Below are 553,940 nucleotides of genomic sequence, written 5' to 3'. Positions count from 1 at the left end.
TGGTCACTAACGATGGAGCAAATAAAATTGGGGATTTTTAAAATTCATTTATACGATATGGGTGTCGCTGGCTAAGTCAACATTTATTGCCCATCCCTAATTGAGAAGGTGGTAGTAGGCTGCCTTCTTGAACCGTTGTAGTCCACGTGTGTAGGTACACCAACAGTGCTATTAGGGAGTTCTAGGATTTTGACCCAGTAACACTGAAGTCAGGATGGTGAATGGCTTGGAGGGGAACTTCCAGGTGGTGGTGTTCCCATGTATCTGTTGCTCTTGTCTTTCTAGATGGTAGCAGTCATGGGTTTGGAATGTGCTACCTAAGGAGCCTTGGTGAGTTTCTGCGGTGCATCTTGTAGATGGTACACGATGCTGGCACTGTTCGTCGGTGGTGGAGGGAGTGATTGTGGAAGGGGTGCCAATCAAGTGGGCTGCTTTGTCCTGGATGGTGTGAAGCTTCTTAAGTGTTGTTGGAGCTGCACTCATCCAGGCAAGCGGGGAGTATTCCTCACACTCCTGAATTGTGCCTTGTAGATGGTGGACAGGCTTTGCGGAGTCAGGAGATGAGTTACTCACCACAGGATTCCTAGCCTCTGACCTGCTCTTGTAGCCACAGTATTTATATGGATCAAAAGGCCAGAATTAGAGGAGCACAGATATCTTGTAGAGTTGTAGCACTACCATCTTGTTACAGTTTGTAGCCAGCAGTTAGAACTGTATTGAACTGTATAGAACTGTAACTGTTAGTAACTGTATTACCAACACTTTAAAAAAAAATTATATTCACCAACCAATTGGAGGACGTCACTAAAATTGGAAAGATAAGATAAATCAGGAAAATGCAGTTAGGTAAGGCCGAGCTTGAATTGTAATAGCCTGATGTTTCTAATATTATCAACTATTATCAAATACAACAATGCCCAACCAATACAGTTAATGATCAGTTCAGTGTCAGCTATAGCTCATGGTAGCGCCTATCGTGATCTCAAGATGTCCTAAAGCAGTTCACAGCTAATGACAGCTGCTTTTGAAATGTAGGGATGGTATTTACAGTGGGAAGGATTACCCACAACCCCCTCCCTTCCACCCACCCCGGCCCCATCAACACAACCAAAAAGTCCGTTGGCACTGATATTACACTGAGGGTAGCCGTAATTGGTTCAGAGTGGCATTTCCACCCTGATCTGGGTGGAAGTGCTACTGTTGAGAGTGTCAGAAATGCGTGGTGGTCACTGCTGGGATTACAAACAGTACCCGGGAAGAAGTGTCATGGATCCCGGAGTTCAGTAAGTTGAGGGATTTTGGACAGGCCTGCTTGGCAGACTCCAGCCAGGGCGTGGGAGAAGTTGAAGCCATGTTTTAGAGGCTGGGGGACGGTTAAAGGGGATCACAACCTTGAAGGAGGAGTGCTTCTGATGGGCACAGGGGACCCCGCCAAAGGAGTTAACCCCTCTCTTCCTGCCCAATAGCAGCCCACGCAGTGAAAACTATTGGGCTGCCTACCTTGCTTTTGCCTTCCCCTGCCGCATGTATTTTAATGGCAGAAGTGCGATGAGGCTCTTAAGTGACCATTAACTGAAACAAATTAGGCCTCGGTTTAACATGTTACCAGAAAGATGACCTTTCCCCCTCTACAATTTAGCACTCCTAGGCACTGCACTTAAGTGCCTGCCTAATTTGCGTGCTTACGTCTCTATGAGTGGGGCTTGAATTCATGACCTCCTGCCACCTCTGAGCCAAAGCTAACAACCATGTGACGACAAACCAAGAAAAATTTGGAAAACATTTAAACAATATATTTTCCCCATAGATACATTTTACTTGCATATTTTTCCTTGTACTTTTTCTTTCAGCTGCTTTGGCATTTTCCACCCTCTTCCATTCTTTGGGTGGAATTTTGCTGGTCCCGATGTGACAGGCTTGGAGGTGGGGTGCCAGTAAAATTCTGGAATGGATCCCCGACATCTTCCGCCATCAGCCAATTTTACCAGGTGGGTCGGGCAATGGGATTAGGACCATGCAGGCCAGTGGCGGGCAGGCAGTTGAGCATGTTAAGCAGTCAATTGACCACAATTTTACACAGGTTTTACCATTTTCCATGGATGCATTTATTCTATGGAGCTTCAGTGGCTCGCCAGCTCAAAGGAGGCGAGAGCTCAGTGGCAGGTTGGCTGAAATGAGCGGCCATTTAGGTCTGCTGCATTTACAAACAGGCAGGCTCAGGTCAGAGAATCGAAATCTGAGACCATTAGCGGGATTGTGGGGTATAAGGTCGTAGCAGAGGGCTGTCGGTGGAAGGAAGTCTCCCAGGTCCCCTGCAGTGAGTGCAAGCAACACAAGGTTGGGGGAGGGTCAGAGCCATAATACCATGAAGGCTCCAAAGCTAAATGGGTGCCCTGCTCTCAGAGGTTGATTCCTCAAGTGATGTGGAGAGTGGGAGAGAGAGACAGCACCACATGGGGAGGGTCAGCAGTAAGCAGAGAAGCACCAGGCCATGGAATGCTATCCTTTATTACAAGAGGAATTAAACATAAATGTAAGGCTGTTATGCTTTAATTATACAGGGCATTGGTGAGACCGCATCTCGAATATTGTGTGCTGTTTTGGTCTCCTTTTTTAAGGAAGGATGTAAATGCATTGGGGGCGGTTCACAGTGGGTTTACTAGATTGATATCTGGAATGAGTGGGTTGTCTTATGAGGATAGGTTGGACAGGATGGGCTTGTTTCTATTCAAGTTTAGAAGAGTGAGGGGTGACTTGATTAAAGTATATAAGATCCTGAATGGCCTTGACAAGGTGGACATGGAAAGGATGTTTCCTCTTGTGGGTGAATCCAGAACTCGAGGGCACTGTTTTAAAATTAGGGGTTGCCCTTATAGGACAGAGGTGAGGCGAAATTTTTTCTCTGAGTGTTGTGCGACTTTGGAACTCTCTGCCTCAGAAGATGGTGGAGGCGGGGTCACTGAATATTTTTGAGGCAGAGGTAGATATATTCTTGTTAGGCAAGGGAGTCAAAGGTTATCGGGGGTAGGTGGGAATGTGAAACTCGAAACACAAACAGATCAGCCGTGATCTTGTTGAATGGCGAAGCAGGATCGAGGGGCCGAATGGCCTACTTCTGCTCCTATTTTGTATATATGTTCGTATGTAGGCGCAGATGAAATGTACCCCAGGCTGCTATTGGGAAGAAATAAAAGCTGCAACCATCATTTTCCAATCTCTCTGGCTGCAGGCATGATGCCTCCAGAGGACTGGAGGACTGCTAATGTTTAAAAGCTAATTATAGACCAGTAGTGAGAAAATTATTGGAAAAAATTCTGAGAGTGATGGTATAAATAATTTAGGGAGGTATGGATTAATCAAGGACAGTCAGCATGGATATTTTAAGGAAAGGTTGTGTCTAACTAATGGGTGTTTTTGTGACTGGAAGGCTATTTCCAGTGAGTTCCAGAGGGCTCAGTGCTAGGTCCCTTGCTGTTTGCGGTGTATATTAATAATTTAGACTTAAATGAAGGGGCATGATTAAGAAGTTTGCAGATGTTTCGAAAATTGGCAATGTGGTTAATTGTGAGGAAGAAAGCTGAACTTCAAAGGAAGATATCAGTGGACAGGTCAGGTGGGTAGAAAAGTGTAAGGAATGCATTTGGGAAGCAAAAATATGGCAAGGGAATATGCAATAAATAGTAGGATTCTCAGAAATGTGGAGAAGTAGCGGGACCTTGGAATATATGGCCAGAATTTGCCATTCTGGGCCTATGTCCCGTGGCAGGCGTGGGAACTGGGAGTGTTTCCTGTTGCAGAGCCTGGTGGGAATTTGCCCTGAAACGCACAATGCTGGCTCATTAATTATGCAATCAGGGGTTTCCGATGTATTGTGCTGCGGGACCAGCTGGATGACGTGTGCCCTTATGTCATATCCAGGCGTCATCTTTAAAAGCTGTTCAGACATCAAGTTCTTTGTCGCGAACCCACTGTGGAAGGAGGAGATGGCCCTCCGATCCCCGGGAGCTGTGGCCCCCAGATTCAGTGACTCTTTCTGTGAAGTGCCGTTCATGCAGTGGAGGCCAGGGGGGGCATCCTGTACCCAGAGGATGGAAAGAGGAGGCTGCGCCGTGTGACCAACCCTGCATGGGACAAAGTCGCCAGGGTGTTCAGTGCCCACGACTTCCACTGGAGGACTGCCCTGCAGTGCTGGAAACGAATGAATGACCTCAGCTGCACCGCCAGTGTAAATGAACCTTCAACTGCTCACACTCACTCACTGAATGGTAGAAGGGACATGAACGTTAGTGGCAAGGGTACCATCTGTGCGGCTGATGCATAAAAGAGTTACTTAACCATCAAAGCCCCACTGCAGTCCATCTAGTCTGCAGGTGGAGAGGCCACTGTAGGTTCATGACCCTTCCACACAGAGAGCTCAGATGCTGGTGTGGGGTGGAGAGGAGGGGGAAAAGGGGTTCGGCGTTGAAGCACCAGCAAGCCCTGCTAATGAAATGTCTCTGTGAGCCTTATCCTTCTATCTGCATAGGCTCACTGCTCCGGAGGGTGCTGCCCAGAACCCCTGTGGATAACTTGCAGTGCATCAATCACATGGCACACAATCCAATTGGTTATTTGTAAGGCTGAAAGCATGAGAAAGATACATGAAACCCAATTGCTCTCAACCTCATCTCTTTCTTAGAGCAGGAAGAGGTACGACACAACAGGAGATGGGAGGGGGAGCCTGCCTGAACTGAGGAACCACAGAGTTTGAGGAGCGGGCAGCTGAGCTGGCAAGGAAGGAACCGGACTGAGCCTGGGCAGGTGGAGAGGTCAGCAGCTGGCCTACATCCAGTAAGGATCCAATGCATAATGTAGTCACATAAAAACCTAAGGGTCATACGTTCCTCCATACTGGAAGCAGCTCATGCAGTCATTCACTCTCTCCTCTCTCACTTACTGGTGCCAGCAGGAAGAGGGCAATGCCAGAAGAAGAAGTCCTGTCCAGCAGTACCCCCATCCCTCAGAGGACCGAGGACATTGGGGAGGAGAAAGTGCACCTGTGGAGCCGTCACAGCAGTCATCTGCACCTTCCACCAGCCCAGAGACACACACCTCAATCGGTACTATATCTAGTTCAGGCAGGGTCTCACAATCTGATGGTCATCACATGGACACGTGTCCATAGCAGGAGCAGGCAGGGTCAGCCAAGCCCGCTGGCCCTCAGAGGACTGCTAGAGAAGAGGCATCGGTGACATCCAAGTTGGCCCTGCCCGAGAGGCAGAGGCCCTCAACAGATTGGCACGAGAGGCAGAGAAGTCCATCTGCCTGCTATCTGATGAAGTGGTTCTGACCTGTGCACGGATGTCTCCATGGGGAGGATGGTGAACGCCATGGAGAACCTTGTCCAACAAACAAGTTTCTGTCAGAGATGTGCGACGACCTGCACTCCACCACTGTAACCATAGGTGAGATCTTGCTGTGGCCATGCAAGAGTGGGATGGGCACCTCGACCTCCCTCCAGGTGCCCTTTCTCCTCAAGGAGTCAGGCGAAAGCCCTCAGCAACCAAAAGGGAGGAGCTGTTGAACACTCCTGGGATCTCCATTCAGGACTTCTGAGGGTGTCCAGCCCTTCGGAATCCGCCTTGCCTGTGACACCTTCAGCTTCATCTCCTGTGACCGCAGAGGGAGCAACTGCCTCACAGCAGGACAGCCAAAGTAAGCCGGGGCCCTGCAAGCTTCGTGTCTCCAGAGGACAGCTGCTAAGGTCATCCAAGACAACAGGGCAAAATGGTCAGCAAACTGCCTCCACCTCTGCTGTAGATGGCAGGGGAACACCTAGAAGAAGGGATAGGAAATGAAATATTAAGATGTTATGATTTCACAAGTGGTTGCACGGGTGCGCTATAATTGTTAATATTCTTACACTTTTGTACATAGAGTACACTTGCACTTTAATGAGGTCTGATATGATTTAATTACGATTCATAGTCATTAAGCCTGAGCTCTCCCCCCCTCCCACCCCCACTGTCTTCTGAGGGACACCCCAGGCTTGGTCGATGTCTCCTGGAATCATGCATATGCAGGGAGGCAAGGATCTTTGCCAGGGTCCTTGAGCCATGTGCAAGAGGTCTCCCGTGTACACTGAGCCTTTGCGCTTCACGCGTTCCTCTTTGAAACGCTTTAGCATTGCCAGTGCTAAATGCTGGGGTCCCCTTCAGTTGTCCAGTTGAGCTGACCTGCCGCTCCGCCCACCCCCGCTGACCCAACTGCCATGCAGCATCTCGAGATCGCCACCTTGAGGCTGTAGATAGTTGCAAGCGGCCATGGTGTGTGTGACTTTTCAGGTAGAGTCCAACACCTTCCAAGCTTCCCCCATGACCCACACCCTCCCCCTGCCCTCACATAACCATTGACCCTCCTGGTGTGACCTTAGAACTCCCCATAGTGACACTACAACCCTCCCCCATCAGACTCCTTCCCATGAAGGTGAATGTCCATGTCCCTGACCTTCCAGAGGAGCCCAGTTTATCCTGCCGATCCCCAGAATCCAGTTTTACTTCCGTGTCCCCTCCAACAACCCTCAGTATCCCTTCACCCATCATTGCAGGACCCTTGCCCTCCTACCCTACTGGCTCCAACTACCCCCTTTAATTCTCACCATTCCTTCCTATCAACAATTTCCTCCATATGCCCCCCAGGACTTATCATGGACCCCTCCCTCTGAATCCCATTCCCCTCTTTCCACCCCCCCCCATGCCCGTTCATACCTGTACACCCTGACTCCCCGTCTGCACTCCACCACCGCCCTTCCCACTCTTCCTCTCCGTACCACCCCACCCATTCCATGACTCCTGCAGCATCTCTTTTTCCCCTACCACCACCAACCTCCCCCAACTCCCTCTAGGCCTCTACACCCACCCCACGTCTTCATTCCTCTCCTCTCTATCTAATACCACCCCACTGCCCCCACCAGCACAGGCCATCACCGCCCAACAGTACCTCATGCAGCCAACTACCTGCAGCATAAAGATCCACATCCAGGAGGCTTCTGCAGTACAAAGATCCACATCCTGGAGGCTTCTGCAGTGCAAAGATCCATGTCCTGGAGGCTCCTGAAGCACAAAAATCCATGTCCAGGAGGCTCCTGCAACACAAAGATCCACATGGTAGATGCTCCACCCACCCACTGCTGCACGTGGTGTTCCAAGGTTCACGATCACTGGAGGCCTCCATCTTCCACTCTCTGTAAGATGCCCCAAGCCTTCTTCCAGGTGAGTACCGACATGTCCGCGCCACATTAGTCTGGACGTGTTCTGGACCGGCGTGATATCCCACTGGCGGTGCGGATAATTGGACAAGGGGGTACAATTCTGGTTGGGGCTTCGTCTGCATCCCATTAACAGGATGCAAAACGGATTCACGCTGGCCTCTGGCAGGAATGGTGGGAGCGCATGTTCCCACCGTCATTTCACGCCACATTGCTGCTCCCCAACCCCTCCCACCCACCATTACACCCGCTGCTGTTGGGACTGGAAAACCCCAGCCTGTGTCTCAGATTCCTGAAGGCAACAGAACAGGGAGGTAAAGAAGGCATATAGGATACTTGCTTTATTCGCCTCAGCATAGAATATATGAGCAGTGAGGTTATGCTAGAACTGTGTAAAATACTCGTCGGAGTACTGTGTAAAGTTACGGTCATCATGTTACAAAATGTAATACTGGCGAGGGTACAGAGGAGATTTATGAAGATGTTGCCAGGAAGGGAGAATTTTAACCGTGTGGAAAGATTGGATAGGCTGGCATTCTTTTCTTTGGAACAGAGGAGGCTGAGGGGAGATTTAATTGAGCTGTATAAAATTATGAGGGCCTAGTCATAGTGGATAGGAAGGACCTTTATTTGTTAGCCGAGAGGCCACTAACCGGGGTGGTGGGCGTCGGGGGTGGGGACATAGATTCAAAGTAATTGGTAGAGGATTAGAGGGGAGTTGAGGAATAATTTGTTTTATCCAGAGGGTGCTGGGAGTCAGAACTCTGTCTGAAAGGATGGTAGAGGCAGAAATTCTCATCACATTTAACAATACTTGGATATACGCATGAGGTACTGTAACCTACAGGACTACAGACTAAAAGATGGAAGGGGGGTTTTGATTGCAGAGCTCTTTTTAATTTGGCACAGATACAATGGGCTGAACGTCTTCCTTCTGTGCTGTAAATCTTTCTATGTTTCTATGTATGTTTAAAGTGGTTATGGGATCCTGATCAAGTGGACTAATTTGTCTTGAATGGTGTGGAACTTCTTGTTGTTGGAGCTGCATTCATCCAGGCAAGTGAAAAGAAAAAGAAAGGAAGATGTGCATTTATATTGCGCCTTTCACAACCATTGGACATCCCAAAGTGCTTTACAGCCAATCACAGAATCACAGAGTTGTTACAGTGCAGAAAGAGGCCATTCCACCCACTGTATTTGCACCGGCTGTCCGAATGAGCAATTCATTTAGTGCCATTCTCCTGCCTTTTCCCCACAACCCTGCACATTCTTCCTTTTCAGATAACAGTCTAATTCCCTTTTAAGTTCCTTGATTGAAGGAGGAACACTTAGGCATTGCATTCCAGACCCTAACCACCCACTGCATGAAAAAGTGCTTTCACATATCTTTTTTGCTTCTTTTGCCAATTACTTTACATATGCGCCCTCTTGTTCTCAATCCGTTCAGAAGTGGGAACAGTTTCCCCCTATCTACTCTGTCCAGACCCCTCATGATTTTGAATACCTCTATCAGATCTCCTCTTAGACTTCTCTTCTCCAAGGAAAACAGTCCTAACTTCTCCAGTCTATCTTCATAACTGAAGTTCTTAATTCCTGGAACCATTCTCACGAATCTTTTCTGCACACTTTCCAATGTCTTCACATCCTTTCTAAAGTGTGGCACCCAGAACTGGACACCATATAGCAGCTGAGGCCAAACTAGTGTCTTATACATAACCTTCTTGCTCTCATACTCTATGCCCCTGTTAGTAAAGCCTAGGATACTGTATGCTTTATTAACTATGCTCTCAACCTGTCCTGCCACCTTCAATGAATTATGCACATATACGCCCTGGTTCCTCTGCTCTTGTACACCCTTTTAGAATTGTACCCTTTATTTTATATTGTCTCTCGATATTCCATGTTCTTCCTACCTAAATGAATCACATTTCTCTGCATTGAACTTCCTCTGCCACCTGTCCGCCCATTCCACCAACTTATCTATGTCCTAGTCAAGCAACAGCCTGACATAGTCATCCTCACAGAATCATATCTTACAGATCATGTCCCAGACACCACTATCACCATCCCTAGGTATGTCCTGTCCCACCGGCAGGACTGACCCAGCAGAGGTGGCAGCACAGTGGTATACAGTCGGGAGGGAGTTGCCCAGGGACTCCTCAACATCATCGCCAGACCCCATGAAGTCTCATGGCATCAGGTCAAACATGGTCAAAGAAACCTCCTGCTGATTACCATGTACCACCCTCACTCAGCTGATGAATCGGTACTGCTCCATGTTGAACACCACTGGAGGAAGCACTGTGGGTGGCAAGGGCGCAGAATCTACTCTGGGTGGGGGACTTCAATGTCCATCACCAAGAGTGGCTCAATAGGGTCACTATTGATCGAGCTGGCCAAGTCCTAAATGACATAGCTCCTAGACTGGGTCTGCGGCAGGTGGTGAGGGAACCAACAAGAGGAAAAAACATACTTGACCACATCCTCACCAACCTGCCTGCCACAGATGCATCTGTCCATGACGTTATCAGTATAAGTGACCACTGCACAGTTGTTGTGGAGACGAAGACCCGCCTTCACATTGAGGATACGCTTCGTCATGCTGTGTGGCACTACTACCATGCTAAATGGGATAGATTACGAACTGATCCAGCAACTCAAAACTGGGCAGCCATGAGGCACTGTGGGCCATCAGCAGCAACAGAATTGTACTCAAACACAATCTGTAACCTCATGGCCCAGCATATCCCCCACTCGACCATTACCATTAAGCCAGAGGATCAACCCTGGTTCAATGAAGAGTGCAGCATGGCATGCCAGGTGCAGCACTAAAAATGAGGTGTCAACCTGGCGAAGCTGTAATAAAGGACTACTTGCGTGCCAAACAGCATAAGCAACAGGTGATAGACATTGCCAAGCAATCCCACAACCAACGGATCAGATCTAAACTCTGCAGTCCTGCCACATCTAGTCGTGAATGGCTGTGGACAATTAAACAACTCACTAGAGGAGGAGGCTAGACAAATATCTCCACCCTCAATGATGGGGGAGCCCAGCACATCAGTGCAAAAGATAAGGCCGAAGCATTTGCTACAATCTTCTGCCAGAAGTGCTGAGTGGATGATCCATCTCGGCCTCCTCCGGAGTTCCCCAGCATCACAGATGCCAGCCTTAAGCCAATTCGATTCACTCCACGTGATATCAAGGAACAGCTGAAGGCACTGGGTACTGCAAAGGCTATGTATGGGCCCTGACAATATTCCAGCAATAGTACTGAAGACTTGTGCTCCAGAACTTGCCACACCCCTAGCCAAGCTGTTCCAGTACAGCTACAATACTGGCATCTACCTGGCTATGTGGAAAATTGCCCAGGTATGTCCTGTAGACAAAAAGCACGACAAATCCAACCCGGCCAATTATTGCCCCATCAGTCTACTCTCGATCACCAGTAAAGTAATGGGGTCATCAACAGTGCTATTGAGCAGCACTTGCTTAGCAATACTGACACCCAGTTTGGCTTCTGACAGGGTCACTCAGCTCCTGACCTCATTACAGCCTTAGTTCAAACATGGACAAAAGAGCTGAACTCCCGAGATGAGGTGAGAGTGACCGCCCTTGACATCAAGGTCGCATTTGACTGAGTGTGGCGTCAAGGAGCCCTAGCAAAACTGGAGTCAAAGGGAATCGGGGAGAAAACTCTCCACTGGTTGGAGTCATACTAGCACAAAGGAAGATGGCTGTGGTTGTTGGAGGTTGGTCACCTCAGCTCCAGGACTTCACTGCAGGAGTTCCTCAGGGTAGTGTCCTTGGCCCAACCATCTTCAGCTGCTTCATCAATGATCTTCCTTCCATCATAAGGTCAGAAGTGGGGACGTTCTCTGATGATTGCACAATGTTCAGCACCATCCATGGCTCCTCAGATAATTAAGCATCCATGTCCAAATGCAGCAAGACCTGGACAATATCCAGGCTTTGGCTGACAAGTGGCAAATAACATTCACGACACACAAGTGCCAGGCAATGACCATCTCCAACAAGAGAGAAGCTAACCATTGCCCTTTGATGTTCAACGGCATTGCCATCATTGAATCCCCCACTATCAACATCCTGGGGTTACCATTGACCAGACATTGAACTGGACTAGCCATATAAATATTGTGGCTACAAGACCAGGTCAGTGTGAGGAATCTTGAGGTAAGTAACTTACCTCCTGACTCCCCAAAGCCTGTCCATCATCTACAAGGCACAAGTCAGGAGTGTGATGGAATACTTTCCACTTGCTTGGAAGAGTGCAGCTCCCACAACACTCAAGAAGCTTGACAACGTCCAGAACAAAGTAGCCCACTTGATTGGCACCACATCCACAAACATTCACTCCCTCCATCACCGACACACATTAGCAGCAGCATGTACCACCTACAAGCTGCGCTGCAGGAATTCACCAAGATTGCTTAGACAGCACCTTCCAAACCCAGGACCACTACCATCTAGAAGGACAAGAGCAGCAGATACATGGGAACACCACCATCTGGAAGCTCCCCTCCAAGTCCCTCACCATCCTGACTTGGAAATATATCACCGTTCCTTCACTGTCACTGAGTCAAAATTCTGGTACTTCGTTTCTACACTGTGGGTGTAACTACACGACATGGACTGCAGCAGTTCAAAAAGGCAGCACATCAACACCTTCTCAAGGGCAATTATGGATGGGCAATAAATGCTGGCCCAGCCAGTGAAACCCACATTCCATGAATGAATTTAAAAAGCCTTTCAAAATCCATGCACACCACATCAACAGCATTGCCCTCATCATCCCTCTGTTACCTCTTCAAAGTACTCCAGCAAGTTGGTTAAATACAATTTTCCCTTCAGAAATCCATGCTGGTTTTCCTTAATTAACTGCATTTGTCCATGTGATTATTAATTTTGTCCTGAATCATTGTTTCTAGAAGTTTCCCCAGCACCAAAGTTAAACTGACTGGCCTGTTGTTGCAGTGTTCATCTTTACGTCTGCAATTCTCAAGTCCTCTGGCAGCACCCCTGAGTCTTAAGAAGACTGAAAAATTATGGCTAGTGCAATTTCCACTCTTGCTTCCCTCAGTATCCGTGGATGCATCTCATCTGGTCCTGGTGTCTTATCAACTTTAAGTACGATAGCCCATCGAATACTTTCTCCGTATCAATTGTGAACCTTTCTAGTGTCTGAATTATCTCCTCTTTCACCATGGCCTGTATAACATCTTCTTCCTTGGTAAATGCAGGTGCAAAGTATTCATTTAATACCTCAGCTATGCCTCCTGGCGCCATCTGTAACTCTTCTTTTTGGTGCCTAATTGACCTTACTCCTCCTTTTACCACCCTTTTACTATTTATATGTCTGCAGAAGACTTTGGGACTCCCTTTGATGTTGGCTGTAGTCTATTTTCATACTCTCTCTTTGCTTCTCTTATTTGCTTTTTCACCCCCTCTCTGAACGCTTTATAATCAGTCTGGTTCTCAATTATATTTGCTACCTGACATCCATCATGGGCCCACTTTTTCTTCTTTAGCTTAACTTTTATTTATTTTGTCATCCAGGGAGCTCTGGATTTGTTTGCTTTAACTTTCCCTTTCGATGGCCCGAAATATCTCTTCTTTGAAGGTAGCTCATTGTTTAGTTACCATTTGTCCTGCCAACATTTGAATCCAATTTATTTGGCTCAGATCCATTCTTACCCCAGTGAAGTTAACTTTTCCCCAGTTAATTATTCTTACTCTGGTTTGTACTTTGTCCTTTTCCAGAGTCAGCCTAAACCTGATGATGCAATGATCGCTGTTCCCTAAATGGTCTCTTGCTGACACTTAATTTACTTGGCCCAAATCATTCCCAAGAACCAGGTCTAGCAGTGCCTCCTTTCTCGTTGGACTGGAAACATACTGCTGTGGAAAATTTTCCTGAACACACTTGAGGAAATCTTGCCCACGTCTGCATTTACACTACTACCCTAGTCTATATTCAGATAATTAAAGTCCCCCATTATAACCATTCGATAATTTTTGCACCTCTGTAATTTTGTTGCAAATTTGTTCTTCTACATCCTTCCTACCTAGTTGGTGTCCTATAGACTACACCGAACAATGTAATTGCACCTTTTTTGTTCCTTAGCTCTAGGCAAATATATTCTGTCCTTGACTCCACCGGGACGTCCTCTTTCTCCAGCAGAGCAATGCTCTCCTCAATCAATGCCCCCGCCCCTCACCCTTTTCTTCCTTTCCTTCCTTTCCTATCTCTCCTGAACACTTTGTATCCAGGAATATTTAACACCCAGCCCTGCCCTTCTTTGAGCCGGGTTTCTGTTATTGCCACAACATTATATTTCCATGTGGCAATCTGTGCCTCTACTTCACCAGTTTTATTTAGCACACTCCCCACATTCACATACATGCACAGTAACCCTGATTTAGACTTTATTAGTTTCTCCTTTAGTCTGACCTCATCTATTAACTTAGTATTCCCTATTCTAGTGCTATTTATGTCTCCCAGTAATCTGTGCACCTTGGTATTCCTCTCTGATTTTATCTCCTGGTTCCCAAACCCCTGCCAAATTGGTTTAATCCCTCCCCAATAGCACTAACAAAAAACCCTGCAAGGAACTCTGTCCCAGCTCTGTTTATGAGCAACTCATATGTCCTGTATATGTCCCATTTCCCCCAGACCCAGTCCCAATGTCCCAAGAAGCTAAAGTCCTCCCTCCTGAACCATCTTTCCAGACACACATTCATCTGCTTTATCCTTCTATTTCTATACTCACTTGCACATGGCACTGGAAGAAAACTGGAGATTACGACTTTTGAGGTCCTGCTTGCTAATTTCCTAGCTCCCTAAATTCTGACTGCAGGACCACACCCCTCTTTCTACCTACATCATTGGTACCGATATGGATCCAGCCTGCTGGCTGTTCAACCTCCCCCCTCAGGGTGCTCTGCAGCCACTCAGTGACATCCTTGACCCTGGCACCAGGGTCAACACACCAGGGAGGCAACATACCATCCTGGATTCACGTCTGCGGTCACAGAAACACTTGTCTATTCCCCTAACTATCGAACCAGCTATCATTATTGCTATTCCAGCCTTCCTTTTACGCCTTGTACAGCTGAGCCACCTGTGGTGCTGTGGACTTGGCACTGGCTGCACTCCCAAATGAACCATCACTCTCATCAGTATTCAGAACTGAATACTAGTTAGAGAGTGGGATGCAATCAGGGGACTAACCGCACTACCTGCCTGTTTCTTTTTGGTTGTCTAGTGGTTACCCATTCCCTCTCTCCCTGCATACTTTTAAGCTGGGAGGTGACCACACCTATAAACATGCTATCCGTGATGCTCTCAACCTCATGGATGCGACACAGCGATGCCAGCTGCTGCTCAAGTTCTGAAGCCTGGAGCTCAAGGTGCTGCAACTGACGACACTTCTGCACAAATGGTTGTCTAGGACATGGGAAGTGTCCTAAAATTCCCACATAGCACAGGATTTGCACTCTCAAGGTTGAAGCAGCCCTGCCATTTCTCGGTTAGTTAATAAACTTGCTATTACTAATAAATCTTAGTTTTAATAAATCTTACCAATACTAATAAATATAACTAATACTTAATACACCTTACTAGTAGTAATAAACCCTACTTAAGATTAGGCTCACCAGTTTATTCCCTAGTTTAGATTGGAAATACTCACCAGCCAATCACCAATCTGCATCCCTGTGAAGTCACAGCTCAATTTTTCTTTCCAAATCTGGGCTCTGATTGGTTACAATCTAGCCCCACTGCTCTCGCTGACTGGACTGAGCTTTCACCTTCCCATTCCACGTCCCTTGTAGCCCCACTGCTCTCATGTCTCTCGCCACTCGGATTGAGCTCTCGCCTTCCCTCTCCATGATTTTTGTAGCCCCACTCTTCTCGCTGTCTCACTGCAATGAATTATTTTTGGAGTGTAGTCTGTGCTGTAATGTAGGAAATAGGGTGGCTAACTTGTGAACAACAAACTCCCATGGACAGGAATGTGATAATATCCAGATAATCTGTTTTTGTGATGTTGATTGAGAGATAAATATTGACGAGGACACCAGAGATAACACCGCTGCTCCTCTTCAAAATAGTACCATGGAATCTTTTATGCCAACCTGAGAGGGCAGATGGGGCCTCAGTTTAGCTTCTCATTTAAAAGATGGCACCTCTGACAATGCAGCACTCTCTTAGTACTGCACTGGAGTGTCAGCCTAGATTGTTGTGCTCAAGATCTGGAGTGATACTCGACCTTCTGGTTCAGGCACAAGAGTGCTACCAACTGAACCACAGCTGACACCATTATTATTGCATCACACTCCTGACTTGTACCTTGTATGTAGATGGTGGAAAGACTCTGTGGAGTCAGAAGGTGAGCTACTCACTGCAGAATATCCAAATTCTGATCTGCTTTTGTAACCACAGTATTTACATGGTTCGCCTAGTTAATTTCTGGTCAATGGTAATTCCTAGGATGTTGATGATAGGAGATTCAGCAATAGTAATACCATTGAATGTCAAGGGGAGGTGACTAGATTCTCCTTTGCTGGAGATGGTCATTACCTGGCACTGGTGTTACTGAATGTTACTTGCCATCTTTCAGTCCAGGCTGCATGTTGCCCATGTCTTGCTGCATGTGGCACAGACTGCTTCATTATCTGAGAAGTTGTGAAAAGGACTGAACACTTGTGCAATTATCAGTGACTATTCCCATTTCTAAACTTATTTTATGATGTTATCATTTAAATTAGGGCCACACCTCTTTAATCTTACTTATCTTTGGTATATACAGGATCAAGATACAGGAAGAAACAGGACATGCTGGCCTATTCTAAATTTGCTATTAATCATTTTGGTTTGTTTTGTTGAAAAGTGGGCTGGGATTAATTTTCTGAAATAAAGGCTGTAAGCCAGACTGTGCCAAATGAAATTCCAGTAATAATACACATCACATTTATCCTTACATTTGGAGTTCGGCAGAAGTAGCAGCGTACTAATGTAAATGTAGCTGAATAAAGTTATCCACCTTTATAAATGTTCATCATTGGTGATGTTGAAAATAATGGATTCTGGCATTTGCATGAAGTTAGGTCAAAACAGATCAAATTTAGAAGCTGTTAGTAAATGACAATGAATAAATAATTAAGTAACATTGCATAAAGCTCCTGAACAAATTATCTTAACATTTCAGCAAAGTAATTTATGTGAATGTCACTAATTTTCCTGTACATGTCAGAAAACAGGCCAATACCTAAAAAATATTTTACAGCCTTGGTGATGCCTATGTCAGAGTTTCTGGGCTTTGAATACTGAAAGGTTTATCTTACCAAATTATCTCATTACATACATTAGTGGTAATTTTCAGTCACTTTAAATTGTCTTTTACGCTTTAAAAGATTTGGTTGAAATTCATCAGGGAACACATGTTTTGTGTAAAACTCTCCTGCTGCAAAACCATGTCATTCTGTAAGGAAGTTAATATCCTGTTAACTGGAGGCATGCTTCATATCCTTGCATACAGGGTAATCCTTGGATGCCTCAGATCTTTGAAATTTTTCAAAACTACTTCAACTGGTCTCCACCAGGTCAGTTATGTAGTTGATGTTAAACCTTCTCATAAACGGTGTCCAAATGATCTGGCATGTTTTCACCTGCCTTAGTCCTAAATTCTGGAATTCCCTCCCTAAACCTCTTCACTCCTCTTCCTCTAAGATACTCCTTAAAACCTACCTCATTGACCAAGTTTTTACTCATCTGTCCTGATATCTTCTTCTGTGGCTCAGTGTATTTTTTTTGTTCATGGGATGTGGGCATCACTGGCTAGGCCAGAATTTATTACTCATCCCGAAGTGTCCTTGAGAAGAAGGTGGTAAGTCACCTTCTTGACGCATTGCTGTCCATATATTGTAGCTACACCCAAAGTACTGTTAGGATTTTGACCCAGGAACGGTGATATAGTATAAAGTCAGGATAGTGTGTAGCTTGGAAGGGAACTTGCAGGTAGTGGTGTTCCTATGCATCTGCTCCCCTTGTCCTTCTTGGTGGTAGAGGTCACGGGTTTGGAAGGTGATGGCAAAGAAGCCGTGGTGAGTTGCTGCAATGCATCTTGTAGATGGTACACAATACTGCCATTGTGCATTGGTGGTGGAGGAAGTGAATGTGGAAGATGCTGGATGGGGTGCCAGTCAAGTGGGCTGCTTTGTTTTAGATGGTGTTGAGCTTGGATGAAGAGACTTGGATGAAGGGACCAAATGTTTTGTCACTAAATTTGCTGATGACACCAAGATAGGTAGGAAAGTAAGTTGTCAAGAGGAGGTAAAGAGTCAGCAAAGGCATATAGACAGGGTAAGTGAGTGGGCAAAAATTTGGCAGATGGAGTATAACATGTGTAAATGTGAACTTCTTCACTTTGTCAGGAAGAATAGAAAAGCAGTAACTCTTTAAATGGAGAAAGATTGCAGAACTCTGCGGTACAGAGGGATCTGAGTGCCCTGGTACATGAATCACATAAAGTTAGTATGTAGGTACAGCAAGTGATTAGGAAGGCAAATGGAATGTTGGCATTTATTGCAAGAGGAATGGAATATAAAAGTGAGGAAGTATTACTGTTGTACAGGGCCCTGGTAAGACCACATCTGGAGTACTGTGTACAGTTTTGAAGAAAGATATAACTGCTTTAGAAGCAGTTGAGAGAAGGTTTACTTGACTCATTTCTGAGATGAAGGCTGCTTTTATCTGCACTGGAGTGCTGCTTTGAGCTACATTAGAGTGCTTAAGTTGGAGTTTGGTGAGAGAGTGAGTTCGCTGAAGAGGGAAGGAGGTGATCCTTTCATTTTCTACCTTTCTTCAGAAAGAAGAGTGGCGGCCTTAGTAAGTAGGACCTGGCGAGTATTTCCTTTGTCCTTAATATTCTCTAAACTGGAGGAAGTAAAAGTAAAGGGAGTAATTTAATGGTAAGTCATGGCAGAGCAGCTTGGCCAAATGGAATCCTCCTCCTGAGCGATGTGGGAAGTCAGAGACACTTCCAGTGTCCAGGGTGACCACATGTGCAGGAAGTGTCTGCAGCTGCAGCCACTCGAATTCTGAATTTCGGAGCTGGAGCTGCGGCTGGAGTAACTGTGGAGCATCTGCAAGGATGAAATCTTTGTGGAAAGCACGTACAGTGAGGTGGTCACACCACAGGTAAAGAGTACACAGGCAGAAAGGGAATAGATGACCACCAGAGTAAAAGCACTAGGCAGGTAGTGCAGGAGTCCCCTGGGTCCATCTCCCTCTCCAACAGGTTTTCCATTTTGGTTACTGTGGAGGAGGTAGTTTCTGAGGGGAATGCAGCAAGAGCCAAGTCCGTGGCACATTGAGTGGCTCAGCTGCACAGGGTGGGGGGAGAAAAAAAGAGTGGGAGAACAATAGTGATAGGGGAATTCTATTGTAAGGGGAACAGATAGACGTTTCTGTGCCAACAGACATGACACCAGGATGCTATATTGCCTCCCTGGTGCCAGCGTCAAGGATGTCACTAAGCGAATGCCAGAGGTCGTGGTCCATATTGGTACCAACGGCATATGTAAAAAGTGGGATGAGGTCATGAAAGCAGAATATTGGGAGCTAGGAAATAAATTAAAAAGTAGGACCTCAAAGGTAGCAATCTCAGGATTACTCCCATTGCCACGTGCTAGCAAGATCAGGAATAGGAGAATAGACTAGATGAATGTGTGGCTGGAGAGATGGTGTAGGATGAAGGGATTTAGATTTGTGAGACATTGGGGCTGATTCTAGGGAAGATGAGACCTGTAAAGGCTGGACAGGTTGCACTACAGCAGGACCGAGACCAATATCCTTGCAAGGGTATTCGCTAGTACTGTGGGGGAGGGTTTAAACAAGAGTGGCAGTGAGATGGGAACCTGAGCGGGGAGACACAAGAGAGTAAAACAAAGATAGGAATGAAATACAGAAAAGCAAAAAGGAAAAGTGGAAAACAGAGGAAACAAGGGCTAGCAGCAAATAGGGCCATAGTACAAAAAAAATGTGTAAAAATGTTAAAAAGACAAGTCTGTATCTGAATGCACGGAACATTTGCAATAAGGTAGATGAATTAACAGTGCAAATAGATGTAAGTGTGGATGATATGATTGTGAATACGGAGACATGGCTGCAGGGTGACCAAGGCTGGGAACTGAATATCCAAGGGTACCCAATATTTAGGAAGGACAGGCAAAAAGTAAAGGGAGGTGGGGTGGCGTTGTTAGTTAAGGATGAAATCACTGCAAGAGTGAGAGAGGATATTGGCTCAGAAAATCTAGATGTAGAATCAGTCTGGGTAGAGCTAAGAAACAACAAGGGGTGGAAAACATTAGTGGGAGTTGTCTATAGGCCTCCAAACAATAGTGGTAAGGTAGGGGATGGCATTAAACAGGAAATTAGAGATGCATGTAACAAGGGTGCTACAGTAATCATGGGTGACTTTAACATATAGACAGGACAAACCAAATTAGCAATAACACTGTGGCAGATGAACTCTTGGAATGTGTATGAGATGGTTTTTTTAGACCAGTACACCGAGGAACAAACTAAGGAACAGGCTATCCTAGATTTGGTATTGCGCAAAGGGAAGGTTTAATTAATAATCTTGTTGTGTGGGATCCTTTAGGGAACAGTGACCATAGCATGACAGAATTCTTCATTAGGATGGAAAGTGAAGTAGTCCAATCCGAAACTAGGGTCCTAAATCTAAACAAAGCAAACTAGAAGGTATGAGGCATGAGTTGGTTTAGATAGATTGAGGAATTTCCTTAAAAGGCATGACGGTGGATAGGCAATGGCTAATATTTAAGGAATGAATGTATGCATTGCAACAATAATACATTCCTTTCTGACACAAAAACACAACAGGAAAAGTGGCCCAACCATGGCTAACAAAATAAATTAAGGATAGTATTAGATCCAAAGAGGAGTCATATAAAGTTGCTAGAAAAAAATAGCAAGTCTGAGGATTGGGAGCAGTTTAGAATTCAGCAAAGGAGTATGAGAGTAAACTTGCAAGGAGCAGAAAAGCAGACTGTAAAAGTTTCTATAAATATGTAAAAAGAAAAAGATTAGTGAAGACAAATGTAGATCCCTAACAGTCTGAAATGGGAGAATTAACAATAGAGAACAAGGAAATGGCAGAGCAATTAAACAACTACTTTAGTTCTGTCTTCACAGAGGAAGACACAAATAACATCCCAGATATGCTAGGGAACCAAGGGTCTAGTGAGAAGGAGGAATTGAAGGAAATTAGTATTACTAAAAAAGTAGTGCTGGAGAAATTAATGGGACTAAAAGCCGATAAATCCCCAGGGCCTGATAATCTACACCTCAGGGTACTGAAGGAAGTGGCTACGGAAATAATGGATGCGTTGGTTGCCATTTTCCAAAATTCTATAGATTCTGGAACAGTCCTGGTAGATTGGAGGGTGGCAAAAGTAACCCCACTATTTAAAAAAAGGAGGGTGGGAGAAAACAGGGAATTATAGACCAGTTAGCTTAACATCAGCAGTAGGGAAAATGCTAGGGGCTATTATAAAGGATGTGATAACAGGACACTTAGAAAATATCAATGGGATTAGACAAAGTCAACATGGATTTATGAAAGGGAAATCATGTTTGACAAACCTACTGGAGTTTTTTGAGGAAGTAGCTAGCATAATAGATAAGGGAGAACCAGTGGATTTGGTGTATTTAGATTTTAGGAAAGCTTTTGATAAAGTCCCACATTAGAGTTTATTATGCAAAATTAAAGCACATGGGATTTGGGATAATATATTGTCATGGATTGAGAATTGGTTAGCAGACAGGAAACAAAGTGTCGAAATAAATGGGTCTTTTTAGGAGGGGCAGGCGATGACTAGTGGGGTACCACAGGGATCAGTGCTTGGGCCCCAACTATTCACCATATATATCAACGATTTGGATGAGGGAACCAAATGTAATATTTCCAAATTTGCTGACGACACGAAACTTGGTAGGAATGTGAGTGGTGAGGAGGATGTTAAGAGGCTTCAAGACAATTTAGACAGGTTGAGTGAGTGGGCAAATACTTGGCAGATGCAGTATAACATGGATAAGTATAAGTTATCTACTTCGGCAGGAAAAACAGAATGGCAAAGTATTATTTAAATGGTGATAGATTGGTAAATGTTGATGTACAAAGGGACCTGGGTGTCCTTGTAAACCAGTCACTGAAAGCAAGCATGCAGGTGCAGCAAGCAGTTAAGAAGGCAAATGGTATGTTAGCCTTCATTGCGAGAGGACTTCAGTACAGGGGCAAGGATGTCTTACTGCAGCTGTACAGGGCCTTTGTGAGACCACATATGGAGTATTGGGTGCAGTTTTGGTCTCCTTACCTAAGAAAGGATATACTTACAACAGAGGGAGTGCAGCAAAGGTTCACCAGACTGATTCTTGGGATGGCAGGATTGTCATATGAAGAGAGATTGGATCGACTAAGCCTGTATTCACTGCAGTTTAGAAGAACCAGAGGGGATCTCATTGAAACGTATAAAATTCTGACAGGGCCGGATTGACTGGATGCAGGGATGATGATTCCTCTGGCTGGGGGGCCTAGAACAAGGGGCTACAGTCTCAATACAGGGGTAGGCCATTTAGGAACTGAGATGGGGAAACATAGAAACATAGAAAGTAGGAGCAGGAGTAGGCCATTTGGCCCTTCGAGCTTGCTCTGCCATTCATTATGATCATGGCTGATCATCCAACTCAATAGCCTGCTCCTGCTTTCTCCCCATATCCTTTGATTCCTTTAACCCTAAAAGCTATATCTAACTTCTTCTTGAAAACATACAATGTTTTGGCCTCAACTACTTTCTGTGGTAGCGAATTCCACAGGCTCATCACTCTCTGGGTGATGAAATTTCTCCTCATCTCAGTCCTAAATGGTCTACCCCGTATCCTCAGACTGTGACCCCTGGTTCTGGACTCCCCCACCATCGGGAACATCCTTCCTGCATCTCCCCTGTCTAGTCCTGTTAGAATTTTATAGGTTTCTATGAGATCCCCCCTCATTCTTCTGAACTCCAGCGAATATAATCCTAACCGACTCAATCTCTCCTCATATGTCTGTCCCGCCATCTCAGGAATCAGTCTGGTAAACCTTGGCTGCACTCCCTCTATAGCAAGAACATCCTTCCTCAGATAAGGAGACCAAAACTGCACACAATATTCCAAGTGTGGTCTCTCCAAGGCCCTGTATAATTGCAGCAAGACATCCCTGCTCCTGTACTCGAATCCTCTCGCTATGAAGGCCATGAAGGGAGAAACATCTTCACTCAGAGGGTGGTGAACCTGTGGAATTCTCTAGCACAGAAGGCCGTGGAGGCCAAGTCAATAAATATATTTAAGAAGGAAATAGATAGATTTCTAGACTCTAAAAACCTTAAGGGGTATGGGGAGAGAACGGGAGTATGGTATTGAGATAGAGGATCAGCCATGATCATATTGAATGGTGGAGTAGGCTCGAAGGGCCGAATGACCTACTCCTGCTCCTATTTTCTATGTTTCTATCCTGCGAAGAAAGGCTCAACAGGTTGGGCTTATACCTATTGGAATTTAGAAGAATGAGCGGTCTTGAGGGACTTGATAGGGCGGGTACCTAGAGGATGTTTCCTCTTGTGGGGAGACTAAAACTGGGGAACATGGTTTAAGAATAAGAGATCTACCTTTTAAGATAGAGATGAGAATTTTTTTCCCCTGAAGGACGTCAGTCTGTGGAATTCTCTTCCTAAGAAAGCAGTGGAGGCTGGGACTTTAATTTTATTGAAGGCTGAGTTAGATAGATTTTTTATGGACAAGAGAGTCGGGTTATGGGGGGGCAGACAGGAAGTTGGAGCTGAGACCAGAACAAGATCAGCCATGATCATATTGAATGGCAGAGCAGGCTCGAAGGGCCAAATGGCCAATTCTTGCTCCTAAGTTCTATGTTCCTATGATAGATTTCTAGCTAATAAAGATATCGGAAAGTGGCATTGAGTAGAAAATCAACCATGATCTAGTTGAGGCGGAGCAAGCTCAAGGGGCCAAATGGCCTACTCCTGCTCCTATTTCCTATGGTCCTATATTTTTAAGTGTTGTGGAACATGCACTCATCCAGGCAAGCGGAGGCAAGTCATAGTCCTGACTTGTGCCTTGGAAATGGTGCACAGGCTTTGGGGAGTCAGGAGGTGAGTTATTCGTCGCAGAATTCTCAACCTGTGATCTGCTCTTGTGTGGCTCGAATATTACTTGCTACTCATCAGCCCAAGCCTGAATGTTATCCAGGTCTTGCTCTATATGGGCACAGATTGCTTCAGTATCTGAGGAGTTGCGAATGGTGCTGAACATTGTGCAATCATCAGCGAACATCCCCACTTCTGACCTTATGATGGAAAGAAAGTAATTGATAAAGCAGCTGAATATGGTTGGGTCTAGGATACTACCCTGAGGAACTCCTGCAGAAACGTCCTGGGATTGAGATGACTGATCTCTAACAACCACAACCAACTTCCTTTCTGCTAGGTATGACTCCAACCAGCGGAGAGTTTTCCACCTGCTTCCCATTGACTTCAGTTTTGCTTGGGTTCCTTGATGCCACGCTCAGTCAAATGCTGCCTTGATGTCAAAGGCAGTCACTCTCACCTAACACCTTGAGTTCAGCTCTTTTTTCCATGTTTGGACCAAGGCTATAATGAGGTCAGGAACTGAGTGACCCTGGTGGAACCCAAACTAAGTGTCAGTGAGCAGGTGATTGCTGAGTAAGTGCCATTTGATAGCACTGTCGATGACTCAAAGGTAGACTGATGGTGCGGTAATTGTCTGTGTCGAATTTATCTTGCATTTTGTGGATAGGACAAACCTGGGCAATTTTCCAAATTGCTGGGTAAATGTCAGTGTTGTAGCTGTATTGGAACAGCTTGGCTAGATGTGCGGCTAGTTCTGGAGCACAAGCCTTCAGTACTATTGTCTGAATGTTGTCAGAGCCCATAACATTTTCAGAATCCAGTGCCTTCAACCGTTTCTTGATATCATGTGGAGTGAATCAAATTGGCTGAAGACTGGCATTTGTGATCCTGGGGACCTCCAGAGGAGGCCGAGATGGATCATCCACTTGGCACTTCTGGCTGAAGATGGTTGCAAATGTTTCAGCCTTATCTTTTGCACTTTGTGCTTGGCTCCTCCATCATTGAGGATGGGATATTTGTGGAGTCTCCTCCTCCTGTTAGTTGTTTAATTGTCTGCCACCATTCACGACTGGGTGTTGCAGGACTGCAGAGCTTAGATCTGATCCGTTGGTTGTGGGATCGCTTAGCGCTATCTACCATGTGCTGCTTCTGCTGTTTGGCATGCAAATAGCCCTTTGTTGTAGCTTGGCCAGGTTGACACCTCAATTCTAGGCATGCCTGGTGCTGCTCCTGGTATGCCCTTCTGCACTCTTCATTGAACCAGGGTTGATCCCCCGGTTGATGGTAGCGGTAGAGTGGGGCATATGTCGGGCCATGAAGTTACAGATTGTGTTTGAATATAATTCTTCTGCTGGTGGCTTACAGTGGCTCATGGATGCCAAGTTTTGAATAGCTAGATCTGTTTGAACTCTATCCCTTTTAGCACAGTGGTAGTGCCGCACAACACGATGTAAGCTATCCTCAGTGTGAAGGCAGGACCTTTTTCTACAGGAATGTGCGGTGGTCGCACCTACAAATACTATCATGGATGGATGCAGCTGCAACAATTAGATTGGTGAGGACGAGGTCAAGTAGTCTTTTTCCCTCTTGTTGGTTCTCTCGCTATCTGCCGCAGACCCAGTCTAGTATCTAAGTCCTTTAGGACTTGGCCAGCTTGGTCAATAGTGGTGCTACCAAGCCACTCTTGATGATGGACATTGAAGTCCCCCACCCAGAGTACATTCTGTGCCCTTGCCACCCTCAGTACTTCTTCCAGTTGTTGTTCAACATGGAGGAGTATGGATTTATCAGCTGAGGAAGGGCAGTAGGTGGTAACCAGCAGGAGGTTTCCTTGCCTAGGTTTAATTTGATGCCATGGAGTTTGGAGTCAATGTTGAGGACGCGCAGGACAACTCCCTCCCGATTGTATACCACTGTGCCGCTCCCTTTGGTGGGTCTGTTCTGCCGATGGTACAGGGATGGTGATGGTAGTCTCTGGGACATTGTCTGTAAGGTATGATTCCGTGAGTATGACTATGTCAGACTGCTGCTTGACTAGTCTGTGGGACAGCTCTCCCACTTTTGGCACAAGCACCCAGATGTTAGTAAGGAGGACTTAGAAGGTAGTCATCCCGCAGCTTATGAAAGAGCAGGCAGAGAGGGACTGGCTGGCTGTCAGACAGACAAGAAAGGCAAGGCAGATAGTGGAGCAGACTCCTGAGAACATCCCACTTTCAAACAGGTACTCGGTTCTAAGTACCAATGGGGGGAGAGGGTTCCTCTGGAGAGAGCAGCAAGAATCATGACCACAGTACCATGGGCGGCTCAGATGTGCAGGGAGGGAAGAGAAAAGAGAGGAGAGCAATAGTGGTTGGGATTCTATAGTTAGCGGAACAGACATGCGCTTCTGTAGTCACAGTTGTGATTCCAGGATGGTATGTTGCCTCCCTGGTGCAAGGCTCATGGATATCACTGAGTGGCTTCAGAGCATTCTGGAGAGTGAGGGTGCACAGCCAGAGGTCATGGTTCACATTGATACCAACGATATAGGTAGAAAAAGGGATGAGGCCCTGCAGGCTGAGTTCAGAGAGTTAGGAAAGAGATTAGCAAGCAGGACCTCAAAGCAATCTCCAGATTACTTCCAAGGCCACGTGCTAGTGAGTATGGAAATAGGAGAATACACCAGATGAATGCGTGTCTGGAGATATGGTGCAGGAGGGAGGACTTCAGATTTCTGGGGCATTAGGAGTGGTTCTGGGGAAGGTGGGATCTGTATAAGGTGGATGGTCTACATCTGAATAGGACCGGGACGAATGGCCTTGCAGTGAGGTTTGCTCGTGTTGTGGAGGGCGGGTTTATACGAGGTTGGAAGGGTGATGGAAATCTGAGGGCAGATTCAGATAGGACAAATTCAGAGCAGGGAGTGGGAGATAGAAAATTAGCGGGTGACTCTGAAAGACAGAAGAAGCAAAGGTCAAAAGGTTTACAGCACAGTAATTTGGCGATTTAGAGGTTTTTTTTAAAAGCAAGGAGTATAGCAAACAAAGCCAATGAGCTGACGGCACAGATAGACATGTGGCAGCATGATATCATTGTTATAATGGAAACTCAGCTTAAAGACGAGTAAAAATGGCATCTCAACATCTCTGGATATAGGGTTTTCAGGCAGGATAGAGGGGGATAAAAAACTTCAACTACTCTAGTATCAACTGGGATACACATAGTGGAATAAGCACAGAGGCACAAAATTCTTGAACTGCATTCAAGAGTACTTTTTATACCAGCAAGTAAAAAGCCCAACAAGAGGGAGTGCAATTGTAGATTTAGTATTAGGAAATGAAGCTGGGCAAGTGGATGAAGTGGCAGTGAGTGACCATTTTGGAGATAATGACCATAATATAATTATGGAAAAGAATAAAGATAGAACAGGAGTAAAAGTTCTAAATTGGGGAAGGACAAATTTTATGAAGCTGAGAGGTGATCTGGCGAAAGTAGACTGGTTACAGCTACTTGAAGGGAAATCAGTGACAGACCAGTGGGAGTCATTCAAAAGCGAGACTCTAGGGGCACAGCGTATACATGTCCCCATAAAGAAAAAAGTCAGTACTGCCAAATCTAGAGCTCCCTGGTTATCTACAAGTATATAAGGTAAGATAAAGCAGAGAAAGAAAGCTTATGGCAGTCACAAAAAGCTTATACTGTAGTAAGCCTAGACAGCATAGAAAGTACAGGGGTGAAGTAAAAAAGGTAATTTGGAAAGCAAAGAGAGGATATGAAAAAATGTTGGCAGGTAAAATCAAAGAAAACCCAAAGATGTTTTACCAGTACATTAGGAGCAAGAGAATAACTAAAGAAAGGGTAGGGCCGATCAGAGTTGTATATGGTAACAAAAACAAAAAATGCTGGTAAAACTCAGCAGCACTGACAGCACCTGTGGAGAGAAAGACAGAGTTAACGTTTCGAGTCCACATTACTCTTTCACAGAGCTGAAGGGAAGTAGAAATGTGGTGAAAGTACTGGTTAAGGGAGGTGAGACAGGTGAAGCTGGATAGAAGGCCAGCGTTAGGTGGAGGCAAAGAATAGATTGCGAAAGATGTCAATAAACACAAGGCGCAAGGGTTGCTAATAGTGGTGGTACTGGCCAAAGGAGGTGTTAATGGTGACATTAAGAGTGGAAAGCAGAATGTGATAATGGCAGGACCAGGGTAAGCACTCTGGAAAGTGACAGATGGCCCTAGTGGGGGTGGGTGGGGGGAGGGGATGGTGGTGGGAAAAAAGATTGAACAGGCTACAAGCTGGGGATAAAACAATGAATACAAATGGAAATAAATTTTAAAAATAATAATAATGAAAATAAGTGGGGAAAAAATAAATAAAAATGAAAATAAAAAAAATAAAATGAATATGGAACTAAGGGTGGGATCAAAAAGGGGTGGGGATGGAGGAGAGATTTCATGGTCTGAAGTTGTTGAACTCAATGCTAAGTCCGGAAGGCTGTAAAGTGCCTAATCAGAAGATGAGGTGCTGTTCCTCCAGGTTGCGTTGAGCTTCACTGGAACATTGCAGCGGACCAAGGACGGACATGTGGGCATGAAAGCAGGGTAGTGTGTTGAAATAGCAAGCAAGAGGAAGGTCTGGTCATGCTTGTGGACAGACCGAAGGTGTTCTGCAAAGCGGTCACCCAGTCTGCGTTTGGTCTCTCCAATGTAGAGGAAACCGCATTGGGAGCAGCAAATGCAGTAGACTAATTTGAGGGAAGTGCAAGTGAAGCGCTGCTTCACTTGAAAGGAGTGTTTGGGCCCTTGGATGGTGAGGAGGGGGGAAGTAAAGGGGCAGGCATTGCTCCTTCTGCGATTGCATGGGAAGGTGTTGTGGGAGGGGGTTGAGGTGTTGGGGGTGATGGAGGAGTGGACCAGGGTGTCGTGGAGGGAACGGTCCTTACGGAATGCCAATGGGGGAGTGAAGGAAAGATGTGTTTGGTGGTGGCATCATGCTGGAGTTGGCGGAAATGGCGGAGGATGATCCTTGAATGTGGAGGCTGGTGGGGTGAAAAGTGAGGACAATGGGGACCCTCTCATGGTTCTGGGTGGGAGAGGAAAGTGTGAGGGCAGAGGTGCTGGAGATGGGTCGGACACAGTTGAGCGCCCTGTCAACCACCGTGGGTGGGAAACCTCGGTTAAGGAAGTATATGGTAACTTGTGCCCTGATGTTGAAGATATGGGCAGGGTTCTCGATGAGTACTTTGTCTCTGTCTTCAATAAGGAAAGGGATGAAGCAGATATTCCAGTTAATGAGGACGAGTGTGAAATATTAGATACAATAAGAATAGTGAGAGAGGATGTACTGGAGGGACTGACATCTTTGAAGGTGGATAAGTCACCAGGGCCAGATGGATTGTATTTCAGGCTGTTAAAGGAAGCCAGGGAGGAAGTATACCATGCTCGGAGGATCATTTTCCAATCCTCAGTAGATACAGGTGAGGTACCAGAGGATTGGAGGTCTGTGAATGTTGTACCATTATTTAAAAAGGGTGCGAGGGTTAGACCAAATAATTATAGGCCAGTCAGTCTGACTTCAATGGTGGGTAAATTATTAGAATCAATTCTGAGAGACAGGAGACAGAGAGAAAGGAATGGATTAATCAGGGATAGTCAGCATGGTCTTGTTAGGGAAAAGCTGTGTCTTACTAATTTAATATAATGTTTTGAAGAAGTAACAAGGAGGATTAATGAGGGTAGTGCAGTGGATGTTGTCTACATGGATTTTTAGTAAGGAATTTGACAAGGTTCCACATGGCAGACTTGTTAGAAAAGTAAAAGCCCATGTGATACAGGGAGATATGGCAAGTTGGATTAAAAATTGGCTCAGACACAGGAAACAAAGGGTAATGGTTGATGGGCGTTTTTGCAAATGGAAAACGGTTTCCAGTGGTGTTCCACAGGGCTCAGTGTTGGGTCCCTTGCTGTTTGTTGTGTATATTAACAATTTGGACTTAAATGTGGTGGCATGATTGGGAAATTTGCAGATGACACATACATTGGCCATGATAGTGAAAAGGATAGGTGTTGTCTCCAGAATTATCTCAATGGTTTGGTTGAGTGGGCAGAAAATTGGCAAATGGGAGTTCAATCCAGAGAAGTGTGAGGTAATGCATTTAGGGAGGGCAAACACACCTAGGGAATACATAATTAATAACGAGGATATTGGGATGGGTAGATGAGGTGAGAGACCTTGGTGTGTATGTTCACAGGTCCCTGAAGGTGGTAAGACACGTAGATAAGGTGGTAAAAAAAAGCATCAGGAATGCTATCCTTTGTTGGACGAGGTATAGAATACAAAAACAGGGATGTAATGATGGAACTGTATAAAACACTGGTTAGGCCACAGGTGGAATTTTGTGTACAGTTCTGGTCGCCACATTACAGGAAGGACAGAATTGCTCTGTAGAGAGTACAGAGGAGATTTACAAGAATGTTGCCAGGGCTTGAAATTTGCAGCTGTGAGGAAAGATTGGAAAGGCTGGGACCTTGGACCTGAGGAGGCTGAGGGGTGACCTGATTGAGGTGTACAAGATTATGAGGGGCCTAGATAGGGTAGACAAGGATGCCTTGTTTACCCTAGCAGAGAGGCCCAGGGGGCACAAATTTATGGTGATTGGTAGAAGGATTAGAGGGGACATGAGAAAAAACTTCTTCACCCAGAGGGTGGTGGGTGTTTGGAATTCACTGCCTGATTTGGAGGAGGCAGAAACCCTCAACTCATTTACAGGGTACCTGGATCTGCACTTGAAGTGCTGTAACCTGCAAGGCTATGGACCAGGTGCTGGAAGGTGGGATTAAAATGGGCGGCTAGTTTTTTTTAATGTTTTGGTTGGCACAGACACAATGTGCTGAATGACCTCTTTCTGTGCTGTAACTTTTCTATGGTTCTATGGACAGGGCTGAGTTTGCTGCTGTTGTTTCCGTTGCCCAGGTTGATGCTGGGTGGTCCATCCTGTTTCATTTTTTTCAACATTTTTTTAACCGATAATTGTCTTTTTAAGTGCTTTTGGATGTTTTGCTACATTAAAGGCACTATATAAATTAAGTTATTGTTTATGGAATATGGACAGAAAAGCATTTCAGAATCATCAGGCATGATTGGAAACCAACAAACTAGGTTCATTTTACATAAAATACATGAATCAACAGAATGCACATGCACATCACTCTTCAACTTCATGAAAACAATAAAGATGCAATTGTACTGATGCTCTGTGTTGGTCCACGTTTGAGCCTGGTATTTTCAAGAATGTATTTTCTGCTACTGTCTGCTATGGTTCACGTACATATTTCTCCATCACAGTGAGAGCGAGTAGTGTAATCTTGAGGGAGGAATCAAACGCAGGTGCCGTTCTGATTGAATTGTCTCCTCCTTGATATAACATTTGAATGTCCGTATCTGCAAAATTTTCATCTACCACACCCCCTTCCCACAGCACCCACCCCACCACCACCACCCTCCACCCTCGCCCCCAGCTTTTTGCTTGGGTTAATGAATTGGATAAAACATGATAATTTAGTGGCCATAGAGAAACCATATTTAACCATATTTTGAGATCGTATATAATGATTCCCTCTTTGTTTACAAATTATCATTCCAAATTAGGCCGGATTTCATGTCTGCCTCAAAGTTAACAATTCACATTTAGTTAGCACCTTTAATCTAGTAAAACGTTCCAAGGCATATTGCAGGAGTGTTATCAAAGAAAATTTGACACCGAGCCACATAATGAGATGTTACCAAAAGCTTGGTCAAAGTGGTAGGCTTTAAGGAATGTCTTAAAGAAGGAGAGGTAGGTAGAGAGGCAGAGAGGTTTAGAGAGGGAATTCTAGGGCCCCACTAGTCACAGTCTTCACTGGTAAAACAATGAAAACCGGGGATGTGCAAGAGGCCAGAATTGGAACAGTGCAGAGATCTCAGAGGGTTATAGGACTATAGGAGGGTACAGAGATAGGGAGAGGCAAGGCCATGGAGAGATTTGAAAGCAAGACTGAGAATTTTAAAATGTAGGCATTGCTGAAACAGGAGCTAATGTAAGTCAGCAGTGGTAGTGAGTAAATGGGACTTGGTATGAATTAGGATATGGGCAGCAGTTTTGGATGAGCTCAAGTTTATGGAAGGTGCAAAGTGGGAGGGCAGCCAAGAATGCATTCAAATTGTTGAGACCAGAGGTACCAAAGAGTTGGGTGAGGGTTTTAGCAGCAGATGAACCGTGACAGGATCAGAGATGGGCAATGTTCAGGAGATGGAAATGGGTGGTGTTGTTGATGGAGAGGATATAAGGTCAGAAGCTCAGCTGAGGCCCAAATAGGGTGTCAAGGTTGGGAAAGGTATGGTTGACTTCCAGCCAGTGGCTAGGGAGAGGGATGAAGCCAATGGCAGGGGAACACATTTTATGATAATGACTTTAATTGGAGGAAATTTCTGCTCATCTGATACTGGAAGTCAGATAAGAAACATGACAAATCAAAGGCAATGGAGAGGTCAGACTGTAGTTTTTTTGTGTAATCTGTAAAACATAAGAAACTAGTGTTATCTTTTGTCATTTAAAATAATAGAAGGTTTATTACCCAAGAGTTCTAGAGGTGCATTTTATGAGGTGGCCGACTGAAAAATCTGTGGTCAGCCTGCTCACTCGAAACCCGACTGCCCCATAGTGATATTACACTGGGGGCAGCCTTAATTGAGTCAGAATGAGGATGGAAAGTGGGGGGGGGGGGGGGTTTCTCCTATACCCTCCACCCTTCAAGGCAAAAGATATAGGTACTCCCGTGTGCACCTCATAAGGGGGTTATTGGCAAAGTAAAAATTAAATAAAATGCCAGATCTTCTGGGGTTCTGGATTCAATTTTGGCTTGGATCCACCAGGTAAGAACTGACCACTGCCATCAGGTAAGTTTCACCACCAGCATCGATGGGAGAGTTGCAACAGATAATCGAGTGAATGAAAAACAACAAAGCTTGCGGCCCCAATGGTATTCCAGCTGAGGTCCTTATAGCTTGTGGGTTTTTGTTCACATCAAGACTCCATGTGCTCATCCTTTAGATCTGGTAGGAAAAATAACTCCACCACACCCCTCCCCACCCCCCACCACCAGCAAAACTTCAGGAATGAGACAATTGTAACTATCTTCAAGAAAGGATGCAAGTCACACTGTGGAAACTATTGGGGTGTTTTCCTCTAGCCCATAACAGGGAAAATCCTGACATGCATTCTCCTGAATTGCCTACTTCTTGTGACTAAGGAAATCCTCCCAAAGACACAGTGTGGCTTTAGACCTTCCAGAGGAACCTCTGACGTGGTCTTTGTTGCCAGACAAATCCAAGGAAAAATGCTGAGAACAACATCAGAAGCTCTTCATTGCATTCATTGACCTGTCCATAGCAATTTGACTCAGTAGATTGCCAGGCTCTGTGGATTGTGTTCAAAAGATTTGGATGCCCAGGAAACATCATCACAATCCTGCAATTGATTCGTGATGATATGACTGCAACTGTCTTGAGTGAGAGATCTGAAACGGTCGCCTTCAAAATCTGGACTGGGGTCATGCAAGGCTGTGTGACATCCCCATACTATTTACAATCTACCTGACAGTGGTTAGTCACCTCATCAAAGATCAACTGCCCTCTGGTGTCCGAATTGAATACCACCCAGATAGAAAATTCTTTAACCTTAATTGCCTCCGTCTCAAAACTAAACTGACCCTCATAGGCATACATGGTCTACAGTTCGCAGATGACAATGCCATTGCCCGTTCAGGGCCAGATTTGTAAGCCACTCTCGATCTCTTCAATTCTGCACACAAGAAACTTGGCCTGTCCTTGAATGTTTCCAAAACAAAGCTCATATATTAACCCACATCTGGTCAGCCAAATATTTCACCTCCCATATATGTTGAAGGAGCGACTCTGGAATGTGTTGAGCACTTCCCGTACCTTGGCAGCCACCTCTCTCAAAAGGCCACTACTGACAAGGAGATCCAACACTAGATCAGCTGCACCAACTCAAACTCGACAAATTACAGCAATGAGACCTCCTTAAGTCAACAAAAGTCCGAGTGTACAGAGCATTTGCCGTCACAATGCTCCTGTACTATATTGAGACCTGGACTGTGTATCAGTGACACAAAAGAGTGCTAGTGAAATTTCATCAGCAATGCCTCCTCTGCATCCTCTGGATTCAATGGGAGGACCGTCAAACAAACAAGCATTCAGCCAAAACTCCTGCAAAATAAACTTCGATGGACTGGACACTGTGTCCAGATGGCTGAAAATAATTTCTTCCCCAGGCCCTGTTTATTCAACTCTCAAACGACCAGTGTGCTCGGAGAGGCCAAAGAAAACACTTCAAAGACACTCTGAAGCTCTCCTTGAAGCACAGCAGCATTGACATCAATAACTGGGAGGAGCTTGCTGCCAATCATTCAAAATGGCAACTTGTCCTTCAAGCTGAATCATGCTTTGAGTCACAGTGTCTTAATGATGAGGCAGAGTGATGGCAGAGAGAAAAGAAAAGGAAACAAATCCTGCACTCTGGATCCCACTACCTCACCGGACGTCCTGCCTCACGTGCTCAAAGATCTGTAGGTCAAAAATTGGCCTGTTCAGTCACATGAAGACACATGGCAGAAACTTGTGACCCTGAGTAGATGTCATTCTGGAATCCAGGACAGCTGATGACAATGGTGGGTGTGGCTATATTTTAGATTTTAAACTAGCATATAAAAAAATCAGGGACCTCTGCACTGAATTTATTTGCGTTAAAGCTCTGCTGTCTTTTGTATGGGTTAGGTCAATTTTGGATGAATTGTGCCAACAAAACCAATGCAACCAAGAGGAAACTCTACCCCTGGTTATGTTTAAAGAGGGTGGTCCTTTCAAGGCCACGCAGTCTAATTGTGATAACAAAATACAGCCTGAAGTCAGGGTTTAACTGCTGTTTATGGGAGGGAACTTTACAAATTGGAGCCTACTTGTAAATTTGTAGCTTCAAGTAAAATAAAAACACATGAAATTATATTTTTTCCCATAATACTTGTTGCACTTTGAGGTGTGATGGATCCTGCCAGTACTTGGTTAGATAAATTGATTGGGATTAAGGGTATAAATGGGGAACACTGAATTATATACTTAGCTTTTCAGATCGTACTTGGGTCTTAAGTAAAGGTGAATATAATTATAGCTTAGCATAAATGTCAGATTTAGACTCAGCGGGAGTAAAATACAAACAGATTTAATTATACCTCTTCGCTGTGTAGTGGAGACTCAGCACAATGATCGTTGCTGTGATACTAAAGCAGAGCCTTCCCATTGCAACGCGTCCTGTTCCAGACTTGCCAGTTCCTAAGCAACTGTTTCCACAAGCGCTGTTTCCGGATTTTCCTTTCAGGGGCTCACTCTACTGTCCAAAACCTGAGAACAACCCCTTTCTTTCTCGCAGTAAAGGAAAATAATCATTTTTTTTTGTTTGTTTTTGTTTTAATTGGCTCCTTTCCAGTCAGGTTATCTGGATACAAAGTTTATGTTGCGACGATTTCCAAGGTTCATAGGCAGTAAAGAAGTGTGGCCTAATGGACGCAGCGAGTGAGTTGGCTGCAGTCTTTAAGTAAGTTTCTCTTCAGGCTCGTCTTCGACTTCTACCGCCGCAGCGAGCAATGGCTGAGGATGGGGAAGGTGCTGGGGACAGGATTCAGCCCCCAGAGGACAGGACAGGAGATAACGAGTTGAATAAACCGCCATCACCTAAACCTGACAGCGAACTCTCACCTCCGCTCATCTCTATCAGCCAGAGTGATGGTAAAGGTGAGTTCAGGCTTATTACCAATTGTTAATGGCGACAGCATTAACAAGATAACGAACTTCACCCTGTGACTCAAGCAAACCAAGACTGGACTAGCAGTACAAGAGGAATCAGTGTTCGCTGATGCTCAGTTTAGGTTCCGCCAGGGCCGCTCAGTTCCTGACCTCATTACAACCTTAGTTCAAACATGGGCAAAAGACATGAATTCATGAGGTGAAAGTACTTGAGGTGATATCAAGGCAGCTTTTGACGGAGTGTAGCATAGCATCAAGGAGCCCTAGCAAAACTGGAGCCATGGGGATCAGGGGGAAAACTCTCTGCTAGTTGGAGTCATACCTAGCACAAAGGAAGATGGTTATGGTTGTTGGAGGTCAGTCATCTCAGTTCCAGGACATCACTGTAGGACTTCCTCAGGGTAGTGACCTTGGCCCAAACACCTTCAGCTGCTTCATCAATGACTTTCCCTCCATCATAAGGTCAGAAGTGGGGGTGTTCACTGATGATTGTGCAATATTCAATACTATTTGTGACTCCTCAGATACTGAAGCAATCCATGTCCAAATGTAGCAAGACCTGGACAATATCCAGGCTTGGGCTGACAAGTGGCAAGTAACATTCACGCCACACAAGTGCCAGGCAATGAGCATCTCCAACAAGAGCGAATCTAACTATCGCCCTTGATGTTCAATGGCATTAGCATTGCTGGATCTCCCACTATCAACATCCTGGGGGGGTTACCATTGACTAGAAACTGAACTGGACTAGCCACGTAAATACTGTGGCTACAAGAGCAGGTCAGAGGCTAGGAATCCTATGCGAGTAACTCACCTCCTTACTCCCAAAGCATGTCCACCAGCTACAAGGCACAAGTCAGGAGTGTGATGGAATATTCTCTACTTGCCTGGATGCGTGAAGCTCTAACAACACTCAAGGAGCTTGACACCATCCAGGACAAAGCAGCCCACTTGTTTGGCACCCCATCCACAATCCACCACCAATGCACAGTAGCAGCAGTGTGTACCATCTACAAGATGCACTGCAGCAACTCACCAAGGCTCCTTCCACAGCACCTTCCAAACCCACAACTACTACCATCTAGAAGGACAAGGGCAGCAGATAGATGGGACCATCACCACCTGGAAGTTCCCCTCCAAATCACACACCATCCTGACTTGGAAATATATCACCATTCCTTCACTGTCACTAGTCAATACTTGGAACTCCCTCCCTAGCAGCACTTTGGGTGTACCTACACCACGTGGACTGAGTGGTTCAAGAAGGCAGCTCACCACCACCTTCTGAAGGGCAATTGGGGATGGGCAATAAATGCTGGTTTAGCCAGCAATGCCCACATCCCATGAATGAACGAAAAAAGGTTAATCAGGAGAGTTCAGATGGTTCCAACTGTCTTACCAGAATAGTTACCCAGGGATAGTTAGAAGGATTAAAACACTTCTAACTCCTTGGTAACTATAGTACTGATTTCCCTGACCCCCCACGGGACCCCCTGATTATCCCCCACCCCTCCCAACTACGCCCCCGAAACCTCAACTGCACCGCGACACCCCCAACTAACCACTCACTCCCCGACCCTGCAACTACCCCATACCTGTCCTGACTATTAGACCATAAGACATAGGAGCAGAAATGAGGCCGTTCGGCCCATCGAATCTGCTCCGCCATTCAATCATGGCTGATAAGTTTCTCAATCCCATTCTCCCGCCTTCTCCCCGTAACCTTTGATCCCCTTACCAATCAAGAACCTATCTATCTCGGTCTTAAATACACTCAATGACCTGGCCTCCACAGCCTTCTGTGGCAATGAATTCCATAGATTCACCAATCTCTGGCTAAAGAAGTTTCTCCTCATCTCTGTTCTAAAAGGTCTTCCCTTTACTCTGAGGCTGTGCCCTCGGGTCCTAGTCTCTCCTACTAATGGAAACATCTTCCCCACGTCCACTCTATCCAGGCCTTTCAGTATTCCGTAAGTTTCAACCAGATCCCTCCTCATCCTTCTAAACTCCATCAAGTATATACCCAGAGTCCTCAAACGTTCCTCATATGTTAAGCCTTTCATTCCTGAGATCATTCTTGTGAACCTCCTCTGGACCCTCTCCAGGGCCAGCACATCCTATTTGAGATACGGGGCCCAAAATTGCTCACAATATTCTAAATGTGGTCTGACCAGAGCCTTATAAAGCCTTAGCAGCACATCCCTGCTTTTATATTTTAGTCCTCTTGAAATAAATGCCAACATTGCATTTGCCTTCCTAACTACCGCATCAACCTGCAAGTTAACCTTAAGAGAATCCTGGACTAGGACTCCCAAGTCCCTTTGCACTCCAGATTTCTGAATTCTCTCCCCATTTAGAAAATAGTCTATGCCTCTATTCTTCCTACCAAAGTGCATGACCTCACACTTGCCCTTTTCCCATCCCCTAACTACTTCCCGACTCCCCTCGCGCTGACCACCCAACCCCCCCACCACTGTCAACCTGACCTCCCGACCATCGAACCCTTCCTACTGACCACGTGACCCCCCCCCTGACCATCCAACCTCCTGACCATCCAACTCCCCTCCCCCATGACCACCCCGCTCTCCAACACCCACCCCCCTACCCAACCACCCTGCATCCTTACCCACTTACCATACACACTTACTTTCTCCCTGGCTTCTCAAAGTGGCTGGGACTTTTAAACTTATCTGCTTTATGGCAGCTAGTGTTGTAAAAAAGGGGACATGTTTGGTTTCCCTTCTTCAGACTCTGCCGCACTTGACTCTGTGGGAATCTACAGCACTGCAATTTTCTCACCTGGCCCGAGTCGGAAGGTCGTGCGAGAAAGGTGCAGTTGCATTCCAGTGTTAGCAAAAAAGGAGCAGAGTAGCAATATGACTGTGATTGTCACTCCTCAGAAGTTCTTGCCCTTGCTGTCAAAGCTTTTCATCTTGCACTCATCAGGATAGATGCAAGAATACCAAATATCAAAAGGAACAGGAATTTATGCTTGAGGAGAAAGGGTGCTGATTGGTTTGCAAGTGTCTCTGATTGGTAGAGTATTGCCCTGGAGAATGCACCAGGGAACAATTATCCTCCAAGCTTTTGATTAAATTCAAATAAGGCAAGTCGACTCTGGTTGAGGCATTACCATGGGGAATGTACCAGGGAACATTTGGCCCCATGCTTTTGTTTAATTGAAAGGGGTGCAATGCCTGAACATGTTCTTTCTGCTTGCAGAACCATATTGTAAGCCTGACTGATTATCTTAAATTGGTTGTTAGTGTTATTCTTAGCACAATCAGATGTGCTCAGTAAGTGCTTTCTAATTGCGCAATCACATCTAATTTTGCAGGCACAGGCTGATTGAGTATGGTCAGTACTCTGCCTCTTGTGAATAGTTGAAGGGACCTGCTGTTTGATCCATGTTGGGAAGTACGGCCTCCATACCTGACAACACACAGCACTGAAATTCATATAGGCCACATTACTCATTTGTGTGGTAGACAGAATTTCTTTTTGGCTTGTTGTCAGCATCCTGGTTAGTGGAGAATACCACTTGTAATAGCAGCATGAAACAGCTAGCTTCACCTAATGTTCAAATTTTTGGGACCTCTTACCCATCCAGGGCAATTTGAAGTAGACTGGGCACTTTTCAGGGCCGGAAGTGACAGCCTTTGGGCCATTCATGAGTTTGCATGATATTCAGCAAGCAATGATCTGGGTAGTGTTATGACCGGGTGAGAAATGAGCTGGCTCCCCTATTATTCAGCCCCCATGGTTGGTAGCAACAAAGATTTTTTAAAAATTCTTTTCCCTGTAGATACTTTTTCTAGTCCAAATGTATTTCCTCCTTACTAAGGAGCCAATGAAACCAGATTTTGAGTCAAAGAAAGAACAGTTTATTAGTTACTAAAACCCGAGAAAAATAATAAAAGATGTGATCACACACACACACACATATCAGAAGTAATAAAGTTAGAGTCCAAAATAAAGGTTAAAAGATTATGCGAGTAAGTCCTTTGCTTGCTTGTGAAATGTAGATTGTGGAATATTGCAACTATTGAAATTAGGTGGTTTCTGGTAGAATTCTGGAGTTGGCTTTGTTCAGGTCTGCACTCTGTTGAAGCCCCTCTGGCTTGATTCAGGTCTATACTTTGATGAAGTTCCTCTGGCTTGATTGAGATCTAAACTTTGTTGAAGACACACTTTTTGCATCCAGAGAGAGAGATCTTTCCTGCTCTCTTTTTCAGTAGAATTCTTAGATGGCTTTCATGTTTCTTTTCTACCTGCTTGTCCCCTGTTCTCTGTTTGTCAGAGCCAGTTTTAAAATCATTTCTGTATATTCCCTGAAGGGAATTCAATTAGCATGTCTTGCATCCATTGTTGTAGTAATCCCAGCTTTTGATCTTTCATCTCAGAACCCTTTTGACACATTTTTGAGGTATAAATCAAAAGAGGTGGGGTCATTTCATCTTCCACTGGGGGTTTTGAATGTCTGATGAGTATCTGATCGAAGTCCAGCATTTTGCATCTTTAATGCATTCTTTGCATGAATGTCCCTGTTTGAAGTGGGTCTTGACACCCATCCCATCCGCTCTCCACGCCCCCCCACCCATCTCCCCTGCCAGGTGTGAAATTCCATGCAACATCTCAAAGCAGGTCTGCAGTGCAATTTATATAGTCTTTCCAGAGAGGTGGTCAACTTTACAGTATTAGACATTAGGTGACTGCTGGTATCCATCTTTGGTCAGCATCTTTTTTTGTATTTTTTTAAAAACAGGTCTTCTTTAAACAGTTTAATATGTCTGTGGTTAGCTGGTGAAGTTGTAGGTAGCTCTCACTCTGTCACAGTCTGTCGTCATAACAGTTGCCATTGGTATAGGTTTGCTGCGCCCTATTTCGGCATCAAGTTTGCACAGTGAGCCATAAGAATCCCAGTGCACATATTGACCAGTGAAGGTGGGCTTGCGATGGACAGTAGTAGAGAACCATTGGTTGATTTTTCAACTAGAGAATCAGATTATAAAATGTCTAGAGATAGAAAATGTAATCAACATCCTGGGGATTATCATTGACAAGAAACTGAATTGGACTAGCCATATAAACGCTGTAGCTACAAGAGTAGGTCAGATGCTAGGAATCCTGCGGCGAGTAACTCACCTCCTGACTCCCCAAAGCCTGTCCACCATCTATAAGGCACAGGTCAGGTGTGTGATGGAATGCTCCCCACTTGTCTGGATGAGTGCAGCTCCCACAACACACAATACCACCCAAGACAAAACAGCCCACGTGATTGGCACCCCATCCACAAACATTCAGTCCCTCCACTGCCAATGCACAGTGGCAGCAGTGTGTACCATCTACAAGATACATTGCAGGAACTCACCAAGCTTTCTTAGACTGCACCTTCCAAACCCATGATTGCTACCATCTAGAAGAACGAGGGCTGCAGACACATGGGAACACCACCACCTGGCAGCTCCCCTCCAAGCCACACACCATCCTGACTTGGAAATATATCACTGTTCCGTCACTGTCGCTGGGTCAAAATACTGGAACTCCCTTCCTAGCAGCACTGTGGGTGTACCTACACCACATGGACTGCAGCAGTTCAAGAAGGCAGCTCACCACCATCTTCTCAAGGGCAATTAGGGATGGGCAATAAATGCTGGCCTAGCCAGTCACGCCCACATCCCATGAACGAATAGAAAAATATAAGTAGGCAGCCTGAATTTCTATTACTGTAAGAATGTCAGGGTAGAGCTTCTGCTAGTAATAGCAATGCAAGTACTAGAAGTGCGTAATTTTAAACTTAAGAGACTTAGTCCCAAAACCACTTGCGTTCATGTTTTCCACAATCTTTTACACTGATTTAAGATTCAACATGTCTGGATTAGGCGTGGCTCACAAAACTAGCCACATCTCCAGGCCAAGATTTCAAAATCGCACTGCTTAAGCAAGGCTCTTCAAATAGTATTCATTTCCTTAGGTGCAAAGGCACTAGTTAAACATTTATTTAAAAGATCCATATCAAAAAAAGACTTAATTAATTAAGAAACTAACTAGTGTACACCAATTAAATGTTTAAATGGTTTTCCGTGCTTAAATAATCTTACTCAGGTTACTTACAGATAGACCAACCTTAACCTGCATTTTTGTGGATGTGCAATATATGAACTTTCAGATGGCCTTTTGATAAAGTCACAGATCAAGGTGTGTGGAGTCAGGGGACAGGTACATAATGGAATGATTGATTGATACAAGCTAGAAAGCAAAGGGTAGGAGTCAAACTGGCAGAGAGTAGGAAGTGGCGTTTTGAAGAGATCCATATTTGGACCAATGTTGTCCACCATATGTATAAGTTTTACAGTCATAAATTGGAAGTACTGGAAATTTGTTGACATTACCAAATTATGGGTGTATACTTAGTAATGTAGGGGACTAAACCAAAATATAGGAAAACATAAACATGCTTAGAGTGTCAAATTGATTTCAATATAGTAAAGCCTAAGATGGTTCATTTTGGTAGGAATAACAAGGAGACCACTTACATCTTGGAAGGTAAGAAACTAAGAGGTGATGATTCTGTTGGGGCAGAATAGCAGGAATGTTTAAGAACTTTTGATCCAGTCACTTCACCCTGATTAATATAAATAAACAGCTTTGGTATTTTTTTTCTTACAGATGAATTTTATAATAACTAACTTTCAAAATCTAAACATTAACTCAGCATCCCCCCAGACATTAACTAAATATTCTTCACATCATGGACATTTAAAATGATCCGTAGCAGGGTTGTGTGTGGTGAGATTTCTTGTGATTTTACCCACAGGTAGGCAGAAGTCTGGAGTATGGTTACACATATTTACTGGAAACCTAGGGCTGGATGTTCCTCTTCAGCAGTAACCCCATTTGAGCTGTGTTAACTAAACTTGGTATCTGCCCCAGCACCCAGATGTTAACTTTCAAAAAGGAATTAGATATAACATTTTTTAATGGGATGTGGGTGTCACTGGCAAGGCTAGCATTTGTTGCCCATCCCTAATTGCCCCAGAACTGAGTGGTTTTCACCATTTCAGAGAGCAGTTAAGAGTCAACCACACTGCTCTAAGTCTGGAGTCACATATAGGACCAGGTAATGACAGTAGATTTCCTGCCCTAAAGGGCATTAGTGAATCAGATGGTTTTTTAGGACAATTGATGAGAATTATCATGCTCATCATTACTGAGGCTAGCTTTATGTTCCAAATGTATTAATTGTGGGATTTGAATCCGTGTCTCCAGAGCATTAGCCTGGGCCTCTAGATTACTAGTCCATTGACATTACCACTACACTGTCATCTCTCCCACTGGTAAAATACTTGTAAAGGAGACATTTTGAAGGTTATTGGGAAGAGTGGAAGAAGGGGATCAATTGGATACTTCCTTTAAAGAGGTGGCATAGACACAATGAGACAAATGGGTAAGCCAGATCTGCTAGAGCTACATCCTTTCAGGACATGTTAAATTACAGTGGAATTGGGTGCTGGCAGAAAAAAAAAACTGTCCCCAAAGGGATGCAAGTATATAAATGGTAGGGTAATGAGGCCCAACATTTCTGTTCCACAAATGCTGGGGCAGAATTTTCCGGTTGGCGTGCTGGGGCGGTCCGTGTGTAAAATGATGCGCTGTGACGTTGAGCGAGCGTCCCGATGTCATTGCGCACCTTCGCAATATTTCGTTGGGTGGGCACGCGATAAAGTCTGATGCGTGCCCGCCATTAATTAACGGGCCACTTAAGGCCCTTAATTCACCAATCAATGCTGATTTTTCGGCACCCGTGCAATCTTCGGGTCAGGGCATGGGCACAACAGGCAGGTGGGTAGGACACATTTGTATAAACCTTATCCACGAGCAGGATAAGAGGGCTCACTGGGGTGGCGATGTGCACTGTCAAGTATTTATTTTTCAAAGTTATTGAAACTTGCCTGTGTGATCTGCAGTACTTCAAAATGGATACTAGCTGCTTTGTCTGGACCCTTAACCTTCAGGTCAGCACACTGCAGTGAGAAATCTTTTCTGGGCCTGCAGGTTTCAGGAAGCCTTCCCTTAGCCTGGGAATGGGAGCTGAACTGTCCACTGGAGGCAGCTCCTCTGAGGAGGAAGGGAGGGCTAGAAGGGGGAGGAGGCTAGGAGTGCACATTCAGCCTCCAGGGGAGCCACCTTTGGGAGGACAGGCACAGGCACAAGGGGCGCAGGGCCAAGAGGTGGACCAAGGTGGAAGGGGCTGCAGGTGATGCCATTATCCTGCTGCCAGGGTATACAGGTGGCGAAGCAGCTACCTCAATATGTCTGAGGCGCAGTGCCGAAGGAGGCTTTGTCTCTCAAGAGAGACAGTAAACGACATCTGTCAGATGATTGGCCTTGAGATCTCCGCTAACTGTGTGGGTGGACACCCCATGCCAGTGGCTTTGAAGGTCACAGCTACCCTCAACTTTTATACCTCTGGCTCCTTCCAGGGTTCGGTGGGCGATCTTTGCGGTGTCTCCCAATCAGCTGTCCACATTGTGTCAAGCAGGTCACAGACGCCCTGTTCAGGCGTGCATTGACCGTCATCCACTTCCGTTGGGACCAGGCAAGCCAGACACAGCGAGCCAGAGGCTTCGCGGCCTTTGTTGGCTTCCCCCACGTCCAGGGTGCAATAGACTGTATACATGTGGCCATCAAGGCACCAGCAGGTGAGCCCGGTGCCTTCGTCAACAGGAAGGGCTTTCACTCCATGAATGTGCAGATAGTGTGTGATCACAGGATATTGATTCTACAAGTCTGTGCAAGGTACCTGGTAGCTCCCACGACGCCTAAATCCTCAGTCACTCCCAGGTGCCGGGGCTCTTCAGTGCTTCAGCCCGGCTGGATGGATGGCTGCTGGACGACAAGGGCTATCCCCTCAGAAGGTGGCTCATGGTGCCTCTCTGCCATCCAAGAACAGAAGCTGAGCAGTGGTACAATAGGAGCCACGCCTCCACAAGGGCTGCGGTGCAGAGAACCATCGGTCTTCTCAAGATGGGCTTCCGATGCCTGGACCTCTCAAGGGGCGCACTCCAGTGTCCCCCAGATCGTGTCTCGGTGATAGTGGTTGCACGCTGCGCTCTCCACAATCATGTGCTGGAAAGGGGGAATGCAGTGGACAATGAAGATACCAACCCAGTGGCTGCGGCTGCACACAATGAGTCCAGCAGTGAGTCCGAAGATGAGCATGCACAGAGAAATGCTGAGGGGGTAGACACTGACCCGGGCATACTGCAGGGAGGCAGGGACACCCGGGAGGCTTTAATCCAAAAAACCTTCAGTTAGCACGCCACAGATGGACCTCCAGGACAAACCTGGGCTGTAAGCTCCATACTCGACACCTAAGTGCAAAATCTGCCAGGTTAGGAACAGTAACAGTAACGGCCTTGTTACTAAAGCTGAATGTCCAACAAAGCATTCATTACATTTTTGGAAACCACCCACATGCAGAAGAAAAGAGGCATTCTCAGCCATGGTGACGTATCTGAATTTAATATGTCAAGCAAACAAACTTATGCAAAAAAAAAGACAATAGTGTCACAAATCAGAACAAATCAGAGGGACTTCATCTCGGGCCAACACAAAAGCACCAGTGAAAAACCCGTGGTGTGCCTAAGGTGCCTTATGTTTTCGTTTCTGGGTGCTGCATCTTGGTGCTGCCCCATTGCTCGGAGTGGCATCTGAGACAGCCTGCTCACTCTGCCGTCCTGTTGGCCTCGATGACCCTGGCAGCCGTCCTATGGCTCGTGGAGCCTGTGCTGGACCCGCCTGGGAGGGAGCTGCCAGTTCCACAGCTGGCATCTCCCCAGTCGTTGCAGCCTCACCGGATGCTACGGTCACTGGGAGAGGGACGGAGAAGCTGTCGCCCTCATCCGGAGCAGCCTGAGAGGTGCCCGCAGAGACGACAGGCAGCTGCTGCGCCGATATGAGGTTGCTTCCGAACTCCATGCTCACCCTGGATGGACGGGCACCGAGCTGGGAAACTTGATGCCCAGACTATCTCCCACACAGGCAATGCCCTGCTGAGGTCAATGCCGATGTGAGGGCTTGCTGGTCCGAGCGCATCCCTAGGAAGCCCTGATTGGTCTCCTGGAGGAGCCTCTCCACGAGGGTCGACATTTTCTGTATGGAGGACCCATGGCGCTCGGACATGTGGCTCATTGCTTCGGCGATCATCCGCATAGACTCCTCCACTACGGAGACCAAGCCAAGCATAGCCTCATGTATCTCCCCCAGATGCTCCCGCACACCCGGCCGCATTTCCTGTCCCTGCCACATCGTGGATGACTCCAGAGGCGCATCATCAGGCATCGACTGAGCATGTGCATGGTCCCCTGAAGACCTCCGACTGCTGGCGCCATGGACACTCTCTGTCTCTGCCAGCTCCTCCAGCGACTGTGAAGTGCCCTCACCACTGTGCCCCGGGACGCTTGCCGATGTTTTAATTCCCACCAAGTGTTTGTATTTGTGCTGGTGCCTACCTGACAGAGATGGCATGACACTGGTGAGACTTCAGGCCTCTCAGGTGTGAGAGGGGGCCGCTGCTGCTGCTCCTCCCGGCCCTGCTCCGCTGATGCTGAAAGGAAGAACAAGGACAGTGGATCAGTTAACGTGGAGACATTGACAAAGTGCATCCCCGTCCCCTGGATCATTATGCACTCGTCCTTCCATAAGCAATGGCCAAGCCATGTTGCAAAATTAAATCAATTAGTATTCAGCACTGTTATGGCTGTTGGGAGAACAATGCTGATCTCACTGTTGGGCATAAATACCTGGCCGTGGCACCACAGCCTCACCAACACCAGTTGATTTGGGCGCATGGCACCTCTCCAAATCCAGGCCCTCCTGCTCGAACCGGCTAAGAATAGCGATCTGCGCCTGCCCACCCCCAGTCCTCGCACGCTCTGCTGCATTATGAGCATTCTTCTCCTGAAAATGAGAGACGAGCATTGAGTAGTGCAACTTGTACATGGGCTCGCTTTGCACACAGCCCACCCCAACCAGAGTGGGACATATCAGGGCTCCAGTGCCTCCTCACCTCACTGCTGCCAAACACTCACACAAGGATGCTAGGCCTGTTCCCCACTTCCCCCTTGGACACATGGCTGTTGGGAGAACAATGCTGATCTCACTGTTGGGCATAAATACCTGGCCGTGGCACCACAGCCTCACCAACACCAGTGGATTTGGGCGCATGGCACCTCTCCAAATCCAGGCACAATACATCACAATAGGCACCACATGGTATATCCTTCCATAGCAAGGAGGCGCAAGCACGTGGAGTGCAGAGGGCAGAAGATAGTTCGTTGCCACGCCACCTTGAAGCTCCCCTCCCAGCATGTCATCACCCTAACTTGGACATGTCCTGCAGTTCAAACACAGCGCCTAGGTGCACCTCATCCAGGTTGCCCCCAAATCAGTCATGTGGGACTCAGTGTGACACATGCTGCGGGTGCAGAACCCATCTCTTCATCACCCTCTCAGGCTGACTTCAGCATGGACAATATCTACTGGCCCACCCAGCAAAGGACACATGCCATCAATGATCCAATGCAGTCACTACCCTCTGATTTGGTGGGGTGGGGTGGGGGGCAGCAGGGGGGAAAGCCAATCTGCTGGATTAAATGACCAAAGTCAACATTGTCCTCACCCTGCCAAAGTGCAACAAGTTGTTGAAGCGCTTGCGACACTGGATCCAGGTACACCGCACCACGTCGCAGGAGCTCACCACCCCCGCCACCTCCTCCCAGGCACGTTTCATCATGTGGGGGGCCTCCTCCTCCCATCCTGGGGAACCAGCACCTCCCACCGTGCTGCCACCTCCTCGACGAGGGCAGCAAGGCAGTCATCCGAAAAATGAGGGGAACACTGGCACCCTGCCCTACCCTCCGGCCTGGCCTGCGCCGAAGGGCTACCCTCCGGCCTGGCCTGCCCCGATGGCCTACCCTCCGGCCTGGCCTGCCCCGAAGGGCTACCCTCTGGCCTGGCCTGCCCCAAAGGGCTACCCTCCGGCCTGGCCTGCCCTGATGGCCTACCCGCCGGCCTGGCCTGCCCCAATGGCCTACCCTCCGGACTTGCATGAACTTCGTTGCCCCTCTGCACAGCCCTTCGTCCACCATTGTGAGCACCCTTTCTGAGGCTGCCAGGGCCTTCCTTTACATAGGCTGCCAGATCACCATTGACCCAGCGGCCTGAGCGCGCCCGCCCACTCCCGCTACGCACGGAAGTCGTGAAGTACGCTGGGTGGGCCTTAATTGGCCCGCCCGCGTAAAATGGTGGCACGGACTCGATTGCGAGCGGTGATTGAGTCCGTGTCCGCCCATGCCTGCTCCCGCTCTGCCCCCCCGCCAACCAGAAAATTCAGATCCTGAAATTTACATCAGAATTGTATCTGAGCCTCATGAAACAAAGGTATCGCTATTTCACTTTGAAAATCATAGTAAATTTGACAAATTTATTAGAGTTTTTTGAGGATGTAACTAATGCATAAAGGGGAACCAGTGGGTGCAGTATACCTGGATTTCCAAAAGGCATTCGATAAAATGCCACACCAAAGATTAATATGCAAGATAAGGGATCGTGATGTATGAGGTAATATAATAGCATTGATAGAGGGCTGGTTAACAGACAGGAAGCAAAGTGTAGGCAAAAATGGAGCATTTTTAAGTTGGCAGGCAGTGACTAGTGGAGTGCTGTAAAGATCAGTGCTGGTGCTTCAGCTATTTACAATCTATATCAATGACTTAGGCAAGGAGACAGAGAGCCTATCTAAGTTTGCTGAAGATGCAAGGCTAGGTGGAAATGTAAGCTGTGAGGAGGACACAGAGAGATTGCAAAGAGGGACAGACAAGTCAAGTGAGTGGGCACCAAGGTGGCAGATGGAGTATAATGTGGGGAAGTATGAGGTTATTCATTCTGGTCGTAAGAATAGAAAGGCAGAATATTTTTTTAAAGGCGTTAATCTTGTAAATATTGATGTTCAGAGAGACTTGGGTGTGCTCGTATAAGGCACTCAGAAAGTTAAAATGCAGGTATTGCAAGCATTTAGGAAGACAAATGGCAAGTTGGATTTTATTGCATGGGGATTGGAGCACAGGAATAAAGAAGCCTTGCTACAATTGTACAGGGCTTTAGTGAGACAACACCAGGAATACTGTATGCAGTTTTTGGTCTCTTCTATTTAAGGAAGGATATGCTTGAAGTAGAGGCAGTACAGCGAAGGTTCAGTAGATTGGCCCCTGTGATGAAAAGTTTGAACTGTGATGAGGGGCTGAGTAAATTGGGCCTACTCTCTCTGGAGTTTAGAAGAATGAGAGGTGATCTCATTGAAACATACAAGATTCTGAAGGGGCTTGGCAGGATAGACACTGAGGTTGTTTCCACTGGCTGGGGAATCTGGAACACAGTGAAACAGTCTCAGCATAAGGGATCAATCATTAAGGACTGTGATGAGAGGAAATTTCTTCACTCAAATGGTAGTGAATCTTTGGAAATCTCTGCCCTAGAGGGTTGTGGATGCACCATTGTTGACTACATTTAAGGCAGGGATAGACAGACGTTTGGTTTCTCAGGGAATCAAGAAATATGGGGAGCAGATGGAAAAGTAGAGTCAAAGCCCAAGATCAGCCATGATTGTATTGAATAATGAAGCAGGTTTGATATGATCTACTCCCATTCCTAGTTCTTGTGTTCTTGTGTTCAAGGCTTCTGATTCCTATGTTATGACCCCCATAGAGACCGATAACGTTTTTAAAAAAAAATAACTTACAGTGACAGACTAAAGGAATCACACAGCAAGATTTCAAGTCTTAATATTTTTATTGTAACAAACAAATTAAAAGCAACAATGACTAAACAGAATTTTTTTTGTAGGCAACTTATACTTTAAACTACAGAAAAGATGCCCTATGTGACTTTTAACATGATCAACAATCCCATGCCATGGTGATACTTTCCCCTTAAGTAGACACTTTATTCTTCAAGGATCAATCCAAAGCTATTCGCTGCTCCCACTGGCCTGCTTCCTTTTTCCTTTCCCAGCTGGATAAGTTCGAATCGCCAAATTAACTTTCACTGTGAGGGTTACGCTTGATATTTCTCCCTATAGGTAAAGGTAGGTGAACTTTCCAGTCTAATTTAAATTCTCATGAGCCTGGTCTCTTTAATCCAAGCATGAGCCCTCACCCGCATTCTGTATGGTGAACAATTGAACAATAGAGATTAGCTGCCTCTAGCTCTCTGCTCTCTCTCTCTCAGATTCTTGCAGACTGGCCCTTTGTTTGTGAAGTCCAGTGACATCTTAAGGAATCCTGTAAGCTGATACTACAGTGGCTGGCTATGAACACTTCCACTCTTAAAGCTCTTCTCCAAGGAACTATGAATCACATGGGCCTGGTATCCAGGCAGAAATGCAAATTAGCTATTCTCTAGAACCCCAACTCCCTTCTAGCTTGGAATTAAATAGACAGTTTAAGGTATAACCCTTTATAAAACCTGACATTCTTAATACTGCCCAGTGAGACTTGGAGACTAACAGTCAACCCAACGTCACCACAGATGCCCTGGCTGTTGTCTACTGGTGTAAATATCTTGCACATTCTTCCCATTAAGACAACCTGGGTCCCCCTTTAACATTTAACAACCAAGTCACCCGAGCTTGTTTTCAGGCAGAATTCAGATGAGGTCACACGACCACCTTCATTCCTCCATTTTACCCTAAATTAAAGAGAGAGTCCCAAAACGTAACAATCTTATAAACTTTGCATTGTATCACCTAGAAGGATTGTTTAGCTGCTCTGTGTCATCAGTGCAGATATGGAGAGCCTGGACCTTTATCCTGATTACAGCCTGAGCAGGCATCCTTAGGGATCTGGCTGGAAAAGTCACATGAAATTATATTACGAAAGAGGAGCCAATTGTGAAGGTGAATTCTAGCCATCCTATTTCTGCTTGATCCTGGATCTGGGTGCCCATTGATCAGTAGGATTGCAGAACTGATGTTATCAGTTATACCCTGCAGGCCAGAAACCATGGGGCTTCCATCCCCATTCACCAGTATAATTGGGGCTTTTTGGTTTGGATCTACACAGCCTACCTAGCCCTCGCTCTGCAAATTATCTGACGTCGCACTTTACAGTGGGGTCAGTGATGTGACATGGTTGTCAGAAGTTCTTTCCAACTCATTTTTGGTGCCACTTTATACACAAGTGGTATTTTGCCTTATTCACTCTGAACAACTCTGAACAAAATCTAATCCTTTGTGAATTTTTTTTTCCGAGCAAATTGTAGACAGTGAACAAAATAGAAAGATCTACTAGCTTTTGTATAAAAATGCTTATTACAAGCACAACTTGTACACTGTTGTGTCAAAAATAAAAGCAAGATGTAACTCTAAATGCATAGGTCAGGTAACACAGTGTAACAAAAGCTTATCTGGCAGCATTCTCTTTATTTTTATTTAAGAAAACATATTTTATTTCCTCTTCAGCCGTAGGCAATTTGGTTTTGTGAGGCTTTGGAACAGGCCTCACAAATCTTTGAGGACGTAACTGTATTAGGAGACAAAGAATTACTTTGTTTTTTTTGTAGAAATTGGAAAGATCCTTGTACAAAGCTGTTAAAGAAAATTACGGCTTGTGAACTGGAAACTGATTTGGTAATAGAAAGCAGAAGCCGATGCTAAATGGGAATTCTTGGTTACAGTAGCTACTGGACTTTGGCAGGTGTTTGTTATGTGTTTCTGTTGGTCATAATGTTACAAAACTGCTGATGACTTTAAGTTTTATAGTCTGATAACACTAAAAGGAATTTACAGGAATTTAAAGGATTAAGGAATGGCAAGTGGATTATGAAATATGAAATGTATGCACATGATGAAGGGGTCCTATTTAAAGTAGACCTAAAGAAAAGAAACAGAATTTGGATGTGACTGGAAATGTTTGCAGCCGTTGTGAAGATATTATCAATAGCAGCTCAAGGGCAATGATTGTGCAGAATTTTACCAGCCTCCAGGAGGTGGAAGGGGAGAGGAGGGGCTGGGAAAACCGCAATGAGCCGTGTTGAATTGCCTCTCCGACCATGTCCCACCATCAGGGAATTTTACTGACAGCGGGAGTGAGATCAGATAGGCTGCCCAACCCAAGATGGCGGGCAGCCAATATGAATATGCAGAGGCCCTATTATGGGCCATTTTACCAGGCTTTCAGCATTTTGCCAAGGGCAGATTGACCCCCTGCTGTGTAGGGAGGCTGCTAGCCAAATGGAGCTGGCATCCCAGTGGCAACAGTGGGGGTGTTGGGGGAGTTGTAGTTTTTTGTCAAGAGGGGAAAATGGGCAGGGAAGCCAGTCTCTGCAGCCCCAGAAGTTTCCTTAGACATGTTTCCCCTCCATCACTAGTAAATTTATGTTTTTAAAAATTATCTTCAGCCTACCTCCAGAATGCAGCAGGTTCTGATCCTGCCCCAGCATGGCCACCATTCCCGGTGATGCTGCTGAGGCCTCTGAGCTACTGGCCCTCTTTAGGGAAAGGGGGTGGGTGGGGGTGCGAGGCCATCCTGAACAGGATGTCAACGCCGACAGCAGCCACCTGATTGGTTGCCACCTGTGAAACTGAGAGGCAACCATGCATGCTGGCCGTCCCCCCGATCAGGAAAATTCTGCCCATTGTGTTCAAATAGGTTCTCCTAACTCACCTTCAGGAAGAGCAGTTGGAGAGGTGGACCTGTGGGAGATACATGGAGCGGGGAGAGAATAAATACAGCCCGGGAGCGTGGTCTACATCACTCATCTTCAGGAAGAGCAGCCGGAGAGATGGACCCGGCCCGCACTGAGTTCGAAAGAAGAGTGAAAAAACAAACTGAAACATCACAGGAAACAAGCAACTTGATTGGCTGGAGAAGAAGCTAGCTGTTTGGTGAGTATCTGGTGAGTATCTAGTAAGTGTTTAAGGTATATTCCATTCCTAAGATTTAAAATAAAGTAGGAACTGTGCTTTTGGTAAGATTTAATAAGTAGGGCCAAGTAATATAATCAAGAAGTAAACCAAAGTAAAATAAAGTAAACGTAAAAGAAGTAAATTGAAGCCATGGCAGGACAGCTCGGTCATGTGGAATGCATGTTCTGTAATATATGGGAAATCGTGGATGCTCCCGATGTCCTAGATGACCACATGTGCAGCAAGTGTCACCAGCTACAGAACCTTGAGCTCCGGGTTTCAGAGCTTAAGCAGTGGCTGGAGTCACTGTGGTGCATCCGCAAGGCTGAGAACTGTGTGGATAGCATGTTCAGAGAGGTGGTCACGCTGCAGCTTAAGAGCCTGGAGGTAGAAAGGGAATGGGTGACCACCAGGCAATCTAAGAAAATTAGGCAGGTAATGCAGGAGTCCCCTGGGGTCCCACTTACAAATCGGTTTTCCATTTTGGTAGCAGGTGAGAGCGCTGGCTCCTGAGAGGAGTGTAGTCACAGCCACGCTTGTGGTACCACGGGCGGCTCAGCTGTACTGAGGGGAGGAAGAAGAAAGGAAGAGCTATAGTGATAGGGGATTCATCAGTTAGGGGAACAGACAGACATTTCTGTGGCTGTAGACATGACTCCAGGATGGTATATTGCCTCCCTGGTGCCAGGGTCAAGGATGTCACGGAGTGGCTGCAGGATATTCTTCAGGGGGGGCGGGGGTGGTGATCAACCAGAGGTTGTGGTCCATGTTGCTACCAGTGACTTAGGTAGGAAAAGGGATGATGTCCTGAAAGCAGACTTTAGGGAACTAGGAAGGAGATTGAACGCAGGACATCTAAAGCAGTAATCTCAGGATTATTCCCAGTCCCATGTGCAAGTAATTATAGAAATAGGAGAATTGAGTGATTAAACATGGAGCTGAACAGCTGGTGTAAGAGGGAGGGCATCAGATTTCTGGGGCATTGGGACCAGTTCTGGGGAGGATGGGACCTGTACAAGCTGGATGATCTACAACTGAACAGGACTAGGATGAATATCCTAACAGGGAAATTTGCTAATGCTGTTTGGGAGGAGGCGGGATGTGGGGAGGTGGGGGTTTAAACTAGATTGGTGGGGGGATGGGAACTTGAGGGCAAAGTCAGAGCAGGGAATGGGAGGTGGAGAATTAGTGAGTGACCCTGAAAGACTGAAGCACAGGTTAAAAAGTGTACAGCACAGGAATTTGGCAGTATTAAAATGTATATATGTAAATGCAAGGAGTATAGCAAATAAAGCCGATGAGCTGAGGACACACATAGACACATGGCAACTTGATATTGTTGCTAAAATGGAAACTTGACTCAAGGAGGGGCAAAAATGGCTGCTCAACATCCCTAGATATAGAGTTTTCAGACAAGATAGGGAGGGGGATAAAAAAGTTGGTGGTATAGCATTATTGATTAAAGAATCAATTACAGCTCAATGAGGCATCAAATGAGGCAATATGGGTTGAGCTCAGAAATAAAAAAGGGGCAGCCACACTGCTAGATGTGTACTATAGACCCCCAAATAGTGGAAGAGAGTTAGAAGAGCAAATATGTAGACAGATTTCTGAGTGCAAAAAAAATAGGGCAGTAATAGTTGGGGACTTCAACTACCCCAATGTCAATTGGGATACAAACAGTTTGAAGGGCACAGTGGCTGCAAAATCCTTGAACTGCATTCAAAAGAATATTTTTAGCCAGCATGTAACAAACCCAATGAGAGAGGGTGCAATTCTAGATTTAGTCTTGGGAAATGAAGCTGGGCAAGTGGATGAAGTTGCACTGGGGGATCATTTTGGAGATAGTGAACATAATACAGGTAGATTTATCATCATTATGGAAAAGGACAAAGATAGAACAGGAGTGGAAGTTCTTAATTGGGGGAAGACAAATTTTATGAAGCTCAGAGGTGAGTTGGACTTAAATGTGGGTGGCATGATTGGGAAATTTGCAGATGACACAAATATTGGCCATGTAGTTGATAGTGAAGAGGATAGATGTCATCTCCAGAATGATATCAATCGTTTGATTGAGTGGGCAGAAAAGTGGCAAATGGAATTCAATCCAGAAAAGTGTGAGATAATGCATTTGGGTAGGGCCAACAAAGCAAGGGAATACTCAATAAACAGGAGGATATTGAGAGGTGTTGAGGAGGTTAGAGACTCATAGACATCTACAGCACAGAAGGAGGCCATTCACCCCTTTGTGTCCATGCTGGTCAACAAAGATCTGACTACATTAATCCCATTTTCCAGCACTTGGCCCATAGCCCAGGAGGCTATGGCAATGCATTTGAATATCTAAATGCTACTTAAATTTTACAAGAGTTTCTAACTCAACTACCCTTTCAGGCAGTGAGTTCCAGACTGCCAGCACCCTCTGGGTGAAAATATTTCTCCTCAACTCGCCTCTTAGCCTGCTACCTCTTAACTTAAATCTATGCCCCCTGGTAATAGACCCCTCTATTAATGGAGAAAGTGACTTCCTATCCATCCTATCTATGCCCCTCATAATCTTATACACCTCTATTAGGTCCCCTCTCAACCTTCATTGTTCCAAGGAAAACAACCCCAGCGTATCGAATCTTTTCTTATAGCTCAGACCCTCCAGCCCAGGCAGCATCCTGGTAAATCTCCTCTGCACTCTCTCCAGTGCAATCACATCGTTCCTATAATGTGGTGACCAGAACTGCATGCAGTACTCCAATTGTGGCCTAACCAGCATTTTATTCAGTTCCAGCATAACCTCCCTGCTCTTGTATTCTATGCCTCGGCTAATAAAGGCAAGTATCCCATATGACTTCTTAATCACCTCTACTGCCCTGCTACCTTCAGGGATCTGTGGATATGCACCCTAAGGTCCCTCTGATCTTCAGTACTTTCCAGGTCCTACCATTCATAGTGTAACCCCTTGCCTTGTTAGCCCTCCGCAAGTGCATTACCTCACACTTTTCCGGGTTGAATTCCATTTGCCACTGCTCTGCCCACCTGACCAGTCCATTGATATCCTCCTGCAATTTACAGCTATCCTCCTCAATATTTACCACCCTACCAATTTTTGTGTCATCTGCAAACTTCTTGATCATAGCCCCTACATTTAAGTCCAAATCATTTATGTACACCACAAATAGCAAGGGCTCCAGCACTGAGCCATGTGGAACCCCACTGGAAACAGACTTCCAGTCACGAAACATCCCTCTACCATCACCCTCTGCTTCCTGCCTCTCAGCCAATTTTGGATCCAACGTGCCACTTTGCCTTGGATCCCATGGGCCCTTACTTTCTTGACCAGTCTGCCATGAGCGACCTTATCAAAAGCCTTGCTAAAGTCCATGTAGACCACATCAAATGGATTACCTTCATCAACACTCCTGGTTACCTCCTCAAAAAATGTAATCAAATTTGTCAAATACGACCTTCCCTTAACAAATCCATGCTGGCTATCCCTGATTAATCCATGTCTCTCCAAGTGCAGATATATTCTGTCCCTCAGAATTTTTTCTAGTAACTTTCCCACCACCGAGGTTAGACTGACTGGCCTATAATTTCCTGGTCGATCCCTTCCTCCCTATTTTTTATAATTGGACAACTTTAACAGTACTCCTGTCCTCTGGCATCTCACCTGTCGCCAGAGAGGATTTTAAAATTGCTGCCAGGGGTCCTGATATCTCTTCTCTTGCCTCCCTCAACAGCCTGGGATATATCTCATCCAGGCCTGCAGATTTATCCACTTTTAAGGCCACTAAACCTGCTAGTACCTTTTCTCTTTCTGTTAATTTCCTCTAATATTTCACAGTCCTCCATCCTGATGTCTATATTTGTGTCGTCCTTTTCCATTGTGAAGACCGACGCAAAGTATTCACAGAGGACTGTACCCATGTCTTCTGGATCCACACGCAAAGATTACTTCTATGGCCCTAATTGGCCCTACTCTTTCCCTAGTTATTCTCTTGCTCTTTATATATTTAAAAAGCCCTTTTTGGTTTTCCTTTATTCTACCCACCAATGCTTTCTCATGCACTGTCTTAGCTTTTCTAATTTCCTTTTTAAGCTCCCCACTGCACTTTTTATTCTCCTGTAAGGACTCTGCCATATTGAGCCCTCAGTGTCTGCCATAAGCTCCTCCTTTTTTCTTAATCCTAAATTTATGTTCTTTGACATTCAGGGTTCTCTGCGCTTGGTCCCCTCCTTTGTCTTTGCCGGAACATATTTGCCCTGTACTCTTGCTATTTCCCCCTTGAATGCCTCCCACTGCTCTGACACAGTTTTATCTGCAAGTAACTGCTCCCAGTCCATTAGGCCAAATCGCATCTCATCTTAGTAAATCCCCAGTTTAGAACTTTTATTCCCAGCTCAACCTTATCTTTTACCATAACTACCTTAAATCTAACTGAGTTATGGTTACTATTTTCAAAATGCTCCCTACTGATGTGCCTTCCACCTGCCCAGGCTCATTTCCGAATATTTGGTCCAGAACTGCCCCCTCCCTTGTTGGGCTTTCTACGTACTGGCTAAAAAAGTTCTCTTGGATGCAACTTAAGAACTTTGCTTCCTCCCTACCTTGCACACTAAAACTATCCCAGTTAACATTTGGGCAGTTAAAATCCCCTACTATTACTGCCCTATTATTCTTACACTTCTCTGAAATTTGATCACAGATTTGATCCTCTATCTCTCCCTGACTGTTTGGAGTCCTATAGTACACCCCCAACAGCGTATTTGCCCCTCTTGTGTTTTTTTACTTCTACCCATATGGCTTCATTTGATGATCCTTCTAAGATATCATCCCTCCTCACTGCTATAATTGATTTCTTGATCAATATTGCAACCCCCCCCTCCTCTTCTATCCCCCTGTCTATCTCGTCTGAATACCTTATAACCAGGAATGTTGAGCTGCCAATCCTGCCCTTCTTTTAGCCAAGTCTCGGTCATAGCTATGATATCATACTCCCATGTGCCCATCTGAGCCTTCAACTCGTCTGTCTTATTCCTTAGGCTCCTTGCATTAAAATATATTCCATTTAGCCTTGCTAAACTCACTTCTTTCTTATCTAGCCTATGTTTCCTCTGCCTTCCAGACTCACTTACTAGCCTTTTAACTTCTAATTCCATCTCAGCTTCTCTCCCCTCTGGACTACTTTTCAGGATCCCAATCCTGCCAATTTTGTTTAAATCCACCCCAACAGCTTTGGCAAACACCCCTGCGAGGATGTTGGTCCTGTTTCTGAGCAGATGTAACCCATCCAACTTGTACAGGTCCCACCCCATTCCCTAATGCCCCAGGAATCTAAAGCCCTTCCTCCTGCACCATCTCTCCAGCCATGCATTCATCTGCTCTATTTTTCTGTTCCTATACTCACTACTGCGTGGCACCAGGAATAATCCAGAGATTACTACCTTTGAATTCCTCTTTTCAAATTCCTACCTAACTCCCTAAAGTCTGCTTGCAGGATCTCATTCCTCTTTCTTACTATGTCATTGATCCCAGCATGGACTATGACCTTTGGCTGTTCTCCCTCCCTCTTCAAATTGTCCTGCAGGCGTTCTGTAACATCCTTGACACTGGCACACAGGAGACAACATGCTATCCTGGAGTCATGTCTACGGCTGCAGAAGCGGCTGTCTGCTCCCCTCACTAACGAATCCCCTACCAATATTGCCCTTCCATACTTCTTCCTCCCACCCTGAGCAGCTGGACCACCCACAGTGCCATTGCCTTTGCTCTGGTTGGCCTCCAAAGAGGAACCCTCACTCTCACTGTTTTCCAAGGGTGAAAAATGGTTTTCGAGCGAGATGCACTCAGGGGATTCCCTCACTACCTGCCTGGTCCCCTCCTTCTGTTTGCTGGTCACCCATTCCCTCTCTGTTTGCACTTCCTTAAGCTGCAGGGTGACCACGTCCTGAAACGTGCTATCCACGAACTTCTCAGCCTCGTAGTGCCCCCAGTTGCTGCTCAAGCTCCAAAACCCGGAGCTTGAGTTGCTCCAGTCGGAGGCACCTTCTGCATACATGGTCATCTAGACCACCAGGAGTGTCTAGGATTTCCCACATAGCGCAGGATGTGAAAATCACGGGGCTGAGCTCCCCAGTCATATGTTAACAAATAGAATGTGGACCCTTGCTTTTATTTTGCCCTTACTGCTACTTGTATATAGACTAGATGCTAGATCCTCCTCTCGCACTCTCCTCTAGGTGCTGCTGACTGCCTGTCCCAGGGTCCTCCTCTCGCCTATATCTAGTTCATAATTCATATGTTTTAGAATCTAATTTTTAGTTTTAGGAATTAAAGATTTAACTGTAGAAAATGGGGCATCTGGTTGAGAAACTGGTTTAAGCAACCCTGGAGTAAATGCAATTCAAACAAGCTTGGAGTTTATTGCATTTAAAAAGTTGGAGCCATGTTGACTTAAGAAGTTAACAGAGAGAAAAGTAAAATCATAATATAGCAGGTGGGCTTACATTAGCTAAAGAACTGGAGACATGACATTTGCAGTTATTCCAGTAAAGGATAAGTTATTCATGTGGTTTCTCAGAATTAAGGAAAGCTTTGAAATTAAAAGGTAGTAAATTTGCATTTTTACCTGGGAACAGGCTGTGTGCATCACATTGACAGGGAGGTGGATGGCGCCTAGTGAGATTCTTTGTTTTGAGTTATCTCTATGAATTCAGTTAGACAGTACTTCCCAAATGTTTCCTGGTTTGGCCCCATTTTAAAACTGCAGATTACATGTAACTCAGGGTGAAAATTTGCGGGGTATAAGAGTCGTTGAGCAGAGGATGGGGGGAGAGGGGCTGCAGTTGTTGGGTGAGGAGGGTGTGGAGGAAGACATGCCCCATCTCCTTCCTTCACCCTCATCTCTCCCTCCTTCATCCTCATCTCGTCCTACTTCACTCCATCTCGCCCTCCTTCACTTCCCCCATCTCCAACTCCATTCCCCCATCTCACCCTCCTTCATCCTCATCTCCCACTCCTTCACCTCCAACTGCCCCACTTTCACCCTCTTTCTCCTGCTCCTTCACCCTCACCTTCCCCATCCTTAATCCCCATCTTCCCCAACCTTAATCCTCACCTTCCCCTCTTACACCCCATCTCCTCTTCCTTCACCTCCCATCTCTCCCTCCACCCCCATCTCCCCTTCCTGCAACCCCATCTCCCCTTCCTGCAACCCCATCTCCCCTTCCTGCAACCCCATCTCCCCTTCCTGCACCCCATCTCCCCTTCCTTCACCTCCTATATCCCAATACATCACCACATCTTCCCCTTCTTCACCCCATTTCTCCCTCCTTCACCTCCCCAATCTCCAACTCCAACCCCTGACCTCCCCCTCCTCCATCCCTCCATCACCCTGTCCTACACCCATTATCTCCGTCGTGGGGCTAACTGATGAAAAGACAGGGTTTCTCCAAAAAAATGAACACCCACCTATTCACAGGCTTTTTTGCAGCGGCAATCGGGCTTCAGACAGCAGCCCTTTAGGCCATGCCCATGAATAGGCCCAACCATCTTCAGCTGCTTCATCAATGACCTTCCCTCCATCATAAAGTTAGAAGTGGGGGTGTTTGCTGATGATTGCACAATGTTCAGTACCATTCGTGACTCCTCATGCTGAAGCAGTCCATGTCCAAATGCAGCAAGAACTGGGCTGACAAGTGCAAGTAACATTTGCGCCATACAAATGCCAGGCAGTGACTATCTCCAACAAAAGGGAATCTAACCATCACCCCTTAACATTGAATGGCATTAGCATCACTGCATCCCTCACGATCAACATCCTAGGGGGTTACCATTGACAAGAAACTGAACTGGACTAGCCATATAAATACTGTGGCTATAAGAACAGGCTGGGAATCCTGCTTCCTACAGCGAGTAACTCACCTCCTGACTCCCCAAAGCTTGTGCACCATCTACAAGACACAAGTCAGGAGTGTGATGGAATACTCTCCACTTGCCTGGATGAGTGCAGCTCCAGCAACACCCAAGAAGCTTGACACCATCCAGGACAAAGCAGCCTGCTTGATTGGCACCACATCCACAAACATTCACTCTCACCACCACCATCGCACAGTAGCAGCAGTGTGTATCATCTATAAGATGCACTGCAGGAACTCACCAAGCCTCCTTAGGCAGCACCTTCCAAACCCATGACCACTACCATAGAGAAGGATGGGGGCAGCTGGAAGATCACCTCCAAGTCACTCACCATCCTGACTTGGAAATATATCACCGTTCCTTCACTGTCGCTGGGCCAAAATCCTGGAACTCCCTCCCTAACAGCACTATGGATATACCTACATCACATGGATGACAGCTGTTCAAGAAGGCAGCTGACCACCACCTTCTCAAGGGCAATTAGGGATGGGCAATAAATAATGGCCTAGCCAGAGACGCCCATATCCCAGAAATGAATAAAAAATATAGAAAAAATGTGAGCATTTAAATATCTCTCGCGGCTGTAAGAAATCAGTCCAAACCCACGGTAGCTATTGCTGCCTTGCAGCTCATGACCCCAAAAACCCATCTCGCAACCCCACACTGCTGAGTTTTTCCAGGTAATTCTGTTTTTGTTTTGGATTTCCAGCATCCGCAGTAGTTTTTGTTTTTATCTCAATAAAAGGCAGTTAAACTTATTGCAGTTGGAGTCCTGGAAGTAATCTGCTTGATTGCAGTTTGAAAACACAGCAGCAGAATATTGGAAACCAGGGGTGCTTTTTGATGTTTTAAGTCACTGCACAGGAGTCACAGGGAGGCCCATGCTTGAGCCAATTGGAAGGCTGCTTAGCCAAAGGCCAATGGAAAGACCCCCACGAAATAGCTGGAACACTTAAGAGAAATCAGATTGAATACCAGAGGGCAGTGATTTTGTTTGAATGAACCTTGAAGATTTCATAAAATAAGGGAACTACTGGGGGAAGTAAAAAGAATAACTGAGTATATAGGATAAGTCCTTAAAAGTGTTGAGTTTTTTTTGTTTAGTAATTCATTTATTGCAAGACCAGCATTTGTTTGCCATTTCCAAGGGGAATTTAAGAGTCACCTATGTTGCTGTGGATCTGGAGTCACATGTAGGCCAGACCAGGTAAGGCAGATTTCCTTCCCTAAAGGACATTAGTGAACCAGATGGGTTTTTACGATAATCAACAATGGTTTCACCATTACTGAGACTAGGTTTATATTGCAGATTTATTAACTGAATTAAAATTCCACCAACTGCCATGGTGGGATTTGAGCCCTTGTCACCAGAGTATTAGCCTAGACTGCTGCATTATTAGTCCAGTGATATTACCACTATGCCACCATCTCCTCTAAGTTATTGGTGTTTACTTTGTTGAATTGCTTTGTATAATAAAGTTTGTTCTTGTTTAAAGATGTGAAATCCCGTGGCATAGTTCTGTCAGTTAATTACTGGCTGTTAGGATTTCTTCTTTAAACGTTAATGGGCCTTAACAGGATCATAAGACATCTCACTGTCAGCAGAATTGTAGTCTTGTGTTTAAAGTCCCAAGCTGCGCCTGTCTTTAACAGGATCCCTTCTCCCTGCCCCACCAGGGTATAATCTTGTGGTGTCCTTTTAAATGAAACCCCTTCACTCAACCTTCTGGATATAATTGACTGGACTTCCACTAGCAAGGCACTGCCTAGTGATGCCTTGGTCTTTAACTTTCCACAATCCTTTTTTAAACCTGGAATTCATCCTCACCATCATTCTGCTTGGTGATTTACACAAAAAAAAGGTAATTTTCTTCTGCCTGGCATGGCTGCATCTGTTGTGGGTCTTCTCCCCCAAATCTCTCTCTCTGACTGACTCTGAGTCTGTGAGTCTGCACGCAGCAAAGCCAACTGCCTCTGCCTTTGTGTCAAGGTGTTAAAATCTGCACCTTACTTTCAATAAATTTTGATTTGAGTCCCTGTCTTCATATCCAGCCAGTCTCATTGGTTTGTCTCTGGGCAGATTTAGTGTGAGATCACATTCCCTTTTACAAGCTACTTCACTATATCTTGAATTAAAGGAGATAATTTAAAGCATAACCATCTTATAAGGTCCAGCACTCATAACACACTGCATAGGAGCACTAGGCCAGGCAAGGGCACAGAGTAGACGGGCACTAAGGACGTAATCTTGTGCTCTTACTGGTGGTGAGTTTGGAGGCAGGAATTTGGTGGGATGTTGGTGTACCAGAACCCTGCCGCTTTCCCACCTCTGCCAGCATTATGTTCTGGGCGGGAGGGTCCATGGTTGATCTTCCAGACTTGCTGTCAATTGAGACCCTTAAGTGGCCAATTAATGAGCAGTTAAGGCCCTTATCCTGCTGCTGTTGGTATTAACCCAATGGAGGGCAGGTCTTTCGACATTCGGTGTGCATGACTGGTAAAACTGTGCAGCCATCTTGCCACCTCCGTGGGGTTGTCCCTGGGTCAAAGGCACTCAGTGCCAAATTGATGGATTCAACATCATTCAGAAGGTGGTGGGGGTGACCCGCTGAGAGCCAACCACCCCCCCAGCCCTTGCTGCTGACCCACTTACACCCCTATCCCCACGTGTCATAGAATCATAGAGATCTACAGCACAGAAAAAGGCCCTTCGGCCCATCGAGTCTGCACCAGTCAAACAAGTACCTAACTATCCTAATCCCATTTTCCAGCACTAGGCCCATAGCCTTGTATGCCATGGCATCGCAAGTGCACATCCGAATATGTCTTAAATGTTATGAGGGTTTATGCCTCTACCACCATTTCAGGCTGTGAGCTCCAGATTCCCACCAACCTCTGGGTGAAAAAATTCTTCATCACATCCCCTCTAAACCTCCTGCCCCTCACCTTAAATCTATGCCCCCTTGTTATTGATCCCTCTATCAAGGGGAAAAGTTCCTTCCTGTCTACCCTATCTATTCCCCTCAGAATTTTATACACCGCAATCAGGTCCCCCTCAATCTCCTCTGCTCCAGGGAAAATAACCCCAGTCTATCCAATCTCTCCTCATAACTAAAACTCTCCAGCCCAGGCAACATCCTGGTAAATCTCCTTTGCACTGTCTCCAGTGCAATCACATCCTTCCCATAATGCGGATTCCAGAACTGCACGCAATACTCTAGCTGTGGCCTAACCAGCGTTTTATACAGTTCCAGCACAACCTCCCTGCTCTTATATTCTATGCCTCGGCTAATAAAGGCAAGTATCCCATATGCCTTCTTAACCACCTTACCTACCTGTCCCGCTACCTTAAGGGACCGGTGGACATGCACCCCAAGGTCCCTCTGATTCTCGGCACTTCCCAGGGTCCTACCATTCATCGTGTATTCCTGTGCCTTGTTTGTCCTGCCCCAGTGCATCACCTCACATTTATCCAGATTAAATTCCATTTGCCATTGATCAGCCCACCTGACCAGCCCATCTATATCCTCCTGTAATCTAAGGCTACCCTCCTCACTATTTACCACCCCACCAATTTTTGTGTCATCCGCGAACTTACTGATCAACCCTACTACATTCAAGTTTAAATTGCTTATATATACCACAAACAGCAAGGGACCCAACACCGATCCCTGTGGAACCCCACTGGACACAGGCATCCAGTCACAAAAACACCCCTCGACCATCACCCTCTGCTTCCTGCCACTCAGCCAATTCTGGATCCAATTTGCCAAATTGCCTTGGATCCCATGGGCTCTTAGCTTCGTTATCAATCTCCCATGCGAGACCTTGTCAAAGGCCTTGCCGAAGTCCAAGTAGACTACGTCAAATGCATTGCCCTCATCTACACATCTGGCCATCTCTTCGAAAAATTCAATCAAATTGGTCAGACATGATCTCCCCTTCACAAAACCATGCTGAGTGTCCTTGATTAATCCTTGCCTCTCCACGTGTAGATTTATTCTGTCCCTCAGCATTGCTTCCAATAGTTTTCCCACCACTGAGGTTAGACTGACTGGCCTGTAGTTCCCTGGTTTATCCCTTCCTCCCTACTTGAATAACGGTACCACATTGGCTGTCCTCCAGTACTCTGGCACCTCTCCTGTGGCCAGAGAGGTATTGAAAATTATTGCCAGCATCCCTGCTATCTCCTCCCTTGCCTCACTCAACAGCCTGGGATACATTTCATCCAGGCCTGGAGATTTATCTACTTTTAAGCCGGCCAGACCACTTTGAACCTCCTCCCTTTCTATGCTAATTTCTTTAATTATATCACAGTCCTTCTGCCTGATTTCCATACCTACGTCGTCTCTCTCACTTCTGAACACCGACACAAATTATTCATATAGAACCCTACCTGTATCTTCCGGTTCCACACACAAATTATTACTATGGTCCTTAATGGGCCCTACTCTTTCCCTAGTTATCCTCTTACTCTTAATATACTTGTAAAATAACTTTGGATTTTCCTTTATTTTACCTGCCAATGCTTTTTCATGCCCCCTTTTTGCTCTCCTAATTTCCTTTTTAATTTCCCCCCTACACATTTTATAATCCTTTTGGGCTTCCGTTGTTTTGAGTCCTCGGTATCTGCCATAAGCCTCCCTTTTTCTCTTTATCCAATCCTGTATTTCCCTCGACATACAGGGTTCCCTGGATTTGTTGGTCCCACCCTTTGTCTTTACTGGAATATGTTGGCCCTGTACTCTCCCTATTTCCTTCTTGAATGAGTCCCACTGCTCTGACACAGATTTACCTAAAAGTAGTAGCTCCCAGTCCACTCTGGCCAAATCATATCTGATCTTATTAAAATTGGCCTTCCCCCAATTTAGAACTCTGATTTCTGGCCCATTCTTGTCCTTTTCCATAACAACCTTGAACCTAACAGAGTTATGATCACTATCTGCAAAATGCTCCCCCGCTGATACCTCTACCACTTGCCTGGCTTTATTCTCTAAAATTAAGTCCAGAACCACCCCCTCTCTTGTAGGGCCTTCTACGTACTGGCTTAAAAAGCTCTCCTGGATGCATTTTAAGGATTCTGCTCCCTCTAAACCAATCACACTATGACTAACCCAGTTCATGTTGGGGAAGTTGAAATCCCTCACTATTACTACCCTATTATTTTACACTTCTCTGAAATTTGCCTACATATCTGCTCTTCTAGTTCATTCTGACTGTTTGGAGGCCTATAGTACACTCCCAGCCATGTGATTGCTCCTTTTTTGTTTTTCAGTTCTACCCATATGGCTTCATTTGAGGAGCCTTCTAAGATGTCATCCCTCTTTTCTGCTGTAATTGATTCCTTGATCAATATTGCAATACCCCCTCTTTTACCTCCTTCCCTGTCTCGCCTGAAGACCCTATATCCTGGAACATTGAGCTGCCAATCCTGCCCCTCTCTCAACCATGTCTCTGTGACAACAATGACATCATACTTCCATTTGTTAATTTATGCCCTCAACTCATCTGCCTTATTTGTCAGACTCCTTGCATTAAAATAAATACCATCCAACCTTGCCAAGCTCCCTTGGTGCCTTAAGATAAAAGCAAAATACTGCGGATGCTGGAAATCTGAAACAAAAACAAAAATAGCTGGAAAAACTCAGCAGGACTGACAGCATCTGCGGAGAGGAATACGGTTAACGTTTCGAGTCCGTTTGACTCTTCATCAGAACTGTTCTGATGAAGAGTCAAACGGACTCGAAACGTTAACTGTATTCCTTTCATCATATGCTGTCAGACCTGCTGAGTTGTTCCAGCTATTTTTGTTTTTGTCTCTTGTGCCTTAACTGACCTATAATCTCTATGCCTTCCAGACTCACTTGCTCTCTCTTCTAATTTTGTCTGTGCATCTCCCCCTGCTGAACCTCCTCTCAGGATCCCATCCCCCTCCTAAGTTAGTTTAAACCCAAACAGCATGAGCAAACCTCCCTGCAAGGATGTTGGTCCCATTCCGGTTCAGGTGCAACCCGTCCGCCTTGTACAGGTCCCACCGCCCCCAGAAACGGTCCCAATGTCCCAGAAATCTAAAACCCTCCCTCCTGCACCATCTCTCCAGCCGTACATTCATCTGGACTAACCTCCTATTTCTATACTCACTAGCGTGTGGCACTGGAAGTAATCCAGAGATTACTACCTTTGAGGTCTTGTTTTTTAATCTGTTTGCTAGCTCCCTAAATTCTGCTTGCAGGACCTCATCCTTCTTTCTACCTATGTCATTGGTACCAATATGTACCGCGATCTCTGTCTGTTTGCCCTCCCCCTTTAGAATGCCCTGCAGCCGTTCAGTGACATCCTTGACCCTGGCACTATGGAGGCAACATACCTCCCTGGAGCCGCGTCTACGGCCGCAGAAACGCCTGTCTGTCCCTGCTTACTATCGAGTCTCCTACCACTATTGCTCTTCCCCTCTTTTTCCTCCCCCCCGTGCAGCTGAGCTGCTCACAGTGCCATGAGCGTGGCTGCACTCCCCAGAGGAACTGTCACTCTCACCATTTTCCAACACAGAAAAATGGTTCTCGAGCGAGGTGCACCCTGGGGATTTCCTGACTACCTGCCTGACACCTTTCTTCTGACTGATGGCCACCCTTTCCCTGTCTGTCTGCACTTCCGTAAGCTGTGGAGTGACCATGTCTAAAAACGTGCTATCCTCACGTGATTTTCGCCCCTGCCCCCCCTGCCTTCCACATTACTTACCTGTGGCCTGGATCGCTCAGTGATCCTGGGACTCTGGTAGGTGTTTTTCCTGCAGCAGCCATTGGCCCCCCAGTAGCGCTGCTGAGCACGAACTGCCAGCCTGTGATTGGCCAGCAGCTCTTGGTGGGTGAGAGTTCTGCCCCCGGGGCCTATTCCAGGGGAAGGCTTGCTGCTGGCCTTGCTACTGCTTGATTAGGCAGGCCTTCCTGAAAAGAGACAACGTAGATCCCTCCAACCGGCAGGTGAGACCCCCAATGCCATAATAAGATTCTGCCCTAAGGGAGCGCACAAAGACCATTAGTTCGCATTTGTTTGAAGTATGGTGTGGATTGAGATATAAATTTGATTGGGAATGTTTAATTTGTGCTGACTTTTATTTTTGCTTTGTGGTCAAGTGGACTCTATGATGTTTAGTAGCAGAGGGGAGATAAGGGACAGAATTTTATGCCAGTGGGATTTTACGGTCCCGCCGAAGTCAATGGGCTTTTGAATGGCCGCCGCATTTTACACCCCCCACCCCACCCTGCGGCAGAGCTGTAAAATTTTGCCTAAGATGTGGGACTGTTGTTGAATAGGTAATAGGGCTTGATTTTACCGATATTGCAATCGGATGGGCTATTCACAGACTCATTTCTGGGAGCAGGTGGTTTGTGAAGAATCCTTGAAGTCCTATAGCACATACTACACCCAACTTTAAAGAACTCTAACAACTTCCAAACGTTTCTACAATCACAGCAAAAGACAATAGAAACCAATCAGCACCTAAACTCAAAGTAGATGATCCTTTAAAATAGCACTGGTGGGATGTCCTTTCTGCTGCTGAATGCATGTTCGGCTGTGAGTATTTAGGAGATGGCATTAGCAGAAGGGTTGTGCTACAAAATGGCAGTGCTAGTGTAAAATCAGTGTTATACGTGGATTAACATGACAACCTGCCTACTTTGCATATGTCTGGTGGACTCTACTAACACACTCAGCAAAATGGCATCTGGCATGGCTTGCTCCAGAAGCATGCCAAGGACGCTATTTGAAAGCCACAATGGCGCTTATACCACCAAAAACCTGGTGCAAGGAGCCAAATTTTCTGACCGGAGAGTTTAATTGTTTTCATCTTTGTTTACTAATTAAGAATAATTATCTCTAACCAAAATTTAGCTGGAGAATCAAATCGACACAGGCGTGTAGGTGCTAATAAATGGAAAAATTCAGGACTGGGTCCACGTGCTTCGGCACCATCTCCAACTACATCTGTCTCAGTAAGTGGCTCTTACTATCAGGTTTCAAGGCTGTTTCAATATTCCTGGTCTAACAATATTTCTGAATGATGGAAAGTCATTCTTTTACATTGATTTAATAAAGTTATTTACCATACTCTCGGAATTATGTTTTAAATTATGCGGGAAACCCAGTTAATTAGATCTTGTGTAAGTCATATACAATGCAGTAACATTTGGGAATAGATCATTTACACATTGAAACCATTTCCAGTGATACCTCATTTATCAGAATAGAATTCCATTGTCGAAAACAAACTGATTAACAATTTGGTAAAATGGAGAAAACCACCCAAGGCCAAGTTCAGTCATGATAAACTGCCCATTCAACTTGAAATTAATGAATTCTCAACAAAGATTCAGATAGCCTGTAGCCTAAAGAAGTCATTCCATTTGTTACCATGAAAGCCTTAAAATTATTTTTGTCGACGTTAGTATTTGTATGCTTAATGCTTCAGAAAGGCATTTCCTCTATTTGCTATTTTAATGAGTTTACCTCTATTTGTTAAATTTTGTTAAATGGTTGGAAGAATGCCACACAAACATGTTAAACATTCATACGCTAATATTGCCAATTGTTATTTCTGAGCTATAGTTACTGAAGTTTTTATTTCACTACTAGACTCAAGGTAGAAAGACCATTCTACTTTCCACTGAGGCAAAAAAGGAAATGCTAAAACGAGCTAAAGCAGCAAAGGAAGAACGAAGATCTCAAATGGACTCTCGGCATGGCTATCTCACATCTAAATTGGCAGATGGAACAGGTCTAGAGGAAGCAGCAGTGCAGGACTTTATAATTGCGGATGAAAAGGTATGGCTTGATATTTTGACGTGTATCCAATAGCTCTTCGAAGACACCATCAGCATTACCGTATCAAAACTATAAATGTAAGATAACGATAATTAAGCGTTCCTTGGTTTCATGTATTTTACAATTTCCTTTTGATATTCAGCATTGGAAATTTCTAATCATGCTCTAGGTGCATAATTTGAAAGCTGGGAATGTATTTTGCACTCCGGTTAACTGGTTGAGTTGTCTTTTAACAACATTGAATAAAATTGTAGTGTAAGTTATGTTGTCTAGCTCAATGTTGCCCTATATGATAGCCAGTAGCTACACATGGTTAATTGGGAATGCATATGGTATTCCCATGTACAATTCAACCCTTTTTTGTGTTTTTTTAATAAAACAGAAAGATGAAATAAGGCAGAGGCCTAGATTTTACCAGCCCTTCCGGGATGGGCTAGGAGGAGAGCTGATATAATGGGGGCGAAAGGCATTGGGAGGAGAGCCCAACATCTTCCTCCCACTACAGCATATTGCCAGCGGCAGGCACCTCTGCAGCACAGGTGTTCACTGGATAGCTAATTGTGACAAATGTTCCCAATTAAGGGGAAACTCTGCTAGCCTCCCAGTGGGTTGTTAGTGGGGGGCCCTCTTTTATGCACCATGGCCCAAGCAGGGGGCCCTGTGGTGAAATGGCCACTTCGGGCTATGGCGCTGCCAATAAAAGGTCCCCCACTTCCCAAACGCTGGGGCTTGCCTGCCTGACTCCAGCATACTTCAAAACAAACCTCAATTGGACAGGGTCCTGGCATCAGCCTCTTAAGTGGCTGCTGACAGTAAAATGCCATTCCCGGGTCCACCGCCTGCCAGTGCAGGGTTGGGCCCCACTTTTGATCTTGGCAGCGGGATACCTTACTTTTCGAAAAATCTGAGCACACAGTGTGCAAGTGTTTTTCGATTGTATGTGCTTTCTTCCTTGGTTACTGCTTGGTAATTATTAGTTGTCTGCTTAATGCAGAGTGTAATTTGGATGAAAATGACAGACCTCATCACAAGAAAAGTCAGCTTCCATTGAAGTGTAGCTGTCATTGTGCTTTTTTCAACCAATTCGACTAACTGCTCTAGGCTAGAAAAAAGAAAGCAAGCCCAACCAAGCAGCTCCAATAGGACACACAAGAACACAAGAAATACAAGAACACAAGAAATAGGAGCAGGAGTAGACTAAATGGCCTGTTGGGCCTACTCTGCCATTCAGTACAATCATGGCTGATCTTGGGCTTCAACTTCACTTTCCTGCCCACTCCCCATGTCCCTTGATTCCCTGAGATACCAGAAATCTGTCTGTCCCAGCCTTAAATATGTTCAACAATAGAGCATCCACAATCCTCTGGGGTAGAGAATTCCAAAGATTCACAGCCCTTTGAGTGAAGAAATTTCTCCTTATCTCAATTGTGGATGATCTGCCCCTTATCCTGAGACTGTGACCCCATGTTTTAGATTCCCCGACCAGTGGAAACAAACTCAGCATTCACACTCTCAAGCCACTTCACAATCTTGTAGGTTTCAATGAGATTGCCTCTCATTCTTCTAAACTGTAGAGAATATAAACCCAATTTACGCAGCCTCTCATCATAGGACAACCCCCTCATCCGAGGGTCCAATTTAGTGAACATTTTCTCTGCCCCTTCCAAAGCAAGTATTTCCTTTCTTATATGTGGAGACCAAAATTGCACACAGTACGCTCGATGTGGTCTCAGCAAAACCCTGTACAATTGTAGCAAGACTTCATTATTCCTGTACTCAAATCGCTTGCAGTAAAGGTCAACATGCCATTTGCCTTCCTAACTGCTTGCTGTACTGCATACTAACTTTCCTTGTTCCTTGTATCCATCATTTGCAAAGGAGAAAACAGCATCCAATCATGTTCCAGATACAGAGCAGTGGTGCATGTGCCACATCTAGTGCAAGCCAATATTCTTGTCAACCATTCTGAAGTTAAAGTGTATTTGGCACTTCAAGACACAAACATAAACTTGTGTCCGATAAATTCATGTTAGAATTCTAAAATTTTGTGGCAAACGCTGCAAAGCTTTGAACAAAGTAGGTCAGATGTTTGTTAATTAAATATACACGTTGAAACAGAGAACGGTTGCAGCACAGAAGGAGGCCATTTGGCCCAGCATGTCTGTGGTCGCCCTCTGTAGGAGCAATTCACCTAGTGCCACTTCCCTGCCTTTCCCTGTAGCCCTGCAAATCTTTCCTTTTCAGATGATGATCTAATTCCCAATTGAAAGCCTCAATCACATCCTCAGGCAGTTCATTCCAGATCCTAACCACTCGCTGAATGAAAAGGTTTTCCTCCTGTCACCATTGCTTCTTTTGCCAATTACCTTTAGCCTGTGCTCTCTGGTTCTTGCTCCTTCCACCAATGGGAACAGTTATCTCCCTATCTACTCTGTCCAGATCCCTCATGATTTTGAATACCTGTGTCAAATCTCCTCTCAACCTACTCTTCTCCAAGGAGAACAATCCTAACTTCTCCAATCTTTCTGTGTAACTGAAGTTCCTCATCCTTGGAACCATTCTCATCAATCTTTTCTGCACCATCTCTAATGCCTTCTAGTGCCTAGAACTGGATGCAATTCTCCAGTTGAGGCCACAGCAGCGTTTTATACAATTTTAACATAAATCCGTGCTTTTGAACTCTTTGCACCTATTGATAAAGCATAGGATGCCATATGCTTTATTAACTGCTCTCTCAACCTGTCCTACCACCTTCAATGATTTATGCACATATACACCCATGTCCCTCTGTTCCGGTACCCCCTTTAGAATTGTACCCTTTATTTTATATTGATCCTCTGCATTCTTCCTGCCAAAATGAACCACTTCAGACTTCTCTGCATTGTATTTCATCTGCCACTTGTCCACTTGTTCCACCAATCTGTCTATGTCCTTTTGAGGTTCTACACTATACTCCTCATGATTTACAATATGTCCAAGTTTCATATCATCCAGAAATTTTGAAATTGCTCCCTGAGGTCCCAGTGATTAATTAATATATATCAGGAAGAGTAGGGATCCTAACACTGATCTCTGGGGTACTCCACTATAAACCTTCCTCCAGGAAAACATATGTTCACTGCTCCTCTGTGTTTTCTGTCACTCAGTCAAATTTGTGTGCATGTTGCCACTGTCCTTTTTATTCCATAAGCTCTAACTTTGCTCACAAGTCAGTTGTGCAGAACTCTATCAAATGCCTTTTGGAAGTTCATGTACACCACATCAACAGCATTATCCTCATCAACATTAAATATAATGGCCCTGGCTTTTGTGGTTATAAAGACAGCAAAAAGTCAAGGTTCAGCATCATTAAGACTCTGAAACTGACAACAACTTCTGCTGTTCACACATACAGTTAAATGAGGAAATCCAGAAGTTGCTCGCAATGATACCCTGCTCCTCCACAAGGTGCACTGTTGAAATCCACACAAATTGAAATCTTTAGAAATCATTTCAATTGATGTGACTACCACTTTATATGCTATAATCTTACTGTAAAAAAAAAAAGTTACACCTCATCGAATGGAGTGTAACTGTGTTTTAGCAGTGTCATAATTGCTGCTGAATAACCTCTCTGGTTCTGACAATCTTATTTTGTGGTTTTGGAATGTCAAATTCCTCCATTATGATAAAAATTCTTTACATTCCTAATTAAAAATAACAACTATGGGTAGAATTTTACATTTGGCGTGTGGGCGTGTGCCCGACATGCCCGAGTGTAATATGATGCGCAATGACATCGGGTGTGCATCCTGACGTCATCGCGCGCTCGCATGTTGTTTCGTTCGGCGGGCGCGCAGCCGACAGTGGCGCATGACCGCCAATAATTGAAAGGCCTATTAAGGCCATTAACAAGCTAATTAAAGTCAAATCAATGCTGCCCATCCAACCTTATGGTTGTCGGGCAGGCGAAAAGGCCAACTGGCCTTTACATTTTTTAGGAAACCTCACCACGAGCGGGATGAGGTTTCCTAAAGCAAATAAACATTAACTGAAAACTTTATATTTAATTAAAAACATGTCCCAGTTCATGTGACAGGCATGAGGGGACATGTTTTTAAATATTTTTGCTGTCTTTATTAAGTTTTTAAAAAAGCGCTCCAGTCTCCCTGAGGCAGCTCTGTGCCTTAGGGAGATTGAAGCGCTCTGTCATGCGTATGCGTGAACTGCACACCAGGCCTGCTCTCCCCCCTCCCCCCGTCCACACAGGTAGTGCTGAGCGCTGCCGCTTGCGATCCACACAGGGCAGGCCTTAATTGGCCCACCCGCATGAAATCGCGGAGCGGAGCCAAACGCGGGCGGTGGTTCGCTTCCCGGCCGCCCCCGCCTGCTCCTGCTGAGCCCGCCCGATAAGGGAAAAGTTCTGGCCCATAAGTTTGTTTACGATATTTTAGTTTCTACTTTAATCCCATGTGCATGTCCCAATCTAAATTTTGCTCTCTGTAAAATGAGAAAATAGTGATGGAGAATTATAGTATTTTACTTTCTGAGCCCTTGTCAGTGAGAGTTCTTCAATGTGATTGGCTGCGTACTCTGCTTGCTAACATAACTGTTGCCGGATGCCTGGAGATCTCCTTGGTCCCAGATTCAAAATGGGAAATCCAAGCCACAGATATTTCTAGATCTATGTGGGCAAACTTCTTCAAGGTCAGCGATAAGCACCATCATTTTGCCGCTGATTGCAATATACAGGCCATTAAGTGTATGGGAAAGGCATTTTGTTTTACTGAAATTAGTGCATGTGGCTAAGACAGTATCACTGTAACTCCATGGGCAGGAGTTTTGGTTTGGTGGGCGGCCACAATCGGTAGGCCCGGGAGCAGTCGGGGAATGGAACCCCCACCGCGATCGGCCTTCGACTGCGATTTCACGCTGACTGGCCTACTAACTGAGAAGCTCAGCGCTGCTGGGGTGGCGGTGGGAGGAGGGGAGTGCTGAAGTCAGCACATGCGCAGGGGAGCGTGGAATGAATGCTGTCTGAAGGCAAAGAGCTGCCTCAGGGTACTAGAGAATTTGAATCTAATAAAAAAGATTTTAAAATCCTGAAAAAGTGCTAACGTATCAGAATCAGTCACCGGAACATATGCAAGATAAAAATTCTGCCCATACATTTTTTTAAATTTAATAACGGAAACCTCAACCCACCCTTGGATGAAATTTCCTGAAAAATGCAAAGGCAGCCTGGCCGATTCGCCCGCCCGCCAACTGTAATGTTGGACGGGCAATGAAAAATCTCCGTTAATTGCAACTTTATTAATTATTGGCAGGTGCACTTCTAACTCTCATGTGCACCTGCCGATGGAAATATTGCGCGAGTGCGCGATGATGTTGGGACGCACGCCTGACACGATCACGCGTTATGTCACACTCAAGTGGGTTGGCGTGCACCCACATGCCAAGCGAAAAATTCTGCCCCATGTGTGGCTACTTGGCAATTTCTATGGACAACACTGCACCTTATGCTGTGCATTATGCTCAAACATTTCAAAGCTTTTAACATAATGCATTACTTTTTGGAATGTGATGGCTATTATTATACTTGTAAAGAAGACATTCATATCCTTTTTTTGTCTATTTAATATACTTCCTAGTAATGAGCATTCCAAATGTATGTAAAATCTGTTTTGTTATGTTTATTAGGGAAGATGCCTAGAATTAGATTTTTTTCTGATGTCAATCCTAAAAGAATTTTTCACATTAAGTAAATTTTCCTTTTCAGTTTCATATGATTGAAGAATTCTTTGCACCAAATGGATGTAAAAAATTACTATTTTACTACCAAGAGACAGCGACAGTAAGCATTTATTGTTTGAAATTAAAATATTCAAATATTTTCATTAACATAGGTTCAATTAAATGTGGGTCTGGTATAAATCACAGTAACAATGAATGGAGCTCTACTCTGCTTGAATTAAAATTTCCAGTTAACACAATATCTAAAGCTATCTGACGGTATTTTCTTTTGTATCAATAGTTTCTCTAAAGCACAATTTAAATGACTGAAGCATATCAGTTAATTTTTTCATTCCAGCTGACTAAATTATCAACTGATGGTGACTTTTTAAAATGTTATGTTTGAATGTTCAACCGTATTTAAGTAATTGATACAACTCTAAATAATTGATTTTCAGTTTGTTTACGAATGTATTGTTTAACCCATCAGACCACAGAATCCAGACATTTAAGTGCAGATATGTCAAGAGGCTTAAGTCAGAAGAGGCTGTTCATTACTGATGGGTCTACTGAGGTAGAGTTAAGTTTATATATTGATTATTCGTTAAAATTTGCTAAATAAAATTCTAAATTGTAGAAACAATGTTAGTGCTAAAGATTGAGATTTTGAAACTTCCTGTATCAACAGAACAAAAAAGTTCTACTATAAATATTTTGAAGATTCATGCTGTGGTCATTCACTTTTTCTTGTGTTCATTTTTCAGAGTTTAATTGGGACTTGCTTCTTCTTTCTTAGAACTACTGATAAAAGCATCAGCACAGCTAATGTGTCTCAGGTCAGTGCCATTCTGAAACAATAATGTTAAAGAAATATATCCCGTGGCATTTTTTCTATAACACTTTTTTATCCTTTCATGGGATGTGGGCGTTGCTGACTAGGCCAGCATTTATTGCTTATCCCTTAATGCCCTTGAGAAGGTGGTGAGCCACTGCAGCCCATGTGGTTTAGGTACACCCACAATGCTGTAAGGAAGGGAGTTCCAGGATTTTGACCCAGTGACATTGAAAGAACGGTGATATAATTAAAAGTCAGGATGGTGTGTGGCTTGGAGGGGAACTTGGAGATGGTGGTGTTCCCCTGTACTTGCTGCTCTTGTCCTTCTAGGTGGTAGAGGTCACGGGTATGGAAGATGCTGTCAAAGGAGCCTTGGTGAGTTGCTGAAGTGCATCTTGTTGATGGTACACACTGCTGCCACTGTGCGTCAGTGGTGGAAGGAATGAATGTTTAAGGTGGTGGATGTGCTGCCAACCAAGCAAGCTGCTTTGTCCTGGATGCTGTCGAGCTCCTTGAATATTATTGGAGCTGCACTCATCCAGGCAAGTGGAGAGTACTCCATCACATTCCTGACTTGTGCCTTGTACATGGTGAACTGGCTTTGGGGAGTCAGGAGGTTATAGGGGAGATGGCAGTAGTACTATCACTAGACTAGTAATTCAGAGACTCAGGCTCTGGTGATATTGGTTCAAATCCATAGCAACTTGTGAAATTTGAATTCAATTAATAAATCTGGAATTGAAAGCTAGTCTCAGTAATATTGACCATGAGCCTATTATCGATTGTCGTAAAAACCCATCTGGTTCACTAATGTCATTTAGGGAAGGAAATCTGCCATCCTTACCTGATCTGGCCTACATGTGACTCCAGACCCCGAGCAATGTGGTTGACTCTTTACTAATCTCTGAAATAGCCTAGCAAGCCACTCAGTTCATGGGCAATTAAGGTATGGCAACACATGCTGGTCTTGCGATGATGATGCCATTGAATGTCGAGGGGAGGTAGTTAGCTTCTCTCTTGTTGGAGATGGTCATTACCTGGCACTTGTGTGGTGCATATGTTACTTGCCAGTAATCAGCCCAAGCCTCAATGTTGTCCAGGACTTGCTGCATATTAACACGGACTGCTTCAGTATCTGAGGAGTTGCGAATGGTGCTGAACATGGTGCAATCATTAGCGAACATCCCCACTTCTGACCTTATGACGGACGGAACTAGCTGAAGATGGTTGGGCCTAGGGCACTACCCTGAGGAACTCCTGCAGTGATGTCCTGGGACTGAGATTATTGACCTCCAACAACCACAACCATCTTCCTTTGTGCTAGGAATGACTCCAACCAGCAAAGAGTTTTATCCCTTGATTCCCATTTAATTAAGCTTTGCTAGGGTTTCTTGTGACATGCTTGGTCAAATACTGCCTAGGTGTCAAAGGCAATCACCCACACCTCCCCTCTTGAGTTCAGCTCTTTTGTCCATGTTTAGATTAAGGCTGTAAGGAGCTGTGTGGCCCTGGCGAAACCCAAACTGAGCATCAGTGAGCAGGTTAACTGCCACTTGAGAGTACGGTCAATGGCCCCTTCCATCACTTTGTTGATGATCAAGAGTAGTCTAATGGGGCAGTAATTGGCCGGGTTGGATTTGACTTGCTTTTTGTGGTCAGGACATATCTGGGCAATTTTCTATATTGGCAAGTAGATGCCAGTGTTGTAGCTATACTGGAACAGCTTGGTTAGGTGCACGGCTACTTCTGGAGCATAAATCTTCAGTACCTTTGCTAGAATGTTGTCATGGCCCATAGCCTTTGCAGTATCCAGTGCCTTCACCTGTTTCTAGATTTGCATGGATTGAATTGAATTGGCTGAAGACTGGCATCTGTGATGCTGGGAATCTCAGGGAGAGACTGAGATAGATCACCCACTTGGCACTTCTGGCTGAAGATTATTGTAAATGCTTCAGCCTTCTCTTTTGGACTGATGTGCTGATCGCTCCCATCATTGAGGATGGAAATATTTGTGGAGCCTCCCCCTCCTGTTAGTTCTTTAATTGTCCACCACCATTCATGACTGGATGTGGAAAAACTGCAGAGCTTAGATCTGATCTGTTGGTTGTGGAGTTGCTTAGCTCTCTCAATCATATGCTGTTTCTGCAGTTTGGAATGCAAGTAGTCCTGTGTTGTAGCTTCACCAGGTTGACATCTTATTTTTAGGCATGCCTGGTGCTGCCCCTGGCATGCCCTCCAGGGTTGAGCCCCACTTTAACGGTAATGGTAGAGTGGGGGGTATGCTGGGCCACGAGGAGACAGATTGTGTTTCTATAAAGTTCTGTTGCTGCTGATGGTCTCATGGATGCCCAATTTTAAGTTGCTATATCAGTTTGAAATATATCCCATTTAGCACGGTGGTAGTGCCACATAACACCCTGGAGAGCATCCTCAATGTGAAGACAGGACTTCAACTCCACAAGGACTGTGTGGTGGTCACTCCTACCAATACTGTCTTGGACAGATATATCTGCAACACATAGATCAGTGAAGACAATGTCAAGTAGGCTTTTCCCTTTTCCCTCATTACCTGCTGCAGGCCCAGTCTTAGGACTTAGCTAGCTCAATCAGTAGTAGTGCTATTGAGCTGATGGTGATACTGGTGAATCCCCACCCAGAGTACATTCTTTGCCCTTGCCACCCTCAGTGCTTCTTCAAAATGGTGTTCAACATGCAGGAACACTAATTCATCAGCCGAGTGGGGACCAAAAGATGGTAATCAGCAGGAGGTTTCTTTGCCCATGTTTGACCTGATGCCATAATACTTCATGGGGTCCGGAATTAATGCTGAGGACTCCCAGGACAACTCCCTCCCGACCATATAGCACTGTGATTCCACCTCTGATGGGTCTGTCTTGCCGGTGGGACAGGACATACTCAGGGATGGTGATGGCGGTCGGACATTGTAAGTTATGATTTGGTGACTATGACTATATCAGGCTGTTGCTTGACCAGCCTTTGGGACAGCTCTCTCAATTTTGGCACAAGCCAAAGTGTTAGTAAAGAGGACTTTGTAGAGTCAACAGGGCTAGGTGTACCGCTGTCATCTCCGGTGCTTAGGTCGATGCTGGGTGGTCTATCCATACAGGTGCAATGCGTGTACATGTTCTTTTTGTCTACATTTTAAGCTTGTCAATCGGGCTCGCAGTGTGGCGCATTTGCACGTACTGGAAGCTGCATATATTAATACACAGGCCCTGTTCTTTGCAGACAGAAAGAGCATGTACACACATTGCACCTGTTTCAGCTAAACAAAGAAAATGACAGTCGTTTGCTGACTCATTCCTCAGAGCAATGCTTTGATCAATTAGGGTCAAGCTGCCTGCTTTAAATTTCAAATACTGCTTGGCAGTTAACTGTCGGTCACCATCACTGGTGCATTCTCCATGGCAACGCCTCTAGCACTTAGAGTCCATTTGCTAACCGATCAGCACTCTCTTCTCATTTAGTATAAATTGTTGATTTCCCCTTATATTGGTATTCTTGCGAAGTCCCCTGATGAGTGCAAGACGAAAAGATTCGACATATCTCTTTTTTCAGCAATTGCTGTGTGCCTGGAGTCATATGTAGGCCAGACCAAATATGGATGGCAGATTTCCTTCCCTAAGGGGCATTAGTGAACCAGATGGGTTATGACAATCAATGATAGTTTTATACAAAAACATAAAATGTTGGAAAATAAGTAGATAAAAGATAAAAAATAAAAATGAATATTCCCCCCCACCGTCCCCTCCCCCATCCCGTCCCCACAAGGGCCATCTGTCACTTGTTCATGTTGTTCTTTTCAGAGTACCTACCTTTGTCCTGCATTCTGCTTTTTTACCTTAATGCCACTATCAGCATCTCCTTTAGCCCTTACCACCACCATTAAAACCCCCTTTGTCCTTTTGTTCATGACATATTTGTCAATCTCTCCTTTGCCTCCACCTATTGCTGGCCTTCTATCCAGCTTCACCTGCTCCACCCCCCTTAAACAGTATAAATTTAATCACATTTTTACTTCTCTTTGGCTCTGAAGATGGACTCAAAATGTTAACTCTGTTTTCCTCTCCACAAATGCTGTTTAACCTGCTGAGTTTTTCCAGTATTTTCTGTTTTTGTTTCAGATTTCCAGCATCCGCAGTATTTTGATTTTATAATAATTTTATGGTCACCATTACTGAGACTAGCTTCTCATTCCAGATTTATGGATTGAATTTAAATTCCATCAGCTGCCAAAGTGGGATTTGAACTGTGCCCCCAGAGCACTGAACTCATGTCCCGTAGGCCTCTGGATTACTCATCCAGTGAAATTACCACAACACCACTGCCACCTCGTAGCTGTTAGCATCGAAAGATGTACATATGAACATAAAAAATGGACTAAAAGCTGGAGTAGGCCACTTGGCCCTTCAAGCCTGTTCCACCATTCAATAAGATCATGGCTGATCTGATTGTAACCTCCTGCTTACCCCTGATAACCTTTCATCCCCTTGTTAATGAAGAATTTATCTAGTTCTGCCTTAAAAATGATCAAAGGCCCTGCTTCCACTGCCTTTTGAGGAAGAGAGTTCGAAAGACTCACGACCTCTAAGAGAATGTCATTCAACCGTCCTTGATTGCAGAAATGGTTTTGATATAATTCTGGAAATTCCTTTCTCTGCCATCTTCCCAGAATCATTAGCCAGTTTATTTTAATAGAGATACTAACACTTTTTAGGTATTGGAGGATTTTACACAAATATGTTAAGTGTTCATACAGCAACATCATTTGGAATAATTTACAGGCTTTGTGGCTGTAACAGTTATTGGGTTCTGTACTAGATGCATGTTTTCATTTACCTTCAGAAACTAGTAGAAACCTCATTATAGTTAAAGAGGTGCTAATGCCCTCCATGATGGCCAATGATCAAATTCCAAAGAAATCCACCAACCCCCTTTGCATTTCCAAGGCACAGCTCCAGCCAACGGAGACAGCGGTCGGGATTTTCCGTGCCCACTGGCGTTGGGCGTGGTGGTGGTGTGAGCGGACAATATGGCGAGAAGGCCAAAAATCGATTTCACGATTGAAACCAGTTTGCAATCGTCCGCTCAGCCCCGTCGATGGTGAACCACATTCCCTGCCATCGGACGTCGGGAACCTCATGTCATACATCAGCAAATCATCATAAGGCCAGCTTGCTGGACTCATTTCCCCCATTGGATCGTCTGGCTACGCTGGCGTGAAAACATGCCAGTGCAGAACACATCTTGACAACTGTGATGTGCAGAAGTTGGGACTTACCACGAGGGCCTTGCACACATCACGGACATCTGAGGAACAGAAGATGCTCGAGCCTGGCAGCAATGGGATCCTGGAGGAACGTCCATGGGTGGATTCTCATGGACATGGCTCTGCTGCCAAATCTCAGGACCGGACCATGTCCTTGCGGACACCTTGACGTGGGTTTAAACCACTAAACAAAAATGTAGCAGGGCACTGCCATTACCCCTGCTAACTATGTGTCTGGTGTGTCAGCATGAATGAGCGAATGCATGTATACTTCTGCACTTGCTATTCTTCTTTCCCGAAAACCATATTAAAAATAATGAAATGAAATGGTATTCATTTCATTTTTCTCCAATGGGGTAGGGACGTCCTGGTTAGATGACAGGAAGGAAAAAACAATATATATATATATCTATGTCAGCCAGGTTACTTTATAAAATTATTATTCTTATTTTAAAAATCAACAAGGATTTACCTTGACTAGCCATGACTCATACCAGAGGAATTTCTAACCTTCAGAAACCAGCAGGATCCTCGTTATTGTTAAAAAGGTGCTAATGCCCTCTGTGATGGCCGACAATCAAATTCCAAAGAAATGCACCAACCCCCTTTGAATTTCTAAGGCGTAGCTCCGGCCAACGGAGAAGCTATGTCTGCGAGGGACAAAAGGGACCCTGACTCCTCTATTAAACAGCTCAAGATTCCACACCTGGGAAAATACATCTTTTGTCCAACACCCAGGAGAAAAGTGGGAGGTGTGTCACATGACCTCCCCCAAGCTGCCAAGACCGTAATATTGCCACGTGCAACTGAACCCAGGCAGTCTACCATTTTATCATTTAACAGGGAGAAAGACTATGTCCAGGTAAAGTGCCTGGCCGTCACCTGCACTGTGAACTACTGGAACATTGGAACTTCTGTATCTGTGCCTTCAAGGCTAATTCATCTCTACATGCCTCTTCCCATCATGGAAGTCCTCATTTCTGGAAAGTTGGATCACCCTGCAACAGTTTCAGCCTGCTAACCTCTGAAGGAATATGCCACTGGACTTTTGATTCTGGACTCTGGACTCACAAGAAACTATAACTCTTATTATTATTGTGATCTTGCCCTGTACCACTTTCTTCCCCTTATCCCTCTTTTATTGTACGAGTGCAAAAAGGGACGGACGTTCCGAAATTCCTTTCAAGCGTTTTGTGTGTCCATAAAATGAACCAATCTTCTTAATTTACCTTATCTCGAGTTTCCTGTTGGGTTATTAATAGAGGATTGGATCACTCCAAACTGAAGTTTTGGGGAAAACACACCACCATTTATAAAGGGGGGGAAATCAGAAATCAAAAACACCCTTCTGTTTATGGACAGGTAGTGGGAGGAGAAATCAGGGCTGTTTTAAATTAAACCCCCTCTGGTCTGTAACATCTTGCTCTGTATAATGGCTATGCATTTTCCTTCCTTCATGAGATGTAGTCTGAAAGAATTTAGTCAAGATGAGAAACACTTCAAACTAACAATCTGGTTTATTTTACATAAAATACATGAGTTGTCAGAATAAAATTTTCATGGTTAGAATAGTCATCTTCCTATACTCCTCTGTTTACAAGAAATAATGACAGAAGCTTATGGTCTCTATAAATATAGACCAGGGTTTCCCAAGCTTTTCCGGTCACGGAACCCTTTTGACCTCCCAAGAGTATTGACGGAACCCTGAAGAAACTTTCGTTTTATGTTGAAGAGTTAAACCACAAAAAATTCGTTGTTGTTGTGCATTAGGTAGAAACATACAAAAACATATTTATAGAGGTCTTTTCTATTTCTTATATGTATACATTTATTATAATTAAAAAGTTCTCTAATTCAACCAAGTACTTCAGTCTTGCCTTCATTTTGTCATTTTTAATGGGAAGAGTGATGCTGCTTCTTTTGCTCACAAATTCGTTTAAAATTAGGAGTGATGCTGGAGAGCTGGATTCTCATACTCACCCCACTCTCTTGCACACACTCTTCCCTCTCTCTCGCACACACAGACACACACACACACACGATATATTCAATATATTTTTCATTTCCCTGAGGCACGGAGATTATTCAGCGCTCTTTCGCATGCATGTGCGAAGTTTGCGCTAGGTCTGTTCGCCCTCCTCCCCCCCCTGTCTGCACAGGCAGCGCTCAGCGCTGCTGCTTGCGTATCACACTGGGCGGGCCTTAATTGGCCCGCCAGCGTGAAATTGCGGTGCGCTGTCGATCATGGGCAGCAGTTGGCCTCCTGATCGCCCCCACCTGCCCCTGCCGATTCTGCATGCCAAGGGCAAAATTCTGCCCACACACATTCATCTATATTTCTCAAACAGACACACACACACACACACGCATGCACACACTCTCACACTCTTCATTCTTTTTCTCTCGCACGCACACATACACTCTCCCCACTCTCTCACATCCCGTCAGGCCCGTTCTCCCACCCCACTCCTCGCCCTGTTCTCCCTCTCACTTCTGCTCTGGTGCCCACTCCCTCTCTCGCTCCTACTATGAGGCCCGCTCGCCCTCTCACTCCAAGGCCCACTCGCCCTCTTGCTCCAAGGCTCGCTTGCCCCCTTGCTCTGAGGCCCACGTCCTCTTGCTCCAAGGCCTGAGTGCCCTCTTGCTCAAAGGTCCATTCGCCCTCTCCCTCCGAGGCCTGCTCTACCTCTCGCTTCGAGGCCTACTCGCTCCGAGGTCTGCTCTCCACCTTGCTCTGAGGCCCGCTTGTCCCCGCACTCCAAGGACTGCTCTCGCTCTCTCGCTCTGAGGGCCACGCCCTCTCCGAAGCTCGCTCTATCTCTCGCTCCAAGGCCCACTCACCCTAAAAACCAATTTTCCCACTGTTTCCTGCTCATCCAATCACATGCTGGGTTCTCACTGCATTGGCTGCTGATAGGCTCAGCAGCTGATACAGGGAGAAAACAGCCTCTGATTGGACAAACAGTTTTATAGCATTTTTAAAATGTGCATCAATCGAATGCTGCAAGTTGTACAAGCCTGGCCTACTTCTACACTCTACCCACATTACTGCGGAACCCCTTGATATATCCTATGGAAGCCCAGGGTTCCTGGAACACAATTTGGGAAACCCGGGTGTAGACCCATCTTTAAGCTCGAGCATTTCAAAACTTTCCATTCCAGTGAAAAGTCACTGCCCTGAAATGTCAACTTTGTTCTCTTTCCACAGATGCTGCCTGATCTACTGAGTATTTCCTGCATTTTCTGCTTTTATTCCAGATATCTAGCATTCACAATAATTTGCTCTTGTATTCTGAGTTCATTGTCTATCCATTCTGGGCGGATTTTCCATTTTTGAAGCTAAGTGCAGTGGCGGGCGGGTTCCGTGGCACATTTCCTGCCGGTCGGAATGGCGAGAAATTGCACCCGATTCCAAGCTCAGAAGCTCATTAATCATGCATGGGTGAGCATCTCTCCGAATGACATGGTGGGTCAGGATCTGATTCATCTGTTCCGCCGTTGCGTAATGGGATCAAAGGTCGGGGCACCATATTTAAGCGCCACCCAAGCGCACAGATTTCATGATCTCCAGCCCAGCTGTCTCCAGGACACCTTCAGAGATGCCTGCCAACCAGAAGAAGAAGGCTGCACCCCGCTTCTGTTACGATGCACTCCAGGCCTTGGTAAGATGAGTATGGCAAAGGATGTTCTTTATCTCAGGGATGGCTCGAAGAAGCACACCAGCCTTACCTCTCCTGCTTGGGAGGCCATAGCAGAGCAGGTCAGTGCAGCTGTCTACTGCACCCAGAATGCTATCCGGTGCAGGAAGAGGATGAATGATCTAATATGGTCCACCAGGGTAAGTCAGCCTTCAACTCCCTCTAATATCAAACTCTCATCATGGCATCATGCACTCAAAGGGCTACGCTGTTCAGGGATCTCACACAACCACTAGCGGGGACACATATCACCACTGATTGTCTCACGGAAAGTTTCACAGCACCGTCATCTCAGCTATCATTCAGTGCACTCTCCATTCTCAGACCCTTCTGGAGAGGGCTCGTCACACATACGGGGTATGCGTGTTTCCCAATCTTTGCTTCATCCCATCTCATCACATTCCTTTTTTTGTCTTCATGCAGCTCAAATTGGCCCACAACAGAAGGAAAGATCCCAGACTGGAAGAGGACAGCCAACATCACACCCCTCACCAAACCCGAAGAGGATGCCATTGAACTGGCTGGGGAGGACAGGGATTGCTCCTGTGGGGAAGGGGAGATTGGCTTTTTTCAGCAACCTGGTATGGATGACACCTCCATGAGTTCATCACATCCTGACATTCATAGTGAGTGACATGCAATCTTGTGTAATGCCTGCTTATGAACTAAAGGTATCTTCTCTCTCTTATAGGCACCAGCAGATCTAGGCACAGGCGGAGGGCCAACATAAGCCCTTGCCCCCAGACCACCTCGGAGGAGGAAGTGGAGGAAGCCACCAAAGAAGAGCTGTCACTGCATTCACCCGCACCCTTCACCAGCGTAGAGACATACACCTCGGTGGGCCATGGCTCTAGATTAGGCTGGGGGTCACTTGCTGGAGAACACCTCACTGACACATCTTTACAGCAGTCGGAAGCAGGGACAGCCCAGATCTCTGTCACTCAGAGGGCTGCTGGGGATCAGCCAGCCCATGAGTCTGAGTCAGATGATGAGCCTCTGTGAGTGACGGCCAACGCAATACTGGAGTTGCAATGACAGGCGGCGGAACATCAGGCAGAGGTGCGACAGTCACTCAGCAGACTAGAGTGAAGAATGGAGGAGTCCATCTGTGTAGTGTCTAATGTCATGGCTCTGACGTGGAAGTGCCTCGAGCTCACCTTGGGAAGGTTGGCGGCCACCATGCAGACCTTGGTGCAGCATGTTTTGCGGATTTGCACTTGGTCTTGGGCTCCATGGTCACACACACTGGTGGGAACCATCAGTGGCTGGGCAAGAGGCGGGTGGGGCACCTTGACCTCCCTCCAGGTGCCCTTCTCAAGGAGTCAAAGAGAGGCCCTCGCGCACCTGCAGGGAGGATGAGCATCAGCTGTACAGCACAGGGGCCTCCATTCAGGACACTCAGAATATCCTCTGCCTGTGGCCCCGTCTACTCCAACTGCTCAGGCCAAGGAGGGTGCATCTGCCCCTGAGCAGGAGACCCAAAGCAGGCTGGGGCCCTCCAGGCCTTGAACCACCAGAAACCGTTCGCCGAGGTCATTTTAGACATCAGCAGTCAGCAGGCTGCCTCTACCTCTGCTGCCAAAGTCATGGCTGCGCCCAGGCGTAGTGGTAGGGTTACAAAATTAAGAAATATTGAACTCACTTTTGGATCATGGGTGTGCTACCACTGTATAAATATTGCACTATTGTTAATACATTTGAAGTTAATGTGAATCGTTGGTCAACTGAAGGCATTGTGATTCTTTACATATGTATCCTCTTATTGTGAGGTTTAGCCATTTTATTGATAGCCTCCCCTTGTGAGATTCACATTCGTGTGATGTCAACCACAGTAAAGATAGTTTCCGGATCCTTGTGTGATGTCAGGGAGATGTGTTAAAACCTTTATCGGAAGCGTGTGCTAATTGCATTTATAACTTTTTTTGCTCATGACACACCATTGTGTGAGGGCAGCTCAGCAGCCGTCAGGGATTAGTGGCAGTTGCGTCTCTTCATTGGTAGTGCCAAAAGACAAGACAAGACCTGGATGGGAGGATGATTTCCCCAACCATGTCGTCTTCTCACTGGCTGCTGTAATTTCTGAATAATGTGACAATGACTGTATTAAGTTAGTTGATGCAGCATTCTTGCCGTTGTGTCGACTTTCACTTCCCAGCGTGAGGGCATACAGAGTGCACCATTGACCTTCTTAGAGATTATGGCCTGGTGAATCACGAGGCATAAAGGTGCAAGTCTGAATGCTGAACTTGCTCTCAATGTGACTGGTTGGACATCCCTTACATTGCAATGGAATAGCATTAAGGGACAGGAAGAATGTGGCTATCTCCAGTTGCCTTCACTTTATTCCTTCTGGAATCTGGTAGCAATTAAAGTGGCACAGGCATGTCTTCTACATTGTGCTTTCTCGATGGCATTGTCCTGTGGAAGCTCCCTCTTCAGGTTCCTGGCCTTCCTGCTCTTCATCCTCTGAGGAGCTCTCATCCTCCATCGTTTCTCTATCTGGCAAGGCATCACCCCTATGCATTGCTAGGTTGTGAAGGGTGCAACATACAGCAATGATGCGGGCAACCCTGTCTGGAGTGGACTGCAGAGCCCCACCTGAGCAATCTAAATGTCAGAAGTGCATCTTCAGGACGCCAATGGTCTGCTTGATTAGGGATCGTGTGGAGCTATGAACTGCGTTGTACCTTTGCTCCAAGGCACTCTGAGGACGACATATGGGTGCCAGCCATCATTTGAGTGGGCACCCCTTATCCCCAAGTAGCCATTTGTGTAGACGCTTAGGTCCTTCAAATATGTGAGGCACCTGGGAGTGACTCAGGATGTATGAGTCATGGAAACTCCCAGAGTATCTGGTACACACATGCATTATGTACTTTTGATGATCGCACACCGGTTGAACATTGATGGAATGAAACCCTTTACAGTTGATAACATTAGGGGCTGCTGCCATGGGGCCCTGAAAGCCACATGGGTGCAGTTGATTGCACCCTGCACTCTGGGGAAGCCTAAGATAGCTGCAGACCCATTGAACCTAGCAGCCTGGCTATCTTCATCAAGTGTAAACCTCACATGTTGATCAGCCTTGCTGTAGAGGGCATCTGTGACCTCCTTGATGCATCTATGTGTGGCAGACTGCGAGATGCTGCATAGGCCTCCTGTGGATACCTGCAATGATCCGCAGGCAAAGAAATTGAGTGCGGCGGTCACCTTCAAGGCTACTGGCAGGGGATAGCCTCCCCCTCCATGAGGCATTAGTTCCTCCCAAAGAATGTGGCAGATGTGATCCACTGGAGCTCAGGACAAGTGCAGACATGCGCGGCATTGTCTCTCCCTCAAATGCAGATAAGAGTTTTCTTCGGTAGACCCTTGGTCTCCAAGTCGCCTCTGTGATCTGGGTCTATCCTCCTGATCCTCATGTTGTTGCTGGGGCTCCCCTGAACCCTGGGCCCCAGGCAGGGCCTCCTCCCTAAGCTGCGCTAGGTGATGCTTGTCCCTTCTTCTTCTCCTCCATTCTATTATAACCCTCAAGAAGGCAGCATTGAACTCAGGCTCCATTATTGTTTTGTCCTCTCTGTGAAATGGTAGACTCAAGACATTAATGAATTTCAGGTAAAAAAAGTGAAGCTCTCAATTTTGAACCAAAAGCCATTGTAATGGTCTCAAGTGCCTTCTGCCCTATTAGCCTTGTCGTGTATGCAGCCTTGTATCTGAGGCGCAATCAGGCACATTGAGGTGACTAAGATGCCATCCCTGAGACTTTACATCTCAATCACACAGAGGTTGGAGAAGGTTGTAATGACCTAACTCACTGCTCCAATCTCAGATGTGGCATACTGATTAACAAGAATTTGCTCATGATTTATTACTAGATGCCCTCTGGCTCATCATGCATGCCAATGTGGAAATCACATGAAAGTCTTTCATTGTTGGGATGCCATATATGCAGCAGCTGAGCCTCCTTGACGGTTGCCTACATTCCCAAATTTCACATTCCTGTGTGTTAATGTGGAAATGGAGTGACTTTTATATGAAGCCAGCGACTTTTGCATTTCCCTGTTATTACACGTGTTCTTGGCAACTTTCTCAAGGAAGTCTTCCTGCATTCTCTCAGCTCTTGTGGCTCCAACAAGTTAGAGGGCGGCCCCTGAAAGGGCCCCCTAGTCCAGCAGTGTGCTCCTCCCACACTGCTTCTGACCCCTCCATTGCAGCTGTGTTTCTAGTTTCGATTTTAAACTGCATCATTACTTCGTGTGCGCAAGCTGGTGATTCTTCACTATTATTTCAAGACCAGCTTCGACACTCCCTCTGTTACTGTTCGGGTCCCCCCCAATTTACCTGGAATATCACTATGTGCAGATAGAGCACCCTCTTGTTATTCTCCAGCCTCCCTCAGTAATACTGGATCTGACTGTTGTTGTGGTTAACATTCCAACTCCCCCCCACCATGAGCCCATCGCTTTTGATATGCCAATGCCCCATGTAGACCTCATCCCTCCCCACCTAGAGGCTGTGTGCATGGTCAGCTTCAGAAGAGACCACACCCTCACCCCAAGAAAGCTTCCAATACCCTCACCCTTTATTACGTTTTCCCCAAATACAGGCTGCAGATGCCTCCCATAACCATTACCACCCCACCTCCAGACCAGTGCAGAGCCAGACATGCCAATGGACACCAACTGTGAAAACGCCCTGCACACCAAGCTGTGCGTTATCCCAAATGAGCGCATAGTTCCTTGCCCCTCCCATGCATAGCTCTGTAGCATGGCCCGCTGCACCACATAACTGTCTCTACCCCCTCACTCCTGATTGTGAGGTCCACAGAGCCTAAGGACTGTCCATACTCTCTCAGTCCTGACTGTGAGCCCACTGACTGTCTCTATTCTCTCACTCCTGACTGCTGTCCACACTTGTGTCAAGCAGGTTACAGATCCTCTGTTCAGGCGTGCATTGTCCTTCATCCGCTATCGTTGGGACCAAGCCAGCCAGAAACAGCGAGCCAGAGGCTTCATGGCCATTGCTGGCTTGCCCTGCGTCTAGGGTGCAATAGACTGCACACATGTGGCCATCAAGGTGCCAGTGGGTGGGCCCGGTGCCTTCATCAACAGGAAGGGCTTCCACTCCATGAACGTGCAGATAGTGTGTGATCACAGGATGCTGATTCCACAAGCCTGTGCAAGGTACCCAGGCAGCTCCCATGACGCCTACATCCTCAGACACTCCCAGGTGCCGGGGCTCTTCAGTGCCCCAGCCTGGCTGGATGAGGTGACAAGGACTATCCCCTCAGAAGGTGGCTCATGACGCCTTGCCGCCATCCAAGAACAGAAGCCGAGCAGCAGTACAATAGCAGCAACGCCTCCACAAGGGCTGCGGTGGAGAGAGCCATTGGTCTTCTCAAAATGCGCTTCTGATGCCTGGACCGCTCAGGGGGCACACTCCAGTATTCCCCAGATCGTGTGTCGGTTGCATGCTGCGCTCTCCACAATCTTGCGCTGGAAAAGGAAGACCCTGTGAACAACAAAGATGTAGATGGAGTGGCTGCGGCTGCACACGATGAGTCCAGCAGTGAGTCCGAGGATGAGCACGCACAGGGAAATGCTGAGGGGGTAGACATTGACCTGGGCATACTCCAGGGATGCAGGGACACCTGGGAGGCTTTAATCGAACGAACCTTCAGCTAGTACACCACACATGGACCTCCAGGACAAGCCTGGGCTGCAGGCTCCATACTTGATACCTAAGTGCAAAATCTGCCTGGATAGGAACATTAACAAAGGGTCTTGATAATAAAGCTGAATGTCCCACAAGTCACTCATAACATTATTGGTAACCATCCACCTGTAGAAGAAAAGAGGCAGCCTCAGCCATGGTGACATGTCTGAATTTAATATTACAACAAAAGGAACTTAAGAAAACAAAATGACAAAGGTGTTAAACATCACACCAACTCATAAAGACCTCATTGCGGGCCAACACAAAAGCACCAGTGATAAACCCGTGGTGTGCTTAAGGTGCCTTATGTTTACGTTTTCGGGTGCTACGTCTTGGTGCTGCCCCATCACTAGGAGTGATTTCTGAGACAGCCTGCTCACTCTGCTGTCCTGTTGGCCTCGATGACCTTGGCGGTCGTCCTCAGGCCTGTGGACCCTGTGCTGGCCCCAGTTGTCGCAGCCTCATTGGATGCAGCGGTCACTGACAGAGGGGTGGAGGAGCTGCCGCCCTCATCCGGAGCATCCTGAGAGGAGCCCACAGAGACGACAGGCAGTTGCTGCACCACTGTGAGGTCGCTTCGGACCTCCCTGCTGGGAAACTTGGTGCCCAGACCAACTCCCACACTGGCACTGACCAGCTGAGGTCAATGCCGATGTGAGGGCTTGCTGGTCTGAGTGCATCCCCGGGAAGCCCTGATTGGTCTCCTGGAGGAGCCTCTTCATGAGAGTCGCCACTCTCTCCATGGAGGACGCATGGTGCTCAGCCATGAGGCTCATTGCATCACTGATGGTCCACGTAGATTCCTGTACCACGGACACCAAGCCAAGCATAGCCTCATGTAGCTCCGACAGATGTTCCCGCACATCCTGCTGAGTTTCCTGCATTTGCTGCATCACGGACGACTCCAGAGGCACATCATCAGGCACTGACTGAGCATGTGCCTGGTCCCCTGCAGTCCTCTAACTGCTGGCCCCATGGGCACTCTCTGTCTCTGCCAGCTCCTCCAGTGACTGTGAAGTTCCCTCACCGCTGTTCCCTGGGGCACTAACTGATGTTCTAATTCCCACCGAGGTGCTAGTATCTGTGCTGGTGCCTGCCTGGCAGAGATGGTGTGACGCAGGTGAGACTTCTGGCCCCTCAGGTGTGAGAGGGGGCCTGTGCTGCTCCTCCTCCCGGCCCTGCTCTGCTGATGCTGAAAGGAAGAACAAGGACATTTGATTAGTTAACATGGAGACAATGTCAATGTGTATCCCTGTCCTCCGGATCATTATGCGCTCATCCTTCCATAAGCAATGGTCAAGCCATGTTGCAAATTTCAATCACTGAACATTCAGCACTGCCCTGGCTGTTGGGAGAACAATGGTGACCTCACTGCTGGGTAAACATGCCTGCCTATGGCATCCCAGCCTCACCGACACCAGTGGACCTGGGCGCATGGAGCCTCTCCAAATCTAGGGCCTCTTGCTCGAAGCGGCTGAGAATCGCCAACTGGGCTGGCCCTCCGCCAGTCCTCATCCGCTCGTCTGCATCATGTGCATTCTTCTCCTGAAAAGGAGAGAAGAGCATTGATTAGTGCTACTCGTACCTGGATTTTCTTCACGGATGGCCCACCCCAACCAGAGTGGGACATTGCAGGGCTCCAGTGCCTCCTTACCCCGCTGCTGCTGAACACTCACACAAAGATGCTAGGCCTGTCCCTCCAAACCCCCCCCACCCCCTTGGCCAAATGCTGCTTACATCACATTAGGCACCACCCAGTCTAACCTTCCATAGCAAGGAGATACAAGCACGTGGAGTGCAGAGGACAGCAGATCAATCGGTGCCACGCCACCTTGAAGTTCCCCTCCCAGCATGTCATCACCCTGACTTTGACATGTCCTGGAGTTCCAGCACTGCGCCTAGGTGTGGCTCCTCCAGGTTGCCCCCAAAACAGTAATGTGGGTCTCAGCGTACCACATGCTGTGGGTGCAGAACCCATCTCTTCACCACCCTCTCAGGGTGACCTTGGCACGGGCAACATCTGCTGGCCCACCCAGCGAAGGACACAGGCCGTCAATGAATCAATGCAGTCACTACACTCAGGCCTGGGGGGAGGCAGCGCCAGGGGGAAAGTCTACTTCCTGGGTTAAGTGACCAATGCCAACATGGTACTCACCCTTCCTGAGCGCAACAGGTCATTAAAGCGCTTGTGACACTGGATCCAGGTGCACCGCACCACGTGACGGGAGCTCACCACCTCTGCTACCTCCTCCCAGGCACATTTGGTCATGTGGGGGAGGGCTCCTCCTCCCGTCGTGGGGTATGAGGACCTCCTCGAGGAGGGCAGCAAGGCAATCATCAGAAAAATGAGAGGCGCTGTGCCCCCCTGCCCTACCCTCCTGCCTGGCCTGCTCAGCAGCAGCGCTCTGGGGAGCCGTTCCACTGGCCATGATTCATAGCCTTTGAAAGGTTGCAACAGCTTTTTAAAACAGGCCGCCGGGTCGCCATTGGACCCTGTGGTCATTGCAGTCCCACTGCCGCCCACCCACATTCTCTGTCCTTGGGAGCCGTGTTTCACGCTGGGCAGGCCTTAATTGGCCTGCCCATGTAAAATGGCGGCGTGGACCTGATTGCGTGCGGCATTCAGGTCCACGCCTGCCCCCACCCGCTCCCGCTCCCGCTCCCGCACCGCCTGCCCGACAAGCAGAAAACTCTGCCCCTGGATTCTGCAAACCCATACCCCTTTCGAGAACATAGACATGGATTTTGGCCTATAAAAGATTAAGTCTGTTCATGAAAACTGATGGGAACATAGGACAGGTATTATTGAGGAAGCTCAAACTAACCTTTTTGAATAATATGGACTTTGTGCAGGTACTTAAAAGGTTATCAAGGAAAGAGGCCATGCTTACTTTCCCTCATTAATATTTTTTCAATGCTTCCTAGCCATAATAAATTAAGCATTAAACAGAGTATTTTTTGAAAAAATGAAAGTTAGAATCTATACTTGAGTACTATGTATGCCAGAACATAGCAAGTATCTTTGTTAAGTGTGGTTTGACATAACAGGAACAGACATGGAAATCCAGGGCATGTACTGGATAAGTTGTGAGATAAGCTGAAACCTCACTGGTTTGGAGTGGAGACAGCCCCAAGATCTCACACGTTGTAAAATAAGAAAAAATGATAATGACCAAAAATAAATACTTTTTGAATTCTCATCCCACTGGAGGTACATTATAGTCAGAAACAGGAATTGGATTGCTTTCTTTTTGACTTTGTCTTTGTTTCTAACAATTCTACTTCAATTGAGTCAGTGAATGAGTACAGTAGAATCCATTCAGAATGCTAGTACTCAACACTAGTTTTATTGTTTTATTCGTTCTAAAGCAACAATCAGAACTAAGCAGAGTTCTTTGAACTGCTGTTGACCTGCAAATGAATAAAACAAAAAGATTTACATTAAGAGCATGAAGATTTTGCGCAGTGTACTAATAGAGAGTCTGAGAAGCTGATCAATCAGCTATTTAAACAATCACGCAGCATACAGCAACACTGCTCATTAGACACCAGTTGATTGTGGAGATCATTTGAGTTACTGGCCAAGTTGTTCACCAGAACAGGATTCTACTGTAGTGATTTTTGCAGAAGGAACTAAGCTATCTTGACTTTTCAGACATTGCCATTTTTAAAATAAAAATAAAGAATGCAGAAAATATAAAGGCCATCACATTTCAAAAGAGAAGAGATTGCTTAATGTGTTGATCTTACTTTCTCAACCTTTTGGACAATTGTCTTTACTGCTGAGTTGGTTCAACCAATTCATGTGGTACCGGTTCTGAGAATTATTGTTAGGTAGTTTCAGTTAAAATTTCAGTTTGTCATTAATTTATGAAGCTAGTATTTATACAAATAGTTCACCATCAATAATGTTTATAATACTATATATATATATACTTAAAAGCCTTTTTTTCTCTTCAGGAGGTAAATTTTGGCATGCTTAATTGCTCTGAAGGGAACCTACTTCAAGGGCTGGAGAAACTTCTTGCCAATATAATGGTACCGGCACTGCGATCTCAAGAGGTAACCTCCCCTAAGTGAAATCCATGGCAGCTATGGTCACAGATTTTTTTTCTAGAATGACCCAAATTGTAACTTTTTGTTAATCTTCCTCTTTGTGTGGAGGAAAAAGTAAATGAGGCAGATTGGTGCTCGTAATTTATGGAGTCTATTAAAATGCAAATTTATGTATGTTAAATAAAACATTAATTTATTACCAATCTTTCAACTTGATTGCCAGCAACAACTTGTAGTGCATTGCAATGGCATCTGCTGTGGGCACAGAAAATGAACCAAAAACTGGATGACTTTGTTGGGGTAATGTTTCTTACATCCTCTGCTAAAATAGTGGATAGAAGCTTGCTACACAAATATAATGAGGATTTAACAGTTAACATTGTCTATGGTAATTTCCAAATGTAAGTGTGTTAATGTTCAGTAAACATGAGTTTTTGTGTCTTCACTGTAGATTGGAGCTTATTGCAAGGTGCACAAAAACACAGATTTAACTTCATATAGGTTAGATATGTGACAGGTTTGTAAAAGCGGTGGGCACCATATTGCCCTGGTTTTACTGCACTCAGGTATAAACTGCTTCATTAACTGAGGAATTGCAAATGGGGCTGAACGTTGTGCAAACATCAGCAAACAATCCAACTTCTGATCTCATGATGGAGATAAACTGACATAAGATGAAGCAGTTGAAGATAGTTGAGCTTGGGAGTCCCTCAGGGCAGAATTCCTCAACCATGTCCTGGGGTTGAGATGATTGGCCTTCAACAATGATAGTTATCTTCCTTTCTGCTAGACAAGATTCCAACCACCAGAGAGTTTTCCCACGGATCCTCTTTAACTTCAGTTTCACTGGGGCTCCTTTGTTCTACATTCAGTCAGATGTTACCTTGATGTCAAGGGCGGTGATTTTCACCTCACCTTTGAAATTCAGCTCTTTTGTCCATGTTTATAGAAAGGTTGCAATGGCATCTGGCGCTGACTGCTCTTGGCAGAATCCAAAATGAGTATGATTAATGGCGGATACATGCCACTGGATAGTACTGCTGATGATTCCTTCCATACCTATACTGATGATTGAGGGTAGGCTGGTAGGGCTGTAATTAGCTTGGTTTTGAATGACTAGGGAAAGGGTAGGACCAATTAGGGATCATAGAGGTAATCTGTGTGTGGACCTGGAAGGCGTGGGTATGTCCTCAATGAATACTTTGCATTGGCCTTGAAAATGGAAAAGGACAATGCAGGTATAGACATCAGAGTGGAGGACTGTGAAATATTAGAGGAAATTGACATAGAGAGAGAGGAGGTACTAGTGGGCTTAGCAGCCTTAAAAGTGGATAAATCCACAGGCCCGGATGAGATATATCCCAGGCTGTTGAGAGAGGCAAGGGAAGAGGTATCGGGGCCCTGGCAGTAATTTTCAAATCCTCTCTGGCCACAGAGGATTGGAGGACTGCTAACGTTGTCCCATTATTGAAAAAAACCTTGGTGGTGGGGAAGTTACTAGAAAGAATTTTGAAGGACAGAATATATCTGCACTTGGAGAGACACGGATTAATCAGGGCTAGTCGGCATGGATTTGTCAAGGGAAGGCCGTGTTTGACAAATTTGACTAAGTTTTTTAAGGAGGTAACCAGGAGTGTTGATGAGGGTAATGCATTTGATGTGGTCTACATGGACTTTAGCAAGGCTTTTGATAAGGTCCTCCATGGCAGACTGTTCAAGAAAGTAAGAGTCCATGGGATCCAAGGCAAAGTGGCACGTTGGGTCGAAAATTGGCTGAGAGGCAGGAAGTAGAGGGTGATGGTAGCGGGATATTTCTGTGACTGGAAGTCTGTTTCCAGTGGGCTCAGTGCTGGGGCCCTTCCTATTTGTGGTGTGCATAAATGATTTGGACTTAAATGTAAGGAGTTTGATCAAGAAGTTTGCGGATGACACGAAAATTGGTAGGGTGGTAAATAGTGAGGAGGATACCCATAAGCTGCAGGAGGATATCAATGGACTGGTCAGGCGGGCAGAGCAGTGGCAAATGGAATTCAACCCAGAAAAGTGTGAGGTAATGCACTTGGGTAGGGCTAACAAGGGAAGGCATTGCACTATGAAGAGTAGGACCCTGGAAAGTACTGAAGATCAGAGGAACATTGGTGTGCAATTCCATAGATCCCTGAGGGTAGCAGGGCAGGTAGATAAGGTGGTTGAGAAGGCATATGGGATACTTGCCTTTATTAGCTGAGGCACAGAATACAAGAGCAGGAAGTTATTCAGGAACTGTATAAAATGCTGGTTAGGCCAACTGGAGTACTGCGTGCAGTTCTGTTCATCACATTATAGGAAGGATGTGATTGCACTGGAGAGGGTGCAGAGGAGTTTTACTAGGATGCTGCCTTGGCTGGAGGGTCTGTGTTATGGGGAAAGATTGGATAGGCTGGGATTGTTTTCCTTGGAGCAGTGAAGGTTGAGAGGGGACCTGATAGAGATGTATAAGATTATAAGGGGCATAGATAAGGTGGATAGGAAGGCACTTTTCCATTAGTAGAGGGGCTAATAACCGGGGGCATAGATTTAAGTTAAGAGGTAGAAGGCTAAGAGGGGAGTTGAGGAGAAATATTTTCACCCAGAGGGTGGCGGGAATCTGGAACTCACTGCCTGAAAAGGTGGCTGAGTCAGAAACTCTCGTAAAATTTAAGAAGTATTTAGATATTCACTTGTATTGCCATAGCCTCCAGGGCTATGGGCCAAGCACTGGAAAATGGGATTAATGTTGTCAGATCTTTGTTGACCGACGTGGACATGATGGGCTGAATGGTCTCCTGCTGTGCTGTAAATATCTGAGTCTAGGAGATTTTAAAGTCAATTCTATAACAGCAATGCAGATAGAAATTTTATTTTAGCTAAAATACAGCAACGCCATAACAATGAAATGCTTTAATACAACAATTTGTTTAATATTTTAAATGGTATTAAATGAATTATTAATAGTATTAACTTTTTTGTTATTTCCCTACAAATGAACAGAATTGGGGATCTATTAAAGATGGACTAAAGAATGCCCAGATTCAGGAGTTTCTTGAGTCCTTAGACAAATTTGTCAGCAATTTGTCTTCTGCCAGGAAAAATATGGAGCGTCAGGTAATTCTTGAGGAGGCAGTTACAGGCTACAGCCTTGATGATCTGCATGGCCCCTCAGACTATTTGATTGCAGGTATCAAATATGTTTTACTTAATACTGTTTTAGTTTTCAGCTTCCAACTCTACGCTGATTTCTTTCTTTATAATTTAAGACAGTTTAATGTAACGTAATATGAGAGTGTGTGTACATATGTATATATATGGGCAGAATTTTGCCCTTGGCATGCGGGATCAGCGGAGGCGAGTGGGGGCAGTCAGGGAGCTGCCCGCTGCCTGTGATTGGCAGCGCTCCACAATTTTATGCGGGCGGGCTAATTAAAGCCCGCCTAGCGTGATACGCGAGCAGCAGTGCTGAGCGCTGCCTGTGCGGGCAGGGGGAGGTCCTGTGAGCCAGCCAAGCGTGAACTTTGCGCAATGTGTGCGAAAGAATGCCGAATAATCTCCCTGAGGCACAGAGCTGCGTCAAGGAGATGAAGAATATATTGAAAACATTATTAAAGAACAGAAAAAATTAATAAAACATGTCCCCTCTGTCACAATTAAACAACTCACTGGAGGAGGAGGCTACTCAAATATCCTGATCCTCAATGATGAGGGAGCCCAGCACATCAGTGCAAAAATAAGGCTGAAGCATTTGCTACAATCTTCAGCTAGAAGTGCCGAGTGGATGATCCCCAGCATCTGGAGGTCCCCAGCATCACAGAAGCCAGTCTTCAGCTAATTCAATTCACTCCACGTGATATCAAGAAATGGCTGGAGGCACTGGATAGTGCAAAGGCTTGGGCCCTGACAATATTCTGGCATTAGTACTGAAGACTTGTGCTCCAGAACTTGCCCTGCCTCTAGCCAAGCTGTTCCAGTACAGCTACAACACTGGCATCTACCCGGCTATGTGGAAAATTGATAATGTAGGTATTCTATATGTGCATCAAAAGTATGCAGAACATGCAAATTGTGATGTCAGCTAGCACATAATGCTGATCTGATGCACCACCTGCCATTTTATATCCACCTACTCCTAATGCTTTCTGCGCATGTGTCTGGAGGGTCCTCTGGCCCCAAGGGAAGAGAAACGCTTTTCTCCAGACCATCTGCAACACCAGCAACTCCAGCATGGCATCCAAAAACCTGGGGGCATGCTCTCTTGCCTGCTGTGCCAATTCAGGCCCTTCCTGACAATTTTCCAATGCTCTTAAACAGAATGATCAGCATGAGATGTGCTGACCATGATCGGCAGTGGCCCCTCCTGTCACATTTCAACTTAACTGGCTCCCTAAGCACCAGGACCTCTGGCTCTATGGAACCGTCTTTTGCGTCCAAGAAATTTGTCTGCCTAAGCGGGCTAGAGTTTATGTTGGTATCAGCCTAAATGGTCATTTTTTTGGTATGGTAAAGGGACTGAGCCTTTATATTTGTGTCGGCATAAGCAGAATGTTGGGATAAATTCATTTTAGATAAGTGGTCAAGACTATACAAGATAATGTTGTTTTATGTTTAGTGCCTGCAGAGAACAACAAGAGAAATTGTTGAGAAATTGAAATGTACCCTTTCAAGCAGGCAATTTTCCTTTATTTTTGGAGAAATATTGTTATAGTCATGTGGGATAACAGCATCCGTGACAAATCAATATTGTATCCATTATGTAGAGTGTAAAATGTGATCATAGTTAATCCCTATGTGGTATTGTTTGCTTTCACACTTAATATGGTTTCTTATGTAATGCATAGTTAATGGAACCATTTCAGATTCATAACAGTTGCAGCTCTGTTGTTTCAAAATTGAATTGAGAGGTCTTTAATTATTTTGTGTTGATATTAAAATTCTGAAATAAATGAATTTAATTAAATTGAAATTGCTTCTAGCTACTAATACTGAACTTGTGGAGCAACTTGAGGGAGTGCTAATGTCATGGACTAAACAAATTGAGCAAATCTTGGCTGAAAGTGAACAAATGAGAAAGGAAGCTGATGATATTGGTCCCTCTGCAGAACTGGACCACTGGAAGACTAGAATGGCAAAGTTTAATAGGTACATTTTCATTTCAGTTGATTCTGTTATTCAGTTAACGGTTACCAACTGTTTTAACCTACGTCTTGCTATCTGAATAGGAATGGGACTGAAAGGTGTAAAGCTAAGGGCAGACAAGAATGCATCTGAAATTGTACATTCCATAGGCCTGAAGCCTACTTTGTGTCCATTGCACACTGAGCACATATATTAACATAGCTCCATCACATAGAAGCCTTCTTACATAGGGCTGGATTTTACCAGCCCTTTAGGTATGGCCTGGGAGGCAGAGGGTGTGAGGGGCCCCGAAAATTACAAAGGAAGGTGGGAGGTGGAATGCCCATCGCCTTTCCAACCCATGGCATTTTAGCAGTGGAGGGGAAATTGGAGGACGGCTGTCCTGCCCAGAGACCACTTAAGGGGTCAATTAAGGGCCTCTTTCTGCTGCCGTTGGTATTTTACCAGTAGTGTGTGGCCCCTCTGCTGCATGGGGGGACCACCTAGTAAACCCTGGTGGCTTCACTGAAGTCTTGAGTAGAGGGGTGTAGCATAAGGGTATCTGGCATAGCAAGGGTTAATGTTGGACTGGGAAACAGTACTGCCCACAATGTGATGTAGAGAGACACATCACCCGAGACCAGGGTCAATTGTAGAAGCAGGGATGAAGTTAGCTCTTAACTTGGGCTATGCCCTGCATGTCTGTACATAGTTATATGTTATGAATAAACACTTTGGGTCAGATTTTACAGCCCTGTCTGTTGCCCGGATCGTCTGGTCCGACTAAAAGTCGGCTAAGCCGCTAAATCTCCCAAAGCAGACCCTGCCATGACGGGGCCGGAAAATCCAGTCCTTAATGTTCAACCATATAAGACTCAGAACCTCTTCGTGAGACCTACTGAACATACCACAGGGGGCACTCTGTGACCCATGGAGGGGCCCCCAGGGTGGAATAGCTACCCTTTGGCAACACTCCAATTGCAGTCATCAAACACCGTCCCACTCGCCAGGGCCTGCCTGAGGCCCTGGTGACTCCAAACTCCACTCACCTTGTTCCGATGGAGGTGTCCATCACTGTGTGCTCTCGGCTGACTGCAGTCTCAGCAATGGTCGCAACTCCTGATGGTACCACTGGGGATAAAGAATTGCCAGTCCTCTGATTGGTCAGCAGCTCTTGGGAGTCAGGATGCCATCTTTTCAAGGTAGCACAATGAGCCTAAAATGTGACCAGGGGGCCCATGATCAGCTGAGGCATGGTTATCTCTGGCTTTTCGGCCCTTCATTAGAGCCCCCATCAACTGGACAAAATTAGCCCAAGTTGTGCACAAGCTGTTACTGAAAGTGCACTTCTCACAATTTTACTGGACTGTTGAGCATACTTCATTTGCAATGGATACTTTAGGGTAAGTCTATCCCAAGATTTGTTTTTTCCTTTTTGGATGGCCCTTTCCTTCCAATTGTGACATTTTGTTCCTATAACCATCTTTGCCAAATGCCCAATCCATTAGAAGAGTTGTACCATTTTTCTGGAAAAGTGGAAGTGCATTTAAGTTCAGCAGCAGCCTTTTGATAGCTGCTGGTACTTGAGATCCACTCTGTGGCACTCCCAGTATGTGGCTAAGTGCCAGAGCACAACAAGAATATTTAAATGAGTTGATATTGCATTATTGTGCAACATCAGCTTAGTGTAGCAGTAATATTAAAATTGCATTGTTTTTTCCGTGTGGTTCTAGTCTTGCTGACCTTGGGAATTTGACCTCTGAAATACAACTGCTTAGGTTATATTGTACTGCTTGATGGATATCCCAGAGATTTGTGCTCATTTACCTGAATAAAACAATGAAGTCCCTATTATCTCAGTAGTTTATCATTTTTGCTTTTAAATGACTGTTTAGAGAATGATTGTTTTCACTAGTGGATTCAAAAACCTTTTATAAGATCCAGCAGGCATTGCATACAATCAGTGCACCATCAAGAAGATAAACAAGGAGAAGTTTCATAAAGATAACTCCCTCTGCAACCCTGCTTTTATTTTCTAGTTCAGACAAGTTACTTTATTGAAACAAAAACGAAAATACCTGGAAAAACTCAGCAGGTCTGACAGCATCTTTGTTTTTGTTTCAAATTTCCAGCATCTGCAGTATTTTGCTTTTATCTTAAAGTTACTTTATTGGTCTTGAGACCTATCAGCCCCTTTCTTATAGATAATTATTCCATTTTCTAACCCAAATACACCCAAAATTCTGCAATTTCAATGGAACACAAAAATTGTTAATCAAAATTTCTGTCATGGAAAATGCAGACACCAATCTTGTTTCCTCTCTTAAGAGTTTGGAAGAGCTCCACTTGTTAAGGGCTCATGGAGTTGGGAGTGATATAATAGCATAGGTTAACAGACAGGAAGCAGAGAGTAGGAATAAATGGGGCATTTTCAAGCTGGCAGACTATACTCGTGGAATGCCACAAGGATCAGTGCTGGGGCCTCAGCTATTTACAATCTATATTAGTGACGTAGCTGAAGAGACAGAGAATAATGGTCCTAGTTTGCTGATGATACAAAGCTAGATAGGAATGTAAGCTGTGGAGAGGACACAAACAGGCTGCAAAGAGATGTAAGCAAGTTAAGTGAGTGGACAACAAGGTGGCAGATAGAGTATAAAGTAGGCAGGTGTGATGTTAGTTATTTTGGTTGCAGGGGGAGGAGTTGAGGCAGAAGATCAGCCATGATCATATTGAATGGTGAAACAGGCTTGAGGGGTTGTGTAGGCTACTGCTCCTATTGCTTACATTCTTATGTTCATTTGAGTCCTCTGCAGCAGAACATGTCCGCAATGTTAGTGTCACGTGAGCTGGCAAACAAGCTACCCTTTCTATCTGGCCTGGCTGAAGCACACTCATGCCTGGATGACTCATCACATGCTAATGCAAAATCTGTAGTTGTCTCCAAAGCTAGGCTATTGTCTGCGTGTGTAATCAAGTGAAAGGCCCTCTTTATTAAGGCTCTATTATTGCTCTCGCTCTTCTTCCTTTGGCTGCTGTGGCTATGTAGGCAACATTTATTTGGTGTCTGAAAGCAGGAAATCAGTAGGGGAAGGTTGGGGTGAGGGGAAGTGGGTGGAATGAGAAGAGATCCATGGACAAACCATCTTCAGCATTCACATCATGCCAGATAGTAGAATGAGAGTGAATTGTGAGTTTAGAAGGGGAATAAGGCAGGAACATACCCTCATCCTCAATGTTCTCAGCAGCATCGGATGCTATGGGATCCGTTGCAACCATAATGTGGAAAACTGTCCCCTCTGTGGGAAATACAAATAACCTTGTCCCCTGCCAGATCTGCTGTGCTCCATTCTGTTGTGTGCCATTCTGCAAGAGGGAGAGCAGAATGTCAGTGATTGTGCAGCACTGTTTGGGTGATCTTCCTTCCATAACTGAATCACAGGGTGCAGAAGAGGCCCTTCGGCCCATCGAGTCTGCACCGACACGTGAGAAACATCTGACCTACCTACCTAATCCCATTTACCAGCACTTGGCCCATAGCCTTGAATGTTATGACATGCCTAGTGCTCATCCAGGTACTTTTTAAAGGATATGAGGCAATCCGCCTCCTCCACCCTCCCAGGCAGTGCATTCCAGACCGTCACCACCCTCTGGGTAAAAACGTTTTCCCTCACATCCCCTCTAAACCTCCTGCCCCTCACCTTCAACTTATGTCCCCTTGTGACTGATCCTTCAAATAAGGGGAACAGCTGCTCCCTATCCACCCTGTCCATGCCCCTCATAATTTTGTACACCTCGATCAGGTCGCCCCTCAGTCTTCTCTGCTCCAACAAAAACAACCCAAGTCTATCCAACCTCTCTTCATAACTTAAATGTTTCATCCCAGGCAACATCCTGGTGAACCTCCTCTGCACCCCTCTAGTGAAATCAAATCCTTCCTATAATGTGGCGACCAGAACTACACACAGTACTCCAGCTGTGGCCTCACCAAGGTTCTATACAACTCCAACATGATCTCCCTACTTTTGTAATCTATGCCTCGATTGATAAAGGCAAGTGTCCCATATGCCTTTTTCACCACCCAACTAACATGCCCCTCTGCCTTCAGAGATCTATGGACACACACGCCTAGGTCCCTTTGTTCCTCAGAACTTCCTAGTGTCATGCCGTTCATTGAATACTTCCTTGTCAAATTACTCTTCCAAAATGTATCACCTCACACTTTTCAGCGTTAAATTCCATCTGCCACTTATCTGCCCATTTGACCATCCCGTCTATATCTTCCTGTAGCCCAAGACGCTCAACCTCACTGTTCACCACCCAGCCAATCTGAATAACTGGAGGTATGTAGGTGTAAGGCTGGCAGCATTGGTAGGTGTATAGGGGAGAGGTGGAATATCTGGTTGTTAGATATGAGCTCTGAGTGCCAGGGAGTGCTGGGGGTGTGGTCCATTGAGCAGTGTGAGACGTTGGTGGTTTGGTGGGTAGGAGTTGTCATTTGGAGGTGCATTCACTAATGTTTACCACCCATGTGAGGTCATCAGACTTCTTGTGTTGCTGCTGCCAGGTTCCTGGTTCCAGATGCCAGGAATTGACCTCCCGCACCACCTGCTCCCACTCCTTTTGAGGGTGGTTTTGAGGACCTTCTGCCCTCCACAGAACCATGGCATCTCTCCTGTCCACCTTCACCACTCATGTCTCCACCACTGCATCCATCATCTTAGAACCCTATGTCTTTCCTGGTGTTTAATTTTCCATCATTTAAATTCTACAAATATTATTCAGTGCAGCTTTCCTTTAAAAGGGGCAACCTGCCTTTAAGAAGAGCAGGCTAGCTGCACCGCGTGGTATCTGCACAACATTGTTCGGCTCCCTGCTGTGTGCAGAGGCAGCTGGCAGTGTGAAGAAGAAAGAAATAACGTGGAACCCACTGGGCCACGCGCCATAATCTTGCAGATGAGGTGGGTGAATCACCTCGATTGGAACTAGCACAGCTAGGTATGAATGGCAACCTTCGTGCCCAAAAAGAGAGCCACATAAATTTCTAGATTTCTAGTTCCTTTTCTTTTCCTGTATTTTCTTTTTACAACTTGATTTCATGACAGGATAACTGGTTATAAATGAAGTTATTACATGTAATCCCCAAATTTGATATAATAGCAACTTAGGAACAGGAGTAGGCCATTCAGCCCATCAAGCCTGCTCCGCCATTCAATATGACCATGGCTGATCATTCACTTCAATAGCTTTTTCCCACACTATCCCTATATCCTTTTACATTGTTGGTATTTAGAAATCTGCCAATCTCTGCTTTAAACATGTTCAATATCTGAGCTTCCATAGCCCTCAGGGGTAGAAAATTCCAGATTCACAACCCCCTGAGTAAAAAAAAAAATCTCCTCATCTTGGTCTTATGTGTCTTTCCCCTTATTTTGAAGTTGTGCCTCCTGGTTCTAGACTCCCTATCCAGGGGAAATTGGGCCTGTATTCTCTAGAATTTTGAAGAATGAGAGGTGATATCATTGAAAAATACTTAAAGGGATAGACAGGGTAAATGCAAGTAAGATGTTTCCCGTGGTTGGGGAGGTTGAAACAGGGGACACACTTTCAAAACAAGGGGAATTCTCTACCCCAGAGGGCTGTGGAAGCTCAGCCATTGAGTATGTTTAATATGCAGAGCTCTAGAAACTCTCTTGAGATTTAATATTGAGAAATATAAAGTGATATGTGTCAGTTCAAATACAGTGAATAAGATTATATAACCCAATGTACGGAAGTGGAAACTACACACTGTACTCCAGGTGTGGTCTAACCAAGGTTCTATACAGTTGCAGCAAGACTTTGCTACTCCTGTACTCAAATCCTCTTGCAATAAAGGCTAACATTCTATTAGCCTTCTTAATAGCTTGCTGCACCTGCATGTTAGCCCTCCATGACTTATTGATGAGGACACCCAGGTCATTTTATACATCTACACTTTCTATTTTCTTACCATTTATGAAATGCTCTGCACATTTGTTCCTCCTACTAAAGTGGATAACTTAACATTTTTCCGCATTATATTCCATCTGCCATGTTCTTGCATACTCACAAAGCTTGTCCACATCCTCTTGAAGCCACTTTGCATCTTCCACACAACACACATTCCCATCTAGCTTTGTGTCATCTGTGAGCTTGGAAATATTACATTTGGTCCCCACGTCCAAATCATTGATATATATTGTGAACAGCTGGGGCCCAAGTATATTATAGGTATCTAATTAATCAGAATTATTATTACCAACTTGGGAGTTATACTTAATTCTTATATATTTAATTAATTGTCTTAATTTCTCTCAAGCTTTTTTTCTTCCAAATCTACTCCCAGCTTAAACCATGGCCAGTGTTTTGCAACCAACATCCAAAGCCATACATAGGGTCAGCAGTAGGCCATTCAACCCCTCAAGTCTGTCCACCATTCAATTCGTACAAGACTGACCTGTACCTCCACTCCTTTTATCCAACTTTGTTCCATATCCCTCAATACCTTTACCGAACAAAAATCTGTTAATTGCCATTTTGTTAATTTCAAGTGATTCATTATCCACAGCTTTTTATCTGAAGGGAGTTCCAAATTTCTAACATTTGTGTGAAAAAGTGCTTCCTAATTTCACTCTTAAATGGCTGACCTCATACTTCCCTGAATTAACTTCATCTGCTGTACTTTGCCCCACTCACTAATTCTATATCGCCTTGTAATAACCTTCTCCAATCTACACTATTATTGTGCTTCCTAACTCAATATCATCAACAAATGTGAAAGCACAACTCTCTAATTCTTCATCCAGCTCATTAATATATGGTGAAATGCTGAGGCCCCAATGCAATACTTGAGGAACACTACTTGTTGCACTGACATTTTGTTTTCCTTTTCCTTCATTGTGAAAACAGAAGCAAAGTGCTTATTTTGTAAGGCTGCCATTTTCTTATTGTCCGTTACCAGCTTGTCTGCACCAGTTTTTAATGTACCCACATTCCCCTTTACCTTGCTCTATTTCTGAATGTTTTCACAAAAACTTTTGCTGTTAGCTTTGAAACATGGAGCTGCTGAATCCAGACTCTCAAGCAACTTGAAGTCATAAAACAATTAAGTAGCTTCTCTCAAACTGCCCACTATCTCACTAACAGAAATTCAAATGGAACTAATTAATTCAAAATGTGGTTAAAGAGTAAAATCCATAGATGTTATAGCCCTCAACAAGCCCTAAAAAGTAGTAGAATTATCAAAATCTTACATGTGGAATCTTTTTAAAGGATCCATTAACATTGGGAGATTGACTGAATTGACTTTTTCTTAGAGTGTTGTGATTTGCTTTAATTAGAATGCTGTTGATTGTTTTAGGATGTTGCAGGTTGCCTCCGCTGCTGTTGTAGAACTTGTCACAACTGTTAAAATGTCAACAGGGTTTTCAGAGCAGGCTGTGGATTGGCCTAAAGCCTCCTCAGTGAGATGGGAGCTCTTAAGAAAAAGATTTATTTTTTCAGTTTTGTAGTTACAGAACATCAACCAGGTAGGGAAAAGCCTCAAGGAAGAGCTGTGTAATGGCAATAATGTTGAGTTAACAAAGCGTGGCGGAGATATGCGTTGTACTGAGTGCCTTCTTAAGATGCTATGGTTATATTCTGTCTTTCAATCATCTGTCCAAAACTTAGACCCTGAAAATCCATAGGTTTTAATTCCAGTGTAACAGCTACCTGGAACACTCCACACTTACCATGTTGGGATGCAACTGAGTCTCTGCCATTTACCAGTGGTTTTCACCAGATTTAAGATGGAAAACTGGCGAAGCCATAGGAAATTCATGATCTTAATATCACTAAATTCCTTTTTGGAAAATCTCTGCTTGGATCTTTGAATTTGTGGGTCTTTCAGCAACTTTATTTTTCTTATTTTAGCCTTCTTGATCAGGTTAAGAACCATCAAGTGAGAAGAGTGGTAGGCATTCTTCAAGTTGCAAAGTCCAGGACATTGAAACACTGGAGAAAACTGGTAATTTTCACTCTTCAAACTGAGTTTGTACAGCTTTTTAAGAAAATGTATACAGTAAATATTGAATATTTTATTCAGCAACGTATTGCTTATAGACTTCAGTTCCTTGTAGTGATTTTTAATTTTCATTTTTCTTAGGACGGCAATATTACAGATGCAGCCAATGAAGCTAAAGATAATGTAAAGTATCTGTACACACTGGACAAATTCTTTGGGCCTCTTGTAAAGTGTACACCTGTAAGTTGAAAATTCTAATTAATTATACTCCATAGAGTCATAGGGCGGAGCGAGCTCAGATTTGCACTAAGTGCGGTAGCGTGCGGGAAAAACAGCGCTTTACGCGCCAGCTGCAATGGCGGCTTTTCAAGCCATATCGTCCCAAACCCGCCGCATTAATTATGCATTCCCGGGATATACACCGTTTCCATGGTGGGCAGGCTCTAATTCGCCTGCCACGCTATCACCTCGCTGCTTCATCACGCCAGGCACCACATTTAAAGTACAGCCATGCTCAGTGCTTCTAGCCCAGGACTGCAGCAAAGAAGATATGGCCCTGAAAGGCAAGAAGACTGCAGCCCTTGTGCACCTTCTGGATGCCGTGGAGGCCCACTGTGATGTCCACTACCCCGCTCTAGCCGCAGGAGGGGCAGCTACATTACCACTGTGGCTTGGTAGGTGATAGCAGTTGTGATGAGTGCCAATGCTGCACAGAAGAGGCTGGCCATCCATTGCTGATAAAGGATGAATCTTATCTGTGCAGCCAGGGTATGGCAACCATCTCATCACTTTAAACTCACACTCAAGCCCATCACACATTCACTGGCACCTCACTCAAGGCCAGCTCAAGGGACATCACCACTCATTTCCACATACATACCCTCACATGTCCATCTGGCCTCATCTCCTCTGGAGACTGCCTCCTCAGCCCTCACTATCTTGAGACCACTTGCACAGATCAACACGTCCCCCACACACTCCCTAGGATACCCTGCTTCCCCAGTACAGCTCTTGTCCTGCAGCCTCGTCCCTTGCCTGAGGCCACTTCTCCCCCTTCCCCAAGCAAGCCCTAGCCGTAGCATTAAAAAGCTACCCACATATGGCCGATCTGATAGGTAAAGACCTACCCATAAGCCCTCCTAAAAGTGATGTGGTGCAGTCTGTGAAGTCTGGCGCTGATGACTGCGAGTGTTGACCGAAACAAGGTAGGCAAACAAACCGTGAAGCCCTGAGTGAAGTGCAACCCGCCAGGTGCATGCCTTATAGATGCTGTTGTGAAACACGTCGGCGTGTTTTCCCTCCAACGTGGGAGGATGATTCCGGCGGGCTGCACCTATGGCTAGAGTGATGGAGAGCAGGTCCGAGCGCATACCCGGCAGCCACCGTGTATTCTGTTGGACCCTAATCTCCCAGGCAGTCACCACCCTTTCCGTGCAGGGAGCCAAATGCTCACATGCTGGAGACATGACAGCAGCCAGAACTTGGACAGGCTCCCTCTGCCAGTCGCTCAAATCTGTACATGGTCTCTGGCATCATTGCCATATGTTCCCTGCCTGTCTCTGTATCTCAGGTCTCTTATGGCCAAATCCAGAGGCTCACCATCAACTAGGCCTCAGCATGGGCCTGATCTCCAGCAATGCTCTAAGTGTCAGAGATCTTGGCTGTCACATCCTCTGTTAGCGGCAGAGCATGTGTATGTCATGTTCTCAGCAGAATGTGACCCCGAGCCTAATCTAGAACATATGCCCGCTAAGGTGAGTGTATCTGCACTGGTGGGGGGTGCAGGGGGTGGTGGGAATATGCCTTGACGGTGCATCCCCTGACTCTTCAGGGTTATCCTCAGAGGTGGTGCTGGAGGTGGAGGTAGAGCTGGGGAAAGGCAGACCCTCTTTTTAGCTTTTGACTTGTTTCAAGAACCTACAGTGGAGAACAAAAAGAATTAGCTGACTGTTATAGAAACATAGAAAATAGGAGCAGGAGTAGGCCATTCAGCCCTTCAATCCTGCTCCACCATTCATCATGATCATGGCTGATCATCCAACTCAATAGCCTGCTCCCGCTTTCTCCCCATATCCTTTGATCCCTTTCGCCCCAAGAGCTATATCTAACTCCTTCTTGAAAACATACAATGTTTTGGCCTCAACTACTTTCTGTGGTAGTGAATTCCATAGGCTGAGCAATCTCTGGGTGAAGAAGTTTCTCCTCATCTCAGTCCTAAACGGTCTACCCTGTATCCTCAGACTGTGACCCCTAGTTTTGGACTCCCCCACCATCGGGAACAACCTTCCTGCATCTACCCTGTCTAGTCCTGTTAGAATTTTATAGGTTTCTATGAGATCCCCCCTCATTCTTCTGAACTCCAGCGAATATAATCCTAACCAACTCAATCTTTCCTCATATGTCAGTCCCGCCATCCCAGGAATCAGTCTGGTAAACCTTAGCTGTCCTCCCTCTATAGCAAGAACATCCTTCCTCAGATAAGGAGACCAAAACTGCACACAATATTCCAGGTGTGGTCTCAGCAAGGCCCTGTACAATTACAGCAAGACATCCCTGCTCCTGTACTCGAATCCTCTGGCTATGAAGGCCTTCTTTACCAGCTGCTGCACCTGCATGCTTACCTTCAGCGGCTGGTGTACAAGGATACCCAGGTCTTGTTGCACATTCCCCTCTCCCAATTTATAGCCATTCAGATAATAATCTGCCTTCCTGTTTTTACTACCAAAGTGGATAACCTCACATTTATTCACATTATACTGCATCTGCCATGCATTTGCCCACTCATTTAGCTTGTCCAAATCATACTGAAGCATCTCTGCATCCTCTTCACAGCTCACTCTCCCACCCAGCTTTGTGTCATCTGCAAATTTGGAGATGTTACATTTAGTTTCCTCATCTAAATCATTAATATATATTGTGAATAGCTGGGGTCCTAGCACCGATCCCTGTGGTACCCCACTAGTCACTGCCTGCCATTCTCTTTTCTCAACAATGTTTCAGGTGTTACTCCTGTACGTCCATTTGTCAACACCAGACTGGATGGCTGAGGACCTCCGGTCTCTCGCCAGTGCATGCTCTGCCTCTGTCTTCCCTGGCGATTTCTGCAGCTTCCCTCTCAGCTGGGGTCAGGAGTCTGGTGTCTGGTACTCCTCCGTCAGCCTTGGAGCCTATTATGAGCAGTTTTCTCCTGCAGATAGGCAAACAGAAAGATTGAGTTGGTTCATGACCACTTTATGAGCATGTATGCCTATGACAGCCCCTGAGCCCTCTCCAGTAAAGGTTAGACACCCACATTGTCCTGCAACTGGCACAACCTTCACAGCATGAAGTGGCTCCCACACAATCAGTCTACATGTTCCATTTGATAGTGAGGCCTTCCAACCAAACTTCTGTCTGACATCCCTCTGCACTCGTACACCTACACTGCTTGCAGCCCTTATGAGTGTCACTTTACAGTGACTGCATGGTACCACTCACCCTGGCAGAGTGCAGAAGATCATTCAACCTCATCCTGCATTACACCCAGCTTCTGGAGTGGGCCTCACGGGTGCTAACCCATGCTGTAACCTCCTCCAAGCTGCCTTGGTCAGATGGGTGGGCCTCCTGCTGCCATCCCTGGGAAACAGGACCTCCCGCCTTTCCCAGACGGCCTGGAGGAGAAACTGCAATGAAGTTTCGCTGAACCATGGGGCCACTCTTCTTTGTCTCCTCTGTGACATTAAGAAATTAGCAGTTGACGTTACGTAGGGGTGGGGGGGTGGTGAGATGGGGGAAGAACCAGAAGATTTTGCTGCAGATGTGCACTCAGAAAGCTAGAGTGATGCTCCTGGCTTTTAGGGAATGAGTGCCTGTCTGGATGGTCTCTAAATATGGTGCCTGGACCTTCGACCCCATGAGATAATGATGGGGGCGTAGACTTCCTGCTCTCCCCCCCTGCATGACTTGCCGCACTCCTTGCTCATGTATAACTAATTAACTGGTCACTAGATGATCCCGCATGGCCATTTGCCCTGCCCCTGAGCACTTCCTGCCCTGCTGTTGACAACCGCACCACTAAAGAAAGATTCTGCAGCTAGTTTGGTATCTTTGCCAAATTTAGAAATTTTACTCTGTATTCAACATCGAACCCATTTATATATATTCAAAAAAGCTGCGTTTGCTCTGTCGGCGATTTGGGGGCAGGGCCCGGGCGCCGAGGGGAAAATGACGCGGGATGATGTCAGGAGGAATCCCCGACGTCATCCTGGTCCATTTAAATTTTTAGGAAGGTGGGCGGACAGTGAAATCAGCTGTGCGCCAGCCGACCTGTCAATGGCCAATTGAGGCCATTGACAGGATAATTAAGATAATTAAAGACCTGCCCGTCAGGCAGGCCAGGAGCCCCGGCGGGCTTCTGATAAAACATGAAACCTCATCCACTGGCGGGATGAGGTTTCATGATCGTGTTTAAAAACTTTAATAAAGTTTCAGTGCTTCTTATTAACATGTCCCATCTCATGTGACATTGTCTCATGAGGGGGACATGTTAATAATGTTTTTATTTTTCTGTTTTTAGAGTTTTTTAACCTGTCACTAATCTCCCTGAGACAGCACTCAGTCCCATGGAGCAGTGTGCTCTTTCGCATGCATGCGCGAAAGAGCGCACTTTGACAGTTGGGGATTCCCTCCCCCCCCCATCCTGCACAGGAAGCACATAGCGCTTCCCGTCAGGCAGGCCGCTGGGCGGGCCTTAATTGGCCCGCCCACTCAAAATGGCGGCGGGCCCCATTTTGGCAGCGGGGGTTGGCTGCCTGCCTGCCGCCGAGCCGGTGGGGCCCACATGCCATCCGAAGGCAAAATTCTGCCCGTGTTGTTTTACTCCGTGACATCATTGCGAGCGACGGAATAGGCAGTAGCCAGGAGCAGAGATGCTTATCAAACAATTATTAAGGACAATGAATAAAAAAAGCCTCACCTTCTCTCAGTTGGTGGGGTGGAATGGAGCTGGGGATCAGGATGGAGTGTCGGGGGGAGCCTTCTGATCCACTTAATAACAGCCGCATTCTGTTATTCTGGATCACAACCTCCATATCCCACGTTTGCAGCTCGGGGGCTTCTTCCCAGTGACAGGCCTGGGTTAAGGGAAGAGGCTGCAGAGCAGGAGATTCAGAAACTGCAGGCAGGCTGCGCACCAGCTGCCCGCCCACCCCAGGACTGCAAACGTGGGATATGGAGGTTGTAATCCAGAATTACATCTGTCACCAGGTGGATCAGAAGCCTCTCCTCTCTCCCCAACCCGATTCCTGGAAGGAGGCTGTGCCCCGACTACCGCCCACTGCGGGGCTCAGAAACTGGGTGAACGGCTTCAGGATTGGAATAAGATCCAACCGGCAATGTGTTTCCTGCAGATAACGTCATTGGTTTCCTGTGCATGCGCGGGCAAGTGCGCGTGCACAGATGTGTATCGGTGGCCATTTTGCATTGGCAGGAGGCACAGTGTATCAAAAAAATCAGTGGTCTTAGCACTGACCTGTAGGGAACACTACTGTCTACTATAATCCCAGTCTGAAAAATAAACCATTTAACACCTTGCACTGATTTCTGTCCTTAAGTCAACTTTTCAAACCAAGTTGACACTGACCCTCCTATTCCATGAGCCTCAATTTTGTTAACCAGCTTTTATGTGGTACTTTGTCAAAGGCTTTCTTAAAATCCATGTGAACAACACCCATTGCATTCCCTTTATCAACCTTTCCTGTTACTTCATCAAAAATTCAAAAGATCAGTCAAATACCATCAGCCTTTTACAAAACCCTGCTGGCTATCCTTAATTAATTCAAACCTCCCCATGTGCCTATTATTTTTTCCCTGATTATTGTTTCTAAAACCCTACCCACATTTTGGTTTAATGTTTGTAAGTTTCCTTTTAACTTTGTCCTTGGTTTTACAGCTGACCTGAATTAGAGGCTGTGCTTGATTTATCCCTTGTTATTGTTAATTTAGTTAATTGTTTTGACTCGAAAAGAGTTACAAACACTTGGTCCACTTGGCCCACCTTATTCTCTAGTACAAGATCCAGCAATTCCTCCTTTCGAGAACATACTGGTCAAGGAAGATCTCACATTTCAGAAATTCCTCCCCCTCCTTTCCCTTTATTCTGACATTACTTCAATCAATATTTGGGTAATTAAAGTCCCCCAATATCACCACTTGCACATGTTGTTTTTGCACATCTCTGTGATTTCCCTGCAGATTTGCTCCTCTATATCTCTCTCACTATTTGGGGGCCTATAGAATACCCTCACTATCATGATCATACCCTTTTTTTCTTCTCAACTCAAATGGATTCTGTCTTGCACCATGAAGGATATCCACTTTTTCCAACATGACAATGTCTTCCCCATTCAGTACTGCCACACTACCTCTCTCTTTTTTCATTCCCTAATTTTTTCCAAAAGCTTTGCATCTTTGAATATAAAGTGTCCAGTCCTCACCATTTTCAAGCCATGTTTCCATTATTGACACTGCGTCATATTTGCACGTGGCTATTTGCACTTTTAGCTCGCCAACCTTATTCACATACTGCGTGTAATGTGAAGAAAATACATTTTAATTATTCATCACAATTTATTATTGTTTCAGGTCACCATGGTCGAACATATTCCCAATTTGATGAACAGTATTCGGATGATCCATAGCATCTCAAAGTATTACAATACATCAGAGCATATGACCTCTCTTTTTGTCAAGGTTACCAATCAGATGATTACCACATGTAAGAGGTACCTCTGTCAGAATGTTGGAAAATTCTGGGACCAAGACAGGTAACTGTGTTATTTATCTTTGAAGAGTACTGATGTTTTTCACTGTACAATTTTCTTAAGCAAATTGGAATGTCAGCAATGGGAAATTGAGAAATTTCATGATCAAGTGTAGAACAATTCAGATGCAGAGTGAACCTCCCTCTGCTATGCTGCAACAAAAGGTAACCCCAACCTCAGAAGATTACTTACTATTGCACCAGTGCAAGATTTCTCATTTCTAACAATAACCACTCTCATAGCCTTTACCAGAATTTGACTGTAATTTAATTAGGAGCAGTGATGAATTGTGACCCCATGCTCCACTAGGAAATGGGTTAATACTGCCAAATTTCATTGAATAACTAAAGTGTGGTGGAGTAGCAGATTCAAAACACTCACTTTGAGTTCCTGATTCCACCCTCCTAGTCAGTTTAAAGGAACATTGCCAGACTCTTGGGATCGAATGCCCAAATAAACTTTCAGATGCAGGTAATGCATAGCTCAGGAAGACCAGAGAAACCGATGATAAAAAAAATCAGGATTTGTAACCTTACAAAAAAAAAACTTAACAGAGGGTATTTTAGATGTCATAGGTTTAACATAATGAAAATACAATTCTAAAAAAGTACACCATTTCTTAAAGGTCCCTATTTCTTACACATTGAAATTGATTTTGCTTCAATAAGTATCCAAACCTACACCTGCCAACCATTAAATATCTGATTGATTGAATTGAGTGCAGTCTGTCTTCTTTGAGATTTGTAAGGTCCAATATCAGAGGATCAACGATAATGAAGACTTTTTTACCCTATTAATTGTCATGAACACTTTAATCATGGAAAATGGTTCATCTTCAAGGGCTAAGAACATTCTGGAAGAATTTGTGTTTTAAATGGCCCTGCCCCTTAAAGGGTTAATGTGGGACTCTCTTTGCTATTCCTGGAAAAGACATCCTTTTACAAGGAAAGGTAATTAAGCAGTTTTTTAAAAATTGGAAACCTCTTGACCCTGGTGGACTGTGTACAAAGGGGGTCACATAGTCATCAGAACTGGAAGTGTTTAGAGATCTAACAGTTTAAAGCAAGGCAGGCTCTGATGAAGGGCCACCAAACCGAAATAGTAACTCTGTTACTCTCTCCACAGACTCTCCTAGATTTGATAAGTACTTCCAGAATTTCTGCAGTATTTTGCTTTTGTTCAATTGTGTCTCTGACTGGCAGCACCAATTGAACCGAGTTGACAGTAAATCAAATCAATGAAGTAGCTTTATTTCTCTGGTACTTATTAAGCACAACAGTGCAAACGCAAGAGTTGACTAGAATTTTTGTAAATGCTAGGGGCCGGATTTTCTCATATTCAGGAAGACTGTAGACCATTACAAATGGCGGGCAGGACCCGAATGCAGAAGTCGTGCCCCCATTTCCAACAGATCCAATTTTTTGCTGTTAGGGGAAAGGGGATGGGGCCTGATTCACACAGGAGGGAAACTCAAACTCTGCAGGGCCATTTGAACTTAGTGCAGAGTTCACAGATCCCATTTAGGCTGTTGCATGGGCTTTAACCAGCAGTGTGGATTCATGAACTGATGGAGTAGACACAAACACTCTTGAAGGGCAAATGAGGTCTGTTTAAGTGATTTGAAGTTTTTTAAAACTGCTTTGCTCTTTAAATATGTTTTTTTTTAAAGAGGCTGAACTGTCACTGAGAGTTAAAAGAAACTTCTCCTGGATTGCTTTGATTGACAGGCCATCTGGTGAAGGTTTAAAAAGTAGCACCTGGTTATGTAGCTCCAATAGAGTTAGTTGTTGACATTTTCTCAAGGGCTATTATCATATCATTATGGACACGACTAAATTTCAAAAGCTACAATTAACTTAACAGCGGCTTCTGAGTTCACAGCTGACTGACAGTTTAAAGAGGCTATTAAAGGATTAGCTGTCTTTGATGTGGGATCTAAATAGAAGTTTGTTTTTATAAGAGATTAACCACTTGAGATTTAAAAACTTTGAACAGATTTCATGAATGGAGGTTCCTTCACTATCAAATGTGTAGGAATAAGAGCTGTATTAGATTGTTACAAGTTTATTTTTTTTATTTCCACATGACTCCTGAGGTCTGCCCATGGTAGATACTGGATCAGCTGCTTTGGAGATGGCATGGGGGCTAAGAAGGGGCAAGAGGGGTGTGGGGGGGGGGCATGAATTGGAATTGAGTTGACATGGGAGAATAGGTAGGGTTGAGACGGTGTGAGGGGTGAGGGCTAGAGGGCTTAACAGCTTCAAAGACAACTGGGACGATGTCCTGGAGAAAACGGCCTGCTTTGGCACTCGTCCTCCCCAATGGCCACCTATGTTCTGCTTCCAGGGTTAGCGGGCCCAACGCTATCCCCCCCCCATCCCCCCGCCCCGGATTGAAAATTGTGTGTATTGGATTACCTTTTACCGAGGTGGGTCCAGCAAGTCGGCAAATTTCCTGAATCAAGCCACCTACCTTGGTAGCAAAAACCTGGCTCTGGGTCTAGCTAGGTAGCTCCTATCTGATGAGAAAACAAAACACATGAAATGTGAGTTAAAAGTTAATCATAAAATTGAGATCAGTGTGGGAATTGTGAACCAATTCTTGCTATTTAACTGAAGTTCACTGGCCTTAGGCTCACTGTTCTATGGAGCTTTGCAGCTTTTAACCCTGAAAACTGTTTATGTCATGTTCATGGAATACATGCTCTTCTGGCTATAACAACAAAGAAGCTGCTATATTTATATATCTAGATAATATATATATATTATTTTATACTTTAATCCTGTATTTCATTCAGTATTGAAATGAAAAACATGTAGTGAAAAGATAATGATCAGATAAAATATTTTAAATATTTGTAACATATATTTCAGCATTTCAAACATTTCTCAAATGTTTAATTTGCAATTTTAAACAGACCTTTGCTGCTCAAACTAAAGTTTATGCTAAAAACTTGGATGAATTAGTTATTGGATGAATTGGAATTAGTTATTTCAGGTGAAGTCATATTAACTAACACGTTTCTGTAAACACAAAAAAATGCAATAATTTTTTACTTATTGTTCATTTTAGGCAGGAATTGTTGAAGAAAATTAAGGACTGTACACAGTTGAATGCTGAGTATCAGAAGCATTTTCAGCGAATCAGGGAGAAGCTTCGTGAAAATCCAAAGGAGAGACAATTTGAATTTAGGTAACAGTACTACTCTTACTGTATTTTATTTTATTTTACTTTATTTTAAATACTATTTATAACTTAATTTTGCTTCTCCCTCCAATTTACAACTGGTTTTGTTTAAAACTCCTGCATCTCACATACAATTCCTTGGTCTAGAAGACGAGGAGGCAGGCAAACTATTCTTGGCTAATGCCGGTGCTATTTCAAGCTAAGCACTTGGAAGTATGTTTAAGCACCCATCATCCATTTTAACATATACAAGTCTTGTGCATGGCCTACATTTCCTGAAAGTTTCACTCCTGCTGCTTGTGACACTTTTCCCTTTGTGGCATGCCTGCCTGTCATACCTAAACATAGCAATGCCTATTCTATTCTACTATTTGTAAATCTTTGAAAGATACTTTGAATTAAACTCTGGAAGGTACTTGAGACTTATCAATATCCAGTCAGTCAATCAGTATTTGAGTGCAGCCAATATGAATGCTGAGTTTTAATCTGAGTTTAAGATGGGATATAACACACTAGTTATACTGCAAAAATATATGACCATGACAAGTAGTGAGTACTGGTCCAGACTGAGCAGGACAACTGGCATGCACATTCTTCTTTCTTCTTCCACTCCTCTTCTCGGTGCCCAGGTCTTCTCGACTTCTCAAACTCCTCAGGAGTATTTGACTGGAGGCTTCCTTTAGAGTCGTTTTCCACCACTTACTGCACTAAACTTGTCCAAAGTCTCTTTCTTTATACCCTTTCTCGGGGTGGATATCTGGATTGACTATTGACAAAGCTGAATGCTCCTATTAAAATTTATTTCATTTCAAAATATCGTATCAGGTGCCGAATTCTTTGGGTTGAAAATTCTGCCTCTGATGTCATTCATCTGCCTTTAGCTTCTGGACGCTTTGTACATACCTTCGGCTTTTATCAGTCACCCTTATCTCATCTTTCTTCTAATCGCATCGCAAGCTGTTCTTCCCAGACTAGTTCTGTCCTCCCAGTAACATTTCATCTCTGGTACCAAACTAACTCCCAAAGTTTTTATTTGTTCCACTAACAGTTACTTATGTCCAAGGCAGTTCCTAAGACCTGGTATCAAGCTATCATAATGGCCATTCCTTTTAGCTGTTCTTATTCCTTATCTGTTGAACAATGGTGTTGTTCACTAAAGTCACTTCTATTCTACTTCCACACATTAATGAACTCACATTCTTCAGCAAGAATCTTAATTAAGCAAGGCTAAATGAAAAGCAGGGGGGTCGGTTAGCTGAGTTGGCTAAATGGCTAGTGCCTGGTTCAGGCCAACAGCATGGGTTTGATTCCCGCTCTGGCTGAGGTAGAGTTGAGACCCGCCTCCTTGTCCTGCTCCTGCGATTAGAAGGGAATAGCAAACCACCATTGACAAAAGCTGCCAAAGAAATGGCTCAGGATGAAGTGGCAACAGACAATGAGCCAAAGACCTGCCTTTGCATAGCGCACACATGACATGAAATGAAAAGCCTAGCACGGCTTTGTACTATGATTGTTTAAGTGTCTACCAGTTTCTTTCCCAATTGCAAGAGGCCTTGTCTGACAATGGACCCCTTTTCAGGTTAGCCATCATTATGTAAGATTAATTATCCTGGTAGTCTTGTTTCTATGGAAATGATAAGTCAAACAAATTTACAGCACTAACCTATTCCTTTACCTATTTAAAGTTGTTTATATACACACACACACTGTGTGTGTATATATATATATATATATATATATATTTATGTTTCATATATATAAATGAATTTTCCAAAACATAGGGATCATTAATGGCAGCCATATGAGATTCCTGTAGCTTCCTGTAGCTCATCCTATGTGTCAATATGTGACTGTATGTCACGAAGGTAGGTTATTTAAAAATCATCTAATGCCTGATCCGAGAAAACCGTTACCCCAGAGAAAGCAGATAAACTTTTTGAACAGCACAATAATTTTGATACAAAAAATTTTGAAAAGTTTAACAAACAAAAAAATAAAAACAGAAAACACTGGAAATCCTGAGCGGGCCTGGCAGCATCTGTAGAGAGACAGAGTTAATATTTCAGGTTGATGCCCTTTCTTCGGACTGAATCATTTATGTTGTTTCCCTATCCGCAAATGCTACCTGACCTGCTGAGTGTTCCCAGCATTTTCTGTTTTTCTTTAGATTTACAGCTTCTGCAGTATTTTAGTAACTTTTCAAACACAAAATTTGGATCTGTCACTGGATATGACGTTACAGAAGCTGGAGACCCCTGAGTGGGGTGCTGTGCCTCCAGCTAGAATCGGCGAGGCCTAGTGGTGCCCCATGCTGGGAAAGCCACTCACACAGGTGCCACTGCGTGTGTCAGAAGTCTCTGACCTGGAGAGCTGGAGTTTAAAACTAAGGTGGACACAGGAATTGCTGCTTGAGGTTTGAGAGCTGTGGTTGCAGTGCCCCTTGGTCTGCAACATGAAATAGAGCAGAGGCTGCAGAGAGGGGAAATCTTGTTTACGCGGAGAAGGAAGATGGCTGTACACAGAAGGCCCTACCTACCAAGGGTTCATTGGGAGCAATTCTCCTACTTACCCCTGACACAGGAACAGTACTAGGTGATTCAAGTTCAACAGGGAGGTGGTTACTAAACTCGGGCCACCAACTCAACCTAGAGCCTCAAATAACAAGGCTATGGACAGAATGTCATTGGTAGGAGCTTGAATGCTGTCAAGCTGAGCGGGGACAGCAAGTTTCTGCTCCATGGTGCCACTGCCACTCCCGTGGGCACTTCCATATTCCTAGTAACCTCTAGGAGCACAATTTGCTGGACTGCCGTGAGAGTCTGCAAGCCAGTCTGAGCATTGAGATTTGTAGTCACGATGACAGCAGTCTGAGCCTGCATGGTAATAACCGTGGATCTCAAGACTTTCGGTTGAGCTTCCACTGCAATACTGAGACTATGGGTGTCTTCCATCTGTGCTCCAGTGGAAGTTGGGACAATGGCTACAGACACTCCATCATGGTGGATCTACTACTGCTGCCATGGAGTTGGCAGGGATGGGTTCCAAGCTCTTTGCAATGCCCTGTGCCATGCCAGAGCTGGAGTCCTCCATGCTCCCTGAGAGAGAAGGCTGGTTGGCAGCCAGCTGGGTTGCATACTCCAACCATTTAAATGAGAAGGAAGCATGGAATTTACATGCTGCCTACTTCCACAGCAGTGGGCACGAGCAGATCACAAAACGTGACCCCTGTTCCCAAAAACAGTGTGGACCAATTCCGAGTTCTTGAAATTTGTTTTTGCACCGTAGCAGTTTTATAATGAAACCAGTGCAAAGCCTAAACAATGGGAAGTGGCTTCCTTGTTTCAACAACTTATAAAATGCTGTAACAAATTAAATATAATTTTTGTCTATGATTAATTATTTATGCGATCATGGTAAATCATGGTTTCTGAAGCTGCAGTTTGGTATACTGAAGGCGTTAATTTGTGTCTGTAGCTTGTTCCTCTGGAACACAAATTATGGTAACATTTATTGAATGCACTGTCATTAGTGTCATTCTGACCGGAAGTGGCTCTGAGAGTTGTCTGGACAAGTGTTAATTTCCTGCATTGATGGGTTGATCACAGTGGTTGGAACAGATCACTAGGTTTCTCGGAAATTTGTTACACCGTTCAATTTAAAAAATCCACGTGATTGCCATCCAGGGGATCTTGTTTAAGTGGCTGGTTTTATTGACAGCGAAGGTGAAGCTGACATTTGGCCCTGAGAGCAACAGGGCCATGATTTGGACAGCTTTGATGGACAGCTCCATCACTAGTCGCTTCCAATTGCTGGTTTATATTAGGTTACCTGCACACTCAACTCAAAATCTGTCTGAAGCCAGAAGAGATACAGGGCTAAAAATAATCCGGACTGAATATTGAGTTCAACAACTTTAGATCTTGAACTCCCTCCTCCATCCCCACCCCCTTTCCGTTTCTTCCCCCTCCCTTTTGTTTTTTTCCAATAATTTATATAGATTTTTCTTTTCCCACCTATTTCCATTATTTTTAAATCTATACCTTTTGTGCCCTTTTAGTCTTATTTCACCCCACCCCCACTAGAGCTATCTGTACCTTGCGTGTCCTGCTATCCATTCTTAATTAGCACATTCCTTTAGATAATATCACCACCTTCAACACCTCTTTGTTCTTTTGTCTGTGACATCTTTTGGTTATCTGCTCCTATCACTGCTTGCTTGTCCCTACAACCACCGCCCCCCCCACTTCTCCCCCCACCCCCCCACCTTAAACCAGCTTATATTTTACCCCTCTCCTATTTTTACTTAGTTCTGTTGAAGGGTCATGAGGACTCAAAACGTCAACTTTGTTCTTTTCCACCGATGCTGCCAGACCTGAGTTTTTACAGGTATTTCTGTTTTTGTGTTAGAGATACAGGGCTAGCTGGAGGACTCCATGGTAAAAAGTGGCTGCATTAGCTCTAAAGGTATCATATTTCCAGAGTCACCTGAGGCTTGAGGTTTAGAGGAGAAGTTTAATTATGAAGCCTATTGTGTATACTGAATATTGTTCATTGGCCTCTTTAGTGTTCAGGAAACTTGTCCAGTGGTTTGTAACCTGAGCAATGGTCTGAGGAGGAGTATTGTTCATCCTTCTATCATAGACATGAGCTCAGGTTAACTGGGGCAAGGGATGTGTGAGGGCCTGGCTTGGTGACTTGAAGCCTGAGCCATTTTAACTCCTGAGACTTGTTTAAATAATTTATGCCCAACTCTCACCGAATCCAGCATCAATGATATATAGAACTAGCGGAGTGACTGATCGTGGCAGGAGGTCACTGTTGGAGACTAAGGAAAGTAATCCTCAGCAAGATAAAAGAGGTGGGGTCCAAGGTGATCGTGGGTACCTGGGAAAGGGAAAACACAAGAACTCCTTGTGGCACTCGGAGCAATGCTGTGGTCCTCCCTGCCAACAAGGAAACCTTGTATTTTTTTTAAAAACCTGGTCCTCTCCTTTCTGCGTGTAGTAGGCACCCACATGACCCAGGGTTAAAACTAAGTCATGGTCTGAATGACACCATTGGGCTGCACCATTACAGCCCTCACCTGCCAGAGGCAAAGAAGTTGCACTAGCTCAAATGTACCTGACAAAAGGTACAGAGTGAACAAAGTGAGTGCTAAGCATTTTATAACCCCCTGCAGGCCCAGTTCTTGTCAGACACGACAGGTGGAGGGGGTGTTAAAATTGACTTTAAAGAGGTTAATATATATTCCAATAAGCCAGAATTTAATAACAAGGATTCTTTGTTTGACCTTTGTACTTTACTAGCTTTACCTAAATATTGGGCAGGTACAGGCGCACTCTAGTTGGTGGACTTACTTGATTGTTACTGAAACTGAATTTGAAAATACCCTGTGTAAATACCCCAAATTTACCCAGCATCATGAACATAGCAAAATATCCCAAAGTGCATAATAGGGTGGATATAAAGGCAATGGAAACTGACGGTAAGTGGGAGAAGAGTCCTCCTTACTAACATCTGGGGGCTAGTGCCAAAATTGGGAGAGCCGTCCCACAGACTAGACAAGCAACAGCCTGACGTAAAAGAAAAATATTGCGGATGCTGGAAATCTGAAACAAAAACAGAAAATGCTGGAAAAACTCAGCAGGTCTAACAGCAACAGTGGAGAGAAAAGCTCTGAAGAAGAGTCATAAGGATTCGAAACGTTAACTTTTTTTTCTCTCCACAGATGCTGTTAGACCTGCTGAGTTTTTCCATTGTTATCTGTTTTTGTAACAGCCTGACATCGTCATACTCACAGAATCATACCTTACAGATAATGTCCCAGACACCACCATTACCATCCCTAGGTATGTCCTGTTCCATTGGCAGGACAGACCCAGCAGAGGTGGCAGCACAGTGGTATACAGTCGGGATGGAAAAGAAAGGAGAGCCCAGGAGAGGCTATTAAAGTCTCCAGAACACCAAATAGGACAGAGTGTATGGAAAGGGCTAGGAATCTAACTTCAAGCACATCAGATAAAGGGACGACAATGATAAAGGGGATGGGAAATACAGGACTGAAGGTGTTGTATCTGAATGCAGTATACGAAATAAGGTAAATGAGCTTGTGGCGCAGATTGAAATTGGCAGGTATGATGTGGTGGGCATCACGGAGACACGACTGCAAGAGGATCAGGACTGGGAGCTAAATATCCAAGGTTATACCTCCTATCGAAAAGATAGGCAGGTTGGCAGAGGGGATGGGGTTGCTTTGTTAGTAAGAAATGAAATTAAATCGATAGCAAGAAATGACGTAAGTTCAGATGATGTAGAATTCTCGTGGGTAGAGTTGAGGAACCGCAAAGGTGAAAAAACCATAATGGGAGTTATGTACAGGCCTCCGAACAGTAGTCAGGATGTGGGGCACAAGATACACTAGGAGAGAGAAAAGGCGTGTAAGAAAGGCAAGGTTACAGTGATCATGGGGGATTTCAATATGCAGGAAGACTGGGAAAATCAGGTTGGTAGTGGATCCCAAGAAAAGGAATTTGTGGAATATCTACGAGATGGCTTTTTGGAGCAGCTTGTGGTGGAGCCCACTAGGGAATAGGCAATTCTAGATTTAGTGATGTGTAATGAGGCAGATTTGATAAGGGAGCTTAAGGTGAAGGAACCCTTAGGAGGAAGTGACCATAATATGATAGAATTTACCCTGCAATTTGAGAGGAAAAAGCTGGAATCAGATGTAACGGTATTACAGTTGAATAAAGGCAACTACAGAGGCACGAGGGAGGAGCTGGCCAGAATTGACTGGGAGATGAGCCTAGCAGGAAAGACAGTGGAACAGCAATGGCAGGAGTTTCTGGGAGTAATTTGGGAGACACAGCAAAAATTCATCCCTAAGAAAAAGAAGCATACTAAAGGGAGGACGAGGCAACCATGGCTGACGAGGGAACTCAGGGACAGCATAAAAGCTAAAGAGAAAGCATACAATGCAGCGAAGAGCAGAGGGAAACCAGGGGATTGGGAAGCCTACAAAGACCAACAGAGGACAACTAAAAAAGAAATAAGGAGGGAGAAGATTAAATATGAGGGTAAACTAGCCAGTAATATAAAAGAAGATTGCAAGAGTTTTTTCTGGATATATAAAGGGTAAGAGAGAGGCAAAAGTGGACATTGGGCCGCTGGAAAATGACGCTGGAGAAGTAGTAGTGGGGAACAAAGAAATGGCGGAGGAACTGAATAGGTACTTTGCATCAGTCTTCACAGTGGAAGACACGAGTAACATCCCCAAAGTTCAAGAGAGTCGGGGGGCAGAGGTGAGTATGGTGGCCATTACCAAGGAGAAGGTGCTAGGAAAACTGAAAGGTCTGAAGGTGGATAAATAACCTGGACCAGATGGATTACACCCCAGAGTTCTGAAGGAGATAGCTGAAGAGATAGTAGAGGCGTTAGCGGTGATCTTTCAGGAATCACTGGAGTCAGGGAGGGTCCCAGAGGACTGGAAAATTGCTAATGTAACCCCCCTGTTTAAGAAGGGAGTGAGGCAAAAGACGGGAAATTACAGGCCGATTAGCCTGACCTCGGTCGTTGGTAAGATTTTAGAGTCCATTATTAAGGATGAGATTTCAGAATACTTGGAAGTGTATGGTAAAATAGGGCAAAGTCAGCATGGTTTTATCAAGGGGAGGTCATGCCTGACAAATCTGTTAGAATTCTTTGAGGAGGTAACGAGTAGGTTAGACAAAGGAGAGCCAATGGATGTTATCTACTTGGACTTCCAGAAGGCCTTTGACAAGGTGCCCCACAGGAGGCTGCTCAGTAAGATAAGAGCCCATGGTGTTAGAGGCAAGGTACTAGCATGGATAGAAGATTGGCTGTCTGGCAGGAGGCAGAGAGTGGGGATAAGGGGTCCTTCTCAGGATGGCGGCCGGTGACTAGTGGAGTTCTGCAGGGGTCAGTGTTGGGACCACAACTTTTCACTTTATACATTAATGATCTAGATGAAGGAACTGAGGGCATTCTGGCTAAGTTTGCAGATGATACAAAGATAGGTGGAGGGACAGGTAGTATTGAGGAGGCGGGGAGGCTGCAGAAGAATTTGGATAGGTTAGGAGAATGGGTAAAGAAGTGGCAGATGGAATACAATGTGGAGAAGTGTGAGGTCATGCACTTGGGTAGGAAGAATAGAGGCATAGACTATTTTCTAAATGGGGAGAGAATTCAGAAATCTGGAGTGCAAAGGGACTTGGGAGTCCTAGTCCAGGATTCTCTTAAGGTTAGCTTGCACATTGAGTCGGTAGTTAGGAAGACAAATGCAATGTTGGCATTTATTTCAAGAGGACTAGAATATAAAAGCAGGGATGTGCTGCTGAGGCTTTATAAGGCTCTGGTCAGATCACATTTAGAATATTGTGAGCAATTTTGGGCCCCGTATCTCAGGAAGGATGTGCTGGCCCTGGAGAGGGTCCAGAGGAGGTTCACGAGAACGATCCCAGGAATGAAAGGCTTAACATATGAGGAACGTTTGAGGACTCTGGGTCTATACTCGATGGAGTTTAGAAGGATGAGGGGGGATCTGATTGAAACTTACAGAATACTGAAAGGCCTGGATAGAGTGGACGTGGGGAAGATGTTTCCATTAGTAGGAGAGACTAGGACCCGAGGGCACAGCATCAGAGTAAAGGGAAGACCTTTTAGAACAGAGATGAGGAGAAACTTCTTTAGCCAGAGAGTGGTGAATCTATGGAATTCATTGCCACAGAAGGCTGTGGAGGCCAGGTCATTGAGTGTATTTAAGGCCGAGATAGATAGGTTCTTGATTGGTAAGGGGATCAAAGGTTACGGGGAGAAGGTGGGAGAATGGGATTGAGAAACCTATCAGCCATGATTGAATGGTGGAGCAGACTTGATGGGCCAAATGGCCTAATTTCTGCTCCTATGTCTTATGGTCTTATGGGTCATGGATTTTTGGATGATCTGGACTTTGCATATTGTGGAACTTGGGATGCTGGTAAGGAGAGCATAGTAGAAATTGAGCCCAGTGATTGTTCAACAACAACAACAGCTTACATATAAATGCACGTTTAACTTAGTTAAACATCCCAAGCTGCTTCACATCAGCCTCAGCAGACAACATTTAGTAAAAGGTGTGAACATGGATTTCAGCTGGATTAAGGGTGAGTGAGGAATAGAAAAAATAGGTCATGTTTTGAGTGTTGGAAATTGGTTGTTTTGATGGATTAGATGTGGGGTTTGAAGCTTGGCTTGGTTGAGCAAGATATGGAGGCTGAACAGTTGTGTTCAGCTGAAGGATCAGCTCATAATGGCGATGAAATTGGGGGGTGAGGGGGAGGGGGAAGGGGAAGGGTGGACAAAGCGTACAGTTTGGACCTGGTTTTGAGCTCGACATTATTTGGTTACACAACAAAAGTCATGGGATTGCAATCTGATGTGAACACCATTTTATATTAATGTAGAAGTTACAGCATAACTAGGCCATTGTAAGTAATAAATTAATTTTATGGGCAGTAGCAATCCATTTTTTTATAACAACAAAGGAAACAGGAGCAGGAGAGGCTCAATTGGTCCTGTGAGCTTATTCTGCCATTCAATAAGATCATGGCTCACCTTTGACCAAAATTTAACTTCCCCCATCTGATTCTAATATCACTTGTTTTCCTTGGTGTCCAAAAATCTATTGATCCCCACCTTGAATAAAATCAAGGATGGAGCTTTCACAGCTCCCTGTAGAGAACTCCAAAGATTCACAACCCTCTGGGTGAAGAAATTCCTCCTCGTCTCAAATTTTAAATGCTCAACCAGAGGAAACAACCTGTCAGCACATACACTTTCAAAGCCCCCTCAGAGGGCGGAATCGTCCATGCCCACTAGCATCGGGCGTGTTCGGTGGCGTGAGTGGGCAAGATGACAAGAAGGCCAAAAATCACTTTCACGCCATCGTGAAACCAGTTTGTGATCATCCGCTTTGCCTGCCAATGGGGCTGCGTTTCCCGCCATCAGATGTCGGTAACCTCATTATAATACATCTGCATATCATTATAAGCCCAACCTACTGGAAACGCACCCCCCCTTCCTGCTGGATCGTCCACCCATGGTGGGCTGATTGCACGCCAACGTGTCTCACAACAGCATATAAAAGGCGTGCACTTGGCGGGTGGCACTTTGAGGGGAACTTGGAGATGAGTGCACGGTAACGTTGTGGAGCGCTTGGCCGGGTCGCCTGTCGGACTTCAAGGTTGAGGCGCATTGGTGGAGTGGAGTTGGGAGGGTGGGGGGGGTGCTCAAGGGCTGCTCTGAGGTTGAGGTGTGTTGGCAGGGGCAAGGGCTGCACTGCGGTTGAGACGACTTGGGTGGGGCAAGGTCTGCTCTGCGGTTGAAGCTAGCGCACAAGCACATGCAGGGGTGTGGGGTGGGCGTAGGCGAAGGCAGTGGCCACGCATTAGAGAAACCTTGTATCAAGTGACCATCCATCTGCAAATTGAGACAGTTCAGGTGCAGTCACATTGATATGATTGGAGTCGGGCCTCTAGTTTCTCTGCCCACTCAAGCAACACGGAGGCATCAAAGTGCCACTCAGTGCTCCAGAGCTTTTCACCCCTCAGGCACAACAGAGCAAAATGAGCATTTTAATGGACTGCAGAACAGTTAGACGACTGGAGATGTAATACAATCTCCTCGCTAAAGCTGGCCATGGAGCAGTCACTGGTGGAGGCGCTCACATGCCCTTGCAATGTCATCATCCCGGTTTGGACCAATCTCCCCCCGTTCAAGCTAACAGTGCAGCCTTGCAACGTGGGTTAGGAGAATGCTTGTGCCTGAGCTGAGAGCACAACATGCAGTGGGCAAAGCTGCCACCAATCGGTCAGGTGGAATGGGGCGGAGGTGGGTGGGGTTTCGGGCAGCCATGCAGCCCACTAATCTCTGGCCATCCAAGTGATGGCCAGCACTCTCCAGGTGCATTAAGGGGTCTTCAGACTTAACCAAGAGAGGTTTTTAGTATACCCATGCTAACCAAATCTCTTTCATCCTGCAGGAGGAGTACATCAGGATCATGTACTCTGGTGACCTAGCTCTATGTCTCATGGCATACAGAGAGTGAAGACGACTGAGAAGAAAGCAACTGAAACGCCTGGCTGGGCAGAGGGAGGAGCAGCACCCCATGGAAGAAAGGCAGCTGTGGTTTCTGTACATACCGCCAAAGAGCCACAGCGAGCTGTTGCTGGTTGGTGCCTAGCTAGACCCAGGGTCTATAGACGCCGCCTTTCATTCCTACATATGACCGAGAACCAGTGTCGCCGAAGACGGCGCATGCCTAGGGAAGTGGTCAGTCACATCTGCCACCTGCTGCAGGGTTTGGTGCCATGGGGACATGGAGGGCATCCACTGCCCGTGCTTTGCTTTCACTGCTGCGAAAGTGACCGCGGCACTCAATTTCTGTGCCAGTGGTTCCTTTCAGGGCTCCACAAGTGAACTCTGTGAGATATTGCAAGCCTCCACTCACAAATGTATTCATGAGGTCACGGGTGCCATCTTTGCGACAGCACGCAACTTTGAGCATTTTGCCCGGGACCAGGTGGGCCAGGATGCAAGAGCGATTGGATTTGCCGAGATCTCAGGTTTCCAGCAGGTGCAGGGTGCCATCGACTGCACTCATGTGGCATTCAGATCTCTGTTGCAACAAGCGGTCAACTATGTCAACTGCAAGGGATTCCATTCGCTGAATGTGCAGCTGGTGTGCAACCACCACAAATGCATCTTGTAGGTCTGCGCATGGTTTCCACGGAGTGTGCACGACGCCTACATTCCCAGTCGGTCACAGATCCCTGAAGTCTTCCAAGGTCCACAGCTGCTGCAGGGATGGCTCCTCCTTCCTGCAGAGGACGTGGCTGATGACACCTGTACGGCGGCCTCAGACGGCAGCAGAGCAAAGGTATAATGAGGCTCATGCTGCAACTCGCAACTTGATGGAACAAACCATCGGGATGCTGAAAATGAGACATGAAACTTTAAAAGCATCTGATCCTTTGTCCACCTTCAGCACCTGGCCCCTTTAGAAGCACAGCGTCACTGATCACTGATGCTGAAGAAATGGGTGCCAGCCCCACCTTAAAGGTGCTGAGAGCACACTGAGCGAATGAGAGGACTCTGTGACACCTGCCCACTACATTCTGACAGCAATGACGAGCACCGTGTCAGTAATGTGTCCAGAGAGTGTAAGGTTGGACCATCACTTTGGTCTGAAAACTGCACAGAGCACAGGGAAGAGGCCCTGGACTGAGACACCTGCCTTTATCTTGTGCAGAAAGGTTTAATATCTGAGTGACAAGAGCACTGCTCATCAGAACAAGGAGCTTTAGGCAGGGGGACATGCTTGGGAGTTTCTTGATAATAGTGAACAGTATGTACAATTGATTAACAGCCATGCTCTGGCTGTGCAACCAATTCTCTTTAACTTTCCTAACCCTGTTGCTATGTCTTGTTGCTCCCTGGACGTTCACAGCAGAGGTGGAGGCAGCCTGCTGACTGTGACTCTCTGCCTGTGATGACTTTGGTGGGCGCCCTTTGGACGGCGGAGACTTGGAGGGTCCTGGCTTGCTTTTGGGGTCCTGCTTTGTGGCAGTGGCACCCTCCTTGGCCTGTGGAGCTGGAGCTGCTGAGGTCACAGGAAGAACGGATTCGGATGGGCCAGACACTCCCGGAGTCACCTGGATGGATGGGCCCTGAATGTACACCTTCTGATCCTCCTACTTATGGGTGTCCAAGGGCCCCTGGCTGACTTCTTGAGGAGCACGGGTAGCTGGAGTGAGATCAAGCTGCCTGGCACCCCTCTCGTGTACACTGTTGGAGGCCAACTATGGCACCAGTGATGGAGCTGAGCCCTCGCAGCAGTGCAGGAGCAACATCCTGGTCCAAGGTCTCCATGGTGGCTGCCATCCTACCAATGTTGATCTCGGTGCATTAGCATGCCAGTGCTATCACCTCAGCCTGAAGGCAGATGGACTCCTCCATTGTGCCTTGCAATCTGAGGAGTACAGCGAACATCCCTTCCTGATGTTCCCGAGCTTGCCTTTGCAGCTCCAGCAACTGTGACTTGGACTCAGCAAAATTCTGGCCTCCAGCAGTCCTTTGAGTGCTGGACACCTCGGAAGTCCCTGTCGCCACCTGCTGTGGATCAGACAGTGTGATGTGCTCACCAGATTGTGATCCAGAGGTTACTGCAAAGCTAGATCCCACCGAGGTGTGTGTCTCTGCGCTGGTGGAGGGTGTGGGTGAGCGCTGTGACAGGACTTCAAGGAGGGTGCCTTCAGATTCTTCTTCAGAGGTTTCTTCAGGGCTTGTTTGGAGGTCCTAGGTCATGGACTCCATTGGCTGTTTCCCAGATGTGCCTGCAGAAGCAAGGGGAGGTAATTAGTGCATGGCAGTGGCCTGTGAAACATCACTCACAGCATGGTTGTCTGATGGATGTTGCACTGCAGGATCCTCACTTGGTAGAGCACCGCTGACCTCACCGTCAGCACAGGACCAGTGCAGATTGTGGCCGGCCAGCTGGATGGCTCTGTTTTCAAATTCCATGAGAACCTTGATTTCAGGCATTCCTCCACCGGTCTGTGACCTCTCCCTCTTGTGTGCCAGCTTGTCCTGCATGAATAGAGATGGAGAGAGTGTAAGCAGACCACCTGCCAGGCCAGATCGTAAGTATGTCTGGCATGTGTAGATGGCGAGTGGTCCCATGGACAGGATGAGGAGAATGAAGGTGTGTGTGAGAGAGTGAATGGTGATGTCTTTTGAACCGGCAGTGAATGAGGGCCTTGTGGATGTGTGATGGGCCTGTGAGTGTGTGAGCTAAGAGTGTTGAGAAGAGTGACTTACCCTGCTGGAACTGAGGAGATCATTCATCCTTTTGCGGCACTGGGTGACTGTCCTCTTTTACAGGGTGTTGGTGCTGACCACCAATGCCACCCCCTCCCAAATTGGATTAGTGGTTTTGCTGCCCATTCTGCAGAGGACATCACGGCGAGTCTCCACTGCATGCAAAAGGTGCTCAAGGGATGCATCATTAAACCAGGGTTCTGCAGATTTTTTGCCTTTCTTCTTTGCAGAAGTCGTGGGCTGGAAGCACTGAGATGTGTACACGCAGCTGGACTTTATATATAGTGCCTGGCATGCTGAAGCAGCGAGGTGATGGCATAGTGGGCGAATGAGAGCCTGCCCGCTATAGAAACAGCATGTTTCCCAGGAATACATAATTAATGCGCCGGGTTTGGGACGATATGGCATGAAAAGTTGCCATTGAGGCCGGTGGGTAAAACGTTGTTTTATTTGCCCGCTACCGCACTTAGTGCAAATCTGGGACGATTCCACCCAGAATCTCATATGGGGCTGTAATTTCTGATGGAGTTATTTTTTGTTATTCGTTCATGGGATGTGGGCATCACTGGCTAGGCCAGCCTTTACTGCCCAACCCCAATTACCCTTGAGAAGGTGGAGGTGAGCTGCCTTCTTGAACCGCTGCAGTCCCTGTGGTATAGGTACACCTACAGTGCTGTTAGGGAGGGAGTTCCAGGATTTTGATCCAGCGACAGTGAAAGAAGGGCGATATATTTCCAATTCAGGATGGTGAGTGACCTGGAGGTGGTAGTGTTCGCATTGTCTGTTTCCCTTGCCCTTCAAGATGGTGGTGGTCGTGGGTTTGGAAAGTGCTGTCTAAGGAGGTTTGGTGAGTTCCTGCGGTGCATCTTGTAGGTGGTACACACTGCTGCCACTGTCTGTCAATGGTGGAGGGAGTGAATGTTTGTTGAAGGGGTGCCAATCAGGCGGCAGCTTTGTCCTGGATGGTGTCAAGCTTCTTGTGCCTTTTAGATGGTGGACAGGCTTTGGGAAGTCAGGAGGTGAGTTACTTGCTGCAAGATTCCTAGCCTCTGACCTGGTCATGTAGCCACAGTATTTATATGGCTAGTCCAGTTTAGTTCCTGGTCCATGGTAACCCCCAGGATGTTGATAGTGGGGGATCCAGCGATGGTAATGCCATTGAATGTCAAGGGGCGATGGTTAGATTCTCTCTTGTTGGAGATGATCATTGCCTGTCACTTGTGTAGCATGAATATTACTTGCTGCTTGTCAACCCAAGACTGGATATTGTCCAGGTCTTGCTGCATTTGGACATGGACTGTTTCAGTAACTGAGGAGTCATGAATGGTACCGAACAGTGTGCAATCATCAGCAAACATCCCCACTTCTGACTTTATGATGGAAGGAAGGTCATTGATGAAGCAGCTGAAGACGGTTCGGCCTAGGACACTATCCTGAGGAACTCCTGCAGTGATGTCCTGGAACTGAGATGACTGACCTCCAACATCCACAACCATCTTCCTTCGTGTTAGGTATGACTCCAACCAGCAGAGAGGTTTCCCCTGACTCCCATTGACCCCAGTTTTGCAAGGGCTTCTTGATGCCATACTCAGTCAAATGTTGCCTTGAAATCAAGGGCAGTCACTCACACCTCACCTCTGGAGTTCAGGTCAGTAGCAATTGAGTAGGATTGCCACTCCACTCAAAATTTCTTATCTTGAAATCCAGGCAATCCTATCTCATCCGACCTTCCGACTCAGGCCTGGAGAGATATGGGCAAGCGGTGTAAGGTTGGGGGCGGGGTGTCTGAGTCAAACCTTAGGGTGGTGGGGTTGATTTGGGCCTTCAGGGTTGTGGTCTGGTCAGGTCAGCCTTGGAGGAAGTGGGGAGGTCGAGTTTGGCCTTGGAGGGAGTTGGGTCGGGCCTCGGCGGGGTGAGTCCAGTCAGGTTCGGTCCAGTCCGGTTGGATCAGGCCGAGCCTTGGGGGTGGGGAGGTCGGGTTGGATCGGATTGGATCTTGGGGGCTGGAGGGGGTCCAGTTGGGTCTAGCCTTGGTGGAGAGAGGGTTCACAGAATCACAGTGCTGAAGAGGCCCTTCGGCCCATTGAGTCTGCACTGACATGTGAGAAACACCTGACCTACCTACTTAATCCCATTTACCCGCACTTGGCCCAACTTGAATGTTATGACATGCCAAGTGTTCATCCAGGTACTTTTTAAAGGATGTGAGGCAACCCGCCTCCATCACCCTCCCAGGTAGTGCATTCCAGACCGTCACCACCCTCTGGGTAAAAAAGTTTTCCTCACATCCCCTCTAAACCTCCTGCCCCTCACCTTGAACTTATGTCCCCTTGTGACTGACCCTTCAACTAAGGGGGACAGCTGCTCCCTATCCACCCTGTCCATGCCCCTCATAACCTTGTACACCTCGATCAGGCCGCCCCTCAGTCTTCTCTGCTCCAACGAAAACAACCCAAATCTATCCAACCTCTCTTCATAACTTAAATGTTTCATACCAGGCAACATCCTGGCGAATCTCCTCTGCACCCCCTCCACTGCAATCACATCCTTCCTATAATGTGGCGACCAGAACTACACACAGTACTCCAGCTGTGGCCTCACTAAGGTTCAATACAACTCCAACATGACCTCGCTACTTCTGTAACCTATGCCTTGATTGATAAAGGCAAGTGTCCATATGCCTTTTTCACCACGCCACTAACATGCCCCTCTGCCTTCAGAGATCTATGGATACTCGCGCCAAGATCCCTTTGTTCCTCAGAACTTCCTAGTCTCATGCTGTTCATTGAATACTTCCTTGTCAAATTACTCCTTCCAAAGTGTATCACCTCACACTTTTCAGGGTTAAATTCCACCTGCCACTTTTATCTGCCCATTTGACCATCCCGTCTATATCTTCCTGTAGCCCAAGACACTGAACCTCACTGTAAACCACCCGGCCAATCTTTGTATCATCCGCAAACTTACTAATCCTACCCCCCACATAGTCATCTCTGTCGTTTATATAAATGACAAATAATAGGGGACCAAGCTCAAATCCCTGTGGTACGCCACTGGACACTGGCTTCCAGGCACTAAAGTATCCTTCACGTTGGGCCTTGGGGGTGGGGTCAGCCCTGGCCTTGGGTGGAGGGGGGATGGCTAGTCGAGGTTTGGTGGAAGTCCTGTGGAGGGGTGTGTCCTGGGGGGACAGGAGGTGACTCCCACATGGGGGCTAGGAGTCCCGTGGGATGGGAGTCTTGTGTGGGAGGGGAGGTCCCGTGGGTGGGAGTCCCGTGGAGTGTGGACGGGTGGGGGGAGACACTGGGGTGGGGTGGGGGTGTCCCCTGTGGATTTGGGGGTGTGAGGAGAATCATATTGGGGTGGGGGGGTGGGGGCGTGGAGTTCAGTGTGGGTCTGTACAATAGTTACCCAGAATTTGAAGTGGTTTTAATTCACCTAACTTTTTTTCTTTTTGGTAACTATTGATGTAACACAATCGGAACCATCCGAAGTTTGCGATTTAAATCGCAATTTTCGAATGGTTCCCAGGGCAGTGCACTTGCCCACGGGAAGTTTGCTCTTCCTGGGCAATTATCGTGCAAACCTTACCTGGGAATTTTTAGGGGCAGTTGGGAGGGGGTTGGAGGCGGAGGTGGGGGATGGGGGTTCGGGGGGCGGTTCCCCAAAGCATCAATGATGCCCTGGAGCTCGGAAGTTACAGCCCATATTTTCAATGAGCTCACCTCTCATTCTTTAGAAGTCCAGCACGGATAGGCCCAATCTACTCAAACTTTCATCATAAAACAGTTCTCTCATCCCAAGAATCAATCTGGTGAACCTTCATTGCACTGCCTTCAAAGCAAGTATAATCCTTTCTTGGATACGGGACCAAAACTGTGCACAACACTCCAGATGTAGTCTCACCAAAGCCCTGATCAATTGTAGTAGGACTTCTTTATTCTTATGTTCCAATTCCCTTGCCATAAAGGCCAACATGCCATTTACCTTCCAAATTGTTTAATTTGGGCAAAGCTGATTGGTATTGCCACACATGAAGGAAAATGGCCTCAAAAGTCTCTGCTGTAATATCTTTATTGTTAGAGAAGGATATTTAGCTCTAGGGTCTGTGCCAGCTGGAAATCTGTTGTTTTCAAGGGGCTGAAATTTGGTAGATCAACAGATTGAAGGAGTTGGTACAGGCAGTTATATCTATCTTTGGCCACATAGGCTTAATAAATCTGACACATTATTTTAAAGCACAAAATCTTTCTTGATTTATCAGATGTTCTTAAGAAAAACAAATTGTTGGAACAGAATCAGTGCCAGCAAGTGAGAGTTTTAATAGAAAGAAACAAACCGCAGTCATGATGCTAACCCACCACCGTAAAGATCTACATTATTGGATAATTCAAAGTTTTCTTTGTAAATGCACCTTGCATGTAATTTAGCTCTAATATTAAACATTATACAAAATATTATTAATGGTTTTTGTTTGTCACTTGTGGGGAACAGAAGAACACATCTTTATGAATTCAGAATGAGGTTTGATAACAGCGCCGGGAGGGAATCTAAAATGTGTCACCTATAATTTGAAATAGGGATCAATGAGTATATTAGTAACAAACTGAAAATACTAGATGATGTTTAGCTGCTGGGTTTAATGAATGATTTGGCTTGAATACCACACATTATTCCAGTGAAGCCAATTTGTGTCTGATATTTTCTGTTGCATAGAAGTTTATTCTCCTTATCCTGATTCATTTTGCACTAATATATAGGGCTATTATTTCTAACTCTAGTTAAATTCAGCTTCTTTTTCTAATGTAATTAATTGAATATGGCATGACTCTGTTCTATGGAAAAAAATGCTACATTGAAAAATGTTTTTACCAGAAGAGGGGGCACTTGGTACATGAATAGGCATACAGTTCACCAGTTTATACACTGCAATGTGTTCATACATCCAGTTGAACAAGAATATGTCTAATTAGCTTTTAATTTGGCGTAAAATAGTTACAACAAAGGACCCAGTCATAGTGCTAATGTAAGTGGCTCATCATATTAAAACAAGTACATCATGAATTTACTGGAATTTTCAAAATCACTTTAAAAATAAGGCGAAAGTTTTATTATTGGAAGAACCTAGAAAAACCCAATCTTCTACATAATTTCAAGTAACACATGAAAATTGAATGAAAAGTCAACTGTACAAAATAAATCCTCACTAAACTAAAGTTTAAAAGCTGAAATCAAATGCTAATGATGACCAACATTTTTTCAGATAGTTTTGGACAAATAGCAAGTAAAATATATAACATTAAAATATATATACATAAATATTATGTGTCATCCTACCTTTTAGTGATAAGGAAATTGTCGGCATTCATATAACAGCAGAGTCATTGAGCATTTCATATTGGCATTTAGAGACAACAAGCAAGGGTTTTGGGACCTGTCTTCCTTTAGCCAAATACACTTATACTAAGAGTCTATAATAAACTGATTCTCCGAGCCTTGCCTTGTCAATGAGAATAGCATTTACAAACTGCATATCTCCAGTTTTGCTGTGTTTGCCCATCAATAGACAATTGTCCTAGGAAACAGTGGGGAAGCCCGTGAAGTTTCATTTCCTTTTATTTTTCACACCCCCCACTTTAAGATGCTTAAGTAACGTAACTGATTTGTTTCGATGCTGCAATTTATGTGAAGAACTTGATTTGAAAATATCATGTTACAGTATGTATAAAACAGAAAGTGGCTCCATTGTCAAATATATTGATATTTTAATATATTTTTGGCAGAACTTGACTGAAAGCACATTGTTGTCTTTTGATCCAAAAATACTGTTAAATAAGAGTTACTTTTTCTCATTATAGTACACCCTTAGGGATGCAGAGGTTTACTCACAATCTATTTTTAGAGCTGGGATGAATTACAACCAATGCCTTAGGATTTGCATGAATTGGTGAGGAGGGGAAGGTGGGACTGGAAGTAGGTGCTGCAGTCACTAACTTCTAGGTCTGCTTCAGTCATCCCAGCCTCCCTTGCACCAATGCCGTCCCTCATGTCTTTCCAGCTGCCTAGGCTGGTCATCAGCCCCCTTGTTTAAGGATCCCTTGCACTGTCATTAGCCAAGACCTCCTCTTTCTGCAGCGCCAAGTTGTGCAGAGCACAGCAGACCACAGGCTGGGAGACCCTCGCTGGGGCTTATTGAAGTGCCCCACTGGAATGATACAGACTCCTGAAGCTCATCATCAGATCTATGGTCTGTTCAATGGTGGCTTGGGTTGCCACGGGACTGCTGTTGCATTTCTCCTTTGCTTCCTTCCCAGGGCTTCCCACTGGATTCAGTAGCCATCTGTTTATTGGCTAGCCTTTATTGTCAAAAATCCAACCTTGAAATTGTGCAGGGGGAGTGAAAAGCTCGGGCACCTGGGAAAGTCTATGTAGGTGTCATGCCTGCTTCCACAGAACTATGCACACAACTGCAGGATCCATTGGTGGTGTTTGCAGACTGTAAGTTTTTTTGGGGGAGCATTTAAACTCCGAATCCACTTACTCAATATTAATTTGTTCTTTCAGACTTTAACCATTCAGGCAACAGGAGACAATTTAGTGATGTAACTCAGGAAACATTTATTATGCAACAAAAGTTATACTTAACAAAGCAAGGCAGCGACTTTACTGGCTCAACGCAGTTCTTGGTGCCCGATTCAGCCTAGGGCACGGGGCAACACAGGTCTGTCTCTCTGTCTCTCTCTCTCTCTCTCTCTCTCTCTCTCAAGTCTTCTGGCCTTCTGCTTTCAACTGACAAGCAGTCTTCAATTTCAAACTCAGTATGCTTTGGTCACTGAAAGCTCCTACTTATTGCCCCTTTCCAAGCCACGACCCAGAGCGTGATCAATGATATTGCATTCTGATTGGCCTACTTGAGGTGAGGCTATTTTCTAATTGGCTTAAAGGCGTGATCAATCTGTGATTGGTCCTCAAGGGCGATGGTCATCAAATGAGGTTACTTCCGACTATCCTCTGACTGTTTTTGTAAAATGCCAATTACTTGTAGGACCATCCTTCTCATTATAGTTTCTTTCTGTTACTTTTATGACTTTTTGCTAAGATAAAAGGATGTTTTATGATATTTTATTTGCTCATTTGTTTGGACTAGGGGAAGTATGCTGTCATGCACTCATGAATGATACCTTGAGCTCATTGTCTCAGATTTGGCTTAATTGGTGCACTTCTTCATTAAATCAAATCATTTATCAGTGACTGTCAGTTTTTAGTGGTCATTTGCTAGGTGATGTTTTTCCCTCTGTGATTGTATGTACTCTGAATGAGTTACTTTACTTTTAAAACAAAGGATAGATTGGTAAAGTTGCTGCTTACTCTAAAAATATGTAGACCTAATACAGAAGATTACAAAATACTAATACAAATTATTACAAAGTAGGTAGTACTTAAAAGTTATACAGTGTATAAAATATAAGTGCATAACCATAATCAGTGTTTAAAATGTAAGGTGGTGATGTTTCCTTATACATTCAGTTAGTACATAGTCTTGAGTGATAAAAGTCTAAAAGGATTATACAGTTACAAAGCTAATCACACACTGTTACAAAAGTTGACTCTCATGCAAAGAATACAATGAGCCAAATGTAATTGCTTTTCTCCTAAAACACTATGAATTAAAATTAACTTAATGTAGGACACAGCTGTTGTTATTCTTTCATCCTCTCTACACAATAAATCCCTTCTAACTTTCCCATGCTGATAACACCAGGTTTCAATAAGGATAACAGTGTGAGCTTGCCCAATCAATCTTGATGGTAGCAAGTTCTTGCAATGTGGCTCTATGAAATGGCAATAAGTACAACAGGGGCCTCTCCAGCCCTGATGCACTTCTTTGTCCAGTGAAGCTAAGCAGAGTCACATGATACTAAGGTACTAAAGTCCTCCATTGGTTATAGTTTCAACAGGATAATATACTATAAGGTTAGTTGATTAAGGGACTTTGATTGTGTGATCTAAACTAACACTAATCATTAAACATCAATTTCCCTACAAGATCAGTTGCATGTTGAGGGAATGAAATCCCTCCCTCTTAATGAAACCTGCTGGCTGGCCTGTGGGAGTCTTGTTGGCCATGTGCATGCAGTCGATCACACCTCGCACCTGGGGGAATCCAGTGATGGCCCAGAATCTTTTGGCTCTCTCAGACTGACTGTCTGGATCAGTGCGATAATGGGTGTGTTGGCTGGCCCCCCTGAAGAGGGCATTGGACACCACCTTGATGCAATGGTGTGTCACTGATTGAGAGATGCCACATGTGTCTCCAGTGGACTCCTGGAATGAACCTAAAATATAGGGCAGGAACGTCCCAGATTTGCACTATGTGTGGTAGCGGGCATAATAAAGGACGTTTTACCCACCGGCTGCAATGGTGGCTTTTCAGGCTGTATCGCTCCATTCCCGTCTCATTTATTATGCATTCCTGCGAAACACGCTGGGTCGCTGGCGGGAAGACCTCTGATTCGCCTGCCCCACACCACCTCAGGCCTGCCTAAAACCGGATGCCATATTTAAAGGCCGCCCCTGCAAAGAGCAAGCACACTTCACGGGATAAGAAGCTGCTGGGAACTGATGGCTGCCAAAGGGAGGAAACATGCTGCCCCCAGATTTAGCAATGCCTCCCTGAAGCGCCTACTAGATGCAGTAATGGCCCACCGCAATGCCCTCTACACCTGCTTTGGGCAAAGTCCAGCAAGCAAGGTCACCAATCCAACAAGGGAGGAGGTGGCAGTGGTGGTCAGTGCCAGTGCCCTGCAAAAGAGGACAGCTACCTAATGTAGGAAAAGGATGATTGGCCTCATCCATTCTGCCAGGGTAAGTCACTCTTCCCATCACTCTCAATGCTCACACTCTCAAACCCATCACAAATCCACAGGGATTTCATACCTCAAGGGACAACACCACTAACTCTCACACACACCCTCACATCTCCATCTGGCTCATATCCTCTTGAGCTAATCCTCATCCTGTCCATGGCTCAGCTCACCACTTTCCATGCAGTGTCATGCATCCTGCTCATACTCCATCTGTTTTCATGCTGGAGAAACTGGCTCACAACAGCAGGGAGAGGTCCCAGACTGGGGGTGGAGTGGCCCACATTAGACGTCTCGCTCACTTTGACGAGCGTGCCGTTGTGCTGACTAATGATGATGTGGACTGTGCCTGTGACGACGGTGAGGTCAGTGGCGAACACCCTCGTGAGGATCCTGCACAACATCATCTCTCTCTCAACACAACTGTGAGTGCTCTCTCTCCTGCTTTAGACTCTGCTGCCATGCACTAATTATCTCTACTCTGGTTTACAGGGAGCCCTGCCAAGCGACTGACACCCTCAACCAGCCAGTCCCTCAGCTCTATGAAGGTCTGCACCTCCAGCGAAGAGGACACCTCATCCATTAAAGAGCTGGTATTAAGCAGCCTGGAAGACCTGTCACAGTGCTTACCCACACCCTGCACCAGCGCAGAGACACACACTTCGGTGGGACCTAGATCTAGAGCAGGTTCATGTTCACAATCTGGTGGTCACCGCATGAATATGTGTCTGCAGCAGGAGGAGGCAGTTTCAGCCAAGCTTCCTGGCACTTGGAAGACTGCTGGGGAAGAGGCATCTGTGAGATCCGAGTCAGATGACCAGCCTCTAGATTTGGCCTTCCAACTCATTGTGGAGAGTCAGCAGAAGGTGGGGGAACATGAGACAGAGCTGTTGGAAGCCCCCAACAGAGTGGCACGTGGGTCAGAGGAGTACGCCTGCCTGCTCTCTGATGAAGTGGTGCCCATATGTGCCCGTATGGAGGTCTCCATGGAAAGGATGGCGGATGCCATCGAGACTTTGGTCCAGCAGAATGCAGAGATACATGCAGACTCGCATTCCATCGTGGCAGCCATGGGTAAGTTTCTGCAGTGGCAACATGGGGGGAAACGGGGCATCTTGATGTCCCTCCAGGTGCTCCTTCCCCTTGAGGAATCAGGCCGGGTCCCTTGGGCACCCGAAGGGAGGAAGAACGGCGGCTGGACACCTCTGGATCATCCACTCCCTCGCCTTCCAAGTTCATTTTGCCTGTGCCCCCTCAACCCCACCCTCTGTCACCACAGAGGGAGCAGCTGTCCACAGGAGGACAGCCAAAGCAAGCTGGGGCCCTCAAGGCCTTGGCTGTCCAGAGAACCCACACCAAAGTCTTCAGAGGCGACAGGACTAACCATTGCACAGGCTGTCCCCACCCCTACTGCAGATGTCAGGGCAGCACCAAGAAGAAGTGGTAGGCCTTGAAAAGTTCAGAATTTCTGACCACAAATGGTTACATGCATGAACATATTTTGTCGCTTTATAATCTGAAAATATATTCCTTTTCATTGAGTAATGTGTAATGGTGTCTTTCAGCTTCATTTATAGACTTCACAAGTCTTCCCCCTGCATCCCCCCCATTAGCAGGCTAGCTGCACGCAGCTGGACCACAAGTGATTCTGGAGGGAGAAGTGTGTGTGTGGCAGGCCTTTTGGAACCTTGTGCAGGCATTTTCCCATGCATAGGAGCCTTCATCCATCACATTCAACATCCCGAGCATTTTCAGTGCTGCTTGCTGCGGTTCTCTTTCCGTTGTCCATCTAAGCTGACCTGCATCCCTGCCCACCCACTGATCACACTCCCATGCAGCAACTGTGCCCGTCCAACACAAGGCTCCTCTCATTTTCCATTTCAGCAGCATGGTGGTTGTAAAGTATGTTTCCAGCTCCCCCGTCTTTTCCACTCCCCCAGTTATCCATGTCCTTTCCCCCATCACTGTGGACCTATCTGGCTTCCACCTCCCCACCATCACTTACCAACCAGAACCCTTTTTCCAGGATGTCCAGATGAATGTGCACGTTGCCTATCTTCCCGAGAATCCCACCCCCATCCACAGTGACTTCTCTAACCTTCTTCACACCTCCAGGGTCCATGTCTGCCTCCTAGCCCTCACCAACCACCCTCACCGTCCTTTCTATTGCTACCATCACACCCTCACCCTCCCACCCATTGGGCTCACTCTGCCCTCATACTCACCATTCCTTTCTACCATGCCCACCTCAGTTCACTCACCAGGAGGCAGCCATCGACTTACAGACCCCTCCCTTGCACATTCACCTGGACATCCCCCCACTGCTCCCACTACTCCTTCCTCCACCCCTTCCTCCCCTGGACTCCGAACTCCCTCATCCATCTGGACTCCTTCCTCCCCCTGGACTCCTTCCACCCTCTGAACTTCTTCATTCCCCTGATGTCCTGCCCCCCATCTGAACTCCTTCCCATACGTCTTCCTCCTCGTTTACACCTACCTCCTCAGTTGCTGCATTGTCCCCCTTACACCCTTCTTCCATCTCGTACTCCCTCCCCAGCATCCCAACCTGACACCTCCCCCCCCCCCCACCCCCCCCTCCCAGCCCCTGGAACACCTTCCTCTCCCAGTCAAACGTAGACCTTCCTCTCCCACCGCCACCGCCCGCTACCCCTTGCCGGTACACCTCCCTCTCCCAATCACAGCTGGACATTCCTCTCCACCCCCTCAACAATCATTCGTAGCAGACCATGGCCAAGATACTGATGTCCCGAAGTAGACTCCAGCTATCAACATTGACCTTCCACCTTCTGTGAGCTGCTTCGCGGCGGAGCCATGTCCATGAAAATCCACCCAGCATGCAATGCATCTGTTCCTCCAGCATCCGGTAGCTGTAGGGCTCCGGCATCTTCTGCTCCTTGGATGTCCGCACTGTGAGCAAGGCCCTAACAATAAGTCCTGACTTCTGCATGTCACACTTGTCAAAATGTGTTCTGGGTAAAAGTGTTTTCCTGCCGATGTGCCCGGATGATCTAGCGCAGGGGGTGATTCTGCTGAGCCAGGCTTATAATTAGATGCAGATGTATTAAAATGATGTTCCTGATGTGCGGTGGCGGGAAAGGCAGCCCGCCATTGATGGGTGGAGTGGACGATCGCAAACTGGTTTCACAACGTTGTGAAACCGATTTTTGGCCTTCCCACCATATTGTCCGCTCGCGCTCCCCATGACGCCTGACGCCAATGGGGATGGAAAATCCTGGCCATAGAAATTACAGACCACACTGACCATCACTGGTACTGGCAGTGAGTGACCAGCAATGCCAGTGGGGTTCAATTTGTCCATGATCATGGCACAAAAAATGATGACAGCCTCTTGATGAGGTGCAATCTTGGGCAACACTGCCACTCTGACATCTGGAGATCATCCTTTGTCCACCCTTGCTGCAGGGTACCTTTCTCTTCATGCTGGTGCCTGCTTGTGGACCCCCTGACAATTCCCCACTCAGAGGCTGCCTCTGCTGCTGTATGAGATTGCTGCTGTCTAGATCCCTGTGCCTACACTTCCCTCCCTCTTAGGTACTCCTCCTTGCTGGAGCACCCACCTCTTGAGTAAACAATGTTCATGGCAGTTGGGCACTGCTGATCTGAAGAGCTACTCTGCCAGATGCTTCCTCCAAATATCCTGCCCCAAACCACTCTCAACCCTCTCTCAATGCTCCCACTTTCCAGTAGCCAGATGTCACTCCCCTCCTTGATTAAATTGCTATGGCTGCACTGCCCCAGCCTCACTCCCCAGCTGCCGAATGGAGTAATGGCCCGAGCTGCGCCCTGATACCCGCTGGGGCTCTGATACCTTGTGGCCCCCACGCACTTGCTGCAAAATTTGAATGGGCCTGTATAAGACTGTTCAATTACAACTTTAATCACCTTAACTAGCCCTCAGTTGCTGTTTGCTGTTTTCCCAAAACCATGCACTATTCACACTACTTTCTGTCCAGCATTGGTAAAATCTGGACCTGATGTGATGGTTCCAGATGGATGCCACCTCACATGATTTTATGACCACCCCCCACCCCCTGCCTCAAAGGCCATTCACAAAGGGGCCATTAATTCCTGGCCAATGTTTCAGCTCAGCTTAGTTGGTAACAGACTGAGAAAAAGATTGTGATTTCAACCCACCAGTATTTAAGCACATTACCTAAGCTGACATTTCAGTTTAGCACTCAGGGAGTTATTACTGTTGAAAGTGCCGTGAAATGTGAAATCAGAAAGTCTGCTCCAGTGATTCCAAAGGATATGAAAAATGTATGATATTATTCAAAGAAGTGTCAGAAGTTCTACAAATGCCAGGAACAATATTCCCCTCTCTATCAACTCTAGCAAAAACAACAGATTAACTGGTCATTCATTTCATTTACGTTTTGTGAGACCTTGCTGTAGGCAAAACGTATTTGCCCAGTGACTACCTTCAAAAGTAATTCAATAGTTGTGCTTTGAGACATCCTAAGGACGTAATACATCATTTTTGAATAGCGATGAATCACAATTTAACCTTAATTGGCATTTAAGCAATAATGTTCATTTAAGCACTAATAATGTTTAAATAATGTTCAGTACATGAATCCAGCTGTGGAGAGTGCAAAATAACGGGGGAAGAGAGAGATTCAAAGGCCTGCTGACTGGTGAGGCCATACAGATTATTCTTAATAGTATTAATGAATGGAGAGGTGTCCTGTATTGATTGGGCAACCAATATTAAGCAGATAATGTTGCATACTTGGAGGAAATCACATGTGAGACCAAGGCAAAAGCAATATACTACTGATGCTGGAAATCTGAAATAAAAACACAAAATGCTGGCAATACTCAGCAGGTTTGGTCATGTCAAAAAAGAAACAGATGTTTCAGGTCTGGGAGCTTTCATCATAACTGGACTTCTCATTTTATTTAAAAAAAAATCCTGTTTTTCCATCTTCAGGCTGTCAAGCTACTTAACATTTAATTATACTACACAGAATTTTAATTGTGCAGAAGGAGGCCATTCAGCCCATTGTGTCTGCACCAGCTCTCCAAATGAGCATTATGACCGTGTGCCGTTGCCCTGCCTTTTCCTCGTACCCCTGCACATTGTTTCTATTCAAATAATGATCTAATGCCCTCTTGAATGCCTCAGTTGAACCTGCCTCCACCACACTTCCAGGCAGTGCGTTCCAGTGTGGAAAAGGTTTTTCTCACATCATATTTGCTTCTTTTGCAAATCTGTGCCATCTCATTTTTGATCCTTTTACGAGCAGGAACAGCTTCTCCCTAAGAACTCTGTCCAGTTCCCTCATGGTTTTGAACATCACTATCAAATCTCCTCTTAGCTACCTTCTCTCCAAGGAGAACAGTCCCAAGCTCTCCAATCTACCTTAGTAACTGAAGTTTCTCAATCCCTGGAACCAGAGGGAGTACAGCTGCATTAAGTTTCAAGGGAGTAAGGCAAGGCTGGATGGCCTCTACTTTAATGCCAGCAGTATTACAGGTAAAATGGATGAGTTAAGGATGAGGATTGACACCTGGAATTGTGCTATAGTAGCCATCACTGAGACGTGGTTGACGGAGGGGTAGGATTGGCAGCTCAACATTCCGGCATATAGAATCTTAAGGTGCGTCAGGGGAGGGGTAAAAGAGGAGGAGGCATTGCATTATTAGTTAAGGAGTCAGTTACTGCAGTAAGGAGAGATGATATCTTGGAGGGGGCATCGAATGAAGCTTTGTGGGTAGAGCTTAGGAATAAAAAAGGGGCAACCACATTGTTAGGTGTTTATTATAGCCCCCCAGGTAGTCAGCGGGAAATTGAGGAGCAAATATGTGCACAATTAGCGGAGGTGTGTAAAAACAATAACAATAGGGTAATTATATTAGGTGATTTCAACTTTCCCAACATTAATTGGGATAGACATAGTGTTAAGGGCTTGGATGGAGTGGATTTCTTGAAATGTGTACAGGAGAACTTTTTACGTCAATATGTAGAGGGTCCAACAAGGGACGACGCGTGCTGGATCTAATTCTGGGGAATGAAGCTGGACAGGTGGCTGAGGTGATGGTGGGGGAGCATTTTAGTGATAGCGACCACAACATGGTACAATTTAAGCTTGTTATGGACAAAGAAATAGACAAGTTGCAAAAAAATGTTTTGGATTGTGGGAGAGCGGATTTTAGTAAAATAAGGCAGGATCTGGCCAAGGTAGACTGGGAACAGCTACTTTTGGGGAAATCTACAGAGGAGCAGTGGGGGGCGTTCAAAAAGGAAATGGGGAGGGTACAGGCTCAACATGTTCCCTCTAGGGTGATAGGAAGGAGTAACAAGCCCAGAGAACCATGGATGACCAGAGATATTCAGGATATGATGTGAAGGAAAAGGGAGGCTTTTAGCAGGTACAAGGGAAGCAAATCAGCGGAGGCATTAGTGGAGTACAGACAGTGCAGGGTGGAGCTTAAGAAAGCAATTAGGAGAGCAAAGAGGGGAAATGAGAAAGCTCTGGCTGGTAAAAGTAGGGAAAATCCCAAGATATTCTCAAAGTATATCAATGGGAAGAGGATAACCAGGGAAAGAGTAGGGCCCATTAGGGACCAAGGGGGCAACCTATGTGTGGAGCCAGAGGACATCGCTAGAGTGTTGAACGAATGCTTCACATCCGTCTTCACCCAAGAGAATGAGGACGAAGGTATGGAACTTGGGGAGAGAGACTGCGAGATTCTTGAGCAAATTGATATAGGGAGTGACAAGGTATTGGAGGTGTTGGCAGGCTTAAAAGTGGACAAATCTCCAGGTCTGGATGATTTGTGTCCCAGACAGCTGAGGGAGGCAAGGGAGGAGATCGCAGGGGCTCTAACCCAAATTTTTTACCCAGAAGGCGGTGGCAGTCTGGAATGCACTGCCTGGGAGGGTGATGGAGGCGGGTTGCCTCACATCCTTTAAAAAGTACCTGGATGAGCACTTGGCACATCATAACATTCAAGGCTATGGGCCAAGTACTGGTAAATGGGATTAGAAAGGTAGGTCAGGTGTTTCTCACGTGTCGGTGCAGACTCGATGGGCCAAATGGCCTCTTCTGCACTGTATGATTCTGTGATTCTGTGATTCTTGTAAACCTCTTCTGCATTCTCTCCAATGTGTTCACATCGTTCTTATTATGTGGCGCCCAGAACTGTGCACAATACTCCAGCTGAGGTCTAATGAGTGCCTTACATAAATTCAGTATAACCTGCTTGTTCTTGTACTCCATGACCCTATTAATAAAGCCTGGGGTCAGAATTTCACCCTTGCCGGGCGGGCTTGGCAGGACGGTCAGCAAGCCGACCGTCGCCCGCAATCGGGGCCGGAAGGCGATTTCACGCTGGCGGACCAGTTAAGGCCCGCCCAGCATGAAATGCAAGTGGCAGCGCTCAGCGCTGGCTGTGCGGGCGGGGGGAGGAGGGAGAGCGGGCCGATCGGGGAATTTTGTGCATGCATGCGAGTGCGCGCTTGACAATCTCCCTGAGACACAGAACTGCCTCAAGGAGATGAACAGATTTCGAAAAAAATAATGAAGATTTTATAAATGTTATAAAACATGTCCCCTCTTGTGACGGAATAGCAGGGACATGTTACTAATTAAATTTTAAAAATTTTCTTTTTTTTTATTTGCTTTTGGATGAGCTTTCCAAATAAGTGCAAAGGCTGCTTGGCCTTTTTGCCTGCCCGCCAAATGTAAGGTTGGACGGGCAGTGAAAAATTCCTTTCAATTAACTTTTTAATGGCCTTAATAGGCCTTTTAATTTAGAAATCCATGCTGGCTCTCGATTATCAACCCGTATTTTTCCATGTGACTACTAATTCTATCCCGCATAATTGTTTCTGGAATCTTGCCCACCGCTGAAGTTAAGCTGATTGGTCTATAATTGCTGGGCTTATCCTTACAACCTTTTTTGAACAAGGCTGTAATGTTTGCAATTCTCCAGTCCTCTGACACCTCCTCTGAGACTGAAAAATTATGGTCAGTGCCCCTGCAATTTCTACTCTCAATTCCTTCAATATCCTTGGATGCATCTCATCCAGTCCCTGTGCCTTGTCAACTTTAAGTACCGACAGTCTATTCAACACTTCCTCCTTATCAATTTTGAACCCTTCTATTGATAGAGTTTCCTCGTCTGTCACCATGGCTTGGGTAGCATCTACCTCCTTGGTAAAGACGGATGCAAAGTATTCAATTAATACCTTAGTTATGGCCCCTTCGTCCATGTATAAATTCCCTTTTAGATTCCTAATCGGCCCTACTCCTCCTTTTACCACCGTTTTACTATTTATATGTCTATAGAAGGATTCCCCTTTATCTTGGTTGCTAGTCTTTCCTCATAATCCCTCTTTGCTTCTCTAATATGCTCTTGCACTTCCCCCCTGAACCTTCTGTATCCCTCTTGGTTCTCAATTATATTTTCTACCTGACATCTGTCATAAACACACTTTTGCTTATTTACCTTAACTTCTATTTCTTTGTTCATCCAGGGAGCTCTGGATTTGTTTGCCCTACCTTTACCTTTCAATGGAATATACATTGACTGTGTCCGAACCAATTCTTTTTTGAAGGTAGCCCATTGTTCAGCTACAGTTTTTCCCGCCAATCCTTCCTTCCAGTCTATCAGGCCCAGCTCCATTCGTGCCCCATCAAAGTTGACTCTCGTCCAGTTAATTATTCTTACTCTTGATTGCCTATCGTCCTTTTCTATAATCATCCAAAAATGTACAACACAATGATCACTTCTCCTAAATGTTTCCCCACTGATACTTGATCTACTTGGCCCACCTAATTTCCAAGAACCAGGTCCAACAGTGCATCTTTTCTTGTTGGATTGGACACATACTGCCGTTGAAAATTCTCTTGAACACAATCTAGGAGCTTTGGGCCCTCTTCCCCCTTTACACTACCACTGTCCCAGTCTATATTCGGGTAATTAAAGTCCCCCATTATAACTACTTTATAATGCTTGCATCTCTCTGCAATTTCCTTGCAGATTTGTTCTTCTACATCCTTCTCACTATTTGGCAGTCTATAGATTACACTGAGCAATGTAATTGCACCCTTTTCGTTCCTTAGCTCTAGCCAAATTGATTCTGCCCTTGAACACTCTGGGACACCCTTTCTTCAGCACTGCCATGCTCTCCTTAACCAATACCACTACGCCTCCTCCTTTCCTTCCTTTCCTATCTTTTCTGAACACCTGGTACCCCGGAATATTTAACACCCTGCTCTGCCCTTCCTTGAGCTAGGTCTCTGTTATCGCCACAACATCATATTTCCACATGGCCATCTGAGCCTATAACTCTCCAATCTTATTTACTATATTCCGTGCATTCACATACATGCATAGTAACGCTGATTTAGATTTTGTTACTTTCTCCCTCGACCTGACTTCACCTATTAACTTGTTATTCTCTATACTCGCACTATCCGTCCCTTCCAGTATTTTGTGCACTCTGGTATTCCTCTCTAATGTTTTTTCTTGGTTCCCACACCCCTGCCAAGTTAGTTTAAAGCCCTCCCAACAGCACTAGAGAAACGCCCGGCAAGGAACTCAGTCCCTGCTCTGTTCAGGTGCAACCTGTCTGGCTTGTACAGGTGCCATCTTCCCCAGAGCCAGTCCCAGTGTTCCAGCAATCTAAAGCCCTCCCTCCTGCACCACTTGATTTCAGGCCCACATCTCCCTTCCAATGTGGACCACGACCTCCGGCTGTTCACCCTCCCCCAGAAGAATATCCTGCAGCCGCTCAGTGACATCCTTGACACTGGCAACACGGAGGCAACATACCATTCTGGAGTCTACGGCCACAAAAACGCCTGTCTGTTCCTCTAACCAATGAATTCCCTATCACTATTGCTCTTCTTTTCTTCTTCCTCCCCTCCTGTACAACCGAGCTGCTCGTGGTGCCACAAACTTGGCTCTGACTGCACTCCTCTGAAGAACTAGCACCCTCACCAGCTTCCAAAACAGAAAACCAATTTGTGAGCGGGACCCCAGGGGTCTCCTGCACTTCATGCTTACTTCTCTTGGTCACCCATTCCCTCTCTGTCTCCAGGCACTGCAGCTCCAAGCTGCAGTGTGACCACCTCTCTGAGTGTGTTATTCGTGTAGCTCTCAGCCTTGTGGATGTGACTCCAGCCACCGCTTGAGCTCTGAAACCCGGAGCTCAAATTACTGCAACTGACAGCACTTCCTGCACATGTGGTCAGCTAGGACACCGGTAACGTCCATGACTTTGCACATATTACAGGGCACGCATTCCACTCGATTGAGCTGCTCTGCCATGTCCTAACCGTACTCCCTGTACATTAACTTTATTCAACTTTGGATTATTTATATTACTTTATTATATTGGCCCTAAATTTCCCTTATTCCTGGTGCTTCTCAGTTAAATCCAAGTATAGCTACTTGTTTAAAAATATTACACTTTTCTAATTTACTCACCAGGTCCTAGTTACCCAGGCCACCACTCCTCTTTCTGAGGAAAGGTAGTAAAGGAAAGGTGCACATCCTCCCTCCTCACCTCTGCCTATGAACTCTCGTCGCTTCCCACGCTGTTTTTATAGATCCTCTGCGCTCTTCTAGGTGCTGCTGACTGCCTGTCCCAGGGTTCCTCCTCTCACACTCTCCTCTAGGTGCTGCTGACTGCCTGTCCCAGGGTCCTTCTCTCACAATGTCCTTTCGGTGCTGCTGACTGCTTGTCTCAGGGTTCCTCCTCTCACACTCTCCTCTTGGTGCTGCTGACTGCCTGTCCCAGGGTTCCTCCTCTCACACTCTCCTCTTGGTGCTGCTGACTGCCTGTCCCAGGGTTCCTCCTCTCACACTCTCCTCTTGGTGCTGCTGACTGCTTGTCCTAGGGTCCTTCTCTCACACTGTCCTTTCGGTGCTGCTGACTGCTTGTCTCAGGGTTCCTCCTCTCACACTCTCCTCTTGGTGCTGCTGACTGCCTGTCTCAGGGTTCCTCCTCTCACACTCTCCTCTTGGTGCTGCTGACTGCCTGTCTCAGGGTTCCTCCTCTCACACTCTCCTCTTGGTGCTGTTGACTGCCTGTCTCAGGGTTCCTCCTCTCACACTCTCCTCTTGGTGCTGCTGACTGCCTGTCCCAGGGTCCTTCTCTCATACTCTCCTCTCGGTGCTGCTGACTGACTGTCCCAAGGTCCTCCTCTCGCACTCTAGGTGCTGCTGACTGCCTGTCCCAGGGTCCTCCTCTCTCACTCTCCTGCACTTGCCAATATGAACATAATATTCAGCCTTTGCTTCTCTGTCTTCAATGTTGCAACAACATCACACACTCTTTTGTAGAAGAGTGCTGTCAGGGTTTACATTGGCATGTAACAAATAAATTCTCTCTTCTGCTGTGAGGGGTCCCTTACGGTTGTAGGCTGGATGGCTATACAAGGCCTGGTGAATGCTTATATTTGTGGAGAGAACAAACATGGTTTATGTAATCATATTCATATCCCTTCAGTGTAGCAATCATTTTCACTTTAAGCACATTAAAGGCAGCGTTTATGCTCCACTGTAAAACAGAGCACATACCGCCCACTGTAAAACAGAGAAAGTACTTCACTGCAGTTATAACAATATGTATTACAATGTGTCCATCCTGTGCCATATTTTAGTTTACAGCAAAGCCCAGAGTCCAAGGGAAAGCTGTGGAACCTTTGTAAGCAACATAGGACTCTGTCCTGCAAATCACTCCATAAATGTACATTTAGGAGGGTGTTAGTGAATGTAATGAGGTCAGGAAGGGGTCAAGGTGGTTAGTGAAGAAAAGGTGAATATTGCTCTAGAGTATTGTTCTTGCTTCATTTCTCCAACCTTTAATCTGCAACTTTCATTGAAGTATTTATAGCTTCAATGTTATCTTCAAGCGAGGTCCGAACAGCTCAGGCACCAAACATGATATCTCCCTGTCCACAGCACAATAATGAATGTTTTGTCATGCATGTGAACACAGCAGGAACAGTCATGAACAGGCCATACATACCAATGTCTTCCAAAAATCTGTCAGGAAGAAGGAAAAAATGAATACTTGCTCATAAGGGAACAGCATAGAGGAACTTCATTTAAATAAATTATACACATTGGGCAGAATTTTGCATTTTGGGTCAGGACCCTGACACTGGGATCAAATGCAGGTCCTGACCCTGCACCAGAGGTGCCTTCTTAATACCTTTAAAGATTCAAAGTAAAATGCATCAACAGCTTCCAGAAAATCCCTCCGAAGGTTGGCTTGCGTCCACAGTAGTAGTCAGGTAGATGGTGAAGAGTTGGGGGAGGGGGCCTCAAGGTAAGCCTGGAGCGCTGGCCCCCTGGTTTGTCACCAGGAGGCCAGCACCAGGAAGCTGCTTTGCTTCCAATGCCATTGGGGCCCATAGACCAATTGGAAAATTCCAGTTGGCCTTGATCATTAGCATTAATTGACCTTTTAATTATCTTAACATGCTACCTGTCGCTTGTGGACACATAGTCATTCTGCCCCCGTCCTGGCTTCCAGAAAATTGGGCGGTATGGTGCCAAAAAACCAACACGGTGGCCAGCATTGGCAAATTAACCTTCCTTCATTCCCACCCCCATATGGGGACGAAAATCCTGTCCATACTGTCTGTCTTTAATAAAAAGCAAATATTGAAAACTATGAAGTTTGTTTGAACAATATATAAAACTGCTTACTAGTAACAATGAGAAACAAAATATACACTTGGTTCCATTACACGGGGTAAGAACTAGGGCAGGATTTTCCCCCCCGTTGGGGGCGAAGTTGAAGGACGGGCATACACAGGCGCGCTTCCGATCGACGCCCCCAATCGGGGGTGTGACGCCATTTTACGTGGATGGGCCAATTAAGGCCCGCCCAGCGTGACGTCCACACAGAAGCGCTGTGCGCACCCTGTGCAGGCTAGGGTGGGGGAGTCCCAAAATCGAGAGTGCGCTTTTTCGTGCATGCGCGTGAAAGAGCGCACTCGTCTCCCTGAGGCTAAGTGTTGCCTCGGGAGATCGGCTCTAAATGTAAAAAAGCTAAAAATAGAATAATAAAATTTCCCTAACATTCATTCCTTCAAAGAGGGGAATTTAAAAGCCACTTCCTGGCTCGCACCGCTGCTCAGTCCGCGTGATCAACGGACGCTTTGTCCTAAGGAGGACGAAAGAAATGCGCCTCAAACCCCGAGAGTTAATCGGTCCTGATTATCGGTGACACTGTCATATGAGTTGGGACATGTCCATAATTTTCACAAAAACTTTATTAAAATTTTAAAAAACCTACATGAAACCTCATCCCACCCGTGGATGAGGTTTCATGCTTTTTCTAATTCCCGCCAGGGCTCCTGGCCTGCCCGCCAACCTTAAGGTTGGATGGGCAGGTCCACTAATTAGTTTAATTACTCTGTCAATGGTGTCAATTGGCCATTAACAGGTCGGCGGGCGCACAGCTGATTTTGCTGCGCCCCCACCTACCGGAAAATTTAAATGGGGCATGGTGACGTCAGGAGTTCCACCCGACGTCACCGCGCGTCATTTTACGCATCAGCGAGCGGGCCCCGCTCGCCAACAGGAAAATCCTGCCCCTAGAGAATTTTAGACAAAATGTGTTCAGAAGTTCATGCATTTTGTCCCTCAATCTGCAGAAATGGCAATGCGCAGTTCTCAATGGAAAAGATTGCTGATTGGTACCTCTCACGCAATAGTGAGGAAAGATATTAGCTCCGATGATGTGGAATCTGTATGGGTAGAGCTGAGAAACACTAAGGGGCAAAAAACGTTAGTAGGGGTTGTATATAGACCCCCAAACTGTAGTGGTGATGTTGGGAATGGCATTAAACAGGAAATTAGAGACGCATGTAATAAAGGAACATCTTGTAATTATGGGTGACTTTAATATGCATATAGATTGGGCAAATCAAATTAGTAACAATACTGTAGAGGAGGAATTCCTGGAGTGTATATGGGATGCTTTTCATGACCAATACATTGAGGAACCAATGAGAGAACAGGCCATCCTGGACTGAGTATTGTGTAATGAGAAAGGAGTAATTGGCAATCTAGTTGTGCGAGGCTCCTTGGGGATGAGTGACCATAATATGATAGGATTCTTCATCAAGATGGAGAGTGACATAGTTGATTCTGAGACTAGGGTCCTGAATCTTAATAAAGGAAATTTATCCACACTATACTCCATCTGCCAAAGGAAACGATGGTATGAGGCGCGAGTTGGCTATGATGCTTTGGGAAACGTTACTTACAGGGATGACGGTGGACAGGCAATGGCAAACATTCAAATAGCGCATGGGTGAACTGCAACAATTGTTTATTCCTGCCTGGTGCAAAAGTAAAACAGGAAAGGTGGCCAAATGATGACTTACAAGGGAAATTAGAGATAGTATTAGATGCAAGGAAGAGGCATAAAAATTGGCCAGAAAAAACAACAGACCTGAGAATTGGGAGCAGTTTAGAATTCAGCAAAGGAGGACCAAAGGATTGATTAAGAAGGGGAAAATAGAATACAAGAGTAAGATTGCAGGGAACATAAAAACTGACTGTAAAGGTTTCTATAGGTATGTGAAGAGAAAAAGATTGGTGAAGACAAATGTAGGTCCCTTACTGTCAGAAACAGGGGAATTTATAATGGGAAACAAAGAAATGGCTGACCAACTAAATACATATTTTGGTTCTGTCTTCACAAAGGAGGACACAAATAACATACCAGAAATGTTGGGGAACACAGGGTTTAGTGAGAGGGAGGAACTGAAAGAAATCAGTATTAGTAGGGAAATGGTGTTGGGGAAATTGATGGGATTGAAAGCCGATTAAATCCCCGGGGCCTGATAATCTACATCCCAGAATATTTAAGGAAGTGGCCCGAGAAAGAGTGGATGCATTAGTGGACATCTTCCGAGATTCTATAGACTCTGGAACAGTTCCTACAGATTGGAGGGAAGCTAATGTAACCCCACTATTTAAAAAGGGAGGCAGAGAGAAAACAGGAAATTATAGACCAGTCAGCCTGACGTCAGCAGTGGGGAAAATTCTAGAGTCCATTATAAAAGATTTAATAGCTGAGCACTTGGAAAACAGTGGCAGAATTGGACAGAGTCAGCATGGATTTATGAAAGGGAAATCATGCTTGACAAACCTACTAGAATTTTTCGAGGCTGCAACTAGTAGAGTTAATGAGGGGGAGCCAGTGGATGTGGTTTATTTGGACTTTCAGAAGGCTTTCGACAAAGTCCCACAAAAGAGCTTGGCATGTAAAATTAAAGCGCATGGGATTGGGGGTAGTGTATTGAGATGGATAGAAAACTGGTTGGCAGACAGGAAACAAAGAATAGGAATAAACGGGTCTTTTTCCGAATGGCAGGCAGTGACTCGTGGGGTACCGCAGGGATCGGTGCTGAGACCCCAGTTATTCACAATATATATTAATGATTTAGATGAGGGAATTAAATGTAATATCTCCAAATTTGCAGATGACACAAAGCTGGGTGGGAGGGTGAGCTGTGAGGAGGATGCAGAGATGCTTCATTGTGATTTGGACAAGCTGAGTGAGTGGGAAAATGCATGGCAGATGCAGTATAGTGTGGATAAATATGAGGTTATCCACTTTGGTAGCAAAAACAGGAAGGCAGATTATTATCTGAATGGCTATAAATTGAGAGAGGGGAATGTGCAACTAGACCTGGGTATCCTTGTACACCAGTCGCTGAAGGTAAGCATGCAGGTGCAGGTAAAGAAGGCAAATGGTATGTTGGCCTTCATAGCCCGAGGATTCGAGTACAGGAACAGGGATGTCTTGCTGCAATTGTACAGGGCCTTGGTGAGACCACACCTGGAATATTGTGTGCAGTTTTGGTCTCCTTATCTGAGGAAGGATGTTTTTGCTATAGAGGGAGTGCAGCGAAGGTTTACCTGACTGATTCCTGGGATGGCGGGACTGACATATGAGGAGAGATTGAGTCTATTAGGATTATATTCGCTGGAAGAATGAGGGAGGATCTCATAGAACCCTGTAAAATTCTAACAGGACTAGACAGAGTAGATGCAGGAAGGATGTTCCCGATGGTGGGAGAGTCCAGAACCAGGGGTCACAGTCTGAGGATATGGGGCAGACCATTTAGGACTGAGATGAGGAGAAATTTCTTCACCCAGAGAGTGGTGAGCCTGTGGAATTTGTTACCACAGAAAGTAGTTGAGACCAAAACATTGTATGTTTTCAAGAAGGAGTTAGATATAGCTCTTAGAGCGAAAGGGATCAAAGGGTATGGGGAGAAAGCGGGAGCAGGCTATTGAGTTGGATGATCAGCCATGATCATAATGAATGGTGGAGCAGGCTTGAAGGGCCAAATGGACTACTCCTGCTCCTAGTTTCTATGTTTCTATATTTGTAATGCTTGAGTTACTTGTACTGTGGGAGATTCATGTAACATTTGAGTTTAAGTAAAATTTGGTGCACAGGGAGATGTCGATTTCCATTTATTTTTCAGCAGTTTAATGCACATGAACTTATGAATAAATAAACAAGTAAAGTCTACCAATGCTCTCACTATCCACTAAGCAATGTAGCCAAGTCGCTCACCGTCCCCTGCTGCTGCTGCTTAAAGAACCCTACAGAGACAAAAAAAAAACCAAGGCCAGTTTCAGGAAAAATTTTGAGATATTTCTGCCCAATATCCAAAAAGGAATCAAGGAAATGTCAGGAGGTCAAAGTTAGCAACTGTGCATCAGTAGATAAACTTAACTAAGCAACAATCCCCTGAATTCCCCAGTATATTCCCCCCACCTTAGGACCTTTTCAAACCCATCAAAGGACTATTGCATGCCTATGCTTATCAGTAGAATTACATTTCAAAAACTTGCCAGTCCTGTCTTTTATTCCTTCCGTTTTCTTTCCTTTTTTTTGACATTATTATACCATCTAGTTAGTGGTCCTATATTGAAAGCGGTATGACATTTGCAATAGCAATAACTACAAGCAAACACCTTTTGGACAAATTGATATTTTATTCAGACCCTGCTAGTACAAAGCATTTTGTCCTCCTGGTGCTGCTATTGTAACTGATTTATTTTGCATTTCCTGGTAATAGCAACGATAGAAAACTGGCATGTCTATAAAGAAAGGGGGAGGCAATGGTATTCAGTTTTCAGTTATTCATAGGCTGGGTTTTATTTTAAATGTTCCCCTTTTCTTCTCAGTACTGTTAATGAAACAAAATGCCAGTTACCAATTTGTCGTTTTTTTGCTTTTAAGAGTGCTTCCTTCTGCATAGAGAAGGCTTTTTTTGGTGGACAGAATTATTATAGTTTGAGCAGCTAAGGGCCAGAAAATGGTAGATTCCAATTTCATTGACTCCCCACTACACTCACACTGAGTGCGCAAATGAACACATTCCAATAATTTTAAATTGGAATTAGGTTTTGCATGATTTCTTGCCCTTTATAGTGGAATCACAGTGTTCTTAGCCTACCCACATGGAATAATTATGAAAGTAATTTGCCAGTGCAAAGGAACTTTCAAAGAGGAAGAGGTTTTTATGTAGGGTAATTTTTCGTAAGCTTTGATGTACTGGATTTTTTGCCTTTTCCCTCTTTTTTAAGGTAGCGCATTTAATAATTATTTTTATGTGAATGCAAAAGCATTCAAATATTACCTTTAAAATCAATGGCCAGACAGTTGTAAATGAAGCATTTAGAAGAATTACATAGGAACATAGGACTTAGGGTCAGAAGTAGGCCATTTGACCCTTCAAGCCTAGCTCCACCATTCAATATGATCATGACTGATCTGGTTGTGGTCTGAGCTCCACCCTCCTATCTGTCCCCATAACCCTTGATTCCCTTGTCTATCAAAAGTTTATCTAACTCTGCCTTTAATAAATTTAAAGACCCAGCCTCCATTACTTTCTAGGGAAGAGAATTCCACAGACTAACAACCCTCAGAGAGAAAAAATTCTCCTCACCTCTGCCTTAATCTATTCTTAAACCATGTCCCCTAGTTTTAATCTCCCAAACAAAAGGAAACATCCTCTGGGTATCCACCCTGTCAAGTCCCCTCAAGATCTTATATATTTCAATAAGATCACCTCTCGTTCTTCTAAACCCCAACCTTTTCAATGTTTGCTCATATGATAAGCCTTCATCTCAGGAATAAGTCTCAGAACTGCTTCTAAAGCAGTTATATCTTTTTTCAAATAAGGAGACCAAAATTGCACACATTACTTCAGATGTGGTCTCACCAAGTACAGTTCAGTAAAACTTCCCTACTTTTAAATTCCATTCCTCTTGCAATAAATGCCAACATTCCATTTACTTTCCTAATCACTTTTTGTACCTGCATACTAACTTTATTGGGAGAATTTTCTCCTTGTCGGGTGGGCCGGTTGGGAGCGGGAGCAGGCACGGGCGGACACAGAACTGATCACCGCCCACGGTTGGCTGCCCATTTTACATGAGCGGGCCAATTAAGGCCTGCCCAGCGTGGCACGCACCTGGAAGTGCTTAGCACTACCTGTGCGGACGGGGGGGAGGAGGGAGAGCCGGGCATGCGCGCGAAAGAGCGCAGAAATCTCCCTGAGGCAGGGAGCTGCCTCAGGGAGATTAATTTCATCATGAAACAGTGAAAAACAGAAAAGAAAATTATCCAGACATATCCCCTCATGTGACAGTGTGACTCATGTGAGCAGGGACATGTTTATGAAATTTCATAAAAATTTATATTTAATTAATGAAAACTTCATGAAACCTCATCCCACCCGTGGATGAGATTTCATGAAAAATGTGAAGGCTGCCTGGGCTCTTTGCCTGCCCGCCAACCTTAAGGTTGGGCTGGCAGCTTTCTCAATAGGCTTAATTACTTCATTAATGGCCTTAACTGGCCTTCGACAGTTTGGCGGGTGCGCAGCCAACTCCGCTGCGTGCCCGCTAAACGGAAGATCAGAATGACGCGCGGTGACGGTGGGACGCACGCCCGACATCACCGCGCATCATATTATACCTCAGTGTGTGGGGGTGGGCCCCGCACGCCGAACAGAAGATTCTGGCCTATGTGATTCATGTACCAGGACATTCAGATCCCTCTGTACCACCAAGTTCTGCAATCTTTCTACGTTTAAATAGTATACTGCTTTTCTATTCTTCCTGCCAAATTGAAGAAGTTCCCATTTAACCATGTTATCCTCCATCTGCCAAATTTTTGCCCACTCATTTAACCTGCCTATATACCTTTACAGACTCTCTACTTCCTTTTGATGACTTACTTTCCTACCTCTCTTGGTGTCATCGGCAAATCTAGCTACCATACATTTGGTCCCTGCATCCAGGTCATTGATATAGATGCGAAAAGTTGAGGAACCAGCACTGATTCCCGTGGCACCCAACTCGTTACAGCTTGCCAATCCAAAAAAAAGGCCCATTTATACCTTCTCTCTGCTTCCTGTTAGCTAACCAATCTTTTATCCATGTTAATATGTTACCCCCCACATCATGTGCTCTTATTTTGTAATTATTTTATAATGACCTTTGATGTGGCACTTTATCAAATGCCTTTTGGAAATCTAAGCACATTACATCTACCGGTTCCCCTTTATCCACCTTGAATGTTTCTTTGTCAAAAAACTCTAAAAAATCAGTTAAGCATGATTTCTCTTTCATAAAGCCATGCTGGTTCTGCCTGATGGCATTGTGATTTTCTAAGTATCCTGCTATAACCTCCTTAGTAATGGATTCTAGCACTTTCCCTATGACAGATGTTAGGCTAACTGGCTTATAGTTTCCTACTTTCATCAGAGCATAGAAGATCCCTAAAAAGAGGGGATCTGAGAAAGCGTTCTTTGAATTAAAAATATTCACTCCAGCTCAGGGAGCAACAAGGTATCAAGCAACAACCTCCAGATTCCCATGATAGATGGCAATTCTGTCTAAAATTAATTTGATTGCCCTAGTATTCAGTGGTTGAGGAGGTAGAAAATTAAAGAAGGCATGCCAGAAAGATTACATGTGGACTATGCTTACCATTATATCACCAACCAGAGATGTAGGCCCTAGGATTCCTTCCTGGAAATGACTGAGGGTATATGCCTCCACAAGCTCTGCACCAGTAAGGATGCAATTGAACAGTACTGCTATAAGTTGCGAGAGCACCTACAGCTAACCTGCAACACAATGTGCAATAGGGGGGAGAGGTGGAGGGGGGAGGGGTGGGAGGGGGGAGGGGTGGGAGTGGGGAGGGGTGGGGTGGGAGGGTTGGGGGTAGGGAGGGGGTGGGGTGGGGGAGGGGTAGGGGAGGGTTGGGGGAGGGGAGGGGGATGGTTGGGGGAGGGGGAGGGGGGAGGGGTGGGAGGGGGAGGGGAGGGGTGGGAGGGGGTGGGGGTGGGGGAGGGGGGTGGGGGTGGGGGAGAGGGGAGATGGGGTGGGGTTGGATAAGGGTGGGGGAGGGGGGTGGAGGGGTGGGGGTAGGGGAGGGGGTGGGGGAGGGGAGGGGTGGGGAAGGGGTGGGGGAGGGTAGGGGAGGGGGAGGGGGAGGTGGAGGGGAAGGGCGAGAGGGGGAGGAGAGGGGGAGGGAGGGGGAGGGTGGAAGGGGTGGGGAAGGTTAGGGGAGGGGGAGGTGGAGGGGAGGGGGAGGGCGGGGAGGGGGAGGGGGAGGAGGGGGGTGGGCGAGGGGTGGGGTAGGGGAGGGGTAGTGGAGGGTTAGGGGAGGGGTGGGTGGGGGAGGGGTGGCGTCAGGTAGGGTTGGGGGGGAGGAGGGGGAAGGGGTGGATGGGAGGGGGAGGGGTGGGGGGAGGGAGGTGGTGGGCGAGGGGGAGGGGAGGGGGAGAGGGGGAGGGGGGAGAGGAGGGGGGGGGTGGTGTTGGGGAGGGGAGGGGGTGGGGGAAGGGAGGGGGTGGGGAGGGGGAGGGGTGGGGGTTGGGGGAGGGGGAGGGGAGGGGGAAGGGAGGGGTGGGGGAGGGGAGGGGGTGAGGGGGAGGAGAGGAGAAGCGGAGGGGGTTGGCGGGGTGGGGAGGGGGAGGGGAGGGAAGTGGGGTTGGGGAGGGGAGGGGGAGGGTGTGGGGGAGGGGAGGGGGAGGGGGTGGGGGAGCGGTATGGGAGGTGGGTGGGGGAGGCGTAGGGGAGGGAGGTGGGGGAGGGGAGGGGGTGAGGGAGGTGTAGGGTAGGGGGGAGGGTAGGGTAGGGGAGGGGGAGTGGTAAGGGAGGGGTGTGGGAGGTGAGGGGTGGGGAAGTGGTGGGGGAGGGTGGGGGAGGGTAAGGGAGGGGGAGGTGGAGGGGAGGGGGAGGGTGAGCGGGAGAGGAGAGGGGGAGGTGGAGGGCGAGGGGAGGAGGGGAGGGGGAGAGGAGGAGGGGAGGGGGAGGGGATGGGGTGGGGTGGGGGAGGGGATGGGGTGGGGTGGGGGAGGGGATGGGGTGGGGTGGGGGAGGGGACAGGGAGGGGGAGGGGGTGGGGAGGGGGAAGGGTAGGGTAGGGGTAGGGGAGGGTAGGGTGTGGGGAGGTGGTGGGGTAGGGGAGGGCTAGGGGAGGGGGAGTGGTAGGGGAGGGGACGGGTAGAGGAGGGGTGGGGAAGGGGTGGGGAAGGGGAGGGGGTGGGGGGGAGGGGTGGGGGAGGAGAGGGGTGGGGGAGGGGGAGGAGGAGTGGGTGAGCGTCCAGGCAGATTCCTGAGTAACTGTTGAAAGTAAGGTTATCCACAGATATGGGGCTCAGCTACTCTGAGGTGGTGTTGAGTAGCAGCGGGAATTTTTTTTATATTCGTTCATGGGATGTGGGGGCATTACTGGCTCGGCCACCATTTATTTTCCACATGGCTGGCTTGATGCTAGTGTTGTAGCTGTACTGGAACAGCTTGGCTAGGGGTGTGGCAAGTTCTGGAGTGCAAGTCTTCAGTACTATTGCTGGAATATTGTCAGGGCTCATAGCTTATGGAGTATCCAGCGCCTTCAGCTGTTTCTTGATATCGCGTGGAGTAAATCGAACCAGCTGCAGGCTGGCATCTGTGATGCTGAGGACCTCTGGAGGAGGCCGAAATGGATCATCCGCATGGATCTATCACTTGCTGCTTCCGCTGTTTGACATGCAAGCAGTCCTGTGTTGTAGCTTCACCAGGTTGACACCTCATTTTCAGTTGGCCTGGTGCTGCTCCTGGTATGCTCTCCTGCACTCTTCATTGAACCAGGGTTGAGCCCCTGGCTTGGTGGTAATGGTAGAGTGGGGCCATGGGGTTACAGGTTGTAGTTAAGTACAATCCTATTGCTGCTGATGGCCCACAGTGCCTCGTGGATGCCCAGTTTTGAGTTGCTAGATCGGTTCGAAATCTATCACTTTTAGCATGGTGGTCGTGTTGACGCGTATCCTCAATGTGAAGGTGAGATTTCCGCTCCACAAGGACTGTGCGGTGGTCACTCCAATCAATACAGTCATGGCCAGATGCACCTGCCACAGGCAGGTTGGTGAGGACCAACCTTGTTGGTTCTTGTTGGTTCCCTCACCACCTGCTGAAGACCCAGTCCAACAGTTATGTACTTTAGGACTCAGCCAGCTCGGTCTGTGGTGGTGCTACCAACTCACTCCTGGTGATGGAAATTGAAGTCCCCCACCAGAGTACCTTCTGTGCCCTTGCCACCCTCAGTGCTTCTTCTAACTAGTGTTCAACAAGGAGTACTGATTCATCAGCTGAGGGGGGATGGTAGGTGGTAACCAGCAGGAAGTTTTCTTGTTCATGTTTGACCTGATGCCATAAGACTTAATGAGGTTCAGAGTCAATGTTGAGGACTCCCAGGACAACCCCCTTCCAACTGTATACTACTGTGCAATCGCCTCTGGTGGGCCTGTCTTGTCCGTGAGAGAGGACATATCCAGAGACGGTGATGGTGGTGTCTGGGATATTGTCTGTAAGGTATAATTCTGTGAGTATGACTATGTCAGGCTGTTACTTGACCAGTTTGTGGGACACTTCCCAATTTTGGCACATGCCCCCCACCCAATGTTAGTGAGGAGGACTTCATATGGTCGACAGGGTTGTGTGTGCCTTTGTCATTTCCCTAGCCTAGGTCAATGTTGGGTGGTCCATCCGGTTTCATTCCTTAAATAGTAGCACCAGCAACATGTGCAGCCCCTTGGTGCAGAGGGATGCACAGGCCATGTGTGATGGACAGGGAGGGCAAAAAAGGCACGATGCTCACCATAGGGTGCACCAACAAAGACTCGGCTTCCTGGGCATATTGGAGCAGCAGTGCCACTGGATGCTGCATCTGTTGAGGCAATTGGTTGCAGATTTGTGTGCTCTCATGGAGTAGAACCTCTGCAACGTCCAGTGGAGCACGTGGGCACGCATTGCCTGTAGCAGTGAAAATGACAATGGCGCTAAACCTCTTTGCCTCTTGAAAACAGCTGCCCATCATATCATCAGGCAGATGACAAATGCACTGTATGAGAAGGCATCAGATTACATTGACTTCCAGACTGATGGGGCCACTCAGGCCCAGAGGATCGTGGGGTTTGCCTCCATGGCATTCCTTCAGATACCGTGCTTGACTGACTACACCCATATGGTCATCAGGACCCCTACAGAGCAGCCAGGGGCATTTATCAATTGGAGGGGATTCCATGCCCTCAACGTCTAGCTGGTGCTCGACTACCTCAAGTGTTTGCTGCAGGTGTGTGCAGTGTTTCCTGGCAGTTGCCATGATGTCTTGACCCTGAGGCAATTGCAAGCGATGCAGTTGTTCATGTCACCAAAGAGACTACAGATGGCTATTTTATATTCTTTCACAGGATGTGAGCATCGCTGGCAAGGCCAGCATTTGTTGCTTATCCCTAGTTGTCCTTGAGAAGGTGGTGGTGAGCTGCCTTCTTGAACCGCTGCAGTCCCGGTTGTATAGATACACCTACGGTGCTGCTAGGGAGGGAGCTCCAGGATTTTAGCCCAGTAACAGTGAAGGAACGGCGATATATTTCCAAGGCAGGATGGTGTGTGGCTTGGAGGGGAACTTGCAGGTGGTGGTGTTCCCATGCACCTGCTGCTCTTGTCCTTCTAGGTGGTAGAGATCACGGGTTTGGAAGTTGCTGTCGAAGGAGCCTTGGTGAATTCCTGCAATGCATCTTCTATATGGTAAACACTGCTGCCACTGTGCATCTGTCAATGGTGGAGGGAGTGAATGCTTAAAGTGGTGGATGGGATGCCGATCATGTGCGTTGCTTTGCCCTGTGTGGTTTGAGCTTTTTAAGTGTTGTTGGAGTCACACTCACAGAGGCAAATGGAGGGCATTCCATCACACTCCTGACTTGTGCCTTGTAGATGGTGGACAGACTTTGGGGAGTCAGGAGGTTACTCGCTGAAAAAGCCTCAGCTTCAGACATGCTTTTGCAGCCACAGTATTTATATGGCTGGTACAATTCAGTTTCTGGTCAATGGTAACCCCCAAGATGTTGATAGTTGGGGATTCAGTGATGGTAATGCCATTGAATTTCAAGGGGAGATGGTTAGATGGTCATTGCCTGGCACTCGTGTGGCACGAATGTTACTTCGATATGTTCCCATTATATTGAAATCAAGTTTAATTGTACAGACTCTGACTTTAACTCAATCTTTCACAGGACCTCAAAACTGTGGAACATTCTCTCTTCCCCTTAAAGGCAGTAATACAAAGTGATTGAACTAAGTTATGTTACAGTTGTACAGGCCTTTGGTTCAACCCTTTCTTGTTTACTGCATTTAGTTCTGGGCCTCGCACCTCAAGAAAGATATATTGACCTAGCATGGGTGCAGTGCAGATTCATCAGAATGATAACAGGGCCAAAAGGGGTAAAGTATTCAAACAGATTACATAGACAAGGCTCATGTTCTCTGGAATATAGAAGTTTAATGAGCTGTTTAAGATGATCAAAAGATTTGATAAGTAGATAGTTTCCCTCTGTCTACCCTATTTCCTCTGGATGGGGTGTCCAGAACAAGGGGGCATAGCCTTAAAATAGAGCTAGACCATTCAGGGGTGATGTCAAAAAACACTTCTTCTTACAAATGTTAGTGAAATCTGGAACTCTATCTCCCAAAAAGCTATTGGGGCTAAGTTATTGAAAAATTCAAAACTGAGATTGATAAATTTTTGTGAAACAAGTGCACTAAGTGCTATGGAATCAAAGGTCGCAGATGGAGATATGATACAGATCAGCCTTAACATGATTGGACAGCGTAAGGGTCTGATGGCCTTCCTTTTTACTTTATCTTCCAGAGATCTGGCTGAGGTGTGAATCATTGACCAGGACGGCAGGAAGCTCCACCGCACTAATCCAGGCACTCATCCCCTGAGGACAGCTTGTACTGGATGCATTTGGCCCAGCACCACTGCTTTCCCACAAGGAGCAGTCACATCCAAAATGATTTTTAAGCAGACATGTCTGCTGTTCCCCCGCAATGCCTGGAAGGCACATTGCCACTGATCACACGGTGCCCCAATCACCCACTTGTATCCGCACATGCACATCATTATGTTGGTGCCTTCATGCCCTCAAATCAGTAGGATCAAACAGTTCAGAGTTCAACCACCCATCATTTCATTCCATTGAGGGTTAATCAGTGAACAGAAGCTTTACAAAAGTCACCTAAGTGAACTCCAAAGTGAACTACTGATGTGGCACTGTCTGCATGTGACCTCCCCTTGAGGGTGTTCCCCCGCAGAAGTAGACGTAGGTTGCTCACTTGTGTCATCTTGTCTAGAATCTTCTGCCCCGGCAGGAGGAGAGGACAGAGTCAGCCTGACTTGAGAATTTGGTGGGTTGGCATTGGGACTAATACCCAATGCCATCCCGCCTCCACTGGAAGTCTATTCTGGACGGGAAGGCCCATGGCCGACCTTCCTGCCCCGCCTCCACTTGAGTCCCTTAAATGATCAATTAACGAACACTTAAAAGCCTCTCCCCGCCTCCGCTGCAATCTTCCCTGCTCCAGATAGGCCTGCTGACATGCAGTCTGCACCACTGGTAAAACTGTACAGGCTGCATGTCTGCCCTGGTGGTGGAAGATGAGGGGGGTATCCCTCAATCTGCACTAATCTGCGCATGATCAAGGGCATGAACATGGGGCAGAGGGTGGCCACTGACAGCCACCTCCCTGCCCTTCCTACCGACTCCCATGGCACCCCTCAGCCCCCACCACCCTGCAAGAACACCCTCCAACACCACTAACCTTTTCTTGGGTTGTTTCACGATCCTGGCACTCCTCTGATTGGCAGGCAGCTCTTGATGTGTAGGAAGTCGTCTTCTGGGGTCCTCAGTCTGGAGGAAAGCCTGCCACTGTCCATTTAACTGCCTAATGGGAAGAAGATATGGAGGGCCTTCCACCTCAGAGTCAGCATGGGTTTCTTGCTGCTTTTTCAGCCAATGAGTGAGACACCCACCGAGAACAGAAAATTCTGCCCCTTGTGGCTGAGATGCCTGTGGCGCCTGTCCTCAGTGTTGCAGTACCAGGGGGGCACTGCTATGGACTGCCACATCTGTGACAACGCAGGGCAGCACTTGTCATGGGTGCCTTAGTCAGAGGAGCCAAGGGGGTGGTCAGTGACATAACTACCCTGTGAGGGCACCCCCCTTGGTGTCATCCCTGCTGGCTCAGCTCTTTCATGGTGTGCATACACGTCCGAGAACCGGCAACTGGGGTACATCTGAATGCCTGTTCATACATCTGTGCATGATCAGTGTAGCTGACCAGTCAATGCTGCACAATGTGGCATGCATTCTCTTCGTGTCAGTACAATGCTCCTGTATCCTCTCGGCATGGAGTATGGCTCTCCACTAGGTTGGCACACTTTCAGTAGAAGAATCCATGCACTCATATGCCTGAGACATTGTGGAATACACCTCATGAATGGACACTTCAAGGCTATGTGCTGCCTCAGATAAGTCTGACATTTGGGCACACATCTCCCGGTTCTGCTCCAGAAAGACCACTCTTGTATGTGACCCCCAATCTTCTACATCTCTGCCCAGCTGGGAATGGCATGGACAACACGACCAAGGACCAAGCTCCATCCCTTTCACATAGAAATGGTAACAATAATCTGCTCTGATTCTATGATTCTATACTTTCACCCTCTCTCAGACAGACATCCATCTTGCCCTCGCCGCCTACCTCTCGAATTGATGCCCTGGCAATTTCATGGGTCCTCCTGTGTATAGGTTAGCAAGGTGCGCCACTCCTTCACAGGAACAACTTCTTTCTCAAATATTGTCTGCTGTTTTTTCTTGCAAGGTCAAAATGACAGTTAATGCCTTGGTGCCCTCTGTAACTGCATCCAGCAGCTCACTCACATGTGATGTTCATGACTCCAGTCTCATCTCCTCCACAAGTGCAGCCAGGTGCGCACATCCTCACTGTTCCTGAGTCCTCAGGCTGCTCTGCTCGTAATTGTGCTGGTGACTCCAGCACTGGAGGCCTGTCAACTGGGTGCCACATTGCACTCACCTTGCCAGACCTCAGAAGGTTGTTCAAGCACTTCCTGCACTGCACCCATGTCCTGCTGACCGCACTGTGATTGCTCACCTCCTGAGCCACCTCCACTAATGACTATTCTGTATGTTTTGGTTGCTCCTCCTCCAGCGCTCTGGAAACAGGATGCTCCTGCAAGCTGCCAATGCCTCTAACAAAATTTTCAGGAAGGTGTCAGCCAATCGTGGGACCACACTTCCATGGGTACTTGCCATCTACATCTGCTTCCCGCCATCTCAAAGCTCCATTGCATTAATTGGGCGGTGAATAATCCAATGGTCACTAATTGGCCACCTCCTTCAATTTAGCATCAGACACCGGCAGAGATGTGGAGGAATAATTTTTTTCATTCACAGGATGTAGGCGTCATTGGCTAGGCCAATGTTTATTGCCCTTCTCTAACTGCCATTGAGAAACTGAGTGGCATTTCAGATTCATTTCAGATTCAACCACAATGTTGTGGATCTGGAATCACACTTAGGCCAGACCAAGTAAAGACAGCAGATTTCCTTCCCTAAGGGACATTAGTGAAACAGATGGGTTTTTATGACAATCGACAATGGTTTCATGGTCATCAAAACTCCAGACTTTAAAAAAAAATTGAATTCAAATTCATCTGCCATGGTGGGATTCAAACTCAGGTTCCCAGAGCATTACTCTGGGTCTCTGGATTACTCATCCAGTGATAATACCACTACGCCACCACCTCCCCTATGGAGGTGTTAAACTGAGTGCATAAAAGATTCACAAAATTGGATCCAGGGGTGAGGAACTTTAGTTACATGGATAAATTGAGTAGCTGGAGCCGTTCTTCTTGGAGAAAAGGAGGTTCAGAGGAGATTTGATTGATAGAGGTGTTCAAAATCATGAAGGGTCTGGACAGAGTAAATAGTAAGAAACTGTTCCCATTGCTGGAATGGTTGAGAATCGGAAGACACCAATTTGAAGGTGATTGTCAAAAGAAGCAACGGCAACATGAGGAAAAACCTTTTTACGCAGTGATTGGATACAATCTGGAATGCAGTGCCTGAGAATGCAGTGGAGGCAGGTTCAATTGTGACTTTCAAAAGGAAATTGGCTAATTATCTGAAGAGAAAAAATTGCAAGGACACAGGGAGTGGAACTTGGCGAGTTGCTCTTGCAGAGAGCTGGCACAAAAGCTCTCTGAGCTGGTACATGGTAAAAAATTAGGTTAAGAGGCAAAACCAGAAAAGCAAATATTTAGAGTTTATTTTAAAACTGGCCTTTTGTACCCAACATTAAAGTACAGGTTAGAAATTCTGCCCATGATACATCTGCTTGGCAGAATTTCTGATGGATAGAAAAAGATGGGTGTGAGGATCTGACATAACTGACTTTTCATACCTTCTCAAATTAAGGCTTGGATTTTCCTCAGAGCTGCTGCTCTTCTACCGTCGTAACTTCCTTTTCAGTTACTTTGTCCACCCCAAGACACCCAGAATTTTGAAGCTCCACTGTCTAAGCTCACTTGTGAATATAGTCACTCTGGGTGTGTTAAGGGAGGACTGCTGCCACCTGTGGGAGTCTGCCCTAGCGTGAGGTTTTCAACAGGAGTTGCGTATCTCCGGAAAAGAAGTAAGGAGAGAAAACCTGAGGAGAAATAAGTTAATGAGAAAATGGAGAAAGCAGGATGTCTGGGCACATATTCAACAATGTGCTTGATGTCCTTACCAGAAGGCTTTATGGCGGCTACCAGTACGGTCATCTAATTTCCACTCATTGTTAATGTCAGCAGGAAGGAATATCATTTTTTCTGCTCACTTCAAATGGAAACATTTGCCCTGGAGAAAGCATCAGTGCCAGTAATTGCAGAACATTTTGGCATTTATATGTTTGATCCTTCCTTTTGCACCTGTGTGAAAACGTGATTAAATTTTTAGAAGTATTGCAAAATGCCCCTAAACTTAAAATGTGACAATTACTTTCAACTGCCACGAATAACGCAGTTCAAATGTTTCTGCTTCTGAACCTGTATGGGGCAGATTATTTCAGTGCGCTGTGCAGCAACAGGACTACTGCCCCACAATATGGAATCAGCATATTTACATATATTAATGACGCTCCTGGCATATACCACATGATGTTCTGGGAGCATCGAGCTGAGCCATAGATGCCAGCATTAAATGCCAGCAGTCAGTCAGGGGTTGATGGTCACCTTTAATGTGCTGCCATTTTATTTTTGTGTTGCCCATTATCCCAACTCTCGGTTTCCTACCACTCAGTCAATTTCCTAACCAGGTCAATAATTTAAATTCAATTCCATGAGCTTCAACATCATGTCAAAGTCTCTTCTGAGAGATTGTACCAAATGACTTTTAGGAATCCATATAAAAAAATCATCTCTCCTCCTCTGATCTCTCCATTTTTCCCAAGTGATGCCCCCTCACACTACCCAACCTCCAATCTCTCCCCCCATCCTGTCCATTCTCCAGCTGCAGCCTGGTGCTAAACACCAATCTGCCCAACAGCCAGTCAGCCTCACAATATGGCTGGCTGCGGTTAGGAAAAAGTCTAAAATGGTTAAGCTGGTTAAATCTGTCAGGACCTGAGGGAAACCTGCTCTTCCAGGTTTCCTAACTGCAAAACTGCACTTCTCCTCCACCCCACTGCTCTTGTTAATATTGGGGCTTTAGTGGCTGAAGGAGTTTATTTAAACTAGGTCACCAGGGATATCTTGTTCCTGCAAAGGAAGATTTCTCTATGTATGTTTTAATTTCAATGTTTTATTATTTACAATAAATAAAACTGTAAACAAAATTTTATTTTTAGTGAAAACAATATATTTGGCAAGTTTGACACTTTTTGCAAGCGCCTGGAGAAGATTGCACACATGATCAACACTATGGAAAACCTTTCAGATCTCCAGAATGTTAAAATGGAGGGATTTGACAAATTATACGTGCGTTATCAGACAATTATCAACAGCACAAAATCAAAGACTTATGATGTACTGGACCACAGAAAACAAGAGGTACTATATTCAACTGTTATTACAGATCATATGGAAAGAAGAGACGTGGGGCAGGATTTTGACCTTGGCTGGGTACTCGGCAGGGGTGGGTGGGTGTGGTTGGGAAGCTGACTGCCGCCTGAGATCGGCTTCGCACCGTGATTTCACATGTGGGTTGCAAGCGGCAGCGCTGAGCACTGCCTATGCGGGTGGAGAGAGGAGGGAGAGCCAGGCCTAGCGTGCAGTTCGCGCATGTGCGAGAAAGAGCGCTTCAATCTCCCTGAGGCACGGAGCTGTCTCAGGGTGATTGAAGCACTGTGTAAAAAAAAAATGAAGAGAATAAAACTTTAATAAAACATGCCCACTCATGTGACTCTATCACATGAGCTGGGACATGTTTTTAATTCATAAATAAAGTTTTTATTTAATGTTTATTTGCTTTAGGTAACCTCATCCCGCTCATGGATGAGGTTTCCTAAAAAATGTAAAGGCCGCTTGGCTTTTTTGCCTGCCCGCCAACTGTAACAGGCAACGCAGATTTGAATTTAATTAGATTGTTAATGGCCTTAATAGGCCTTTTAATTATTGGCAGGCGCGCAGCTGACTCCGGCGCATGTTTCAACATGAATTCCATGCAGCAATGTGCTATGTGACATCATTGTATTGAAAGTGATAGTTGGCCATTCTAATGGCCCTTTTCCCTCCAAGTTCACAAGAGGGAATTTGTGCAGATATTTCAGATTCCCACAGAGTGAAGAGTGCAGAAAAAAACTGCACAAGACAATGCTGGAGGTTCTTAGTGTCTGGTACTTCAATAGAGAGTTGGATGCATTTTTGGCAGAAGCATCACAGAATCACACAGTGTAGAAGAGGCCCTTCAGCCCATCGAGTCTGCACTGACACGTGAGAAACACCTGACCTACCTATCTAATCCCATTTACCAGCACTTGGCCCATAGCCTTGAATGTTATGACATGCCAAGTGCTCATCCAGGTATTTTTTAAAGGAAGTGAGGCAACCCGCCTCCACCATCCTCCCAGGCAGCACATTCCAGACCGTCACCACCCTCTGGGTAAAACGGTTTTTCCTCACATCCCCCCTAAACCCTCACCTTGAACTTATGTCCCCTCGTGACTGACCCTTCAACTAAGGGGAACAGCTGCTCCCTATCCACCCTGTCCATGCCCCTCATAATCTTGTACACCTCGCTCAGGTCGCCCCTCAGTCTTCTCTGCTCCAAAGAAGACAACCCAAGTCTATCCAACCTCTCTTCATAGCTTAAATGTTTCACCCCAGGCAACATCCTAGTGAATCTCCTCTGCACCCCCTCCAGTGCAATCATATCCTTCCTATAATGTGGCGACCAGAACTGCACACAGTACTCCAGCTGTGGCCTCACCAAGATTCTGTACAACTCCAACATGACCTCCCTACTTTTATAATCTATGCCTCGAATGATAAAGGCAAGTGTCCCATATGCCTTTTTCACCACCCCACTAACATGCCCCTCCGCCTTCAGAGATCTATGGACACACACGCCAAAGTCCCTTTTTTCCTCAGAACTTCCTAGTGTCATGCTGTTCATTGAATACTTCCATGTCAAATTACTCCTTCCAAAGTGCATTCCCTCACACTTTTCAGGGTTAAATTCCATCTGCCACTTATCTGCCCATTTGACCATCCCGTCTATATCTTCCTGTAGCCCAAGACACTCTACCCCACTGTTAACCACAGTGTGCTTGCACATGTACAGGGGAGAGACCTCACCGTGAGTGAGACACAGCCAGAGTGAGTGTGGGTATTGGCAATTTGGTGCACAGAGGGAATTCGGTGCATAGGGGAAGCGGTGCTCTTTGCATTTTTTCTTTGCTATCCAACTTCTTAAATCTTCAGAGAGTGGTCTTGCCCTGCTGCAGCAGTAGAGGCTACAAGGGAAAGGAATGATTGGTAAGTAGTGGGTAAGGTCGGGTAAATATTTACTACTTTTATTGCTTATAGTTTAAGGTCTTTTTGTGGTTTATAGTTTGTATATTTTGTAGTAATGAGGATCAGGAAAGAACAAGCAGTTGATGAATAAAGGGTAGTATGACATCTTTGAAACTTTGGGACAGGAAAATGGACTGCAAAGGTATTTTCCTCTATATTCTTGTGTTCTCTCCCCAGTGATCAAATGTTTTAGTAGCTTTTACTCCTGGTGATAACAATTCGTGGTATGGCTTTGTCAGGAGGTCAACCTGAGTCAGCAGTACAATAGGGTCATGCTGATGGTCTGGTTCATAAAATGAATGCACATCTTCTCCTGAACAGATGCAATCCAATTCAGGTGTGCTGCACCTGTCCAACATCCGGGTTTGTGATGGAATATCGATTTCCTTGCATTGCGCATTGAATTGCAGCATTAATGAATTGCTTAGTCCCTTCCTCGAGTAAGAGACTGACCTATAGCATCACTATTTTGATTAAACCATGCAGTGTATAGTTGCGTTAAAGATTTTTAATGGCCTTGAGTTATGATTTGATTTATGAATGTTACTTTTCAGTTTGACAATGATTACCTGGAATTTAAATACCAGATGGATGGACTTTATCAGTCAATGCAAACTTTTATGGATTCCTGGTTTGAGCAATCCTTAACTGTAAGTAACATTAAACAAAAACATTCAAAAATACTGTTGAATCAAACCTACTGCCTTCATTGTTTCCTGGTATCTTTTTAGACAGAACGCATGCTAGACTTGCTGGGCAAGTTTGTGCGTATTGCTGGGCCACAGTTGGATCTTACAGACAAGTACTTAGTGGTCTTACAGCGATTTGGACGAGATTTAGACCTTATACGCAAGACCTATCAGAAGCAAAGGGAAAATCCACCTATACCACGTAACGTTCCACCAGTAAGCTTATTTTTTAATTAAAATTTCTAAATAAAACTTTTTATATGGAAGTTACACTTCTACTTAAAAATCTTAAAAACAAAATCTGCATTAAACTACTCAAAGGCAATTTTTGGGTGTTCTTCAGTATGTCAGTATTCAGTATTTTCCTTTAGGCCCTAAACTAACCCAGAAGAAAAAAAACATTTCGGACCAGTACTCTTATTTTCCAGGTTTTTAAGGTATACAAGACCAGTTCAGACCAGTATTCTCATTTCCCAGTTTTTATTGTTTTTTCATCCTGGGAAAGCATTTTTTGCTTTTTATAAAAGGAATATTTTGATCATATGGTTATCATTTCATACATTATAACAGTGACCACACTTCAAAAGCAGTTCATTGGCTGTAAAGCACTTTGAGATGTCCTGCGATCATGTATTTTCAATCTCATAAAGTATTAATAACTATGAGAAATCTTCTGGTTGGCAGGTGTCTGGGAAGATTATGTGGTCCCGACAGCTATTCAGAAAAATAGATGTTCCCATGAAGTTTCTGAAAAGCAATGTTGAAATTTTGAAGGTAATTTTATATAAGTTCTTATTATAAAAAGAACAACAGACCTTATGTGACCGAATAAGAAAATTGAACAATGTGGTCTTTCAATTTAAATTTTTATGGTAATACTTATTCTTTGCATTTTTTCATATTTTTAGACCCCTGATATGAAAAAAGTTATCAAAAACTATAACAAGATGGCAGCTGTACTCTTGGAGTTTGAGGTGGTGTATCACAGGGGTTGGTGCCGAGCTGTTGATTTTGCTCAAAATGGACTTCATGCCTCACTGATTGTTCGACATCCTGAGACTAAGGTTAAAAAAATGTTCACTAATGATTCTGTTCCAATGTTTATAACTATTGGAGTGAAAGAGAATCAAAAGTTGAGTAAATTAGGGGAAGAATTCTCCCCCCGTTGGGGGGCGAAGTGCAGGAACTGGCACGTGCACCGCCATTTTACGTAGGCGGGCCAATTAAGGCCCACCCATCGTGACGTCCACCCTGTGCGGGCGTGGGGGGATTTCCTCAGCCAGCAGGGCGCTTTTTTGCACACACGTGCGAAGGAGCACTCTCATCTCCCTGAGGCTAAGTGCTGCTTCAGGGAGGTTGGCGCCAAATTCAGAAATTGTCAATGCACAAAATAAATATTTCCCTGACATGACCCCTTATGTGACACTGTCACACGAGTTGGGACATGTCCATCACTTTCATTCAAACTTTTATTAAAATTTTAAAAGCCGACTTGAAACCTCATCCCGCCCATGGATGAGGTTTCATGCTTTTTATGAAGCCCGCCAGGGCTCCCGACCTGCCCGCCAACCTTAAGGTTGGACGGGCTGGTCCATTAACTAGCTCAATTACTTTTACGGACTCAAAACGTTAACTGTATTCCTCTCCGCAGATGCTGTCAGATCTGCTGAGTTTTTCCAGCTATTTTTGTTTTTGTTTCAATTACTTTTCAAATGGCCTCAATTGGCCATTGACAGGTCGGTGGGCGCACAGCTGATTCGGCTGCACCCCCACCGACCTGAAAATTGAAATGACACAGGGTGACGTCAGGAGTTCCGCCTAACGTCATCCCGCATCATTTTAAGCATCGGTGAGCGGGCCCCCCCCCCCTGCTCGCCGACCTCAATATCCTGGCCTAGGTCTCTTTTATAAACTATCTGGTTAAAACTGTTGAGTGCATATTAAAACAATATGCTTTTGACTCTGTTAAACTTGACTTCACTAAAAAATCTGGGCTTCTATCCCGGAAAAGATGAGTTATGTTTCAATTATGTCAAACTCAAATATTACAATGAAATATCACTAGAGCTGTACCTTGTGTGTCCTGCCATCCATTCTTAATTAGCACATTTTCTTAGATAATATCACCACCTTCAACACCTCTTTGTTCTTTTGTCTGTGACATCTTTTGATTATCTGCTCCTATCACTGCTTGCTTGTCCCTACAACCACACCCCCCACCCACTTCTCTCCCCCCCCCCCCCCCAACCCCCACCTTAAACCAGCTTATATTTCACCCCTCTCCTAATATTACTCAGTTCTGCTGAAGGGTCATGAGGACTCGAAACGTCAACTTTTTTCTTCTCCGCCGATGCTGCCAGACCTGCTGAGTTTTTCCAGGCAATTCTGTTTTTGTTTCAAATATTACAATAGTGTGTCCGTGGTTTAATATCATATTCAAATGTTACTGCATATTATATTGTTTTCCTGCGATTCCCCTTTACATGCTCGCTCTTTTTCTGGTGCATTTTCATTGAGTATGCCACAAAAAAATATTGAACGAGTGAACCTCTTTCCATACTTGTCTTTACATTCTCACTTGTGCGCAAAGGGATAAATATTTAAAATGTGCGGTTCATTCTGGCATTGCTTCTCTTTTTGCTGAAGTTTCATTCTTCTCCTTTCCCCTTCTTTCATTCAATTTTTCTTGTAGCTTCTGAATTCCAGTAAAACATTTGTGCATTTTCCCCCCATTGGGGGGGTTGTGTGGGGGTGTGGGCGGGCAGGCGGGTTCCCAATTGGTGCCCCCGGTTGGGGGCGCGCCGCCATTTTACGTGGGTGGGCCAATTAAGGCCGTGCGCAGGAGGGGGGATTTCCTGAGCTGGGAGTGCGCTCTTTCACGCATGTGCACAGAAGAGCACACAGATCTCCCTGAGGCAAAGTGCTGCCTCAGGGAGATCGGCTCAAGTGTGAAAACGCTATTAAAGGCAGGAAAAAATATTCCTGACATGTCTCCTCATGTGACACTGTCACATGAGCAGGGACATGCCAATTACTTTTACTTAAAAATTTTACACACATTTTAAATCCCTCATGAAACCTCACCCCGCCCGTGGGTGAGGTTTCATGTTTTTTTTGAAGGCCGCCTGGGCTCTTTGCCTTCCCACCAACCTTAAGGTTAGACGGGCAGGTCCATTAATTAGGTTAATTACTTTTTTAAAGGCCTTAAGTGGCCGCTGATGGTTTGGCGGGCGCGCAGCCGACTCGGTTGCGTGCCCGCCGAGCTGAAATTCTAAATGACGCGGGGTGACGTCGGGACACATGCCCAGCGTCACCCCTGTCATTTTACATGTTGGCAAGCGGGCCCCGCCCCCGCTCGCCGACCGGAAAAAGCTGCCCATAATTACATTCTACAAGACTATAGTCACTGAGTTTCTCAGAAAATCTGAATCATTAGGCGGAATTGTCTTGCACCTGGATTGATGGACTGGGAGGTGGTTAGTTGGTAAAATGGCAGGGGAACACATCAGCATCACCTCCTCTCTGGTCAGAGGCAGTACAGCGACAAATGGCATGCCTCCTCCAATCCGTTGCCTTGCTCTGGCATTGTGAGCTCTCTTCTTTTGCAAGGAACTGTGTACTGTCATTTGTTCATCATAGTCATGCTGCTCACCCCTGTTGGTGGCAGCCTCAATGTCCATCATTCTGTCACTGAATGTTGGTGCCTGATCATGGCTATATCTGGGTGGGCACTCTCTTGTCGCATTTCATATGCATCTTTTGTCTTTCGAGGCTGCAAATTTATTGTTATTATTTCCACCCAACTTCCAAGACTGCATCAGGTCATTGGTTCTCTTCTGTCGCTGTAACCATACTACTGGGGCAGCTGCCAACTTCCTCTGTCATTCCAGCCATGCTCTCTTGGTTTGCCTTGCTGGGCTCCTCCTGCTGTCACATGGGAAGGAACCTTCCTCTGCACCCTTGCGGTTTGGAGGAGTATCTTGCAAGTTTCGAAGGATTTTGAGATATAAAATCCTTTTAATTAAAATATCTAGGTTCTGAATTCTTAATTTATAACAATGGGTCCTCAGTTGTGCCTGACCTAACAAGGTATGAAAGATCAGTATTTATAAATCAAGTAGAATTTATTAAGCAAGATGTTCTATAGACTTAAGAAAAACAGTGAGACAGTGTGGAAGTTTCTTATTCCACAAGGCCTAGACTTCCTTGAGTGCTGACAGTACAGCCAATGTCTTTTTTCTTCTGTTTCTGAAGTGATGTTGAACTGTGCCTCAGTAGAATTGTACCACAGAAACAATGGTAAAACTGTGCCATGGAAGGTGCTGAATTTTCCACTTTTACCCCAAATTTCAAGGTTCCTCATCCCCTATTAGGAAATAGTGCCAAGGGTGAGGTTCATCTGCTATCATCCCACCTCTGTAACTGGAGTCATGTAGGTTGAGGCAAATGTCCATCTCTTACTTCCTGGACCCCAGGAGGTTCTATTCCATTGCGAACAATAACACATCCTTGTAGATACAGTTTGCAGCTGAACAAACAATGCTGCATCCTTTTATCAAAAATACAAACTGTTATAGACAATTCACATAAACATGTTACCCTATTCCCATGGATATGAAGACAATTAAGAACAAATGTTAGTCGTAATCCTTAGCAAGATATCTTCATAAAATATAGGTATCTTTATGCCATAGATATGGCTAGCAGATCAAGGCAAACCTAAGTCTAATTCACAAACAGGGTTTTGTCTAACAAATATCATAATAAAGAAGCCATGTTGAGTTCAAGCTGTTGGCCCAAACCTTTACTTATTCTGTTAAAACTGACAAAAAGGCGTCAAATTTCACATAAATTAAAACAATTGTGGCTATTCCGAGGCAGACAAACTGACATCTTCACTTACCAGAAAGGGCAGTTTTTCACTGGGACAGTTGCCGTGACTGTTTTCAGGCTGTTTTAACTGTTGATTGTCTCATTCAGCGGATAGAAATTCAAACTGGACTATTTAATGGCTAATTTAATCCTAAAATATTATTTCAAACTGATATAGAACCCTCAAAATTAGTAGTATTATCAAAGTCTTACAACCTTCAGGGAGGCATCACCAAACTTGGGCACCACCTCTAGCAGATGCCATTTCACTGCTGCTAGCCTAGTCTGGCCTTCCTTCCAGTCTCCACTGCTTTTGCTGCCATACAACAGGGTGCTGCTTTCCTTTAAATATGGCGGCACCTACTCCTCAGGAGCAGAGACCCTCCCCCCCTCCCTACCCCCTGCTGCCACTTGTGCCCCATTATTGGCCAGCTCCCATGTCTGTTGCCCATTATTCGGATGCCCGTTGAAATTTCCGTCCATCTTCCACCACCTGCCCAACCAGCCACGCAACCTGCTTTGCATCCCGATGTTGGAACTTCTTTGCTAGCAACAAAATTCTGCCCTTTGTTTCCTGGTGGACTCAGTTGTGTAACCCTGATGAGTATAATGGAAATCCCACAGGAATATGTACATGTAGAAAATTCCTTTACTATTTCATGAATAGGATCCTACATGTTACAAGAATCTCAAAGCAATGGAAGTCAAAGCATTTTATCATGTGAAAATGGGAGTTGTGGCAAGAGACCCCAGAAAGAGTTCAGAGGCTGTCGGGTATGGAGGCAGACTGGGTGGAAGGCCTACCTTGGTACTTTGGTACTTTGCTGAAGATATCAAAAAATGGACACACTCCCCATGCCCCATGCATGCCACCTTATGCCCCCCCACCCACGCCCCATGGCCCCTAATCCCATCCATATCAACCTATGCCCCTCTACCCACATCCCATGGCCCTTTATAGCCATTATGCCAACTTACTGCCAACTAATGCCAACCCATGACCCCACTCACCACCCTTTGCCACCATTTCAACTCGCCCAGTATCCACCATGGGCAGACCTCAGGACCCATGCTGAGATTAAATAAAGTTCTTAGGTGTCTAATTGATAAGAAACCATTCATTACATTTACCTTCCTTAAATCTCTTATTAAAAACAAGCATTTGTATTCATAGTCCCACTTCAACCACTTGGAACTGTCGATCAAACTGTGAACTTACAGGCACCCCACTGAGATAATAATAGGTTGTGCAATCAGTCATGCAGCACTAATCCTGTTAGTCCTCAGGCTTATGTCAACATACAGAGTGAATAGCAAATTCTTTTTTTAAACACTGCAGTTTTTTTCAATATTTAAAGGGCGGATCATTTGAATGCCTTGATAGATTGACTGTTCTTTTGACAGTTCTTCTGATTGTTCTCATGGACAGTGTGTTTGCACACTGGTTTTGTGGTTTATAGTTTGTATATTTTGTAGTAATAAGGATGAGGAAAGAAAGGTCCTAGAGTAATTTATTTAAAAGGTTTAATTTAAAGGGATAAGTCATGGCAGGAGAGCTCAAAGCCATGGTGTACTCCTTGTGCTTCATGTGGGAAGCCGGGAACATTTCCAGTGCCCGGGACCAGCATGTGTGCAGGAAGTGTGTCCAGCTGTAGCTCCTGGAAGCTCAGGTGTCAGAGCTGGAACAGCAGCTGGGAACACTGCGGAGCATCCGTGAGTCTGAGAGCATCATGGATAGCACGTTTAGAGAGGTGGTCACACCGCAGATGAAGGGACTTGAGGAAGGAAGGGAATGGGTGACCGCCAGGCAGTCCAAGAGAAACAGGCAGGTAGTTCAGGAGTTCCCTGGGGTCCTGCTTGCAAATCGGTATTCCATTTTGGAGGCTGATGAGGGCGCTGGTTCCTCCAGGGAATGCAGACAGAGCCAAGCTTCTGGCACCACAAGCAGCCTGTCTGGACAGGAGGGGAGGAAGATAGGAAGAGCAATAGTAATATGGGATTCTATAGTAAGGGGAACAGATAGGCGCTACTGAGGCTGTCAACGTGACTCCAGGATGGCGTGTTGCCTCCCTGGTGCCAGGGTCCGGGATGTCACTGAACAGCTGCAGGGCACCCTGAAGGGGGAGGGTGATAAAGCAGAGGTCATGGTACGTGTTAGTTCCAATGACATAGGTAGAAAGGGGGATGAGGTCTTGCATCAAGAAATGAGGGAGTTAGGCAGCAGACTAAAAAGCAGGACCTCTCGGGTTGTAATCTCTGGATTACTCCCAGTGCCACATGCGAGTGAGCACAGAAATAGGAGAATAGCGCAGATGAATACGTGGCTTAAGAGTTGGTGCAGGAGGGAGGGTTTTAGATTCCTGGATCACCGGGATCGTTTCCGGGGAAGGTGGGACCTGTACAAGTGGGACGGTCTACATCTGAACCAAAGTGGGACTAACATCCTTGCGGGCGGGTTTGCTAGTGCTAGTCAGAGGGAGTACAGCAGCATTAAGTTTCAAGGGAGTAAGGCAGGGCTGGATGGCCTCTACTTTAATGGCAGGAGTATTACAGGTAAAACGGATGAGTTAAGGGTGAGGATTGACACGTGGAATTATGATATAGTAGCCATCACTGAGACGTGATTGAGGGAGGGACAGGATTGGCTGCTCAACATTCCGGGATATAGAATCTTCAGGCAAGACAGGGGAGGGGGTAAAAGAGGAGGAAGTGTTGCATTATTAGTTAAGGAGTCAGTTACTGCAGTAAGGAGAGATGATATCTTGGAGGGGGCATCGAATGAAGCTTTGTGGGTAGACCTTACGAATAAAAAAGGAGCAGCCACATTGTTAGGTGTTTATTATAGACCCCCTGATAGTCAGCGGGAAATTGAGGAGCAAATATGTGCACAATTAGCGGAGCTGTGTAAAAACAATAACAATAGGGTAATTATATTAGGTGATTTCAACTTTCCCAACATCAATTGGGATAGACATAGTGTTAAGGGCTTGGATGGAGTGGATTTCTTGAAATATGTACAGGAGAACTTTTTAGGTCAATATGTAGAGAGTCCAACAAGGGACAGCGCAGTGCTGGACCTAATTCTGGGGAATGAAGCCAGACAGGTGGCTGAGGTGATGGTGGGGGAGCATTTTAGTGATAGCGACCATAACGTGGTACAATTTAAGCTTGTTATGGACAAAGAAATAGACAAGTTGCAAAAAAATGTTTTGGATTGGGGCAGAGTGGACTTTAGTAAAATAAAGCAGGATCTGGCCAAGGTAGACTGGGAACAGCTACTTTTGGGGAAATCTACAGAGGAGCAGTGGGGGGCGTTCAAAAAGGAAATGGGGAGGGTACAGGCTCAACATGTTCCCTCCAGGGTGATAGGAAGAAGTAACAAGTCCGGAGAACCATGGATGACCAGAGATATTCAGGATACGATGAGAAGGAAAAGAGAGGCTTTTAGCAGGTACAAGGGAAGCAAATCAGGGAGGCATTAGTGGAGTACAGAAAGTGCAGGGTGGAGCTTAAGAAAGCAATTAGGAGAGCAAAGAGGGGAAATGAGAACGCTCTGGCTGGTAAAAGTAGGGAAAATCCCAAGATATTCTATAAGTACCTCAATGGGAAGAGGATAACCAGGGACCAAGGGGGCAATCTATGGGTGGAGCCAGAGGACATTGGTAGAGTGTGGAACAAATACTTCACATCCATCTTCACCCAAGAGAATGAGGATGAAGGTATGGAACTCGGGGAGAGAGACTGCTAGATTCTTGAGCAAATTGATATAGGGAGTGACAAGGTATTGGAGGTGTTGGCAGGCTTAAAAGTGGACAAATCTCCAGATGATTTGTGGGGGAGGCAAGGGAGGAGATCGCAGGGGCTCTGACCCAAATTTTTAATTCCTCTCTGGCCTTGGGGGAGGTGCCAGAGGACTGGGGAACAGCTAATGTGGTTCCGCTATTTAAGAAGGGCTGTAGAGAGAAGCCAGGGAAGTACAGACCAGTGAGTCTCACATCAGTGGTAGGGAAACTATTGGAGAAAATTCTGAAGGAGAGAATCTAACTCCACTTGGAGAGGCAAGGTTTGATCAGGGATAGTCAGCATGGCTTTGTCAGAGGGAGGCCATGCCTAACAAATTTGATTGAATTTTTTTAGGAGGTGACCTGGTGTGTAGATGAGGGTAGTGCAGTTGATGTTGTTTATATGAATTTCAGCAAAGCCTTTGACAAGGTCCCACATTGGAGACTTATAAAGAAGGCAAATGCACATGGGATACTGGGTAATTTGATAAGGTGGATTCAAAATTGGCTTAGTTGTAGGAGGCAGAGGGTGATGACAGAAGGCTGCTTTAGTGACTGGAAGCCAGTGTCCAGTGGTGTACCACAGGGATCTGTGCTGGGTCCCCTATTATTCATCATTTATATAAACAACATAGATGACTATGTGGGGGGTAGGAATAGTAAGTTTGCGGATGACACAAAGATTGGCCGGGTGGTTAACAGTGAGGTTGAGTGTCTTGGGCTACAGCAAGATATAGACGGGATGGTCAAATGGGCAGATAAGTGGCGGATGGAATTTAACCCTGAAAAGTGTGAGGTGATACACTTTGGAAAGAGTAATTTGACAAGGAAGTATTCAATGAATGGCATGACACTAGGAAGTTCTGAGGAACAAAGGGACCTTGGCGTGTGTGTCCATAAATCTCTGAAGGCAGAGGGGCATGTTAATCGGGTGGTGAAAAAGACATATGTGGCATTTGCCTTTATCAATTGAGGCATAGATTACAAAAGTAGGGAGGTCATGTTGGAGTTGTATAGAATCTTGGTGAGGCCACAGCTGGAGTACTGTGTGCAGTTCTGGTCGCCACATTATTGGAAGGATGTGATTGCACTGGACGGGGTGCAGAGGAGATTCACCAGGATGTTGCCTGGGATGAAACATTTAGTTATGAAGAGAGGTTGGATAGACTTGGGTTGTTTTCGTTGGAGCAGAGAAGACTGAGGGACGACCTGATCGAGGTGTACAAGATTATGAGGGGCATGGACAGGGTGGATAGGGAGCAGCTGTTCCCCTTAGTTGAAGGGTCAGTCACGAGGGGACACAAGTTTAAGGTGAGGGCCAGGAAGTTTAGGGGGATGTGAGGAAAAATGTTTTTACCCAGAAGGCGGTGGCAGTCTGGAAAGCACTGCCTGGGAGGGTGGTGGAGGCGGGTTGCCTCACACCTTTTAAAAAGTACCTGGATGAGCACTTGGCACGTCATAACATTCAAGGCTATGGGCCAAGTGCTGGTAAATGGGATTAGGTAGGTAGGTCAGGTGTTTCTCATGTGTCAGTGCAGACTCGATGGGCTGAAGGGCCTCTTCTGCACTGTGAGATTCTGTGATTCTGTGACAGTTCTGCTGACAATTTTTTTGATAGTTTTCTTGACAGTTCTTTTGACAGTTCCAATGAATTTATGCATGTTTCATGCACATCCACGTCTACCTTTAACAACTCCAAAGGACATTTTCGTTCCAAAGGGCATCTTACCTCTCCTAAAGTGTCCCGGGACCGTGTCCAAAAGGGTACCCTACCTCTCCAAAGAGCTCCAGCGGCTTTAGACATTCTCCTACCAGACCTAAAGCGTACAAGATATGTTTTGGACATCTCATTAACTAAAATCAGATCTTACTGAGGCAGCTGAACTTTAGCATGTGCAATTGCCTCCGTGAAAAACAGATGAGAACTCTAGAATCCGCTCCCATTTCCCCACACCCCCTCATGAAAATGACAGAGGCCAGGTTTGGGGACAGGACTTCTGGATCCAAGTCTCCGCTTCTATTTTCATAATGATGGAGAGCCTCTAACTCGTCAAGGCTACTTCTACAACACCGTCCAAACCTGTGACCTGTATCATCTAGAAGGAAATGAGTAGCAGATGCATGGGAATATGAGGTTACAATCAGATCAACATGATCTTATTGAATGGTGGAGCAGGCTTGAGGGGCTGAGTGGCCTACTCCTGCCCCTAATTCGTATGTTTGTATGCCTGCTTGGAAATTATGGCCTAATTGTCTAATTTTGAATGGCGCGATCAACTCAGAATGTATTTTGAGCTAAGATAGTACACTGCATTTTTTTATTGGAAATGGGGTGCAGAGTTATCTTCCTAATGACTCACGGTGAAATTATTTCAACAAGTGCTTGATAAGCCTTATTTCTCTGTATTTGGCTTGTGCTTACATTGCATTCTAGGTTACATTAAATTATTGCATTACAATAAATTAAAATGGAATATCTTGAAGTTTTGGTAAAAAAATGGAGTTTAAATTTCAGCTGCTTAATATTTCTAACATGATTCAAAAGTATCTTTCTGCAGAATTGTTCTATTTTTCATTATGTATATACATACATAATTTATACAACATACATACACACACATATTAATTCCAGAATTATTGCCTTAATATCTAAATGGTTTGCAGTGCGCTGTTCATGAACCAGCATACTACAAAATATGGTATTGGAATATATACGTGTGTTCCTCATTTCCACTGACATTGTCACACCCAAAGAAATAAGTGACTATTTACATCTCTGTGAAGAAACTTGGGACATTTTTCTGTGTTAAAGATGTGATTTAAATGCAGGCTATGCTGTTGATACAAGACACTTTTTTTCATAAAGAGTGAGGGAGAAATCACAGGAGAAATCTAGTTAGCTCACTCTCTTATACCGCTGATTGACTGGTTATAGTGTATCATTGTTGAGTTTTGGGAGCACGTTTGATGCTCAGTGGTGATCAAGGAATCATGTGGGTATGTGTGCATGTATTATAGGTGCAATAATCCAAAAAGAGAAATAAAAATACCGAAACAATAGCGAACAACGGTTTAGTGCAGCTACATTTCTTAATAATATGACTAATGATCCAATAATGATATTGATGATTCAAAACATATACTGTCAGTTCCAGTAAGGCACACTTGCATTGTTAGATTTAATTGCGTGTATTATTAATGAATGATATATTCCACTCATTATTTTTGTTGAATTGTGGATATACTTATATTGACATTGTACTTATTCCAAAATATAGGAAATCTTTGTGAATTTTGATCCGGCTGTGTTTGAGGTACTTTTAGAAGCAAAGTACTTGTATAGAATGGGGCTTGAAGTGCCACAAGCTGCTCTCAACCTATGCTTTAAAGAGACAGAAATTAAGCACCATTATTTAAGGTTAGTTTTTCTTTTACAATCAAGGTCAGTTCTTCAATATTTGCTTGAGCAAATGGTAGAAAAATAGCTGATGGATGCAGCCACACTTCATGACCAAGTTCAATTGATATATTTTAGGAGGCATCTGGATGAGTGCTTTGAAAAAAAAAGTTCAGTTCCTGGCCAACCTGTATATGAAGTTATAATGAAAGCACAATGAAGCAACTGTCGATTTCCATCCCTAATAACTATTGTCCTTTGGTTAAAATGTGTTTGTTTAATGTGGTTTATGGTTGACAAGTTAATCTTTTTGTTTACCTGCAGCATTCAGGAACTTTTAAGTAACTACCGAAATGTGGTGAACAACATCCCAACTATAATTCAACCATTGATGAAGCCTTTTATTGGCCAAGTGGATGAAGCTCTAATTCCTGGACTGACTATGTTGTCTTGGACCTCTTTAAACATTGAAAGATGTATGAATCTATATTTTTAATCAATTTGAGAAAGGAATCAAGGAGTTTTAAATGGAATTAATATTCTTTTTTATTCCTAGTCTCCACTTTTATTTCCTCTTCTTCCCATAGCATTCAATTCCATATACAATTCATCACCTTAAAAGACATAAATGACGGTTTCCCATTTGGCAATTGTATTCTAAATATTAAGATGTGGGAACAAATTTTATGGATGTTGGGTGGAATTTTCCAGCAGCATTTTGGATCTGATTTTATAGTTGGTGGGATGCGCCCTGCTGCTATAACCTATAAATTTGTCATCCATCCAACAATTTTACCCATTTCCTGCTGGAAACCACTCTTTGATTTTATGATCAGGTTTTATGCCTGTATAGTCTGCTTTTACTGATTTTAATTGCGAGTTTTAATTGGCTGTCAGTCTTTATGCAAATAAAGACCCTGTAGAATCTGGAAATATTTCCCAATTTCCAGGCTAAAATACCAAAAACGGGAAAAACAATGTGTAATTTGTAGATTCAATAGTTCTAACGTGTTGTAAAATATTATGTTTTATTAAATTTTTGCTCAATTTTCTTTTCAACCTTAGTCATAGAAAATGTGTACAGCTCACTGACTGAGCTGAAACATATGTTGAAGCAAGTGTCTGACACATTGGAGTGTAGGATTGAGAGAGTTCTGCATGAAATGTCTCTTACTGCCCTGGTTGACCTTCCTGAAGACGACCTTGTGGAAGCGCGAGCTTTTCTAGAGATGACTGAGAATATTGTTGCCTCAGCTGGACAAGCTTTATCTATGTATGTTTTTTTTTCAGATAATATTGAGCAAAACTGTGGATGGTATATGTGTATCAAGTTTGGCAAGGAATGGATAAAATTTGGATTTCTAGACAATTAAGTTGATTTTTCCCCTTTTTTACATTTCTACAATCAGATGTTAAATATGCTAAAAGAACTTTTTGAGTTATTGCTTTTTTAAAGAAAACACATCTTTTTGTCTTTTTATTCCCCCCTCTTAAAGGCGTTGACACCAGCTAGGTTACAACGCCACTGAGAATGGTCATCCTTTGCTAACTTGGCCAAGTTGCAGTTCTTAAAAGCTGAGAACATGGTGTCAGTAGCTTATTTTATAATGTGGCCTGGGGCAAGGACTCTAGCTTTGCTGAGTTCAATCCTTACCAGCATTCATGAGCTTTCCAATAGGCATAGTATTCTAGATCAGGAAATGTGACAGATTTACCTTTTCCTATTCCAAAGCTGCTGAGACCAGTTGTACCACTCCTATTGTCGCTTGGCTATGATCAGCTAATGTAGGACAGACAGGAAATTGTACCTTGGACCTTCTGAACTATATGATTCAGTTAAATAATGCCTTTGACAAGTGAATCACTGGGGCAGGCGGAACAATTACTTTTATTCACTAAGCCATATACAAAAATAACTAGTTAAAAATGTTAGTTTATGAACTAATGAATTAATATTAAAAATAGTCAAGTTAATAGTAGCATTTTGGAGTAGCGTTTCCTATGGTTTAGGAAATGCATGTTTTCTTTTTTGGATTGAAACATATACTGACTTTCTGCATGCAGACAGAGTCAACAGCTGGAGCGTTCTATGTATCAGTTAATGGATGGATTGACACAAAAACTCAAGGCAGAAGAGCAAGCCAATCTTCAGGTAATTCATATCGAATGATTCCAACATTGCTGCTGTATACTTTTCAGATAACTGTGCAAGAATATGGGCTTGTTTTTCTGATGAATTAGACATTGTAAGATTAAAGGTGCCTAAGCTTTTTTTGTAGAGCTGCAATTATGCAACATTCACTGCTTTTAGACTGTGCTAGCTCCAGGCAGATGAAGTATCACAGATGGCCTTGTTATTGCAAAAACAAATTGTTACTGTTAGAAGAGAGAAAAAAGGAACAGAGCGAGACTTAGCGCCGTCTATGGCACAAAGCAGATAAGACACAGGAACAGGCCATTCAGCCCAACCAGCCCATGTTAGTGTTCATGTTTCACTTGAGCCTCCTCCCATTTTTTCTCATCTAAATCCAGGGATTTAGTGCCTATGATTGGATGGATTTTTCTGGTTTTTGGTGTTTATCATGGGGATGTGGATCATTTTCAACTTGGGGGGGCCACGTTCGTCACTGGACAAGTGTACAAGCTTATGTAACCAACCTTCTCATTCTCCCTCAAATGCTTGTCTAGCTTTCCCTTAAGTGCATCTATACTATTTGCTTCAACCAATTCCTGTGATAGCGAGTTCCACATTCTCACCACTCTTTGGATAAAGTTTCTCCTGAATTTCCTATTGGATTTCTTTGTGATTACCTTATGTTGTTGGCCTCTGGTTAGACTCCTCCCCTCAGGAGGAGATATTCCTGTAGCCACTCTATCAAAATCTTTAGCAATTTTAAAGGTGACCCCTCAGCCTTATTCTTTCAAGGGAAAAGAGATCCACACTGTCAGTCCCTTCCTGATATGTATAACCACACATATCATCTTTCTCTGTAATCTCCTTTGTACCCGCTCCAGTACCTCTATATCCTAATTCATAATACACTGACCAGAACTGTACACAGTACTCTAAATGTGGTCTAACCAAGGTTTGATACGGATTTAGCATAACCTCCCTACTTAATTGTACCCCTCTAGTGCTTGGTTTGTTTTTTCTTAGGGCCTTGCTAACTTGTGGCGCAACTTTTAGTGATTGATGTATTTGTACCCCTAGTTCTCTTTGTTCCTCACCTAGACTTGCACCTTCCAAGTAATAAGTGACCTCCCTATTTTGTCTGCGGGAATGCAAAAAACTTTGTAATTTGCTGAATTATAATCCCCTTTTACTATTATTCAGTTTAGCATTTGCTAGATTGTAGTTTAATTTTAAGATCGCTAGTTTAAAATTTTATTCATGTAATTTTATTTCACTTCAGATAAATTAGGAGAAAGGAAAAGGTAAATCTTTAAGGTTCTGGGTTGCATCAATTGTGAAAACAGATAAAGCTTGTGCTAAGGCTAAAAGCAGCTAAGGGAGACCGAATGCCTATGCCTGAACACAGAACTTGCTGTGCCTATGATTGGATAGATTTTTCTGTTGTTCTGGTTTTTGGGGTTTACCATGGGGGTATTGGGCCATTCTCAACGTAGGAGGGTCAAGTTGGACACTGGACACATGTGCAAGTGTATGTGAATAAGAGGTGAAATGAGAAATAAACCATACCTACTATCTAAAGGACAGTATCAGATAATATAATTTTGAACTGTATCTTGTAAGCTGCTGCTTAAAACTGCAATGTATTAATTCTCATTTATGCCTAAATGAAAATCATGACAGCTATCAACATGGAGTTAGCTTCGATCTATTAAACAGTCTGAAGTGACTTAAAATTTATTATAGTTGTTTTAACTTTTTATGTGGAATTCTTTTTCAAACCATAATTTAAAGAGCTGTGAACTTGGAGCCATTAATCCCAAAAAGAACTTCTAACTTTATTGTTTTGTTAGGGAGAAATTAACATTTAAAACCATTTAAGTTGACTGGTTATAATGTAAAAGTACAAAAGCAGAATACCACAGATAATGGAAATCTGAAATTAAAACAGTAAATGCTGTAAATGATCAGTAGATCAGGAAGCATCTGTGGAGAGAGAAATTGAGTTAATATTTCAGGTCGATGACTTTTTTGTTGGAACTGGAAAAAGTTAGAATTGTAACAGGTTTTAAGCAAGCACAAAGGCAACGAAAGGTGGGAAGGGGGAAAGAGCAAAAGGGAAGCTCTGTAATAGGGTGGAAGGCAGGGGAGATTAAATAACAAAAGGGATGATAGTGTAAAACAAAAAAGGAGAAGGCAACGGGACAAGGAAAGTAAGGAAAGGGTCCAAAGGAGGTGGAAATGGGAAGAGAAGAATCATCAACAACAAATTGAGGCAGAGGTGACCTCAAATTGTTGAACTCAGTGGTGAATCCTGAAGGGTGTAGACAGTCTAATTGAAAGCTGAGGTGCAGTATAGGAATCTGAGCCACAGTATTGGAATCTGAGGACAGGGAGGTCAGAGTGGGAGTGGCTCGCCTTTTATTTTCTGTCCTGCTCCCACTCTGACCTTTCTGTTCCAAAGTTGAAATGGCAAATGGCATTCAACTCCAAAAGCATTGAACTGGAGACTGAGTTACAGAAACTGAGATATATCAGGGAGAGGGAAAGTTACCTGGACACTTTTTTCCTGAAGGCAGTTGCACTCTTTAGGATAGATTCTTCTGATTTGGTCAGCGGTCAGGGTCTGGAGGGTGTGACTGCAAGGATAGAGGTATGGGGAACGGGAAGGCAGAAATGGAGGATTCTCAGCCCTTGCAAATTGTCCAACAAGTTTGTGGTTCTTTTAGCTCAATTGGATGAGAGCAGGGGATGTAGGGTGGATGAGCAAACTGACCTTGGTACCATTCTACAGGAAACCATTCAAGCAGGGGGAGTTAATAGAAATGTAGTGGTGGTCGGGATCAGTGTAGTGAGGGGGATAGACAGAGTTCTCTGCAGCTGAGAGTGAGAGTCCAAAGGCTGTGCTGCCTGCCCAGTGCCAGGTTTGGGGCATCTGCTTGGGGCTGTAGAGGAATTGCAGTGGAAGGGGGAGGAACTAGTTGTCATGGTTCAGGTAGGTTCCAATGACATTGATAGGGCTAGGAACTAAATAGTGGGGATGAGGAATCATGTGAGGGGAGATGTGGAAATTAAAGTGAAAGGACATGCAATACAGCAGGGTAGCAATAAGAGTAATGATAATCAGACCGTGGCAAGAAAGGAAAAAATGTACAAACTTAAAAGTGTGGCATCAGGTAAGGCCAGAGTTTGCAAAAATAGCAAAAAAGACTGAATTAAATGCTCTGTATCTGAATGGGCATAATATTTGTAACAATTAGAGGAATTATCAGCACAAATAGAAATAATATATATGACCTGATAGCCAATATAGAGATGTAGTTACAAGGTGACCAAGGCTGGGACCTGCATATTCAAGGATACTTGACATTTCAAAGGGACAGAAAGTTAGAAAAAGGTGGTGGGGTAGCTCTGTTGATTAAGAATAATATTAGTACAATAGTGATTGACGACCTTAGTTCCAAAGGTCAAATTGTCGAATCAGTTTGGATAGAGATAAGAAATGGCGAAGGTAAGAAGTCACTTGTGGGAGTAGTATATAGTAGTATATAGAAAGAAAAACGCTGCAAGAAGGATGCCCTATCTGTGGCTAACAAGGAAGTTAAGCACAGTACCATGCTGAAAGAAAAAGCGTACAATTCTGCAAAGATTAGTTATAGGTCAGAAGATTGGACAGAATTAAAAAACCAGCAAAGAATGACTAAAACAATAATGAAGGAGAAGTTAGATTATGGGAGAAAGCTAGCTAGAAATATGAAGACAGGTATTAACAGTTTCCACAAGTATTTAAAGACGAAAAGAGTAATTTCTTCTAGGAGGAGGCGATGGCGTAGTGATATCGTCGGTGGACTAGTATTGCAGAGACCCATGGTAATGCTCTGGGGACCTGGGTTCCAATGGTGGAATGGTGGAATTTGAATTCAATAAAAATCTGGAATTAAAAGCCTAATGTTGACTATGAAACCACTGTCGATTGTTATAAAAACACATTTGGTTCACTAATGGCCTTTGGGGGAAGGAAATCTGTTGTCCTTACCTGGCCTGGCCTACATGTGACTCCAGACCCACAGCAATGTGTTTGACTCTTAAATGTCCTCTTAAATGCCCTCTGAAATGGCCAATTACCATCACTGAATCCCCTACTATCAACAACCTGGGTGTTACCATTGACCAGAAACAAAATTGGACTAGCTATATAAATACTGTGGCTACAAGAGCAGGTCAGAGGCTAGGAATCCGGCGACGAGTAACTGACCTCCTGACTCCCCAAAGCCTGTTCACCATCTTCAAGGCACAAGTCAGGAGTATGATGGAATACTCCCCACTTGCCTCGATGAGTGCAGCTCCCACAACACTCGACAGGACAAAGCAGTCCGCTTGACTGTCACCACATCCACAAACATTCACACTTTCCACCACCGATGCAAAGTAGTAGTAGTGTGTACCATCTACAAAATGAACTGCAGGAATTCACCAAGGCTCCTTAGACAGCACCTTCCAAACCCACAATCACAGCCATCTAGAAGGAAAAGGGCAGCAGATAGATGGGAACACCATCACCTGGAGGTTCCCCTCCAAGTCACTCACCACCCTGACTTGGAAATATGTCGCCGTTCCTTCACTGTCATTGGGTCAAAATCCTGGAACTCCCTTCCTCCAGCACTGTGAGTGTACCAACACCACATGGACTGCACTGGTTCAAGAAGGCAGCTCACCACCACATTCTCAAGGGCAACCAAGAATGGGCAATAAAAGCTGGCGCAACCAACGAAGCCCACATCCCATGAATGAATTTTTAAAAAGGGAGCATTGGCCCTCTAGTGTGTGAGTCTGGGGAATTAATAATGGCAAATAAGGAAATGGTGGTAGCATTGAACAGATATTTTGTGTCTGTCTTGACTGTGGAAGGCACAATAACATCCCAGAAATACGTGTAAATGAAGAAGTGAAAGGGAGGGAGAAGCTTAAAACAAGTACAATTACCAGGTAAAGGGCACTGAGAAAACTATTAGAAGTAAAGACTGACAAATCCCCAGCGCCTGATGGACTCCATCATAGGTTCTTAGAAGAAGTGGCTGCAGATATGTTAGAGGCAATGGCTCTAGTTTTCTAAAATATACTAGATTTTGGAAAGGTCCCATCAGATTGGAAAACAGTGATGTAACTCCTCTACTCAAGAAAGGAGGGAAGCAGCAAACAGGCAACTACAGGCCAGTAGCCTAACATCTGTCATTGGAAAATGCTAGAATCTATTATTAAGGAGGTCATAGCAAAGCATAGAAAATCTTAATACAATCAGGCAGAGTCAACATGGTTTGTGAAAGGGAAATCACATTTGACTAATTTATTAGAGTTCTTTGAGGAGGTAATGGCATAGTGGTATTGTCCCTGAACTAGTAATGCAGAGACCCAGGTAATGCTCTGGGGACCTGGGTTCAAATCCCACCAGCCAGATGGTGGAATTTGATTTCAATAAAAATCTGGAATTAAAAGCACAATGATGATCATGAAACCGTTGTTGTCTGTGGATGAGGTTTCATGGTAAATATGAAGGTCACCTGGGCACTTTGCCAAACTGATGTCACTGTGTGTCATTTTATGCGTTGGTGAGCAGGCCCTGCCCCCACTCACCGAGCCGAAGATTCTGGCCTTGAGTCCACAGTCAGGTCAGCCATGATCTTATTGAATGTTACAGCACGGGACACATGTTGTGAGAGAACATATGAGGAAAGGATGTGAACTTTTTAACTGTGACATGAATACTCTTACTATTTGCATGATCCCATTCTGAGGTTTTGTCATTTTAATTCTCCTCTCCACTCCAACACTGTCCTTGATCGGTTCCAAAGAACTTGCTTGAGGAACAGCACCTTCTCTTTCGATTAGGTACTTTACAGCCTTCTGGATTCAACTTTGAGTTCAACAATTTCAGATCAGATAACCTCTACTCTTTTTTCAGGCAGCAACTGCTAGTGATGATCCTAGTATTTCCATTTACACCTCCTCTAGTCCCATCTTTTGTTTCTTTATTTGTCCCAATAGCAACTCCTTTTATTGCCTTGCGCAATCATCCCTTTTGTTACTTAACCTCTCTTATCACAAACATTCCCGTTTGTTCTTCCATCTCCCCACTTTCCCTGTCTCAGTACTTGTTTTAAACCTGTTACATCGCTAACATCTTCCGGTTTTGAAAAGTTTTCTTTGTTTCCCTCTCCATGATGCAGAAGTGACTTTTGCCATAATGTAGATTTGACAGATTCCAATCAAACTGGTGAGAATTTAGTTGTAACAATTTCTACAATGAAACACCTGAAACTTGTGCTTTCTATTTTTTTGATTAACCTGTTACTGTGATCACCATTGAATGTTATATTTATGAAACTTTTGATATGCAGTTGAAAGGAGACATCATTTTTTAAAATTCAAGTTCTTCATCCTACTTACACTTTGGTTTGTATGCAGGATACCTATGCATGTTTGCATCCTGATGCAAAACAAAAAACTCGCTGTCAAGAATGCTTACCCTGTAGCTACTATAATCTGATGGGACAAATTTGCCAAAAGAATACTGATGCCTTGGTGAAATGTAAGTGGTGTTGTGAGTTTTCAGCGTGAATGATATTTTTTGTAACCTCCCTTTTTTGTAAAGCTGATTTTATATGACTTTTATCTTTGTATTTTTGTGTAATATGAACCAACTATGGGGTCGATTTTGCAATTCTTTCTCTGTGCTGGTAGGAGTGCTACCCCTCAGGCAAATCCAAGTGCTCTGATGCACAGGTGCAGTGGGAAATTTTGAGGTGCAGGAGCTCTAAGAAAATGTGTTGGCCATATCATTTCTAAATCTACTTTTTTGTTGTTTTCCTGTGTATTAATCATTTATTCTCCTCAGTAAAACTTTGCTTTTTAAGTGAAAAATGTTTGTGCCAGTAGACATTTTATTTCGAACCACATGGTATTTTGAATCATTAGCGTTAGCTAGAATTTCATTATGCAACAGTTTAATTATTTAATTCAATCCTAATAAAAATATGAATTAAAGAAGACTTTGCTTACCTCTGACTGGGGGCTAGTATATAGAGGGGTCACTGCTTTTCTTGATTTATATTTATAACCCAGACCTGGGTGTACAGGGCACAATTTTGAAATTTGAAGATGATGTAAGATTTGGAAATATTGTGAACTGTGAGGAGGATAGTGATAGACTTCAAGCAGATATGGGTGGAATGGGCAGACATGTGGCGGATGAAATTTAATGTAGGGAAGTGTGAAGTGATACATTTTGGTCAGAAAAGTGAAGAGAGGTAACATAAAATAAAGGGTACAATTCTAAAGGAAATGCAGGAGCAAAGGGACCTGGGTATATAAGTGCATAAACCTTTAAAGGTGGCAGGACAGATTGAGAGAATGGTTAATAAATTATACTAAATCCTGGGTTTTATACATAAGGACACAAAGTACAAAAGCAAGTAAGTTATGAACCTTCATAAAACACTGGTTCAGTCTCAATGGGAAGGATGTGAAGATTTTCAAAAGGGTTAGAAAAGATTTACAAGAATGGTTCCAAGGTTGAGAGACTTCAGTTATGTGGATAGATTGGCGAAGCTGGGGCAGTTCTCTTTGAAGAAGAGAAGCTTGAGAGGAGATTTATTAGACGTGATCAAAATTATGAGGGGTCTGGAGAGTGTAAATGAGGAGAAACTGTTCCCATCGGCAGAAGGTTGAGAACCCTAACATGATTAACAAAAGAACCAGAGGCGACATGAGGAAACACTTCTTTATGCAACAAGTAATTTGGATCTGGAATGCACTGCCTGAGCCTGTGGTGGAGACAGATTCAACTGCGGTTTTCAAAAGGGAACTGGGTAATTATCTGAAGAGAAAAGATTTTACTGGGCTACAGAGAAAAGGTCGAGGAGTGGGACTAGCTGAATTGCTGTTGCAGAGAACTGACACAAAGACAATGTGCTGAATGGCCGCCTCTGTGCTGTAACCATTCTGTGATTCTAGTATAGATACATTAAAGGAAGTTGATAAACACATGAGGAAGAAAGAAATTGAAGGTTACCCTGATAGTATGATTAAGGAGGGTGGGAGGAGGCTTGTGGATCATAAACACCAGCATAAATGGGGAGGGCAAAATGGTGCTGTGCTGTAAATTCCATGTAAAGCTGCCAGCAGGGAATACAAACACGACTGCATTTCACATCCTCAGGCCATCACAGCCAAGCAATTAATGTGAATCACTCTCTCCCCCCACACACTCTCTCGCCCCCACACTCTCTCTCCCCCCATGCCTCACAATTTCTCCCCCACCCCCTCACACTCTCTCCCTAATCCACCCCATCACACTCTCTCTTCCTCTCTCACGCTTTCTCTCCCCCATTCCCCCACACTCTCTCTCTCCCACCCCCTCACACTCTCTCTCGCTATCCCAGCTCCATACTCCCTCTCCCCCACATTCTCTCCCCCTCACCCCCACACTTTCTGCCCCACCCCCTCACCCTCTCTCTCCGCAACCCCCTCACACACTCTTTCCCCATCTCCTCACACTTTCTCTCCTATCTCCTCACACTCTCTCTCCCCCCATCACCTCACATACTCTCTCTCTCTCTCTCACACAGTCTCCAGTCACTCACTTACTCAGATGCCAGTAGACTCCATTGCTCTGTCTGCCTTGCCTGGGCCCCGCCGCTCCGGCTGTCTTGCCTGGGCCCTGCACCACTTCTCCAGCCCTCTTGCTTGAGGCCCACACCTCCGCTCCAGCTCTCTTGCTTGAGGCCCACACCGCCGCTCCAGCTCTCTTGCTTGAGGCCCACACTGCCACTCCGGCTGTCTCGCACTCTAGGCCCTGTAATTTAACTTCAATACTTACCTTCCCACTCTTTGCTGCTCGTTCAATCACAGACTGGTTTCTCTCTGATTTGCTGCCTAGAGAACCTATCAGCAGCAAATGCAGGGAGGAACCAGCCTGTGATTGGATCTGAGCAGCTTTACAGAATTTTTCAAATATCAGTCACTTATATGTCCAGGTTTGGTGGGCTGCATTGAGTTTACAAGTCTGCTTAAAATTGAAGGTGCCGGTGTGGCACCCAGCACTACATCACTGCTCTGATGCAGATACTTGTAGGGCTGGATTATTGTTTGTGGGACTAATTCCATCAAGAGGAATTGCAGATTGGGAACCCACACATGCTGGCTTGGGGCCCAGGGGGTGGTTTTTGAGGAGACAGCCAATTAAGTGGTCACCTCTGGGAGCTTCTCTGCTGCCCTTAATTGGATTTCAGGCCCACAGGTGACCAATTTGGAGACTGCTGTATGTAAAATCGCCAAGTTGGTCCCGCTGCCAACAAGTGCAGAGTTGGGATCTGTTTTTCGCTCCAACATTTCGGTCCCAAACCCCATGGAAAATTCAGCCCATATAGTTAGCTTATTAGCATAATTAGAATGTTCTCTCCACACACATTGGCCTTTGCATAGATGATGCACAAACTGAGGGCTATGGCATTAATTTCAAACTAACTTTAGGACAATTGGAAAAATTTAAGGAGGTGCAGGCACTTAAATTTAAATGCCTGCACAGGAAGAATAATATCTTCTATCTTTGGAAAGAATGAAATTTTAATATGTATACACTACATACATTTGATAGCCAAGGAAAGGGAAAGAAGGAGAATGCAAAAAACCTGCAGTGCAAAAGCAAACAAAAGAAACCTGCCATCCTTACCTGGTCTGGCCTACGTGTGACTCCAAACCCATAGCAATGTGGTTGACCCTCTGAAATGGCCGAGCAAGCTATTCAGTTCAAGGGCAATTAGGGATCAACAAACTGTCTCTCTGCTGACCTAGAGCAAGCTGAGGCAATTGTCCTTGGCCAGTGGGAATGAGGTATACTAACATCTGCAGATATGCCTTGGTGCTTACTAATCTCCCTGGCATGCCTCCCTTTCATCTCGTGCCACTTCACCATGAAATACTTTATTTGAGGTTCCTTAAAAATAAACATATCTTAAGGAGTTACAAAAAATGGCTGCAAAACTATTTATATAAGAAAATAATCTCAATAAAAGTTTCTTAAAGATAGGAAAAAATGTTCAATAAAATACCATATGAAAAGAGGTACTGTGCACATTCAGAAAAGCCTTTGCCACTTTGGGAGCTCCTTCACTGAAGGAGTTTCTCTTGCTGCCATTCCACATTGAATAAGAATAAACCAGATACAAATTAGCAAAATTGTGCTTTATGCTCATTTATATATCTTTGCACAAAATTTTGGAGGCTTGCATAGAAAATGGGTATGAAAAATCCAGCACACTAAATGCAGCAGTTTGTAGAATCGCATCGGGTAGAAGATAATGGGCCTATTCTGCCAACTCTGCAAATTCCCTTTGTGTCTGTAGCACAAATTCATAACTCATATACATCGTGGCAAATTCTGCCTTGTGTAATTTCTGCCTTTTGATCTGGAGCATGTCATTGTGTCAATATGTGTGCAGGTTCCAAGTTATCATTGGATGCTATCAAGCGGCATTTACATGTTACCAGCTCTAAGTACAAGGCATCAAAACCATTTCCTGGTGGTGGTGGAGAGGCACCAAAAGCCCCATTCTTCAAGTCTGAAATTGTACTGGCAATTCCAAATGTTGTGATGCGACCAAGTTTGGAGGAGATTCAGGTAAGTATTTAACAGCAAATTGGCAAAATGTTAACTTGATAACAAATTCTAAAATATAGATGCTGTTGTGTTTTCCAACAAATGTTAACCTAATTTCTGACATAACTATGTGGTACAATACTATGTCTAGTTCAATCAGTTGATGCACGTGTTGGAGAAAATTGCCTGTCACTTGTTGCTGTCACACGTACTTGCAAAAAAAAAGCAAAAACAGTAATCCAAATACACAAAGATGTAAGAACTGTTTGTATACTTCATATAAATCAGAATAATGTACTTTAATGTACATTGCATGTCAACATTGCGCCTTGTGATTAAATAACATCAGTAAATGGCTCTAATTTGGTACTTGAAATTCATGACATTATCTAAACCCCAAGATGTTTTACAGTCTGGGAACACACTCCAGCTTTGGGGCGGAATCATCCCAGATTTGCACTAAGTGTGGTAGCCGGCGGGTAACCCGCTGTTTGCGAGGCAATTTTTCACGTCGTATCGTCCCAAACCCGCCACATTATTTATGCATTCCCAGGAAACACGCTGTTTCTATGGCAGGTGAGCTCTCATTCGTCACCCCACCGCTGCATCACACCGGGCGCCATATTTAAAGTCCAGCACAAGCACTCCTCAATGCTTCCAGACCACCACTGCTGCACGGAAGACACGGCCCTGAAACTGAAGAAGACTGTAGCCCCCAGGTTCAGCGACGTGTCACTCGAGTACCTTTTGGATGCCATGGAGGCCTGCTGGGATGCCCTCTACCCCCGATCTGACCGCAGGATGGGCAGCAACAGCACTAACCTGGCTTGAGAGGCGGTGACAACGGTGGTCAGTGCCAAAGTCCTTCAGGAGTGGATAGCCACCCAGTGCTGCAAGAGGATGAATGACCTCCTCCGTTCCGCAAGGGTAAGTCACTCTTCTTATGACTTTCAATTCACACACTCACAAACCCATCTCATATTCACAGAGCCCTCACTCACTACTGGTTCAAGGGACATCACCATTCACTCTTTCACACTCACCATCATTGTCCTCATCCCGTCCATGGGAACACTCAGCACCCACACAGGTCAGGCATATTTGTTATCTGGCCTGGCAGGTGTCTTGCTTACACTTTCTCCACCTCTATTCATGCATACACAACAAGAGGGAGAGGTTCCTGACTGGTGGCAGAATGCCCGAAATCAAGGTCCTCTCGGATGTTGAAGACAAGGCCATCCAGCTGGCTGGCCACGATCTGGACCGGTCCTGTGCTGACAGTGAGGTTGGCGCTGACCTACCAAGTGAGGATCCAGCAGTGTAACATCTATCGGACAACCATGCTGTGAGTGATGTGTCCTGTTTCACAGGCCACTGCCATGCACTAATTATCTCCCCTTGCTTCCGCAGGCACATCTGGGAAACAGCCAATGGAGTCCACAACCCAGAGCCTCCAAGCAAGCTTGGAAGAAACCTCTGAAGAGGAATCTGGAGGCATCCTCTCTGAAGTCCAATCTGAAGACGCCTTCATTGAAGACCCGTCACAGCGCTCACCCATACCCTCCACCAGCAAAGAGACACACACCTCGGTGGGACCTGGCTTTAGGATAGCCTTGGGATCATAATCTGGTGAGCACATTGCACTTTCTGATCCACTGTAGGTAGTGGCAGGGACCTCCCTGGTGTCCAGCACTCGGGGGACTGCTGGAGGCCAGAAATTTGCTGAGTCCGAGTCAGATGTTGAGCCTCTGGACTCGGTCATGTCACTGTTGCTGGAGCTGCAAAGGCAAGCTTGGGAACATCAGAGGGGATGTCCGCTGCACTCCTAAGATTGCAAGGCTTGATGGATGAGTCCGTCAGCCTTCACTCTGAGGTGATAGTGCTGGCATGCCAATGCATTGAGGTCAACACTGTTAGGATGGCGGCCGCTATGGAGACCTTGGTCCAGGACATCGATCCTGCACTGCTGCACGGGCTTAACTGCATCGCTGATGTCATAGTTAGCCTCCAACATTGAGTATGCAAGAGTGGTGCCGGGCAGCTCGATCTCATGCCAGCTACCCCTGCTCCTTAAGGAGTCAGCCTGGGGCCCCCGGGCACCCATAGGGAGGAGGATCAGCAGGTTCACACTCTGGGATTATCCATCCAGGTGACTCTGAGTGTCCGGCCCAACCGGCTCCCCTCTTCCTGTGACCTCAACAGTTCCAGCTCCACAGGCCAAGGAGGGTGCCACTGCCACACAGCAGGACCCCGAATGCAGGCCGGGGCCTTCCAAGTCTCAGCCCTCCAGAGGACGTCTACCAAAGTCACAGACAGGGCGTCACAGTCAGCAGGCTGCCTCTACCTCTGCTGTGGGTGTCCAGGGAGCAATAAGATGTAGCGGCAGGGTTAGCAAAGTTAAGGAGAATTAGTTGCACAGCTTGGGCACGGGTGTTAATCACTTGTCCATAATGTTCACTATTGTCAATAAGCTCCCAAGAATGTCTCCCTGCTATGGCACCTTGTTCTGATGCACAGTGTTCTTGTCACTCAGATGTGAAACCTTTCTGCACAAGATAAAGGCAGGTGTCTCAGTTCAGGGCCTGTTCCCTGTGCAGCCTTCGGACCAAAGTGATGATCCAGCCTCATTCTCCCTGGGAACCTTGCTGATGGCTGCACTTCAGCAGTGCTTGTCATTGCTGCCAGAATGTCGTGGGCAGGCGCCACAGAGTTCTCTCATTCTCTCGGTGTGCTCTCAGCACCTTTAAGGTGGGGCTGGCCCCCATCTCTTCAGCATCTGTGACCACTGATGCTGTGCTCCTGAAGGGGACAGGTGCTGAAGGCTGACAAAGGATCAGATGCTTCTAAAGTTTCATGGCTGCGTCTCTATAATATGACACTGATCACAGAGTGCAAGTGAGCTGCCCTCGGCCAGACAGGAGTCAGACATTCTCAGAGGCTATGTGAAGATTTATGGAGTGTCCTCACTGCATGTCATCATCATCCTCCTGCAATCGAGTGACTATTAGGACCTACATTGCGTCTCCATGACAGGAGCATTCTCACAGAGGGTATTCGCACTGCCATAAGCCAGACTGGAGTCAAACGTTCACAGATGCAATGAGAGGCTCTGTGGGGTCACCTCACTGCATGGCGTCATCATCCTCCACAAATCTAACAGTTATGAGGGCCTCCTGAGCACGCCTGCCTCATCTAGCCAGTCTGAGGGCCTCATCCCCGTTGGCATCGTCCTCTTTGGAGGAGACCTCCAGCTCCTCCATTTTCTCCTCAGCCAGCTCATCTCCCTGTTGCAGCGCCAGGTTATAAAGGGTGCAGCAGACGATGACGATGCGTGACACCCTCTGTGGACTGTATTACAGGGCTCCACCAAACCGGTCCAGGCACCGGAACCACATCTTCAGCATCCTGATGGTCTGCTCCACTAAGTTACGAGCTGCAGCATGAGCCTCATTATACCGTCGCTTTGCTGCAGTCTGAGGCTGCCGCATAGGTGTCATCAGCCAAGGCCTCTGTGGGTAGCCCTTGTCCCCGAGGAGCCATCCCTGCAGCTTCTGTGGACCCTGGAAGACTCCAGTGGTCTGTGACTGACTGAGGATGCAGACGTCATGCACACTCACTGGAAATCGTGCGCGCACCTGCAGGATGTGTTTCTGGTGGTCGCATACCAGCTGCACATTCTGCAAATGGAATCCCTTGCGGTTGGTGTAGTCAACCACGTGTTGTGACGGAGACCTGAGCATCACATGAGTGCAGTCATTTGCACCCTGCACCTGTGGGAAACCCGAGATCTGTGTGAATCCAGTCACTCTTGCATCCTGGCTGTCCTGGTCTCGGACTAAATGCACAAAGTTGTGTGCCTTTGCAAAGATGGCATCTGTGTCCTTATGGATGCATTTGTGGGTGGAGGCTTGTGAGATCCCACAGATGTCACCTGTGGAGCCCTGAAAGGAGCCACTGCAATAAAAATTGAGCGCCGCTGTCACTTTCACAGCCACTGGCAGTGGATGCCCTTCATGTCCCCATTGCGCCAAATCTTGCAGTAGCTGGCAGATGTGACCAACCAGTTCCCTAGACATATGCAGTCTCCGGCGACACTAGTTCTTGGTCATCTGCAGGAATGAAAGTTGGCGACCATAGATCCTGGATGTCGCTGGGCGCTGGCCTGCGATGGCTCGCTGTGGCTCTTGGGTAGTGTGTGTGGGAGCCCCAGCCGCCTTCTCCCTATGCAACTAGGTGCCTCAGTTGCTCTCTCCTCTGTCGTCTTCGCGCTCATCAGGCATACAGACTCCATCATCCTGATGTATTCCTCCTGCAGGATGAAAGAGAGAGACACGTGGTTAGCATGGGTGTACTAAGAACCTGTCCTGGTTAAGTGTGAAGGCCCCTTAATGATTCCCAGAGAGTGCTGGCCACCTCTTGGATGGCCAGAGATTAGTGTGCTGCATGGCTGCCCAAAACCCCACCACTTCTGCCCCAGTCCACCCGACTGATTGGCGGCAGATTTGCCCATTGGACTGCATGCTGTGGTCTCAGCTCAGGCACAGGCATTCTCCTAACCCGAACTGCAGGGCTGCCCTGTTAGCTTGAACCATGGAGGAGACTGGTCCAAACCAGGGTGCTGACATTGCAAGAGGCTGTGAGCACTCCCAGCATAGACTGCTTCATGGCCAGCTTCAGAGAGGAGATTGAGCAATGTGTGCAGCCGTCCAACTATTCTAATGTCCGCTAAAATGCTCATGACTTTGCAGTCTGTGCTCAAGGGGTGAGGGGTGTATGGTGAGACAGTTTGAAGCACTTGGTGGCACTTTGATGCCTCTGCATTGCTTACGTGGGCAGATAAGCTAGAAGCCCCACCCCAATCATATCAATTTGGCTGTGCCTGAATTGTCTGAGTTGCAGAGGAATGGTCATTTTCTACAGGTTTCCCGAATGTGTGGCCATTTCCCTCGCCTACCCTACCCCAAATGCTTGTGCACTATATTCAATGGCAGGGCTGCGCTTGCTTCCCCCCCCCATCCCACATGTCGCCTCAATGGCAGGGCTGTCCTTAACCCTGAAACCCCAACGCCCCTGAAGCTTGAAGTCCAACAGGTGACCCTGGCGAGTGCTGCACAACATTACTGTGTATTCACCTCTGAGTTCCCTGCAAAGTGCAGGCCGCCAAGTGCATGCTGCTTATGTGCTGTTATGAAAGCAAGGATTGGCATGCTTTCCACCGATGTGGATGGATGATCCAGCAGCAGGGGGACGATTCCGACGGGCTGGCCTGATAATGATATGCTGATGTATGTCAATGAGGCTCCTGATGTCCGATGGCGGGAAACGCGGCCCGCCATCGCTGGGCTGAGCTGAGCGGACGCTCTCGAACTGGTTTTACGCCATTGTGAAACCGATAGCGCCTTATTGTCCGCTCACGCCACCGATCACACCCGACACCAGCAGGCATGGAAAATTCCGCCCTGTGTGTTATCCTGTGTCTAATACCTCTGTTAAAATGGTAGTGGAGCTTCATAAAAATTAAATTTAACATTCAACTAAAGAGATTGGCAACAGTTATTTCTAGAATAATGTGTCTTACTTCAAACCTTAGAATCCCAAGCAGTGCAATTGCTCTTCATTTCCCATTCCGGGAATTGCCCATTTTTGTGGCCCAAGGAAAATGAACAATTTATTATAATTTGTATATTATCGACAAATGTTTTGAGATTAATATTTTTATATGATTTAGGCATGGAGGAACTGATTAGTACAGTAGATTAGCCCATTCTCTCCTTCACCTCAGGATGCTGAGTTTGAAGCCTCTATTTCAGCTATTGGGATCTTCCTGTATTGAATGAGCAAGTAGTCTCTCAGCCTAGTGCCGAATGTGCATGGCCCATATTATAAAAATTTATTACCAATTATACTAAATTGTTTATTTTCTTTGGGCCACAAAAGTGCCTGGAAAGGGAAATGAAGAATAACTGCACTGCTTGGGATCCTAAGATTTGGAGCAAGGTTTTGAGTAAGATACATTATTCTAGAAATAACTGTTGGCGATCTTAGTGGATGAATACGAAATTAATTTTTATGAAGGTCTAGTACTATTTTAACAGAGGTATTAGTCACTTTTATGTCAATATTGTGTCAGCTGTGGCTCACTTAGTAGCACACTTACCTCTGAGTCAGAATGTTGCGGGTTGAAGTCTCACTCCAGGAATTAAACACAAAAAATAAGGCCGTAATAGAGTGAGTGCTGCATTGTCAGAGGTGTCATCTTTCAGATGAGGCATTAACTGAGGCCCCATCTGCCTTCTCAGGTGGATGTAAAAGATTCAATGACACTATTTCAAAGAGGAACAGGGTAGTTATCCCTGCTGTCCTGGCTAATATTTTATCACTCAGTCAACACCACAAGATCAGATTGGCCCAGATCATCCGGTCTCCATGGGAATTGCCCAGAAAGTTTGAAATTCCGATGGGCAATTCCCCTGCTCCCCAGGACCCTCTGAAAACATCTCTGACTCTGAATTGGAGTTGGAGACTTTGGACTGTTCTGATTTACTTACCTGAATATTTACCCAGAAAATGTTGGACAGAAAAATCTTCTAACTCCTGGGTGACAATATAACTGAATCCTCCTCAATCACCCACACTGACCCCACTGACTACACCCCTCGACCCCTGGCGCCCCCTGGCTCTTGACCCCCTGATGTCCCCGACTACTGCCCTGACGTCCCTTGAGTCTCAACCACCCAACCCCCCGACTCCTACCAACTTCTGACTAGCCTCCACCACCTAACTCCCCCGAGTGGCCTCTGACCAGAACCAATGAACCTGTGACCTGACAACCCTTCCAGACCTTACCCAACTACCCTGCCCAGCTTCCTCCCTGCCCAGCTGCCTCCACAACCAGTTGCCACCCTAACACTTGCCACCCCATCCACTGCCACTCTGCCCACATACCTCACCCACCCCACCCACTCACACATCTATACATTTGCCCATTCACCCATTCACTTACCTACTCACTCATACGCTCATTCACTGACACATTGAAAAGCTATTTAAATGCCCCAAAGTTTCTCAGTGTGTTAGTGAACACTTACCCGAATATGATTAGTCCGACGGTGATGCTGCTCCCTGGAAGCTTCAGACTGATTTTTGTGGGAGTTTGCTGTATACAAATTGGCTGCTGCATTTCCAACATTACAGCAGTGACTATACTTTATAGTACTTCATTGGGCATAAGGTTCTTTGGGACATCGTGTGGTTATGAAAGACAATATATAAATGCATGTCTTTCTTTATATAAACCTTTTAAATGTTCATCTACTAATATGGTCAACAGTAAGTTCCAGCTGATTATTGCAGCAGAGCAGAGGAATGCATATCTGATTCTTTTTTTTATTCATTCATGGGATGTGTGTGTTGCTGGCTAGGCCAACATTTATTGCCCATCCATAATTGCCCTTGAGAAGGTGGTGGTAAGCTGCCTTCTTGAACCGCTGCAGACCATGTGGTGTAGGTACATCCACATTGCTGTTAGGGAGTTCCAGGATTTTTACCCAGTGACAGTGAAGGAACGGCGAATTATTTCCAAGTCAGGATGGTAAGTGGCTTGGAGAGGAACTTCCAGGTGGTGGTGTTCCCATGTACATGCTGCCCTTGTCCTTCTAGGTGGTAGTGGTCGTGGGTTTGGAAGGTGCTGTCTAAGGAGGCTTGGTGAATTCCTGCAATGCATCTTGCAGAGAGTACACACTGCTGCTACTGTGTGTTGGTAGTGGAGGGAGTGAATGTTTGTGGATGTGGTGCCAATCAAGTGGACTGCTTTGTCCTGGACGGTGTCAAGCTTCTTGAGTGTTGTGGGAGCTGGACTCATCCAGGCAAGTGGGGAGTATTCCATCACACTCCTGACTTGTAGGTGGACAGGCTTTGGGGAGTCAGGAGGTGAGTTACTCATCACACGATTCCTAACCTCCGACTTACTGTTGTAGCCACAGTATTTATATGGCTAGTCCAGTTCAGTTTCTGGTCAATGGTAACCTGCAGGATGTTGATAGTGGGGGATTCAGTGATAGTAATGCCATTGAATATCAAGGGGCAATGGTTGGATTCTCTCTTGTTGGAGGTGGTCATTGCCTGGCACTTGTGTGGTGTGAATATTACTTGCCGCTTGTCAGCCCAAGCCTAGATATTGTTCAGGTCTTGCTGCTTTGAGACATGGACTGCTTCAGTATATGAGGAGTTGCGAATGGTGCTGAACATTGTGCAATTATCAGCGAACATCCCCACTTCTGACCTTATGATGGAAGAAAGGTCATTGATGAAGTAGCTGAAGATGGTTGGGCCTGGGACACTACCGAGGAACTCCTGCAGTGATGCCCTGGAACTGAGATAACTGACCTCCAACAACCACAACCATTTTCCTTTGTGCTAGGTATGACTCTAACCAGTGGTGAGATTTCCCCAATTCCTATTGACTCCCGTTTTGCTAGGGCTCCTTGATGCCACACTTGGTCAAATGCTGCCTTGATGTCAAGGGCAGTCACTCTCACCTCACCTCGGGAGTTCAGTTCTTTTGTCCATGTTTGAACCAAGGCTGTAATGAGGTCAGGAGCTGAGTGGCCCTGGCGGAACCCAAACTGGGCATCAGTGAGCAGGTTATTGCTAAGCAAGCGCTGCTTGATAGCACTGTTGATGACCCCTTCCATTACTTTACTGATGATGAAGAGTAGACTGATGGGGCGGTAATTGGCCGGGTTGGATTTGTCCTGCTTTTTATGTACAGGACATACCTGGGCAAGTTTCCACATAGTCAGGTAGGTGCCAGTTTTGTAGCTGGTACTGGAACAGCTTGGCTAGGGGTGTAACAAGTTATGGAGCATAAGTTTTCAGTACTATTGCTGGAATATTGTCAGGGCCCATAGCCTTTGCAGTATCCAGTGCCTTCAACTGTTCCCTGATATCACGTGGAGTGAATCGAATTGGCTGAAAGGATGGTTGCAGGACATCGCTTCAGAAGTTCCACAATTTTATGTGGCTCAGGCTGCTTTGCCACGTCTCCCGGTACTTTGGCCCGGCTCTGGCAGTGTCCATCCTGGTTCCGACCACATCCCTCCTGGCTCTTGGCGACCCTCTCAGCAGGCCACTGGGTTTGGGCGCCAATAGGCCTCAGGCCTCGCTCCAGGTCTCTCCTCCACTCACATTGCACCCAACCCAATGTCCCCAGCCAATTTAGTGAGTGAAGGTGAGTGTGTGTGAAGGTTGGTGAGTGAGTAAATGTGCGTGAGGATGGATGAGTCAGAATATATGAGCGTGGGTGAGTGAGTGTGTGTGAGTGTGAGGGTGGGTGAGTGAATGAGTGTGAGGATAGGTGAGTGAGTGTGTGAGTGAGGGTGGATGAGGGTGGATGAGTGAGTGAGGGTGGGGTGAGTGAGTGTGTGTGAGGCTGGGCGAGTGAGTGAAGGTGGGGTGAGTGGGTGAGTGAGTGAGTGTCTGTGAAGGTGGGTGAGTGAGTGAGGGTAGGGTGAGTGAGTGAGTGTGTGTGAGTGATTGAGGGTGGGTGAGTGAGTGTGTGTGAGGGCGGGTGAGTGAGTGCGTGTGAGTGCGAGAATGGGCGAGTGAATGAGTGTGAGGATGTATGAATGAGTGTGTTAAGGTGGGTGAGTGAGTGAGGCTGGGTGAGTGAATAAGTGAGGGTGTGTGAGGGTGGGTGAGTGAGTATGTGTGAGGGTGGGTGAGTGAGTGAAGGTGGAGTGAGTGAGTATGTGTGAGGATGGGTGAGTGAGAGAGTGTGTGTGAGGGTGGGTGAGTGAGTGTGGGTGGGTGGGTGAGTTTGTGTGAGGGTCGGTGAATGAGTGAGTGGGCAGAATTTTACCCTCGTTCAGCAGGTGCAGCGGGTGGGCCCAGGAGTGGCCCTGCAGCTGACCGCTGCCCACGATCGGTCCCCTACATGGATTTCCCACTGGCTGGCCAATTAACGGCCAGCCAGCTTGAAACGCACGCTGCAGCACTCAGTGCTGTCGGGGTGGGAGGAGTGCATGTGTGGGGGTGCGCGCAGTTAATGCTCCCTGAGACACATGTCTCCACTTAAATCTCCATTCAGTTCAGCAGGTCCGTAATATCCCGCTGAGTGGGAGGGGCCATAAAAGCCTGGCCCTTATCTTTCTGAAATTTACTCATTGCTCCTGCCCCCCCTCCTTCCAAGTGTGAAAAAAATTGAAATGTGGTCCCCCCTCATGCAACAAGATTGGACAAGCCTGTTCTAAAGTATGCACAGTGTCCATATCTGAGCTGGTGGCTACTATTATAAGGCCGAGGAATGGTGCTTCTTCCTCAGACTCTTGATCTCACCTTTCACCTGAGGCTGCAGTGACTGACCAATCAACAACTTTTGACAATCTGAAAGCACAAACATATAAGCGGAGTGTAGGGGCGTGGAAAGGGAGGGTAGGAGAGTAAAGTACGAGTTCCACCCTCACTCATTCTGCAGTTTCCATTTAAGGCAACTTTGAGGATGAAGGTGAGGAGTGAGTGGAGAAGGTGCGTAAGGCAGCAAATTACCATCATCCTGGATGGCCTCAGCAGTGCAAGGTGCCACTGGATCTGTGGCATTGTTACCCATAATCCTATGGATCATCTCCTCCAGAGCGCTGCAGGGATCCCTTCATGCTGGTCTCCCACCAATTCTATAGCAGGTCACCTACTCCTGCAAAAGAGAAAGCAGAATGTCAGTGACATGTGTCAGTGTAGTTGGGTAATGTGCCTTCCATAGCTGAATAACTGTAGGTTTGCAGAGTCATACAGAGGTATGTGTGCACAGCTGACATGATTGGAAGGTATATATTGGTGAGGTGTAGTATACGGATATTGGGGTTGAGTCCTGAGATTCAAGGAGTGCTGCTAGATGAGTGGTGGTGCGGTGTTGTGCAGTGAGCAGTGGGAGAGATGGATGGAGTCGTGGGTATGAGATGTGATGTGCAGATCCATTGCTCACCTTGACCACCCAAGTGAGGTCTTAAAACCTTTTCTGGAACTGCTGCCCCATGCCCTGGAGGTGACAATCTAGCCATTGACTACAATTGCCATGTGCTCCCATTCCCTGTGGAAGCCCAGTCTTGATGGTTTCCTGTCTGCCAGCAGAAACATGGCCTTCTTCTTGGCCTCCACTTCTCTGACTACTGTGTCCAGGCACCACTAAAGCAGGGAGCTGTTTCCTTTGCCTGCTGTGCCATCCTCCTTCCCCTTCAATGCTCCGATGTGATTATACAGCAGGCAATAGTGCATTGCTACAACTCTCCTTTTATAGGGGTTATGCCTTTAAAAAGAAAAGGTCGTTTTGAGGACCTGGTTTCTTCACAATGCTACTCAGCCCCTTGCAGTGCACAGAGGATGCCAGCAGTGTAACAGATATCAGGGCAGCTTGTGGCCATGCTACAGGGAATCAGGGAGATGGGATTGGTGCACAAATTTTATGTGCTGTCCACCTTGTTTCTAACTCGCGTGGGCAGGTCACAAAAAACGGGCCCCGTGTCCAAAAATCAGGGCAAATGAGTTTCTAGCCCTATAAATTAGATTCTGTGTTCCACAGGATAGATGTGTAATATATCAAATTAAAAATTATGTTAACCAATCTTTTGTTGTGTTATTTTTAGTAAATTACAAACAGTATTCTATTATCAATCCATATTTTATTCTACAGGCTATCCTAAATAAAGCAGTGAATGTAATTCTGTCCATGTCTAAGGATATTCCTCTTTGGTCCTTTGCCTATATTCATCTGAAACAACAACAGGTATCCACTAGATTCCATTCTAGTTTGGTATTTAATTACTTCAATTTTTGAAAGCATTATATTCTGTTTGCTTACAGGACAATAATTTACCAGATATTTGAGTTTAGTTTTCATGCTTAAATTTGTTGTTTATTTTTACATGGCAATACATAGATTGAACAGAATGCTGCTCGAGAACTGGGTGATGATAGCATCCTTGGTAAGCAGGTGGTGCTAAAATCTCTTGATAAACAAATCAGTGAACACAAGGATGTCACTAAGGTCGTGATCCAGCTCAGTTCCATTGTTTCCTCATTGAAGACTGATGCAATAGAGATTCTTGACAATTTCTCTCACTTCTCCCACTTGTGGAATCAGGTGAGTTTGTATCATCTATTTGTGTGTGTCCATGTGTATGTGCATGCATGAGAGAGAGAGAGAGAGTGATGCTGTAACAGTAACTGCTTCAACTGCCAAGAGGTCTTGGTTTTTCCTATTGCCCTGGAAGCAGTCTAGTTGATCAGTACCTCACCCAGTAGCCTAAACATCCACCTCATCCAATGCTAGCATACAATAGCTGCTGTGTGTACAACATACATGATGTACTGCACCAATTTGCAATGGCTACTTCTGTAGAAACTCCCAAACCTGTAACCTACACCCTCTAGAAGGGAAAGGGCAACAGGTTATCACCTCCTCCAAATTTCCCTTCAAATTACACATCATCGCGACTTGGATGTACATCACCATTCCTCTGTTACTGCATTAAAATCCTGGAACTCCATTCCTAAGAGCATTGCGGGCCATTGGCTTAAAGTCTGTAATGGCTAAAGAAGAAGACCCACTACACATTGTGGGGGTAACTAGTGATTGGCAATAAATGCCAACCTTATTCAAGTTTCCCAAATGCCAAGAATGATTTTTTTTTAAAATACTATTTTGCTCCTTCAAATTCATCTAGAAAAACTCTTGGCTTACCCCTGTTCAGTGGCAGTATCTTTGATAACCAAGCATTAGAATTTTACACAGGTGATGGTGATGATAATGATGTTGATAAGGATAAAAATAGCAATTATCTCTCAGCCAGAGCCACCTCAGCATTTTCTGGCATCTCCTTGTCTGGCCCTTCATGAAATTCTGGCCTTTATGTTCATGTACATAGAAAAAAGGCACCAGTCAACAACCATCAAAAAGCCTCTGACTCTCATGCCCAATAATTTCCAACTACTCAATGTGGACCCTTGTAGTAAGGAGCTTGTTTACCCTGCATAGATATTGATCTAGTTTGCATCCTTAATTTGACAACTTTCGCTACCTTCTTTTGCTTCAATGTTTCTTTTCAGTGGCATATATTACAGCCAAGTGGTCTATTGCTACCTGATATCTAGCTGATCCCACTTTCGATTGGCGTTCCATTGGATGAACTAAAATTCACACCCAGGTCAAAAAGTGTTTTCACATTCTTTCAAGACAGGATACATGCCAGTGTATCACAGGCACTGGTGTAATATGGAACTATTACAACAAAAGCGGAAAAGATGTAAATGCTTTTTTCTAATAACCCTGTTACGTCTTTCCTTCTCGCTCTCATTCACACTGGGCCGTAACTTCCGACTAGTGTTGGAAAGCACTGGCCCACATAAATTAGAAGAAATAAATGCACACTTAACTGGTCTTGAAAATTTCGTTGCTACTTCCACTTGTCAGACTCGAAAGACTCCTCACAGGCCCCAGCGAAGTGTAGATCCATTGTATTCAAGGAAGCCAAGCCCCCTTTTTTGCAGCATTTGCTGCCGTAAAGCAGGTAAGTTTAAAGGGCCAGGGAAATTGACAGGCCAAGGGAAGGTAAGTGCCTAAGGTAAGTAGATAGGATTTGAGGATTGGGGTGCCCTGAGGTCGGCGGGATAGATAGCGTCCTGAGGTCTGGGAGGGAATGTCCCAAGGTTGGGTGGGGGTGCTGTCCTGAGGTCGGGCGGAGGGGGGTGGGAGAGGGGGTGGGGGGGGGGTGTCCTGAGGTCGGGGGGTGATGTTGGTGTCCCAAGGCTAAGAGGGGAGGGGTGCCCCGAGGTCAGTGGGGGTTTGGTGTCTTGAGGTTGGGGGATGGGGATGCCCCGACATCAGGAGGGGGTGGTTTTCTTGAGCTCTGGGTGGGAGGTCCCGATGTCGGGTGGTCCAAGGTCGAGGGGGGGCCTGGAGGTGGGGGGTGCAGTCCGGAGAGTGGGGAGGGTCCGGAGGTCGGACGGGAGGTGGGGGCGCTCGGAGGTCGGGGGATCCGAGGTCTAGGTTGGGGGGGAGGTAGGGTTGTTGGAGGTCGTGGGGTGAAGGGAGGGAGTCCCGTGAGGGGGGGTGTAGGGGAGTGGGGTCATCCTGTGAGATTGGTCTGGACCTTTATAATAGTTACCCAGAAGTTAGAAGAGGCTTCAATTCTTCTAATTTCTTCTGGATAACTATTGGTATAACCCCAGCAGAACCATTGAAGTTTGTGATTTAAACTGCATTTTCGGATGGTTCCCAGAGCAGCACAATTGTCTAGAGAAAGTTAGCGTTTCGGGGCAATTGCTGTGCAAACCCTTGTCTGGGAACTTGCCGAAGGGATTCCTCAGCACGTCTTTGGGGTACCCCCAAATCCGACACTGGGGAGTGTGCAAGTTCTGGGCCACTATTTATTCCTTATTTATATTATCCAAGCTTAATTATTCTAACTAGTCAAACTTTTTAACTATTTTCTCTAACTAATTAAATGTTAAAGATTTTTCTTATGAGTTGATTCTATTTCTCCTGTTTCTCATTACCCTTTTTTCTCAGAGAGGTGAATTTTTAAAAAGAACTGTTCTAATTGGCTAAAAAGCAAACTTAGGAGCCAGTTTTGCAACTATTGAAAGCTCAGACATAGCAGGTTAATATGGGTGGATCACAGATAGGATCAGGACAATTTTCAGTATATTGAGTGCCAGTAGCCTTCTGGAGCCTTGTGCATATGGCCATTATTCATTTGTGAACCCTGTAGATGATCAAATATGGCCCATTGGATCAATGATGGTCATTATGGCTGTGTCACGATTTCATCTTTATGATGCATCCACACATGCTGACTTCCTCTGGGGTCAATATGTACTTACCATGAGATAAAACCTGGTCAACATTTTCTTATGTTCTCTTTAACCTGGTAACATTACGGTTGCTGAGATCTGCTAACTCACCGTAGATCATGCTTTTGAATCTGGAGTTTTCTGGTTGCATGAATGAAACAGTACCAGAACCACTTGGTTCATTCATACATGACCCTTTCTGAAACATGTAGGTACGATGGTTACTTTCTTTCGTATTTACTGAGACTGAGTATTTACTCAAAATGTGCAGAATAAACAGAGAAAATGTGACACAATTATATTTTACCTTTAAAACGAAAATCAGCTTCTGATTTTATACAATCTTACTGAAATATTTTCATTGAAAAGTTGGTTGAAAAATTACCATTATAAAAAACAAAGATTCCTGACATTCTGAGGAATGTAAGGGTTAAAAGATGGAATTGTTATATCACCAAACTGTTTTATTAGAATATGCCAGGATTAACCTGAACACATTGGAACTGCCAATGTACACTACTCTCGCATCATTCATCTTGGTGTTGTGAGTGTTTTAAGACTGCTACATATCGATTTATATAGTGTTTCAAAGGAAGTTATTATGCTGTCACTTTCGCTGTGTGGAGTCAATTACTAAACATTTTCTGACATTATTATGAATTTTATTTTTTATTCAGGATCCTGCAGACAAAGTGAAGGAATTCATGGATTCAAAACCAATCCTCTCTGAATTCAATGAGCAAATTACCTATTACTCTGTATGTATAAAACATCTTTCTGTTATCATGGATTAAACACTGATGCACTTTTTTTATTAAACAAATGTAACACTTGTTGTTCTATACTTAATATAGAAATTGGAGGCTCAGATTGATGAGTTACCCTCTTGTTATGAAGTGGGCTCAGTTCAATTTGACACACAGCATTTGAAGCTAGCATTGGTGCAGGAATGCCGCTCATGGAAGAGAGCCTTTGGCACAGCCTTAAACAGAAAAACTGCTACGGAAATGGATGAGATTTATTCCTTTATTGAAAATCTCAGCAAACAACTGAATCGACCAATAAATGATTTGGATGATGTTCGTGGAGCCATGGCAGCACTGAAAGAAATTAGGGATGCTGAGATAAAGATTGATATGACCATTGAACCTATTGAAGAAACATATGCCCTCCTAAATAAGCATGAGTTGCTTTTTCAAGATGGAAATGCTGAGAGAGTTGATGGACTATCTTATGTCTGGAAGAACATAAATGCACAGGTACCCCCTAGAAATAAAACTCCAGATATACAAGAATGTGCAAGTATTTGGATTAGGATATTACTTTTTGAATTCATAGTTATCTAAAGCATTTTAAGAATAAACCAATTTATTATTTGGGCGTACTTTTCCACTTAGCAGGAACAACAAATCAAATGTAAGGAAAGGAACAATTGGGCTCATTGTTCTTTTCTGTTGGGGGTGAATATTTTTCCCAGTAGAGAAATATCTGCTGAATGTCTTCCAATAGGGGAGGCCCTGGAATTGAGAAATAAGAAGTGACAGGAATTATAACTGTATACTCATGACCCAGCACTCCAAGATGCTGTTCTAATGCTTTGCAATACCATTAAGAACAAAAGAGAAGTTTTGGCAAGTAACAAGGGAAGAAGAGGTTCACTATCTTCAGACCAATTTGGACCAGCGATACAGATGGGTTGAGATATGACAGATGGATATTAATTTGATTAAATGTGGGGCTGAGCACATAGCTACAGATAACAGTAAATGTTAGTAAAACAAAAAGGAGAGATCCAAGGAAAAGGATTTGGGTGTGATTGGTAATCATACGAATTAGGAGCAGGAGTAGGCCACTCAGCCCCTCGGGCATGCCCTACCATTCAATAAGATCATGGCTGATCTGATTGTAACCTCCCACCAACCCCCACTAATCTTTCACCCTCTTGTTTATCAAGAATCTTTCTACCCCTGTCTTAAAAATGTTCGAAGATTCTGCTTCCACTACTTTTTGAGGAAGAGAGTTCCAAAGACTGATTACTTTCTGAGAGAAAAACAATTTCTCCTCATCTGTCTCTTAAATGGGTGACCCCTTATTTTGAAAAAATGACCCCTAGTTCTAGATTCTCCCACAAGAGGAAACATCCTCTCCACTTCGAGACTGTCAAGACTCCTCAGGACCTTTCAATTAAGTTGCCTCTTACTCTTCTAAACTCCAGTGGATACAAACCTAGCATGTCCAAGCTTTCCTCCTAAGACAACCTGCCCATTCCAGGTATTATTTTAGTAAACCTTCTCTGAACTGCTTCGAATACATTTACATCCTTCCTTAAATTAGGAGACCAATACTGCACACAGTACTCCAGATGTGGGCCGGGATTTTCCATGCCCGCCGGCGTCAGGCGTGTTCAGTGGTGTGAGCGAACAATATGGCGCAATCAGTTTCACAACAGCGTGAAACCAGTTTGCGATCGTTCGCTCAACGCGCCGATGGCGGGCCATATTTCCCACCATTGGACGTCGGGAACCTCATTGAAATACATCTGCATATCATTATTAGGCCAGCCCACCAGAATTGTCCCCCGCCCTTGTTGGATCGCCCACCCTCGTCGGTGGGAAAACACGCCAATGTGTTTCACAACAACACGTAAGTGATGTGCATCTGGCAAGCTGCGCTTTGCTCGGAACTTCAAGGTGTGTTTGCCTACCCTGCTTCAGTCACAGTCATCAGCACCAGGCTTCACAGACTTCATCCACATCACTTTTAGGGGGGCTCATGGCAGGTGTCTACCTTCCAGATTAGCCATATGTGAGTGGCTTTTCAGTGGCTGCAGGGCAAGGTCTTGTTTCAGGAAGGGGGACAAATGGCCTCAGGTAAAGGAAGAGGCTGCAGGACGAGGGCTGGGGAAGGAGGATATCCCAGGGTGTGTGTGGGGGCACATGTTGATCATTGCAAGTAGCCTCAAGATGGTAAGGGCTGAGGAGGCAATCACCAGAGGAGATGAGGCCAGATGGACATGTGAGAGTATGTGTGTGAGAATGGGTGGTGATGTCACTTGAGCTGGCAGTGAGTGAGATGCCAGTGAATGTGTGATGGGCTTGAGTGTGTGAGTTTAGAGTGCTGAGATGGTTGCCACACCCTGGCAGCACAGATGAAATCATTCATCCTCTATCTGCATTGGATGGCCAACCTTTTCTGTGCAGCACTGGGACTGATCACCACTGCCACTGCCTCCCAAGCCTGGTTGGTCACACCACTGCCCATCCTGCGGTCAGAGCGGGAGTAGAATCTAGAATTCACTGCTTGAAAGGGTGATAGAGGCAGAAACCCTCATAACATTTAAGAAGTATTTGGATGTGCACTTACGATGCCATGGCATACAAGGCTACGGGCCTAGTTCTGGAAAGTGGGATTAGAATAGCTAGGTACTTGTTTGACCGGTGCAGACTTGATGGGCCGAAGGGCCTTTTTCTGTGCTGTAGACCTCTATGACTCTACGACTCTAATATATTTACATATCACTATAAGGCCAGTTTACCAGAATCATTCCCCCATGCCATCAGGAAAACATGCCAGTGCAAACACGTCTTGACAAGTGTGACGTGCAGAAGTCAGATATTATCACCAGGGCCTTATTCACATCACGGACATTGAGAAGCAGAAGATTCTGGAACCTGATGGTAACAGGATCTTGGAGGAACGTCCATCGCATATTGGGTGGATTCTGATGGGCACGGGTCCACCACAAAGCAGCTCACAGAAGCTGGAAAGTCATCGTTGAGGGAATGTTAAGAACAGATAATGGTCGAGGGGGTGGAGAGGAAGGCCCAGAAGTGTTTGGGAGAGGAAGATGTCCGCCATCCTCCCCATGGAGACCTCCATACAAGCGCATTTGAGCACCACTTCATCAGAGAGCAGGCGGACACACTCCTCCAACTCACGTGCCACTTTGTTGAGGGCTTCCAACAGCTCTGTGTGATGTTCCCCCACCTTCTGCTGACTCTCCAGGATGAGTTGGAAGGCCAAATCCAGAGGCTCGTCATCTGACTCAGACCTCACAAATGTCTCTTCTTCTGCAGTCCTCCAAGTGCCAGGGAGCTTGGCTGTACCTGTCCTGCTGCGGACATGTATCCATGGAGTGACCACCAGATTGTTGACCCAAGTCTGCTCTAGGTCTAGGTCCCACAGAGGTGTGTGTCTTTGCGTTGGTGGAGGGTGTGGGTAAGGCTCTGTGATGGGTCTTCCAGGCTGCTTATTTCCATGTCTTCAATGGAGGAGATGCCCTCTTGACTGGAGGTGAGGGAGTGGATAGAGCTGAGGGACTGGCTGGCCAAGGGTGTCGGTTGCTTGGCAGAGTTCCCTGTGAATCAAAGTAAAGGTAATTAGTGTGTGGCAGCAGAGTCAAAAGCAGGAGAGAGAGCATTCACATTTGCGTTGAGAGAGCAATGTTGTAACGCAGGGTCTTCACAAAGGTGTTCACCATTGACCTCACCATCGCCGCAGGCACAATTCACATCCTCACTAGTCAGTGCGATGGCACACTCCTCAAAATGAGTGAGATGTCTAATGTGGGCCACTCCACGCCCGGTCTGGGACCTCTCCCTGCTGTTGTGAGCCAGCTTCTCCTGCTTGAAAACAGACGGAGAAGGTGTGAGCAGGGCACATGGCACTGCGTGGAATGCACTGTGTGGTGAGCGGAGCCATGGACAGGACGAGGATGAGCTCCAGAGAATATGAGCTTGAGGAAGATGTGAGGGTGTGTGTGAGAGTTAGTGGTGTTGTCCTTTGAAGTGTGAGACCCCTTTGGATGTGTGATCGGTTTGTGAGTGTGTGAGTTGAGAGTGATGAGAAGAGTGATTTACCTTGGCAGAATGGATGAGACCATTCATCCTGTTGGGGCACTGGGTTGCTGTCCTCTTCTGCAGTGCAACCACATTATTAACCATGAAATACACATCCTCAAAACATCGCTTTAAGGTAACATTAACATTTCCTTTCCTTTCTTACATGACTAGTACATAACATAAGGGGACTGATATATGCAGCAGGAAGAAGAACCTACATATATGTCCTGTTACCACTTGAGGAGGAGGTCCTAGGCATGGTCATGGGGTGAGTCAGGCCTGAGGCCATTTGCAAATTTGTGGGAAGAAGGGGTTTCGATTCATAGGGCACTGGCATCAGTACTCATGGGAGAGTGGGCCACTCCATTGGGCTTCACTTGAACAGGGCTGGTATCCGCCACCACCGCCTCCCATGCTGGATTAGTAATGTTTCTTCCCATCCTGTGGCCAGAGTGGGGGTAGAGGACATCACATCAGGCCTCCACTGTGTCCAAAATGTGCTTGAGGGACGCATCATTAAACTGGAGGGCTGCATTCTTCATGCCTTTCGGGGCAATGTCTTCTTTGCAGCAGCCATGGGCTGGAAGCACTGAGAGATGTGCACGTGGCTGCACTTTAAATATGGCGCCTGGTGTGAGGAAGCAGCGGGGTGACGGCTTGGCGGGTGAATGAGAGCCTGTCCACCATTGGAATAGCGTGTTTCCCAGGAATGCATGATTAGTAAAGTAGGATTGGAATGATACGGCGCGAAAACCCGCCATTGCGGCCGACGGGAAAAATGTTCTTTTTCCCGCCTGCAACCACAGTTAACGCAAACCTGGGATGATTCCGCCCACTGTGTTTGACTTTATCCACATCACTATACTGTTCCAATACTTTGACCTTTCTCTTTGGATTTCTAAGTCTCCCTTCACCCAAACCCTACCCCATCTCTGTTAGTTTAAAGCCCTGTCCACAGCCCTAGTTATATGGCTGGCCAGGATGCTGATACCAGCCCTGTTCAAGTGGAGCCCAATGGAGTGGCCCACTCTCCCATGAGTACTGATGCCAGTGCCCCATGAATTGAAACCAATTCTTCCCACAAATTTGCAAATGGCCTCAGGCCTGACTTACCCCATGCCCATGCCTAGAACCTCCTCCTCGAGTGGTAACGACATATATGTAGGTCCTTCTTCCTGCTGCATATATCAGTCCCCTTGTGTTAAGTGCTAGTCATGTAAGAATGAAGGGAACATGTTAATGTTAACTGAAAGAGATGTTTTGAAGATGTGCATTTCAGGTTAATAATGCGGATGCACTGGGAAAGATGATAGAGATGTGGGGAAGTGAGGGAAGAAACAATGAGGATACAAGCAGGTATGGCATGAGGGAGGAGCAGCAGAAGGAGGGACTGTGTAGTGTTTCACACTAATTGGTGGAGAGGAAAGGGAAATGGGTGAGGGAAGGCCTGTGAATAAGTGGGGCAACAGGTGGTGGACAGCTGAGGAGAGCGGAGTGTGAGATCTGAGTTAGAATTTCTACTGCAACAACCTTGCTGAGGTCATTGATCTTTCAGCATTGCAAGCAAGCCCTGGGTGCTATGCTTCTGGCATTGAACTCCTTTATTAACGCTTGCCTGGATCCTTATCTGGAGGGTCCTTGATCCTGTGATTTAAATGACTGAATAAGTCAAATTTCATTTTTATTGCATGGAATTCTAGCCTTTAACTGGTGCAATGGAGATTGAATTCCATACAATATATTATTCAATTAAAACGGTAAATGAGTGCATTATATAGGTATTTTATATCTGTTCTATTGCAGGACTTATTTTTATCCCTGATTGAAATTGAATCATAGGTATGGGAGCCGGTGTCGGGGTGGATGGAGGTAATATTTATTTCTCCCTCCTCGGAGAGTATGGACGAAAATGGAGTGGCTGCATTTCCTGCCCTGTTTATGTTGACTAAAAGTTTAGTACAACTGGACTCTGACTGGAGCCTCATGCATAATTGCTAATCGTGGAACTATGATGTTAATAGGGCCCAATGGCAATTTAACACTGTCCGGAACAGCTCATTCACTGCTGTTGCCCAGTGTAAGCTGATTTGACACCAGCGGTGCCATTTTGGAGTTCTGTCTTAACCTCACATAGCTGAACATGTGATAAACAGCTGAAATGATACTTGTATAGTGTATCACAATTCCCAGGCCTGTTTTCGGGGGCTATCTAATATAGCTCCCGTGCTTTTCCTTCCTGTTGATAAAACTGCCACAGAATAAGTTGGATGGTTTTAGTAGGAAGAGAGAGAAAAAAACCACTCAGAGATACTTGGAAAGCAGTTCAATAGGATAAATGAAATATTAAACACAGCGTGATTCAAACTCTCATTCCCCATCAAAGAGTAACTTCCACATAATGATAAAAATTAAATGCTGATTTTTCCTTTCAAGCTAGAGATGATGAGTATCCTGTTCTGTTACATCCCTTTGAAACATTTTAGGATTTTGCCTTCTGTTGTGGAATCTAGAGACAGAAATTATTGACAAATCAAAAAATCTACTTTAAAAGAAATGTAAACATCTGAGCAAATCTGAAGTTTGCTTTCTTTACGCATTTAAGGAACACAAAAATATGCATCATATTAATGCACAAAACTGCTTGACTTCCAAATATCTACAAAACTGTGCAGTACTTTTGGTAATAACTTTCAATCCCAGGATTAGCATTCACAGCAGGTAACAGACATTACAAGAATAAAACTACACAATAAACTGGTAAATGACAAAGTGAGTCTACTTGCATATTGAAGAAAGGCTAAGATATTAAGATTTATTATTCAGAGAGAATCATCATTATTAATTAGCATTTGTGTTTTATGCCTGTCACTTCATGGCTGTCTAACTATTCAAAACTTGTGTGTGACAGGTCATGCAGATACAGAGTACACTTTTAAAAGTGGAGCCTGCAATGAAGACAGATCTACGAGAAAGGGTAAAAATCTTCCAAACTGATGTTCAGAATTTTTACCAAGACTATGATACAAAGTAAGTGATGGAGGAAAACATTATGTAATAGGAAACAGAACAATATCATGTAATGTAAAAAACATTCTCAGAGAAAGGACTGTCAATTTAATATGACTTACCTCTTGCAGATCACACCACTTTCCTACTTTAATGGATTTATAGTTAGACAACATTCCTCCTACTGGAATCTGAAGTGTAGTAGATATGCTGTAATGACATGAGGGTGGGCAGAGGGGCGGGGTGAGTGGCAGTGTCACTTGATTAAATCAATTTAATTTTTCAAAAAGCTGATCATGAGCTTTTCTTTCTTTCCTAATGAATCCCTTTCACATTTTACTGTAGTCATAGTACAACTTAACAGGGACTGTGCTAAAAGATATCATCAGCTCCCTAAGGGTCTTCTAATCAATGACAGCTGGTGGACAAGGCCAATGAGGATCTCATCTGGCATCAGAGATGTAAAGAGATGTTTCTGAATTCCTTTTTAGTATAAAGCATATATAGTACATTCTCCTCTAGAAGGTGTTACAAATTGTGAGTCTGTCTCATATATATAGAGCTAGCAATGTGAGTCACTCAGTAAGCAGCCACTAAACCTTGCATTTAGGAGTGTGCCTGCGCTTCCTAATATCTCAACATATGATAGAGAAACCTGGATGTAATAATAGGCCTCCTTTGAGACCTGGGCAGGATATCATGTCTTTTTAACATGTGCCTCACATGTGCTTCCCTAATGTTTCAGTAAGAGGACTGAAAGCAGAGATATGGATCATTGAGCTGCTTTACTTTACAGCCATCAAGTGAATATACAGCTTAACAATTATAATCATAAGTGACTTAGCTTCAACCTCTTCTTTAAGAATCAGAAGAATAATAAAGAAAGCAGCCCTGTTCCAGTTACTGAGCTAAATGGTACTACATTTTAGTCTGTCCCAGCATTGAAGCAGACTAAGGTTGGTTGGCACTAGAAACCCTTCTAGGCCTTGTTGACTGACTTTGAACATGGATTTTTCTCTTCTTTCTATTACTTCTGACCATGTGAGGTGAGTAAACTGTCCCTGAAATTTCTTCCCCGTTCAGTAATTTACCAGAAGACCTGCCAATAAAACAAGCAACCTAACAACACTCCTTTGGCTCTGAAGAAGAGTCATACGGATGCGAAACGTTAACTGTTTTTCTCTCTCCACAGATGCTGCCTGACCTGCTGAGTTTTTCCAGCATTTCCTGTTTTTACCTATCATATGCTTGTCTAGTTTACCCTTCAATGCATCTAAACTATTCATATGAACCACTCCCTGCAGTAGCAGGTTCCACATTCTTACCACTCTTTGGGTGAAGAAGTGTCTTATGAATTTTCTATTGGATTTCTTGGCGACTATCTATATTGAGGGCCTCTAGTTATGCTATTCCCCAGAAGAGAAAACATTCTGTCTGTATCCAATCTATCAAAACTTTCATAGTTTTAAAGATCTATATTAGGTCACCCCTCAGCCTTCCTTTTTCAAGGGAGAAGAGACACAGCTTGCCAATCCTTACCTGGTACATATACCCACTAATTTCTAATATCACCTTGTAAATCTTCTCTGCGCCTTCTCCAGTGCCATCATACCCCTTCTATAATATAACAATCAGAATTGCATGCAGTACTCTTGAATGTGATCTAACCAAGGTTTGATACAGGTTTAGCATAATTTCCTTGCTTTTCAATTGTATCCCTTTAGAAATAAAACCTGCTGTTTGGTTTGCTTTTCCTATGGCCTTGCCAAGCTGTGGCACAATTTTTGGTGACTGGTGTACTTGTACTCCAGGAACCCCTTTTAGCATTGTACCTTGCACCTTACAAGTAATAAGTAACCTCCCTATTCACTCCATGTTGTGAATGACCAGAAAAGAACGTTACAATCATTTGCATTACCAGTGCATGGTGACAGAGGTGAAATCCACACCAGAGAAATTGCTTGATCACTCAGCGAAACTTACCAATGATGAAGGTCCTTCCTTCGCCACTGACTGCAAGTTCCAGTCCAGTGTGTTTTCAGTGGCTGTAGCATATGGCTATAAGGAGAATTTTAAACCTATATGTACCCATTATAATTTAAAATACTTCACTTATATGTAACTTATTTTCAAATTCATCCTATGAAAATATGGTCAAACAATCCCAAAATGGGACAGAAACAATATGGGTAAGAACTGCTTTGATGAAATGTTGAGTACAGATAAACAGCAGGAATGTGAAAAGATACATGCAAGATGTTTTTTTTTCCCCTCTAGGCAGTGGACACTGAGCCTTATTATTGTGTGCAAACTGCTACCTTGCTGATGTTAGATACCTCAGTGCAAAGTAGGAATCAAATCTGTGACCTTATTGATTTGTATGGCTTGATGCTACACCATGCAGCGTGCTTGTCATATAAGCCATCACAGGGGACATGGTGGCTCCCTTTGTAACAAAGTTGCATTGAGAGTCAAACGCCTATGTCTTTCAGAATCCTTGGTGAATATTTGGGTAATAATGCATTAGGTATTTTGGGATGATTCCTGTCAGGAAATTGAGATTTTCTCATCATCCTGTTTAAGGATCAGTACAATTGAAAGATGGACTGGACCAACTATAGTGAATTACTCTCTGTGGATTGTTTGATTTACCTTCAAATTAAGGAAGAATCCTTAAAGATAAAGAAAGCTATAGTCATAACCTTCTGGACAGTTTGTCAGTCCTTATATTTTCCAAACTATTGTGAGTGGTGTCCAGGTGTGGCTGAGAAAATGTTGTAACTTGTGTTATTATGCGATTTCTCACCACAGAGGCCCTGGTGTTGAAGGCCTTCTACCTGGAGAAGCTAATGACAGGCTGCAGATCTTCCAGACAAGCTTTGATGAGCTCTGGCGGAAATTTAACACTTATTCTGGAGGAGAGGAGCTTTTTGGGCTACCTGTTATTGGTAACAATTTTCTCTCTCTATTAATATGTCTGTTGCTTAGTGTTTTACAGTTTAAGCAAAATATGTGCCGTGCCTCGTGCTATAATTGAGTAAAATAACTTTCTCTCTGCAAAGAGAATTTGAGTTAATATGTTGCAGTATCTAATGATTTATATATGATAGGACAGCATTTGCATTAAAACATTTAAGGATAAAATACAGAAAAAAATGGTTTTATGAAATATCCGTTTTTGGGAATAAAATGTTTTTATTTGTGTTGTGAAATAGAATATCCTGACTTGCTGAGAATCAAGCGTGAGCTCACATTACTTCAGAAATTGTATGGTCTTTATAATTCAGTCATTGATAATGTCAGTGGTTACAATGACATTTTGTGGAGTGAATTAGATATTGAAAAAATCAATAACGAACTTCTGGATTTTCAGAACAGGTATGTAAAGTTTGCACAAAATATATGTAATTTCTTTAACGGTTGTCTTTTGGTGTTGCTCATGATGATCAATCAGTGTTTTATAACAATACGGGGATAACACCATGACCACTGATTTACAATGCCTGAATAAGAGCATTTTGGGCCGCGATTTTCAAGGGCAGTGGGTTGGAACCCAGTATGGGCAGGAATTAATAATCATGGTTCAAGAGGTTGTCTTGGGTCCCCAACACCTCTGGGACAGGTTTGTATTTTTACAGGGTTGGCAGGAGGAGGGAGCGGCAAACACAATTACCGCCAATTAAGGCCCCTTAAGGAATTTGTTAAGGCACCTGTCACTTCAAGTTTGGAATTGTTAAATGTTTTTCTAGTGAATAGTCTCAAGCATGTTTGTGTACAGCTGTTAGATTTGCTGTGGGCCCTGGTAAATTGCTTTGCATTAGTCTTTAAATCTTATTCTGTGGGTCCAACTAACGCTGGTACCAGCACTGCTCCTTATCTTCTTGTCTACGGCCACTTTCCACTCCACCTCGAGGAACTGCCTGCTGTAATCTGCAAGGTAGCAGCAACCCCCAACTTGTCTGCTGCCTGCCTTGCCTACTGGCGCCAGGCAGAGAGCTCCTGCCTCCTGGTAGCGCCCGATGTCTCTAATTGGGTGCCCAGCAATTAGGCCGTTTATATTTAAAAATATTGTGAGATCGACGCAGCTCGGGTGCAGGTTGGGATCCAGAATTCATCCGGGTATCAGGTTCATGACCTCACATTGAAAATCTGGCCTATTATCTTTATTAGACGATAATCTCATTCATCAAAATTACAGTTGTGTCAAATCTAACAGCAGGTGAATCTGTATTAATGAGAATATTTCTAGGGATGATTTAGCCAGCTCCCTATCTGTGTGAGTTCTGCACATGCTTAGCTTGAAAGAGATCATTGCATGCTTGGTCACAAGGACCTCTGGCCAGAATTTTCCAGTCCTGTTGGCGATGGGCATCATGCTGGGCTGGGGGGAACAATATGGTGAGGCGGCCAGAAATCGGTTTCACGCCACCGATAGTGTCCGCCATGGCAGAACGGCAATCCCATGGGGGCCAGTTGTGAACCCACTTTGCACCGGGCGGCAGGGAAACACACCAGCCCAGAACACAACTGGACAAGTGTGACATGCAGAAGTCGGGACTTACCATTAGGGCCTTGCTCAGATGGTGGACATCTGAGGAGCAGAAGATGCTGCAGCCCTACAGCTACCGGAGAGCCACCATCTTTTCTGCCAACATTTGATTCCAACTCAGGTGCATTCTCATCCCATCGAAGCTGGCTTTCACCCAGTTAACTATCCCTGCTCTGGATTGTTCCTTGTTCTTTTCCATGACCAACTTAAACTTTATGATACATTGGTTGCTGTCCCCTAAATGGTTTCCCACTGATATTTGATCCACTTGGGCCGACTCATTCCCTAGAACTAGGTCTAACAGTGCCTTCCCTCTCGTTGGACTGGAAACATACTGCTGCAGAAAATTGCCCTGAACACATTCCAGGAATTCTCGCCCCTCTTGTTCCTTTGCACTATTCCTATCCCAGTCTATATTTGAATAATTGAAGTCCCCCATTATAATTACTCTATAATTCTTGTATCTCTGTAATTTCTTTGCAAATTTGTTTCTCTACATCTCTTCCACTATATACTACACTGATTAATGTTAGTGCACCTTTTTCATTCATTCCATCTAGCCAGAGAGATTCCATCCTTGACTCCTCTGGAACATCCTCTCTCTCCAGAACCGTAATGCCAGCTTTAATCAATACTGCCCCTACCGCTCCCCTACACTTTTCTTCCTTTCCTTATACTCAAGAATATTTAATGCCCAGTCCTGCCCATCTTTGAGCCAGATCTCTGTTATAGCAACAATCTCATAATTCCAATTGTCATCATGTGCCTGTAGTTCACCAATCTTATTAACCACACTCTGTGCATTCACATACATGCACATTAGCCCTGATTTAGGCCTTTTTACTTTCAGCCTTAATCTGACCCCATCAAGTAGTTTGTGAAGTAATCAAAACAAATATCATTTTACAATTTTTACTATTCTAACATTTTAGACAACAGTTTCTTCCTTATGCACATATAATATTCTATAATGTTCATCTTAACATTCCGTCTTGTAGCTACTTTAATTTTTCTTTGATTTTTGCTCACAGAATACGGAAATTACCCAAAGCCTTGAAGGAATGGCAAGCTTTCAATGACTTGAAAAAGACAATTGATGATTTCAGCGAAACTTGTCCATTGCTTGAAATGATGGCTAACAAAGTGAGTAAATGTTTAATCCTTGATTTAAAAAAATGAAGAAATTGTTCAATAAAATTCAGCAAGAGTCCAAATGTCACATTCAAAGTCCTTGGACAGGTTGTTGCTTTCTGACATTGCTGTCTTCATTGTGGGGGTGGGTATTTCAGACCTCCCGCAATTTTGATGGAGTCTGACCAGCTTCTGAAGGCGACGTGGCTCACACCAGCTCAGAGTGCTATGAACCATGGAGGAAGCCGTTCTGGAGTTGGGAACCTTTTGACAAATAAGCACAAAAGGTGTTGTCAACTTCGCATGCCATAATGAAATGCTGTATGATAAATTAAATAAGTTCTTGATGCAGTGATTGATGATAGAGCTTTGTTTTTACAAGGTAAGTGATCATTAAACTGAGCAGCATTTTGAAAGTGGAAAAGTCTTCAGATGCATTAGGGTACATTATCTACTAGGTAACGTACTCTTTTGCATCAAACAGTATTAATATTCAGATTTTTGCTGTCTCAATTGTCCCCTTTGCTTTAATCTTTTCATTGAATGGCAGTCAGATATCTGTTTGATTGCTTCAGAGCTTGAACAGATGGCTGAGCTCTTGGAATCATTTCAAAGGCTTTAATATATTCAGCTATGGTATTTTTGTTGACACAGTTGTACAATGGAATCTCATTATGAATGCTTGGCTCTGCTCCAAACCCACTAATAGTTTCAGCTCAGCAAGGACTGTTAACACAGCTGTCAAGGGGACTATGAGTTTACTTATATTGACAGTTTTATGAGCTCAAAAGAGGATTTTGTCTTTGAAGTTGTTTTTGAATGATAGCTTATTTATTTTGACTGTTTTATGAGCACATCAATGACTTCCCGATGTTTTTAGGGTTCATGAGTTGTGTACAGTGTGGATATTGGTTGAGTAGGTGTGGGAATGAGCGGGAAATGGGGGTATGGAGTTTGAGGGGTGTATGTGTGCTCTGAGGGCATGGGTTGTGTGGATGGGGCATGGGTATGAGGGGCATTTGTGGGTATGGGGAATATGGAGAGGTTTGGGGGTGAGGAGGTATATGGAGGCATGTGGGTATGAGGTGTGAGGATGTATATTGTTAATGGCATGTTAATTGTATTGTTAAGATTAAGGATATACAGGTGGAGGGCTTTGATTGATTAAGTATCTTGAGGACATAGAAGGAGAGACTTCTGGAACATTGTGTGTTGGTTGGGGAAGAGGCAGGTATTTGTAATGTTGCATTCTGTAAATATGTATAACATTAAGTATAAGATCGGCATCTAGTTTCCTACTTCACCAACTGGCTTTGGAATGGCTTAACAAGGAAACAGTGAATGGTTGCTTAAAGGTGAAGATTGGAAACTAAGAAATTTTTTTTCAGACGGAAGATTGTAATCTGAATTACTTTTGTGAAAAATGGCTGAAAGCAAGAGTAACTTATGAGGGTATGATTACCCACCAATGTTCCCTGAATCCAGGGGGAGAGTCAAGCACCTTTGGTTAAGGAGCTAAGTGTGCTTATATGCTCCAGTCTTCAAAATTTCTGTGATTACTGTCCATCAATCTCATGGAGACGGTTGACAGGTTTCCATCAACATAGTTAAGGACCAGTGGGATAACTCCACATTTCAGCAAAAGTTTGTCATACCTGCAGAAACTGGAGGAAGTGGCAGTGCAGGAAATTTGTGGAGGGACAAGGTGCCAGCAATAGATAGTAAGGAGATTGGTGACTTCCAGAATGGCAGCTGTCACTGCTTCAGGAGATGCCTTCAGGGTCAACCTGAGCTTTACATTTCCACAGGACTTCTAAAACCTGGTTGGAACCACTGTAATGACAATAACCAATGGTACCCCTGAGCCTGTGCCCTGTTCCTGTGGACTGGAAAGAATGGTTGAAATTGTCACTGTCTCTGCGGTGTGGCAAAGAGCCTATTTCTTTAAGGCCCTTTTGGACATAGCCGCAACTTCCCTTGCCTTAGACTAGGCTTAGAGGCCTGATATGCCTCCCATCTCAGGAAAGCAGCTGTCCAAGTGGGATTAGCTTCCAGCAGCCTTTGTCTTGTAATGGAACTGTCCCAGCCTCCATCACACCCTGGTAGCACCTCATAGAAGTAGTAGTCAAGGAGCCCGAGCAAGTAAGTTAGCTGGAACATGGTGTCAAGAAGTAGCTGTCATTAAAAGTGAATGCGTTTTATGACAACTTAGAGTGAATGTTGCAATGGAAAGTAAACATGACCTGAAAGTAAAGGGCTTTGTGCCTAGTTCTGTGTATGCTAGCAACTCTTGGGATGACAGAGATGGGAAGGGACCTTTCTACTACTGTCTTTTGAAAGAAATTGAGAAAATCTTTGACAGTGAGGGATTTAGAAAGATTGTGGCAAAAGAGTGCAAGCAGGTCTTTTTATTTTTTTTATTTGGTATGTCAATTTATTCACTGAGAGCTTTGAGATATAAATTGCGCCATTCCTTTCTCTAACTGCAAGGAAGAGAGAGTGATATCCTGGAGAACTGTTTTGAGATTTTGCCTGTCATTGTAGAATAGTGCACATGTTGTCCGTGATGTGAGGTGTGGGGAAATGCTGGTTGCAATAATGTAGGAGATTAGGAAGTGCAGAGTGTGTGAATAGGAGCAGAAAGACGTGGTGCGTGTTAGTGATTTTAGGAGTGGTAAATCATATTGGGGAAGGGGAGTGTTGGGGCTGCAGATAATGGAGATATGAGTAGAGTAACTGACATGAGGTTTAGATTTTTACCTTGCCTTATCTGCTGTTGATGTTAGACTTTTTCCACCATTGTAGCCATATCCTGGGAGTAAACTCTTAGTATTGGTCTTTTGAATCATCTCTTCCAAGTGGAACATAGGAATAGAGAAAAATAAATCAAAGTTCATCTAGTTTGCCTTCTACCATCCAGGAAATCACATGATATAATTATAGTATAGTTGTTAATCTCTTATGAATTGGTCTACAACAAACCCAGAAAGGACATGGGGAAATCCCCATGGTGAAGACCATTGGGATCCATAGATCCAAAGTCACCTTTTGATTCCCAAGCATGCTATACTTAACATGTCATGTCTCAAATTACACATATATTGCATCCTAAAATTTACTTTCTGAAAGAGGAATTTTAACCCCATAAAATGGGTGGGTCTGGACAGGTGGGATGTTAAAATATAAAGACTCACAAACTCAAACTGAGCCCATCTTGAATCCACCCACTTCTCGTTTGGATGGGAGTGAGGGAATGGGTGAACCTCCCAGAAGGTTGGCTGATCCTTTAAATATTTTAAAGAGACTGTGTGCCTCAGGTTTTATCTCTCTTCCAGCTTTAAAGCTGGCCAGCTGGGTTTCCTTGGCCTTGGGGAGGGAAACCTGATAGCTAAAAGGAGGTAAGGACTGCTGCATGGAACACTGAAGTGCATTGCTTGTGGGCCAGGAAGCATAGGGGTGTTTCCCCCTAGCCCCCAGCAAGCAAACCTGTTTTCCGCTCCACACCACTGGCCCCATGGTCAGAGCCTCTCCTGAGATTACTGACCCCCTCCTCCGATCTCTGCTCCTGTTATATGTCTCTGACCCCTTGTGATTTCTACCCCAGAGCAGAGGGAACTTAATTGCTCCTTCGCTGCAGCCTCTCCTGGAATATTTGCCACCTGACAGGGAGCCAAGCCTGTCAATCAGGCTAGCTTCCAGTCAGGAACTTGTTTAACAAAAGCACATGCTGGTGGAGTTAAGCCTCCACAACACTTGGGCAACACCTGGTTTCTTGACCAGAATGCAGTTTGCGACCGTCAATGGTGGGCTGTGTTTCCAGCCACCGGATGTCTGGAACATCATTTTAATACATCTGCATATAATTATAATTCCTGCTTGCCGGAATCATCCCCCTTTGCTGGATCATCCGGGCATGATGATGTGTTTCACAACTGTACCTAAGTGATGTGCACCTTGTGAGCTGCACTTCACTCGGGACTTTGAGGTTTGTTTTCCCACCTTGCTTCGGCCATTACTCATGGTCATCAGCGCCAGGCTTTGCAGGCAGCACTGCATCACTTTTAGGGGAGCTCACGGACAGGTCTCTACCTACCAGACCAGTCATAAGGTGGGGATGGCTTTTCAATGGCTGGAGGGCTTGGGCTTGTTTGGGGAAGGGGGAGAAGAGGCCCCAGGCAAGGGAAAAGGATGCAGGGCAAGGGCTGTACTGGGGAAGGGGGGTATCCCAGGGTGTGTGTGGGAACACATGTTGATCTGTGCAAGTGGCCTCAAAATGGTGATGGCTCAGGAGGCAGTCTCCAGGGGAGATGAGGCCAGATGGAGATGTGAGGATGTGTGTGAGTGATGTCCCTTGAGCTGGCAGTGAGTGAGATGCCAGTGAATGTGTGATGGGCTTGAGTGTGTGAGTTTAGAGTGTTGAGATGATTGCTTTACCCTGGTGACACAGATAAGATCATTCATTTTCTCTCTGCACTGGATGGCCAACCTCCTCTGTGCAGTAAGATAAAGGCAAAATACTGTGGATGCTGGAAATCTGAAACAAAAACAAAAAATGCTGGAAAAATTCAGCAGGTCTGACAGCATCTGTGGAGAGAAAGACAGAGTTAATGTTTCGAGTCCGTATGACTCTTCTTCAGAGCTTCAGCTGAATTTTTTCAGCATTTTTTGTTTTTGTCTCTTCTGTGCAGCATTGGCCCTGACCACCACTGCCACCACCTCCCAAGCTGGAGTGGTGAGATTGCTGGACCTCTTGTGGCCAGAGTGGGGATGTAGGATAACATGGCGGGCTTCTGAAAGGCATTCCAGTGACGGGTCACTGAACTCTTCTTAGCTTTCAGGGCCATGTCTTCACTGGAGCAGACCTGGGCTGCAAGCATTGAGAACTATGTGCATGGCTGCAATTTAGATATGGCACCACGAGTGAGGAAACAGTGTGGAAACACAAGACAGCGTATTTCTTGTGGCTGCATAATTAATGAGGGAGAAGCAGACGATACGGCGAGAAAAGCCGCCAATGCGGCTGGCAGGTAAAACATCTATTTTCCTGCCTGCTACCGCACTTAGTGCAAATCTAGGATGATTCTGCCCTAAGTATCTGGTGGTAGAGGTAGTTCCTGGAAACTTTCTACCAGCTTCTCCCTCCTCCTGTCCACTGCCCAGGCCAGGGCCTCTAAAGCAGCATCAGAGAGCCTGCATTCCCAATGTACAGCATGTGCAGCCATTTTCTCCCTCAGGCGCATTCCCTCCTGTCTGAAACCAAAATTCACTCCCTTTAATAAGGTGCAAACTGTCTTTAAGTGGCAGAGCTGTTCAGCAAGTTAGGCAGCATCTGCATCAGACAGATGCTGCCTGACCTACTAGGCATTTCCATTATTTTCTGTTTTCATTTCAGATTTCCACCATCTGCAGTATTTTGCTTTTGTCAGGCACCCCTGATTCTCTACCCCACCAACAACTGTGCAACCAATAATCATTGTGATTAATGCTGGCTGAATACTTGTCTCATAATGCCAAACTGCCAGCACCAATTTCAAGTGGTCCTTGCAACCATGGGAACAGAAAAGTGCAATGTGTCCCCTGTCATAGAAACATAGAAAATGGAGCAGGAGTAGGTCAGTCGGCTCTTCGAGTCTGCTCCGTCATTCAATATGATCATGGCTGACCCTCTATCTCAATACCATACGCCTGCGCTCTGCCGATACACCTTGATCCCTTTAGAGTCCAGAAATATATCTATTCCCTTCTGAAATATATTAAATGACTTGGCCTCCATAACCTTCTGTGGTAGAGAATTTCAGAGGTTCGCCACCCTCTGAGTGAAGAGGTTTCTCCTCATCTCAGTCCTAAATGGTCTACCCTGTATCCTGAGACTGTGACCCCTTGTTCTAGTCCCACAGACAGAGGAAACATCATCCCTGCATCCAGTATGTCCATCATTGTCAGAATTTTATATGTTTCAATGAGGTCTCCTCTCATTCTTCTAAACTCCAGTCCCAGGCCCAGCCAGCTCAAAATCTCTCCTCTTATGACAATCCTGCTTCAGTCTGGTGAACCTTTGCTGCACTCCCTCTATGGCAAGTGTATCTTTTCTTGGGTAAGGAGACCAAAACTACACATAATACTCCAGATGTGGTCTCACCAAAGCCCTGCACAGCTGCAGTAGGATGTCCTTGCTCTTGTACTCAAGTCCTCTCGCTATGAAGGCCAACATACCATTTGCCTTTTTCACTGCTTGCTGCACCTGCATGCTTGCTTTCAGTGACTGGTCTACAAGGACACCCAGGTCCCTTTGTACATCAATATTTCCTAATCTATCACCATTTAAATAATACTCTGCCATTCTGTTTTTCCTATTGAAGTGGTAACTTCACACTTATCCACGTTATACTGCATCTGCCATGTATTTGCCCACTCACTCAACCTATCTAAATCACCTTGAAGCCTCTTAACACCCCCCTCATCGCAGCAAACTTGGAAATATTACATTTGGATCCCTCATCCAAATCAGTGATCTATATTGTGAATAGCTGGGGCCTAAGCACTGATATCTGCGGTACCCCACTAGTCACCGCCTGTTACTCTGAAAAAGACCCATTTATTCCTCTTCTCTGTTTCCTGTCTGCTAACCAATTCTCAATCCATGCCACTATATTACCCCCAATCCCATGTGCTTTAATTTTATGTGGGACTTTATCAAAAGCTTTCTGAAAATCCGAATACACCACATCTACTGGTTCTTCCTTACCTATTCTGCTAGCTATGTCCTCAAAGAACTCCAGTAGGTTTGTCAAACATGATTTCCCTTTCATAAATCCATGTTGACTTTGTCTAACCTTGTTGCTATTTTCTAAGTGTCCTGTTATTATGTCCTTTGTAGGATGCTAGCGTTTTCCCTACTACTGAGGTTAGGCTATCTGGTCTGTAATTCGTTGTTTTCTCCCTCCCTCTTTTTAAATAGTGGATTTGCCACCCTCCAATCTGCTGGCACTGTTCCAGAATCTACAGAATTTTGAAAGATGACAACCAACGCATCCACTATATGCATGGCCGTTTCCTTCAGTACCCTGGAATGTAGATTATCAGGCCCTGGGGATTTATCGGCTTTCAGTTCCATTAATTCCTCTAGCACTATTGTTTTAGTAATACTAATTTCCTTCAACCCCTCCTTCTCACTAGACCCTTGGTTCCCTGGTGTGCCTGGGAAGTTATTTGTGTCTTCCTTCATGAAGACAGAACTAAAGTAGTCATTTAATTGCTCTGCCATTTCCTTGTTTCCTACTATAAATTCTCCCATTTCAGACTGTAAGGGACCTACATTTATCTTCACTAATCTTTTTCTTTTTACATACTTATAGAAGCTTTTACAGTCTGCTTTTATCTTCCTTGCGAGTTTACTCTCACACTCTGGGCAAAATTCTTACCTCAGTGGGCGGGCGTGCGCCCAACCTGCTCGAGCGTAAAATGACGCATGTTGACGTCGGGTGTGTGTCCCGACGTCAAGGCGCAGTCGTGTGATATTTCGTTTGGCAGGCGCTTGTGGGAATTGGCAGCTCGTCCGCCGACTATTAAAAGGCCTGTTAAGGCCATTAAAGTCTCAATTAACTTACATTTTTCGCTTCCCGTCCAACCTTTGGTTTAGAATTTGTTTCTGATCATCTTATAATGGATGTATCCTTCCCCATCCCAGATGAGTGTTGTCAGTGAAACAAACTGAGGAATATTGGGAATATCACAGTTTAAATTCTGCAGAGCTACTAAAATATATCACTGCATTTCAATGGGTAAGGATAAGGTTTCCAAAAACAAATAAAAATAAAATAAAAATTTGAAAACTTAATTAATAACATGTCCCTGCTCAAGTGAGAGTCACATGAGGGGACATGTTTAATAACATTTTTCAATTCTTTATTATTTTTCTTGAAAACACTTCATCACCCTGAGTCAGCTCTGTGCCTCAGGGAGATTCTCAAGCGTGCACTTGCACACACGCGTGATGTTTGCGCTTGCACCGCTCGACCTCCTCCCCCACCCTGCCGCTTGCGTTTCATGCTGGACGAGCCTTAATTGGCCTGCCAGCGTGAAATCGCCTTCCAGCCTCGATCGTGGGCGGCAGTCGGCTTCCCGACTGCCCCTGCTCGCCCCCGTTGAGCCTGCCCGACAAGGGCTAAATTCTGCCCTCTATTTTCCCCCTCTTAATCTTAATCAGTCCCTTGCGCTGCCATTGTTGAACATAATTGAATTTCTATGCCATGGATGTTTAATTTGAGCTTACTCTGTATTATCTGTTCGGAAAGGACAGGCTCTTGCACTGACAGTGCTGAATACCATTGAATTTCTTTGTCATGCCAGCACTATGTCAACACTAAAGAAAGAGGCCCTGGAAATATTGGATGCATTGGTGGTTATTTTCCAAAAATCTATAGACTCTGGAGCAGTTCCCACAGATTGGAGGGCAGCAAGTGTAACCCCATTATTTAAAGAAGAGGGGAGAGACAAAACAGAGAATTATAGACCAGTTAGCCTAACGCCAGTAGTGGGGAAAATGCTAGAGTCTATTACAAAAAGCATGGTAAGAGAACACTTGAAAAGCATTAACGGGATTAGACAAAGTCAGCATGGGTTTATGAAAGGGAAATCATGCTTAACTAATCTACTGAAGTTTTTTGAGGATGTAACTAGTAGAATAGATAAGGGAGAACCAGTGGATGTGGTGTATTTGGATTTGAAGAAGGCTTTTGATAAGGTCCCACATAAGAGGCTAGTGAGCAAAATTAAAGCACATGGGATTTGGGGTAATATGTTGGCATGTATTGAGAATTGGTTGACAGACCAGAAACAGAGAGTGGGAATAAGTGGGTCCTTTTCTGGGTGGCAGGCAATGACTAGTGGTGTACTGCAGGGATCAGTGCTTAGGCCCTGCTAATCATGATATATATAAATGACTTGGATGAGGGATCCAAATGCAATATTTCCAAGTTTGCTGACAACAGAAAACTGGGTGGGGTTGTGAGTAGTGAGGAGGATGCAAGGAGGCTTCAGGGAGATTTAGACAAGTTGTGTGTGTGGGCAAACACATGGCAGATGCAGTATAACATGGGTAAATGTGCACTTGTACGCTCCAGTGTGAAAAACAGAAAGGCAGAGTATTATTTAAATGGTGATATATTGGGAAATTTGGATGTACAAAGGCATCTGTGTGTCCTTATACACCAGTCAATGAAAGTAAATAGGCAGGTGCAGCAAGCAATTAGGAAGGCAAATGCTATGTTGGCCTTCATTGCAAGAGGATTTGAGTTCAGAAGTAGGGATGCCTTTCTGCAGTTATACAGGGCCTTGGTGAGACCATACCTGGAGTATTGCATGCAGTTCTGGCTTCCCTACCTAAGAAAGGATATACTTGCTATAGAGGGAGTGCAGCGAAGGTTCACTAGGCTGATACCGGGGATGGCAAGACTGTCATATGAGGAGAGATTGGTTCGACTGGGCCTGTATTCACTACAGTTTAGAAGAATGAGAGGGGATCTGATTGAAATGTATACAATTCTAACATGGCTAAACAGACTGGATGCAGGGAAGATGTTTCCCCTGGCTTGGGAGTCTAGAACCAGAGGCCACAGTCTCAGGATATGGGGCAGGCCATTTAAGACTGAGATGAGGAAAAATTTCTTCGCTCAGAGGGTGGTCAACTTGTGGAATTCTCTCCCACAGAAGGCTGTGGAGGCTGGGTCACTGAGTATATTCAAGTAAGAAATTGATAAATTTTTGGATATTAGGGGCATCAAGGGGTATGGAGAGAAAGCGGGAATATGGTGTTGAGATAGAGGATCAGCCATGATCATATTGAATGGCGGAGCAGGCTCGAATGGCCAAATGGCCTACTCCTGCTCCTAGTTTCTATGCTTCTATCTATGTTTCTATGGTTGTTGAATTTGCTTTCGTGCCTTTCACTGTTTTTCCGGTGTTGCTAAGTTTATTCTGTCTTTCAAACTGAATTGGAAAAGTTCTTAGCTCCTCCACCTTGGTGAGAATAGCTCAAAGGGACTTTGATTTCATCCAGACATTAACAGTATAGTCCCCCAAAATGCTTATTCACCTCATTTGTTTACTACTTGCCACTAAATTTATAGCTTGAGACGCTGCTGCTTTAATTAATTGTGTAAGAGTCAGTGTTCTTAGTTCTCTATCCAGTTTTACCTTGTTAATGTCTCCAATTACTGCAACTTACTGAGGTGGATATATAAGCAACGCCCTTACATTACTTAAGTTGACAGAATGGCACAATTGTAGCTATTTGGCTGTGGATTGTGATTTATTAAACTATGGGCAGAATATTACGCTCGGCGTGTGGGCACATGCCCGACACAGCTGAGCGTAAAATGATGCATGATGACATCAGGCGTGCATTCGACGTCATCGCGCAGTCTTGCGATATTTCATTCAGTGGGTGCGCGCCGGAGTCAGGTATGCGTCCGCCGATAATTAAAAGGCCCATTAAGGCCATTAACAATCTAATTAAATTCAAATCTACGCTGCCCATCTAACCTTACAGTTGGTGAGCAGGCGAAAAGGCCAAGCGGCCTTTACATTTTTTAGGAAACCTCATCCATGGGCAGGATGAGGTTTCCAAAAGCAAATTAACATTAAATAAAAACTATTTTTGAATTAAAAACATGTCCCAGCTCATGTGACAGAGTTTTATTAATTTTTTATTCTCTTCATTATGTTTTTTACACAGCGCTTCAATCACCTTGAGGCAGCTCCTTACCTCAAGGAGATTGAAGCGCTTTTTCTCGCATGTGTACGAGCTGCATACTAGGCCCGGCTCTCCCTCCTTCCCCTGCCCGCACAGCCAGCACTCAGTGCTGCCGCTCACAATCCATGCAGGTGGGCCTTAATTTGCCTGCCCGTGTGAAATCGCGGTGTGGTGCCGATCGCAGGTGGCTGTCGGCTTCCGGACCGCCCCCACTTAGCACCCCCGCTAAGGGCAAAATCCTGCCCTATGTCTCTTGAATGTGCCTCACTTATATTTGCTAGAAGCTACATATGTTCATATACAGGGGCCTGTCCTCTGAAAACAGAAAGAACATATCTAGGCATTGCGTCTTTTTCAATTAAAATAAAGCTTGAGGGACAACTATTCTCTGGTGCATTTCCCATGGAAACACCTCAACCAATCAGAGTTGATTTGTCTTTTTTGAATTTAAACAAAAGCTTAGGAGACAGGGGGACTGAAGGTGTCGGGGGGTGAGGTTCAGCGGGTGGGACTACAGATGTGGGAGGGGGTAACGGGGAGAAGATGGCAACTGCGAATGGGGGTGGAAGTCATATGGGAAGGAGTTTGGAGGGCGGGATGGAGTGCGGAGAGAGGAAGGAGTCCAGGGGGAGGAGGGATTGCAGAGTGGGTAGGGAGTTCAGGGTGAGGAAGGAGTGCAGAGAGGGAGAGAGTCCAGGGGCGTGGAGAGGGGAGGGAATCCGGTGAGGAGGAAGGAGTGCAGAGAGGGGAGGGGTTAAGGGTGGAGGAAGAAATTGGCAAGGAGGAAGGAGTAAAGCTGGACAAAGAATTGAGAGTGTCTCAGGGAGTCAGGAAGAGGGATGGAGTAAGCCTGGAAGAAGAAGTGAGGCTGGAGGAAGAGGTAAGGCTGGAAGATGGAGTTGGGAGGGGGAAGGACTAAGGGTATTGGAAGAAGTAAGGGTGTCTGAGGGAATCAGGAATAAGGAGAGACTAAGCGGGGTGGTGGGAGGACTAATGGGATGGAAGGGGTTCTGGTGGAAGGAGTTTTGGGGGGAAGGAGTCCGGAGTGGGGAAGGGGTTAGGGGTTCCGGTAGGGAAAGGGTCTGGGGGTTGGGGGGAAGGGGTTCCGAAGGGGAAGGGTGTCTGGAGGGGCAGATTCCTGGTGAGGGGTCTGATGGGTCCATGAATGCCTCCTGGGGAGCAAACTGAGGGTGGGCATGGTATGAGGGAATGGTGAAAATAATCGCGGGCAGACTGAGGCAATAGGTTGGGAGGGTGAGGATTCGATTGTAGCAGTAAAATGGACATTGAGGGTGGTTGGTGGGGAATTGGAGGCAGACACAGACCCTGGTGGTGGGAAGGAGGAGATCTGGGAGGTTAATGTGGATGGGGGTGGGATTTACAGGAAGAAAGGGAATGTGCATATTCACCTGGTCATTCCCGAAGGAAAAGAGTTGTCGCTGGTTGGTCATGGAGAGGAGGTGGAAGGTGACATCAGGGGCATCAATTGTGATGAGGGAAAGGAAATAGTGACTGGGGGAGGGGAGCAGACGGGGGAAGCGCACAAAAAACTGAATTCAGGCTATGCTATCCAAATCGAAAGTGAAACAAGAGCCATGGTGGGCGAGATCAGGTGCTGCATGGGAGTGTGATCAGTGGGTGTGCAGAGATGCAGGTCAGCTCAGATATCAACTGAAAATGCTCAGGATATTGAGGTGGGTGTGATATGTGAAGGATCCGCGTGTGTGGGAAAGTGCTTGCATAAGGCTCCAAAAGGCCTTGCCACACACACACATTTCTCCCTCCAGAATCACTCATTGGCCAGCTGCTCCTCTGCGGTGACAGAGGACTAGGTTGAGGGGCTCACAGGCAAAGGGGACTCAGAAGGAGAGGACAGTTTCTGAGATTCTTGAGTGGATGACCCAGGGGTGTTCAGCTGCTGCTCCTCCTTCCGTTGGGTGCCTGGACCTGACTCCTAGAAGGAAAGGAGCACCTGGAGGGATGTCGAGGTGCCCCGTTTCCCTCTCGCATTGCCACTGCAGGAACTCACTCGTGGCTCCCGTGATGGAGTGCGGGTCTGCACACATCTCCACATTCTGCTGGACCAGGGTCTCCATGGTGTCTGCCATCCTCCCCATGGAGACCTCCATACATGCACATGTGGGCACCACTTCATCAGAGAGCAGGTGGATGCATTCCTCCGACTCACGTGCTACTCTGCTGAAGGTGGCTCTGCGTGATGTTCCCACACCTTCTGCTGACTCTGCAGGATGAGTTGGAAGAACAAATCCAGAGGCTCGTCATTTGACTCGGACCTCACAGATGCCTCTTCCCTAGCAGACCTCCAAGTGCCAGGGAGCTTGCACGAACCTGCCCCCTCCTGCTGTGGACACATGTCCTTGCAGTGACCCCAGATTGTGAACCTGAGTGTGCACTAGATCCAGGTTCCACTGAGGTGTGTGTCTCTGTACTGGTGCAGGGTGTGGGTAAGCACTGTGACAGGTCTTTCAGGCTGCTTATTTCCAACTCTTCAATGGAGGAAGTGTCCTCTTGGCTGGAGGTGAGGACCTGGATGGAGTTGAGGGACTGGCTGGCTGAGGGTGTCGGTTGCTTGGCAGAGCTCCCTGTGAACCAAAGTAGAGATAATTAGTGCATGGCAGCGGAGTCAAAAGTAGGAGAGAGAGCACTCACATTTGCGTTGAGAGAGGGATGATGTGGTGCGGGATCCTTGTGAGGGTGTGTGCCACCGACCTCACTGTCAACATAAGCACAGTCCACATCCTCACCAGTCAGTGCGATGGCACACTCCTCAAAGTGAGTGAGGGGCCTAATGTGGGTCACTGCACCCCTGATCTGGGACCTCTCCCTGCTAATGTAAGCAGGCATCTCCTGTATAAAAACAGATGGAGAGTGTGAGCAGGTCATATGACATTGGGTGGGGAATGTTTGTGTGGTGAGCGGAGCCATGGACAGGATGAGGACGTGAGCTTGAGCGGGTACGAGCCTGATGGAGATGTGAGGGTGTGTGTGAGAGTTAATAGTGTTGTCCCTTGAGGTGTGAGATCTCTGTGGATGTGTGATGGGTTTGTGAGTGTGTGAGTTGAGAGTGATGAGAAGAGTGACTTACCCTGGCAGACCGGATTATACCATTCACCCTATTGCGGCACTGGGTGGCTGCCCTCTTTTGCAGGGCATTGGCGCTGACCTCCGCTGCCTCCGCCTCCCCAGCCAGATTAATGAGGTTGCTCCCCATCATGCAGCCAGAGTTGGGATAGAGGACATCACAGCGAGCCTCCACTGCGCCCAAAAGGTGCTTGAGGGACGTGTCATTGAACCTTGGAATTCCAGTCTTTTTGCCTTTCAGGGCTATGCCTTCTTTGCAGCAGCCCTGGACTGGAAGCACTGAGAGGTGTGCATGTGGCTGCACTTTAAATATGGTGCCCGGCATGATGAAGCGGCGAGGTAATAGTGTGGTGGGTGACTTAGAGCCCGCCCATCATGGACACGGCATGTTTTCTGGGATTGCATAATTAATGCAACAGGTTTGGGAAGATACGGCGTTAAAAGATGCCACTGCGGCTGGCGGGTACCGCCCACTACCACACTTAGTGCAATTCTGGGATGGTTCCGCCCAATGTCTGTTCAGATTACTTTAAGCTCCTCAAGGATTCAATGCTAATGTTTTTAAAAAATATATTTTCTCCCTGTTTTTCTGAATCTCTTGCCATTCACATCATTCTCTGAGTAAGATAGCAGCATGTAGCTTAGTTGCCAGGCTTTTCCAATCGTTATTCTATGTTGGACAGTAGGCGGTATACAAATGTTCCCCCTCTGCTTTTCATTGTCTGGAATTTCCTGGGTCCTTTCGTGATGCGATGTGAGGCAGGAAGGTTGGCAAAATGGAGCGAGAAACTCTCGGGGGAAGGGTACCCAATGTCTTTTCATGGCCATTCCATTTTGCCCATGGTGAGGGGACTCTCGTCGTCATGGGGAGACCACCAGTGAAACCTGGTGGCCTCCCTGTGGGCTCTGGGGTAGTGCCCTTCTTTATGGGCACTCCATTGCCCATAGAGGGGATCCAATGGTAATGGCCAACCTCACGGCAACATTGCACTGGCGCTTCATGTCCGCCACCTCAATCCCTGCGGTCTACCACCTGGCCCTAGCATCCCCTACTCCACTCACCTCTCTGAGTGTGCTCAGCCATAAAGATTCCCTCTCCCTGGTGTTGCAACCTCTGCAATGGCCACCACTAGTCATGGTACACAAGATAAAGGCTCATGGATTTGGGAGTAATATATTAGCCTTATCAGAGGATTGGTTAACAGACAAGAAGTAAACAGTAGGGCTAAATGGGGCATTTTCAAGTTGGTAAGCTGTGACTAGTAGAATGCTGCACAGGTCATTGCTGGGGCTTCAGCTATTCACAATCTATATGAATGACTTAGGTGAAGAGACAGAGATTAATTAAAGTTTGCTGTTGATACAAATGTAGGTGGGATTGCAAGCTGTGAGGAGGACACAAAGAGGCTGCCGAGAGATATAGAAATGTTAGGTTAGTTGTGTGGGCAACAAGGTGGCAGATGGAGTATAATGTGGGGAAGTGTGAAGTTATTCACTTTGGTTTGGTCATGAGAATAGGAAAACAGAATTGTTTTAAAAGGCATGAAACTTGTAAATGTTGACGTTCAGAGGGACTTGGGTGTGCTCATACAAGGAACACCATAAATTAGCATGCAAGTTCAACAAGCAATTAAGAAAGCAAATGGCATGTTGTCCTTGATTGCAAGGGGATTAGAGTACAAGAAGAAAGATGTCATGCCACAATTGTACAAGGCTTGTTGAGGCCACACCTGGAATACTCTGTGCAATTTTGGTCTCCATACTTAAGGAATGATATACTTGCATTGGAGACAGAACAGCAAAGGTTCACTAGATTGGTCCCTATGATGAGAGAGTTTCCTATGATGAGAGGCTATATAAACTGGGTTTATATTCTCTGGAGTTTAGAAGAACGAGAGGTGATATCATTGAAATGCTCAAGATTATTAAGGGGATTGACAGGTAGATACTGAGAAGCTGGTTCCCCTGCCTGGGGAATCTAGAACAAGAGTATGCAGCTTCAGGGTAAGGTCATTTAGGACAGAGAAATTTCTTCATTCAAAAGATTATGAATCTTTGGAATTCTCTACCCCAGAAGGTTGTGGATGCTCCACCATTGAATATATTTAAGGCTGAGATAGACTGATTTTTGGTCTCAGGGAATCAAATGGGTGGGAAAGTGGCATTGAAGCCCAAGATCAGCCATGACCATACTGAATGGTGGAGCTCGACAGGCCATTGAGTCTACTCCTTCTCCTAATTCTTGTATCCTTGTGTTGAATTTTCTATTTTCATTACATATTTTCTTGATCTTTCTGCCTTTATCAGATTCTGTTACGTGCACCAAAAAGATGTCATTAAAGTTTGAGATGGAAAGATTAGCAACAATCGTTCTTCATTTCAGGAATATAGACATTTTGTTACAATATTGTATACTTCTTTCTTGTTTCGTAGGCTATGATGCTAAGACACTGGGAAAGGATTGCACAGGTCACAGGTCATACTTTTGATGTTGAATCTGATCAGTTTTCCCTCAAAAACATAACAGAAGCTCCGTTACTAAAATACAAAGAGGACATTGAGGTAACTTGCTTATTTTCTATCCTTTTAACTTCTTTCAAAACCAACAATGTAGCGAACCTGGTTAAGACACTAATTTTGATTAAATTCTGTAATTGGCTGATGAGAGGCAGGAAACTTTACAAAGTGGGCCTCAACAATTATTGCATCCCACCAAACGTCTGAAAAGGATTATTACAAACAAAATTCATGGCATAAGAGTCAACCTAAATTAAATAAATAATTTTGGCAAAATATAATCTTAATTGACTTGATAATTATAAGTCAATTTAGCTTGTAGTGTAATTTAAAACTTAAAATGGGTCAGTTTAAATTGTGTCAGATGATAATATCACAGTTTATTTGTAAAGGATTTTGCTTTAATTTTTTTAATAGGCTGATTCTTTTGTTCTCCCTTAGCAAATGATTTAACTACAAGTTTTTCAACTTCTGCGTGGGATTCAATGTGGGGGAACAAATAGGCATTTCTGCAGCCGCAGAAGTGAATCCAGGATTCACTGAACGGCTGCAGAGCAATCTGAATAGGGAGGGTGAACAGCCAGCAGTCGTGGTCCATGTTGGTACCAATGACATAATTAGAAAGAGGGATGTGGTCCTGCAGTCAGAATTTATGGAGCTAGGTAGGAAATTAGAAAGCAGGACCTCAAAAGTAGTATTCTCCAAATTACTCCTGGCACCACACGCAACTGAGTATAGAAATAGAAGGATAGCACAGATGAATACATGGCTGGATTGAGGTGCAGAGGGAGGGCTTTAGGTTCTTGTGACATTGGGATCAGTTTTGGGGGAGGTCGGACCTTAACAGGCTGGACAGGTCGCACCAAAACAGAATCAGGATTGATTTCCTTACAGGGTGATTTGCTGCTGCTGTTGGGGAGGGTTTAAACTAGCTTGGCAGGAGTTTGGGAACCAAGAGGTTATACTAGAGAGGAATACCAATGCAGAATATTGGGAGAGACAGATAGTACTGGAGTAGGAAATAGTAAGGTGTTAGGAGAGTTCAGCATAAGAGGGAAAGTAATAAAATCCAAATTAGCATTACTGTGCATGTATGTGAATGTGCTGAGCTTGATAATTAAGATTGATGAGTTGCAGACACAGATAAGTATATGGAAGCATGATGTTGTAGTGATAACAGAGACGTTGCTCAAAAAAGGGCAGGACTGGGTATTAAATATTCCTGGATACAAGGGCCCAGATATCCGTTGAGTCGGACGTACTCCAGAGCTATCTAAAAATAGCAGACAGGACCCGCTTCCAGGATTCCCACCCTGATTTCTGGTGCCCCAGTTGTCACTGACATGGGATATGGATGCAGATGGTGAGCCTGCACCCTGCACTCCCGGCCTGCTGGCCCCATTTGGAGGGAAGGCATCTCCTAGCCCGCCTGGAGCCAGACCAGCTTCACAATGACCCATGGTTCACAGCCACTCAGAGAAATTGTGAACCATAGACTGGACTCGGGAACCACTTGAAAGGCAAATTCAAAAGGTCTTACCAATGCCCCATACATCTTCCATGCCCCTATGCTCTCTCCATGCCAACTCATGGCACCCTATTCAACCCCCATGTCTCCTTATAGCCCTCATGCCAACCAAGTCATGCCTCCCACCCACCTCAATGGCTCAGACCCTCCATGCTTATTCACCCAGGCCAGAATTTTTCCTTCGTCGGGTGGGCTCAGTGGGGGCGGAAGAGGGCGGTCAGAAGTCGACCGCCACCCGCGATCAGCTCTGCACCCCGATTTCACGCTGGTGGGCCAATTAAGGCCTGCCCAGCATGCATCGCGAGTGGCAGTGCTCAGGGCTGAGGGGAGGAGGGAGAGCTGGGCCTAGCACGCAGTTCATGCATGTGTGGAGCTATGGAGATTGAAGCGCTTTTTAAAAAAATTAATTAAGACAATAAAAAATTAATAAAACATGTCCCCTCATGTGACTCTGTCACATGAGCTAGGACATGTTTTTAATTCAAAAATAAAGTTTTTATTTTATTTGTATGTGCTTCAGGAAATCTCATCCCGCTCGTGGATGAGGTTTCCTAAAAAATGTAAAGGCTGCTTAGTATTTTCGCCTGTCCGCCAATCGTTAGGTTGGACGTGCAGTGTAAATTTCAAGTTAATTAGATCACTAATGGCCTTAATAGGCCTTTTAATTATTGGCGGGTGCGCAGCTGACTCTGGCATACGCCCACCAAACGAAACACCGTGAGACTGCGCGATGACATTGGGATGCACGCCTGATGTCATTGTGCGTCATTTTACTCTCGATGCCTGACACACCCAGCAAAATATTCTGGCCCCAGTATATTTTATGTACAGAGCCAATGAACCATGTTGTAACAATAGCATGTGTGGAACTGCTCAGAAAATAAAACACCCATTCAGAAGCACTTTTCTGAAACAATAGTAGTTTCTACAGCCCTATAAAAGTGGCAATTGGACAGACCATTAAACTATCAATAACAGAGGCTTCAAACACTTCATTCCTCTTAACCTTGTGAAAATTAACATTGAGATATTGACAAAAGAAATCACAAAACATTATTTTAACCACTTAAAGATGTAAATCGGGCAAAATCAACAGTTCTCTCCAGTCGTCAAAACAGAACCCCTCTTGAGAAAATCCTTTTAAGAGTCTGGACTCTCAGCTAAGCATGCATAATGAGGACAGGTATAAGAACTCTTTCAGTAGAACTTGATGGGAATTTATGTATGGAGGTAGGGATGTGGCTGAGGGATTAAATGAATATGCATCTGTCTTTACCAAGGAAGAGGATGTTGCCCAGGTCATGGTGAAAGAGGAGGTAGTCCAGACACTTGAAGGGTTTAAAATTGATTGGGAGATGGTATTGGATAAGCAGTCTGTACTTAAAATTGATAAGGCACCAGGGCCAGATGAGACACATCCAAGGATACTGAGGGAAGTGAAAACAGAAATTGTGGAGGCACCGGCCATAATTTTCCCATCTTCCTTCAATTCAGGGGTGGTGCCAAAGGACTGGAGAGTGGAAAAAAGTGGGTAAACATAAGCCCAGCAACTACAGGTCAGTTAGTTTAACTTAGTGGTGGGGAAGCTCTTAGAAATGATAATTCAGCACAAAATTAATTGTCACTTGGCCAAATGCAGGTTAATTAAGTAAAGCCAGCACGGATTTGTTAAGGGTAAATTCTGATAAACTAACTTGCTTGAGTTTTTTGATGAGGTACAGGGCGGGTTGATGAAGGTAATGCTGTTGATGTGCTGTACATGGACATCCAAAAGGCATTTGACACAATATAAGCAAAGTTAGAGCTCATGGAATAAAAGGGATAGCAGGAACATGGACACGGAATTAGCTGAGTGACAGGAAATAGAGACTAGTGGTCAACAGTTATTTGTCAGGCTGGAGGAAGCTTTAGAGTGGAGCTCCCCAGGAATAGATGTTGGGGCCCCTGCTCTTCCTGATATATATTAATGACATAAACCTTGGAGTACAGGGCACTATTTCAGAATTTGTGGATGATATGAAAATTAGAAGCATTGTGAACCATGAGGAGGATAGTGTAGATCTTCAGAAGGACATAGACAGGTTGATGAAATGGGCGGACAAGTGCCAGATGAAATTTAATGCAGAGAACCGTGAAGTGATTCATTTTGGTAGGCAGAATGCAGAAAGACAATATAAGATTTAGGATACAGTTCTAAAGTGGGCGCAGGAGCAGAAGGCCCTGGGTGTATAAGTGCATAAATAGTTGAAGGTGGGAAGACAGGTTGAGAGAATGGTTAATAAAGCATACAGCATGCTGGGCTTTATCAATAGAGACACGGAATACAAAAGCAAGGAAGTTATGTTAAAACTGTATAAAACATTGGTTCAGCCTCAACTGGAGTATTGCACCCAGTTCTGGCCACTACACTTTAAGAAGGATGTGAAGGCATTAGAGAAGGTGCAGAATAGATTCACGAGAATGGTTCCATTGATGAGGAACTTCAGTTATGTAGAAAGATTGGAGAAGTTAGGACTGTTTTTCTTGGAGAAGAGAAGATGAGAGGAGATTTGAGAGGCGTTCAAAATCATGAGGGATCTGGACAGAATAGATAGGGAGAAACTGTTCCCATTGGTGGAAGGATCAAGAGCCAAAGGGCACAGATTTAAGGTAATTTCCAAAAGAAGCAATGGCGACATAAGGAAAAACTTTTTCACGCAATGGATGGTTAGGATCTGGAATGCAGATTCAAATGCCTGAAAATGTGGTGGAGGTAGGTTCAATTGAGGCATTCAAAAGGGAATTGCATCACTATCAGTAAAGGAAAAATTTGCAGGGTTACAGAGAAAAGGCAGGAGAGTGGCACTAGGTGAATTGCTCCTTCAGAGGGCCAGCACAGACACAACAGGCCCAATAGCCTCCTTCTGTGCTGTAACCATTTTATAATTCATGAGTATGGTAGTGTAGTGATTTCACGCTGGCTGGCTAATTAACGGCCAATCAGTGTGAAAGGCGCGCTCAGAGCCTCAGTGCTGCTGGGTGGGACAGGAGGAACATGAGTGCTGAAGTGTGCGCATGCGCAGGTGTGCGCATGCGCAGGGGTGCGCTCAGTGAAAGTTCCCTGAAGGCACAGAACTGCCTCAGGGAGCTGAAGAGTTTTAACATTACAAATAAAGAGTTGAAAAATAAGGAAAATGTGTCCCCTGTATGACTGTGTCACATGAGCAGGGATATGTTAAAAATGAGTTTTAAAAGTTTTTTTTTAATCTCGCCCATGGATGAGGTTTCGCAAAAAATGGAAAGGCTGCTTGGCCTATTCACCCGTCTGCCAACCGTAGGGTTGGACAGGCAGGGAAAAAATTAATTAAATTAATTAATTAATGGGCTTAACAGCCCTCATAATTGTTGGCGGGCACGCTGCCAACTTCCCTGTGTGCCCGCTGGCCGAAATATCGCACAACTGTGCAATGACATTGGTATGTTCGCTCAACGTCATTGTGCACATTTTACTCCTGTTCAGGTTGGGCTGATGAGAGAAATTCCCCCCGATGAAGGAAATATTCTGTCCCTAGACTACCCAGAGAATCTTAGTTCAAACCCCATGAGAATTTTAGAATGATAATTTGGTTTAAAAAATCTGGAATGCAAAAGCTGGTGTCAGTAATAGAGAGCATGAAATCTTAGGTGGAATTTTATGGCCCCGTTGCAGCGGGGCAGGGCTGTAAAATGTGATGAACCATTCAAAATTCCATTGAATTTAGCGGCACCAGAAAATCCTGCTGGCGGGAGCGGATGTAAAATTCCGCCCCTTCAGATTTCAGCTAGTCTGACTAGCCACCCAACCTCCCTCAGCCTTTTCCCCACAACCATGCAAATCTTTTCTCTTCAGATAATTATCCAAATCTTAGTGAATCACTCAACTGTATGTAAAAAATAACTGCCACAGTTCAGGAAGAAGGCCTCCCAGCATCTTTTAAGGGCAACTGAAGACGGACAAAAAACCCCAGTCTTGCCGTCAATGTCCATATTCTGAGAATAAATAAAAATAAACTTACCATAAAATCAAATTTTAAGAGCCATTACAATGAATATATTGCACACGTTAATAAATAACCAAAATATATTTTTCAGGACATTTGTATTAGTGCAGGAAAAGAAAAGGACATTGAAGCAAAGCTGAAGGCTGTTATTAATGAATGGAGTGGTCATGTGCTTACTTTTGCCCCATTCAAGACGAGGGGTGAGTTGCTCCTCAAAGGATCAGATACCACAGAGAATATTGCACTAATGGAGGACAGCCTGATGATACTTGGCTCATTGATGAGCAATAGGTAATTGGATAATAGTGTATATTTTTTGTAATGCATAAAATAATGGAATTGAATAACAAAACAGTAATTTGGATAAAGGCTTCATCTGACTTAAACATGAATAAAGATCAAACAGTATATAAATATCCTTTAATTGAAACATTGAAATACAGCTGTTAAATAATTTTCTTGTGCTTATTTACTGGAATATTGTGATAACCTTTCTGTCATTTACTTTAGGTAGGAAAATGTAATAGATGTTTTAAAATATGCAGTTATTTCTACTGAAGAATGCTACAGTTCACACTCGGCCTCAGGTTTAATTATCCATTCAAAGATTAAAGGTTTGAATATAAATGTTCCATGCCATTGCTGATGCCTGTGGCTGAGTCGTCCAACTATTAGTCTACACCTCAGCTTAGGTCATTGCTATGAGTCTGGATGCTTCCTTATCCTGCTGTATTGAATTTAATATACTTAGGTGAAATCATCAGGGGAGCAAAACACTTTGAAAATCTAGTTCTCCAAATTACATTTCTTTTGAAATTTTCAAAATTCTGATGGAAATGAATAGAATTTATTCAGTCAACTTTTTTTTTGATCATTGTTTTGACCAAGGGCACGAAGGAAAAATTAGAAACTTGAATGGTAAAAAATTGCTATATTAATGTTAAAGCACTTTTGTTGCTGTGAATGAGTTTTTTCCAAGATGTGGTTGCTTTGCTGTTAGGTACAATGCACCATTCAAACCCACTATTCAACAGTGGGTGCAGAAGCTCTCAAATACCACAGAAATAATCGAAAACTGGCTCACAGTTCAGAACCTTTGGATTTACCTGGAAGCTGTGTTTGTTGGTGGAGATATTGCAAAACAACTGCCGCAGGTTTGTATAATCTGGGAAAGTAAATCTTTTGAGATTTCCATGCAGCACTTTCAAAATTATAATTCTGTTGCCTTTGCAATTGTTTTCTAAAATGATCGGGATCAAGTAAGTTTTGACCATTTGTAAGTAAGAAAATAATTAACTAACGTTGATTATTCTGACATAGAATACAAGAATTAGTGCAGGAGTAGGGCACTCGGCCCTTCAAGCCTCCTCTGCCATTCAATAAGATTATGGCTGATCTGATTTTAACCTCAACTATACATTCCCGCACATCCCTGATAACCTTTCGCCCCCTTGACTATCAAGATCCTATCAACATATGCGTTAAAAATATTCAAAGTATCTGCTTCCACCGCCTTTTGAGGACAACCCTCTGAGAGAAAAAGTTTCTTTTCATCTCTGTCTTAAATGGGTGACCCCTTATTTTTAAACAGTGACCCTTAGTTCAAGAGGAAACATTCTTTCCACATCAACCCTGTCAGGACTCCTCGGGATCTTATATGTTTCAATCAAGTTGCCTCTTACTCTCCTAAACTCCAATGGATACAAGCCTAACTTGTCCAACCTTTCCTCATAAGATAACCCTCCCATTCCAGGTATTTGTCTAGTAAACCTTGTCTGAACTGCTTCCAATGCATTTACATCCTTAAATAAGGAGACCAATACTGTACACAGTACTCCAGATGTGGTCTCACCAATACCCTGTATAACTGAAGCATAACTTCCCTATTTTTGATAAAAACAAAAAACTGCGGATGCTGGAAATCCGAAACAAAAACAGAAATACCTGGAAAAACTCAGCAGATCTGGCAGCATCGGTGGAGAAGAACAAAGTTGACGTCCCTATTTTTGTATTCAATTCACCTAACAATAAATGATAACAACAAAAAGCTAAAAGCTACTGCGGATGCTGGAAATCCAAAACAAAATAAAAACAGAATTACCTGGAAAAACTCAGCAAGTCTGGCAGCATCGGTGGAGAAGAAATCAGTCAACGAGGGCTCGAAACGTCGAATAAATGATAACATTCTATTAGCTTTCCTGATTACCTGCTGTACCTGCATACTAACCTTTTGCAATTCATGCACTTGGACACACAGATCCCTCTGCATCTCAGAGCTCTGCAATCTCTCACCATTTAGATAATATGCTTCTTTTTCATTCCTCCTGCCAAAATGGACAATTTCACGTTTGCCTGCCTTATACTTCATTTGCCAGATCTTTGCCCACTCACTTAACCTATCTATGTCCTTTTGTAGCCTCCTTATGTCCTCTTCACCCAACTTACTTTCCTACCTATCTTTGTATTACCAGGAAATTTAGCAACCATACCTTTGGTCCCTTCATCCAAGTCATTCAAACAAATTTTGAAAAGTTGAGGCCCCAGCACCGATCCCTGTGGTACACCACTCGTCACATCCTGCCAACCAGAAAATGACCCATTTATGTCTACTCTCTGTTTCCTGTTAGCTAGCCAATCTTCTATCCATGCCAATGTGGTACCCCATATATCATGAGCTTTTATTTTCCACAATAACCTTTGATGTGGCACCTTATCAAATGTTTTCTGGCAATCTAAATATAGTATATCCTCTGGTTTCCTTTTATCCACAGCACATGTTACTTCTTCAAAGAACTCCAATAAGTTGGTTAGACATGATTACCCACTCACAAAACCATGTTGACTCTGCCTGCTTACCTCGAATTTTTCTAAGTGTCCTGCTATAATGCCTTAATTAACCAACGCATCAACTATCTCACTAGTCACTTCTTTTAAGACCTTAAGTCCTTCAGGACCCAGGGACTTACAGACTGCAGTTGCAACAATTTGCTTAGTACCACTTCCCTGATGATTTAATTTTTTTGAGCTCCCCCTCCCTTCCTTTCCTGATTTACAGCTATTTCTGGGATGTTACTTGTATCCTCTACAGTAAAGACCGATGCAAATGACCTGTTCAATTCACCTGCCATCTCCTTATTTTCTACTATTAGCCCCTCAAGCTCAGTTTCTATAGGACAAATGCTCACTTTGTTAACTCCTTATCCTTCTATAATTATTATTCCTATGTCTGCCTGTGGTGGACTGTTAGACTGTACTGCTCATGATGCTGTGGTTAAGATTAGTAACTCAGCAAGTTAGGGACCTGGGTCGCACCCCTCTATGCCAGAGTTGGTTGGTGTCTCTAGCCTACATCAATTTGATTCTCCTCTAACACAATTACTTATGGCTACATTTCTTGCCAATACTATGGGCTGAAATTTTCGGAAGACAGGGCCTTACTTCCTGCCATCTGAAGAGTTGCTGAGGAACACACCTCTGTCGACTCTGAGTGCCCCGCCATTTCACGCTTGAATGAGCATTATGTGGCTGCAGGCGGGACTTCCGCCCCTCACTCAGGGCACTGCAGTGAACAGAAGAAGAAATGCAGGAGGCCACCTAAGACCAAAAGTCTGGGCACTGGAGGCCCAGGTAAGTTCAAGGGGTCCCAGCGGGGAGCATATGGAAGGCCTGGGAGTGGGATGGCGTGCACGAAGGGGGCAATCGGGGTCTTGGTGGAGTGGCCAGCGGGGGGATGGAGGTCTGGCGGCCACCGGACTTTAAGGGGTTGGGGAGGGGCGCCTGCAGTCAGAAGGGGGCTTCTGATGGAGGGGAACACCCCCCACCCCTCCCCTTCCCGCCCGGGATATAATTTCTCTGTTGGGCACCCCCCATGGACATTCAATCTTCCTGCCAGCCTAAAAACTGAGGCTGAGCAGGAAACGGCAGGAAATGGTAAGGGTGGGATTCCAAGGTCTTGCCCACCCCAGGGAAAAATCACTGTGTGGTCAGGGTGGAAAGGAACCCAGAGGGAATCCCATCCTTTCAATTTTATGCTCATCCCCCTGCCTAAAGGCTCGCTGGTGGGGGCGGGGTGTAAAATTCTGGCCCATGTTGCAAGTGGACAGATTAATGCCCTGCAATACGTGTAGCACAACTTGTGACACAAAAGCACCAGCACATTAAAAACACAATTTTAAATAAAGCCTTATGGGAGAACCAGAAGGATTTTTTCTTTGCAGGCAAGGAGGCAGAAAATTAATATCTGAACATCTGTTGAAGACTTGTTAGTTTTTAAATTAGTTCACCTCCAGTGGTGTTCACATGGGAAGTCAGTGCCAAGCAGGATGACCAACTGTCCTGCATTTTAAAGATCTGAACCTAATTTTTACTGTTTGTCCATTTTTCCCTAATTTCCACGGCAGCCTGTGGGAGACTGAGCCTCTTTGCGTTTTTTGTGAGCATAAGCACTGTGGCCATTGCCCACCCAGGGAAATTATAGTCACCAGCACCTCATAGCTAGCAGCCAAATTGTCCCTTACTTTACTTCATAGGAGTTGGTCATCCAGATGACATGTGCGATGTTTAGGTCGAGCAGGTTAGAAAGCACTGGCATAACTAAACCCAGACCAATGCTACAGCTCAGATAGCCATGAAGTGAAGTGGAGCCTAGTCTTCATGCACTTTCAAACCTTTGTTAACAGAGACACACAGTGCATATTGTGCACATCTAACCACAAACCCCCTTTAAGCCTGCTCTTATATATATGAGCACAGGTGAGACCCCAATTGATATCCACCACCTTAATATATTTAAACACCCAGTTTATACACAATTAGTTGTCAGAGAGTGGACAGAGTCAAGAAGAGAAAAGCAGAGGAAGGGAGAGGACATGAGAGAAAGAAAGAGTGGAAAAGAGGGAGATGGAGATGGGTAAGAAGACTGGGAAAGGGAGGAGAAAAAAGAAATGGTGTGGGACAGGGCCAGAGGAGTAATGGAGGTAAGGGAACAAAATAATTCAGCAAAGGTGTGATACTGGACCAGGGCCTATTCTTCACAGTAAAGGGAGGAAGATGAGAGGGAGACCTGGGTGGAGGAGAGGGACAATAGTTTGGGAAGCTTTGAGTGGAACTGGCACATATCCAATTTTCCTCAATGGCGAGCTACTCTGAGAATAGGAACATGGGAAACATAAGACTTAGGAGCAGGGTAGGACATTCGGCCCAATGAGCCAACTCTGCCATTTGATAAAGTCATGGCTGATCTGGTGGTCTTAACACCACCTTCCCATCTGTCCCCTGCAACTCTTGACTCCCTTGTCTATCAAAAGTCTATCTAACTCAGCGTTGAATTAATTCAACGACCCCAATCCAATGCTTTCTGGGGAAAGACAATTCCACAGGCAAATGACTCTCTGAGGAAAAAAGAATTCTCCTCATCTCCATCTTAAAAGGGAGACTTCTTAGTCTTAAACTGTGCCCCCTAGTTCTAGTCTCCCCGGTACTCACCCTATCAAGTCCCCTCAGGACCCTATGACTGGAAGTTTACACCAGCGGGATTTTACAGTCCTACCGAAGTCAATGGACTTTTGAATAGCTCACCGCATTTTACGGCCCCATCCCTGCCGCGACGTAAAATTCTACCCTATATGTTTCAATAAAGTCACTTCTCGTGCTTCTAAACTCCAATGGGCATCGGCCCAAATTGCTTAATCTTTCTTCACTAGATGAGCCCTTTATCCCAGGAATAAGTTGAGCAAAACTTTTCTGAACTGCTTCTAATGCAATTATATCCTTTCTCAAATAAGGAGGCCAAAACTGTACACAGTATTCCAGATGTGGTCTCACCGAGGCCCTGTTCAGCTTCCCTAAAACTTCCCTACTTTTATATTCCATTCCCCTTGCAATAAATGCCAACATTCCAATTGCCTTCCTAATCGCTTGATGTACCTGAATACTATTTTTTGTGATTCCTGTACCTGGATATCCAGATCACTCTGTACTACCGAGTTCTGCAATCTCCATTTAAACAGTATACTGCTCTTCTGTTCTTCCTGCCATAGTGGATAGGTTCACATTTTCCCACACTGTACTCCATCTGCCAAATCTTTGCCCACTCATTTAACCTATCTGTATCCCTCTGTAGACTCCTTACCTCCTCTTTATTTTTATTCATCCATGGGAAATGGGCTTCGCTGGCTGGGTCAGCATTTATTGCCTTGCCTTAGTTGCCCTTGAGAAGATGGTGGTGAACTGCCTTCTTGAACCGCTGTAGTCCATGTAGATACATCCACAGTGCTGTTGGGAAGGAAGTTCCAGGATTTTGACCCAGCGACAGCGAAGGAATGGTGATATATTTCCAAGTCAGGATGGTGAGTGACTTGGAGGGGAATTTCCAGCTGGTGGTGTTCCCATGTGTCTGCTGCCTTTGTCCTTCTAGATGGTGGCGGTTGTGGGCTTGGAAGGCACTGCCTAAGGAGCCTTGGTGAGTTTCTGCAGTGCATCTTGTAGATGGTACACACTGCTGCCACTGTGCATCGGTGGTGAAGGGAGTGAATGTTTGTGGCTGGGGTGCCAATCAAGTGGGCTGCTTTGTCCTGGATGGTATCAAGCTTCTTAAGTGTTGTGGGAGCTGCAGGCAAGTGGGGAGTATTCCATCACACTCCTGACTTGTGCCTTGTAGATGGTGGACAGAGAGTCAGGATGTGAGTTATTCATCGCACGATTCCTAGCCTCTGACCTGCCCTTGTAGCCACAGTATTTATATGGTTCGTCCAGTTCAGTTTCTGGTTAATGGTGACGTCCGGGATATTGATAGTGGAGGATTCAGTGATGGTAATGCCATTGAACATCAAGGGGCAATGATTGGATTCTCTCTTGTTGACAACTTACTTTCCTACCTATCTTGGTGTCACTCAGAAAAGAGACACGTTGAAGCTTTTTGTCTTGCACTCATCAAGACACCTCGCAAGAATACCAATAAAGGGGGAAGACAACAATTTATACTGTATGTGAAGAGAGTGCTGATTGGTTGGCAAGTGGGCACTGATTGGTAGAGGAGTTGCCATGGAGAACACACCAGTGATGGTGACTTATAGTTAACTGCCAAGCATTGTTTGAAATTTAAACCTGGCTGCTTGACTCTGATTGGTCAAAGCATTGCCCTGAGGAAAGAGTCAGCAAATGGCTGCCATTTACTTTGTTTAGCTGAAACAGGCACAATGTGTGTACATGTTCTTTCTGTCTGCAAAGAACAGGGCCTTGTGCATTAATATTTGTAGCTTCTAGTAATATACAGACACATTGTGCCTGTTTCAGCTAAACAAAGTAAGTGACAACCATTCACTGACTCATTCTTCAGGGCAGTACTTTGATTAATCAGGATCAAACTGCCAGGTTTGAATTTCAAATGATGCTTTGCAGTTAACTGTCAGTTACCATCACTCCATGACAACATCTCTACCAATCAGAGTCCATTTGTCAGCCAATCACCACTCTCTTCACATACAGTATAAATTGTTGTCTTTCCCCTATATTGGTATTCTTTTGAGGTGTCCTGAAGAGTGCAAGGCCAAAAGCTTCAACATGTCTCTTTTTTCAGCAATACTCAAGTTCTGTACTACCAAATGACTATTTAGATATCTTGATGTCATTGGCAAATTTAGCTACCATATATTTTGTCCCTTCATCCAAATTATTGATATAGATTGTAAATAGTTGAGGCCTCAGCACTGATCCCTCTGGCACTCCACTTATTATGGCTTGCCAACCCAAGAAAGACCCATTTATCTTTACCCTCTGCTTCCTGTTAGCTAACTAATCCTTCATCTATGTTAATATGTTATCCTGTACACCATGTGCTCTTTATCTTGTGTAGTAACTTTTGATGTGGCACCTTATCAAATGCCTTTTGGAAATCCAAGTACATCACATTTGCAGGTTCCCCTTTACCCTCAAAGAACTCTAATAAATTAGTTAACCACTATTTCCCTTTCATAAAACCGTGTTGACTCTGCCTGGTCGCATTATGATTTTTTTAAAATATCCTGCTATAACCTCCTTAATAATGGATTCTATCAATTTCTCTGTGACAAATGTTAGGCTAACTGCTTTCTGCCTCCCTCCTTTTTTGAATAAAGGTGTTATTTGCTATTGCTATTTGCTGTTTTTAATGCGCTGTGCTAAAAGAAGATTATAATCAATGCCTCTACTATCTCTGCAGCCATTTCTTTTAAGACCCTAGGATCCAGGCCATCTGGTCCTGAGGACTTGCCAGACTTTAGGTCTAATACTTTTCCCAGCACCTTTTCCCTAGTGATGGTGATTGTTTTAAGTTCCTCCCTCCCTTTCACCTCTTGATTTTCAAATATCTTTGGGAAGTTTTCTACAGTGAAGACAGATTCAAAATACTTGTTCAACGCCTCTGCCATTTCCTTGTTTTCCATTATCAATTCTCCAGACTCTCTTTGGAGGACTAAAACTCACTTTAGCTACTATTTTCCTATTTAAATACCTGTTGAAAGTCCTACCAACCGTTCTTATATTTCTAACTAGCTTTCTCTCATACTCGACTTTTCCCCCTATTATTTTTTAATTATTCTTTGCTGGTTCTTAAAATCTGATTAATCTTCTGATGCACCATTAATCTTTGTAGATTTGTACAGTGCTTCTTTAAATTTGATATTCTCCTTAACTTCCTTATTTAGCCATGTATGGTGTGACCTGCTCTAAGAGTCTTTCTTTCTTACTGGGATAAATCTTTTCTGAGAACTATTAAATAATTCCTTAAAAGTCTGCCTCTGCATCTCAACTGCTCCCTAGTTGGCTCAAGAACATGCTGCTTTAATTTGCACAATCTACATGTATATTAATGGTACCCATGATTATTGTGGTACCTTTCTTACACGTCCCATTTAGTTCATCCTGTATACTCTGTCCTACAGTGTAACTACTATTAGGGGACCTATAAACTACTTCCACAAGTGACCTCTTACTTTCCTATTTCTTATCTTTACCAAACTGAATCTATAATCTCACTTTTTTGAGCTAAGGTCATCTCTCACTACTGTACTAATGTCATCCTTAATTAACAGAGCCACCCCACCACCTTTTCCTAGCTTCCTGCTGTGTTGAAATGCCAAATACCCTTAAATATTCAGGTCTCAGACTTGGTTACCTTGCAACAATTTCTCTGTAATGGTTATCAGGTCATACATATTAATTTCTAACTGGGCTAACAATTCAGCCATTTTATTACAAGTGCTATGTACATTCAGATACAGAGCCTTTGACTCTGTCTTTTTACTGTTTTTTGCAATTTCTGACCTTATCCACTGGTTTGCACTCAAGTTTGTAAGCTCTGTCCCTTTCTGCCACATTCTGATTATCATTATCCAAATTGCTACCCTGCTAGTTGTTTTCCTTTAATTTACTTCATCTCCTCTCACATGATCCCTTACTCCCATTATTAGCTTAAAGCCCCCTCTACCACCCTAGTTTTATGACTGGACAGAACACTGACCTCAGCATGGTTCAGGTGAAGACCGTCCCAACAGTACAGCTCCATCTTTCCCAGTACTGGTGCAAGCATCCCATGAATTGAAACCTATTTCTCCCACACCAGTCTTTGAGCCAGTGCCAATTCGATCATTGTATAAGACGGAGCTATCAAAGGGGGGGACCAGATCCATATGCAATAATGTGAATAGTGGGATATCTCAGGGATTATTGCATCCATGCTGATCTAGCTCCATGTAAAACAACTCTTTGCTTCCTCTGCTTCAGACAACACTTTAATTTATTGCAAGAACACTTTCAACTTTATGGACCAATCTATTATATGACACAGTATCAAAAACTTTACTGAAATCTAAATAAATCATGCAGACTTTACCACGTCCATAAACTTTTTATCTACTTAAATTATTTCCTCCTAGAAAGGCTTATTTGTTCCAACTCTGCCTCCCTTTCTGGTTGTTTCAAATGTAACCGAGCTGGAAATGGTCTTGTCCAAAGGGAAATGGATAGATGATGCTGACCTCTGACCCTCCCTGCACTCTGTGTGTCTTGCTAAACTAATTTAAGTTACTACCTCATTTCAGGATCTTTCCTGCTTTGCTGTGAAAGCCTTAGGGCAGAATTTTTCAGCTCCACCTGCCACCGGGATCATCCGGTCCCGCCGAAAATCAATGGACTTTTGGCTGGGCCGCCGCATTCCCTGCAGTGGGCCCCACCATGCTGGGGCCAAAAGGTCCCAGCCTTTGGCAACTATTTACCTGTTTCATAGGTCTTCTGTTATGTTCAATAAATGAAAGCAACCTTATCCAAAGGGACAATCCTCTCTGCAATATGCTAACAAATCTTCCATTGCTTTAACAATAACAGTAATTTATATTTAGGTTATGCCCTTAACATAATAAAATGTACCAAAGAGCTCCACTAGAGCATTTCAAAACAAAATTTGATAGAGTCCCATGAGATGGCCGAAAACTTAGTCAAAGAAGCTGGTTTTAAGGAGTCCTAAAGAAGGAAAGCGAGGCAGAGAGGCAGAGAGATTTCAGGAGGCAATTCTAGAGCTTAGTGCCTTAGCCACTAATGGTAAAACAATTCAAATCAGCGATTCTCAAGTGGCCAGAATTAGAACAGCAGAAATATCTTGAAGGGTTGTGTGGGAGGAAGGATAACAGAGCTGGGAAGGATTGGGAATGGGAGACCATTTGAGAACAAGGATGAAAATTTTAAAATTGAGGTGTTGCTTAACTGGAGTCAGTGTAGGTCAGTGAGCAAAAGGGGATGGGTGAAAGGGACGTGGTGAGAGTTTGCGCAGGGGCAGCAGCGTTTTGAATGACCTCAAGTTTATTTAGGGTAAAACGTGTGAGGTCAGCCTGGTGTGTGTTGGAATAGTCAAGTCAACAAGCAGTAAAGACATAGATGAGGGTTTCAGCAGCAGATAAGCTGAAAAACGATTGGAGTCGAGCGATATTACAAAGGCGGAATTAGGCAGAATAAGTGATGTTCAGAGTCAAATATGATACAAAGGTTGCGATCAGATTTGGTTCAGTTTCAGCAAGTTGTCAGAGAAATAGATGGATTGGTTGTAGTCGGGAGTAAAGACAATGGTTTTAGTCTTTCCGATAGTTAATTGGTAGAAATTTTTGCTCATCTAGTGCTGAATGTCAGACAAGCAGTCAAGAATATTTAGAGATAGTGCAAGCTGGGGTCAAGAGATATGGTGGTGAAGTGGAGCTGGGTGTCATCAGCATACCTGTGGAAACTGATGCTGTGTCGCTGTGGGGCAGCATGTATCTGAGAAATAGGAGGGGGCCAAAGATAAACCTTTGGGGGACACCAGAGGTAACAGTGCGAGAATGGGAAGAGAAACCCTTGCAAGTGATTTCCTGTGCACAATTAGATAGATCAGAATGTAGCCAAGCAGGTGCAGTCCCACCCAGCTGCATGACAGGGGAAAGATGTTGGAGAGGGATGGTGTGGCCAACTGTGTCAAAGGCTGCAGACAGGTTGTGAAGGACAATTAGGGTGGCTTATTCTTATCACAGTCACACAGGATGACATTTGTGACTTTGATAAGAGCTGTTTTAGTAGTGTGGCAAGGGTGGAAAACTAATTGAATGGATTCAAACATTGAGTTCCAGGAAAGATGAGCATGGATTTGGGAGGCGATGATCAAAGACTTTGAAGAGGAAAGGAAGGTTGGAAATGGGATGGTAGTTTTTAAGGATGGAGAGGTTAAGGGTTAGTTTTTTGAGGAGACTGGTGATTTGGCATTATGTGAATAAACAATTCCATTAACTACTTATATTGGTGCCCGAACTATTGGACCTAATCAATATCTGGGTTAATTTATGTGTTTCTGAGAGTTTAGCTTTCATCAATCGAATTTAACTTAATAGAAGCTTCATAATCGCATCAAGACCAGACCGATAATAATCCCAAAACATGACTACACATGCTTAACAGTATCCAATTCTGTATTTTTAATCCTGGATGCTGTATAATAGCTGCTATGAGGGAATAGTGTTAGGTCATTTTTTATATTTCATTAGTTTTTATGGTCTAATTTAAAACAAATTAAATCTTTAAATAAAACATTTAAAAAATGAAATATTACAATATGTAGCATGCTTGTAATTATTTTGGTTAAAACTAATCCCTTTGCTCTACTTCAGGAGGCCAAAAGATTTCAGAACATTGACAAGTCATGGCAGAAGATCATGCAGAGAGCTCATGACAATACAAATATTGTGCAGTGCTGTGTAGGCGACGAGGCCTTAGCTCAGCTTTTACCACATTTACTGGAGCAACTAGAGATGTGTCAGAAATCGCTTACTGGGTATTTGGAAAAGAAACGCCTTTTATTTCCCAGATTTTTCTTTGTTTCTGACCCTGCTCTGCTGGAAATCCTTGGTCAAGCCTCTGACTCTCACACCATACAGGTAGAATGATTTTTGGATCTTTGGAGTGCTCTTGTTTCTGTGCAGACTACAAGTATGCGGTTATGTATTCCAACATCACTACTCCCACTTGTTTATTTTTTGCGTGCAGTTTCCCACAAGGATAATTAGAGCATGATGAAAAATAATTTACTCAGTCACGAGCAACAGGGCTGATATGCTAAAAGCTTTTGTTTAGTCTGCCTCCTTTTGAGGTCATGACCGCTACTGGCAGCACATGCATGCACTCCTGTGGAGATCACTCTCTTTCAACTCACTTGGAAAGCTGGGTGCCTGCTCAGTATGCCTGTGGAGTGGGAACTATTGGCATAGAGTTTCGGTGCCTGACACTGCTTTCAGCTGTCAACTTGCCTTTCAAGGGCCAACTGATTTTCTATCCCATTAAGGTAAGTATGAAACTTCCAAAAAATGTCAGAAGCCAATGCAACCTGGGGCAGGGCTTTTAGGTCCGTGTGTGGGCATAATTGGCAGGCCAGGGATCGGCCGGGAATGGACTGCGATTGGCCCCCAACCGCAATTTCACGCTGGCTTGCCAATTAATGCTCAGCCAGCGTGAAACGCGCACTGAAATGCTCAGTGTTGCCGGGGTGGGGGCAGGAGGATGATGGGCGCTGACGTGAGTGCGGGTGTGGGTGAGCTCCCTGAATGCAGAGAGCTGTCTCAGGGAGCTGAAGACTTTAAAACCAATAAATAAAGTTTGTAAAATCAGGATAAAAATGCCCAAGCATCACAATCAGTCACTTGAACATACACATGATAAAAATGCCGTCCATACATTTTTATTTTCAGTTTATTTAATAACGGAAACCTCATCCCGTCCCTGGATGAGGTTTCATGAAAAATGCAAAGTCCGCCTGGCCAATTCGCCCATCCGCCTACTGTAAGGTTGGACGGACCACAAAAAATCGGAGATAATTACAACTTTAATGATCTTAATAGGCCTCTTAATTGTCGGTGGGCGTGCTTTCGACTTTAGCGCACAGTCACCGACCGAAATATCGCGCGAGCGTGGGATGATTTCGGGACGCTCGCCCGACGGCATCCCGTGCGATTTTGCGTTCAATTAGGTCGGGTGCGCGCCAGCATGCCAACCTAAAAATTCTGCCCCTGTCTCCGTATTCTGCTGGTTTTCCAGTTATGGTGGGAGATCTGCGGAACAGAGAGGAAGTTTTGGACCAATGGCTGTACTGACAACCCAAAAGCAAATAGGTCATACAATGAAAGTTACAAAAATAGGGAGAAAATATTACAATCAAAAATGAGAAATGCTGAATCATTTTAAAATATACTGAAAGTGTATTGTAAAATAATATTAAGTTGGCTGGAGGACTAGCGTGTGGTTCAGAATAAAGCCAACAGCACGGTTTCAATTCCTGTTCCAGCTGAGGTAGATTTGGGGTCTGCCTCTTCGACCTGCCCTGAGTGTAGGAGAAAGTGGCAAATCACCATGGAAAGAAACAGCTCAGGGTGAAGCATCAGCAGACAATGAGCCAAGCACCTGCCTTCAGGCAGAGCACACGTGAATGACTGAATGAATTTTAGATGTATTAAAATAAAACATTTTGACTGTTTCAGGCTCACCTGCTAAGTCTTTTTGACAACATTAATAGAGTGGGGTTCAGTGAAACAAATTATGATCAGATCCTCCGCTTTGAATCTCAGGAAGGAGAAAAAGTTGACCTCATTGAACCAGTTATAGCACAGGTAAGAAAACATGCGACAGCTCAAAATGGACCATAGGATAAGTAGAGATAAAAAAGATAAATCAGCCTTTCTCAGCTCATCCACTCATGAAGATCCTAAAATGCTCCCCATTGCAGTCAGAGATTGTTTCTTAACAATTCTATGTTTTATAGCTCCGTACTACACCCAGGGCTGAATTTCAGCCCCCCATGGCATTTACTTCAGGTGGGCACGGAAAATCATACACTTGGAAGGTATCAGTGGTTCCCGATGCCTCAGTGATGTGATTAGATTTTCAAAGGAAGGGCAGGAGTGGGGAGCCAGCAACCTGCACACCTCTAATTAATTACTTGTTGAATTCATTGCAGAACTCAATAGGAATATGAGAAGCAACAGATAGCAATTTTCAAATGACAAACACAGGGAACATGGAAGGTCTGGGACACGTTCGAGCATAGCTGTTAGGAGCACATCCGGGAGCTATTTGTGCTTATGATTAAAAGTTGTATAAAATGGGGGCTTTAAACTCAGTTCCTCATGCAACAAGGTTACTATTGCTAGAGCTGAGAGGCTTGATTTTGTGAGGAGTGAGTGTTTGGACTCTTGAGAGGAAGGTGAGGCTGCTGGCTCACTTTATCTCTTTTTCCAGAAGGAGGGAAGAGTACAGTTCTCCTGTCCACCACAGCCACTATCAAAGCATCAAGAGAAGTATCAGAAAAATGTGGCACTACCTGGAGACAGCTGCCCAAACCACCATTGGCCCACCCCTCTTCCTGCTAACTCATTTGCAAAGGCAATAGCAAGCCTGTTCATGGCTGCATTTTGCCTTTTAAGTTATCCCTCCATGCCTAGCCTCACCTCCTGCCCATGCCCACATCCCTAATTGGGTGCCAAATAGTGACAGGCACCCACTGATATTAATGCAGTGCGGGGTTGGGACCTTGAAATGTTCTGGCAGGTGAGTTTCTGCCCCCAAAATGAAAATTTGGCCCCAGGAGTCAATTCTACATATTAGTCAATTTTCTGTGAAGAAAAGCTTCCTGATATCTGTCCTGAACTTTACCTTATACTAGCTTGAACCTGTGTTCCCTGATTCTACTCTCCAACTTCAAATATATTCTGGATTTTCTTTTTCTACTAAATTAACTCTTTTGAAACCTCTATAAGATCGTTTCTCAGAAACCTTCCCCTGAGACCATGATGCCCAAGTTTCTTTATAACTCATTCTTTTGGTGTTAGGGATCAGCTTCATGGCTTTCTTTGCATTGTCTTCAGCACTTGAATGGCTTGGTTGTATCTCAATGGTCACGGTGCTCAGTGTACTGTCTAACCAAAGCCCTGTAGAGTTTGATTTCAACTTCCCTTTTTGTTTTGGTGACATAGTTCAACATTCTATTGGCTTTTCTGATTACTGTCCTACCATGGATTAGGTATTTTTTTGAGTGCTTTATTTGTTCATTCCCACAGTTTATTGCAAATAAAGTGTACAGTTAAATTTATGTCTTAAATGAACGCTTTGAAAATGAAAGGATTTTGGAGAAAATGTGCCTGTTGAGGTTTCTCATAATGCAATAGCATTTCTTTTTGGACAGTTATTGCTTAGAATGATTTCTGCTGTGTAAAATTTTCTAAAACCTGTGCTTTCACGCTTAACTGTTGACATGGTATCTGATTTATTTTAATTATCTCATATTTTAGGGCAACGTGGAAGTCTGGCTGGCACAGCTCCTGAATGGGGTCAGAAAGACAATTCACAGCATTATCCGCCAGGCATCAATAGCTATCACTGATAAGGAAATTAAACTATATGAGTTTCAGGCCGTGTTCCCTGCACAGATAGGCTTGCTGGGTATTCAGATGATCTGGACGCGAGACTCTGAAGAAGCTTTAAATAATGCCAAATTTGATAAAAAGGTAATGACCATTAATTGATAGGTTTGTTTCAGTTACTGCCATGATATGGGCAAACTACAAAGGCAAATACTTGCAGTTTTTAGATTACAATTAGTGTGCATGTAATTCTCTTGCCCCACCTCCAGAATGTGAGGTACTCCATCCGATGGCCTCATTGAAGATTCAGCAGAGTTGATGTGGTCAATGCAGCACTGACACTGTTAACATTTAATGAGAGCTAAAAGGCTTCCTTTGTCTTTTATAAAAGACATGTATCACAGTAATATGAATAACTGTGAGTGACCATTGACTCAAACTATCCACAAAAGGAAACTATTAGCCCATCTTTTTAGACCATAACCAAATAATCCATCATCCAGGATTACTCACACGTGCTTTTTTCCAATATCACGGAGATGGACAAAGGTGAGCTAGATTTGGAAGATTCTCTTCATCTTCCTTCTGAAGCAGTCCCTCAGATTGAGGATGACTTACTTCCACTCCGGTTTGATGGGTTCTGAAATGGTTGATAAGTCCAATGTGCGTTCTGCAGACTCTGCCACATGCGGGGCAGATGGTTCTTGAAGGGTTGGGTGGTTAGGTTGTTTGGAGGTTTATGTGCTTCCACCGAACCTCCACTTTGCCTCTCTATGTTCCTGGTGAAGTGTCTGAATATGTCCAGTGTCTTTCTGTATGAACCTTCTATATTTTGGCTGGCTACAAGCCAGGGACTCCCATGAGTTGACATGGATGTTTGATCTCTTCCAGAATGCTTTGAGGACATCCTGAAAGTGTTTCCATTTGTCTCATGGGGGTCTCCTGCTGCAACCAAGTTCCAAGCAGAGCAGTTGCTTCGGGAGCCTGGCTTCAGGCATATAAACTACCTGTCCCACCTAGTAGAGCTGGTTTCGAGTGATTAGCCCCTCGATGCTGGAAATGTTGGCTTGGGAGTGGACACTGCTTTTGGACTGCCTTTTTTGCCACCAATTTTGGAGGATCTTATGAAGGCATCACTGATGGTACTTCTCTAGTGCTTTGAGGTGTCTCCTGTAGGTCACCCAAGTCTCTGAAGCATACAGGAGTGTGGGGATCACTGCTGCCTGGTATGCCATTACAGTTTTGAGTTTGAGATCCTGATCCCCAAATATATTCCTCAGTCGGCTGAAGGCTGAGGTGGCACATTGGAGGCAGTGATGATTTTCGTCATTTATGTCTGCCTTCGTAAAGAGGTGGTTCCCAAGATATGGAAAATGGTCCCCGTTTTCCAGGATCTTGCCTTTGATCTTAATCAACAGTGCGGGAGGTGTTTTGTTGTGGGAGCTGGTTGGGAGAGGACCTCAGTTTGCTGGATGTTTAGTGAAAGGCCAATTTTCTCGTATGTTTTGGAGAAGGAGTCGACAATGACCTAGAGCTCAGTTTCTGAGTGAGCGTGTACACAGGCGCCATCTACATACTGAAGCTCCATGATTGAAGTTGAGGTGGTTTTGGTTTCGGATTGAAGGTGGCAGAGGTTGAACAGTTTCCCATCTGTTTTGTAGATTATCTTTACGCTTGTTGGTAATTTACTAGAGGTGAGGTGCAGTATTGAAATGAAGAAAATGGAGAAGAGAGTTGGTGCAATGACACGGCCTTGTTTGACCTCAGTTTTCACTGAGATAGGGTTTGTGGTGGTTCCGTTGGTAAGGATCGTAGTTTGCATCACTTCATGGAGTAGCCGGAGGATGGTAACAAATTTCTGAGGGAAGCTAAATTTGAGGGGGCTACTCCTTAGGCCTTCAGGGTTGACAGAGTCAGTCTTTCATGAGGTCAAAAAAGTCCATGTGCAGCAGTTGGTACTGTCTCTTGCAGCTTTCTTGAATTCACCACTTAAAGTATTATTCTAGCAAATAAGTGGCTAAATTCTTTGTACTTTTCTTTATTAAATTATCTTTTAAACATCAGGTCTCTGAGATTATACAATAATACTAAGGTATGAACTACTAATGTGTTTGCCTGAAATTTCCCCTCCATTATTTTAGCAGAGGTAATATTAACCATTTTAAATAAATAAGGTTAATATCTCCACTAGGATAGTGTAGGCAGCCTTTCAGACCAATTAATGACTCTCCCCTGTACAAATGTGAAAGCTTTGAAGAATATGAATGTGCCTGTAGACATGTTTCTTCTTCAGTATTCTGCCTAACATCAGATCTGACTCACAGCACCTTGACCTCCACCAAGGGCAGGGCAAAGAGACAGGTCCCAAATCCATCCCAGCCAGAATGCCGATCGAACCTAGTGCTGCTGACACCATTCTGATCCACAAGGGCTGTCCAGCCAACTGCATCCCCCCGCCCCCGCCACTGCCAAGGAGTCTGAGCTGTGGCAACATACACTTTTATGTGCATGTTATAATCTGTAGCTATGAATGATGATGGCTCCAATTTTCTTTCCATTACATGGCTGACCAGGAAGCTCTCCTGCACTTACTGCCTGTCATTAGCATATTTTTTGAAGGATTTACATGTTGATGCTCAACCTGTTTGGCTGCATTATGAATGCACTTTCCTTAATTGGTCGTTGAGCCCAGGAGTGGGACTTGAACCCAGAGCTTCTGGCTCAGAGGCAGGGACACTACCCACTGCATCACAAGTCATCCTATGGACATACAAAGAAGAGTCAATATATTTTTTTATTAGTTCATATTTTCCTTTTCCTACCAAGCTGTTCTAGCATAACTACAACACTGGCATCTACCTGACAATGTGGAAAATTGCCCAGGTATGTCCTGCCCACAAAAAACAAGACAAATCCAATCCAGCCAATTACCATCCCATCAGTCTCTTCTCAATGATCAGCAAAGTAATGGAATTTTCCTCGACAGTGCTTTTAGGCAGCACATATATAGCAATAAACTGCTCACTGATGTTCAGGCTGGGTTCCACCAGGGCCTCTCAGATCCTGACCTCGTTACAGCCTTGGTCCAAATCTGGATAAAAGAGTTGAACACAAGAGGGGAGGTGAGAGAAACTGCTCTTGACATCAAGGCAGCATTTGACCAAGTGTGGCATCAAGGAGTCTTGGAAAAATTGACATCAGTGGGAATTGGGAGAACTCTCTCCATTGGTCGGAGTTATACCTAGCACAAAGGAAAATGGTTGTGGTTGTTGGAAGCCAATCATCTCAGTCCCAGGACATCACTGCAGGAGTTCCTCAAAGTAGTGTCCTTGGCCCAACCATCTTCAGTTGCTTCAGCAATGACCTTCCTTCCATCATAAGGTCAGGAATGGGGATATTTGCTGATGATTGCACAATGTTCAGTGTTTTAATACCCATAGAGACCAATAACTGTGAAAAAAAAGACAAGATTTGATGTTCCAGGCTTTTCTTGGAACAAGCAAACTAAGAGGAACATTGACTAAACACTATTCGTGTAGGGCACTTACACTTTATACTACAAAACATTTACCTTTTTCTTTCAACACAACCAAAAATCCAACTTCACAATTATACTTTACAATGTCCCTTAGGTGGACATTCACTTCCATAGCCCGTAACCAGTCCAAAGTGATTCCTAGCTCCTGATGGTTTACTTCCATTCTTTTCCTTACCTAGCCTGGAAACTTTTAACCCGAGAATTATCTTTCATGGAGAGGATTTTCCCTGGAGTCTCCCCCTTGAGCTCAAGTTAGGCGAATCCCCTAGCCCATTTTAAATCCTCAAGAATTTGGTCTTTCAATCTGAGCATGAGAGAGGAGTATAGAATGTATGGGGGGAACTTAAAAAGGAAATTAGGAGAGCAAAAAGGGGGCATGGAAAAACATTGGCAGGTAAAATAAAGGAAAATCCAAGTTATTTTACAAGTACATTAAGAGTAAGGGGATAACTAGGGAAAGAGTAGGATAAAAGCAAAAAACTGCGGATGCTGGAAATCCAAAACAAAAATAAAAATACCTGGAAAAACTCAGCAAGTCTGGAAGCATCTACGGAGAGGAACTGTTCCTCTCCACAGATGCTGCCAGACCTGCTGAGTTTGTCCAGGTATTTTTATTTTTGTTTGGGAAAGAGTAGGGCCCATTAGGGACCATAGTGGTAATTTGTGTGTGAAGCCGGAAGATGTAGGTAGGGTTCTAAATGAATACTTTGTGTCGGTGTTCACAAGTGAGAGGGATGATGTGGGTATGGAAATCAGGCAGAAGGGCTGTGATATAATTAAAGAAATTAGCATAGAAAGGGAGGAGGTTCTCAGTGGTCTGGCAGGCTTAAAAGTAGATAAATCTCCAGGCCTGGATGAAATGTATCCCAGGCTGTTGAGTGAGGCAAGGGAGGAGATAGCAGGGGCGCTGGCAATAATTTTCAATACCTCTCTGGCCACAGGAGAGGTGCCAGAGGACTGGAGGACAGCCAATGTGGTACTGTTATTCAAGAAGGGAGGAAGGGATAAACCAGGGAACTACAGGCCAGTCAGCCTAACCTCAATGGTGGGGAAACTATTGGAAGCAATTCTGAGGGACAGAATTAATCTACACAAGGAGAGGCAGGGATTAATCAAGGACAGTCAGCATGGTTTTGTTAAGGGGAGGTCATGTCTGGCCAATTTGATTGAGTTTTTCGAAGAGGTGACCAGGTGTGTAAATGAGGGCAATGCATTTGACGTCGTCTACTTGGACTTCAGCAAGGCTTTTGATAAGGTTCCGCATGGGAGACTGATAATGAAGGCAATTTGGCAAATTGGATCCAGAATTGGTTGAGTGGCAGGAAGCAGAGGGTGATGGCGGAGGGGTGTTTTTGTGACTGGATGTCTGTGTCCAATGGGGTTCCACAGGGATTGGTGTTGGGTCCCTTGCTGTTTGTGGTATATATGAACGATTTAGACTTGAATGTAGGAGGGTTGATCAGTAAGTTTGCGGATAACACAAAAATTGGTGGGGTGGTAAATAGTGAGGAGGATAGGCTTAGATTACAGGAGGATACAGACGGGCTGGTCAGATGGGCTGATCAGTGGCAAATGGAATCTAATCCGGATAAGTATGAGGTGATGCACTTGGGCAGGACAAACGAGGCATGGGTATACATGATGAATGATAGGACCCTAGGAAGTACTGAGGATCAGAGGGACCTTGGTGTGCATGTCCACTGGTCCCTTAAGGTAGCGTATGGGATACTTGTCTTTATTAGCCAAGAGCATAGAATATAAGAGCAGGGAGGTTATGCTGGAACTGTATAAAATGCTGGTTAGGCCACAGCTAGAGTATTTGTGCAGTTCTGGAATCCGCATTATAGGAAGGATGTGATTGTACTAGAGAGAGTGCAGGGGAGATTTACCAGGATATTGCCTGGGCTGCAGAGTCTTATTTATGAGGAGAGATTGGATAGACTGGGGTTATTTTCCCTGGAGCAGAGGAGATTGAGGGGGGACATGATTGAGGTGTATAAATTTCTGAGGGGCATAGGGTAGACAGGAAGGAACTTTTCCCCTTGGTGGAGGGGTCAATAACTAGGGGGCATAAACTTAAGGTAAGAGGCAGGAGGTTTAGAGGGGATGTGAGGAATGTGGGAATCTGGAACTCACTGACTGAAAGTGTGTTAGAGGCAGATACCCTCATAACATTTAAGAAGCATTTGGATGTGCACTTGCGATGCCATGGCATACAAGGCTATGGGCCTAGTGCTGGAAAATGGGATTAGAATAGTTAGGTACTTGTTTGACCAGCGCAGACTCGATGGGCAGAAGACCCTTTTTCTGTGCTGTAGATCTCTATGACTCTATAACTCCCCCACATTCCTGAGTGGTAAGCTATAGAGACCTTTTAGTTCTAGCTGCTCCCTCTATCCCAGATCCTGGCACGTTGCCTGTCTGTCAGTTTTCAGGGACATCTTAGAAATCCTACCCCTCTCAAACCCCATCACCATGGCAACATTAATCACAGGGGCTTTGTATCCGGGTAGAAATGCTGATGAGCTATTCTTTAGACCCCAGCTCTATTCCATCCTGGAAGTAAATAGACAGTTTAAAGTATAACCATTTATAAACATTCTAAACACTTTCCTGGACTTTGGAGACTAACGCTCTAACAACTGTAAACACAGATGCTGCTACTATTGTTTCCAAGTGTGAACATCTTACGCCTACTTTCCAGCAAAACAACCCGGGCCTCCTGTTACTCTTTAATAGCCACGCTACTCAGGCCTATTGTCAGGCAGACCTCAGAACAAGCCACATGACCCCTTCATTTTACCTTAAATTAAAGGCATAGTCCCAAACCATAAAAATTTTTATAAACCTCATATTCCTAACATCAATACCATCCGCAACTCCTCAGATACTGAAGGAGCCCATGCCCAAAAGAAGCAAGATATGCAACATTCAGACTTGGGTTGATAAGTGGCAAGTGACATTTATGCCACATAAGTTCCAGGCAGTGACCATCTCCAATTAGGGAGAATCTAACAATCTCTCCATGATGTTCAATGGCATTACCATCACTGAACGCCCCACTATCAGCATCCTGGGTGGTTACAATTGACCAGAAACTGAACTGAGCCAGCCATATAAATACTGTATCTACAAAAGCAGGTCAGAGGCTGGGAATTCTGTGGTGAGTAACTCACCTCCTGGCTCCCCAAAACTTGTCCACCATCTACAAGGCACAAGTCAGGAGTGTGATGGAATACTCGCCACTTGCCCAGATGTCTGTGACTTCAAGAACACTCAAGGAGCCCTACTCCATGCAGGACAATTGAGCCCTCTTGCTAGGTACCCCATCCACCAATCGAAGCATTCACTCCCACCACCGACGCACAGTAGCAGCAGTGTGTACCACCTACAAGATGCACTGCAGCCACTCACCAAGGTTCCTTCGACAGCACCTTCCAAACCCATGACCCCTACCACCTAGAAGGACAAGGGCAACAGACGGATCGGAACACCACCACCTACAAACTCCAATCCCCCACCCCAAGTCACACACCAACATGACTTGGAATTATATCACCATTCCTTCACTGTCGTGTGTTCAAAATCCTGGAACTCTTCCCAACAGCACTCTGGGTGTACCTGCACCAGATAGACTGTAGCGGTTCAGAAGGCGGCTCACCACCACCTCCTGAAGAGCAATTAGGGATGAGTAACAAATACTGTCTTAGCCAGCAATGCCCACGCCCCATGAAAGAATGAAAATTTGTTGCAAATGGTTAACATGGAAATTTCTGTGCAAGTTTTAAAATAGTGATTAAGGCCAGAATTTTCTGGCCCCATTGGCATCGGGCGTCATGGTGGGTGGGGAGTGTGCGGGGGTGGGGTGGGGGGGAATAGATGGCAAGAAGGCCAAAAATTTGTTTTATGCCATTGTGAAGCCAGTTTATGATCGTCCACTCCACCCGTCAATGGCGGGCCACGTTTCCCACTGTTCAACGTTGGGAATGTCATTTTAATTTATTTGCATCTAATATTAAGCCTTGCTCGCTGGAATCATCCCCCCACACTGGATTATCCGGGCACAAATCACACCGACGTGTTTCACAACTGTACATAAGGGACATGCACCTGGCTAGTTGCACACTGCTCGAGACTTCGAGGTTATTTTGCCTACCTTGCTTTGGGCATCACTCACGGTCATCAGCGCCAGGCTTTGCAGACAACACCACAACACTTTTAGGGGGGCTTACGGGCAGGTCCCTACCTACCACACCAGCCATAAGGCAGGGGTGGCTTTTCAACGGCTGCAGGGCTAGGGCTTGTTTGGGGAAGGAGGAGAAGTGGCTTCAGGCAAGGGAAAAGGCTGCAAGATGAGGTCTGTACTGGGGAAGAGAGCATCCCATGGTATGTGTGGGGGCACATGTTGATCTGTGCAAGTGGCCTCAAGATGGTGAAGACTGAGGAGGTAGATCCAGAGGAGATGAGGCCAGATGGAGATGTAAGGGTGTTGATGTCCCTTGAGCTGGCAGTGAGTGAGATGCCAGCGAAAGTGTGATGGCCTTGTGAGTGTGTGAGTTTAGATTAATGAGATGGTTGCCTTACCCTGGCGGCACAGATGAGATCATTCATCTGTTTTCTGCACTGAATGGCCGACCTCTTGTGTGAAGCAATGGTACTGACCACTTCTGCCACCCTGTCCCGAGTTGGAGTGATGAGACTGATGTGCCTCCTGTGGCCAGAGTGGAGTTAGAGGACATCGTGGCTGATCTCCACGGTGTCCAGAAGACGTCCCAGGAATGTGTCACTGAATCAGGGGGCTGCATTTTTTTTTTGTTTTTGGAGCCATGTCTTCACCGGCACAGTCCTGGGCTGCATGCATTGAGAAGTGTGCGTGTGGCTGCAGTTTAAATATGGCTTAGGTGTGAGGAAACGGCGACGTAATGGCATGATGGGTAAATCAGAGGCCGTCCACCAGTGAGACAGCGTGTTTCCTGTGGCTGCATAATTAATGAGACGGGAATGGGACGGTAGAGCGTGTAAACCCGCCATTGTGGCCGGCAGGTAAAACGTCTATTTTCCCACCCGCTACCGCACTTAGTGCAAATCTGGGATGATTCCATGCTAAGTATTAACTAGGAATTGCACTAGATGTTTGTTTTTGTTCCAAGGACAAAGTCACTATGTGTTTATGACTTTGCCTGTTCATTGTGCTTAACATAGGGGAGGTGATGGCATAGTGGTATTATCACTGGATTAGTAATCCAGAGACCTAGGGCAATGCTTTGGGGACCTGGGTTTGAATCCTGCCATGGCAGATGGTGGAATTGGAATTCAATGAAAATCTGAAATTAAAAATCTAATGATGACCATGAAACCATTGTTGGTTGTTGTAAAAACCCATCTCGTTCACTAATGTCCTTTAGGGAAGGAAGCCTTCTGGCCTACATGTGACTCCAGACCCAAAGTAATGTGGTTGACTCTTAAATGCGCCTGAACAAGGGCAACTCGGGATGGGCAATAAATGCTGGCCTAGGCAGTGAAGCCCACATCCAATGAATAAAAAAAAAGTCTTATTCTTAAAGCTCAGAGAGTTAAATTAATTCAGAAAACTACAGCAACATAAAAATATAAAGGATGGAGGGCAAATAGCTTAATAATTCAATTGACCAGACTTCATTATTTCTACAACAGTTTAAATGTCATGCTATTTTTGCTTCTGAAATTATCATCAGGCAATCATTCTCGTTAAAAATCTGGCAGAATATCAGCTTTCATTCCAACATGAAAATTAAGAGAAACTTGGTTGTTTCCCCAATCCAGCTAAACCTGGAATTTTCATGGCAGGCTTCCACATGTCTGCTTTTGTGTGTATTGGATCATCTGGCATAAAAGAAAAGCAGGCAGGTGGTTGCATCTGCATTATGGATTCTGCCTAATTCTCTAACAATTGATTTAAATAGATAGAAAATTGGGCAGGCTCCTGTTACAGTCCCTCTTGCCCACTTTTCCTGTATGCTCAAGAGTAATAAAGAAAAATCTGTCCCCCATCACTTCCTCTTGGGTAGCAGGTCCTGGGAAAAAGCATTATTTTGGCATATGCAGGCATGCATTCAGATGCAGAATAATCAGATTTTGTTTCCTACTATAATATTAACTTAGTTCCAAAGATTTTTATATAATACGAAAACGACACACTTGTTAATTTGTTAAACTCTCTCATGTGTTAAAGGAAATTGGTTTCTATTTGAAATTTTCATTAAAACTCTAAATCTAACTAAAAAATTAATCTACTTATTTAAAGCATTTTGTGCTATTTGAAAAATTACTTTTATTTCTAAAGAATTACATTATCACTTTGTCTGTTTCACATTTATATCATTTCAGACAGAAGAGAATTTGTGCTTCTTAGTTTAAACTTTCACTCCCTCCACCATCAGCACAATGTGACTGCAGTGCGTACCATTTACAAGATGCACTGCATCAACTTGGCAAGGCTTGATGGACAGCACCTCCCAAACCTGTGACCTCTATCACCTAGAAGGGCAAGGGCAGCAGGCGCATAGAAACACCACCATTAATTCTCTTCCAGCTCACACACCACCCTGACTTGGAAATATATTGCTGTTCCTTCAGCGTTGCTGGGTCAAAATTCTGGAACGCCCTACTAAACAGCACGTTAGGCATACTTTTCAATGATTCACAGTGGTAGCTCTCCACTACCTTCTCAAAGGCATGGGGTGGGCAATAAACGCTGGTCTTGTCAGCAACACCCACATCCAATGAATAAATAAAAAAAAAGGTTTGAGAAATATCTAAATCATTTGCTCTCAGATTACTGGATATATTACCCTATCATATACTTCATATCTTTTTTCTGCCATTCAAACGTTCATCAGACAATAAGTTTAAGTTGCTACAGTAAAGTTACGATTATGTGAGATAACCTTATTGGATTTCTGCCAAGGTGTAAGATTGAACCGAAAGTGTGAGAGTTCAAAGTGTATAGCTGAAAACCATATAACATGAAGTATTTGTTTGATGCAGATCATGCAAACAACTAATCAAACGTTTATGGATATGCTTAATGATTTGATTGACATGACAACCCGTGAACTAACAAAAATGGAACGAACTAAATACGAAACACTTATCACCATCCATGTACACCAGAAAGACATTTTTGATGATTTGGTATGTAATGCCATCTTCAAAACAAATGGTCACGAAGCATGCTGCAGGTTGTACATAATTCTAATATTTGCTTCTAATATTGCACTAGGTTCGCATGAACATTAAATCCACATCTGACTTTGAATGGCAAAAACAGTCCAGGTTTTACTTTATAGAGGACACAGACAAATGTATTATTCAGATCACAGATGTTGAGTTCAACTACTGTAATGAGTACCTAGGCTGTACAGATCGACTTGTGATAACACCATTAACTGACAGGTAAGAAATTAATCTGAAGGAAAACGTGTATTATTTTTATCACTAAACGTTTACAGCACATTCAATAGAATACTGTGCAGCATGCTGTATAATCTGGAATTTATTTATGCAGTAAATTCATTGTTTACTACACACATAGAAACATAGAAAATAGGAGCAGGAGTAGGTCATTCGGCCCTTCGAGCCTGCTCTGCCATTCAATATGATCATGGTTGATCCTCTATTTCAACGCCATACTCCCGCTTTCTCCCCATACCCCTTGATGCCTTTAGAGTCCAGAAATCTCTCTATTTCCTTCTTACATATATTCAGTGGCTTGGCCTTAACAATCCTCTGTGGTAGAGAATTCCATAGGTTCACTATCCTCTGAGTGAAGAATTTTCTCCTCATCTCAGTCCTAAATGGCTTACCCCATATCCTGAGACTGTTGTGTATTTCTATTGTATATTTAGTGCCACCACAGTGCAGTAACTGCTAAAACTTGAAGTACCAGCCAGAGTAAATAGACAGTTATTATATGATGAAAAATAATTATGACAAACTAAAATCACATAAAATTACATTGAATATATAGCACAGAAGCAGGTCATTTAACCCAACCAGTCCATTCTGGAATTTATACTGCATTTGTGGCTCCTCTCATCCTTCTTCATTTTACTTTATCGGGATAACCCTCAATTCCCTTCTCCCTCATATGCTTGTCCAGCTTACCCTTAAATGCATCTATACTATTTGCCTCAACCACTTCCTGTGGTAGCGAGTTTCATGTTCTCACCACTCTTTGGGCAAAGGAGTTCCTTCAAAACCCCAAAGTTGATTTCTTGGTGACTATCTCAAATTGATGACCTCTATTTTTGCTCTTCCCCACAAGTGGAAACACACTCTATCTATTCTATCAAAGCTATTTAATAATTTTAAAGATCTCTGGTCAGTCCTCACTTTTCTCATGAAAAGAGACCCAGCATGTTCAAACTTTCTTGAAGGGTATAACCTTGTAGTTCTGGTTTCATCCCTGTAAATTCATTTTGCACCCATTTAGTTCCTCTCTATCCATTTTATAATATGGCAGCCAGAGCTGTACACGCTACTCCAAATGTGGTCTAACCAAGGTTTGACATGAGTTTATCATAACTTCACTACTTTTCAATTATATCCCTCTGGAAATGAACACTAGAATGTGGTTTGCTTTTATGGCCTTATTAGCCTGCATCATCACTACTTTTAGTTATTTGTGTATTTGCACTCCAAGAGCCTTTTGCTCATCTTTCACATTTGGATTCTTATCTTCCAAGTATTATGTGAATTCCTTATTTTCCTTATCAAAATGTAATGCTTCATACTTATTTGTGTTGAAATTTAGTTGTCAATTTTATGCCCATTCTGGAAGTTTTTTAAAAAAAATTTGTTGCAGCCCTCCTTGGTGATGACCACAATCCCCACTCCCAGCTTGGCGTCATCCTCAAATTTAGACATTATGGGGAGAATTTTCTCCCCGTCGGGCAGGCCATACAGGGGTGGGCGTGGAGTCAATCGCCGCTTGTGATCGGCTCTGCGCCACCATTTTACGTGGGCGGGCCAATTAAGGCCCACCCAGCGTGAAGCGCGGCTCCCGAGGTTAGCGAGAGTGGGAGGGCAGCGGCGGAAGTACAATAACCGCCAGGTCCAATGGCAACCTGACGGCCTGTTCAAATATAGCGCTGGCAGCCTTGCAAAGGCTGTTCATCATGGCCAACAGAAGGGATCCCCAGAGCGCTGCTGGAGAGCGGGCCAGGCAAGAGGATAGGGCAGCGGGGCAGTGCCCCCCTCGGTTATCTGATGAGTGCCTAGCTGCCCTCCTGGAGGAGGTGGCAGCATGGTGGGAGGGCCTCGTTCCCTGGGATGGGGGGAGGAGGCTCCCCACCTGACCAAACGTGCCTGGGAGGAGGTGGCAGACAAAGTCAGCTCCCTTGATGTGGTGCGACGCATGTGGGTCCAGTGTCGCAAGCGATTCAACGACCTCTTGTGTTTGGGAAGGGTGAGTAGCATGTTGGCAGAGGTCACTTAACACAGCAGGTAGGCTTTCCCCCAACCACCCCCCCACCCCCTCCCCAACTCTGAGTGCAGTTACACCATTGAATCCTTCATGGCATGTTTCTCTCACTGGTGGGCCAGCAGATATTGCCCATGCCTAGTTCACCCTGACAGGGTAGGACTGAGATGAGTTCTGCACCCGCAGCATGTGTTAGACTGACACCCAGAGTACTATTTTGGGGGCAACCTCAAGGATCTGCACCTAGGCGCAGTGCTGGAACTGCAAAACATGTCAAAGTCAGGGTGCTAACATGCTGGGAGGGGAGCTTCCAGGTGGTGGGGCATCAATCCATCTGCTGCCCTTTGCATTCCACATACTTGTGTGTCCTTGCTTTGCAAGGTTAGACCATGTGGTGCCACATGTGATGGTGGCAGCATGTGGGCAAAGAGGGGTCAGCCCTGGCTTCTTGGTGTGAGTGTGCGGCAGCTGCGGGGTGATGAATCACTGGAGTCCTGCAATGTTCCTCTCTGGTTGGGATGGCAGGGATGCGATGGGAATCCAGGTACAGGGTGGACTAATCAATGCTCCTCTCTCCTTTTCAGGAGAAGACCGCACACAATGCCGCCGAGTGGTGCGGACTGGGGTGCCACGGGGAGGCAAGACTGCCGAGCACTGAGGTCACCATGTATATTTGAGGTCACCAGCAGCCATGGCACTGTTGAATGTTCAGTGATTGAAGCTTGCAACATGGGTTGACCATTGATTATGGAAGGATGAGCACATACTGATCTGGGGGACAGGCATGCACATTGACAATGTCTCCACTTTAACTAATCAAATGTCCTTGTTCTTCCTTTCAGCATCACTGGAGCAGGGCCGGGAGGAGGAGGGCATAGGGGCCACCTCTGACACTTGAGGGCCCTGAACAATTGGACTCACCAGCCTCACACCATCTCTGCCAGGCAGGCACCGGCGCAGATACTAGCACCTCGGTGGGAATTAGATCATCAGCTAGTGTCCCGGGGCACAGCGGCGAGGGCATTTCACACTCGCTTGAGGTGCGGGTGAAGACAGAGAGTGCCCATGGTGCTGGCAGTCGGAGGACTGCAGAGGACCAGGCACATGCTCGGTCGGTGGCTGATGATGTGCCTCTGGAGTCATCCGTGAGGCAGCAGATGCTGGAAGTGCAGCAGGGTCTGCGGGAGGATCTGGTGGAGATACATGAGGCTTTATGAGGCATGGTGCCCGTGCTGGAGGAGTCCATGAGGAGCATCACCGATGCAATGAGCCTTATGGCCGAGCGCCATGCTTCCTCCATGGAGAGAGTGGCGACTCTCATGGAGAGGCTCCTCCAGGAGAACAATCAGGTCCTCCTGGAGTTGCGCTCAGACCTGCAAGCCCTCACAGCAGCATTGACCTCAGCTGGTCAGTGCCAGTGTGGGAGATGGATTGGGCACCAAGTATCCCAACTCGGTGCCCATCCATCAATGGTGAGCAGGGAGGTCTGAAGTAACCTCACTTCAGCGCAACAGCTGCCTGTCGTCTCTGCAGGCTCCTCTCAGGGCGCTCTGCATGAGGGCAGCAGCCCCTCCGCCCCTCTGCCAGTGAGCGTGGGATCCGATGAGGCTACAGCAACTGGGGAGAAGCCAACTGTGGAACTGGCCACTTCCTCCCAGGTGGGGCCATCAAATGCTCCACAGACCGGAGGATGCCCACCAAGGTCATCGAGGCCAACAGGACAGCAGAGTGAGCAGGCTGTCTCAGATGCCAGTGCCAGGGAGGGGACAGCACCTAGATGTAGCACCGGTAAGTGTAAATTTAAGGCACCTTAGACACATGGGTTTCTCACTGTTTGTTTTATGTTGCCCCGCTATTAGTTGATGACAAGTTGATGTGATGCGTAACACCCTTGTATTCATTTTATTTTCTGCTTCATTTTGTAAAATCATTAAATTTTTATACGTGAGAATGGCTCAGGGTGATCCATTACTTCTGCAGGTGGACGGGAACCCGTGATGTTATGAGTGACTTGTTTGACATTGAGCTTTATTGACAAGGCGCATAGTTAATGATCCTAACCAGGCAGATATTGCTCTCAGGTATTGAATATGGAGCCTGCAGCCCTGACTTGTGTTGGAGGTCCATCTGTTGTGGGTTAGCTGAAGGTTGTTGGATTAAAGCCTCCCGGGTGTCCCTGCCTCCCTGGAGGATGCCCAGGTTGGCGCCTACCCCCTCAGCTTTGTCCTATGCGTGCTCATCCTTGGACTCACTACTGGACTCATCATGTGCAGCCGGAGCAACTGCGTCTACCACTGCGTCACCCCTTTCCAGTGCCAGATTGTGGAGAGCTCAGCATGCAACCACTATCAGCGACACATGATCTGGGGGGTATTGGAGTATGCCCGCTGAACGGTCCAGGCATGTTGAGAAGACCAATGGTTCTCTCTGTCACAGCCCATATGGAGGCATGGCTCCTATTGTACCGCTGCTCAGCCTCTGTTCTTGGGTAGCGGAGGGTTGTCATGAGCCACCTTTTGAGGGGATAGTCCTTGTCATCCAGAAGCCATCCATCCAGTTGGGCTGGAGCACTGAAGAGCCTCGGTACTTGGGAGTGTCTGAGGATGAAGGCGTCATGGGAGCTGCCTCGGTAACCTGCACAGACTTGTTGAATCTGCATCCTGTAATCACACACTATCTGCATGTTCAAGGAGTGGAAGCCCTTTCTTTTGACAAAGACACCCAGCTTACCCCCTGGCGCCTTGATGGCCACATGTGTGCAGTCAATTGCATCGTGGATGCGGGGAACCAGCAATCGCTGTGAAGCCGCGGGCTCGCTCTGTCTGGCTGGCCTCGTCCCAGCGGTAGTGGATGAAAGTCAATGCATGCCTGAACAGAGTGCCTGTCATCTGCTTTATATAAGTGTGGACAGTAGATTGGGAGACCCCGCAAAGATCACCCACCGACCCCTGGAAAGAGCCGGAGGCATAGAAGTTGCAGGCAGTCGTGATCTTCAATGCCATTGGCATGGGGTGCCCACCCACACAGTTGGGGCAGATCCTATCATCTGAGAAATGGAGGTCACTGTCTTCCTCGAGAGATGGAGCCTCCTTTGGCACTGCACTTCAGACATATTGAGGTAGCTGCTTTGCTGCCTGTAAACCCTGGCAACAGGATAGTGGCGTCTTCTGCGGCCCCTTCCGCCTTGGACTCCACGTTGACCCTGCGCCCCTTGTGCCTGCCCCTCTCCTCCCAAAGGTGGCTCTCCTGGAGGCTGAATGTGGACTCCTGGCCTCCTCCTCCTTCTGGCCCTCCCTTCCTCCTCAGAGGAGCTGCCTCCAGTGGAGAGCACAACTCCCATTCCCAGGCTAAGGGAAGGCTTCCTGAAACCAGCAAGGCCCCAGAAATTATGTTTACTTAGAGTCCTGATCTGAAGGCTGTTACTCCTCTCCAAGCAGCCCACATAGGCAAGCATCAGTAACTTTAAGCATTGAATGTCTGACAAATAACACTTGCAACCCCACTCACCCCTCTTATTCCGCCCGTGGATGAGGTTTATAAAAATGTGGCCTCCCCGCCTGCCCGTTGCGCCCGTGCGATGACCTGAAGATCGCACGGACCCTGAAAAATCGCCATCAATTGGTGCTTCAAGGGCCTTAAGTGGCCCCTTAATTAATGGCGGGCGTGCATCGGAGATCATCGCATGCCCACCCACCGAAATATCGTGATGGCATGTGGTGACATTGGGATGCTCGCCTGACGTCACCGCACATCATTTTACGCATTGGTATGAGGGGCCTGCCCCCGCACGCCGACAAGAAAATTCTGGTCGATGTTTAATTCCAAAGTTTAAATTGTTAATATAAGTTGTGCACACCAGTACTCCCAGTGCTGATCCTCTACCATTTATCACTACTGTCTGCTATCTGCCTGGCAGCCAGCCAGATATCCATTCTGTTACTTGTTGCCAGATTCTGCATGCTTTGACCTTACCTATTAACCTATATTGCGTACCTTATTGAAAGCCTGTTGGAAAAATTATATATATATTACATCTACTGAATTACCACTATCTACTCTTATTTCTTCAAAGGATTCAATTAGTTTGATCAAACAAGACTGTCGCTTTTGAAATCCATGCTGATTATTCATCATTATAGTTTGGATTTCAAGATGTTTTTCTGGTTTTCATTAGCAGGGATTCCAGTATCTTTCCTGCCATTGGGATATTTTTATTTTAATTACAGATTGTTAAACAAGTTTCTTTATGTACCCATTTCAGGTGTTATATTACACTGTCTCAGGCCTTAGGGATGAGTATGGGTGGTGCACCAGCAGGGCCTGCAGGTACAGGAAAGACGGAAACAACCAAAGACATGGGCAGATGTCTTGGAAAATATGTTGTTGTGTTTAATTGCTCAGATCAGATGGACTACAGAGGCCTAGGTCGTATCTATAAAGGTAAAGGTGATATGCTTGTTTTCTTTGAGCAAGTTCAGCTTATAAGTCATCAGTTGTGAAGCGTAGTATATATTTTGAATGAATGCCCTGGAATTTCAGTGGTATATTGATGTTTTGAAGTGTGAAATAAGAAGGAACCTACATTTATATAGCACCTTTTATGACTTTAGGATGTCCCAGTTACAGTCAATGAAGTAATTTTGAAGTGTAGTCATTGTTGTGATGTAATGCCAGCAGTGAAAGATTTTCTTTTTTAGTAAATGACAAGTCAGAGAATTTTAAATTTTAGATCTTTGATTTACTGCTGTTTCCCTGTAGGCCTTGCTCAGTCTGGTGCATGGGGTTGCTTTGATGAATTTAATCGTATCGAATTACCTGTGCTGTCAGTAGCTGCTCAACAAATCTATATTGTACTGCAATGTAAGAAGAACAAAAAGCCCCAGTTTTACTTCACTGATGGTGACGTTGTAGAAATGGACAGAGAGTTTGGTATCTTCCTAACCATGGTAAGAGACAGTTCAATATAAAAAACTAAAATGAATATATATTCACTGAAACAAAAACAAAAATACCTGGAAAAACTCAGCAGGTCTGACAACATCTGCAGAGAGGAACACAGTTAACGTTTTGAGTCCTTTTGACTCTTCAACTTCTGTTGAAGAGTCATACTGACTCGAAATGTTAACTGTGTTCCTCTCTACAGATGCTGTCAGACCTGTTGAGTTTTTCCAGGTATTTTTGTTTTGGATTTCCAGCATCTGCAGTTTTTTGCTTTTATACATTCACTGAAGTTAAGTTGCGGCTATTTTCTGAATATTAATTTAGCCTTTTTTGGAAAATGCATTCTAGAGCAAAAACTTGAAAATATATTTAACTTATAAATATTTCAAAGTAATAATACAGTCACTTGGCTGGTGCTGAATTTGAATATTGCTGAGTGCAAGACGAAAAGCTTCAGTAACGTGTCTTTCTTTTCAGCAATATTAAAGTAATAATATATTAATAGTAATGCTACTGTACTTTGCCAGTGATTGCTAAGTAATGAGTGTTAATTTTAGAACCCAGGTTATGCAGGACGTCAGGAGCTACCTGAAAATCTAAAGATTCAGTTCCGTACAGTGGCCATGATGGTGCCAGATCGTGCCATTATCATGCGTGTCAAGTTGGCTAGTGCTGGTTTCCGTGACAACCAAATTCTTAGCCGCAAGTTTTATACACTCTACAAACTCTGTGAGGAGCAGTTATCTAAACAGGTAAACTTAACTACTGTATATGATGCTATATTGGCCCCATTGCTGACCTCAAAGGAGGCAGCCTACAAAGATCTAGCGATCTCTGTGGCATAGATTTCCTTTTCCTCAAAGTTAGTTTGAATCTGGTGCCAATGAAGAGATCTTCAGGTGCCTGGCAACAGTGATTCCATCAAACAAGGTAAGCAGCCAGTCACATTGATGTATTCATACGGGCAGCAAATGAGGAAATAAAATGAGAACACAAGAAATAGGAGCAGGAGTAGGCCATTCAACCCCTTGAGCCTGCTCCGCCATTCATTAAGATCATGGCTGATCTTGTTTTTGATTTCCACATTCCCATCTAACCCTGATAACCTTTGATTCCCTTGCCTAACAAGAATCTATCTACTTCTACCTTAAAAATATTCAATGACCCCGCCTCCACTGCCTTCTGAGGCAGAGAGTTCCAATACAACCTTCTGAGAGAAAAAAAATTCTCCTCATCTCTGTCATAAAAGGGCGACCCCTAATTTTAAAACAGTGCCCCCTAGTCCTGGATTCACCCACAAGAGAAAACATAATTTCCGCATTCACCTTGTCAAGGCCGTTCAGGATCTTATATACTTCAATCAAATCACCCCTCACTCTTCTAAACTTAAGTGGAAACAAGCCCAGTCTGTCCAACCTTTCCTCATAAGACAGCTTCCTTGGCCTACCTGCAGCACCAGTGGTGGCCACCACTCCTATGGTGCTGCCAGTGTGCAGAACTGCCAGCCTCTGATTGATGGGCAGCTTTATGAGGTGGGACTTCCTCCTGGAGATGGATGAAATCCCACCTCATACTAATTAAAGGGATGTCACCTGAAAAATTAAACTGGGTTGAGCCGCTGAGTAGAGGTGGGCTCATGCCTAAAATTTATGCTGGGGTGTGGGGAGCCTCCCCGCAACATAAAATCCAACCCCTTGTTACACCTCATTCGACAAGATATAACTTTTTCAAGGGTCTTTATAGGTGGATTAATAGTGAAAATAGTCCTTGAACGTGTTGTCATCTCCCAAATCCATGCCCTTCTTTCCCAAAACTGCACGGACAGAATTTTTCAGATGGCGGGTTTTCCTCCTCGTCACTGAAAAAGTCGGTGGGGAATACGCCCCTCATTCCTGATGGCTTCCCCACAGTCATTTGGCTCTGTGAAGAGTGTTAATTGGCTAGAGGTAGGCCTACTGTCCTTACCTGGGGAGGAAGTCCCGTCTCTGAAAGCCCCAGCAACTCTCAAGTCCCAGCAGCGTTACTGGGAGCGATCCCACAGAACAACGTCCTGGGAGCCCAGGAGGTAAGCCTGGGGGTCTCTTGGCAGGGCCAGTGGACGGGGCCCCGATGGGGGGTGGGGTGACGATGTTCACATAAGTTTCCAACAGAATTATTTCTCCACGAATCACATGTCAATCAATACTAATTTTCTAAATCAATATTAAATAATAATGTGTCAACTTTGTTTAATCTAATAGCTGAACACGTCTTTGAATGGCTTTTTATTTTAAAGATTTAAGATTGAAAGGAAGATTTACATTTATATATAGTAGCAACTTGAATTTCCTCAGGATGTCAAAAAGTGTTTACAGCCAATTAAGTTTCAAACTGCAGTCACTACTTTAATGTAGAAAGTGTAGCAGCCAATTAGCACATGTCAAGGTCCCATAAACAGAAATGTAGTAATGCAATAACGAATAAATAGGGTGGAAATCTCCATTCTGCAGACTAAGTCCTATAGGAAAGTTGGTGTGATTCCCGCTGGGCGGCAGGACGGCTGAACACGCACAATCTTTCACTGGTCAGCTCATTAATTATGCATCTGCGAGGAGCTCGGCGAATCTTGTGATGGGGTGCGCAGGAAGTCACCCACCCCACTGTTATCTCATTTGGGCCAAAGATCCTGGTGCCATATTTAAAAGGCACCCAGACAGACATTCACTCAATGCAGGACAGGAGCTCCGCATTACTCCTCCAGAATCCTTGCGACCGCAGCTCATACTGGAGAAGCTGGCAGATGTGAGCAAGCACATCCTGGGACATAAGAGGGCACCTCCGGCATTGCCTTTTTCTCATCTCTAGATTAGAACACCTCCTACAATGTACCTATGGTTGGGCCAATGCTCGCCATTGCAGTAGAACATATTCACCAGGATCTTGATCTTATAGAGGCCCTGCTGCCTCTTGCTTCTCAGACACTTGTTCCACCTGGCCCTGTGCCAACCAGCAATAGGCCCACAATGGTGTGTGTCTCCTCATCTGGATGACAGTCATTACCAAGGCAGGGTTGCCTGCAGCCTACATCCTCGATGCCTCAGTGGATGTGTGAACAAATTGAAGTGATACATTTAGTACGTATGTCCTTTACAGGTTTCCCTCCATCTCAAACCCAGCAGGTCAGTGTTAAGACCTTCACCTGGCCTCCGTCTAGACATGGCACCCCACCTTACCCCTTCCAGGTAAAGAACATCCTGGAGAACCGGAGATGAGTGTTCCTCCCATTCATACATGTCTACGTATGGAGACATTGCTCTTTAACCAGGGTGCTGAGAGACATATGCAAGAGGCCTCCTTCTGACACTATTCTGCTTGTCTCCATTACCCTGGAGACTTTATAGAGAGACCATTCACTTGGCAGCATTGAAAGACTAACCACATGTGCCCTTGCCAGCAAAGACCATTTACCTGGGAGGATGGAGGTTTGGAGTCGTGAGTTGGCTGCTGTCAACCAATCATGCCCCGTCGGAGGCATTCCACCTCCCTCCCTCCCTTTATCCCTGCCTCTGACTGTAGCCGACTACAAATTGCACAGAATGAAAGGTAGCTCCAGACTTTGCTGGGATCTCAATGTTATAAGACCCATGCGCCAGGAACAAACCTGTTGCAATGCAGGCTTCCCCATAGAGAGGATAACACAACTGATCGTGGTTGACATCCAGTTGCCTCAATCATTAGGATGTCTATTTAGTCAGCCAATTGTGCTGATTTTGAACTCCCCACCCACTCAAAAAGGCCCTGCTCCCACTTCGAGGGATCCCACTGACTGACTAATTGCGTAGTCAAGGTCAGTTTGAAAAAATGCTGTGTGTCACCTTTCAACCTGATTCCACTATGGGCAGAATATTTCCTTTGTTGGGCAGGCGTGTGCCTGACCGAAACGGGGGAAAAATAGTGCACGATGATGTCGGGCGAGCGTCCTGACATCATCGCACACTCTTGCGATATTTCGGTCAGCGGATGTATGCAGCATGCCCGCCTACAATTAAAAGGCCTATTAAGGCCCTTAATCAATTAATTGAATTGAATTTTTCACTGCCCGTCCAACCTTGAGGTTGGCGGGTGGGCGAAAAGGCCAAGCGCCCATTGAAATTTTTACAAAACCTCATCCACGGGCAGGATAAGGTTTCAACTGTTGATTAAAAAAACAATGAAAACTTTTTAAGCTCATTTTTAGCATGTCCCTGCTCATGTGACAGAGTCACAGGAAACCTGTAAAGGACATATGTACTAAATGACAGAGTCACATGAAGTGACATGTTTTCCTTAATTTTAAAGCCTTTATTTGTGAAATTAAAAATCTTCAGCTCCCGGAGGCAGCTCTGTGCCTTCAGGAAGTTTTCTGTGAGTGCACCCACGTGCATGCGCTGACTTCTTCATTCCCCCTCCTCCCAACCCCCACCCAGGCAGCCTGAGCGTTTCAGCGTGTGATTCAGGCTAGCTGGTCATTAATTGGCCAGCCAGTGTGAAATCGTGGTTGGGTTCCAATCACAGGCTGCAAGGGGAAAGTCTCCACCCATGTCTACCCTCCGCCTTTCACCTACCAACTTCCCCCCATCACTCTAGACCCACCCAATATCACAATTGCTCTCCCCTCTGTCACCCTTGAACTGCACACTGTTACCCTGGACCTTATCATGATCTACCTCCTCATGCCTTCCATCCCCTTAGAGTTGACACCTGTTAATGTCCCCAGGCTCACCCTAACCCTACCCCTTCCTTATCCAAGCCACCTGTCTAATCCCCCTCCGTGACCCCTGATGAGATGATACCTTCATCTAATAGACTCCCATCCTGACCTGCCACCCTACCGTATCCCACTCCTGCCTCTGAATGTGACTGTTCCCTCCTATCACCAGTACCCTGATTGCTACTGGCACTCGAGTGAAGATCTGTGAGGTCCCCAGAAGGTGAAAACAACGTCTATTGACTTCAAAGTCATGGAAGAGGTGAACTTCGCAGGTGCACGCCACTTATATACAGTCGTAAAACTGAACTTTCTAAATTTTCACTGGTAGGGAACTTAATTTGGAGGACAAACTTAATTCTGGTGAGGTGGCCTTTTAATTAGCATACATGAGATTCTAATAAATGCAAATGGGGTTCCCAACATTATTTGTCAGGAAACTCGACCCACCTTTAACCTGCCTTCAAAGTTGGGAGAACAAAATGCCAAACCAATTTCCTGCCAGCGGGAAACTGACCTTTTCAATCACACCAAATTTAGCGCCCCTATCCGCCACGATACCTACCACTGGAGGAAGCGGAAAATCCCACCCATTGTTTTTTTTTAATGATTTTATTTGAGGGATAAATATTGACCAAGACACCAGGGAGATCTCCTTTCATCTTCAAAATAGTGCCACGGGATCTTTTATGTTCCCTTGAGAGGTTAGATAGGAATCTTTGTTTAACAACTCCCCTGAAAGACAACATCTCCAACCATGCAGTATTCCCTCAGTACTACACTCGTGTATCAACCTAGATTATGTGCTTAAGCCTCTGGGGAGGAACTATGGTACAAGGCCAGTTAATTTGAGCAATGAGTACAGGCAGAGTAGTCATCATATGCTCAGTGTGTTGTTTTTTAACATAAGAAAGGATTTCTAGTAAGAAGGCTTGTTTGTCTGTAAAGGTTAAAAATGCCTAAAATATAATTCATCTCTGATTATAAAATCTGTTGAAATGCAGGAACATTCCACAAATTAGTTTGATATGACTTTAAGTTGCACCAATACTAGAAGAGTATAATGAAAATAATTATTAGGTCAATATATATTAATTGCTTTCTTGTGAATGTAAGTTAGAGTAATGCCAAACAGACTTCCTTGCATTTGAGTGCAGTTTTAGCTTTTACTGTGTCTTAATTAATATTCATTGTTGCTCGTGATGCTGTTGATATGGTATTGCTTATTATCCTACATTGGCAGGTGCACTATGACTTTGGTTTGCGTAACATTCTGTCTGTGCTGAGAACTCTGGGTGCTGTCAAAAGATCAAACCCAACTGAACCAGAGAAGACTGTTGTCATGAGAGTTCTGCGTGACATGAATCTTTCTAAACTGGTATGTGTACAGTAACAGATTTTCACCTTGAAGAGGAACCTTTTGTTCCTATTCACTGATTTTAATTGCACTGTTAGGATATTTGGATTAGTCAATGAATGGGCATTTTCCATCTCACATTTAAAATAAAAGACTAATTCAATAACTCCATATTTTTTGATTGATAGATTGCACCGCATATTTTGAAATAATCTACGGAAGAGATAGCAAAGGCATTACTACTTTAATTTAGTAATTTATTAGGAAAAGCTGTAGTGCCAGAGAACTGGCGGAGAGCTCATGTAGTTCCTATATTTAAGAAGGAGGTCAGAATATGTCCAGGAAATTCTTAGCCAGTCAGCTAACATCAATGGGAGGAAAAATAATGCAATCCTCACTAAAGGAGAGAATGGAAGAACATCTAGAAATGAGAAACATAATATTGAATAGCCAGTGTGAATTTCAAAAAGGAAAATCTTCCTTGACCAACCTTATTGAATGTTTTGAGGGGGTAACAGAGAAAGTAGACAATGGTAATGCAGAAAGTGTAATTTATCTGGATTTTCAAAATGCCTTCAATAAAGTATCCCATAATGGACAAATGAATAAGGTCAGAGAATGTGGAGTCAGAAGACAAGTGGCAGATGGATTATTAGCTGGTTTCAAGACAGAAAGTAGGGAGTGGTGGGAGTAAAGGGTAGTTATTCAGAGTGGCAGAAAGTGGGGAGTGGTGTTCCATGATCAGTGCTAGGACCACTACTGTATCTGAATGCACGTAGCATTCGAAACAAAACAGATAAACTGAGAGCACACATAGAAATAAATAAGTATGACTTAATAGCCATTACAGGGACATGGCTGCAGGAAGAATTTGATTGAATTTTTTGAGGAGGTGACCAGGTGTGTAGATGAGGGTAGTGCAGTTGATGTAGTTTATATGGATTTCAGCAAAGCCTTTGACAAGGTCCCACATGGGAGACTTATAAAGAAGGCAAATGCACATGGGATACAGGGTAATTTGATAAGGTGGATTCAAAATTGGCTTAGTTGTAGGAGACAGAGGGTGATAACAGAAGACTGCTTTAGTGACTGGAAGCCAGTGTCCAGTGGTGTACCACAGGGATCTGTGCTGGGTCCCCTATTATTCGTCATTTATATAAATGACATAGATGACTATGTGGGGGGTAGGATTAGTAAGTTTGCGGATGACACAAAGATTGGCCTGGCGGTTAACAGTGAGGTTGAGTGTCTTGGGCTACAGGAAGATATAGCCGGGATGGTCAAATGGGCAGTTAAGTGGCAGTTGGAATTTAACCCTGAAAAGTGTGAGGTGATACACTTTGGAAAGAGTAATTTGACAAGGAAGTATTCAATGAACGGCATGATACTAGGAAGTTCTGAGGAACAAAGGGACCTTTGCGTGTGCATCCATAGATCTCTGAAGGCGGAGGGTCATGTTAGTGGGGTGGTGAAAAAGGCATATGGGACACTTGCCTTTATCAATCGAAGCATAGATTACAAAAGTAGGGAGGTCATGTTGGAGTTATAGAACCTTGATGAAGCCACAGCTGGAGTACTGTGCGCAGTTCTGGTCGCCACATTATAGGGAGGATGTGATTGCACTGGAGGGGGTGCAGAGGAGATTCACCAGGATGTTGCCTGGGATGAAACATTTAAGTTATGAAGAGAGGTTGGATAGACTTGGGTTGTTTTCGTTGGAGTAGAGAAGACTGAGGGGCGACCTGATCGAGGTGTACAAGATTATGAGGGGCATGGATAGGTGGATAGGGAGCAGCTGTTCCCCTTAGTTGAAGGGTCAGTCACGAAGGGACACAAGTTCAAGGTGTGGGGCAGGAGGTTTAAGGGGGATGTGAGGAAAAACGTTTATACCCAGAGGGTGGTGACGGTCTGGAATGCATTGCCTGAGAGGATGGTGGAGGCGGGTTGCCTCACATCCTTTAAAAAGTACCTGGATGAGCACTTGGCACCTCATAACATTCAAGGCTATGGGCCAAGTGCTGGTAAATGGGATTAGGTAGGTAGGTCAGGTGTTTCTCACATGTCGGTGCAAACTTGATGGGCCGAAGAGCCTCTTCTGCACTGTGTGATTCTGTGATTCTGAGGACATGGATTGGAACCTTCATATTAAAGGGTATAGGACATTTAGGAAGGACAGGAAGTAAGGAAAATGTGGAGGGGTGGCTCTGTTAGTTAATGATGGTATTAGCACAATAGAAGGGAATGACCTAAATTCAGGAAACCAGGGGCAGAATTCTCCGGTCGATGAGCGTAAAATGATGCACAGTGACGTTGGGCAGGCGTCCCGACGTCACCGCGTGTCACTTAGATTTTCAGTTCGGCGGGTCAGCTACCCACTCACTGAACTGACAAAGGCCTATTAACGCCATTTAAATAGTAATTAATTCAATTAGGTGAGCCACACTAAGGCCCAGGAGGCCTTCGCATTTTTCATGAAACCTCATCCACGGGCGGGATGAGGTTTCATGAAGTGTTTTAAAATCTAATACAAATTTTAACATTACTTCTTTGACACGTCCCAGCTTATGTGACAGTGTCACATGAGGAGACATGTTTTAAAAGTTTTTTTTCACCTTTATTTAAATGAACACATGACAAATGTACGAGAGAAAGCTAGCCAGAAATATAAAAACAGATAGTAAAAGTTTCTATAAATATTTAGAAAAGAAACGAGTTAACAAAGTGAGCGTTGATCCTATAGAAAGTGAGTCTGGAGAATTGATAATGGAAAACAAGGAAATGGCAGATGAATTTAACAGGTATTTTGCATCAGTCTTCACTATAGATGTACAAATAACATCCCAAAGCAGGTATAAATCAGGAAATAGAAGGGAGGGAGGAACTCAGTAAAACTACAATCACCAGTGAAGTGGAGTACTGAGTAAATTGTTGGAATTACTGGCTGAAAAGTGCCTGGGTCCAGATGGACTTCATTCTAAGGGTTTAAAAAAGTGGCTAGTGAGAGTTGATGCATTGATTTTAATTTTCTGAAACTCCTTAGATTCGGGAAAGGTCCCATTAGATTGGAAGATAGCAAATGTAATTCCATTATTCAAAAAGAGAGGGAGACAGAAAGCAGGAAACTACAGGCCAGTTAGCTTTACATCCATCATAGGGAAAATGTTTATTAAAGAAAATTATTAAATAAGCTATAGCAGGGCACTTGGATAAGCTCAAGGTAATCAGGCAGAGTCAACATGGTTTTGTGAAAGTGAAATCATGTTTAACCAATTTATTGGAGCTCTCTGAGGAAGTAACATGTGCTGTGGATTAAAGGGTGGATGTACTGTGCTTAGATTTCCAGAAGGCATTTGTGGCAAGTGCCATATCAAAGGTTATTGCAGAAAATAACAGCTCATGGTGAAGGGAGTAACATATTGGCATGGATAAAAGATTGGCTAGCTAACTGGAAGCAGAGAGTCGGCATAAATGGGTCTTTTTCTGGTTGGCAGGATGTGACGATTTGTGTGCCATAGGGATCAGTGCTGGGACCTCAACTGTTTACAATTTATATAAATGTATTGGATTAAGGGATTGAAGGGATGGTTGCCAAATTTGCTGATGACACAAAGATGGGAAGGAAAGTAAGTTGTGAAGAGGACATAAGGAGGCTACAAAAAGATATTGATAAGTTAAATGAGTGGGCAAAGATCTGGCAAATGGAGTATAATGTTGGCAAATGTGAAATTGTACAGTTTGTCCGGAAGAATAAAAGAGAAGCTTATTATCTAAATGGTGAGAGATTGCAGAGCTCTGAGATGCATCGGGATCTGGAAGTCTTAGTGCATGAATTGCAAAATGCTAGTTTGCAGGTCCAGGTAGTAATTAGGAAAGCTAAAAGAACGTTATCATTTCTTGCAAGGGGAATTGAATACAAAAGCAGAGAGGTTATGCTTCAGTTATATAGAGCACAAGTAATCCCTCGTCTGGAGTACTGTGTACAGTATTGGTCACCTTATTTAAGGAAGGATGTAAATGCGTTGGAAGCAGTTCAGAGAAGATTTATCAGATTAATACCTGGAATGGATGGGGTGTCTTATGAGGAAAGGTTGGACAGGCTAGGCTTGTATCCACTGGAGTTTAGAAGAGTAAGAGGCAACTTGATTGAAACATATAAGATCCTGAGGAGTCTTGACAGGGTGGATGTGGACTAGGGGTCACTGTTTAAAAATAAGGGAACGCCCATTTAAAACAGAGATGAGGCAAATTTTTTTCTCTCAGAGGGCTGTGAGTCTTTGGAACTCTCTTCCTGAAAAGGTGGTAGAAGCAGAGTCTTTGAATATTTTTAAGGCAGAGGTGGGTAGATTCTTGGTAAGCAAGGAGGTGATAGGTTACCGAGGGGTAGGCAGGATGAAGATTTGAGGTTACTATCAGATCAGCCATGATCTTATTAAATGGTGAAGCAGGCTCAAGGGGCTGAATGGCCTCCTCCTGCTCCTTGTTCATATGTTCGCATGTTCACAATTTACATGAATGATTTGGGCATCAGAATCAGAAATACAATTTCTAAATTTGCGGATGACACTAAATTCGGGGGAATAGTCAATACTGAAGAGGACAGCAACATATTACAGGAGGACAAAATAAACTTTCAGAATGGAAAAATAACTGTCAAATGAAGTTCAACACCAATAAATGTGAGGGAGTACATTTTGGTAGAGGAATAGGGAGGTCACTTAGTACTTAGAAGATGCAAATCTAGGTGGGTAGAGGAACAAAAAGATCTCAGAATACAAATACAGCAATCATTATAAGTTGTGCTACAAGTGAGCAAGACCTTAAAAAACAAACCAAGCGCTAGGCTTTATTCTAGAGGGATAAAGTTGGAAAGTAGGGAAGTTGTGCTAAAGCTGTATTGTTTTATCATATTATAAAAAGGATACAGAGGCCCTAGAAAGAGCGCAGAGAAGATTTACAAGGATGATACCAGAAATGCTTGGATATATGTATCAAGAAAGGATTGACAGGTTGAGCGTTACGAGCTCAAAGACTACAGTCTTTCTAGTGTGGTGTCTTTGTTGAACTGAATGTAAGATGGCTGCCTGCAGGGAGTCCCTCATAGCAGACATCACAGGACTACAGCAAGCTAGATAGGACATGTAGTAATGTTTGCATTTCAAAACCCAAACATCTCCCTTTTCATAACGAACAAAAGACAAATTTGCATGCACTATCATGTGTAACTGTGAGTTACTCAAGTCACCCACGATACCACAACTGTTCTCATGCATTGGCAAACTGTTCATTATTCTCGTCAGTCACTGCACATGCATTGCACACATAGTTATTAAATCATTGCAGGTCTCTTAACGGTACGTGTGCGCGTTGTCATTGGCTGTTCGTCTGGGTGATGTTCCCTCTCCAGGGAGTGTCATTCTTGTAGCACTTATTGTTGCTGTGGTAGCTGTTGCTGTTGTTCCATTTCTGTTCTTGGGGACCAGTGAACCTCTGGGAGTGATGGTCGCTCTGCACTCTGTGCAGTTGTTGAGATCCCATCTTCCTGATTCGCTGCCTACAATGAAGGAACGGCTTCTTGAATTGTTTGTATATGCCTGTGGTTGTGGCAGCACGATTGAGGTGAAAACTGTGTTATGCATGTCCCACGTGGGCTGACTTCTGTTGAGAGAGTTGAAGGTTTGCACTCTGATTGGTTCTCCAATGCTTAACTCTGGCAATGGTTTGGCAGTCTTGTCAAAATGAAATTTGACTTTCTGCTGTTTCATCTTGATTTTTTCACTCACGCCTGTTGCACCTTCTGGTTTCAGTAGCTTTTTTGGTATTGGAAGAATAGTTTGGGTGCAACGTGATATTAGTCTTTGGTCTGGATTACTTTCCATACCTTCAGTTGGTGCGTTTCTCCACTCAAAGATTGCCTTGTGCTAGATTTGCTCAATTTCTTGGTGATTCCTTTGGCAATTTTCACTGCCACCTCAGCCCTTCCATTTGATGTAGATAGTGTGGAGATGGTGTATAGTGTTGAATTTCCCAATCCTTTGTGAAGCAGCTGAATTCTTCACTTGTGAACTGAGGGCCAGTGTGACTCATCACAGGACAGAACTTTTCCTATGGCGGGCGGGCTGGGTGGGAGCGGGCGACATGCGCGGCCGGTAGTGCTCAGCGCTACCTATGTGGGTGGGGGAGGAGGGAGAGTCAGGGTGCGAAAGAGCGCAGTAATCTCCCTGAGGCACGGAGCTGCCTCGGGGAGATTGAATAGATTATAAAACATTTTAATAAATAAAGTAAAAATTTATTTAAACATGTCCCCTCATGTGACAGTGTCATATGAGCTGGGACATGTTTGTGAAGTTTGGAAAATTTATTTATTTTATAAAAGCTTCAGGAAACCTCATCCCTCCCGTGGATGAGGTTTCCTGAAAAATGCGAAGGCCGCTTGGGCTCTTCGCCTGCCCGCCAACCTTAAGGTTGGACGGGTAGCATTGTTAACTTGTTTAATTATTTTTTCAATGGCTTTAATAGACCATTGACATTTTGGCAGGCGTGCAGCCACCTCCGGCGCACACCCATTGAACAGAATACTGAGATGACATGCGATGACATCAGGACGCATGCCCGATGTCATCGCGCGTCATTTTATGCGTCGGTGTGTCGCGCCTGCCCCCACACGCCCGACTGGAAGATTCAGCCCACAATGTCTGGAATGCCATAATGACTGAAGTGTGCTTTCAAGGATTCTATTATCTCTCTTGTCGTCATTGAAGTCAGCCAGTCTACCTCCCAGTAGTCAGAATAGTAGTCAACAGTGGCAAGATATATGGTGAGGATGTCTAGTCCCAGCTTCATCCATGGTCTGTCTGGGATGTTGTGCATCATCAATGGCTCTCTAGCTTGTTTAGCTTGGTACCTGTTACCAGCACCACCCTGGCAGATGTGGTATTTAATTTCATTGCTCATGTTTGGCCAGTAGAGCACTTCTCTTGCCTTCTTCAGATTCAATTCCTTTATGGCTTGTATGGATGTGTTTCAACATCTCTCCTCATCTCCTTAGGGGTGATGACTTCATTTCCTTTGTATAAGATGCCATCTTGGGCTGTCAATTCATCTTGGTATGCCAATATGTTCTTGTGGCCACAGGTATATCCTTGATGCTCTCAGGCCATCTTTTCATCACCTCTTCTTGCAGCACTTGGAGAAGTGCATCTTGTTGGGTAGTTCGCTTGATTTGAGCAAGGTCCTTGTCTGTCAGATTTAATGTCTCTGCTGGGTTGATAACTTCCAGAGCATGTTGAGCTGCTGCTTCATGTTGAATCTGGAAGATTTCACATTCTGTTGTAGCGTCCTCAACTTTCCTCATGGGGAGTGCTGCTCTCAACAATGTATATCTATCTCCCTTGCTTGTATGTCACGTCCAGATGATATGTCTGTAAACAAAATAACATTCTTTGCAGACACTTTGGAACAGATAGTAGTGGTTTGAGAAAAATGCTTTGAAGTGGCTTGTGGTTGGACTCCACTGTTATTTTCTTTCTCTCAAGCAGGCATTGATGAAAATGCTCAAAAGCAAAAACAATAGCCAGGCACTTTTTCTCAAACTGAGCGTAGCATTGTTCAATTTGTGTTAATGCCTTGATGGAAATGCAACTGGTTATCCTTGTTGCATTAGGATTGGTCCAAGACCTGTCTTGCTGTTGTCACACTGCCAGATGACTTCATCATTGATGTCATTGGTACTCTAGCATTGGCCTTGTCATCACTAGTTGTTTGATTTTAGTGAACGCTGCTTCTTGTTCCATGCCCCAATACCACTGCATATCCTTGACAGTGAGTTTGCATAATAGTTCACATTCTGACAACACATTGGGCAAAAACTTTGCTAAATAGTTTACAAAACCAACAAATCATTGCACTGCTTTCACATCTGTTGGTCGCAGCCACTCCTGTTCCCCACTCATGGTTTTTATCTTTGGAGTATCTTATTCTAGATGGACTTTAACCAAAGCTAAAGAGACCCATCCTGAATCTAGGATCTTGATCTAGAAACTTAGAATCATAGAATAGGACAGCATAGAAGGAGGCCATTTGTCCCACTGAATCTCTATCAGCTCTTCTGAAGAGCAATCCAGTTCTTCATACAAACAACACCACTCCTTCCCCATATCACTGCAGTTTTTTCTCCTTCAAATATTTATCTAATTACCTGATAAAAGCCACAATTAAATCTTTTTCCATCACCCTATTTGGCAATGCATTCGAAATTCTAACAACACATTACTTAAAATAGATTTTCCTCATGTTACCTGTGGTTCATTTTCTGATCACCTTAGATTTGCACCCTCTCATTATTGACCTTTGAGCCACTGGAAACAATCTAAGATGAAAATATCGACAAACTAGTGCAATAAAGATGTCTCAGAAAATTTGAGAGCAGTTGAGGATCCCTTTAAGTATTGCGGGAAATATTGTTGGCTGGTGAGAGCAGGAAGTAACAATAGTCAGGTAGGCAGGGATGACTGTGGTTGGGCATTAATTGCATCACTGGACCTCACATTGCATATATGTATGAGGTTCCCTTGATGTATACTGATGAAAGCTCTGACCACTAGGACAGTGGTCCTCTAGGAAAATTGAGACGAATGCCAACAAAGTGGTAAATCAGCACAGATTAATTTTGATTCCTTCACCATTCCATTTTTAAGTGCAAGCAGTGCAATAGTGACATGAAAAATCCTCCCCCTGTATTTGTATTGCTTTTTCTATCTCACTTTACATAGCTGGTAAACAAATATCAGGGGCAGCATTTTCCGGTCGACGTCACCCCACGTCATTTAGATTCTCAGTGCAGCTGAGTCGGCTGCGTGCCCACTGATCTGTCAACGGCCTATTAGGCCATTATAAAAGTAATTAAAATGATTTAGTGGATCTGCCCATCCAATCTTAAGGTTGGCGGGCAGACGAAAAGCCCAGGTGGCCTTCACAAAAAACATGAAACCTCATCCATGGGTGGGATGAAGTTTCATGAGGGATTTAAAATTTGTGTTACACTTTTAATAAAAGTAATTGACATGCCCCAGCTCATGTCACAGTGTCACGTGAGGGGACATGTCAATAAAATTTTTCTTATCCTTTATTATCTTTTTAAAAGTAACACTGATCTCCCTGAAGTGGCACTTTGCTTAAGGGAGATCCATGTGCTCTCTTGCGCGCATGCGTGAAAGAGTGCACTCCCGGCTCAGGGAATCCACCCCCTCCCCCAGCCCGCACAGGGAGCGCACAGCACTTCCGGGCAGATGCCACGCTGGGCCGGCCTTAATTGGCCCGCCCACGTAAAATGGCGACGCGCCTCCGACTGGGGACGCCGATCGGGAACCCGCCCACTCCCGCACAACCCCCCCTGACGGGGGGAAAATGATGCCCCAGGATATAAACATTGGGGGTTTTCCTATCCAAATTCCTTTGTAGGTAACTTTGCATGTGACCCAGTTCTGAAAGAATAGAGTAACAGGAGAAAACATTTCAGAATGAAAATAATATTTATTTTGTCTTAGGTGGACGAGGATGAACCTTTATTCCTGAGTTTGATTAATGACCTGTTTCCTGGAATTACCTTGGATAAAGCTGGCTACCCTGAACTGGAAGCTGCTATTGAGAAACAAACCATGGACGCTGGGATTATTTACCATCCACCCTGGATCCTGAAGCTCATTCAGCTCTATGAAACTCAAAGAGTCCGACATGGTTAGAGTGTATTTTATTGAAAGATGGAATAAAATATACTCCGAACATCAAGAAAGAAATTTATAATTGAATTTGCTTTCCATCTAATATTCTGCAAATAACCACTTAAAATAAAAAAATGCATTTGTAATTAATGCATAATTTTCAAAAGTTCATTTCATGTAGTTAAGTATACTGTTGTTTCTGTGGTGAAATACCATGTTTTGTTGTTGTGCCTGTATTAGGTATGATGACTCTAGGCCCTAGCGGTGCTGGGAAAACAAAGTGTATCAATACCTTAATGAAAGCAATGACAGACTGTGGAGCACTTCACAAGGAGATGAGAATGAACCCAAAGGCAATCACAGCCTCCCAGATGTTTGGTACTTTGGATGTTGCAACAAATGACTGGACAGATGGTGTTTTCTCTACTCTATGGAGGAAAACATTGAAAGCAAAGAAGGTAAGTTAGTGCTTTCATTATGCTGCTCATTAATTTAGTATATATGATAGTAAACAAGATATGCCTTTGGGAGCCAAGCTTGACACTAAACATATCGTAAGTTATGGAGCTGCAATATGAAAAGTTTATTTGATGTATACTTTATTTGTAGAATTTTTTTTGCGTTAGAAAGTGTATCTGACCTTCTTCTCAACTCTTCAACAATCCTGGGATTCCAAAGTGATAGTCATGCCAGCACAATCAACATGCTGGCGATTACTATTGACCAGAAACTGAACTGGACCAGCCATATAAATACTGTGGCTATAGAAGCAGGTCAGAGGCTGGGAATTCTGTGGTGAGTAACTCACCTCCTCACGTCCTGAATTCCCAAAGCCTGTTCACCATCTACAAGTCAGGAATGTGATGAAATACTCTCCATGTGCCTGGATGAGTGCAGGTCTAACAACACTCAAGGAGCTTGACACCATCCAGGACAAAGCAATCCGCTTGATTGCCGCCCGCGCCCTTCCCCGATTCACCACAACATTCATTCCCTCCAACACTGAAGCACAGTGACAGCAGTGTGTGGCATCTGGAAGGTGGACTGCAGCAACTAACCAAAGGTCCTACAATAGCACCTTCCAAACCTGCAACCTCTACCACCTGGAAGGACAAGGGCAGCAGATGCTTGGGAATAGCACCACTCCAAGATCACCTCCAAGCCAGACCATCCTGACTTGGAAATATATTGCTGTTCTTTCACTGTTGCTGGGTCATAATCCTGGAACTCCCTCCCTAACAGCACTGCGGGTGTAACTACACCACATAGACTGTAGCAGTTCAAGAAGGTGACTCATCACCATCTTCTCAAGGGCAATTAGGGATGAGCAATAAATGCTGATCTAGCCTGAATTCCATGAACAAATAGAGAAAAAAAAAACTATATGGCCCAAAATTGTTTTATAAGAAAAAGTAAAAGCTAAATTAACTTTCTAGAAGGAAAGCTAATTTAATGATAAGCACATGAAAACTAAACAGAACATACATTGTACAAGAATGATGTATAACATTAACTCTCTTCTGTCTTGATAATATCAAATCAAAATCATCTGCGTAGTAGCTTATTGAGCCCTAAACCAATGAATATAACCCAAAGCTACAAACCAAAATACACAATTAAAAATAAATTTTGACTAGATTACAGAATAAAATGGTCTCTCAGTATAAGCAAGAAGGACTAGTTTAGAAATATCACTCATGTTTGGTTTTGAAGTTTGAAGTTTAGTTAGGATCTCAGCAATCTCATGTACAACAATAGCTCAATAGAGATATAACAAAAACTGTCAACAGCAGTTACATTGTCATTGACGATATTTCCCACTTGCAAAAGGTTTTGTATGTGCCTGGTGTGGCTTAGTAGCTGGGAGTACTATTGCCTGTGCTCACTGACCTACATCAACTCCCAGTCAAGCAGCAGAATGAGAATTTTAAAATTCTCATCCATGTTTTCAAATCCCTGCATGACCTCACCCCTCCCTATCTCTGTAATTTCCTCCGGCCCCACAATCCTTCGAGACATTTGCAATGCCCTAATTGCTCCACCACTGGTGGCCCCAACTCTTGGAATTCTGTCCCTGCACCTCTCCACCTCTCTCTCACTTTCCTCCTTGAAGACCCTTCCTAAAGCCTAACTCTTTGACCCAGCTTTTGGTCATCTGACCTAATATCTCCTTAAGTGGCAGGTAATATACTTTGCTTTATAATGTTTCTGTGAAGTGCTTTGGGACATTGCATTACTTTAAAAGTGCTATATAAATATAAGCTGTTGTTGTTGAATGGATGAAGAGGTGGTGGACAGTAACAGTTCATCTCTTAGCAATAATATTTGTCCAGTTCTTTTCAGACCACCTAGATTTGTTGGTTTTGCATAGATTTTTGTTTAAAATATCAGTACCAAATTTTATAGTTCAAGTTTTATGTTTGCCAATGGTCGACATGAAAATCAAAGACTTGAATTTTACCTTTGGCGGGCACGCTTGATCGGCAGGCCCCGGAACGGTTGGGAAATGGACCCCCGATCGTGATCGGTTCCCGACCGCGATTTCACGCTGACTGGCCAATTAACAGCCAGCTAGTGTGAAATGTACACTGAGAAGGGTCGGGCATGCGCTGCCAGGGTGGGGGCGGGAAGAGGGCAGGCGATGACGTTTCCGTGGGTGCGGGTGAGCACTGCAAGAAAGCTCCCTGAAGGCAGACAGCTGCCTCAGGGAGCTGGAGACCTGAAAAAAATTAAGGTAAAGATTTTAAAAGTTGAAAAAAAGTGTCCATGCATCATAATCATTCCCCTGAAAATATAGCTGATAAAAATGCTTCCACAGATATTTATTTTTGTTTCATTTCATTGTGGAAATTTCATCCTGCCCTTGGATGAGGTTTGCTGAAAAGTGCAAAGGCCGCCTGGCCGATTCGCCCGTCTGCCAACCATAAGGACAGACGGGCAACGAAAAATCGGAGTGAATTGTGCCGTTAATGGGCTTAATTGCCCTCCTAATTGTCGGTGGGACTTTTGCGCAGCTGCTGAGCGAAATATCGAAGTGCGCGATGACGTTGGAACGCTCACCCGATGTCTTCTCGCGTGATTTTACGCCCGATCAGGACAGGCATGTGCCCGCTTGCGGGATGTAAAATTCTGCCCAAAGTGTGTGACCAAAAATCATGACAACAGCAAGTTAGGTTTGTAAAAATGAAGGGCATACAAATGCAATAATTTTAGTGATGCATATATACATGTTAATGGCACATACACATATATAATGTAGTTATGAAAATTTTTATATATTTATGGAAAGCTATTGACAGAGATTATTTTAAAAATTTGTGTTGCAGGGAGAACACATATGGATAGTATTGGATGGACCTGTAGATGCCATTTGGATTGAGAATCTTAATTCTGTTTTAGATGACAACAAAACTCTTACACTAGCTAATGGTGATCGTATCCCAATGGCACCAAACTGTAAAATTGTTTTTGAGCCTCATAACATTGACAATGCCTCCCCAGCCACTGTATCCCGAAATGGCATGGTGTTTATGAGTTCATCAGTGTTAGATTGGAGGCCTATACTCAAAGCATGGCTTCAGAAATTACCCACTGCACAGTCTGACCTTCTTTGGAACTGCTTTGATGATGTTTTCCAGGTATTCATTGTTTTCATTTTAATAATATTTAGCATTAAAGATATTTCACCTCAATTAAAAATTTACCATTTTGCATGTATTAATCATTTTTGCCCCCAACTTATTTTTAGTAAGTTATTATCAAATAAGTTATTATTTTCAATGTTATCATTGTCACAAATGACATCTTATGTGACTATGACAAAGGTAAACTATTCTTTCTCGCTCTTATCGACCCATCTGTAGCCTTTGACATGGTTGACCAAACCAGCCTCCTATAATGCCTCTCCACTGTCGTGGGACTTCACTTGCTTGACTCCATTCTTATCTTTCCAATCGTAGTTAGAAAATCACCTGCAATGAATTCTCTTGCTGCTTCTCACTGTTGGCTCTGAGTGTCCCAAGGACATAACCTTGGCCCCTTCCTATTTTTCACCTAAATGCTATCCCTCAGTGGTATCATCCAAAAACACAGCATTAGTTTTCACATGTATGCTGATGACACTCAGCTCTACCTTACCACCACCTGTTTCGACTCTTTCACTGTCTCTAAATTGTCAGACTGCCTGACTGACACTCAGTGCTGGGTGAGCAAAATTCTCCTATGGGACCTTTATATTTAGTTATTCTATTGTCGGATACTTTTATGACAACGTGTAATATAAATTTCAAATTATTTTTGTTGAGACAAAAGTATATCACAAATCATTGCATTCTTTCCTGTATCACTTGGTACTTTTGTAAATACCACTTGTAATGTTTCCTTTGCTCTTTTCAAGGATTTGCTCAGTTTTGTCTTTACTGCTGTGACACCAAAAATGCAAATTCTAGAATGCATGTACATTAAACAAGCCATTGACCTTCTGCAGGTAACTGAATTACCCAGTAAAACAAGAATGTTTTCATTCTCAAACAAATGTTTCATGCCGAGTAAATAATTAAATAATGCAAATCTTTTAGGGCCTATTACCAGGAATAGAAGACAAGCAGCCGAGCCCAGAGCAAGTTGCCCGCCTATTCATTTTTGCTGTAATGTGGTCAGTTGGAGCTCTCCTGGAATTGGATGACAGGGCTAAAATGGAAAGCTTTCTGCGGAATCATTCTGCACCACTACAGCTTCCAGTGACTGAAGGAGAAGAAACCATCTTTGAATTTGTTGTCTGTGCTGACGGTCAATGGGAGCACTGGTCAAAGAAGGTTAGTATTTAGCCATTTTAAAAAAAAATGTGATTAAGACATTTCATACAATTGTACAAAGCACTGACACATAAATAGAAAACGGTAACTTCCCACTCAATATTTGGGTGAAGAATATTTGTACCCAAGGTGCATATTTTGCATTTGTAAGCTCCTCAGGTCCTCAGAAACATGGAAGTGTATCAAGGTGGGGAGAGAACAGAATGGGACAGCGTAAAACTAGATGAAAGCTGTAGCCTTGCAAAACCAATCCTTACTAGGGAAAACAATGCATACTTGACAAATATCTTGTTACTTTCTTTTTGCGATTGTCATTACAGCTTTTGTTCAGTGTTCGCAACCTTACTTCTGAGTCAGAAGTTTGTGTGCTCAAATCCCATTACAGGATTAGATCACTTAATCTAAATTGACCTTTTAGTGCAGTCTTGGGAGTTTAGCTTATTGTCAGAGGTGCAGTCTTTTGAAAAAGATAATAAACTGAGGCCCCATCTGACCGTTCAAGTGGATGCATAAAATGCCACAGCACGATTTTAAAAAGACTACTGGAGCTCACCCTGTGCTCTAGTCAATATTGATCCCTCAAACAACATCACGAAAACAGATTAACTGGCCATTCACCTCATCCCTTTGGTGAGAGTTTTTTGTGTGCAATTGGCTACCACATTTGCTTACAAAGCAACTGTGTCTATGCTTAAAAGTAATTCATGGACTGTGAAGCACTTTAGGATGTCCTGAAGGTGTGAAAGATGCTGTATAGTGCATTTCTTTCTTTAGAAAGTTTTTTTTTGCTGATAAATGTTTATTTTAGCTTTCTATTGAAGTTAAACATGAAGGCACATAGTATTAATTTATGTAGTTTAACCAAAATTGTTATCAGTTAGTTACATTTTCCCATTTTATGAGTTAGTTACTGGTCTTTTCTAGTTATTTTGCATTGTTTTGCATCAAAGGTTAACCTCCTGCAAGATCACTGCAATGGTGCTCTATAATGATTTGCTGGAAGGTGCAAGAAGCATCTTTGGGAGGTTGGCCCTATCAGATCAGCAATATTAGGCTCCTAGTGGAGAAGCATGTCAGTCTGACAACATAGCAGAGGTAGGGATCAGGAGGGTGTAGAAATTTGCATACTTTAGTTTGTGACATAGTGGGGGTTAAATTGGATAGCCCCTCAAAATGGGTTTGGGGATCACAATGCGCAATTAACCCAGCCAGGTAGTAGGGGAACATTAAGGAAAATGTGATGGTGAAGACACAGCATTTTCACTTGATTTCACACTCTCAGCCACCAGCTCAGATACTGACACTGTGCCTATTTTAGAGATCAGCTTAGAGCTAGGATCTGCAACTGGTGAGACACTGGGCATGAGTAGACTGCAGGGAACAAGGATAGCCCAGGTGCGGGCTAGGTGACACTTGGGTTCTGCTGCAGAGGACTCAGATGAGCAGCTGACAGATGAACAGCAATGGCTATGGACAATGAAATGCTTGGTGCATTGGGCAACCTACCATAACGCCTGCATTCAGTGTCAAGGAGGGACATGGAGGATACACATCAACTTGGCACAGGGCTTTGTGCAGAGTTGGAACCCAACCTTTCCAGCATGGAAGTGGTGCTGAACTCTGTTAGCACATTTGTGGACGCATCAATGATGCAGCGTCTGATGGCCGATGTTGCAGTTTCCATTGCAGCACAGGCAGCAGCCACCCAACATATGAGTGCCATAGTCAAAATTCAGACTCTTACCGTGCAAGGTCAGTTTGCTGCTAGACAAGCTCAGATTAATGCTGCCATGGCTATGGATTACAGTGTGCAAATGGGTTGCAGAATGCCAGATCAATCCAGAAATACATCTGCCAACAGGTTACTAGGATTGCTGAGGTGCCACTTGGAGGAGTAGCAGTGGCATTGTGGAGCATGAGCCTGTTGCCTTTATCAAGAAGACAACATTCAACCTAACCTTGTCACTCTGCCTGTGTCCTTGCTGTTGTCTGTCAGCCAGTCAGCTCAGACTGTTGCTGAATTGGTGCAGTTTGCAGCTCCTTCTAGGCCTGGAGCTGCTTGAGGTTGCCCTCCGAGGTCGCCCGCAGTCTCCTCCACTGAAACTCAGTAGCTTTCCAACAGCTATGCTGCAGCTGTTGGGATGTTTGGACAGCCAAAGACAATAAGGAAATGGATAAGGGCGATTGGTTAACTCCGTATGCAGTATGGTCTGATTTCATTTACAAATTTGGTTTGGAATGCTTATTTTGTGGTGGCTTTTGTTTTTGCATTGTAGCCAAGCAGACACTGTGATGGCCAGGAACAGAGGGAAGGGAAGATATGGGACTGTTGGTGAATGGGAAATTGAGTTTTTGGTTACTGGTATCATACTCATATGAGTTCTTAACACGAAGCCTGGGCAGAAAGGGGCTGTCTGGATTCCCTCCTCCCTTCCTCTTTCTCCTCCTCTTCATGCTTCTGATCCTCAGCCACATAGGTGGTGGAAAGGACTGTCCCCTCATGACAGCGAGGTTGTGCTGCATGCAGCAGACCACCAGTAATCTTGACACCTGCTCTGTCAAGTACTACAGGCTCCTCCAGTGTGATTTAGGCAGTGGAAGCATTGTTTAGCATGCTAGTGGTCTACTCTATCACATTTTTTGTGGCAGCATGGCTTTCATTGTATGGATGCTGTGCACATCTGCGTGGGTTGTGCACCAAAGTCATCATCAATATGTACAAATATACGAATAAGGAGCAGGAGTAGGACATTCGGCCCCTTGAACTTGCTCCACCATTCAATAAGATCACAGGTGATCTGATTGTGGCCTCAACTCCACATTTCTGCCTACCCCTGGTAACCTTTCACTTCCTTGTTAGTCAAGAATCTATCTACCCCTGCCTTAAAAATATTCAAAGGGCAGAATTTTTAGGTCAGCGTGCGGGCGTGCGCTGTCCCAATTGGACGCAAAATCGTTCGAGATGATGTTGGGCGAATGGCCTGGTGTCATCCCGCATCCCAGGGGTGGCTCCCTGGATTGATGGTACTGATAGAGTGAGGGCTATGCCAGGCCATGAGGTTAATTGTGGTGGAATATACTTCTGCTGCTATTGATGGCTGACAACGCTTAATAGATGCCCAGTTTTGAGCTTCTGGAACAAAAATAGCTGGAAAAACTCAGCAGGACTGACAGCATCTGCGGAGAGGAATAAAGTTAATGCTTCGAGTCCATATGACTCTTCATCAGAACAGCTTATTTGAGTTTCTGGATCTGTTCTGAGTCTAAAAGCAAAATACTGCAGATTTTGGAAATCTGACATAAAAACAGAAGGAAATACTCAGCAGGTCAGGCAGCATCTTTGGAGATAGATACAAAATTAACATTTCAGAAAACTGGAAACCTTTAGAAATATGACAGGTTAGAAACATAGAAATGTAGAAAGATTTATGGCACAGAAAGAGGCCGTTTGGCCCAACATGTCCATGCCAGCCCAAAAAGAGTTATTCAGTCTAATCTCATCTTCCAGATTTTAAGCAAATACAGAGGCAGGGAAAAGGGGGAGTATGGGAGAAAGAATAAAAGGTCTGTGACTAGGTGGAAGGCAGGAGATATTAAAAGACAAAAAGGGTCATGGTGAAAAGCAAAATGAGATGATAATGGCACAAGTAAAGAAACAAAAGATGTGTGTGTCTGGAAGAGCTGTAAATGGCAATAGCAGAATCATTGTCAACAGGTGCTACCGAAAAATATGGGGACAAAGGTTATGATCTGAAATTGTTGAGCTCAATGTTGCGTCTGGAAGTGTGTAAAGTGCCCAAAGCTGAGGCGCTGTTCCTGGAGCTTCATTAGAACAGTGTAGCCAGTTGAGAACAAAGGTCGGGGTGGGAGTGAGATGGAGAATTAAAATGACGGACAACCAGAAGCTTGGGCCACATTTGTGGAAGGAATTGAGGATTAAAGTGGTCACCCAATCCGCCTTTGCTCTCCATCTTTGCATCGTGAGCAGTGAATACAATATACTGAATTGGAAGAAGCACAGGTAAATTATTATATCATCTGCAAGAAGTGTTTGGGGCCCCGGGGGTGGAAAGGTAAGGTAAAAGAACACGTGTTGCATCTCTTGGCCTTGGATGGGAAGTTTCAGTGGGAAGGAAAGGGTGTGTTAGGAGTGATTGGAAAGAAAGAATTAAAGAAAGACTTGCATTTATATAATACTTTTCATCACCACTGGACCTCTGAAAGCATTTTACAACCTATGAGTTAAGGATTGAAGTGTAGTCACTGTTAGGAAGTGTTGCAGCCAATATGCACACATCAAATTCCACAATGTGATAATGGCCAGATAATCTGTTTTTGTGATGTTGACTGGGGGACAAATATTAGCCAGGACAATAGGGTTAACGCCCCTGATCTTCTTTGAAATAGTGTCATGGGATCTTTCACATCCGCCTCAGAGGGCAGAGGGGGCCCCAGTTTAACATCTCATCTGAAAGACAGCACCTCCAACAGTACAGCCCTCCACTGGAGTGTCAGCCTTGATTTTTGTCTCAAGCCCTGAAGTGGGATTTGTAGCTGGAAGCTTGTGACTCAGAGGTAATGGTATCACCAGATGAGCCATTGCTGACATGGCTAAATATCGATTATGTTGGCTGCATGGAAAGGGAAGTGGCTGTTGTGTGTGATTAATAAGTTTATCAGAGTGTCTTGGAGAAAATGGTCCCTATGAAACGATGTGAGCATAGGGGAATATATGTTTGGTAGTGGCATCATCGGAGGTGGTGGAAATGGGGAAGGATGACCTGTTGAATATGGAGGCTGGTGGGGTGGAAGGCGAGGACAAAGGTTCTGGGAGGGAGGGAAGGGAGTGAGCTCAGATGTGTGAGTCAAAGACCCTACCATTGGAGTGGAAAGGAATCATCAGTTGAAGGAAAAGGAAGGCTTCTCAGAAGCATTGGCATGGAAGGAGGGGGAAATTGAATAAATTTGTTACTGGAAGTGGATTGGGAGGAAATTGAGTCAAGGTTTCGGTGGGAATCAGTGAACCTATAGTGGATATTGGTCGAGAGCCTATCCCCAGAAGTATAGACAGAAAAGTCAAGGAAGGGAAGAGAAGAGTCAGAGATGGACCACTGAAACCAAGGGAAGAGTGGAAATTGGAAGAAAAGCTGTTGAAATTTTCCAGTTCAGGGCGAGAGCAGGAAATGCTCTGATACAATCATTAGTTTGCTGGAAAAAGGTGTGAGGAAGGGAACCTGAGTAGATCTGGAACAAAGAATGTTCCATATATCACATGAAAAGGCAGGCATAGCTCGGGACAACAAGGGAAGGTCTCCAGGGAGGTGAGATCTGTGACAGTCATGGAAACAATCACTTAATGTTCAGTGCAGCTCTTCCTACCTCCTCCTTGACCATGACCATTCCACCGAAGCTTGATGTTGCAAGTATTCCTATTTGGTCCAGTGCTTAAGCCCTGAAAAAAATTATATCTAATAAATTTCAAATGTATTCTTGTAATTGCTTCAAATCTAAGCTAAAGAGATTTTAGCTTCATATCAGCTTGCCAGTTATTTTCTCCCCAGAGCAAATTCAGAGCAGAGCTGAAATTTTACATTATTGCTGCATTGTAAATGGGACTAAAGATAATTGAATACGTTCAGTGTAAGTTAAGTAAGAGAAATGTGTGTTTGTAATTTCAGGTACCTGAATATATTTATCCACCTGACTCTGTGCCAGCTTATTCATCAATCCTGGTACCAAATGTAGACAATGTCCGCACAGATCTTCTTATGCACACAATCATGAAACAGGAAAAAGCTGTGTTGCTCATCGGTGAACAGGGAACAGCCAAGACAGTTATGATCAAGGTATGACATTGAAACCTACAAATTCAGATATGAATAGGGGGAGATGGTGTGGTAGCGGTGATGTTGCTGGTTGAGTAATCAAGCGACCCAGGATAATGCTCTAGGGATATGGATTCAAATACCCCCATGACAGCTCACAAATTTAAATTCAGTTAATAAATCTGGAATATAAAGCCAGTCTCAGTAATGATTACCATAAAACTATCATCAATTGTAATAAAAACCCATCTGGTTCACTAATGTCCTTTAGGGAAGGAAATCTGGCGTCCTTACCTGGTCTGGCCTGCACGTGACTCCAGGCACACAGCAATGTGGTTGACTCTTAACTGTCCTCTGAAATGACCTAGCAAGCTCAATTCAAGGGAAATTAGGGATGGGCAACAAATGCTGGCCTTGTCAGTGACACCCGCATGAAAGAATAAAGGTGAACAAGCATAACATCAATAACTTATCTTTATATTTTCACTGTTAACATAATAAAGCACCCCAAGGTGCTTCATAGACACATTATGCAACAAAATATGACACTGAGGCACATAAGGTGATGATTAGATGATCAAGGTCAGATGATCAGAAGTTTGGTCAAAGAGGTAGGTTTTAAAAATTGTCTTAAAGGAAGTAGAAGTAAAAAGGTTGAGAAGTGTAGGGAGGGAATTCCAGAGCATAGGGAGAGCCTAGGCAACTGAAAGTACAGCATGAAAATTTGCAGCATTACTGTGGGCATAACTTTAATAACATGTGAAAAGTAGAAGTTACATAAGAGATGACAATGGAATAGTTTTTTTAACCGAATGAATAAGGAATTAACCAGTGTAACTAATGAGAAATTGTTGAAAAGAGAGATATGCTGCTAAAGCTTTTCATTCTGCACTTGTCAGGACAAACACAAGATTGCCAAATTTCAAACGATCACAGCAATTTATACTACAGGAGAAAAGGGTGCTGATTGGTTGGCAAGTCAACTCTGACTGGCCAAGGCGTTTTGCCATGGAGAAAGCAATGGGGAACTGAAGGCTCTCCAAGCTCCTGGATAATCTGCAAAATGTGCTTGACTTGAACATATTCCTTTTTGCAGAGAGCAGGTCCCTGTGTATGAATGTATGTCGCTTCTAGCAAGCATAAGTGAGGCACGTTACAAGCTCGACTGATTACCTTACATTGGTTGTTAGTGTAACTGTTACCACACTCAGGATTGTTCAGCAAGTGCTGCCCAATCATGGAATCACATCTACAGTAGACATTTTGTTTTGGGTTTTGCAAGCGCAGGCTGGTTGAGCATGGTCTATACTCTGCCTACTATGAACAACTAAAGATTCTGGTGAAGAGTCATATGGACTTGAAACGTTAACTGTGTTCCTCTCCGCAGATGCTGTCAGACCTGCTGAGTTTTTCCAGGTATTTTTGTTTTTGTTTCGGATTTCCAGCATCTGCAGTTTTTTGCTTTTTGCTTTTAACTAAAGGAATGTGCTGTTTTATTCGATCAGCCAATTGCTGGGATGATTGTCCCTGGGACTATGTACTTGGCATCGCACCGGCACTGAAATTTTTATATGACATTGCTCAATTGTGTGATAGGCAGAACATATTTTTGGACTGATGGCAGAATCCTGTTTGTGGAAAGCCTAATCAACTTGTAAATATGGCCCTAACCTCACAAGCTTGACGCAGAAGTAGAGTGCATCAAAGCTATACTGTAGGACAGTGGCTACCCTGATCAGATCATTATTCGCTATGTGTTACACAAACTTGAAAATGGGCCAAAGGCCACTTTCGTACCTTAAAGGTCTACCTTAAATTATCCTGGAAAGGCAAAGTATCTAAAAAATTGAAGAACAAGTTAAGCAAGCCATTTCATGCTGCTACTATGCAGTGGCCACACGAGTGGTATTTTCCACTAACAGGATTCTGGTGCCAGAATGGATCCTCTCTGTTGTGCCGAAAATCTGGGCCTTTGTGTCTGTCTTCATGGAGAATGATACAAAAAACCTCCCTGAAATACTAGAGAATCAAGGGATTAGGGAAAATGAGGAACTAATCCCCTGAACTTGATGATCTATATCCCAGAGTCTTGAAAGAGGTGGCTGGAGAGATGGCGCATACATTGGTGGTCATCTTCCAAAATTCTACAGATTCTGGAAAGGTTCCTGCAGATTGTAAGGTTCCTGCAAATTGGAAAGTAGCAAATGCCACCCCACTATTTAAGAAAGGATGGAGAGAAAAAGCGGGGAACTATGGACCTTTTAGCCTGACATCCATATTAGGGAAAATCCTAGAATCTATTATAAAGGATGTTACTACTGAACACTTAGAAAATAATGGTAGGATTGGGCAGAGTCAACATGGATTTATGCAAGGGAAATCATGTTTGACAAATCCACTGGAGTTTTTTGAGGATGTAACTAGCAAAATAGATATGGGGGAACTGGTGGACGTGGTGCATTTGGATCTTCAGAAGACTTTCAAAATGGTCCCACACAAGCAGTTAGTAAATAAAATTTGAGCACATGGGATTGAGGGGACTGGTAAGTATTGAGAATTGGTTTCTGGACCTAAAACAGAGATTAGGAATAAACATGTCATTCTCAGGTTGGCAGGCGATGGCTAGTGGGGCACCACAAGGATCAATGCTTGGGTCTCAGCTATTCATAATCTCTATCAATAATTTGGATGTGGGGACCAAATCCAAGTTTGCTGATGACACAAAACTAGGTGGGAATGTGAGTTCTGAGGAGGATGCAAAGGGGCTTCAAGGGGATTTAGACAGGCTAAGTGAGTTTGCAAAGACATGGCAGATGGAATATAACGTGAAAAATTGTGGACTTATCCACTTTGATAGGAAAAACAGAAATGCAGAGTATTTCTTAAATTGAGATTGGGAAGTGTTGATTTCCAAAAGAAACTGAGTGTCCTTGTTCATGAGTCACTGGAAGCTAGCATGCAGGTGCAGTAAGAAATTAAGAAGGCAAATGGTATGTTGACCTTCGCTGCAAGAGGATTTGAGTACAGGAGTAAAGCTGTCTTTCTACAATTGTATACAGCCTCGGTCAGACTGCACCTGGAGTATTGTGTACAGTTTTGGTCTCCTCATCTTAGGAAGGATATACTTGCCATTGAGGGAGTGCAATGAAGGTTCATCCGACTGATTGCTGGGATTGCAGGATTGTCCAATGAGGAGAGATTGAAGAGACTGGTCCTGTGTTCCCTAGAGTTTAGAAGAATGAGAGGTGATCGCACTGAAACATGCAAAATCTTACAGGGCTCCACAGAGTAGATGCAGGAAGGATAGTTACCCTGGCTGGGAGGGCTAGAGCCAGGGGACACAGTCTCAGAATAGGGGTAGGCCATCTAGGACTGAGACAAGGAGGAATTTCTTCACTCAGAGGGTCTTGAATCTTTGGAATTCTCTACCTCAGAGGGCTGTGGAGGCTGAGCCATTGAGTATGTTCAGGACAGAGATCAATAAATTTCTAGATATTAAAGACATCAAGGGATATGAAGATAGCGCTGGAAAATGGCATTGAGGTAGAAGTCAGCCATGATCTAGTAAAATGGCATAGCAGGTTTGAGGGGCTGAATAGCCCACTCCTGCTCCTATTTCTATGTTCCAAAGAGTAAGGGTGTTCTCCTGGTCTCCTGACTACCATCCATGCCTCAAGCAACAGCATTAAAACAGTTTAATTGGTTACATGAATCGCCATTGTTTGTGGGACCTTGATGAGTGCAATTTAGCTGTTGCATTTTTTTGGTTTCCTTGGGCAGCATATTCCAGTCGGCGAGTGGGGGCGTGGCCTACTCGCCGATGTGTAAAATGACGCGGAGATATGTCGGGCGTGCGTCCAGATGTCACCCCGCACCATTTAGATTCTCAGTTTGGCGGGCATGCAGCCAAATTGGCTGCGTGCCCGCCGAACAGCCAATGGCCTATTAAGGCCATGAAAAAACTAATTAAGATGATTAATGGACCTGCCCATCCAACTTTAATGTTGGCGGGCAGGCCAGGAGCCCAGGCGGGTTTCTAAAAAACATGAAACCTCATCCACAGGCGGGATGAGGTTTCATGAGGGTATTAAAATTTTTCTGACATGTTTCAATAAAAGTTATGGACATGTCCCAACTCATGTGACAGTGTCACATGAGGGGACATAAATGTTTTTATCACCTTTATTTAAAGTTTTCAATCGGAGCCGATCTCCCTGAGGCAGCATTTTAACTCAGGGAGATCTGTGCGCTCTTTCGCGCGTGTGCGTGAAAGAGCGCACTCCCGGCTGAGGGAAACACCCCCCGCCCGCACAGGGAGCGCACAGCACTTCCTGTCGGACGCCACGATAAATGGCAGCCCCCACCCGCAACTAGGGGCGCTGATTGGAGGGCCACCCACCTGCGCCCGCGCCCGCTCCCACACTTTCCCGACGGGGGGAAAGTGTTGCCCCTTATGTCTTCTTCTCCAGAAACTTGAACACAAAATCCACGCTGACAGTTGAGTGTTGGATCAGATGTCAAATAGATGCCCCACCTGCCCTTCCAAGTTGAGTTAAATGGTTGTTGGAAGTCAATCATCTCAGTCCCAGGACATCACTGCAGGAGTTCCTCAGTGTAGTGTTATAGGTCCAACCACCTTCAGCTGCTTCATCAACAACCTTCCTGTTAAATTTTTTTTATTCATTCATGGGATGTGGGCTTCGCTGCCTGGACCAACATTTATTGCCCATTTCTAGTTGCCATTGAGAAGGTGGTGGTGAGCTGCCTTCTTGAACTGCTGCAGTCCATGTAGTGTAAGTACACCCAAATTGCTGTTAGGAAGAGAGTTCCAGGATTTTGACCCAGTGACAGCGAAGGAACGGCAATATATTTCCAAGTCAGGATGGTGAGTGACTTGGAGGGAAACTTCCAGGTGTCGGTGTTCCCATCTATCTGCCACCCTTGCCCTTCTAGATGGTAGCGGTTGTGGGTTTGGAAGGTGCTGTCTAAGGAGCCTAGGTGAATTCCTGCAGTGCACCTTGTAGATGGTACACACTGCTGTTACTGTACGTCAGTGGTGGAGGGAGTGAATATTTGTGGATGTGATGCCAATCAAGTAGGCTGCTTTGTCCTGGACGCTGTCAAGCTTCTTGAGTGTTGTGGGAGCTGCACTCATCCAGACAAGTGGGGAGTACTCCATCACACTCCTGACTTGTGCCCTGTAGATAGTGGACAGGCTTTGGGGAATCAGGAGGTGTGTTACTCACCGCAGGATTCCTAGGCTCTGATCTGCTTTTGTAGCCACAGTATTTATATGGCTAGCCCAGTTCAGTTTCTGGTCAATGGTAACCCCCCAGGATGTTGATAGTGGGGGGTTCAGTGATGGTAATGCCATTGAACGTCAAGGGGTGACGGTTAGATTCTCTCTTGTTGGAGACGGTCATTGCCTGGCACTTGTGTGGCATGAATATTGCTTGCCACTTGTCAGCCCAAGCCTGGATATTGTCCAGGTCTTGCTGCATTTGGACATGGACTACTTCAGTACCTGAGGGGTCACGAATAGTGTTGAACATTGTGTAATCATCAACGAGCATCCCCACTTCTGACCTTATGATGGAAGGAAGGTCATTGATGAAGCTGCTGAAGATGGTTGGGCCGAGGATATTACCCGGAGGAGCTCCTGCAGTGATGTCCTTGGCTTAGTTGTAGGAGGCAGAGGGTGATGACAGAAGGATGCTTTAGTGACTGGAAGCCAGTGTCCCCAGTGGCATACCACAGGGATCTGTGCTGGGTCCCCTATTATTTGTCATTTATATAAATGACATAGATGACTGTGTGGGGGGTAGGATTAGTAAGTTTGCGGATGACACAAAGATTGGCTGGGTGGTTAACAGTGAGGTTGAGTGTCTTGGGCTACAGGAAGATATAGACGGGATGGTCAAATGGGCAAATAAGTGGTAGATGGAATGTAACCCTGAAAAGTGTGAGGTGATACACTTTGGAAGGAGTAATTTAACAAGGAAGTATTCAATGAACGGCATGGCACTAGGAAGTCCTGTGGAACAAAGGGACCTTGGCATGTGTGTCCATAGATCTCTGAAGGCGGAGGGGCACGTTAGTGGGGTGGTGAAAAAGGCATATGGGACACTTGCCTTTATCAATCGAGGCATAGATTACAAAAGTAGGGAGGTCATATTGGAGTTGTATCGAACCTTGATGAGGCCACAACTGGAGTACTGTGTGCAGTTCTGGTCGCCACATTATAGGAAGGATGTGATTACAGTGAAGGGGGTGCAGAGGAGATTCACCAGGATGTTGCCTGGGATGAAACATTTAAATTATGAAGAGAGGTTGGATAGACTTGGGTTGTTTTCATTGGAGCAGAGAAGACTGAGGGGTAACCTGATCGAGGTGTACAAGATTATGAGGGGCATGGACAGGGTGGATAGGGAGAAGCTGTTCCCCTTAGTTGAAGGGTCAGTCACAAGGGAGGGGGCATAAGTTCAAGGTGAGGGGCAGGAGGTTTAAGGGGGATGTGAGGAAAAACCTTTTTACCCAGAGGGTGGTGACGGTCTGGAATGCACTTCCTGGGAGGGTGGTGGAGGCGGGTTGCCTCACATCCTTTAAAAAGTACCTGGATGAGCACTTGGCACACCATAACATTCAAGGCTATGGGCCAAATGCTGGTAAATGGGATTAGGTAGGTAGGTCAGGTGTTTCTCACGTGTTGGTGCAGCCTCTTCTGCACTGTGTGATTCTGTGATTCTGTGAACTGAGATGATTGACCTCCAACAACCCCAGCCATCAGACTTTGCGCTAGGTTTGACTCCAACCAGTGGAGAGTTTTCTCCCCGATTCCCATTGAATTCAGTTTTGCTAGGGCTCCTTGATACCACACTAAGTCAAATGCTGCCTTGATGTCAAGGGCAGTCACTCTCACCTCACCTCGGGAGTTCAGCTCTTTTGTCCATGTTTGAACCAAGGCTGTGATGAGGTTAGGAGCTGAGTGGCCCTGGCGGAACCCAAACTGGGCATCAGTGAGCAGGTTATTGCTAACCAAGTGCCACTTGATAGAACCTTTGATGACCCCTTCCATTACTGTACTGATGATCGAGAATAGTCTGATGGGACCGTAACTGGCTGGGTTGGATTTGTCCTGCTTTTTGTGTAAAGGACATACCTGGGCAATTTTCCACATAGCCACATAGATGCCAGTGTTGTAGCTGTACTGGGAAAGCTTGGCTAGGGGCACTGCAAGTTCTGGAGCACAAGTCTTCAGTACTATTGCTGGAATACTGTTCGCGCCCATAGCCTTTGCAGTATCCAGTGCCTTCAGCCATTTCTTGATATCACGTGGAGTGAATTGAATTGGCTGGAGACTGGCATCTGTGATGCTGGGGACCTCCAGAGGAGGCCGAGATGGATCTTCCACTCGGCACTTCTGGCTGAAGATTGCTGCAAATGCTTCAGCCTTACCTTTTGCACTGATGTGCTGGGCTCCCCCATCATTGAGGATGGGGATATTTGTGGACCCTCCTCCTCCAGTGAGTTGTTTAATTGTCGACCACCATTCATGACTGGATGTGGCAGGACTGCAGAACTTCTGACTGCAGATCTGATCCATTGGTTGTGGGATTGCTTAACTCTGTCTATCACTTGCTGCTTATGCTGTTTGGCATGCAAGTAGTCCTGTGTTATAGCTTTACCAGGTTGACACCCCATTTTTAGGTATGCCTGGTGCTGCTCCTGGCATGCCCGCCTGCACTCTTCATTGAAGCAGGGTTGACCCCCTTGCTTGATGTTAATGGTAGAGTGGGGGATATGCTGGGCCATGAGGTTACAGATTGTGTTCAAGTACAATTCTGCCACTGCTGATGGCCCACGGCACCTCATGAATGCCCATTCTTGAGTTGCTAGATCTGTTAGAAATCTATCCCATTTAGCATGGTGGTAGTGCCTCACAACACAGTGGAGAGTATCCTTAATGTGAAGGTGAGACTTTGTTTCCACAAGGATTGTGGTCACTCCTACCGATACTGTCACGGACAGATGCATCTGCGGCAGGCAGGTTGGTGAGGATGAGGTCAAGTGTGTTTTTCCCCCTTGTTGGTTTCCTCACCAACTGCCGCAGACCCAGTCTAGCAGCTATGTCCTTCAGGACTTAGCCAGCTCGGTCAGTAGCGGTGCTGCCAAGCCACTCTTGGAAGTCCCCCACCCAGAGTACATTCTGTGCCCTTGCCACCCTCAGTGCTTCCTCCAAGTAGTGTTCAGCATGGAGGAGCACTGATTCATCAACTGATGGCGGGAGGTGGGTACATGGTAATCAACAGATTTCCTTGCCCACATTTGACTTAATGCCATGAGACTTCATGCGGCGTCCTGGAGTCGATGTTGAGGACTCCCAGGGCAACTCCCTCCTGACTGTCCACCACTGTACCGCCACTCCTGCTGGGATGTGATGGTGGTGCCTGGGACATTATCTGTAAGGTATAATTCTGTGAGGATAACTATGTCAGGCTGTTGCTTGACTAGTCTGTGAGACAGCTCTCCCAATTTTTGCACTAGCCTCCAGATGTAAGTAAGGAGGACTTTGCAGTTTGACAGCATTGAGTTTGCCGTTGTCGTTACCAGTACCTAGGCCGATTTGTCCGCCCAATTCACTCCTTTCTTGAGGCTTTGTAGTGGCTGAATGCAACTGAGTGGCTTGCTAGGCCATTTCGGAGAGCATTTAGAAGTCAACCACAACACTGTGTAGGCCAGACCAGTTAAGGACAGTAGATTTCCTTCCCTACAGGGCATTAGTGAACCAGATGGGTTTTTACAACAATCGACAATGGTTTCATGGTCATCATTGGACTTTTTAATTCCAGATTTTTATTGAATTCAGATTCCACCATCTGCTGTGGTGCACTTCGAACCTGGGTCCCCAGAGCATTACCCTAGGTCTCTGGATTACTAGCCCAGCGACGATACCACTTCGCCATCGCCTCCCCCCAATCCTGCAATCCTGTCACAACAAAATGAAAGCTCTAGTTTTAAGTGAGAGCAGCTGTTACTAATTGTGGAAAGGTTAGGGCGTTATTCTTAGGTATATATAAGAACCAGTTTCCACCTGTGGGGGAGGATGAAAAGGGAGCCTTTGCTCTCTGGGTTATGTGAATAAACCTATGTTAAGGAAAGACTGGCTCCAGATTCCTCCTTTGCTCAGTGAATAAGCAGTGAATTATAACACTTCCTTCCATCGTAAGGTCAGAAATGGGGATGCTCGCTGATGATTGCACAACACTCAGCACCATTTGTAACTCCTCAGATACTGAAGCAGTCCATGTCCATATGCAGCAAGACTTGGACAACATTCAGGCTTGGGTTGATAAATGGCCAATGCCAGGCAATGACCATCTCCAACAAGAGGGAATCCAATCATCTCCACTTGATATTCAGTGGCGTTACCGTCACTGAATCTCCCCACTATCAACATCCTGGGGGGTTACCATTGACCAGAAGTTGGACTGGGCCAGCCATGTAAATACTGTGGCTACAAGAGCAGGGAATTCTGTGGTGAGTTACTCACCTCCCGACTTTGCAAAGCCTGTCCACCATCTACAACGCTCAAGTCAGGAGTGTGATGGAATACTCCCCACTTGCCTGAATGAGTGCAGTGCCAACAAGGCTCAAGAAGCTCAACACCATCCAGGACAAAGCAGCCCGCTTGATTGGCACTCTCTCCACCATCAACGCACAGTGGCAGCATTGTGTATTATATACAAGATACACTGCAATATCTCACCAAGGCACCTATGACAGCACCGTCCAAACTTGTGACCTCTATCAACTCGAAGAACAAGGGGAGCAGATGATTGGGAACATCACAAAGTTCCCTTCCAAGCCACACACCATCCTGACCTGGAAATTTATCGCTGTTCCTCCACTGTCACTGGATCAAACTCCTGGAACTCCCTTACTAACAGCACTGTGGGCGTATCTGCACCACATGGACTGCAGCGGTTCAAGAAGGCAGCTCACCACCATCTTCTCAAGGGGAATTAGGGATGGGCAATAAATGCTGGCATAGCCAGCAATGCCCACATCCCATGAAAGAATAAAACATATAAATGGAAGTCTTTCTTTATAGTACAATGGTGATTACATTTGAAAAATACCTAATAGACTGTCAAGCACTCAGCTTAGGAATAATGGAGGTTCCTCAGTTTGAGGTTTGGCACTTAAATTATTCAAAAATAATATCTTAAAAAGGATTTAACCAATGTAATGAAAATCTAAAATTGCCTCCTCAATCATCTGGGTCAGGCAAGTGTTTCTTATGTAATTTAACTTTATTATATATTTAGATAGACAGAGAGAACTTATGTTATTCTTCACTTAAAAGTAATACTCTGATGATCGTTGCATTTGTGACTTGTATCTGAAGTATTAATTTTGGTATTGCATATTAAATTCCAGGGCTACATGAGCAAACATGATCCTGAAGTCCATGCAACCAAAAGTTTGAACTTCTCATCTGCCACCCTGCCAAATATGTTCCAACGGAGCATTGAAAGTTACGTGGATAAACGAATGGGCTCAACATATGGCCCACCCAGTGGCAAAAAAATGACTGTGTTTATTGATGACATTAATATGCCTGTGATCAATGAATGGGGTGATCAGGTAAATCTATTCTTCAGCTCAGTCACTGAAGCATTTAAAGTAACTAAATTTCTCTTGTACACCTTGTGATGTAATTTTAAAAAAGAAATTTTACACAAAATCTTTAGGCAAACAAGAAATTTTGCAGAGGAATTCTATTCAGCAGATTGCTCAAAACTTGCTTAAAATAAATCTCTGCTCGTTCAACAGATAACCAATGAGATTGTCCGACAGCTGATGGAACAAAAGGGTTTCTACAATCTTGAAAAGCCTGGAGAATTCACCAACATTGTTGATGTACAGTTCGTTGCTGCAATGATTCATCCTGGTGGTGGTAGAAATGACATCCCTCAACGTCTCAAAAGACAGTTCACAATTTATAACTGTACACTACCATCAAATGCATCGATTGATAAAATCTTCAGAACCATTGCAAGTGGCTATTTCTGTGAGCAGCGTGGCTTTCCTGCAGAGGTTTGCAAACTAGCCTCAGCTTTAGTATCAACCACTCGCAAATTGTGGCAGGCTACTAAGATTAAGGTATGTTAAATGCCAACATCATGCACTACCACATAGAATGGTGCATGTAAGAAGCTAAATGGATCAATAGATCAGTTGGTTATGGCTGACAATTAGGAGAGAAAAATTAAGGAGTACAAAGAGGAAGCAATAGAAACAGAGGTGACATAAGAGAGAATTTATTTAGCACCATTAACATAAAGAAATGTCTAAAGTGCTTTACACCCTCAATAGGTGCAAGGAAAATTGGCACCAAGCGAGCTAGGGAGAAATTAGAAAGGGTCAAGAGATGGGTTTCAAAGAATGTTTTCATAGATGGACAAAGGCTGAGAGGTTTATGAAGGGAATTCCAGAGCATAGAACCAAGGTAGTTCAAAGCTCTGTCACCAATGTAAATGTAGTGTGATGAACAGAAGAATAGAGACAGAGGAATGCAAGACAATGGGCTGGATTTTTGCTACTGAGGTGGATAGCTTGAGTTGGGAAATTTCCTGCCTTGGTAGAATGGCTCCTGAATGTCGGGATCTTTGCTCTGGGGTTGGGGTGGGTACAGGATAGATTTGGGCCCTCTGACCCCAGAAGCAGAGCGCAGGCGGCCATCAGGATGGCCATGAGTCAAGGTCAGCTGGCTAGAAGGCCTGCCTCAGTTCTCTGGGACTTTGCCCAAGTTGTACTGAAGGCTGTTAGTCCATCTGCCCCTCACCCCTCACACCTGCACCCACTCCCCATACCATTTCCATGCCAACTCAAGCCCCCCACCTACCCTACATGGCCCCCCATACATTCCATGCCAACTCGTGACCCCCCACCCACCCCATGACCCGTTATAGGTCCCATGCCAATTCATGCAGACTCATGCCCCCATCCACCATCATACCCTCCATGCCAACTTATGCCAACTCATAGCTTTCCCATGCTCATTCACCCAGTATACACTACATACAGAACCAATGAGCCACATAGTAACAATGGCATGTGTGGAACTGCTCAGAAAAAAATACACACATTCACAAATCTTCTTTTGAAAAAAATACTGCTGTTCCACAACTCTATAAATGTCAGTCAGACAGACCAATAACTTCAAACCATTCACACCTCTTAACCTTGTGCAAATAAACATTGAGACATTGACAAAAGAGATCATAGAAAGAACCTTATTATAACCACTTACAGATCAATCAAGCAGAATCAACAATTCTCTCCAGCTAATAAAACAGAACCCCTTGCTGAGATAATCCTTTTATGAATCTTGGTTCTCAGCCAAGCATGCATAGTGAGAACAGGTGTAAGAGCTCTTTTAGAAGAGTCATACAGACTCGAAACGTTAACTCCGTTTCTCTCTTCACAGATGGTGCCGTTTTTCCAGCATTTTGTGTTTTTATTTTATTATTATTTATAACTCTTTTAGTAGAACTGGGATGCCTTATTAAGGCATTTTCAATGGTTTGAAATCAGGTTGCCTACATGTGATGGACTGGACACTCTGATTAAAATGCTTATTTTTGTTGATAAACCCATTTTCATCAGTATTAATAAAACTGCTCCAGACTACTAAATGGATCGCAGGATACATTTCAATGGATAGGAGAAGAAGAAACAGTTATATTCTATCACCCTGGTTCATGGAAAGTTTTACATTTGTGATTATGCAAATGAATTTTTGTGGATATTGAACTGTAACCTAACCAGCAGATTTAGGCCTTAATTTCCTGATTTCGCCCAAAGCAGAGCCGCCACCTTTTTTTTCCTCTAACTAGCATTCTTTTATAATTTTAAGCACCTCTACCAAACCATTCTTTAATCCCTTCTGTCCTAACAAAGGAAGCATTATTTTTTCAAGTCCTTATTTATATTTGGTATTTCTCATATGAGGCAGCACTCTTGTGAATCTGTGCTGTACTGCCATCCTTGATTCATCGCCGTTCCTCTGGTATGGAGCCTAAAATAACACACAGTACTCCAGCTGTGGTCTTTTAAGATTTTACTTAGATTCATTAGTACATCTCAACCGTTATAGTAACTACCTCTTGTCATATAACATAGTATTACATTATTTTTATCTTAATTGGCCTTATCAACTTGAGATGCTGCTTTTAATATCTTGTGAGCCTGAATTTCAAAATCCTTCAGCTATTTGACCGCACCCAACCCTCCCCCAGAATTATTACTGTTACACTGCATAACACTTACTTAGGGTGAATGCAGTTTAGAGAATCAGATGTACAGGTCAGCATAGCTGGAAAATTGGAATTGTACACTGATTCCCATGCTGATTCTTCTGAGAACACAGTTTCGCAATTTTATGGTATTAAGGGCCGATTTTCTGAGCTTGTGTTGGCAGCACGGAACTTGACCCACCCCCAAGTCATGTTGGAAAGTAGCAGTCAAACTGCTTGTGATTTTCCAGTTTGTATTGTCGGTGGGCTAGAATTCCTGCCACTGGTGCAAATTCAGAACATTACTCCATAGTGTCCTTCTCTGCAGTGCCTCATCCATTCAGTCTTTCAGTGGTCATTAGTGATAGGGAATATGTAAAACTTCAGGAGGAGGTATAATATTAAAGTGAAACTATTGAATATGCATCCTGAGGAAAAGACAGTGATGGCCAGAGGAAAAGCATGCTCAGAAGGGGCACATGTTACCACTTGTGAGCTAGCAGGTCTTCAATGATGGAATATATTAGAGAGTCCACTGTATTCATTGTGCGTTCTCATTTTTCTGTCATTTTTAATTTTATTTTAAATTTTGTTTTACAGATGCTGCCCACCCCAGCCAAATTCCATTATATTTTTAACCTCCGTGATCTTAGTCGCATTTGGCAGGGAATCCTAACTGTTACATCTGAAATTTGCCAGTCTCCGGATGTGTTGGTGTCACTCTTTCTACATGAATGCACTCGTGTTATTGCAGATAGATTTATCAACCAGCGGGACAAAGACTGGTTTGAGAGTACAGTGAAAAAGGTTAGGCAATATTTTTTCTCCCTATCTGTTTCAAAAGGGTTTTTGAAGAGATAGATACAACACTTGCACACAGTGGACCTCCATTATAATATTAGGAGATGTATAAGTGTTCTGTGATAAAGGTGGCATTTTAGATAAGTCGTTTATTACTGAAGGATATAAATTGTGTGTCTAAGCAACAATGCTCAACTTAATCCAATATGAAAGATTCAGCCAAAATAACTGAACTAAACATCCTGCTAATCTGAAATGCTTAGGTTTTTACTGAGTTTACAGTTATAAAATGTAAACATCACTTGTTGCTAAAAATGGATTTTTGCTATCATAACATACTACAATTACATTTTAAAAGTTATTTCTGTTTCTTATTTTCCTATTTTTGTAAATTTATTTTAAGTTTAGTGACCATTTCAATGATTTGAAGAAAATCTTTGCAACAAATGTGCCACAAAGTAATGTTCATACTAAGAACATTAGTATTTATATATTTTGTTTAATTTTTTTGTCAAGATAAGAGGTCAGAGAGTATGCTACAGCACCACACTGTGAAGCAATTTGGTGTATTGCTTTATTTTTGGGCGTTACACCAAAATATGACTATGCTGTCTTAAGTGCACAATTGGGTTTGATGTCATTTGTGTCTCTCCAAGCATTTCAGATTAGCAGAACATTTATCTGTTGCTTGACATCATGCTAGCCCCTTTTTTTTTGTTCAGTGCTTTATTTCTCACTAATTCATAACTTGTAGGGAATTGTTATTAAAACCATATTTAAAAGCTTACAAGGACCAGAAAAGAAAACTGTATTAAACCAGTGTTACTACTGTGCTATGTTCCTACAATGCAGTCAAAATGTTAACAATATGGCAATGGTAGAATGATGTCTCCTAACCATGTTCAAGATTTTGTAAAGCATTTGTGGGCAGAATTTTTTGCTGAGCGGGCGGGCAGGAGGCCATTAAAAAGGCAATTTAGCTAAATTTTACGTTGCCCGTGCAATTTCGCACTCACTGCATGGCCAAAATGGGCAGGTGGGCAGCCGACAATTTGCTAAAGCTCATACAAGGGTGGGATAAAAAGGGTCCGTAGCATTGCCAGTGTCAGTAGTGAGTAGTTTTGGAGATGGTTTTCTGCTGGTTGCTTATTGGTACTTGACAGCTTCATCTCTGTTCGGGGCTTCATTGTTAGTATGTCCAGGCTTCATTTCAGGACTTATTGGTGTCTCCAAGGCCCCCAGAGGATTCAGACCATGTGGATCCTTCCAGGTATCAGACAGCCTTCCATTACCCTGGTAATGGGGATTGTGGTCTCCACTGGAGGCACCTCCCCTGAGGAGGAAGAGAGGGGCAGAAGAGAGAGGAGGCCAGGTGTCCCAATGCAGCTTCCAGGGGAAGGACCTGTGGGAAGAGAGGCACAGGCACAGGCACAGCAGGAAGTCCAAGGCAGAAGGGGCCGCTGAAAGTGCCACTATCCTGCTGCCAGTGATGCAGCTACCTCAATATGCCCGAGGTGCAATGCTAAAGGCCTCCTCTCCAGGGAGACCGTGACCTCCATTTGTCAGCTGATTGGGCCTGAGGTCACCTCTGGCTGTCTGGGTGAACACCCCATGCCAGTGACTCTGAAGGTCACAGTGGCCCTCAACTGCTAAGCCTCTGGCTCTTTCTAGGGGTCATTGGAGGATCTTTGTGGAGTCTCCCAATCAGCTGTCCACAGTTGCGTCAAGCTGGTGACAGAAGCTCTGTTCAGGTGGGTACTGACCTTTATTCTTTACCAGGCCAGGCTGAGCGAGCCAGAGGCTTTTCAGCAATTGCTGGGTTCTCCCGCGTCCAGGGTGCCATCGACAGCACACATGTGGCCATCAAGGCACTAGCGCGTTAGCTGGGTGCCTTCGTCAACAGGAAGGAATTCCACATCTTCAACTTGCAGATAGTGTGTGACCATAGGATGCAGATTCTGCAAGTCTGTGCAAGGTACCATGGCAGCTCCCATGGTGCTTTCACCCTGAGACACTCCCAGGTGCCGAGGCTGTTCAGTGCTCCAGCCTGATGGATGGCTGCTGGTGACAAGGGCTATCTGTTGAAAAGGTGGCTTATGATGCCTCTTCGTGACCCAAGAACAGAGGCCAAGCAGCGTTACAATAGGAGACATGCCTCCACAAGGGCAGTATTAGAGAGGACCATAGGTCTTCTGAAGATGTGCTTCCAATGCCTGCACTGCTCAAGGGGAGCACTACAATACCCGCCAGAGTGGGTGTCACTGATGGCGGTTGCATGCTGCGCTCTCCACAATCTGGCACTGGCAAGGGGGGACCCACTGGAGGAAGAGGATCTTGACGCAGCTCCACAGGCCACAGATGATAAATCCAGTGGTGAGTCAGAAGAGGAGCACGGTGAGGAGAACACTGAGGGCATGGAGGCAGACCTCTGTAACCTTCAGGGAGGCAGGGACATAAGGGACGCCTTGATCCAATGCTGCTTCAGCTAGGCTGCCAAAGATTTGTTCCATCTCATGTTAGGGCTGCCGCCTCCATCCAGGATGTCTGAAAAGACCCTTTCATTTGAAACCAAAGTTCACTCAGTGCCTGTGCAATAAAGTATACAGCACTCACGTCCAGCATTACATACTGGCGTACCCTGCATCAGAAAAAAAAGGTGAAGCATACTCAGGCGATCAGAACAAAAGCAAATTTAATGTTATTGTCACATTGATTGCATAATGACATTACCATTACTGATGTTGATGTCCACACCACCAAACGTATAAACTAAACATAAATGAACAGAAAATCATCTGTGAACTGTCTTGTGCTCATGGTGCCTTTAACTTATGTTTCTGAGTGTTACGTCTAGGTGCTCCCCCCTCGGTGGCACTGGCATTGGAGACAGCCTGCTGACTCTGCTGTCTTGTTGGCCTTGATGACCTTGGTGGTCGTCCTCTGGCCAGTGGAGCCTCTATTGGCCCCGCATGGGAGGGAGCGGCCAGTGCCATGGCTGGCATCTCCCTAGTTATCACAGCCTCATCAGATGCCATGGCCACTGGCGGAGGTGCAGAGGAGTTGCTGCCAGCATCCAGAGTGCCCTGAGAGAAGCCCGCAGAGATGACAAACAGCTTGTGCGTCAACATGAGGTCGCACTTGACCTCCCTGCTCGCCATTGATGGATGGGCACCCAGCTGGGATACTGGGTACCTCACCCATCTCCCACACTGGCACTGGCCACCTGAGGTCATTGACTGTGTGAAGGCTTTCAGGTCCAAGCGCAGCCCCAGGAACCCCTGATGTCCCTGGAGTTGTCTCTCCTTGAGAGTTGCCACTATCTCAATGGAGGAGGCAGTGTGGTTGGCCAGCATTCAGACCCTCATGGATCTCTGCCAGATCCTCCGACACCCCGCCGGACATCCAGCATCTGCCACATAATGGATGACTCCAGAGGCTCATCATCAGCCTTCGACCCAGCATTGTCCTGGTCTCCAGGAATCCTCTGACTGCCAGCGCCCTGGGCACTCTCTGCCTCCACCTGTACCCCAAGCGAGTGTGAAGTGCCCTCACCAGTGTACACTGTTGCTCTAGCTGCCGATCTAATGGCCACCAAGGTGCTGGTACCTGGTTCAGAGAGCTGGTGTGATGTAGGTGCAAATGAAGCCCGGTGCTCCTCTGGCACCTGGGATGGCCCTTCGGGGTCCAGAGAGTGAGTGTGTGCTGGCGAATCTAAAGGAAAACAAGGACATATCATTAGTTGAAGTCATCACGCTGTCATAGTGCATGCCAGGCACCCTGGTGAGAACATGGAGATCTGCATCATGGTGCCCTCGTCTTTTAATGATCAATGGGGACTCCAGGTTTGAGGCTCCCATCGATGAAGACACTACACTAGAATGGTTGCACAATCTGAAACTCTCACCTCTGCGCACTGCACTCTTTGTGAGCTGCAGTGGTCTCCTCCTCCTATCTCTGGGGACAAGGATGTTCCTCCTGGCAGCCACCTTCTCCAGGAAATCTGCGAGGCACAACCGAAAAATGGGGAGCCGAGTGCCTTCCAGGGGCTGCCTGTACCGTTTTAAAACCGGCCACCAGGTCGCCATTGGACCCAGTGGCCAACAGGCCCCTGCCCTCACTCGGCTCTTCCCAACTATTGGGGAGCCGCGTTTCATGCTAGGCAGGCCTTAATTGGCCCATCAGCGTGAAATCGCGGTCGCAGGTTGATTGCAGGCGGCGGGCGGCCTGTTTCCCGGCTGATCCCGGGCCCGCCACCGAACTCAAAATTCTGCCCTATGACACAATCAAAACAAACATAACTCATGGGGAAGAAATTCAACTCATCACTACCTCGATGTAACGTCAGCAAAAGATCCTTGAATTTTATGGTGTGAAATGCCACACTTGCTCCCATTTTATATAATCGCCTTACATTTGTAAATCAGAGTCCTATGCCAGTTAATGGTCCCTAGATGCAAAATTCAGGTACAAATGGGCAGAGCTTGTACAGCGTATGCTCTGACTATTTGTACCAGCATTGAGCAGCCTACAGCAATCCTAAAGAGTCCACTTAAAGTCACTCAGAAAGTAGCATAGGAATTTTTCAGTCTTTACATTTGTGGTCCCAGGACTAACAAAAATTGTCTGGCCCATTGCTGCCGCATTTGAGTATGTAGCCCCTACCCATACCAGCCAAATACTAACCCCCTGCCACACCCCCCCAACCACCCAACACCCACCCATACCACAGGTTGCCTCCTATCCCTTCCATCATATTCAACAACAAAAACAGAAAATGCTGGAAAAGCTCAGCAGGTCTAACAGCATCTGCAGACAGAGAAAAACAAAGTTAACGTTTCAAATCCGTTTGACCCTTCTTCAGGGCTGAAAAGAAGTGGAAATGTGATGAAATTTATACTGTTTAAGGGGGGGTGGGGCAGGTGGACCTGGATAGAAGGCCAGCGGTGGGGACAAAGGAGGGATTGACAAAGTTGTCATGAACTAAAGGACAAAGGGATTGTTAATGGTAGTGGTTAGTGCTTAAAAAAAAGTGCTGATAGTGGCATAAAGGTAAGAAAGTAGAAACCCATCATATTGCTGGGTAAGTGTAGAAGCATGTCAATGCCTCCAGCCAGTGAGCTAAAGGAGGCTTTCTTCTTTTGACCACAACCTGTTGAGTGAGGCTCAAATTCAAATTTGGTTCAGACCACAGACCAGTTAGGACTCATGCACAAAGCTTCTTCTGGGTGCAATTTTAATTTCTCACCCATTTTTGAAATCAAATTACTAATATATCCTGTTCCCATATAGGCCACTTTAGAGGATCACGGTGATGCTATTTTAGCAAATATTCAGCAAGAAGCATTCTTTGTTGATTTCTTACGTGATGCTCCAGAGCCCACAGGAGATGAGCCAGATGATATGGAATTGGAAGCTCCTAAAATTTATGAACCAATTCCATCATTTGATCAGTTGGCCGAACGCCTTCAAATATATATGGAGCAGTACAATGAAGCCATCAGAGGTGCAAAGATGGATCTGGTGTTTTTCAAGGTACAGGCTTAAATTGCATTTCCTCTAGTAATGCAAATTCATGATGCCTGATATAATCAAGACCTAGAGACTAAGAATCAATAACAGTACTATTCTTTGCTTGGAAGTATTTATATCTTTGCAATCACTGATAAAACAAATACGTTTCCATTAAGTTTCAATCCCTGAATGTCCTAGACATAACCGTTGTTAAACTGATATCGGATAAGCAACCCTGCTGCTTCTGTGATGAACATGAGGATTTCATACTCTTTTGCCCTTGATCTTCCTTTTAAACTAAACTACCAGCTCCACTGTTGGGCTGCTGGTGAAGCTTAAAACCATATTCATAGAGGAGTTGGTGGAGTTGGAGCTAAATGGGGTATTATACAAATGAGCTTCATGATGAAAGCCTTAGAATAGATATGTTAATCTGGCATTGCTCTTTTCAGATACAGATGGGCCAGCTGCTTTTTTTTCAGCACATTAAAATTTATAGGATTTACACTTTTTCTTTGTGTTGCGAGTATTTATGCCTTTTTTTTTGTATCATCCTATAACTTACTGTAAAATTGTATTACTTGCCAAATAAAAACTGGCAATATTATGTTGTTACCAGGTACTGGATTAGTGTTTTGGATGTGACTCATTATTTTCAATTTAAACAATGCACAGTAAATTTATTTTATTCTAGTTTGCAAATGTAATTCTTTGTTGTTAAAAGGATGCAATGATACATTTGGTGAAGATATCCCGCGTCATTCGGACTCCACAAGGAAATGCTTTGCTGGTAGGAGTTGGTGGATCTGGAAAACAGAGCCTTACTAGACTGGCTTCATATATTGCAGGGTATCAAAGCTTTCAAATTATACTCACAAGGTAAAAGTCTTTTGCTGTGCTTTTTATTAATCCACTACCTTTGTAACATTATCTCCTTTTATTACTTAATTTGTGGCAGAGTGGATGCAGGAACAGATTCTATCCTGGCCATTAATATCTTTTGGCCTCAATACCAGATAATGGATGTAAATACCTGTAGTTGCAGAACGGTTTTGCAAGGATGTATACAATCTGGCACGTAAACGCTGGAGGATGTGTTGTATTTCTTTTGAAGTTAGGTTAGTATAATTTAAAATAGAGAAAGTGATAAAGCAATGTTGAATTTCAACCAACTACTGAGATTTATTAATGCTCAGGCCACGTCATCCTGCATTGAAAATGAACAAGATAATCAGGGCAGCCAGGACAATAAATACAACTGATAATTACAGAAGAAATCTAAATAAAAATGTTTAGGATCCTAAATAAGCAGCCACTACTTACGTAAAAGGAAAATACTGCGGATGCTGGAAATCTGAAACAGGAACAGAAAATGCTGGAAAAACTCCTATTTTCGATCTTTTTTCCCACCACTGTCCCCCTCCCCCCCACCCCACCCCCACAAGGGCCATCTGTCACTTATTCATGTTGTTCTTTCCAGAGTGCTTACCCTTGTCCTGCTATTACCACATTCTGCTTTCTGACCTTAATGCCACCATCAGCACCTCCTTTAGCCAGTACCACTATCATTAACACCCCTTTGTCCTTTTGTTCATGACACCTTTGTCAATCTCTCCTTTGCCTACACGTTTGCTGGCCTTCTATCCAGCTTCACCTTCCCCACCCCCCTTAAACAGTATAAATATCATCACTTTTTACTTCTCTTTAGCTCTGAAGAAGTCATATGGACTCGAAACGTTAACTCTGTCTTTCTCTCTGCTGATACGGTTAGACCTGCTGAGTTTTTTCAGCATTTTCTGTTTTTGAGCCATTATTACATCTTACTTTAATGCATCACATCTGTTATATAAAATAGTGTGGAATTTTCCATTCCAGAGACTAAGGGCAGAATTTTGCCCTTGATGGACGAGTGGGCCCCACCGGCTCGGCAGCGGGCTGGCAGCCGATCGCCGCTGCCGAAATGGGCTCCGCTGCCATTTTAAGTGGGTGGGCCAATTAAGGCCCGCCCAGCATGACGCCTGGCGGGAAGCGCTTCCTGTGCAGGCGGGGGTGGGGGGATTCCCCAACTGCCAGAGTGTGCTCTTTCGCGCATGGCCATTGACAGGTCGGCGGGTGGACAGCTGATTTTGCTTCCTGAATATTTAAATGGGGCGGGATGACGTTCCCCCCGACATCATCCCGCGTCGGTGAGCGGGCTCTGCCCACAGCTCGTCGTCAGAAAAATTCTGCCTGAAGTGCATGGCGTTTGGGATTAGTGGCAAGTTTCTCACTGAACGGCGGGTCAGGCTCTCAAGCCCAATCTTCTGCTTGAAACCTCATTAATTATGCTTAGATAAACTGTTCACTGAATGACGTGGCAGGGCAGGCACTGGTTCACCTGACCGCCATCACCTCATGGGGTCAAAGTTCCTGGTGCCATATTAATCGCCACCTGAACACACATTACTGTCTGCAGCCCAGCTGTGTGGGCGGAAGTTCCAGAGATGAGTCCAAGGAACAAGCAGAGTGCGACAAGGTTTAGCCATGACTCACTGGAGGCTATAATTCGAGGTGTCTGCCAGAACCGGGAGGTTCTTTTCCCCAGGGATGGATTCAGGAGGTCCACCAACCTCGCCTCACCGGCCTGGGTAGCGGTCGTGAAGGAGGTCAGCTCTGTAGGCAACCGCCAGAGAAATGCCATCCAGTGTAGGAAGAGGATGAATGATTTTATCTGCTCTGACTGGGTAAGTCAACCTTCAGCTCACTCCAAACTCACACTCTCATCATGGCATTGTGCATTCAAAGTGTCAGACAGCTCAGGGATCTCACGTAATATTAGCAGGGGAGATATCAGCATTGAAAGCCTATTGACCAGCATCTCATCTATCAACCTGCACAAACTCCATCTTCAGCCCTTACTGGAGGGCGCAGCACGCACAGGAGGCACACATTCCAAACCTCTGCTCCATCCCTTCTCATCACATCCCATCCTTTTGCTTTATGCAGGCCAAGCTTGCCTACAACAAGAGGGAGAGATCCCAGACTGGCAGAGGGATGGCCAACATCCAGGAGCTCTCCAAATTCGAGGAGGATGTCGCTGAGTTGGCAGGGGAGGGCAGAGATTCCTCCTGTGGTGAAGGCGAGATCGAAACCAGTGTGCATGAGCCCCCCATGAGTTGACCACATCCTGACATTCACAATGAGTGACATGCAATGTTGTCTTCTACCAGCATATGAACTAAATCTATCTTCTCTGTCTTACAGACAGCAGCAGGTCCAGATAAACCAGCAGAGATAACATAGGCCCCCAGGCCACCTCAGAGGAGGATGCTGAGGATCCATTTGAAGAAGACTCTTAATTGTGTTCACCTTCAGCCTCCACCATCACAAGGACAACATCCTGGTGGGTCATAGATCTAGATTAGGCTTGGGGTCACATTCTGGGGAATATTTCACTGAAACGTGTCTGCAGCAGTCGGAGGCAGTGACAGCCCAGGTCTATGGCACTCAGAGGATTTCTGGAGAACAGGCACCCACTGAGTCTGAGTAAAGTGATGAGCCTCTTTAAATGGCTGTCGCAAACATGCTGGAGATGTAATGACAGATGGTGAAACATCAGGCAGAGTTGCGAGAGGCAGTCATCAGACTGGAGTGAAGGATGAAGGAGTCCATCTGTGTTCTGTCTGACGTTTTGGCTCCGACATGCAAGTGCCTCAAGGTCTCCATGGGAAGGATGGTGGCTGCTTTGGAGACCTTGGTCCAGCAGATGTTGCCAGATTTGCGCTCAGACTTGTTCTCCATCGCTATAGACATTGGTGGGATCCATCAGTGGCTTGGCGAGAGGGGGGCTGGGCACCTCAACCTCACTCCAGATGCTCCTTCTCCACAAACAGTCAGACAGGGGCCTTTGGGCACCCAAAGGGAGGAAAACAGCAGCTGGACACCTGGGGCCATCCACTCGTGACTCCAAGCTTGTCCAGCCGATCCCAAACCTCTCTGCCTGTGATCCCTCACCTCCAGCTGCACAGTCCGAGGAGGGTGCACCTGCCCCATAGCAAGATACCCAAAATAGGGCGGGGATCTCCAGGTCTCGGTCCTTTAGACGACGCCCTCCAAAGTCATCAAAGACAGCAAGACGTAACATTCAGCAGGCTTCCTCCAACTCTGCAGCACATGTCAGTGATGCACCAAGACCTAACGGTAGGGTTAGAAAGATTAAGAAACGTTGATATCACTTCTAGCTCATGAGCGTTCACTCACTGTATATATCACGCTGTTCCTGACAACGGTCTCGTCATTTGAATGCATCATTCACATGCATCTATTTGCCCTCTTATTGTGAGGTTGACCTAAGCTCCCACTCCATGATCATCTCCTTTTGTGAGCCTCATATTCATGTGATGTCTCGACTCATATACCTTACTCCCCCAATGTGTAATGTCAGGGAGATACGTCAAGCTCTTTATTGAAAGTGACTGTAATTTCCGTTATGAACTTTTATTCCTTACAAGCTACCATGGAGTTCTGTGCGCTGAATTGCCTTGAAGGGTCACCAGTAATGGTGACTCATCTTCACATAGCTGTCTTCATTGTTAGTGCCAATGCACAAGACCTGCAGCCATGACGGTCTCTCCAGTCATGTGCATGTCTCTGTGGCCACAGGAAGTGTCCCATTCAGGAGGTCACAATTGCATGAAGTCCACTTGACGCAGGGTTGGCACTGGCGTGCTGCCTTTCACTTCCCAGAGCGGCTAACTGCAGCTTTAGCTGCTGACCTTTCAAAGATTAGGGCCCGGTTAAACCTGAGGGTTGGAGGCCCAAGGCTGAATGCTGACCTTGCTCTTGATATGAGTGGTTGTGAAGGCATTCGGATCACTGGCATGCCACTAATGAACAGGAGAAATGTGCTCGGGTCCCCTTGTCAGCACTTTGCTCTTTCCGGAACTGTGTGGCTATGAGTGTGTCACGGACACGGATTCCGCATTGAGCCTCTTCAATGGCATCCTCTCATGGAAGCTCACCATCATCTTCCTGCTCAACTTCCTGCCCTTCCAGGTCTTCATCGTCTGAGAAGTCCTCAACCTCCTCCATGTCTCCCTGTGGCAGGTCATCTCCCTTTTGAAGTGCCAGGTTTTTCAGGGCACAACACACCATTATTATGCCAGATACCCTCCATGAAGAGTACTACAGAGTTACACCTGAGCAGTTCAAGCATTGGAAGCACATCTTTAGGATCCTGATGGCCTGCTCCATGATGGATCTTGTCAAGCTATGCATGGTGTTGTATCTCTCCTTCGAGATACTTTGAGCAGCCATCTTTTCAGCGTGTACCCTTATCACCAAGCAGCCAGCCCTGTAAGCGCTGCGGCCCTTCAAATATCGGAGGCACCTGGGAGTGACTCAGGATGTAGGATTCATGGGAGCTCCCAAGGTACCTGGCACAAACGTGCATGATGTGCTTCTGATGAACCCACACCAGCTGAACGTTTAGGGAGTGGAACCCTTTCCTGTTAATGAACATCACTGGCTGCTGCCATGGAGCTGTCAAAGCCACATGTGTGCAGTCGATCACGCCTATAATCCAGGGAAGTTACTGCACTCTGTAATCTAGGAAAGCCTGAGATAACCGCAAAGCCCAGGAATCTGGCAGACTGGCCAGCTTCATCCAGTATGAACTTCACATAATAATGAGCCTTACTGTGGAGGGTATCCGTCACCTCCTTGATACATTTATGTGTTGAGGACTGAGAGATACCACATAGGTCCCCTGTGGATCCCTGGAATGACTCGCTGGCAAAAAAATTGAGTGTGGCGGTGATCTTCATGGGCACTGGCAGTGGATGTCCTCCCAGCCCATGCAGTGTTAGCTCCTCCCACAGAGTGTGGCAAGTATGAACCACCACATCTCTTGACAAGCATAGACCTGTGTGGCATTATCTCTCACTCATCTACAGATAGGAAAGGCGTCTTTGTTAGACCCTTGAGGCGGAATTGTCTCAGATTTGATCTAAGTGCGGTAGCGGGCGGGAAAAGTACATTTTACCTGCTGGCCGCAATGGTGGCTTTTTGCACCATATCATCCCATTCCTGCCTCATTAGTTATGCAACCACAGGAAACACACCGTCTCGCTGACGGGCGGTCTCCGATTTGCCCACCATGCCGTTACCTTGCTGCTTTCTCATGCAGGGCACCATATTTAAATGTAAGTTGTGTGCACACTTCTCAATGCTTATAGCCCAGGAAGGCACCGGTGAAGACGTGGCCCCAAAAACCAAGAAGAGTACAGGCCCCTGATTCAGTGATGCATCCCTGGGATGCTTCTAGACACCATGGAGGCCCACCGCGATGTCCTCTACCCCTGCTCTGGCTGCAGGAGGCCCATCAGCCTCACCACTCTGGCTTGGGAGGTGTTGGCAAGGTGGTCAGTGCCAATGCTGCTCCCAAGAGGTTGGCCATCCAGTGCATAAAATGGATAAATGATTTCATCTGTGCTGCCAGGGTAAGGTAACCATCTCATCACTGTAAACTCACACTCACAAGGCCATCACACATTCACTGGCATCTCACTCACTGCCAGCTCAGGGGACATCACCAGTCTCTCTCTCACACACACCCTCACATCTCCATCTGGCCTCATCTCCTCTGGAGACTGTCCCTCAGCCCTAGCCATCTTGAGGCCACTTGCACAGATCAACATGCGGCCCCACACACCCTGGGACACCCTACTTCCTCAATACAGCCCTCACCCTGCAGCCTCTTCCCTTGCCTGAGGCCACTTCTCTCCCTTCCCCAAGCAAGCTCTAGCCCTGCAGCCATTGAAAAATAGCACCCACTTTATGGCTTGGCTGGTAGGTAGAGACCTGCCCGTGAGCCCCCCTAAAAGTGATATGGTGCTGCCTGCGACGCCTGGCACTGATGCCCATGAGTGCTGCCCAAAGCAAGATAAGAAATGAACCTCGAAGTCCTGAGTGAAGTGCAGCTCACCAAGTGCATGTTGCTTATGTACAGTTGTGAACATGCCGACGTGCCTGGAGTTTCCAGCATGGTGGGATGATTCTGGCAATAATGGCTTATAATGATATGCAGATGTGTTTAAATGACATTCCTGAAGTTCGGCAGCAGGAAACGCAGCCTGCCATTGATGGGCGGAGCAATTGCAACAATTACAAACTGGTTTCACGACGGCACAAAACGGATTTTTGGCCTTCTGCCCCCCCCCCCACCCCTCACCTGCCCTGACACCCGACACAAAGACGGAAAATTCTGGCCTTGGTTGTGTGAGTCGCCTCCGTGGGATGGGCCTGATCTCCCCATCCAATGGGTGTTGCTGGGGCTCCCCTGGACAACGGACCTCAGGCTTGGTCTCTTCTTGAAGCAATGCTAGGTGGCACCGAGCCATTCTTCCCCTCCTCAATCGGACCACTGCCATCAAGAAAGCAGCATTGAGTGCAGGCTCCTTCTCCCTGTGGACAGATAGATCCAACAGATTGATGAAAGGTGGGCAATGATCGTCAATCTCTCATCAGAAAGCCACTGTCATGCCCTAGAGCTGCGTCTGCACTACTCGCCTTTCCCTGATCCAGCATTCCAGCTGAGGCGCTACCTCACAGATCTAGGTGACCAAGATACTTGACATCTCAATCCGTGAGAGGTTGGAAGAGGCTTCAGCGCATGCCTGATGTGTTCAGCCTGACCAAAGGCATCCCTACTATGTCTGATCTGGTATACTGATTATGCCTAACCTGCACTTTTGGAATGACTGGATGCCCTTTGGCTCATTAGCCATGCCTGTTGGAGAGAGCGCCTTAGAGGCTTTCATTGATCATCTTGCAGATATCCAGCAGCAATTCTCCCTTCTCATATTCCTTTCTGTTAACGCTCCAGCCTCCCTCAGTATCCCTGGATCCCATTGTCATTGTGATGGACGTTCCTGCTCTCCCCCTGAACCTATCACTGTTGATGCCCACATACCCCATGTGGACCTCGCCCCTCCCCATCTTGAGGCTGTGTGCATGGTCACATGCAGAGGCGACCCCTCAACCCCACCCCCCAAGGGAGCTTTGAGTATCCTCTGACTGTATTACGTTTTCCCTATTTACAGGCTACTGATGCCTCCCCTGATCGTGACCATCTCATCTGCAGCTCAGTATCGAGCCAGACACCCCCATCACTTCTGAGTGTGAAACTATGACCACGTCCTGCACACCAAGCTTTGCCTGATCTCCATTGAGCAGACAGGCCTTGCCCCACCTAGAGTGGGAAGACGATGTGCATACCATTCATAGCCCTGTAGCATGACCTGCAAAGCCCCAGGCCTGCCTTAATCTCTCACCCCGACTAAGTGGTCCATGGAAACTGCCTTTAATCTCTCAACCAGATCTCTTTTCCCCAGCCCAGGGACTATGACTGTCTTTCACTCAGCTCTCCGGTTCCTTCAGGACTGGCCTCAAGACCGTTTCCCCTCCATGACTCTCTGTGCAACCCTTCCCTCGCGTGCCAAACTAACCCCGCCTCATGACACAACTTCCTACTCTAGAGTCATAAGAAACATAAGAAATAGGAACAGGAGTAGACCATTTGGCCCCTCGAGCCTGTTCTGCCATTCAATAAGATCATAGCTGATCTGTGTACATCCCCTCGCATTCATGCAATCGGAATACCACCCGCCCACCCCCCTTTCTGTGTCTGTGTTCCATAGTTCCATGTCAGGTTTCAGCTTTCCCACCCCCAATCTTCCCTCTGCCTGCCATCGTGCCCCCCCCCACCCCTTAAACACCACCATATCCCCTTCACCCTTGTGTCTTAGTCTTTTTCTCTGCCCCTCCCTCTCTAACCCCATCATGTTCACTTCACCCTCTTGTCTCAGTCATCTGTTTCTCCTCCAACCCCAGTTGCATGCTGGTCTCTGTTTTAGAGTGCAGCCCTGCCTGAGGCCCATAGCACACAATGCTGTCATCCCGGACTAACCCAGCACCCACTGTGAGCAGTTCAGCTCAACACCCAAGGCACCCACTGTGAGCAGCCCAGCTCAACACCTGTGGCACCTACAGTGAGTGGCCTAAGCATAAACCCCCGCCAGTGTGTGCTTATACTAGCATCGCTGAGGACTCGGAGCAGCGCTGTTGCAGTTAGGCTCTGAATGTTGCACTCACCTCGAAGCGACAAGTGAAGTGAGGGTGGACTGCTGTACACCACTTATGTACGCTCGTGAATGAGACCGGTCTAATTGCCCACAGTTGTGGCACGTAATTAGGAGGGGGAACGTGATTCTGGCGAGTTGCGTTTTTAATGAGTATTCATGACATGCTAGTGCATGCAGATGGGGTTCCCATCAAGGGTCAGCGGGAAATACGACCTGCACGCAGCCCATCATGAAAGTGGTGAGGGGAAAATTCAGACTTGTTTTCCTGCTGGCTGGTTTCTGACTTTTGGCCTCTCTCCGAATTTTCTGCTCCTGCCCGCCATGAAACCCGCTGTTGATGGGAGCAGGAAATTTCATCCACAATATTAGTCAGGAGCTGGTAGTCTCCATAAAACAAACCACTTAACGCATCATCCAACATTTACAGACCAGATTGTGTATATACTTGTAAACTCATTCTGCTACTATGGGTATTTACATCCATTTGGTCTAAGGCCAAAAGATAGACTCCCAGTTGCCCTAACTCACTGTGGCAAGCCTTGAATTTTACAGCTGTTTCCACTGTTTTTTTTATTTGTTCATTGGATGTGGGCATTGCTAGCCAGGCTCTGGGGACCCGGGTTCGAATCCCACCATGGCAGATGGTGGAATGTGAATTCAATAAAAACCTGGAATTATAAGTCTAATGATGACCATAAAACCATTGTCGATTGTTGTAAAAACCCACCTGGTTCACTAATGTCCTTTACGGAAGGAAATCTGCTGTCCTTACCTGGTCTGGCCCACATGTGACCCCAGACATACAGCAATGAGGTTGACTCTTAAGTGCTCTCTGAGCAAGGGCAATTAGGGATGGGCAATAAAATGCTGGCCTAGCCAGTGATGCTCACATCCCATAAATGAATAAAAAAAGGCCAGCATTTATTACCCTAGAGGGCATTTAAGAGTCAACCACTCTGCTATGGGTCACATGTAGGCCAGACCAGGAAAGTAAAGCAGATTTGCTTCCCTAAAGTGCATTAGTGAACCAGATGGGTTTTTACAACAATGGCTTTATGGTTATCTTTAGACATTTAATTCCTGATTTTTATTGAAGCCAAATTCCACCATCTGCCATGGTGGGATTTGAACTGGGATCCCTAAAGCATTTACCCTAGATCTCGGGATTATTACTCCAATGACACTACCACTACGCCATCATCTCCCTCATTTATTTACTTTCTCTAAACTTCTGACCTCCAAAATATTCTCTCTTTATATTCCTCCATCTTTGGTTATATAAATTTATGTAAACATAAATGCAGAATAAATTTCTGGAGCCTTCAGCTGTCTGCACCTTGCTGTCTGCAGTTTCCTCTGTTAACCTCCTTTTTACAAAATATTCTCTAACATTCAGTCAACACTTGTGACCTCTCTTTGTTTTGGTGTCTGTTTTCGATATGGCTATTAGTGAAGTGCCTTGGGACATTCCTTATAGTAAAGGCACTATCATTTCTGTGTATAGCTTGTACAATTTAAATGTCATATTTCTGTTTTAGAACTTACAATACAGGTAATCTTATGGATGATCTGAAGATCCTGTACCGCACAGCTGGACAAAAAGGAATGGGTGTGGCATTCATATTTACAGACAACGAAATAAAGGATGAGTCCTTCTTGGAATACATGAACAACGTTCTAGCCTCAGGTGAGGTCTCAAACCTCTTTGCTCGAGATGAAATTGATGAAATTACCCAAGACTTAATTCCAGTAATGAAAAAAGAGTATCCAAGACGGCCACCAACTGTTGAAAATCTCTATGATTACTTCCTTTCACGAGTACGCAGTAATCTGCATGTAATTCTTTGTTTTTCTCCTGTTGGAGAGAAATTCCGGACTCGTGCATTGAAATTTCCTGGTCTAATCTCTGGTTGCACCATGGACTGGTTTCAACGTTGGCCCAAAGATGCTCTTGTTGCAGTCGCTCAACATTTCCTAGCTTCATATAGAATAGAGTGCACACCACAAGTTAAGCAGAGTGTTGTGAACACTATGGGAACATTTCAAGATACTGTGGCAGAGAAATGTGTTGAATACTTCGAACGATTTAGGCGTCAGACCTATGTGACTCCCAAGTCTTACTTATCTTTTATTGGAGGCTACAAAACTATCTATGGAGAGAAGTTTGCTTACGTGGAAATGCTGTCTAACAGAATGAAGACAGGTACAGACTTATCTATTTAATTAGTGTGCCACTGCTCATGTTCTGTAATTATCTACAAATAGTCAATTCTGCATTTATCTGTGTGCTGCAGTTTAGTTACTTACTTGTGTTTTCTTTTATTGATTCAGAAAATTAATAAGGGGAGCCTGAAGTGTTTCAATAATTCAGTCATTAATTAAACTGCAGGGCATATTAAGAAAACCAGTTAATTTGTTCTGCAGGTAAAAGAAAATGTCTAACATTGTGTGTACCAGTCTTCCCTATTAAATAAATGCAAAGGTGACTGCTAACAACCTCATGCAGTTGGATGACATTCAGAAGAGGCATTCACCTGAAGGTTATATCAATCAATCATTGTAAACAATAGAAATAAACGCAACAAGGGATGACCAACTGTGGAATCGGTTTGTTGGGGCCAATAAGGTTCACCAATGATTATATTTGCTGCCTCATAATTTATGTTCACCTTACAGGTTATTAGGGAGGTGTCAGCTGTGGCTCAGTTCATAGCACCCTCGCCTTTGAATCAGAGGGTTGTGGGTTCATGTCCCACTCCCGGAAACCAAGAACTGTGATTGTACTCGAAAGAGTTGCAATCTGTGACTGTTGATAACTCGAAATAATTTTTTTTGCAGGTTATTAGGGAGGTGTCAGCTGTGGCTCAGTTCATAGCACCCTCGCCTTTGAATCAGAGGGTTGTGGGTTCATGTCCCACTCCCGGAAACCAAGAACTATGATTGTACTCGAAAGAGTTGCAGGTTATTAGAAGGATGTTACTTTAATTGAATTTTGAGAAAATACTAATGGGGGAACAAATCAGATTTTGAATCAAGCCTAGTGAATATAGGATTTGAGCTGGTTCAGAACACTGGGCAGTATCTTTATTGTTATCATGGTGACTGAACTGCTCACTGATGATTGCCAATAAGTAACCTTTGTTCTGTAAAGCAAGTCACCAACTTTCTTACATTCATCAGGAGACATACATCATATCACAATTTCAGTCTCAGTTCTGTGATCTCATGCCCACATGAACCATGGTGCGCTTGCACTAAACAATAAGAAAAACCAAAAGAAGTTTGGATATGAGGTTATTCCAGTGTTTAATAGAGTAGTAAAAGCCTCCCATTAACATTTTCGAGTTCTAGTTTTAATAGTATACCACAGCATGGTAATTGTAAGAGGAAAAATATTTTACAGCTAGAAGAGCTGGATGGCATGTAGAATGATAAAGAGAGGAAAGGAAGAGAGAGATGGACAAAAGAAGAAGAAAAGTAGAAAAAAAAGTGCATCAATTCCACGCGGTTGTTTCTTGCATACTTTGTGATATACAGATTAGCACTTTTATTAATATTTTTGTACTTAGCCTGTAGTGATGCCTCAGGTTTATGGCTCACAAATGAAAATCTTACTCCTAGGATATGCCTGATATTAACCCTCTTTTGTAAGGAGAATCACCATTGGTGTCTCTGCAGAACAAATTTAAATTCAGAGATGTGCTCACGTACACACAAAATGCCAACTGTCACCATTCAGTATATTACGCTAATTAGAAAGGATAATTCGTATCAGGAAACAATTCCTTGGCCTTATGTATTTTTACCATCTCTTGCAGTTCATCTTGTCTTTGAATGCTGTCCTTTGCCTCTGCCTAGGGAAAAATGGAGCATGGGAGGGTGTGTATGGGGGTGCTGGGTGGGCTATTGATCTACTCTCCATGCCTTAGCTAAGGTTGCTCCAAGCAGACCACTACAGATCTGTAGGAGCAGTCTGGGGTGAATTCTTCCCCATTTTTCCCTTCCTTTATGCATAAGTTCATTGTCTTCTAGTTACCTCATCTCCTGAATTAAAGAACATTAAAATGGAAATATTGGGAATGAAAGTCAACCATTTCTGGGCAGGAAACAAGGGATCATGATCATGATTTGGAGTAACACCATGCAGAGTGAAGCCAACTTCTATTTGTATGCTAGCTACACCAACCATCAACCTTGAGCCCACAAATGCAACCATGCTGCTTGCCCAACACCTAGACCGAGATTTTCATGGAGTCATGGAGACTCCGTGCCTTATCCAAAATGGTGTGGGGACCCTAGATCAGGAGGCCCCACCCCCACTTCCTATTTTCGCCAGGCGGGGAATGGGATTGGGACATAACTCACATATGCAGGAAACCCAAACTCAGCAGGGCCATTTGAACTCAGTGCTGAGTTCATATACACCCCATTTTGACTGGGGCAAAGGTGTTATCCCGCAGTGTGGGCATACAATTTTTTTTAGAGTAGACATAAATGCTCGTAAAGGGTGGATAACATCTGTAGAACTGTCAAGTTGCAAAATAATTTAAATCCGTTGACCGTTAAAGCTTGGGAATAAAACAGTATGCCTGTGTCTCAGAGTTGAACAAATGGTGCTTACAGTTCCTGTGGCAGTTTGCTGGATAAAGCCCAGATTCTTGTTCCCAAGTCAAGTGCGCAGAGCAGGGAAATTTTCCAGCTCATCGCACCCATCTCCCGAAAATGTGCCCCAAATTGTGGGATTTTCGTTCCAGGGGTGGGGGGCAGGAGTCAGGTCCACTGCAGCCAGAAACAGTTTGGAGGTGGGTACAGGGGTCGCAAGTGCCAAGGCGGGATGGTTACAAAGCCCACCTTGGTTTCCTGGGGTTTTGCCCCACTTGTTTTATTTAATATTAGCTCTAGCCCTCACCCCTCACACCCCGTGAACCCCCACTCTCCCCCCATGCCCCATCCATACCAACTCATGCCAACCCATGCCTCCCATCCACCTACAATGGTCCTTCACACCTTTCATGCCAATCCATGCCAATCCCCATGGCTCTTTATAGTCCCTAAGCTAACTTTGGCCAACTGTTTGTTTATTTAACCCTAAGGGCTAAAACTATAACATTATTACTGCTTACCTGCTTCCACAGCCTGTCATTATCATCGTGGGGGCTTTTAAGTCACAGCTTGATTGACAGCGCCAAAAAGTTATGAAGAGTTTAACTGGCTTTGATCTGCACTTATGAATACAAATGTTTGTTTTAATAAGGGATTAAGTACTTGAGGGAATTTCAATGTATTGAATGGACTTTTATTATTGAGAATGTTTTTGTATGTAGTGACATCTGTAATAGATACTTAGAGCTTTATTTTATTTCATTTCAGCATGGCTCCTGAGGTCTGCACATAGTGGATACTGGATGAATTAGTGTGGAGGGGTGTAAGGGCAAAGGGTAGTGGGCGGAGGGCATGGATTGACATGAGCTGGCACTGAGTTGGCATGGGGGCTATAAGAAGCCATGGAGATGAGTGGGGGGTATGGATTGGCATGAAAGGTATGAGGGGCCATTGGAGGTAGGAAGGAGGCATGGGTTGGCATGAGTTGGTATGGATGGGGCATCAGGAGTCGGTGGGGCGGGGGGGGTGGCAGGGTGTGAGGGGGTCAGAGCTAGAGCTAATATGGAATAAAACAAGTGGGATGAAGTCCCAGAAAGCCAAGGCAACATTTTAACCAGCTCACCTTGGCACTCGCAGCCTTTGTGCCCGCCTCTGAACTGTTTCCGGGGGGAAGGAGGGGGTGGACCCAACTCCAGCACACCACTTCCCGACCCCCGGAAAGAAAATCCCACAATTTGGGGCATATTTTCCCAAGGTGGGTGCAGTGAGCCAAAAAATTTCCCAACTCTGGCGCACCTGCCTTGGGAACAGAAATCTGGGATTTAGCCTTGGATCAGCAAAAACTTTTCTTTCACTTAATATTGAAAGATCAAAACCATCCTATTTAAACCACAGGTACAGTCAGACTGGGCTTCAGTTGACTGTCTTAGCCACAGGATGACAACTCTCATTGCCCCCTCGATGCTCCACTGAAGGTTCAGCCTAGATTATGTTATCATTTCCCAGAATGGGGTTTGAAGCCACTTTATTCTGACCCACAATGAGAACGCTATCAACTGGGCCAAGCTGATATGAGTGCAATGTAAAATGAATCAAAATTTTGTGGCATATACATTTGCAGGCTGCCCACTGGATTTTATGAGCCTCCCCATCTTCAAACTGGCTGGTGGGGTGGGGTAGTGCGGGGGGGAAACATCCATCCCAATCTGTGTATGTAAGTCCAAATATAGGACCCTATATCACAGGTACAATTCAAGCAGACTCTTGGTTCTGTACATTACCTAGCATACAGCTAGCTATTTAAAAAGAATAGAATGCAGTAACTGCATGGTGGTATTTACCCAAGGAACCCATTATACTGCTCCCTAACACCTTGGCCAGGATTTTACGGCCCTGCCATGGCGTGTCTCCCCCAGCAGATGCGGTGAGCCATTTAAATCTGCATTCAGTTCAGTGGGACTGTAATATCCTGCCGGGCGGGAGGGGCCATAAAATCCTGGCCTTTAAAATGTACCATGTCAATATAACTCTTAAAGAAATATGACTTTTAATGTTCTGACTTAGTTTGTCATTTTATTTGAGGAGAACTGCTCTTGTTTCCTGTTGAATTTTTATCCCACTTCTAGGTCTGGCAAAGCTAATGGAAGCCGAGGTGTCAGTAAATGAACTGTCCAAAGAACTTGTGATTAAGGAAAAAGACTTGGCAATCGCTTCAAACAAAGCAAATGAAGTTCTGGAGGAAGTGACTTTAAAGGCCCAGGCTGCTGAAATTGTTAAAACGCAGGTTCAAAAAGTGAAAGACAAAGCTCAGATCATCGTAGATGAGATTGCGGCCGACAAAGCTGTTGCCGAAACAAAACTGAAAGCAGCTAAGCCTGCTTTGGAAGAGGCTGAAGCAGCTTTACAGGTCTGTATGCTAACAATGTATATAAATGCATTTTGTACATTTAACCTGAAGAGGAGATGTTACACTCTCCAATCTCGCAATGACCAAACGAGACTCAGGCTTCCTTTTAACTGGTTTTATTCAAGCATATGCAAGGGAGCCACAATCATTCCTAAGAATGAAGACCCGGCTCCCAGCTTGATTACATTTCACTACTTCTGTACCTTTTCTTATCGTAACACATTTGAGTACATTTGAATACATCCAATTGGTAACCGACACACGGCTCCATACTATCTCTATCCTACTGAGTACATAAACATGTGATTTTGCTAACCAATTATTCTAAAGGATGTATACATAATTATATTATCCAATCAAAGTTAAAACACGTACACAAGGACCTTGGTTCTTACAACTCAAGACTGTTTGTGTTTCATCAAAGCCTCCTCTTTGTCCATTGTTCATCTTCCCTTATCTAAGCTAAAACCATTTTGTCCCTTCCCTTGTCTGAGAGAGGAGCACACTTAATCTAATTTATGTCATACTTTATCTCCAGCCTGGCTCTCAAGGCTGTGCAATGTCCATCTGGTTTTCCTCAACTGTTAATAAGTTTAGCATCAATGTCTGCCTGGAGATTTAAGTGTGATCAGCAAATTCTTACTGTGTTTTCTTTTAATATATTTAATTTCCCCCTAACAAACCCATAAGATTTACCACTTCTGAGCAGGAAAGATGAAGAATTTAAATGGCTACTTACTAGACAGGTGTTAGACCATGAGTTGGTTTCTAATCGTCCATTCTAAGTTGCCCTATTTCAATAGCCACTATAAGATAATGCTGTTGATTTTGGCACTTTTGTCTCTGGGATGAACAAAGGCAGTAATGGTTCTTACTGTCCCTTTTCCTGTCACCAGATATTTATCAGGCTACTATTAACGGAGTTATCTTAGCACACCACTCATTGCTTATGTTGGGAACCTGTTACAATGGCCAGGATTTTACAGCCCCTCCCACCCGGCGGGATATTACCATCCTGCTGAACTGAATGCAGATTTAAATGGCTTGCCGCATCCGCCAGGGGAGACAAACCGCGGCGGGGCTGTAAAATCCTGGCCAATGTGTGTGTTTGGGGTGGGAGGAGGAATTCAATAGCAATATGGACTTAATGAATCAAATTACTTGGTATCCAGAGTTCATAGATCAATGCCAGAATTTTAGTGTAACTGCAATCTTCTGCTTGTATTTTGGGTTATTTATTTATAAAAACACGTAAAATTGACAGCATTGAAATGTAAGGAGAACGCACAAAGTATATTGGAGAGTAGGAGTAGAATAATTTCAGAATTATTTTCTAATTACTTTCTAATGCTTTCTAATTTCCAAAAGTTTCATTGGTCTAGTCATATTTATAATTATTATTTGCAGGTTCAGGCAATTAAATATTGGGAATAGGGTAGCCATTGTTTTTGCTCACTGCTCCAAACTCCATTCCCAAATGTTTGCCTCCATCCTTCTCCCTGACAACAATCTGAGACTAAAACAATCTGTTCTCAACTTTGACATCATGTTTGACCCCAAGTTGAGCTTGCGACGATATATTCCTGCCATCACCATGGCCGCCTATTTTCACCTCTGTAATATTGCCTGTCTTCACCCTTGTCACAATTCATTTGCTGCTGAAACCCTTTTTCATGTCTTTATTACCTCTAGATTTGACTATACCCACACACTTTTTGTTGGTCTCCCATATTCTACCCTACATAAACTTGAGGTCATTCAAAACTCTGCTGCCTCTGTACTAACTTGCACCAAGTCACTTACTGTGCTTGCTGGGCTCTTGGTCAAGTAATATCTTGATTTTAAAATGTCCATCCTTGTTTTCAAATCCTTCTGTGGCATTTCCCCTCCCTACCCCAGTAATATCCTCTCACCCCAAAACCCTTGGAGAAATCTGTACTCATCTAGTTCTGGCCTCTTGAGCATTCCTGATTTTAATTGATCGATCATTGGTGGCTGTGTCTTCAGTTGCATATGACCTAAGCTCTAGAATTCTCTCCCTACACTTCTCTGCCTCTACCACACTTTCCTCCTTTAAGGCATTCCTTAAAACCTACATTGTTGACCCTGCCTTTGGTCACCTGCCTAATGGGTTGGATTTTCGCAGAGTTGGGATGACTTGGAAGCCCTTTAAAATGGTGGCTTGGACCCAGTTCCAGGATACTCGACCCCATTCCTGGGGTTTTCGGGAGTGCTTTTTTAAAATTCATTCATGGCACGTGGGCTTCGCTGTCTAGGCCAGCATATATTGCCCATCCATAATTGCCCTTGAAAAGGTGATGGTGAGCTGCCTTCCTTAACCGCTGCAGTCCATGTGGCAAAGGTACACCCACTGTGCTGTTAGGAAGGGAGTTCCAGGATTTTGACTCAGCGACAGTGAAGGAATGGCAATATATTTTCAAGTCAGGATGGTGAGTGACCTAGAGGGGAACTCCCAGGTGGTGGTGTTCCCATGTGTCTTCTGGCCTTGTCCTTCTAGATGGTAGTGGTCATGGGTTTGGAAGGTGCTGACTAAAGAGCTTTGGTGAGTTCTTGCAGTGCATCTTGAAGATGGTACACACTGCTGCTACTGTGCGTCAGTGATGGAGGGAGTGAATGTTTGTGGATGGGATGCCAATCAAGCGGGCTGTTTTGTCCAGAATGTGTCAAGCTTCTTGAGTTGTCGGAACTGTACTCATCCAGGCAAGTGGAGAATATTCCATCACCCTCCTGACTTGAGCCTTGTAGATGGTGGACAGGCTCTGGGGAGTCAGGAGGCGTGTTACTCACCACACGATTCTTAGCCTTTGACGTGCTTATAGTCACAGTTATATGGCTAGTCCAATTCGGTCTCTGGTCAATGGTAACCCCCCAGGATGTTCTCTCTTGTTGGACATGGTCATTGCCTGGCACTTATGTGGCGCAAATGTTATTGCTAATTGTCAACTCAAGCCTGGTTGTTGTCCAGGTCTTGCTGCATTTGGACATGGACTGCTTCAGTACCTGAGGAGTTGCAAATGGTGCTGAACATTGTGTAATCATCAGCGAACATCTCCACTTCTGACCTAATGATGGAAGGAAGTTCATTGATGAAGCAGCTGAAGATGGTTGGGCCTAGGACACTAACCTGAGGAACTCCTGCCGTGATGTCCGGAGCTGAGATGTCTGACTTCCAACAACCACAACCATCTTCTTTTGTGCTAGGCATAACTCCAACCAGTGGAGAGTTTTGCCCCTGATTCCCATTGATTCCAGTTTTGTTAGGGCTTCTTGATGCCACCCTCGGCCAAATGTTGCCTTGATGTCAAGGGCAGTTACTCTTACCTCCCCTTTAATGGTGTGGCTGTGTTGGGTCAAATCCCTGCAACCTGCACTCCTGGCCTGACTGGCTCCATTATGGGGTTAATATGTCATAGCCTTCTGCAATTTTCATGAAGTCTGGCTAGGTTTTCAATTAGTTATGGTTCACAGTACCTCAGAGGTGTCATGAGCCATAGTTTGCATGAGGGCACCTTTTGAAAGATAAATTCAAAAGGTCCTACTCATGCCCCAAATGTCAAAGTATGTCTGCAAACAACCCTTATGGCACCTCATGCCCTCATTGCCAAGTTATTCCCCCAAATAATTCTTATGGCCCCTCATGCTCTCTATGTCAAGGTATGCCCCTCCATCTACCCATCATGCCCCCATTCTAAGCCATGCTCCTCGATCCACTCCCCATGGCTTCTCACGGCCACTATGCCAAGCTATGGCCCTCAGAGAGCCAGGGCTATAAATCAGGCAATGTTTTCTCTGGCACTCAGATGTTTTAGCGCTCTAATGGATGTCTGGGCCCTCATCCAAGAATCCATAATGAGCCCAGAAAACCATTAGTCTGTCACATTACCTTAGATGTATAATATTCTCAACTCTTTCACATTGCATACATCAATGTTCATACATACTCCATTAAGTCCATACTCAGCTGAAAACTTTATTAGGAAAGTGAATATGCTTTATGCGACATTGCTGAACAAAACAGTATTCTGTATGACACTAGGACCTGGCAATTCATGCCAATGGGTCACTTGGCCTAATTAAGAAAATTCTGTTTCAAGCTGAAAACAACAACTTATATTTATATAGCATCTTTAACATGATAAATTGTATCAAGGTACTTCACAGGTGCACTCTAAAACAAAATATGACACCAAGCCACATAAGGAGATAGAGGGCTGCATTTTCAATGCTTGCCATTTCAGCTGTTGAAACTTTCAAGGATCTGGATAATTGAATTTTTGCTGCCCTGTAGTAAAAGGACCTTTTTAGCTAATATAGTGAAAAATTATGAATGAATGAATTTTTTTTACACATCCTATTGCCACTATAGGGTTCATTAGTTCTATACAGGGTATAATGGGTCCATGGAGTTTGACATGGGGGCATGAGAGGTCATAGGGGTTTTTTGAGGGGCAGATACCTTGGCATAAGTGTCCATAGGGGTTGCTTAAGGGGCATACATTGGCACTGGGGGCATAGGGGCTATTAGGGTTGTTGTGAGGCATATCTTGTCATGGGGGCTTGGGGAACATGAGCGAGTCAAGGGGCAGGATTTTCTGCCTACCGGGCGGGTGGGCCCGACCCAATCTCCGGCAGGCGGGGAGCTGATCCCCGCCGGAGAAGCGGGCCCTGCCACCTTAATTGGCCCGCCCAGCATGACGTCCGGCGGGAAGCGCTATGCGCTTCCTGTGCGGGGGGGGGGGGCGGCGGGGGGGTGGAATTCCCCAAATGCGAGAGTGCACTCTTTCGTGCATGTGCTCACGAAAGAGCACACATCTCCCTGAGGCTAAGCGCTGCCTCAGGGAGATCGCTGACAGCTGTTCAAACATTAAAAATAGAAAAATTTAAAAATCCTTAACATGTCCCTCTCATGTGACAATGTCACACAAGATGGGACATGTTAATAAATTTCACTAAAACTTTATTAAAGTTTTTTAAACCCTACATGAAACTTCATCCCGCCGGTGGATGAGGTTTCATGTTTTTTCAGAAGCCCGCCGGGGCTCCTGGCCTGCCCACCAACCTTAAGGTTGGACGGGCAGGTCCTTTAATTGTTTTAAGTATTCTGTCAATGGCCTCAAATGGCCATTGACAGGTTGGCGGGTGCACAGCTGATCTCGCTGTGCCCCCGCTTTCCTGAAGATTTAAATGTGGCGGGATGACGTCGGGAGTTCCCCTGGACGTCATCCCGCGTTATTTTGTGCGTCGGCGAGCGGGCCCCGCCCCCTGCTCGCTGATGGCAAAATTCAGCCCAAGGGGTTGCTTGTGGGGGTATACCTTGGCATGGGGTCATAGGGGTTGGTTGGGGAACATAGCTTGGCATGGAGCATGATGAGCCATTGGGCATGGGTATGGGACATAGCTTGCCATGTGGGGCATGAGTGATCATAGTGGATGGGTGAGAGCATGAGGTCGCACGGATGTAACATGGGGAGTTTGTGGAGGTGAGGGAGTGTGAGGAGTGTGGGCTGGAGGGCCTTTGTGTTTTTATTTTAAGTGGGATGAAGTCCCACAGCACTGTGGCAGGTCCAATAACGTGCCTTGGCACCTAGCAGCCCCTATAGCTGCCTCCGAACTTTTCCTGGATGGGCTGACCCAGCTCCAGCCTGCACCCGCCCCTCCCACAATGAAAATCCCATCCTTGTGAGCACTTTCTCTCAAGACAGGTAGACTGAGCCAGAATATTCCCGACTCTCGCTACCCAGCTCGAGGATGAAAATGCAGCCCTCTATCTCCTTTTGTGGCTTGGTGTCATATTTTGTTTTATAGTGCACCTGTGAAGTACCTTGGTACAATTTATCATGTTAAAGGTGCTATATAAATATAAGTTGTTGTTTTCAGCTTCAGGCAGAATTTTCTTAATTAGGCAAGTGACCCATTGGCATGAATTGCCAGGTCCTAGTATCATACAGAATACTATTTTGTTCAGCAATGTCGCATAAAGCATAATCACTTTCCTAATAAAATTTTCAGCTGAGTATGGACTTAATGGAGTATGTATGAACATTGATGTTTGCAATGTGAAAGAGTTGAGAGTATTATACACCTAAGATAATGTGACAGAAACAAGCAATTGTTAAAATAAGCATATGGGAAATCATTTTTTTTGCTGTATATATGAAGCTAAATAAATATTTTACCTTAACTACTTAACAGCAGTATTTGACCTTTTCTTCACAAGAGACAGTGGGCCTCAATGGCAGTGACATATACAATGAGACAACACACTATAGGGGGTTTAAAAATAAAGGGTCTCTCATTTAAGACAGAGATGTTGAGGAATTTCTTCCCTCAAAGGGTCATTAGTCTTTGAATTTTTTTTCCAGAGAGCAGTGGAGGCTGGATCATTGAATATATCCAAGGCTGATTTAGACTAAGTTTTGATCTACAACAGAGCCGAGGGTTATGATTGCAGGCAGGAAATTAGAGTTAAGGCCACAAACAGATTAGCCATGATCTTATTGAATGGTGGAGCAGGCGTGATGAGCCGCATAATCTACTCCTGTTCCTATTTCTTATGATTTTACGACCTTTTCATAGCAATAAGAAAACAGTGTTGTTTTAGTACTACAAGTAACTTAAATTTCAGTTCTCAACTTGAGTTTTGGTGGTCTTGTTCTGAAACTACCTGGTTATAGCAGCAGGTTTTAATTTAATAACTGTCAATTTTCTCACATCTTTAATCTTTATATTGGTGATATTATGATCATTTATGTAACTGCCACAATGACCACACTGCATGGGCTGCAGCTCATGCTGGGGCAATGAGGAGCTGAGCTCGCCGATAATGTTAAGTGCAGCTCAGGTATATAATTCAAGTATGTTTTTGCACTACTTGTGCTTGACACACAGCTTGTGACTATCTGTAGCAGAAAATTATAACAGCTCATATAAGAACTGGCAGCTCCATTTTCAGGAAAATAACTTTAAAAGTGGTGGCTGCATCAGGAATGAATAAATCTGTGAGGCTTTTTACAGGCTAAAAATATGTGGAGGAAAGATTGGTAGCCTTTGAAAAGGTTGCATGGGAGGAACAAATAATAGGTAAGGGTGAAAATAAATAAAAAACCAACATAAAGGCATGAAACTAAATCTGTAGACAATGGCTGAGGGATGCTGCAGTGAACCTCCCTCCTCCTTTTCATGAAGATAAAGGTCAGTGTAATTTGTCACACAAGTGGAGGCATTGAGGATCCAATGGTGCAAATACAGACCATTAGTCCCATAAGAAGAACTGTCCCTCTGATTGTCTGCCAATCTGTCAATGACTCATCCATGTGAAAACTTCCTTTGTTCATAAAACTCTATGGTCTCACCCTCCCTATCTCCATAACTTCATCTAGCCCTACAACCCTCTGAGAGCTCTGCACTACTCCAACTTTGACCTTTTGTGTATCCCCAACTTCCTTTGTTCCACAACTGACAGCCATGCCTTTGGCTGTCTGGGCCCTAAGCTCTGAAATTCTGTCACAAGCTGCTTTGCCTCTGTCTCCTTCTTTAAGATGTTGCTTAAAACTTACCCCTTTGATCAAGCATTTGAACACATATCCTATTGTCACCTTTTTTGGCTTGGCATAAATTTATTGTCTGATAAGCTCCTGTGAAGCGCCTTGGGATGTTTTATTATGTTCAAAGTGTTCTGTAAATATAAGTTATCGTTGTTGTTGTGGTTATAAAGCAGAGGTGCCAAAGAAGGTCACTCCTGAGAATGCCAGGTAATTGTATAGGGATTTATGTGCAGATAATTGCCTTCAGCAAACTAGAGGAGCTTTACATTACCTATTCAAATTGCTAAATCTTAAATGAATTTGCTACATAGACGTAGTTTATGTGAGCTGTCTGTCCAAGATCCTCACTCTATGTTAATTGTTTCTCATTCCAGCAAATACAGGTGAGATCAATAGGGGTATTTACACTGAAAGAGGGTGTGATGTTACATTCCATATACAGCATGGGGTTGGGGTTATCTCCTAAATTCCAGGTGTGGGTCATGTCCATGATAAAAAATTTCCTACTTTATTGATACAGGATGGGGTTGTGTTTTGTTCATGGTGGAAAGATGTTTTGGGATATATTCTGAGTGTAGAGTAAATTGAAGTTGCACTTTGTGTCACAATTCATGATGTGAAGAGATGTCTTGGCAATTTCTAAGGACACAAGGAGATAAGAAATAGGAGCAGGAGTAGCTGTTTGGCTCCTCAAGCATGCCCCACCATTCAATAAGGTCTTGGTTGATCTGATTGTGGCTTGAACTTCACTTTCCTGTCTTCTCCCCATAACTGTCGACTCCCTTATAGATCAAAAATCTGTCTAACTCAGCCTTCAATATACCCAATGACCCAGCCTCTACTACTCTCTTGGGTAAAAAATTTCAAAGATTAAAAACACTCTGAGAGAAGAAATTCCTCATCTCCATCTTAGGTGGGAGCTCCCTTATTTTTAAACTGTGCTGCTGGTTCTAGATTCCCCCATGAGGGCAAATATCCTCTCAGTATCTACTGAAGCTCCCTCAGAATCTCACATGTTTCCAGATGCTGTGAAGGTTGCACTAAAGGAAGAAAAATATTTTTGCTGGAAACTAGATTATTCACTTACCCTACCATTAATGCTAAACAGATAGTTAAGGGCTGGATTTGCTTAGGTCTCACCCCACCTAAAATCAGATGGAGTAGTGGTGGTAAGGGGGAAAAAGTTAGTCAGCAAGTCTACCCCAGCTTGAATTTTCCTTCCAACACAAGAAATAGGAGCAGGAGTAGACCATGCAGCTCATCTCAATACAATCATGGCTGATCTTAGGCTTCGATAAACATTCCTACCCACTCCCCTGATTTCCTGAGAGACCAAAAATCTGTCTATCCCAACCTTAAGTGTACTAAATGATGGACCATCCACAACCCACTGGGGTAGTAAAATTCCAAAGATTCATAACCCTTTGAGTGAAATAATTTCTCCTCATTCCAGTCCTAAACGCTGGGACCATTATCTTGAGACTGTACCCCTTTGTTTTAGATTCATTGAACAGCAGTGACAATCCCCCACCATCTACCCTATCAAGCCCCTTCAGAAGCTTGTATGTTCCAATGAAATTGTCTCTCATTCTTCTAAACTCCAGAGAATATCGGATTGGTTTATTCAGCTTCTCATCATAGAACAACCACTTCATCCCAGGGACCTATTTAGTGAACCTTTGCTGTACTGCCTCTAATGCAAGTATATCCTTCCTTAAATATGGAGACCAAAACTGCGCATCGTATTCCAGATGTTGTCTTACCAAAGCCCTATACAATTGTAGCAAGACCTTTTCATTCCTGTGCAATGAAGGTTCACCATATTGGTTCCTGGGATGGCAGGACTGTCCTATGAGGACAGATTGAGGAGATTAGGCCTGTGTTCTCTAGAGTTTAGAAGAATGAGAGGTGATCTCATTAAAACATACAAAATTCTCACAGAGCTCAACAGTAAATGTAGGAAGGATGTTTCCCCTGGCTAGGGGGTCTAGAACCAAGGGATACCGTCTCAGAATAAGTGTCTCTGCAGCTAAGTCACTAATATTGCTTGTAAATAGCTGAGACCCAGTGCTGTCCCTTATGGCACTTCACTTGCCTGCCAACCTGAAAATGCCTCATTTATACTCCCTTTGCCTTCTGTCCATTAACCAAACCTCTATGCTAATATAAAAACAAAAAACTACTGCGGATGCTGGAAATCCAAAACAAAAACAGAATTACCTGGAAAAACTCAGCAGGTCTGGCAGCATCGGTGGAGAAGAAAAGAGTCAACGTCTGGAGTCCTCACGACCCTTCAACAGAACTGTTCTGCTGAAGGGTCGTGAGGACTTGAAACGTCGACTCTTTTCTTCTCCACCAATGCTGCCAGACCTGCTGAGTTTTTCCAGGTAATTCTGTTTTTGTTTCTCTATGCTAATATATTACTCCCAATTCCATGAGCCCCAATCTTGCCTATTAAACTTTTGTGTGGCACCTTACTGAATGTGTTTTGGAAATCCAGATGTACTATACCTACTGATTCCTCTGTATCATCCTCTACATCCTCTAAAATCTGTAAATTTTGTCAAACAGGGTTTCCCTTTTGTAAAGCCATGTTGACTTGTTCTAATCATACTATACTTCTCTAAGTGCATTGTGAAGACTTCCTTAATAATAGATTCCAGCCTTTTCCCAATGACTAATATTGGGCTAGCTGGCCTGTTGTTCCCTATTTTCTCTCTGCCTCTTTTCTGTCACCCAGTGTTACATTTGCCAACTTCCAATCTGACGGGACCATTCCTGGATCTAAGGAATTTTGGAAAATCATGCTTAGCACATCCACTATCTTTGCAACCCTAGGATGTAGACCATCAGGTCCTGGGGAACCTTTAGTCCCTTAAGTTTCTCCAATACTTTACCTCTGCTGATATTAATTACCTCAAGCTGAATTTTACGTGGCGAAAGTGGGACTGCCGTACTCCTGCAGGTCACGAACCTGACGTCATCGCGCCAGTCTGCAATATTCGGGGGTGGAGCAGGCACAGAAATCGGAAGCCTGCCTGCCATTTTGAAATTGAGAATTAAAAGCTGTTTAAGCTAGTTAACAGTCTAATTGACAGCAATAATACATTCCTGACACTATAATGAGGTGGGTGCACATGAAACATCCAATTTTTTTCAGGGTCTCATGAAAGGACGATATAAAAGCTGGAGATGGGCCTATGCCTGACTTTAGCAGGAGAGGCCACTGACAGTTATTTCTTTAGGAAATGTTTGCTGTTCAGAAACATATAATCATAATCAGGACTATCCCTCAATGATGTGTCCAGAACCTCGTTGATCTTGCCTTCTTTCATCACTGCACGATTTGTGCTGAGAAATAGTGTCTCCTCTGGGCATCTGGGTTCTTTAGAGACACCTCAGCCAGTGAGGAGGAATGAAAAGAACACAAAGGAGGAGGCTAGCTGCCCAGGGGCAGGAGCCACTTGATTTGGTGGAAGGTGAGAAAGCTGCTGAGGAGTGAGGGGCTGCAGAGGGGAGGCAGTAGCAAGCACTCATCTGTGCCAGAGGCCATACCCTGCCATATGCATTTATAGGGTACAAATGTCATATCTTCAGATGACAGAGCAACAGTGTCTTCACAGACTACACCTTTCACGAGCCACTGTAACATCCCTATGCTTCCCACTGAGATAGCTTCAAGTGTGTGGGTGGCCACCCAATGCCTATGGCATTAAAAGTCATTTACCCAATCAATATTAGCCATTTCTCCTCTTATATCGATGTAATTGGCTTAGTTTAAGTTTAAGATTCTAGTTTGTGATTGGAGTATGTCACTTTCAAATTTAACCTGGAATTCAATGGTATTATGATCACTTTTTTCCAGTGGATCTTTTACTCTGACATTACTGATTGAACTTGACAATACTAGATTTAAGGTAGCTTTATCCCTCACTGGTTCCACAATGCACTGCTCAGGAAACTGTCACGAAAATATTCTACAACTCATCACCTGGACCACCTTTACCAATATGATTGTTCCAGTCTATATGAAAATTAAAGTCCCCACAATTATTCCGTTGCCTTTGTTACAAGCTCCAATAATTTATTGTTGTCCAATGCTCTGCTCAATGGTATAAGTACCGTTAGAGGGCCTATAAACACTCCCACTGGCATTTTCTGACGAGCTATTCCTAACTTCCACCCATACTGATTCTACTTCAGGGGGAGGTGATGACGTAGTGTTATTGTCACTGGACTAGTAATCTAAAGACCCAGGGTAATGTGCCGGGGACCTGACTTCGAATCCCTCCACAGCAGATGGCGGAATTTGAATTCAATAAAAATTTGGAATTAAAAGTCTTATGATGACCATGAAAGGTCTGCACTGGAGTGCTGTTTTTGGTTTCATTTGGAGTTTGGTGACTGAGGGAGTTTAAGGGTTAAGTTGAGAGTTAAATTCTATCTAAAGCCCAGTCTTTCTTTAATTTAGCAATTAACTAAAAGTTGCTGTTAGGGTTAGACAAGGTGAGTTTTAGTCCAGCCTTAAAACAGGGCTCATGCAGGCTCTGCTTGCAGCTGAACTAGTTCATTAGATAACTGGCTTAAGCAGGTTTTCAGAGGCTAGGTTCAGAGAGTATAAGAATAGGCTATCTTATAGTGCTGACTTTGTCTGCACTGGAGTGCTGTTTTTGGCTGCAGTAGAGAGTTTCAGTTGGAGTTTGGTGACTGAGGGAGCTCAGAAAGGAGGTGCTCCTTTCTTTTTCTGCCTTTGCTCAGAAAGAAGAACGGCAGCCTTGGTAAGTAGGAACAGGTGAGTAAATTAGAAAATTATAACATTTTTAAGGTTCCTATACTTGGATTTAACTGTGAAGCGCCAAGAATAAGGGAAATTTAGGGTCGATATAATAAAGTAATATAAATAATCCAAAGTAGAATAAAGTTAATGTAAGGGAAGTAGAGTTAAGACATGGCAGGGCAGCTCATTCAAGTGGAATGTGTGTCCTGTAATATGTGCAAAGTCATGGACGCAACCAGTGCCCTAGCTGACCACATGGGCAGGAAGTGCGGCCAGCTGCAGAAACTTGAGATCCGGGTTTCAGAGTTCAAGCGGTGGCTGGAGTCACTGCAGCTTAAGGGCCTGGAGACAGAGGGAATGGGTGACCACCAGGCAGTCCAGGAGAAGTAGGCAGTTAGTGCAGGAGTCCCTGGGGACCCATTCACAAATCGGTTTTCCACCTTGGAAGCTGGTGAGGGTGTTGGTTCCTTGGAGTGCAGCCAGAGTCATGTTTGTGGCACTACAAGCATCTTGGCTTTAGAGGAGGGGAGGAAGAAGAAAGGAAGAGCTAAAGCGATAGGGGATTCATTGGTTAGGGGAACAGACAGGTGTTTCTGTGGCCGTAGACATGACTCCAGGATGGTATGTTGCCTCCCTGGTGCCAAGGTCAAGGATGTCACAGAGCGGCTGCAGGATATTCTTCTGGGGAAGGGTGATCAGCCAGAGGTCATCGTCCAACTTGGTACCAATGTCTTAGGCAGGAAGGGGGATGTGCTCCTGCAATCAGAATTTAGGAAGCTAGGTAGAAAATTAGCAAACAGGACCTCTAATGTAGTAATTTCTGGATTGCCCCCAGTGCCACGTGCCAGTGAGTACAGAAATAGGAGGATAAGGTGAATGCGTGACTGGAAAGATGGTGCAGGAGGAAGGGCTTTAGATTCCTGGGACACTGGGACTGGCCCTGGGGGAGATGGCACCTGTACAAGCTAGACGAGTTGCACCTGAACGAGGCTGGGACTGAGTTCCTTGCGGGGTATTTTGCTATTGCTGTTGGGAGGGCTTTAAACTAACTCAGCACGGGTGTGGGAACAAAGAAAAAATATTAGAGAGGAATACCAAGATGCACAAAATACTGGGAGGGACAGATAGCATTAGTATAGAGCAGAGTAAGTTAATAGGTAAAGTCGGGGTAAGGGAGAAAGGAACAAAATCTAAATCAGAGTTAATGTGCATGTATGTGAATGCATGGAGTGTAGTAAATAAGATTGGGGAGTTACAGGCGCAGATTGCCATGTGAAAATATGATGCTGTGGCGATAACAGAGACCTGGCTCAAGAAAGGGCAGAGCTGGGTGTTAAATATTCCCGGGTACGAGGTGTTCAGAAGAGATAGGAAAGGGAGGAAAGTAGGAGGGGTGGCAGTATTGGTAAAGGAGAGCATTGCAGTGCTGGAGAAAGAGGGTGTCCCAGAGAGTTCAAGGACAGAATCAATCTGGCTAGAGCTAAGGAACAAAAAAGGTGCAATTACATTGCTCGTAGTCTATAGACTGCCAAATAGTGAGAAGGACATAGGAAAACAAATCTGCAGGGAAATTACAGAGATGCAGGCATTATAGAGTAGGTATAATGGGGACTTTAATTACCCAAATATAAACTGGGACAGTGGTAATGTAAAGGGTGGAGAAAGGCCAAAGTTCCTAGATTGTGTTCAGGAGAATTTTCTACAGCAGTATGTGTCCAATCCAACAAGAAAAGATGCACTGTTGGATCTGGTTATTGGAAGTAAGGTGGGCCAAGTAGATCAAGTGTCAGTGGTGGAACATTTAGGAGACAGTGATCATTGTATTGTACTGTTTAGGATGATGATAGAAAAGGACAATAGGCAATCCAGAGTAAGAATAATTAACTGGATAACAGCTGACTTCGATGGGGCAAGAACGGAGCTGGGCCAGATAGATTGGAACAAAAGATTGACAGGAAAAACTGTAACTGAACAATGGGCTACCTTCAAAAAAGAATTGGTTCGGGCACAGTCAAGGTATATTCCATCGAAAGGGAAAGGTAGGACAAACAAATCCAGAGCTCCCTGGATGAAGAAGGTGATTGAAATTAAGATAAAGAAGAAAAAGTGCGCTTATGACAGGGCCTCCAGTAGAAAATACAATTGAGAACCAAGAGAAATACAGAAGGTTCAGAGGGGAGGTGAAAAAGCATATTAGAGAAGCGAAGAGGAATTATGAGGAACTGGCAGCCAACATAAAGGGGAATCCCAAAGTCTTCTATAGACAAATAAATAGCAAAAGGGTGGTAAAAGGAGGAATAGGGCCGATTAGGGACCCAAAAGGGAATTTACACATGGACAAAGGGGCCATGGCTGAGGTATTAAATGAATACTTGAGGTATTAAATGAATACTTTGCATCCGTCTTTACCAAGGAGGCAATGGTGACAGACAAAGAAACTCACTAGAAGGGTTCAAAATTAATAAGGAGCAAGTGTTGAATAGACTGCTGGTACTTAAAGTTGACAAGGCACCGGGACCGGATGAGATGCATCCAAGGATATTGAAGGAAGTGAGAGTAGAAATTGCAGTGGCACTGGCCATAATTGTTTAGTCTTCCCTAGGCTCAGGAGTGGTGCCAGAGGACTGGAGAATTGCAAACATTATGCCCATGTTCAAAAAAGGTTGTAAGGTTAAGCCCAGCAATTACAGACCAGTCAGTTTAACTTCAGTGGTGGGCAAGATTCTAGAAACAATTATTCGGGATAGAATTAGTAGGCACATGGTAAAACATGGGCTGATAAGAAAGAGCCAGCATGGATTTCTAAAGGGGAAATCGTGTTTAACGAACTTGCTGGAGTTTTTTGAAGAGGTAACAGAAAAGGTCGATGAGGGTAATGCTGTTGATGTGGTGTACATGGACTTTCAAAAGGCATTTGACAGTGTCACATAACTGACTTGTGAGAAAAGTTATTGCTCATGGAATAAAAGGGACAGTAGCAACGTGGATACAAAATTGTCTGAAAAATAGGGAGCAGAGAGTACTGGTCAATGGATATTTTTCGGGCTGGAGGAAGGTTTGTAGTGGAGATCCCCAGGGGTCGGTATTGGGACCCTTGCTTTTCTTGATATATATCAATGATCTAGATCTTGGTGTGCAGGGGACAATTTCAAACTTTGCAGATGATACAAAGGTTGGGAGTGTTGTGAACAGCGAGGAGGACAGAATGGAACTTCAAGAGGACATAGACAGGTTGGTGGAGTGGGCAGATAGGTAACAGATGAAGTTCAATGCGGAGAAATGTGATGTGATGTATTTTGGTAGGAAGAACATGGACTGACAATGTAAAATAAGGGGTGAAAGTTTGAAGGGGTGCTGGAGCAGAAAGACTTGGGTGTATATGTGCATAGATCATTGAAGGTGGCAGGACAGGTCGAGAGAGCAGTTAATAAAGCATATAGTATCCTGGTCTTTATTAATAGGGGCATAGAGTACAAGAGCAGCGAGGTTATGCTGAATTTATATAAGTCACTTGTTAGACCTCAGCTGAAATATTCTGTACAGTTCTGGGTGCCATATTATAGGAAGGATGTGAACACATTGGAGAGAGTGCAGAAGAGGTTTATAAGAATGGTTCCAGCGATGAGAAACTTCAGCTGTGAGGATAGATTGGAGAGGTTGGGACTGTTCTCCTTGGAGAGAAGAAGGCTGAGAGGAGATTTGATAGAGATGTTCAAGATAATGAGGGGGCTGGACAGAGAAGATAGGGAGAAGCTGTTCTCACTCGTAAAAGTATCAAGAATGAGAGGGCACAGCTTTAAATTGATTTGCAAAAGAAGCAAGTATGATGTGAGAGAAAACTTTTTCACACAACGAGTGGTTCACGTCTGGAACGCAGTGCCTGGAAGTGTGGTGGAGGCAGGTTCAATCGAGTCATTCAAGAGGACAATAGATGTTTATTTGAATAGAAACAATGTTGTAAGGGTACAGGGAAAAGGCAGGGCAATGGCACTAGGTCATTTGCTCATTTGGAGAGCCAAATGGCCTCCTCCTTATTCTGTGATTCTGTGTGATACTTCACAGACTAATCAAGCAAAAAAGCAGTAAGTCATACTCACGGAATCATACCTTACAGATAATGTCCCAGACACCACTATCATCATCCCTGGGTATGTCCTGTCCCACTGGCAGGACAGATCCAGCAGAGGTGGCAGTACAGTGGTATATAGTCGGGAGGGAGTTGCTCTGGGAGTTCTCAACATTGACTCCGGACCACATGAAATTTAATTGCGTCAGGTCAAACATGGGCAAGGAAACCTCCTGCAGATTATCACATACCACCAGCACCCCCAACCCTCACCTGATGAATCAGTGCTCCACCATGTTGAACACCACTTTGAGGAAGCACTGAGGGTGGCAAGGGTGCAGAATGTACTCTGGGTGGGGACTTCAATGTCCATCACCAAGACTAGTTCAGTAGCATCCCTACAGACCAAGCTGACCGAGTCCTAAAGGATATAACTGCTAGACTGGGTCTGTGGCAGGTGGTGAGGGAGCCAACAAGAGGGAAAAACATTCTTGACCTCATCCTCACCAACCTGCCTGCCACAGATGCATCTGTCCATGACAGTATCAGTAGGAGTGACCACCGCACAGTCCTTGTGGAGACAAAATCCTGTTTTCACATTGAGGATACCCTCCATTGTGTTGTGTGGCACTACCACCGTGCTAAATGGGATAGATTTTGAACAGATCTAGCAATTCAAGACTGGGTAACCATGAGGTGCTGTGGGCCATCAGCAGCAGTAAAATTGCACACAACCACCATCTATAACCTAATAGGCCAGCATATCCCACACTCTACCATTACTACCAAGCCAGGGGATCAACGCTGGTTCAATGAAGAGTGCAGGAGGGCATGCCAGGATCAGCACCAGGCATACCTAAAATTGAGGTGTCAACCCGGTGAAGCTATAACACGGGGCTACTTGCGTGCCAACAGCATAAGCAGCAAGTGGTAGATAGGGCTAAGTGATTGTACAACCAACAGATCAGATCTAAGCTCTGCAGTCCTGCCACATCCAGCCATGAATGGTAGTGGACAATTAAACAACTCAATGGGGGAGGAGGCTCCACAAATATCCCCATCCTCAATGATGGGGGAGCCCAGCACAGTAGTGCAAAGGATAAGGCTGAAGCATTTATAACAATAATCAGCAAGAAGTACCGAGTGGATGATCCATCTCGGCCTCCTCTGGAGGTCCCCAGCATCACAGATGCCAGTCTTCAGCCAATTCGATTCACTCCACGTGATATTAAGAAACGGCTGAAGACACTGGATACTGAAAAGGTTATGGACTCTGACAATATCCTGGTAATAGTATTGAAGACTTGCGCTCTAGAACTTGCTGTGCCCCTAGCCCAGCTGTTCCAGTAAGTTACAACACTGGCATCTACCCGGCTATGTGGAAAATTCCCCAGGTGTGTCCTGTACACAAAAATCAGGACAAATCCAACTCAGCAAATTACCGCCCCATCAGTCTACTCTCAATCATTAGTAAAGTGATGGAGGGTGTCGTCAACAGTGCTATCAAGCAGCACTTGCTTAGCAATAGACTGCTCACTGACACTCAGCTTGAGTTCCGCCAGGGCCACTCAGCTCCTGACCTCATTACAGCCTTGGTTCAAGCATGGACAAAAGAGCTGAACTCCAAAGGTGAGGTGAGAGGGAATCGCCCACCATCAACATCCTGGAGGATTACCATTGACCAGAAATTGAACTGGACCAGCCATTTAAACACTGGGCTACAAGTGCAGGTCAGAGGCTAGGAATCCTTTTGTGAGTAACTCACTTCCTGACTCATTAAAGCCTGTCTACCATCTACAAGGCACAAGTCAGGAGTGTGATGGAATACTGTCCACTTGCCTGGATGGGTGCAGCTCCAACAGCACTCAAGAAGCTTGACACCATCCAGCACAAAGCAACCTGCTTGATTGGCACCACAACCACAAACATTCACTCTCTCCACCACTGATGCATAGTGGCAACAGTGTGTACCATCTACAAGATGCACTGCAGGAACTCACCTAGGCTCCTTAGACAGCACCTTTCAAACCCATGACCACTACCATCTAGAAGGACAAGGGCAGCTGTCACATGGGAACCCCACCACCTAGAAGTTCCCCTTCAAACCACTTACCACCCTGACTTGAAAATATAACATCGTTACTTCACTGTCGCTTTGTCAAAATCCTGGAACTCTGTTAGGCACTGTATGTGTAACTACACCACACTGATTGCAGCGGTCCAAGAAGGCAGCTCATCACCACCTTCTTAAGGGCAATTAGGTATATGCAATAAATGCTGGCCTAGCAAGCGACGCCCACATCCCATGAATGAATAAAACAAAATGACCTTCTGAGGCCAGACCCGTTCTCACTAATGTCCTATGTCACCCTTTACCATCAGGTCTACCCCTTCTCCTTTGCATACTGTCTGTATGTCAGAAATATTGTGTAGCCTGGAATATGTTTTTTAAAATTCTTTCGTGGGCTGTGGGCGTCACGGGAGATGGGCCAGCATTTATTGCCCATCCCTAATTGACCTTGATGAAATAGTGATGAGCCGCCTTCTTGAACCACCTTGATCACCTTGCAACCATGTCTTTTTAATAGTGATTTGATGTAAACCATTTATCTCTATTTGTGCCACTAGTTCATCTACCTTATTGCAGATGCTTTGTGCATTCAGATAAAGAACATTTTTTGCTACTATTCCTTGCATTGACCTTATTCGCTAATGCACAATTAAAATTAAACTCTCTGTCCCTTCCTGCCTCATTCTGCTTGTCTTTACCCAAATCACTACAGTGTTCCATTGCCTCAACCTTATTTTTTGGTTTTCTAAATCTCCCTTCACCTGAACCCTCCTTCCTCCCTCCCCCATTAGTTTAAAGCCCTGTCCAAAGCCCTAGTTATACGATTGGCCAGGACACTGGTTCCAGCCCGGTTTAAGTGGAGCCCATCCCGATGGAATAACTCCCTCTTTTCTGAGTACCGATGCCAATGCCCCATGAATCAAAACCCCTTCTTTCCACACCACCCCTTGAGCTACATGTTTAATTCCCTAAGATGCTTGACCCTGTGCATGTGACTCAGGTAACAATTCAGAGATCATTCTCTTTGATGCTTTGCATTTTAATTTGGGCCCTAACTTCTCAAACTCTTAGCAGAACATCATACCTGGGCCTATTTATGTCATTGGTTCCCACATGGACCACAACAACTGGATTGTCCCCGTCCCGCTCCAAGTTCCTTTCCAGATGCGAGGAGATATCCTTAACCCTGGCGTCGGCAAGGCAACACAATCTTCAGAGCTCTCGGTCATGGCTGCAAGGAACAGTACCTACCCTCCTGACTATACTGTCTCCTATCATTACCACATTCCTTTTCACTCCCCTCACTTGAATGGCATGCTACACCATGGTGCCATGGTCAGTTCGCTCATCCACAATGCAGTCCTTCTTCTCATTCACACTGGTAGCAAGAACCTCGTACCGATTGGACAAAGTCAGGGGCTGAGGCTCCTCTGTCACTCCATACATGCCTGACCCATAGTCACATCCTCCTGTCCCTGATCATTGACCAACCCTAAAGTTCTGCCTAACCTAAGGGGTGTGACAGTTTCGTGGAACAAAACACGCAGGTAACTCTCCCCTTCCCTCATGCCCTCATTGTTTGCAATTTAAACTCTAGCTCAGCACCTCTGAGCTATGGTTGCGCAAGCTGCAGACACTTACTGCAAATATTGTTGGCCAGGATTGCAGAGCATTCCACAGATTCCCACATACTGCAGTCATGGCGCACGACCAAGACTTCCCATGTTCCCAGACTGCTGTTGTAGAACCAGAAATGATATGAACTGCATTGATGTGGTATGAGAACTCTGAAGATTCAACAAATATCCCTCCAAAGATCTTATCTAAGAGTGTGGCCTGGAGCAGGATCATGCCAGACAGAATCTCAACCCAACTATCCAATAATTGAAAGAGGAAATTCCATCCTAAATCAGCTTTTGTCTTACTATAACGTACTATAACTTACAGTTAACGTTCAGTCCTAATTGTAAATATGTGTTTGCTTAGAATTTGTGAATATGAATTAGCAGATTAAGCAAATGAATATGGTGTGTCTGGGATATATTGCAGCAATAATAAGTAAGGTCCCTTTAACTTCATAGTTCAATATTACTTTGAGGAGCTATGGGAATAAATTTTCATCTTTGCCACCTAAGTGGTAATTTGATGGAATGGATCGCTTGCATTTTGCAGAACACATCAATGATTACTGTGCAGGCAGTGAAGATAAAATTTTCCCTGTGATGCATTTAAATTAATGTGCATTTTTCTATGTTGAATAAATTAAGCTGTAGTATTAGTATATTAGGTGTTATACTAGTATACTTAATTAATAACTTGCAACAAGTATTGGTTTATTAAACAGTAGTTTAACAGAATCTTCAACAATTGTTGTGTTGTTGATGAATAAGATTAAAATTTTTTGTCACATTATAATTAACATTGTTTTAAAATATTTACAGACTATCAAACCAGCTGATATTGCCACAGTACGCAAATTAGGCAAACCACCTCACTTGATCATGCGAATCATGGACTGTGTGCTGCTTCTCTTCCAAAGAAAAGTAGATCTTGTGACTCTTGATCCAGATCGACCTTGTATGAAACCTTCATGGGCTGAAGCTTCAAAGCTGATGAACAATGCTTCATTTCTTAACATGTTGCTGACATTCACAAAGGTAACAAGCCAATCATTTCTATCTCTGAGTTGGTTTCAGTTGTTATCACAATTTGAACCTGTTTAGTTAAAGTTTGGAACTTGATTTATTATATACTGATCAAGCACCTTTTATAATGAAGATCCCCTACACCATACTCCACCCGAAATTGAGAGGTGCCTTTTGGCCTGATTCCAGGTCTCTCCAATGATGCTCCAAAACTGGATTCTCCACCATCTCAGTGCCTTTACCAATCAGATGTATGTATGGCGAAAATAGACAGTTGTTTCCCCTCATTCAACATCTGCACTGTTGAGGGAGGATAAGTAGTCAATTGAAGCCTTACATATCTAAAAAAAATTCATTGAATATAGTAAGAATGTAATATCACAGGAAAATGTTACATTTAAGAAATACATTTTCAGAAGTGCAGAGGAGCATTTAAATTTACTTTTGGAAAAAGGAGATAAAGGTTATCTTGAAGTGTCTGCAAAATGGTTTTAATAATAGAATCATAGAGTGGTTACAGCACAAAAGGAGGCCATTTGGCCCATCTTGTCTGCACTTGCTCTCCAAAGGAGCAACTTACCCCATGCCACTCCCTGGCCTTTTCCCTGTAGCCCTACACATTCTTCCTTTTCAGATAATAATTCAATTCCCTCTTACATGGCCCATTTGTAACTGCCTCCACCAAACACTCAGACAGTGCATTCCAGATCCCAACCACTCGCTATGTGAAAACAATTTTCCTCATGTCTTGACTGCTTCTCTTACCAATTACCAAAAATCTGTGCCCTCTTGTTTACAATTCTTCCACCAATGAGAACAGTTTTCCCTATGCACCCTGTCCAGATCCCTAATGAATTTGCATACCCCTATCACATCGCTTCTCAGCCTTCTCTTCTGCGAAGAAAACAGTCCCAACCTCTCCAATCTATAACTGAAGTTCATCATCCCTGGAATCATTTTTGTCAATCTTTTCTTCACTCTCTCTAATCATCTTTCCTAAAGTATGGCACCCAGAATTGGACATGATACTCCAGTTGAGGCCAGTGTTCTATGCAAGTTTAACATAACCTCCTTGCAATTGAACTCTATTCCCCTATTGATAAAGCATAGATGCTGTATGTTTTATTAATCGCTCTCTCAACCTGTCCTGCCACCTTCAATGGCTTATGCACATGTACACACAGGTCTGGCCTACTCCTGTAACCCCTTTAGAATTGTACCCTTTATATTGTTTTTCTGCATTCCTCCTGTCAAAATGAATCACTTCACACTTCTCTGCATTAAATTTCACCTGCCAGTTGTCCACCCACTCCAACAACATGTCCTTTTGAAGTTCTACATAATCCTCTTCACAGTTCAAAATACTCCCAAATTTTGTATTATCTACAAATTTTGAAATTGTGCCCTGTGCATCAAGGTCTAGGTCATTAATATATATCAGGAAGAGCAGGAGTCCTAACACCAATCCCTGGGGAACACCACTGTAATCCTTCCTCCACTCTGAAAAACAACAGTTCATCGCTACTTGTGTTCAGGAAAATTTTATACAACAGTATGTTTCCAGTCCAACAATAAAGAAGGTACTGCTGGGCCAGGTTCTTGGGAATGAGATAGGTCAAGTGGATCAAATGTCATTAGGAGAACACTTAGGCGACAGCAAACATTGTATCATAAGGTTTAAGCTGGCTATGGAAAAGGACAAAGGACAATACAGAGTGAAAGCCTACTTCAATAGGGTAAGAACAGATCTGTGCCAGAGAAATTGGAGTCAAGTTGGAGGCAGGAAAACGGTAGCTAAACAGTGGGATACCTTGAAAGAAGAGAGAGTTCAGGCATGGACAGGGTATATTCCCTCAAAAGGGAAAGGTATTTTCAGGGTATATTCCGTCGAAAGGGAAAGGTAAGGCAAACAAATCCAGAGCTCCCTGGATGACAAAACAGCTAGAAATTAAGATAAAGAAGAGAAAGTGTGCTTATGACAGATGTCAGGTAGGAAATACAATTGAGAACCAAGCTAAATAAAGAAGGTTCAGAGGAGATGTGAAAAAGCAAATAAGAGAAGCAAGAAGAAAAGAGACTGGCAGCCAATATAAAAGGGAATCCTATTGTCTTATATAGGCATATAAATAGTAAAAGAATGGTAAAAGTGGTAAAAGGATGAGGAGGCCCAATTAGGGACCAAAAAGGGGATTTACGCAAGGAGGTAGAGGGCAAAGCTGAGGTATTAAATGATTACTTAGAAGCATTGTGAACTGTGAAGAGGACACTGCAGAATTTCAAAAAAAAATGGGCGGATAGGTGGCAGATGAAGTTCAATGCAGAGAAATGTTAAGTGATTCATTTTGGCAGGACGAACATGGAGAGACAATATAAAATAAAAGGTACAATTCCAAAGGGCGTGCAGGAGCAGAAGAACCAGGTTGTATCTGTGCATAAGTCATTGAAGGTGGCAGGACAGGTTGAGAGTGTGGTTATTAAAGCAAACGGTATCCTAGGCTTTATTAATAGGGGCATAGAGCACAAGAGCAAGGAAGTTATGTTGAATTTGCATAAAACACTAGTTCGGCTTCCATTGGAGTATTGCATCCAATTCTGGGCTTGACGTTTTATGAAGGATGTGAAGGCATTGGAAAGAGTGCAGAAAAGATTCACAAGAGTGGTTCCAAAGATGAGGAAATTTTGTTATGCAGATAGATTGGAGAAGCTAGGACTGTTTGCCTTGGAGAAAAGTAGGCTGAGATGAGATTTGATGGAGGTATTCAAAACCATGAGGGGTCTGGACAGAGTTTATAGGGAAAAATTCTTCTCCCTCATGAAAGGATTGAGAATGAGAGAGTTTCAGATTCAAAGCAATTGGCAAAAGAAGCAAATGTGATTTTAGAAAAAACCTTTTCATGCAGCGAGTGATTAACGCCTGGAATTCCTTGCCTGAGAGTGTGGTGGAGACAGGTTCACTTGAAGCATTCAAAGGGGAATTATACTGTTATCTGGAAAGGAAGAATGTGCAGGGTTACATGGAGAAGGCAGGAGAATGACACTAAGTGAATCGCTCATTCAGCGAGCCAGTGCAGACACAATGGGCCAAATGGTCTTCTGCGCTGTAACAATTTTGTGATTTTGTGATTCTATGATACTCTCTGATTCCTAACACTCAGCCAATTTCATACCCATGTTGTTACTGTCCCTTTTATTCCATGCAGTCTAATTTCGCTCACAAGTCTGTTTTGTGGCACTTTTATCAAATGTTTTTGGAAGTCCATGTACACATCAACAGCATTACTACATTACCCCCATCAACCCTCTCTGTTCTCTTATCAAAACACTCAAGCAAGTTAGTTAAACACAATTTTCCTTTCGCAAATCCATGTTGGCTTTCCTTAATTAAATCGCATTTGCCCAAGTGACTATAAATTTTGTTTCGATTATCATTTTAGAAACTCCCCCACTACTAAGATTTAACTGACTGGTCTATAGTTGCTGGGCTTATCTTTCCACCATTGTTTGAACAAGAATATAACATTTACAATTTTCCAGTCCTCTTGCACCACCCCTGAGCCTAAGGAAGATTGGAAAATTATGGCCAGTGCCTCCGCAATTTCCACTCTCACTTCCCTTAGTATCCTTCCATGAATCTCATCCGGTCCTGGTGAATTATCGACTTTTAAGTACGGACCAGCCAATTCACTGCCTCCTCTTTATCAATGTTAAACCCTTCAAGTGTCTAAACTAGGTCGTCTTTCACCTTTACCTGCATAGCATCTTTTTCCTTGGTAAAGACAGTTGTAAAGTATTCATTTCATACCTCAGCCATGCACCTTGGGCAAATCAGAAGGCATTTAGGAAAGGTCAGACACTTTTTTTTATTCTTTCACGGGATGTGTGTGTCACTGGCAGGCCAGCATTTATTGCCCATCCCTAATTGCCTTTGAGAAGGTGGTGGTGATCCGCCTTCTTGAACCGCTGCAGCCCATGTCGTGAAGTCACTGAAATATTTCTCATTTTTTGAAGTAGCCACTTCCATATTAATTTAATGATAACTGATACAAATGCTGCTGCATGAGTTTGGTCTCGCTACAGAATAAGGTGAGGTGAGAGTGACTGTCTTTGACATCAAGGTAGTATTTGACCGAGTGTGACATCAGGGAGCCCTAGCAAAACTGGAGTCAATGGGAATCAGGGGAAAAACTCTCCACTGGTTTGAGTAATACCTAGCACAAAGGGAGATGGTTGTGGTTGTTGGAGGTCAATCACCTCAGCTCCAGGACATCACTGCAGGAGTTCCTCAGGGTAGTGTCCTAGGCCCAAACATCTTGAGCTGCTTCATCAATGACCTTCCTTTCATCGTAAGGTCAAAAGTGATGATTGTACAATGTTCAGCACCATCCGTGACTCTTCAGATACCGAAGCAGTCTATGTCTAAATGCAACTAGACCTGCACAATATCTAGGCTTGGGCTGACAAGTAACAAGTAACATTCGCACCACACAAATAACAGGCAATGACCATCTCCAGCAAGAGAGAATCTAACCATCACCCTTTGACGTTCAGTGGCATTACAATCGCTGAACCCCTTACAGTCAACATCCTGGGGGTTACCATTGACTAGAAACTTAATTTGACTAGCCATATAAATACTGTGGCTACAAAAGCAGGTCAGAGGCTAGGAATCCTTTGGCGAGTAACTCACCTCCTGACTCCCCAAAGCCTGTCCAGCATCTACAAAGCACAAGTCAGGAGTGTGATGGAATACTCTCCACTTCCCTGGATGAGTGCAGCTCCAACAACACTCAAGAAGCCTGACACCATCCAGGACAAAGCAGCCCACTTGATTGGCACCCCAGCCACAAACATTCACTCCCTCCACCACCGATACACAGTGGCAGCAATGTGTACCATCTACAAGATGCACTGCAGAAACTCACCAATGCTCCTTAGGCAGCGCCTTCCAAACCTACAACCACCACCATCCAGAAGGACAAAGGCAATAGACACATGGGAACACCACCACCTGGAAATTCCCCTCCAAGTCACACACTACCTTGACTTGGAAATATATCGCTGTTCCTTAACTGTTGCTGGGTCAAAATCCTGGAAGTCCCTCCCTAACAGCACTGTGGGTGTACTTGCACCACATGGACTGCAGCAGTTCAAGAAGGCAGCTCACCTCCACCTGCTCAAGGGCAATTAGGGACGGGTCATAAATGCTGGCCCAGCCAGCGACGCCCACATCCCGTAAATGAATGAAAAAATATCTACAGCCTTACCAGCAGAATCTGGCCAATTAGGACTCACCTGCAATAACATTCAAGTAGTTTCATGGCCACTCAACAATTAAAGTCATGCCCAAGAATGTTAATCCTGCTTTAAATATCAGGAAATGAATTAATCATATTGTGGAAATTGCACAATCTCATTTCTTGACAACACTGTTTCTCTGATTTTTAAAAGACATTTTCATTATTTTATGTGTTAGACCTCCAAGTATTTACTGTCATGTGTAATCAGTATCTGAGTTGTTATAAATTTATAAATCAGTAATAAAAATTAAACTACAATCAGAGCTTTACAATAATTTTGCATCATCTAGCATCTACATCAGTAAGTTACATTAAAAACTGCAGTCATATGTCATGTGATCTGATGTCACATGACTGGATATTACATGATCGGATGTCACATACATTGTGTATTGGACATCCAGGAGTACATCAAACTGTAATTGACGACCATATATGTCAGCAACGCTGCTAACATGCAGTGATCTACGTGGGGAATTGAATTAATGAACCCTTAGCATCATTGATTAGTACATTCATAAGCTGTAACACTGGTCTCATTTGGGACCACCTGGGATGTCTGCAATGTTGCCATCCCAGGAACTAATTAATAAAAAAGGAGGAAGGTAATTCATTTAGAAAAATATCAAAATAAAACATATTGGAATTAATGAGAAATACATGAAGATTGGAATGGGAACAGTGATGGCGACTATAGAAAGTAACTTTGGATGACTAAAAATATTAAAAGAAAGCATGATGGCAGGAAAGTGCAACCAGACAGAAGGAAGAAGAGTAAAGCAGTAAATTGAAATAATTAAGACAAAGATGTAGTGGGCAGGTGATGGAGTTCAGTGCCATCAAACTGCTTGAGGCCATAGAGCTGTGTGAGTAAATATTTTCAGAGTTTGCTACTAATAGTGTGATTTCTCTCTAAATTGCTTTTTCAGTGAATGATTTCTCTTTCACAACTCATGTCCTTGTAATTGTTTTTAGAATAATATTTTTTATTTAATTTTAGAAAGGCTGTTATGTACCTTAATTTTCTTTTGTTATTTTGATGGTCACATTTACTCATAATTGTAATATTAGTGGAAAGTAATTGCCAATTGTTACAATTATGAGGTTTATAAGATTGTTATGTTTTGAGACTTTTTGAATTTAAGGTAAAATGACGAGAGTCATGTGACCTGTCCTGAGGTCTACCTGACAGTAAGGCTGGGCAGCTTGATTGTTAGAGTTTAAAGGGGACCCAGATTGCATTGCTGGGAAGAAGGTCCAAGTTATTTACACTTGGCAACAATGTCAGCAGCTTGCATGCTAACAATGATTAGACTGGAAGGAATGGATTTTCACTCCCAGGTCGGGAGCACAGGGTTAGTGCATTCCCCAGCACCGCAAAGCCAGCTCTGGAAAAAGTGGCCTGAAAGTGTGGATTTTTGTTCCGCTGTGGCAGGGTTCTCTGGGATTCGGGCCTGCCGCCCTGGAATGTGTGCAGAGACTGCCGGGTGCGGAGATGGGCTGGGATGAAGACTTGCCTCTGTGCTCCAACGCTGTGTTCAAGATTTTTTTTTAAAAAACAGTAAATCAAGAAATAGCTCTCCAGCCCTCAACCCCACCCTCCTCACAACCTATACACTACCATGCCCCACCCTCATGCTCTCTACCCACCCTCCATGGCTCCTCATATGCTCCATGAATATGCCTCTCTACCTAACTCTATGCCCCTCTACCTAACCACCCATGGTGCCCCATGCCAACCTACGCCCCTTTATCCATCCCCATGGTCCTTTATGTCCCCTATGCCAAGTCAGTGGCAACTCATGCCAACCCACCCATGACCCTTTGCCCTTACATCTACCATGCCAACTCAGTATCCACCATGGGCAGACTTCAGGACCCATGCTGAGATTAAATAAAATGAAGTTTTCTAAGGCTTGAATTTTCCACTCGGTGGGCGGGTGTGATCAGCGGGCCCGGGATCGGCCTAGAAACAGACTGCTAACCGCGACTGGCCCCTGACCGTGATTTCACGCTGGCTGGCCAATTAACGATGAAAAGTTCAGCGCTGCCGGGGTCGGAGCAGGAGTGGGGCATGTGATGACGTCAATGCAGGCACTGGCAAGCGCTGAGAGAAAGCTCCCTGAAGACAGAGAGCTGCCTCAGGGAGCTGTAGACCCGAAAACCATGAAATAAAGTTTTGAAATTCAGAATAAAAATGTCCAAGCATCACAATCAGGCACCTGAACATATAGATGATAAAAATGCTGTCCACGAAAATCTCATACTGCCCTTGGATGAGTTTTGATGAAAAATGCAAAGGCCACCTGGCTGATTTGCCCATCCGCCAACCATAAGGTTGGATGGGCTATGAAAAATAACAGACAATTGCGCTATTAATGTGCTTAATACCCTCTTAATTGTCGGTGGGTGCGCTCCTGACTTTTGAGTGTGCTTGCCGAGCGAAATATCGCATGAGCACGGGATGATGTTGGGACGCTTGCCCAACATCATCTTGCCCGATTTCATGCCCAATCGGTTCAGGGGCGCGCCCGCCCAATTAACGTAAAATTCAGCCTTTAAGAAAAACACTGTCATTCATAAAAACTCATTCACTACATTTACATTCCTTAAACTTCACCCTTATAAAAAAGAAAACATTTCATTCAAGTGCTTAATCCTTTATAAAAACAAACATTGGAATTCATAGTACCACTGCAAAGAGTCTATAACCACTTGGACCTGTCAATCAAACTGTGAAATGGAAGGTACCCTACTGTGATAATGGAAAGTTGTGAAATCAGAATTGCAGCACTAATCCAGTAATGCCTTAAGCTTATGTAAAAAGGCAGTGAAGTAGAAATCAATGATTTTTTCAAACACTCCAGACATTTTTTTTCAAAGGTTTTAAGAACAGGAGTTTTAATGCCTTGACAGCTTAACAGTTCATTTTGACATTTTGACTGCTACCTTTGACAGTTAATTTTGACACTTTTGACAGTTCCAATGAGCTTGACAGTTAATGAGCCTACGTACTTTTTATGCACATTCATGCCTACTTTTAACAATCATCCAAGAGGCACCTTACCTCTCTCAAGGGGGACCTGACCACCTCCAAAGGGCATCTGACTTTCCCCAAAGGTGTCCTAGGACCATAGCCAAAGGGTTAACCTACCTCTCCAAAAGGGTACTTCACCTCTCCAAAGGACTCCACAAAACTCAGACCTGCCCCTTCAAAGCCTAACCTATGCACGTGGTGTTTCACACACCTGGGTCACCAAAATTAAGCATGAGTGGAGGTAGCTGCTGATTTGTATGGGAAGCTATCTCCATGTACCCACATGCGCAAACCTCGACCCGGGTCCATTCCCACCTGCTCGAAAATGATAGGGACCAGGGGCAGGACTTCTGAGTTCCTGCCTCTTCCACCATTTTCCCAAAGGCAGAGAGGCTCTCTGCCTCCAAAGTCCCAGAAAAATGTTGAGATTGTTTTGTTGTAAACAGTTGTACTTTAAACTGTGCACTTAGTTCCAAGATGAAAGAGAGTTGGGCTCTCAAGGATAGTTAATCAGCATCTCTACCTGGATACAAGGCCCATGTGATATATGTTACTACGGTGTTGGGCTTTCAGATGGGAAGGGTACAGAGGAGCCCATTGTGATATTGGGTTACAGGCTTTCTGAAAATATCATTGAATATCACAGATAGGTGAGACTGCCAGGTTTTGGGAGGGAGAGAGAGAGAGAAAGAAAGTGACATAGAATATGTTCATCTTCACTGCATTTGGTCAGTCATAGAGCCCAGATTATTTAATAATTGCTAAAATGACTCTTCACACTAGGAACTAAAAGGACACCTGTAACTGGTTTTTGGGAAGGAGACCTGGCACCTCCTGGCAGGTAACTTTCAACCTTAAGCCAGTGACAAAGGTCCCAGATGCATCCCCAATAGTACGAGCGCTCTCTTGACCCTGAGAAATTTGGTGAAGTAATTAGTTGAGTAGTCCTGGCCTGCCGCATCTTAGTTCTTACCATACATTGGATTTTCAGGCCTTTAGATTTTAACCGCACATATAACCATTCATATCCCACAGTTCTCTCCTGGCAGAAGAATCAGAGTTCTAGTCAGGAAAAATATGGGCACTTTCTGGATGATTTTCCTGTTCTGGTGCAGGGGTGTATTGGATCATTCTGGCACAATGAATAGATTTCCAACCATTAATTTAAATGGATGTGAAATTGGAAAGGCACCCTTATAGACATGTGCAATCAGATCACCTGTGATCTTATAAATGGCAGAGCAGGCTCATGGAGCCGAATGGCCTATTCCTACTCCTAATTCTTATGCTTGTACATATGTTTGTATGTATGTTTGTACGTTCCCAGCTAATATTAAATGGAAAAACAAAGAAAATCTCAAAAATATGCATTAATTCAAGTATAACAATTGCACGCCTTTTCAATATTTAATGGTTGTGCTGTTCTCTGTTTCAGCTTAATAGCGTGAAAAATCATATGCAATGATGTTTTACACTCTTGTGATTATATGTGGCTGCCAGAAATACTTATTTTTAGTGGATTCAAAACTTCCATTGTCAGTATGAAGTTTTATTTGTATTAATGTTCAGTCTCTGGATAACTTTGCTTAACCAATTAATTCACTCTGCTTAAAGGATTTAACAGACTTTACTTTATGTGTAGGATTCTATCACTGGAGAGGTTGTAGATTTGCTGCAACCTTACCTGGATATGGATGACTATAATCTTGAGACTGCTAAGAAGGTGTGTGGCAATGTTGCAGGTCTGTGTTCGTGGACTAAGGCCATGGCAAGCTTCTTTGAAATTAATAAAGAAGTGCTTCCATTGAAGGTACAGTATCAATGCATAATATTAAATTGCAAAACTTGTGACTCTATAGTACAATACTATGGGTGGAATCTTCCTAGATTTGCACAAAGTGTAGTAGCAAGCGGGAAAAAGGATGTTTTACCCACCTCCACAATGGTGGGTTTTCGCGCCGTATCATCCCATTCCCAGTGCGTTTCACCTTGTTAATTATGCATTCATAGGAAACACACTGGCGGGCGAGCTTGGATTTTCCTGCCCCGCCATGACCTCAGCGCTTCCTTGCCCCAGGCACCACATTTAAAGTGCACCAGAGTGCATTGTCTACTTCATCTGGCAGATGGAATATAATGTGGGAAACGTGAAGTTGTTCACTTGGGCAGGAAGAATAAAAAGGCAGAGTATTACTTAAACAGAGAATGGCTGCAGAATTCCAAGGTGCAGAGGGATCTAGGCATTCTAGTGCATGAGTCACAAAAAGTTAGTTTGCAGGTACAGCAGGTATTTCAGAATGCTAATGGAATGCAACCCTTTATTACAAGAGGAATTGAACATAAAAGTAAGGAGGTGCTGCCAATTGATACAAGACATTGGTGAGACCACATCTTGAATACTGTGTGCAGTTATGGTCTCCTTATTTAAGAAAGGATGTAAATGCATTGGAAGCGGTTCAGAGGAGGTTTGCCAGATTGATACCTGGAATGAGTGGATTATCTTTTGAGGACCTATCTGGACAGACCGGGCTTGTTTCCACTGGAGTTAGAGGGCTACTTGACTGAAGTATATAAGATCCTGAACAGTATTGACAAGGTGGACATAGAAAGGATGTTTCCTCTGTTGGGTCAGTCCAGAACTAGGGGGAACTGTTTTAAAATTAGGGATCACCCTTTTAGGACAGAAATGAGGAGAAACTTTTTCTCTCAGAGGGTTGTGGAACTTTGGAACTCTCTGCCTCAGAAGGTGCTGGAGACCGGGTCATTGAGAATTTTTAAGGTGGAGGTAGATAGATTCTTGTTAGGTATGGAATCAAAGGTTATGGGAGATAGGAATGTGGAATTTGAAATACATACAGATCAGCCATGATCTTATTGAATGGCAGAGTAGGCTCATGGGGCCAAATGGCCTACTTCTGATCTTATTTCGCATGTTCGTATGTTCATGTCTATAAACCATGACTACTCCAGATGACAGATGGCACCAAAAGCAAAGAAGATGGCAGCCCCCAAATTTAGTGGTGCCTGTCACCTGCTGGACGCAGTGGAAGGCTGCTGTGATGTCCACTACCCCAGCTCTTGTGCAGGAGGTCCAGCAGAGTCACCAGTCTGGCCTGGGAGGTGATGACATCAGCATTCAGTGCCACTGGAGCACAGAGGAGGTCAGCCATCCAGTGCAGGAAGAAGATCTTTTCCGCCAAGGTAAGTCAGCCACCTCATCACCCTCAGCTTGCATTCACAAAGCCATCACACATCTACCGAGATCTCACACCTCAGGAGACAGTACCCCTAACTCTCACACACACCCTCACATCTCCATCAGGCTCATATCCTCATTCCGTCCATGGCCCGGTCACCACACAAACATTCCACGCAGTGTCATGTGTCCTGCTCACACTTTCTCCATTTATTTTCATGCAGGAGAAGCTGGCTCACAACAGCAGGGAGAGGTCCAAGACCGGAGGTGGAGTGGTCCACATTAGGTCCTTCACTCATTTTGAGGAGTGTGCCATCGTGCTGACTGGTGAGGACATGGACTATGATATGGCAGCGGTGAGTTTGGCGGTGAACACCCATGTGAGGATCCTACAACCCATTATCCATCTCTCAACACAACTGTGAGTGCTCTCTCTCTTGCTTTTGACTCTGCTGCCATGCGCCAATTATCTCTACTTTGGTTCACAGGGAGATCTGCCAAGCGACCGACGCCCGCAGCCAGCTAGTTCCTCAGCTCCATCCACGTCCACACTTCCAGCCAAGAGGACACCTCCTCCATTGTAGAGCTGGAAATAAACAGCCCGGAAGATCCATCACAGCACTTACCCACACCCTCCATCAGTGCACACACACCTCGGTGGGACCTAGACCCAGAGCAGGCTCGGGTTCACAATCTGGTGGTCACCGCCCGGACACATGTCTGCAGCAGAAGAATGCAGGTACAGCTGATCTCCCCGACACTAGGAGGACTGCTGGGGAAGAGGCATCTGTGAGGTCCGAGTCAGATGATGAAACTCTGGATTCAGCCTTCCAACTCATTGTGGAGAGTCAGCAGAAGGCTGTGGCATAACACATAGCTGCTGGAAGCCTCAACAGAGTGCCACACAAGTCAGAGGAGTGTGCCTGCCTGCTCTCTGATGAGTGGTGCCCACATGTGTGTGCATGGAAAGGATGGCAGACACCATTGAGACCCTGGTCCAGCAGAATGCGGAGATGTGTGCTGACCTGCACTCCATTGCGGTAGCCACAGGTGAGTTCCTGCAGTGGCAATGTGAGAGGGAAATGGAACACCTTGACGTCCGTCCAGGTACTCCTTTCCCTCACGGAGTCAGGCCGGGGCCTTCGGCACCCGAAGGGAGGAGGAGCAGCAGGTGGACGCCTCTGGATCATCTGCTCAGAGACTATCCACTTTTCCGAGTCCCTTTTGCCTGTAACCTCCTCAACCTCATCCTCTGTCACCACAGAGGAAGCAGCTGGCGCACAGGACAGGCAAAGCAAGCCGGGGCCTCAAGGCCTTGCCTCTCCAGAGGACGCACGCCAAAGTCATTGGGGCAACAGGGCCATTGCACAGGTTGTCTCCACCCGTGCTGTGGATGCCAGGGCAGCACCTAGAAGAAGTGCTAGGCCTAGAAAAGTGAAGAATTTCTGATCACACGGGTTGTACGGGTGAACACAGTTTGTCACTTTACCATCTGAAAATATATTCACTTTCACTGAATAATGTGTAATATTATCTTTCCACTTCATTTACAGGCTTTGCAAGTCCTCCCATTGCACCCTCCCCCCCCTACCCAACCAATAGCAGTTCAGCTGTTCGCAGCCAGCCCACGGGTGATTCTGGAAGGAGAAATGTGGCAGGGCCTTTAGGAGCCTCAATCAAGCACTCTCCCTCACACAAGGAGCCTTCATCCATCAGACTCATCTCACTGTCCTGAGCATTTTCAATGCTGCCTGCTGGGATTCGCTTTCAGTTGTCCAATTGAGCTGACCTGCATCTCCGCCCACCCACTGAACTCACTCCCACGCAGCACCCTGTGCCCGTCCAACATGAGGCTCCGCCCACTTTCAATATCAAAAACCATGATATGTAATGTAATCGTTACATTTCTGATCAGCTCCCCCATCCTTTCCCCTCCCCCAATAACCCATGTCCTTTCCCCCATCACTGTTGATCCCCCCCTGGCATTACCTGCCACCTCCCCACTGTCATCTAGCAACCAGAACCCTTTTCTTTCCAGGATGTCCAGGTGAACATGCACGTTCCCTACATTCCTGAGAATTCCACCCCCATCCACATTGACCTTTCCTACATCCTCCATCCCAGCCCCAGGGTCAGTGTCTGCCTCCGAGAACCCACCAACCACCCTCACCATCCCTTCCAGTGCCACTGTTGTACACTCACCCTCCCATCCTTCTGGCTCCCCCTGCCCCCTCTCATACTCGCCATTCCCTCCTACCACTCCCACCCTCAGTTCTCTCCCCAGGAGGCAGTCATTGACTCCACAGACACTTCCCTTGCACATTCACCTGGACATCACCCCCCTTACTCTCTCCTCCACCCTTACTCCCTCCTCTACCCTTACTTCCTCCTCCCCCCAGACGTCTTTGTCCTCTGAACTCCTTCCTCCCCCTCCCCGAACTCCTTCGTCCCGGGACTCCTCCTGGATACCTTCCTCCCCCTGGACTCATTTCCCCCTCTGAACTCCTTTCCTTGCACCATCCTTCCCCTGTACTCCCTCCTCCCCCTACCAACCTCACTTCACCACCCTGACACCTTCATACCCCCCCCATCCAACCTCAGTGCCCCACCCCCCCAGTACACCTTACTCTACCAGTCAAACCTAGACCTTCTTCTCCCACCCCTCCTGGTACACCTTCCTCTCCCACTCACAGCTGGGCCTTCCTCTCCCCACCCCACCTTCGCCGATATCATCCGTAGCAGCCCATGGCCAAGACCATGATGTTCCAATGTAGACCTGAGACATCAATGGAGACCTCACACCTTCTGTAAGCTGCTTTGTGGTGGAGCCATGTCCATTAGAATCCACCCAGCATGCAATGCACGTATTCCTCCAGGGTCTGGTAGCTGTAGAGCTCCAGCTCGGAGGGGGGAAGGAGTCCAGGGGAGGAAAGAGTTCGGGTGTCCGTGATCAGAGCAAGGCCCTAATGCCACATCCCGACTTCTGCACATCACACTTGCCCAGATGTGTTCTGGGCCTGCGTGTTTTCCCTCCGGCGTCACGGTAAATCTAGCGTGGGGGTACAATTCCGGTCAAGCCTTACTTTGCATCCCATTAGCGGGATGCAATGTGGGTAGACGCTAGCCTCCAGCGGGATTGTGATACCATCAGATGATCCCACTGTGTTTTCACGGCGTTGGGAAACTGATTTTTGGCTTTCTCGCCATATTCTTCCCCCTTCACCCACCATGTCACCCGACGCCAACGGGGCTGAAAAATTCTGGCCTATTTGGAATCCTCTGACTGGCAATTTGCTTACTATAAAAGTTTTTGGATGATTGATTTTATGTTGCTATGCAAAGGAGAAATCATATCTTGCTGCTTCTAAAGCTTTTTATTGTAATTGTGACCTGCTTCCAATTTTTTTGGTGTACGAATTACAGCACGTTCCAGCCAATGTGTACGTAAAAATATATAGAAAGAATAAATGCCTCTGTAAACAGAGGAAGTCTATTCCATACATGAACATGTGTCCCGCTGGAGGCTAGCGTCTACCCACATTGCATCCCGCTAATGGGATGCAAAGTAAGGCTTGACCGGAATTGTGCCCCCACGCTAGATTTACCGTGACGCCGGAGGGAAAACACGCAGGCCCAGAACACATCTGGGCAAGTGTGTTTACTGTAATTAGGTGCGATATTTAGTTGTTTTATATTTACTTTCATGTACTCTGAATTTGGCCATTGAGCTGAATATTTATGCTGCATGCAAATCAGGAACTTTTCATCAAAACTCAACTTTAAAGACTTGATTATATTATTGTAAATGTGACTGTTTTAATGAAAGCCTAATGTTTTTAATTTGCATTTTATGTGTAATACTAAGTTAACAGTTAATGCATTTTTCTATGCCAGCTGAAATTCAAGTACCCCAACTGGGACAAATTTTGCCTTATTCATACTATTTATTTACTTTGATGTGTCTATTTGCAAAAAAGGCAAATCTGACTCTGCAAGAGGCTCGATTAGTTGTTGCCAAAGAGGAATTGCACAATGCCCAAGTACAGCTGGATGATAAGCAGCGGGAGCTAGATAAAGTGCAAGCCATGTATGATGCTGCCATGTCAGAAAAGCAAGCACTACTTGATGACGCTGAGGCCTGTAGGAAGAAAATGAATAATGCCACTGCCCTCATTGAAGGTCTAGGTGGTGAAAAGGTAAAACTAAATTCGCCATAAACTCGATACTAATGTTCAATAAAGACCATTTATTGAATCAGGACTAATAATTAAGCAGTTCTGTATAAATACCACTGATTAAAATAAAATATTCGGCTGGGAAGGTGGGGTGGTGGCAGGTGGGTGAAATATTCAACTGGTGAGGGATTCGCCACACAGGAAGTCCCACAAGCAAATCTTTCAGCGTTTGCTTGTGGGTTCCCGGGGGAGGTGGGAGTCCCTCGTTCAAAGGCATTCAGTGCCTGATCGAAGGACCTGGCATCAGAAAGGTGCGATGCCCACTGACAGCCACCCCCTTTTGCCCTTTCTTCCCAACCCCCGCTCACCTATAGCCAGAAACCTTCTCCTGAAACCCCCATCCCGCCCTCACTCAGCTGTGGCCTGGATCCCTCAATGACCTTGGCCTCTGGTGGGTGCATAGCTGGTAGCTGCCACCATTCCTAGTGGTGCTGATGGGAAATGGACAGCTGTCGATCTCTGGTTGCTGGCAGCTCTTGGGGTGCGGGATTTTCATCTCTGAGGTCCTAAATCCTGGGAAAGGTCCGCTGTTGGCCAGTTAAGTACCTGATTGGCGCTTAATATGGCGGGTCTTCCCCAATGGAGGCAACGTGGGGCTTTCACCAGCTCTCCAGCTGGCAGGCAAGACCCCAACTGCAGGATTAAATTCTGCTCATTGTTTCATGCTGATGCTCAGGTAGTCGAATCTGAACACCCTGTGAAGATGTGGCCTCCTGCTGAGAGGTCTTCAGTCCCTTCTCCTCCTCCATTTTCCAATGGCTTCTGCTGGCCTGCATATCTTCTGTCCATTTTCCAAGTCATTCTGTACCCAAAGGTACCTACCAGTGCACCCTACAGGTTTGTGCCGAAGCCTTGAAGTCAGCAAAAACTCCTTCAGCACTTGCTGCACCATTTCCTGTAGACTTTTGCAACTTTAAACAATGATATAAAGTGGTAAACACTTGTAGAATTGAAGCAACACCCAAGAAGAAATCAACCAAAAGCTAATTGTATATAGTTATTGTCTACTGCTGCTCTGCACACTTCTGGCGGGTGCTCACTATGTGCAAACATGAACGCCCTCACCAATATGGCACCCAGTGCAATTCATCCCACAAATGGGTGCACACATCACAGGTTCCATCTGGGAAGTCTAAGAGCACTTGTTGTGCCCAAAAAATGGGCTCAAACAATCCCAATTTCTCACCGACTAACTTGAATAAAAAGGCCCCAGGTAGTTAAATCAAACTATTATTACAATTTTAAAAATGTATTCGGCTCATGTCAGGAGCTGCAATACAATCTGAAAGTTTGGATGGTTATGTGGATCCTTGAGCTTTGCTCCTGTGGTTCAGAACATCATTCAATCTCTTGCAACCCTCTCCTTGACTTTGGAATAACATGACTGACAGCACATTAATGAGGTCCAGCAATTAAAATCACCATGGCCTCATACTGCCACAGGCAGGGAGAAACTGACCAAACTGTCAGTTAAAATGCTCTTCAATATCTCTGAACTTGCAGAAAGCTATATGAAGCATTGATGTTTACTGAAGTGAGGGAACATTTGTCAATACTGACCTTAAAGGTAAACAGAATTCAAAATATAGAGCTGAGCTTTGAAGCTAACAATGTAAATAAATTAAAAATGGGAAACAATTCAGTGAAACCACTTAATATTATTTTCATTAAAAGATTCGGTGGACAGAAAGCAGCCAACTTTTCCAGGATCAGATTACCCGATTAGTGGGTGATGTATTGCTAGCCACAGGATTTCTCTCCTACTCTGGCCCATTTAACCAAGAATACAGGAACCTTTTGCTTCAAATGTGGAAAGAGGAGATGAGCATCAACGATATTCCATACAGTGATGTAAGTGAATGTTTAGAAATGTAAATATTCTCCTATTTCATTAAATTATATTAGGTAATCTAACTGTCTGGTTGCAATTACCAAGTAATTGAAGTTGAAGCATTAAAAGTTTAGGGGTAGGTTATCAATTGGCTACCAGGGTGTAAAACTGACTTATTTTCCTGTTGTAGAAACAATCGGATTTTCATTTCCATCAACTTCAATGGAAATAAACATTGCTCAGCTCCCATTTTGGGTGGTTGATCTTCAATGCCACTTTATACCCCTGGGTATCAAGCTTAAAGTATAGCCCACTAAAGCGCTGATGTCTTAGAAAAACAGGTACATTTTGAGAAGTAGAATAATTCAAAATTGTAGCATGCTTAACTGTTTAAAATTATTCCCTGAGGAGAGAAAAGATATTTTTCCCAACAAACAAACAAATTGGTTAAATAGGCCCAATGGCAGACAATGAACAAAGATTCATAGGAATGAACCTTTTATGGGGAAGGTTAAGGAGGCTCATTGCCTTTATCACTGGTGAGGTAGGCTCATACCCATATAGAGCCTGAGAGCTGTAAAAAGGTAAACCATTTCTGAAGAGTTATCTGAATAATTTGGTTTCTAACTCTGTAGGATAGTTTATAATTATACGTATTACTGAAAGTAGGGGCAGATTGTCAAGAGAAAAAGGACAAGCAAATTTAAGAACACTTCTATCATTAATCAGTCTATATTGCTTTATTCTTTTGCAGTCTTATCCTTCCCATCCTGTATTTTGCCATCATTGACTTTGCTGTGCAGTTTTTTGTAATCTTTTCTTATATTGTGCCTTTCTAACTTTTCTTTGTCTTTGCAGTCGGGATAGGATTGTTAGGAGCCATAAGGTTGGACTTCTGTCTGGGGCGCTGCCTCTCCCGTGTTGGGTCCCGCCCATGATGGGGCCGCAAAATTCCAGGCGTTGACTTTTAATAATGCCCACCGGTGTTGGGGCCAGAAAATCCCACCTGCTATATTTCATAAACACTTATACTTTACATCCGAAAATCTCAACAGTGCACCCCTTGTTCTATTTTTATTTCCACACAAGGGCTGCCTATTCTTTACAGAATTTTGAGGATTCTTTCACTTCTCCTGGGACCAAACCAAGGTGTGCCACAGCTCTCAGGAATTCACTTTGATTCTCCTCAGTGTTCCCGCTATTCTCCAGCTAGGCAAACCCACCAACTCTCCTTCAATACCTCATGATTGTGGACATTCCAGCTTAAGCATGGGCCTCGCTACTTTCTTGCTTAGTGGCTCCAAATCAGAAAGCACCCTTGGTTTCTGATAGCCCTATGCTACTGGTCTGTAGGTCCTGGCAGATTCCCTCTCTGCTTGCCTCAAAGCTGATTCCAGGCTTCAACTGACTGCCTCTGAGAGAATCACACAGCTAACCCCAAAATCAAGAAAAAGAACTTCCCCATGGCAATGTGGCAAACCTGGGATGTCCCAGATAGAGATGTAAACTATTCATCATCAATTCCCAAACTATCCCTTTGTTCTGGGAAACAATATGAATAACTTAAACCCCTTATTGTCTGCTGTAGACTTCTCACCTCCATCAAGAAACTCAGAAAGAGGCCACCCATGTTTAGTGTTTTCCCACTTCCAACTCAGACCTTATTAAATAAACATAGGCTATCCTTTGAATTGCAATTACCTTAGGTTTGTTTACAAGCTTCACACCAGGTGTTTGCATTTATCTTATGTTTAAACATTTCAATCCCCAAACTAAAAAGTTATATTCCTAAAACATATGAATCATGAAATTACATATTCGCAGCACAGGCTTGTAATTAAATCGTCACACAATAGAGCTCAACTAATTTTATTATTCCTGTATAGATGCCCATTGCAGTCTTTCTTTTAAAATAGATAAGGAGAAAATGTTAATTATTCCTGTTGACACAGCTTAAAACCTGCAATAGCAAAAAAAAACCCATTGTGCTTGCAGCCTATTATTATGCCCAGCAAGATAATTTAATAATAGTGAAGTTTAACAGAAAATTGCAGACATATGTATGAATGAAACAATTGTGTCTATCTGATTTTTCTCCTATATACCTTCCCTTAAAGAAAGAAATTGCAATAATGTAGATCATGGGCCAAATCTTACTGGAGTGGGACATCTTGTTAGTTAGGCTGTCCTCTGCAACCATCAGCTCAAGAGTTTGCGCTATGACTTGCTGGAAAGCTAAGGAAGAATTTTCCCCCTGTTGTGGGGGTTGTGCAGGGGCGGGCAGGAGCGGGTGCGAATCCGATTGGCGCCCCCGATTGGGTGCGTGCTGCCATTTTACGTGCCTTAATTGGTCCGCCCAGCATGACGCACAGCCAGAAGCGTTGTGCGCTCTCTGTGCGGGCGGGGGGATTTCTCTGAGTCGGGGCCTGCACTCTTTCGCGCATGCACGCCAAAGAGCGCAGAAATCTCCCTGAGGCACAGAGGTGAATGGTGGGACCAACAGTGTGTCCCCTTAACCAATTGAATTTAATGACTGAGAAAGAAACAGAGAAATGACAGAGAAAGAGAGTGAATTAGAATGGGTGAATTAGAGTCGAATCAGGTACCATAAGAGAAATGGGATTTAATGCTCTCCCCTATGATGAGTTTGATGATGGGAGGGCATTTAATCAGTCAGGAGGCCCCACCACCTTCCTGCCTCCACCCCTATTAAGTCAGTGTACACTTAAGGGCCCCATGCTGATATTAGCCCTGTGGCAAGTGCGGGGCTGACCATGCAGGGAGTATGACAAGGAAACCTGAGCAGTGTTGCTCATGAGTTCCTGGGGAGTCCATCAATAAAAGTCACTCAGTGGCTGAAACATAGAAAATAGGACCATTCAGCCCTTCGAGCCTGCTCCATCATTTACCATGATCACGGCTGATCATCCAACTCAATAGCCTGCTCCCGCTTTCTTCCCATATCCTTGGATCCCTTTCGCCCCAAGAGCTATGTCTAACTCCTTCTTGGAAACATTCAATGTTTTGGCCTCAACTACTTTCTGTGGTAGCAAATTCCACAGGCTCACCACTCTCTGGGTGAAGAAATTTCTCCTCATCTCAGTCCTAAATGGCCTACTCCGTATCCTCAGACTGTGACCCCTGGTTCTGGACTCCCCCACCATCGGGAACATCCTTCCACCATCTACCCTGTCTAGTCCTGTTAGAATTTTATAGGTTTCTATGAGATCCCCCCTCATTCTTTTGAACTCCATCGAATATAATCCTAACAGACTCAATCTCTCCTCATATGTCAGTCCTGCCATCCCAGAAATCAGTCTGGTAAACCTTCACTGCACTCCCTCTGTAGCAAGAACATCCTTCCTCAGATAAAGAGACCAAAACTGCAGACAATATTCCAGGTGTGGTCTCACCAAGGCCCTGTATCGTTACAGCAAGACATCCCAGCTCCTCTACTCGATCCTCTCCTCTGAAGGGGAAGGCCCACTGAGAACCATCTCCTACCTTCGCTGCTGACCTCCCTCCTCCCTCCCCTGCAACTTCCACCCCACAATCCTCATCCCACCATCAATCACCTATGGCCAGGACCCAGCAACGATACTAGGCCTTGTGTGGGTGCCTTACTGACAGCTGCTACTGCCTCTCTGGTAGCACTGCCATTTAATGGAGCTGCTAGCCTCTGATTAGCTGGCAACTCTCAGGGAGTGGGACCTATGCCCCCAGGGTCCTTGATCCTGAGGAAGCCTGCTATTGCCCAGTTAAGTGCCTGAGTGGTACTAAATAGAGTTGGCTTCCTTAAATGAGATTAACTGCGGCTCTCACTGGCTCTCCAGCCTGCGGGCGAGACCCCAGTCACCTCTATTAGACACTGCCTAAAGAGAGGGAAAGAAAAATTGGCTGAGAGAGGGAGAAAAAGGAAAAGTTAGAGAAAAAAATTGACATTATTTAGAATATATAAGATAAAATTACTACTTTAAAAAATGAGAAGAACGGTTTACATTGTTCACTTTCTGGACTGGATAGGTTGATTGACATTGCTTGAAGAATCATCATGTCATTAGAAGGGTACTTACGCTATTTACCACAACCCCTAACTTAATGTGGTGAGTTTAATGGACAATTAATGTGGAAATCAATCAAATTCTTGAAAATAATAGGAACGCTCATGATGCGGCATGAATAGATAAGCAAGTTCTGGAGATCCACAATTTACAGCATATCGCATAATCCCCTGAATTTGATTGTTGAATTGCACATTAAGGACGGAATTTAATGTCTTCTGCTGAGGCAGGTTTGGAGGAGGTGATGGGGGGTGCATTTAATATGGCTACAGGGTGTGGGATTGGTACCCCGCCAACTTCTGGCCTCTGCCTAGATTAAATCTGGGGCAGGAAGGTTTGTGGACAGTGTTCCCAGCCTAATGCCAGTTGAGGCCCTGCCTGCCCCCTCAGCTAGCCCCATCCCACCCTCACTTACCTAGGTCCCTTGATGATCATGGGCCTCCAGTGGGTGTATTGCCAGCAGCTGGCTTTCCCCAAAGAAGGTGATGTGGGGCTCCTGCCAGCTCCCTAGCCCTAAAGACAGAGGCAAGTGATACTGTAATCACCAACAAGGAACAGCAGACCAGTTAAATGAGTAATTTGCATCTGTCCACACTGTAAATGAAGAGGATAAATACCTGAAGGGAAATTTTAAAAATATAGATCGGAACTTTTTAGGTGTGATATAAGTTTAAAAAATGGTGGTAGATAAATCAATGAGATTTCAAATTGACAAGCTTCCAGGACCAAATGCTTGCCATGTAAAGGATTTGAAAGAAGGAAGCGAGGAGATTGTGGTTGCATTAGTTATAATCATATAACAATCCCTTGATTTGTGAATTGTGCAGTTGTGTTGGAAAATTTCAAATGCCCTTCCATTATTTAAGAAGGGTGGGGAGAGAAACCAGGTAACTACAGGTCTGTCAGTTTAACATCAATTTTAGAGAAGTTACTAGAACCTGTCAGGCTGAGTGCTTGGAACAATACAAGATGATCAGAGAGTGCATGGATTTGTGAAGAGTAAATCATGTCTGACTATTCTAGTCGAATCTTTTGAGGAGGTGACTAATGTGGTGGATAAGGGAGTGTCTTTGGTTATTATCTAGATGGATTTCCAAAAGGCATTTATTGAGGTTCCACACAAGAGATTATAATTACAAGTGGAAGCTACAGAATTGGAGGCGATATTGCAACCTGAGGTGAAATTGGTTGAGGTAGGAATTGGTGAATAGGGGCAAGGCTGAGTGACTGCAGATGGTACACTTCCTGCACATGTCTTTTCACTGCTGTGACGTCAAATCCAGTGACAGAAACTGCAGCCTGCAACTCCCAAAATTGTTCAAAGAAAGGGCAAAGATTTAGTAACAAGTCTGAATTAGGAGTGCTGAATGTAATGCAATTTCCATTCCAGCATCGAAAGACAGCAATTGAATGAAACCACATACCATTTTAACTGATAACTAAAAACTGGAAATCTTATGGCATCTACCACAATGAGCTTTATTTTTCTGGGATGCACCCCAACCCCCCAACTTTCAAAGATGAATGATTTCAGGTTTCACTGAGCCTTTAGGTAGGTCTGACGAGCACTCAGGAGAAGGCTGGCATGGGCTAAAGGCAGCAGATGGAGCGGGCAGCAGGTGGAGCGGACAGGAGGAGAGAGGAGATGGCAGAAGGAGAATGGGCACAAACCAGTACTGGCATCTGCTGATGGGTGCACACTTAATGACACCAGTGGGAGAGACTGCGCATGCCCTGGCAGATGCAGTGCACGTGTGCAACTGTTCCTGGCACCTGGCTAATTGGCGCTAGACGTTGTGTAGAAAAGAAGGTCGCTTACTCAGTTTGGCAAATGAGAGAAGTGGTGTTCCCCAGGGATCTGCACTGAGCCGTCAATTTTTCATCATATTTATCATAGATGAAGCAATAGAGAGTTGTATAACTCAGTTTGCAGATAGCGATAAATTGGGAGGCACAGCAAGCAGTGGAGGTTGGAGCAGGAAGTTACAAAGAGACATAGGCCTGAATTATTCCCGCATCGGGCAGACTTGGTGGGAGCGGGCAGGGGCGGGCATGGAGCCGAGCGCTACCTGAGCGCTATCTGTGCGGGTAGGGTGAGGAGGGAGAGTCGGGTCCAGCGCTCTTTCGTGCGTGCGCGCAAAAGAGCGCTTCAATCTCCCTGAAGCACGGAGCTGCCTCAGGGAGGTTGAAGTGCTTTTGAAAAATATAAATAAATGCAATAAAAATTGAATGAAACATGTCCCCTCACGTGACTGTATCACATGAGATGGGACATGTTTGTATTTTTCATAAAAAGTTTTTATTTAATTCGTGTAAGCTTTAGGAAACCTCGCCTCACTCTTGGATGAGGTTTCCTTAAAAATGTAAAGGCCGCTTGGCTTTTCCGCCTGCCCGCCAACTGTTAGGTTGGACGGGTTAGTGTAAAATTCATGTTAATTACCTGTTTCATGGCCTTAATAGGCCTATCAATTATCAGCGGGTGCGCAGCCGACTCCGGCGTGTGCCCACCGAATGAAACATCACAAGACTGCGCGATGACGTCGGGACACACGCCCAATGTCATCATGCGTCATTTTACGTTCTGGCGTGTTGGGCCTACCCCCACACGCCGAATGTAAAATCCTGGCCATAGGCAGATTAACTGAATGGGCAAAACTGTGGCAAATGGACTTCATTGTTGGCAAGTGTGAGGTCATCTGCTTTGGATTTAAGAATGACAAATCAGGATATTTTCGAAGTGGTGAAAAACTAAGGATCATGTGGAAATTGTAGAGGAGCAAAGAAACTTAGGTGTTTATATACACAAATCACTAAAAGCCACTGGACAGGTACAAAAAACAAATAAAAGGCTAATAGAATTTTGACCTTTATTTCAAAAGGGATGGGAACACAGAAGGGAGAAATATTTATTTCTACTGTAGTGCCTTGGTCAGGCTCCATATGGAGTACTGTGGTCAGGATTGGGTACCAATCCTTAGGAAAGATATATTGACCGTGAAACAAATTCCCCAGAACAATACCAGACTATTGGTTAAATTATGAGGACAGGTTGCTTAACCTGGGTTTGTAGTCCCTTGAGTATTAAATACTGTAAAATTATACATTATATTAATGGTATCATTTGTTTATTCTATTACTTAATAAATTTGTTTAACAATTAAAGCACAAAACAAGTCTGGTGTGATATTCTGTTGCATTAAAAAGACATGAACAGCAATAGCTGAAATAACCTGAAAAAGTTCTATATCCATTACTCAAACGTGCTGTGAACCTTTTCTAGAAACCTGGGAATGTGGAGATATTCTCTGGCATATAGGGAGGTAGTGTCATCTACAAGGGTAGTCTGAAACACAACTCAAAATATTTAGGGCAGACTATTGCCCTTGGCAAGTGGGCTTGGTGGGGGTGGGCAGGAGCAGTTGGGAAGCCGACCGCCGCTCGTGATCAGCACCACACCGCAATTTCACAATGGCAGGCCCCCGCTCCGGTGTGAAACGCGAGCGGCAGTGCTCAGCACTGCCTGTACAGGCAGAGGGAGGAGGACGAGCAGGCCAATCATGAACGAGATGAAGTGATATAAAGAAAAATAATAAAGAAAATAAAAATGTCATAAAACATGTCATCTCATGTGACTCTGTCACATGAGCAGGGACGTGTCATTAATTCAGTTGTAAAACTTTTACTTTATTTTTATTTGCTTTTGGAAACCTCATCCCGCCTGTGGATGGCCTTTTAATTGTCGGCCGGCATGCTGCCGATTCTAGCGCGCGCCCACCGAGTGAACTATTGTGCGACTGCGCGTTGATGTCGGCATGCTCGGCCAAAGTCAACGCGCGTCATTTCATGCTCAAGTGGGTCAGATGCGGGCCTGCCCGCCTAGCGAAAATTTCTGCCCCTAGAGTAAAGGACATCCAAAAACATGACAATTGATTTGTGCCAAGTTGGATTCTCAGCTACTGTTTTATCATTCGAGAGAACAGGAGTGCAATTCATTTCTGCAGCAGGAGAGAAAAAAATTAGCAAGCCACACCAATCAATGCCACACATTACTGAACAGCTAGTTCCAGAACAAACTGGCAAACCTCTGACAATGGATCTCACACCTTTTCAGGCATGGAATATTGGAAACCCAATGAAAGGGGGAGATTGCTATTTTGTTTTTCAAATGGATGTTGGGAGCAGGCAGAGGAGGGCCATCTTTATATTATAAGTAATTCTGTGGTGTAGCAATCATTGCACAAATATTTTATTTTATTTCTTCTTTTCTACCATATCTTGCCATTGCTTTCAAGCATACATGAAGCAAAAGTAGTCTTATAAATAAATATTGTCGCTGAATTTCAATGTGTCCATTCATGATATTAGAAAAATGATTACAACAATGAGTTGCAAAACCTTTTAACAGCTTTCATTCATTTTAACCTTCAGGACATCAACCTAATCAGTATGCTGGTTGATAATGCAACAATTGGTGAATGGAACCTCCAGGGACTTCCAAGTGATGATTTGTCAATCCAGAATGGTATCATAGTAACCAAGGCAACAAGGTACCCTCTTCTAATTGACCCACAAGGGCAAGGCAAGATCTGGATTAAAAATAAAGAAAAGAACAATGAGTTGCAGGCAAGTCTGGAAAAATGTTTTTTGTATGTTATGGGACAGGGTTTCCACCTTGGCTGTAATTGCTGATTCTGATATAAATTGCACCCAAAACTGCACCAGTTTGGAAAGGTGCCCCCCCACCCCCCGCCCCCCCACCCCACCACCACCCAACCCCTTCGAGTTTCCATCAAATTGATTGGCATATCACCAAAGATAAAATCTGCCATGAACCAGCGCAATTGGACAACATTTTAAAATGTGATTTTTTAAAAAGCATTCTTGCTTTAAAAAAATTTCCTTCATATATTTAAAAGTGATAACTTGAAGTTTGATTAAAATAGCTGATAATAGTTTATCACAAAAATATAAGAGTTTTTACTCATTACCTGAAATACCACATTTTATGTTGCAGGAAATACTTTAAAAAGAATAGCTATTTTCTAGTTACATTGGGATCTGTTTCTTAGCAAATCGAAAGTCATATTTACAAGCTTTTGAAACGTATTGTTTAGTGTTCTTGGACCCAAATGAGCCAGCTTAATTATTAAAGCCTCCTTGAATGTCTGCAAATGAACACCATTAGTGGAAACTTTTGATGAAAATTAATTTGCCTGGGTGCATGGCTGATGTTGTGCACAGTGCCTGTTTCCAGCACAATGGGTAGAATCTTACCTACGGTGGGCGGGCTGGGCAGGAGTGGGTGCGGGTGGGTGCAGAGCCAATCGCCGCCCGCGATCAGCTGCACGCCACCATTTTATGTGGGCGGGCCAATTAATGCTCGCCCAGCATGACGCACGTCCGATAGCGCATAGCGCTGCCTGTGCAGGCGGGGGCAAGAGGGAGAGTTGGGGCCTGCGCTCTTTCACGCACGAAAGAGCGCAGCAATCTCCCTGAGGCACGGAGCTGCCTCAGGGAGATTAAGAGGCTAATAAAAGTTTTTTAAGAATACATGTCCCCTCATGCGGCAGTGTCACATGAGCTGGGACATGTTTGTGAAGTGGACAAAATTTATTTATTAATTTTATAAAACCTGCATGAAACCCCATCTCACCTGTGGATGAGGGTTCCTGGAAAACGCGAAGGCCGCTTGGGCTCTTCGCCTGCCCGCCAACCTTAAGGTTGGACAGGCAGCGTTGTTAATGGGGTAAATTGCTTTCTTAATGGCCTTAACAGGCCATTGACAGTTTGGCGGGCGTGCAGCCGCCTCCGGCGCTCACCCGCCAAACGCAATATTGAAATGACGGCGCGATGACCTCGGGACAGCTGATGTCATCTCATGTCATTTTACATGTCAGCATGTCGGGCCTGCCCCTGCACGCCGACGGCAATATTCTGCCCAATGTTTCTAAATCTAGCGCAAAAGATTTCAGAAACTTGAGTTGCGCTGAACACAAATTGCGCTTAAAATTCCTTGTCTTTTATGCTTGTTCGACTGATTTTGGCCAAACTGTGTAAAAAATACATTGAGTAGAAACACCAGGTATATATCTTATAATTAGCCCAAATTTAAAATATAAATAATAGAAAATGCCAGTGTTTTAAAATAATGAAGAACATTTCTGTCTAATACAGTCATTGCTTTTATTAAGGTCAACAAACCATTTCAATGTATCTTCGCCAGTCCCTCAACCAGCACCGTAAAATGTAACACATCTCATATAATTCATGTAATTCATTGTTGTTTGTTTTATGTTCAATGGCTGTCACGTTTGCCTAACATAACAGTGACTGCACTTCAAAGCAATTAATTGTATGTCAAGCTTTTGAGATATTTCAAAGACATGATAAGGAACCTTTGTCCTAAAAAAACAACTTTTTGAAAACTGGTATTATGGAAATATCAAAGCAAACACAGGAGGCAAGCATGCTTGAAGCACCATGATGCTTTGTAAACATTTTACTATTTTAAAACTATAACGAAATAGCTGACTGATAGGCCTGAATTTTGGCTCGGCAGGCCCGGGAATGTTCAGGGAACGGACCACCGACTGCAATCGGCCCCCTGACCACTATTTCATGCTAGTTGGCCAATTAATGGCCAGCCAGCATGAAAGGCTCATTGAAATGCTCAGTGTTGCTGAGATAGGGGTGGGAGGAGGGCGAACGCTGAAGTCAGCGCGGGGAAGCGCTCACAGAGAGCTCCCTGAAGGCAGAGAGCTGCCTCAGGGAGCTGAAGAATTCAAATCCAATAAAAACAGATTTTAAAGTCGGAAAAAATGGCCACGCATCAGAAACAGTCACCTGAACATATGGAACATGGAAATTCTGGGCAAACATTTTTAAAAAAAAAAATATCGGAAACCTCATCCCGTCAATGGATAAGGTTACCTCAAAAAGGCCAATTTGCCCGCCCGCCAACCGTAGTATTGGACGGGCAGCAAAAAAAAATCACGGTTCATTAATACTTTAATGGCCTTAATAGGCCTCTTAATTGTCGGCAGGCGCACTGCCAACTCTTGTGTGCGCCCGCCGACCGAAATATCGCGTGAGTACGCGATGATGTTGGGACGCTCGCCCTACGTCACCATGCACTATTTCACGCTCAAGCACACGCCTGCACACTCGAGCGAAAAATCCTGCCCATAGTTTTATTTGCAACTCCAGTACATCCCCAGCCCCCACTCTTTCTCTTATCTAAATAGCCACACAGAAAATATCTTTGAAGAACATGACACTGCGGATGCTGGATCTCTGAAATAAAAACAGAAAGTACTGGGAATATTCAGCAGGTCAGGTGGCATCTGTGGAGATAATAAAAGAGTTAATGGCCTGAATTTTCATCCTGGAGACGGGTAGCGGGAGTGGTGAAAATTCCCAGCTCGGCCCGCCTGCCTCCAGAGAAAGTGCCCGCGGGCTGCAGGTGGGCCAGTCGGCTGGGAAAGAGTTCGGAGGCAGTCACAAGGGCTGCTAGGTGCTGAGGCAAGCTGTTTAAAGGCTCACCATGGTGCTGTGGAACCTTGTCACAGCCCTCACCTCACACACCCCCACACACTCCTCATGCCCTACCAGTGTCATCTTATTTTCAACATAGTAGAAAGTTATGAATGAAATACACTTTTTTAAAGCTTTGTTTTTTTTACACATCCTACTGTCACTATAGGCGTCATTGTTTCTATACAGTGTATGGTGGGTCACTGAACATAGACTTGCCATAGCTTAGCATTGAAACATAGCAACATAGAAAATAGGAGCAGGAGTAGGCTATTCAGCCCTTCGAGCCTGCTCCACCATCCATTATGATCATGGCTGATCATCCAACTCAATAGCCTGCTCCCGCTTTCTCCCCATATCCTTTGATCCCTTTCGCCCCAAGAGCTAAACTTCACTCCTTGGAAACATACAGTGTTTTGGCTTCAACTACTTTCTGTGGTAGTGAATTCCACAGGCTCACCACTCTCTGGGTGAAGAAATTTCTCCTCATCTCAGTCCTAAATGGTCTACTCCGTATCCTCAGACTATGACCCCTGGTTCTGGATTCCCCCACCATCGGGAACATCCTTCCTGCATCTACCCTATCTAGTCCTGTTAGAATTTTATAGGTTTCTATGAGATCCCCCCTCATTCTTCTGGACTCCAGCAAATATAATCCTAACCGACTCAATCTCTCCTCGTATGTCAGTCCCGCCATCCCAAGAATCAGTCTGGTAAACCTTGGCTGCACTCCATCTATAGCAAGAACATCTTTCCTCAGATAAGGAGACCAAAACTGCACACAATGGGCAGAATTTTCTGTCTACCGGGCAAGCGGGCCCGACCCAATCTCCGGGGGGCGGGGAGCCGATCCCTGCCGGAGAAGCGCGCCCTGCTGCCATTTTAAGTGGGCGGGCCAATTAAGGCCTGCCCAGCGTGATGCCCAGAGGGAAGTGCTATGCGCTTCCTGTGCGGTCGGGGGATTCCCCAAATGCGAGAGTGCGCTCTTTCGCGCATATGCACGAAACAGCGCACATCTACCTGAGGCTAGGTGCTGCCTCAGAGAGATCACTGACAGTTGTATAAACATTAAAAATAGAGAAAAAAAAATCCTTAACATCCCCTCATGTGACAATGTCACATGAGATGAGAGATGTTAATAAATTTCATTAAAACTTTATTCAACTTTTTAAACCCTACATGAAACCTCATCCTGCCGGTAGATGAGGTTTCATGTTTTTTCTATTCCCCACCGGGGCTCTTGGCCTGCCCACCAACCTTAAGGTTGGACGGGCAGGTCCTTTAATTGTTTTAATGATCCTGTCAATGGCCTCAGTTGGCCACTGACAGGTCGGTGGGCCCACAGCTGATTTTGCTGTGCCCCCGCCTTCCTGAAAAAATTTAAATGTTTTTTTTAGCTAATTTGTATGCCTCTTCCTTGGATCTAATACGATCTCTAATTTCCCTTGTAAAGTTTGGCCACCTTTCCTGATTTACTTTTGCGCCAGTTGGGGTATGAGGGGCATGGGGGGGTGGGGGGGGGGGGTGGTAGATGGAGGGGCATAGCTTGGAATGGGGGCCTGAAGAGTCATTTGGGTGCTGGAGAGGAATAATTGGCATTGCGGATATGAGGGGCCACGGGGGTGGGTAGAGGGGCATAGCCTGGCACAGGGGGCATGAGGAGGCCACAGTAGGTGGGTGAAAGGTCATATCTTAGCATAGGGGTCATGAGGAGCCATAGGGGGTGGGTGGAGGGGCATACTTTGGCATGGGGACATGAGGAGGACCTTTTGCACTTACTTTTTAAAAGGTCTGCTCATGTAGACTAGGATTTACAACTCCTCTGAGTGGCAATGAACCAAGACTTTTTAAAACCCTGTTTGTTTAGTTGCTTATTTCATGCCCACCAAAGTCAACGGACTTCTGAATGGCTTGCCCACCCCGATGGGGCCATAAAATTCCGCCCTTCAAGATCATAAGAAATAAGAGCAGGAGTAGGCTTTTCAGCCCCTCAATCCTGCTCTGCCAGTCAATAAGATCATGGCTGATCTGATATGGCCTTAAGCTTCACTTTCTTGCATGACCCCCATAACCCTTGACTCCCTTGTCAATCAAAAATCTGTCCAAGTCAGCTTTGAATACATTCAATGACCCAGTCGCTGCTGCTCACTGGGGGAGAAAATTCCAAACATTAACGACTGCCTGAGAGAAATAATTCCTCCCCATCTCTGTCTTAAATGGGGGATACTTCAGGCAGAGTCATCCCAGATTTGCACTAAGTGCGGTAGTGGGCATGAAAAGGGTCGTTTTACCCTCTGGCCACATTGGTGGGTTTTTTTTTCATTCATGGGATGTGGGTGTCGCTGGCTAGGCCAGCATTTATTGCCATTCCCTAATTGCCCTTGATCAGAGGGCATTTAAGAGTCAAACATATTGCTGTGGGTTTGGAGTCACATGTAGGCCAGACCAGCAGATTTCCTTACCTAAAGGGCATTAGTGAACCAGATGTGTTTTTACAACAATCAACAATGGTTTCAGGGTCATCATTAGACTTTTTAATTCCAGGTTTTTATTGAATTTAAATTCCATCATCTGCTGTAGCAGGATTCGAACCTGGGTCCCCAGAGCATTATCTTGGGTCTCTGGATTACTGAGTAGAGTGAACATACCACGATGCCATTGCCTCCCCACAATATGCTGTATTGTCCCATTCCCAGAATGCCCTGCCTCATTAATAATGCAATCATGGTAAACATACCAGGTCGTTGACAGGCGGCCTCTGATTTGCCCACCCTGCCATCATCTTAGGCCTTCAATAACCCTGATGTCATATTTAAAGGGCGCCCCTGCACTCGCTAAAGGATCAAAAGCTGCTGGAAAGTCATGGCTGCCAAAGGGAGGAAACATGCTGCCCCCAAATCCACTGGACACAGTGGAGTCTTGCCATGAATTCCTCCACCCCTGCTCTGGGGGAAGACCAGCAAGCAATGTTACCAATCCAACATAGCATGGCAGTGATGGTCAATGCCAATGCCCTGCAAAAGAGGACAGCCACCCAGTGCTGAAAGAGGATGAATGATCGCCTCTGTCCTGCCAGGGTAAGTCACTCTTCACATCACTCTCAATTCTCACACTCACAAACCCATCACACATCCACAGGGATCTCACTCACTGCCATTTCAAGGGACAGCACCATTCACTCCCTCACACACACCTTCATCCGACATGTGGTTTGTGTCCTCATGCAGTCCATGCCACCACTCACCACCCACTCATGCCAGGCATCCTTCCCATCTGGCCTGGCAGATGTCCTGTTTGCCCTCTCTGCATCTGTGTTCATGCAGGACAAGCTGGCACATAACAAAGGGGAGAGGTCGCAGACTGGTGGAGGAATGCCTGACATCAAGGTCCTGACAGACTTTGAAAATGGAGTCATACAGCTGGCTGATGATACCCTAACTGAAGACCCATCACAATGCTACTCACACCCTCCATCAGCACAGAGATACACCTCAGTGGGACATAATTCTAGAGTAGCCTCGGGGTCACAATCTGGTGAGCACATCGCACTGTCTGATCCACAGCAGGCGGAGGCAGGGACTTCCCAGGTTTTCGGCACTCAGAGGGCTGCTGGAAGCCAGAAATCTGCTGAGTCTGAGTCAGTTGAGGAGTCTCTGGACTCAGCCATACCTCAGTTGTTGGAGCTGCAAAGGCAAGCTCGGGAACATCAGGAAGGGATGTCCGCTGCACTCTTCAGATTGCAAGAAACGATGGAGGAGTTCATCTGCCTTCAGTCTGAGGTGATAGCATCAGCATATCAACACACCAAGGCCAACACTGGTAGGATGGTGGCCGCCATGGAGACCTTGGTCCAGGCAATTGATCCTGCACGCTGTACGGGCTGAACGCCATCGCTGATGCCATAGTTGCCTCCAGCAGTGTCAACGTGAGTGGGGTGTGGAGCAGCTCAATATCACTCCAGCTCCCCCTTCTCCTCAAGGAGTCAGCCAAGGCCCTCTGGCACCCATAGGGAGGAGGACCAGCAGTTCAACACCGTGGGGCCATCCACCCAGGTGACTCTGGGGATGTCCAGCCGATCCAAATCCCCTCTTCCTGTGATCCCCACAGCTCCAGCTCCACAGGCCGAGGAGGGTGCATCTAGCCCACAGCAGAACACCCAAAAAAGGCCAGGGTCCTCCAGGTCTCAGTCCTCCAGAGGATGCCTGCTAAGGTCATCACAGACAGGATATCGCAGTCAGCAGTCTGCCTCCATCTCTGCTGTGAATATTGGGGGACCACTTGTCGGCAGAGTTAGAAGGTTAAGAAGACGTAGTTGCACAGCCTGGGCACAGGTGTTAATCATTTGTACATAATGTTCACTATTGTAAATAAACTCCCAAGAATGTCTCCTTGCCTATGGCTCCTTGTTATGATGAGCAGTGTTTGTGTCACTCAGATGTGAAACCTCGGTTCCTGCAAAATATACAGACAGGTGTCTCAGTCCAGGGCCTCTTCCCTGTGCAGTGTGCAACCTTCAGACCAAAGTGATGGTCCAGCTTCACATTCACTGGAAACATTACTGATGCCTGTACCTTGGTGCTTGTCATTGCTGCCAGAATGTTGTGGGCAGGCGTCACAGAGTTCCGTCATTCTCTATGTGTGCTCTCAACACCTTTAAGGTGGGGCTGACCCTCACCTCGTTTGCGTCTGTTACTGGTGACACTGTGCTCCTGAAAGGGTCAGGTGCTGAAGGCTGACAAAGGATCAGGTGCATTTAAAGTTTCACAGCTGTTATGACACAGCAGTTTGTAAAGGCTGAGTTATTTAAAATCCCAGAAGGAAACTTTAAACAACTGTCATAACCTATATTTTCAATTGGTATGTTTGAGATGCAGCTCTGAATTCGGAAATGAACCCACCAAGCCTCCAGAGGTTTTATATCAAACTAAATGAAACATTTATTAATTTACACCAAGGTATTAAACACATGCACACGTCTACAAATTACTACTATCATAACTTTTAACAAATTCCCAAATTAATCTCCACTAAGGCAACAATAACCAATAGACTTAAACAGACACCAGGCAAAGCATTTCCACCTTATGAATTCAAAATTAGGTTCCTTTCAATTTGGTTCCTTTGTAGACAGTTGTAGGCCTACAGGCTTAGATCTTACATGCCTCTGCCCTGCACACACACACTTCCTTCTGTTATACCCAGCCTTCCCCCTTTGACTGCAACTTCTTATTGTCTCACCAGTCCCTTTGAACTCAACCTCTTCTAACCACAAAACCCCTTTCATAGTACCAATTTTATTAGTAATATAAACATTGCTTGGTGTCTCCTAGCTAGGTGCGAGATTTCACTCCCACTCTTGGATGCTTGATTCAACAAAATGCAAATGTACCCTCTACCTACTGTTTACATCTCAAAACTACTATACATCAAAGCACCCAGACTAGCTGGCTTTAATCCAATTAACACACACACAGACTAAACCTCTATTTAAAAAAAAAATAATTTCCAATAACATTATAAAAATCATTATCTCTCCCTGACATGGCTGCATCTTCATGGTATGGCCCTGATCACAGAGCGCAATCGAGCTGCCCTGAGCCATACAGGAGTCAGACATTCTCAGAGGCTATGTGAAGATCTATGGAGTGTCCACACTGTATGTCGTCATCATCTCCCTAGAATCTAGCGCCTATTAGGGCCTCCACTGCGTCTTCATGAAAGGAGCCTGAGAACTGATTGTATGTGCACTGCCTCATAGGAGTCAAATGATCACAGATGCAAAGTGAGAATGTCAGGACTATCCTCACTAAACCTTGTCATCATCCTCCACAAATCCTGCAGCTATGAGGGCCTCCTGAGCGCGCCTGCCTCATCTGCCCAGTGCGATGGCCTCATCGCTGGAATCCTCACCTTCGAGCACCTCACCACCGTCATCCCCTTCGACGTCCTTCCCCTCAGAGGAGATGTGCAGTTCTTCCATCTCCTCCCCAGCCAGGTGGTCCTCCAGTTGCATTGCCAGGTTTTGTAGCATGCAGCAAGTGATGATGATGCGTGACACCCTCTGGGGACAGTATTGCTCCACCAGACCTGTCAAAGCACCAGAAACTCATTTTCAAAATGCCTATCATTTGCTCCACCAAAGTCCGGGTTACAGCATGAGTTTCGCTATACCGTTGCTCTGCTGCATTCTGAGGCTGCCGCAAGGACATCATCAGCCACGCCTTCTGTGGGTAGCACTTGTCCCTGAGGAGCCAACCCTACAGCCTCTCTGGACCCTGGAAGATGTCAGGGATCTGAGACCTGCTGAGGATGTAGGAGTCGAGGATGCTCCCTGGGAATCATGCGCAGACCTGTAGTTGGTTGCACACCAGCTGAATGTTCAGCGAGTGGAAGCCCTTGTGGTTGATGCAGTTGACTGCTTGTTGCCACAGAGATCTAAGCGCCACATGAGTGCAGTTAATGCATCCTGAACCTGTGGAAAGCCAGAGATCTGTGCAAATCCCAGCACTCTTGCTTTCTGGATTTCCAATCTTGGGTGAAATGCACAACGTTCTGTGACTTTGCGAAGATGGCGCCCATGACCTCCTGGATACCCTTGTGTGTGGAGGCTTGCAAGATCCCGCACAGGTCACCTGTCGAGCCACTAGTGTAAAAATTGAGCACTGCGGTCACTTTCATGGCCACTGACAGTGGATGCCCTCCTTGTCCCTACAGCCCCAAATCCTGCAGCAGGTGGCATATGTGACCAAGCAGTTCCCTAGACATGCACAGGCTTTGGCGATACTGGTTCTCAGTCATCTGCGGGAATGACAAGCGTCATCTTTAGAGCCTTGGTCTAACAAAGCACCTATGAATGACGGCTCGCTGAGGATCTTCGGCTGCACGTGCAGCAGGCCCTGTCGCTCTTCATCTTGAGGAAAGTGCTCCTCCCTTTGCTGTGCCAGACGCCTCTGCCGCTCTCTTCTTCTTCTTCTTCTTCTCTGGTCTCTGCAAGCCATGAGGCATACCACTAAATCACCAGGCTCCATGATCCTGATGTTCTCCTCCTGCAGGATCAAAGGGAGAGACACGTGGGTTAGCATATGTGTCCTAAGGACCTCTCTTGGTTATGTCTGAAGGCCCCTTCTCACATGCAGGAGAGTGCTGGCCACCACTTGGATGGTCAGTGTGTCGTGTGCTCATTGGCTGTCACCTCTACCCCACCTCCACCCCTCTCCACCTGACTGTTTGGCAGCAGCTTCACCCATTGAACTGCATGCTGTGCTCTCAGCTCAGGTGCAGGCATTCTCCTAACCCGCACTGCAAGGCTGCGCTGTTAGCTTGAACCATGTTGGATACTGGTCCAAACCGGGATGATGACATTGCAAGGGGCTGTAAGCGCTTGCCCTGGGACCCCACTGAAAACCAACCAGGCAAAAGTGACTTGCCTGTGCCCACCAACCATCACCCCCTCCAACCCTCCGAATTCGCGACGCCTCTTCCTCGATGTCCTATGGGCGATGCTCGCTAGCGCTGCGCAAGGTTGTGTGCGCTCACCTCCGAGTTTCCCTCGAAGTTCAGGTTGCCAGTTGCACGCCTTTTAAAGGCAGTCGTGAAGCATGTGGTTCTGAAGTCATTCCAACGTGGGTGGTAAATTTGACGTGGGGGGATGATTTCAGCGAGCAGGGCTTCTAATGAGATGCTAAAGTATTGAAATTAGGTTTCTGATGTGCGGCCCACCATTGATGGGTGGAGCAGACGATCGCAAACTGCTTTCATGAAGGAATACAACCAATTTTTGGCCATTTCGCCACATTGTCCCCCCACCGCCCGCCATGACGCCTGATGCCAATGGGACTGGATGATTCCACCCTTTAATTTGAAACTGTGACCCTTAGTTCTAGATACGTCATGAAGAGAAACACTCTTTCAAAGTCTACCCTGTCAAGCTCCCTCAAAATCTTATATGTTTCAAGATTGCCTTTCTTCAAAATTCTGATGAGAATAGGCCCAACTTTCTCAACCTTTCCCCATAAGACAATCCCTTCATCCCAGGAATCGGCCTTATGAGTCTTCTCTGAACTGAACTCTTTGGATATAGAAGTTTCTTGTGAACTTGCTAATAGATTTCTTGGTGTGTATCTTATATTAATGCCTCTAATTATGTTCTGCCCACAAGAGGAAACACTCTCTCTGTGTCTACTAAACCTTTCATAATTTTAAAGACCTCTATTATGTCATCCATCTTTCTTCCTTTTCCAAGAGAAAATAGACCCAACCTGTCAAAACTCCCTGATATATATACTGTACCCACGCTTTTCTGGTATCAACTAAGTACATCTTCTCTGAACCCTCTCCGGTGCTTCTATATCATTTTCATAATATGGTGACCAGAACACCATGCAGTATTCTTATGTGTGAGCTAGCCAAGGTTTGGTACAGGTATAGCATAACTTCCCTTCCTTTCAATTCTATTCCTCTCAAAATCAAGGCTAGTGCTTAGTTTTTTTTTAATGTCCTTATTAACCTTTGGCGCAACTTTTAGTATATGGTCCATTTGCCTTTGTTCCTCTATCCCATCTAGCCTTGTAACTTCCTACCAAAATGTACTACCTCACATTTATCTGTGTTGAACTTCCTTTGCCAATTATATGCTCATTTTGCAAGTTTATTAATGACCTCTTATCATTTGTTGCAGTCCTCTTCAGTATTGACTATCCCCTCCAATTTGGGACATCCACAAATTTAGAAATATTGAGGGAATTTTATATACCCCCACCCCCTCGTCGAGGTATTTGAAGGTGGGAGGGCACACAAAATAAAATGGATGGCTAACTTGCCACCTTCCCACCCAGCCCCGAACTGTCCCTATATTATGTAAGGCATCAGCCTTACCCTTAGGCCTATTGAATCCCTTAAGTTTCCAATTTCCCTCTTCTCTAGGGTCCCTGATCCCTCCCTGACCAAAAATCCCAGACTTGCCTGTAAGTACGGCATCCATAGTTTTTTTTTTGGACTCCCTCGTAGTACCAGCAGCAGCCACTACTGCTTTCTGACGCTCCTGGGACTGCTCAGCTGTCGGCCAATCAGATTGACCGGCAGCTCTCGACTTTTAGACTTCCTGTCTCTGAGGGGTGGAAATCCCACTCTCACCTTGTTAAGACCACCCCCAGCAAATTATCGCTGCAGGGCAGCCCTTTTTAAAGTCAGTCGGTTCAAGATCAACTTTCTTTCGCCCTGTAAAATTCACCTCATTGTTTTTGATTCCAAAGTCCATATTGCTAATGTAAATTGCGAACAGTAGAGCCCCCAGCACTGACCCTTGTGAAACACCACTTCCCATTTTATGCCACTCTGAATAACTCCCCTTTACTCCCACCACTCCCTGCTTTCTGCCTTGAAACCAGCTAGCAATCCAGTCTACCTCTTGCCCCACCGACTCCACCTTCTCTGAACTTATTCATTAGTCTATTATGGGGCTTCTTATTGAAAATGTTTTGAAAATCCAGCTAAATTATATCTACTGCATTACCATAGTCTGCCCTCTCTCTCTTATTTCCTCAAAAAATTCAATTGTCCTTTTTAAAATCCATGCTGATTACTCATTATTGTATTCTTTGTTTCTAGATGTTGTTCTATTTCTAAATGTTCTTCTGTTTTATTAATTCTATTCTGTGTTAACTTTCCTGAGAGTGTATCTTTTGAGTCTGTGTACAATAACAGATACTTTAGTAACCCCAATGAAGAATCATAACATTTTTATAATAACTGTCCCATCTTTGGCACATGCTGGAGGGGGAAGGTGGCCTCCTTCTGTGCTGTACGATTCTATGATTCACCTACAAGGAAGTGGACTATTTAAATTCATGAGAGACTTTTGTATTCTGCTCCCTGTGCATCTGTCAACTTAATGTCTGTAAGATTGGAGTCCATGAAGTCACATTGAATCCCCATGTACAAATGTACAAAATGTTCACTTCATATACCTTTTGAAGGCGTCTGAAAAATTGATGTGAACTTGAAAAAAAAAAGTGAGAGAGCATGTGGTCTATACAGTGTTTATCCCACTCCCATATCCTGAAATGCTATTTTGGTATTTTTGAAACAATTTGCTGAAACAAGGGCCAAGTTGTAGCTTCTATTTCTCATTAATTTCACCTGATGGTTTTCATTGAGCTAATTGTATGATTTAATTTTGTGTCTGTAGTTAACATCACTAAATCATAAGTACTTCAGGACCCACCTAGAGGACTGCCTGTCTTTGGGACGGCCCCTGCTAATGGAGGATGTAGGAGAGGAGTTGGATCCTGCTCTTGACAATGTGCTGGAAAAGAACTTTATTAAATCAGGATCAACTTATAAAGTAAGATCAAGTTTGAAAATAATGACTCATCTTAAAGAAATTAATGTTTACTCACATAGGATTTGTATATCGTTAAAGACAATCACACCTCATACAAATAGTGAAAGCTGATTGGTTTAACAAAAATATTGCTAATGGATAACAGTTAAGCTTGACTGAGCATGTTTACATATGGATCTGAATTGGTCCTGGGTTCCGATCCTTCCATCTGGAGTAAATATGGGTCGAGAACCCAGACATGTTGGTGCCGGCACCCAGAAGGCAATTTCCCAGGAGGTGACTAATTAAGTGGCCACCTTCAGAAACCCTGACCAATTAAGGCTCCCAAGGCTGGAGAACCAATAGGAGGCTCTCCAGCACTAAAAGATTGGTAGCCCTGCCATTAGAGGTGGAACTGCTGATGTAGCAGGGGAACAAGAGGGCACCTCAAGATGGACGCACCCTCTGAAAAATTTTTCAAAGAGTAAAAATAAAAAGTGGCCACAGGAGGAACCTCTCCACAGGATGGCCTACACCCACAGCTGTAGCCACCTGACATTTGTGGCTGTGTTGGGAGGAGATTGAGTCAATGAGGCATCGATGACCCCTCCCCTCTGCCACACACACACACACACACACCATCAACTGACTCTAGGTGGCCATCTCAGTTCATTGGCCAGGCTTCAGCCTCTACAAGAGGGCCTGCCGGCCATTTGGAAAATTCCAGTTGGCTTCTGACAAGTGCCCTCAATGGGCAAGTTAATAGGTCTATTTGGCTACCCACCGCTAGCAGATGGATAGAGTAACTACCTGACCCAGCTTCAGTGAAGGTTGCCTGGAGGTAGGTCCATGACAGCAGACTGGCACGCTGGCCCATTGTTGGAAATTGCGGGCTTGCCCACCTCGGTTTTATCTCCACAGCCAAATGAAAATTTAGCCCATTGAATTTTGCATTTGAATTCTCAGCTGTTTTTTTTGTACAGTTCAGTTTAATGTCCAGCTACAGTTCTCCATGTTGTATCCATGTAACTCACTTGAAGGGCTATGCTGGCAAAACTGAAGACCCATGGTTCTCATCTCTTCTTCAAATCTTTTTCCTGTAGAAGCAGCATTTATATGCTGAGTTATGAAGCTGTGGACAGCAAATGGAATATTTTGTATGTTTAAAAAATTGCAGGGTGCGATGAATGGTCTATTTAGTAACTAGAAGGCAAAGTACTTCATTCATCTTTGTATGTAGAGTTCCATGTTCAAAAGCTGATGATATTCAGATTGCGATGAATTGGCCACTCTGTCAGACCATGAGGTTTGGTTTGAGTTTCCCACCTGTACATCCTCACCTTCTAATATCGATAGCCACTGAATTTTAGTAGTGATTTTGGACTGTGCACAAAACTAATTTTTGCAATTATAAATTACAAGATTAGAAACTGTGGCGGCATTCAAGATAATATTGGGCTGCACTATTAATTGTGTTAATATTTGATTGTTTTTTACTAAATTGAGCACAGACTGTTCTCACTTTTCTATTTTAACCCGTCGAACAGTAATTAACCTGCCAAGCCGGTTACACACCCATCCAATCTCATATAAACTCACAATCATGCCCTTTATTAAATGGATTGAAATGTTTCATTCTCTATTGTTCAGTACTGTGTTATTGATGCACAGTACGTTTTCTCAAAAGTCTTTCACAAATGTGACGGATTACCTTCTAAATAATTTCAGATTCTGAATAGGTGGACACACCAGAACCAGTAATTATTTTTAAAAGAGAACATTTATTCCTTTGCACTTTAAATTTGCAACAAATGCAAACAAATGAATGAGAAGAAATAAACATATTACACTCATTTCTTTGATGCTAGGTGAAAGTTGGTGACAAAGAAATTGATGTGATGTTGGGATTTACCTTGTACATCACCACCAAACTGGCAAATCCTGCTTACACACCTGAAATCAGTGCTAAAACCGCCATTATCGATTTTACTGTCACGATGAGAGGGCTAGAAGACCAGCTTCTTGGTCGAGTCATCCTCATTGAGAAACAGGTAGGTCAAGTCAAACATCAAAGAAATAACAAACAGAAAAGCAGTTGTTAATGCTAAATAAAATGTTTGTGAAGTAAGGCTGACAGTAACAACAAATGAACATGACATCAAAAATTACATGTTGCAATGCTTAGAATTTTTTTCAGGATATTGATTCATTTTTTTATATTAGACACATAAATTATTATATCTATCATATAATTGGGAAATTTCAGGCCTACCAATATATTTTGTATGCATTTTTAAAATTTTTGGGTTTTCATGGTCAACAAGCTCTTTGACTGAAAGAGAACAGTCTTTGCAAATTGTCCTTCTGAATTATCAACTGGAGGTCCTGGAGAAGAACCAGAGTATTGAATTTTCCTTCCTTACATGGGAAGATCATCCGCACTAATGTACCTTATATGGAAAGCATGGGATATGGGGAATTACATATTTGAATCAACATTGTTTTGACAACAACATTGGTTGGAATGCCAGTATGGAGCGACCAAATGGAATTATTGTCATTAAAGCAAAATACTGCGGATGTTGGAAACCTAAAATAAAAACAGAAACTGCTGGAAACACTCAGCAGGTCTGGCAGCATCTGTGGAGGGAGAAACAAGAGTTAATGCTTCCAGTCCATATGACTCTTATTCAGAGAATTGTTGTCATTTGTCCATGCTGTAACTTCTTGCAAGTTTCTAAACCTGCACATCTTGATGTCAGAAGTGTAGTCTTTTATTCACTGTTTAACTGAGTGGTTGATGCAAAATTTTAATGGCTCACCTTTGCAATGGTATCCCTGTACAAATTATTTGATAGTATATATGACTTGGATTTAAGTAACTTCTACAGAAATGGATCTCTCCCACATCAATGACCCATTTGAAAATCTGGCATAGTTTGTGAATTGTCGTTATGTTAGCTACAAACAGAAAATCACAGAATTATGCAATTCACGGGCTATATTGAAAGACCAGCTTTGTGAAAGAATTGTCCCCTTTTCCCATGCTCTTTTAAATTTTTATCTTTCTAAAATTTATTCCTTTCTTTTTAAAAAGCTGTTGTGAATGCTATTTTCATCATTGTTTCCTGGCTGTACATTAAATCTATTTTTTTTTAATCACCTAAACTCTCCTTTTGTTCTTCTCATAGTGATTTTCAATTTATGCTATCTGGTTAATGACTGTAGACTAAAGTTAGAGAAACACAGGGCGGAATTTCCCGTGCCCCCTGGGGTCTGGCGCGTTCGCCGGCGTGAGTGGAAATTATGGATAGAAGGCCAAAAATCGTTTTAACGATGTTGTGACACCAGTTTGCGATCTGCCTGCCAACAGCGGGCCGCGTTTCCCACCGCCGGACATCAGGAGCCTCATGCCTCATTGTAATACATCTGCATGTCATTATAAGACTAGCCTGCTGGAATCATCCCACCCTGCTGGATTGTCCAAGCACAATCACACCGACATGTTTCACAACAGCATATATAAGGTGTGCATTTGGCGGGCTGCACTTTGAGGGGAACAAGGAGTAAGCGCACAGTAATGTTGCGCAGCGCTTGGAAGGGTCGCTGTTGGACTTCAAGGTTCAGGTGAGTTGTGGTGGGGGGCAAGGGCTGCCCTTCGGTTGAGGTGGTTTGTTTGGTGGACGGTGGACGGTGGGGGGTGGGGGGGGGGGCTGCAAAGGCTGCCCTGCAGTTGAGGTGAATTGGGGAGGGGGGCAAGGGTTGCCCTGCGGTTAATGGTAGTGCACAAGCATGTGTGAGGTTGGGGGGAGGTAAGTGGCCACGCTTCAGGGAAACCTTGTGTAAAGTGACTATTCCTCCACCGCTCAAACAGTTCAGACGCAGACACACTAACATGCTTGAAGTCGGGCCTCTAGCTTATCTGCCTACTCAAGCAATGCAGAGGTATCAAAGTGCCACCCAGAGCTTCAGAGATTTCACCCCTCAGGCACAGACTGAAAACTAATGAGATGCGGTAATCTGAGGTGTAACACACCTTTAAGAGAATGTGAGCAGAGTGACCACATGACTGTAAGACCCAATAGATGTGTAGCGTGGGCTACCATGTTAATGTTAGCCTAGAGTAGGGTCTGGCTGGGGAAGCACACATCATGTTAGTGCTCTATTGTCTATGTAAATAAATAGCATGTACTTCATTTCATATTGGTCTCTGCGTCTGCAGTATATTGTAATTGACTCACCTGATAAGCATGCAACCAATTCGCAAGCAAAGTGACCCTGTAGTAGAACATAACAACTGGCGATGTGGCAAAACATGACCAGTCGATGACACCAAGGAAAGCTGCGAAAACTCAATTGAAGTGGATCCACCGTGCCTTGCAGGCCGATTGTAAGTACAACCCTCACCATAGTCGTCGAAGCTATCTCCCTTCAGCAGGCCACATTATATTGAACACCTTGCTTTTTTCTTTTTAGCCAACAACATATCAGGGGAGGAGAAGAGGCAGGCGATCCTCTTATCGACATATGGCAGTAAACATATGGCCTAATTCATTGTCTAATGGCACCCAATGCCTCAGATTCCAAGAGCTTTGATGAGTTGGTGAATCTAGTGAAAAGCCACTTTCAGCCAAAATCTTCGGTAACAATGCAGTGTTTTAAATTTAATTCGAGGTGTTGCACCCCTGGAGAGACAGTCGCTTGCTAAGTAGCGGCCTTAAAACAACTGACAGAGCATTGTGAGTTTGGAACGTCAATGAGTGACATGTCAGGAGACGATTAGTATGTGGGATTAACGAAGATGCCATTCAAAAAAGGTTGTTGTCAGAAACAAATTTAGACGCAAGGCGCTGGAGTTGGTGCTCGCAATGGAAAGCGCAGTCAGGGACTCAGAAGAAATCAAGGGAGCATAAAATGGCGCTGTTCTTCGCATCGGAAGGGAGGCACTGGCTAGAAATGGTGCAGAAGGGCAGGGCTATGCGGAAAGGCGGGAAACAGCCGCCATTAATAGACCAGCAAAGAGCAATGGTTTAACAGAGATAACCCACAATAATAATAACGGCAGAATTGGAACCAGACAGCCTACAAATGGACAACAATTTAAAAGAACCGAGTGTTTCTACTGCCATTGCAATGGGCACATTATGCAATATTGTAAAGAAAGATTGAGGCAAAATTTCAAACAAAAAGGCAGAAGTCGTGAATTTATATAATGGAGGAACCAGAAGAAACAGAGTCAGATACTTACTCGCTACACAGCTTAAAAATGGGTGAAACAGAGCCTTCTACGTGACTGTAAAAGTGAACAGAAAACCCATTCGAATGGAGGTGGATACAGGCGCATCCACGACAGTCATAGGGGAACACACGTTTAAGTATTTGAATGGAGGAGGCCACTCACTAAAGCTGGAAAACTCAGATCCCAGACTAAAGACGTATACTGGCGAAAACATATGAGTAAAAGGTACATGTAAGGTTCCAGTACAATATGGAGGCCAGTCTGCTAACCTAGCCCTGATAGAGGTAGCAGGGGAGGGTCCAACTCTACTTGGTCGGAACTGACTTAAGGAAATAAAATTGGAGTGGACTGAGATTTTTCAACTCAGAATGAAGGATCTGCAAGAATTATTACAGAAATATGCCTCTTTTGTGTTCGGGGAAGAGCTCGGGAAGATTCAGGGGCTGCAAGCTAAAATCCACGTGGATCCTGGGGCAACCCCCAGATACTTGAAGGCGAGGCCAGTCCCCTATACATTACGAGAAAAGGTGGATATTGAATTGGACAGGCTGGAAAGGTTGGGAGTCTTACAACCTGTACAATTTTCCAAATGGTGGGCACCCACAGTTCCAGTACTAAAGCCTAACCAGAGTGTGCGAATATGTGGGGACTACAAGTTGACCCTTAAAAAAGTGGCCAGACTTGACAGGCATCCTATACCGAAAATTGATGAATTGTACTCCAAGCTGGCAGGGGGATTTGCATTTATGTAACTTGGCATGAGCCACGCTTACCAGCAAGTCGAGCTAGAAAAGGCCTCTCAGGATTTTGTGACTATCAACACACATAGGGGGCTATACCAATATACCAAGTTACCCATTGTATTTGGCATTAAGAAATTCCACCAATACATCCATGGTCGCCACTTCACCATTGTATCCGATCACAAGCCACTACTAGGCTTGTTTGGGGAAGATAAGGCAATACCCTCAATCGCCTCAGCATGCCTTCAAAGGTGGGCACTGATCCTAGCTGCTTACGAATATATTTTTATACACCGGCCGGGAAGCCAGATTCCCAACACCGATGCACTGAGCCGATTACCTCTAAAGGACAGTAACATGAACGTCCCCATCCCTCAAGAACTTGTCTTGTTATTAAACTTTCTGGATTCATCACCAGTGAATGCCAAACAGATCAGAGAATGGACGGACCGCGATCCAGTTTTGTCTCACGTCAGAAAACACGTTTTGCAGGGATGGTCTAACGAGCCAAAGTCAGATGAAATGAAGTCCTATTTTAATAGGAGATACAAGCTCACCTGCCAGGATAGCATCTTACTGTGGGGAGTGAGAGTCATTGTGTCTCCCAGAGGAAGACAACCATTATTGATAGAACTGCATAGCACTCACCCGGCATTTCCAGAATGAAAATGTTGGCAGGATCTGGTTGCGGAAGCTCACGTCATGTTAGTGCTCTGTTGCCTATGTAGATAAATAGCATGTGCTTCATTTCATATTGGCCTCTGCATCTGTAGCATATTGTAATCGACTCACCTGCTGACGGATGAGCGTACAACCAGTTCGCGAGCAAAGTGACCCTGGCCGATGCGATAGTTGGCCTCCAACAGTGTCAATACGAGAGGGGTGCGGGGCAGCTCGATCTTTCTCTAGCTTCCCCTTCTCCCCAAGGAGTCAGCCAGGGTCCTGCGCACCCATAGGGAGGAGGATCAGCAAATGCACACCCCAGGGCCATCCACCCAAGTGACTCCAGGAGTGTCCAGCCCATCCGAATCCCCTCTTCCTATGACCGCAGCAGCTCCAACTCCACAAGTCAAGGAGGGTGCCACTACCACACAGCAGGATCCTGAAAGGACGCCAGGGTCCTCGAGGTCTTGGCCCTCCAAAGCATGCCTGTCAAGGTCATCAGCAGGCAGCCTCCACCTCCGCTGTGGATGTCGGGGGAGCACCAAGACATAGTAGCTGGTTTAGGAAGGTTAAGAAGATGTAGTTGCATATCCTGGGCATGGTGTTAATCACGTCTACATAATGTTCACCATTGCCAATAAATCTCAAGAATATCTCCCTGCCTTGTTGTGATGAGCAGTGTTCGTGTCACTCAGATGTGAAACCTTTCTGCACAAGATAAAGGGCAGGTGTCTCAGTCCAGGGCCTCTTCCCTGTGCTTTGTGCAGCCTTCAGACCAAAGTGATGATCCGGCCTCACACTCGCTGGACACATTCCTAATGCCTGCACCTTGATGGTGCTTGGCTTTGCTGCCAGAATGTTGTGGGCAGGTGTCACAGAGTTCCATCATTCTCTCTGTGTGCTCTCAGCACCTTCAGGGTGGGGATACCCCCATCCTGTTTGCATCTGTGACCGGTGATGCTGTGCTCCTGAAGGGCTCAGGTGCTGAAGGCAGACAAAGGATCAGGTGCATTTAAAATTTCACAGCTGCATCTCCATGATATGACCCTGATTGCAGAATGCAAGCGAGCTGCCCTCGGCCAGACAGGAGTCAGACATTCTCAGAGACAATGTGAAGATCTATGGAGTGCCCTCACTGCATGTCGTCATCATCCTCCTGCAATTGAGCGACGATTAGGGCTTCACTGTGTCTTTATGGCAGGAGCATTATCACAGAGGGTATGTGCGCTGCCACAATCCAGACTGGAGTCAAATGTTCATAGATGCAATGTGAGGATCTATAGTGTCTCGCCACTGCATGTCATCATCATCCTCCACAAATCTAGCAGCTATGAGGGCTTCCCGAGCACGCCTGCCTCATCTGGCCAGTGTGATGGCCTCACCGCCATCATTGTCGCCTTTGATGACCTCCTCACCCTCATCCCCATCTTTGTCCTCCTCATCAGAGGAGATGTGCAGCTCCTCCATCTCCTCCTCAGCCAGCTCCTCTTCCCATTGCAGCGCCAGGTTGTGAAGGGCGCAGCAGACGATGACGATGCGTGATGCCCTCTGTGGTGTCCATCAGATCAGTCCAGGCACTGGAGCCTGAACTGCAGCACCCCGATAGTTGTGGGTTGCAGCATGAGCCTTGTTATATTGTTGCTATGCTGCAGTCTGAGGCCACCACACGGACTTCATCAGCCATGTCCTCTGCGGGTAGCCCTTGTGCCCGAGGAACCATCCTTACAGCCTCTGTGGACCCTGGAAGATGTCAGGGACCTGTGACCAACTGCAAATGCAGGAGTTGTGGACACTTCCTGGGAAATCATGTGCAGACCTGCAGGATACCTTTGTGGAATCCCTTGCAGTTGATATAGTTGACCACTTGTTGCGATGGAGATCTGAGTGCCATGTGAGTGCAGTTGATGGCACCCTGCACCTGTGGGAAACCCAAGATCTGGGCAAATCCCAGCGTTCTTGCTTCCTGGCTTACCTGGTCCCGGGCAAAATGCAAAAAATCGTGCACCCATGCGAAGATGACATCCGTGACCTCATGGATGCATTGGTGGGTGGAGGCTTGAGATATCCCACAAAGGTCACCTGTGGAGCCCTGGAAGGAGCCACTGGTGTAAACATTGAGTGCCATGGTCACTTTCATGGCCACGGGCAGTGGATGCCCTCCATATCCCCGTGGCGCCAAATCCTGCAGCAGCTGGCAAACGTGACCGACCAGTTTCCTAGACGTGCACAGTTTTTGATGACACTGGTTCTCAATCATCTGCAGGAATGAAAGACGGTATCTATAGACCCTGGGTCTAGCTAGGCGCCAACCAGCGACAGCTCGCTGTGGCTCTTCGGCGCCGTGTGCGGGAGCCCCATCTGCCTCTTCTTCCAGAGGGTGCAGCTCCTCTCTCTGTGCAGCCAGGCACCTCCATCACTCTTTTCTCAGTCTCCTTTGCTCTTTGTAGGCCATGAGGCATACAACTAGTTCACCAGGCTCTATGCCCCTGATGTACTCCTCCTGCAGGATGAAAGAGAGAGATGTGTGGGTTAGCATGGATGTACTAGGAACCTCTCTTGGTTAAGTCTGAAGGCCCCTTAATGCATCCTGGAGAGTGCTGGCCATCACTTGAATGGCCAGAGTTTAGTGCGCTGCGTGGCTGCCCGAAACCATACCCTCCTCTGCTGCACTCCACCTGACCGATTGGCAGCAGCTTCGCCCACTGGACTGCATGCCATGCTGTCAGCTCAGGCACAGGCATTCTCCTAACCTGCACTGCAAGGCTGCACTGTTAGCTTGAACCATGGCGGAGACTCATCCAAACCAGGATGATGACATTGCAAGGGGCTGTGAGCACCTCCAACAGTGATTGCTCCATGGCCAGATTTAGCAAGGAGATTGTACAAATGCCCAAGTCGTCCAACTGTTCTGCAGTCCACTAAAATGCTCATTAGTTTGCAGTCTGTGTCAAAGGAGTGCTTGAGTGGGCAGATAAGCTCGAGGCCCTATTCATGCATGTCAATGTGGCTGAGCCTGAACTGTCTCAGCTGCAGAGGAATGATCACTTTAAACATGGTTTCCCTAATACGTGGCCGCATCCCTCCCCCAACCCCGCACATGCTTGTGCACTACCTTCAACTGCAGGGCAGGGCTTGCCCTCCCACCCCGCCAAAGTCACCTCAACCACAGTGCAGCCCTTGACCCCCTCATGCCCAAGTTGCCTCAGCCTTGAAGTCCAACAGGCGACCCTTGCAAGTGCTGCGCAATGTTACTGTGCACTTACATCTGAGTTCCCCTCAAAGTGCAGCCTGCTCAGTGCACGCCTTATATTTGCTGATGTGAAACACGCCGACGTGGGCAGATGATCCAGCGGTGGGGTGGGGGGGGGAAATAATCCCGGTGGCTGACCTTATAATGATATGCAGATATATCACAATGAGGCTCTTCATGTCTAATGGCAGGAAATACTGCCTGCCATCAATGGGCTGAGCAGATGTTCGCAAACTGGTTTCACGACATCGTAAAACTGATTTTTGTCTTTCTCGCCATATCATCCGCTCACACCGCCAAACACACCTGACGCTAGTGGACACATAAAATTCCAGCTATAGTTATTGTACTAGGCTACATTTTCAATTCCGTAAAATTTACTCTCCCATTTTATCTATTTCATGATCTTCAAAAATTCCTCTGAACACTTTTCCACAATTACGGGGTTGATCTTTTACTTGTCAGCTTGCAAGTTGGCAGAAATAACGATCTAGCAAACACCATGGGCCTGAACTTCTTCGGAGTGGCAATCAGTGTTGGACTGGAGATGGAGTGACAATCTGATGCTGATTGCCACTCCACATTCAATTACTTACGTCAAATTGTTTTCAATGCTATCTCGCCCGACCTTCCGACTTGGACCAAGCGAGATCCAGGTAGAGCAGCGTGTCCCTGGGACCCAATGTCTAGTCTAGGAGAGCCGAAGGGAAGGAGGCCATGTCCCTTTTTTACTGCATTTACCTGGCCGTATACCAGGTAAGATTGATGGTCCATTGAAATTTAAAGGTCCTTGACAGGCCAGGGAGAAGGTAAGTATCTAAGGTAAATGGATAAGATTTGAGGGACTGGGGGGTTTAGAGATCCAGAGTGAGTGTGGGGGGGATCGAAGGTCCAGGATGGTGAGGTGGGTGTCAGAGCTCTGCAGGGAGGGGGGGTCAGGGTTCTGGAGGGGGGAAGGTGTTGGATGTCCAAGGTGGGAATGGGTCAGAGGTCTGGGAGGGGTGTGGATGGAGGTCCTGGGTGGGGAAGAGGTTCAGGGGTTGGAGTTCTGGGGTGGGGTTGGAGGATCAGGGGTGGCGAGGGGGAAGCAGTTGTCAGATGTGGTGGGTGGGGGGGAGGGAGGAGGAGAGGGTGGGTGGGGGTGGACCTTGGTTTGGGTCAGCCCTGTGGGAAAGAGGATGTTGGGCCTCGGGATGGGGCGAGGGTTGGTTGTTGAGAAGGTGTCAGGGGGTGGGGGGGACCTCGGGTCAGGTCATGTCAGACTGGGGTGGGGAGGAGTCATGGGGGTGTGGGACAGTGGGAGACAATCCCATGGGGGAAGGCAGTTGGAGACTCCTGGGGGGGTCGGGGGTGGGGGTGTCCCATGGGTGGGGTAGTTGGGGGATAGGCGGAGACTCCTGGGATCAGGGACGGGGGAAGTCCTGTGTGGGTGGGGGGGGGGGGTGTTATTCGGGGGTTGGGGTGTCCCCTGGGATGTCAGGATTGAGATGGGGGGTAGTCCCTTGGGAGTTGGTCTGGGTCTGTACAGAAGTTACCCTAAAGTTTGAAGTGGTTTTAATTCTTCTAACCTTTTCTGGGTAACTATTGGTGTAACCCAATCCTGAAGTCTGTGATTTAAATCACAGTGTTGGATGGTTCCCAGTGCAGGGCAGTTGCCCAGGGGAAATTTGCACTTCTGGGCAATTGCCGTGTAAACCCTTTCCTGTGAGCTTCCGAAGGGGATTACCCAGTGCATCTTTGGGGTACCCCCCCCCAATCTGACGCTAGGGAGCTCAGAAGTTACAGCCCCATATTTAATGGGTAGTTACATCTTCCAATGGCAGCATTGCCATGAATCACCTTAATGAATACAGATAAAACTCATGTTACAGCATTTCATGATGAACTATAAAGGAGGCAAAACAATTTTACTGGCCCTCGTGAAAATGGCCGAGGTTGGATATGGAGACAGGATGTCTGGGCACGCCGCTAGATGACCATTTTCTTTCCAGTCCCAGGTCTGTTTTTTTCCGACCAGAACCATGGAAACCTGACCGAAGGCCATGAAGAATTGAGAATTGTAAATTGAAACACCAGGAGCCACTTTAGGTCAACAAGGAAAGGAATGATTGACGAGTGGTATATGTGTAAGCTAGGATATGGGCAACAGGGATTTATATAACCTCAGGTTTACAGAACAGTGGAACATTTAAGTTTGGAGGTGACCAGAAAGGAGAGAACTGAAAGGTGACCTTATAGAAATATATAATTTAAAAGTTAAATCCAGAATACTACTGTAAATTAAGCTGTGGGGTGGACTAAGGTTTAACCCTAAACGCATATAGGCAAGGACCTGCTGTATCTGGGCCCACACAATTTCCTGTTCCTCAGCAGTATATCACAGAATCACACAGTGCAGAAGAGGCCCTTCGGCCCATCGAGTCTGCACTGACATGTGAGAAACACCTGACCTACCTACCTAATCCCATTTACCAGCACTAGGCCCATAGCCTTGAATGTTATGACGTGCCAAGTGCTCATCCAGGTACTTCTTAAAGGATGTGAGGCAACCCGCCTCCACCACCCTCCCAGGCAGTGCATTCCAGACTGTCACCACCCTCTGGGTAAAAAAGTTTTTCCTCACATCCCCCCCTCAATCAACTTAGGGCACTACTAGGTGCTACACATCTTTGGAATGAAAAACCCAAAGTTCATTAGAAAAGGTCACCATAAGAAATCTTAATTTTCTTCAGTTTTCCTCTTACAAGAAACAGTTATTTTGCATTTTGATACTGGAGGAGCCCTTAAAACATGTATTTCTAAATTTATAATAAAACTGTTATAAAAGAATGCTTCTACTTAGAGTTAATTTCCTCTTTAACAATTTTCTTCTCTAGATCTTTGGCTGGAGTAATTAGATGAATTTTCAAGATTGATGCACCTGATGTTGTGCAATTTTTCAAAGCTGTCATTTTGAATGTAGTAAATTTGACAGGAAGCAATCTGCACAAAAATTATGTCATGTGATGTGAGCTTTAGTGAGATAATGTGATAAGAAGATTAATAAGATGAGTTATAGATTAGGAAAGCTTGACACCTTATTGTAAACAGATGCACCACAGTCCTTGGTGTGTCATTTTGCACACGTGTCCTGAATATCTGTGGGACAAAAATGCATAGATATGTCCATCCTGATGTTCGCTGGTTATTTTGTCAATGTTCACAGAGTCAGGACGAGGTGACACTTTTCCATGCTTATCTGAACTGCCCTGCCTAACAAAGAAGCCAAAAAAGGAGACAAAAACAGGATTTTTGTGGAGGAGGCGGGACGGTCAAGTCGTGAAACTTCCCAACTGCGCAGGCCCGTCTCTTTTAAAAAGGACCCCACCCACCATATTTTCATTCCAGGAGGTGGGGGCAGGATGGAGTCAGGAAGCTTGAACTTCTAATGGATAATTTCTCCTGTTCCCCAGGACTCTCTGAAAAAGTCTCCGACTCTGAGCTAGAGTGGGAGACTTTTGACAGTTCTGTGGGACTTACCCGAATAGTTACCCAGGAAATGCTGCACAGAAACATCCTAGTCTAACTCCTTGGTAATTGTACAACTGACCCCCAAACACTCACGCTGACTGCACCCCCTCTCCGCCTGACTACCCTCTCTGATCGCCCTGACTCCCCCGCCCCGACTAACCCCCCCAACCCAACCAGACCAGCCTCTGACATGACAACCTCTCCCAATCCAACCCAACCTGACTATCCTCTGACCCACCTACCCACCTCACCCACCTACCCACCTCACCCACCTGCAACCCTACCCACTTACCTCACCCACCTTCCCACTTATCCATCCTACTACCCTACCCATTCACTCATTCATCCATTCAACCATGCACTAACATTCACAATGGACATTTAAACTTGCCTTACGGCAGCTAGTGCCATAAAAAGTGGTATGGTTTCTACACTGATTCTCTTCCCTGCTCACTGCATGGACTTCTGCATTGAGGGAGTTTCTCTGCACCGTGGATTGGAAGTCTGGCCTTTTTAAACCTACCCATGTAAGTGGATAGTTTTTTGTCTGAGCATGTCGGATGCAGCATTCTGACCCTAATCGGAAGATTTGGGCCAGAGTCACAGTTGGCCTTAAAACCCATTGTCAAAATCCCACTGAGCCAGTGTATAACTATACCATTAGCATGATAGGTACTGAGCAGTACCCAGCAGAAGGTCCAAGATCCCACCACAGTCTGCTGCTTCTAATTGAAGTAGGGAATGAAGTAGGGTAAGTAAAGCTATGAAGAGCTTTAAGTGCTCTCATCCCCTTGGCTAGAAGGAAAGCACCAGCCAAGGTTCCCACTCCTATTGCAATCCAATCAAGCTATTAGAAAATGGATAATTGTGAACACCAGGTGATGATGGGATTGCTCATGGAAACATACTCTAGTATGAGTTGGTACTTGCAGAAGAGGAGGGGAGAAAATTGTGTGGGTTGGAAACCACGTTGTCAAGAATTTCCAGACTATTAACATATTTGATTGTTGTGGTTGTACACTAGGAGTTGGAAGCAGAGAGAGTGCAACTGATGGAGGAAGTCACATCAAACAAACGGAGAATGCAAGAATTGGAAGACAACTTGTTATTTCGTCTAACCAGCACAGAAGGCTCCCTGGTGGAGGATGAATCATTGATTGAAGTGCTTCAGGTCACTAAGATAACAGCTGAAGAGGTAAAAGTGACTGACAAAAATGTTCTTGTGTGTCTGACTAGTCAACCCATAGGCAAGAATTTTCCAGCCCCATTGGCATTGGGCATCATATGGGGGGGTGAAAATTTGGTTTCACACTGTAGTGAAATGTTGTCAATGGCAGGCCGCGTTTCCCGCCACCGTGTGTTGGGAACCTAATTTCAATATTTTAGCACCTCATTATAAGCCCCACTCACCGGAATCATCCCCCCCATGCTGGATCATCCAGGCATAAATCACACTAACATGTTTCACAACATGTCATATGCGACGTGCACCTGGTGAACTGCACTTCGCTCGGGACTTTGAAGTTTGTTTGCCAACTTGCTTCGGGCAGCACTCGCAGTCATCAATACCAGGCTTCACAGGCAGCACCACATCACCTTGAGGGTGGCTCACGGACAGGTCTGTACCTACTAGGCCAGCTGTTAGGCACGGGTGGCTTTTCAACGGCTACAGGGCTAGGGCATGCTTGGGGAAGGGGGAATAAGTGGCCTCAGGTAAGGGAAGAGGCTTCAGGGCGAGGGCTGTACTTGGGAAGGGAGGTGTCCCAGGGTGTGTGTGGGGACATATGTGCTATTGGCCTCAAGATAGTGAGGGCTGAGAAGGCAGTCTCCAGAGGAGATGAGGCCAGATGGAGACGTGAGGGTATGTGTGAGGGAGTGAGCGGTGATGTCCCTTGAGCTGGCAGTGAGTGAAATGCCAGTGAATGTGTGCTGGCCTTGTGAGTGTGTGACTTTAGAGTGATGGGATGGTTGCCTTACCCTGCTGGCATGGATGAGATCATTCATCCGTTTCCTGCACTAGATGGCCAACTCCTTGTGTGCAACATTGGCACTGACCACCTCTGCCACTCCCTCCCAAGCCAGAGTGGTGAGACTGATGGGCCCCCTGCGGCCAGATTGGGGGTAGAAGACATTGCGGTGGGCCGCCACAGTGTCCAGAAGGCGTCCCAAGGATGTGTCACTGAATCAGGGGGCTGCACTCTTCCTGGATTTTGGGACCATGTCTTCACCAGAGCAGTCCTGGGCTGCAAGCACTGAGAAGTGTGTGCGTGACTACAGTTTAAATATAACGCCCTACACGAGGAAGCAGCAAAGTAACGGTGAGGCGGGCAAATCGAGACCACCTGACAGCGAGATGGCATGTCTCCTGTGCTGCATAATTAATAAGGCAGAAATAAGATGATACGGCATGAAAACCTGCCATTGTGGCCGGCGGGTAAAACAACTTTTTTCCTGCAGCTACTGCACTTTGTGCAAATCTGGGGCGATTCTGCCCATAGCAATTCTTTCGGATCCAGCTACATCTATCCATTTATGTTTAGTTCAAATCAGGTTTTTAAGATGTAAAAAATATAACTGAGGTAAATTGAAAGTAAAATAGATTAAATTTTGGTTTCTGGTGCACACTGGATGAGCAGTGGCCTTGCCTGACCAGTGATGTTGGCTGGAGGCCTGATTGATTTTCGAGACCAGAAATCATTTAAATATGGAGGTGATTGTGCTGTTTAATTGTGATGTTTATTGCAAGGTCACTGTTTAGATGTGGGAAATGCAGCATGATGGGGTGTAAAGTGGGCCTTTAATAGTCATTTAAAGGAGAGTAACATAAGTATAGGTCATTCAGCCCCTCGAGCCTTATCTGCTATTCCCTTAAGTTATAACTGATCTGTACATCAACTCCATTTCCCCTCCTTTTCTCCATTTCTATTAATACCCTTACTTAATGTAGAAGGGCTCAGACGATTGGAGAAGGTCAACAGAACAGCAGATTGAAGAGGCAGCAAAGAGTTAAACTCGACATAACTTAAGTTTTAAAAGCCATTGCCAGACCTGCTTTCAGCATTATAATAAAAGCGAAATACTGCAGATGCTGGAAACCTGAAATGAAAACAGAAAATGCTAGAAAAACTCAGCAGGTCTAGCAGCATCTGTGGAGAGAGAAACAGAGTTAACGTCTTGAGTGCGTATGACCCTTCTTCAGAGATTTCTGTATTGCCATGCTGCTAGACCTGCTTAGTTTTCCCAGCATTTTCTGTTTTTGTTTGTTTTCAGCATTACCTGATTGCACTTTTAAGTAGCACTGCAAATAGCCACCTCCTGACTTGAACCATCCATAATTTCTGTGCAGGTTAAGCAAAAAGCACTGGCAGGTTGACAAAAAAATGGTATTTGGATTCTAAGACATCACAGGACACTTATTTTAATATAATAATTAGGGCTCCCTTACTTTTGCATGTCTAAATTGAGGCCTGCCTAAAATGGCAACTTGAAAGCCTCTGATGATAAGTCAGTGATTGTTGTCCCACTGCCTCTCCAATCATGCTGAAAAACAGGTTTTTGAGAGATGAAAATTGGCCCAGTGCGTCACACAGTGCACTCAAAAAGAAATGCAGAAAATAATGAGCATCTAGAACTAGGGGGTCACTGTTTAAAAACAAGGGGTTGCTCAGTTAAGACAGAGATGAGAAGAAATTTTTTCTCTCAGAGGGTCGTGAGCCTTTGGAACTCTCTTCCACAAAAGGCACTGGAAACAGAGTCTTTGAATATTTTTAAGGCAGAGCTAGATAGATTCTTGATAAACAAGGAGGTGAAAGGTTATCAGGGGTAGGCGGGAATGTGGAGTTGAGGTTAAAATCAGATCAGCATGATCTTATTGAATGGTGGAGCAGGCTTGAGAGGCCGAGTGGCCTACCCCTTCTCTTCATTTGTATGTTCATATGTTTGTATGTTCGTATGTAGGTAGAAAGGTCAGGATGACTGAGCCTAGACAGAGGTTTCAGGGACAGTCGAACCATGATGTTCAGGATATTAAATAAGTTCTATTCACAATCGTTTCTCTACAGAGTTTGAATCAATATTCCTTTAAAACTGAAAGAAGGGATATCTTTCATTTATTTTATGGTCATAAGATAATTGAAGGAGTTTGAAAATCTACTTTTACTTCCAGGTGAGTGAAAAGCTGAACACAGCTGCACAGACGGAGATAAAGATTAATGCCGCTCGTGAGGAGTATCGGCCTGTTGCTTCACGTGGCAGCAACCTTTACTTCCTCATTGTCGAAATGAGCCTAGTGAATGTGATGTACCAGACATCACTTCGACAGTTCCTGGGTATTTTTGACATATCCATGGGGAAATCAACAAAATCACAGGTCACCTCTAAGCGAATTGCTAACATCATTGAATATCTCACTTATGAAGTGTTCAGATATACAGCTCGGGGTCTGTATGAGAATCATAAATTCCTCTTCACTCTGCTTATGGCGCTAAAGATTGATCTACAGTCCAAGAAGATCTCTCATGAAGATTTCCAGACTTTGATTAAAGGTAACCTTCACTAGTTAAATGATTTGTAGAGTATCTTTGATAAAATCTATGTTGGAAGCTAAACTTGTTGCTCAATACAGAAAGCAGCTGACAAACAAATGCCAAAAATTGATTATTTGGCTTTAGATCCAACTAAAGTGATAGAAGTCTTTGACTAATGGCTACTCATATTGGATACAAATCTTTTTCATCCTCATTGTTCCTTTGAGTGATTGACCAAATTAGCAGATGGTTCTGAGAAAATGGATTGCTGAACACAGTACTAGTTTAATCCTGGTAATTTTTGAATGTCATATTACACAGTGTAGGTATTAATACATTCATCTATTTTATATTTGGGATTAATTTAGTTTACTTAGAATCTCTTTCAGGCACAAAACATAACACCATGTAATTAACAAAGTAGCATTAAAAAAGCAGCATGATCAACTGTAGATAAAGGTAAATGCTGGGAACAACTATCATTTGTGCACCAAGTATAACCAAAATTAGGCCACTAATTGAGGGATAAAGATAATAAAAGGAAAAAGAAAGGCAACAAACCCTAAATAAAAGGACCCTTTCCAGAGATGGCAAAACCTGGAAGAACAATCTTACCCCAGTAAAAAGGAATTTACATTTTATCAGCACTTTGAGTTCTCTAGATATCCCAAAGCACTTTAAGCCAATGAATTGCAACTGAAGTAGAGTCATTGTTGTTATGTGTGCAGTTAGAAGATACTGTCATGTAGTGGTTAGGTTATAGGGCTGGAAATCTAGTGAGTTCAAATCTAACCACATTATTTTCTGATGCCACTTTCCAAAACAGTGCTTCTGACATGTCTTCCTTCTTCCTTAACCGAGATTTCCCACTCATAGTGGTCGACAGGGCCCTCAACTGTGTCTGACCCATTTCCCACATCTCTGCCCTCACACCTTCCTCTCCCTCCCAGAGCCATGATAGGGTCCCCCTGGTCCTCACTTTTCACCCCACCAGCCTCCGCATTCAAGGGGTCATCCTAACAGAATCACAGAGTAGAACAGCCCCTTCGGCCCATCGAGTCTGCACCGACACGTGAGAAACACCTGACCTACCTACCTAATCCCATTTACCAGCACTTGGCCCATAGCCTTGAACATTATGACGTGCCAAGTGCTCATCCAGGTACTTTTTAAAGGATGTGAGGCAACCCGCCTCCACCACCCTCCCAGGCAGTGCACTCCAAACTGTCACCACTCTCTGGGTGAAAAGGTTTTTCCTCACATCCTCCCTAAATCTCCTGCCCCTCACCTTGAACTTATGCCCCCTTGTGACTGACCCTTCAACTAAGGGGAACAGCTGCTCCCTATCCACCCTGTCCATGCCCCTCATAATCTTGTACACCTCGATCAGGTCGCCCCTCAGTCTTCTCTGCTCCAATGAAAACAACCCAATCTTCCGCCATTTCCGCAAACTCCAGCATGATGCCACCACCAAACACATCTTCCCTTCGCCCCCCACCCCCCCCCCACCCCCCCCCCACACTATCAGTATTACTTAGGGGGCAACCTGGTCCACTCCTCCATCACCGCCAAGACCTCAACCTCTTCCCACTGCACATCCCCATGCAATCGCAGAAGGTGCAACACTTCCCCCCTCCTTACCGTCCAAGGGCCCAAACACTCCTTTCAAGTGAAGCAGCATTTCACTTACACTTCCCTCAATTTGGTCTACTGCATTCGCTGCTCCTAATACGGTCTCCTCTACCTTGGAGAGACCAGACACAGACTGAGTGACCACTTTGTGGAACACATTCGGTCTGTCTGCAAGCTTGACCCAGACCTTCCTGTCGCTTGCCATTTCAACACACCATCCTGCTCTCATGCCCACACATCTGTCCTTGGCCTGCTGCAATGTTCCAGTGAAGCTTAACGCAAACTGGAGGAACAGCGCCTCATCTTCTGATTAGGCACTTTACAGCCTTCCAGACTTAACGTTGAGTTCAACAACTTCAGGCCATGAACTTTCTCTTCCATCCTCACCCCTTTTTTATCCCCTTTTTTCAATATTCGTTTTTTTTTAAATTTTTATATTTTTTGCACTTATTTTTATTATTATTATTTTTAAAATTTATTTTCATTTTTATTCATTATTTTATCCCAACCTTTTAGCCTATTTTCGATCTTTTTTCCGACCACCGTCCCTTCCCCCTACCCCACCCCCACCAGGGCCATCTGTCATTGCTCATGTTGTTCTATCCAGAGTGCTTACCCCCTGGTCTGGCTATTATAACATTCTGCTTTCTATCCTTAATGTCACCATTAGCACCTCCTTTAGCCAGTACCACCACCATCAACACCCCTTTGACCTTTTGTTTACGACATCTTTGGCAATCTCTCCTTTACCTCCACCTATCGCTGGCCTTCTATCCAGCTTCACCTGCTCCACCCCCCTTAAACAGTATAAATTTCACCATATTTTTACTTCTCTTAGCTCTGAAGAAGAGTCATACGGACTTGAAACATTCATCTGTCTTTCTCTCCATAGATGCTGTCAGACCTGCTGAATTTTTCCAGCATTTTTTGTTTTTGTTTCAGATTTCCAGCATCTGCAGTGTTTTGCTTTTATCACATCATTTTCTGAATTTGAATTCAGTTTGTAACTCAGTATTGAAATTAAAGAAAAAACTTTTGGATTTTCATTGTCATTTTCATCTTAATCTGGTCTGGTCTCCATGCAATTTCAATACCGCACCACAATGTGGTTGATTCAGGTACTTTCTGAAGTGGCCTATCAAGCCATTTAGTTGTATTAAAAAAAAACTCGACCAGTGGTTCAAGAAAAATGTCCACCATCATCCTCTCTAGGCAACAAGGAATGGGCAATAAATGCCAGTCTTTCCAGCAATGCCTACATCTAGAGAATGAAAAAGTGGCAGCCAATTTGCACACAGCAAGGTCCCACAACATCAATGAGATAATCAATTTGCTTTTTGTACAGCTTAATACGGGATATTTTTTGGCCCAGACACCAGGAGAACTCCGTGCCCTTTTTCAAGTAGTGCCTGAGGATCTTTTAGTCTACCTGAACAAATAGAAGAGAAATGCAAAAGTGAGAACCAAGAGACAAAAGAAAAAGCTAATAAGAGGAGGAAGGGAAAATGAGGATCAACGGAAGCAAAGGGCCAAGCTTCAAGTGTAGTATTTAGTTAAGTAAGAAAAAAGAACTTTAAACCTGCAGACTCTGCCACTAAAAGTTCCCTGTTAAAATATACTCATAATTTTACTGTGCAGCTTTGAACATTCTCCCTCCTGCTATTACCCTCTTAATTACCCTTGAACATTTGCGATTATATAATCATGCCAAGCTGATATTTAACCCTAGATTGGGAGACCAATGGACATCAGTGCCATGGGTCTAGGGAGACCCTTGACAGTCAGAGCGAAAAAAATCCAGTTTATGAAATGAATATGGTCCAGATCTACACTTGCCATCAATTTTGATTAAAATGGGTAACTAAAGTGTTATATTGCCATTAATGATACTGGAACATTATTGACTTTATGGGTGAATGCATGGGGGAGTGGTAAAGTAATGAATCAGTGGTTTGCTGTCAGATGGTTTTACACATTTCTGAAAGTGCTCGTTGTCTGCAGAGCTCCAGTGAAATGACATTCATTCATTCGGCAAGGATATTGAGAACAAAGTGTTTTAATTGAGGGATTAACTTTATTCACTGATCAATTGATGAAACTGTATGTTTTAAATACCACGTCTAAAGAATTAAATGAGCTGTTAAATTAACGTATTAGCTTTACTCATTGATCCTAAGGTATGTTGAACTTTATACAGAAGTAGAATGAAAAGGTAGGAACACATTTGCTTGACTGAAAGTTCAGTTCAGATAGATTCAGTATGAAGATATTTTACTTTTAGAAAAGGTAGACAAAGAAAAGCTGTCCCCATTTGCTGATAGTAAAAGGACTAGAGAACACAAATTTAAAGTTTTAGGCAATTATTACAGGGGGATGTGAGGAAGGAGTTTTTTTAAGCAATGAGTGGTAATGACTGTTATGTCACAGTGGATGGTAAATGCCAAGCTGCTCAAATCCCAGAGGGAAACTTGAAACAGCTGCCACAACCATTTTGCAATTTGTATTTTATTTTGAGATGCGTGCCCTGAATTTAGTAGTAATAAGTCCACTGAGTCTTAGGGGTTTTTTACAAAACTAAATTAAACATTTAATAATAGAAAAAAAGATGTTAAGCACATGCAGAGGTCTACAAATTACTACTATAATAACTCCTAAATCCCCTAATTAATCTCAGTTACTCATCCGTTAAGGTAACAGTAAAACAAAATAGATTTCAACAGAGTCAGGCAAAACACATAATACCCTGGACAGTGTTACTCAAAATGAGTTTTCTTAGCTTTTGTTCCTGTAAACAGCAACTTGATGCATAGAGCATGGAAGCTTTTCACACTTGTGTTAGATCTTAGAATGCCATCCCCCTTACATATAACCTTATCTCCTTTATACATGTTTCTCCCTTTTTAATGTAAATTTCATTGTTCCAATATGTTTTTGCAACTTTACTTTTCTCACAATATAAATCTTTCATAGTACTCACATTATCAGCAACCTTTGGGAAAAATAAACACACTGTTTGGCTTAGCTTCTTATGGCTAGGTGTAGCATCTTACCATCTCATTGAAATTCAAACTAACCCAATTTATCAAAAAATGCAAATGTTCCTCACACCTCACATCCTAAAGCTTCAGCCATATTTACGTATTTAGCATTTCAAAGCTTGCTTTCCTTTTGATAACTCAAAAGCTCCAGACCAGTTGCCTCCAATTCAATTAAATCCACCACACAGAGAAACTAATCCAACCCCAACTATTAACCTACCTTTATAATAAATCACAATAATATTATGAAAATTATTATATTTTCATGACAATGACCTGGAACTCACTGCCTATGAGGGTGGTGGAAGTAGAAATGATCAATGATTTCAAAAGAAAATTTGTTTTTTTTTTACATGTATCTGCACAATATTTCCTTTCTTTTGGGGAATAATGGGGAGGAGGTAGAAGGATTTCCAGGCTGGCTATCAGCCCATTGAACCATCTCATGAACTCTCTTTCTATGGCTAACAAGCCCTGTTGTGGGACTTGAACCTAGAACTCGTGGCCTATGGTTAGGGACACAACCACTGCACCACAAGACCTCCTTGAAAGGAAATTGGATGGGCACTGAGGGGAAGTAAACTTGCAGGGTTATGGGAATAGAATGGGGGAATGGGACTGAATGGATTGCTCTACAGAGAGCAGGCATGAACTTGATGGGTCAACTGGCTTCCTTCTGTGTTGTAATGACTCTATGATTTTATGATTTTACCTTGACTGATAATGGCATTAAGTGCAATGAAAGATGATTGCCTTCCAAAAGGAAAATGGCTGAATTATCTTTGGATTTGGCCTTGATAATTCATGCCTTTCAGCTTTGTAGACTACGAGGTTTGTTCCTTTTGAGGTGCTTCACTGCATTGCAATTTATTGGATGAAATACCACCACATGATATATGTCAATTTGATAATAAGATTAACACTCTGGCTGCAAATTTCCAAAGACCTTCTGGTTCATTCCTACTGTAAGTCAGTTGAGGATGTGGCCAAATACCCACAAAAATGTTAGGTACTGATCTCTGTTGCTTTTATCCAGGTGCCTTGTTTAGGATAGCACCATTGTTCATCCCAAGAGAGCTGTCCTCAATCAAGAGTTTGCTTATGTCCAGCATGGGATCTGTTGGGCATTTTCCTAGCAAGAGGGGGCATCCTGGCCTCTTAGATGGCAGAATTAGGGCCTACCTGGAAGTTCAGGTCTTTAAACCTTGATCTGGACTTCCAAAGTGAACTGCAGCTTTAATTTGTGACTCTTTTCAAAAGTGGTGAGCAATAGACCCAAACAAAAGGTTGCAGTACCTGAAGCTGCTGGAGCAGTTTGGATTGACGGGCATCCATTGTCATATCCACCCATCCCTGCCATGATGGGAATCTGAGATCCGCCATTTGCTTGGGTGCAATGGGATTATTCTAATCAGGGAACCACCATTACATACTTTTGTGGGGATTCCTAGCACAAGAATCCCGGTGCTTATAAATGGACTGATGATCTGTGGATGTTCAGGATCTGAATCCTTTGTTTCATTCCAAATTAGTTTTTTTTCTTTAGGCAAAAGAGACAACAATTACCTGCACATGCTTGGAATTTGGTTAGGCAATCTCAATAAGATGCCACATAATGAAGTTTTGATTATCTGCTAATTGTCATTATCTCCCATAGGGGGCCCTTCTATTATAGCAGTTAATGAAAATTTCACTGAAATTTTAGAAAAGAAAAGACATGCTACCAATTATGGCAGAAAAAGAGAACAAAGCTCCACTGACATTTTCAGTTAAATTCAACATGATATTAAGACCTGGAGGGTACATTCAGTCTTCAGTGTTAAAATCTGCGTTTGTATGTATCCCAGTATTATATATTCAGTGTTTTGCACTAAATTTTATTTTCCCCTTTTGTTTCAATTTAATTTTATGCTTTTCTTCCTTTAACATATTCCTAGCCATATACAAGCCCATATCTGAGGGGATAACCATTTTTAAAAATTCTGTGTGGGAATCTGTTGTCCATCCCTAATTGCCTTTGAGAAGGTGATGGTGAGCTGCCTTCAATGTAACCTTGTTACAGTCCTTTTACCTGTGCCAGTGGTTAGAATGAAACTTGTTGACAAGGGGTACTCATCAATCTACCCGCTGCCCTGCGTAATCTTTTGTTCTTCCCATAATATTTGGGTACATTTTTGCTCTATCCACACCCCAAATTCCCATATACCCCCACCAAAGGGTGGGTGTTGAGAAGCCAGAGTCCCCTCACCTGTAATCCATTTTCTCCTCTGATCCTCCTGTCCTGTTTCCCTCAAACAAGGCACTGTTTGCTTTCAAAACTTAATTTTTTAAAATATAAAATTCTAAGTGACAGAATATATTCTGCCCGCTTGCCTCTCTGTTTTTCTCTCTCTCTCTCTTTCTTTGTCACACAGGTATTAACAATTAGTTAGCTTTTAAATTCAACAGTTTTTTTGGAAAATGAAAGACTCTGGGTTTGATATTAACCCCACCACAATCAAAGGAGAAGTTCCAAGGGCATTAAAGGTAAAAAATCAGGGAACATACCAACAACTGCTGCATGTGCATCTGCTGCCATTCTTGTGGCAGTGGATCAAGAAGAGTATCTGTGTTCTGCCTTAGAAAGGTGGGACACTTCATTATAATATGTAAATCAGGCTCCCACTGGAAGACTCAGAGCCTGATTTAATTCTAACAGTTAACATAAGAGATTCCCAGGGCTTGGGAGCAAAATGGAGACAGGGGCAGCCAGCGTCAAAGTTGAATGCTTTTCAGAGCAATCCTTGTGAGCTAGAAGAAGCAGGAGTGCTGCCCCCGGCCCCTCAAGAAAACCTTTGGCCCCATTTCTGCCGTTCGTGGCCTCTCTGCTGCCATCAGCAACCCCCAGCCCCGGACTCTGGTGTTGTAGGGTGCTGGATGCCATTTTCTAGGTATTAATGAAGTCTTTGTAATCTTTAGTAGGTCAAATGTAAGTATTTATTAACTACAAGAACTATGTACATATACACAGTAAAGGGTTCAAGCTAGGAGCTGTCTCCTTGCTTATTTTGCACATGGCTTTATCAACATTAGACTGAACCTTAGGTGCGGATCATGTGTTCTTTTACATCACTGTGGGGTGGTATTGTACTCAGTCCCACATTAACCCTACATGACACCTCCCCTCAAGTCTTTATTCAATGTATTTTAAGTTATTCTAGTTTACCCCATGTATTTATATCATTTACTACCCTCATCTCCCCACTTCAAATGCAGTCTGGAGGCCTTTCAAACCTCCCATTTCTCGTTCGTACTACTGTTGGAGGTATGATAGGCTCTGTCGTTGTAGGTAAACTCTGTTGATTTGGAGGTTGTTCTGGCATCTGGGTATCTTTTTATTATTTTTCCATTCCTTGGTATCGGAGCGCTTTTTGTCAACTCGGCAGTTGTGGTGATGGGTGGTTATTGCTCCATCCCGTTTCTTGCGGGGTGGAGCAAACATTGTGCTCGTCTCCATGTTGTTTTTTCCTCTTCTTTCGTCATGTGGGTTGTTGCGATGTCCTCTGTGATGGAAGATGGCTATTCCTGTTATGAGGATGTGGTTTTTTAGTAAGCTCACCTTTGCGTTTGGCTGTGTGATGTGCTGCCAGCAATGAGCAACTGCTACTTGGTTCCAGCATCATCTGCGGTACAGTCATGCTCGCTGGGATTTGCAGCGTTTGCTCTGTAGTCGCAATGTTGACATCATTAACAGTCATCAGAGCTGGAGACTGAGGCCCTTCTGGTTGTTGGTTGCTCTCTTGTCTATCCTCCATCTGAGTGGTTGGCCGGTCTGACCAATGAGAGCTTTCTGGCACCTGTAATGAAAATGGACAAACCTGCTCTGCAAAGAGAGAAGACAGTTCAGAGCTGAAGTCCCAGTCAGGTAACTCTTTCTCGTTTGAGCCCGGGAGCTTCCAGTTCTGTATAATTTACAACAGTGGTTGTCTTGACCTCTTCTGCCATTTTGAGGAGATTCAGGATTACACAGGCATCACTGCTCAAGAGAGAAAAAGACTAATTATGGATAACATACTTCAGCTTGAAAATTTGTTTGCCACTATACCGTAGTGGTTCCAGAAATATGCCAATGACCGGAAGTCAGATTCCTCCTGGCCCATAGTGTACATATGAACATACAAACAAGGAGCAGGAGAATGCCATTCAACCCCTCGAGCCTGCTCCACCATTGAATAAGATCATGGCTGACCTGATAGTAACCTTAAATCTGCATCCCACCAACCCCCCGATAACCTATCACCCCCTTGCTTACCAAGAATCTATCCACCTCTGCCTTAAAAACATTCAAAGACTCTGCTTCCACCACCTTTTCAGGAAGAGAATTCCGAAGACTCACGATCCCCTGAGAGAAAAAAATCCTCCTTATCTCTGTTTTAAATGGATGATCCCTTATTTTTAAACAGTGACCCCTAGTTCTAGGTTCTCCCACAAGAGGAAACATCCTCTCCACATCCACCCTGTCAAGACCTTTCAGGATCTTCTATGTTTCAATCAAGTTGCCTCCTACTCTTTTAAACTGCAGCAGACACAAGCCTAGCCTGTCCAACCTTTCCTCATAAGACAACCCATCCATTCCAGGTATTGGTCTAGTAAACCTTCTCTGAACTGCTTTTAATGCATTTACATCCTTTCTTAAATAAGGTGACCAATACTGTACACAGTACTCCAGATGCGGTCTCACTACTGCCCTGTATAACTGAAGTATAACCTCCCGACTTAAGTAGTCAATTCCCCTCACAATAAACGATAACATTCGTTTAGCTTTCCTAATTGCTTACTGCACCTGCATACTAGCCTTTTGCGATTCATGCACTAAGACACCCAGATCCTTCTGCATCTCAGAGCTCTGCAACCTCTGGTCTCTGGTGTGGTCTCTGTTGTTCGAAGTCAGAGGCCTCTCAGCCACAGTTCTTTGTCCAATAGGACTGTAAACTGGTTCTGGTTTCCAACTTTGGACGTTAACCAAAATGTCCACATTCCAATACGAAAATCCAGGACCTTTGACCTCACCCAAGAAACATGGCTGTGTGCCCTCTTGGTGTGCAGTCTCAACCTCATGAATTATCTTCGGGTCTTCTGTGTGTTTAGATGTTTTGGCTTTGCAGTTTGCTGAAGTGTCCAATCCTGTTACATTGAAAGCATTGGACTGAAATTGCAGGACATTGATCTCACCTGTTGGGGCACTTTGCTCTACAGCATGGTCGCTCTACTGGTTGGTTAGGGTATTGCTTCCCTTGGCCTGGAGTGTCCCTGCTTCTGTGCTGTTTAACTAACTTGCCTGTGGAGTTTAGGTTCTCCTCTTAAAATGGACCTGTGCTGCACACGGAGTTCAGACTGCCTAACAATCTGGATAGCTTTCTTGGGAATTAAGTCTTCCTGTGCTTGCAGCATGTCTGAAAGTGAGTCGTCAGCTACCTCGGCAACTATTCTGCCCCTGATAAATTCAGATTTTAGGTCCCTATGTTCACAGCCTTCCTGTACAGATAATTAACGAATGAGTCGACAGGTTCGCCTGGCTGCTGGACATGCTTATTAAATTTAGCCCTTTTGAGGATTTTGTTGCTTCTTAGGTTAAAATAAACATCAAATGATTTTAGTATGTCTTCAAATTCAGCAGATGATTTGTCGATTCCTTGTCTAGCAATAATATCGTCTGCTATCAGGCTTACTGAATAAAGCAGTATGTCAACTTGGTCAGCTTCTGTCTCTTTATCCAGACCAGAAGCAATCATGTATCTAAGGAATCTTTTTCTCTAAAGACCCCAATTATATGATTGATCTTGGCCTCGGATAAGTCCAAATTGACTTGGAAGAGTAGATTTCTGATCCATAGTTAAAAATGTTAAAGTGTAGGTTCAGCTTTAAGAAATTCAAGATGGCGTCACCATTTATTTGAAATCAAAGGGTTCATCCACGACAGTTTGGCGGGCTCCTGCTGCAATGGTGCTTGCGCTGAGCCTTGAAAACATTTTAAACAATGGCAGCTTGGATCGACTAGTTGCAGACTTCTCCGTTTCAGCACTATTGTTCAGGGCCGCGAACATGTCAAATCCTGGCCTTTACAGGTCTTTAAAAGCTGGTTCTTAAGTCACGATTCTTCCAAATTAATTAATTTTAAAAAATTCCTTTTCAGAGCGAGCATATTCAGGCATCAACTCTGGAATCAGTTTTTTCCGACAGAGTTTTTAAATGGCAATTTCTGACCACTGAACTATTTAAAAGTTTCTCAGGACTTGCTATATCTTGGAATTTAATTTTTTTAGCCCATCTCTGCTGGATCTGCTGACTCTGCACTCTGGGAATTGAAGCTGGACTTCTAATAGATCCTATGAGTCTTCTGCTGCAGTGAAGAATTTTAAATTTCTGCCTTCAGCTTCCAAGCCTTTCATTAGAGCTTTTTACTGGTGATTTCCCTCTGCCCATCTGCTTCTCAAGCTATTATTCAGGTCAGAATGCTTCTTTGAATTTTTCTTTAGTCTTGCAGGATTTCAGTTTTTCTTTGCATTTTTTCTGAGGTTTTGGGTTTTTCCATCCACTGCCACCATGTCACAGGGTGTTGGATACCGTTCGATAGGTCTTAATGAAGTCTTCGTGGTCTTAATTAGGTTAACTGTATGTATTTGTTAAATACAAGAACTATGTATGTATATACAGTGAAGGGTTCAAACTAGGAGCTGTCTCCATCCTTGCTTGTGCACACAGCTCTATCCAACACTAGACTTACCCCCAGGTGTGGGTGATGTGTTCTCTTATATCCCTCCTTGGGTGGTTCTGTACTCAGTCCCATGTTAACCCTATGTGTGCCAGACCCTTAAACTACATCAGGCCTGCTGCACAATCACTGACCCCTACCAAGCCACTTCTCTAGCTTCCTTCCCAGCAATCAGCCAACCTGACTACCCTCAACTTTACATTGCCAAGGACCATCCACAAAAGTTCCTAGCTGTGGTTTCCTGCCACTTGCCTTCCTGCCATGCAGCCAGCCAGTCTATCAATCTGGTCAGCTGCCAAGCAGGAAACAGAAGAAAAATATGATGATGAGGTCATCCACTTAAATTTGGCAGGATTTAGGCATTCCTGGGGTTTCTGGATTTCAACCCACTACCATCTTGCCCTATACCCTCCCCACCTCCCCGTAAATGCCTTAATCATGCTCTTACTTGCTTTGCCTGTCTGAGCAAATTTTCCATGCTCGCATCAGGCATCATGGCGGGCATGAGCGGACAATATGGCGGGAAGGCCAAAGATCGGTTTCACGCTGTTGTGAAACCACTTTGCAATTGTCTACTCTGCCCATCAGTGGCGGGCCGCGTTTCCTGCCACATGTTGGGAACTTCATTTTAATGTATCTGCATCTCATTATAAGCCTTGCTCGCTGAATCATCCCCCACACTGGATCATCTAGGCCGACTTGTTTCACAACAGCATTTATAAGGCGTGCACCTGGTGAGCTGCACTTCGAGGGGGACTCGGAGGTGAATGCACAGTAACATTACACAGCGCTCGCGAGGGTCACATGTAGGATTTCAAGGTTGAGGTGCCACGCATTCAGACAAGGGCACAGGCAAGTTGCATTGTCCCGGCTGGCTGACAGTGCGGTGCTGGGGCAAGGGCTTTAGCACGGTTGGGGTGAGTTGCGGAGGTGGTGGACAAGGGCTGCACTGCAATTGATGGTAGTACACAAGCATGTGCGGGGGCTAGGATGGGAGAGAAATGGCTGCGCATTAGGGAAACCTTCTATGAAGTGACCATTCCTCTGCAGCTGAGACAGTTCAGGCACAGCCACATTAACATGATTTGAGTTGGGCATCAGTAATGGAGTTGAGCCCACGCATCAATGCAGGATCGATGTCCAAGGTTTCCATGGCAGCTGCCATCCTATCAGTGTTGACCCCAGTGCTTTGGCATGCCGGTGCTATCATCTCAGATTGTAGGCAGATGGACTCCTCCATCGTGCCTTGGAATCTGAGGAGTGCAGCAGACATCCCTACCTGATGTCCCCGAGCTTGCCTTTGCAGCTCCAGCAACTGAGGTATGACTGAGTCCAGAGGCTCATCGTCTGACTCAGCCTCAGCAGATTTCTGGTCTCCAGCAGCCCTCCGAGTGCCGAAAACCTGGGAAGTCCCTGCCTCCGCCTGCTGTGAATCAGACAGTGCAATGTGCTCACCAGATTGTGACCCCGAGGGTACTCTAAAGCTTGGTCCCGCTGAGGTGTGTGCCTCTGCACTGGTGGAGGGTGTGGGTGAGCGCTGTGATGCGTCTTCAATTGGGGTTTCAGCAGATTCCTCTTCTGAGGTGTCTTCAGAGCTTGAGTCGAGGGCTTGGGTTGTGGACCCCCTTGGGTGTTCCCCAGGTGTGCCTGCGAAAGCAAGGAGAAAAAAATAGTGCATGGCACTAATGAAACAGGGCATATCACTCACAGCATGATTGTCTGATGGATGTTGCGCTGCTGGATCCTCACTTGGTTGAGCACTGCCGACCTCACCGTCAACGCAGGAACGGTCCAGATCGCTAGCTGGATGACTGTATTTCACGGACTTTGATTTCAGGCATTCCTCCACCAGTCTGCGACCTCTCCCTTTTGTTATGTGCCAGCTTGTCCTGCATTAATATAGATGGAGAGAGTGTAAGCAGGATGCCTGCTAGGCCTGATGATGAGGATGCCTGGCATGTGTGGGTGGTGATTGGTGCGGTGGATGGAATGAGGACACGATCCACAGGGCAGGTTAAGGTCTGTGTGAGAGAGTGAAAGGTGATGTCCCTTGGAGGGCCCTGTGGATGTGTGATGGGTTTGTAAGCATGTGAGTTGAGAGTGATGAGAAGAGTGACTTACCCTGGTGGAACAGATTAGATCATTCATCCTGTTCCTGCACTGCATGACTGTCCTTTTTTGCAGGGTGTTGGCGCTGACCACCATTGCCACTGCCTCCCATGCTGAATTTGTCACTTTACTTGCTGGCCTTTGCCCAGAGTGGGAGTAGAGGACATCGCAGCTGGCCTCCACTGTGTCCAGTAGGCCCTCGAGGGAGGCGTTGGTAAATCTGGGGGCAGCATGTTTACTTCCTTTGGCATCCATGACTTTGCAGCAGCTTCCTATCCCTTGAAGAGTGCTAGCTCTGTGCAGGGGCGGCCTTTAAGTATGGCGCCCAGTTTAGTGAAGGCCTGGTGTGATGGCGGGGTGCGCAAATGAGAAGCTGCCAGCGACCTGCCATGTTTTCTGGGAATGCATGTTTAATGAGACAGGATTGGGACGATACGGCGTGAAAAGCCGCCATTGCGGCCAGTGGGTAAAACATCCCTTTTCCTGCCCACTTCTGTACTTAGTACAAACCTGGGATGATTCCACCCCCTCTCTATATCTCTCTCTCTCTTTAATTTTCATTCAGGCTCTCTTTTCAAAAAACGCTAAATATAACATTATCTGAATAAGAATTTTGAAATTTGTCTTTTGCTTTTTCAAATTCATTTGATGAAAACCTACTGAGCAGGATCTGAGAAGAAAACTATTCTGCAGTGTAGGTGAAGTGAAGGTCTTAAGAAATTAGCTGCACTGTGCATGCTTTGTTTGCACCATCTAATTCAGCTCATAGTGCTATTGCTGTGGGCAAAATATCACTTCCAGTCCAGGTTTTGGCCTTCAAGTAAAAGCTTTAATGAAGACATTAAAAGACACAAAGCAAATTTCGATGGATAAATGTAGTCATGTCATTGTGAACCATCCCTCTTTTCAGAATGTTCTGTTTCATGCTCAGTGCTCATGAGACCCTACACTAATTAAGTTGTTGACTAATTATAGTAGTGAATCTCCATCAATTAGTCTACTGCAAACCCAGATGTGAGGCAAGGAAAATCCAAGAGCTGGAAAGCTTTTGGAAGTACAAATCCAAAGTCACCTGCAAGATTGTCTCACTGTTTAAGCTCAATATATCCTAACATCTGATCTGAATGGTTCAACACCTTAAACATTCACTCCCTTTGATGCATGATGGCAGCCATGTGTACTATTTGCAAGATGCACTGCAGAAACTCGCCAAGCTCCCTTCGACAGCACCTTCCAAACCCGCAACCACTGAAATGAACAAGGGCAGTAGACGAATGGGAACACTAACTGTAAGATCCCCTGCAACTGGCACACTTTCCTGACTTAGAACCCATGAATATTACCCTTCTTTCACTGTTGCTGGGTCAAAACCCTGGAACTCCCTCCATAACAGCAATGTGGGTACACCTTCTTCACATGGACTGCAGCTATTTATTAAGGCACCTCACCAGCACCTTCTCAAGGGCAGTTAGGATTGTGCAACAAATGCTGGCCCTGCCAGCGACACTCACTTCCCATGAATTGATTTTTAAAAATCTCTATTAGATGTGTTAGGGCTACAGATCTTTGCTCTGATCTATTGGTTTTGGACCACTTAGCTCCTGCTATAGTCAGCTGATTTTGGTTTTTAGCATGGTGTTAGCCCTCAATCAGCTTAACTAGATTTATAGCTCATAAGCTGTTTTAATATTTTTTGCTTGTTATTATTGATGCTGAGTGAATTAGAGTGAGAAAAAAACATTCTGTACATTTGTGAAAATCTATAAATAATTGAAATTGTGCTTTTATTTGATAGCAGTGCATTAGTTTATATTTTTGAATAGCTATTTCATCCCTGAAAAATTACATGGTGGTTATGCACATGACGAATATAAGATATTTTTAAAAAAATGTTCCTGAGATATGGATGTCGCTGATGGGACTGACATTTATGACCTCTCTAATTGCCCTTTAGAAGGCAGGAGTGGGCTACATTCTTGAACCACTGCAGTCCACCGGATGAAGATTATGGATTTGCATGGCATAATAAAGAGTTGTGTAGGTTATGCAAAAGCACACATTTTGCAAATTTGTAGGGAAGAGTCAATCCATGCAATGAGTCTGTGCATTGTAAACCCTGTCTACAGCAACATAATTCAGTGTTGATCAGTGATTGACTAAACACTAAACATGTCTTTTAGTTCTGTTCTGTGAATATGAAGATTAAATATACCAGTTAATGTTTTGGGTTATTCCACATATTTTTTTATTATCATATGGATTTCTTTAATTTCTAAGCAGGCCAGTGGGCTCATTAGCAAGTTTTCTTTGTTGTAGAGTATCTCCAGGGAACTAAGAATGCCTTGAACTAGTTGTCCTATACTGTACCCCATTAATCACTCATTAACAAACCATAGTTAAAACCATAGAATGTGTTAATAGCCTACTTCAAGTAATTTAGAGCAAGCTGATGAACCATTTTATTTTTGTTGCATTTATGCTTATTGGCTATAATATTTTATGACTATAATTTGTATGGGTCTATCTTTATATTGCCACAAAGATATTTTCACATCACTATGAAATGGCTAACATAAGGATTGCTACATTATAAATGCTCTTATGAACTTCTCTATGATTGAAACATTAAAGTAATTTTAATACTTGGCTTAAGGAAGTCTTTATATGATTTGCAAAACATAAGAAAACAAGAAATATGAGCAGGAGAGGGCTATTTAGCCCTTCGAGCCTGCTCTGCCATTCAATAAGATCATGGCTGATCTACTAGCTCCACTCTATCTCTTATTATCACAGAAGATCTCCTTTTTTGTTTTGCATAGTCTTTAAGCTCTTCTCTTCTGTCCAGCTCTTCTATATCCTTGGTTAAAATATTGTACCTTGGTTTTGGATTCTTCATGTTCCTTATCAAAAACTTTATTAGCTTGTGTACAATCCAAGTCCGACTCGGCCCCCCCTTCCCAACTCTTTTACCAGTACATTGATGACTGTTGCAATACTGTTTCATGCCCTCGTCCAAAATTAGAAAACTTAATCAACTTTGCTTCCAATTTCCACCTTTCTTTCATCTTCACAGAGTCCACCTACGACACTTCCCTTCCCTTCCTCGACTTCCCTGTCTCCATTTCTAGGGATAGGCTGTCTACTAATAGTCATTATAAGCCCACCGACTCCCATGGCTATCTAGACTACACTTCCTCACACCCTGCCTACTGCAAGGACTCCATTTCATTCTCCATCTCTGTCGCATCTGTTCTGATAATACAACCCTCCACAACAGCACTTCTGATATGTCTTTATTTTTCCTCAACTGAGGATCCCCCCACTGTAGTTCAGAGGGCCCTCAGCTATGTCTGACCTATTTCCTGCAATGGATTCCCCTTAGAACCATAGAACCATAGAACACTACAGCACAGAAAACAGGCCATTCGGCCCTTCTAGTCTGTGCCAAAATATTATTCCGCTAGTCCCATTGACCTGCACCTAGTCCATAAATCCTCCAGACCACTCCCATCCATGTATCTATCTAATTTATTCTTAAAACTTAAGAGTGAGCCCATTTACCATGTCAGATGGTAGCTTGTTCCACACTCTCACCACTCTCTGAGTGAAGAAGCTCCCCCTAATGTTCCCCCTAAACCTTTCCCCTTTCACCTTAAAGCCATGTCCTCTCGTGTTTATTTCTCCTAATCTAAGTGGAAAGAGACTACTCACATTTACTCTGTCTATACCCCTCATAATTTTGTAAACTTCTATCATATCTCCCCTCATTCTTCTATGCTCCAAGGAATAAAGTCCTAACCTGTTTAATCTTTTCCTGTAACTCAACTCCTTAAGACCCGGCAACATCCTAGTAAATCTTCTCTGCACTCTCTGAATCTTACTGATATCCTTCCTGTAGTTAGGCGACCAGAACTGCACACAATACTCCAAAGTTGGCCTCACCAATGTCTTCTACAGCCTCACCATAACATCCATTTCCAATATTCAGCCTTCACATGCCCTTTTTTATGACAAAAATAACATGTCGGTTCCCTTGAATCATGCTTATTTTCTGGACTTTGTCTCAAACTACTCTGACGAGTGCCTGCAGAGCCCTGGAAGGATCCAGAGGTGAAGAAGTTGAGGATGGTGATGACATCTGGCTACCACTCAAAGTCACTAGTCCCACTTAACTACAGGTCTTGTTCCAGCAGGCTGCAAATGTTGCCACTAACTGATGTGAGACCCTCAGCCTCCTGAGAACTGTTGTCCTGAAACATAGAGGAAGCTTATCCCCAGCCTGCTAACCCTGTGTGCTGGGTATGACCTTATGTGAACTGCACCTCTCCGCTGATACCCTCCTTCTCTTGTGGAGCTGCAGGTTTGTGAATAGCAGGCCATTGCTCCCCCTCCTGTGGCTGCTCCTGCTGCCCCTTTTCCTGGTGGTCCTGATCATCCTGATACCTACTGAGGACCAAAGTAACAGAGCATAATTACAGATCAATTGTGTAAACCTCCAAAGTTGTAAAAGTTAATTCTCTGTGCAAGTACTGTGAACAAACCCTTTCAAACAATCAGGTAAGGGAACAACCGTGAGGTTTCAGTACTTATTGGCATATTTCTCTGTCATGTCTTCAATTTCCTCAATTGCTGCCATGCTCTCACCTTGCTTTCACTAGGAGTTCCAGGAAGCCTGGGATACCCATGAACCCACAGTTAAATTGCAAAGGCCCTGTTAATATCGCCATAATCGACATATTGCAATTGACAACCCACCTCTCTCAAGGGGGTAGCTCACATGCAGCCTGACATAACTGCGGAAGACAACAGGTTGGAGCCAGCTTCCTGGTGTGCTATCGCTTACCCTGATTTTAATCCCCCATCTGCTTCCAAACCCATAGGCTGCTACACAATAAAATTCAGCCTTTTGGTTAACAGTGATGCCTCTGAGTTACACAATTACATTACTGCATGGATCATCCAATAGTTGATCATTTTGTGTGTAAAATTGCCATATAATTGGGTGATGTGAAATAAATTACACTGGAAGATGTGCTCACACCACTTATCAATATGTCAGAGCCAACAGCCAGAAACTAGCTGAATGACTTCCTTTAAAAATAGAATGATTTCTAGGTTACATTACGAAATATAGTTCAAGGGCCATTTACCATCATGTGCAAAAATGTATGTGTATTTCAAAAATTGATGAGGGCAGATTTGGTTAGGAAAGTATTACTTGCTCTTAAATAGTGAAATATTGGGTGAGAATTTGGGTGGGTGTGCTGATACAGCCCTGCTATAAAGCCATTTTACTAGCAGTGGAAAGGGCAGCAGCTCAACCACTCATTGATTGAAGGTAGGCAGCCAATGAAGTAAATTAAATGTCCAATCAACAGCAATTTACCTAGGTTGTTGGCATTTTGCCAGTGTGGAGTGGTCTCCCAGCCACATGGCGAGGTTGCCAGCTGCATGGAGGTGGACTCCCATGGAGCCATCATATCCGGAAGCTCATGGCTCAAGGAGGGGGACCTCTGCGGCAAAGGCTGTCCCCACGGCTCCATCGCTGCAGCCAAAGAGTTTACTCCTCCGATCGCCTGCCTTGCCATGTAAATCGTCTGTGAGCTATCTTCAAAATAGAGGCACCGTTGCATTCTCATTGCCGTCTCAGCAGTGGCCACCTTTTTCAGTGGCACCGTTGAGGCTGCAGAGCTGCTGGCCCTCAGTTTGGGGAAACAGCCTGCCTTCCTTAATTGGATGACGGGACCAATGGCGGCCAATTAAAAGGCTGCCGCTGGGAAGATTGTCATCATGGTTCCGCTGGCTGCCCATGTGAGCTTGGCACTCAGATATAATCCCAACATCAGGACTTATCTCTGCCAAGAAAATTCCAGCCACTGTGTTAGACAATGGTAACACTGTACATTTATTTGTTTTAATTATGTACTACTATCGAGTATCTTTTTTGCAACTATCTCCATTTTGCAATCGAAGCTCTTAATAGAAGAATAAGCAGGCTATTATGTAGTTGTCTACGATCAGTGGGCCCATGGAGGTGGGTTTTGAGGTGGCAGGGGGGTACAGAGTGATCAGGTAGGGTGGAGACCTGCTGCCTTCCCACCTCGTCCCAATCAAGTTCTGAGCATGAAGAGTGGAGGGCGGCCTTCCCATATGGAGGCCAAATGGGGCTCAATATTCAACCAGCAGTGGGCAGGGGACCTGCCATCTGGGGAGGCCGCCCACCCAGCCCTTTTGGTTTTACCAGCGGCCCACTAAGGGGAAAGAGGGGTGTTCCTCGTTCATGCGGGAAGAGAGGAGCCTGCTCAAACCTGCCCCCTTCCTCTTGTTTTCGATGCCCTCCCCTTCACCAGCAGCCCACCTCCAAATGACCCATGACCCCCATCCCATTCCATCCACCATTCACCTCTGTCTGGGGATCCATGGCCGATCCCTCCTGCAAGCTTGAGTGTCGTACCGGCAACGTCCACCACTTCCAATTGCACTCCTCGTTCTAGAGATCTGCCAGTCTCTGATTGGTTTTTCCACCCTACTGGGGGCCTAATTGCCTGGAAGGCCCAACACTATCCAGGTAAATGCCTGATTACCTGGTAATTGCATTGAGCTTTCCAAAGAGAAGCGACGTGGGCCACCCACTGGTTCGCCAACCTGTCGCACTCATTAAATTCCACCCAATGTCTCAGACCCCAAAAATGCAAATAGCAAAAGCAAAAAAAATCGGAACTCAGAAAAACTAGAAGTAGCTGATTCTAATTAGATCAGACATATTGTGTGATATCCAGTTTTGCTTTTTTAGTGCTTTGCCTTTCTCCAGTATCATGATTCTCGCAAAAATTGAGAATACCTTGACAAATGCAAATTACTTTTGGGGAATACAGCTAACAGCAAGTAGAGACAAGTAAGCAAAAGAGAGCACGTTTTTCATGTTTATACATAACTCCTTATAATCTGAAAATTGGTCACAAAGAATTAACCAAGTCTTCTGATTTTTGGCAGGTACAAGAAGGTGCTACATTGTGAAGGGAAAGAGGATTACATTGTATATATTTTCATAAGTTAATTTGATTGCATTTGGTTTCAAAATTGATGGTATTGAAGCCTTGCACTAATTGATATTACTCAGTTTGTTCATGAAAATCAAATATACATTATTTATTTGTGCAGGTGGTGCCTCCTTAGATCTCAATTCTGTAGAACCCAAACCAAAGAAATGGATCATTGATATGACCTGGCTAAATCTGGTGCAGCTCTCTCATTCGTACCCATTCACTCAACTGCTAGTGCAAGTGGCAAAAAATGATAAAACTTGGAAACTGTGGTTTGACAATGAAGCTCCAGAAGAGGCTCCTCTCCCTGATGGCTATGATAATACATTGGACACATTCCGTAAACTACTACTGATTCGTAGTTGGTGCCCAGATCGTACAATTGCTCAGGTAAATCTCTCCATAAGCTTGGTTCTTATAGTTTGCTTGCTCATAAGTATTTAATTGGAGCAGTACATATATACTGCATACATATGCAATTGTTCAGTATAATGTTTATCTCCTAAGTGAGTGAGACTGCAAAACTCACAAATGATACAGCTGGAGTTCAACAAGCTTCACTTTTGACATTTGGATAACCTAGAGGAAGTCCAAAAATGCTTTTTACAAGCAGGAGTGAGACTGAAAAAGTAAAAACGCACTTTTCAAGCAAAGGAAGTAATCTGTTTAGGCCACCGGGTACATTCTCAGTGGTTACACCCGGTTGAAGAGAAGGCTAAAGCAATAAGAGAGGCACCTGCACCCAAGAACACCTCTGAACTTAAATCATTTTTAGGAATGATAAATTATTATGGACGATTTTTACCTAATTTATCTACAGTTCTGGCCCCTCTGCATTCATTGCTAAGAAAGATCCAACCTTGGCCTTGGGAGGCACCCCAAAAAGAAGCTTTCATGAAAGTGAAACAGCTGTTACACTCATCAAATCTTTTAGTACATTATGACCAGACAAAGGACTTGGTGCTAACATAAGCTGCTTCTCCCTATGGAGTGGAAGCAGTACTACCTCATAAAATGGATGACTGCACTGAGCAGCCAATAGGTTATGTATCCAGGACGCTTACCGCAGCTGACAAAGAATATTCTCAAACTGAAAAGGAAGGTCTGTTAATCATTTTTGGTGTTAAAAAATTTCACCAATACGTGTACGGTCGGCATTTCACGATTGTATCAGACCACAAACAACTATTGGGTTTGTTTAGTGAGGAAAAGGCTATACCACCCATAGCCCCAGCAAGAATACAATGATGGGCCCTAATTTTGGTGGCTTATGAATGCACCTTTGTACATAGGCCTGGCATTCACATCACAAATGCCGATACCCTGAGTCGCCTGCCCTTACAAGAGAATGACAACCACGTCCCAGTTCCACAGGAACTTATTTTACTGTTAAATTTTCTAGATTCCTTGCCAGTATGTGCCAGACAGATCTGAGACTGGATGAGTCGGGACCCAGTCCTATCTCGAGTACGAGACCAAGTGTTACATGGTTGGTCCCAGGAGCCAGTCCAAAAAGCTGCACATGATTTGCATGGTCTTAAGAAACAATTCACCATTGGAGAAGCAGTATATGTGATGAATTTCGGCGGAAGACCGAAGTGGTTACCGGGTAAAGTAAGCTCAGTGACCAGACCATTATCATACCACGTGGAAGTGGAAAGCCGGGTCACCTGTAAGCATGTGGACCATTTAAGAAAAACAGAGATACCACAGCAAGATAAGGTTCCACCTGTAACCATTACTGAACCAGTTCCTTAATTCTGTTGAAGAGTCATACAGACTCGAAACGTTAACTGTGTTCATCTCCGCAGATGCTGTCAGACCTGCTGAGTTTTTCCAGGTATTTTTATTTTTGTTTTGGATTTCCAGCATCCACAGTTTTTTGCTTTTAACTGAACCAGTGTTTCCTGTTGAAGATGGTTAACTGAGGACTGACATCTGATGTCTCTATCAGAGTGGAAGACACTGAACTGCAAGGACCCACCGAGGTACCTGATATTCATGCAGTTCCAGAGAATGTGGCTCCTGAAAAATGATCTGAACTTATGGAACTGCAACGTTCCACACGAATCAGGAAACCACCTGAAAGACTGAACTTGTAAATTTCATGACCTGTGTAAATATAATGTCATAAGATAAATACACTGGTAAATACAGTATGTAGAGCAAAGTTAAAGGGGGAGGAATTTGGTAATTATGGTTCTGTTAAATGTTGAACTGTACCTTTAAGAAAAGTCCTGTGATGTAACATCACATGATCTGTGTAAACCAATGCTTTCACAGCGCGGGCTACCTCCTCAGTCAGTGTAGGTATAGAGATGGTGTTGAAAACACATGTGTCGTTGCTGGCTATATTGTAAATAAACCTAGGGCTCGCCCGCTCGCCGACACATAAAGTGACGCACGGTGGTGTTGGACTTGCGTCCCCACGTCACTGTGCGTCATTTAGATTGTTAGTTCAGCGGCGATTGCGCACCTGCCGAACTCTCAAAGACCTATTAAGGTCATTAAGAAAATAATTAAAGTTGTTAAGAATGTTGCCTGTCCAACCATAAGGTTGGCGGGCTGGCGAAGAGCCCAGGCAGCCTTTGCATTTTTCATGAAACCTCATCCACAGGCGGGATGAGGTTTCATGAAGGGTTTATTAATTAAATAAAAATTTTTGAAAAAATTAATGGACACGTCCCAGCTGATGTGACAGTTGCACATGAGGTGGCATGTCCTTAAAATTTTTTTTTTCCTTCAGTAAATTTTTCAGAACTTAAACTAACCGAAAGAGCACAGGCCCAGACTCAGGGAATTCCCCCCCGCCCGCATAGGGAGCGCATAGCACTTCCGGGTGTGTGTCACACTGGGTGGGCTCGCTCCCGCCCACCCCCGCACAACCCCTCTGACGGGGACAAAATTCACCCCCTAATGTTTCCACTAAGAAAGTTGTCTGCAGATCAACTCTATTACAAATAGGCCACAAGGTCACGCTACAACAATACTGATATATTCTATCTTTTATGATCTTATATGGCTCTATAAATTGACCACTCTGTCACCTCTTTTCAATGTTATAAAGTAACTGGCTCTTCTCTGAACTGCCTTGAGTATTTGAATGTATTTTGGTGAGCAGAACTGGATTTAAAGTGCCAATCGACCAGTATGTTATAGTTTGACTATTACTTCCTCTGCCATTTTGTAAATATCTTTCAACAGTCTATTTGTTTGTTGATTAATGCTATGCAGTAGTGTCAAATCTTACATCTTTTGCACCTTCATTTTCAGCTACTTCAACACTATTCATGAAGTACACATGCTGCTGCCTTTTATTCCACTCATGTTTTTCTAATCGTACATATTAAATTAGCTTTCCATTTTTTCACCACTTACATATTTTCTCCAAATCATTTTGTATTTTCTGTTATGCTCTCTCAGAATAAACCTTCCTACTTTAATTTTGGCCCAGGTTTTACAATGAGAATTATGATGAGACAAATAGTACTCACCATTATTATGGAGTAAATCTGACAGCAACCTCTGAAGTATACACAAGCACAATTAAGTGTGAAAATCCAGAATATGCAGTCCAGGTTACCCTGCTGCTCGATAGGCTGCACTATACAGTACCTCCACAATAGTCTTGGCATTGAAATCAATGTAAAAGGCACAGATTTGTGATACTCAGCTATTAATTACCCATTAAACATTCCAGAAAAGTTGGTGCATTCAGATGTAAGTGAATTTTTAACACCGTCATCGCTCATAATTACTGTCAAACAATCTCTGGCCCTGAAAGTGTAATTTTATGAGTATGGAGTCGTAACTTTATCAGAGTTGGAGATTTAAAAAAAAAACTAAAAATTAATATTTTTAATAACTTTTTTGGATTTTTCTGCTCTCCTTTTAATTCCACCAGTCTTTCTGAGTCTTTATTTTGCTTTCTGTACATGATTTAAATATAATCTATACTTCCTGGTTTAAACACTGTATGGGAAGAATTTTCTGCCTGTCGGGCGGGCCAGTTGGGAGCAGGCGTGGGCGGGCGCGGAGCTGATCGCCGCCTGTGATTGGCTGCGCGCCGCCACTTCATGTGGTCGGGCCAATTAAGGCCCACACAGCGTGACACATGGCCGGTAGTGCTCAGTGCTACCCGTATGGGTGGGGGGAGAAGGGAGAGTCGGGGCCTGTGCTCTTTCGTGCATGCGCATGAAAGAGCGCAGAAATCTCACTGAGGCACGACGCTGCCTCAGGGAGATTAAGTTCATATTGAAGTTTCAAATAAAGAAAGTTAAAACTTATTTAGACACGTCCCCTCATGTGACAGTGCCACATGAGCTGGGACATCACAGAATCACACAGTGCAGAAGAGGCCCTTCAGCCCATCAAGTCTGCACCGACACATGAGAAACACCTGACCTACTTACCTAATCCCATTTACCAGCACTTGGCCCATAGTCTTGAATGTTATGACGTGCCAAGTGCTCATCCAGGTACTTTTTAAAGGATGTGAGGCAACCCGCCTCCACCACCCTCCAGACCGTCACCACTCTCTGGGTAAAAAAGTTTTTCCTCACATCCCCCCTAAACCTCCTGCCCCTCACCTTGAACTTGTGTCCCCTCGTGATTGACCCTTCAACTAAGGGGAACAGCTGCTCCCTATCCACCCTGTCCATGCCCCTCATAATCTTGTATACCTCGATCAGGTCGCCCCTCAGTCTTCTGTGCTCCAACGAAAACAACCCAAGTCTATCCAATCTCTCTTCACAACTTAAATGTTTCATCCCAGGCAACATCCTGGTGAATCTCCTCTACAACCCCTCCAGTGCAATCACATCCTTCCTATAATGTGGTGACCAGAACTGCACACAGTACTCCAGCTGTGGCCTCACCAAGGTTCTATACAACTCCAACACGACCACCCTACTTTTGTAATCTACGCCTTGATTAATAAAGGCAATGCCTCATATGCCTTTTTCACCATCCCACTAACATGCCCCTCTGCCTTCAGAGATCTATGGACACACATACGCCAAGGTCCCTTTGTTCCTCAGAACTTCCTAGTGTCATGCCATTCATTGAATACTTCCTTGTCAAATTACTCCTTCCAAAGTGTATCACCTCACACTTTTCAGGGTTAAATTCCATCTGCCACTTATCTGCCCATTTGACCATCCCATCTATATCTTCCTGTAGCCCAAGACACTCAACCTCACTGTTAACCACCCGCCAATCTTTGTGTCATCCGCAAATTTACTAATCCTGCTCCCTACATTGTCATCTATGTCGTTTATATAAATGACAAATAATAGGAGGCCGAGCACAGATCCCTGTGGTACGCCAATGGACATTGGCTTCCAGTCACTAAAGTGGCCTTCTGTCATCACCCTCTGTCTCCTACAACTAAGCCAATCTTGAATCCACCTTGTCAAATTACCCTGTATCTCATGTGCACTTGCCTTCTTTATAAGTCTCCCATGTGGAACCTTGTCAAAAGCTTTGCTGAAATCCATATAGACTACATCAACTGCACTACCCTCATCTACACACCTGGTCACCTCCTCAAAAAATTCAATCAAATTTGTTAGGCATGATCTCCCTCTGACAAAGCCATGCTGACTATCCCTGATCAAACCTTGCCTCTCCAAGTGGAGATAGATTCTCTCCTTCAGAATTTTTTCCAATAGCTTCCCTACCACTGACGTGAGATTCACTGGCCTGTAGTTCCCTGGCTTATCTCTACAAACCTTCTTAAATAGCGGAACCACATTAGCTGTTCTCGAGTCCTCTGGCACCTCCCCGGTGGCCAGACATGTTTATGAATTGTGGGAAAAATATTTATTTTTTAATAAAACTTTCAGGAAACTTCATCCCGCCTGTGAATGAGGTTTCCTGAAAAACGCGAAGGCTGCTTGGGCTCTTCGCCTGCCCGCCAACCTTAAGGTTGGATGCACAGTGTTAATAATTACTGTAATTGGTTTTTTAATGGCCTTAACAGGCCTTTGACAGTTCGGCAGGCCTGCAGCCGCCTCCGGCGCATGCCTGCTGAACAAAAGATCTGAATGGCGCACGGTGACGTCGGGACACACACCCGACGTGTTGGGCCTGCCCCCGCACGCCGATGTGAAAAATCTGGCCCATGTCTTGGTGAGAATTCTTTAATCTGATTGGTTGAAGAGCATACTGTTTTTGCTCACTTCTTAGTTCCCTTAAAAGGTGCTGTGCTGGATCAGACGCCTGATGACAGCAAATTTATGCCAGAAGTCCATGAAAACTCTTTGAGCATTTATCAATGTAGTGAACAGAAAGTGCCATTCCTTCATTGCTGCCTGCAAAATCTGGGCTATTATCTGCAAATATAACTAGGTTGCATTGTCTTTCTGTATCCACTGATATAAACGAGAAAGAGTAGTGGTCCCCAAATCAGATGATGTAACACAAAACTCAACATTTCTCCTCCAACCTGCCTTAAATCCCCTAACAAGTAACTGCTGTTTTCAATTCTCAACTATTCTCTGACTTACCTGAAACCTCAATAGCTTTGAGCTTAGCTAATAGTGTAAAGTAGTTGAAGGCTTTCTGGAAGCCTAGATGCCTTACACGATGAGGCTTTCTACACTTTCTACACCCACCTTGGATGTCACATCCCCATAGAAGTGCAGGAGGGTTGATCAAGGTCTTCCCTTCTGAATTCATATTGCCTGATGTTAATGAAGTAATTATTGCAGAAATATTCCTAATTGTTGAATAAGAAAAATAAACTTGCATATTATTTAATGGAGTGCAGCTCCAACTAGTATGTAGAGAACCCCACACTAAGCCAGTTGCTAGTGTAATACATTTGCCATCATTAGTTGTTGCCCAGTCATTGAACAGAATGCCCTGATAGAATGTGTGCACATAGATCCATAGAAAAGTTACAGCACAGAAGGAGGCCATTTGGCCCATCTTGTCCATGCCAGCCCGAGGACACCCAGGTGCCCTTTCTAATCCCACCTTCCTGTACCGGGCCCATAGCCCTGCAGCTTACAGCACTTTAGGTGCAGATCCAGGTACTTTTTGAAAGAGCTTAGAGTTTCTGCCTCTACCACCAACTTGGGCAGCAAATTCCAGACACCCACTACCCTCTGCGTAAAAAAGTTCTTCCTCATGTCCCTCCTACACCTTCTGCCACTTATCTTGAATCTATGTCCCCTGGTTCTAGAATTCTCCACCAAGGGAAACAATTTTATCCTGTCCACTCTCTCTATTCCCCTCATAATTTTGTACACCTCAATCAAGTCCATGATCTTGGTGAGGTGTGTGTTGATTCCATTTTATTTTGGCATTAATAGTTGTGAGTTGCATAGCTTTTTAAAGGTCAGCTGTGTACATTAATATGGCTTTAAAATTTGCCCTGGCTCTTTAAAACACCAGCAGGCATTACAGTGAATGAGTTTCCATGGATACATTAGTCACTTAATGCTGGTAATAATAAATTTAAACTAATGGATCTTGTTTTAATTTGTTCCTGGCTATTGCTAAAGTAATCCTGGTCAGGTTGTTACCTTGTTGTAAGCTGATAATCTGTTTCGTGCTACTTTGGATCACACATGCAGTATAAATTATGCAAACAAAAATACCATGGAGATATTTCAGTCTTCAAATTATGACCAAATATCAAATATTGCTCATACAATTACTATAAGTTTCAGATCAGTCATTTGATTGATGGGTGTAGGTAGTAATTTTTCTCCAGTGGCTTGATTTAGTCATGCCATGAGACATGTGTAGCTTGCCAACTGTTGAATATAGAAGCTATCTCATGAGGAATTGGACCTATAAATTCTGTGAAAAATTGATCTACGAGTGGATTATTTAGTTCAATTTCCTTCAATAAGTTTTTATTTCCACGCAGCTAACTTTCTGCATTGTTGATTTTTGGTGGCTCTCAATTATTTTTTATGTGTTTCTTTTGTGGCAATTGTTTTTTCAATGTTTTCCAATACTGTTGATTTGTATCTGCAAAATTTATTTTGTTTAACTTGGTTTCTTATTTTATTCTGTTGTACAATTGATAGTGTCCATACTTCTCAGCACTCTTGCTTTTCTCAGGCTCGTCATTACATTGCTGAGTCACTTGGGCAAAAATATGCAGAAGGAGTTATTCTCGATATGGAAGCAATGTGGGCAGAAAGTGATAATCGAACACCTTTGGTGTGTTTCCTTTCCATGGGCTCTGATCCGACAGAAAGTATTGAACGTTTGGCCAAGACTAAGGTACATTACAAAAGTTAAGGAGATGAAGTGCAACAATTTTTTGTTAATTCGGTATTGTCATTATGCTTGTTTTTTTAATTTTACACCCATACTGGAGAAGTACCTAAGATGGCCCATGGTAAGACTTTTAAACATATTAATAAGGTACTCATTTGTTATCTGAATTGAAATGTTGGTAATTTACTTTGTTTCTTCATCTGGGGAAAGCTGTAAACTTCGGAAAATTGAATACTTTGGGTACCAAACATCAGGATCAAGCATTCCCAATATGGTGCAATATGTGTTTGCCAATGCAACTGTCTCTGTGGTAAAATGTTCTTTATTTACTAATGCAATAGTGTGAATATTTCCATTTCATATAGCAAAGATGAATGGTCCCAGATTTGCTCTAAGTTCGATAATAGGTGGGTAAAACAACATTTTATCCACTGGCCGCAATGGTGGCTTTTCACTCCGTACAACCCCAAACCCACCACAATAATTACGTATTCCCGGGAAACACGGTGTTTCCATGGCAGGTGGGCTCTTATTCATCTCACCACTTCTTCACGCCAGGTGCCATATTTAAAGTGCAGCCACACGTACACCTCTGTGTTTCTAGCCTGCGACTGCTGCCAAGAAGACACGGCCCCAAAAGGCAAAAAGACTGCAGCCCCCAGGTTCAATGATGCACCCCTCGAGCATCATTTGGATGCAGTGGAGGCTCACCGTGATGTCTTCTACTCCAACTCTGGCCACAGGATGGGCAACAACACCAACAATCCAGTTTGGAAGGCGGTGGTCAGTGCCAATGCCCTGCAAAAGAGGACAACCACCCAGTGCCGCAAGGGGATGAATGACCTCCTCCATTCCGCCAGGATAAGTCACTTTTCTCATCACTCTCATCTCACATACTCACAAACCCATCACACTCCGCAGGGCCCTCACTCACTGCCAGTTCAAGGGACATCACCATTCACTCTCTCACACACACCTTCATTGTCTTCATTCTGTCCATAGGGCCACTCACCACCCACACATGCCAGGCATACTTATCATCTGGCCTGGCAGGCATTCTGCTTACACTCTCTCCAACTCTATTCATGCAGGACAAGCTGGCACACAACAAGAGGGAGAGGTCGCAGACCAGTGGAGGAATGCCTGAAATCAAGGTCCTTACGGACTTTGAAAACAGAGCCATCCAGCTGGTGGGCAAGGATCTGGACCATTTCTGTGCTGATGGTGAGGTTGGCGCTGCTCTACCAAGTGAGGATACAGCAGTGCAATATCCATCAGACAACCATGCTGTGTCTGATGTGTCTAGTTTCACAGCCCACTGTCATGCACTAATTATCTCCCTTTGCTTTCACAGGCACATCTGCCAAACAGTCGACAGAGTCCATGACCCAGGGCCTCCAATCAAGCCCTGAAGAAACTTCTGAAGAGGAATCTGGAGGCAGCTTCCCTGAAGTCCCATCACAGCGCTCACCCACACCCTCCACCAATGCAGAGACACATACCTCGCAGGATCCAGCTTTAGAGTAGCCTTGGGATCACAATCTGGTGAGCACATTGCAGTTTCTGATCCACAGCAGAGGGGGGCATGGACTTCCCAAGTGTCTGGCACTCGGAGGACTACTGGAGGCCAGAAAGTTGCTGAGTCCGAGTCAGATGACAAGCGCAGAAATGCCAATGCACCGAGTTCAACCCTGGTAGAGTGGCGGCTGCCATGGTGAACTTGGTCCAAGACGTCGCTCCTGCACTGCTGTGCAGGCTGAACTCCATAGCTGGCCTCCAACAGTGTGTATGCTAGAGGGGTGTGGGGCAGCTTGATCTCACTCCAACTACCCCTTCTCCTGAAGGAGTCAGCCAGAGGCCCTTGGGCACCCATAGGGAGAAAGATCAGCAGGTGTCCCCCCCACCCCGCCCCCCACCCCGCCGGGGCCATCCATCCAGGTTACTCCGAGAGTGGCTGGCCCATCTATAAGGTATGTGTTTTGGATGTTTAGATGTGCGAAAGGAGGACCCTGGGACAGGCATTCAGCAGCACCTAGAGGAGAGTGCGTGAGGAGGACCCTGGGACAGGCAGTCAGCAGCGCCTAGAGGAGAGTGCGAGAGGAGGAACCTGGGACAGGCAGTCAGCAGCGCCTAGAGGAGAGTGCAAGGGGAGGACCCCGGGACAGATTGAAAAAGACACAGAGGACGGGAGAAACTTCAGTTTGAAAAGGACGCAGAGAGCAGAGAGACTTCGGTTTAGAAATGGCGTGGAGAGTGGGAGAGACTTCAGTTTGAAAAGGGTGCAGAGAGCGGAGGGACTTCAGTTTGGGTACCTTGCTGGGAGTCAGAATGGAATGGAGTGAACCTGCAGGAGATAGTCGGGACCTGAGGAGCACCTATAAATAGAGACTGGGGATTCGAGTGAGGAACGGAGCTGAGGAGCGCACAGTTTCACTGTTTCAGCTGCTGTGAGGCTGCAGTCTGAGAAAAAGAAAAAAGCAACTGTGATGTCACAGGAAGCTAGTAAGTTGATTGGCCGATAAGTGCTCAGTCTAAGGGACAGTGTGTGAGAAACCAGCTTAGGACAGGCGAGTTAAGGTAGATCTATAAATAAAAAGAACTAAAACTTTAAAATAATAAACCAAAATTTGAAAAATTTAAAATTAAAATCAAACAATAAAGATTAAAAAAACAATAAAAATGAAGTCATTTAAACAAATATCTAAAACACATACCTTGTAGTTAAGAAGCATATAACCTTTAGTGGTCAGTGGTACTAGCATTCAATAAACACAGTAAATTGTAACATACATAGGAAGAAAGTAATTAAAGTAAATTAACTAAACATAAGTTAGAATGGCGGGGACAGGTGTTGTGTTGCAGCTGTGAGATGTGGGAGCTTTTGGACGTCAAGGCGATCCATGACAAACACATCTGCAGGAAGTGTAAGTAGCTTGAGGAATTCCGGATCAGGATTATTGATCTGGAAGCTGAAATGCAGATACTGCTCAACATAAAGGAGGGGGAGAAATACCTGGATACTTTGTTCCAGAAGACAGCCACACCTCTTAGAAGAGGGTCTTCTGTTTTGATCAGCAGTGAAGGACTGGAGGATGTGACTGTCAGTGAGGCAGGTAATGCGACAAAGAAGACAGAAGGGGAGGAGCCTCAGGCTTTGCAATTGTCAAACAGGTTTGAAGTGCTCACAACCTGTGGTGATAAGAGCGAAGTCTGCAAGGTGGATGAGCTGACTGGCCATGGCACTGTGGTACAGGAAGCCGTTCAAGCGGGGAGAGCAGAAAGGAATGTAGTGGTAGAAGGGGATAATATAGTGAAGGGGATTGACACTGTTCTCTGCAGCAAAGAGCGAGAGTCCAGACAGCTATGTTGCCTGCCCAGTGCCAGGGTTCAGGACATCTGCTCAGGGCTGGAGAGGAGCTTGCAGTTGGAGGGGGAGGATCCAGTTGTCGTGGTCCATGTGCATACCAATGACATAGGTAGAACTAGGAAAGAGGTTCTGCAAAGTCAGTATGAGGAGCTAGGTACCAAATTAAGAAGCAGAACCTCAAAGGTGATAATCTCTGGATTATTACCTGAGCCATGTGCAAATTGGCATAGGGCAAATAAGATTAGAGAGACAAATGCATGGCTCAAAGACTGGTGTGGGAGAAGTGGGTTCCAGTTTGTGGGGCAATGTACTGGGGAAAGTGGGGGCTGTACCATTGGGCTGGTTTACATCTGAACTGTGCTGGGACGAGTGTCCTTGCAAATCGCATAACTAGGGAAGCAGAGAGGGCTTTAAACTAAACAAAGGCGGCGGGGGGAGGGATCAAATTTGGGTAGAGGTAGCAATTCAAGGTGTAGAGGCAAGACAGGAGGGCAAAATAGTAATATGAGAAATAAGGGTCAGAGAGTGGCAGGAAGGGACAGAGAGAAAAAAAGCTAAGAATACATCAACAGTCAAGACCAGATGTTACAAAGGTAACAAAAAGACAAAACTAAAGGCTCTCTATCTGAATGCACATAGCACTCATAGCAAAGTAAATGAACTGATGGCCCATATTGAAGTAAATAAGTATGATCTGATAGCAATTACGCAGATATTGCTGCAGGACAACAAAGATTGAAGGACGACAAAGATTGAAAGGTACACGACATTCAAGAAGAATAGAAAGCTAGGTAAAGGTGGAGGGGTAGCACTGTTAATCAAAGAGGGCATTGATGCAATAGTTAGAGATGACCTTGGTTTAGGAAAACAGGATGTAGAATCGGTTTGGATGAGGAACAGTAGGTGCAAAAAGTCATTAGTGGGAGTGGACTACAGGCCCCGTAACAGTAGCCACAGTGTAGGACAAATTATTCAAGAGAAAATATTGTGTTTTTGTGATAAAGGGAAGGCAATAATCATGGATGATTTTAATTTACATATTAACTGGAAAAATCAGATTGGCAGGAGTAGCCTGGATGAAGATTTCTTAGAATGCTTTTGAAATAGTTTCTTAGAGCAGCATGTACTGGAACCAACCAGAGAGCAGGTTGCATTAGATTTAGTATTGTGTAATGTGACAGGATTAATTAATGACCTCAGGATAAAGGCACCCCTAGGTAGCAGCGACCTTTTTTTTTATTCATTCACGGGATGTGGGCTTCGCTGGCTGGACCAGCATTTATTGCCCATCCCTAGTTGCCCTTGAGAAGGTGATGGTGAGCTGCCTTCTTGAACCGCTGCTGTCCATGTGGTGTAGGTACACCCATAGTGCTGTTAAGAAGGGAGTTCAGGATTTTGACCCAACGACAATGAAGGAACGGCGATATATTTCCAAGTCAGGATGGTGAGTGAGTTGGAGGGGAACTTCCAGGTGGGTGGTGTTCCCATCTATCTGCTGTCCTTGTTCTTCGAGGTGGTAGTGGTTGTGCATTTGAAAGGTGCTGCCTGAAGAGCCTTGGTGAATTCCTGCAGTACATCTTGTAGATGGTGCACACTGCTGCTATTGTGCATCGGTGGTGGAGAGAGTGAATGTTTGTGGATGTGATGCCAATCAAGTGGACTGCTTTGTCCTGGACGGTGTCCAGCTTCTTCAGTGTTGTGGGAGCTGCATTCATTCAGGCAAGTGGGGAGTACTCTATCACACTCTTGACTTGTGCCTTGTAGATGGTGGACAGTTTTTGGGGAATCAGAAGGTGAGTTACTCATTGCACGATTCCTAGCTTCTATGTCCTGTCCCACCGGCAGAGATGGCGGCACAGTGGTATACAGTCAGGAGGGAGTTGTCCTGGGAGTCCTCAACATCGACTCCAGACCCCATGAAGTATCATGCACCAGGTCAAACATGGGCAAGGAAATGTCCTGCTTACCACCACCTATCACCCTCCCTCAGCTGATGAATCAGTGCTCCTCCATGTTGAACAGCACTTGGAGGAAGCACTGAGGGTGGCAAGGATGCAGAATGTACTCTGGGTGGGAGGCCTCAATGTACATCACCAAGAGTGGCTCGGTAGCACCACTACTGACCAAGCTGGCTGAGTCCTAAAGGACATAGATGCTAGACTGGGTCTGTGGCAGGTGCTGAGGGAACCAACAAGAGGGAGAAACATACTTAACCTCATCCTCACCAACCTGCCTGCCTCAGATGCATCTGTCCATGACAGTATCGGCAGGAGTGACCACGGTACAGTCATTGTGGAGACGAAGTCCCGCCTTCACATTAAGGATACCCTCCATTGTGTTGTGTGGCACTACCACCATTCTAAATGGGACACATTTCGAACAGTTCTAGCAACTCAAGGCTGGGCATCCATGAGGCGCTGTGTGCCATCCCCAGCAGCAGAATTGTACTTGAACAAGATCTGTAACCTCAAGGCCCGGCATATCCCCCACTCTACCATTACCGTCAAGCCAGGGGATCAACCCTAGTGCAATGAAGAGTGCAGGAGGGCATGCCAGGAGCAGCACTAGGCATATCTAAAAATGAGGTGTCAACATGGTGAAGCTATAACACAGGATTACTTACGTGCCAAACAGCAAAAGCAGCAAGTGACAGGCAGGGCAAAGCAATCCCACAACCAACGGATCAGATCTAAGCTCTGCAGTCCTGCCACATCCAGTTGTGAATTGGTGGACAATTTAACAACTCACTGGAGGAGGAGGCTCCACAAATATCTCCATCCTCAATGATGGAGGAGTGCAAAAGATAACGCTGAAGCATTTGCAACAATCTTCAGCCAGAACTGCCGAGTGTATGATCCATTTTGGCCTCCTCCAGAGGTTCCCAGCAACACAGATGCCAGTCTTCAGCCAATTCAATTCACTCCATGTGATATCAAGAAACATCTGAAGGCACTGGATACTGCAAAGGCTATGGGCCCTGACAATATTCCGGCAATAGTGCTGAAGACATGTGCTCCAGAACTTGCTGTGCCCCTAGCCAAGCTGTTCCAGTACTGCAACAACACTGGCATCTACTCGGTTATGTAGAAAATTGCCCAGGTATGTCCTGTACACAAAAAGCAGGGCAAATCCAACCCGGCCAATTACTGCCCCATCACTTGCTTAGCAATACCCTGCTCACTGATGCCCAGTTTGGGTTCCGTCAAGGCCACTCAGCCCCTGACCTCATTACAGGCTTGGTTCAAACATGGACAAAAGAGCTGAACTCCAGGGGTGAGGTGAGAGTGACTGCCCTTGACATCAAGGCAGCATTTGACCGAGTGTGGCATCAAGGAGTCCTAGCAAAACTGGAGTCAATGAGAATCAGGGGTAAAACTCTCTGCTGGTTGGAGTCGTACCTAGCACAAAGGAAGATGGTTGGGGTTGTTGGAGGTCAGTCATCTCAGCTCCAGGAATTCACTGCAGGAGTTCCTCAGGGTAGTGTCCTAGGCCCAACCATCTTCAGCTGCTTCATCAATGACCTGCCTTCCATCATAAGGTCAGAACTGGGGATATTCGCTGATGATTGCACGGTGTTCCGCACCATTTGCAACTCCTCAAGTATTAAAGCAGTCCATGTCCAAATGTAGCAAGACCTGGACAATATCCAGGCTTGAGCTGACAAGTGGCAAGTAACATTCGCACCACACAAGTGTCAGGCAATGACATCTCCAACAAGAGAGAATCCAGCCATCGCCCCTTGATGTTCAATGGCATTACCATCACTGAATCCCCCGCTATCCAGATGCTGGGGGTTACCTTAGGCCAGAAACTGAAATGGACTAGCCATATAAATACTGTGGCTACAAAAACATGATTGAATTTTACATGCAGTTTGAAAGGGAGAAGAGTGGGTCCAAGACTAATATCTTAAACTTAAATTAGAGCATCGATGTGGGGATGAAAGGAACTTGGTGAAATTACAATCACTAGGGAAACAGTACCATGCAAATTGATGGAGCTGCGGGCTGACAAGTCTCCGGGTCCCAATGGACTACATCCTAGGGTCTTAAAAGAGGTGGCTAATGAGGTAGTTGATGCGCTGGTGTTAATTTTCCAAAATTTGCTAGATTCTGGAAAGGTTCCATCAGATTGGAAAGTAGCAAATATAACCCCTCTATTCAAGAAGGGAAGGAGGCAGAAAACAGGAAACTATAGTGCCAGTTAGCTTGACGTCTGCCACGGGGAAGTTATTAGAATCAATCATTAAGGAGGTTATAGTTAGGCATTCAGAAGAGCTCAAGGCAATTGGGAAGAGTTAACATGGTTTTCTGAAAGGAAATTCACGTTTAACCAATTTATTGGAGTTTTTTGAAGGAGTAATGTGTGCAGTGGATAAAGGGGAGCTTGTAGATGTAAGGTACTTGGATTTCCAGACGGCATTTGATAAGGTGCCACATCAAAGATTATTATGGAAAATAAAAGCGCATGGTGTAGTGGATACCATATTAGCATGGATATAAGTTTGGCTGGCTGGCAGAAAGCAGAAAGTATACATAAATGGGTATTTTTCTGATTGGCAGGAGGTGACGAGTGGCGTCCCACAGGGGTCTGTACTGGGGCCTTAAACTTTTTATGATTTACATCAATGACATGGTTGAGGGGAGTGAAGACAAGGTAGCTAAGTTTGCAGATGACACAAGGATAAGTAGGAAAGTATGCTGTAAAGAGGACATGAGGAGATTGCAGATGGATGTAGATAGGTTGAGTGAGTGAGCAAAGATCTGGCAAATGGAGCTTAATGTGGGAAAATGTGAAGTTGTTCATTTTGACAGGAAGAACACAAAAGCAGAGTATTACTTAAATGGAGAAGGGCTGCAAAATTCTGGGGTGCAGAGGGATCCAGGTGTTCTAGTATATGAATCGCAAAAAGTTACTATAAAGGTACAGCAAGTAATTAAGAAGGCTAATGGAATGCTATCCTTTATTACGAGCAGGATGGAGCATAAAAGTAAGGATGTTATGCTTCAGTTATACAGGGCATTGGTGAGACCGCATCTTGTAAACTGTGTGCAGTTTTGGTCTCCTTATTTCAGGAAGGATGTAAATGGATTGGAGGCGGAAAGGAGGTTTACTAGATTGATACCTGGAAAGAGTGGGTTGTCTTATGAGGAAAGGTTGGACAGACTAGGCTTGTTTCTGCTGGAGTTTAGAAGAGTGAGGGGTGATTTGATTGAAGTATACAAGATCCTGAACGGCCTTGCCAAGGTGGACATTGAAAGGATGTTTCCTCTTGTGGGTGAGTCCAGAACTAGGGGGCACTGTTTTAAAATTAGGGGTCGCCCTTTTAGGACAGAGATAAGGGGAAATTTTATCTCTCAGACAGTTGTGTGACATTGGAATTCTCTGCCTCAGAAGGTGGTGGAGGTGGGGTCATTGAATATTTTTAAGGCGTAGGTAGATAGCTTCTTGTTAGGCAAGAGAATCAAAGGTTATCAGGGTTAGATGGGAATGTGGAAATCAAAACATAAGAAGATCAGCCATGATCTTATTGAATAGTGGAGCAGGATCAAGGGGCCAAATGGTCTTCTCCTGTTCCTATTTCTCTTGTTCTTATCTGAATCCCCTCATCCTGTGACCTCGACAGCTCCAGCTCTAGCTTCACAGGCTGAGGCGGGTGCCACTGCCACACTGCAGGACCCCAAAAGCAGGCATGGGCCCTCCATGTCTCGGCCCTCCAGAGGACGCCCGCTAAGGTCATCACAGACAGGATGTAGCAGTCAGCAGGCTGCTTCCACCTCCGCTGTGGATGTCTGGGGAGCACTAAGACATAGCGGCAGGGTTACTCAGATGTTTGTGTCACTCAGATGTGAAACCTTTCTGAACAAGATAAAGGCAGGTGTCTCAGTCCAGGGCCTCTTCCCAGTGCTCTGTGCAGCCTTTAGGCCAGCCTCATACTCCTTGGAAACATTAGTGATGCCTGCACCTCGGCGGTGCTTGTCATTGCTGCCGGAATGTCGTGGGCAGGCATCACAGAGTTCTATCATTGTCTGCATGCTCTCAGCACCTTTAAGGTGGGCTGGCCCCTATCTCTTTAACACCTGTGATCAGTGACACTGTGGTCCTGAAGGGACCAGATGCTGAAGGGGAACAAAGGATCAGATGCTTTTAAAGTTTCATGGCTGTGTCTCTGAGATGACCCTGATCACAGAGCGTAAACGAGCTGCCTTTGGCCAGACAGGAGTCAGACATCCACAAAGGCTATGTGAAGATCTGCAGTGTCCTCACTGCATGTCGTCATCATCCTGCTGCAATCAAGTAACTATTTGGGCCCCCATTGTGTCTCCATGACAGGAACATTATCACAGAGGGTATGTACGCTGCAATTAGCCAGGCTGGAGTCAAACATTCACAAGTGCAATGTGAGGATCTATGGTGTCTCCTCACTGCATGTCTGGCCATCGCCGTTGTTGTCGTCCTCGAGGACCTCCTCACCCTCATCACCGTTGACATCCCCCTCATCGGAGGAGACCTCCAACTCCTGTATCTCCTCCTCAGCCAGCTCCTCTCCCCATTGCAGCACCAGGTTGTAAAGGGCTCAGCAGGCGACGACGATGCATGACATCCTCTGTGGACTATATTACAGGGCTCCACAGGTCCGGTCCATGCAGCGAAACCTCATGTTCAGCATCCCAATGGTTTGTCCCACCAAGTTGCGAGTTCCAGCATAAGCCTCGTTATACCTTTGCTCTGCTGCAGTCAGAGCCTGCCACACAGGGGTCATCAGACACGTCCTCTGCAGGTAGCCCTTGTCCCTCAGGAGCCAACTCTGCAGCCTCTGTGGACCCTGGAAGACAACAGGGACCTGTGACTGACTGAGAATGCAAGAGTCGTGCACACACCCTGGAAACATTCTGCGCAGACCTGCAGGATGCATTTGTGGTGGCTCACAACAAAGATATATCCAAGTGAGAAAGGAGGATTCTAGGAAGGGATAGACCAGCCATGGTTAACCCAGGAAGTTAAGGATAGTATCAAATTGAAACAAAAACATACAATGTGGCAAAGATTAGTGGTAAGCCAGAGGATTGGGAAAGTTTTAAAAAACAACAAAAGATGGCCAAAAAAAAAGGGAGAAAATAAACTTTGAGGATAAACTAGCAAGTAATATAAAAATGGACAGTAAGAGCTTCTTTAAATATATTAAAAGGAAGAGAGAGGCCAAAGTGAACATAGGCCCCTTAGAGAATGAGACTGGAGAAATAATAATGGGGAACCAGGAAATGGCAGAGGAGTTGAATAAACACTTTGCTTCAGTCTTTACAGTAGAATATACTACTAGCATTCCAAATGTAGTAAATAATCAAGGGGAAAAAGTGGAGGAGTCCACTGGAGCTGATGGGTTACATCCTACGATATTAAAGGAAGTAGCTACACAAATAATAGATGCACTGGCAGTAATCTTCCAAAAATCCTTAAGGCAGAATTTTTTGCTCATCGGGCGGGCATGCGCCCGACCCGAAAGAGGGTAAAATGTTGCGCGATGATGTCAGGCGAGTGTCCTGATGTCATCACGCACTCGCGTCATATTTCGGTCAGTGGGCGCGTGCAGAAGTTGGCAGTGTGCCCACCGACAATTAAAAAGCGTATTAGAGGCCATTAACAATCCAATTGATTTAAATTTTTCACTGCCCATCCGACCTTACGGATGGCGGGCAGGCGAAAATGCCAAGCGGCCTTTGCATTTTTTGCAAAACCTTCATCCATGGATGTGGTGAGGCTTCGATCCTTCATTAAAAAATATAAAATATTTTCACACTAATTAATATAATGTCCCTGCTCATGTGACAGAGTCACATCAGGAGACATGTTTTTAACATTTTTCAAGGCTTTAGTTTTCATTTTCAAAACTGTTCATCTCCCTGAAGCAGCTCTTTGCCTCATGGAGCTTTTCCAGCGTGCACCTGCATGCATGCATGAAGTTGCACGCTTGCCCCCCCTCTCCGCCCACACAGGCAGCGCGCGCATTTCACACTGGTTGGGCCTTAATTGTCCCGCCAGCATGAAATTGAGGTCTGTCCCCGATTGCAGGCGATGGTTGGCTTCCCGACTGCTCCTGCCTGCTTCCACTAAGCCTGCCCAAACGAGGGCAAAATTTTGCCCTTAGATTCTGGAAAAATCCCGGAAGATTGGAAAATTGCCAATGTAACGCCCTTATTCAAAAAGGGAGGGAGACAAGAAACAAGTAACTATAGGCCAGTTAGCTTAACATCTGTCATTGTGAAAATGTTAGAGCCTATTATAAAGGATGTAATAGCAGAACATTTAGAAATGCAAGTAGAGTCAGCGTGGCTTCATGAAGGGGAAATCATGCCTGACAAATTTATTAGAATTCCTTGAGGAGGTAACAAGCAGGATAGATAAAGGGGAATCAGTAGATGTAATATATTTGGATTTCCGAAAGGCGTTGGATAAGGTACCGCACATAAGGCTACTTAATAAGAGCTCATGGTATTGAGGGTAGTATATTAGCATGGATTGAGGATTGGCTAACTAATAGAAGATAGAGAGTTGGGATAAGTGGGGGCATCTTCAGGATAGCAACCAGTAACTAGTGAGTGCCACAGGGATCAGTGCTGGTGCCACAATTATTTACAATATAAAGTAATGACTTAGATGAGGTAAGTGAATGTACTATCACCAAGTTTGTGGATGGCACAAAAATAGGTGGGAGGGCAAGCTGTCAGGGTGACACAAAGAGCCTTCAGAGGGATGTAGACAAGTTAAATGAGTGGACAAAAACTTGGCAGGTGGAATATAATGTGGGAAAATGTGAGGTTATGCATTTTGGCAGGAAGTATAGAGGAGCTGAATATTAATTACATGGAGAAAGACTACAGAAAGCTACAGCACAGAGGGATTTGGAAGTCCTTGTGCATGAATCCCAAAAAGCTATCATACAAGTTAAGCAGGTAACTTGTGGGAGAGTCTAGGACCAGAGGATATAATCTCAGAGTGAGGGATCGCCCATTTAAGACAGAGATGAGGAGGAATTTCTTCTCTCAGAGGGTAGTGAATCTGTAGAATTCTTTACCTCAGAGGGCTGTAGAGGCTGGGTCGTTAAGTATATTCAAGGCTGAGATAGACAGATTTTTAATCAATAAGGGAATCGAGCGTTATGGGGAAAAAGCAGGAAAGTAGAGTTGAGGATTATCAGATCAGCCATGATCTCATTGAATGGCGGAGCAGACTTGATGGGCCGAATGGCCTACTTCTGCTCCTATGTCTTATGGTCTTATGGTTGCACACCAGCTGCACACCCAGCAAATGGAATCCCTTATGGCTGACGTAGTTGAGCGCGTATTGCGATAGAGATCTGAGCGTCATGTGCGTGCAGTCGATTGCATCCCGAAACTGTGGGAAACTTGAGATCTGGGCAAATCCAATTGCTCTTGAATCCTGGCTCTCTTGGTCCTGGGTGAAATACACAAAGTTCTGTGCCCTCGCAAAGGTGGGCATCCATGACCTCATGAATGCATTTGTGGGTGGAGGCTTTTGATATCCCACAGAGATCACCTGTAGAGCCCTGAAAGGAACCACTGGCATAGAAATTGAGCGCTGCTGTCATTTTCATGGCCACTGGCAGTGGATGCCCTCCATGTTCCTGTGGCTCCAAATCCTGGATCAGCTGGCAGATGTGACCGACCAGTTCCCTAGACATGCGCAGTCTTCGGCGACACTGGTTCTCGGTCATCTGCAGGAATGCCTCGGCGTCTATAGAGCCTGGGTCTAACTAGGTGGCAACCAGTGATGGCTCACTGTGGCTCTTCAGCGGCGTGTGTGGGGGCCCCATCTGCCCCTTCTCCCAGAGGGTGCTGCTCCTCCCTCTGCACAGCCAGGTCTCTCCATCACTCTCTTCTCCTTCATCTTCACTCTCTGTATGCTCTGAGGCATACAGCTAGTTCATCAGGCTCCATGATCCTGATGTACTCCTCCTGCAGGATGAAAGAGAGATACATGTGAGTTAACATGGTTGTACTAAGAACCTGTCTTGGTTAAGTCTGAAGGCCCCTTAATGCATTGCGGAGACTGACCACCACCTGGATGGTCAGAGATAAGTGCATTGCATGGCTGCCTGAAACCCCACCTTCCTCCACTCAACTCCACCTGACCGATTGGCGATAGCTTTACCCTTTGGACTGCATTCTGTGCTCTCAGCTCAGGCGCAGGCATTCTCCTAACCTACGCTGCAAGGTGCACTGTTAGCTTGAACCATGGGACAGACTGGTCCAAACTGGGATGATGACATTGCAAGGGGCTGTAAGTGCCTTCACCAGTGACTGCTCCATGGGCAGCTTTAGCAAGGAGATTGTACAATGTGCCCAGTTCTGGTCTGTTCTGCAGTCCACTAAAACACTCATTTGTTTCCAGTCTGTGCCTAAGGGGTGAAAAGCTCTGGAGCACTTGGTGGCACTTTGATGTCTCTGCATTGCTTGAGTGGGCAGATAAGCTAGAGGCCCAACTCCAGTTGTATCAATATGACTGTGCTTGAACTGTCTCACCTGCAGAGGAATGGTCACTTTACACAAGGTGTCCCTAATCTGTGGCTGCTTCCCTACCCCACCAACCCCGCACATCGCTCATGCTTGTGCACTACCTTCAACTGCACGACAGCCTTTGGCACCCTCCCCCCACGAACAAAGCCGCCCCATCCGCAGGGCAGCCTCTGCCCCCCACCCCTCCAATGCGCCTCAACCTTGAGGTCCAACAGGGGTCCCTTGTGAGTGCTCCACAACGTTACTGTGCACTCACCTCCAAGTTCCCCTCAAAGTGCAGCCCGCCAAGCGCACGCCTTCTATATGCTGTTGTGAAACACATCAACGTGAGCAGACAATCCAGCTGGGGGTGGATGAGTCTGGCGGGCTGGCCTTATAATGATATGCTGATGTATTACAATGAGGTTCCCAACGTCCGATTGTGGGAAACGTGGCCTGCCATCGATGGGATGGATGATCGCAAACTGATTTCACAATGTCGTGAAACCAATTTTTGGTCTTCTCGCCATATTGTCCACTCAGGCCACTGAACACGTTCGACGCCAGTGGGCACAGAAAATTCCATCAACTGTGTATTCTATTTTAGTGAATTTCACAACTTAGTGGCAAACTGTGTAATACTGTGGGTAGTTTTATATTCTACCCAAGTGCTCTCTCAGATCAGGTGTGTCTGGCACCCATTCATCAGTAAGACTGTTGCAAATGGCGATCTTTACCAGGTATCGTTAAAGTTGTGATGTGATAAAACAGAAGTATTTTTTATTAAAACAAATGTACCACTTTAATACTAAATATTGAGTTTTTCTTGCTTTAATGGGAAGATGCAAATAATTTACCATCTTCAGAGTAATTTAATCTGCTAAATAAATTATAAAATTTGAATTATATCACAAAAATATCTACTGGTTTCATCTAAATACAGCTAAGTAGAATATTATTTTGCAAGTTGAAATTATAAACAATTAATATATCATATTTTTCACTTATGCTGAACTTTTATTGCCTTTTGATGTATGAGTAATGTGACAGTTAAGTTTTGCTTCAAAATGCACTGATGTAAAATGAACATTACATGAGCCAATTTTATATTGTTGCAAGTATGAAAAGGTTAATATTTTTTATGTTCCTCAGAATGTGCCCTGTCGTGCCATATCTATGGGCCAGGGACAGGAGATCCATGCAAGGCGTTTGCTGACTCAGAGCATGCAGGATGGTGGCTGGCTTCTTTTACAGAACTGCCACCTAGGCTTGAATTTCATGGACGAACTTTTAGATACTGTCACCACAACAGAATCTTTGCATGATGAATGTCGAACCTGGATCACAACAGAGGTCCATCCAAAGTTTCCCATCAATTTATTACAGTCATCTATTAAATTTACCAATGAGCCCCCTCAAGGTAGGTCAGAATTTTGGTAAATTCCTTTGAGCTGCTCCCACGGTCTCACCATAACTTCACAAAGCCTTTCACACAGGTACTTAGAATTTCTGCAATAATTCCAGTGAACTTAGAATGGTAGAGTGGGTGCAGTTCCAAAAAAATTCCCAGCCTCTGTGTGCACATACAATTTCCTTACAAAAATCAAAACTCTACCTTTCTAAGGGTCAATAGTGACAGCAATGGATTGGTAACAGCAGTGCGATTTCTCAAAGCTGGGAATATCTGGAATAAACTGTACTGGAATTGACAAAAGTTGTTTCTGCTTTACTTTAATGCTAATAGAATAGACTTCTATCACCTGCTATTACACTGAGTTTACTCTTCAGACACTTGGCATAATAGAAGGATCACTGTGCCTTTATGTCAATTTGTGTTGGAATTTTTTGCCTCTAGTAAACTGAAGAACAAAGGATTGCCAATGACTCCGCTGGCCAATTCACTCATTGGCCAAACTATGTAATCAGGAAGTCCTAGTATTCTGTGCTGAATTATGGTGAGGTGAGAGTGACTGCCCTTAACAACAAGGCAGCATTTGACTGGGTGTGGCAGGAAGGTGGTTGTTGGAGGTCAACCATCTCAGTCTTGGGACATTGTTGCAGGAGTTCCTCAGGGTAGTGTCCTAGGCTCAATCATCTTCAGTTGCTTCATCAATGACCTTCCTTCTTAAGGTCAGAAGTAGGGATGTTCACTGATGATTGCACAATGTTCATCACTATTCACGACTCCTCAGATACTGGACCAGTCTCTGTTCATTTGCAGCAAGACCTGGGCAACATACAGACTTGGGCTGATAAGTGGCAAGGAACATTCATACCACACAAGTGCCAGGCAATGACCATCTCCAACAAGAAAGAATCTAACCATCTTCTCTTGATATTCAATGGCATTACCATTGCTGAATCCCCCACTATTAACATCCTGAGGGCTATGATTGACCAGAAACTGACAAGCCATATAAATACTGTGGGTACAAGAGCTATTAGAGGCTAGGAATTCTGCAGCAAGTAACTCATCTCCTGACTCCCCAAAGCCTGTCCATCATCTACAAGGCACAGCTCAAGGAACGTGATGGAATACTCTCCCCTTGCCTGGATGAGTGCAGCTCCAGGGCTCTGTAGAGGCTCATGAACCTCACTATTTCCCGATGTTCAACCACTATCTTTTATAACTTCAAGGACAAGATTTCTCTCCTCTGGTAGAGCAGGATTTCTGGGTGGAAACCCAGCTCAGAAGTGACCTTCACCAAATTGAATATTACCAATACAAAGTGGGCACCTGATAGAATTTATATGATCAAAACGGGGCTTTATGTTGCTAAGGAGAGAAATAAGAGTGCCAGAAAAGAAGATGGACAGTAAAGTTCCTTAGGCATGAGGGTTCTCTTGTTTTGCCATTGGATTGAGATTGAAAGCTTTCCACCAATGTTCCAGGAAGTATTGCCACCCCTATCTTGCTGGTTGCTGGAATCAGCAGTAGTAGCAGGGAAGGCAGAAAAATCAAGCCTCCACATTTTTATTTAAATGCTACAGGGTGGTGAAAATACTGCTGATAACTTCAACTGCTGGGCCAGAAGGAGAGAAATGTAGCTCAGAGAAGGGATGGAATAGATCTCCCAACCAGATATCTCACCATTGGATTGCTCAATTTCAGGCAACCCAAAATCTCCTCTCTCAGTAACTTGTCCAATTCCCTTTTGAAGTTCTACAGAGAATCCATACTCATCCAAAGTATCAGCAATCTGTCCCAGAGGCATATTGGTCCCTCCCATTCAGTGGCTCAAGTTAAACCTAACACAGAGGAAGATACTTGTGGTTGTCTCCAAAACAAGACTTCAGAAACAATACTCCATCAAAACTTTGCCTGCTCTAACCTGGGTTAGTCCCTGGGGCTATTTGTAGCACTCTCAACACAGCACAGTTGGGATTTTTAAATTCTTATTTATTCTTTCACAGGATGAGGGCATCACTGGCTAGGCCAGAATTCATTTCCTATCCCTCAATTCCATTGAGAAGATGGTGAGCTGCCTTCTTGAACCAGTGCAGTCCATATGATGTAGGTACACCCACAGTGCTGTTAGGGAGGGAGTTCCAAGATTTTGACCCAGCGACTGTGAAGGAACGATGAAATAGTTCCAAGTCAGGATGGTGTGTGTCTTGGAGGGGAACTTACAGGTGGTGGCATTCCCATGCATCTGCTGCCTTTGTCCTTCTAGGTGGTAGAGGGCACGGGTTTGGAAGGTACTGTCAAAGGAGCCTTGGTGAGTTTCTGCAGTGCATCTTTTAGATGGTACACACTGCTGCTACTGTGCGACAGTAACGGAGGGAGTGAATGTTGAAGGTGTTGGATGGGGTGCCAATCAAACAGGCTGCTTTTTCCTGGATAGTGTCAAGCTTCTTGAGTGTTGCAGGAGCTTGTTAGGTTGAGGAAAGGGATTTCCCAGATCTTCTAAATGAGCAGGTTTTTAGCATGAGGTGGTAGTGTTTGGGTGGGACTGGCTTAACGTAGTAGATTGTATTTTCCCCTCCTTTTCATATGTTCATACATCTCTTTGTATGTACAAATAAAGCTCTTGATTTTTCTCTCTCAGACTTGGAGTAGTTTGAGCTTTAGCATATTTGCACAAATTGTTTATGTTTTCATTTTATTTGGATTCTTCTGCCTGAGTCCTAGAAAAAGATTTGGGGGAAAAATTTGAGGTAGCGCCATGCAGACTTATATTGATTCCCTGGGGGCAAAGAGAACCACGGACTGCTACCTGTGCAACCCGCTCAGCGTTCACCAATAATGTCAATGAGGAAACCTGCGTGGGATGTGTTTGCTGGTCTGTGGCACTGCCTGTCCCTAGGGAAACAACCTTAGTCTACATAATACCACTGAAAGCATGTTTGAATCGAGAACAAGTCTTCATATAGTACATACGGAGATGATTTTACTCACGTAGCACTATGGCATGCAATGCATTAAAGGGATAGACTTCCGTGATTGAACTGTTTCTATGATAATTCATTTGAGAACTTGCAATGACATAGCACCTTTAACATAGTGAAACAACTCATTCATTTACATAAGTGGGACGAATAATATTCAGATAATGAAGAAGATTACACTGAAGGTAGGTGAATTAACAGTGTCCCTTCCTGGGGTATAGGAACCGTTTAGTGCCAAAACAAATGTTCCTTTCACCAAACATGCACTGAGAGAATCTATTAACTGGCTACTGGAATTATTTCAATACTGCAAAAAGCTGTTAAGTCCTAAGGATGAAAAGACAATGTCATGATATAAATATCGTTTTGAACTTGAGTTTAAATTTCAGGAGAAGTGCATGTTGTGAAACCAATGTTCTCATGTCATTTTCAATGTTGAGTGTTGCAGAAAGGATATTATATTTTAGATTCACAAGAGAAATAACTATTTGAAATTTACACGGTTTGAGAGGTTACAAAATAAGCTGTAGTGTTTAGTTCATTTTCTCATGAGTGACATTGATTTAGATAGTTCCTGGTACATTCCTTGTATTATAAACCTAGGTCTAAATTAATAATTTCACTGCTTGTCTGTATTCTTGTACATGTGTAGGTGTGAAAGCTGGTCTGAAGCGTACTTACAGCAGCATCACCCAGGAACAACTGGATATCAGCAATATGCCACAGTGGAAACCCTTGTTATATGCTGTGGCCTTCCTTCATACAACTGTGCAGGTACAGCTCTTCTAATTCATTAGAACATAATTTATGATGCAAATCCATTTGTAATGAACAAATTTAAACCTCCCAATTCAAATTAAATCAATGCAATAAGACTCCTGTTAGAATTGCTACACATAATGGAAGCCTGAACATTAATCTCTCATTCCAAGTAACAAACCAGCCTGATTTTCCATGCTTAGAAATTGATGGAAGCAAATTCTACTTAGTTCTGTCACAGGGATTTGATTTCCCTATCAGATTTCTCTGTCTGTGCTCTACTCAGATGATGTTTAACACCCAGGCATTAAAGAAAACAATCTATCCCAATTTCTCAGCAACTCATTTGGTGCAACAAAAGGTACATTAAAACAAGCAATATTTTCTGCCTGGTGGTACTGAAAATGCTCCGTATGTTTGTAGTCAGTCCCACTATGTTGTCATGACCTTTTCTAATATGTTTACAAGAATTGGCAATTTACCCTAAAACGCCAGCTGAAGGCAGTAATCAGGAATTTTTGTTGCGTTATTACCCCAGTAAAATGAAATCTTTTTCTGTAGAAGAGTAATTTATTATTGTTTCCACTGAGGTGTAACATCCATCGTACTAATAGGGCTCAGATGTCAAAAGTTAAATAAGGAAAGGGTTATGACCCCTGATGAACTGGTGACTTGTTCCCAAGCTAAACTATTCCTGTGGGCTCAAACTGCACTATAAGGCCAATATTGTCATAGAGTCTTACAGCACAGAAGGAAGCTATTTGACCATCGAGTCTGTGCTGGCTCTTTGAAAGAGCTGTCCAATTTACTGTCACACCCGAAAGTTTTCATGTTACCCTGAAAATTGGTCCTCTTCAAGTACATGTCTCATTGCCTTTTGAAATTTCCACTAAAATGTTGTGTGATAATGATAACTGAATTTATTAGGAGCATATGAATCTCAGCACTTAATCAGTATGGGAGCTTTATGCTGCCTATACATCTACAAAAGCCCACGTTTCCCTTGAATGATCTTGAATTATCACTTCACAGTTGGTAGCAATATATTGCAGTCCAGAATTAATTTCAAGATTACCTGTGATTTCAGATAGCAGTCTAGTACATAAAATAGACTATCTCAGCAGCCACAGTGAATTCTCTAAATAATTTTTTGTTCCAAAGGCTATCGTAACTCACTCAAATTTCTATTGTTTGTGAATTATGGTTGTTTTGCTTTCATAGAACCTTAGAAATTTAAGGTACAGAAGATAGCCTTTCAGCCCATCATATCTTTGTTGGGTGAAAAAGAGCTGTCCAATCTAATCACAATTTCCAGCTCTTGGTCCAGAAGTACGTAGATTATGGCACTTCAAATGCATCTCCAAATACTTTTTAAATTTGACCAGGGTTTGGACCTCTACCACCCTTTCAGCCAATGAGTTCCAGACCTCTACCACCCTCTGGGTGAAAAAATGTTTCCTTAATTCCCTTCTCATCCTTCTACAAATTACTTAAATCTATGCCTCCTGGTTATTGCCCCCTGTCTGCTAAGCAGAATAGGTCATTCGATCTAGAACCCTCATAATTTTATACATCTCAAATAAATCTCCCCTTGGCCTCCTCTGTTCCAAAGGAAATAATCCCAGCCTATCCAATCTTTCTTCACGGCTAAAATTTTCCAGTCCCTGGTAGTGGCTTCATAAATCTCCTCTGTTCCCTCTGTGGTAGAACTTTTGTAACGCAAAATGAAATTGCCTTCTATTATTTTTCCTTTTCAATTTTCTCTTGGCCCAAATCTTTCTGGAGCAGGACACCTCACTCTGTACATTGTTAGTTAAGCATTTTCCTACTCCCTTCAGCTCAAAAAAAATTCACCATAACTTAAGGGTAGTGCAATTTTATAACATTTGTGGTGAGGGTAGTGGGGTATCTGGGACCTTAGCCAATAATAGAACTAACATTGTATCCCCTTAGCAAATGAGATTTAAGGACTGAGAAAGAAGCTGAGAAATGTAAGAGAAAGAGGGTGAATTTGAATCTAATTAGGTACAATAAGAGAAACTAGTGAAGAGAACACTCAGTAGAGTGCCTATCTCCACTATGCTGTCAACATTATTATGATAAGCAACTCTTCCTTGAGGCTTTTTCCTGCTTGGTTGATGCTCTGTAACTACAAAGCTGAAAAAAGAAATATTTTTATTAAGAACTTCCATTACACTGAGGAGGCTTCAAGCCAATCCATATCCAACAACCTGCTCTGAAAACTCAGCTCACATTTTGACAGCTGTGACAAATTGCACTACAATAGCTGAGGCAATCCACAACATTCTAAAAGAATCAACAATGCTCTAAATCAAACAACCCACAACATTCTTTAAAAAATTCAATTTGCCCTATGTCCAAATGTTAAAGGATTCTCTAAAAAATTCCAGGTTCTGGACCCACATCTTCACCAAAAAACGAATCAGTTCTTCCTTGGGCCATGCCCTATCTGTGTACCAAGTTTCACTGACAATCTGTCCATTAGTTTTTGAGATATATTGTTTGCAGACAAACAGACTAAGAAGCGGGTGAAAACATTAGGCAGGATTTTGAGGTTGTTGGGCAGGCACCGCGGTCGGGCCTTGAAGCGGCTGGGAAATGGCCCGCCGCCTGCGATCAGACCCCGATCACAATTTCATGCTGGTTGGCCAATTAACAGCTAACCAGCATGAAACACACGTTGAAAGGCTCAGCGCTGCCGGTGGGTGGGAGGAGGGCGAGCGCTGAAGTCAGCGCGGGCGTGGAGGAGTGCACAATGAAAGCCTCCTGAAGGCAGAGATCTGCCTCAGGGAGCTGAACAATTTTAAACCATTAAATAAAGATTTTAAAATCCCAGAAAAATCTTCCACCCATAAGAATCACTCACCTAAACATATGGATTATAAAAATTCTGCCCAAACATTTTTATCTTTTTTAATTAATATCGGAAACCTCATCCTGCAATGGATGAGGTTTCGTCAAAAATCCAAAGACTGTCTGGTTGATTCGCCTGCCCACCAACCATTGGATGGGCAGTGAAAAATAGTGTTTAATTAGTTGATTAATAGGCTTCTTAATTGTCAGCGGGCATGCAGCCGACTCTCGTGCGTGCCTGCCGACCGAAATATTGCATGAGTATGTGGTGACGATGGGACCGTCGCCCAATGTCATCACGCGCTATTTTGCGCTCGGGCATGTTGGGCACGTGCCCGCACACCGAGTGGAAAATCCTGCCCATTAAGACGGAGGTAATAAAAAGAGAGCAAGAAACATTGGATTAAGAGATCAAGAAAAAAATAGAAAAGCAAAGTAAGAAAAATATAAACATTTAAAATTTGGCAATTTTTAATTCTCTGAGAAGAATTTATAACATGCAGAATTGAGACTAATCAGTTTAACTTCTTCCCTTTCTAAATCGGTGAGGCTAATTGACATTGTACTAACAATTAATACATCGATAAAGGGATACTTATGCTCTTAACCACCAGACCTAATTTTCTGAGGTGAGTTTAATGGGAAATTAGTATGAAAATCTGGCAAGTTCTTGGAAATAATGGGGAGACCATAAGACCATAAGACGTAGGAGCAGAAATTAGGCCATTCGGCCCATCGAGTCTGCTCTACCATTCAATCATGGCTGATAAGTTTCTCAACCCCGTTCTCCTGCCTTCTCCCCGTAACCTTTGATCCCCTTACCAATCAAGAACCTATCTATCTCGGTCTTAAATACACTCAATGACCTGGCCTCCACAGCCTTCTGTGGCAATGAATTCCATAGATTCACCGCTCTCTGGCTAAAGAAGTTTCTCCTCATCTCTGTTCTAAAAGGTCTTCCCTTTACTCTGAGGCTGTGCCCTCGGGTTCTAGTCTCTCCTACTAATGGAAACATCTTCCCCACGTCCACTCTATCCAGGCCTTTCAGTATTCTGTAAGTTTCAATCAGATCCCCCCTCATCCTTCTAAATTCCATCGAATATAGACCCAGAGTCCTCAAATGTTCCTCATATGTTAAGCCTTTCATTCCTGGAATCATTCTCATGAACCTCCTCTGGACCCTCTCCAGGGCCAGCACATCCTTTCTGAGATACGGGGCCCAAAATTGCTCACAATATTCTAAATGTGGTCTGACCAGAGCCTTATAAAGCCTCAGCAGCACATCCCTGCTTTTATATTCTAGTCCTCTCGAAATAAATGCCAACATTGCATCTGCCTTCCTAACTACCGACTCAACCTGCAAGTTAACCTTAAGAGAATCCTGGACTAGGACTCCCAAGTCCCTTTGCACTCCAGATTTCTGAATTCTCTCCCCGTTTAGAAAATAGTCTATGCCTCTTCTTCCTACCAAAATGCATGACCTCACACTTCCCCACGTTGTATTCCATCTGCCACTTCTTTGCCCATTCTCCTAACCTGTCCAAATCCTTCTGCAGCCTCCCTGCCTCCTCAATACTACCTGTCCCTCCACCTATCTTTGTATCATCTGCAAACTTAGCCAGGATGCCCTCAGTTCCTTCATCTAGATCATTAATGTATAAAGTGAAAAGTTGTGGTCCCAACACCGACCCCTGCGGAACTCCACTAGTCACCGGCTGCCATCCTGAGAAGGACCCCCTTATCCCCACTCTCTGCCTCCTGCCAGACAGCCAATCTTCTATCCATGCTAGTTCCTTGCCTCTCACACCATGGGCTCTTATCTTACTGAGCAGCCTCCTGTGCGGCACCTTGTCAAAGGCCTTCTGGAAGTCCAAGTAGATAACATCCATTGGCTCTCCTTTGTCTAACCTACTCGTTACCTCCCCAAAGAATTCTGACAGATTTGTCAGGCATGACCTCCCCTTGATGAAACCATGCTGACTTTGCCTGATTTTACCATGCACTTCCAAGTATTCTGAAATCTCATCCTTAATAATGGACTCTAAAATCTTACCAATGACCGAGGTCAGGCTAATTGTGAGGTGAGGGTGAGGTGTCATTTGTGCAAAGCAAATGGCAGAGAAGTGTGAATTGACTAACAAATGCTGGTGATTTGCAACTCTCTACGTATCTATCAATCCCTGAATGCTGGCCAATTTGCCCATTGATAAGGGGGTTATTTTCCAGCAAGTTTCAACCCTTGTGTTTTTTTTCTTGTAAAAAGTGTAAACAACCCAGTCTTCCACCATCTAGGAAGATAGAATGATCTGAGTTGCAGACTTTTTCAGAACCATAGCATGACCATTTCTCAATAAAATTGGCTACTTGGTGATGTGGCAGTGAACCAGATGACATCCACCTAGTAGTTAACCTGATTCAGGAGACTGAGACAGGCATATTTGAATGACAGGTAGTTCCTGGAGCACACAATCTGTGTTGCTACCAATCTTTGATTTTATCTTGCTTTTTGTACTTCAGTTTTCTTCATTGCCTTACCAATGGGTGTATTCCAATTAATGAAAGGAATAGTATATAAAAATGTGAAGCATAATAAACAATTCCAGTGCAAAACTGTTGCCCTCAGTTGCCCCCTCAGGTGGATGTAAAAGATCCCACGGCATTATTTGCAGAATATCAGGGAAGTTCTCCTTAGCCTCTTGGCCAATGTTTACACCTCAACCAACAACACTAAAAAAGCTGATTACCTGGGCATTATCACACTGCTGTTTGAAGGATTGCACTGCATGAATTGGCTGCTGTATTTTCTACAAAACAATAATGTCAACATAGCAGAAGTACTTCAATGGTACAAAAGTGTTCTGAGTGTCCTGAGATCATGAAAAATGTATGCCTTTTAATTGTATATAGTAATTATAGTTCCTCTTTCCAATTAACATCTCCAGGAAAGACGTAAGTTTGGTCCACTTGGATGGAATATTCCATATGAGTTTAATCAAGCGGATTTTACTGCCAGTGTTCAGTTTGTGCAGAACCACCTGGATGAAATGGATATTAAGCGTGGTGTGAACTGGAACTGCATGCGCTACATGTTGGGGGAAGTGCAGTATGGAGGACGTGTAACAGATGATCTGGACAAGCGACTACTCAATACATTTGCAAGCGTGTGGTTTGGAGAAATTATGTTCACAGATACATTTTGCTTCTACAAACATTATATTATTCCACAAGGCAAGACAGTTCAAGACATCCTGCATTACATTGAGAGTCTGCCGCTGGTCGATAGTCCTGAGGTATTTAAGATTTTGTCTGCCAAGATAAAAATCTATCTGATGTACAGTTCAGCATTTTTAATAATACATACCTCCTCTATGCCCTAAGAGTGGGCCAGCTGTTTTCCCATTTCTAATGCATTTATTTGTTCACTCCCTGACTTCAGCAACAGTGCTACAGGGCAGGATCAACACAAATAAATGGAAAACATGACAGGTTAATTATGTTACAAAGGGTAAAGAAAAGTGCTATTCTGGTAGAGTATAGGTAATAATTGTACTGTTTGGAATTTGTCTGCGTAAGGTACTTTTAAAATGGCATCAGTTCTTGTTATTCGTTGGTAAGTATTATGTGTAACAATATTGCAATTTAATTCAGCCTCTTTCAGAATCCATAATACTCCTTTACAAAAGGGGAACGAGTCTAAGTATTTATAAGCTAATTAGTTTAACACCTGTGACAGAAAAAAATGACTCTGGCCCCAACCTTTTGAGCAGAGTCAAAATTGCTGCATCCGACGTGATCAGATAGAAAACTACCCATGTACCTGGATATGTTTAAAAAGGCCAGACATCCGATCCACAATACAGAAAAACTCCCTCAGCACAGAAATCCACACAGAGAGCAGCAAATAGAATCAGTACAGGGGCCACACTACGCCCCCGCACCACTCCCCACCTTGCAACCTCACCACCCATCACTTCTTACAGCATTAGCTGCTGTAAGGTAAGTTTAAATGTCTAGTGTGAATGTTAGTGAATTGGTGATGGATGAACGTTAGTGAATGGGTGCGTGGGTGAGTGAATGAATGGGTAGGGTGGGTGGGTGGATTAGGTAAGTGGGTAAGGTGGGTGAGGTAAGTGGGTAGGTGGGTAGGGTGGCAGGTGGGTGAGGTGGGAGTTGAGTTAGGGTTAGGTCGGGAGGGGCTTTCAGGTCAGAAGCTGATCAGGTCATGTTGTGGGGGCTAGTTGGGTGGTGGTGGCTAATCAGGTCATTTTGGCAGGTAGTCGGGTGCTGGGGGCTAGTCAAGTCGTGTTGGGGGGGTAGTCGGATTTAGGGAGACAGTCAGATCGGTTCGGTGGGGTAGTCGGGTGGTGGTGGATAGACAGGGCGGGTTGGCGGGGTGGTCAGGTGCTGGGGCATAGTCAGGCTGGGTTGGGGTGGTCATTGGTGGCAGCTAGTCAGGTCAGTTCAGGGGTAGTCCAGTGGTGGGGTTAGTCAGGTCGGGTCAGGGGTGGTTGCACTTCTGGTCTTTGATGATCCAGAGACAGGAAATTCAGGACTAATAACTTTTTAGAACACTGCTCTCTTGCCAATGGGTAAGAAATGAAAAGAGGGACAGCATACTGGAGATTTTGGGCTGGATTTTCATGTCTGAACCATGTCAGAATACAGGCAGGCGAGATTCAATCCCAATTCTGGAATTGCCAAGTCTCTTCCCATTGTGTGGGATTTTTATGGGCCTGGGATAAGTGTGCAGGTAGCGAGCCTACACGTAGTAATCTTGCCCTTGCCTACTCCATTGCTAGAGTGGGCATTTTGGACCTCCCACTATTTCCATGGAGCTGGGTCCATTTTAGTAAGAGACATGGTTGACAGCACTTCAGAGGAGCCATGAACCATGGGGGAAGCCTTTTCTGGAGTCAGGAACATTTTGACAGCTAAATTCAAAAGGTTTTGATAATGTCACATGTCATAGTGTAATGGTGTATGATAAATTAAGTACTGTAGATGTTTACAAATAAGTAAACCTTTGAAGCCTAGAAAAATCTGTCCAAAAATGGGAGTTGACTTAAATGCCGAGTATAAAATTAAACTGCCAGTATGGATGTGGGTGGTTGCAATCTTTGCCATTCACCTCATGAGGCCTGCTCTGTGTGGGCATGTCTTAAATTCCGACACATCTTTGCAACACAGCTCATTTCACCTGCTTGATCCCTTGCATCCAGTTATAAGGCACTGGTGAGTAAAACATCCATTTGTGAGGTAAAAATTGAGGCTGCCAACTAACGCGAGTATAGCATTTGTGGCTGAAAAGGGGAGTCGACTTAAATGCCAAGTACATGTAAAAAAATGATTTTTGGGGCCAAACAAATAGAGTTGATTTATACATCAAGTCTACTTATACGCCGCAATCTGTGATATGTTTTGAATAGTGTTTAATTATAGGATTTTGTTTCGAAAAGGTATGATTATTATATTGTCCAGCATTGTTAAAGTGTTCAGACGCATTAGAGTACTTTCTCCAGTGAATAAATGCTCTTCTGCATTCAACAGTCTTGAGATTAAAATTTTAACATGTCAAATTCCCCCTGTAACATAATCATTTCATTGATTGACAGTCCAGCCATCTGTTGAGCCTGTGAAACACTGGAAGATATGGCCATTTGTTCTACTACTTCTAAAGGCTTTATTGTTTTCAGCCTAGCCATCTATTCAATCTTCAAAGCATTGGAACAGATGGCCATCTGTTCCCGTGCTTCAAAGCTTGAATAGGTGGCTGAGGTCTTTCAAAGACATCAAAGGTTTTAGTGTTTTCAGCACTGGATGTTTTGTTGTAGTGAAATTCCATTATGAGTGCTTGGCCAAGTTCCAAACCTACTAATGGTTGAGTTCAGCAGGTGTGGTTTATACAGTGCGATGGATTCTCATTATGAATGCATGGCTGAGTTCCAAACCACATTAATGGATTTAGCTCAGCAGGGGTTGGTGACATAGCTGTTAAGGGGACTGTGAGTTTTGTTTTTATTGACAGTTCTTTGAGCATTTAATATGAAGAGTTTTGAACACTGTTTATTCATTTCTATAGTTTTATGACCACTTAAGAGGATTAAGTTTTTTTTTTCAAGTGGACTTTTCATGGTTGTATGTTTATAAGGTGCTAAGAATATGAAGTTTTTTTTAAGGGATTTTTGAATGACTGTTTGTTTAGTTTGACAGTTTCATGAGCATCCAAAGACTTCCAAAGTTATTGTAGGGCTCATAGGTTCTGTCCATAGTGGATACTGGGTGAGTGGGCATGCGGCTACGGAGCGAGCAAGGAGCGAGGCATATGAGGGAGCATGGTGTGGGTGTGGTGAGGACTAGTATGTTAAACACCTATTTACAGAACTGGGCTGATGTCCCAGGGAACGGAGGCAGGTTTTCTAATATTCCGGCCTCATCATCCAGCTGCCAACCTCAGCATCCACCTGCTTCCACTTCTACCTCAGGCCTGCTTCAGGAGGCAGTGGCCCAAAGTTCAGACCCCCTGCCAAGAAAATAGTATGTGTGGGCAGTGCCTGGCAGGAGACGGGATCATGATGTTGGGAAATGGCCTGACATGTGATTCCCGCCTCAAGGATAAAAATCCAGACCTTTATATTGTTTGTCTGATGACAGGTGCTTGGTAGTCCATGTGCTAATGAAATATAAAAGCTTGTCCAGTAAAGGGGTTTCATGTTTTTTTTCAGTTTACTGTTCATAAGACAGGTGGAGATAGGAGGATTACCTCACCCATCCAAAACAAACCTCTGTTGTCCCCCTATCACAGCTTCCAAGGAATCCTATATAATTTCAGGGTTTTCATTGCTACTCCACCCAAAATGTTTTGGTCACTATTTATTAAAAAAAAATGTATGAACACCACTGCTCCCGCCCCTGCCCCACACCCAACATGCCTATCTCTAGTTTGAACCCATCTTCCTCTATCCTACTGTCAAGAATTTCTTTCCATACATACCTTGAATAAAATTTTTACTTACACATCTTTAATTGGCCACTTCATAGTCTCACCCTTTTAAGACCGAAATATCAAGTTTCTCCAGTTCTTCTTCATATCATCAGTCCTTTACCACTAGAGATTGGTCTTTTAACTCATTTCTGTCCTGCTTCTACAGCTTAAATATCTATTTTGTATCTCAATAACTGAAAGTGGGTTGAAGCCTACAAAATTAAACATAAGCTTGCCTGTTGCCTCATATTTAACTGGACTACCAGGTGCCCAGCTTTCCTCCAAGGCCAGAGTACCAGTTGCTGGCACTCTGGGTCCCCCTCTCCCCACACCCAGCAGACCTACCTTCTTCCAACCCCGAGATCTGCCAGATAATTTGATATTGCTGTATCATGGAATCGGGGTGTTGCTGCAGGGAGCTCATCTTCCACTTGCTGGCTGAATGCTCATGTGGCCTAGCGCATAGTATGAACAAGGCCTCCCATCAGGACTATTGGGCTTCTGGCTATCCATTAGCCTACTTTAACCTAATTGGTTTGATAGTTGAGTATTTTGTTTGCTTTGTTATCTGGGGCTCTATGGTGACTTAACACATTGAACATGTTGCGAGCTGAGCCATTTGAAATGCTAGATCTCTTTCAGTTTTGGGTATTTAATCATGGTTGATGTGTATCATTCATTCCAGAATTAACCCAAAATGCTCATATATTACTGTGCTTTAACATAAATGGGAAAAACAGAGATTTACTTTTATGAAATATGTAACAGAGCACAAATATGTATTTAGATTATCTTATTTTTGTAGGTATTTGGACTTCATTCAAATGCAGATATAACTTACCAGACTAATATGGCAAATGAGACCCTTAACACTATAGTCAACATTCAACCTAAGGACAGTGGCGGTGGTGAAGGAGAGACCAGAGAAAGCAATGTCCAACGCCTTGCAAATGAGATGTTGGAAAAACTGCCAGCAGCCTACATACCACATGAGGTAAAACACTATTGACCTCAGATTTTTCATTTTTATTTTGAGGTGAAATAATCAAAATTCTTTGACTTTAGCACATCACAAACAGTCCTATCGTGAAGCTTATATGCGTTCACTACTATACATTAACATAAAATTCAAATTAACACTTGACAAATTACATGATAGATATGGAGAAGGAAAGCCATTCCATTCACCTTAATTCATCTACTTGAAAGAAAATCTTACAATGTTCACAGTATCTGTTTCTCTCCATGGTTTTCAGTTTCTATATGCACCTGGAAATTTACTTCATGTATTATTTACTCTTCTGTGTTGAGAAGACTATTCCAACATCAGTTCGAAATTCATTTATGTACTTGAAATTTGGATTTGAAATTTGTAATTTGAAACTGTCACCTTGCCCAACTGTAATGGATTAGTTTGAAGTAGAGTTTTGGATTTATTTTTTCTGTACTGTACTGTTTTATCGCTCAGTGACTGAAAGACTCCAGTTTCTTTCCTCATAACTCTAGTGTATTAGTCTTGTAGCTGCACTATTTATTGTGCTTTTGAATATCTTCCTTTGTCTCTTAACTGGACACAGCAGTCAAGGTTGGTCCAATGACAGCACTATATTTTGGTATCTACATCAGGTTTGAACAGTTTGAATTCAGGTTCAATAAAATTAGAAACAGTAGGGTTCCCAACACAGATCCCTAGGGGATTCTCATTAGTTTCCTCCTTCAAATCTGCCCTCCTTGATCCAATGCAATTGCTTGCTGCTACCCACCCTTATGCTAATTTCTGATTTATTCCCATGGGTTTTCTTAAATCCTCATCACATTAAGCCTAAATGGCGATCTTTTGTGTGAAACTTTGTCAAAATGTAAAGGAAGCAAAAGGAAAAACTAGGGCTGAATTTTCACCTCAGCGTGTGGGTGCGTGCCTGATGTGCACAAGCGTGAAATAGCACGCAATGACGTCAGGCAAGCACATTCACCGACAATTTAGAGGACTGTTAAGCCCATTAATCAATTAATTAAATAGAATTTTTCCCTGTGCGTCCAACCTTATGGATGGCGGGCGGGTGAATAGGCCAAGCGGCCTTTCGATTTTTGAGGAAACCTCATCCATGGGCGGGATGAGGTTTCCGATGTTAATTTTAAAAAAAAGTTTTCAGAACTCATTTGCAACATGTCCCTACATGAAGGAACAGATTTTCCTTATTTTTTACAATTTTATTTTTAATGCGGAAAATCTTCAGCTCTCTGAGGCAGCTCTGTGCCTTCAGTGAGCTTTCTGTGAGCGCACCCATGTGCATGCGCTGACTTCCGTGCTCACCCTCCTCACTCCCCCACCCAGGCAGTGCAATCGCAGTTGGGGCCTGACAGCATGTGGCGGACCAACGAGGGGAAAATCCTCCCCCTAGTAAAACTTGGAGATGAAGAGTACCAGTAAAACTTGTCCGGTCTTGTATATCTTAAAATGGAACTCCAGTATTACTGGTGCCAGTATTACTGATTTTTACTGGGATTTGACAATTCTGAACTGGTTTTTCTTTCTCACGCCAGATCTTTAGCCTTCTTATAACGCCGTATTGTCCCAAACCCGCCTCATTATTAATGCACTTCCGGGAAACACACCCTTTCCGTGGCGGGCAGGCTCTCATTCGACCACCAGCCATCTGCCCACTGCCGTATCACGCCGGGCGCCATGTTTAAAGTCCAGCTGCAAGCACAATGCTCATTACTTCCAGTTCACAACTGCTGCATGGGAGACAAGGCCAGCAAAGGAAAAAAAACTGCAGCCCCTGCTTCAGCGACGGGTCACTTGAGCGACTGCTGGATGCCGTGGATGTCCTGCACCCCCGCTCTGGCTGCAGGATGGGCAGCAGGGTTCACACACTCACAAACCTATCACACATCAACAGGGCCCTCACTTACTGCCAGTTCAAGAGACATCACCATTCCTACTCTCTCACTCACACTGTCATTACCCTCATCCCATCCATTAGACCACTCACCACCCACCAGGCATACTTATCATCTGGTCTGTCGGGCATCTTGCTTACTCTTTCTCCATCTCTATCCATGCAGGACAAGCTGGCACACAACAGAGAGAGAGGTTGCAGACTGGTAGTGGAATGCCCAAACTCAAGATCCTCACGGACTTTGAAAACAACAACCCAGCTGGCCGACCACGATCTGGACCTGATCTGCGCTGACTGTGAGGTCAGCGCTGTCCACCAGAGTCTACCTGTCTACCAAGTGAGGATCCAACAGTGCAACATTCATCAGACAACCATGCTGTGAGTGATGTGTCCTCTTTCACAGGCCACTGCCATGCACTAATTATCTCTCCTTGATTCTGCAGGCACATCTGCCAAACAGCCGACAAAGTCCACGACCCAGGGCCTCCAATCAAGCCCTGAAGAAACCTCTGAAGAGGAAGCTGGAGGCACCCTCCCTGAAGTCCCATTGCAGCACTCACCCACACGCTCCACCAGCGCAGACACACACAACTCGGTGGGACCTGGAATTAAAAGTCTAATGATGACCATGAAACCACTGTTGAATGTTGTAAAAACCCACCTGGCTCACTAATATCCTTTAGGGAAGGAAATCTGCTGTCCTTACCTGGTCTGGCCTACATATGACTCCAGACCCGCTGCAGTGTGGTTGACTCTTAAATGCGCTCTGAACAAGGGCAGTTTGGGATGGGCAATAAATGCTTGCCTAACCAGCGACACCCACATCCCATGAATGAATAAAAAAAAACATCGCACTGTCTGATCGACAGCAGGCGGCGACAGGGACTTCCCAGGTTCACGGCACTCAGAGGACTGCTGGAGGCCAGAACGTTGCTGAGTCCGAGTCACATGATAAGCCTCTGGACTCGGTCATGTCACAGTTGCTGGAGCTGCAAAGGCAAGCTTGGGAACATCAGAAAGGGATGTCCACTGCACTCCTCTGATTGCATGGCACGATAGAGGAGTCCATTCACCTTCAGGCTGAGCTGATAGCCTCGGCATGTCAAAGCACCAAGATCAACACTGGTAGGGTGATGTCTGCCATGGAGACCTTGGTCCAGGACTTTGCTCCTGCGCTACTACGCTGACTGAACTCCATCACTGATGTCGTAGCTGGCCTCCAACATTGTGTACGCGAGAGGGGTGCTGGGCAGCTCAATCTCACTCCAGCTACCCCTGCTCCTCAAGGAATCAACCTGGGGCCCCAGGTACCCATAGGGAGGTGGATCGGCAGGTCCACATTCCAGGCCATCCAGGTGACTCCGAGAGTGTCCAGCCAATCCAACTCCCCTCTTCCTCTGACCTCAGCAGCTCCAGCTCCACAGGCCGAGGAGGGTGCCACTGCCACACAGCATGACCTCGAAAGCAGGCCAGAGCCCTCCAAGTCTCTGCCCTCCAGAGGACGCCCGCCAAAGTCATCACAGACAGGGCGTCGCAGTCAGCAGGCTTAAATGTTATAGAGTCATAGAGGTCTACAGCACAGGAAAAGGCCCTTCGGCCCATTGAGTCTGCGCCGGTCAAACAGGTACCTAGCTATTCTAATCCAATTTTCCAGCGCTAGGCCCATAGCCTTGTATGCCATGGCATCGCAAGTACACATCCTCCACCTCCGCCGTGGATGTCTGGGGAGCAACAAGACATAGCGGCAGGGTTAGGACAGTTAAGGAGAATTGGTTGCACAGCCTGGACATGGGTGTTAATCACTTGTACATACTGTTCACTATTGTCAATTAGCTCCCAAGAATGCCTCCCTGCCTGTGGCTCCTTGTTCTGATGAGCAGTGTCTGTGTCACTCAGATGTGAAACCTTTCTGCACAAGATAAAGGCAGGTGTCTCAATCCAGGGCCTCTTCCCTGTGTTTTGTGAAGCCTTCAGACCAAAGTGATGGTCTGGCCTCACACTCCCTGGGCACGTTACTGATGCCTGCACCTAGGTGGTGCTTGTCATTGCTGCCAGAATGTTGTGGGCAGGCACCACAGAGTTTTCTCATTCTCTCGATGTGCTCTCAGCACCTTTAAGGTGGGGCTGGCTCTCATCTCTTCAGCATCTGTGACCACAGATGCTGTGCTCCAGCTCCTGAAGGGCTCAGGTGCTGAAAGCGGACAAAACATCAGAACTTCTAAAGTTTCATGGCTGCGTCTCTATGATATGACCCTGATCACGGAGTGCAAGCAAGCTGCCCTCGGCCAGACAGGAGTCAAATATTCTCAGAGGCTATGTGAAGATTTATGGAGTGTCCTCACTGCATGTTGTCATCATCGTCCTGCAATCGAGCCACTTTTAGGGCATCTACTATGACTCCACGACAGGAGCATCTCACAGAGGGTATTCGCACTGCCATAAGCTGGACTGGAGTCAAATGTTCACAAATGCGATGTGAGGATTTGTGGGGTCACCTCACTGCATGTGTCGTCATCACCCTCTACAAATCTAGCAGCTATGAGGGCCTCCCAAATGAGTCTTCCTCATCTGGCCCATGCGAGGGCCTCATCCCCATCACTGTCGCCTCCGAGGACCTCCTCAGCCTCATCCCTGTCGGCGTCCTCTTCATTGGAGGAGACGTGCAGCTCCTCCATCTCCTCCTCAGCCAGCTTGTCTCCCCGTTGGAGTGCCAGGTTGTAAAGGGCGCAGCAGATGATAACAATGTGTGACACCCTCTGCGGACTGTATTGCAGGACTCCACCAGATGGGTCCAGGCACCGGAACCTCATCTTCAGTATCCCAATGGTTTGGTCCACCAAGCTGCGAACTGCAGCATGAGCCTCATTATCCTGACGCTCTGCTGCAGTCTGAGGCCAGCGCACGGGTGTCATCAGCCATGGCCTCTGTGGGTAGCCCTTGTCCCCGAGGAGCCATCCCTGCAGCTTCTGTGGACACTGGAAGACATCAGGGATCTGCGACCGACTGAGGATGTAGGCGTCATGCACACTCACTGGAAATCATTCGCACACCTGCAGGATGTGTTTCTGGTCATCGCATACCAGCTGCATGTTCAGTGAGTGGAATCCCTTTCGGTTGATGTAACCCACCGTGTGTAGCGATGGAGACCTGAGCGCCACATGAGTGCAGTCAATCGCACACTATACCTGTGGGAATCCCGAGATCCGGGAGAATCCAATGGCCCTTGCATCCTGGCTGTCCTGGCCCCGGGCAAAATGCACAAAGTTGTGTGCCATGGAGAAGATGGCACCTATGACCTCATGGATGCATTTGTGGATGGCAGCTTGTGATATAACACAGAGGTCACCTGTGGAGCCCTGAAAGGAGTCACTAGCATTGAAATTGAGTGCCGCAGTCACTTTCATAGCCACTGGCAGTGGATGCCCTCCATGTCCCCTTGGTGTCCTGCAGTAAGTGGTAGATGTGAGCGACCAGGTCCCTAGACATCTGCAGTCATCGCCGACACTGGTTCTCAGTCATCTGCAGGAATAACAGGCGGCGTCTATAGATCCTGGGTGTCACCAGGCACTGACCAGCAATGGCTCACTGTTGCTCCTGGGCAGCGTGTGCGGGAGCCCCAGCAGGCCCTTCTTCCTGAGATAGCTGCTCCAGCCTTTACGTGGCCAGGAGCCTCAGTCGCTTTCTTCTCAGTGTTCTCTGCAGGCCATCAGGCATACAGCTAGGTCACCAGGCTCCATGCTCCTGATGTGGCCCTCCTGCGGCAAGAAAGAGACAGAGACGTGGTTAGCATGTGTGTACATGGCACCTTTCCTGGCCCTGTGTGACTGCCCCTTAACTCTCCCGGAGAGTGCTGATGGCCACAGATGAGTGCACTGCATGGCTGCCCTGTCAGCCTGTGACATAGGGGAGACTGCTCCTAACCGGGATGCTGAGATTGCAAGGGGCTGAGTGCCTCCAGCAGCGACTGCTACATGGCCAGTGCTGGCGAGGAGATTAGACTGCACACGTTGTGCAACTGCTCCGCAGTCCAGTAAAGTGGTTGCAGACTCGTAGTCTGTGCCGGGGAGGGGGCGATGGGGGGCGGGGGGCACAAATTACTAGATTTGTAGAATTCCAATTTCACAGGTTTCTATTGAAGCTTTTTGAACGAATGACCTAATCCAGTATTCTAATTCATTACCATAACCATTTATAATGAAGTTGTTAATTCTATTTGAATTATTCTGTTTAGGGGGGACACATTGCTCTTGTGCTTGCTCATGATTACTTGGAGAAAATGATTACTTTGTTTATTAACTATATTGTTTGTATTCTACTCTGCCCTATTATTGATGTATGGTAAGTGACAGTTGGAGAACAGAGAACTCAGGTAAATGAATACTTCTCAGACAAGGGAAGGTTTGGAAGTAGCGTACGCCAGAGTGTTATATTTTTGTTCTTGGTATTTATAAGTGATTTGGACTTGGATATAGAGAACACTAGCTCAAAATTTGTGAGTGATACAGAGGTAGGAGGTTTAGAAAAATAACGAGGCGGACAATTAAACTTCAGCAACATATAGACAGGTTAGCAGAATTGGCATACAATTGGAAGTTGCAATTTAATATGAATTAGTGTGAGGTAAATATTTTTGGGGAAATATAAAGAATAGGAACATATGCTTAATGAAAAGGCACTGAAGTATGTGGAAGAATAGAGAGGACTTGGATTCAAATACATAATTCACTGCAAGTAGATAAAGCCGTAAAAGGCCAATAGAATTTTATATTTTATAAATAGAAGCACTGAATACAAGTATAAAGAAGTAAGAATGAATTTGTGCAAAATAGTATTTAGGCCATAGTTGGAACATGGGTACAATTTTGGGCAATCCATTACAGAAATTACTTCAAAGTCATAGACAGCATAAAGCATTGATTTACCAGGGTGGTGTACGGAGTGGGAAACTATAATTACAAAGAGACACTAGGAATATTTCCAATGAAAATATTAAGAGAATAATCGTTGAATTTTTAAAATTGAGAAGTTTACACTGAATAGAGAAAGACTATTCCCTTTGCTTAACTGATGACCCTTTGAATGGCAAGGGGTCATAAATTTAAAATTATAAATCAGGATAAGTATGAGGTGAAATTTCTTTATGTAGAAGGTTGTTGAATATGGGATGTTTTGCCAAAGGGAATGGTTGAGGCAAAGGCCTTTGTTTCTTTTAATGAGAAATGAGTTAAACCTTTGAAGCAGAGACAGATACCAGGCTGTAGGAAGCAGTGGGATTGTGGAATTAATTTTAGATTACTATAAAGAGTTGGCACATATATATTGGGCCAAATGGCCTCTCTCTGTTCTGCAAACATCTATGGTTTTAGTATCCTTTAGGACCCTTTACCTCTTACTGTTACGATCATGAATTTTTTTATTGTTATATTAGCATCTGCAGCTATACCCATTTCCCCTCTGACATCTTTCTGAATATCCTATATTGATCACATTGCATGGTCCAGGTGGTTAACCTGACTCCATAGAATGACTCCATGCATACCAAATTCCCAATCTCAGCTGAGCTTTAAGGATAAGCTGTAGAGTGTAGGGATAATTAGAACTCGTCAACTGATGATGCTACTCTTGAGTAGTTTTAGATGAGAGTAGCCTTAGCTCGGTTGTTGAGGACGAGGAAGACCAAAAACAGCGAAGAGAATAACTTGGCACAAGCCAATATGTATTTTATATGTCTAAATAACTAAATTGAGCTCTTTTAGCACACATGTGGGGTCAGAAATATAAAAATGAATTTATGTAATTCTACACTTTGAACATCATACACAGTAACTGGACTTGTTTGCTTTCTTGCCTCTTTCCAACATTATTTATTAGGGTAGTTTTAATGTCTTCAGTATGATGTCATTATAACCACTCTTCCATACATTTGCTTGTTAGAAAAAAGGTTACATATGAACTCATAACCTTAATAACACTTTGTTTTTGAATAATCAGATTTCTTAATCATATTACATACCAAAATACTACAAAATCATCTAGAAGTTAACCAAATATCTGACAGAGAGTTAAAGGATATGTCCAATTATTTCCCATAATGGCAGACCACAAGCTTGAAGGGTCAATGGGTTTCAGTATTTCAGTAGAGCTCCTGTGCGATTTATTTTAATAAAGTACTGATGAATGCCTGCAGGTTCAGCAATGAAGAAAATGAAATTTGTTTGCAGTATTGGTTTTAGCTTCCATGGAACTGAAGTGTTGGCCAACAATGCACAGTGATTTCACCATGTGCACACTGTTGCAAAGGGCTATTTGAGACCTTCAGTATTAATAGGCAATACTACACTGATCTTTTGCCACTTTATTAGTATTAAATTATATATCGCAATTAAAAAGTAACTATTTTTATCTGAAGTAAGTTTCATTGTGCACAATCTCACTAACTGATAACTTTGTTAAGTTTTACATTAGAATGCTTTAGCCGGCAGAATCTTTCACCCTAAGGGGTTGAGAATTTCCATATTATTTGGGTGCGAGTTAAATTAAATGCACTGAAATTTTGATATAACTATACAATTGAATGCTTAATACAGCACATATTCTCTGTTTAGATACTTAATGGATGTAGGAAATGATTGAATTATTTTGTAATATGATATCCAACAGCTTTACCTCTCTTTAAGGTACAGTGCTCCCAAGGCACAACAAATAAACCTGTTTTTATACAATCTGCCAATACTGCAAAACCAGGGAGATATATTCATGTTGATAATGTGCTTCAGCTTTCTTGATGATTATTTTACAAAAAAATCTTCATATTCATATCAAGGATTACTTAAATATTAATGTAAGTAAAACATAGGAGATGTTGTGAAAAATTAAAGATCTGCAGGCTGTAAATGTTATCTTCATATGCTGATATCAAATAAACCTTGTTTTGACTGTTTTTTTGCAGGTGAAAGCTCGACTTCAGAAAATGGGCGCACTCCAACCAATGAATATCTTCTTACGCCAGGAAATTGATCGAATGCAACGAGTTCTTGCACGAGTTAGAATTACACTGACAGACCTAAAATTGGCTATAGATGGTAAGCTTTTGCTTCCGTATTGAGGAAAGGGAAAGCTTGTATAATATTAAATTAGTTACCATTGATCAGAGACTGAACTTGACTATCTATGTAAATACTGTGGCTACAAGAACAGGTCAGAGGTTAGGAATTCTGCGGTTAGTAACTCACCTCCTGACTCCCCAAAACCTGTCCAGCATCTATGGGGCATAAGTCAGGAGTGTGATGGAATGCTCCCCACTTGCCTGGATGAGTGTAGCCCCAACAACACTGAAGAAGCTTCACACCATCTAGGACAAAGCAGCCCACTTGATTGGCACCCCATCCATCACCTTGAACATTCACTCCCTCCACCACCGATGCACAGTGGCAGCAGTGTGTACCATCTACACAACGCACTGCAGAAACTCACCAAGGCTTCTTAGACAGCACTTACTAAACCTACAACTACTACCATCTAGAAGGGCATGGGCAGCAGACACATGGGAACACCACCACCTGAAAGTTCCCCTCCAAGTCACTCACCATCCTGACTTGGAAATATATCGTTGGGTCGAAGTTCTGGAACTCCCTAACAGCACTATGGGCATACCTACACCACATGGACTGCAGCAGTTCAAGAAGACGGATCACCGCCATCTTCTCAAGAGGAATTAGGGTGGACAATAAGTGCTGGCCTAGCCAGCGAAGTCCACATCCCATGAATGAATAAATTAAAAAAAAAATCTGCATGAGTAGACAATCATTACCTAACATGAATGTGGGTTATTTGATCATAGCTTTTGAAAATACAGAGTTCTCACTGGCTGAATACAATACTTTTAAAGGAATTTAGAAAATGCTGGATGAAGAAAGGTTCATCTGGTTCACCTTTGGCCATCCTAGTAGTCACATGACACAATAATAATAGAGTTGTTGACTTTCAAGCTTCTTTGAGGCCCTTTGGGGCCCAATTGAGGATACCTACATGAAATGCATTATTAATATGTGATGGATAGTCAGTCACAAACTGCCTCAGTAGTTGAGTGACAATGACAATGTGATTGAGTATTAACTGCCCTCCGAGATGATCTGGCAAGCAACTTGTGTTCAAGGGAAATTTGGCATGGGCAACAAATAATGGCCTTGCCTGCGATGCTCACATCCCATGAAGGAATAAATAAAATGACAAGGGCTTCAATATTAAGGACATGAACAATGCTTAGCAAATAACAGTGACCACATAATCTTTTGTGCCAATTCGTTTTTAAATGCATGTATGATTGAATAAAGAAGATATTTGGGCTTAACCAAGGATTGCATGTTGTTTGAAGCCAATAAATTGCCCTCATTTGAAGATAATTTTTACGTTTTGAGAGCTAACTATGTAAGTCCATGCAGTGATTTTTGGAACTAGAAAGCTCCAATATAAAAAATCAGTTGTAAAAATTTGCTGGAATAATAGGAAAAATTCCTGTCTGTATTTCACCAGGACATAAAAACAAGCTAAGTTAATGTACTTCACTGTTTGCAATATTTGCACTACATCTGTCATAAGCATGATTAAAAATCAATTTTAGGGGGAGGAGGTAAACATGTGGATGCGTCATATAAGCAAACGTATGTTGTTCCACCATGTAGATGGAAGTCTGCTGTATAGTTGACAAGAAAACTCTGAGACTTCAGGCAACAGCTGCTGGATGGGGTTCTCTAGTGGCTGGACATGAGAACATGTACTCAAATATCAAAGTCTCAATGCCTACAGTGATTAAGTTGCCAAGAAACAAGCAGCTGCTGCTGAAGCTTCGGCGCCTAGAACTGGTAGAAGTACAGTGTAGTGGTTTGTATTTATGCTGTGGTCAGGAAGGGGCTGGAAATACACTATTTTATGCTGAACAATGATATTCATAAGGAACTGCTTAACTGCTGTCCACCCACATATGTTGGACAGCAGACCATGTTGCCGTCTCCAGGTTTGCTGTCAGTGTCGTTCCTATATTTAGCGATCAAATTGTGCTTCAAGAAAATGTGGGTGGGAGGTGGATTTTAAACCCTCAAAATGGCTCGGTTTGGGATGGGGTGGTGATAAAAATGTTAGAAATCTGAAACCGACCTCACCCTGCCACTTCCACTTTATAATCGGGGTGGGTAACAAACCTGTTCCCAGGAGACGGGCTGGTTATTTAAATCTTATAATGAGGCTGTCAGCATTAATCACCTTTTTAAATTTAACATTGGTCAGCCAGGACTCAGGGGAACCTGGTAGCTAAACATAGAAACATAGAAAATAGGAGCAGGAATTGGCCATTCGGCCCTTTGAGCCTGCTCTGCCATTCATTGTGATCACGGCTGATCATCCAACTCAATAGCCTGCTCCCGCTTACTCCCCATATCCTTTGACCCCTTTCGCCTGAAGAGCTATATCCAACTCCTTCTTGAAAACATACAATGTTTTGGCCTCAACTACTTTCTGTGGTAGCGAATTCCATAGGCTCACCACTCTCTGGGTGAAGAGATTTCTCCTCATCTCAGTCCTAAATGGTCTACAACGTATCCTCAGACTGTGACCCCTGGTTATGGACTCCCCCACCATTGGGAACATCCTTCCTGCATCTACCCTGTCTAGTCCTGTTAGAATTTTATAGGTTTCTATGAGATCCCCCCTCATTCTTCTGAACTCCAGTGAATATAATCCTAACCGACTCAATCTCTCTTCATATGTCAGTCCCGCCATCCCAGGAATCGGTCTGGTAAATCTTGGCTGCACTTCCTCTATAGCAAGTACATCCTTCCTCAGATAAGGAGACCAAAACTGCACACAATATTCCAGGTGTGGTCTCAGCAAGGCCCTGTATAATTGCAGCAAGACATCCCTGTTCCTGTACTCGAATCCTCTGGCCATGAAGGCCAACATACCATTTGCCTTCTTTACCGCCTGCTGCAGCTGCAACATGAAGAGAGTGACGTGGTTCACCCTTTCGTAAATCCATGTTGACTCTGTCCGATTCTGCCATGGTTTTCCACATGCGCAGCTATTAAATCTTTTATAATGGGCTCTAGAGTTTTCCCCACTACTGACATCAGGAAATAAAGGAAGGTGAAGATTGCTGGATCGAGGAGGTCGGGCCTTTCCATTTACCTGCTGGATCCAGTTTAACTGCTTCAACCATCCCCTGAGACTGGACACACCTTATTCACTCCAACCATTCAGATCATCTCCCCCATCAACCCTTACAATCTCCCCCTTGCCGACCCTCCCAATCTTCCCCCCAAAACCTTATGATATTTCCGCCCCATCCCCTCACTTCCCCCTGTTCCATCCGATCTCACCCCCATGATTCTTCTGATCTTCTCCTAAGCTTTGCCCTCTGAACCTGAATCTTCCCCTAACCTCAGCCTGAGATTTCCTCACTGACCTCTAGTGTCCAACCTTCCCTACCTACCACCTCCTCTCCATTCCCCACCTGTGGCCTGGTGTCAATGTTAGTTTCTCAATCTAACAGGCTGTGGCCAGGAAACAGAAACAAAACATGTTAATCAGGTCCTGCCATTAAATTCAACAGGGCCTGAGGGAAAGCTGTTCTTTTGAGATTCCCAATGCCTCTGAGAATGTCTGACTCCTGTCTGGCTGAGGATAGCTCACTTGCGCTCTATGATCAGGGCTGTCTCAGAGACGCAGCCATGAAATTTTAGACGCATCTGATTCTGTGTCCGCCTTCAGCACCTCAGCCCTTTAGGAACTGGTGTACAGCCTCACTGGTCGCAGATGCTGGTGTGATGGGGGCCAGCCCCACCTTAAAGGTGCTGAGAGCACACAGAGAGTGTGAGAGAACTGTGTGGCACCTGCCCACGACATTCTGGCAGCAATAACCAGCAATGCCGAGGTGCAGGCATCAGTAATGTTTCCAGGGTGTGTGAGTCTGGACCATCACTGTGGTCTGAAGGCTGCACAGAGCACAGGGAAGACGCCCTGGACTGAGACACCTGCCTTTTATCTTGGGAAGAAAGGTTTCACATCTGAGTGACATGAACACTGCTCATCAGAACAAGGAGCCATAGGCAGGGAGACATTCTTGAGAGTTTATAGACAATAGTGAACAGTATGTACAAATGATTAACACCTGTGCTCAAGCTGTGCAACTACTTTTACCTAACCCTGCTGCTACATCTTGGTGCTCCCCGGACATCCACAGCGGAGGTGGAGGCAGCCTGCTGTCTGTGACGCCCTGTCTGTGATGACTTTGGCGGGTGTCCTCTGGAGGGCCAAGACTTGGTGGGCCCCGGCCTGCTCTCGGGGTCCTGCTGTGTGGCAGTGGCACCCTCCTCGGTCTGTGAAGCTGGAGCTGCAGAGATCACAGGAAGAGTGGATTTGGATGCACCAGACACTCTCGGAGTCATCCAAATGGATGGGCCTAGAGTGTGCACCTGCTGATCCTCCTCCCTCTGGGTGCCCCAGGGCCCCTGACTGACTCCATGAATGGAAGGGGTAGCTGGGGTGAGATGGAACTGCCCAGCACCCCTGCCTCGTACAGTGTTGGAGGCCAACTATGGCATCAGCAATGGAGTTAAGCCCGCGCAGCAGTGCAGGGGCGTCAACCTGGACCACGGTCTCCATGGCGGCTGCAATCCTACCAGTGTTGACCTCAGTGCATTGACATGCCGGCGCTATCACCTCAGCCTGAAGATGGACACACTCCTCCATCGTGTCTTGCAATCTGAGGAGTGCAGCGGACATCCCTTCCTGATGTTCCCGAGCTTGCCTTTGCAGCTTCAGCAACTGTGACAAGACCAAGTCCAGAGGCTCATCATCTGACTCGGACTCAGCAACATTTTGGTCTCCAGCAGTCCGCCAAGTGCCGGGGACCTGGGAATTCCCTGCCACCGCCTGCTGTGGATCAGACAGCACGATGTGCTCACTAGATTGTGATCCCAAGGCTACTCTAAAGCTAGGTCCCACTGAGGTGTGTGTCTCTGCGCTGGTGGAGGGTGTGGGTGAGCGCTGTGATGGGACTTCAGGGAGGTTGCCTCCAGATTCTTCTTCAGAGGTTTCTTCGATGCTAGTTTGGAGGCCCTGGTTCATGGACTCTGTCTGGCTGTTTGGCAAATGTGCCTGCAAAAGCAAGGGGTAATAATTAGTGCATGGCAGTGGCCTGTGAAAGTGGACACATCACTCATGGCTTGGTTTGTCTGATGGATGTTGCACTGCTGGATCCTCACTTGGTAGAGCAGCGCCGACCTCACCGTCAGCACAGGATCGGTTCCGATCATCGCCGGCCAGCTGGATGGCTCTGTTTTCGAATTCTGTCAGAACCTTGATCTCCGACATCCCTCCACCTATCTGTGACATCCCTCCTGTTGTGTGCCAGTTTGTCCTGCATGGATAGAAATGGGGCGAGTGTATCAGGATGCTTGCTAGGCCAGGTGATAAGTATGCCTGGCCTGTGTGGGTGTTGAGTGGTCCCACGGACAGGATGAGGACAATGATGGTGTGTGTGAAAGAGTGAATGCTGATGTCACTTGCACTGGCAGTGAGTGAGGGCCCTGTAGATGTGTGATGGGTTTGTGAGTGTGTCAGTTGGGAGTGATGAAAAGAATGACTTACCCTAGCGGAACAGAGGAGATCATTCATCCTTTTGTAGCACTGGATGGCTGTCCTCCTCTGCAGGGCATTTGCGCTGACTGCCACTGCCTCCTAAGCCAGGCTGGTGACTGCTGCCCATCCTGCTGCCAGAGCGGGGGTAGAGCACATCTTGGCGGGCCTCCACGGCTTCCAGCAGTCGCTCAAGGGACCTGTCGTTGAAGCGGGGGGCTGCAGTCTTTTTTCCTTTGCTGGCCATGTTTCCCGGGCAGTGGTGGTGAGCTGGTGGTGATGAGCGCTTTACTGGCAGCTGCCTTTTAAAGATGGCAGCTGGCGTGATGCAACAGTGGGGTGATGCCCATCATGGAAATGGCCTGTATCACGGGAGTAAATAAATAACAAGGCAGGCTCGGGACAATACGGCGTGAAAACCCACTATTTTCATTGGCGGGTAGGACTCCATTTTACCTACCCCCTACCACAACTAGTGCAATTTTGGGAAAATTCTGCCCATTGTTCCCATTAGCAGGAGAGATGGTAACCAGAAGGTCCAAGTTTAAGGTATTTACCAAAAGAACCAGAAGAAAGATGAACACTTTTTTTTAAACATGATATTGTGATCTGGAATTCAATAGTAATACTTGAAAAAGAAAAAAAATACAGTGTTATGAGGGAAGAACAGGAAAGTGGAACTAATTGAATATCTCTTTCAAAGTGCTGGTGCAGGCACGATGGGCCAAATGGCTTCCTGCTGTGCTGTGTGGTTTGATGATTCAAAGTTACATGCCCTCCTTTGGCACTGCCATCCACAGACATAGAATTATCTTCCAAATGCACGATGAGGACACCCATCTCTCTCCACCTCTCGCAACCCCTCCACTGCCTCTGTGTGTCAGAGAATTCCCAGCTTCGCAAACCCGACTCCTGAAAAACTGTCCCGGAAGTTTGGATTTTTGTTCCAAGTCCAAGGCTGGATTTTATTGGAGTCATACCCACTGCCCCAGAAAGATTTTGGAGGCAGCCACAGTGGCTGCCGGGTGTGGAGGCAGGCCGGGTGAAAGGCGGGCCTTGGTGATCTAGCACTTTGTCCCAGCAGTGAAAAATAGAATGAAACAAAAAACCTCCCTCTAGCACTCACCCCTCACACCCCACACACTCCCCATGCCCCATCCATGCCATCTTATGCCCCCTATCCACTCCCCTGGCCCTTCATACACAATGCTAACTATGTCCCCCCCACCACACACTGCCCCCATAGCCCTTCACACCCTATGCCAACATATGGCCCCCATTCAGCCTCCATGGCCCTTCATAGCTCCCAATGCCAACCTATGTCCCCTAACCCACCCCCATGACCCATTATAGCCCCTAGGCCAACAGTGCCAACCCATGCCACCCACATGTCACCCTTTGTCCTCACACCCTCAATACCAACTCACCCACTATCTGCCATGGGCAGACCTCAGGACCCATGCTGAGATTAAATAAAGTTCTTAAGTGTCTATTGATGAATTTACTATTTAAAAACAAACACTCATTGAAAAATACTCATTCACTGCATTTAACTTCCTTTGAATACAAATGCTTGTGCTTATAAGGGATTAAAGACTGTATAAGCACTTGGAGCTGTCATTCAAATTGTGAACTGATAATGATAGATTGTGAAATCAGTCATGCAGCACTAATCCTGAACTGGTAACTCTCAGGCTTGCATAAACAGACAGAGTGAAATAGCAAGCAATGATTTATTTCAACACTGAAGACCATTTTTTCAAATATTTAAAAAGCAAGAGATTTTAATACCTTGAGAGCTTGACAGCTCCCTTTTGACAATTCCAATGAACTTAACAGTTCCACTGAGTTTATCCATTTTTTATGTACATTTATTTCAAATTTTAACAATCCCAAATGGCAACTTACCTCTCCCAAAGGCAACCTGACCTCTCCCAAAGGTGTCCCTGGACCATATCCAACAGGGTACTTTATCTCTCCAAAAGGGTACTCTACCTCTCCAAGGAACTCTGGTAAGTTTAGACCTTCTCCGACCAGGCCTAAAGTGGACAAGTCTTATTTCCCACTCTCTCCTTGCAAAAATCAGATCAGACTGAATGTAGCTGCACTTCATGAACCACAGATGTGCAAAGTTTGACTCACCCCATTCCCCTCCGCTGTGAAAATGATGGGGACTGGGTTCGGGGATGAGACTTCCAGATTCAGGTTTTCGAAGCCACTTTTGCAAAGACAGAGAGCCTCTTTGTCTGCTTGAAAATTCAGGCCCCTGTTGCCCAACTCTGGCTTGATGTGTATATTCCCATCCCTGCTCCATTCTGCCCTTGGTAGCTATGTCTTCAGCTACCTAGCCTCTAGCTGGAATTCCCTGAGCTCCATCTCTCTTTCTCTTTCTTTAAGATTTGTAAAACACCCACTTTTGTCAAAGTTTTGGGTCATTTTTCATGTTATTTTTGATTACACCTTGGTGAAGTTTCTCAGGGTGATTATCTACATTTAGGTGCTCTATCAGCATAAGTTCTTGCTGTAATCTGTGGGGAGCAGTCGACTCTGATAAAGCAACCAAAGTGTGGCAAGAATATCATTTTGCAAGGCTGAAGGTGAGATTGTTGATGAGATTCCACACAGATCAGTGCATGGTTTCTCATGCTAGAAGAAAAATGGGGGATGTGGTTAAGGTTTTTTCTTGTTCACCAGATATGGGCTTGGCCAGCACTTACTGTCCATCCTTAATTGCCCTTGAGAAGTCATGAGCTGCCTTCTTGAACTGCTGCAGTCCATGTGGTGTAGGTACACCACAGTGCTGTTAGGAAGGGAGTTCCAGGATTTTGACCCAGTGACAGTGAAGGAACGGTGATATATTTCCATGTCAGGATGGTGTGTTACTTGGAGGGGAACATGCATCTGCTGCTTTTGTCCTTCTAGATGGTAGTGGTCACGGGTTTGGAAGGTGCTGTCGAAGGAACCTTGAGGAGTTGCTGCAGTGCATCTTGTAGATGGTACACATTGATGCCACTGTGCATCGGTGATGGAGGGAATGAATATTGAAGGTGGTGGATGGGGTGCCAGTCAAGTGGGCTGCTTTGTCCTGGATGGTGTCGTTCAGGAAGATATAATAATTTTCATAACGTAATTGGAATTTATTGTAAAGTAGAGTAAAAGTGGGGTCTGTGTCTATATCTGTGTGTGTGTGACTTAATTGAATTAAAGGCAGCTGGTCTGAAGGCTTTGAAGTATCAGAAGATGAGCTAGGTTAAACTGTTCGCGCTGTTTGCCCGCCTTCCTGAATATTTAAATGGGGCGGGATGACGTTGGGGGTTCCCCCCGACATCACCCTGTGTCATTTTCGCATCGGCGGGTGGGCCCTGTTCCCAGCTCACCGATGGAAAAATTCTGCCCATTGTGAAACAATAGGAATTTGCATTTAGAGGGGAAAATATTTATAAAAGAGTGAAGGCTGTGTGTAAGGGTAGGCATTCTGAGATTTAACAAGTGTGAAAAGCCTCTAGCCTGTAAGGCTCAAACTGCTGTCTGCAAGAACTGAAGTTAAGAAAACTCACTTTGAATTCAGGGTATTGTGTTACTTTGCCTGGGTTGTGTTTTATTGTTGCCTTAACAGAGGTGTAACTGGGAGTTAGATTAACTAAGAGAGCTGGGAGTCATCATAGTTGTAATTTGTAAACCTATCTATGTGCTTAAAATCTTTTTTCTATTTAATAAAGGTTTAATTTAGTTTTGTAAGAAACCTATAAAACTCAGTGGTATTATTACTATTGAATTCAAAGTATGCATCTCAAAATATATACAAATTGCAAAGCAGTTGTTTCAAGTTTTCCTTTGAGATTTTAGCAGCTCAGCATTTGCCATCAGCTGTGCCATAACAGTGTTGAGCTTCTTGAGCGTTGTTGGAGGTGCACTCATCCAGGCAAGTGGAGAGTATTCCATCAAGTTCCTGACTTGTGCCTTGTAGATGGTGGGCAGGCTTTGGGGAGTCAGGAAATGAACTACTCTCCACAGAATTCCCAGGCCCTGACCCGCTCTTGTAGCCACAGTATTCATTTGGGTGGTTGAGTTCAGTTTCTGGTCAATGGTAACCCCCAGGATGTTGATAGTGGGGGATTCAGCAATGGTAATGCCATTGAATATCAAGGGGCGATGGTTAGATTCTCTCTTGTTGGTCATTGCCTGGCACTTGTATGGAATGTTACTTGCCACTTATTAGCACAAGTCTGAATGTTGTTTAGGTCTTGCTGCATATAGGTACGGACTGCTCCAGTATCTGAGGAGTCGCAAATGTTGAACATTGTGCAGTCATCAGCGAATATCTGCACTTCTGAACTTATGATGGAGGGAAGGTCATGAATGAAGCAGTTGAAGATGTTTGAGCCTAGGAAATTAGCCTGTGGGACTCCTGCAGTAATGTCCTGGAGCTGAAATGACTGACCTCCAACAACCACAACCATCTCCCTTTGCGCTAGATATGACTCGAACCAGCGGAGAGTTTTCTCCCTGATTCCCATTGACTCCAGTTTTGCTAGGGCTCCTCGATGCCACACTCAAACAAATATTGCCTTAATGTAAAGGGCAGTCACTCTCACCTCACCTCTTGAGTTCAGCTCTTTTGTCCATGTTTGTCCAAGGGTGTTAACCCAACTAAGGCAAAGGCTGCAAAAGATCTGGGTGTGATACCGGACAGAAAGCTTATCAGGCCAGCTTTTCCTGTCCTGATGAGGGACAAACCAGCACTGGGTGGGCAGAAATGGGTCCCACATGTGGAGAGATTCTCTTCCCCTTCCTGTCACTAGCTATTTTGATTATTTCAGGAAAGGAGCAGCGCTCCCACCCTTGGTGGCTCCATTGTGGGGGTTAGGGGTGGGCCTTTCAGACCCCCAGAATACAAATTGATTTGAATCAACCTATCCTGTGTGTTTCATGCAGTTGATGAAAGATAAAGATATCACTGGATTGGAAATAAATTATTGATTATGTTGCTAATCATTACACGGTGTTGAAATAGCTGAAAAGCTAATGTTAAATTGAATTCACAAGTAAATCAAAATGGCTGCAGAAGGTTTGAGAATAGCTGAGCAATTACAACAAATCAACAGTATTATTATCTACAATACTCTCCAGATACATGATAGGAACAACAATGGACATGAAGCAAGGAAAGGGTATACAGGAGGTTCTGGGAGTTAGAATAAATTAAAAAGAAAACCTTTAGGTAGCTTTTGAAAGCAGGGAAGCTGAACAGTGGAAATATCTATGGAAAGTGTTCCAGAAGAAAAGGATATAAAGACTAAAAGAACTGCCACTGATAGTGAAGCAGAGTTGGTGTGATGCAAAAAGTTAAGTGGAGGCAGTGGCTAGGATGTACAGGTAAAGGAAATCACTGAGATAGGGTGAGGGCGAGGACATGGGAGGATTTAAAGATGAAGTTGAGGATTTTGGAACCAATTCGCTGGGCATAGGGAACCAGTGGAATTGGGGGAGGATAAAGAATGATGGGAATGCAGGGCTCTGCGTGACTGACAAAGGCCGCAGCATTCTAAGTCAATCCTCAGGAGACTCCACAAATAATGGTGTATGTGGGTGGAGGGGGTGTTGGTGGTGGGGCTGGTGTGTTAGAGGGGGAAGGAGAGAAACCATTTCTGGAGATACTCAGGCTACTATTAGAGAGATGTGATTTGATGATGAGCAACACCAGTGTTTAAGCTGACTTTAGCTAACCCTGTGAGATTAATGAACCTCTTCCAATGTAGTGGCATTTCTTGGCATGGTGAAAGTATTATTGACTGCCTCTTTTACCTCTCTCCATGCAGTCTGCACCATTTTCTCACATAGCTTCCTGCTCTCAGTGCTCAATAGCCTTGCTCTTCCAACCTGACTTTGGTCAAAAGGACCTTTATGTTACTGATAACCCCCAAGAACACTGCTGCTTCAGGCATTCTTGTAGAAAGAATGCCTCCCCTTTACTTGGCTCTAGCCTTTTCCCTCCCTCTTATTGGCAGGAAATCCATTGGGAATGGTACTACTACAAGGGTGAAACTGTAGAGGGTTAGTTGTGGATTTACTTGAGAGTGGTATCACTATTTCACTGCTAACGCACACAGGAAGGGTGTTCAGCAAAGAACTTTATTTTTTATCTTTGAGTGAGAAAGGTTATGGCAGTATTTGTATAAAGGTGGGCAGATAGGCATTTAAGGACCATTGAGGTGAATTTCACAGGGGAGTGGTGGATTATATCACTCGCTTCCCCAGCTTGCAGCTTGCTGACTTTAAAAAGGGCTACCCAACAGCGATATTACATTGGGGGCGACCTTAACAAGGTGAGAGTGAGCCTCCCCCCACCTCAGGGACAGGAAGTCCTGGCCTTGAGAGCTGATTGGTCAGCAGCTGAGTTGTCCCAGCAGCGCCAGAACGCAGAACCGAGAAGACGATCATGGATATCAGACTGAAAGGGAAGTCCAGGTTTTTGGTCAGAAGGGATTGGGGATCCTAGCGAGGGAGGGGGAGGAGAGTCAGATTTGAGAGGCCGGAGGGGAGGCCCAAAGTGTAGCTCTTGGGGAGGGTTCCCTGATGGGCACAGGGACCTCCCCCCCCCCCCCCCAACCAAAGGAGGTACCCCCACTTCCTTCCTGCCTTTTACTCCAAGTTGGGAAAGTAGTGGGCTTCCTTCTACCTTCCCCTGGCCATCGTGTTATGGCAGTAGAGGCAGAAAGAGGCCTTTAGTTGGCAACTCAAGGACCTCAATAGCTTAAATGCAGGCTGGCTAATGCCTTCTGTGCCTATTGTAATATGGGGGACAGGTCGGAGCTGTGTGGGAAGGCGGTGGGCTAACCACCTGGTTTATTTAACATGTCCTCCACCTTCCTATACACTGGCAGCGGGATATGGGGTATAAAAATATTCCAATATGTACTGTAACAGCTGTATTTAAAGTAGGTAACAGCATATAATGAAGTATTGAACTTGTTTTGAACCAGTCCTGAATCTTAGACTGGGAACTTCCTCAGAGCTGCTCCTCCACTGCTATAACTTCACCAGAAGTGCAGCAGAAACGGCAACAATGCATATAAAGGGATTTCCACCATGCTGTTGGCAACATTGGGATGGCAGAGCTGGAGCAGCTCCAAGGAAATTCCCTGCTTCATGTTTTAGGCTGTGCATTTTGTGAAATTAAAAATTTATCGCATAGCAAAAAACTGCTGATGAGTCTTTATGAATAATTAATTTAGTCCAATAAAGGAAAATATAAAGATGGCACTCAAAATAGATACTGATCTGTTTGTACTTTTACTGCAATAATAAGATCTGGAATTTTAGGCAGGAATTTAATTATTATTAGTGTGGGTGTATCAATAAGAGTCAGGAAGCATGTGTTGTCCACGTGAGTCACATATGTCCATGAGGGAAGGAGGTGAGAAATAAGGTTTCATGAGACACCTTACTTGTAAAGCTATTCTTTATATAAAGTTGCCGTTTCATTTTAACCTTCTACCTAAAAAGGTTACGTTATTAGATCGACTGTGTAGTTTGCCATTATATATGTTTAAAGCTTTTCTAGCTTTTCTCTCAAAATTTAATTTCAAGTGCAGAAATTGATTTCCCAAATGTCTAGAGGTGAACTGATTCCATTTTAACAGCAAAAGAATAGGTTAATTACTTAGACATTGCATTTTATTTCCATTTCCATAATGTTTGAGTTGAAGAATAATCTTCCCTGACATCTGTGAATGAGTGAAGATGTGCATGGAATGTTGGAAGGCACGGATTTTGATGCTCACAAGGTTAACTAATGTCTGTGCAGACATGATCAGTAGCAAACCTGGAAGCTGTTCAAAAATTCACAAGAAGTAGCAGCTTCCTCCACGGATGTCGATCTATGATTTATATATGGAGCTATATTGATTCTCCCATTTGAAAGAAAGTGGTAATCCTTGTTAATAGGATCAAGAGATTAAATGAGATTTCTGTGTCGCAGACAAAAGGGTTCTTCTTAGAATTCATTTTCAGTGACTGAGGGCCCTAAAGAACAAATGGAAAAGCTGAAAAATACATGTAGAGAAAATGAATGTTTAAGGTGCTAATTGGGTGCCAATCAAGTGGGCTACTTTACCTTGAATTGTGTCAAGCTTCTTGAGTGTTATAAGAGCTGCACTCATCCAAGCAAGTGGAAAGTATTCCATTAGACTCCTCACTTGTGCGTTGTGGATGATGGCCAGGGTTTGGGAATTCAGGAGTTGAGTTTCAGAATTCCCAGCCTCTGACCTATTCTTGCAGTCACAGTATTTACATGGCTGGTACAGTTAAGTTTCTGGTTAATGTTAACCCCCCAGGATGTTGATAGTGGGGGGGTTCAGTGATGGTAATGCCATTGAATGTCAAGCAGAGATTGTTAGTTCTCTCTTGCTGGAGATGTCATTGCCTGGCACTTGTGTGCTACATATGTCACTTGCCACTTATCAGCCCAAGCCTGAATATTGTACAGGTCTTGCTGCATATGGCCACGGACTACTTGAGTATCTAAGGTATTGAATGTTGTGCATTCATCGGCGAACATCTCCACTTCTGACCTGGTATTGGAGGGAAGGTCATCGATGAAGCATTTGAAGATGGTTATAAACATATGAATTAGGAGCAGGAGTAGGCCATTCGGCCCCTCGAGTCTGCTCCGCCATTCAATAAGATCATGGCTGAACTACTCCTTAACTACACATCCATGCCTACTCTTGATAACCTTTGACTCCCTTGTTAGTCAGGAATCTATTTACCTCTGCCTTAAAAATATTCAGTGATCCTGCCTCTACCGTTCTCTGGTGAAGAGAGTTCCATGGACTCACGACCTTCTGAGAGAAAAAAATTCTCCTCATCTCCATAAATGGGAGGCCCTTTATCTTGAAACTGTGTCCCCTAGTTCTGATTGGGCCTGGAACACTATCCTGAGGAACTCCCGCAACGATGTGTAATGATTCCAACCGATGAAGAGTTACCCCCCCCGATTCCCATTGACTTCAATTTGCTCGGCCTCCTTGATGCAACACTCAGTCAAATGCTGCCTTGATGTCATACTGTGCCTTTGCATTAAGTGTTTAATTTTAAGAACATCCAGGAAACCCCTATTTAGAAACCATTTTGATCCTGCGTTTTGATGCCGGATTCTATGATATTTGGAGATGATTATTTTCTGGCTTAATTGTCAAGCCTTGTCGACTGGCTAAGCACCTTTGAAACTTGAATACACATTATTTATAACGTACTGACCACAATGATAGGAAATTTGTCTGTAGCGGCATCAAATTTCTCATTTGTACGATTGTTGAGTGGACAGGTGATTTCATCACCAACAGCAGCTAATGAAAAAGTAGATGGTGACTGTTTTACAATTATTGAAATTCATGTGGGAAATGAATAATGAGTCATGTAACATTCCCTTCAGTATAATATTACCATTCTAATTTCCACCATGGCCAGATTAACACACATATTTAAGCAGGTAACAAGTAGAAATGCCATTGATTAACAGAGAAAATCTTGGACCAATCATGTAGGTGTTCTGAGATTTGGCAGATGAGTATTAGTTTAATAAATGCTGGGTGTTACACATAGGAATGGAAAGAATGAAATGTGCATATCATGAAGGGATTTTCTTTTATGATGGACCAGTGAAATTATGGGATTAGATAAAATGCAAGCCAAAGGGAACATCAAATGCCTCAGGAAAGGCACTGTTAGAAGTTTATGGAGAGGTGGTCCAGTCTAACTGTGTTTCTAACAAAATAAACTTTCAAAAATAATTAAAATGGTAAAAGAGTGTAACATGATGTCTATCAGTCATTGAAGGCATCAGTGAGTAATTGAAGAGTATGCTGATACTGAAGGGCTGCCTGGTCATCAACCACAACTCAAAATATCATGAATGGGTCTTATTTTAAATTGTGCGAACAGGAATTGTGAGATTGGGTAGGCCAATTCCATGTAGTTTCAGCTTGTGCCTCCCTCAATGTAGAGATTACAGTTGTAGAGGGGAGATGGTCCACTTTACACTTAACTTCACAAATCCAAGGACCTGACTTTAAATTGACAAGAAGGATTGTATGGTATAAATGGTATAATCCCATGAGGGTGCACACATGGAGGGCGGAATTTTACTGACCTGTCAAGGTAGGGGCAGGGCTGAAAAATGCGGCGAGCCATTCAAAAGTCCATTGATTTCAGTGGGACTGGAAAATCTCTCCGGCGGGAGGGGCCGTAAAATTCCGCCTTTACTTCCGCTTAAAGGGGTGGCACCATTGAAAATTGTTTGGTGGGGATGGCTGTCCAAACTGATTGGCTAACAACAAAATAACTAAAGAATAAAATTAAATTAGTGAAATTAAAGCAAAATAATTAACAAGGTAAATGCTAGTCAATGAAAGAACCCTGGGAACCAATAGCAGGCTGTGTTAGTGAAGGTCACACGTGCATAAACGAACACTCAAACGTATATGATAGCATCCTAATTTAGATAGACAAATGGAACTGTAAGATTGTTGAAAGACACCTAGGGCAGAATTTTGCCTTGATGAGAGGGTGGGCCCCACCAGCTCGGCGGCGGGCGGGCAGCCAATCGCCGCCGCCAAAACGGGCCCCGCCACCATTTTGAGTGGGCGGGCCAATTAAGGCCCACCCAGCGGGCCATCTGACGGGAAGCGCTATGCGCTTCCTGTGCGGGGGGGTGTGGATTCCCCAACTGTCAGAGTGCGCTCTTTTGCACATGCGTGCGAAAGAGCGCACATCTCCCTGAGACTAAGTGCTGCCTCAGGGAGATTGGTGAAAGTTTTTGAAAGTTGAAAAATAGAAAAATAAAAAAATTATTAACATGTCCCCCTCATGTGACAATGTCACACGAGATGGGACATGTTAATAAATATCACTGAAACTTTATTAAACTTTTTTAAAACAGACATAAAACCTCATCCTGCCGGTGGATGAGGTTTCATGTTTTTTCAGAAGCCCCCTGGGGCTCCTGGCCTGCCCGCCAACCTTAAGGTTGGGCGGGCAGGGCCTTTAATTGATTTAACTACCCTGTCAATGGCCTCAATTGGTTCCCCCCGACGTCATCCCACGTCATTTTTGCTTCGGCGAGCGGGCCCCGCCCCCAGCTCGACGACAGAAAAATTCTGCCCCTAGGGTGGCATCATCCAGATTTGCACCAAGTGCACTAGTAAGCGGAAAAAACAATGTATTATCCACTGGCTGCAATGCAGCTTTTCATGCTGTATTGCTCCAAAGCCACCGCATTAATTATGTATTCCCGGGAAACAATGCCATTTCAATGGCAGGCGCGCTCTCATTTACCCACCACACCATCATCTCACAAATTTATCACGCTGGGCACCATATTTAAAGTCCAGCCATGTGCACGGCTCTCAGTGATTCCAGCCCATGTCTACTACAAAGAAGACATGGCCCAGAAATGCAAGAAGACTGCAGCCCCCAGGTTCAATGACTCGTCCCTCGAGCAACTTTTGGATGCAGTGAGGATTGCCGTGATGTCCTGTACCCCCGCTCTGGCTGCAGGATGGGCAGCAACATCACCAATCTGGCTTGGGAGTTGGTGGCAGCGTTGGTCAGCACCAACGCCCTGCATAAGAGGATAGCAGCCCAGTGCCGCATGATCTCCTCCGTTCTGCCAGGGTAAGTCACTCTTCTCATCACTCTCAACTCAAACACTCGCAAACCCATCACACATCCACAGGGTCCTCACTCAATGCCGGCTCAAGGGACATCACCATTCACTCACACACAACTTCATTGTTCTCATCCTGCCCATGGGACCACTCACCACCTGCACATGCCAGGCATACTTATCATCTGGCCTGGCAGGCGTGCTGCTTACACTCTCTCTATCTCTATTCAGGCTGGCTCACAACAAGATGGAGAGGTTGTAGACTAGTGGATGAATGCCTGAAATCAAGATCCTCATGGACTTTCAAAACAGAGCCTTCCAGCTGGCCGGCAATAACCAGGATCGGTCCTGTGTTTCGGTGAAATTGGTGGTGCTCTACCAAGTGAGGATCCAACGGTGCAACATTTATGGGACAAACATGCTGTGAGTGATGTGTCCTGTTTCACGGGCCACTGCCATGCACTAATTATCTCGCCTTGCTTCTGCAGGCACATCTGCCAAATCGCTGATGGAATTCACGACCCAGGGCCTCAAAGCCTTGAAGAAACCTCTGAAGAGGAATCTGAAGGCACCCTCCTTGAAGTCCTATCACAGCGCTCACCCACACCCTCCATCAGCACAGAGACACACACCTTGGTGGGACCTAGCTTTAGAATAGCCCCGGATCACAATCTGGTGAGCCTATTGCACTTTCAGATCCACAGCAGGTGAACGCAGGGACCTCCCAGGTTCCCGGCACTCGGAGGACTGCTGGAGAACAGAAACTTGCTGAGTCCGAGTCAGGTGATGAGCCTCTGGACTCGGTCATGTCTCAGCTGCTGGAGTTGCAAAGGCAAGCTCAGGAACATCAGGAAGGGATGTCCGCTGCACTCCTCATATTGCAAGGCATGATGGGAAGAGTCTGTCTGCCTTCAGTCTGAGGTGATAGCGCTGGCATGCCAATGCACCGAGGTCAACACTGGTAGGATGGTGGGCGCCGTGGAGACCTTGGTCCAGGATGTTGCTGCTGCACTGCTGCGTGGGCTGCTCTCCACCGCTGACACCATAGTTGGCCTCCAATGGTGTGTATACGAGAGAGGTGCAGGGCAGCTCGCTCTCACTCCAGCCACCCCTTCTTCTCGAGGAGTCAGCCAGGGGCCCTTGGGCACCAATAGGAAGGAGGATCAGCAGTGTACCCCCCTGGGGCCATCCATCCAAGTGACCTCGAGAGTGTCTGGCCCATCCAATTTCTTCTTCTTGTGACCTCAGCATCTCCAGCTCCACAGGCTGAAGAGGGTGCCACAGCCACACAGCAGGACTTGAAAGCAGGCCGAACCCTCCAGGTCTCAGCCCTTCAGAGGACGCCCATCAAGATCATCACAGACAAGGCATAGCCATCAACAGGCTGCCTCTACCTCCGCTATGGATGTCCGGCAAGCACCCCGATGTAGTGGCAGGGTTAAGAAGATGTAATTGCACAGCTTGAGCACAGGTGTTAATCACTTGTATGTACTGTCCACTATTGTCAATAAACTCCCAAGAATGTCTCCCTGCCTATGGCTCCTTGTTCTGATGAGTAGTGTTCATGTCACTCAGATGTGAAACCTTTCTGCACAAGATAAAGGCAGGTGTCTCAGTCCAGGGCCTCTTCCCTGTGCTTTGCGCAGCCTTCAGACCACAGTGATGGTCCGGCCTCACACTCCCTGGACACATTACTAATGCCAGCACCACGATGGTGTTTGTCATTGCTGCCAGAATGTAGTGGGCAGGCATTCCATCATTCTCTCTGTGTTCTCTCAGCACCTTTGAGTTGGGGCTGGTCCCTATCTCTTCAGCATCTGTGATCGGTGACACTGTGCTCCTGAAGGGGTCAGGTGCTGAAGGCTGACAAGCAATCAGATGTTTTTAAAGTTTCATGGCTGCATCTCTCTGATATTACCCTGATTACAGAGCACAAGGCCCTTGGCCAGACAGGACTCAGACATTCACAGAGGCTGTGTGAAGATCAGTAGAGTAACATCACTGCATGTTGTCTACATCCTCCTATAATTGAACAATATTAGGGCCTCCACTGTGTCTCCATGACAGGAGCATTCTCACAGAGGCTATTTGCGCTGCCATAGGCCAGACTGGAGTCAAACATTCATCGATGCAATGTGAGGATCTTATGGTGTCTCCTCACTGCATGTCATCATCATCCTCCACAAATCTAGCAGCTTTGAGGCCCCCCTGAGTGTGCCTGCCTTGTCCAGCCAGTGCGAGGGCCACATTGCCATCATCGTCGCCTTCAAGGACCTCCTCACCCTCATCACCATCGGCGTCCTCCTCATCGGAGGAGACCTCCAGCTCCTCCATCTCTTCCTCAGCCAGCTCCTCTCCCCATTGCAGCGCCAGGTTGTAAAGGGCGCAGCAGATGACAAAGATGCGTGACACCCTCTCTGGACTATATTGCAGGGCTCCACCAGCCCGGTCTAGGCACCGAAACCTCATTTTCAGCATCCCGATGGCCTGCTCCAGCAAGTTGCGAGTTGCAGCATGAGCCTCATTATACTGTCGAGTCTGAGGCCGCCGTACGGGTGTCACCAGCCACGTCCTCTGCGGGTAGCCTTGTCCCTGAGGAGTCATCCCCGCAGCCTCTGTGGACCCTGGAAGTCGCCAGGGATGTGTGACCAATTGAGAATGCGGGAGTCATGCACACTCCCTGGAAACTGTGTGCAGACCTGCAGGATACACTTGTGGTGGTCGCACACCAGCTGCACATTCAGCGAATGGAATCCTTTGCTGTTGACATAGTTGACCCGCTTGTTGCGATGGAGACCTGAGCGCCACGTGAGTGCAGTCGATTGCACACTACTCCTGTGGGAAACCCGAGATCAGGGTAAGTGCAATCACTCCTGCATCCTGGCTTTCCCGGTCCTGGGCGAACTGCACAAAGTTATGTGCCCTTGCGAAGGTGGCATCCGTGACCTCATGGATGCATTTATGGGTGGAGGCTTGTGATATCCCACAGCTGTCACCTGTGGAGCCCTGAAAGGTGCCACTGGCGTAGAAATTAAGTGCTACGGTTACTTTCACAGCCACTGGCAGTGGATGCCCTCGATGTTCACGTGGCACCAAATCCTGCAGTAAGTGTCAGATGTGACCGACCAATTCCCCAGACACGTGCAGTCTTTGGTGGCACTGGTTCTCAGTCATCTGCAGGAATGAAAGGCCCTGGGTCTAGCTAGGCCCGACCAGCAATGGCTCGCTGTGGCTCTTCAATGGTGTGTGTGGGAGCCCCAGCCGCCCCTTCTTCCTGAGGGTGCTGCTCCTCCCTTTGTGCAGGCAGGCGCCTCTGTCATTCTCTTCCCCCTTGTCTTTGCTTTCTGTACGCCACGATGCATACAGCCAGCTCGCCAGGCTCCATGATCCTGATGTACGCCTCCTGTAAGATGAAAGAGAGAGACGTGTGTGTTAACATGGGTGTACTAAGATAAAAGCAAAATACTGCGGATGCTGGGAATCTGAAATAAAAACCGAAAACGTTGGAAAAGCTCAGCAGGTCTAGCAGCATCTGTGGAGAGAGAAACAGAGTTGACGTTTCAAGCCTGTATGACCCTTCTGTTTAAGAGGGGGTGGGGCAGGTGGAGCTGGATAGAAGGCCAGTGATAGGTGCGGACAAAGGAGGGATTGACAAAGATGTCATGAACTAAAGGACAAAGGGATTGTTAATGGCAGTGTTTAGTGCTAAAAAAGGTGCTGATAGTGGCATAAAGGTAAGAAAGCAGAATGTGATAATAACAGAACAAGGGTAGCATTGTGTGAAAGAGCAACATGGAACAAGTAACAGATGGCCCTGTAGGGGATTGAGTGGGGGAGGGGGCGGTGGTGGGGAATATGAAGGATAGAAAGGGGGATCAAAAAGGGGATAAAACCACAGGTAAATGAACTAAAAAAATAAAAATAAGTGGATAAAAAATATAAATGAAGTTGGAAAAAAGGGATTTAAAAAAAGGGGGCGAGGATGAAGGAGAGAGTTCATGTTCTGAAGTTGTTGAACTCAACTTTAAGTCCGGAAGGCTGTAAAGTGCCTAATCGGAAGATGAGGTGCTGTTCCTCCAGTTTGCATTGAGCTTTACTGAAACATTGCAGCTGGCCAAGAATGGACATGTGGGCATGAGAGCAGGGTGGTGTGTTGAAATGGTAAGCGACCAGAAGGACTGGGTCATGCTTGTGGACAGACCAGAGGTGTTCCGCAAAGCGGTCACCCAGACTGCATTTGGTCTCCCCGATGTAGAGGAGACCACACTGGGGGCAGCAAATGCATTAGACCAAATTGAAGGAGATGCAAGTGAAGCACCGCTTCACCAGTTTGGGCCCTTGTGAAGAGGGAGGAGGTAAAGGGCCAGGTGCTGCACCTTCTGCAATTGCATGGGAAGGGGCCGTGGGAAGGGGATGAGGTATTGGGGGTGATAGAGGAGTGGACCAGGGTGTCCCGGAGGGAACAGTCCCTACGGAATGCTGATGGGGGGGTGAGGGAAAGATGTGTTTGGTGGTGGCATCATGCTGGAGTTGGCGGAAATGGCAGAGGATGATCCTTTGAATGCAGAGACTAGTGGGGTGAAAAGTGAGGACAAGGGGGACCTTATCATCATTCTGGGAGGGAGGGGAAGGTGTGAGGGCAGAGGCACGGTAGATGGGTCGGACACGGTTGAGGGCCCTGTCAACCACAGTGGGTGGAAAACCTCGGTTAAGGAAGAAGGAGGACATGTCAGAGGAACTGTTTTGGAAAGTGGCATCGTCAGAACAGATGCGACGGAGACAAAGGAACTGAGAGAATGGGATGGAGTCCTTACAGGAAGCGGAGTGTGAGGAGCTGTAGTCAAGGCAGCTGTGGGAGTCGGTGGGCTTGTAATGAATATTGGTGGACAGTCTATCGCCAGAAATGGAGACAGAGAGGTCAAGGAAGGGAAGGGAAGTGACTGAGATTGCCCATATGAAGGTGATAGAGGAGTGGAAATTGGAAGCAAAATTGATAAATTTTTCCAGGTCCAGACGAGAACATGAAGCGACACCAAAGCAGTCAAGGAAAAAGAATTGTGGGAGGGGGCCTGAGTAGGACTGGAACAAGGAATGTTCCACATATCCCATGAAGAGACAGGCATAACTGTGACCCATATGGGTACCCATAGCCACACCTTTTATTTGGAGGAAGTGAGACAAGTTTAAGGAAAAATTGTTCAGTGAGAGAACAAGTTCAGCCAGGCAGAGGCCCAGTCGTACCAACTGTTCTGCAGTCCACTAAAATGCTCATTAGTTTGCAGTCTGTGCCAAGGAAAAGCTCTGGAGCGCTTGGTGGCACTTTGATACCTCTGCGTTGCATGATTGGGCAGAGAAGCTAGAGGCCCGACCCCAATCTTATCAATGTGGCTGCACCTGAACTGTCTCAGCTGAGATGGAATGGTCACTTTATACATGATGTCCCTAATGCGTGGCTGTTTCCCTCACCTAGGCTGCCACCCCCACTCCGCACATCCTTGTGCACTACCTTCAACTGCAGGGCAGCCTTTGCCCCCCCACCCCACCAACACAAAGTCACCTTAATCGCATGGTAGCATTTGCTCCCTCACACCCAAAGCATTTTAAATAGGTCAGTTTAACAGTGGGCTTAGGCAGGCTTAACTTCCTTGGTGCACAATCATATGCCTCACGCTAACGAGGTGACATCACTGAACTGTGAGCGAGGTTTTGATCCAACCAAGTTGACGTCAAACAAAAAAACTATAGGCCAGGATTTTAAGTCAGCTTGAGTGGGCAGTGCCGAAACGCTAGCATGTAAAATGACACGCGATGACGTCGAGCGTGTGTCCCGACGTCATTGCGCTGTCTCGCAATGTTTCCTTCGGCGGGTGCGCACCGGAGTCTGCTGCGCACCCACCAATAATTACAAGGCCTATTAAGGCCATTAAAGAACTGATTAATTTCATATTTACGCTGCTCATCCAACCTTACGGCCTTTACGTTTTTTAGGAAGCCTCATCCACAAGCGGGATGAGGTTTCCTAAAGCTTTTACAAATTAAATGAAAACTTTTTCTGAAAAATAAAAACATGTCCCATTTTTATTCCATTTATTTTTTTAAAAAGCGTGCCTCAGGGAGACTGAAGCACTCTTTCGCGCGCATCTGGACCCGACTCTCCCTCCTCCCCCAGCTCAGCTACTGCTCGCATATTAATTGGCCCGCCCGTGTAAAATGGCAATGTGGAGCTGATCGCAGGCGGCGGTCAGCTCCACAACCACCCCCGCCCGCTCCCGCTGAGCCTGCTCGACGTGGGAAAACTTCAGGCCATAATAAAATTAAATCAATAGGTTAAATCAGGTGAAATCAAAACAAAAATTCCATGCATTGTTCACTAGTCATGAGGGCATCTATTGATCTAGGGGGAAGCGAGATGTTCATGTTCAAGGCCACTCAGGTGTGAACCCGAACTATGGGCAGGATTTTCCGTGTCCACTGGTGGCGGTAGTGATAGATGACGTGAGCAGACAAAGTGGCGCGATCGGTTTCATGACAGCAGGAAGGCAGGTCGTGATTGTCCGCTCAGCCCGCCAACGGCAAGCTGCGTTTCCCACCATCGGTCATTGGGAACCTCATTGTAATGCATCAGCATATCATTATCAGGCCATCCCGCCAGGCTCTTGCACCCTCGCTAGATTGTCCGTCCACGTCGGCAGGAAAGCAAGCTGACGTGGTTCACAACAGTTCAGAGGTGACATGTACTTGGCGGCCTGCACTTGATTAGCGGGACAAATAATGCAGTTGTTGGATGATTCTTTGGGGAAACAAGAAAAAGAACCATGTACCCAGAGATAGAAATTAATGGGGAAGGCACTGGTGGGGAAGGAAATTCTACAATAAAGTAAATCGACATTCGTGGTTTCAATTGACATGTGAATGTTTCTCAGTCCAGCCTTTCTGTTCATGGCATCTGACAGATAGATATATGTGATAAATATTTGCAACTCGACAGAAACACAGGACAAACATTCTTCTTACTTCAACAATAAACACTCCGGCATGGACTTACTGTCAGATTGCACTGGCTTCATCACAAAATGCCCATAATTGGGAAAACTCGTGCAAAAGATCGAGGAATCTCAATTACAAATTATGTTCAGTACAAAGAGTTTCCACAATTTTTTGTGCTTGTTTAAAACCATCAAACTGGGAGCTGGCCCCACCCAAAACTGGCCACTGTCCCAAATCAATTTAATCGCCATTGCAAAATCTGCCAGTTGCCCTGTGTTGCTCTTGAACAAAGTTTTTTAAAAATTAATTTACTGGATATGAGCATTGCCAGCACATATTGCTCATTGCCCATCTTGAACCACTACAGCCCATGAGGTTCAGGTACACCTATATGCTGTTCGGAAGGGCGTTCTAGAATTTGAACTCAACGCAGTGAAGGAATGGCAATATAGTTCCAATTCAGGATGGTGAATGACCTGAAGGAGAACTTGCAGCTGGAGGATTTCCCATGTGCCTGTTGCCCTTGTAATTATAGATGGTAGAAGTTGCAGGTTCGGAAGGTGCTGTCGAAGGACCCTTAGAAATTTGCTGCAGTGTAACTTGCAGATGGTACACGCTACTGCCACTGAGTGCTGGTGGTGGATGGAGTGAATGTTTTAGGTGCTAATGGGGTGTCAATCAAGCAGTCTACTTTGTCCTGATTAGTGTCAAGCTTCTTGAGTGTTGTTGGTGCTGCACATATCCAAGCAAACAAAGAGTGTTCCAATGCGCTCCTGACTTTTGCCTTGTAGATGGTGGACAGGCTTTGGGGAGTCAGAAGGTGAGTTACTTGCCGCAGAATTCCTAGCTTCTAACCTGCTCTTGCAGCTATGTATTTATATGGCTAGTCTAATTATGTTTCTGGTTAATGGTAATCCCCCCCAGGATGTTGTTGGTGGATGATTCAGTGATGGTAATGCCATTGAACATCAAGAGGAGATGTTTAGATTCTGTATTGCTGGATTTGGTCATTGCCTGACACTTCTGTAGCATGAATGTTATTTGCAACTTATCAACCCAAGCCTAAATGTTGTCTAGGTCTTGCTGCATATGGACAGGGACTGCTTTAGAACCTAAGGAGTTGTAAATGGTACCGAACACTATGCAATCACCAAAAAAATCCCCACTTCTGACCTTATGATGGAGGAAAGGTCATTGATGAAGCAGCTGAAGATGGTTAGGCCTAGGACACTACCCTTAGGAACTCCTGCAGTGATGTCCTGGTAATGAGATGATTGACCTCCAACAACCACAACCACCTACCTTTGTGCTAGGTGTGACTCCAACCGGTGGAGAGTTTACCCCTTATTCCCACTGACTTCAATTTTGCTAGGGCTCCTTGATGCAACACTCAGTGAAATCCCCCCTTGATGTCAAGGGCAGCCACTCTCTCCTCACCTCCTGAATTCAGCTATTTTATCCATGCTTGGGCCAAGGCTGCAGTGAATTCTGGGTTCAGGACGCCCTAGTTGAACCAGCTAGGCCATCATTTATTTCCTATCCCTAATTGCCCTTGAGAAGGTGGTGGTGTGTCACCTTCTTGACCGTTGCAGCCCATGTGGTGTAGGTACACCCATACTGCTGTTAGGGAGGGAGTTCCAGGATTTTGACCCAGGAACAGTGAAAGAATGGTGATATATTCTCATGCATCAACTGCTGCCCTTGTCCTTCTAGATGTTAGAGGTTATGGCTTTGGAAAGTGCTGTCAAAGGAGCCTTGGTGAGTTGCTGCTGTGCACCTCGTAGATGGTCCACACTGTCTGGTGCAGCTCCTAGCTTGCTCTCTTACACTCCTCATTGAACCCAGGTGGGTCCCCTGATTTGATGGCAATGATAGAATGAGTGATATGCTAGGCCATGAGGTTGCAGATTCTGATTGCACGCAATTCTGCTGCTGGTGGTGGCCCGCAGCACCTCGTGGATGTCCAGTTGTCCAGTTTTAAACATCACATATCGCTGTTCCATCACTGTTCTGTTCTGACCCCATCCCATTTAGCCTGGTGATAGTGTCTAATGGAGCGTGTCCTCAGTGTGAAGACAGAATTTTATCCCTCAAAAAATGTGTGGTGGTCACTACTCCCAACACTACCATGGACAGATTCATCTGTGACAGGTAGATTGATAAAGGCGAGGTCAGGTAGGTTTTTCCCTCCAGTTGGTTCTCTCACCACCTTGCTAAAGCCCACCTGGCAGATATGTCATTTTCTTAATAAACTGGCTACTGTACACCAATGAAAACTAACACATGCTTCTGTGCAGCTGCTATAAATGTCATTTTCAATTATTTAAAGTTAGGGAACTCGCAGGAGGTGGATTAGACATTCTGACTAAAATTGTTTATTTTTTGAGATAAACCTATTTAAAGCTGTATGAGTAAAACTGCTATTAATTCATAAAATCATAGAATGGTTATAGAACAGAAGGAAGCCATTCAGTCCATCGTGTTTCTGCTCTGTGAGAGCAACTCAGCTAGTCTCACTCCCCCACCTTTTCCCCATAGCCCTGCAAATCTTTTCTCTGCAGATAATTATCCAATTTCTTAAAGCTACGATTGAATCTGCCTCCACCACACCCCCAGTCAGAGCCTTCCAGATCCGAACCAAGTGCTGTGTAAAAGGATTTCTCCTCATGCTGCCTCTGGTCTTCTGCCAAACACTTTGGGCAGAATTTTCTGCCTGTCGAGCGGGCGGTCCTGACCCAATCTCCGGCAGGCGGGGAGCCGATCCCCACCAGAGAACCGGGCCCCGCCGCCATTCTAAGTGGGCGGGCCAATTAAGGCCCACCCAGCGTGACGTCTGGCGGGAAGCGCTATGCGCTTCCTGTGCGGGCAGGGGGGGATTCCCCAAAAGCGAGAGTGCGCTCTTTCGTGCATGCGCACAAAAGAGCGCACATCTCCCTGAGGCTAAGTGCTGCCTCAGGGAGATCGCTGACAGTTGTAAAAACAGTAAAAATAGAAAAAGAAAAATCCTTACCATGTCCCCCTCATGTGACAATGTCACATGAAATGGGACATGTTCATAAATTTCACTAAAACTTTATTGAACTTTTTAAATCCCTACATGAAACCTCATCCCGCCGGTGGATGAGGTTTCATTTTTTTTCTATTCCCCACCAGGGCTCCTTAAGGTTGGATGGGCAGGTCCTTTAATTGTTTTAATGATCCTGTCAATGGCCTCAATTGGCCATTGACAGTTCGGCGGGCGGACAGCTGATTTGGCTGTGCCCCCGCCTTCCTGAAAATTTAAATGGGGCGGGCCCCGCCCCCTGCTCGCCGACGGCAAAATTCAGCCCTTTAAATTGTTGTCCTCTGATTCTCGACCGTTCTGCCAATAGAAACAGTTTTTCCCTATCTACTCTGTCCAGAGCCTTCATAATTTTGAACACAAATGCATCAATGAATGTTTTTTAATGCAAGAAAAGTTAATTCCACCCATCCTGACTCTGTTTCACCTTGGACAAAAGGGGACATCGAAACTCAATATGTGTAAGGTGAATGTAAATGGATCATGTCAACCTTCCATTGTATTATAAAAGCAAAATACTGCGGATGCTGGAAATCTGAAACAAAAACAACAACAACAACAACAGCTATTTCCAGCTATTTTTGTTTTTGTTACATTGTATTATGATGGTTTCCCTCATCCAAACTAGACTGGGTGAATTTCAAGGTGTCAAATGACAACAGAGAATGATTGGAATCAACATAGACAGCATTCTTTGTTTGAAAAAAGAACTTTGAACTTGTGAAAGTCACATGATCAGGGAACCATTTTGTTGTCTGCTTTTAAAACCAGCAAGAAGCTGCTTCCACCAAAAGCCATCAGATTAGCTGAAAGTCATCAAGCAGCCAAGGTAGTTAATAGCAAATACTTTGAAAGTGAGAGATTGCAACAGAGAGAGAAGGACAATCCCTGTTCCAGTTAAAGTTCACCTGAGAACCAACCTCCTAGAAATTCGACTGGGATTAGACCGTCGTGAGGCAGGTTAGTTTTACCCTACTGATGAAAGTGTTGTTGCAATAGTAATCCTGCTCAGTACGAGAGGATCCGCAGGTTCAGACATTTGGTGTATGTGCTTGGCTGAGGAGCCAATGGTGCGAAGCTACCACCTGTGGGATTATGACTGAACGCCTCTAAGTCAGAATCCCGCCTAAAGAACTGTCACAGCCTGCTGATAATCCTTTACAAGACCTTCACATCAGTTTTAAAGCATCAACTGCATCTAAGAAACTACAGGCCTACGATGAAAGAGACTGAGATAACTATAAGACATAACAGTATATCACCTTCACCTGATTCTAATCTTTGTGTGCGTGAGAATGTGTATGAGACAAGTGAATGAAAAGTTGTGTTAAATTCAGGGTAAGTGTGTGATAATAAATAAACATCTTTATTTTTAAATTCATTTATTTACTTTATTTATCACTTTGTTTTTAAGCTTTTAAAAGCTTGCTGCTGGAATTATTTAATTTGGACACTCACTCTGAGGGTAAGAAAACACTTACCTCTTACATGCAAACATACTAATCATGGGCAATAAAAGGAAACACGTAACTTCTGTCCAAGACAGAAAAATGAGTTTAAGTGGAAGCTTGAACCATAAAAACAATTTGGAAAAGTAACACAATTTTGAACACAATTCATGCACAGGTTGCTGATTACACCCAAAGCAAAAACTGCACCTATTTAACTTGTGCAACTGCTGCTTAGAACCTCGAGGAACTATATCATTATAAACTCAGAATTATTTCCCAACCTACTCGACAGTAAAAGGGGTGACTTTTTGGACTTTAGCGGTTGGACAACAATTGAACAAATCTCCTGCCAGTTGTAGAGCCCACTGTCTAAATTGTAAATAGAGTATGATACAGGGGGTAGTGGAATAGTAGTAACTTTTCCACAACAGCGATAATTCAGGAGTGATATAATCAGTGTGAGAAAATTTTTCAATATCCAACAGCCTCTGGTAGCATCTTTTGTAAGCAATACCCCATGGAATGAAATTACATTTAGAAAGGTCAGTCAAATTTAAATTTGATTATTATGTTTTTTTAAAAAATTAAATTGCTTTCTTGTTTAAAAGAATATGATTAAAATATTATACATGCATCTGTCCTGAAAATACTTACCAGAGCTGTCTTTAGAAAATACAGTCCAGAACATCACCATAAAATGAAATCTGAAGCCGTACTTTACAAATAATATAACATGCTTAAAAATTGGTTTTGTACTCTGAGCTCCATGTTTCTTGTCCTTTATATTGGAAAAAATTATAGCTAAAAGCAAGTGGGAAACAAACCCGTCTAAAAAAAATATATTTACTTGGTTTGAGCACACTGAGGTTCATCTCAAGAGCTTTGAAATTATGCCATGGAAGACTAACATATAAATGCTTAACATGTTCATTTCACGTCATCCCATCCGCTATTTAGCAGAGGCTATAGTTTTTAACAGAAAACATTAGAACAATTCAAATTGCTTTGTTACCATTTTATTCACATGGATATTTGGTATAAAGCCATTAAGATTGATGTTGAAAAAAACCATGGACGTCACCTGTAATTTCTTGGTCAGTATACAGTTCATTTGATGCAATTAGTGAAGAAAAAAACTAAAAGTGAATAATTACAACCAAACCAAACAGATCCATTTGCTTCATATGTTACTCCAGCTCTGAAAATCTTTCATTAGCTAATGCAGTATGCTTGAAAAGGGAAATTTTATTTGAGGCTGAAGCACTTGAAATTGGCCTAAATAAAGAATAATTTTAAATTGGTATGGATTTAGACTGATTTAGATCTGCTATTAGTTGCTTGTGTTTATGAAATGTAGCCATTTCTGTAAAAAGTGTTTGAGAAAAAAAATTAAGTGCTCACAACAATGAGATTTAAAGGTGACAGTGGAAATTGGCAGCAAATTTCGAGCACATTGCCATTAATAAACCTTATGTGACTGGCTTGCTGTGTGGATATTACCAACAATTGTGGTAGTTTATAGATGGGGAAGAATTGTAGGGAACAGAGAAAACAGTTAGAAACATATTTTGAAAATCTGGCTTAGGCAAAAATTACTTTTTCAAAATATAGGCCTTAATCTCCCAGTCAGTGGCAATGCTGCGTGTGTTGCTGCTGCCTGCGAAGATTTTCCTGACCAACACTATTGTGCATTCATTCCGGCATCTTCCAATCCCAGCTGCTCAGTGTCTCCCATGGAACTCCATAGGAGCACAGCAGAGTCAGGGAAAGAGAGAACACTTCTAATGGCACTAGCTGTCATATTCAGTTAAGTGTGGGTTAGTGAATGGGTATGTAATGGGTATGTGGGTGAGTGGGCGAGGTGGGAGGTGTGTGAGCAGGTAGGTGGGTAAGTGGCAGATAGTTAGGTGGGTGAGGTAGGTGTGGGCAGGTGGTTAGGTGGGTGTGGGTAGGTGGGTGAATGGGTAGTTAATTAGGTGGGGGAGGTAGGTGAGTGGGAAGATGGCTGAGTGAGCGTGTAGTCGGCTGGCTAGAGAAGCAGTTGGGTAGTCAAGGGCTAGTCAGGTCAGGAGGGATCTAGTCAGGTGGTCAGGGGGTTAGTCAGGTCGGCTCATGGGTAGTTGGGTGGTTGTCGGGTCAGGAGAGGTAGTCGGGTCAGGGGTATAGCCGGTGGTCCGGGGGGGTGAATGTGATTAGGCAGTCGGTTGTGAAGTTACCCAAGTGTTACATCATGTTCTAAACTGTCTAACATTTCCTGGGTAACTATCCATGCAGATCTCTTGCAAGTCTCTGACTCTAGCTCAGAGTCGGAGACATTTGTGAAGGCTCCCGGTAGCGGGCGTATTGCCCATCAAATGTTTAAACATCCTGTGCAACTCCCTTGTGGGTCGATACATCAGGGATCTCGCAGAGTCCTGACGCGCATCATCCGTTGTACATTCAGTCTCCACAAGATCCGGATACTGGAGGATTTGGGCCAAAGTGATTGAACAATTTGTTCGGCACCTCACTGCTTTGTTTTTTGAACCTAACTTTTTTTAAAATTTAGGAACAATTATAATGTCTGAGGACTTGAGAGATGCACTTGATAACATGTATGATGCCCGGATTCCAAAGATCTGGTTCAAAATTTCCTGGGAGTCTGCTACTCTTGGGTTCTGGTTTACAGAGCTGCTCGAAAGAAATCAACAATTTCACACCTGGATTTTTGATGGACGACCAAACCAGTTCTGGATGACAGGATTCTTCAATCCTCAGGTTAGAGCAACTGGCACTGAAATACTTGAAACAACACCATTAAACACAGTATAATAGTTACTAACAATGGTTAAATCACACAATTGCCTTGATTTCATTGTATTGACAACACAAGATGTGTTGTTATTTTACAGTTACTGTTACAAAGTGTAATATATGAGTAAAACACTTCAGCAGGGTTTTCTGGAATTAATAAGACTACTGTTCTGTTCTGAAATTTGATATTTTCTGACAGTGACAAAATGAAAATCACCTTTTATAGCTTTGTAAGTGCTAAAAATATCTGTTTTAGGCGTCTGGTTTATAAGAGCAAACCCCACCATCTCAATTTCTTTTCCAAGCATCTTATTTTATTGTTGATTCTCTGTAAATTCTTTTTAGTCTCTTGTATATCTTGGATGTTTATCATTCTCAGAGTTACTTAGGTTCAGCCTGCCCTATCACCATCAACCATCAGCTTGATCAAAGGTTCCTTTCAATTACATCCCCTGACCCCTATCATAAATAGGCTTGTTTTACACACTAACTATTCTCTACTGGTACACCAGTAGTAGGCTTGCCACTGGCTTGACTTTGAGGCTGGACTGTCTGCCATAGTGTTTGCTTTACATGAATGTTTAAGCATTAATTGAATGCCAACAGTATGTGTTTCAAAACAGATTTTTTGTCTCATTATGGTTTAGAGGTGTTAGTTGTTAATGTTGATAAGGATTTCAATGAATATTTATTCTTAGCAAAACAAGCTCCAGAACACAAGTCATGGCTTCTATTCTGCACTTGTCAAGTTTTGTACTTAGTAACAGATGACTTCCTTAACAACCAATGTGAACAATGGCTGATACATGTTCAGTCAGACAGTTACCTGCTACAGGTAACTAGGAATTCTTAAGGAACTAAAATACATGCTATTAATAATATTAACAAAAACTCAATGTGAGTCACAGTAATTTCACCTTCCTGATGCTGGAATGTAGGAGCAAAGGAACAAGAAAGAAAAGAAAGACTTGCATTTATATAGTGCCTTTCGCGTTCACAGAATCTAACCGTCTAACCATCGTCCCTTGACATTCAACGGCATTCCAATCACTGAATCCCCCACCTTCAACATCCTGGGAGTTACCATTAACCAGGAACTGAACTGGACTAGCCATATAAATACTGTGGCTACATGAGCAGGTCAGAGACGAGGAATCCTGTGGCAAGTAACTCACCACCTGACTCCCATAAAGCCTGTCCACCATCTACAAAGCACAAGTCAAGTGTGTGATGGAATGCTCTCCACTTGCCTGGGTGAGTGCAGCTCCAACAACACTCAAGAAGCTCAACACCATCCAGGACCAAGCATTCCACTTGATTGGCACCCCATCCACAAACATTCACTCCCTCTACCACCAACATACAGTGTCAGCAGTGTGTACCATCTACAAGATGCACTGACAGCACCTTCCAAACCCATGATCACTATCATCTAGAAGGACAAGGGCAGCAGACACATGAGAACACCACCTAGAAGTTCCCCTCCAAGCCACTCACCATCCTGATTTGGAAACCCATCGCTGTTCCTTCACTGTCGTTGGTTCAAGATCCTGGAACTCCCTCCCTAACAGCACTGTTGGTGTACCTACACCACATGGACTGCAGCGGTTCAAGAAGGCAGCTCACCACCACCATTTCATGGGCAACTAGGGATGGGCAATAAATTCTGGCCTAGCCAGCAAAGCCCACATCCTGTGAATGAATAAAAAACACCAGAACATCCCAAAGCACTTTGCAGCCAATTTATAGCTAGTGTATTCACTATTGTCTTAGGATGTGTGGCACAAGCAGCAATATGATAATGATTAGATAATCTGTTTTTGTGATGTTTATTGAGGGATAAATCTCACGACTTTGCAGTCCTGCTCAGGTGTGCAACCACTCAACAATGTCCTTAGGGTTGACTAATCATGTGACAATCATTTAAATTAGCAGATAGCACTAAGTTTGCTTAATAAAAGTATAAAATGTTCGTAATACTTAGCCGATCTGGCAGTATCTGAGGAGAGGGAAACAGACTTAACATTTCAGGTTGGTGACCAACGTTCAAAACTATGCTTGCTTGCTGTGTACATTGGAAACAATGGACCAGATTAACCACATGTTGTGATCCCTGAACCTATTTTTGGGAGTTTTGAATTTCATAGCCTCAAATTTTTGAACAGTAGCAAATTTTCAATTCAACCACAACATCGACTCAGGGGAATTGACATTTGCACACATTTATCTGTTTCTGCTAGTAGTACGTCTGATAGTTAACAAAAATAGATTTATTTGTTAAAGATAAAGATATTTCTCTCCGCAGGGCTTTTTGACTGCAATGCGACAGGAAACCACCCGTATGAATCTGAGCAAGGGTTGGGCTCTAGATAGTGTCATTCTTTATAATGATGTGACCAGGATGATGAAGGAAGATGTTAATTCATCCCCTCCTGCAGATATTGGTGGTGTTTATGTTTATGGCCTGTTCCTGGATGGAGGAGGCTGGGACAGAAGAAATACAAGGCTCATGGAATCATCTCCAAAAGTAAGCTGTTTCCTATTTACTTATCACAAATGCATGGCACAGACAAAGAAATATTTGGAATTATAAGCTGTCATGGTGGTGATTTTAGTGTGCATTAATTGGATGGGTGGTGGCTGAGGAAGGAAATACATGACTGTCTCCTGGAGGAGTCAATGTGAGATCAGATTAAGTTTGGCCCTGTAACCTTGTTATAATATTTTTGACAACTTGCCAACATGTAACACAGTTAAATGGCAGCTCATGAATCTGGAGTTGGGAAATCATCCTTAAAGGGAATGAAAGAAAAATATAATTTTATAGCAGCAGCAACATGTTTGCAAAATCTGCAGTGGCCTTTTTTTTGGTGGGAGCTCCAGAGTGGATTGAATGCAGTCAAAGCATTTGATTGGTCTCTCATCAGTGTGAACAAGTTCCTGTGAAGTGAGGTTGGTTAAATAACTGAATCCCTTCCAACACATGGGGCAGGTGAATGGCCTCTCGTCAATGTGATTGTGTTGTTATCTCAGCAGCGTGGCTGAAATACTGAATCGGTCCAAAAATCAGGATTTGAAGGAACTTAGTAATAAATTGACACTTCCATCAGTTACATACCACCTGGTTTTTAGGCACAAATGGGCCGGTAGTGACACAAAAGCCATTTTAACATTATACCTCATTGAAGTGAATCAGAGGGTTTCACAATACGACAGATCCGAACTATGACTCGCCATAGAATGTTAAGTCATGTCCATTCCAGTCCTGGTACCATTTAACAATGTGTTAAATGTTAATTACTGTCATTAACCTTGGATAAAAATTTTAAAACCTAACCTATCTGATGATTAAAACATTTTTAAAGGGTACAGATACATTAGTGCTAATGGGATGCAGACAGATTTTCTGTTATGTTAATTTGCTATAAAGGGTTGATGACAATGGATTTCCTGAATTTGTAAACAATAGAGAAACATTAATACAGATGAAGATGTAGCTTTCTTGCTGTCTGAGAATTCTATTGTTTTCATTTAAAACCCCAAATATATGATTCAAATTATGAGAACTACCTAGCTTTACAAAGATTTGTTAGATTTGAACAAAACACAATCATAACTCCTTTAACTTATGTGCCTACTTATACTAACTTTGCTTTTAAACAACGAACGGGTAGATTTTCAGATGAATATGATCATTTTTGCAGATAGAATTCAGCAGTGCAAGAAATAGAAAATTGAGCATCCAGCCAGCTCATCCAGTCACCCCCTCCTTGCCCCTTATAAGTGAGCTTTCACCTGGATAGTTTGCTCTTGCACATTCTGCGATGCATTTTAACAGCCCTCTAGAGATGAGCTGGGAGGTTGGGGTGCCCATAAAATGCTGAGGGAAGGCAGGGGGTGGAGTGCCCAACGTCTTCCTGCTACCATGGCATTTTACCAGCAGAGGGGAAGGTGGAGAGTGGCATTGCCACCCAGAGGCCAATTGAGTCTTTAGTGACCAATTAAGAGCCTTCTCCCACTGCTGCTCGCATTTTACCATTGTGGCTGGGCTTCGCCATGTGAGGAGATCTCTTGGTGAACCCTGGCAGCCTCCTTGGGGGCTTGTGCAGGCAATGGCTGTCCTTTTGGCAACAACCCCCACTCTCACTTACCAACACCCCTACTTCCTTGCCAGGGCCAACCTGACTGGCCTCGATGATCCCAGATCCCACTGCTGTGTCCTGTCATCTAGACGTAGTCCCAGCAGTGGCCATCACACCCAGAGGAACTGTGGGGACTGCTGTGCTGCTGGCCTTCTGATTGGCTTGGAGTTCCTTTAAAGGAACACAAGCCCTGAAGATAACTAATTAGATGACAGACAGGCCAAAATGAGGCCCTTAACTTTGGGGCTCATTGTCAGGTCCTCCACAGTCCTGACTAAATTCCAGTGCCTGTGTGAGAGCTTCATTGATGTGCAACTTGCATGGAAAGTCAAGGGCCTTCAGAGCCTGATGTATTTCCCACTCTTTGGGCAAAATCTTTGGGCAACAATTGAAGACACCCTGGGGGCAGAATTTGTCTACATCTGTAGTATGAGATGGATGATGGGCAATTGATAGTTTGTTTTACACCTCGCCTGACTTTCCTTCGATGAGTTTTGCCTATTTTTGTTGCCATTTTTTGAGAACACTTCTGATAGACTTATACTTTTATATTTGGATCAGATCATAGAGCATGTTACAAGACACACAGCTGTACATTTTTCCAATGTCACAGAGAAGCTGACTTGTAAAAAAAATGTCCAGGACAGAAAGGCAATTAAAGAGGAGCTCTTTAAAGTGCCTCCTTCAATACCAACTTACAGTCCACCTCAGGGAGTGCCAAAGCACCTAACCATAAGTTACATTTGGCAATATAATGTGAAACTAATGCTAAAGGTTGATTTGAAAATGTCCCAGTGGTAGAACTTAATACTTTTAGTAGTACAGGATGAAAAAAGAAAATTGCTGGCACTTATCCGGCTCCAGCAGAAACTCTCCAGAAAAAAAGGTAATAAAATAAACCCAATTTATTGTCCTATAAATGTTCAGCTTTCTTTTAACCCCATTGCTTTCCTTTGGTGGCTTTTGCGTTCTACATCCTAATCTCATGCTGCTTCTAGCTGCTTCCCAGTAGTAGGAATTGAGTATGATGCTTGGCTGCTGCGTGTGAGTGGCAGCCTTTTGGGGTTGAGTTGGTTCCATTCCTCCATGTGTTCAGTCACCGTATCTGATATCACAGTTACTGGCTAGCCTTGTGTACTTTACAGCACATTTTTTCAACTTTGAAAGATAGTTGGGCATCTTGACAATAACAGCTTTGTTCACATCTACTCCAGGGATGCTCCATCATGTCTACTGATTTGTGTGGGAGTAGACCTCTGGGCAGAAGAGGTTGGCGTAGACCTGTGTTATGGCCCTTGCCACACCAATCCTCCACTGTTGTAGATTGGAGCTCAAAGCTTTTATTTTAACAACTTCAACATTATGGAGGGAAACTCCAACACTGTTGCACAAACTTCCTGATGGAATACAGTTTTGTTAAACTATTATACATGACTGCACATATGTACAGTGGATTTCTCCACATTTGCTATCAGACCTTTCAAGGTCCATTGCAGTCTCTCAAATCACAGAATCATAGAATTGTTATGGCACAGAAGGAGGCCATTTGGCCCATCATGTCTGCACTGGCTATCTAAATGAGCATTATGACTTAGTGCCATTCTCCTGCCTTTTCCCTGTACCCTTGCACATTTTTTCTATTCAAATAATCATCTAATGCCCTCTTGAATGCCTCAATTTAACTTGCCTCCACCACACTTCCAGGCAGTGTGTTGCAAACTCGAACCACTGTGTGAAAAAGTTTTTCCCTACATGACATTTGCTTCTTTAGCAAAATACTTTAAATCTGTGCCCTCTCATTCTTGATTCTTTACAAGTGGGAACAGTTTCTCCCTATCTATTCTATCCAGCCCCCTCATGATTTAGTACACCTCTATCAAGTCTCCTCTTAACCTTCTCCTGTCCACAGAGGACAGTCCCAACCTCTCCAACCTATCTTCATAACTGAAGTTTCTCATCCCTGGAACAATGTAATGAAATGTTAGTGATGGGACATCAGTTTTTTTTTAATGTGCATGTCAGCTGGAGGAGAGGAGGAAATATAAAGGATTGCCCTCTAACCAACATGTTCCTTGTATGAGAGAAGAGCTCCACAGAAATTCAGGGTGATGATGTATGACATGATGTTGTGCTTGACTGAATGTTGGGGACAATAAGCAAAAGTGTTGGGAAAACAGGAAGAATATGATGGTTGCCTATACCTTGCGCGCACAGGCCCGCTGGTGTGAATGAACGACTGGGATCAGGAATTGGATATACAGTGGTGATTATCCAGATCATCTTGTGGAAAAGAAAAGCTATTCATATATCTTCATCAAACACACAAAGCTTCACAGCGGAGCAATTTTAAAAAATAAATAAATGGTTATGCTCATGAAATCAAGGAAACCAATTTGATCATTTGGTCAAGGACTCAATCTGGTTTTTCATCCACATTTTATTTCAATAAACCAGAGGCTGCTGGTTGAAGAGCTGGCGAGATCTGCACATCGTCTCTTTTCGGAAAGGCCCGCCACATCTTGTGCCACTCAGACACTTGACAGGCCAGCGGCAGGCCTTTCCCTGGGATCAGGAATCCTGGGGGTGGATGTTCCGCCGCTGAGAGCTGCCAGCCAATCAGAGGTTGGCAGCTCTTCTGTACTCAGCAGTGGAGGCAGTGGCTGCTGTCAATACAATGCCCATCTGAGGTCTCGGATCAAGGGAGCCAGGCACTGGTGAGTGACAGTGGAAAGGGATTTGCAGGAAGGGGATTGCGGGAGAGGGGGAGGGGGTGGCTGGCAGCAAAGGCAGGGAGGCAGCTCTCAGCAGGCCCACCCCCAACCCCCCAATGCTGGCTCCCTCTAACAGGCACAGAGAGCAGTTTAATGCAGGTTCCCCCATGCCATGCCAGGGTTTACTTGTGTCCCCTGCCTGATGAGCTCCCTGCCTGCTACTGGGTTGATACCAACAATGGTGAGGGGAGGCCCTTAAATGAGTATTAATCACCTACTTAAGGGCCTCAATTGGCAGTGGGACAGGAAGGCCGTTCATTGGCCTTCCTGCCACCGACTTAACCGGGGTGGAGGTGGGAAGGTGGCAGGCCTCCCACCCAATTAAATGTCCTGCCACCCAACCCCTACTCCCGCCACCAAACTCTCCACTGGGGAACTGGTACAAGATGCTGCCCTACAGGTTGGATCAGGGAAACTAGAAAATGTTACATTTCTGTGGGTGTGAACTTTTGAACTTTGTGTAACTATTATTAAACTGCGACAGTGACAAAACAGAGAAAGAGATTTCCATTCCCCAGCTCCAGCATTCCTAACCTTGTTTTTCCCTTATGATCTTATAGTCTCATGAGGACTCAAATTCAGCCCAAAATATAAATTAAAACATTGTAGAGAGAGCTTCAAATAGTCAAATCCAACTGATGGCACAGGAATATGATAATTAGTGTGCTGCTGCACATCCCTATTCAAAGTATGTATAAATAAAAGGGAGATTAAGGAGGAAATGAAAATGAAAGACAGGAGAGATCATAAACGGAAGACACTGTACTAGAGTACATTGATGAATAATGAAATTTGCCTAAATTTTCTTCTTTTCAATATGAAACTGTATTGTGGCACTTCGCCTCTGCTTCAGTGCATTTGATGCACTGTGCGATATAAAGATAGATCTGAAGAAACAGCAAAGCTATTTTCTCATTACAAAAGCAAAATACTGTGGATGCTGGAAATCTGAAATGTAAAGAAAAGTGCTGGAAGTACTCGGCAGGTCAGGCAGCATCTTGTGGAGAGAAACAGAGTTAATGGTTCAGGCTGAGATGACCTTTCATTGGAACAGATCAGTTCTGATGAAAGGTCATCTTGATCTGAAACCCTTCTCTCCACAAATATTTTCTTCTTAGAGCTGATTCACACAAGTTTGTGCTACCTCATTAGATAAAATTATGTTTGACCCCAACTTTCAGTTCTATAGATCCACTAACAACTACCATTGCTGTATGCTATAAATGTGCGCTTCAATAGTGCTTCAGGGGAGGCAATGACGTAGTGGTATTGTCACAGGACTAATACTATGGGGGGACCTGGGTTTGAATCCCACCATGGCAGATGGTGGAATTTGAATTCAATAAAAATCTGGATTAAAAGTCTAATGATGACCATGAAACCATTGTCGATTGTTGTAAAAACCCATCTGGTTCACTAACGTTCTTTAGGGAAGGAAATCTGCCTTCCTTGCCTGGTCTGGCCTACATGTGACTCCAAACCCACAGCAATGTGGTTGACTCTTAAATGTCCTCTGAACTAGGGCAACTAAGGATGGGTAATAAATGCTGGCCTGGCCAGTGATGCCCACATCCCACGAACAAATGAAAAAAAAATCAGTCAGTTGCATCTTCATTTTTCTTCTTTTTATTGGTTTTAACTTGTTAGAAATAAACTGCAGAATGTCTGAAAGAACATCTGTAGGACATTTTGGAACAACCTGATCACCCCTTTGGTTTAGTCACTGTTTAATTAGGATTTTGTGCTGACTGAATATACATATTGCGGAATTCTCTTAGAGAATTTTCAATTAGCATTTTTTTGAAAAGCAGTTTATTTCCTGTAATGTTGATTTAATGTTTATATAATTAAAAGGAATAAATTGCGAAGAAGAATGTACGACACTACAGGAGGAGAGTGGTCATATAGGCGGTAGATAAAAAATGAGGTAATGCGTTTCAGGAGCAAGAATTGCAGATAGAGATAAACCACAAATGGTAAATTTCTCAACAGAATGAAGGAGAATAAACATATTTATGTGCAAATACCTAGGCCAGAAATCAGATAACACCGCACCCATTATAAAAGAAAAATGGGTGACAGAGTTTCCAATGTGCTGTACAAATTTGCAAATATGACATCTGCCATACTTATACAGGTATCAAAACAGGCATCAAGGACCCATGCCTAAAAGGGCATTAGGCTCTTTACATATGCAGAAAAGAGCCTAATGCCTGCTTAATGCCTCTTTTACCAAATTGATTTACCCTGATCATCGAAGACTGGTTTAAAAAGGTGTTCAGTTCAAGAATGATTGAAAAAAGTTGTGAGGATTCTGTATAAAACAATGGATTACTCCGCATCTGGAATACTGTATGCAGATTTATGTTTCTTATCATAGGAGAGATTCAGTAGTCCTAGAAAAAGTGCATGAAGATTGGCCAATATGATACTAGCAATAAGACGATAAGTAACAAAGAAATGATGGAGAAACTAAGACAAAAGCAAAATACAGCGAGATCTGGAAAACTGAAATAAAAACAGAAAATGCTGGAAATACTCAGCAAGTGAGGCAACAACTGTGGAGATAGAAACGGGTGCAGTTGACTGAAAGGTCATCATCAATCTGAAATGGTAATGCTGGCCGGAATTTTCCGGCCCCTCATGCCAGCGGGATCTTTTGGTCCTGCCGATGTGAACAGAGATTTCAATGGCTCGCTGGCCCTGCCGTGGGGAAACCCGCCATCGGGGTGGGGGGTGCTGGAAAATTTCGGCCTCTGTTTCTATCCTCACAGATGCTGCCTGACCTGCTCAGTATTTTCAGCATTTTCTTTTTTAAGTCTGTCCTCTCTCAAGCAGAGAAGATTGAGGGCGATTTAAGAGAGGTGTTCAGAATTTCAAAAGGGATAGAGATGGTAAACCTGGATTTACTCAATTCCAGTCACATTGAAAATTAAGCTGGTGACTATGCCAATCTTGCTGATGGGAACTTACTGCCTACGTTTCCTATGGAGTTCCTTAGCCTATACTAGAATGTAAAACTTAGTGGAAAACAAGCACAAATGCAGCACCTTCAATTGGGGTAACAGATAGTGGGTTGCTTACCATGGCACCTGACTGTCAGAGACTCCTTCTTCTGTTGCTCCTTTTCCTTGTTTTTAAGTGCTGGTTTTGGCTTTATAGTCATGTGTTACAACAGTAATAGCATCTAACATTCAACGCAATGGTTTGCGTTATTCAAAAAGAAAAGACAGTAAGTATCAGGACTTCTGTTCATGCTTATCTAATAATTAATAAACTATTCAAGCCTCCACTTACACAGTTATGGATTATGCTAATTGTGATATACCCATTCAGCAATGCATGATTGAATATAGCCTTATCTATATGAGTATTTTATTTACCATTTCACATTTCAATGTACTGCCTGAAACTGTCTTTGTTTGCTGATTCCATTTAGTTGACTGTTATTTCCAATTGTTTTTGCAGGTATTGTTCACATTGCTCCCTGTAGTTCATGTGTATGCAATCAGCGCCACTGCACCTCCTGATTCAAAGAAACAGCAGGGGGCAGTGTACTCATGTCCCGTCTACAAGAAGCCGAGACGAACTGATTTGACGTACATCTTCTCTCTCTATCTGAAAACAATACAGATTCCTGATCATTGGACCCTGCGTGGAGTGGCTTTACTCTGTGATTGCAAATAAACACATGATTAGATACAGCAAAATGAATATTTGAATATTGTTGTGCTTAGTAAGACATGAAATTTCATTCTAATTTGCTTAGTTGTATAGTTGCACAGTTTTATAATGTTTGTCAGATAATGTATGCAGTATTCTAATGGGAGAGATTGGACACATTAGGGTGAATTTTAACATTTATCCTTAGAAACATAGAAAATAGGAGCAGGAGTAGGTCATTTGGCCCTTCAAGCCTGCTCTGCCATTCAATATGATCATGGCTGATCCTCTATCTCAACGCCATACTCTAGCTCTCTCCCCTTACCCCTTGACACCTTTAGAGTCCAGAAATCTATCTATTTCCTTCTTAAATATATTCAGTGACATGGCCTCCATAGCCTCCTGCGGTAGAGGTTCACTGCCCTCTGAGTGAAGCAGTTTCTCCTCATCCCAGTCCTAAATGACTAACCCCATATCCTGAGATTGTGACCCTTTATTCTAGACCTCCTGGCATGGAAACATCATCCAAGCATCCAGTCTGTCCATCCCTGTTAGAATTTTATACGTTTCAATGAGAACCCCCTCATTCTTCTAAATGCCACTGACTACAGGCCTGGTTGGCCCAATCTCTCCTCATGTGACAATCTTGCCATCCCAGGAATCAGTCTGGTGAATCTTCACTGCACCCTCTCTATGGCAAGTATATCCTTTCTTAGATAAGAAAGCTAAAACTGCACACAATACTCCAGCTGCGGTCTCAACAAGGCCCTCTGCAGCTGCAGTGCCTAGTAGTGGGGCAGCAATGGATCAGCTCAGCCTGTTTGATACACTGCCTCAGTTTCATTTATGAACATACAAACAACGAGGAACAGGAAAAGACCTGCTGGTCGATCCAGCCTGTCCCACAAAATCAGGCAGGCTGTAAAACAGGTAGCTGATTCCCTTTATCCATTTTCCACTTGGCAGCAAAAATAAAAATTTACGCTGGTAACATTTTAAAGATATCAGTTTTTTAAAGAAGAACACTAAATGCCTCCTATTGTGAGCTATCCATTTGACAAAATTTATCTTTTTAAAGATTAATCTGTATTTTATCTTCATTCATAAATCAGAAAATTAAACATGATAAAACTGAGGTATTTGATTTTCCATGTAGTTAAATGCTTAGTACAGTTTCTATAGATATCATGCAATAGTTGGCAAAACATTTATCTTCGTGAATAATGTACTTGAACCTAAGCAATTAAACTTAACTTTGAATAAATCTTGTTGCATTTATTATTCATTTAATCAGCAGAGGGTAAATTCTGAACCCTGTTTAGGATAAAAATAGATTATTACAATGGGCCAAAACTTTGATGTCCTTCCAGTGTACTTCAGTTAGAGTCTGCTGAATTGCCACAAATGTGGTATACAGTAAATGCCCGCTTACCGTCACTTTGTTAAATGTCGTTCTGCTTTAATGTTGGGTCTACAATAAGAAGAATGAACACACTGGATGTCAGGACTTTCGTCAGGACGCATTTGCGCATGTTGTATGATCTCAGCAGCAGCATTTTGAAGTGGATGCAAGAGGAGTCTCAAGGTAGCATCGCTGTCATTTGCTGTTGTTTCTTCAGCAGTCTTTGGGTGAAAAGTACTGCACAGTACAGGACCTGATTGTTTGCAGGGGGAAAGGTGAATTGTGGCAATCAGCCTAGACTAGTCACTGTTGGACTGAGCCTGCAAGATTCTGTTCATTTAGGAGCACCAGATGTGGCACTTGTGAGACTTTGCAGGGTGGAGAAAGAGTTGCCATTTTGAAGTCACTGAGGTGGGTTGAAGCTTGTGATTTAAATGTGCAGGTAATTTACTGCTTCAATCTTTTAGAATCCATCTTAAACATGAACGAAAAATGCCCAGTAAGTGATAGTAGTGAGTCTGAAAAGAAAAAAGAAAAGCTATCACTTTAGAAATTAAATTAGAATTTTAAAGTATTTTGAGGCTGCAGAATGAGCAGTTGATACCGGGAGAGTGCTTGGGCTCCCTTCCATAATGGTAAGAACAATTTGTGGTAATGCTGACAAATTTAAACAAAGTGCAAAGTGTTACAACTTTAAGTGCTGCCAGGATAAGTCAGACTAGAAGCAGCATCATGGAAAATACGGAAACACTCTTGGCAGCCTGGATCGAAGACCAAAACCAACGCAATGTGCCTCTTAGTATGATGGCCATCCAAGCGAAAGCTAAAAGCTTGTATCACAACTTAAAGAATGAGCAGAGTGAGAGTTCACAGTCGGAACGCTTTAGTGCCAGTCATGTTTGGTTCGAGCGTTTTAAGAGGCGTTACTATTTGCGTAAAATCGGTGAAGCAGCTAGTGCCGACAGTGAAGGGACTGATGAATTCACTGCCCATTTGAAGAAAACTATAGAAGAATGGCTACTCACTGAAACAAATGTTTAAGGCCAATGACACTGGGCTTTATTGGCAGTACATGGCTCAAAGAATGTACATTCTCAAACCTGAGACTAAGTTCATGGGTTACCAGGCAAGAGTGATCCCTGTGCTCCTATGCTTTGGAGACTTGGACAACCTACTACAGGCACCTCCAAGCACTGGAGAATTACCACCAGTGATTCCTTGGCAAGTTCCTCCAAATCCAGTGGAAAGAAAGGCAGCCCAACAGCAGCATCCTTTCCCAAGCCAACATGCCCAGCATCAAGCCACTAATCATTCAAAATCAGCTCCACTGAAATGCTTTAGGGAAGACCTTGAAGCACCCCTTAAGAGGTAAAACATCCCTGTGGGGCTGACTCATGGGCATCCCTGATGTGTGACCAACCAAAATGGAGAAGGTTCATTGAGGTTGGCACCCAACACATCAACAGCCTTCCAACACGCAGAGGTGAAGTCGAGGAATCGGAGAGAATGAACAAACCTCCAAACAACCCATCTCCCTGAGCCTCCAAGCACCATTTGCCCCGCATGTGGCTGAGTCTGCAGATCGCACATTGGGCTTATCAGCCATTTCAAAACTCATCGAACTGGAGTGGCAGTGCCATGAAGCTATTAATGTACATAATGTTATTGGAAAATATTTTTCTTGATATGTAAGAGGGATAGCATGCATTTGCATTTTTTGAAAAGAGCATTCAAGAAGTAGGGTGAAAATGGGCACCTATCTAGCAGATACCAAGCAATATGTTTATAGTACTAATAAAATTGGTACTATGAAAGGGATTTTATTGTTAGAGAGGTTTAGTTTTAACAGTTGTTGATACAATGAGAATTACATTCAATGAGCAGTGGTAGGTATAACAAGACAACTGTTTTGTGCAGAGGAGAGGCAACGTGACATCAAAAGTCTGCTGTAAGCCTCCAACTGGCACCACAGGAACCAAAGTGAAAAGAACCTCATTTTGAACTCATAAGGTGAAAATACATTGCCTGGTGTTTGGTTAAGTCTATGGGTTGCTGTTGCCTTAATGGAGATTACTTTGGGAATTTGTTACAAGTTATGATAGTAGTAATTTGAAGCCATGTATATATTATATATATTTTAACCTGTGTAAAGTAATAAAATGTCTCAGTTAGTTTAATGTAAAGCCTTGAGAACTGGCGGTCTGATTCCTGAATTTAGAGTCGCATCTCAAAGATAAAACTTAAAATGATAGGTTATGACAGTTTCTCTCTGGGACTTTTAAATAACTTCGCTTTACGAATTGCATCAGTCATAACAGCAGCAAGTGATCCTTGAATGCGAAGGACTGTCTAAGAAAGTGAGACTGGTGAGTGTTACCTAATTTAAAAATTATACAGTATTTCTTTAAGATTTCATAATTTATTTTATTTTACAAGTTATTTCAATTAGCAATGCAGAGTACTGTACATGTCCTGTACAATATTTCAACTTGTGTTTAGTTTTTCCAGACAAGGAATGTCCAAAAGAACTGCATTCCAGTTTATACACTGATTCCTATGGGAACCTCTGATTAACTTGAAGTTGTCTCATTTAAAGTTGTGATTTCAAAAAATGCAACTAGGACTTTGAGTGAGGAATTACTGTAGAAGCAATAAAATAGGAGAAGTAATGCATGGCTGAAAACAGAATGGTGCAGGAGGGAGAGCTTCAGGCTCTTGGGGCGCTGGGACAGGAAGGACCTGTAAAAAGACAGACCAACTGCACATCCACAGCATTGGGGTGAATGTCTTCCACAGGGAGGTTAACTCGTGCTGTGACAGTGAGTTTAAACTAATTTGGAAGGGGAAGAACACCACAATGAATCTGGAGAGGAGTTAGAAGATACACAGAGGACTGGGGAGACAAGCAGCATTAGAATAAAGAATAGTCCAGAAATAAGAGGAATTAGAAGGGAGATATGTGAGGCAGAGTAAGATAAATTTAGAGTGAATGTGTGTAGATGGGCAAAGCATGGTAAGTAAGGCTGGTGAGCTGCAGACATAAGCATTACATTGTATCTACAGTAAGGAAACAGGCTATTTGGCTCAACAGGTCCACACCCCTACTTATGCACCACATGAGCTTCCACCCATCCTTCTTTAACCCCATTAACATATCCTTCTATTCCTTTCTACTCATGTGTTTATCTAGATTCCCCTTCAATGCACCTGTGCTAGTCACCTCACCTACTCATTGTGGTAGCAAGTTCTACATTCTCCACATTTTACTGTCTGGGTAAAAAATATTCTCCTGAAATCTCTTTTTCAATTAATAGTTACTATATTTATGGCCTAAGTGGAAACATCTTCTATATCTCTACCCTATCAAACCCTTTCATAATCTTAGAGACCTCAACTGATCACCCCCTCAGACTTATTTGTAGATAACAGAGCTGGGGCCTGTCTGATCTTTCCTAACTTCTCAATTTTGGTATCATTCTAGTAAATCTTTTTTTGGTTCTTTCTCCTGTGTCTCTAATCCTTTTAATAATAACAAGACCAAAACTGTTTGCAGTACTCGTAGTGTGGTGGTGAGGTAGAACTGGGGGTCAACAAGCCACATGTGGAACCTGACATTGTGTTTTCAGATGATGTCACCGAGCGCAGCATGTAGATGAGAACTAGGAGGCTGAGCAATGTTAGATCCTAGGGTGGACTCCAGTAGTAGTAATGCAGGAGCAGTAGAAGAAGTTATTGCAGGTGGTTCTCTGGCTATGACTTGATAGATAAGAATGGAACAAGGCACGTGCAGTCCCACTCGGTTGCACAATGGTGGAGAGGCAGTGGAGGGTGATTGTGTGATCAGCCGTGTCAAAGGCTACAGACAGACTGAGAACAATGAGGAGGGATAGCTACCACATCCACAAAAACATAGGATGTCACTTGTAACTTTGATAAAGAGCCGTTTTGACACTGTGGCAGGTGATGAAGCCTTACTGGAAGGATTCAAATATAGAGTTCTGGGAAAAATGGGCATGGATTAATTGGGAGGCATCAGCATGTTCAAGGACTTTGGAGAGGAAAGGGGGGGGGGTGGTGTTGAAGATGGAGCAGTAGATTGCAAGGACAGAAGAGTCAAGAGTTGGTATTTTGAGGAGGTGGGTGCTAAGAGCAGAAGGGGACAGAACGGGACAGTACCTGAGGAGAGAAAATAATAATATCAGCTAACATAGGGACCAGGAAGGAAAGTTGACTGATCAGCAGTTTGGTGGGAACACGGTTGAGGGAGCATGTTGTGAAAATGGATTTTCAAAGGCCAATTGATAAAGTACCACAAAATAGACATTTTTTTGCAATTTGAAGCTTGTGCTCAAAAGGGCAGTGGCTACATGAATAGGAAATTGGCTAAGAGACAGAAAGCAGTGAATAGTGATAAATGGCCATTTGTCAGGTTAGAGGCAAGTGTATAGTAGTATCTCCTAGGGGGTGGTTTCTGGACCATTTCTGCTTTTTATATATATTAACAACTTGGATATACAAGGCAGAATTCAAAATTTGCAGATGACTCAAAACTTGGAAATGTTGGAAACAGGAGGATAACAACAGACTTCAGGTAGACAGAGATAGATTGGTGAAATGGGCAGATACATGATAAATTAAATTGAATGTGAAGTGATTCATTTTGCTAGGAAGTATAAGGAGCGGCAAAATAAACTAAATGGTGCAATTTTAAAGGGAGTGCAGGGACAGAGGGACCACAAGACTTTGAAAGTAGTAGGGCAAGTTGAGAGGGTTATTTAAAAGGCATATAGGGCCTTGTCTGTTTGACACAGTTCATTGAATAAATACATAGCCCGCTTTTTCTCCAGATGTTTTAATTTCTTTCTTTTAGTTCTTTTCCTGCTCGAATGGGTTTGATTTTTTTTCTTCCCCATTTTATATGCAAATGACCAACTCATAATCTAGGTTTTTTTTGTGTGTAAATAGTTACAGGCCTTAGCACTGACCCTTGGGCCACACAATTTTGTATATCTCTCTAGTCTGCCCATTGCCCTCTCAACTGCACCTGCTATGTCCTATCTCCTAGTCAATGATTATCCACTTCCAAATCTCACCTCAAAAATTAACTGGCTAATTCATGTATAGCAGCTATTCATGCAAGAATTTAACAATGCGGATTCAGGTACACTATCACAAAGGACTTTGCAACTTCCATGTGAAATATAAATTTCCCCATAAAAGGCAAGAAGATTGATGAGACAAGATCTGCCCCTTCTTAAATCATGTGCACTGTCACACACTGGGTTATTTTTATTTGGATAATTGCAAGTTTGTTACTAATGATTGATTCATTATTTTAAACTTTACAATGCAAGATTAAGAAGTCTCTAGTTAATTAAATTTGTTGTATTATTTCTTTTTTATACCTTGTTTTCAATTCAGTGGAGCCTTCCTTTATTAAATTCAGTTTCACAGTTTGCTAGGGTGTGATTATGAATTCATGAACTTTGGTTTGCTAGCCTATATCCTAGTTTTACTGATAGAATGAGGAGAAACGTGAAGATACATTTCTTTACGAAGAGAATTTTGCAGCCAAGCTTTTGCATCTCTTAAGAAAAATGTAGATAAATATGTGAAGCGGGGAGAGAGAGAGAGATACATAGCTATGGTGAGAGAGAATGGCAGTAGAATTAATTTTGGATTGCTATAGCACAGAGCTGGTGCAATCACTGAAAAGCCTCTTTTTGTGATGATAATGTCCACGGTTCTCTGGTTAATCCTAATCACTATAACAAATTAAACCATGGGCTGAATTTTATCAGACCCAGGGAGGTGGTATGGGGGGTGTGGTTCAATAAAATAAGAGGGAGCTGGGGTCACATCGGCTCCCTGACGCAGTCCCACTGTCAGGGCATTTTACTGATGGCTGGGCCGGAAGTGAACCTCAAGGAGGTAGGCAGCCAATTTCCATAGCCAAAAGCCCTAGCTATTAAGGGACATTTTACTGTGCCGCCATGTGGGGAGCGAGGCCGCCAGCTAAATGGAGGCAGCCTCCCTTTAGCAGTCTGGGTGGGGGAAAGACCTCATGGGCCAAAGAAGGGGCTGCAGGCAGGAAAGACAGCACCCACGGCCCAACGACCTCCATGGAGTGGGCTTCCCTCGAGCCCTCGGCCGTATGAGTTTTTAACGTTTTTTTTTTAAACTTAACAGTCCTTGATCCCAAACAATCCTGCAAACCTCAGTGGGGGCACTGAGGCTTCAGAGCTGCCAGCCCTCTGATTGGGCCAGCACACACAGCTCTTTATTGGATGGCGGGCCCACAGGCAGCCAATTAGGAGTTCGCCTGTGGTAAAATTACTGAGCAGGCCCTGCTGCCGGCAAGTGCAGGCTCAGGACTTGCTTTTCACCTCACCTTCAGGGTATCCATTCAGCTAAAGTTCAGCCCTACGGAGGAGAAGCTGAAATAGGTGCAAACTAGTAAATGGCAAGTTGGGGACTGACATCAGGAAGCATTTTTCCACTTCAAGTGATTAATACTGGAATGGCTTTCCAGCTAAGGTATAAAATCATAGAAATTTTATGGCGCAGAAAGAGGCCACTTGGCCTGTCATGTCTGCATGGCTGAAAAACAAGCCCCCCAGCCTATTCCCATTTTCCAGCATTTGGTTCATGGTCCTGCACATTATAGCACCTCAGGTACATATCCAGACACCTTTTAAATGAGTTGAGGGTTTCTGCAGTGAGCTCCAGACCACTACAACCTTCTGGGTGAAAAATATCTTTCCTCATCTCCCCTCTAAACCTTCTACCAATCACTTTAAATCTATGGCCCCTAGTCACTGACCTCCAAGTAAATAGTCCCTTCCATTCACTCTATCCAGGCCCCTCATAATTTTGTACATCTCAATCAAATCTCCACTCAGCCTCCTCTGTTCCAAGGAGAACAACCCCAGCCTGTCTAATTTTTCCTCATAGCTGCAATTTTCCAGTATTGGCAACATCCTCATAAATTTCCTCTGTAACCTTTTTAGTGCAATACACCCTTTCTGTAACGAGCACTACTCAAGTCGTGGCTTCACTAATGTTTTATATAGTTCCAGCATAACCTTGCTGCCCTTATATCCTATGCCTTGGCTAATTTTTTTTTTGCACCTAATTGCCCTTGAGAACTGAGTGGCTTTCTAGGCCACTTCACAGGGCATTTAAGAGTCAACCACATTACTGTGGGTCTGGAGTCACATGTAGGCTAGACCAGGTAAGGACAGCAGATTTCCTTCCCTAAAAGACATCAGTGAACCAGATGGGTTTTTACAACAATTGACATGGTTTCATGGTCATCATTAGTCTTTTAATTCCAGAATTTTGTTGAATGCAAATTTCACCATTTGGTAGGATTCAAACCCAGATCTCCAGAGCGTTACCCTAGTCCAGTGAAAATACCGCAATGCCACCGCCTACCAAATAAACGAAGGGTAGTGGAGACAAAGTCCTGGAATCGTGCGGGAGGCAGTTGGAAGCTGCAAAGGGGTGACTGTATGTCTTTTTGAAAAGGTAAGTTAGATAAATCAAATGGTTTCTCTCATAGATACTTACTCTTGCAATATTTTAAAGTTGCGCTTAATCTCTACACGATTGTCGAGTATTTTTCTGAAAGCAAATTCATAATTCAAATTCATAACTTTCCCAGATACTTATTAGGAATTATGGTAGAAGCAGGGGTGACTTTTAAACAACCAGAAAAAACATTCAGAATGGGGAATATGCAGGTCCTGCCAAATTTAATGGTGAGAAGTCATTTGAATTATTCTGCTCCATTTTCCACGTGGTAACTGGCCAGGTTGAGAGGTTGGCTGGCTGGTGGATGAGAAGGGGTAATGCACAGCTAGGACCAGTAATGAGGGAAGGAAAGATCACGGGACTTGGAGGGGAGTTGGGGGGAGCAGGGCAAGATATCATGTGGATGGAGTTTGCAAGGAATAACAGGGAGGTTAGTATCAGATGGTGGGGATAGAGGTAGTTTGTGGCATGTAAGCTTGAAGGATTGGGCTGGAAAAATACGTCTGCTCCTCCTGGCCCACAAGCAGTGCTGGAAAAGCATGTACCTGCTGGATGCAGCAGTTTTTGCCTCCTTTCAGTTGCCAGGTTATCAAGGACTGGGAAACCTGACCTGAAACTATTAAAGCCACGTGTCCGCCAATGATCTTTCACTCTGTGCACCATAAGGATGTCGCCTCAAACAGGTTTAGGGGAAATGCCTCACAAACAGCCAAGGTCATTGAATAGCAAGTTTTTTTGAAAATAGTCTTAGAAACTATCTCCCATTTTTTAAGGTGTATGTAGATTTTAGAGAGAAGTAGAAGTTTTGTGATTTACGTCAAAACTATCCATTGTTGGAGCATAGCAGGATTTCTTGTTTGTAAACTTTCCCTCTCCCTCCCATTCAGTTAAGCCCTAACAAAAAAGTAAAACAACAATAGAGTAAATGAGTAAACTAACATGCCAGATTGTGAGAGATTTTGTAACAAAAAAATGAGAAAATTGCAGAACGATTGAGAAATAGAGTAGGAGACAAACACAGAGATGCACAGAAAACAAAAGTATAAAGTGTAGTGTTATGTAACCCAAGCTTACCTTGTTGCTGCGGAGGTCAGGAACTTCAGCACTTGATGGGCCTCGGAGCTTTTGCTCATGTGCGGAATAGAAGTGGGCTGCGAATGCACAGATCGGCATTTTTACATTTTGTTTTGGCCCAGTGCTCTTGTGCATAAGAAAAACAGCGCAGAAGCCCAGGTCAGGTGATTGGAAGTGGAGTGGCATCGAGAGAAGTGTCCCATGGGAGGGGACAATGGAGAGGGGACGGTGAGAGGTGCCATAGGGGGAGGGGAAAAGGAGAGGTCCCAAAGAAGTGCCCCAGACAGGCGACAGGGACAGCAAAATGTCCCAGTTAAGTTAAAATAAAAAGAGAGGAGCACAGATAAAAGACTTCAAATAGGAAAAGGGCTTCAGGGAGCAGACTTTAAGTGAGGAGGGCTCAAGGGATGCCCTGAAGATCTAAGAAGGTAGTGGAAGGTTGGTGACTGCATGCTGTGGGTTGTCGGGGCAAAGGTACCCCTTTGGAGCTGTAATGTTCTGCTCGGTGCGGCCAAAGAGCTGAAATTGTGCTTGTGAGTTGGTGCTCGAGTGTACACTCGGTAATCCAGGAGAACGGAATCTCGGAAGGCAATATTGAAACAATGCGAGGTGGGCTGATGTTGAAGCTGTCCATATTGAAGCGACTTTTGGAGAGAATGCCAAGGTGAGATTGTTGAAGGTGAAGACTGGAATCCCTTGTGAAAGAAACAGAATTTCAGTGAGTTTGGTTGACTCTGTCACTGCCATCTGTGTGGATTGTTGAGAAATCTATGGACTCTGTCTTGATGGCAACTGCCATTTATTGTGTAGTGTGGTGTTTCCAACCACAGTTGGTTTGTTAATTCACATGTACCTCATACTTAACCTGAATATTAGAGTATAAGTTTGTAAATTGTTTCACCTTTCTGATCTTGTATAGTAAAGTTTATTTTTGTTTGTTCGAATCCTGTGACATTATTCACTGAGCAAATGTCTTGAATCTCAAACTTTTTCCACTTTAAACAAAACGTCATTGGTCCCTAACCGGATCTTGTCAACAACTTGGGGGTCTGGTCAAAGATCATAACAACAGAGAGGGGGACCAACAGGAAGGGTGGAAGAAAAACAGGATTAAAGGAGAAACTTTAACTACAAAAATCAAAGGGTTAGGTTAATTGGGGGTTGAAAGTCTTAAAAATGAGAATCCCAACCCAAACCAGTGTCCAACCTGCTAACTTCCAGCTTTAACAGAGGTGGGATGGTAGATGGAACAACCTCTTCCAAGGTGGCTGGGTTGACACTTTAAATGTTGTAACGAGACTGTGAGTCTCATTGTTCAGCTTTTTGAATTTAACTGCTATTGGTCAGGTTTCCTGAGCTCAGGAAACCTGGCAATTAGACCGAGAAGAGGAATGCAGGATCCATGAGGGAAGTGCCTTTATATCTCTCTGCTGGATCCAACGTACCTGTCTGGGCAACCTCCTTGATCAGGTACCCCAACACCGATCACCCCACGACATCTTTGATCTCTCCGACCACTATCCTCACCTGCCCATGCCTTTGACCGCTTCCCAGACCTCGAACCCCTCTCCTCATGCCTCCAATCTCACTTCCAGACCTCCAATCAACTCTGCCTCTCAGGCCTTTGATCCTTATCCTGGAATACTGAATTGATCTACCTCCCCCAACGATCAACCTTTGGCCCTTCCCCCACCACCCTGCCGAGATTGATGATCCCTTTCCCCCTTCAGATCAACTGCTCCTCCCCCCGCCCCTGCCACCTACAGCACCACCGCCACCACCACCCCATTCCCAGGATCGTCCTTGCTTTCCTTTGACCCACTCTCCTTTCTGCACCCCAGCCACAAGCCTACCTTGTTCTGCAACGTCCGCCAACGGGCTCCTTGTGCGACTGGAAATGAAGCCTTTCAATCAGGTTCACTTCCAGGTGGGGAACTGATCAATGATGCCCCACAGCATGCAGGGGAGATAAAACCCCACAGCATGCAGGGGAGATAAAACCCCATGGCATGCAGGGGAGATAAAACCCCACAGTATGCAGGGGAGATAAAACCCCACAGCATGCAGGGGAGATAAAACCCTACAGCATGCAAGGGAGATAAAACCCCACAGCATGCAGGGGAGATAAAACCCCACAGCATGCAGGGGAGATAAAACCCCACAGCATGCAGGGGAGATAAAACCCCACAACATGCAGGGGAGATAAAACCCCACAGCATGCAGAGGAGATAAAACCCCACAGCATGCAGGGGAACCTTAACCTCCAAGTTTTCTTTGACTTACCTTGATTCTCCCCGCCCCACCACCTCCCCACCCCAGCACGTGCCACCTAAGTTAAAATCCAGATCTATGAGAGGAAGACAGAAGATGTTGAAATTTGTAAGACAAGACAAGGGGTAATTTTTGGTCTTCAAACATGGGTAGTAATCTGACAGTGGCATAGTGGTATTGTCACTGGACTAATAGTCCAAAGTCCCAGGTTCGAATCCCACAATGGCAGATGGTGAAATTTGAATTCAATAAAAATCTGGAATCAAAAGTCTAATGATGACCATGGTGATTCTCGTAGAAACCCATCTGGTTCACTAATGTCCTTTAGGAAAGGAAATCTACTGCCCTTACCTAGTCTAGCCTACATGTGACTCCAGACCCACAGCAATGTGGTTGACTCTTAAATGCTCTCAGCCATTCAGTTGTATCAATCTGCTAAAAAGCCTAAAAGGAATGGAACCGGATGGACCCACCTGGCATCGACCTAGGCACCGGAAAAAGCAACGGCAAACTCAGCCATGTCGACTTGCAAATTCCTCCTTATGAACATCTGGGGGCTAGTGCTAAAATTGGGAGAGCTGTCTCACAGGCTAGTGAAGCAACAGCCTGACATAGTAATCCTCACAGAATCATACCTTACAGATAATGTCCCAGACTCCACCATCACCATCCTTGGGTATGTCCTGTCCCACCGGCAGGACCGACCCAGCAGAGGTGGCAGCACAGTGGTATACAGTCAGGAGGGAGTTGCCCTGGGAGTCCACAACATCGACTCCAGACCCCATGAAGTCTCATGGCACCAGGTGAAATGTGGGCAAAGAAACCTCCTGCTGATTACCATGTACTGCCCCCATCAACTTATGAATCAGTGTTCCTCCATGTTGAACACTACTTGGAGGAAGCATTGAAGGTGGCAAGGGCGCAGAATGTACTCTGGGTGGGGGACTTCAATGTCCATCACCAAGAGTGGCACGGTAGCACCACTACCGACCAAGCTGGCCGAGTCCTAGAGGACATAGCTGCTAGACTGGGTTTGCGGCAGGTGGTGAGGGAACCAACAAGAGGGAAAAACATAATTGACCTCATCCTCGCCAACCTGCCTGCCACAGAAACATCTGTCCATGACAGTATCGGTAGGAGTGACCACTGCACAGTCTTGCGGAGACAAAGACTCATCTTCACATTGAGGATACCTTCCATCATGTTGTGTGGCACAACTACCGTGCTAAATGGGATAGATTTCAAACAGATCTAGCAACTCAAGGCTGGGCAACCATGAGGTACTGTGGGCCATCAGCAGCAGTTGAGTTGTGCTCAACCACAATCTGTAACCTCATGGCCCGGCATATCCCCCACTCTACCGCTACCACCAAGCCAGGGGATCAACCTTGGTTCAATGAAGAGGGCAGGAGGGCATGCCAGGAGTAGCACCAGGCATACCTAAAAAATGAGGTGTCAACCTGGTGAAGCTATAACACAAGACTACTTGTGTGCCAAACAGCATAAGCAGCAACTGATAGACAGAGCTAAGTGAGTTCACATCAGTGGATCGGATCTAAGCTCTGCAGTCCTGCCACATCCAGTCGTGAAAGGTGGTGGACAATTAAACAACTCACTAGAGGAGGAGGCTCCACAAATATACCCATCCTCAATGATGGGGGAGCCCAGCACATCAGTGCAAAAGATAAAGCTGAAGCATTTGCTACAACCTTCAGCCAGAAGTGCCGAGTGGATGATCCATCTCGGCCTGCTCCAGAGGTCCCCAGCATCAGAGATGCCAGTTTTCAGCCAATTTGATTCACTCCAAGTGATATCAAGAAACGGCTGAAGGCACGGAATACTGAAAAGACTATGGGCCCTGACAACATTCTGGCAATAGTACTGGAGACTTGTGCTCCAGAACTTACTGCACCCCTAGTCAAGCTGTTCCAGTACGGCTACAACACTGGCATCTACCCAGTAATGTGGAAAATTGCCCAGGTATTTCCTGTACACAAAAAAGCAAGACAAATGCAATCCGACCAATTATTGCCCCATGAGTTTACTCTCTATCATCAGAAAAATGATGGAAGAGGCCATCTACAGTGCTATCAAGTGGCACTTGCTTAGCAATAACCTGCTCACTGACACAGAGTTTGGGTTACGCCAGAGTCACTCAGCTCCTGACCTCATTATAGCCTTGGTTCAAACATGGTTAAAAGAGCTGAACTTCTGAGGTGTGGTGAGAGTGACTGCCCTTGACATCAAGGCAGCATTTGACTAAGTGTGGCATCAAGGAGCCCTAGCAAAACTGGAGTCAATGGGAATCAGGGAGAAAACTCCCCAATGGTTGGAGTCATACCTAGCACAAAGGAAGATGGTTGTCGTTGTTGGAAGTCAATCATCTCAGTTCCAGGACATCACTGCAGGAGTTCCTCAGAGTAGTGTCCTAGGCCCAAACGTCTTCAGCTTCTTCATCAATGACCTTTCCTCCATCATAAGGTCAGGAGTGGGGATGTTTGCTGATGATTGCACAATGCTCAGCACTATTCGTGACTCCTTAGACACTGAAGCAGTCCATGTCCAAATACAGCAAGCTCTGGACAATATCCAGGCTTGGCCTGACAAGCGGCAAGTAACATTGGCGCCATACAAGTGCCAGGCAATGACCATCTCCAACAAAACAGAATCTAACTGTCACCCCTTGACTTTCAGTGGCATTACCACCACTGAATCCACACTATCAACATCCATGGGGGTTACCATTGACCAGAAACTGAACTGGACTAGCCATATAAATACTGTGGCTACAAGAGCAGATCAGAGGCTAGGAATGCTGTGGCGAGTAATTCACCTCCTGACTACCCAAATCTTGTCCACCATCTAGTCCACCAAGTCCGGAGTGTGATGCAATAGTCTCCACTTGCCTGGATGTGTGCAGCTTCAACAACACTCAAGAAGCTGGACACCATCCAGGACAAAGCAGCCGACTTGATTGACACCCCATCCACAAACATTCACTCCCTCCACGACCCTCAACACACAGTAGCAGCAGTGTGTACCTTCTACAAGATGCGCTGCAGGAATTCACCAAGGCACCTTCGACAGCACCTTCCAAACCCACAACCACTACCATCTAGAAGGACAAGGGCAACATATGGATGGGAACACCACCACCTGGGAGTTCCCCTCCAAGCCACTCAAGGGCATATAGGGATGGGCAATAAAATGCTGGCCCAGCCAGTGAAGCCCACATCCCATGAATGAATTAAAAAAAAACATCCTGACTTGGAAATATGTCCCCATCCCTTCACTGTCACTGGGTCAAAATCCTGAAACTCCCTTCCTAACAGCACTGTGGGTGTATCTACACCACAGGGAATGCAGCAGTTCAAGAAGGCAGTTCACCACCACCTTCTCAAGGGCAATTAGGGATGGGTAATTAATGCTGGCCTAGCCAGTGATGATCACATCCCATGAATGAATCAAAAAGTAAGAGTGGTTAGAGTGCCCATTATAGAATTTGACTGATTTACCTTCCATTGGAACCTAAAACAGGCAAGCAATCTATTCCACCAAGTTGCTGCCCATGGAGTAAAGACAAAAAATGTGGCCCTTATTTACACGTAGATGAAGACAAAAATTTAACCCTGAACATTGTCATGGGAAACTAAGTGTTATACAATACATTGTGTATTATATAATACAAAGCTCCCTATCATTTTAAACCAGCATATGCTCTGGCTCACTGTAATCAATCCCCAGGAAATCTGTTTGTGTTATACATTTTTTTCAGTTTATAAAGGAGAATCAAGCAATAAGAACTTTGGATGCTTCTAGGAAATACATATAAGATTTCAATAATTCTGCCAGGACCTATTTTAGCCAACAACATAAATTGTGCAGCTTGCTACAGATTCTCTGTACCTATTATCAAGTAGCCTCTTACTGAAGCATAGAAAATCGATAACTCACATCTTCTTTTCTCTTCTTAGCATATCACAGTTTCAAGTTTGAAGCTGCATAACAGTTCAACAAAAAATGAGAAAACAAATTAGATTGTGCTTAATACTATTCGGTCACCTATTCGTGGCAGACACTGTATGTCCAAAGCACCATTTACATTTTAAATACTCAGCTGATAAAAAGGAATGATCAATTTAATCAGTATAAGGTTTACAATATTGTCTTCTTGTACAGCCAAGTATTACTGCTATCCTCTCCAGAGATTACAGAAACTCCAAGTGGGTGGTTTTACTTACTTGGTGTGGGCGAGGTTAGCATTTCATTACTTCATAGAATGTGGGTGTTACATTACAGCAATGAAGAGGGTGGTATAATCTGATGCCCTGTGAGCTGTACATGTGCTTACAAGTCAGCCGGCACAAACCTACAAAGCAGACAGATTTTCTTAATATGTATCGGGAAAAGAAGAACCCCACAATTCAATAGGCATTAAAATTTTAAGCTTATTCTCTTTGTGATATTATGGGTGATTTCACTTACTATAACCGGAATCTGCTCTGTTTAGCTTAATGATGACATCATCATTTCCAGGAAGAGGTCCTGCACCAAGTAGGTTCTTTTAATAGTGAGTGAGTTAATCAATCATAAATCCTGCTGGTGGCCCAGCCAGTCCTATCAGCATTGGCAACATGAGTCTGCCTCTTATTACCCAACTAAGCCAACATTTAAAACATCTCGATGGAAAGAAGAACTGTGAATGCTGGGAGTCCGAAATAAAAGCAGAAAATGCTCCAATTAGACTGTAGGCATGTCTGAAATTGAAAAGAGTAAAAAAAGGTTAATGTTTTGGGTTGGCACTTTTGGATGAAATGTTAACTTATCTTTTTCAGATGCTAACAGACCTGCTGCCTAATTCCAGCATTTTCTGCTTTATTTAAGATGTGATTTTTTTTTTTACATGCTCTTTTACATTTTGGTTCTGCCAAAGAAGTTTTCACAGCTCAATAGGCCATGTAAAGCTTCTCTATAGTTCATATCTAACAGGTTTACATGCTTGCTTTAGTGACTAAGTCAAACTTGACAAAAAATTCCGATCCATGTTACATAAATTCTTGTTTAAAGGATGCAATAATCTGACCCTTTGTGTTCTGGAAAGTCCAAGATGAATCATTATTTTAAAATGTTTTAAACAACATATACATTCATTTTATGGTTAAATCCAATTATACCCTTTATGAGTTGGCAGTAGAACTGAGCACATGACACAAAATAAATTGCAAGATTACCACATCTCTACAAATGGATTTCAATTCCATTTTAAAATGCTGCCAACACTTTAACAATAGAATTACTAAAAGCCTCATATTTGCCTTTCATAGTGATGTGATTTCATGGTGATGTGAAGCCATATCCCAGCTTAACTCACTTAAATGTTTCACACTCTAATAAATTTATATTTCTTGTGGATTTATCCCTTTTCATTAACATGTAATTGTCAATGTCCTCTGTAAGTATGTATTTGTGAAAGACCCTTCAGAAAGAACTCCTTAGCGTGTATCTCCACATTGCTTTGTGTGAGGGTCATCAAGTCCCTCTGCTTGCAATGCGTTGAATGGTTGCTTAATTAGTCTCTTATGAAAACATGTTTATCTTTAGAAAGATACACTGACTGCCCAGTAATTCAATACAACTTTTATAAACCTATTGATAACAGGCCTTATGATACAAAATAAAGAATTTTGTGGAAGTTTTAAAAATATATTTTGCCATTGGAGAGAATATTATTGTAACTGCAGTGGTGAAGATGGGTGAAAAAACAGTTCAGATGTGACTTGTATATTAATGGACAAATATTCTAAACAGCCGTCTCTTTAACAATTTAGTGGCACTACTTCTGCGATCTTTAGTATAGAAATAATCATTCAGATCTAAACAGGAAGTAGCTACATTTTACTGTAATTGTTGTTACTTGGATAAAATGAAAACATGAGAGCAGCTGTATTTAAGGATTTGCCCTTTACATAGCTAAGTGAAATCTGAGCTTCTTATTAACCATCATTATTCCTCTCTGCACCTAATACACCTGCCGCAAAGTGTCCACTTGTCACAAAGCAACAAGCACTGAACTCATCAGAGCAGGCATACTTTCACACCTGATTAATGTAGAGTGCTTGTTCCAGTACAAGCTGAACTGGTGTTTTTGCTTCTCTGTTAGGGAGCTGCCATTTTCACTACATGGGAGGAAACCTGGATGAGAGATGGGTCTCTTTCTCATTGATCTCTACAACATTCTTTAATTTGAACATCAAAATACAGTTTACATTATTCTCATTTGGCAGCTATTAATGTTAGGATAATTCAATGGGTAGAAAATGTGATTTGAAAAATAACACGAAACTCCTGTCTGACCTGCAGGGCAGGAATAAATAATGGTACCTCCCCACTTTTTAAAAGTAAAAACATGGCTTCCATTTAATGCCTAGTTTACCTCAGGTAGTAAGTAAAACTGTGGCTCCCTATGATTGTAACATTTCAATACATATAAAAGAGCAGCTAAGAGAGAGTTGATGTACCTTCCTGCTCAATTCAAATGAAATAAACTTGACTTATATTAATTCCAATTGCACAAACATTAATCAAGCTCAAACAAGTACATTGTTGTGCTCTTAATTTGTTTTCCTTTAAAATTATGCAAATATTTTTTATTTCTGTGATGCCCTAGGTTATCCTGCTCTACATACTCTGATGTCTGGGGCAGTCATTAATAAGAATAACCTGCATTTATATAGCATCTTAAATGTCGAAAAATGTCCCAAGACATGACAATGAACTTGTTCCCAGCTCTCGGCTTATACACCGGCATGGAAATACCTGAGAGCAATCTGGATTGTTGTTTGAATTTCCATCTGGTTTGTTTTCCCTCCTATCTTTCCCTCATCAGTAACTCCCATGAGTGGGAATTGAAGTTGAGAACCTGCAATGTATCATTTCAAGACAAATGTGCTGCACACAGGACTGCCCCTTGATTCCTTTTTAAAGGCAACCATATGTTAGGCACAGGAAATTCTGCTAAGGAAGGCAGAATTATTTCGAGCTGATATCCAGTGACACTTGGGTATATTTGCTGCTGAGCGTTTTGAACTGTGGCACTGAAGATGAGCTGCAATCAATTGCAGTAATATACACTGGTCTGTATGTTTTAAATGACCTAAAGTATCAGTATCACTCACTCAACCGGTAACATAATCTTTCAGGTGCTGCTGATTTTATTTTCTTACTTGCTTGACTTTAATCTCTATGTGTCACAAGCAGATTATATATGTTCACATTAATATGGTTTCTGACTGTCTTTTTAGATACTAATGGAGGTGAAATTAATCTTGGACGGTAGCGAAAATAAATTTTGCCATCTGTCTGATTTTTTTGTCCATCGAATTGGAAAGAAACGCTAAGGAATCAAGTAGAATATATACGAGCTGTCAATTCACCATCGCCCATTTTGAATTTCCTCCCAAGATGAATTGCATACCCAATGAGAGAGAGTTTCCAATAGATAGCTGACGCTTCGGTCAATTGGCTTGCTACTGTTGGAGTACAATTTGCACATATGCAGAATGCTGTGGCATCATGCACACGATGGTGGTTTAGAGGCTCAGCAGGCTAGAGATGAAGATAAATACCTCCATCTCCCAGATAGGTATCCTCATCTCAGACCCCTTTGGTGTGCTGGTATAATAGACTCATAGACTTATCGACATTTACAGCACAGAAGCAGGCCATTCGGCCTATCGTGTCTGTGCTGGTCAACAAAGATCTGACAACACAAATCCCATTTTCCAGTATAATAAAGGCAAAATACCACGGATGCTGGAAATCTGAAACAAAACCAAAAAATGCTGGAAAAACTCAGTAGGACTGACAGCATCTGTGGAGAGAAAGACAGAGGGCAGAATTTTGCCGTCAGTGAGCAGGGGGCGGGGCCCGCTCACGGACGCTTAAAAGGATGCGGTATGACGTTGGGGGGAACCCCCGACACCATCCCGGCCCATTTAAATATTCAGGAAGGTGGGCCCGAAGCAAAATCAGGTGCAGGCCCGCTGACCTGCCAATGGCCTGCCACAGGGTCATTTAAACAATTAAAGGACCTGCCCGTCCAACCTTAAGGTTGGTGGGCAGGCCAGGAGCCCCGGCAGGCAATAGAAAAAACATGAAACCTCATCCACCGGTGGGATGAGGTTTCATGTAGGGTTTAAAAAAGTTTAATAAACTTATTATGTAAATTATGAACATGTCCCATCTCATGTGACATTGTCACATGAGGGGGACACGTTAAGGATTTTTTTTTCTATTTTCAATCTTTTTAAAAGTGTCAGCGATCTCCCTGAGGCAGCACTTAGCCTCAGGAAGATGTGCGCTTTTTCGTGCGCATGCGCGAAAGAGCGCACTCTCGCTTTTGGGGAACTCCCCGCCCCCCCCCCCCCCCCCCCCCCCCGCCCGCACAGGAAGCGCATGTTGCTTCCCGCCGGACATCACACTGGGCGGGCCTTAATTGGCCCGCCAACGTAAAATGGCGACGGGGATCGGCTCCCCACCCGCCGGATATTGGGTCGGGCCCGCCCGCCTGACAGGCAGAAAATTCTGCCCAGAGTTAACGTTTCGAGTCCGGAAGACTCTTCTTCAGAGACTCTTCTTCTTCACTGCTCTGCTCTGAAGAAGAGTCAAACGGACTCGAAACGTTAACTCTGTCTTTTTCTCCACAGATACTGTCAGACCTGCTGTGTTTTTCCAGCATTTTTGTTTTTGTTCCCATTGGCCAATGCTTGGCCCATAGCCCTGGAGGCTATGGCAATGCAAGTGAATACCTAAAT

The 553,940-nt window shown here is 44.7% G+C and overlaps 1 protein-coding gene across 1 annotated transcript; it reads left to right on the top strand.

Moving 5' to 3' along the window:
• The first annotated feature begins 67,984 nt into the window (after window positions 1-67,984).
• dnah5l (dynein, axonemal, heavy chain 5 like) lies at window positions 67,985-533,974 on the top strand. The gene is made up of 76 exons (XM_078535621.1): window positions 67,985-68,012; window positions 68,101-68,201; window positions 68,842-69,030; window positions 74,789-74,867; window positions 75,240-75,316; window positions 75,507-75,578; window positions 94,238-94,339; window positions 97,343-97,529; window positions 99,319-99,484; window positions 107,396-107,489; window positions 107,628-107,726; window positions 114,108-114,289; window positions 117,359-117,478; window positions 170,506-170,707; window positions 173,227-173,322; window positions 173,404-173,577; window positions 174,046-174,135; window positions 174,270-174,425; window positions 185,294-185,433; window positions 185,737-185,888; window positions 186,478-186,685; window positions 187,477-187,564; window positions 194,006-194,129; window positions 198,040-198,218; window positions 209,881-209,973; window positions 210,127-210,330; window positions 213,719-213,799; window positions 213,896-214,300; window positions 220,791-220,909; window positions 223,700-223,836; window positions 224,104-224,266; window positions 226,469-226,580; window positions 242,857-242,985; window positions 248,579-248,778; window positions 249,488-249,641; window positions 260,649-260,915; window positions 262,509-262,637; window positions 264,315-264,530; window positions 274,951-275,097; window positions 275,186-275,358; window positions 281,649-281,827; window positions 282,146-282,333; window positions 282,886-283,080; window positions 288,298-288,432; window positions 297,954-298,143; window positions 298,368-298,585; window positions 301,454-301,765; window positions 302,524-302,613; window positions 302,705-302,941; window positions 308,620-308,787; window positions 319,207-319,413; window positions 319,603-319,932; window positions 322,668-322,874; window positions 328,158-328,400; window positions 329,104-329,258; window positions 339,040-339,704; window positions 344,230-344,510; window positions 365,431-365,646; window positions 375,611-375,778; window positions 381,142-381,360; window positions 383,074-383,250; window positions 391,720-391,914; window positions 405,011-405,166; window positions 407,014-407,196; window positions 419,575-419,745; window positions 422,716-423,094; window positions 443,768-444,039; window positions 451,729-451,893; window positions 466,924-467,191; window positions 470,813-470,934; window positions 476,736-477,083; window positions 481,581-481,769; window positions 490,628-490,760; window positions 522,024-522,232; window positions 524,574-524,795; window positions 532,650-533,974. Exons 1-76 carry the CDS (start codon window positions 67,985-67,987, stop codon window positions 532,866-532,868), a joined length of 13,845 nt encoding a protein of 4,614 aa, XP_078391747.1. The 3' UTR covers window positions 532,869-533,974.
• Window positions 533,975-553,940: the final 19,966 nt, after the last annotated feature.

Source organism: Cetorhinus maximus, chromosome 3 (assembly GCF_964194155.1).
Source record: "Cetorhinus maximus chromosome 3, sCetMax3.hap1.1, whole genome shotgun sequence".
Classification (NCBI taxonomy): domain Eukaryota; kingdom Metazoa; phylum Chordata; class Chondrichthyes; order Lamniformes; family Cetorhinidae; genus Cetorhinus; species Cetorhinus maximus.
Note: the sequence above shows the minus strand (reverse complement) of the source record. Positions and strands in the feature narration are given on the sequence as shown.

Bases quoted from the DNA above. Each gene is read 5' to 3' on its own strand.
- dnah5l (XM_078535621.1), top strand. From the start codon at position 67,985: ATGGCGCTTATACCACCAAAAACCTGGT. The intron at 75,579-94,237 runs GTCAGTGCCATT...TTTTCTCTTCAG, and splicing joins GCACAGCTAATGTGTCTCAG to GAGGTAAATTTTGGCATGCT. The intron at 381,361-383,073 runs GTAAAACTAAAT...TTTCATTAAAAG, and splicing joins AAGGTCTAGGTGGTGAAAAG to ATTCGGTGGACAGAAAGCAG.